Raw genomic sequence first — 576,716 nt, 5'->3', positions numbered from 1 at the left:
TTTCTAGGATGGTAACGACTTAGTGCGACGAGTGCCTCTGTGATTGCAACAACTTCTGCTGTGGTTGAAGAGACCATGCGATGAAATTTGTTATTCCATTCGCACTGCAGTTCAGGGATCATAAAAGCAGCTGTACTGTAATTAGACATGAGGAAGATACATAGAAAAGGGGGACGTTGTCCGTCCCCCTTTTCTATGTATCTTCCTCATGTCTAATTACCGTTACCAACACGCTCGTTTTGTACTTAATTCAGCTGTACTGCTTCGTAATGATGCATTCACCGAGCCATCTGTGTACACTCGAAGAAAGTCTGGATAGGTCACAGAAAAGTGGTCGTCTGTGAGAGCCTTGGCCACAACTTGTGAAGTTTTGCTTTTAGAGTGTAAATTTGGAATGGTCTCTCTGCAGATGGGCCCATTTTCAATCCAAGGGGTGTGGGGACCCTCTCCCTGGCTCCTCCGCTCTCCGTGACCTTGCCGGTCCCCGCCGCCGTATTGTCGGGCGCTCCTTCGTTCCCTGTGACCTTCCCGTTTCCAGTCGCCGTCCTGTCGCGGAACGTCCGAGCTCTCCGGGAGGAACGGGGCAAGCGCCCCCTCACCCAGCGCTGACGTCGGAGGGTCGGCTCGCAGCAGGGTTCCCGATTGGACGGTCGGCGGGACAAGGGCTTGGGAAGGTCTTAAGAAGGGAACGGAGACAAAGGAAGAGGGCTTGGGCTGCTGACTTCACAAGGGACCGGTCATGGAGGCGAGCTCGGACGGCGCTGGACGCTGGCGCAGGGAGTGCGGGCACTACGTCGAGTAGCGGACTCGACAAGCGGACCGGACAGCGACCCTGGACGACGACGTCCCCATGACGCGGTGTGGACGACCACCGCTGGGACTCGGAGAAGCTGCTGTGGCAGCGGACTCTCCCCCGGCCTCGCTGTTGACCGTCCCCCGATCCCGAAACCCCCCCAGGCAATGCGTGAGTGAATAAACCCTTTTGCCGAGAGCGAAGTATTGAAGTGTCATATTCATCCGGAGACAGGGTCTGAGGGAATCGGAGCTAGAAGATGCCCGCAGGGGCCAGCCGCAACGCTGTCGGAACAACAGAAACTGATGGGCGCCAACCTAGTGATTGTAGCGTGTGTGAGCATGATTTGAAGTGTGAGTAGCTCCTGTTGTGCAGCCTCTGAAAGAGTCTCCGTCCCGCAGGCGTTTCGAGAAGACGAAGGAGCTGAATGAGAAGTTTCTCAGTAGCCTTCAGACGTAGAGGTGGAGCTTGACTTTCTCTGTATATAAGCTCGTTTCTAGAGGCTTGAGGTACACCAAGACCAGAGCGGATGCCTTTCCTGTGGAGCCTCTCGAGCCTCTCATATTGTGTTGATGAGGGAGATGCGAAGGGTAGCATATACAGGATGCGACTCAGGACAAGTGAGGAATGAAGTCCAAGCATTGATCGTGGGGCATTACCCCATGATGCACCAGCCACTCGGCGTACGGCATTAGCTGCGATAGAGGCTGAATGGAATGAAGCATCAACAGCATCTTTCCAAGTCAATCGAGTATCGAGTGTAACGCCCAGAAACTTGTACTTTCGCACTTGACGAAGTTGTTTTGTTCCAAGATACAGCTTCAAATTAGCTCCGCGGCGATGGCGACCCGGAAATAGGATGTACGCGGTCTTTTCAGCTGCCAGTTGTAGTCCTACGCTTTGAACGTATTGTTGGACGCAGTGAATGGCTGTTTGGGCAATGTCACGAAGGTTTTTATGGCTGTGACCCGAGACCCATATGCAAATGTCATCTGCGTATAGCGAAATTTCGAATGGAACAAAGAGCTTAGGCAGTACATCCGGAAGGCCATGGCCATGATGACATTGAAGAGTAGTGGTGATAGCACGCTTCCTTGTGGTAAACCGCGAGCGCACGAACGAGAAGTGCTGAGGGTCTACCCGAGCTTTATCTTCAGACTTCGGTGGCTCGACAGGTTGCTGAGGAAGCCTTGGACGCGACCAGTAATTCCCATGGCTGTGGGGGATCGAAGAACTGCTGAGGGATCAACATTATCAAAAGCCTGTGTGACGTCAAAAAACACTGCCAGTGTTGACCTTCCTTGATTGGTATTGTGCTCGATGTCACTTACAATATCAAGAATGCTGTCTCTTGAGCAGAGTCGTGGCCGAAAGCCAGTCATGCAATGTGGGAATAACTTCTTTGTGTCGATCCACCACATAAGCTTGGCATGCACCATCCTCTCCATAAGTTTACACAGGCACGATGTCAAAGATACTGGACGATACGAGGACAGGAGAGCTGGATGTTTGGAAGGTTTCTTGATTGGTATTATCCATACCGTGAGCCAGATGTCTGGTATTTTGCTAGTGATCCATATTTCAATGAAAAAATTCAAAATATATTCTATGTAGGTGCTTGGAAGGCTTTGTAGCATCTGATTGCTGATTTCATCAGGGCCAGGGGAACTTTTCCGCCTACATGCTCGCAGAGCCGCCTCAAGTTCTTTCGCAGTGAATGCCGTATCCAGAGCCGATGTTGAAGTGTCTGGCTGAACGTTGCTTGGTGGCTTGCTTTGAACTGCTGCGTACCTGTCAGTGAACTCTTCAGCAATATTGGCAATGTTGGTGCCACGCGAAAGGGCCAAGGAGGCGTACGGTGCACGCGGTTTTCTTCTACCGGAAAGGCTGTCGATGATGCGGTATACCTTGGAAATGGGAGTGTGCATATCGGAGCTGGACCACAGCTTTTCCCACTGCGCTCGGCTCAGCTTCTTTGCGTAACGGCGAATAAAAGCATTGATGCGATTAAATTCGGTTTTATATATGCCAGCTCCCGTGCGCATAAGAGATAGCTGCGATCGCCGCGTGCAGCGCAGATATTTTAACGTGAGATCGGGTGCTGGGAAATGCTCTGGTAGCCGAATTGTTTTTGTTGCTGCCTTCTTGCTTTGAATTATTGTGTCCACGATACTTAGATTTGAGTCACCAAGGCCAGAGCGAAAAGTGTCCCAATTTGTGACATGAAATGTTCGTTGTCGGAAGGTCTGGTAACCTTTCATAGAAACAAAAATTGGGAAATGGTCGCTGCCCATCGTGTCAGGAGCTATTTGCCACGTTACTTGAAGTTCCGACGAATGTGCGGTCACATCTATGGCACTAAAAGAGGCAGAATATCTGAAAAAGGTAGGTGATCCGTCATTGGCAATTGCGAGCTCTTCAACCTCAAAGATTTCGGCCAGTAGTCGTCCTCGTTCATCAATTCTTGCGTCTCCCCACAATTCATGATGAGCGTTCCAATCGCCACATATAATAACTGGCGTTGGACAGCGTTTACAGAGTTCTTTTGCTATAGCGTCTACCGCTACCTTTACACGAGGCCGTACATAAACCGATACGACGCTAAGATATTTTTCTCTAAGTTGCACTCTGGCCGCCGCTAGGTCTATCAACTCTGTGCACAAATCATCAACTGGTATCTCTATGTGAGGCACTCCGTTACGCACATAGAGTGCTGCGCTACCATTGGGAAACGATGAGATCGATGGGTTTTTGTACACATCGTACCCGGAAATCGTTCGCTGCAGCGGTAAGCCCGCTTCACATAGTGCAAGAATTGGGATAGGCATTGTCTGTAGCAGTAACTTTAACTCGGAAAGACGGGGTTGGATTCCAGCGCAGTTCCATTGAAGCAGCAGTGGTCCTTTTCTTGGCGGCTTTAGATTTCCTCCACTGCTCATGGCCTCAAATAAGGCTTAGGTGGTGAAGAGAGTGAGGAGCGTTGTCAGTATTGAGTGAGAGGTTCGAACCCAGGGTGCAGCGATTGAGGCAAGTACATTGCAAGATAAATTGAGTATGAGCTTCATAATCGAGGTCCAGGTTGTCTCGACAGTCTCTGTTTCCATCTCTGAAGTGTTTTTCTTTGCATGTCTTGGTTCCTGCTTTCGTTCAGTCACCGTACGTGAAGGTTCTGGATTTGGTCTCGTTTTGGCAAAGATGACTGGAGGGTGATTTCAGATAAGATCGACCAAAGGGTGGCTGGTCGACATTTTTAAATCAACTGATGTTTTTATATGACATTGTCTAGTGTCTGGTATAAACGAATCCACACTTAGTTTTGACCAGAAAAAAAATTTGGAGAAAAGAAAAATTGTAAGGCAGGGAGAGGTGGACAGTTGCAATAACGCGCACTGATGGAGGGGGCAAGTTTGAAAGTGAATAATTAAAACAATAAATTAGGAGAATTTTAAAACTTTTTACAAACAAACTATGGGTACAACTTGCTTGTAATATAAAGTAATATTATTTATTAAAAATTTATTTAGTTTTCTAAAAATTGCCAAACATGCCTGCTCGAACGACAAATGGCAAACTTTGGAAATCTGTATCTCATGAAATAATTTAATCGTTATTACATAACTTGCAGACATTATTTTACTAATATATGGCTATTATTGAAAAAATAAATAAGGTATCTGAGTGACACAATAGTTACAATATATTTAGGCAAACATGGGAAAAAAATCAAACAAAGAAAAATTCCAATGCGAATAAAAAAAAAACACCACCTTCGATTTTTTTTTTAAATTTGGGTACCCTGTTATACTCTATTTCGGCATTCATTTCTATTAAAAACATGTTGCATCATTGCACTGTGAAAGAAGAAACAACTCCCAAAAGTAGGGTCCTTTTTCAAAGCCTACACTTAGCAGTGTCCTATACACGTTTGCAAGAAAGGCTCCTGTGCGCTGCCATTTTGAGCGATGCTGGCGCCCCGTACCGTTTCCGCCATGCTGGGGTGCGCCAGGGGCACGTCACTGGGGTGCGCGATGACAAGATGGTGCCGTTTGCTGCATCGCCGATGGCTTACGTTAGTGGCACACTGACTGTCTCGAAACGCAGGAGGAGATATCCACACAGAATCGTAGCGTCAAATATTGTAGGACGGGGCATCTGTCAGGGTTGGAGCTGACTTTATAACGATCGCAGCCTCTGTTCCTGCATGTTGTGGAAGCCAGAGCTGCCGCGAGCGCAGCCATCGTTGATGCAAAGGCCATGCGACTTTTGGGGCATTCTGAAGAGAGCGCCTTGAGACTTTAGATCTTTCTGAAAATTTTCGATTTGTTACCGCTTTAGGCATTTTATTTAATTGTCTTTGCTATTTCGCTGTCGAAGACGACACGTGTACGTTTTATAATTATTTTTTTTAAATTTCTGCGCTCAGTGGTGTACGCTTCGGCGAGAGACGCTTGGCAACATTGTACGACAACCAGCGAACGTCCTGGCTGGAGAGTAGGTCCGCCTCACCTTGGCGCGCGGTTCGAGGTTAAGCCGGGATCCCACTTGCAAAGGTGTATACAAGAAGTGACTCTGAGTTCCAGTTTCATGAAACTTGCACAAATCTTTTATATACATTTATTCAGATGAGGTCATTGATAAAAAGAGCGATCGGTCACACAGTAAAAGGGAGGAGAAACTATATACAGCATTTTACATAAGCGTACAAAGTGGTATCATATTAGAGACTAATGATTTGAGAAAAGATGATGCAGTGTGAAGTTGTACCTTCCGGTATATTTTACATCTAGAGTAAAATAAATAACTTTACTTCCACACACAAAAACAAAGATATAATAGTAAGATATTTAGGTTGGCTGTGTATTTACGATTACAAACAATTTCAGGTGACGGATGCCATAGTGCCTAACTGGAGCAGCTTCGATGCTCTCGGTGTATGAATGAATCGTGGCAAGCCGATATATTTTATCCTGCTCGAGGATAACATTTTGGGATTTTTTTTATAGTGATCAGATAAAAATTATTAGTAACCACCAACAAAAACAGTAGGTTAAATACCCCGTGAAGAAAAATGTGATAAATAAGATGTCCCTGCATTCAAAATGAGCAGTCCTTGGGAAATCAAATTCGGCACTTTACGCTAAGGTTTTCCTCGCTGTACCCATTTAATAAAGTTGCTTCCAAGCAGATCCGACTGTCCGTGCTACATATACGTCACAGGTCCCTTCTGTTGATGACTTGCTGAGCCGCCACGCGTGCCAAGACTGAATGCCAGGGAAGGCGCGCACCGTCAGCCACTCTTCTTTTTTTTGTTCACGATACCGAACAACCTCATTTTCGTCCAGATATACAAGATGCACGCCTTTCAGTTTCTTTGATAGAACGCTCACCATTGTCCTGGCCGTCTGAATTGCGCTTACTGAACGTTCTCTCAGGTTGTTCAGCGTGGCCTGGTGCTTCACGAGTCCACCAACTCCGTCACATGCATTTTTCCCATGTCCAGATGCAGAAAATAACCACTGGACTTGTGGGCAATCGTCCTTTGCAAATTGGTGAAGCTGGTAGCGATTCTTGAAATGACTGGCGGCGCCGTCACTTACGTACGTCACGTACGAGTATACCGCAACGTTGTCTTCAACCCACTCCTTCACTTTTTCTAGAGCCAAGCAAGCGTGAGCAGCGTCGTGACACAGGTTCTCACTGATGATGGCAAAGCTGTTTGTAGATTTTCTTGTCGTCACTATACACACGTAAATATCGAAACTTGTTTTTTTTTCCAGTGATATGCTTGCACTTCGTCAGGAAGCACGATGGTCCAGTTTTTAGCAAAGTCAAAATGAAAGACAATGCTCCCGCGTTGCATGCACTGTTTTTCATCGTAGATCGCTTTACCTTGCGTTTGCCGGATATGGTTGTGAAGTACCCAACTTTCAACCGTCACTTGGATGACTTTTAGGAAAGTCTCAGGTTCCAAAGTTTTTTTCACAAGGTCGCCGGACTCCCATGTTGCAAGCACAATCTCTTCATCCTCCGGGATATCAAGTTCCTGGAGTGTAAGAAACTGGCCTTTTGGGCAGTGATCACAGTCTCCTTGAAGGCACAGTTCTGTTGCTGGGTCGCACAGAAATGCCGAGTTCATTTCACCAGTGTTGAATGTTGAGCCTGTAACGTTCTCTAGAGCGGCAATACAAAGATAATAATTGGCGCAGCGCACACAAACGCACACTTCCTGGTGTGGAATACATTGGACCCATCTAGGGCGCAACGAATAAAATTTCGTTAGCCCAACGCCGGAATCGGGATGCTTGTCTTTGTATATACGGAAGGCCTCTCGTATTGAGCGTGTCATGAAGCGCTTTGGCACGAACGTTTTCTCTCCGTTGAGCATGACAGAGATGACGTCCTTCTGGTTGGGACTTTGGCGCGAACATTGTAGCTCGTCTTTCGTGAAGTACTCTAGGGCAGCAGACAGGTTCTCAGGGCTCACCTTGCACCTCGTGTAAGGATCCGGCTCATACCACACGCCATGCTTTTCCTTGAGTTTTCGGGATTTACTGATGAGGTACATTGAGGCCTGTGGAATCATCTTTTGAACCTCATTCTTCGTCAGTGTTGACGGCAGGAGTGTAAGCAGTTGACAACGTTCCCGGAGAGAGGTGGCGGTTTCAAAGGCCTGCCGAAAGTTGTCCACCCACTCAGTGCATGTGGAGCATGTTGGTTCGGACGACCCCGATGGTGCGTCCCTGTCGTACGCAATACGTAGCCTTGAGCGTATATTCTTGACAGCAACCTGCTCCAGTTCTGTCTGCTTTCTCTTGACATAGGCAGGCCTGTCCCGACTTCTTACGACGCTTGGTTGTCTCAGCGGCGACACATCTGTAGGTAGTATGCTGCGATTTAGATCTTCAATTGCTTCTTCAGCTGGCACAAATATGTCAGGGCACTGCTCTGAGCTTCGCATCGAGATCTCCTTAGTGCTGTGCATGAAGCAATGGTAGCACAGGTAGTCCGTCGCACTCACTTTGGTGGAACAGTCAGGCGGAAGAATTTTCTTCAACGAGTTTAGGTCCAACTCGCCAACACTTCGAAAATTCCGCTGCTTTGGTATAGTCTTTTTGTGTTTGCAAAAGTAATCTGCACAAAACACTCGTTCGGAGCTCCAGGACGTCTTCATAATGTATACATAAATAATAGAAATTAAACCCCAACTGATGGCATATAATTGCCAAGTGAAAGAACTACTGGGTGCACAAGTGACAACTCCGAGGCTGAGGAGCTCACTCACTGCAAACGTACATTTGAAAAGAGAGGTCACAACTGAGGCTGTCGGCAAAGCTTGATCCACGTCAAAGGAAGAAAGAGGGAAAGTCTCCAGACAAAAAATTGTGGTCAGCGGCCTTCGAAAAAGACTTTCCGGAATCGCACTGTCGTCCCTCCACGCGCTGATATGAAAGCACCCGAGCTTCTACCACGTGGTTCATGACACAGCCTGAGCCATGTCGGCGACCGGTTCGCGAGGGGTTGGCGGTGGGGTTACGTTGATGGTCACTCGGATTAGCCCTTGCTGTACTGAGCTACCGCCTGCAGTGCCTTATCGCCGCCTGGTGTCAACAACGAGAACACACACACCCTGTCTACACCAAAACTACAAGCGTTCACCGCACACGCGTCGCCGCCGCTTTTAAGCTTTTGTGAAACTGCTTTCTTTTGCCGCGGAGAACCGCCTTATCTTAACTACGCGCCTGAAATCCTTCCAGGCGGGCGTACACAATATCAAGCGTTTCGAGAAATGCCCGTGGAGGAGAACTATGGGAAAATTCGGAGCCCGCGATGTCGATATCGTCGCCGTTGTGTTAGTACGCCGTCGCGTACTGCAGTCCCCCGTTGGGGGAGGGGGGGGGGGGCGGTCTTAATACGATAACATGGCGACAGCGTTTACACTCTATGTATTTACGCGAGGCTCGAGTATTTGGGGATAATGCTGCCGGTTGGTGTGCCCCTTTGTGCCTGATATTATCGCCCGTGACGCCAGCGAGTGAGATGGCGACAGGCATGACTGCTCAGTAAACAGGCGTCGGCGGCCATGTTTTGCTGGTTGAAGCGAACCCCCTTGTCCTTGACAGCGAGCGGGGAAATGCGAAAAAAAGATTGTATCGGCCGTTTTGCCAGAACTAGCGACGAGTGTCGTCTGCGGTTTCCCGCAACTATTTTGCCATAATCGTGAGCTTAGCGAGGAAATGATTTTTGCTAGCCACAGAACACTACCACGCAGAAAGGGAATGCTTGAACATGTTTTTGTTCTGGATATATATCAGGGATATATATGAGAGAGAGAGATGAAGGTAGAGCGGAAGAGGGAATAGCATATAGTGTCGCAGGAGAATAAAGTAAACAAAGTTCCTAGTGGCCGATGGCTGCATGATCTTTTCTCGGATCACTAGTCCGTAATATGATACCTCTTTGTACACAGTAGTTTCTCCTTAATTTAAGTGTGTGAACGATTTCTTTAGTTATCATTGGCCTCATCTGAATAAAAATATATAAAAGATGTGTGTTGGTTTCATGAAACTGGAACTCAGAGTCAGTTCTTGTATAAAACACTGCTAAGTGAAGGCTTTGAAAAAGGACCCTACTTTGGGGAGTTGTATCTTCTTTCTCAATAAAATGATGCAACATGTTTTTAATGGAAATGAATGCCGAAATAGAGTATAACAGGTTACCTAAATTTTAAAAAAATCGAGGGTGGTGTTTTTTTTTTTATTCGCATCGGAATTTTTCTTTGTTTGATTTTTTTTCCATATTTGACTAAATATATCCTAGCTATTGTATCACACAGATACCTTAGTTATTTTTTTAAATATTAGCTATATATTAGTAGAATAATATCTGCAAATTATATCATAATGATTAAATTATTTCATGAGATACAGACCTCCAAAGTTTGCCATTTGTCGTTCGAGCAGGCATGTTTGTCAATTTTTAGAAAAATAAATAAATTTTAAATAAATATGATTACTTTATATTACAAGCAAGCTATACCCATAGTTTGCGCCTAAAACGTATTAGAGTTCTCCTAATGTTATCGCTTTAGTTATTCACTCTCAAACGGGCCCCCTCCATCAGTGCGCGTTAATGCAACTGTCCACCACCTCATGCCTTACGATTTTTCCTGTCCCCAAGTATTTTTTCTAGTCAAAACTAAGTTTGGATTCGTTCATACCAGACACTAGACAATAACATATAAAAACATCAGTTGATTTGAAAATGTCGACTAGCCATCCTTTGGTCGATCTTATCTGAAATCACCCTGGAATGTTTGGTTCTTGGTCTGCCAGCGCAGCGGCGTACGTTATTCCTGGACGTGGAGGTGGAGGTGTCTTTTGCACTTCCATCTCCTTGCTTGGCTCTACAATCAGTGGTGGGTCAGTTGGTTTTATGTTGGGTTGTGAATTCTTCTCTGCCAAGTTGCTCTGCTTCAGCTGCTGGAGTGCAGATTTCGCCGAAGGAAAGCTCAGATCGTGGTTTTTGGCATAGGTTAGAATGTCTCGTTCATGTTTCCACCTAGGGCATAATGGTGACGTTGCCTCATGCGAACCGTTGCAGTTCAAGCACTTGGCGGGGCGATTCGAGCAATCGACCTTTTCTGTGCCTGTTATTACGTGACACTCACCGCATCTACTACATCCAGGAGGTATCTTGCAGGCAATGGCGCGATGTCTGAAGCCACTGCAATTTTTGCACTGGATCGGCCGCTCCTTGAAAACGTCCCCTGAGTGTCGGACGTGGCCAAGGAAAACATGGGATGGCAATTCGGTACCAGCGAAGTTCATCTTGACAGACTCGGAGGCGCCCAGTCTACGCAGTCTTGTTATGCGAACTGTGGATCTGATGTTCTCAGTGATCTCGGCGTCCGATAGGTTGGTTTCGACATCTCGAATCACACCTACTGCCGCAGAGCGCGAGGAAGGTTCGTAGGCGGTTACTTGTAGGCCGCAGATGGACGTGCAGTTGAGAAGCGTTCGCGTTGTCTGGCCGTTTCGTGTGTCTACGGCGATTAAATTGAGTCTGTCATTGACGCGTACTTCGATGATGCACTCAGGACAAAGCTTTTCTAGAGCTTTAGAGATCTTGAGGCTCCCGAGCGTAGTGATAATCTGATCAGGCTTGTTTGATGTAAAGATTACCGTCAGCGACTCAGTGCTTCTTGAGGTTGTGCAATTTCCTGAGAGATGCACTGTAGATGAGGAGGCAGAGCTCCCCTGTTTCTGCCTTTTTCGAGTTGATTTAACAAGGTGCCACTTGCCGGACGCATTATCCTCGGCGTCCATGTCGGCGATGTCACTAACAAATAACCGTGGGAAGAGCTCGTAACGATTGCCTTCAGGAAGGGACGAAGGACCAGCATCGGTTGGGCAAGTTTGCTGACCAAACGTGATGGTAGAGAGGGCTGTTGAGCTGTCACTTGAAGGAATCATGCCCTCTCCGGCTTGCTGGGACATCATTGGGGCTGGAACGAGGGCCCTGAAAGGGCGCCCTCCCCGACTTCAAAGGGATGTGATCCAAAAGTAGGGTTTCAAAAAGCCGCGAAGGAACAGAGCGTCCGCTTACGACCACTTCTTTGTCTTTTTTCCTTGAGCAACCATAAGCTCTTTCATGTTTCAAAAGTAGCGCAAGGTTCGTCGTTGCACGAGGCACGTGCGACGTGCAGCCTTTGGGAAGATCATGGCGGCACAGTGCAGCACTGCTGGAGTGTACTAGAAGGGACGAGTGGGGCGGCCGGAGTGCTATTTAGGTACTTCCGCATGTGAAAAAAAACCGGCTAATCCAAGCCAATTCGCTCGTAGCGCCTTCTCCGGCACTACGAGCGAAGCGGTTTGGATTAGCGGGTTTTTATGAAAATCGCGTTGCGTTCCAACGCCAAGATCGTTCCACAAGCGGCGGCGCCAAAAAAACGCTTTGGTCGTCTCACTCAGTCCTTTCTAGTATACTCTACAAAGGTGGCGCTGCGATCAAAGTAGCTTTAGAGTGCCTTCATACACACGCGACAGACATGTAGGCACCCTAAGTAGCTTGGTTCCACCTGGGCCCGTTTGCTCGAAGCCGGTTAACTTTAACCGCGGTTAAAAGTTAACCGCCCTTCCCTACTAGGTACCTACAAGTACCTAGCCAAGTTTGACGAGGGCTGGATGAGCGATAGCTCCGTGTTTTATTATGGGGTGGTAGCTGGTGTCACCTACTGGCTGTAGCGAATATAAGTGGCTTCGTGGAAACGTTCCCGAAATGGGGGGACCCAAGAAATGCGCGCTACCTGGTTTTCGCGACGCAGCGCGGCATACATTTGAGCTTAAGGCCACGGTCCCACTGAATGTCGCAGTTTAGGTACTTTTTGGCAGGTCATTACTCATCTCCTTTTAAATACTGTTTTGTGGGATTGATGTCATTCGAAAGGCAAGGCAATCCTCTTTCTTTTGATATTATGTATGTGTTGGTTTTTACTGTTCATGCGCATTTCTATCCTCGCGAATATGATGCCGCGGACCCTCACTTGCTCCACTAGTTCATGTTTTATGAACGATACATTAAAGATAACACGGTTCCAATATAGCAGTTTTGTTAAGATGATGTCAGAGCAGGATGTAACGATACACTTTTTTTGGTATTTGCACTACTTTGTTTTTTTCATCCCTCCAAATATTGCCCTAAAAGCGACATTTTCCAGCACAAATATGTTTTTAATGACAAGCGCTAGGGCAATGAAATTAGCTACAGATGTAGTGCTTATAATTGGTAATATGCAAAAAAAAATTTAATGTGGTGTAAAATTTTTTATTTAGACATTTTATATGAAACGCAGCACTTTTTTGTGCTTTGAGTTATGGTACTTCAAATGCCGCTGAGGAAATAATTAAACTATGATAAAATCTTTTATAACATTTAGAGCTACAATGGTTGCCCAAGAGGTGGACGATGGCTTTTTTTCATTTTCAAAGTCATAACGCTCCAGGAGCCCTTCAAACTTACCTGTCTTTGACGCATATCTTTTTTGGACATCAAACAGATTTATTGGCATCTAATAACATTTATTTTTTGGAATAGATATAAGTTGCAATGTATTAAATTTTCACAATGATGTTGCTTTGGTTTTTTTTAATATGTGTAGAGCTTAGGTAATTTTAAAAACAATTAAAAACTGTTTGGGTGTTTTGTCGCGCTACCTGGCGGATGGCAGACAAACTGCTGATTTCTAATGTTCAAAAAATTTCCGAGGGCGGCGTTGGCGTCTGTATCATCATCAATTTTCGTGTATTTTTACCTTCACATTTAAAAAATATATTGTAAGATTTACTATCGGTAAATGAATGGTTTAAGTACTGGGTAAGGTTAATAAATCTAAGACAAATAATTACACAAGCGTATCGTGATATAACGTGTTCATTATTCGATGTGATTGAAATCAATAAACAATAAAGACGAAGAGGAAAAGAATACACTCGAGTTCACTTCATGCCTAGAGTCACTAAATGAGCTTTAATGTATCGGCACTCCGTTGCCCAAAATTGTTTTGGGTGTCGCCATTTTGGGTCTTGTTCAGAGCAAACGCAACTGCCGATCGTCATGATTTAAAAGTACGACTTCCTCAGCATTAGATGCGGTGCTAGGAAGCTGATGCAATATTGCTATGCTCTGTCGCGGGTTGTTTAAACATTTGTGGGGGATGGAAAAGCGTTTTCTGTGAATTTAGGTAAAGCTTCAGATAACTGGCAACCATGATTTTAAGCCACAATATGGCCAAGTGTCGTTACTCTGAACCGTAGCTAATTTACTGGCACAAGCGAGAACAATGAGGAAGGGGCAGGTGTCAGAAGGTAGTGGCTTGTGGAATCCACGGGGCTTACGTCATGGCCCCTCCAGGTATTAGAAGCCTGTTGAACAAAAGCATGAATAATGTCATTAAATAAGCTACGCTTCAGAGTAGCGACACTTGGCCATATTGTGGCTTAAAATCATGGTTGCCAGTTATTTGAAGCTTTATCTGAAATCACAAGAAACGCTTTTCCGTCCTCCACTTTAAACAGTTTGCGACAATGCAAAGCAACATTACATGAGCTTCCTAACACCAAATCTAATGCTGAGGATGTCGCACTTTTGAATCATGACGATCGGCAGTTGCGCCTGCTCTGCACAAGCACCAAAATGGCGGCGTTCACAACATTGTCGGGGAAGAGAGTGCCGATACTCTAAGCGCAGCTCATTTATTGGCTCTAGTTCCCGCGAAACTCCTTCTCCCTGACTGAAACTGAAAGTAAATATGAATAATACACCATTATTATAGCTTATTTAGTTATAACCAACTACACATAATGAGAGGAGGAAGCGGCCGGGTAGGAGAAACGCGGGTTTTATGTGCGACCGTTCTAACCGTCTCAAAAGAGAGAACGCGCGAGCTTTCGCTGGTTTAAAAAACGCATCCAAAGAAAAGATGCGGCACGCTGTGGTTCTTTGTTATTATGTGTCTAGATGCAAATTGTTGTATGTATGTCTATACAGCCGGAAGTTAGTCTGCCTTAGTGGGCGTCTGGTGTCTCAGCTGTAGATGAGCAATTTAGCCAGTGCGGTACAACCGCAAACCTGGGGTCTTTAACGTTCACCACGCAGTAGGGATACACGACCGCACGCCGGTACGATGCTCTTCCAGATCAAAACGGGCAGGGGCGTGGTCGGTTCTGCAGCACGAGCTTTCGCTCCAAGTGCTCCGAGCTGGTGTGCGCTAGACCATGCAGTCGGCCACCAACCCCCCCCCCCCTCCCCCCTTGTGCGTCTAATTTATATACAGGTATAAGTATTTGAAGATCGACTATGGACGTCCATCGTCTCGAGGTACTGTAACGTAATAACATTATATAAATCATAAATTTGTTGAAGGACTGAACGACTCAATTTTTCAATTCTTGGATTGTAATATGGCGGTAGCCTATTGTACTTACTGTTGATGAAGAGCAATATGAGGTGACGAGGTAATGATTAAATGATGAGGCTCTATAAGGACGAAGACATTAGTTGGTGTCGAACCACAACGTACAGTGCCAGACTTGTTTCAAGTATCGTGTACCCAAAGACTTTCTTCACCCGCAACCGAATATGGCAGAATCAATGAGGATGCTGCTTTACAACTGTACGTGGAACAGGAAAACTGCACTGTGCAGAAGTGCGGCTTATTCGTTAATATGACGGACGGATTTCTAGCAGCATTCTCTGATTGACTACTTGGAACAAATGGCCTCGTTGACGTAAAGTGTCCCCGTTCCAAAAGATTCTTGAAGCATACTTAAACCGCAAAGCAGTATGAGGCGGAAAATAAGAAAAAGGAGCCTGGTGTGAACGGTCCAAACCACCACCATAGCTTCTACTATCAAATACAAGGGCAGTTACACAATACATAAAGATAGTTTTGTGATTTAGTAATATTTACACTCAAGGGCATTGATATCCAACGTATTCAGAGGGATGACACCTTCTGGTCAACCAACATAGAGCCTTTTCTACTCAAGTTTTACATGGAAGGCCCGACTTCCGCTGAAATTCCTCACGTAGACGAGTTGTCCGACCGAATAAACTGCCATTACTCCCGATCTGGGAATCTCTCGATCTTCGTTCGTAGGCCATAGTATCATCAGATCAAGGGGTGTGGCTCTTCGTTCGCCCAATATTGCTTCGGCGGGTGTTTTTACCGTGTAATATGAGACCGTCACGTGCTGCTGGAGCAAGAACCTGGCGATTCTTCACTGAACTGCTTCTTCCGTAAGCTCCAAAAGGGTTTTTTTTTTTCGTTTTGCACACCATCTGTTCTGCTTGCCCGTTAGTTGCAGGATGGTATGGTGCACTAATGTGATGCCTGATGCCGTTTTTTTTTTCTTCAAAAACTTGTTTATTTTATTTGAAGCAAGATTTGGCGCGTTATAAAAGAAAAGTATTTTGGGTAGGGCAAAAGTAGATGAAAGAGACCGTAGAACGTCAATGACGTGTTTGGACGTCGTGGCAGGCATCGTGTAAACTTCCAGCCACTTAGAGTACGCATTAACCATGGCTCCGCAGATGCGATTACGTTTCGCCACCCACCGATTGAATAGTGAATCGTTTTCAGTTACTGTTCATGATGGCGTTGGACTCAAGGAAGACTTCGAGTCTTTCCAGGAAGTTTCTGAGAACCTATAATGTAACAACCTTTACAACATCTTCCAGACCCCGTGAAACACAATATTTTGTGACGTTATTTTAGTCGTCATTAAAATGATGAGGTAAGTACCGTAAATCGCGAAGCAGTTTACTTGACGTCCGCTCCCACTGGTGTCTTGGAAGATTGAGTCTACTGAGCGTGCATTCCTGCAGAAGAAATTTTCATTGATAGGATATGGACACGTCAATAAACTTTTGATTCCTTCTTGGTAATATTTATTGCGAAAGCCCTTTACAACCGCCGAACCGCATGTCCCTATATCAGACAGCAATTTATACCCATCCTGACATTCTCGCATACATCCGTTTGCTGGGCAACGCTACTTGAGCTAGCTGAGCACAGCTGGCAGCGGCGCGAGCAAGGCCACGAGGGGAACGTGATGGTGCTCGAGCCATCCCACTCTGAACCAATGTTTCGGCCACCCCACGGGTGCGTGTCGCCATCTATTGGTTGAACTAACGCCTTGTTCAAGATGGCTGCCGCGGGTCCGCAACCTTAGAAACAACTTTTATTGCTCGTGGTACAAATAATCGGTAAAGTAAAACTAAATTAACCCTTGTTTGAAAATTTTCTAAATATTTGGCTGTATGAAGTGAAGGAAAGCCTCGTTGAAATTTCCTTCCGAGTTCGAAAGAGGACGAAGAAGTTGAGTCCTAGAAACGTTTGAGAAAGAAGTGAGCATTGAAAGGCGGGCGGTACACCGGCAGCATGGTTGGCCAGCATGCAAGAACTGTACAGTGCCCCTCAAACTTAACGCCGCCACTAGATCGTCCGCTTTATTCATTTGTTGAGCTATTCCTGAACCTAGTGGTCGAACTACTTGGTGAGCATTTGCGTCCCCGATAAGAACCCAACCAGGGGAAGGTATTCGAGCAGCTGCAGCGACCAATTTATCTTTGGGTAGCATGCAATAGATCAATATTTGTGTAACCGAGTGTAACCGAGTGGCGGCGTTAAGTTTGAGGGGCACTGTACATAACCCCGTCATAAATTAAAAAACCTGTAGCTCGGCTCCACTGAAAATTGACCTATTAGTAAATTACCCGAACATCGACAAGAACGCTGGAAGTGTAATTCTACTATCTGCGCGCGCTGGCCTTCCACTTATAAAAGATTTGAAGTAAATAATCATAATAAATCTTTGACGAACGCGCGTGCACGGCCAAATTTGTTTTAGGCTTTTTGCTTCAGAACCGTTATTACTGTAGACGCCAGCAGGTGCAGCGCGTGTAACCATAGAGTTATTATAATGTACGCTAGAGGTTCAAGTGGCGCTAGTGTGCTGACGCAAATTGAAGCAGACAGCAACCAGTCCAAAATTGACTTCCGGTAATGCATTTCTATGGGAAAAAGTCATAGAGTTATTATAATAAACGCTAGAGGCTCAGCTGGCGCTAGTGTCTATGGGACTTCCGGTTGCAAATTGAAGCAGACAGCATGCAGTCTACTTTTCCAGTCTTCCTGTGCATTCCTATGGGAAAACGCGCGTGAATTTTGTCTCGTCGCCGAAAAATAACATGAATAACGCTTGTTTTTTCGGTTGTAACGGATAGTATGCACCTTTATTACTATTGTGAAAGTGTAATCGCTTTAGTTACAGCATTTTTCTTTTACCACTGAACGATGTCATACTTCGCTATAGTTCAGGCCCAAACCTCTGTTCCATGGCATGTGTGTAGAAACGACCGTCGATTCTAAGCAAAATAACGATCGAAAGGAATGTAGAGTGTGTTAAAAGTCCGCCAGCATTCCGTTGGTGCTTATATATTGCTAATATGCCTTTCCTCTCACTACAAGAAAATGACCTCGTCGTGCATCTTTACGAGTGGCTAAAAAAACGTTCGAAACGTAAAGAATAAAGTACGTGGGCTACGAAAGGTGTGTTATCTTATTATTTCCTATGTCGGGCAGTTTATATCGCGCACCTGTTCTTCGGCTTCCCCCTATTTGCGAAGATATGGAGCGTGCGGGTGATGATTTGAGCACAGAACAAGCATCTTCGCACATATTCATGAGCAGAAAAAATAAAGCAGTACTTATTTATTGCAAATCGGACTATATTACGTGACTTTTCATTTATTTTGATCGTCTGCAAGCGCAAAGAGTTACTTATCCAGTGTTACTGCGTAGTTATTGCCGTCTCTCTTGGTTTTCCACGTTTTCTACATGTCCTTCGTTTGTTTGGCGCGTATATCACCCATGCTGGAAAGCGCCGACACCGTGTTCGCGCTAACAGTGTCCGACAGTGCACATAAATACATGTACCAAACAGTTTTAGCACCGTTTTTCATGACACGATTTTAAAATAAAAACGGCGTAACTGACCAATTATTTCATCTGCGTGACTGGGAAACGTTCTAATGTGTCTAGTAGGTACGAATTGTTCGTGATATTTGCTCTTATAATCGAGCGCAGAGAGAAAATGCACTCGCTTTTTTCCATAGAAATACATTACCGGAAGTCATTTTCGGACTGCTTGCTGTCTGCTTCAATTTGCAACAGCACACTAGCGCTAGTTTAACCTCTAGCGTACATTATAATAACTCTATGGAAAAAGTGAGTGCATTTTCTCCCTGCGCTCGATCATAAGAGCAAATAACCCAAATAATTTGTACGTACTAGGTAGCTTGGAACATTTCTCAGTCAGGCTGACGAAAGAATTGGTCAGTTACGGCGTTTTTCTTTTGAAATCATCGCATTAAAAACGGTGCTAAAACGGCCTCGTACGTGTATTTATGTGCACTGTCGGACACTGTTAGCGCGAACGCGGCGTCGGCGATTTCCAGCATGGGGGATATAGATGCCAAACGAACGAAAGACATCTGGAAAATCAAGAGCGGCGGCAAGAACTACGCAGCAACACCGGATCAGTAACTAGCAGTGCATGTACGATCAAAATAAATTGAAGCTAATCTATTCCGATTTTAAATAAGTGAGTACCGCTTTATTCTTTCTGTCCTGAGCGAAGCTGCGTGTTCTACGTTCAAAATATCACCCGCGCGCTAGATATCTTTGAAAACAAGTGCGCGCGATAAAAGCTGCCCGGCAGAGAAAACAATACGAAGAGACACCTTTCATATCCCACGAACTTTATTCTCTACGTTGAAGGTTTTTATCCGCTCATGCACGACGGGATCATTTTCATATGTTGACAGGACTGGCATATTATCAATATACAAGCGTCACCAGAATGCTGGCGAGCCTTGAACACACTCTATATTCGTTTCGATCGTAATTTTGCTTTGAATCGTCGCTTGTTTTTACACACCTGCTGCGGAACACACGTTTGGGACTGAAATGCAGCGAAGTTAAACATCGCTCACTGATGATAAAAAATGCGCTAACTAAAGCAATTAGACTTTTACAATGTTAATTAAGACACATACTATTCGGTACGACCGAAATAACCAAAGTGTTCCATGTTATTTTCCGGCGAAGAGACAAAATGCAGGCGCGTTTTCCCATAGGAATGCACAGGAGCACCGCAAAAGTAGACTGGTTGCTGTCTGCTTCAATTTGCGTCACGGAAGTCGCATAGACACTAGCGCCAGTTGAACCTCTAGCGTACATTATAATAACTCTATGCGTGTAACTACACTCGTAGCATGCACCTCGGTGCTTTCGAAATGTAGCAGAACGCTTTCTGCTTTTGTGTGCCATCAATGCCCGGCCGATTGAGTCAAGGCAATCCACTTTCCAAGGACATTGCCATGCCGACAACTATTGCGTTCATTCAGGCTTAGGAATGGTCAGAGTCGAAAGTCTATCCGAAAAATGCGGCGAGGTCATTGCTCATGTTTTTCGTTTTAAGTGAGGTAAGGCAACGCGAAAACCTCCTGCACCATTGATCGCTGACTAACGCGCCCGCTACTGCAGCTACTACGACGTATTAGTTCCGAAGCGAGCGGCGCTCACTCACCGGGACACCGCCATGTTTCCCCGCCGTCCTTACTCTGCCGGTCACGTGACCCGAAATTCCCCCTCGTAGGGGAACCCGGCTAACCGCGGTTAGTTAACCAGCTTCGAGCAAACGGGCCTTGATCGCTTTCCACATCTTGAGGTGCAACTGAAAGCATGAACGGAGCCTGTAGCTCGTCCCACTCGTTCCTTCTAGTACACTCTAGCACTGCGCTAGATATCAGATGCTATGTTCTTCCAAGAACTGGTGCGCGGCACGTGCCTCGAGCATTTCTACAACAATGAATGGCGCCACTTTTCCCAGGAGAGGGGCTTTAGAGCAACCTTGGCAGATTTTCACCCATTATGTGTCACACAATGTTTCTCAAAATCTCCATGCCAACACCCATTTTGTGCGGTTATCGCCCACGAGACCAAAAATGCGGCCGTAACTTAATTCTTCAGTAAACTAATTGCTTGAGTGGTGACATCTCAGCCCCTTTTTCCGCCCAGTCGTTTTTTATGCATTTTGAAACGCGCGCAATCTGGTATCACTCAGCTCGGGTAGAGCTCGGGCGCGTATCTTTGGCTAATGCATAGACGCCATTTTACCGCCCAAGTCACGCACCGAGTGCGCGAGAGCGTCACGCGCTGGCACATTCAGGACAACGATGGATGTCTTCACCCTCAAACAGACAGACATTTAGGCACCCTAGAGCAAAATAAACGGAGAATTCGAAGCGCGCGACCGCTATCTGAACCTCCTCTCCTGTGCATCTCTCCGGCCTCCCATCCTTTTCACCGTTTGCGTCTGGCGAAATACTTTACTAGGGGGAATACATTCCACTCCGCTCATTTCCATTAGACAGAACGCCTACAGCGCCGAATCCAGCCCTGACGGAGTTGAGGTCAGCGCCGAGTCTTCTTTTTTGTTTTGGCAAATAAGCTATCATAATCGTCAGTCGCAGGCATTTCACTACTACGCGCTATGCTACGCCGGCGGTCGGTGCGCCAGTGCAAGCCAGTGTCTCGAGGTGTGAAACAACGTCAAATGTGTGGCGTGTGTTTTCGTTTGATACTTTTTCGAAACGATGCACAGGATATACACCGATTTTAAGCAAAAGATTAGTTTAATTTAAGTTTCTGAATTTGGCCTTTAGAAACAAAAAATCTTCCCAATTATGTGTATTTTTGCCGTTTTGCGTTCAAGAGACAATCTGTTATTTTCTGTATTGCGTATGTTATTTCAGTGATGTGCGCAACGAGGTAGAGGGGCTTCCGAAGTGGCACCCCCCGGGTTGCCGCCATGTTTTACGCAAATGTGACCACTCGTCACGTGACCTCACAAGAGCCGTGACGTCGCAGGTAAGATGACAGCGCCCAGAGCTGGCGGATGCGAGTTTGTTTGGTGCGCGGCAGCCGCGGCAGCCGTGATGTGCAGCGGCTTTCCGACGATTTCGGGCTTTTTCGTGCTTGCTGACGCAGGTATGATGTGAAAATATGAAGGAATGAGACCTTATACCCTCTTTGCGCAAGATCGCTCTGGATCATCTGGATATTAACACCTGTGAGACAGCATCAGCCGTATCGCCGTACCGATGCTCGGATTCCGAGATGTGTTCGAGGATCGATAGAACTTTGAGTGCTTTTAGCATGAAATTTTCGCGTTCTCTTAGGTTTGTTTGAACGTTGAAACGTCTATGAATCGACGCGAAAGGTATACGTCGCGTTAGGGCCTAGGAGAAGTTGTTTCAGGCCTGCGTCACCGAATAACCATAGCAACTTCTAGCGAGGAGGCTCCTGCGATCTTTAACTTTTTGTGCTAATCGACGATTCTACATTCGATCGCTTTTCTTCCTTTTTTGGCGAGTGCGAAGTGCACACTTATTTTCAGCTACGAGGAGGACGTTTTATTGAGTGTGGGGATGAATCAATCGTTGCAGGCACCTGCTTCAAAGCTATTCGACTTGAAATAAGAACAACTGTTTTGGTGCATGCATAGATTAACTGCACCTTTTTTTCTTTCGTAGGATTTATTGCAGCAATACTTTTTTTCATCAAGAGTGCATTGTATTAGTCAATTATTTACTTGTTCTAATTACCTGGATAAGATGACTCATATGTGTGTTCATCCCTTGCCTGTAGAGCAGTCTTGTTGAAAAATGTTGACCATTCCTTTCGGTCTCTTCAATAGCCTTTTTTGAAAAGTGTGGGTTGCCTATACTTCGTATCATTGTAACCTGGAAAAGGACAACCGCCACAGTGCCCTCGAGCCAATCAGAGAGACAGAGCGAAGGTGTGTGACAAATCTGTGCAGACGAGCACTCTGAATGACATGTTGTCATGTGCCTCTCTCCAACGTGCATACTGGCTCACCGAGACTGTAGCCTTTGCTGTTTGCCAAATTGTGATGAAACAAATTACAGTAGCTACTACTCTAATTACCCCAGGCTTTCATACTTTGGTCATTTGTTCGACAAGAATGTTACGTCCGGCGTCACTGTGAACTCGGCTCAGCGCCTATTGGACTCGAATGCTGCATTAGCATTTGACGTGAACTGGGGGCCATTTGTGTGCTTTACGCCGAAAAAAAATGGTAACAGTTGTGTTGCTTGATGGGGTTCTGCAAAGGGTCTACGTATAGGAAGTCTCCTGCTATATAACAATGCATCAACAGATACGATTAAAGTATATGCTCAGAGGTGTGTTCAGGAAAAGTGGAATGAGTGCAGCCCAATGCAACAAGTCTGGTATATCCCATTAATTAATATTGAAGGGTCAGAGATGCGAGTGTCCTCAAAAGGACCTGCACGTGTGGTGAACACAAGTCTTGGTGTATAAACTCTCAAGGCGTAAACGCAGCGGAAATAGGTTTATCTGGTTAGTGTATCAAATATGTTTATTTCCACTGGATTACATAATTATTTATTCTTAATTAATGGTTCGAGAACGAGTTCCTCCTGCGACAGTCTCCTGCCAGGCGTTCAGTCGTAATACCTGTGGACCTTGTTGTCGGATGACGCTCCTGGCACGTCGGTGTTCAGTTTGGTCTAGTAGCAACTTTAGCCGACTGATGCCGTCTTGTAAATATACGTCATGTGCGCCCCCTGACATTTGATGCACTGAAGCTGCAGGGCTGGCTTCTAATCCGCAAAATTTTCCTGGTATTTTTCTGCATCAATGCAGCAAGCTCGGGCATGTATTGGTTATGTGGCTGTGCCTTTTGCTGTACCGTTGACTTGATAGCTGGCAACAATGTATGTTTGCTATCCAAGCCATTTCACTTCCATTTCGTAATGGAGATTTATTGTGCATCCCACGACCACTGCAACTTGTGCAAGTCTTGTGTGGCAAAGTGAAGTCTCATGATGCTTGCAGTCCACTTTCGAGAGCAACCAACCATTCTATTTCTTAAGGTCACTGAGCGGCACTCTCCCTCAAAGTTGGAAATTGTGTGCTTCGTGGCGTGGACACAGATAATTAGTGTCAGCAAATTATTAGGTATTGTCCTTGGACGACAACCGACACCAGATCAACTCTCCTTCATTGCCGCTCACCTGCTTTGTCGTGCTTACCTCCCGTCCAGATGAAGTAGATCACCAGATTCGGGGTAATGTCGGCACCAGGGACAAAAACCGCCGAAGATAATCCTCAATCTTCCCCGGACGCTCGTCGAGACGTGGTCAAGGGTCGTTCGGCACGAACCCTTGCAGGCCAATTCATTGGTACGGGCACCTCCAGTAGACATGGTCGGCCTCATGCAGTGGTAGCAGAGTGGTTTTCGGTCGGCCATTCGCAGTATCACCGTTTTCCTCGGTGTACTTTGTTCAACGCGGACCTACACTGGTTCTTCTCAATGTCAGGAATGCTTCACGTTGGGGTGTTTCGTTGAATTGACATTGAATAGTAACAGGTAGCCGGTGGTGGTCGTTGTGACTCTGTGGCATAAGTCGCCCTCGTTTCGTCAGATGCCGCTTCGCTCGAAGAAATCTCCAGTTGAAATGCCTGTCGAACTTCTAAAAAAATCTCGGCGATCAAAATTAAAGCCGGGCAAGTGATGGCGGGAACTAGCTTCCTTATCTCCTCCCGGACACCGTTGTGAATGATGTCACGGATGCCTGGGGGCTGGCATCGAAGTTGCAGCTGGACGACTCGAGTGTCGCGACGCTGGGGAGTTTTTAATAGTGACATGCTTGGGCCTGCAGTGTACATTCAATGTTGGAAGCTTCATTGATATAAACCCTTCGGCTGTTGTCGTGGGGTTGCGGACAAGGCTGCTGAAGGTGTTGTCCCTCACATGAGGAACATGGGATTCTTAGCTTGTCTTCTGTAGCATCAGGGTTGGCGTGGGTGCTCGATCAGAAGCAAAACATCCTCCACGAAGATGGTGATGCTCTCGTTGGGGCCGTGTCCTGGACAGAATCAGGAATTTGGCTCTCTCTTGTCAATGTTGGCTGATGAACATGCACTTCAGCTTGATCTTGAAAACTTCCCACGACGTTAAGGAGGATTCGTGGTTATCAAACCAGTGCCTCGCAGTTTCTTCCACGAGAAGTATAGGTTCTGCAGGAGCTGGTTGTCCATCTACCCACTGTGGCGGGCGACACGGTCATATTGTTCAATCCAGCCCTCTACGTCTTGTGCACCCTGCGTGAAAGGGCATCGGAGTGCGAGGTGCGACGGGCATGCAAACGATGGTGGGAGCGGACGTGGCTTGCTGCTACAGGGTTGTCATTGTTGGCTTATTCAGCGTCGGTTTTTCTGGCAAAAGACCTAATTCCGGTGGTTCTTGCTGGTAGCAGCGACTGGCTTGGATTTCAAGTTCTTCGTGGTGTATTTCCGAGTTTCGCCCTTGTGGTACTCGCTCGTCTTACAATTTTGCTGCCGGCCTCGGGATAGGACTTGGTTCACGGCTCACCGGGGGTTTAAGACTCGGGATAGTGTGCCACCCGTGCATTGTTATCGGGCAACTCGGCTGAGCCGCCAGGGTAGACACAGAGGGAAGGGCTATGGGTAAAGTGCGCAGCACCTCCACCAGAACATACAATGACAGCTGAGCATGGCCCTGGAACTTTCCAGAATAGTAAATATTGATAGAAAATAGGACTGGAGCAAGCATCCGAGACAATATAACAAAACAGACAGAAAAGAGTCTATCCTGACCACTAAAGAAGCTGCACTGCTTTAGTGGCATTCTGTCCGAATAAATCTCCTTCGGGGTCTGGCGACTGCCGTAGACGAGCTGAACTGAAATCGATGTGAGACCACTTTTCTGGTAATGAGCCGCTACAGACTGCCGTCGCAAAACGGCGTGAATGGGTGGACTGGGTAGGTAACGCGCGATGAAATGTCCATACAGCTAGCAATTCGCGTAACGAGTGTTGAAACTTTGGTGTCGACGAAAGGTGCAACAGACCAGCGGAATCAATACCAACTGCAACACCTGTGCTCCGTGAAGGTGCACGTCTACGCCAGATCAATCTAGTAGGCAGCACAGCATCACCTAAAGCAAGACACAGGAAGTACCAGCTTGGAGGCAGCTCTTCGGCGCGCCGCACACCTGTGCTCCATGAAAGTGCACGTCTACGCCGGAACAATTTGGGAAGCAGCACAGTATCATTTAGCACGGCACGGGAACTACAACCGGCAAGGCAGCTCTCCGCTGCACCGCACAACCGAAGGGAGCCTTCGGGCATTTGAACGAAGCGACACCACGATTGCACACTGCCAAGCACGACTCACGCAATTTCCGTCGCTAAATTGTGTATTCAAATATATTGCACACGCTTCACTGCAGATCTCGAAGGTTCCGACGGTCAACGAGAGCACAGAAACGTCGCCTTAAATTTTATCCTAGCGGTATCCGAATCAATCCGAGGTGCGAGCAACGTAGGGCAGATTGTCTCTTCCGTGGCAATATCGCCGTCGGTCACCAGCGAAATGCACACCGTTCCTCCGTATTTTCACCTTGTACCTACGTCAGACACCACGCTGAACTCTGAAGTCGCTGTCGACCGGCCTCATATGACGGCTTCTGCGTCTGAAATCAACTCGCCGAGACGAACAACAACCAACAAAGCAACCGACAAGCTCCGGCCCAGCTGGGGCCAGCCGCTGCATGGGCGCTGCCATCTTTCCTGTGACGTCACGCAATTGGTTCGGTCATGTGACGAGTGGTCAAATTTGCGTACAATGGCAGCCGCCTTATGGGGGTCACTTTCGAGTGCAGACCGGAACCCCGGTTTATCGCTCTAAGCCCCTCTACCTCGTTGGATGTGCGTCACTATAGACCTTTTCCGCTAACTCTCGTTCCCGACCGCCAATAGGCACATCCGGTATGGGCGACGAAAAAATATCATAACGTTTCAACCTGCAAATACTAAAAAAATAGAGGGGAGGCAAAACGAGAATCTGTAACGGTTACGTTCATGTCCTAAATGACTTCTATTGACGTGGCGACGGCAAAACAATGTTTTCGCTCATACTGGAAGTGACGACAATTCAAGATGGCGGCGCCCTTGCGAAAAAGGTCTATAGTATGGTGTAGTTTTGAAATTTCTATCCTCTAGACAAAGAAACACTATTGTTCTTTCTTTTAAGGCTGTACCGGCTGTCGGTCAGCAAACCATTTTGTCTTCAGTCCTTAGTTTTTAGTCTTTATTTATTTGACTCTGGAGAGCCGCGGCACCGCGGATAGGCAGCAGCCCGCCACATGGAGGCCCACGGTGTTGTGTCTAGTGAACGTGCTAATCTGATGAGTATATACATGCATGATGACGACGACATGGATTGTTGGTATTGGAGAGGATGGCAGTCCAATCCGCAGAAGTCCTGGTTTCGTGGAGGTGGGTTGGGCGGGTCAGCAGCGAGTCATGGAGATCTGGCACGCCGTTCGATCGGTGCATGAAGGAGCCCCAGGAACATGATGGCGCTGTTGCTCACTGGGGTTCACTGGGGTCGAAGCATCAGGCTCCCAGGAGGTAGCCCAGTCAAAGTAGAAGCGGCCTCCTTCGAGGAACTGAGGCCCAGGGCTCAGATTGAGGCACCGCCGTCTCCCGGTGTGTTATCCTCTCAACGTCGTCGTCGTTGTGTTCTTTATTTATATACGTATATATGTATAAATAAAATAAGATAGATAAAAAGACACACAATCGAACGGCCAGCGGCGCGCCGTTCTAGTTATATTTCTAGTTATATACGCCTGAAAGAATTTTGTTCAGTTTGTGTCTTTAAAGGTGTATCCACACGACGGACCGGGCCGCGGACCGATTGATCACGTGATGCACGGCCCGCGGGCCGCCCGGCTGCAATGAGCATCCACACGGCGGACAAAAAGAGCAGACAACAGGATCGCTAAACTCGTCAACAAAAATATTCTTTGTGTTATGACATAGTGGGGCGAGGAGCCGAAAGATTGCTGCGAAGTTTTCTTTTCTCACAAACCCACAGATCCGTCTGTCTTCGTGACGTTTCTCGTTGAGGGGACGAAAAATCCCTACGCCTCCCTAGGCACCGAACAAAAGCAGCACTAGAGAGCGCGTGGAGACGACCGTACGGCTCATACGTGTGACGTCACAACAAAGATTATCAGCTGCGACCGTCATGTTTGATGGTCTCTAAAAAGCACGATGGATGCTTAGGAACTGCATTTTAAAATCAACACCGTCGAAGTTGATAGTCTGGTATCGTTCTTATTTCCGCCGATAAAGCAGAATTTACTAAAAGCGTCCCTGCCGTTTCTTTGATTTATCTCGGCGAATCTGGCCAAAGTGTAGCCCGACGTGGCTAGGTCACAACCAGCCGACTACCGTTGTCCACTTTCGGGCGAATTTTGCCTCCGGGCAGTTGTCCCTTCATCGGCGGGATAAAATCATTTTATGGTAGACATTCGAAGATCAGTTAGTTTGGGATTAAGTATGTTTATCAACGGAAATAAGGAAATAAAAGTAATGTCAGGTTGTCAATATTGGCGGTGATGCTTCAAGAACGCGAGGACACTAAACTTGACATCGTCGATTTGAACACGCACCATCAAATTTGTCGTTCACAACTGATAATCCTGACTCCATTGTCAAAGGTATCAACTATAAAATGACGTCACTGAACGCGCCCGCACACTATATACATGCCCTGGCACGAGTCTTTCGCTTCAAATTCTCTCATGGCCACTCTTGAGTTCATGGAACGCGAGCCGTTTTAATTCCAGGATCTCTTGAACCGTTATTTCGAAAATTGCAGGCTGTGCTGTTCCTCGTCATTGCTCATTGGAACACCTCTAAGCAGGGTCGTCGAAACAGGAGGATAGGAAGGGGGGGATTTAGCCCCCCCCCTCTTCCAGTTGCGTCGAAAGAGGGGGCAAGGGGCATAAGGTGGAAGGGGGGGGGGGGGGGGGGGGTTCGCCCCAGCCCCGAACCACCATAGCATTTCATAGGTTATAACAAAATATTAGGGGTAAAAAATATCCCCCTTCTTCACCACCCCATCACCTCCTCTCTCTCTCTCTCTCCCTCCAGAACAATTTCTACGGCCCTTCTTGAGACTCCTATTTGTTTGTGCGTGTGTGTGAGTGTGTGTGTGTGTGTTGGTCGTACCTTAATTCTTTCTTTAGAGCGCAGCTCTTCGGCGCCCGTTTCCAGGTTCCGCTGCGTGGGCGTCGCCGTCGGCGTAACCGGCCCGCTAAATTTAGCGCGAAATTGACGTCACATCACATCAACACCAATTCAATTCCCAGCTACGTGACTTCAACGCCAATTCACTTCTCTGATAGATTGTCATGTGATGTTATTTTCCCTGCTAAATTTAGCGGAGAAACTGAATGGGAGGAGGAGGGGAGGAGAGTAAGAGGGGAGGAGGAGGGGCATACCCTCTTCTCCGTACCCTACCTTATTCCTCCTCTAGAGTTGAGCTCTAATTTCGCATTACAAAGATTTGTAAACGTCTTTAATTTTTTTTTATTTCCCTTTCTTCGGCTTTTTTCTTTTTTGTTATCCCCCGTTTCCCCTCATCTCTCAGACATTACCAACGTCTCTTCACAAACCGCCTGTAGGTGACCCCGATGGCGTTGTTGACAGTGGCGGAAGATGAGCTCCATAAAGCCGCCCGCGCACACCGCGCACGGCTCCACAGCATCACAAAGTTCAATCTTCGCCTCGATTCCGAAGCGAAGATTTTGGCCTCAAATAACTCCTTCCCAAAGTTGTGAAACGTCACTTTGTCGTCGCCAATAACTTTCACAAACGACGATCTTGCGACGAGAAAGTTCAGAGTATTAACCGGCCACCTAGGTACAATCTACGCATCATTGACTCTAACGCGGCGTAGGGATGTAGGGACACTCGGGCGAGACGTCATCAGTGCAGCCGTTCAATCTGCTGGCACCACGGTGTTGCTCGCACGCGCTTCGATGGAGCTCGCTATGACTTTGTGTTTTACATTCTCGCTGGAACTTGAGCACCGAGAGAGCTTTAATGATTGACACCTCGCTCGGCTTGACGTCAGCGTCGCGAGAGTCCAATTAGCGCGTTCCGCAACTTTCGGACACAAAGTTGTGCTCGACGAGTTTAGCTACCCAGGGCGAATGGGCCGGTCTAACCCTCGACCTCACAGCTCCGCCAAACGCATGCAGCGAGCTGCTTTGAGGCTATTTGTAAGGAGCCAAGATGGAGGTTGAACGAAAGAGACGTTTGGCCGCGGTGGCTCTGGCGTTGAATATTGAGGACGAGGACGACTTAAGTGAACCGAAAAAGGCATGGGGACATCTTTAGATGATTATTTGGGTAGTCGTCGCGACTATTGTCCCGCGGAGCGGGGAATTTCTCTATGAGCGCGATGAAGTAAAAGGTTGCATCGTCGCACAACGAAAGGTTCGTCTTCTTCGTCTTCCACAGTTGGCGCCAAAAGAAAACGACTTTGGATTTGGATTCCGATCCAAACAACAAAAGTCAGCTTGTTGCCAGACATGGCGCTTCAATTATACTAAAAACGCCGCGGTCCGCCGCCAAGGTCCGGGCGAGAAAAGTCGCTTGGCATTTCTCACAAGCGCGGGCCGCGGACCGCCGGCGGACCTAAAAAACCGGTGACGTAAGATCACATGATGCGCGGCCCGCGGACCAAAAGAGCAATTTGGTCCGTCGTGTGGATACACCTTAACCGCGCTAAAACCTTACGTACACAGACAAATTAAAAAAAAAATTGGGTTGTGTGTATGTTTATACAGCCTAGAACTTGGTCTGCCTCACAGGGACGACGAGTCTCCCAGCTGTAGATGAGCAATATAGCTAGTGCAGTGCAGTACAACCGCTAGCCTGGGGTCTTTAACGTGCACCACGCAGTAGTGGTACACGACCGCACGCCGGTACGATGCTCATCCAGATCGAAACAGGCAGGGGTGGGGCTCGAACCCAGGATCCCCATGGGTTCTGCAGCGCGAGCTTTCGCTCCACGCGCGTCGAGCTGGGTGTGCGCTTCAGCCCACTCGGCCACCGATCCCCCAGACAAATTCAAAGCAAAATATATACAGTGCAAGTGTTTCGGACCCTACATAACAATTGCTTATATTTGAAATCCAGGGCACAAATTTTATTGTAAACATCTAAATATTATATAGTCATATTATACTCGCCACATTCTTGAAAGACTCGAGGAATGAAAAGTAGTATTTAAAATATCGAAATTTTAACTGCGGTGTGTGCTGTGAGTCGGCAGCTATTATATTCCTCGGGCACTTTACAATTCTTTATTTCAGTGAGGAGAAATTTATAATTTTGTCAAAGTAGCCCATAGGACCCAATGCAGTAATATTATATCGGGCCCAGGAATAAAAAGTATACACTCCTGAGGTTCAGGTAGGTATTAATAAGAGTGTATAAGTGCCCTCTATAGATATCCCGGGGACCTTAAGGATTTCTGCTGTTGTTTGGCTGAAATTATTATTTTATTGCGTTTTGCTGAGAATAGCCAAGAGAGGGCGCAAAGAGACCGTGTCCAGCAATGCTGGAGATGCGGCAACCTTTCCAGCCTTTCCACTCTGGCTTGCCGACTTGCTGCTGGCCATTACTTCATTTCCACCATAGTGCAGCTTCGCTGGTCTTCCTTCTTCACCAAAGTGGGAAAGATGAAAGTTTTTCTGGATATTGGGACACAGGGCAGCGTCGGTTGCGGTTTTGCTAAAGTGGAACTTTTTCCGTGGGGAAAAGACAGCAACATTTGAATAAATGTGGAATGAGTGCAATAACTAATGACTTGGTGCGTGTACTTCGTTTCAGCGTAAGTCCAGACGCAGCCGACGCTACGAGCTAAGGGGAGCAATCAAGCAGCCTCAAAAGCGCAACTCACTGGCCACTTTTTTGTTTATGATCGGTTTAGCGATGATAGAACACGTACAGAAACATGATGAACACTGGATGGTGACCTTTTGACGGTGTCCGATTGGTCCCAGCAGCTTGTAGCGTCGGCCGCGTCTGGACGTAAGGTAAAACGAAGCATAGAAAGACGAAACAAAGACTTAAGTGTACTTTTTTAGGTCTTGCGAAGAATATGTAACGAATAACGTAACTACGTTACCGGTTACTCAAAAGATTTAACGTAAGTAGGTTACCCGTTACTGTTTTGAAAAAGTAACGAGTATACGTTTCTAGTTAGCGCCATCAGTGCACACACGCACACTGCGAAATGGAACAGCACTAACCACGCATACGCAGTTTAGAGAACATAAACATATGAAGTGAATATAAGGGCGCAAACGAGCTGGTTTAAATTGAACACGACCTAAACCCTGAGACTGCAGGTAAAAACGACAAAACCCTATTGAAAATTCCATCAAGATACGTAATTTGGGACACTGACTGCCAGTCAGCAGCCTTGGTGGAACGTGATGGACCGTCAGACGTCATCTGATGGTCCATCAGATGACGTTTGACTGCCACTGCCAAGGGAATTTCTTCAAGGGCAGCATTTATATAAGAGTAAAGCTATACGCACTCATTAATATCGCCAAATGCCTCGATAAAACAAAATGTTCGAGAAAAAAAAAGAAAAAAAAAGCAGGACCACCGCGGATCGAACCCGCGACTACTTGCGTACAAATCGGACACCTCAACCCCTATGCTATGCCATCGCTTTGGAAACTCGATTTGGCCATTCGTTTTATACAAGATGCTTCGGCTGCAAATGCAGTTAAGTCTTCAGCATGTTATGCAAAGCACTCGTACATCACTCGCCGTACTTCAGTTCTACTCACCTGCCATGTAGAGTGCTTTCGCGTCGTAGAACGATTCTTTTGTTCGCGCGTCTCCGGCCCAGTAGACCTGGTACACCTTGACGTCTTCAACTACACCGCTAAAGTCCCTTACATCGTCGGAACTCACAACAGGCTGTGTCTTGCCGAGTAGAAATTCTACTAAAACATAAGACATTGTAGAGCCCGGGCAGAATCGACAGGTTGGAGCAAGCGGGCAAACAAAACGAGTCGAGAGCGATCGTTCATGAAAGCTCGGCGAAGCCTCTATGGGCGAAGCGAAGTGGCGTGTTCGGCGTTTCGGCGGGCTTCTGGTCAAGGTTTTCGGTCGGTTGCGTATCATATCTCTAACATTAGCGGTTTTATGGGCTCACGTCCCGAAATCGTTTTCTTGTGCATAGATTATTTTTTCTATTCATAGATTTGACGAAATAGTTGTATCCGAACGAACTTTACGTCCTTTGACCGTACGTCTGTCTGCACGTCAAAGCTTTTTGACGTACAGTCAGAGACAATCGATGTACAACCAGAATCGCCACCAAGACATCTTGATGGCATTTCGCGGCGGCCGACTGCCACCAGGAAACCATCAGAAAGCCGACAAGTGGAGTCTGACTGGAGTTTCACTGTCGGTCAGAGTAACTTGTTGGCCAATCAGACATGCTTGACGTACAGTCAGGCACAGTCAGCGGTCCACTAGAAAACACTGACTGCCAAACAGGGTTACATTGATGAATTTTTCTTTCGGGAAGCACTATAAGGTATAAAAAAAATCACATTTTAATGTGTGGGTTGTCTTTACCTGCAGTCTCGGGGTTTAATAATATTCAATTAACGTGCGGAAGAAAAATAAAGCTGCGCGCGTAAAACAATTTTCGCACAGCATCGATACTATATATGACCGAAGTACGTAAATAAAATAAACCTGGATTTCTTTTTCTTTTTAGGAGGGGGGTGTAAATAAAGGTAGAACAGTCGCACTTTCAGCGTTATAAATGTAGATTGGATTAGCGTGAACAAGCAATCCTTGCAGACAGCCCATAGCTGTACGCGAGCAGCGAACACTCCCCCCCCCCCCCCTCCCTCCAACTCTCTGCTTATCTGTCTGTGACAGATGATGCAGCATTTTCTCGCAAGCGGCGGCAGCCGGACTGAAACAGTAAAAGAATGGGAGGTCGGATGCATAGGAGAGGAAGTTAAGATAGCAAACATTCACAGGGTCTCTTATGTCATCCCTAAGACGACTTGAAGGGAGGCGAAAGCCCAAGCGCCGAACCCGGTGATGGTGAACTTCCGAAGACAGCGCGCTCTCTGACGACGCACGCCTGCTCTTCACCGCTGCCCGAGCGAGAAGGTCCTCCTCTCCCGCTGGGTTTGCGTTGCGCGCGCGCGTCCGCCGATTCTGGTACAAGTAACGCCATCTCGTGGTCCAGTGGCGAACCGTGGGTTTTGGTACCTGTCGTGTCGCCGGCGTGTTTTCGTACCTTTCGTGTCGCCGACGTGGTTTCGTACTTTTTGTGTCGTCAACGTGTTTTCGCTCAAGGACTTTGGAGGTCGACTGAACGATGAGACACATAAGGCTTTCGCCCTAATAAGCCCGTTGCCCGCGCTACCATGCATGCCTCGAGGTTGATACACCACGTGGTGTCAAAAGTTGGAACTAGGCCACTTCGTCCCGGAATCCTGGCCATGGAAACGGCCAGATTGAGAGCCAGAAAAAGCAATGTGGGCAACGGCGCCCGGAACTTTCGAAATAACCGAAAGATTAATAAACCTCAACTGTCTAACATATGAAGAAGATAGAAAAGTACGTTTTGTTGTTGCTGCTGAGAATGTTTTTTTTTTTTAAGATGAGCTTTTTTAGTTTTTTTTTTCAGGCTATGATTGATAATGCCACTAAATGCAAAGGTGCAAGCGAGCTGGACAATAATTACGAAAATAATCCCTGGAGAAGGGGAACAAAGGGGACAAAGGACAAACACAAATCTTGCAACACGGCTATGTGACTGGTGCGCGACCGAAAGAATACGCCTGGTTCTGGTATCGAACCGGGGACCTCTCCATTTCGAGTGGAGTGCTCTTCCAGCTGAGCGAACCAGCAGTTAGCTCAGGAGAATGCCGGCGTGCGCCCGCTTTGTAGGCGACGCCCGCTTTGTAGGCGACGCACGCCGGCGTTCGCCGGCGAGTCGTCAATGTTGTGAGACGCCGCCGCAAGGTCTTGAACTCTCTCCTGAAAACACGCCTTATTCAGTTGAAGGGGATGCTGTCCTGACGTCCATGCATCCGTATCGTTTTTACGTTACCAATGATATTTGCATCTTAATTTTACTCTCCTTCTGCCCATTTAACTGCCGGCGAACGCAGGCATGCATCGCCTGCTTTCCGAGCTTGGAAATGCGTACTGCGCGTCGGCATCGTCTGTCGTATGTCTAGATATAAAAGCAATTCAGAACGGATAGCTCTTCACCGATGCACAATGATAACGGTGATTTCACTTCTCTATTGAACTTAAATGTATTTTGATAGCATATGTAGTGTTCCGAAATGCAGTGTAGTGATAGAAAAGCATATCAATCTTTGCGGTGGACGCTCCACACCCTTGCGGTTCCGTTCATGTACGGTATTTTCGACTTCGGAATACACTGGAGGCCAGCAGAACATGTCTTGAATGCTGAATTCACTGGTATTTTTAAAGGAATTGTGTTTGATAAGAGGTGGGAGTGACACGGGTGCCGTTTTCGCCATCTGAGTTTCAGGCTCGGCGGACATTAGATGAGGTAATAACCGTCATGGTAAGTGGGTTGTTGAAATAAATTGTCTATGAATTTTTTCATTATTGGTTTCATGGCTCGTGTTGCAATGCAGTATTGATGCTAACTAGTATTAGGGGCTTGACCAATTAACATAATTTGTGAAAGTGTAATAGTTTCTTAGATTTCATTTATCGGCAGGTTTTCGCGTTTTTACTCTATATTTTAATATTGCACGAAAAAAAGATTTTTACAGACCCTGCCCCCAATGACGCTTAGAAGATTTACATGGTCTTTTTTATGACATCATATCCCCCACGAGGTCACGTGACCCCAGTGACGTTACGTGACCCCCTGAGGTCACGTCACTCCTATGAGGTCACGAGGGTCACGTGACCTCATGGTTACGCCGACGGCGACGGCGACGCCGACGCCGCTCGGAGGGAGGAGTTGCAGGCAGGATGAGGAGGGGAGGAGGAGGGAGGAGGGGTATACGCTCCCCTCAGTACACTTCCCTCCTTCTCCTCCAGAGCTGCGCTCTGATTCGGTGTTCAGGGGTTGTAAGCGACTTTCATTTTTTTTACAATATTTTCTTCACTACATAGGTGTTGTGCAAATTCCAGAAGTTTAAAACATGATATCTACAAACAAAAAACAAAAAATCACATTTTTTTATTTTTGGGGGTTCAGAGATTTCTTTATCCAAATTAACTTTGTTTTGTATATATCCCAGATATAAAACAATTGCCGCGTCTTATTTGGCATGGAATGACCCCACAAGCAGACTCCCCTCTTCCCAGACAGCCCACGAAGTAATCGCCTCTCCCTGGTTCAAGCTGTTCTGAATTTCTTGGAGGAGGTGGGAATCTTAGCTACTGCAGACAGGCCGCACTCAAGGCTCTGCGTCAGATGGGTTCTTCGGCACCTGCATGCAACTGGAACTTTCTCTCCAAAAGTCAGTATATGTGAGCTTTATGCGCAGGGAAAGGTCGCGGGTGCTCGGACTGTTTAAACCGTACTTTGCTACATGTCTACCAGTTAATTCCCATCATAGCCTTTTCCTTCATTTCCATTTCCTCCTTGGTAACTCTTTGTTTTCTGCCCCACTTTCGTCCTCTTTTACAGTGAAGCTGTATATAATTCGTTGGCTTGGTTTTCTCATGTCCTTGGAGAGCACAATAGTCGACAAAAAAAGCATCGCGCGCGCCTTATCATCGTTTGGGCGTGCCTTATCACAGTGCCAGGTCGTGGTGTCACGTGATCTGACATCACATGGCGTAAGGTAACGTGATATCAATCCTCCCTCTAAATTTAGCGCGGAAATGCGTGGACCAACGGACGGACGGACGGACAAATGTCTGTGATTGGGGGTCAAAAAGTACTTCATGGTTTGAAAACCTCTATACTTCGTTTCACCTTATGTTGTACCGCAGCAAAGGCTAGAAGCGCAAGGTTATAGTATTGGCAGCTGCCTTTAATGCATGAGAGCTTGTGCCGCCGAGATGTGCCCTAGAGTAAGGAGCTCGCGCCAGGAGCCTTTCCTGCGGTACATCATGAGGTGAAATGCTGAGAGACGGAAGCTTCCGGATTGATGGGCTGATCAGTTCGAATTATCCCAATCGTAGCGATTACGGAGCCACATATACAAGGACTGCGTAAATGAATACCATGAAACGTACGCGTCCTCTCCGAGCCCCTCGTTCAGATCGCCCCATGCCCCCCTTCCCTCGCTCTGAGAATCTAGGAATCCGACGCGTGGTGCTTTCCGCGTCTATATGCAAAGAGCCAAGGAAACGAAACAAGTCCAATCCCTGCGTGAACGCATGGAGTGCGGGCAGCGAAGGCAGGGGGAAACCATCCATAGGAGTACGCCGGGTAACCCCCCGACGCGTGCGCGTCCCCGGAGAACTATTAATTACTCGGATACGCCGTTTTAATCTGGTAATAGTTGTAGGCCGCTTCACCGTTCCCCCCGGTCGCTTGCTTGTCCGCTGAACTACGACATCGGAGGGTCCTTTTTTTTACCTTGTTCGTGTGTTGTTCTTCGTTTTTTTTCTTCTCTTTTTTATCTTTCTCTTTTCGCCTTATTTGCGTGTTGGGGTTCGTATTAATCTAGGAAAGGTCGATTACAACCAGCTCTGTTTGCTTGATTTCACACACTCTGCACTGTTGTTATTTTTCTTGTTGTTTTTTTTTCTTCCTTTTTACAATTCTTGCTTTCTTTTCGTTCGACTAAGGCTCTTTCGGGTCCATCGAGCGCTTGGCGTAGATGTAGCCGTAGCTTTTAATTTCCTTTAATCGTCCTGATTGATTCGGGGAGCATCGCCCAGGTTGTTCCGAGTAGAAAACGTTTACATTTATTTTTTATGGCGATTGCTTTCGCATACTTCTGCGCTGCTTTGTGTTAATGGTTTCTGCTCCAAGGCGGCGTGCACGGGCGTCATCCGTCCTTGTCAGGGCAGCGAGGCGCAATCTCGTTTTGACACACATTAGGATAAACAAGGAAAAACGGTTCGTCATGAGGGCCAAACAAAAAGAAATAATACCTAACTCGGGGCGTTCTTTTAATAACCGAGCAAAATATAAAAGGAGACGCTGTTTTCTGCTTTAGCGATACCGGCAAGTCCTAGATCTGCGGAGTTTCTGAAGAAACGCTCTACATATCTAACGTCATTTGTGTGACTGATATTGATATGTTGGCATCCATTGTGGCTGTGCAGAACTCTGCCAACGAGCAAAAAAACAAGAAAAATGCATTGAGAAGATTGCACGGGAGGCAGGAGCAGCTTCGGCGGTAATGCGTTACAGATAGTGGCCTCACATGTATCGCGTTACTTTGTCCGATAACGTACTTGTTATATTTTCAAAATGGTAACGCATATCCAAGTTACGTTACATTTTCGAATAACATGTGACGTAGTCACGTTCGTTTATTCTTCTTCCAAAGGTTTCAAAAAAATTACACCAATTTCTTTTTTTTTTGCGTTTTTAGGTGTCGGGTTATAAATTATCACGCCTCTCGCGTTTTTTGTTTTCTTTTTTTAGCGTTTTTTGTGAGAATTTAAAAAAAGATAAGGTTATCGTGTTAAGTTCGTGCAGGGATATAATGTTCCTTGAAATAGGGTGTTCATGCATACCTCTAACGTGAAACCAGTAAAACATTTTAATTCCTAAATAAAAAGTAACGCAAAAGTAGCATGCGTTATCTGTGTTATTAACGGCCACGCGTTTTTTTTATTGTGAGGTTACGTAGGTGTGTTGGAGACCCTTCCTAATACGTTCCCCAACGCTCATTGCTTACGAGGCCCTTACCCCGGCCCTGTACGAACCATTGAAATTTTAAATAAAAAAAAACAGCATGAAAAAAACTGTCCATACAAAATACGACTGCCTCCTTTTTTATTTTTTTGTCGGGAAAGGTTTAGCACTCCGTATGTCCAGACGCAAGGCGGAGTAACATCCGGGGGTCATACGCTCTGGAGTGGAAAATCTTTCCCAGAAAAAGCTGGCAAAAAGCAAGTTTTTTTTTTTTTTTTTTTTTTGTGGTGACTTTTAAAATGGGCAGCTCATCAAGGGCGATTTGTTACAAAAGCTACTCGTCAAAGCAACAGCGAGGACCGAAATATTTTTTGGAGGCGGGCGCGTTGCTATCACCCTTAAAAGAAGGGTCTATACACTATAAATTTTTCCCATAAAAGAAGGCAGGACCTTGTCCCCTATATTCCTTTAAAAACGCAGCAACGTTCGACCCTGCAAACGGGGAGCAAAGTTCCTCCCTCTTCTGCGTAGCGATAAAGGAGGCTCCGAATCGAGCGAATTCAGCTCAGAAGGCCTAACGAGGACGCCAAAATGCTACGCAAAAGCTACCAGATCCGCGCATAAGAAAACTTCGGACGAGTGTTCATCAACATGGCGTCCGGCGAGCTTTGGAACCTCAAGTGCGCCACGTTGAACCGCCCTTTTGGCGGCGTGCGCGAACTATAGTCGGTTACAAGTCAAGAAGGTAGGACAAGCTCCTCCCACAAGCGTGATGCGCCCGTTTAAAATTTCTCCGGAGTCGAATGAAGAGTTCACTGGAAACGGTCCTTGTTCCGCTTCAACGGATTCCAACTTGTCTCCGATTCCGCTTTTTAAGAAAGCGACCTTTGCATTCATCGGAGGGGGAACCGAGCCGCTGAAAGCAGCCTTTGTATCCATACGAGGGGGAAGCTAATCCGCAAAAGTCGTATTTGTTTCCATCGGAGGGGGAGAACTCTAATCTCCCTCTCGTGGCTTCCACAATGCTAAGTCAAAGTCGAAAGATAAAGCAAATATGTACAGAAAGGCAAGACCCTCCTCGCGCGTTGGCCGCGACGTCACGGAAACGATGGGACGCTATTGGATGCGGAGGTGGTGGAGGGATATGTGAAAACCTTTGAGGGGCATTTGCCGCTACCTTCTTAACCTGTAACCGATTATAGATGGTGCGCTTGTCTCGCTGTCATCATCGTCTGACGTAGCGGGTAGGAGGGACCGTACAGCCGGGGAGATTCCTCAACTCGTCCACTTGCTTCGAGCGTTGTTTCGGTATAACGCTGCAAAACTTAGTGATATATGTGGTGTGACATTTTAACATATATTGAAGACGCCAGTCGTGCTAACAACCACTTATGACGTTGAAGTGTCAAAGTGGTTAACTATCTGCTATCCCAGTGATAAAGTGCTGAATATTGAAAATATAATATCCAGCGCCTTGCCCTCGACACAACACCCACCACGGTGAATAGGGCGTAAACTTTATTATTATCCGAAAGAGAAAACAAATTCTGATGAAGGAATGGATCGTCAAGTTGAAAGTGGGCAATCCAAACTTGAGAACCTCTCGCGTGGGTACTAATCACCTGAATGAAAGCCATTTCGTGTACCTTGTTGGCACAGACTGCAGTGGAAGTGTCATAGCTACGTGCTTGTAATAAAAATAAATTATTACCGCCATGCCCTTGTGCAGCTGTGCTCGATAAAAATCAGTCTCCCTCCTCTTCACTAATATTCTCAGCTTCATGCCAAAAGTCACCAGTTTTATAGCATATTAGAACAGCTCATCCGACATAGTCATTCTAACAGAAACTTTTTCCGAGTAGGTCATATTATAACGTTTTTTCGGAACGGCCGACAAAGCCAATGAAAGCGGTGGTGGGTTCATCGTACCATATCCTTTGATATCTGTTTCGCGAATCATGACTCGGAATTTACTTGAATTTGTGTTTGTATGCCATCGAATAAGTTTATCATAAGTGTGTTCGATAGGGCAGCAAACTGTAGTTCATAATTTTATACTGGTCTGTCATATGTTCTAGCTAGTATAAACGGTCGTTTTCTTAGAGCGGATATGTCATTGTTTGTCGATTGCAATTTGCCGCTAATCGACTGTCAGAATTTATCAACTGAAGGTTCAACCACATCTGCACAGTTTCTAGACATGTGTCGTAGATTTAATTTGACGCGATTGGTTATTCAGCCAAATTGTTCGAGTTGCGCACCCTGGACCTAACACTAACTACGTCACCGGACTTTGTCAAGTCCATTTAATATTATGACGGGTTCAGTGATCATAGGCTAGTAGATGTTGACTTTTCACCCCCCGTTCTCCTCAAAAATTCCATTTCCGAGATCATTCATGATTATAATTAGGCGGATTATATAGGTCAATAGATCAGGAGTTGACAATCGTTTTTGAGCCTTACGTGGTAAATTTTCATCTTATATCAGTAGAGGGAGACGGGTATTATTTAAAACTAAAATGAACGATATTGTAAATATGTCTGTTCCGAAAGCCTGTGTATACGCACCGATTCAAGTAATCCATGGTTCACCAAAACGCAGCTTTCTTTCCGTAACAAGAAAAATACTTTTTGCAAAGGCTAAACGCGTCAACACCTCTCAAGCTTGTGACGCTTATAACTTTGCCCTTAAAAACTACATCAGGAACCTAAAATTGACTAAAAATAAATTATTCATTCGTGACTTACCGTCTCTCCTAAAAAGTTGCTTTAAGTTGCTTTCAGGCCTACCCAGAATCCTTCAATAAGAGTCAATCTGAGCACGGCGTCATACTGCCGTCACCGCAACTCCTGCAAGAAGCAGACAACTTGCTCTCCCCATAACTCTTCCACCCCCCTAGGCCGCGATAATGCTGACCTCATAGCAAAAAGCGACTGCTCTGCAGTTTTGAACCATTATTTTTCTTATTTTTTTTTTTCTAACGAGTGCTTGGACACTGTTTCCACTCTTACCGAGCAGCCTTACGAACCCATGCCTTCTATCAGTGTAAACGAACGCGGTACTCAAAATCTCGTTTGCAAACGTAAACTCTCGTCGTCCGTTGGCCCCGACAATGTCAATTCATTAATTGTGAAAAAAATACCATCAGTATTTCTAGTAAGTTCTTGAAGTCAAACTTTAGCCAGTCACTCTCTGAGCGCTGCCTCTTCTGACTGGGAGGTTGGCAGGGTTATCCCAGTCTTCAAACAAGGAAGTCGATTATCTGTCTCCAACTATCGCCCGATATTCATCTCGTCTAAACTTTTTGAGCCTATACTCTACTCTCACAAAAACATTTTTGTTTTAAAACAGCCGCATGAATTTAGAAAGGGACTGTCCTGTGATATGCAGCTCTGTGACTTCATTCACAAGTGACTCACTAACTTTGTTTGTCACGCTCAGGCGGACGCCGCTTTCCTGGATTTTTCTAAAGCTTTCGATCACTTTCCTCGTCATCTGGACGACCTAGAATTTAAAAAAAAAAAAACAAGGACGAGGAAGAGACACATACAACACGAACTGGCGCTAACTTTAAACTAATTTATTCGAGACACTCAAACTAGCCCACACGCATAAAAACTCTTGCCTAACGTGCCAGCCCCTTGTGATAACAGCTATAGTCGAATCAGCACAAACAGCACGTGTCAGGCTTTAAACATTCACGTTAGTTCAACAACGTGTCCACACAAAACCATCTAGAAAAGAAACTTCCTTCTCACTTAGTAAAATCGAAGGCGTGCTGACGCAGTTGTTATCTGAGGGTTTTATAAAATACGCTTCAACCACTTCCGTTTCAGTCTTGCTATTTGCTCTTTCAGTATATTTTGTTGATTCTAGAGGATCACACCCGCACCGCATGCAGTGTATTACAAGATGTCTGCTCGATTTGCTACGTACCGCTAAACCAGGGGTCTCCAAACTTCTTGGCTACGGGGCTGGAGAAGGGATCTGTCGCAGACTCGAGGGCCGGGGAAAAAAGAGTAATTAAAAACGAAAAAAAAACTAAAAAAATAAATATAGATAAGCATTCAAAACAACAAAATTAATGTCCGAGTAAGTATTAAAAAAACCTAAGGTGGATAATACATACACTTCACTTTGAGCTCTATAACCCGAGATAATTCTGACATTATGCAACAAATGTGAGCAAGAAAGCTCACCAGGTTTCAATCAAAGCGCATGTAAACTTTGGCACATCCGCGCAGTCAAACTGACCAATGAAAATGATAAAAAATAATGCTGGCAATATGCAATAGTTGTGACAGACGGCACTAAGCAGAATGTACATGAGAATGCAGAGGAATTTTGAGGAACATTACCGTGGGGACGGGCGGGGTCGCCCCTGGCGGCGACCCCGCCCGTCCCCACGGTAATAGTGCGGTGGAGTCGGGAGGGGCCGTCGGCAGGGTTGTCGTGAGTGGGAATCCATCCGACCCAACCCCCTTTATTCGTGAGTAACACAGTGGCGGCCAAATCCTCGGGTACAGTAAAAGTGTGGCCACGTCCTCTGCTGAGTGCGTGGTAGACGGCCTTGTTGTCTGTGAGGACACGGGTCTGGGGAGGTGCCAGTAGTAGTGCGAGGAGGACGGCCCAGAGTTCTCATCGATAGATGGTGGCGAGGGTGTCCGTCAAAATGGCCACGTTGCCTTGGGGGAAGCAGATGCCAAGTTCCGAAGAGCTAGCATCGGCGTACACGTCACGGAGCACTGGCACAAAGTCAAAAGGTACCGCGAGGGGAAGGTAGGTCACCACACGCTCGAAACGTTCAAGCCAAAGGGGGAAGGGGGGACTCCAGAAAAGGCGGCGACATGTAAGGGCTGTATGGCATGATAATGCGTGGAATGCAAAGAAAAATAAAACGACCAAAGGCCAGCAGCTCACTGGTACACTCTTTTTGTCTGGGGTGTGCGTAGGGCCTGAAGCATAAGCAGAAGGTCGCGACGGCGAGTCGGGGTATGGCCAATTGTTCCGTTGGAACCGTCTAAAAAAAATCCAAGGAACTTGACTGTCGGGGATGCGCGAAACTGAGAATCCGTAGGATTCAGACGAATGCCGCAAGCGACAAGTTGGCCCCAAGAAAAATCAAGCTGTTGCTCCAAACAATTGGGGTCGGGATGAGCAAAAAGGAAATTGTCGAGGTGGGACCAGGCCCAAAGTCCACGTGAGCGGGCCTCCCGGACCAGGGCCGTTGCAAGCGACTGCATAAAAAAGGGGCAAGTCGAATGCCAAAAGGCAAAACTTTGTAGCGGTAGTACTTCACGTCCAAGCGGAAGGTAGTAAGGGCCCTGGCCGGGGGGGGGGAGGGGGGGGGGGGGGGGGGGGGGGCCGAGCCCAAAGTGGTAGAACGCGTCACGTAAGTCGAACTTAACAAAAAAAGAACGAGACGGTAAAGGGCAAGCCTTAAGAGCTGCCGGCAAAGGGGGAAGTCGAAACTTCCGGCTCGGAAGCGTCGGAGTCAGGTGAGAGCAATCGAGGACAAAGCGAGAAGAGGACCGGGTCTTCGGGACAATCTGAATAGGAGACAGGTAAGGTCCCCTTGTCGCTTCATTCACGATTACCGCGGCAAGCATGGATGCAACGGCGTCCCGCAAAACAGGCAACTGGGAAGAGTAGGGGGGCCGCGTACTAACAACCGAAGGTTTTCTATAGAAAACATTTCAAAGCCGCGGGTTCGAAGGGTGGGTTGTAGCCAGGACTCTGAGAATCGTAGATGATGATGACAATGTTAAATGGAACATATGGCGAGAGGACCCGCGTTACAATGCAGTTTCTATCGTTCTTTCTGGTATTTTCCTTTGCGCATTTGGAGCTCGTCGCGGCGCACAATTTTTGTAGCGTGAGCTACACTGGCCGAGGTTGAGCAGTTTCGTGTGGCTCGCATAATGAGCCGTGCTCCGTGCTGCGCATGCGCGAGGAGCAGTGACGTCACACAGCGCACAGCTGGCGCAACGGAGCCGCCGCCGCCGCGCCCGCCTCGCCGGTTTGCGCATTCCAGAGGAGTGACGTCATAGCCGCGGCAGACGCACTGGCGCCGCCGCGTGCCCAGCTGTGCACCTCCGTTGCGCGGTAGCCAAGCCTGACGCTGCACCGGAGCCCCTTGATAGCGCCCCTCATTTTGTGCGCATAAGCTCACGCTACGTATATCCTGGCATAGCCAAGCTATAAGCCACCGCAATTTTTTTTTCGCAGACTTTTTTTATTGCGCTTGTAGCAGCGTGTATGCTGGATGCGGGCCGCGGCCCGGGCTTCATTGGAAGGACCGCGGCCAGCCGCGGGCCATTCAGAAAACTTCCGGGGGCCGGATCTGGCCTGCGGGCGGGGTTTGGAGACCCCTGCGCTAGACGATGTTCCTGCGTCCTTTTAATTTAAACACCGCCCAGTCTGTCCAATGCACAAGCGCCCGTACGTTAGCGGAATTTCGTAAACCACATTAGAAGCACACACTGTGTCCTGAGTCACGCGCTTCTTCGAGGATTGAGCTCGCTTCTGTCAAGTAATCATAGGACAAGCGTTTGCCAGCTTGCACGGAGCGGAGAAAACAACATTGAAATCGTACTTAATTACTATTTTCTCAAGGTAGTGCGACACCGTGTATAAATAAAGTATCACTTGAACTTCTGATTGCTTAACTTTTTCTCGATGAGCGTACTTTGTGTTGCCTTTACTTTTTATCCTTTGAAGAAGGCTTCACACACGCTTGAAATATCAAACAGGCGGGGTAGCGCGCCCTGTCTAAGTGTTCTGCCTGAAGTTCAAAGCTAGTCGTCAAGGCGTGATGGCAGTTTTTTGTCAGAGCAGCCTAAAGACAAGTGAGAGATATCCCTCGCTTCCTAAGCCTAAGGCGCACAGTGGGTCAAGAAAAAAACCTCCCTTCGAGAATGTGGTTAGTGCTTTAAAAGAAAGCGGACTGATCGTGGTAGAGGCGGAAAAAAAGGGTGGTTTTGTCGTGCTGCCAGAGGGCCTTTTCCAATACAAGACTGTCACTATTGAAAAGAGTTTAGAGCCGGTGAAGAATTTTCTTCCTAAACAACAGAAAACGACAGCACTGAGGCTGCTCAAGGTATTGCAACTAAATAGCGTTACAAGAGCTGCGACAGGGCGGAGAAACGATTCCTGGAGTTGTATCTCACAGGAAAGACGCATAAGCCTGAATGCACTTTACTAGCCATTGTTCCTTATGATGGCATGCGGCAAGTCCAGGCTAGCCAATTTTTACAGTTTCATCTAAGTGCAATGGCGAGCGATGATTCTTTTTTTAGTTCGGAGCTCAAATGAAATAGCGTAAGTACGACAGATGGGATCGCCAAACGCGCCTTCAGACTTCTCGATTGATGTACATTGTAGAAGATCTGTTTTATTCGGTTTCACAAGGAGGACACTTTAATGCTGTCCGGGACAAGATCAATCGATCAGTAGAATTTTGGGTTTCAAAATTCTGCAAATGTCAACAGTGACCACCTTTTAGCGTTGTTGGAACTTTATCTGCTGTCGACGGTTGTCAACTTTAACATGTAGTTTTATGTGCAAAAAGCAGGTATTTTTATTGGTTCCTCGGTAGTCCCAGTTCTGTGCGATATTTTTTAGCATCCACTGACAAGCGCATATTGGAAGGCCTTAGTGAGATGCATATACTTAGGATTTTTATATGTGTAGACGATTTCCTGGTTATTATGAATGATCACTCGGGAATACATTTTAATTATATTGTTACAAGGTTGCCAAATTATTTGATGTCATGTCGGACGGATTTAAGTTTAGCTGAGAACTTCCCAGGGATGAGTGCATTGAGTTTTTAGACTTGCAGCTTACTTTTACTGATGATCATGATTGCTGATTGTACAAACCGCGTTCAAAAGCGAGCCTCTTGTCTTTCCATAGCGCTCATTTTAAGCTGATAAAGCGAGGGACAACTCTCATTTGTTTTGATGCTGCTCTGACAAAAAGCAGCCATCACGCCTCGACGACTAGCTTTGAACTCTATAGCTAGAACGCTTAAACAAGGCAGGCTACCCCGCCTGCTTGATATCCAGCGTGAGTGAAAACCACCTTCAAAAGATAAAAAGCAAAGGCAACGCAGGAGATGGTAAGCGAGAAAAAGTAAAAAGAAAATAAAAAGTTTATGTAATCCCTTATTTAGACAAAGTGTCGGACAATTTTCTGAAAATAGCAATCAAGTTCGATGTCAATGTTTTCTCTGTTCATGCGAGCTACCAAAGTTTGTCATATAACGACGAGATATAAGCATCTTCAAGGCTCGAAGAAGCACGTCACTCTGTAGACAACTTGTGCCTCAAATGTTGCTTACAGGATACCGCTAACATGCAGGCACATGCACATTGGACAGACTGGGCGGTGTTTTAATGAAAGGGCGAGTGAGCCTCGTCTAGCGGTTCGTAACAAATCGAGGCGACATCTAGCAGTACACTGCATGCAGTGTGGGTGTGATCTTCGTTCAGAATTAACCAAATTTATTAGAACAAATAACAGGAGTGAAAATGAAATAGTTGAAGCGTATTTAATAAAATTCTCGGGTGATAACTGCATCAGCACGCCTTGGATTTTACTAAATGATAAGGAAGATATCGTTTTTTCAAGATGGTTTTGTGTAAACGCGTTGTTTAAGTGATACGAATGTTTAAAACATTGTCACTCGTGGTTTGTGTTTATATGATAGCTGTTACCGCAAGTAAAGTTGCTAGATCAGAGGTTTCTACCGCTAGTGACATTCTTTGAAGCGCCGACTGCGTGGCGCCGTAGATTTTAGGGAGCGAATGCCGACGCAAAGCAGAACAGTGAGCTGAATGATGCCATTTTGTTCCTGCGGTTTGTGCTCCGTCATTCGTCTTAGTTGACGTTGTCGCTTGTTTCCTTTCCCCTTATTTGTGCACGTCTTACCTCTCGTGTTTTTAGTTTTGTGTTCGTCTATGGGCACCCTTGGGCCGCTAGGAACCGCTACCGACCGCCCAGCAAACAGCGCTGCGCGCGGCCACTTTTGAATCAGCGTAAGAAGAGCGGTAGTAGAGCTCCTGTGCCGCTCCCGCTGCTCCCGCGCTGCCGCCAAGTTGGTAGCCCAAGCAGGCATGTTGGCCTTGCAACACCCACCGGTGTACCACTGCAGTTGAGCTGCGACTGCCGATGTCGCTTCCCGATGAGTACGCGGGACGCCGTCGCGAGAGGCGCGCGTATCGGCACGTAGTTAGATCTGCAGGGTGCCCATAGATACAACAGACTTGTGCTTGTTATTTGAAAAAATGTAATGGATTGCAATTACAAATTACGGAGCCTCAGATGTATTGGATTACCGTTACATATTACATTCGCTGAAAGTAACGGATTACTTTACTAGTTACGTTTCAAATTACTTTCACGTTACTTTTTGTCCAGAAAACAGTTCAAACAATTTTGATATTTTTCCGAAATGTTCTGCAACACTACTTTTAATTTCTCATACGCACTTATTATGGTGGTCCGTGTAAAAATAAAATATTGTATTTAAGAAAAAGAGTGTAGCTGCCCTCCGTTCATCTGCAAGCTGACAAAGCACCGAGAGCTGCAACCACACCCGCCATCCCGCTAGCTTACGGCCTCCGGAAATGATCCCTGCCATTGTGCAGACAAAGCCAGCGGTGCGCATGATCAGTAGCAGCGTCTACCTCCGCTACGAGATTTCTAGCTTAAGACGCGATCTACGAAAGCTCCCTTTTGACTCTGGTGTCTCGCCTGTTATTCACAAGAAAAGAAAAACTTGGTTCTAACGTTACAATGTCCAGCCAATGCAGAATGCACGGGTCTCAGCTAGCCTTGTTGTGTTCAGGGAAAGTCAGGGGAGGGGAGGGCATAGAGAGCGAGAGAAGCGGTGACCATCGGTCTCAGAAAACTTTCAAGAAAAAAGGGTGTCAAAAGGTGTATTCTTACACCCTTTGCCCCATATACTACAACCCAAAATTTCAATTCGACGTACAGAGCCCTATAGTCGAACAGACGGCCCGAAAGTTTACGAGGGGCTTGATAGCCGCGTGGTACAACATTTTAAATAGCTAAAGTACGTATCAAAGACCACATTAAGAAGACACCGAGTTTTTACAGTAGGGGCAAGAAAACCCCGATTATTTTTCTTGTTGACAGTAAAACGTACATTAGCTATTTTAATAAGTTGTACCACGCGGCTATCAAGCCCCTCGTAAAATTTGGGGCCGTCTGTTTGACTGTAGGGCGCTGTACGTCAAATTGAAGTTTGGGGGTGTATTATATAGGACAAAGGGTGTAACGATACACCTTTTTACACCCTTTTTTCTTGAGAGTGAAGATCACACCACTTTTTACGCGTTCTCTGTCTCTCTCTCTCTCTGTCAGCACTCCTTGGACGGCCGAACCCCCCCCCCCCCCCCCCTTTATGTTGACAGTTGACTGTAAAGCTAGGAGTGGACTCGACCACCATTCCCAGACAGGTGAACCAAAAGTAGTATCGTCCGTACCAGGGTGCAAGATAGACAGGTGGGGAAACGGCCCATAGAAGCCTTAGGAGCATACCGCAGCGCCGTGAACGGATTGTGTACTCGTCTGCTTGCGGGTACCCCCGACTTGCGACAGATAACGCTGCGGCGAGAGGAAAAAAATCGGAATCTGATTTGCGTGGAACTCTATGGGAGAGTGCGCAACATAAACCGAGAGCACGACAGTCTTTCATTAAAAATCCACGAGAAACCATCTCCGTCAGTTTAGCCGGTCGCCATCGGTCCCCCACCCGGAGTGAGAGTTCGCGGTGCTCCACATAGATGGCGCCACAGAACAAAAAAAAAAAACCGGGAGGACACAATGCGGTCACTCATTTGGCTCTCGTTTCCCCACCTGTTTATCTTACACCCTGGTCCGTACCCTCGAAGACGATGCTCTAAGCCTCGCGCCGGGCGCTTTGCAGCCGTGCCTCAAGAGCGTGCTAGAATGCAGTAACCCACATAAAAGACAAAGAGAATTCGACCCTTTCGCACGAGGCTACATCGTCTGTTACGCGGGTTGTGAACCCGAGAATCGAGGGGGTACGGACTGCGTTTGATGTCCGTGCAGATGGCAGGAGACGTCGAAGAAGTTGGAGAGGGTGTAAACGACAAAAACAAATAAACACAAAGAGCTTTCTCCTGCCCGGGAGAAGAAGAAAAACACGATGGAAGGCAACGAAGAGACTGCTCGGCGTTTTCATACCTGATCTTTGTTTTTCGTATATTTGTACATGCCTTGCCCGTTTTCTTGTGGTTCACACAAGAAGTCGTGTTTTCTTTTCGGCTATTCTCCCCTTCCTGATGTTTTCTATTTTGTCGAACTTGCACTCCTTACGATGCTGAATGTTCTGCTCGTATTGCTTCAGTTACTGTATTATGCTCATTATTTTTAAGAAGTAACGAGTAATTAAAGTAATCCGTTACCAATATTTTGTAATGAAATTACATTACAAATTACTTTGGAAAAAAGTAACGCGACAATTACAAAATTACTTTAAAAAGTAACAGATTACTTCTCAATTCTGCATAGATACGCCTCTTCAGCGCTCATCACCTGGGCGAAAAATACTGAGTCATTCAGCTGAGGACGCATCCGCAACGTCTGATATTGTCACGAATGAAGGCGACGAAAAGGTGAACAATGAACTGAAAATAAAGGTTTAATGGCCGAACTTGTGCCAACCAAAATAAATAACGAAAGAGCGTCGAGGCAGCAGAAAAGCGGGCGGCGGTTCGGCGGCACTACAGAGCGCTAGCGAGACTGAGACTGACTCGACAAGGTCGCGGGCGGCCTCTTACCTAGAGTGAGTCACTATCTCGAAGATTCGGCGGAGAAGGTTCGAGCGTAGCGCGCTCGGGGCCAGAATGAACAAGCACTTTCTAGAACAACAAAAACAGGGATGAACGATAGTTCGATCTCGTTCGTCGACCTCTATTTGCCAGTACCCGCTCTTCAAGTCCATCAACGAAAAGTAACGGGCATGGCGCAGCCGATCCAGGGTGTCGTCAATACGGGGCAGCGGATAGACGTCCTTTTTTGTTAATGCATTCAGCCGGCGATAGTCCACACAGAACCGAAGGGTCCCGTCTTTCTTTTTCACCAGGACTACTGGGGAAGCCCACGGACTGTTTGAGGGCTGGACGATGTCGTCATCAAGTATTTCCTGAACTTGCTGCTGGATGATTTCCCTTTCTTTCACGAAAACTCGATACGGTTGTTATATTCCTGGCTAGCATGTAGCGCCACAAGGTCCCCTGGCGGCCTGATGTCTGGAAGTGCGGCTCTATATTAAACAGGGGGCCACACGGCTCCCTCAGTTAGTGTTGTGTTGGAACCGAACTGCGTCTGTCATGCTTCCGCTTCTTGCCGCCGACGAACGTTGGCCGGTTGGAAGCGAGTTCGGTGTACACTTGTAACAGTGGCGACGAGGGAAAAGTTTTGTTCTTCGTACAAAGTTCGTCACGGTTCCTTGCGAATGATAAGTTCGCGAATCATTCTGCTCGGGCTAGTTCTGCTCGTCATGCCAACCTTCGGCAGAATTGAACCTTTTGAAGGGGGAGGAGAGGACTGGCCGTCCTACGTCGAGCGTCTAGAAGCTTTCTTTTCGGCGAACGATGTCGTCGCGGCCAAGAGGCAAGCCATCTTCTTCAGTTGCTGCGGTGCGAAGACGTACGCTCTTCTTCGGGACCTAGTCAAGCCTGCCAAGCCTCAAGATAAGTCTCTGAATGAGGTTCTTTCCGTCCTCGGCAACCATTACTGCCCGAAGCCTTCCGCCGTCGTCCAGCGCTTCCGTTTCAACTCGCGTGCTCGCGCTGACGGGGAGTCTGTGAGCAACTACGTCGCAGCGTTGAAAAACTTGTCCGAGCACTGCAGCTTCGGAGCTGAGCTTGAAAACATGCTGAGGGACCGTGTCGTCTGCGGGATTAACAGCACTGCAATCCAGACCAGACTTTTGGAACGGCCAGACTTGACGTTCGAGGACGCTGTGCAGACCGCTGTGGCCATGGAAGCGGCGAAGAGGGACGCCGGGGAGATTTGCCAGACCAGCTCCGGCAGCGCCGCGTTCGAAACTCATCGAGTCACGACACCTACGGGGGGCGTCACCTGCTACCGCTGCGGAGACGGACACCTCGCGTCTGGCTGCAAGCACGTCAAGACTACGTGCAACTACTGCCGAAAGCGAGGACATCTATCGAAAGTGTGCAATTCGAAGCAGAGGGACGCCCAGTCACTCAAGAAAAGTTCTACCAGGCACCGCTTTCTGGCGCAAGCGTGCCCGGCCCCAGCAAACGGAGACTCATCCAGTGAATGTCGTCCATGACAACGGTGAGGACGACGGCACATCTTCCGAGGTTTTCGACATGTGGCAAGTTGACAGCGTCGCGCCGTCACCGCCGTTCACAGTCACCGTCTACGTGTGTGGCAAGCCACTCTGCATGGAGGTGGACACGGGAGCAAGTGTCTCTGTCATCGCCAAGAAACGTCTGCAGGCGTTAGTGCCTGCGATACGAGTCATGCCATCCGGCGTGTTGCTGCGAAGCTATTCCGGTGAACTGACCCAAGTTCAAGGCAGGGCGGACGTCAGCGTGCAGTTCCATGACAAGAAGGCCGTGCTGCCATTGTTCGTCACCGGAGATGGGTCGCCTACACTACTTGGACGCAACTGGATTCGGGAGCTGGGCCTCAACTTCTCTGATGTGGAGGTAACTGTTCATTCTCTTTCTGACGTCAGAAGTCTTGTTCAAGAGTTTTCTGCTGTGTTCGAGGAACGGCTGGGTGCGTTCAAGGGGCTCAAAGCCAGTATTCATGTTCCGGAAAACGCTCCACCGAAGTTTTTTAAGCCGCGTCCACTACCTTTCGCACTCAAAGATGGAGTTGCACAGGAGCTTCAACGTCTAGAAAGGGAGGGCATTATTGTACCAGTCAAGACGTCCGCCTGGGCTGCACCCATTGTTCCTGTTGCGAAGAAGGATGGACGTGTGAGGATTTGTGGCGATTTCAAGGTAACCGTGAATCCGGTGGCCACCCTGGAAAAGTACCCGATTCCCAGAATCGAAGATCTGTGGGCCACGCTGTCTGGGGGTAAGAAGTTCACCAAGTTGGATCTGAGGGATGCTTACCAGCAAGTGATTCTTGAGCAGGACTCTAGAAAGTATGTCACCATTTCCACACATATGGGGTTGTTCCAGTACACCCGCCTTCCTTTCGGAGTGTCGTCCGCTCCGGCTATCTTCCAACGGGAGATGGAAAACTTGTTCCGAGGGCTGCCACACGTCGCTGTGTATTTTGATGACATCCTGGTCACCGGCGCGACTGACTCGGATCATCTGCACAACCTTCGTTCCGTTCTCAAGCGCCTTTTTGATGTCGGACTGAAGTTGAAGTTCGACAAGTGTCATTTTTTTGTGCCGCAGGTTGAATACCTTGGGCACATTATCAACCAGGAAGGGTTGTCTCCAGGCCTGGGCAAAGTCACGGCCATACTTCATGCTCCTGCTCCTCGCGACGTCAAGCAGCTTCAGAGCTTCCTAGGATTGATTAATTTCTACAGACGTTTCCTTCCTAACCTGTCTGAACGCCTGCGGCCACTGCACTTGCTTCTTACTGACGGGAAGAAGTGGGAGTGGGGAAAAGACAAAGAAGAGGCTTTTACCACAAGCAAGCACTTGATGACGTCCGCTCCGGTTCTAGCTCATTTCAATCCAGAGAAGCCGGTGTGTCTAACTTGTGATGCATCACCATACGGGATCGGTGCAGTTCTGGCGCACCGTGAAGCCGATGGCCAAGAGCGACCCATTGCTTTTGCATCAAGGAGTTTGTCCCGAGCAGAACAAAACTACAGTCAACTTGACAAAGAGGCATTAGGCTTGGTCTACGGGGTGGAACGGTTCCACCAGTACTTGTGGGGGACCCCTTTTCAAGCTTTCACAGACCACAAGCCGCTGCTGGGATTGCTGAGTGCTGACAAGCCAGTTCCTGTCCACGCGTCACCTCGGCTTGTCAGGTGCGCTCTCAAGCTTTCAGCGTACAAGTACCAGCTGACCTACAAACCAGGTAGGAATTTAGGTCATGCTGACGCACTCAGTAGACTTCCATTACCTGGGAGCAACGTTGAAGAGAACGTGCCGGCCGACGTCTTCATGCTACAGCACGCATATCCGAATCTTCTTTCACCCTCCGTTGTGGCTCAAGCCACAAAGAATGACCCTGTTCTGGGACATGTCGTTCTCGCTGTTCTCAGAGGAGAGAACCTTGCACTAACATCAGAAACGAGCCCTTTTTGTGCAAGGAGTTCAGAGCTTAGCCTGCATGAGGGTTGTTTGCTCTGGGGAGCACGCGTGGTGATCCCAAAAGTGCTGCAGGCTCGAGTCCTGGGTCTGCTTCATTCCAGCCACCCAGGCATCGAGAAGAGCAAAATCATCGCCAGAAGTCACGTCTGGTGGCCGGGTATCGATAACGACATAACCCACCATGTGAAGAGCTGCTCGATTTGCCAAGCTTATCAGCGGGCTCCACAACCAGTTCAACAGACGCCCTGGCCGTTCCCCCGGAAGCCTTGGTCCAGGCTTCACATTGATTTTGGAGGGCCATTTATGGGGCATACTTTTTTGGTCATTGTGGATGCTTTTTCAAAATGGGTCGAAGTGTTTCCTGTCTCGTCAACTTCTGCAGAGGCTACCATAACAGCCCTGCGAATGGCCTTCGCTCAGCACGGTCTACCAGATCTGATTGTGTCAGACAATGGGCCTGCATTTGCAAGTGAGCAGTACTTGGACTTTCTAACATGCAACGGGATACGCCGCATGCTCGTGCCGCCATATCATCCAGCGTCAAACGGGGCAGCGGAGCGTGTTGTACAAACCGTGAAGAACAAACTCAAGAAAAGTGGCTCTGGGGATTTTCAGACTCGGATTTCCAGATTCCTGTTTCATTACAGGACTACTCCGCACGAGGTCACGGGCAGAGCACCATGCGAGTTGTTGACGGGAAGGATGTTCAAGACGCCGTTGGATGTCCTGCGTCCCAGCCTCCAATCATCAGTGCTGCTCAAGCAACTAAAACAGAAACTGTATACTGATAAAGGCTGCCGACAGGGACCGCCGCTCAACCCTGAGGAGAACGTGTTCGCCAGGAACTTCCGCCAGGGTATGCCCTGGGTGCCTGCTCGAGTCGTCGGCGCCACAAGTCAATCTTCAGCGCAAGTCTGCCTTGAAGATGGCACACTGTGGCATCGGCACGGTGATCACCTGCGTTCCAGACCGACCGACGCCCCTACAGCAGCTACGACCGAGGCAGAGACGTGTCAACCTGTTGGTGCTGCAGTGCAGTTGGAACCGCAAGGATTAAATACGAGTGAATCTGCTGGTGCTCCCGGCACTCTGTTCGAGCCAGGCGAAACAAGCGTGGGTGCAAGCGACAGTGTTGCAAGCACTGGGGTAACTCCTCATCCTACAAGCATCGGTCCACCCCAGCTGCGCCGTAGCACAAGGACTAGGAGGGCCGTGCAGCGGTACTCCCCTTAGCTGTTGCTTGTCTTTGTACCTTAGAGGGGAGGACTGTTATATTCCTGGCTAGCATGTAGCGCCACAAGGTCCCCTGGTGGCCTGATGTCTGGAAGTGCGGCTCTATATTCAACAGGGGGCCACACGGCTCCCTCAGTTAGTGTTGTGTTGGAACCGAACTGCGTCTGTCATGCTTCCGCTTCTTGCCGCCGACGAACGTTGGCCGGTTGGAAGCGAGTTCGGTGTACACTTGTAACAGGTGGTCGATGCACAGGAAGTGCGTTGTCATCAGTAACAATTCGATGTTTCGCAACCGTCGTTTGGCGCACCTTTAACGACGTGGAGAAGCACTCACTGAACTCGGCGAGAAGGTCACTGAGTTGTCGTCGTTGTGGGGCTGGGAGGGACGGGTCGATGTCGAGCTCTGATGGCGTTATTCTTTTGGGCTGCGTCGGAGAGGCGTCTTCTGATATCACGGAGATCGCGGTTGAGTCCTGAATTTCCTCGACGTAGCCCACAGCTGTACCCTTGGTAAGGTGCTGTGACTCTTGCCGGAAGTTGGTGACAAGGGCTACGGTACGCCCGTCCTGGAGCTCGGTTACGCCTCTCGCAATGCCGATCCCTCGTCCAACGAGAAGTTGGACGCTTCCTTCCAACAGTGCTACACCGCAGGTGGCTTCTTCTGTCCCGACGGGCACAAAGACACTCGACAGCGGGGGCAGGTTTAAGTGGCTGGCGAGGACTAGGGCCGCAGATGACGTCGCTGTGGGTCCCTCCGGGGTTGGAACAGGTTTTCGTAGCGTCAACCGGTTTGCTTCGAGGTCGATGACGGCGCCATACTCGCAGAGGAAGTCCATTCCGAGGATAACGTCCCTCGAACAGGTCTTGCAGAACGACGAACTTCACAGGGCACGTCTCACCGTGGATCTCGACTCGCGCAGTGCATCTCCCGACCGGTGTGATGAGATGCCCTCCGGCGGTTTGTATTTGATGTCCATCCCACGGCGTCGTGACTTTCCGAAGGCGGCGTGAGAGCCTCCCACTCAAGACTGAGTAGTCCGCTCCGGAGTCCACAAGTGCTGATGCGTCGTGGCCGTCGATGACGACGTCTAGGTTATTGGACACCGTTGCAGGAGCGTCGTTTCGATCTCTGGTAGCGTTCGAGTGGGGGCCCTCAGATGTTCGTGGGTTCGTGAAGACTGAGAGTATCGTGCCAGCCGCCGTCTTCAAGGGCAAGCTCCTGAACTCGGACCCCTGCCGCGGAAATCAAAGAAGACCGTGACGATGACCGCTCCGCCCGCCGTTGTCCTGCCCGTCGCCCCCCGATCGCCGACAACTTTCCATGGCGAAATCTATGAAGACGTCGAGGACTGGATCCTTCACTATGAGCGCGTCGCCCGCCACAACGGATGGAACGCCGAGCAACGCCTCCAGAACCTCTACTTCTCGCTAGAAAGCACCGCGAGGCACTGGTTCGAAAACCACGAGGCTTCGCTTACATCGTGGGATATTTGCGCCGCGGAGTTGAGGCGAACATTCTCGAACCAACACCGGCGACAGAATGCGGAGGACCTGCTCCAGACGCGGACACAAGCCCCCGACGAAAGCGTGACAAGCTACGTTGAAGACGTGCTACGACTCTGTACACGCGCCGACCCTCAAGCCACCGAGGAGAAGAAGTTGCGCTTCCTCATGAGGGGCGTCGAGAGTGAAATCTTCGGTGGCCTTGTCCGCAGTCCCCCGACGACGGTAGATGGCTTCGTGGCCGAGGCAACCAACATCCAGCGAGCGCTGTTGGCCAGAGCTGTGCACTATCAACGACTCACCGGTGTGTCAACGGTTCCGGCTGTCTCGCCACCTCGCTCCGATGTCAATGGTGTCGGCATCGAACACCTGCGGCAGATCATCCGCGACGTCGTCCGGGATGAGCTCAGGAAGCTACTGCCGGCTCACAACCGCCCCGCTTCGCTCTCGATTGCCGAGGTGGTTCGAGAGGAAGCTTGCCAGCCGGACACTCCCATCATCGTTCCAGCCCCCGAAGAACCGGCGCTGAGCTACGCCACAATGGCCCGACTACCGCCACCTGCTGCCCGTCAACCACCTGCGCCGCAACAACGAGACGCACCAGCACCACCGTACCCCGCACCTCCACCAGAAATGTCACGAATGAAGGCGACGAAAAGGCGAACAATGAACTGAAAATAAAGGTTTAATGGGCGAACTTGTGCCAACCAAAATAAATAACAAAAGAGCGTCGAGCCAGCAGAAAAGCGGGCGGCGGTTCGGCGGCACTACAGAGCGCTAGCGAGACTGAGACTGACTCGACAAGGTCGCGGGCGGCCTCTTATCTAGAGTAAGTCACTATCTCGAAGATTCGGCGGAGAAGGTTCGAGCGTAGCGCGCTCGGGGCGAGAATGAACAAGCACTTTCTAGAACAACAAAAACAGGGATGAACGATAGTTATGTCCGTAGCAAGAATGAACGAGAACTTTCTACAAGTCCGTGACCCTGCGCGCGGCAATATACCGCACAACAGATCAAAAGCGCAGGCTCGGACGGCGTTCCACAGTCCAGCACACAAAGATGGCAGCGCGCAGAAGGCGACTTTTGGAAAGGTATTTACAAGGTAACACGTGTGTATGATAACACTCAACTTCAGGAAGACTTAAAAACAAAAATAACAAATGCTGAAAAAAGTGACTGATGCCGTTAAATAAATCTAAATGTAACCTTATATAGTTCACTCTAAAAAATCTATCCTATCTTACCAGTACTACCTAGATTCTGAATTCATTGATACCGGACCTTCGTATAAATATCTGGGTGTCAGACTAACATCAAACCTTTCCTGGAATAACCACATCGAAGCCATCTCTACTGATAGTTCCAGAACCCTAGGACTTCCACGATACGTTAGATCTGCACCATCACCTGTCCGGAAGCTGGCATACGACACATTCATTTTAGACCAACATTTGAATATGCCGCCATCATCTAGAACCCACATGAAGTCTACCTCATATATCATCTGGAAGCGAATCAATACAGCGCTACACGGTTCATCCTATCTACATAAGATATTTCCGTCAGTGTTTCCGCCTTAAAAGGTCAACTAACACTTTAACCCCTACTGCTTCGTTGAAAAGTCTCGCAGCGCCTTCATAAAATCTATCACCCTTGTCTCCAGCTTAACAGCCTTATTATCACCTGCCGACCGAACATCGTCTCGCTTCAAAGGCGCCCTGAGGAGGTTTCTGAGATTGCCTAAATATTGCCACGAATGATAAACAACGAGGTGGCTAATAACTAGAGAAACTAAAGGTTTAATGGGGCGAACTTGTGCCCAAAAATAAACAGGAGGTTAGCGTCGTAGGGTCGATGTCGGCGAAACAGCAGGATCGAGCACTGGGGCGAAAGTGGCCTGGGACCGCCAGGCGAAGAACCTTTTGTACCCTCGTGGGTTTCTGGAACAGTCGGCGTAGATCGTTCTGCGCGTAGAACATCCGTACCTCGATCAGACGACAAGGTTCTCGAACTTACGAGAACGCTATATTAAATGAATAAATAAAAGAATTGCTCACTCCCAGGAATTGAACCTGGGGCCACCGCGCGAAACCCACGCACGGTAACCATTCGGACACGCACGCGCTCGCTCGGCGACGCGTTTGGTATTACTCCCCCCTTTAAAAGGCGCGTCGCCCAGATGGAACACGAAACAAAACAAGACGAATAAAGAAAACCTGTAAACTAAAGGTCATCTGGAACACAAAAAGTCTGCAGTCCTATCGAATGTAGAATGGCTCGAGTCTAACGACGTGAACCACCTCGAGTCGCGGTCGGCGTCCTGATGATGCTTGCGTTCCGTCGGCACCACTTCGTAGTGTAGCTCCCCGGTGCGACGAAGTACCTTGTATGGTCCATAGTACCGTTTCAACAGTTTCTCGCTGAGGCCGCGGCGACGAATTGGAGTCCACACCCACAGCCTCTCTCCGGTCTGGAAGTGGACATCCCGGTGACGATGGTTGTAGCGGCCAGCGTCAACGCGTTGCTGGTCTTGAATACCAAGTAGGGCGAGCTGGTGGACTTCTTCGGCCCGTTAGGCAACCACCTGGGCGTCGTCGCTCCAGACGTCAGCCGGATTGTGGGCAGCATCTAGTCGAGCATGGTCGTTACCTTCCGACCATGTACCAGCTGGAAAGATGTAACTCCAGTGGCCTCTTGAACTGCCGTGTTGTAGGCGGTTCTTGTGCTCGTCGTAGAAGTACATGGAGGTCGTGTCTGCGATTGTCTTGTTGAGTAAGCCTGTGAACCCGTTGGGTCTTCGGGTGGCACGCAGGGGTCCTGACGGTGGCTGTGGCCGAACCGAAGGATTATTTGTGCCAGCTGTGCCTTGAACGATGATTCCCGGTCAGTGATCAGGACCACGGGGGCACCGTACCGAAGGACGATGTACTCGACGAAAAACTGGGCGACTTCCAGAGTAGTTCCCGCCGGAAGGGCTTTCGTCTCGGCGTATCGTGTGAGGTAATCGGTTGCCACGATTATCCACCGGTTGCCTTACGCCGACGGAGGAAATGGTCCGAGCAAATCCCTTCCGATCTGCTGGAACAGTGTGGTCGGAGGCGCAATTGGCTGCAGAAGTCCCGCCGGCTTGGTCGCCAGTTTCTTGACACTCATGGCACAATCGGACGTAGAAATGGACAGCATCCAGAGCTTGGGCCAATAGAACTTCTCGCAAATTCTGGCGAGTGTACTGCTGTATCTAAGCTGTCCAGCTGTAGGATTGTCATTGCAGGCAAGGAAAACATCTTCACGAAGGCCACTAGGAATCACCAATAGCCGCGCTGAGTTGCTAGTGCCGGCGTTTTCTTTGCAGAGTACAACTTTTACCAGCACAAATGTTGGCAGGATCCCAGAGAAGATACTGAAGACTGCTCCTCCTCGGCCCTTTAAGTGCTCTGTCAGCCCGCGGAGTTGAGGGCTGCCCCGCTGGAGTGCTGCCATGTCACTCATGTCTACGAGACCGACAAAAACCTCGTCGTCGTTGTCGGCAGATGCTAGCGGGAGTGGACTGGACAGTCCACTCCCGCTAGCATTTGTGGTTCTCGAGAAACAGTCAGCGTCACTGTGCGTTTAGATATTAAAAAGAACCTTATGGGACACATGGTCAAATGCCTTCTCAAGGTCGAGTTGAAACATTGCCACTCGGCCTTCAAAAGTGTCCCAACGTTCAAGAAAGGTTCTGACAACGTGTATATTAGTGGAGATAGTGCGGTCTTTTATCCCGCATGTTTGGTAAGGCCCTACAACGGACATGATCAGATTTTTCAGACGTCGAGCAAGAACTTTCATGTATATTTTATAGTCGACGTTTGTTAAGCTTATCGGCCTGTTCGAGGAAACGGAAAGAAGCTTTACCCAATCATCATATTTCGGGGCGAGCACTGCATGCGTTCTCGAGAAAGATGGCGGCAACCTTTGGTTCTGATAAGCCTCAGTCAGGACTTGATAAAGCACACGTGCTGACTGACCTTTAAATAATTTGTAAAAGTCGGCACCCAGGCCGTCTGGCCCCAGCGTCTTGCCGCTACTTAGTACTTACTCGTCAATGGCCTTTTCCAATGCCCAAACGCTGATTGGCTCTTCCAATCGGCTACAGACGTTCTTCTCCAGATAAGGCATCAGCGACAAAAATTCAAAGTCGAAACCTTCGTCTATCGGTGCTAATCGCTCAAGAAGATCCCGACAGTCTTTGACAAAAGCCTGCTCGACTGTTTTCTTATCCCGCGGGACCTTGTTCTTATAGCAGATCCCCCTAATCTCGTTTGCGTTGTGCGAACATTTTTTCTTCACTTGGCTCGCGTTTTGTCGGTTGTTCGCCCAGCCAGAGCTTTTCGCTTCGCGCGCGCACTATTGCACCCCGGTATCTTTTATAGTCTATAACTTCAAGCTTGTTTTTAATGTCGCTTATTTCCTGAGTAAACTCGCCAGGTTTCGAACTTTCTTCGGTCAAAAATGTGCTTAACTGGCACGGCAATACTTTCTCTTTTTTTCTGTTTCTGATGCTTGAGGATGCTGCTCCTTTTTACCGCGACCATCTTTACGTCCTCTTTGAAAGCTTCCCACCATAACTTCTCCTCGGTTTCTTGCAATTTGCAAAACAATTCACTGAGCTTCGAACAAAACAACTCGTCTTTATTGAAACTACTGTTCATCTTCCACAGCACTTAATTCCAACTTGGTTTCTTAACATTGCTGCCAAGGTTAAACATAACCAATGCGTGGTCGCTGAATGACACTGGTTAAACTGTATAATCGTGGCAGGAAGGAATAAGCTCGAGCGACTTGTAGGCTCGCTCCAGGCGAGCGTGACTACGGCCCTGAAAATGCCTGAACCTGACGCTGCCTGCGGACGCACAGATTGCCACATCCTCTTAAGGCTATTTCTGCACCATCTCGTTTAAATAAAAAGCGCTTTGGTCACGAAGATGAACCCGATTTACTCGATCCTCAGATGCACAAACACAGTTAAAATCACCCAGGAGAATAATAACCCTTTCACAGTAAAAAAAAAAACAAAAAAACACTCAATTCTTAATCTTAAAAAAAGAAAACAAAAAACTACGTTCGCTTTATCCGCTTGGGGCATAAACACATACTACAACCTGCCCCTCTATGTTTGAAAAAAAAACATCACACAAAACAAACCGACCGGAAGCACACGTAGAGTCGCTGGCCATATGAGCTCCCCCGGCCGAACGCCGACCGGAGCAGCGAAAATCCCGCACGCGGCGCGTCGAGCGTTGCCGCGTTCTGGGAGCCGGGCTATTGGGACCGAAGCATTCCGGTATCAAAGGGATGGACGCATAGCTTTTATCGAAACTCCAGTCTCTACAAGTGTGAATCACAAAAGCATGGCCGATTAGAATTGCGCCTTCGGGTGTTGGCCGCAAGTGTTCGGAGATGATGTTATAACTGCTGATAAAGTGGAGTTTGCTAGGCGTAGATAACGCAGCAGTTTTCGATCGATGCTTACAAATGTAAAAGCCCTGTGTTTGATATGATATTAGGCGTGAGACAACAATGATCCCTCGGCAAGCGAGAACTGGCCGAACAGGAAGCCATCTGCAAAGTCATCGTGTAGAGAATGTCTCGCGACAGCAGCACGTGACGGTCATGATCGGATTAATACGGAAGAGGGGGAAGCGGTAATAATTGGGCTTGATATGAAACAATTTGGTAACCGCGATGAGAATCAAAATATTATCATGCCTACCGCATCAAATGTTTTCATATAATGTTCTTGGAGCATGCAACTTGTTTCCTCAAGGAACAAAAATTTGGTTTCTTGGTTGTTGTTTTTTTGTTATAAACACAAAAGACCATGTCACTTCGGCCGGACTTTACACACCTCTGTGCATCTGATTGTCGTCATGATTTTTTGGTGTCATTGTCACAGATAAGGACGGATGGCTCTTATCATCAAGATGGTTCACAATTAACTTAAATAAAAGGTGCAACTCTAGTGGTCGCTCATGATTCACGTTCCCTGTGAAGAGCCTATTTTAGACGTGTGTTGGGGTATAAAAGGCGAAAGCATTATTCCGATTGTCACAGAGTTGCAGTGTTATATGTCACGTGTTCCGCAGGAAACAAGACATAAAATAATCGCGCTTGCTGAAAAAGGACAAAGCAGGCAAGACATTGCTTCGAGAGTTGGTCCTCAGACTCTCCGTGCTTTCCGTGACGAAGGCCGCATTCACGTTGCACCACACGCGCGTCGGCCATTACCTACAACTCCGGATGAGGATCACTAGATAATTGCAGCGGTGGTTGACAAACCCACTATAGACGCTTTACACACGCGCCAGATTACAGACGCCATGGCCGACCTTCTATTGTCTTACCGAGATATCAAACCACTGAAGCGGGCTTTGGCGATCCTCCACAAAGGCAAATGCTGGGGAAAAAGACACCGTCGTATCTAAAATGCCAGTAACCAGTCCTCCTGTGGTAATGATGGAGCGAAGTGAAAAATATAAGAGGAAACAAAAACTGAAGGGCGGTTATGGCGGCGCCCACGCACAGCTGCTGTAAAGCGTCTATACAATTAAGAAGATACAGCAGGAGCTCGGGCTTCGGGTGAGCGAAAAGACCATAAGAAGAAGACTTCGTTTGCGCGTAGCACGCCAGAAAACCATTTTGACATTTAGGCACAACCAACGGCGTCTTGAGTTTGCTCGGGAGCATTCCACATGGACACTGGATCATTGGAAGACGGTCGTGTTCACCGACGAGTGCACCTTTTGCACTGTATCAGCAACGACGTGTTTGGCGGCCGGACTTCAGGCGGTGAGATCTCGTTAGCATAATATCTTCAGAATATACACGGTAATATAAGAGACTGAACAAAACAGAAACCATAAAATGTTTGTTATTACTGTGAGCCGCTGAAAGTGAACAAAAATTATTGCGACATTGTCCTTATCAGTTCTTAGGTGGATTTAAATAATGTCGAAATCCGTGAAATCATTGTTTCACGTGCCTTAGATTATATTAGAGATTGTGTCCTTAACCGATGAGTCCGCAACGTAGAAGCAAAGCATGAAAGACGATAACAACGCAACGATTAAACATGTTTGATCAAACGTGTTTTTTCACTGTTTTTTTTATAACTATGGGACAATTATATTGCTGCTAATTGCTATGTCTTTTACTTCACAGCCCCGACGCCGAATACATGCTGCCGGTCGAACGGAGCGGGCGCTCCTCTGACAATGTTTGGGGCGCCGTCACTTGCCAGGGACTTGGCCCCCTGGTTAAAATTGACGGAAGGTTGACTGCAGAGAAATACGGCGAAATCATAGGTGACGACATGCTGCCATTTCTTTTGAATGGGCAATTTCCCGACGGACTCTTCATTTTGTAGAAGACAACTGCCCAGTGCACACGTCGAGACTTGTCAAGGAGACGCTTGAGGACCTGTGTATTTCCCAGCTTCCCTGGCCCGCCAAGTCCCCGGATTTAAACGTAATTAAAAAACCTCTGGGGTATTATAAAGAGGAATCTCTCGAAGCGTCAGTTGGACTATACTCTTCTCAAGAGGAACTTTGGGAGCTCCGTCTGCGAAGAATGAGACAAGCTCAGAGAGAGCCCAGAGCTGTGCCCAACATTATTTGACTCTCTTCCCAAACGCTTGCGAGACGTTCTCAGAACCCTTGGCGAAGCAACACGCTACTGAGCGCAGAACAGTAATGTCTACTCGATAAAACGGGTTCATGAAAAGTGCCTGAATCTTTATTCTGCTTTGACACAAATCTCTCTTTTTTCTTTTGTTATCTATAGCATAAATGTATAGATTAAATAAATTATTTCAAAATCGCTTGTCACTGTCTAGTCTAGGTTTAAAAAAAGATTGTAACAAAGCTTGTGCGTAGGATTACTCTCCGGGCACGAAATATTTCAAGTGACTAACCGGTTTTGCAAATAAAAAAAAAAGTAGCATATAACACGCCAGAGATATTATGCAGTGAAGAATTTCGATAAGCCGTCTGCGTTTACCTACAACCACAAGCGGGATAGTAATCGACCGGGACTCAGATTCACGTTCCAAAACGCGGAATGCTATCGAACTTCCTGCGTCTACCCCTTTGATAACAGAATGGTTTGGTCCCAATAGCCTGGCTCCCAGAACGCGGCAACGCTCGACGCGCCGCATGCGGGATTTTTGCTGCTACGGTCGGCGTTCGGCCGGGGGAGCTTATATGGCCGGCGACTGTATATACCGCCGTCTCCACGACACTGGTTGACCGATGGCTAAATAAACGACAACCACCGGACGTTCCCACCGCGTGTGACAGGCGAACATTAAACAAAGACCTAAAGGGTAGTACCATACGGTCCGTCGCTACCTGGCTCTTGACTTTGGTTTCTTGGACGGCTATAATGTCCAACTCGTTTTCAGCAAAAAGTCTGCTCAACTGATACTGTCGCCGTTTCGCAGCCAAGGCACACACGTTTATCCTGGCTACACGTAAAGTCCTTTCTAGCGTTACTGCCATCCAAGCACCGTATTTAGCTTACCTCGATCAGTCCGGGCCTGACTGCCCGTCACTCGGCGGTTGCCTGCCCACCCTTACTTCATCCTATGGAATTTTCTGTTTGGAGGCTATCTTGTTCCGCCTGACGGGTGCTACCTTCAAAGGCGGCTCCTCCCGCCTTGCTGCCACGGTGTCCTCGCAGGCGTCACGCATTCGTTTCATGGCAGGGCCGCTGGCCGGGACTTCATCGGCGTCCATGGTAGCTTCGGCACCCTCCTTGGCAACGACGTTGGAAGCGACGGCTTCCACGATGTACAGGCTGAAGTGTGGCAGCAGCGGTTTTCTTAGCCTCGAACACTCCGGCGGCTTCTACGGTGTCCGCCTCGTCCAGGAGAAATTCCGCTCTCTCGTCGCCCCTCACAGGTGCTGCGGCCACCGCGTACGTCCTGAGACAGTCGTCGCTGACGTAACCAAACCACCGGCAGACACCACACTTTGGAACGCGTATGTAGCCGGTCTGCTGACATCGTAGGCACTGGTGATTGCAGATGATTGTTTGCAGATGATTGCGTCATCTACCCTGTTATAAAAAACGCTTCCTCTCAGAGATTATTGAATGACAATCTTTGTAAACTTGGGGACTGGTGCGTTCTTCAGAGGATGAAAATTAATTTCACTAAAACAGCCTTAATGACTTCGAAAACAAAAAGAAACCCCTTGCCTTACAGTTACCAAATTGGCAATCAATGCACCCAGAAAGTTCCTTCCGTTAAATACTTAAGGTTACAATAAAAAATAACCCTTAAGTGGGACGAACATGTCAGTAATATATGTACTAAAGCATTTCGAAAGCTATGCTTCCTACGCAGAAAATTGAAGTGATGCACCTTAAATGTAAACTCGAAGCATATCGTTATCTAGTCCGGTCAGTCCTTGAGTACCCCTCTATCGTGTGGGATCCATATTTAATCAACGCATAATGGAGGTGGATTTGGATCCAGCGTCTTGCTGCTAGGTTTATCTCATCAGACTATCGGTCATCATCATCCGTAACTAATATGCTCAAGTAGCTGGACCTGAGCCCGCTCCATCTGCGCCGTGAAGTCGCCAGGTTAAAGTTTCTCGATTTACTATCACATAACAGTTATGGCCTGCGAAGTGAACATTATTCATTTCCAGCATATATGGACAAGAAATAACCACTCTAATGTAATACGCCCATTATTTGCCAGAACTAAACTTTTTCAAAAATATTTTTTTCCAAACAATTGAACAGTGGAACTGCTTGCCGTCATTGCTTATTACAACCACAGATGTTGAATCATTTGAGCGTTTGCAAGTGCCAAAATTGCTGTAACCCTCTCGTGCTTCAATTCAAGTCATCTCTTCGATCACTATTTTCATGTATTAATATATATTACTCTTGACTAGTAACTGATTTATTCTGATTGTGTTTTATTGTATGATATGAATAGTTCCCCCCCCCCCCCCTCCCAATTACGTAATGCCCTAAACAGGCACTTTAGGTGTAAAATGAAATAAAATAAAATATTGTGTTCTGTGACTGCTGGTCACTTATTACTTTCAACTTCATTCCTTTTTACGTTTTCCAAACTAGTAAGGAAATTATTTCCCGAAATCATTCATGAAAGACGCGGTGACAGGCTCCCGAAGTCATTTCGACTAATGAGTGTTGTTCGCCAGGTCGACGCGAAACGTACGAAAATACAACACACCCTCGGCGATAGGGGCCCATAAGATTTAAAAAGTTGGTTGCACTTAAGCGCTTCAAAGCTAAGGCATTACCCAACTATAAATTACAACTTTCTTTTCTTTGTTTTTGCGGACTCTAAGAATTGTGCAAGGTCCGTGGTGCACTTTTCAACTAGAACTTTTAAATCTATTTTCACTCCTTAGTGAAAAAAGGAGAAAATGAATTAACCAGTTCGCCCTCATTTGTCGGAACAAGCCTGACAATTTATGAAGTTACCGGAGTCTCGGTCTCCTGCGGACACGCCCGCCGTTGTGCCTGGGAAGCTTGTTGGTCTATTGTATATTGTTGTTATTGTATTGTAAACTACGGGAAAAGGGAAAATGCCTCTGCGGAAATATTATTCTCCCATGACGGGGAAAAGACTTGCACGGGCGGGGAAGAAAGGAGTTAAAGAGATGTGGGTGAGAAGATTTTGGCGATGCGTGTAAGGGGCTTCTAATAGTTAACTGAAATGGTTTGAGGAAATGTATGTTTTGTAGGGGTACGTTCGATGCCACCTGCCGGGTCTGTTTCCCTTTATGTCGATGTAGATACAAACAAAAAAAAAGAAGAAATCGAAAAAAAAGGAAAAACCTCGTTTTCGTCAGCAAAAAGTTTGTCGAAGTACTGTTTCACATAGTAGCTATCGCTTGGCACGTTTAGTTTAATCGAATTTGTCTCTCGTGGAGATGGCCGGGCTACATCAAAAGCCACGACGTGAGAGGTGCCAATATCAGAGCCAAGTTACGAGGTCACTCTCTTGAAGGAACTCTAGCACGGCTTTGTAAGTTCGACGCATCGCTTTCCTCCAGTCGGGAAGATTAGCTGGTGGTACGTCGTAACCGCTGCCTTAGCAGTCTGTAGAGTGTTGTAAAATATGTCTCTGGTGCTATCATATTTTGGACATTCCCAGAGTTCGTGTTCCGTGTCCTCTGGATTCTTGCAAATGTCGCACTTGGGATCTATTGTTAGTGGAATCTTGTGTAAAGAATATTTCTTGAGAAGGGACATCTATACTTCGTCTCACCCTACGATGGACTAAAGGGAAAAGCTATTGACCGCCAGATCCAATCACGGGCCACTTAGAAATTGTGCGGTATTTCGCTCCCACGCACGTATCGGTGCTCGCGTCTCACATCACTGATAAGGGGACGGGTGGCCAGTGGTTCGAATCGAGGAGCACTGAGTGACTCAACAATTTTACATCGCAAAGAAAGCCACGACATATAGGCTTTCTGCAGCGTCGAAGCGGTAGAAATGATGCGGCGCTTTTGGATTCGAGCATTATTCGTCCACCGGGTCCACCCCTAACCAATTTTAAGCGCGTCATAGTATAGCGTGGAACGTGATTGGACCTGGCGGTCCGTGGCTTTGGCCTTTAGTCCATCGTAGGATGAGACAAAGTATAGCTCGCAAACGGTGAAGAGCGAGAAAAGATTGTAGATAAGATAACCTTTTCTTCTTATTATATAACAAGCACGCGCTTGCGAACTGTTTGGGGGTGGGGCTTTGTAGTGGTTGGATGAAGTCAGTCAACACCGCCTAGATGACAAGGCTGACATTTTGGCGTCATCGGAGGCCAAAACTAGCCTCCAATGACTCGGAGGCCAGCGCTCGGCTTCGAGCCAAGTTTGAGACGAATGTTGATGCAATCGTCGTTTCCAATCTGTGCCCAGCGTCAACCTTTGCTGATGATGCCATCTCATTCAGCACTACAGCTTTGTTGTCTAGAAGGTGTTGTATCAGTGCAGAACACAGTCGTCTATGCCGCGGCCAACCACGATCGTAATAACCCGTACGCAGGAAACGAAACACTCTCGACAGCTCGATAGTCAAAACGTTGCTGAACACATTGATATTCTAATCCCTCAGGTATCTCTGTATCATTTTGTAGTTGTCTAGGGGTAAAAGAAAAAGTGTCCGACGTTGGTGCAGCATACTCGAGTGATGCACGGGCAGGCGGATCAATTTTTAAGTAAAAAAACTCAACTCAGTAATTTTAGCTATTTCGGAAACATATAATTGATTACTTGTAATTGGTTAAAGAAAATTGTAATTGAATTACAGCGAACGTTACCGTGGGAAAAAAGTTATTGGAGCGTTCAAAAGTTCCAATAAAATGTTTTCAACTAATCAGTTACCTGTAACTCTTTACGTACATGTCTTCCTGTAATCCGGCACCGACCCTCGAGCCGAGAGCGGCCAGTGCATGTGCAGATGCACATGCACTGGCCGCTCGCGTGCACTGGCCTTCGAGCGCGGCGACGCACGCCTCCCTCGATATACGCGCGTACCCTCGAGTCCCCCGAGAAGTGGCGAAACACCGTCTTCTCCGACTCGCCACAGGTCCATTACTTTTTTTTTTCAAGTAATCAATTAATCTAATTTGCTATTTTTTTTATCTTGGGGTGGCCGGGACAAAAGGTGCATTCAGACACCTGACCCGGGTCCCGTACCCCCTACAGGTTTCAGAGCGGCGCAGCTCGTACAAGGAATACACAGTATATATTCAAATGAAACGTAAGAACAAAACAAAAATAGCAAAAAAGTGTTACATTTCTAAAACAATAAAATGACTTTCAGCGTTTCTACACAATATTTCATATGTGCTCTTTAATACTTCATTAGATTATTTTAGGTATTTTTATTTTATTTTTATTTTTAATTTATTATTTAATTAAAATAACAACTTTTAATTAAATTTAATTTAGTACATTTCAACCGAGAGTAGAACTAATTGTAATCGATTACTTTTTTTGAGTAATGTGTGCAAGTGTGGTCTCTGAGTGCTCACGTCAGGTGGCGCCGGATGAGTGCCCGACTAGCTCCCGATTCAGTATTAACTTTTGTTTTAATTTTCAACTGAAATAAATAGTATAGTTTTTCTATAACATGTGTGAAAAAGAAATTTAATTGACTTCTCACGCAGTTTTTTTTTTTTTTTTTTTTCATTTTTCTGCCCAAAATCAAACAAAACGTTAGCGGGGTAACCCTATGTACCGTATTTATATTGCAGTAGCGCATTTATATTATACTGCATCGCAGGTAGCGAAATCAGGTCCTTAGTATTATTTTTTTACTCGCGTAAGTTCATTTTTTGGAAGCTTTAAGGGCAGAATGGGGAAGGAACCGGCTCATAGGGTCCCTTCAAAGGGTCAACGATCCATTTCAGTCACACATTATTGTAAAGGCGTTCCAACCATGCCACTGTTCTACCCACTGTCAAAGAGTCTACGCCGATCTGCCTTGAGGCAGATGGCCAACGACCAGTGTGCCATCACGGGATGGCCCGTGACGGATGTGTCCCTTGAGTCAGGGGCATTTGTTTGCGCAGCGGGGTGGCTGCCTGACGCTTGACTTGCGCCCAAATTGATTTTCGTAACGCGACACCCTCGGGGGCGAAATCAGGATGGCGCTTCGCCGCTCCACTTGATTCCGGAAAAGGTTCAGTGGGCCGCGTGTCCAAGATCATCATCACGTTTGCCGAAGCCGAAGGGAATGAAGTTTCGTACAGGAAGGAAATCGTTATGCAGAGAAGTGGATGAATGGGCTTTGGAACTGCAAAGCCCAGTCACTCTAGCTGTCACTCGGGCGTGCAGAACGGGGAGCAGGAGTGACATGTGAGAAAGAAAGCATCTTATTGAGCGGCTTACAACGCAGGTGTCATATGGCGATTAGCGAACCACTCTTCCACTATTTATGCAATTGGGGAAAAAATAAAATAAAAAACTCGACTGTTTACTTTTTATTTTGCTACTGACCATCAATAGACTACCAGACAAAAACAACTCTTTGTATTACAATACAAAATTAGTAGAAAAAAAATATTTTGAAATATTCTTGCTGGGTATAATAATTATTCGATTATAACGGTAATTTTTATAGTAAGAAAGGGGAGCACGGCGGTGAATAAATGATTTATGCGCTGAATGCCTAGGCACGTACTAAATGTTTACATTAAATTAATTATTCCAATCACCCGGCACGCAAACAACAACAAAAAGAAAAGCGGAAAAAGAGCGCATTGAAGCTTTCGCTTTGGTATCACTTTCTTCAAAGAGGGCTGAAGCCCAAGACTCTAAAATAGCACCGGCTTGTAATCGGTGGCCTTAAAGTTTGTATTTCTTCACCAGTTAGAATTCAGTCGACCTCAAAATGCTCCTGGATGAGGCGCGGGTGTCCGATTTCCAAACAAATAACGAATGCGTAAAAACATCTGCACCATCCCCGATTTGAGAGCAGTTTTCTCAAAAAGGATTCATTTTCGAGTTTTTGCCATAGTACCAGGATGGGCTCAAGGGCTTTGCATTTCATGTTCCGCCTTTATTTCGGAACTGGCTTGTCGTCAAAAAGTTCACTGGCGAGGCGCGGGTACCCTAATTTCACATGGTGACCGAATGCCTAAAAACAGTCAAACCATCCCCACTTTGGTAATGGTTTTCTCAAAAAGGATTAATTTTTATCTATTTCCAATAGTACCAGGATGGACTAAAGGGCTCTAAATTTTATATACTATCTTTAGATGGAAAGTTGGTTGTCCTGAAAAAGTTCCCTGGCGAGTCGCGGGTGCACAAATTTCGAAATATGAACGAATGCGTAAAAGCATCCGAACCAACTCCACTTTGAGGCCGGTATTCTCAAAAAGGATTCATTTTGGAGTATTTGCCATAATACCAGAATGGGGTCGAGCAATCAGTATTTTATATTCCGCCTTTAATTGGGAACTGGGTTGTCCTCAAAAAGTTCCTTGGTGAGGCGTGAGTGCCCCCATTTTGAAAGCTGAACGAATGCGTAAAAGCAGCCGAACCATCCCAATTTCGAGCCCAGTTTTCTCAAGAAGGATTCATTTCGTAGCATTTGACATAGTACCAGGATGAGCTATGGGGCTTTAGATTTCGTGTTTCGCCTTTATTGGGACCTGGGTTGTCCTGAAACAGTTCCCTGGCGAAAGGCGGGTGCCCATATTTTGGAAGAAAAAAAAAAAAATAAATAAACGAATGCGTAAAAGAAGCCGAACCATCCCCACTTTGAGATCGGTTTTCTCACAAAGGATTCATTTTTGAGTATTTCCGTAGTTTTAGAATAGACTCGAAGGATCTGTATTTTATATTCCGCCTTTAGGTGGGAACTGGGTTGCTCTTAGAGAGTTCCCTGTCGAGGCGCGGGTACCCCGATTTTAAAAAGATGATCGAATGCGTAAAAAAGGCCGAACAACACCACATTTTGAGACTATGCTACTCGGTATGCATTTATTTATGATGATTTGGCATGATGGACGCGGTTGAGGGAATTATCATCCACGTTTTCGCACCAACAGCCTTGTTTCTTTTCACGAGTTGTAACTCTAGCGCACCACCACGTTTCCCATGTCCTGCGTTTCTTTCTCAAATTTACTGAGTTAATGGTTTTTGATGACGCTCAGAAAGTTTCTAATTTGGACAATGTGTTTATTTTTACTAAAATTATTCTAAAACTTTTAGTTAATTATTCAACATAGCCCTATATATATTACATGCCTGGTGGTTTAACTTACGTGATTATACTGCGTAGTGTAGCCTTAATAGATTTTTTTAGAAATGACGTGAAGAGCCTGAACTAAGCACTCTGTGTACTTAATATAAATGTAATAATATTTTTGTTTTATTACATTCGGACGTGATGTAAATGCCGCATAAGCGATTGTTTCTATACTTCGTTTCAGCTTCAGTACCGACGCAGCCGACGCTACGAGCTGAAGGGGCAATCATACAGCGTCAAAAGCGCATGTCACAAGACTTTTTTTTTTTGTTTATGATTGGTTTAGCCATAAGAAAGCACGTACAGAAAGATTATGAACATCATGATGGTGCGCTGTGACCTTGTCTGATTGGTCCCATCAGCGCGTGGCGTCGGCTGCACCTGGACTTGAAAGTAAAATGAAGGATAGGCGATATTGCCGCGTTCGTAGCGGGGGGCTGTGTACATACATACACCCCAGCTAAATCGAAGGAACGTTTAATAAACTGATTGAATTCATATTTTGGAGCGTTTTTAACTGTGCGTGTACAGTGAATGAAAGGAAATTGGGATGTGTGTATGTTTATACAGCCTAAAACTTGGTCTGCCTCAACGGGCGACTAGTCTCTCAGCTGTAGATGTGAAATTTAGACAGTGCAGTGCAACCACTAGCCTGGGATCTTTAATGTACATCACGCAATAGTGACATATAACCGCAGGCCGGTACGATGCTCATCCAGATCGAAAGGGGCAGGGGTGGGGATTGAACCCAATGGGGCTATGTTGCACGTTTTGGACTCCCAGGAGACTAGGCAGAAGAAAGTGACGTCAACAACGCTCTTTGGATGTTGATTGGTGGAATCGCTGATGACGCGTTGCGTGGTGCTTCTAAGATACGTTCATTCACACCTACGTCACTTCCTTCTCCCTAGTCGCCTGGGAGTCCAAAACGTGCAACATAGCCCCTCAGGATTCGTAGGTTCTGCAGCGCGAGCTTCCGCTCCACGTTCTCCAAGCTGGTATGCGCTAGCCCACTCGGCCACCGATCCCCCTACAGTGCCTGACAGAGCGAATGGGGTGCGAAATAAAGACGCTAGCAGCGAGCTGTTTAATAATATGGTCATACAGAGTGAGTTAAAAGATGGTGGTGCACTTTGCGCGTCAAGCGGACGAGGTGTAGAGTGCACGCCCTTTCAAGGTGCAAGCCGCGCGCTTTGGATAGAGCGTACGTTTCTCTCGACCTTGTCAGAGGGCTCAAGCAGTATGAGGTTGAACACGTGTCCTTTACTGATTGTGCTGTTGGATCCTTTACGCTTCGCTTCTTTAAAAAAACGTCGAAGAAGTTTTATTGGGGTTCATGAAAGTTATATTGGAAAGCTCCTAAATGATTAATGTTCTTTAAAAACGGTTCGCAGACATAGTGAAATTTTGGGAAGAGCTAATGGGGAAGAATTCGACATTTAATGGGAATTGTTTACACAGTTAACAAAGTCGACTAACGTTGACGTTTTGGGCTAGTTGGTATGATATGGTTAAAATTAAAAACAGCCCGAATACACGGAAAAGAAAGAAAAATAAACACGGCGCTGTTTTTCGTCTACCTTTAATTTTGATCGCGCTTTTGAGCAGCTTTTAATTTTTAACCAGAAAACGGAGATGATAGCTCTTCAACGCTCCAGCTTTTTAAAGCACGAAAAAACGAAAGAAGCGAGCTTTCCAAATGCACTACTTCAGTAGCTGATGAGCGAAGAATGCACTTCTCCCGGTTTCTTTTCTGACAAAATAACCAGTATAAAAAAACGCCTCGAGATTCTTGATACCGAGCAGTACAGGAGGGTTATGGTGTGAGCCCGGTGGAAGCTGTTATCGCTTGGAGAGATACACAGGAAAAGCGCGATAGGGGCAGAAAACCACAAGTGAGTAAAAATGAAGTCAGTGAGATTTGTATGAGGGGTGCTGTCTCACGATAAAGGAACCATCAAACGCGCTTTCTTAGAATATTATTAAAAGATTTTCAGTTACCGTGCACCCAAAAAAGATGGTTGCTGCAAGTTTTATTTGCATTTATTGCAGAGATTGGCAGCCGATTTAATAGAAGAATTAGAACAACCGATCACGTTATCGGAAGACGATTGACAATTTAAATCCGGGCAAAGCTCCAGAACAAGACGGTCTGGCGCTCAGTTTCACGAAGTGTTTAAGGAGCAACTTGCTCCTTTTTTATACTGCCGATTTTGTGAAGCATGCGGACTTGAAGTTTTATCCCCGTCATATTTGTGTACTCACGATTTTATACCCAAAAGTGAGAACCTCTCAAAACTTCATTTTGTTGGATCGTACCGTCGGATCGCACTAACCAACGTAGACCATATTACGCTAATGACGGTTTTAGCGGGGCGTTTTGCAGAGTTATAAACATTATCGGCCACTCACACCAGACGTGTAGAATCTATGAGAGGAGCATTGTAACAAAAGTGCATGTCGCCCGGAGCATTCTGGAGTGTTGTGACTCTTTTGTGCGAAGTGTTGCCACGTTACAGGCCGACCTAGGAAAAACGTTCGACAGTGTGTCACGCGAAATTCTTTTTCTATAATAGAACATGCTAACCTAAGGTTTGTCTTGTGGAACGGTGTACGCATGGTGTACCAAAACTATGCCACTAGTCTTGAGGCCCTAAACCCGTCAAACACAAATTGTGAGCCTAAAGTTCATGGAACGCGCCGATTGGACGCCGGCGAAAAAAGTGCGAAGTCATCGTCGGGATAGTCCAATCGGTGCGCTCAGTGAACTTCGGCCCTAACTTTGCGTTTTACGAGTTTAGAGCCCTTGTTGTAAACAAGTGTGTAAGCGAACATTTTCGGCTTTTCTCTTCGGTGCGACAAGGCTGTCAACTTTCACCTTTGCTTTCATGGTATTTTTCGTGAACCATTTTGTTTAAGTATTTTTTCAGAGTAGTTTTATTCGTGGGTTGAAGTTGGAAGCTACTGAGGTACGTATTTTAACTAACCCAAATAACGTGGTGATTTTTTATTTTTATTTTTTTGCTTAGACTTAGAGGGTGTTGAAAGAGCAAAGCTTAAAGAGATGTTTTGCGAAAATACGAGTAGCTCTGTCAACTAAGTAAGATACGTGTTTGGGTCTTTGGCACGGCGATCGGCCTTCAACGCTGGTTGTGTTTAAGCGTGTTTTATGGACTGAATCGCCGCCCCGTTATCTTGAAGTTCCCCTGGAACACTATACTGCAACAACACCGACGTTGGCCCGATCAGGTTGAAGCTTTACGCGCAAAAGCAACCAGGTTGGGAGGTAATGGAACGTCTATTTTTGCACTTGCATTGGCTTGCAATGAGTTTCTTCCAGCAAATGTGTGGTACGTTTTGGCGGTGTTTCATTGCTCCCGAATAATAACATACAACGTACACACCGTGTTTTTGCTGTTTTTATTTGCTGACCAGTCCTCCCTCACCCCTCCCCCCCCCCCCTTCCCCCTTAGGGCAAGGGGGCAGTTCCCTTGGTTTCTATGAAGTCAAGACAAACTTTTACCCTGTACACAAATGATGTAAAGTTAGTGCGGATCCCCGTTTCGCCGGTATTATTTCTCTTTTTTCATTTTTTTTTTCTCGAAGCAGCAATCAGGATTTTTGGCGCTTATTAGACAACTTGATGTTACTGATAATCAGATTAACACTTGCCCCCGGCTTAGGTTGCTTTATTGCTCTTTTTTAGCCGATTTCGAGCGCGAGCGGAACGTTTCCATTTCTCCGCCGGCTACGCATCAAGTCAGCGGCTTTCACACTTCAAATTCTACAACAGGAAAACATACGCTCAGTTTTTTTTTTTGTTTTGTTTTTTTTTCTTTGGGGTCTAGGGGTCTAGTGCACTGATATCTATTGTAGTAGGCTGGATCGCGGACAGCGGCCTTGGCAGCTGGGGCCTAGTGTCGCCACCGGCGGCCATTGATTGACACCAGCCAATGCATGGCACTCTATGGGAAGAACGAGAAAAAGAAACGTTTTTCCCTGTTTCTAAGCTGTTGTCGGTACTGAAACTTTTTGAAGGCTTTTCGATAAGCCCGTCAAATAGCTTGCGCACAACCATTAGAGCTAACAGTCCTCGCAGTTCTTATAAATAAATATTTTGTGGCCGATAGTGACTCCGCTGTAGTGCAGCTCAATGAGGCGAGAGCTACCTAGAGTTACCGCGGAGTCGGTGGCGGTTTCGTTGAGTTGGGTTTAGCAGGCGACAAGCTCAAAGGCTTTGCTACCAGCGGAATTCGCTCACTTTCGGAAGGCCGCTGTCGAGATGGAAGTTCTTAGTCATTCATCAACTTCTCGGCTTCCCTAAGGACGGTCTTATTGACGGCAAGTTCCTTTGTTTACTCCACTATGAGAGCAAGCTTGCCAGCTGAGCCGTAGGTGCTCCGGTACCTTTGATGCTTTTATTCGGCGACCGGACGTTTGACAAATACCGATTCGAACTCCAAACACCCGACATAAGGATCGCAGCGCGCCATAAAATAGTCGCCTCCGAGCACAGCGTACATTCTTCAATACGCTTACTTTTGTGCGTTTCTCCCATAGACTTGCGTGTATTGCCTGGTGTCAAGCAATGGCCGCCGGTGGCGACACCGACGGGCTCCCGATCCGCGATCCAGCCTACTAAAATAGAGATCAGTGGTTTAGTGATTAAAGACGACAAGACGACAAGAGACAATTCCAAAGGCGTAAAAAGCACACCAACAAATTTATTGCTCATATAAATTTACCGCGCATGCAAAAATCCGAAAGATAAACTAAAACATCGCACAAAAACAAATCGAAATAGTAGACATAGTATTTGCATTGCTTGAGATCCCTGGATGTTATACGCTTCCAAACGTGACTTTTCTTTCTGTGGTTCTGGAGACGAACTCCTTCATGACTTGGACTAGATCGAGTGCGGCAGTTCTCTCTTGGTATAACATAAAGGAGCATGAAATGAGTAAGTCTGGACTGGGGCATCGTCGACCGGAGGTATGTCTTCAACCGCTGGAGGCCGCTGAATGATCTCTCTGAAGTCGCTGTAGGCGTTGGGGCTGTCAGTACTAGGATCACTAGCCGAACAACCTGATTCATGAGGTCCCGTACAGCTGAGGATTCGCCTCCAAGTTTTTCACCAATTGACGCCGCGTTGCACGGTTCTAGTCCTGATGTTATTGTTGGCAGTATCAGAAGCTGCGCACGCAGCTGGTCCAGGCAAAAGTCTGAAGCGTGAATCCCCAGGCGCTCTTTCAATCTTTCTGAAGACGGTGCTTTCCCTTTCGCTGTAACGAGGAGGATTTGTTCTCCTCAGGAGCATGTCGAAACCATCCTGTGTGAACCGTCGTTGCACTTCATTGATGAGCCGGTCAACAACTGCATAAAAAACCTTGGCGAAGCTTCTGGTCGAGGGGAAGCTGTACCGGAGGCGTTGGGTTGTCCGTTGCCTCTAGTCTGCGAAGAGGTTTCCTCAAGGGGTGTCCAAACAGGACACTACAAAACGCACGCCTCCGACAAATCGTGGAAATTGAAGCGGACGCGCCCGCTTCAATTTTCACGATTTGTCGGAGTCGTGCATTTTGTAATGTCCTGTTTGGACACCCCTTCACTCTCTCGAGTGGGACAGTTCAATGTCCATCTCTTCGTGATAGCGTGCCTCACGCGGAAGTTGATCAAAAGACTCCTGTGTGCGGAGATCAGAGAGGGTTATCATCAACATCTCCGCCGCCTTTTTGACACCCGCCGCACTGTACTGCGGGCTTTGCAGTGTCCATGCCAGCTGCTGACAAGGCCCGAATATCTTGATTGCAGCAGTCAGGAAGAACATTGTCTCAAACTTCTTGATTCGCTTGGAAAAACCCATCAGAGCGGTCTTTCTGCCGTCAACCAGAGCGCCTGGTGTATTCAGGATTTCTTCAAGAGTTTTGAGCACTCGCTCTTAGTTTTCTCGGAAGCGCGACATAGACGTGACTCTGACAGCCCAACGTGTTGGACAGAGGGGTATTAGTCGCTGAGAATAACAAAGGAATAATAAAGGAAAAGAAAGAAAAGAAAACTCTCGGGTTCGGCCCGCCATCGCAGGGCTCAACCACGATGGTCCATGTACATGTTCTTTCGCTTAACGGAGTCCAGGATCACGTTTGACATATCTTTCACAATTGTCATGGCCTCACACATTGCGTCACTTTTCCGATATATCTCTTGCAACACCAGATCCAAGGAATGATTGCTGCAGTGAATGTGTGGGCTCTTTTGGCTGTTCAGTTGACATAATTTTTCGCACGCCATGCGGACGGCCGGACATGTTGGCAGCGCCATCGATGCAGTGTCCGCGAAGACCCTGCATGATCAGCGTTAGTCTGAGTAAAATGGCCATGATAGAAGCAGCAAGCGTTGCTGCTGGGGAGTCTGGCGGGTTGTACAAGCCTGTGAACAACTCCTTGATAACAAGCGAACTAGGATCAACGTATCGCACACAGTGTGAGCTCTTCAAGGCCTGACATATCAGTAGTGGAATCGGCCATGATCGCATAAAAAGGAGACCTTTTTATTTCATCTACGATGTCTCGTTGCACAATATGACTCAGTATTTCCAAAATCTCATTTTGGATGGTTGGCGCCAGTCAGTTGTCGCGACGTTTCAGCCCGGCCTTCAGCTCTGAAACGTCGCTTTCCCTCTCTTCAAGCAGTGACATAAGGTTCCCGTCATCTACTTCATGGCCTCGCACGCCATTTCCGGTACGTCCTAAGTACCTTAAGGAGCTTCGATCACCAAAAGAGCAGCTCGAGCTTTTTTTCTGTTTGGACAGGCTGCGCTGAACCACTTGGGAGATCACTGGAGTGCCCTGCTGCCGCTGAATAACCATTTCGATGGACTTCTTGTGAAAGGTACTGTTTTCATGAGCTCGGAATTTTTCCGATTCCTTTTTTCCAGTTCCTAAACCCTGCACTCAAGAAAGACGTTTCTTGACTCTCGAGGGAAGTATTCTTTCCCATTTGAAATTCCCTGACGCACTCAAAGCAGAGTACGCGGAGCAGCTAGGATAATTCATAACTTGTTGCGAATTCCCTCCTCCGATGGAAACTCAAGCCGCCTCCTTCCGGATTCTTTGCTTAGGCGGCACGAGGTGACAGAGCGTATTCCGAATGCTTCTCGGCCAAATCCCTTGGGCGCCGCCGGCCAGTGTTTGCCCTGCCCAGTGGCGGCTGTTTCAGGGGGGAAAGGGGGGCAAACACATGCCTTGCCCCCCCCCCCCCCCCCCCCCCACAGTTGGTACGCCCATGGCCTACACCGATGGTGCAAGTGCATTCGGCTATAGGGGGAATATATTGCGATGTGGACATATCGACCCACTACTAAACTGTTGGTATCGGCAGCGAAAAAACAAGGTAGTTATAAAACACCCCCCGTGACAATCTAATAATGCGCTTTCAATTATGTATACAATGAATATTACTTACATTAGGTTGCATTAAATTCACAGAGACAAGCGGAAAAGAAGGGTCAAACTAAAGGTCATGTTGTTTGCACCCTTTTTGTTCACTCGCATCTGCTTTTATTCTTGCGTGTGAACGTTACTCTAGTTGAACGATAAAATAAACAAACACTTCACACTACAGTAAGACACACGACAGGATTTCTTCCACCTCTGTGTTATCAACAGAGTGACATAAATCAGAATAGCTATTTTACAGTAGTCGTATTTTTTTAAGTCTACTCTGAGGCGGATGATGTCCTGACCTCGCGCAAACTGACGGACGCTGAAAAAGAGAACTACGATGCAGTGACGCCAGCGTTCACGAAAACTTTATGCTGCGTACGAAGGGTATACGAACGGGCCTAGTTCTACAGCCGTAAACAAGAGGCAAACAAAACTGCCGACGACTCTGTCGATGACCTGTACAAAATGGCAGAAAAGCGCGACTGCAGGAGCTTGAAAGAACGGTTAATTGGAGATCAACTCGTTGTGGGACTCAACAATGTCGTGTTGAGTGAACAACTCCAACTCAACGCAGAACTGACATTAGAAACCGCCATCTCCAAGGTGCGCAGTTCAGAGACAGTAGAGCAGCAGCTAAAGGAACTGCGACCACAAGCGCAGTCAAACACGACCGTCCGAGAGGTCCACACTTCCGCGCGGCGAGTAAAAAGCAACAAAAGCAACCGTTTCCCAGCAGTCAACTGTACCAAGGAGTTCTCTGTCCATGCAAGTGGCGCGGCTCTACTACTCGTCCACACTCGCGCGCCAAAGTGCCCAGCAGCTGACAAGAAGGGCAACGGGTATGGTAAGAAAGGACACTTTACGTTAGTCTGCCTGGCAGTGAAGAAGAACCCCTCAGGTACTCAAAGCTATTTTGCACTGGATGAGGTCTACTTGAAAGAAGTAACGGACAAGCCTCGAGCTAAATCAAGGAGATACCGACCACGAGCATCTTATACCACGTTTGTCGTCAAAGTGTCACAATGATATGAGTCTCCGTTTACAATGCCTGCACATGAGGCTGCTTAAGTTTGAAAACACAGCGGATGTACATTCAGGGAAGCAGGAAGCAGAAAGTGAGAGCAGCTGCCCAAGGATCCTCGTCGCGGCAATAAAAGAGCACGGAACTCTCATCTGCCTCAGCCAACATGCTGGAATAGATCAAAGGCGCAACAAGAATATTAAAATATTGAAAGAGTCGAGGACTACTTTACGACATATTGGCCCTCAGATTTATAATGCCTCTGGCAGTACAGCAACATGCCGAGGTTTTCATGACTTCTCCCCAAGAAAAATCGAAAAGTAGTCTTACTAAGTATGCAGAGCGAGGTGCTGGAAAGCCTGCACAGAGGTCACCAGGGCATTGGCAGATGCAAAACGTAAGCCCGCCAGCTCGTTTGGTGGCCAGGCATCGGCCAATACATTCAAGACCATGCATCAAGATGCCCAGCGTGAAAAAAAAACATAAAAAACCAGGCACAGAGCCCCCGCTACACACGTCCCTTCCGAACCATTCATGGGAAGCGGTTGCGATGGACCTCTTATACAAAAACGGAGAGAACTATACCTCGTAGTAGTGGACTATTTTTTAAAGTTGTTCTAACTTCTGAAACCCAGGGGGACAACTCAAGACAAGGCGCAAACACCCAGATTAATATTTCCTCGCTTCGGAGCACATGCTCCCATCCGGTCGGACAATGTGCCTCGATTCGCTTCTGCACAATTTTGGTCGTTTGAGAGGGAGCGAGGATCGCACCATGTAACAAGTATCAAATACTACCCACAGATTAATGGTGTTGTGGAGACGACCGCACATACTGCGAAGAGGGCAAGAGGTCGCCCAACATTCACAAAGCACTGCTAGCTTACCGCGATACCCGTGCTACTGTAGGGTACTTACCATACATGGGTAAATTGCTTCCAAAATGTAATTTAATTACATTTGCAATTACTTTGATTCAAGAGTACTTTAACTACAATTGCAGTTACTACTACATGAAAAGTAATTAATTAGAATTACAAATTGTTTTTCAAAAGTAATGCAATTACTTTACAATTACTTATTTCTGAGAGCGACCCGGCTTGCGTCATATAGTTTTAAACGAGTTATATAGAATGCAACGTATTTGCTCATTCCTTGCCGCAATGTTTGAGGAGGCTTACGTGGCGGCGCAACGATTTCCGAATTTCGGCCAAAAATTTGTGGAAGTTGCTCTCTGACACTTCTAAAGTAAAGAACAGAAAACCGACTTCACCTGCGTGTCTTAGCTGTTGTGTAAAAAAAGAATAAATATTGGCATTTCTGGCACCCCTCATCTCACTCCCAGTCTCCAGGGTTCCGCTCCTAGTGATGTAATTCGGGGTGCCGTGTACGTTCTCGTGTGCTCTCTCGGAGGACGCTTCCTCTCTCTCTCTCTGCTGATTAGGGAGCGTTAAGGCCCGTTCACACTCTTGCGACCTTTTAGAACTGGGTGCCTTGAAACCTCTTGCATCGAGAGGACACACTGGCGCCATCTATTGGGCAGCAGTGTAAACTTGGCGGTCCGGCATATTTTCTATTTCTCTTGCGCATTATCCTTTTTTGCTTGGCTTGAAAAACTTTTGGCAACGTTATAAACGAGCCTTTCTTATAGGTATTACGCACATTTGACTTCGGAAATCCCGCCAAACATTTGCTCTTGTGAAATGCAGCTCCAGGGTTCCCTTCTCCTAATTCCTTTTAGCTGAAAATAAGTATTACTATTACGAATTACCAAGAAAGATAATTAAATTATAGTAATTCAATTAGTGTAGTTGAATTACTACCTAAGTGTGGTACTTACTCCCTAGCAGAACTCTTTAAAGGACAAAGAATACGAACCGAGGCACCAGTTGTTTCCAGTGAGTTTCAATCAAAGTAGAACAGTCGGATTTTCAGGAAAAGGAACCTGGTATACAAGAGCAAGCAGTCCTCACACGGTGACACTCGCCACAAGGTCAACGATCGTGACCCCATAGCTCCACAAACAGCAGTGCGAATTTTCTCCGGTGCCTCCAGAAGTGGAATACAAGTGGGATACAAGTGGGACACAAGTGAGACAACGTTATGTGCATTAACTTGATCCTAACCCCACAAGAAACGTATGTGCCCTCTACAGCATGCGATAACCGATACACTATAGAAGAAAGTACAACACATACACCTATTGTTATACACCATACACGCTGCAACTGAGGTACAACAATATGGACAGTATCGGTAAAATTGAAGCTGAGATAATATTTCAGTCAACATATTACCCAGGCCGTTTTTTCTTTAGCAGCACGCGACTTCGTACGCAGAAGACTCATGCGTGAAAGGAGTAATGGTGTTGCAGCGTCCACAAGCAATGAACGCCCCTCACTTTGGATTTCATGGATTTTTATGTCGATGGTTTTCCGATTCTGAGTAGCAGAAAGCTGTCTTCAACCAAGCGCTATCCTGTCCTTAGACCACGGGGTCTTGTCTTAGGAAAAGACAAGCGCCGAAAGACTAGGACAAGGTAAGAAGATGACGACACAAGGCGTCGTCGTCTTAGCTTCATACTTCTGGTTTGTCGAGGGTCGATGAGCTCAGGGACAAGGTAGTGAAAAAAACAACTGATTTAGCTGGGGGCAAAGCAACCTTCCAGAAATGTGCGTCGCTTGCAATCTGCAAAACAATAAAATCTGTTGTAACGCTTGTAATGCACAAAACTAAGCATTCGTGTATAGGTAGGTATGAATTTATTTGTGCTCGTAAGCGAAGGCGCAACAGAGAGGCATGCAGCCCGTACGATGGATGCCTGTGAGGCCCGTCTAGAGGATGATAATATTAATACAGTGCGATCTAATGTGAGGCAGTGGTGTTGTACAGTGAGGCGCCACGAAGGCGGGGTCTAAGTTGATCGCAGGTGTGTGGTAGCTTCGCGACAACGATGCAGAAGCTTGGGTCGGTCGCTAATGGGCACATTAGTTATTCTTTTTTGCAACGTTCAAAAAGTGCCGAACAACGGAGCCATCAATTCTAATTCTGTTGTGTGTATGTTTCGACAGACGGAAGTCAGCCCGGAGGGCGTCTGGTGTCTTCGTTGGAAATGAAGGCCAGTGCAGTATACCGCTGCTTGTCTGTCGTCTTTAACGTGCATCACGCAATAGTGATACGCGACCGCACATCGGCACGATGCTTCTCCCGATTTTTTTCAAAGCTTTTGCTGTTTGTGTTTAGGGCGATTAAGGTAATTACTTTAATGTTAACATCTAGTAAGTAATTAATCATTACTTTCGATATGTGAATGTAAAGTTCACGAGAGAAATCATCTTCTCGTAAGTTGGGTACTCACCGCAGTGGTGAGTGCCCAACTAAGGAGAGGTAAGGAGAGGGAGCACCGCACTGCTCCCACTCCTACTCCTTACCGCCGTGCTCCGGCCCACTCCTTACAATAGAAATCATTTTGTTATAATAACATAACATTAATAATTAGCGAGAATATTTTGAGAACTTCTTTATAATTTTAGATTATCGTAAAATAAAAGAGCTGTTTTTGTTTGCTAGTTGATTGATGCCGTTGGCAGAATTCTCAATGATCCTAAACGTCAAAACGAAAACGAATCCTTCTTATTTAGCAAATTGGTCTCGGGAACCCGAGAAAAAAAAATGAGAACAAACAAATTATGCCCGGCACATTAGCGATTCTTTTGGTTTACTACAGTGGTATGACAAATCTTGTACTTCGTCATATTTTTAAATTGTGCTAGACGGCACGACGACGACGACCACCAGATCATTGCGCACCTTGACGGAAAGGCTGGAAAAGGTTGCCGCCGTCTATGAGCAACGGCGGCAACCAGATTGGTTGTCTGGTTGCCGCCGTCGCTCATAGATGCGGTAGCTGTCCAGAGTTTTGTATAGTTTTGTGTCGACATTTGTTTGGAACCGGACACGAAACTGGGGAAACTAACCCTAACAGCTCCGCTGTAAAAAATCTATAGTTAGTGGCATGTTTCTTCAGGGAATTCGAATGTGTGGGGCACCCATAGGCGTAGACTACGGTGGGGCATCGGGGCTCGTGCCCCCCCTGGTGAGATCCAGGGGGGGGCATGATCCTTACCGAGACGGTCTACGTGACAAGTAACGAGCTTGCTCTGGCGAACGACTTTATCAAACAAACACCTGTCAGAGAAAGCACATTTCATGCTGCAGGATAACCTGTGTAGTTGCCGCATTTGTAAAACTCCCTGACTGTACATATCTGCTTGACTAAAGTGTTTGCTTGCTTGAGCCTCTGTTCGTTTGAACACTGCTTTGTGCGTAGTCTTGTTAATGAGCGTTCGACCTGATCATCTGCAGCCGCAGGCTTTATTTCCATGTAATAAAGAGAAAAGACTCGCGGCCAAGTGAATTACTGCTTCAGAAGCACAGGGTAGTGTGGGTTTTTCCCCCATAACTTCGCAGCTGGCACAAGCATTTTGTTTGCCAGATTTGTGCTCGCCGACGCATGCGCCGTGGTACCGGCGATGAACACACGGCTACGCTTGCACGGTGATTGACATTAAAGACCGACCAACGAAACCATATTCCGCAAGGTAGGCAAATGCCCCTCGCGCCCTCCTCTTTTCACCCTCCCCCAAAAATCACGTGACGGCAGGGGCTTCTTTTGTGTCGGCTTTTTCTGTAAAGCTAATCCTCAAAAAGCGCGAAATGAGCGGCTAGCTGCGAGCGCCACAACCACCTTGAGACATCCAGGTGTCTTCCCTCGTTGACGCGGGCACGCTCAATCCGCGGGATTGAGGAAGCCAGCCCAACCGAACGCTTTTTCCCATGAGCTGCAGGTCCGCTCTCTGCCATCGCGCGGTTGCTGGAACCATTCCCGTGTCTGCACAAGGATTGGCTTGCGCAATAAAGGGTTCAGCTAATAAAGAAACAGTTAGGGCGCAGGCGAGCTGGTGCAAGTTTACCATTTTTTAGACCACCTGAGACTGGGTGGAAGAAACACGACGACGTCTCAAACACAGCTAACCACTTTATTCAGTTCTCCCTCCTTTTATACATCCTGAACCCAAAATCGTCACCATAAAAAACACTCCAAACAAAGGCACCAAGGGGACACGTCTTGACTTCGCAGCCACAATGATGTTTAAAAAAAAAGAATCACTTTGAACTAACAAAAGCTACACACACATCAAAACGTCGGCCGAAGGGAACATTCTTTGACCTCGCAGCCACTCTTATCATTTTCTGTAAAGAACGGTCGTTCCTTCCTGCTCGGACCAAGAAGCCAGACAAGCTGCTTCTGGTTTTACCCCTTCCTATATGTGCCCTTCGCCGCGCTAGAGAGCACCTGCGAGAAGGGCGCGGGGTAATCGGCGGCGGCGGGGGGGGCAGGACCCTCGACACGGCGAGGGAGGGCGGCAGCTACCCGAGAGCGTCAAGCTGGCACCAGGAAGACAAGGGCGTCTAGGGGCGTCCTTGGAACAGCTGATCTTCCCGGAATGGCCGTGTGTGTCTGGGGGCTGGGTTTGTGCCTGGGTTGGAGGAGCCTACGAAGCCGACTTGGGGAAGGTGCGTGTCCTTAACGGAAGCTACAACAACGACGACAACAACAACAACAACAGCAACATAACAGCAACAACAATCTAGCCGCCACGCATACTGCGGTTAAAAGCGGAACCGTTCAGCGACTTAAGAATTTGCCGATTTAAACACAAACGAGTCGTGAGCTTCCAACGGCGCGCATTCGTTAACACCACATCGCCTCGTCGTTTGAGAATGCCCGTTCACGGGGCTTTTGTGTTGCTGTTTAAATAGTGTCTTGGCGTTGAAAATAGAGAGTGATTGCGATGTGTACGTAAGAAACAGCAAGCTTACCGGTGGATGCTCTCACTTGGCAGCGCTAAGCATCTGCTGATATCAAGACAGTGGAAGACCACAGGAGGACACTGCCGCGCAAAACAGTCGAAATAGGAAAGTCTATAAAGCAACAAGAGTGGAAAAAAGCTTCTTCCCACCAAGATGTACCCGACAACACGAAATCCTGCTGTCTACCTGCGTGCGCAAACCGTGACACCGTCGCACGCTTTGCCAGGCTCGACGGTGGCGTGCTGTGCAGTGAAGAGGCGCAACGAACGACCCCAGTTTGCGGCGCAAGAGCTCAACTTCAAAATGTTTTTTTTTTTCCTCTTTAGTACAAAATTATTTTATTTAAACTTTCAAGTACACAAGGCAATAAACTCTTCTGAAAAAGTAACCATGTTTTTTTAGTTTTCTTTGGGTGTTGAAACGGCAAAACGCAATTTTGCACAAATTTAGTTCTTTTTCTTCGTGATACTTAGCTGTACGGCCTAAAACGTTTTTTTTTTTTTGTGCAGTATATTTACAGGGTTGTCAATAAGAATTTTTACAGTCACCTCCAGCAACGAGATAGTTTGTAACAAAACCATCAAAAATGCTAAAATTATCATATATTCCTTATTTATTTATTTAATTGCTTCAAGCCAATAATCATGAGGCTTATTACATAGCAATCCAAATACCGTATGGTGTTTAGGCAAAAATATTCCACTGTTCCATAACTTATTTCTCATGGAGAAGTAAGATATATTTATGGAGAAATCCACGTCGCCTGACGCTTAAAAAAGTCCGCGACGCCTGACGTTTTTTTTTTTTTTTTTTTTTTTTTTTTTTTTTAATATTTAAATTAAACAAAACTGCACAAGCCCAACCACATTGCAAGTCGAAAACCGTGCAGGTTTTTTTTTTGTTGGGCGTTTCATAAAAAAAACAGGTTTTTCATGAATTATTGAGTGATGCCTAATTTCACGCTATTTTCAAAAGTTAAGACCGCGCTCAAGCCATCAAAAAAATGTGTTTCGTCAAAAAATATTTTAGGGCATGACTACGGACATTGCGGCAAAAAGCCATGTAATTTTTTTTTTTTTTTTTTTTTTGAATTCGAAGGTGGTCGAGCGCAACATCTGGGACGTTTGACATGGAATGACCCCTAGGTGACGCGGGCGACACGGGGAAAGGAATTCGGGCGCGGAGGAAAATAAAAGGCGGATTATCGAACTATCGCTGGCGCTGAGTCCCTCCAGCGGAATACGTGCGGAGGACACTCGAGGATAAAATCAAAACATAATACAAAATACACCATTCGTCGTGAAAGCGCCTGATAGTGGTTCGGGCCTACCATCGCGCTCGCACCTTTTTCTCTTGGATATGGATGGAAACTTACACCTTTTTTGGTCGCGTGTGTGGCGAGATGGTCCCACTTCTCCAGTTATTATTATCAAATATTAACCATGCATGTCGAGTTTACCTGAGATGGGGATAGAAAAGAAACATGTCCCTTCTACGTTTTAATGTTTCTCTTCTATGATCCCCGTGCTTTGAGATGAACCCCCTATGTAAGCAGACGACAACGGTTGTAGCGCCATCTCGTTAGTAAAAAAGGAAACTACTTACGGCTAAAGAAAGTAAGTAAAATAACTAAAGCTGTAAAAATTAAGCATGATGAAATAACTTGAACTTTAATCATATAATTGTAAAAATTGTAAATTTATGGCTGTTTGGAAAATAATAATTGAAATATTGTCTTCTTAGTTTGACAAGCAGCGCAAAATGATTTCTGCGGCCTGTCAACCCTGAAAAATAATTCTGACGCGCGACATCTATGGAGTGTGCTCGAAACTTCGGGCTGTGTCTATCGGAAAGGAAGCAAACGAGTGAAGCAATCTTTGGCAAATTTACATATCTGGAACTGAAGCGTCAACAGAGTGAAGAAGCCATGCTTTCGTTCCAAAGAACTCGCACATGAATTACTCGCGTACGTGACTCTTCAGACCCGTCGGTAAGTGCCGGTTACAACGGAGTAAGCCTAATGAGTTTGGTGGTCGTCGCGAGTCGCGATCAAGAGCCCTCGCGTCTGCTGCTCGCTAACCACCCTGGCATTTTTCTTCGTTTTGTTATGCTCCTGCCGAGTAATTTTCAGCTCGCTGCGACGTGCTCACTAAAAAAATTAGAAATCCACTCGCGGCGAAGACCGAAGGGAAATCGGGAATCTTACAGGTTCGCGATCAAACTCCATGCTATCTCCGATGGAATCAGCTAGCAGGTTGTGCATTTTTTGGTTTGTTAGTTCCTTCTTTGACTTGGTTAACGACCGATTCTCCTTTCGCCCTAAGCGACGGTTCGATGTCTCGCGCTCTCTATGTCCCTGACACAAATAGTAAACTTTCGGGCTCAGTTAGTTTTTTTTTTTTTTTTTTACTTGGGCGGAAAAAGGACTTGTCTATCTCATGCCACCGCCTCTGCTCGAGTGGAGGTCGCACCTCATTTCGTTGGATTGTGTCGCGTGGATATCGCAGTGTGACATATCTCTTCGACAAGACTCGCCCAAACACCTCCCAGACCCAAACCGACGGGAAGAAACCGAGGTGGCAGCAGAAGTGACGAGTTGTGTTTCGTTACGTGAAGGGACGCTCATAAATATGCAGCGTTAACGCCGTGCACGCCCGAAGTTCAGGGACGAGCGGTAAGGACGCGTCGCGTTTCTGAAGTTTCGAGTTACACCGGGAATTCTGCCTACGCTAGAGGCCTCGCGAAAGTTCCATAGATGCGCTGTGTGCTGTTAAGAACGCAGTTCGTTTCCTGCGGTTGCTTTTGAGATAAACTCGCATCGTTATTTTTTTTTTTTTTTTTTTGTAGGACTGCAGCGGTGACATGCCCGTCGGGACAGACTGACCGCTGTAAGTTTGCCGTTTGCCCTCGTCCTTTGAGTGATCTTTCGTCCGTTTCTGGACAAGCCTAACGATGTGGATGGTAGCTCAGCTCAGTAGCTAGTTTGTGCCAATTCACCGTGTGTGTGCTTGTCTAATTGACACTTGTTTGATTCTTTAACCTCTTCCGTCTTGGTCAAGTTTACTTAATTCCGACTAGATATGTTTCCTTTAGTCTAAAGTTACAGGTTAAGTCTGCATCAGTTTCAAACATAATACATTTGAAGTTGGTATCCTTATATTCATTTACAGCTAAATCGCAACTGATATCTGGTACCATGGATATAGCTTTACAATAGACCCTTTTCGGAATTCAGTCTGGCCACTTTGATCACTATCATCATCATCTTAGGAATGGCTTGTGTGTCATACTAATAGCAGCCTTGTGCTTACTGATGACAAAAGCAGCTGTAGATGCTCCGAAGCGGACGATGCGAGGCCTATACATTCGAGACGTTAGTACGATGCGACGCAGGAATTAAATACAAGAGCTGCGTAAGCGTTGATTTCTAACTCGGGTCCGGCCAATCTGTTGGTGGCACATATTCGACTCTAAAGCACCTTGATGTGTAAAAGTTTATCACACCTTTAATGTGGGTCTGTGCTTCGTCCTTACCGGTTGTATATTTGTTATCATTGAAACCGAGAGATCCAGAAAGAATGGTAAAGTAAAAACACATTCTCGACTGCTCTTGGCTAGCGAAAGTGATGGTGCCCGGAAAACAATACTTCAGACTGAGGGCCGATTACCGCCATTTGTACGGTAAAAGGTAAATTTTTATTTGAGCCACCACATGACACCAAATTTCGAAAAGGGTCTAATATATGAGCGCTTGCGGCATTTTTGGTCCTTGTATGAACTATTCATTCTCTGTGATATGTATTCTCAGGCATTGCATCTCTGCGTGTTAGAATGTTGTGCTTGCAGAAATATGCCAGGAGGCATCGAGGTTGAGTTGCTTTTTCGACCCCTATAGATGTTGCCGTCAGGGACGGAAGTTGTGGCTCGCTACAACTTCAATGCCAAGTCGCGAGAGGACCTGTCGTTTATGAAGGGAGACCTCATGACGATAGTGTCGGACACTCCCGTAAGTGACGGATCCTCATCTTTGATTCCTCTCGAGTGAATCTATGTGTGTCGTCGTGTAGCACACTTCTAACTGTTCCATTTCTGTCCTTTGTCTCTCCTTTCCTAACAGGACCCGAACTGGTTTCGGGCTAAACACAGCGATGGACGAGAGGGACTGATCCCGTTAAATTATATTCTCCGAAGAGCCGAAGTCAAGCTGAACTCAATGCCGTAAGTTTGGCCTTCTCCCCCGTTTGCACATTTGCCTTTCTGAAGCCCAAACCCAAATTATGGTATTCTAGCTTTGGGAAAAAGAAAGTAGCGACTTCACGATGTAGCTTTTTGCAGTGATTCGACAAGGTCAAGAGTTGAGCCAGGTAATATATTTTAAAAAGATGCTTCGTCAATTTCTTGAGCTGCCCAAAAAGACTTTTCTGAAATCCCGGCTTTGCTTTATCCAGTATACTATTTAGTATCTAGTAACTCAAAAATTGTTATTGAGAGTGTGGCTAATGAAGGCGAAGCCAAAAACCAACATTCGAATTTTCGATCTTTCCAATAGCGCAGTATCACTAGCAGGCACGAGGTAGCAATCTAGAAAGCAGTCTATCTCTCACCTTTTTTTTTTCTTTCTGCTGAGCGAGTACTGAAGTGAGCTTCGACGGCATTTATTTTACGCCATCAAACTTCCTGTAATCACTTTGGAGCAATTGCTACTGCCCAAACAACGAACCGGTGCCTGCCACAGGCATTACTTTTTCAGTGTTGCCAGTAGGGACGCAATTAAAAAACAACTGTGAGGACCAAAATTGAACATTGTATAACTGAGCGAAAACACATTTGAGTTACTAGAACAGCCACATCTACTGGTGTGTTGGGCCAATTTTGAGGCACAAAAAAAAAAAAAGGGATAAAGCACTTAAAAAGAAGAAAAAAAAGAAAACTGAGTTAGGGGTGACTTACTATATAACTTTTAATCTCCCAGTGATGTGATTGCTGCGCCAATTGCGCCAAACTGCGCCAAGGGGCTAACCCTGCTACATCTTGCTACATTTTGCCAATATATGGCTAATCTGCGCCAAGCCTGCGCCAAAGGTCCAATTTCGGTCGCCTTTCAAAACCGAAACTAAACTGAGAACCGTAATTGAGCATGCGTGAGCTATAGGTGGCGCAAGCGGCCGCCCGACACAAAGTACCCGGCATCAATCCTCCATCCGGTCTTGCATGGTTTTTGCCGCCGTCTCGCGTTTCACGCCCTCGCCGCCCTCGCCGTCACGGGAATCTCATCTCGCGTCTTCTTTTTACATTTTTTTTCCGCGGGAATGTGCGGACGCTCCGTCGCTAGTGTGCCGGGTGCCAGCTATGCCATCATGCTGTGAAACAAAACCACGTTTTTGCGCGGCGAGAGTTACTTTGTGAGCTGAAACGCTCGCGCGACCACTGGGTCACCGTGGTCGTGCGACGTCGGGTGTTGCCGTCCCCACGTCGCTACAGATATGGCGCTTTCTAAACTTGTTCATCGACATTCCTCTTCTTCTAAAAAATCCATCTTTAACTCAAAGACTGCTCGTCAAAATATTTATTACCTAGATTTCTCTCGGCGGGCTATCTTTCGAGAGGGACCCCGCTACGTGAAAAATCTGCCGCCAAAAAAACGTTGAGGAGAAGTGAGCTGAAGCAAAGAAGGCAATGTCTGCACGCTGAACCCACGCAGCGCGCTTGTTTGTCTCGAGTTCAGTCCTTGCCCAGAGCGCTCCAAAAGCTTTTGGCCCTGGCTCACGATGTCATGCCTCGATGCGCTTAGGTTCTGTTTTTCTTTCTATTTAGCTTGCACCTCGTTTGCCGGCCTGGCAAGCACGCGCCGCTGGACTGTTTTATTTTTTATTTTTTTTGTTGTTGAGTGCTGGACAGTTGTATTTTGCACACTATTTTGGGATTCAGTTGGCGACGGAGCGGAGTGGCATTGTTTCGGTTTCGAATGAACAGCCGTTGTCTCTGCTCGCGCGACAAAGCACGTGCCACTGCAAGCTTGCTGAAGTTGCCCTCAAGTGCATGTGAACATGACGGCACGACAGAGCACCAGCCGGGGCGCTTGCGATCCATTGTTTTGTGTTCGCTTACTTTTAACGAAAATCTGGCACGTCAGGAACCAGGAACCAGTAAAACGGTGGCGAGCGTTCTTTTCTAAATTTCTCGGCAACGCCTACAACACTGTACACTTGTGGGATGTCTCTGCAGTAAAAACAGAAACAGCGAGTTCCGTCATAACACAGCACGAAGTGTCCTTCGTTTGTCCAGCACTTAAAACAAATATTTTTATTTTTGTAAGAATATTTCCTCCAAAAGCCACTTTTTCTGCTCCGAAACACTGTTTTGGCTGCTCCAAAAGCCACTTTTGCTGCTCCAAAACACTATTCTGGCTGCTCCAAAGGCTTTTTTGCTGCTCCAAAACATTGTTTTGGCTGCTCCAAAAGGTGCTCCAAAATGGCCCAGGCCAATCACATCACTGATCTCCTGAATTCGGTTACCACAATGTAATTGGCCTGTATTTAAAGTAAACCACTTTTATTTCGGAAAGACTGACAACAGTTGGCACGTGGCAAACCCCTGTTATTTGTGAAAGGCATTGTGACCTCATAATCTGGCATTTGGGAGTCATCTGAAATGTGAGCAAGGGTCACCTGCCACCGTTGATGGTATGGACTTACTACTTTTGCTAGTTTTCCTTTTTCCCTTCCTCTTCTGCTACTCTTCTGCTTTCCACGGGCAACAGAAGGTGGAACTTTGGCAAAATTTTAATTTGCAATGGCCGATTATGTTGGTCGTACTAATAACACGGATAAAAAACAACCTTTACACATTACCGTAAAATACCGAGGAAGCGCCCATACCCGTACAAGCGCCCACTTTTAACATTTTTGAAATTCGAAAATTTGGGCAAGTACACATCAAGTGTACTAATAAGCGCCCACAGTTGGCTTTACGCGTATTTCGATAAAATGGGGGTAGGCGTTTCTTCGGTATTTTACGGTATATTTTCTGTAGCTACATCCAGACTTCCACAGCTTTTATGGCGACAGCTGTTATTGGCGAGCTTTTGGAGCAGGTTCTGGTATATGTATGGTGTGCGTTATTTGCACAGATTCACTGCAAAACCTCGCCAACAGACTCGCAGAAAAGTTCCTTTATTTTATTTTTTACACCTCGTCAAAATCAGGTGTGTATCTGGGTCCCCTTGCTTTTCAAGTAGAGAAGTCTGGAGGATGCATGCTCCTATGCATGGAAATGCTTCCTCCACTCGCAACAAAAATGGCTCCGGCTCTCAGTTGTCAGACACTTATATTTTTTGTTTGATTTGATTTTTGCATTTCCCAGGCTCAAAAATATTTCTGCAGATTCTAGAGCAGGGGTCTCAAACAAGTGGCCTAATGGCATACTCCATAATAATCTTGTCGCCGCCATGTTTCCGGTTGAAACATAGCTTTGCTTTTATAACGCATTCACATAGTTTGTACTATTGTTTTTATCGGCCTTAGGCTACGTTTTAATTTTTACTTTGCAGCTTTTTGTCACATTAATCACCTGTACAGCAATTCTGCCACCAGGCTGCAAGCGCGATCTCTTCACCCGATAAAGAGCGCACCTCGGCTGCACAAACTCTCGCCACTCAAGAGCAACTTTGAAAAATAAAGCTATGAGCTCGGGATACTCGCCTTCAGAAAATGTCACCATTAAGATTCAAATATTTTCTTGGACTGTTGTAAAAATCGTCAGGAGAGTGAAAACTGGCATGTGAAGAGATTTTATTTTTGAAAACATGTTGAGCTCGATTAATTATTGAGTGAATTGAGCAACGAGAATGGCTGTGTGCTTGCTCTCTTGTTCTATTAAAAATGTGTGCATGTTGATGGGGTGGTGCCATTTTATTATTTTTATCACGTTAGTGCCTAAAAAACCACAGCTAAGATTTGACTGGCAGAACTGCAAATTTACAAAAGGCGGAGAGCATGAAGTCCCTTCTTTATAAAATCTCTTGACCCGGCCCTCTCTGCCTTACGTTCGCCCTCGACTTTTTGGGTGTGTGCTATCTGGCCTCCACACTAAAGTCAGTTTGAGACCCCCGCACTACTCAAATGCATATCAAGGCATTGATTGTCATAAGCTAAAATTAAATGCTCACACAGCGCTCGAGCATCATTTAAATAACGTCACCGCAGGGACCACGAAGCTTGACAAAATCCCGGGGATCTTGTCACCAAGTTTTGCGAAAGGGAGACTGAAAGAAAATGTTGCATGATGACAAAGAAGCTCCTTGGCCAGCGGTATTGTGCGCAAGTATGCTTGGGCCTCACTGGTGCCCGTAAACTTGCGTAAAGTGAGGAACATTCCTATCCAACGTAGTTGCATGACCCTTTTAAACGGTGGGTTCTATGAATCCCCTTCGAGAGTCTGGCGCTGTATCTTAGAAGCTCGGAACTACTCCATAATGGCGGAATAACACACCGCAGAACGTGCAAGTCATTATGTGAGATGGTGAACGTCGGAACGTAGCCAATGCTAGGAGATGGCGAGCCGATCAAATAACGCTGAAAGCATAATGGCGCCGCATTCCTCACTTTTTTCTGCGGGGTGTGTTACTGCCTACCGATACATAAATGCAGAAAGTGTGTCGTGACTTTGTGGATTTAGTCTGCCGTTGCGCGGGAATTCCACAGGTTCTAACGGGGCAGTCTTTCGAAAGGGTGTGGGTGGGGTAGGGATCTTGTTGGGTGACATGGCCTTCCTCCGACCTTCTCTGCAGATGGTTCCACGGAAAGATAACGCGCGAGCAGGCCGAGTCGCTGCTGAGCCCCCGAGAGGACGGCCTCTTCCTTGTGCGCGAGAGTACCAACTACCCGGGCGACTACACCCTGTGCGTCTGCTTCCGTGGCAAGGTGGAGCACTACCGGGTCATCTACCGCGAAAACAAGCTCACCATCGACGAAGAGGAGTACTTCGAGGGGCTGCCCCAGCTCATTGAGGTAAGCTGCTACACCGCTCGTCTGTAAGACCGTCTGGCGCCGATGAATGCGGGTGTCTCGTAGTATTCATGCTGGGTGTCTCGCAATGCGGGTGTCCTGTAGTATCCATGGTGGCTTCTCTGTCTCCAGAATAACATTCTTCAATTCGTCATATGTAGGTCTATACTTCATTTGCTCATAGGCCAACAGTGCGGTGAGGGCTAACTGTTCATTGGACAAGTCATACATCTTTCTTTCGCCGCATGATGTCGATCTCGTCCATACCCATGTGCAGAAAGCGGGGTCGGGTGATGAAAGAAAGGCGGCTGATTAGCCAGCGAGTGCATAGCTTCCATCACTCTGTCAGCTTAGGGTTGAACATGGTACGATCGGGTGTTTATTGTTGGGTATCTGTATAGTTTTTCTTCTAAAGTTGTTCTGCCTTATTGCACTGTAAGTAGAGGGCTTGTGAGCTGTTTATTTTTCTAAGGTTAATACCCTCAAAGCTTTTTCTGCCACGTGAAAGGACTGGCTAGCAAAAAAGTGGTAGAAAACAGACAAGCTAAATTCGTGAGAGGTTTAGCTCCTCGTGTTCAAGTCTGAGTCTTTGCGATTACTGTTTGAGTACAAAGCCTGTGATGAAGGATGGAGTACTGTAGGACATGCAGTGTGTTCCCAAGCTCCTGCCTGCGCAGGAACGAGTGATCACACTGACATGGCTTGTGTTATACATATACAACTTATACTATAAATCTAACAATGAATTCAATCTGAGTTCGACTGTATCTTCTGTATCAGCTGTTAATCCCGTAGCTTGCTCTAGAATCGGCCGGAAAAATCGCCGCCCAGAGGTATCTATCTCAACTTTTCCTCATGGGTGGATTTTAGTGGTGGATTTTAGCTCTTGAGATTTAGACCGTATAGAAGCGCCGAAGGACAGGGACAAAGTAAAGGGTGTAACAACAACACTGAGCTCTCTGTGTTGTTGTTACGTCCTTCACTTTGTCCCTGTCCTTCGGCACCTCTATCCGGTCATGAACCAACTAGCCCAACTAAGCATTTTGAAATTTCGAGGCACAACTTTTTTTATGTGAGAAATGAGTACAACACCCTTGACATTGCCAATGGCAGACACTGACATAGATGAATGAGTTACCCGAGGGTTATGCCCCCATTAGATGCAGGAAGCATATGATGGCGACGCCTGGTTTCGACCGAATGTGGTCGTCCACTGGCTGCATCTACCGGGAAATGGCGGTACAAGCACGACCCTCGGTTAGCTAGGTTTTCCTCTTCAGCCATCCCTGTCGGGGGTGTTGTTCTCTTTTAACGAAGAATGTGTTTTATGCGTCGTTTTCTATGAGGAAATTGTCATGACCAAGTTTCATAACTAGCGTCATGAATGAGTGACACACTGGGAGGGTTGCAGACGTTAACATTCAGTATAATCTTTATAAAGTTTGAGCCCCCGGTAGGGTTCGAACTTGGTTCGGTGCAATGGCAGTCGGATGCCATAGTCACTGAGCCACTAGCGCAGCTGGCCTGGATAGTTTAGTGTTTTTATTTGAATGCAAAAGTTTGCCAACAGTGGCGAGTTGAAATAAATAATAATACAAAAAGATAAATAAATAATTAAGTTATATTAAAACAATAAAAATAAGATAATGAAGTGAAAATAAATGAATAAAAACGAAAGAAAAATAGATTAAAAAAAGAATGAATAATCTAGCACAAACAACACACGGAGTGTGGTTTGTGTGGGACACATTCTGTGCTTCCTTTTGTCGGCATGATCCCTTTGTTAGCATGCATGGTTTTTTTCAATGAACGAAGCTACGTCGGGAGTACGCAGCCATAGCCTTGGCTGTTGAAACGCGCTTTTCACATCTGAGTGAGCGAAGAGTCAAAAGATAAATGAAAAAGAATGAACGAGAGGAAGAGAAACCAGAAGAGGGAGAGGGTGGTAAGGGATGCTGCACGCTATGTTCCGCTGAGTTGCGTGCCAACAGACGGTGCTAATAGTCTCGCTGGCCAACTAGCTGCCTGGGTTGCCGCCTACATGGCCTGCTTCATCGCCGTTTGCATTGCCTGCTTCGCCATTGCTTCACCCTCCCCTCCCGCTCCTCACCCTGCTTGTTCTGCAGTGGGCGAGAAAAAAGGATTAACGCATGTTCTTTTTATTCATGGTATATTACCGACACAAATGCCAGGAGAAATAAGGAAGACTATGTACACAACAGTCTGGAAAATACAGGAAACAATCAAATACCATATTTTCCGGGCTATAGTCCGCACCCGGTGCACAGTCCACACGCCGTGCAGTCCACACGTGGTGCTTAGTTGACATGAAAATCTTCTCATACATGGCACATCTAGACAAATGTCTGCTTTTTTAGCTCATAAAGAAGCTTGTAGTATACATAAATAATCATTAACATACTCTTTCATTCACAAAATTTGTCACGTCTCTTCATAATGAACAATCTTGAAAAACAATATTACTGTATAGGCTGCATGCATAAATTGTCCACACAGCCTAAAATTTTAACTTTTAAACATGTGTAGTCTGTGGACTATAACTTGAAAAATATGGTAGATAACTTAAAAAAAATAAAAAGAGAGGACATAGTACAACATGGGACAGATCAACAAAGAAAGGCACAACACCGGGTATATGACATAATCCCTCATTATAATGAAGTCAACGGGACGGCACAAAAATTCAATATAAGCGGTAATTCTATAAAAGAGAGAGAGTAAAAAAAAAATAGTGTTAGTATCCTTGAAGGCAACCCGAAACAGTGCGGAGCACTCGGACCATATATTTAATCAAACAAATTTTGGTTATGAAGATCTCGCAACAGCTTTACTGAGTAAAACAATAATTTAGTGGAGTTTGCCGATAATTTCATCCGGGCATCAATTCTCCTCGAACTGCTCCAGGCATTGCAAGAACAGTGTCATCGCCCCTGCATTCCACTTTGTTTCGGAGCAGCCGTAGGATGTTTCACGTCTGTGTGGTCGTCGGCGTTTCCCGAGGTACCCTTCTGACGTCGCTTCGTGTTTTCCCTGGCTGCACGCAAGGACTTACGATCACAGCACCCGTGTGGGAACGTCCGCATCGACAAGCACAAACGAATCAGTTATTCTCGGTGGCTTTGCCAACATGTTTTCACACACTCCCGTGGAGATCGTTGCAGCTATCGAAATCTTGCGTCGGCTTGACAAGCATGCTCGCGAGAAAAAGTTTGACGTGTGCAAAGCAATTAGCGACCTTTCATCTTTGGGTCGTGGGTGCGTTTCTCCTGCATGAAAATCTTCTCGGACCCGTCCAATACGCCTTGTTTGTTCTGTAAAATGGTGGACAGTGTCGAACAGCCGATGCCAAAATGTAGAATTCTTTGGCGGTTTCGAACTTGGGCCGGCACTTTTCTCAATCTTGCAGATCTAAGTGACTTTCGGTGACCACTCCTAATCTCCTATACGATGCACACGTGCATGTAATACGCCGGAGGCGTGCCCGTGCAGGCGCGCACGTCGGGGGGATCCTGAAGGAATGACCTTCTCCGGGTTCCATCACTCCCTTGACCCGATTCCGACAGGAGCTGGGCAGCGTCGGCCGTGGGTGCCGTGAGTAGCGTCAGAACATTGATACGGCTGCCGCTGCTCCCTGCCCATGTCCCCTTGTCGGCACATCGACATCGGAAGCGGCGCTCTGCCAGCTCTGTGCGCTCTGCCATCCATCACTTGTTTACTTCGTTTTTCCAGTCCGCTGTTTGCCTCGGTAGAGAAGGGGGAGGGATTGCAAAGGTCTCCGTGCGCCTCCGTGCAGGCTTGCATGCTTTTGGCACCGCGGCCTTCGTAATAAGCGTGGTTGGCCACTGGTACACTTAGAATAATCCAGATAAAAATGCGTGCATTTCGGTCAGGACCACGTTAACTTCGATAAAAGGGATAATTCGAAAGCAATTTCGTTATAACAAGGGATCACTGTATGTAAGAAAGATATTCATGTAAATACGTTTCAGTAGTTATGTATGTCATCCTCTGAATGCTCTGCCTTGAAAGCATAAGATATATGTACAAACTTCACGTTTTCTGCGCCTTTCACACTGCAGCAGATTTTTCGAGGTTAGGTTATTTTTTGGAGATCCCCGTTCACTAGGCACAGATGCCAAAGGAGATGTTCATTTCAGAACATTTGGAGTGTGTCTTCCGAATGCTCTGCCGTGAAAGCAGAGATTCTGCAGCATGTTTTCTCTGAAGATGAGGCTCTCAGTACACATCTTGAAGTTCTCAAGTTTTTCCACCAGTTCAAAGTAGCTGACTGTAGGCACAGACAATATAACATTCGAAGAGTTTCACTTTCGGATATGCATTAAACGAATGCAACCGAAACGAAACTGCCTACCTCTCGCTCTGAAAATATCTTGGGAAATGGAAGAACGAAACCTCCTTTGACTGGCCAGAGCTCTTGCTTTTATGAGAATATCCGAGCGCACAATGTCAAATCTCTGCTTGCCGATGAAACACTAAGATCAAGACCGATCCGAGCAAATGAATGCGCACAATGATGACTGTTGAACCGTTGCAGCCAGCGCCGCTGTGCGATACCAGTTCATTATACTACCAGCCTCTGCGCGGAAGCAGAACCATGCGAATTTGGTGGTGGAAGCACGAACAATTCTCCTGGGGTTTCTCTAACATAAATTACGTCACGATGGCCATGAATGGATACATGAACACAGCTCAATGGCTATGAATGAATAGATGGATATAGGAGCACTTTTATGAATTGGGTGGTATCTCTAGGCATGCCGTCACCGAGCTTTCAGTGAACGCCACTAGCTTCGCCTTGTAACTTCGGAAGGTAATGTTCTCTACTAAAATTCACCTTTGGGGAAAATTTGAGAAAGCAACGTGCAGGTTCCAAGTTTTCTGGTCGACCCTGGGATTCGTAATGCACAATATGTCGTTGCTCCTTATAGAATCCTAGTGAGTCGGTCTGCGTTCACTTGATGGGACTATGAAACAATTTTCTAGCTTTCTTCGATTTCCAGTTGGACTTTATCCTCAAAATTAGTAATACTGTAAACTACTTTTTTTATGTTCTCGTAATCTCATGGTTTAGCTAACGTCAATCTCTACGCTCTGCCAGCTTGACGACATCCCTGCCCTGTGTGCCGGTTGTCGTTTCAGCACTACGAGCAGGATGCGGACGGCTTGTGCACACGTCTGTCCCAGTCGGTGCCCAAGCAGGACGGAGAGATGGCCATCGACCACCGGGCCTTTGAGATGGCTGGCTGGGCCATCAAGAAGCAGGACCTGCAAGTCATCGAGAACATTGGCAAGGGGGAATTTGGAGGTGCGTTTCTTTCTACGCATCGCCGTTTTCCACTTGCTGTCATACCTCGGCCAACCTCACTCATGAAGGGCCCTCACTCACCCTCTTCTTCTTAGGTGAGGTATGGGTGAGTGAGTTTCTGAACCAGGAAAATTCTTGAGTGTGAGGGTTAGTGAGGGCTGTGAGGCTGGGACGACTGAGTGTGTGACGGGTATGAGTGCATGAGGCCATGAGTGCATGAGGACGGGGAGTGCGTGAGGACCTCGAGGGCGGTGAGTGTGTGAGGGGTGTGAGTGCGTGAGGGGCGTGAGGGCGGTGATCGGCGTTAGAGACGTGAGGGCGCTGAGTTGCGTGAGGCGTATGAGTTTGTGAGGGCTGTGAGGTTCAGTGAAGGTGAGTGAAGGGTTGAAGGTGAGTGTGACTGAGAAGGTGAGGGTGAGTGAGGGGCTGAAGGTGAGTGTAGCCAACACCTCCTAGAAGAGAAGGCCGTAGCGCTCCGAGTGGGCACGTCACAATGGTGGAGGAAGGAAGGCCATGGCGCAACTATGTGAGAAAATGCCGCTGCCGACGTGTATCGGCGTATTAATGTTCATGCGCATTTATCCGACATTAATACACGTTTTAAAGCGCAGTCTTGTACAATTTATTATATATATATATATATATATATATATATATATATATATATATATATATATATATAATATAAACGTAATATACAACGCGTTACCAAAGTTGAAAGTACCAAATTTATATTTTTGATTATCCCCGTAACCACGGGACTAAGCGCAGTCCCGCAGCTCCCCACACTTTTCGAATGAACCGGCTCCGAATTTCCAATGCAACATCTTCCCCCGAACGGGCTTTGATTCTGGTAAATTTACGTTGCGTGTGAGCTGCTGACTGCATGCTAAGGTATGCTGCGACATTTCAGTAGGAAAAGGAACCGAAAAAAAATCCATTCATCGCCGCTGGGAGGCAGCGCACACGAGGAAGAGATGGGTCGACAATGTTAAGCCTCTCGTCCCACACTGCTGGTGCTGCTCGCGTGCGTGTGCGTGTGTGTGTGTGGTTTTGTCCTACCCATCGTTTTTTTTTTTGTGTCATCACCGCAGTCTCGGGTAGATTTTTTTTATGTGTGTGTTCTCTTGATACTACGGCATTTACGTGGATTTGCGAAACAAGTCCTGGCTACGGTTTGACTGACGTGTGTGGCAACTAGTCAACGATGACACTGGCCTATGACCTCTCTAGACAGAGAAAGACTTCTTGAAGTTTGTGTTAAAATTTTTTCGTGATGGATCGTGTGGGACGTATGGATACGATCGACAGGTGAGGATCAACTTATTTACGGGCTTTCTTGGTCATGTAAGACGCAAGTAAAGTGCTGCAATCGATTCTTTTTTTTTTTAATATCGTGATAATGGAGTTTTGTTCTTCGTCATTATCCATTTGCTATTGCGTCGACATTTATAATTATGCTTGGTAATATTCTAGTTTTTACTGGAAGGTAAATAACAAGTTCGTGTGATTATTGAAAGTGCGTTGTTTGTGCTTATGTGTTTATTTATACTAATGTTATTTTATTGCCTTTACCACGTTTATACTAGAATCTTAACTGTATTAGGGTAATTGTATTATTGTATACAGAATAGGTTATATTTTGTTCTTAGGCACCTCGAGCCCATAGGTAGAATTAAATTAGTTGACTGTAAATAGTAAGTTTAGTACCCCTGCCACACGGAAAAGTTAATATATATTGATTAAATAATACGGGATTTAATCAGCTCGCTGTTTTGAGTGATTATATGAGCATCGCAAGCTGATTTGTCGGCCCCACATTTTCATTCGATCGAAATTACGTTACTTTTGCCATGTGGCTGGGGTATGATGCAAGAATTCAGTGACTGCACGCGATAACATCGCTTACATGATCGTAAGTGACATTCCTCTAGCCGTGTCCGCTTTGACTACGTCTACCTGATTTTTCAATGTGACCTGTTTTGCTGTGTTTAATCACTGCGTGTCTTGCCATTTTGTCGAAGTATTTCTGTGTAAAATATGCATTCCTGCAGCAATAATTGCGTGAATCAATGTTTTCTCTTATACGCCTTCCTCGTACCGCTTCATACCGATCACTTAGCGGTGTAATATTTTGCCCGTTTAATGAAATGTCTTCGAGACCCATTGCTATGTGCAGCTTTCAATTTAGCTAATAAGACACGCTTATGTGACTAAAAGCACGTTACGACGATCGATCCACGCGCGTTGGCTTCACTTCGCTGTGCGCCCCTGATGGCCTTCTCTTCTAGGAGGGGTTGGTGTATCTTTGAGGGTGAAGTTGAGTGAGGGGCTTAGGTAAGTGTGGCTGTGAGGGTGAGGGAGAGCGACCTAAAATGCCGACCTCTGCTTGCCGTACCGTGCGCTCACGATGCATAGTAACTTGCATATGTGACATGGCAAACAGCAGCTTAGAAAAGTATCAAATTTTTCTTTGGAATTCAGATGTCCTGCTTGCCAACTACAAAGGACTAAAAGTGGCCGTGAAGAAGATCAAGGAATCCGGGAAGAACATGCTCATTGCAGAAGCTTCACTCATGACGTGAGTGTCTTAACTTCTGTACCTGCTTATTTTTTTGCTGCTTTGTTACCACGTCATACCATTCTCTCTGCTTTGGTTCCTACATCATGCTGTTGTGGAGGGATCAGTGGCCATGTGTCTGTGAGCGCTCCACAGCGAGGAGTGTGTCGAGCGAGAGCTTGTGCTGCAGAGCAAAGGGATGATAGGTTCAATCCCTAGCCCTGCGTCTTTTGTTGTGTAATCACGACTCTGTGATATGATGCCAAGCTAGCAATGGCACTGCACTGACTAAATTTCCCACATACATAACTGCAGAGACACCAGATGCCAACTGGGGCCGACTTATTTTCTGCTGTCTAAACAAATGCACGACACAATTACTCTATGCTTTTCCCACAACACGATGTGAGATGGCAGAAAATAATGTTGAGAAATCACCGTCCAAGTTTTGAGTTGAAGAGCCCGCACAAATAGGCAACAACTTGCTTCCGGCGGTTTAGGTTCTTGACGAGGCAGTTAGGCCTACATGGTTCCTCTCCTCGCACTTGCAGTTCCCTGAGGCACCCGAACCTGGTCCAGCTGTTGGGCCTGGTAATAGAGGAGTCCTCCCTGCAGATAGTGACGGAGTACATGGCCAAGGGATCGCTCGTCGACTACTTGCGCTCCCGGGGACGACTCCACGTGACCCGGCTTGACCAGATCAACTTCGCTACGTGAGTGTGGCACCGCCTCCCTCTTTCCCAGCCCAGGCTATCTTCTTTCATGCAACTAGTGCATTTTGCAAGTCTTGTGCATTCTATTAACCTCCTGTCACTGTCTGCTGTAAAAAAGCTCTCTGTGTGAGTTCTGAAGCTGGCATGGGATATGTCCCTCTATGCTGGGGCAAAACTGCTACCCGAGTTTTTCTGTATAGACATTTGCAAGCAGCCACGCTTCGAGATCGTCTGGCCACTGTAAATGGAAAAACACTTTGTTTTTGCACCATTCTGGAAACTGAGGGTACGCCTCAGCAATGCTTCACTATCGGACGATCTACCCACAGCAGCAGGTATGCTTTGTCTCATCCTACGATGGACTAAAGGCCAAAGCCACGGGCCCCCAGGTCCAATCCCGTTCCACGCTATACTACTATGACACGCTTAACCTTGATTAGGGGTGGACGAATAATGCTCTAAATCCAAAAGCGCCGCATCATTTTTATAGCTTTGGCGCTGCAAAGAGCCTACCTATATGTCGTGGCTTTCTTTGCAATGTAAAATTGTTGTCACTCGGTGCTCTTCGATTCGAGCCACTGTTCGATTCGAGCCACTCAGTGATTTGAGACGCGGGATCCGAGACGTGCATCAAAGCGAAATACTGCACGAATTTTTAACGGGCTTGTGATTGGATCTGGCGGTTCGTAGCTTTTGCCTTTAGTCCATCGTAGGGTGAGACGAAGTATAGATAGCGGCGCTTAGAGTCTGTACTTGCAAATATTTGTAGAATGGTGACAGTAGTCCTCACAGAGCTCCCAAACTCGTTTTTGTCAAAAGGATCTCCCTGCAGTGGGCACATGTTTTAGTAGGTGTTTGGTGAGTGGTGTCACCACGGATGCCGAGCCATGCGAGCTCTTCTGCCCACACCAGGCTGTGCGTGGCTTTCCTGTGTCTGGGGAAAAGGGCATCTGGTGGTTGATACCAGCCTGGAGTAGGTTTGGACCCTTTGGGGGCCCCCCGGTGAGGCAATACACCACTTCGGCCCCTGCTTCTCGTAGACGGGTGTCCTGGCTTGGCCCGACCAAGATGATTCAGTCAGTCGCCTTTCTTTTCCTATCCTACCTTTGCCTTTTCTCTCTTTTTGCCCTTCTTTTCTATTTCTCCTTCTTTGGCGGGAAGGGCTAACCTTGGGTTGCGAGAGCTCTCTTAATCCACACTAAGTTATAGCATTGCTGGAGTAGCATACTGGAACAAGCCAAACCTGTTATGAGATGCTACCTACCGTAAAATACCGGGCAAGCGCCCACTCAAAATTTTGAGATAATCATGAAAAAATGGGGGATGGGCGCTTTTCCAGTCATCAGTTCTACATATAAATGCACTGTGCATATTTTCTCAGATCTTACAAATTTGGGTATGGGCACTTAATGTGGTATGGGCGGATGCACGGTATTCTACGGCAGGGATTCTCAAACTTTGTGGTCTAGCGAAACCCCAGGAAGCCTCAGAAACGGTCGCGGAACCCTCCCCCCTCCCCCCCTCTATGTTTGCCCACCGAAAAGCAACAGAGGCACAATTGTAGACAATTTTGGTTGTGTTGCTTCCCCAATATCCCCGCCATATCAATCGCGATGTAGTACAAAGTGAGATGAAGGCGCTTTGCATGGTCCTGCCGCGCACCCTGTGGCGTGGGGGGGGGAGGAGAGGGGGTTGCAATATGGGTGTTCGCGGAACCCATGAGACTAGCTCGTGGAACCCCTGTGTTCCCTGGAACCCAGTTTGAGAACCCCTGTTCTACGGTATCGCCCTTCCCCGCAGGGGGCACCTGTGAAAGCAGGTGTTTGGAGAGTGGCGCCTCCACGGACCCCGAGCCATGCGGGTTCGCCCGCCCACGTCTGACTGTGCGTGGCTTACCCGTGTCTGGGGAAAAGGGCATCCTGGTGGTTGAGCCGAGCCCGGGGTAGGTTTGGACCCTTCGGGGCTCCCCGGGCAAGGCAATACACCACTTCGGCCCCCGCTTCTCATAGACGGGAGTCCTGGTAAGGCCCGGCCAGGATGATTCAGTCTAGTCGCCACTCCTTCTACTATCCCCTCCCTTCTTTCACCCTTGTCTCCTCCTTCTTTTCACTCTTCTCATTTCTCTTCTTTCCTTTTCAACTTCTTTGGCGGCAAGGGCTAACCTTGGGTGGTGACAGATACTCTCGTCCAGATCCACACTTGGTTATAGTTTCTGGGTAGCGCTAATAGAGTAATGCTTCCAGCAAAGCCATATTTGTTATGGGGTATTACCTATTCCCTCGTTGGGCTCCGTGGTGGGCGGCGCGCCACAGATTCCGAAAACCCTTTGCCTTTTTATGGCGCCCCTCTCTTCTCAACCCCGAGCAGAGCGACCCCCGAAAAGGGTTCGCCCCGCTCCCCTTACTTTTGAAAAAGCTAATGAACCTGAAAAATATCCTCGATTTCTTGTAGTACACTCCGCAAGTGACACTGTGCATTTGTCAAAAGTTTCTCCCTTTGTGATTGCAAAGCATCTAGAACAAGTGGTTGGAAAATCTTATAAGGCAAAGAAGCTTGCTGGAGACCTCCTTGTTGAGGTAGAAAACAAGCCACAGAGCACAGCACTCTTGAAGATGACAAGCCTGGGAGACTACCCGGTTACTGTCACCCCCCACCGTACCCTGAATACTGTTCACGGTGTCATCTCAGAAGATGACCTTCTCGAATGCAGTGAAGACGAGATCCTCGAAGGTCTTCGCAAGAGTGCTGTCGTTGCTGTTCGACGAATCACCTTAAAACGTGATGGACAAGAAAAACCAACCCGCCATCTGATACTCACATTTGAGCTCCATGCCCTTCCATCCACCGTGAAGGCAGGATATTTGAGCTGCAGAGTCCGCCCTTTCATTCCAAATCCTCAGCGGTGTTTCCGTTGCCAAAGTTTTGGGCATGGTTCCCGAAACTGTCGCGGCCGAGAAACGTGTGGAAAGTGCGGTGGTACTGACCATGTAGCGGACATCTGTGAAAATTAACCGAAATGTGTAAAATGTAGCGGAGCTCACCCTGCTTTCTTTCGCTCTTGCCCAAAATGGAAAGAGGAAAAAGACGTCTTGACTTTCAAAGTGAAACATAACCTGAGCTACCAAGCAGCCAAAGAACAGCTTGCCTTTCAGGCAAGGGGTTCTTATGCCCAGGCAGTGTTGAGGGGACCTCCACTGTCTACGGCATCTGTGGAGACACAGACTTCCCTGGAAGACCTGTCCTCTCCACAGGGGTCCCCTTTTGAACTTTTGAAGGTGACGCACACTCAGTCACCTTCATGTTCTAAGGTTGCTGTACCCTCCAAGGAGGGTACCACCCCGTCCCAGCTATCAGGGGCGCCATCAGCGGCCCTAGCTGGTCCTTCTGGCAGGGGTCGAGGGCTCCCTCCTCGTGCTTCCTGCAGCAACCAAAAGCCCAGGCGGACAGAACAACCTCCATCGCCCAAGGGCCCAACGCTCTCGCCGGAAGAAAAAATGGACGAGAGCCTACCGCTCTCTGAAGACGACCAGTCTCTTCCCGAAACAGAGTCTCTTCCTCTGGTCTCCTCTGAGGTTGTAGGACGACCGAAGGACACTGCCAAGAAAAAAACAATCCGCCGTGTTGAGGCACCAAAAGCCCCATAAATTTGTGTCTTAGTCTTCTCTGGTATGTATATATATATATACATATATATATATATATATATATATATATATATATATATATATCGATCTGACTTCCTTTTAGAATGCCAATGTCTCTTTTTCTTCAATGGAACTGTAGAGGCCTCCTTCCGAATTATGACGATGTGAGCCAGCTGCTAGACGATCATGCCCCCATTGCATTTTGCTTGCAGGAAACACATCTAAAAGCCAGCCACACTAATATATTAAAGTACTTTCAGGTATTTCGCAAGGACCGGATACAAGCACTTCATTCATCTGGAGGTGTTGCAGTTGTAGTGCAACGCTCAACTCCATGTAGCGAAGTGACTCTGCAGACTCCGCTGGAGGCTGTGGCAGCCCGCATTTTGTTAGATCGTATAATTACAGTTTGTTCTTTATATATACTTCCCAGTTATCAGCTAAAGATTGAAGAGCTTGAAGACCTTATTAGTCAGCTTCCACCACCTTTTTTACTTTTAGGAGACTTCAATGCACACAATCCTCTGTGGGGGAGTGGCAGACGAGATCCTAGAGGGGCTCTTATTGAACGCTTCCTTCTTTCCTCGGGATTGTGCCTACTTAACACGAATGAAGCTACCTATTTTAGTTCTACCACTCATACTTTTACTTCTATAGACTTATCCATTTGTCACCCTTTAATATTACCATTGCTTTCATGGAAGGTCATCCAAAATCCATATGGAAGTGACCACTTCCCACTAATTTTAGAATTTAACCGTTCTCACGTCACTCTTTCATCGCGTTCACCTCGGTGGAAGTTTGAAAAAGCTGACTGGGCACGTTTTAAGCAATCATCTCTTTTAGCTGTTACATCTCTACATCAACTCTCTATCGACGAAGCGACAGACCATCTCACAAAGCACATCCTGGAAGCTGCAATGATTGCCATACCGATGACGTCCACCCATCTTCCTAAAAGGCCAAAGCCGTGGTGGAATGAAGACTGCCGAGAGGCTAAAAAGAAACAAAACAAAGCGTGGGGAATTTTTAGGCGATATCCTACACCGAACAACCTTATTAATTTCAAAAGAATGAGGGCACAGGCAAGGTACATCCGAAGGCACGCTAAGCGGCGAAGCTTTAGAGGATATGCTTCCTCTATTAATAGCAGTGCATCCCTGAAAGAAATTTGGGACCGAGTGCATAAAATCGACGGTTCTTACCGTGCATTTTCTGTCCCACTTTTAAGTTGAAATGGAATATGCCCTGCGAGTCTGAAAGAGCAGGCAGACATCCTAGGGGAACACTTCGAATTTGTATAGAGTTCCGAGCATTATACTCAAAATTTTCAGCGACACAAGTTGCATGCTGAAAAAAAGACCGTGACCACCTTTGGTGCTATGAGAGAACCATATAATGCTCCATTCACACTACACGAACTTCAGTCGGCTCTTTCATCCAAGCAGTCTGCACCTGGACCCGATGGGATTCATTATAAAATGCTCGAACATCTCCACCCGTCCACCCTGCAACTTATTTTGTGCCTTTTTAATAGAGTTTGGCTCGAGAGTCACTTTCCATCCTCTTGGAAGGTTGCTATCATCGTACCAGTGCTAAAGCCAGGCAAGGATCCCTCATGTTCATCTAGCTTTAGGCCCATAGCTTTAACTAGCTGTATTTCAAAGACTATGGAGCGAATGATTAATAAGAGACTTATATTTTACTTGGAGAGAAACAACCTACTTGATAAGTACCAGTGTGGTTTCCGTTCAGCCCGGTCCACAATTGATCATCTAATTCGTTTTGAGACCGCTGTGCGGGAGGCATTTGTGAACAGGCAACAATGCCTTTCTGTTTTCTTTGATTTAGAGAAGGCTTATGACACGGTTTGGCGTTTTGGCATACTGCAAGACTTGTTCAGTTTCGGTGTTCGGGGTCGCATGTTAGCTGCCATCCAAAGTTACTTGGAGCACCGTACTTTTCGTGTGAAGCTGGGCACAACACTTTCAAGAGAGTTCATACAGGAAAATGGAGTCCCCCAGGGAGGCGTGCTCAGCGTCACTCTTTTTATAGTTAAGTTAAATTCAATTACCCGTGTAATACCACCTTCAGTACAATATTCTATGTATGTCGATGACCTGCAGATCTCCGTCTCGTCCTGTAACTTGTCGATTTGTGAACGTCGGGTACAACTTACGGTTAATAACTTGATCAAATGGGCTGATACAAATGGTTTTAGATTTTCGCCCGAAAAAACAGCCTGTGTTTGTTTTTCTCGTCGGCGTGGAATTTGCCATGATCCATCTTTAAGTATGTATGGTACTCCAATTTCCGTAAAAAGTGAACACAAGTTTCTGGGTCTCATGTTTGATTCAAAACTCACGTTTATTCCACATATTAAGAGTGTTAAACTGAAATGTCTGAAATCTCTTAACGTTCTTAAGGTTTTATCGCATGTGGCATGGGGCTCAGACCGACTATGTCTATTACGCATCTATCGCTCTGTCGTTCGTTCCCGGCTTGACTATGGTTGCATAGTGTATGGTTCAGCCCGGGCATCGGCTTTGAAGATGTTGGACCCCATTCACCATCAGGGGTTGCGTTTAGCTACTGGTGCGTTCCGCACCTCCCCAGTACCTAGTCTGTATGTAGAAGCTAATGAACCATCCTTGGAGTATAGAAGGTTCACACTAGGTTTCATGTACTCCATTAGGGTCCGCTCGGTCCCTGAGCATCCTGCCCGAGATAACATAGAAAACATTCGGTTCCAGAGAACATTTCAAAACAAGCACTCCATAGTTCCTCCTTTTTCAATTAGGAACTGTAGTTCAGCAGAGTCTATTGGAATGGATGCAAAGGCCCCAGTAGTCCAATACCCTCCCCATATTGCCCCATGGGACTATAGCAACATTCCCTGCGACTTCACACTAACGAAACATAGTAAAAAAGATGTTCCAAAGGAAGTCATGAAGCAGGATTTTTTGGAACTTCAATGTAAATATCAAGAGTATACAAGTTTCTATACGGATGGGACAAAAGACGACTCCACTGTGGGATGCGCTATGATTGGACCATCCGTTAAGCGAGTAAGGAGAATAAACTCAAACACCACCATATTCACGGCAGAGCTCTTTGGTCTGCTATTGGCGGTCGACTACATAACCAAGAAAAGGTTTCCTCGCTCAGTAGTATTCCCTGACTCTTTGAGTTCTTTAAAAGCAATTTTATCGCTGGAACGGGTCACAAACCCACTTTTTTCTGAATTGCAGAGTAAGATTATTCTAGCCGCAAACAGCAACATTCGCATAACTTTATGCTGGGTGCCTAGCCATGTTGGCATCCCGGGAAATGAAGCGGCTGATTCTGCAGCCCGTTCTGCTAGCAAGAAACAAATAGACTTGCGTGAAATACCTTATAAAGACTATCACACGTCTCTAAAACGGTGCATTCGGTTAAAGTGGCAACTTCAGTGGAATACTGAAATGTACAACAAATTACATGCAATAAAACCTTACATAAGTGAATGGGAGAGTGCCCGGCATCGGGAGCGCTTTTACGAAGTAATCCTGTGTCGGTTACGAATTGGTCATACACGTCTCACACATGGGCACCTTTTGAGTGGGGAGGATGCTCCAGTATGTGAATACTGTAACATAACCTTAAGCGTTTTACACATTTTAATTGAATGTCGCACTTATGATCAATACCGTCAGAAACACTTCTCACAACTATATAGAGAACATGTCCCACTACACCTAGCCCTGCTGCTAGGTGATGAACCACTTATTTCTCATGTTTGCTTATTTAAGTTTCTTACTGATATCGGCCTTATACACCGACTGTGATTTTATTTTCCACCCCTAACTCATGACCATACCTTTTACACTTATACAAATGCATGTCCATATTTTTATCACATCACCTGCTACTATAGCTCTTTCCTCTCTCTAACCCTCTACTGCAATAGTTCAGACTCTTGGCGCATTATGGCCTTAGATGCTGATGTGCCAAAAAACCCCAATCAATCAATCTACGGTATCACCCTTGTTGGTGGGTGGTACGCTACAGATGCCAAAGTTTCTGCCCTTCATATGGGCTGTAAACAAAAAACCTTCCCCGATCGGGCCGGATAGACTGCACTATGCTATGCTTCAAAAGTTGTCCCAAGACTCGCTCAGAACCCTCCTCCTTTTTTTCAACTCTCTCTGGGAGAAGGCATGCTTCCCCCAGGCATGGAAGCGGGCTCACATTATACCGCTTCTGAAGCGTGGCAAAGACGCTACACTCCCTTCCAACTACCGACTGTTGCACTCGCATGCTGCCTGGGGAAAACAGACGAGAGACTGATAAACAAGCGGTTAATGTGCCTTTTAGAAACAGAGAAGCTCTGTGCAAATAACCAGTGTGTCTATCGTCGCATACTATCTGCAGTGGATCACTTTGTCCGCCTGGAAACAATAATCTGCGAAGCATTCATGCATAAACAACACAGCATCTCTGTTAACTTTGACTTAGAAAAATGTAAAAATTAAATAGCGCAAAGGTTAGACAAAGGACAAAGGACAAAACATGTTGACAGGACAAGCATAGCGCTTGTCCTGTCTACATGTTCTGTCCTTTGACCTTTGTATAACCTTTGCGCTATTTAATTTTTACATCATGCATATCCAACTAGCCCACCTCAATATCTTTGACTTAGAAAAAGCCCACAATACCATATGGAGATTTGGAATACTCGTAAGACTTTTACAGCTATGATATTCGGTATTCGGAGCCGAATACTGAAGTGTATAGGAGACTTTCAGGGGGCGAAACTCCTTAGGGTCTACCCTTGTCTGTCCGTCTGGCGTCCGTGCTCACATTGATTGCACTGCCTCTGGGATCGACCCACTTCTTAAAAAAAAAAAATAAAAAAAACGTACGCCCGCATGGGGGTTTAAACTCAGGACCGCTTGCTTACGAGGCAGACGTCTTAACCACTACGCTACACTCCAACGTTGCATGTAGCCGCTCAACGTCTATACAGGAGAGGGTGCTGCGGTCAAAAGCGTATATAATTGCGTTAAACTTAGCATGCATTGGCTCAACGTTTATAGACGAGAGGGCGCTGTGTTCAAATGCTCAACTGCGTATATAACCACGGTCCATACCACACATTCTCTTTCCGACATGAACCGTTGACTTAAGCGGTAGAGATGCGTTCTCATGACTTCTAGCGGATCCAAGCTGATCTGCTAGAAGAACCACTGGCTCTGCATTTCACCGACCATAAAGCAGTAACAATGAAGTCGAAACGCAACCCGGAACTCAGCACTACCTATGAGCAATAAAAAAAAATCAGCACCATCAGCACTACCTATGAACAATAAAATCAGTGTCACCAGCACCACCAGAGCTTCACCCCAATCAACATCATTCACCACATGGAGATGCGGCCTCTTTTTTGATGGACAGGACATTCCAGGTTCGACTGGGCTATACTTTGTCAGATCCATTTGTTCAAGAAAATAGAGTTCCTCAGGGGGCCATCCTAAGTTTCACCTTGTTTGCGGTCAAGATAAATTTCGTTGCGCGAATCTCCCATCTTCCATCACATACATGCTTTACGTAGACAACCTTCAGATCTTGTGTTCCTCTTGTGAACCTGTGAAGACCAGCTTCAGTTAGCTCTAAACCAACTTGGTAGTTGGGCAGATGAAAATGGTTTTAGCTTTTCTACAGAGAAAATGGTTTGTGTGCCGTTTCCCTTGCGCCGTGGGCTGCCTTCGAGTCCAGACCTCGACCTGAAAGCCATGCAATTGCCTGTTAAAAATTAGCACAGATACCTGGCTGCTATCTTTGACAGGAAGCTTACCGTGTTTATTCGAATATAAGTCGGCCTTTTTTTTTTTTTTTTCGAAAATCGTGATCAAAGAATTTCGACCTACATTCGCAACCAAATTTTGCGACCCTACCGGAGGCATGAAGCTATCGAGTCACCGAGCCGGCGTTGCCGTAGAGCCGCGCTGCTTCTTGTTTCAAAAGGCTTTTGGTGCACGAAGACAACCGAAATGTCCCGCCCGCGGTGGCCGGTGCCGCTATCGCGCCCATCTCTCGGGCGTCTGGTTTCGCCATCGCGCCTCTAGCCACTACCGTTCCCCTTGCTGGGCAACGGGGAAGAAGAGGAACGCGATGCGCCATGCACTTTGCCCTCCATCCTCGCAAACGCGCACAAAAAAAAAAAAAAAAAAACAAAAAAAAAACAGGTTACTTTTGTTTGTTGCTTGAGGCGGCTCGGCCAACGCTCGGCTCGCGTGTTGCTCATGGCGACACGGCGGCTTTGCATGCGTCTTTGTAGTTTGTCTTTCGTCGCTTCGCACCTTCTTTCGTTTCTTCTTGTCGTCATTTTACAACGGTGTCAGTGAAGCATTGTTGCGAATTTGCGAGGATGTCTACCAAGCTGACGAAGCTTCGGACGACGATGACATGTCCAGAAGTTCTGACGGTGATTAAGTTTTTGGCATCGCCCCGTGATTTAGCTGAGAGTGGTGTAGATAAAGGTTTGTTGTTTTTTTTTGCCCGAAATTTCCCCTGTTCTTAAAAATAAAGAAAAAAAGTCTACCTATTTTTGAATTATTTTTTTTTTATTCTCGGTGGGTCAAACAAATAGGGTTTGACCTATTTTCAAGTAAATACGGTACTTTTATTTCCCACTTGAAGTGTCTCAAGGAAAAATGCCTTAAAAGTATGAACCTCTTAAAAGTCCTGGCACACAAGACTTGGAGACGAGATAGAAAATGTCTGATGTGCCTATACAATTGCCTTGTGCTATTCCGTCTTGACTATGGTGCTATAGTGTATGGATCAGCACGACTATCGGCTCTGAAAATGTCAGATCCAGTGCACCATCTTGGGTTACGACTCTCCACGGGTGCTTTCTATACATCCCCCGTTCTGAGTTTATACGGCGAGTCCAACGAGTTGTCGTTAAATAAAAGACGGCAACATCTATGTATGACATATGCCTACAGAATTTTAGCTAACCCTCACGATCCAACACATGATTCCATAAAACGTTCAAGGTTCCCTCTGGAGTTTTCGAAAACAAGCCCAGCATCATGCGGGCATCAAGCCTCTGCCTCGCAGTCTGTTGTACGTCTCTTCAGATTTCTGCTGATAGAATGTCCCTACTTTCGCCAGTTGACTGTATTACTCCCTGGGAGGGACTGCCAGTTTGTTGCGACTGTTTGCTTACAAAATATAAGCACTGTGTTACTTCGGTGGTTATCCTGCGAGATTTTTAAGAGTTGCAGACAAAATGTGCTGATTATTGTTTAGACAAGGTATGCTGATTATTGTCAGTTTTATACTGATGGTGCTAAGGCTCAATTCTTAACTGGATGTGTCGTGCATTCTGAGAACTTTTCTAGAACTAAGAGTCTTAATTCGACCGCCAGTATCTTGACAGCAGAACTGTATGCAGTGTTGTTAGCAGTTGACCATATTAGACTGTAGAGAACAGTAAGGTTGTTATAAATGTGTACTCGCAAAGTGCAATCACTAGAGCTGGGCGTCGATTAAAAATTTTAACCCGATTAATCGCCTGCCTTTAATCGATTAATCGGTCTCGTTCATTTCCATGCATAATGATATTGTTCAAAAGTAAAAATTGCATCTATTTTCTTTTTTTTTTTTTGCTGAATATTTGTTAAACGATGCAATAATTTCAATTATGAATCAGCTTCGATATACAATTGAGAGCAGTTAAAAAACACTCACACTCAAATAATATTACTTCAGCTCCATGAGGCAAAAATGTTCGTTGACATTCTCAGAAAACGGCGACCTCCTTTGATTGCTCCCAGTAGTCTCTGCTGCGCTAAATGGACTCTCGCACGGCGTTGAAGTCGCTGGGACATCTGTAACCTTCTGCACTTGTCTGAAGTTACAAATTTTTTCCTTACAGTTTACCTTAAGTCAATATTTCACCTAAATTTTTCACTTCATATTGGTGTGCTCGTCCATGTCTGCATAGTGAAAGCATTTCATTTTTATTTAATTTTGGTTCGTCAAAACTTTTCCCGATTAACCGGTTAAACAAATTAATCGTGATTAAAGCATTAATCGATTAATCGGTAGGTTAATCGATCAATCGCCCAGCCCTAGTGATCGCTGCAATTAGTTTTCTCAAAGACACCAAAAATATGCTTATACAGCTTGTGCATGCCAAGATTAATCGTGCATGTCAGAACAGTCATCATATGATATACTTTTCTGGGTTTCAAATCATGCGGGTAATGAGAAAGCTGATAGGCTCGCTTCCTCCAGGAACCTTTGGCAAGCAGCAGCCTCTTTACCTTACCAGGATATCAAACCAGTCATGAGGGCATCAATTTTCCAGAGTTTGCAGACAGAATGGAATAAAGAATCTGACAATAAGCTTCACTACACCAAGCCCATTCTCGGATTGTGGGAGAGTGCCTCTATACTCCGCAACAACTTTTCTTGGCAATGCAGTGGAAGGTACAGGCCCGCGTCCCCTCTCCCATTTTGAGTGTAAGCAGGCTCTCCTCCTCCCCCATTTCTGGGGAGAGGAGGAGAGCCCGCGCACACTCAAAATGTGTGAAGGGACGTGGGCCGTGCCTTCCACTGCATTGCCAAGAAAAGTTGCCGCGGATTATAGAACCGATTCCATGAGGTCTTATTAGTAGTTCTTGCACAGGCCATTCCTATATAACTCACAAATATCTCGTCTGTGGAGAAGACCTACCATGCTGTTTACACTGCGGGAATGTTGTTTCCATTCTACATATTTTAAGGATTTGTTCCGGTCTTGATGAAAAACGGCGGCATCATTTTCCGGAATTGTTTATATATCATATAGCTTTTCACCCTGTTGTTTTACTAGGAGACCACCCTCTTATCCCATTTGAACATGCGCTCAGTTTTATTTCTAGCACTGGCTTTTTACACCAGCTTTAATACCCACAATAATGACAATTGGAACATCCCATTTTAACCAGAATGTGAATCAACAACACACTTTGGCCTAAGTAGCATTTTGTGCCATAAAGCCTCCAGTCATCATCATCAAAAATGTCTTTTCTCTCCCAGCTCTTAGGTGCATGTTAGGATTTGGTTGTTGGTTTTGCATAATTATTAATTTTTTTCTGGTATTTTCATTACCCGTAATCATTGTTCTCAACTCGCTAGCTTTGTCTGGGCCTAGTTGGAGCCGTGCATATTGCAGTTTGTACCGCTAAGGAAGGCGTCGTGACATGCCAAGGGTCGTCGCTTTCGGGCCGGAAGAAGTTGAATGTTTTTGTAAAGGCAGGCTGCCAGTATTCCGAGCTTGTGTTGTATTCTGCCGGCAATGGTCTGGCGTTGCAAGTAGTACTGGGCCTCTTTTCTATACTTCGCTACGCACGCTAGACCTGCAAGAAATGACGCTGTGAGGTGTGCCATATAACATAGACGTTGCTTTCTTGTTGTCCAGCGACACCTGTGCTGGGATGGCCTACCTGGAGTCCAAGCACGTGGTTCATCGAGATCTTGCCGCCAGGAACGTCCTCATCTCGGACGATGGAGTGGCCAAAGTGTCGGACTTTGGGCTGGCACGGGACGAGAGTGACAACCTCGAAGGAGGCAAGTTCCCCATCAAGTGGACTGCTCCTGAGGCCCTAAAGTTCAACGTGAGTCCACCTGCCACATTTTAGTCTGATGCGCCACTCTGCCTGTTTGTAGCAAGGTCGCCCGGTGCATACCACGGTGGACGAAAAAAGAGCTGTCGGACCAAGGCCGGAATGGGGGCTGAAATTCCACTCGGGCTTCTTGTCTTTCGGAGGGGGCACTGTCGAGCTGGGGCGATCCGCACGCAGTCTCAAAAACGTGTGCACGAATAGGGATGGTTCTTCGAGCTTCTGTCATGCTGCGCCAGCTTGAGGCGTCCGTTAGAATTGAGAGCGAACCTTCGGCACACTTGCTCCGCGGCTAAGCGGAGCCGTTCGGACACCTCTTTCTTCTTCCACCATGTCTGATGCTCTGGAAGTGGAGATCTGGAATGAAAACTTGGCCTTGGTTGGTGTTAGCTGAACACTAATAAATGCAGAAAATTTACAACTGCTCGATGGCGATTCCTGTGTTTACAACAACCAGAAAGCAGACAAGCGGTTTGCGTGGCAGCGTGATATCGTCACTCTAGCAAGCAGAAATGTGCACCAGTCAAATGCACCGTCATAGAAAGGCGACCTCCAAGGCGTTCGCTCTGCGTGGCATATAAGCAACATGACAGCATACCTAACCAATCTGCTGACTTGTATTTAGGTACGCACCAACGAAAAATAAAGGAACAAAAACATAAACTTTTCTTGAAGTGGCAACTACAAATGCGGGAGCGACTTGTATTTACACACCAATAAAAAATAAAAAAAATGAAAACATGAACCTGAAGTGGCATTTGCGAACGCGGGTGTGCTTTGAAGGCTGCCTTTAGGAGCCGTCCGCATTGTTTTGCCGGATCGCCCGGATCCACAGCTACCACTTCTTTGAGTGCAGGCTAGTATGAGAAAACCTGAAGAAATATCAACCCCGACAACGCTTGCTGGCGTTGCTGCAGTTGACGACAGAACATAGTTGGGGCATGTCGGAGAACTTCGAAACGCATGGCCACCGCTGCTTCCCGCAGTCGCGAGCCGGACGCACCATGCCATCAAAAATGGCAAACTCCTGTTTGATGCTGCGGCACATGCGCCGTGGAAACCCCGGAAAAGGCCCAGTGTGGTTGCGTTGCTGCTGCTTACGCTGAGTCGGCTTCTTGTTTTTTTGCAGAAATTCTCCAACAAGTCGGACATGTGGAGCTTTGGGATCCTGCTGTGGGAGATATATTCCTTCGGGCGGGTGCCTTACCCAAGAATTGTGAGTAGCATCATTCAGCTTTCTACTATTTTCATGAAAGATGTATAAGGTGGCACAAGCGGATCTTCCACTGCAAAACGAGCAAGAGAAATCGGTGCCTGCATATGCAAATTATGCACGCAGTGACGCCTCGAAATTTCACACAATAAAACTGACCTGCTCATTGCACATTCGGTGAAAGTATGAAAATTTTATGTGCAAGTGCCGATTCTTTCGGCTCGTTTTAGAGTGGAAGATTCTTTTGTGTCACCCTATATGTTAGTTTCTGCTTGGATCTGATCCCAAGTTGTGAAAAAGGTATCCCTGCTCTAAAAAGTATGGATGGGAAAATTAAAAAATTTTGATTGCATTTGTTGCATATATCAGAAGTAATTTATGTAATTTTAGATAATAATTATCCATTCTGTCTTCTCATTGGGAGTGGGACTGCAGATATGTACAATAGATTATCAATGATATAATAAAGTTGACCCGGGACGATTCAAATCTTTTAGAAATTTTGACTAAAAAACCTTATTTGTAATGTGATACATTTCAAGATACAGTAAAACCTCGTTATAACAAAGTTAAAGGAGCGGTCGTAATTATTTCGTTATAACCATTAGTTTGTTATAGCCAATGTCCATTTCTTCCCACTACTAGCAAGCAAGGGGAATTATGATTGCTTTGTTATATCCATTAGTTTGTTATATCCCGTTTTGTTATAACGAGGTTTTAATGTAGTGTGAATACTCTCTCCGGCTGCAGTTGTTGGTACGAAAAAAAGCACTGCCCCCAAGGAGGTAAAACCCTTCAATTTTTAAAATGTTGAGGGACTTTGAGGGAAACAATAATGTGCTACCGCCAGGTCTTCTGCGCACTGCGGCGCTCCCAGTCACTCGGGCGGCTGTAAAGGTATTTCAAGAAAGGACACCCTAGCCGAGGCTCTTCAGTCACATCTAAGGTCAGGGAAGGAAAAACCTCAAGCCGATATTCAAACAAATAAAAAAGCGGGCTGATCCCACATGCAGTGCAGTACCGGTGATATTGCATTGCCTCCGGGATCGAATCAAATTTCTCACCCAGAGTCATTTGTTCTTGCAGCAAAATGGTGAGTTGTGCTAGTTGGTTCATTATGTACTAAAAGCGTCAAAAGACTGACAGAGTGAGGATGACGACAACACAAGGTGCACCTGCAACTGGAATTTTGTTAGATTTTATTAGCTGTCCAGTGTAACCTATGTGTGAGCACTACACTTTTTCTAGACACTGCAATTCTGGAACAACACAGCCAAAAAAAAAAAAATCCGGGGGAATTCAATAAGCATACATGATAAAAACTAGGGGCGCTGTTAAGTGTGTCATAAGCTTTCCTTGGCCTTGATTGAAGGAATCTTTATTTTTAGCACAAGAGTGGGCGTGCTGGAAATTATGTGTTTGCTTCATAGTGCGCTTTGTATTGCCGCCGTCTTCACTCTGTCCAAGTCTTTTGGTACCTTTAGTGCTCATTTGTTCTCACCAAGTATGTATGCATATTTTATTGCCTTTATGGAGCTTGTTTCAGATAATACAATTTTCGGATGATACAAATCTTTTCTGCAATCCCGAGAGATTCATATCATTGAGATTCTACTGTAGTTAGACAATTGATACAACGAAGTGATTCTAACTTTTCGTTTTCATTCGGCCTTTCTATGGTACTTGAGCTTTCATTCGGCAAATAAATTAAGAGCTCCGTCGTATAACCCTGTATAGCCTTTGGATCCACCCTATGAGCGTGAGATTGCAATGACCTGCTGCCATTCATTCAGCATGCTTATGCTTTACTATGCCTTACACAGTTTCCTTGGCCAATTTTCAAACATGTGCCCAGGGGCTTGACCACAGGCTTTAAAGGGCTCGGTATCATGACAGCTGCATTTTCCTAACAGTGGGACATAATTGCACGGGGTCATTCTTCACTCTCGAAATAACTAGTCTCGACATTCATGCCAACATTGTTTCTGACCCGTTGACTGAGCCAGTTTTGACCCGGTCAAGTGACAGGGATGATGATCACTCAACATTGGTCCAGTCTTGCCAGTTGTGCCATTCTCCCTACTTGAATCAAGTTGTCTGTTTTCAAATTTTTAAGTTGTCCCTTTCAACCTCACAAGAGGCCTCACATGTATAGTGGCTTTCCATTGTTCCCAAAAATAATGGTTTCAGAACCTTATCTTCTTTATGGTTAGCCGGTGAGCAGAGGTAAATTATTTAGTAAAGACCCGGAGAAGTAAAAAATGTAGGAACCGAATTATGCTATTACAAAAGGCAGAGCATGCATCCACATACAGTAAGCCTCCACCTACTGCTTTTGAAACGTTTGTAAACTGATGCAAGGTACACATGTATGACGCGCCCACCACAGACTTCCGAGGCCACCTAGCCACCCGAGACGGCCCTTCGTCAGTTGCTTCTCCGAACACCCCGGTGCAAGGCGGTGAAGTCCACCCTATTATTGTATTATCCCAAAGATGCCCCCCCCCCCCCCCCCAAAGCATAACCCACCTCTATTTTTTGCACAATTTGCTATTTCTTTGAAATTACCAAAAGAGTAAGTTGCTCTAGTGATTGCAGAGCCCTGCCAGTGGTGACCTCGGCAGAAATGGTGTTACCTTGCCAATTACGGGAGATAAGCAAAGATTGCCGACTGGGAAGGACAGTCGTCTTTGGTTCGTCGCCCCTCCCTGCAGTCGCAAGTTTCGCAGGTCCCAGAATCTAAAACTAGCATTTTTTTAAATTCTTTTTGATCGCACACCGAAAGTTAGCTCACTCCTTATTTTCGCCCGATTTGCTTTCGATTTAGGTGGTCTGTGTCTTGAGATGCAGTATAGACCACTTACAACGTAACCGCTTATAGTGTAGGACCGGGTATAATGCGGCTTTTTTAAACCACCGGTTCGCCTCCCATTGAACTCCATGTAATTACATACCGCTTGAAATGCAGGCGCACGAAGGGAAATACCAGATATAGTGCGGTTTTCTAACAGCCCGGCGACCGCGCCGACTGACCGACGCAGAGAGCACGCTTCCCTGTGCGACATAGATAACGGCGCGATCCGCAAGCGGCACTCGCGGGCAAGGAGGTTGCTCGAAGAAGCGGGGAGAAGCGAAGAGAGAGGCTTCAGTTGCCATAGCGACGGAGGGACGCACACACGTGTCGTTCACATGCGTGCGTCCCTCCGCTCTGTGCGTTGGAAACGACCGCAACGACAGACCAATCGCAGGTCGAGGAGAAGTGTTCGCGCGGGTTGCATGCCGGTCGCGGGCCGGCCGGCCGGCTGCTTCTATCTGCAAACATGGCGTCGGTTTTGATCGTCGACGTAGGCGGCGTGGTGGAAGTTCATCGTTCCGCGTGAAAGCGCTATCCTTGACTGCGAATTTTCATTGTGTGTCGCTATGATAACCCAGCACGTACTATAGTCGGTTACAGGTTAAGAAGGTAGCGGCAAATGCCCCTCAAAGGAAATGCCATATCCCTCCGCCACCTCCGCATCCAATAGCGTCCCACCGTTTCCGTGACGTCGCGGCCAACGCGCGAGGAGGGTCTTGGCCTTTCTGTACATATTTGCTTTATCTTTCGACTTCGACTTAGCATTGCGGAAGCCACGAGAGGGAGATTAGAGTTTCCCCCCACCGACGGAAACAAATACGACTTTCGGGGATTAGCTTCCCCCATGATGGATACAAAGGCTGCTTTCAGGGGCTCGGTTCCCCCTCCGATGTATGCAAAGGTCGCTTTCTTAAAAAGTGGGATTGGAGACAAGTTGGAATCCATTGAAGCGGAACAAGGAGCGTTTCCAGCGAACTCTTCTTTCGACTGCGGAGAAATTTGAAACGGGCGCATCACGCTTGTGGGAGGAGCTTCTCCTGCCTTCTTGACTTGTAACCGACTATAGAAGGGAAGATCCACCTACTCGTGCCGCGGTGTTGTGGCGGCACTCTCAAGACAACAGAAACGCCCGTGTCGTCGTGTTTGTTTACTTCGACTACAGTGGTGCTTTCTAAGCATTTGTGTTTTCGAACATCACCCGGATTTCTTATTTGTAGCATTTCATGCCTGTGCTCAAGTTGAAGGTATTACTGGTGCGTACCGTATAAAGGATGCGAATTTTCACGCGTTTTCATCGCCGGAGAAAAGTGATTAGGGTTAGCAATCCTGAACGCTCGCGACGTCCGTCTGCAACCCGCGACGCCGTTAAAAGGCTGCGCCAGGCAAAAGTCGCTCATTTCTTTAAAAATGTGTGACACACTTGAGAGAGAAGTGTACTAGTCTGGTGAAATAAAGACTTTTCTCAAACTAAGCTTTATTTTTCATCTATACTCGTTTTCACCTCAAGAACCGTAGTAAAAATGTATGGTTTCTTGCGGAGCATTACTAATTTCCCTCTTTGGGCTGAGAATTGAGATATATGTAGGAGCATTTTCGATTAGATAAATGTTATTTTATCAAGACATACAGGTTTCAGACGCCAAAAGCATTGCTTCTGCTTCCGACAAACAAATATTGTAAGAACTACTTCGCGCGGTGTAGGAACATGGAGCAAAACTTCCTTTTTTCTTGAGGTGAAAACGGGTATAACATAAAATAAATTCTTTATACAAAGGTAAGTTGTCTGATGGCATGCATTTTGGCCTGAAAAATTGATGTTTCGGTTATAGTGCGGTACCGCTTATAGTGCGGATTTTCGCGACTCCCCCGACATACGTTATATGCGGTCTACACTGTATTATGGTATGTGTCTCTCGTGCATTTTTGCTCATGGACCTAACGGATACCCGTGCCCCAGTTCTTCAAGATTATCTCCAAGTTTTGGGTGGGCACTTGTTTGGCATTTTGGGGTGGACACCTTGCCAGGATGTCTGTGTGGCCAGGGTCAAGAAAGAGGAAAGATCTGGAAGCTTCCGGTTAATCTGCACGGCCGTGAGCCATTCATTTGCCTAGAGTTGCCGACATGGTAAGAACGACAGGGTGATTTTTTACAGCAGAGCTGTCAAGGGCTAGTTTCCCCGGGGTCGTGTGCGGTACCAAACAAATGTCGACACCCGTGGTCAACACAACACTCTGGTTGCTGCCTTCGCTCATAGATGGCGGTAGCTGTCCAGAGTGTTGTGTTTGCCGGTTGTCTGCTTGCCGCCATCGCTCACAGATTGCGGCAACCTTTCTAGCCTCAGCAACCAGACAGCTGGTTGCTGCTGTTGCTCATAGATGGTGGCAACATTTCTTCGGAGAAAGAAGAGCAGGAACGGAACGAGCGGCGATGTGCACCGCAGCGCAAATGGTTCCGCAATTGCCGCGAGGCCGCTATCGCCTAAAGTCCCACTGCATTGAGCGCTTCAGATTCCCTTGCGAAAGAAGAGCAGATCGCTCGCCTGGAAAGCCACCGCCTAGAACAGAAGCTATGGCTCCGCTGCTCCTCCTTCTTCACCAAAGTGGAAAGGCTGAAAGTTTTTTTTTTTGTGTGTTGAAGCATTATTGAAGGCTCTGCACTTCGGCCGCATACACACGCACAGGGCTCTCAAGATGCCGGAGCGTTATCGAAGGACGGAAGCTGGTGCTGGATCCAGGACAACTGAAAAGCCTCCCTGCCGTTTTTATTCTGCCAGTGGCTCTATATACATGCGGATAGACCATTCCTATAATTGCTTTTGGGAGTACTGCCATCTATGTCCACTGGTCCATGTAACGCATTCTGAGTATGCGCAGTTATATCAGATGCGCAGTTATATCAGATGCATGTGCACACAGCCCAATGATTCGGCAACTTTTGCCCAAGTAATGAGTGCCGTAAAAGTGTATACTTATTGGACGCCGGATGTCCCTTGTGACCATGGAGGTAGGAAGCTTCTGGAGACGACGTGAGGCCAACAGAGGTGAAGCCAGAAGTGTGGACGGGCACGCCCGCAACGATGACCAAAACCAAGCGGCGCCATTGGACGAAAAGGAGAGATGACTTGACAGTTGTTTTGGTCACCCTGGCACGTCCGAGGGTAACCAAAGGTTCATTGTTGGGGGCGTGTCCCTCCACACTTCTGGATTCACCTCTGTTGGCGTCATGTTGCCTCCAGAAGCTTGCTACCTCCATGGATGCCATGTACACCTCCACAGCCCAGTGATTCATCAATTTTCGCCCGAGGAATAAGCGCCGTAAAAGTGTGTATACTTAGCGTAAGTCCTTTACTACTGGGTTGCAGCCACTGGCAGACGTTGTGCGCCATGTGAGCAAGGGCTACCGCATGGAGTGCCCCGAGGGCTGCCCCAGCGAGGTCTACGAGCTCATGCGGGCGGCCTGGCAGGACGAACCCCAGGCCAGGCCCCCCTTCGGGCAGGTGCTGCGCAAGCTGCAGGGCCTGCGCCTGGAGGCCGAGGCCGCGGCAGGCACCTGACAGGGCCCCCCCCTCCTCCCCTCCCCCTCCCCTCTCTCATCCTCTCCTTCAACCTCTTGCGTCTCCACTCTCGACTTCGGTAAGTTGCGCTTCTTTCCTTTCCGGGGACGCTCAATGTTCGGGGCGCTGCGGCTTGCTCGTTTTCTTGCACAAACAATGGATGGAGACACTTTCTTGCCGCGAGGGTGTGGCTAGTAGTACTGTATTGGCAGACGTATTTCTGTGGCATCTCAGAACAAGCAAAGAGTGTGCTTGTGCAGCTTTGGTTGGGTGCTCGAGATGCGCAGGCGCTCTTGCGCCAGTAGCTTTGTCTGCTTAGCTGCAGAAAGGTATTTGCGAGTATAATCTTCTCACCCCCGCCTCTTTCGGTCTGGATGAGCATTGTACTGGCTCACGGGTGTGTGTCTCTGCTGCATCGTGCATGTTGAAGGCCCAGGCTAGCAGTCATACTGTACTGGCTAAATTTCTCATTTACAGAGTAAACCAGTGTCACTATACCGAAAAGCCGGACTGACCGTACAGAGCCCTATGGTTGGAGGTTCTTCATTATACTTGGCATCAACAATATTGTGCAACATTGTCAAGGCTAGCTTAGTTTCCACAATGCTGGAGCCTCACAATGTTGCGCAAGCACGTGGCTTTCTCTTGCATCTCATTTGCATGCACCCTTGCAAGTAGCTTTGACATTGCCATAAAAGCTATGCTAACCTTGACAATGTAGCGCAAAAATGTTGGCGTTGGCAAGTATAGGCATCCTATGTTTAGTTGCTTACATCAGCCTGTGCAACTATAAAATATATAGTCTCACTGATTGCTGCTACGGGTGCAATTGCACTTGCACGAGTCCATGGCAGCATAGGCAAATCAAAGGGCCCTTCCCTGTTCAAATGTTCTCAACCGTGTCAACCAAAGTCGCACAGCCAGTTGAGGGATCTGTCTTCATTTGCCAACGAGGAATATCGAATGCAGCACTTCATAAACATCCGGTGGCTCATGTTTTCTTACTTGTACAATAGAATTTCCTCCTTTAACTAAGCTTAATTTGGTCATACGAGACTTTTTGCTTGATCAATATTGTTAGTAAATTGGTACCCCATGTACTAGCTCCAATATAGGATAATAAACTGTGACTTGTTTTTAGAAGGCGGAGGACTGCTGAATGCATGCCTTGCATGTGACGTCGTATGGCACCGTACCATCCGTCGATGCTCCGTACCATGCTCCTGTGCCCGTACCTTCTGCAGCATACGTTTCGTAAAATTGAATTTGTTCTTCTCGGCAAGCCTTGTGGAGAAGAACTGGTTCAATGGTGGCAAATGTATGCCACAGAAGGTATGGGCACTGGAACATGGTACAGAGCAATGGCGGATCACGTGACGTCATTGCAATCCATGTATAGTAATACTAGTGTACTTTGGGCCTGTGGCTGGGGTGATATGATACAGAATTTGCATGGCACTAAAAATTTGGCTCGTATGACTAGTATGTTATTCTAATCTATGATTATGTGCAGTCGGTGCCTAGCATCTTTATATCTGGGCTAGCCCAATGGTTCCAATCTGATGTATGTGCCATCTTGCTTCTTAGGGTGATACTTTATTGGTGCATGAAAGGAAAGATATTAGTGTAAGGACAATACATAAAATGGAGGCTAGTCAAATAAAGTTGCGATTTGTCTATAAAATATTTATTGGAATTATCCACTAGCATTAGACACTAAGATTGTACATTTTGACTTGAGAGTTTTCAAACGGCAGAATATGAAGCACAATCTTGTTTGTGATGATGGTGTTAAAGGGGCCCTGTAAGGACTTTTTTTACTGGTTTTTAATTTGCACTGAATCTGAGTGCGCTGAACGTAGTAGCTTAATGAAACTTTCCTTTTCTCGAATTTCGCTTTTTTAAAATTACAGAAACAAGCAAAAAATAACCTTCTTCATGACTTCCTTGGTTGCTTGAGTGGCCGTGAACTAGAGGAGGGATAGTGAGCTCAGCGAGTGCTCATGGCTGCCACACTCCATGTCGACTGCTCGAGAGGGCGCCACTAAAGCATGTTCTGGATGGGCTGTATGAAGCGGGCAGCCAGGGTGGCTCACATTGCATTTGCTGCGCGACTAAACACTAATTCGGCATGACATTTCATTGGCCACAAACAACAGCAAGCACAGGGTAAAGATTAGTTCAGAACAGGAGCCACTTCGCGCTGCCATACCGCCAAATGGCCAAACCGCAAGCCAAATTTACTCGCCAGAGGCCCCCGAAACCGGTCGGATCCTCGAGCTTGTATACGACCGCAGCGCCGCCGCGTACATCCGGGACTTTTCTACGCTCACCGCTCGTCGGTGCCTGATCCCACTGTACCTTTCTAGTATGCGCCACCTTTTTCACCGCTTGGTGGCTGGTATGTCGATGGGTCATTTCTTGTTTCCACACTTTATGAACTGCGTTTGTTTCTTTTCGGATCTAAAAAACTGAACAAAAACTACTTAAAAATAATTTAAACGGTTTGTGCCACTTATATTTTGTATTTCGACTAAAAACAAGCTTTTAGCGGCTCTGACCGGTGGTAAGCCCAGGACCAAAGACTTCACATATCGTGCGCTTTTGGCACCGTGGGTTGCCCCCGTAGGTGGAGGAGGTTTCTGTGTCGTCCGGTTAAAATATGACGCACTGATATTTAGTTACTCTCTCCGTGCCCGCTGGCTAGCCCAAACCCCGAGACACGTGGAAACCACAAAAAAGGGAGGCGCTTAAATATGATTGCATTTCCCCTTTAAGGTGCTTCTTCTTAATGTCTTAGAGTAAAATGGTAACGACGAAAGATTTATATTTGACCGCATCGAAAATTGGCAGCGCCCTCATCGTCTTTTCAACACATTACAGAAACACGACCTAAGGTGGGTGAAAGAATACCCACGAATATAAAAAAAAGGAAGGTCATGGTGGTTTAACGTTTTGTGATTTTAGACAGCAAAGCGGGCAGGACGATAACAGAACAGGGTGTGTATACCGACTCTGTTATGTGTTCGTTCTGCATTCACAATGGTAAGAGAGAAGGAATCTCTGCGCTTCCAGGATGTACTGAGCGTACGAGTTTACAATAGCGTTTCGTACGGTGGACCAATTCTGCAATTCCCTGCGCGGCATACATTTTGAATGAAATATAGTTTGGACATGTTTCGTTGAGCAGTGTCGAATTGGCTTTGGAAAACTTTGATTATTTTTCTTGAGTCAGTAATCTGGGCACCTGTTGGCAACTCAATTTAGACATTTTTTTTTGGGAACTATGTTGGAAGTGGTGTTCAGTTTTATTTCCAATTAATCAGCTAAATGATGCATCCTCAAGTGACAGTCCTCCAATATTTCTTTCTCGGCTCCACATAGCGGATTTTCTAGTCACAGTTTTTAACAGGGTGTGGTCATCTTTAGTCCTCCTAATGAGTACCTTGCCTCAGTTTTACCTTCAATATTTTACCTGAACGTAGGCGGGAAAAATGCTCGTATAATCAACAGCAATGCATTCAGAAATATTAAGCGGTCTGTCGTGACCAAGCGGTTACTACAGCTCTTTGTGCCGTGATCGACTTACTGCGTTTACCAATCGTTTGGCGAAGGACCCGAAAATAATGAAATGCGAGATATTTTAACACGGAATTTGTTCGAGGGCTGGGATTTCTGTGAAAAGTGTGATGAAACACCACGGAAACCGTTACAAAACTTATTTCAGCGTAAAATCTATACAAAAGAGTGGTAAATTTAGAAGCCAGAAGGAAATTCTACCAGCGCCACAAAGGAAACTGAATCCGCTACGCCATGATTGTGAGCTCGACATTCTTCCACTGCGCGAAGAAGAAATTTTGGTTGTTTTATTTATTGACAGTGCTAAGGGGACTGGCGAAGCGATTACAGTGATCTACCCAAAAGGGCAGGAAGCGTGTACGTCGTCGTAACTTGTGTAACCTACCTTAGCCATCACGAGGGAGGATTTCGTAATGAATACGGAAAGCAACTGAGGGAAAGGCAGAGATGACAGCGCGCGGGGGCGTCGGGGCATCGAGCCAATCGAGTTCTGGTTGAAATTATTAGTTGGGTCTCGACCCACTGTTCGAACGCAAACACCGGCGTCCGCATGTTCGTCATAACGTAACTATCCTCAGCAAAGTACTGCTCTCCAGCACAAATACCTTACTTGCTATGCACAGCAGGACAAAAAGAACATGCCCTACAAGTTCAGTCGTTTAGGGCCACACGCCATCTATAACGGGAGTAGCATGTTTCTAAAGTCCCTGGAGACGCTGGAGGTGCTCGCGGAGACGCAAGAGGTGCTCTACCGCTGTCTCTGTCCTCGGAAGCCTGCTGCTGAGCTGCCGAACTGTTAGTTTGAGAAGTCGCAGATGGTGACGGAGAGCTGCTGCAGGGGACGAGGTGCCTGCGGTTTCGCACGAGGACATTGCTGGGCATCTGGACAACATACGACTTTGGCCTCTGAGCAGGGCTCAGAACCGTTGCTGTTCTACCCACACTTCCTCTCCGTCTTGGAGAGGGCGAAGATCCCGCGTAGCGTGGCGAGAATTGAAGTCTCTCTGCTGTCTACGACGCTGGGCAACGTCGCGCTCGTTAAAGTCCTTGACTTCAGGCCAATCCGGAACCAGGCTTGCGGTGGTGACGGGTAGGCGTGCTCGTAGAGAATGTCCCATAAGGAGCTAGCAGTGCCAGGAAGGGGTCCTCCGCTTTCCGAAACAGTTCTTTGATTGTGTGGACCGTCCTCTCAGCTTCACCATCCGATTGAGGGTAGCGAGGGCTACTCGTGAGGTGTGTGAATTCGTAGCATTTCGCAAAGTTCCAAAACGCTTTGCATGCAAACTGCGGCCCATTGTCACTGAAGAACGTTAGTGGAATGCCGTGCTGGGCAAAAATGCTCTTGACAGCACAGATGACTGCATCCGTGGACATCGACCGGAGCGTTATGACCTCAAGGTACCTCGAACGGTAGTCAACAACGAGAAGGAGGTCCTGGCCATCTAAGTAGAACAAGTCAGCAGCAACCCGTTCTCATGGCGCTGAAGGGGTTTCGGTGGCAAGCACGGGTTCACAACGCTGAACTCGGGTGCTTGCACACGCAGTACAGTTCTTAACGGCAGTCTTGACCTGGTTTTTGACACAGACTCCTTGGCCAGGGCTAGACACCGGTTCACACCTTGGTGCCCATCGTGGAGCAGGCCCACGATGTCCTTGCACAGCAGCAAAGGCATGACGAGACGTCCACCTATGAGCAGCAGGTCTTCGCAATTAGAAAAGTCGCCCTGGTGCTCCCAGTAGCGGGTCATACTCAAGGGGAGTCTATCTCGTCTTGGCCAACCTCTCGTGCAGTAGACTCTCAGAGCAGAGCAATCAGCATCTGAAGCTTGATGCCTTCTGAAGTCGTCGACGTGCACCGCCAGAGTCTAAGGAAGGGCTGTCACGATTTGTAACACAAAGAGCTCGACACTGTCGGGGGAACAGGCAGCTATAGAGGGGCCGTCGGAATCCTGTGACAGCATGTGGGCAGTGGCCAGGTACTTCCCCGGAACGTACCATACTGAAAACTGGTACCGCAGAAGTTCGATGCGGAAACGCTCGTTGCGGGCAGGCATAAGGTCGAGGTCGGCCGTGCCTAGTAACCTGACCAGCGGCTGGTGATCAATCTCCACAATGAAGCTGAGGCCACGTAAAAACTCTTCAAAGCGCTGAACTGCCCATGAGACTCCGAGCACTTCTTTTTTGATCTGACTGTACCGTTCTTCAGCGGCTGTCAAGGCACGTGACGCAAAAGCGACCGCTCGGCGTTTTCCTGACACTTGCTCCTGTAGGAGTATGGCGCCGAAGCCGTACGAGCTGGCATCAGCAGATACAGTCGTGGGGTATTTGGGGTTGTAGCGGGTGACGCAAGAGCTGGAGGCCACCATCCTCTTCAGCGACTCGAAGGCTGTAGCTTAAGTGGATACCCAGGTCCATACTGTATCCTTGTTGAGAAGGAGTCTGATCGGAGCAGTCGTGGCCGACACGTTCGGCAAGGATCGTCCAACATGGTTCAGGAGGCGTCGCACCCCGTGCACATCCATCGGAGGTCGCATACTAGTGATAAGAGAAACCTTGTCCGAGTCTGGTCGTGTCGTCTGGGCGTGTCGTCTGGTCGGAGTCTGGGCGTGATCGTCAGTGCCTTTGGCACTGACGATAACGCCCAGGAACCTGACGGACGACACACCAAACTGACACTTGGAGGCAATAAGGGTGAAGCCAGCCTACTGCAGTCTCTTGAGGACGGCGTCGAGTCTAGCGTCAGGCTCCGGTCTGTCCCTGCTGAAAACGAGGATATCGTCCACCATGTTGACGCACCCGTCGAGGCCCTCGAGACTATGCGACATCTGGCGTTGGAACCCCTCCGGGCCTGAGGTGATGCCGAAGGGAAGGCGTCTGTAGCAATAACGCCCAAAGGGCGTGATAAACGTTGTGTATTCCTGGCTGCTTTCGGAGAGACGCACTTGATGAAACCCTGACGACACATCAAGTTTCGAGAAGACGACAATGCTTCCCAATACTCCAGGAACTGGTCGATGGTCGGCATCAGGTCTCTCCCGTAGAACAACCTGATTAAGCTTGGTTAGGTCGACTCAGAGGCGATAGCCACCAGCAGCCTTGGGTACCACGACAAGGCCTGCGCACCACGTCATAGGTGTCTCAACATGTCAGATGACGCCTTCTCTCTCCATTCTGTCGAGTTCATCTTTCACCACCCCTCGGAGAGGAATGGGAATCTTTCTGGGTACGCTTAGCGAGAAGGGCACAGCTCCGGGCTTGGTGTGAATGTGGTACACGTCAGGCATTGTACCAAGTCCCTTGAAGAGCGGAGCAGCAGCTGCAGGCGGCGTCGGGGTGGGCGGCGACAAGTCGTCTTCGGCGGGTCGGCGTCGGTTATCGAATCGACAAAGTGGACGACCCCTAGAGCAACGATTGCAGCTTAGCTTAGCAGAGGTGTGTCCATGCCGCCGACGACGTACAGCTTCTGGTGTACTGTCCGACCTCGCCATGCCAGGGTAGCCGGGAACGTACCGAGAAGGTTCAGACGGCGGCGTCCCGGACCGATGAGTTGCTCGCCCATGGGTTGGTCCAACGAGGCAGGACATCCCGGAAAAGGGCAGGGGACGAGAGAAACGTCTGCGCCTGAATCCACCTTGAACTGTAGGGGTAGCTGTTGACGCGTACAACGACGTACCGGCCGGACGCTTGCGACGATTCCACGGAGTGCAGCTGGATATGGCTGAGGCGCTTCATTCTGGAGCGGCATACTGATGCGAATTGTCCCTTCTTTTGGCAATGGTTTTATGTAGCCCTCCTGGCTCGACACTCGGAACGCGAGTGCGGTGCGTTGCCGCAGTAGTCGCACAACGCTTTTGACCCATGATGATGGCTGTCCCGCCCCTGGTCCCGGCTTCAAGAAGGTTCTCGAACTTTGGAGGCGGGCGCCATCTTGGTTGACTTTCTCAATGCAGCATCAGCGTTGAGGGGACTCAGCTGCGAAGTCGTTGCTTGACGTTTCTTCTTGTTTTCAGCGTCCTCGTGTTGTCGAGCCAGCAGGAGTTTTCTTGGAGACTCCATTTCGGATTCTGGCAAAGTTGGTCAGACAGGCGCGAGTTTTGCAGCCTGTCGACAAACCGGTTTCATACGATACGGTCGTCCACCTCCGGTGCCGGGTAGTTGCACTTTTTGACGAGGCTACCCAACGCCGTGAAGAACGCGTCAATGGTCTCGCCCACCAACTGCGTGCACTTGTGGAGGCGACACGACTCATAGACCTCGTTGACGGGGTGCACGAAGTAGCCCGTGAGCTTGGCTGCGACGTCGGCATTTGAGCGGAAGACCTCGTAGTCCAGCATGATGGACGAGAGGACCACGCAAGCTTGGGGACCCATGCAGTATAGGATGGTGCGCACTTTGGTTTCTTCAGACACAGCAGACAGGTCTGATGCAAAGGAGTAATCTTCAACTTGCTGGAGCCAGGCAGGCCACAGGCTGGCTTCGGCAAACGTGAACTGCGGCGGGGCCTGTAGAGAGAAGGCAGCGGCTGATGGCGGGAGCGGCGAAACAGCATGAGTTTCCAGGGTGTCCGGCATCTTGGAGGCGCTTCTGACACCATTAAGAAGGCTCGAGAGCGCAAGGCACAGGCGCGAGCGACAAGGTGGAGAAACAAAAATTAATTTTTGTTTCTTTGCCTTCCTTGCAAAGAGAAGAAACAAAATTTTTTTTTTTTTTTTAGAGTGAGCGGATTTGTTAGCCACGTGTGTCGGTTGAGAAAAAGCCCCAGGTTTATTCCGCAGATTGTTTAAGTACACAAGAGCGAAACCCGAAGGTGGCGCCATATTTATTCGGTCGCTACACTAGCATTCTCTACAGTTTCATTTGCAGATGCCATCTCTTCGGAGGTTTCAGTTAGTTCAGGTGGGCCGCAAGGATCGGTGTTAGGTCCTCTTTTATTTATTTTAAATATCAATGATGTTGTAGAAAACATAGCGGTTAAACTTCGTCTTTATACAAATGACTGCGTTCTGTACATTGACATCATGTCAATTAATGATCAGCTGTTACTTAAAGGAGCTGTGCAACGATTTTAACATTGAAAGAATTTGCATATTCTATGTTTGACATTGTTTATCTTGTCACAAAGGACAGAAAACACATATCTCCTTTCTCCGAAATGTTGCAATTCCGCTGCGTAATTGCTAGGCAAAAGTTAGAATATTTCCCGACCTGCAGCCGCAAGCGGCGGCCATGAGAACCACGCAACATGACGTCAGTGGGGGGCTTGTAAAAAAATAGGAAGTTGTGCAAATACCTGCTTGATAGAAGATAATTTTTCTATAAATCTTGTCGTTCCAGCATAAATATGAATGCGTCAAAAACTTGGTATCATCGACAAAACTTTTAATGTACGGAAATATAGTGGTGCCATCTATCCGAGGTCAACGAAACTGCTACTGGGAACAGCCGCCAGAAGCCAGAGGGTGATAGGGGCAGAGGGGCAGAGCCGAATGTAGATGGCTGGACCCAGACGAGACTGTGGTGAAGGAGTTGAGAGGTGCCGAAAACCTGAATCTTTGTTAATTTTTAAGATAAAAACTAAGACATGCAGACAAAAGCGGTTTTTTCTTCTTTACTTCAGAAAGGTCAAGACACCAACTCCCAGATTATTTAAGCAAAGCACTAAAATTGTTGCACAGCTCCTTTAACGAATCTTTCGTGCGCTCTCTCAATTGGAGTAGGGATTAGCAAATGGTCTTAAACTTGATAAGACTGTATTTTTGAGATTTACAAATAAAAATCTCCCTTTGTTTTTAGTTACAGTATTGATAATGGACTTTTGAACAAAGTTATTGAGTTTAAGTACTTAAGGTGTTTTCTTTACGCCCAATCTTAGATGGGATAGACATGTCAAGTGGACTCTCAAATGCTCCACCAGGGAAGTCAAACTAACTGCCTACTGAACCCTCTTTAGGCCCATTCTATGGTATGAATCTGTTGTATGGGATCCCTATGTAAAAAAAAAAAAAAGAAAAGATGTTCATCGACTTGAATCTATCCAAGCTAACACTCTACGCTTTATTTTTAATAGTTATGACCACAATTTTTTTTCTTCGTCAGCTTTGTCATCTCTTGGGCTCGAGCCACTGTGTTGGAGGCAAAAGTTAGATTGACTCAAAATATACCACAGAATCGTCAATGAAGACGGCGGCATCGAGCGAAATAAATACATTTCAGTTTTTACTACTATGTGCACCAGACGATCTCATCCATTAAATTTTGTTACTCTTCAATATAATAAATTGTTTTAAACATCCGTTTTTCCCGAAAACCATCGATGACTGGAATGAAACTGACGGACAGATACATATTCTTTCTAGTGTTGATTTTATTAGCGCAATTAACAATCTTTCTTTCCCCTAATGCATGTCGTTTTCAGTGAACATCTTCAAGGGCATCTTGTTTTTTTGTATTGTTTTGTTCATCTATCTGTATTTTCCACTCCTGCAATGACCCTATATGAGGTTGCAGTATGTATAAATAAACAAAGAAATAAACGTAAAGAACAAGAACTTGCATAACAAGCGCGGGTTCAAGGACCGTCGGTTTCGATACGATTAGGTTGTGCCCCATCGTCGTAGTGAGCCGGGAGGGTTTGTCTTTCCTGCAGACACCACGGCGGAGGTCGTGCCGGAACGAGAAGAGCTCAGCGCCGTCACAGCAAAGGAGGGGTCTCCAACCGAAAGCGAAGCTGCGACCGCGGGTGCGAGCCCCGACGCTTCCCTCGTCGTGGCCAGGGTCCGGCCCCGGTTTCCGCTCCCGGCCGCAGGTGCCCTGGTGCTGCTCTTCTCGGCCTACCTGCAGACCCTGGGGCCCCTGTCGCAGTAGTGAAGTGCCACGCCCTCCGCCCGAACTCTGGAGGGCCTTCTTGTGTCCGAGGTGCTGCAGCGTCTTCCATCGTTGGTGCCCGTGTGTGTGTATGTGTGTGTGTCTGCATTCATGGACCTTGGATGTGCGAACGATGGACCTTCCGGGAGGCGGTCCCCACAAGCGCTACTCGGACGGGTTTGGGGAGGGAGGGTGTGTGGTACCCGTGTCGGCAGGCTTTGTTCGGTGCGTCCCGCTTTTGGGAGCGTTTTTCGTTGCATGTTTCGGTGCAGTGGTTTGCTTGCCTTTGTGTGGTTGTGCCAGATAAAGGACTAATCCAGAAACATTCTGCATTAATGCCAGAAACAAACCACAGACAATGTTTTCCAACCATATATATATATATATATGCTGTAAATGACTTATTTTCCGCGGGCTCAATATTTTATGATTTAAGTCAAAGCTTAAGTTTTGGAATAATTTGCGGGTTCTAATTTTCGCGGCGTCGTGGCATCTCAAAATAGATTCCAGTGCGTTTACATTTTGCCGTAATTGTTTGCAGGACTCATTTTTCGCAACTTGTAGGCGATTCGCGAAATTTGCGAAAATTAGGTCCTCGCAAAGATTAAGTCGTTTACAGTATATCCTTTTTTTTTTTTTTTTTTCAGTCTGTTATATATTGGATAAAGGATTATTTGCTTGAAATTTGAGGGTGCAGCTCTTCTTACATGGGCATGGCGACCCTCGCACAAACAATATAGAGTAATTTCTGAAACTTTTGGCTGGTGCCTGGACTTTCATTTAATTTTAATCTATAAAAATTTTGATTTTAGTTGATTTTTTAAGAAGTTGCGTCATGCCATTCTCCTTACTGGGTGACATGTTGGTGTCTTTGTGGTTGGTGGCTGGTAGAGAAAAGGACTGTTCTGATGGGTCGCTAGTGCAGTCTGGCTTTGTTTACGCTAGAAGCAACGGTAAGGCATGTGCTGTACAAAGGACGGAGGGACAAATCATTTCTAAACAGCGACCTCTCCATGTACCAGACCGCTGTGTGACTCAACCGAAACGTCGTTATATTGTCTTTTCGTGGGACCTGTAGCACCGTAATTCCTATGTTTCTTCGAACGGGTTGTTTGTCCGGTTTGTTTCGAAACAGTTCACTCAATATTCAGGGCCATGGATGTTGGTGTTTTGTGCAGGGAAGTGAATTCCAGACCCTAGATGTACTTTCTGGAATACTTGTACATGTTGTCAATGACTACCAAGTAGGAACTATATACTTTGGGATGCCTTTCAAAGTGGCCAACTGTAAAGCCTTCTTCCCAATGCTAAATCATGCTCAAGGTATATAGTGGCCTTGTAGTTTTGCTGCATCATATGCCCCCGGAAAAAAAAGGCTTTTTTTTTTTTGGATAGAAGGAAAGAATTTTGGGGTCTCTGCTTTTAACTGTGGTCTGCACTGCAAAATGGTTTCTAAGTTTTAGCTTTTTAGTATATATTTGGTTGTGCATTTGTTAGGGGAAAGTTAAGTCAGATTTGGATGCTTTGACCTCACTCTTGCTAACCCTGTTGCCAATGTAAACTGAACTCTTTTTCTTGAAACTTTGTTACACCTACCATCCTATGGAAAGGACGCAACCAAAGGCACTTTTCTTTTTATCGTTGTTTGTCTTAATACAGGGAGCATGGGGAGAACCAAGCCTACCAAAAACTCTTCTCTCATACTTTTGTGTGTTTTGAGGTTCTTTAGATTTTGAGCATCAATTTTAGCCTCGAGCTGTGTGCAGCTCTCAGTCATATTTACGGTTGACAGCCAGGTTTTAGAACTGTCTTCTACTGGCACGCCATTCCTCGAGCAGGCTATGACAATCAGATGTGCTACTTCCGGGCATGTTTGCAACCGTGACCCACTTGGTCTTATGCCTTCTAAGCTTGCTCTGTATCCCAGAGAGAGTTCTTGCTTAAAACGGCTTTCATGTTTGTATCTCAACTTTGGAGTGCCTTCCACACCACACATAGTTTCTATTTGGCAGTTGTCTTTTTAAAATCTGTTGCGGTGTGTTATTTTTTTATTGACGGTTAAGTATATATCCTGAGGCATGCTTTTAGTGTCTTGTGGTCCAATAATCAATATCATTACCGTTAATACTCCCATTTATAGCAGCTTTGCTGGTGGGTTAGTAATGGTTCTGTTTCTTTTTTTGTTTTTTTTTGTTGCTGTTGTGTTTTTTTATTAAGTCGCAGTGTTGTCTGGGTTCTAGTAGACATGTGCAAATATTCAGACTTTCAAATATTGGTGTATTTGATTTGAACTTTGAATCAAATTGTAGCATTCTATTTTCTGGTGTTTATTGCCTACCTTCAGAATTAATTTAAAGGACTGCTTTTAGTTTAGTGTGCTTCCCCCGCGCTGTGGGTGCACTTCAACTAAGCGAAGCTAGAGCTCCTGTATATGGGAGAGCAATGCAAATCGTTGTTAAATATTGTGGGGGCGAGAGGCTGGGCAGATGTAGAGATACTAGCATGAAGAGGGGGATTGGCATTACTTTTTCATATACATGATTTCTAAGCGAAACCAAGGGCGACAATGTCGCGAGTGCTGCTTTTCCGCGGTGTGACCGTGTGCAAGTGGAAGGATACTTCTTTCAGGCAGATTGGTGTAGATTTATTTGAAAATAAGATGCTTGTGCTTCTGCACATGTTATAAAATTGTTTTCCTGAACCTTTGTTTTTATGGGTGTGTAGTAGTAGCACACTTAAGGATCACTTGTTTCCAAACCTGATTAAAATCATAATTTTCTACTACAGCTCTCGTATTTCTAATTCAATGTGGTGGGGAATTCTACGACAATTAAGGCAATTCAGATTGATTCCAAAATTTACTATTTGCACATGTCTAGATTCTAATGTTCTAATAGACCTTTGGATTGCAAAATGTGAGAGCACAAATAAGCTGGTGTAGTCTCAACATCATAGACAACACCCGGCGACAGTGAGCATACAGAGGCGTGTGTTGTCTTTAGTATGTCCACACTCTGAGTTTTATTCATCACCTTTCACTTATTCTTTACTGAAAATCCCAAAGATGCAAGTCTAGATGTGCATTTGAACAAGTTCTGCATTCGGTTCCAGATGTACGCTCTGATGCTGCATATTTCTTTCGCTGACTTCGTGTCTAGTTGGTTTATGGAAGTGGATATTAAGGAATTGTTTCAGTGTAGGCTTGGACTTTTCTTGCACCTTTCTTTTGTGTGCAGTTCAGTGGAATAGGTACACAGTGAGTGTGTGAATCAGTCTTGCCAAGGGTTGTGCCCAAAACACGACATTCTAGGACGTGTCTTAGTGAGATTCCTGTGGAGAGACACTGCCAGCCAAGGCTAATATGAAGCAGCACCGATGGCCTTCTTGTAACCCATTTTCATTTCATACACAGATTTTGGATGTCCCCCGTGAGCTGTTTGCCAGTTTGTACCAGTTGTGCAAGGTTTTGTAAAGTTTGTATTAAAGTGTGATTGGATAACTTTCATTTTTCGGCTGGATTGTGTCATTTTTGTGATCACTGCACCGAATTGTATGCAAGTTGTGCAGACTCTGCGTGCAAAGCTCTAATAAGTTCCCAAGGGGAATGAGCACCTATGGCATTGTCTTCAAGTATAGCTCTTTCCAAGGAAGCCTCGAACCGAGAGAAAATCGCAGTACACATTGCAATTCAGCAAGTGCACGTTGCAACTGTAGCAAGCCGAGAAATGCTTATGTGAAATGCCCAAGGAATGCTCCCGCAGGTGCTTTTATGTAAAGGGATATCTGCCTCATAGATATGGGCACCATATTTCAGAAATGTTTTACAGGAAATGAGTCGTACATTCTAATACATTGTCGGCGCATCTGTGTCACTATAACATCATTTTGCACGGCTATTCATTGCACCACTTCTTGCTTGCTTTTTGCACAAATCTTGCCCCTTTCCTTTTTTAAATTTGAATTGAGCTGTTCTGTTTAAGAAGTACCAGTGACTGACTGGTTGTTGTGTGCTGCACCATTGTTCTCAGTGAACTTCAGGGCTTGCTGCATAAGCAGACCAAGGTGGGCAACTGTCTAGATATTTGCACCCTCTGCCACATAAAATATAGTATCACACACTAGGTTTCTGAAATCTGCCTTTTCACTCGTAAAATGCACATTCATTGATGTCGGACAGCCCAAGGCAGGTTAGCCACATGGTAAATTGTATTTGGGTTATGTCTCATTCAGTCTGAGTGAACTAGGTGCTCGGTATAGTTCACGGTTGGATGGTGACAGGGTGATTGCAGTATTTTGGCAATATTCTGATGTACAGTAGGAGGTAATATCAACAACTTTAACATGATAGACAGTTAAATGGTTTGAGCAATCTTTGAAGGACCAGCCCTGCAGCAAGAGCTAGGCAACTGGTTGAAATGCTAATTTGTGCAAATGATAGGGGCAACAGAGAGTTGTCATAATCTGAACCCTGAGGCTAGGAGAAATAAAGTAATGGACAAGACAACAAAATCTTTTGTGTTGTCCGTTATTTTTATTTCTCCTTGTCTTGGGGTTTAGATTGTTTCCTAATCAGCTTGCCTGCATACCCCTTTTATGTTGCCTCTTATTGCAATACGACGGGTGTGCTGCTGAGGAATGGCCTTAATGGACCAATAGACGCCGCATTATTATTGACAAAAGTTCTAGTGGATAAAACTGGGAAAACTTGTGTCCTGTCTCTGGCAGTGGTCCACTTCTCCTCAAAAGAGGTGTATAATGTTAAGAAAAACCTAAGCTCGAGCATAGGCTTTTTCAAAATTTTATGAACATGATATATAGTATTGCACACTATTACGAGTTGGCTCGCTTGCATCTAGGCACTTTTCATTGGTCAGCACCTTTAAAAATTGGTACTTAACTTGCTAGATGCAATTGAAACAGTGCCTCTCTAGCCCAAAATGTAAATGGAGCTTCTAATTGTCAAGCCTATAGCAAGCACTGCGCTTCATACAAGTGGAGTGTTCATGCAGTGTGAATACCTGTAAGGGTAGGGACACCAAGAAGACAATGACCTTCGAAGAAAGTGTTAGGCAAGGTGTTTGGAAGTCACCTGCAGACCCAGAAAAGCCGGGTCTGCAGGTGTGTTGAGTATCCTGAAATGCAAATGACTTCATGCAAAGTGACCTACTCATATTTGGAACACATTTGACAGTCACATTTTTATTTCAAATGCTGCATTGTATAAACGTCCAAATGACTAGATTAACTCAATCCAACTTTGTCTGTGATTTAAAAAAAGAAGCATTGACATGCAGGTTTGTTACCATAAACAAGTGCACATTTCTCTGCACCTGGAAAAATTCCATTATAGATTTAAAAAAGAGGCATGAATACTGCTGATATTGGATGGGAAGAAGTCATCAAAGCCGAGAAGCTCCCCATCATTGCCATGTTTCCGAGTGGTGAAGAGAGAACTAGCATCATCAGCTGTGGTACCAAGATCCAACTCTGCAGCAGCATCTTCAAGCTCTCGCACCTCAATGTCTTCATCCCCTGCTTCAAAGGAATGTGCTTGAGGAGACTGGTGCCTTGCCAACGCTCGCCGATATCGTTCCTCCATCCTTATGCTGAACTCCTTGTCCAAGACAGATTCCATTGAATCTGGGCTGTGACCTGGGGCTTGCCTTTTGATGACCTCCTCATACAAAGCCTGCATCCTTGCACTGAAGTTGCTGCTGGATGAGAAGTCAATCGAGTCCTCCTCACATACAGTGCTGAAAGCAGACCGTTCAGTTTTTTCATCCACAGCAGACACATGTCCCACAACAGGGCTGCCATTCAGTTTTCCAGAATTGACAGGGGCGGTATGGGCAGAATTAAGGCTGTCCTCAAATTCCTCGGAGTCTGTGGAACCAGTGGGGCCTTCAACTGCAGCCGCGTTAGAGATGAATGTCTCACGACGGATCTGGGTGCCAGTGATGTCTGCAACCTCAACTTTGTTACAGATAAGTATTTCTTGGCAGCTCTGGGTTCCAGCTGCATTAACGAAAAAGGGCTCTTGGTGGATCTGCTGGGAAGATGGATCCGCAAATGTAGACGTTTCTTGGACTTGTGCTGCTGGGCAAGGAATGGTGGGCTTGACTCTACTCTTCTGCCGCATTTCAGTTCTCGAATTGAATTCTATAGGTATGGTGATGTTTCGTCTTGTCATTATCGAAGCTTGTGCAGTTTTCTTGCTGTCTGGAGCAGGAACCTTTGCTTGCCGTCGGTTGGCAGGAGTTGAGGCACAGGGCTTCTGTGGCTTTCTGAGAACCTGGGAGCATGAAAGAACAAATAAATTTGCTGAGAAACTAAAAGATGGTCTTGAACAGGAATTGTTATGATAGAGGTTGCAATGGCTGCTTCTATTTATTTATTTGTTCACTTAGAATGTTGAGCCTTTTAGTCACCAGAGGAGAAAAATAAATTCATACAAACAAAATGCATTCACACGCTTAAACAAATCATCCAGTATATGAAGATAGAGAGGTCCCCTCCCCCTCCACACCAGCAAAACATGATCTGGGGGGCTATGTTCGACAAATGTTTCGTTTCTCTTAAAAAAGAAATGTAAGTAACGGAACTGACTATATCGCGTCTCACTGGCTAGAGGCTCAAATGACGATAGACGGAATTTTCGTCATTTGAGCCTCTAACCAATCGGAGCCGATATCGTCGCTTTAGTCACTTCCGTTCCTTTTTAGGAGAAACGAAATATTTGTCGAACATAGCCCACCAGGTCAGCGCTAAGTCCTAACTCAGAACGGTGATCACTAGCATCATAGCGACAAGAGTCGCCACACCGCTTGCTTGTTTAGCTTTCTGGACTGAGCGAACTTGTCAATGACGTTATATTTTCTACCAGCTTTCTCAGAGCGTCAATGAAGTATATTACAAATATTTTACGTTTCAAATCTTGTCTGAGCAATCCTGCGACTTGGCGACAGGACAAGGAGCACGAAAACCGAAGGTAGATATTTTATTCGAGTTGTTACCCTTTCCGTCGACTTCTTTACAGTCGCAAGCAGAACCAGCATTCCCTTGTAGCCTTGGCTAGAGCGGACGCTGACCGTGGACCTGCAGCTTGCACCGTCGTCCGCCGGTTTCCATAGGAAGTTCACTAATTGCTCCGTGCCCGGAGTCAGTCTGAAGACTTCGGGATCGACGGCGAACCCTTTGTCTCGAGGAACCCGTTCGATGAACACCGTGGAGGCAGTGTCCAAAACGTTGCGCACTTTGACGAACCTGCTAGCCTCGGCTCCCACGGGTACGTCCTCGAAGCACAGTTGGGGAGTCCGCGCAAAAGGTTGCAGCAACAGCACCTCTACATTGGAGGTGCTGGCTTTGGCAACGTTAGGCTGCTTCGAGGGGGGTGAGAAGACCATGGCGCACATCCCGCGTTTATCGTCGGCCATCGCGTACAAAACGCAGCGCGGGGGTGCCTGCTCGATGCGCTTTGGAACACGCCCACAGGCCTGACCGGCTGGGCACACAGGACTTGACGAAAACAAAGCGCCTGGTTATCTGGGTTTGCCCTACGTTCGATAGTGCAAGATCCCTTTTAAACTACGCCGCGTCAAACGTTCAATCAAACCGGATGCTATGTCATCTGTTTTTAACAACGTTTTAACAAATAAATGTTTTTAAGATTTTCTTACAAATAAAAACGTGTCTTCAATTTGGTTTAATAGATGTTTTGAAAAAAAGAACCTACTTTCAGACAAAGAGGAAGATAAAGAGTTTGACCCTGTAAGTGTGACGTCACCGCTCCAATCAAACCGTTGCTAGGGGCGTTGTTACGGGCGGATACAAGGGACTGGAAGTATGTATGATCTCTATGGGCTGGATTCCGCTCCGAAAGGACGATCGGTCAAAAGTCGGACGTGGAATTTAAGCGTATAAAAATAATAGAAAAAGGAAGCCTAGATTGCACAATTACCACGACAGAAGTTTGCCGACAATCGGCTGTTTCTGAAATATTTGACGTCTCGAGATGCCTGTTGCAGACGACGAACGCATGACGAACGCACACGGGATTACTGAAGTATGCCATCAACAACAGTCCGTTTTAATCGTTTGCACAATTATGCTATTTTGATTTTGTATTTGTTTCGAACCCATGGCATGCCTTAAAAAACTAATCAAGTTTATAAAAACGAATAATATTTGCGTGCGATACGGGATACCTGTACTGACGTAAATCATCACACGCATGAAGATATAAAAATACAGCGAGAAAAGCATATGTTTAGATTATGATATCAAAGCAGCGCCGGGCCCTCTTTCTGATTTTGCAGTTGACGTGCATTGTAATGAAAGAGCAATTATTTTGACTAAAACGTGTGCGCTTCGAGAACACCTGCCTTGTAATCATCAAACGAGTGGCGCACTAGGGTCAGCGGCACCCGGGGCGGTAGCCCGTCGCGACCTCCCCCCCCCCCTACGCTCTGGCGTGGCCCGCCGCCGACACGACCACGACCCCCCCCCCCCCCCCCCCCCCCCCCCCCCCCCTTTCTCTTGGGCCGCCGCGGCACGCCACTGAGCGCTGCACCAAGCTCAAAATATAAACGTGCGATTGTCGTTTACGGATATTGTGGATCATACTCAACCTATTTTTGAACACGACAAGTAAACTGTATTTCAAATTTCGTTGAAGTATCCCTTTGAGGGCTATTTACACGAAGGAGAATTCCGCGGACGGATATCGTGACGTCAACAGCCAGCGAAACTAAGTCACACAGATGGCGGGGAGTGGGCGGGGAGCCCGTGAGGGATATCAGTGTTACGAGACGAATTTAGCGGTCGCTTTCTCGACGACGTGATACGCCGTTATGGCAGATACGCCGTTATGGCAGCAGCGCTGCTAGAAACGGACGGCGACGACATTCTACCTGCTAAAAGAAGGCGCTGGGTGAAAGGTTGGATGCAGAACAAGAACTTGGGATACAGAACCATGCAGCTGTACGAAGAGCTTCTTGAAAGCGACGCCGCCGAGTATCGAAGACTCCTTCGGGTGCCCCATGACGTCTTCGTCAAACTACACACTAAAAAAAAGGAGTAGTACTTCCTTCCTTAGAGGAGGAACACCCGTGTCACCTATGTTCCTTTAGAAAGGGAGGAACGTTGCTCCCCCAAAAGGGGAGGAAAAGTTCCTCCCCTAAGAAGGGAGGAAGGTTGCCATTTATTTTTGCCCAAGGAGGAAAAGTTGCAACCTTTTTTCGCCCAAAGGAGGAAACTTTCTCCCCTCGTGTAATTCATATGGCTTATGTAAATGCCGGGAGCGATGAGGACCCACAAACCATGACTTTGGTATCGCAGCAGACAACTAAAATGAAACTGTCTTTGGTGATATAATGCAACCGCTTGAAAACATCACATTGCCCAAGTCAGAAAGTTAAAAAGTTCGTGTTGAGAGTTTTAGTAGATCGTTCAGTCACTTCCGCAACTCTATAAGCAATCCGTTTTGGGTATGGCCTCCGCTTTATATACCGTAGCGGAGCCGCGTTTTCATGTTTTAGAGAACGTTTGCAACCTGGTGCAGAATATAGCGTTACCAGAGCTAATGCAATGCAACTATTTCGGACACTAAAGCTAAAATAAAAGTTTGTACAGCAATTGTTAGTAATCTTCTCTTCATGTCGCCAAGTCGCTATCTAAATAAAACGTCAATTTATTATCGAATAAGTTTATGTTCATCCTTGCGTCTTTTGAAAGTACGTCCCGTACGTTTGCGACGAGCAGACTTGAGATCCACGTTGTCGACGCCGGGTTGGCTTGGTCGTGTACTACAGCCGCGCTCGTTTCGCGGCACGAGAGGAACCGCGCGATAAGGGACTCAGTCGGCCGCAAAAAAGAAAAGAATAGTGCGACAGCTTTTTCTTTTTTTTTTTAACTTTTTTTGTGAGTGCGCTATTTGATACGTAGCACACAGTATCAGAAGATGCCGCACAAACTAAAAAAGCGGCGGTGAACCGTCCGCTGGGTGAATCATCCGTTCCTTCAAAGCCGAGGATCCGGCCTCCCTCCCCCACTTCGCCCCGCAACCAGAATGTAATGTCTGTACTACCCTTTCTTCCAAGTGGACTCTCCCCGAATGAATGGCTGACCTTGTTTCCCGGATCCGTTGCTTCGTTCCTTCGCCGAGCCGTCATTTCAGTGTCATTTCTTGTGCGCGCTATAAATTATTAAAAAAAACAAAAAAAAAACACGTGTGTTCCCACAAGCCGGTCGTGGTCCCGATGTTGACGGACTACGACGTGTGTTGGACGCAGTCGCTCGCCGAAACGCAGTGCTCGTTCCTACCGACTGGATACGCTGTTCTGTATTACACAGAACTGAAATAAACGCTACACGGATTACCTTTCGCTGTATGGTATGTACGATTTATTTGAAGAGTGTATGTTTCTCGCGGAGGTGTCGGGGTTAGGAACGTAGAAACGGGTCGACTCAAGTAGAGCAGCGATCTTAACAGCTACGTGATCACGCAAAAAAAAAAAAAAAAAAAAAAGAGACCAAGTGGAGCCTAGGACAAGCAAGGCGCCTGGAAAGAGGCCAACTTTCTTCAGCCTGCGGCCGTCGAAAGCTCGCCCCGGAGGCTCTAAAACCATTTCAGTGGAGAAGGTGCCGTGCCTTGGCAGAACAAAGAAGCTGGCGTTGACATGGGCGTACCAACCAGAAGAGCAACGCTCGCCCCCCCCCCCCCCCAGCTCTCAGAGTGGGGGGGCAAAGCATGTGTTCCCCCCCCCCCCCCCCCCCGAAACAGCCGCCACTGGGCAGGGCAAACACCGGCCGGCAGCGCCCAAGGGATACCAAGGGCACCGCCCCCCGGCCCTGGGGGGGGGGGGGGGGCGAAGGGGGGGGTCTCGCTTGCCCCCCCCTCCCCCCCCCACACTGAAAAACCTGGGCGTTGACATCAGTCACCTTAGGAAGGAGAAGACAGTGTCGGTGCCTCCAGGCATTTAACACCCTGTGCAACGTTGCCTTGCGCAGCTCCACGAGGGACTGCAGTTCAACATCATTCCTCCCTTTTTGTTGTACCATCGGGGGAAAATGAAATACGAACAGAGGAGCGCGTGGCTCGGTACACGCTGCGCCACCTGGAAGTGAGCCTAGGGACAAGGGCGTGTGGCCTACTCCGATGTGTATACGCACTTCGCTCGGCGATTCCCAAGCTTCGGCATGGCACCTCTTGGTGCGCTGAAAGCTGTCACGCTATCGTTGCTCGCTCGACGCGTGCGGCGCGAGGAAGCTCGCCGCTACTAGCATGCCAGCGCGCGCTGGCTGAGCGCGCGCGCAAGCTGCTACTAGCGGCAAGCTTCCTCGCGCCGCACGTGTCGAGTGAGCAACACTAGCGGTGATAGATTTCAGCGCACTAGAGGTGCAATCCCTCAATGCCCAAACTTGGGAAGCGCCGAGCGAAGGGCGTATACACACCTGTGTAGGACACACACCCTCGCCCCTAGGCTCACTTCCAGGCGGCGCAGCCTGTACCGCGAGCCACGCGTTTCTCTGTTCGTATTTTATTTTAAAACACGGAAGCACTTTTCGGACTGAAGTTTTTATCTGTGCTACAATGGAGCAGAATGATAAGCTGAAGCGATTTGTTTGTCGTAGTTTGTTTACGTACCAAACTTGTGTGTGTTCGAGGGGAATATATCAAAGCGAAAGCGAAAGCAATATATCAAAGCGAAAGCAATACTTAAAATCGAACCCAGGCAGAGGGGGTCAGCAGCTTGCAATTTGCTGCAAGCTCTCTGGTAATATCTGCAGTAATAACTTACATTTAAACATAAGGATCTAAGAACTGCAAGGTTATGTCATGCAATGGGCATTACTCCAAAACAATTGCTTGCAATGTGATAGGAAAATGCAGACGGGTACTGTGGGACATGTTCAATCCAAGTGTGCAGCGATTGCTGACAAAACCGATATCTGGCATCTAGCCCTCACTGCCAGAGACATCGACTGTAAATATTCGGCCACCACCATGCTGTTATCTGGTGCTGGTGGTGGTGCTTCCACGCACTCTGTTAGCCTTGTAAGTGCTGCCGTCCTCTGTTCCATGCGGGACATTTCTGCCCCGTCCACCCTCCTCCTTTTCTTGAGGGGTGCAGACACCGATTCTTTTTCTGCCAGGGAGGGGCCTTCCCCAGAGGCGGCTCCAGGGCTCGGTTTAGGGCTCTGTGCTGGGCTGAGCACTTCTTCCGGGCTCCTCTTGTCCGAATCCTGCAGCCGCATGCCAACCCAGTCGCTAGAGACCCGCACATTATTGTGTCATAAATACAGCCGTGTCTTTAACAATGGCCGCGGGGGGCCTGTGAAGCCTGTCATATAAAATATATTTCGATAAAGGTGCAAATTTTTAGTATCTTTTAATATGTGAAAGGTTCCTTGCTTTTATTTACGTGCTACCGAAGTCACGCATGATTGGAAAATTTCGGATGCACTTACCCTGGCCAGAGGTACTCCTGCAAAGTCGAAGCTGCAGCATCCCCATCCCTGCTCAAGTTGTCGCTCCATACCAGGAAGCGATAAGGATAGATAACTGGGCGAGTTGGTGAGAGTTCATGTTGAAAAAACAGCGCGACTAAGACGAGGTGTGCAAGGCAAGGACGGCCTCCTGGTATGCAAGATCTTCCTCCTGCCCACCGGACCTACAAATCCTCTGCGGATGGTTGGTACCATCTCCGGGTCACTCGAGAAGACTGTGTCGAGTTTTGTGCTCTGAGTGGTGGCAACAAGTCCGCCATTTCAAGGAATGCCTTCGGATCGCCTGCTCTAGAGGAAGGAATCAACACCAAGCCTCTCGTCTTTTAGCAGGATGGTCAAGGACCACAGCACAGGCCACTGAGTTCCTTTGGAACCAGGTTCGTCTTACATTACCACCCAAGAAGAAATCTCATCCAAGGGAAGGTAACGTTGTCGTCTTGGGCGATATACCTGTCCCAGAACCACACCAGAACATCCTGAAAAAAGGACCGAAGTTTTGCTTCGAGCCCACCCTTAAACGCGTAGACAAACTGGTTTTGCCCAGGTTCCTTTCACGGAATGTACCAGAGGAGGACAAACCTAGGTGCATCACCGAATGTGTAGACGTCTTACTGAAAAGTGAAGGCAGCCCCAAAAGATCCCGCAGTTTAGATCCTACGATTAACTTTCTCTCATCCAACAACTTGAATGTTATGCTATCCGACAAAGAAGGCTGTTTTGTAGTCATACCTAATGGTTCATTCTCCGAGAAAGCTCATTTAGCTATCCAAAAGAATTTTAGAGAGGTATCGGAACGTCCAGCTGAGATAAAAAGAAGAACCATTAAGTTTCTCACTCAACTCAACTTAGAGAAAGTCGCGTCAGCAGCCAAGAAAGGAGAAAACCTAACGTTAATGGTGTTTTTCTCCGCTAAAACTCATAAACCGGGAATCCCTTTCCGCACCATAGTATCGGAACGCAACACTTGGCAACACTCCATCTCGGGATATTTACAAAAACAACTAAATTCCCTTTCAATCGTTGACCCTTTACGCATCCCCAACTCCAAGGTTGTTATCGAATTTCTAAGAGACAGCAATCTAGAGGGGTGCACAGCATTCAGCATTGATGTAGAGGACTTATACTACTCTTTGCCTCATGATGACCTCATGGTAAGCGTTCAAGAGTGCATTTTGGAGTATAACAACGAAACTAAGTTTCGAACGCAATGCGGAATAACAGTTGAACATTTCCTTGAACTATTATCCATGTATTTAAAATCTACTTTTATAGGGTGGGAGGAGAAAGTGTTCATTCAAAAGTCAGGTGTTTGTATAGGGTCGAGAGTAGCGCCTGTACTGAGCGATATTTTCCTCGGGAAGATAGGCAGAGCTCTAGTTCAAAAATTGAAAAATCACACTATTAAGATCTTTAGGTATGTCGATGATTTTTTGGTATTTGTTGAAGACTCCAATTGTGAAAAAACACTAGAATACGTCCTTAAAGTATTCCACGAGCTTGGCCAAGGCCTTAGGTTCACTTATGAGACCCCAAAAGAGAGTCGAATTCAATTTTTAGATCTCCTCGTTGAATTTAAAATAGAACACATTTGTTGGTTGTATCATCCTAGAACATCAAAGAGTTTGCTAAACTACCAGTCAGCACATTCGAAACTCGTCAAAAGAGGGATAGTGTATTCCTGTTTGAAATCCGCCTTAACAAAATCATGTGTTCACACAATGGGCGTTAGCTTCACTTCCCAAATTCAAAGGATTAGGGATTCAGGATACCCAGACTCGATTATTTCATCAGCATGCGACAGTTTAATAAAAATCGTAAAGAATAGTTCCAATTCCATGCTAGAAGAACCAGTTAAAAAAGAAAAAAAGAAAGTTTCATTCATTCCTTATCTTCACCGCATTTCACACGGACTTAAAAAGTCGCGTCCAGATACGAAGTGAACGTTGTTTTTTCAGCTCAAAACAAACTAAGTAGATTATGTTCTGCTGTACGTGCACGCAAGGAGGGTAAAGCAAGATCAGAATATAACACATGTAAGGTAAAGCATGGGATGCAGTTCGTGTCGTGTGTAAAAGGCGTGGTTTACCGCATTCCCTTCTCTTGTGGGCACTGGTATATCGGGCAGACTGGCCGGTGCTTAAACATCAGACTAAGAGAGCACCATAGCTCCTTGAAGGGCACCGCTAATTCGCATCTAGCGATACATTCCAGAGATTGCGGTTGCGAACCACGCTTCGAAAACACCAGTATATTGTTTCAACACCGCGACCAAACATGTCGAGAGATGATAGAAGCCTTCAACATCACGAAGAACAACATTTCGTGTGTGAGCCAACCATCGGTGACTCTGACTCCCAGCGAGATTAAGTTTTTGGGTGACAAAAGCTCCCGAGGAAAGAAAGAAGAAAACCAATCTACGATCGGGGAAAAAAGAAGAAAGGGACACATTTCACGAGGCGCCAAGCAAGCGCGCGAACATTTGACTCCATGTTTTTCATTCCATTGTCATTCTTCCTTAGTGTGTAATACAAACCAGTTGATAGTCAGCGCTTTGTCTTGTGTTCTCTTCGTCTCTGTGTCCTCGTCTTAGTCGCGCTGTTTTTTCAACATGACCAGGAAGCGCAAGGCCGAAAAGCAACTTCCGCTGTAGGCTTCTTCAGCTGCCTGGCCACCTTTTTTTTCAAAATCTTCTTTCTTTCGTCCCGGTACGCTCTTTTATTTTGAAGTATCCTTTAAAAAAATCTGTTCACAATAAAAAAAAAAATAAATAAAAAACCGTCAGAGCTGGGAGAGCACAAGCCACACTATTTCTGTGAAAGCTGTGACACTTACAATTTGATTAAGTGTATACCCTTATAGTTAATACGTAACTTTAGCGAAATATGCCTGCTCGGGCTCGTTCGCTACCGGTGAGAGCACCTGGATTGAAAACTCGCGCTGCAGAACCGCAGGCATACCTAAAGTCCCCTGCGCACAGTTGCGTTTGAGAGCGTTTGAGTGCTGCGTTTCGAGAAACCAGGACATCAGCTGCTTCTTATGTTATATGCCAAGCTATTCCTTGAATAGGCCCGTAGCTCTCAAGTAGAGTGCCTTCATACACACGCGCGCTTTTGCTTGAGTGGTGACATCTCAGCCATTTTTCCACCCAATCGTTTTTTTTATGCATTTCGAAGTGCGCGCAATCCGGTGTCACTCAGCTCGAGCGCGTAGCTGTGGCTAATGCATAGACGCCATTTTACCGCCCAAGTCACGCACCGAGTGCGCGAGAGCGTCACGCGCTGACACATTCAGGGCAACAATGGATGTCTTCACCCTGAGACAGACAGACATGTAGGCACCCTACTCTCAAGTTTTGAGCAGCGCTCCAGGCGAGCAAAATAGAATATTTGGCTCGCGCTTCGAACGTGCGTCAATACGCTTCCCCACTACAGTTTTTTATACTCCATTCCATTATAAGTGCCAGCGTAGCAGAGGCTACAAGAGCGAGCTCCGAGCTCTTAGTGCCCCTGCCAAGCACGCGCGCTCGTGCAGTGCGAGCATCGTTCAGGGGAACATGCTTTAGCAAGTTAGCTTCGGCTTCGCTATCAAGTAAAGTGAAAATTACGGGCTCATGGAAGCTATGAAAAAGAGCAATAAGCTTCAAGGAATATTTAATGGGACGCTGAGGCCGCGAGCGGCATAATTCTTTTTTTTTTATTTTCTTTTTTAGACGTTTTGTTATCGCGCGTCTGCAGATGCTGACAGATGCTTGCATTCGAACGTGGCACGTGCAAAATCGACTGTTACAGCGCCGCTTAAATGGTGCTGCCAGCATAACATGGTCGCGCTTTGCGGACGCGCTCGCGCCCCCTGCCCGAGAGCAGCGGGTCTATAGAACGATCTCACCAGCCAGTGTGACTACGCCTTCACTGTCGCAATGCATCGAGGGAACTTTAGTCTTTCTGTATGTGCGACAAGCTCACTGGTGCTCTGCGCGTGTATAGAGCACGAGACGGCACGAGCCGCCTCGTGCACTGTAGCCTGCCTCCTATGAACAAAAGTTATGGCGGCGTCACGCACGCGCTGACCGCTTGGTGAGATCGGTATTCCACGCCTCATAAGCAGCACAGATGTGCCGGTTACTTGCTTTCGTGTCTGGACACAACGCAGTCAAACGCAAATGTGCGTAGGGGCCTTTAGCCACAGCCAATAGATATGTGCGCATGTGATGTGATTTTACTACATTCAAGCGTCCTCTGAGGTTGTGATAGGGTTTTAATCGTCAGCAGCCGCAGAGCGCATTTATGCACTGAACAAAGACGTCACTCACGCGCTGTGTATGGTGCAAATTGCGGGAACCGTGCGAACATCTCTTCGGAAATTTTCTTCCATATTGACGCCTTGAGGTTGGTTTTTGAATACAATTCGCTGCTCATGTCCCACAGTGCAGGGAACTCCTCAACGAGAGAAATTAAAAAAAACGAGGCGTCGTCATTAAACTTTGCCATTCTACCACAGCACTGCAACAACAATAATGGAGGAGGCGATTTCGAAAAGCGCGTGAAGAACACTGTGGCCCTCGTGGCCAGACGAAGCAAAAGATTATGGCTAAAAGCATCTAAATGCAAACTACTCCGCGGCCGACCTGCGGAGCTCTCGTGCTGACAGAACAAACTCTCCGTGCCTCCGCCACGGAGGAGGACGGCGCCGCGAGGCGTCAAAAAAAGATGAGGTGTATCTCACGTGATGCGCGATCCGCGGATGAAAGTGGCGGATTTCTCCTTCGTGTGGATACCCCACCGCCGCTGTGGAGAAGGACGGCGCCGCGAGGAGTCAAAAAGGAATGACGTATATGTCACGTGATGCGCGATCCGCGGAGGAAAGTGGCGGATTTCTCCTTCGTGTGGATACCCCTTAAGGGGTATCCACACGAAGGAGAACTCCGCGGACGAATGTCGTGACGTCAACATCCCGGGAAACCCCGTCCCCGGCTCCGCCGCGTGCACTTACGGAGCTTTCGTGCTGTCAGCACAAAGCCTCCGCGCCTCCGCCACGGAGGAGAACGCGCCGCGAGGCGTCAAAAAGGGATGACGTATGTCTCACGTGATGCACGCTCCGCGGAGGAAAGGAGCGGATTTCTCCTTCGTGTGGATCCCCCTTTAACCACACGAAGGAGAAATCCGCCACTTTCCTCCGCGGAGCGCGCATCACGTGAGACATACGTCATCCCTTTTCGACGCCTCGTGGCGCCGTTCTCCGTGGCGGAGGCGCGGAGGCTTCGTGCTGTCAGCACGAAAGCTCCGCAGGTGCACGTGGCGGAGCCGGGGACGGAGTTTCCCGGGTTGTTGACGTCACGACATCCGTCCGCGGAGTTCTCCTTCGTGTGGATTAAAGGGGTATCCACACGAAGGAGAACTCCGCGGACGGATGTCGTGACGTCAACATCCCGGGAAACTCCGTCCCCGGCTCCGCCGCGTGCACTTGCGGAGCTTTCGTGCTGTCGGCACAAAGCCTCCGCGCCTCCGCCACGGAGGAGAACGCGCCGCGAGGCGTCAAAAAGGGATGACGTATGTCTCACGTGATGCGCTATCCGCGGAAGAACGTGGCGGATTTCTCCTTCGTGTGGATCCCGCTTTAATGGTCTATTCGCACGAGAGAGCTTTATCTCCGGAGTAAACCGAGTACGCCGTAGAGCTGCGCGAAGGAAACGACATGAGAAGGAGGAGGCAGTGTATAAAATCCAAACTAGCATTCGCACGACGGAGTTGCATGTAGTTGAGTCGCCAGAGTCTTTCTTTTCGCAAACCTGCTGGCGACTTTCGAAACCTTATCGTACAAAAGGCAAGGAAAAAATAATAAAGAAAAGTCGCCCCCCACTTCAAAGCTGTTCATCATTATGCTCCCCCAAAAGCAGGGGGACAAAGGATGGGCCCGGCCGCTCCGACGGAACGGCGGATATTCTCTAAGCCGGTCACAGAATCTCCTCGGCACCCCGCGAACTTGGAGGATTAGCGAATATCCGCAACGCGTAGCACGTGACCTCAAAACTCGATGACGTTTAATCCTCTCCTCGGGGAGAAACCAACACCTCCTAGAAATAAGGCCGTAGTGTTCCGAGTGGTTACGTCACAATGTCGGAGAAAGGAAGGCCATGGCGTAACTACGTGAGAAAATTTCTGCTATCAACGCATATCGACTTGAAAAAAATGTTGCTTCTCAAGCGGCGCGGTGGTGTTCGTGCGCGTTTTCCGACATTAATATACGTTTCAAAAGCGCAGTCTTGTACAATTTAATATATATATACAATATAAACGTAATATACAACACGTTACCATGGCTGAAAGTACCAAATTTATATTTATGGTTATCCCCGTAACCGCGGGACTACGCGCAGTCCCGCAGCTCCCCACACTTTTCGAATGAACCGGCTCCGAATTTCCGATTCCACATCTTCCCTCGTACGGGCTCCGATTCTGGTAAATTTACGTTGTGTGTGAGCTGCTGACTGCCTAAAAAGGAACGCTGAGACACTTCAAAAGAGAAAGGAACCAAAAAAAAAAAAAAAATCCAGTCATCGCCGCGGAAAGCGCACACGAGCAAGAGATGGGCCGACAATGTTAAGCCTCTCGTCCCACACCGCTGCTGCTGCTCTCTTGTGTGGTTCTTTTGATCCTCCTACCCGTCGTTTTTTTGTCGTCACCGCAATCTCGGGTAGTTTTTTTTTTTGTGTGTGTGTGTTCGCTTGATACTACGGCAGTTACGTAGATTTGCGAGACAAGTCCGGCTACGGTTTGAGTGACGTGTGTGGCAACTAGTCAACGATGACACCGATCGATGACCTCTCTCTCCACAGAGAGAGACTTCTTGAAGTTCGTGTTCAAATGTTCTCGTGATGGATCTTGTGGGACGTATGGATACGATCGACAGGTGAAGAACAACTTATTTACGGGCTTTCTTGGTCATGTAAGACGCAAGTAAATTGCTGCAGTCGATTTTTTTTAAAAATCTCGTGATAGAATGGAGATTTGTTCTTCGTCGTTATCCGTTTGCTATTGCGTCGACATTTGTAAATATGCGTGCCAATATTCTAGCTTTTACTTGAACGTAAATAACAAGTTCGTGCGATTATTGAAAGTGCGTTGTTTGTGCTTACGTGTTTATTTATACTGATGTTATTTCGTTGCCTTTATCGCGTTTATACTAGAATCTTAACTGTATTAAGGTAATAGTATTATTGTGTACAAAATAGGTTATGATTTGTTCTTAGGCAGCTCGAGCCCATAGGGAGAAGTAAATTAGTTGACTGTAAATAGTAAGTTCAGTACCCCTGATACACGAAAAAGTTAATATATTTGATTAAATAATATGGGATTTAATCAGCTCGCTGTTTTGAGTGATTATACGAGCGTCGCAAGCTGGTTTGTCGACCCATATTGTCATTCGATCGAAATTAGATCAATTTTAATTCAGCGACTGCACGCGATAACATCGCTTACATTATCGTAAGTGACACTTGTCGAGCCGCGTCCGCGTTGGCTACGTCTACCTGATTTTTAACTGATCTGTATTGCTGTGTCCAATCACTGCGTGTCTCGCCATTTTGTCGAAATATTTCTGTATAAAATATGCATTCCTACAGCAATAATTGCGTGACTCAATGTTTTCGACTTAAAACAATCACATTCTTCTATAGACGTCTTCTACGCATACCTCGTGCCATTTCGTATCGATTATTTAGCGGCGTATTGTTTTGCCCGTGTAATAAAGTGTTTCTTATACCCGTTGCAATGTTCAGCTTTCATTTTAGTTAATAAGACACGCGTATGTGACTAAAAGCGCGTTACGACGGTCGATCCACGCGCGTTTCCTTCGCTTCGACGCGCGCCCTCGATGGCCTTCCTTTGCGACGTCACGAGAAGAGCGCTACGGCCTTATTTCTAGAAGGTGTTGGAGAAACTCGTTCCTTCCTCTTTCCCTCTTCGTGTCGGCCGAGCGCAGCGGGAAGGCGGCTCTCTTGCATATTTTCGTGGTGAGAGATTATGTCCAGTGGTAATGACAGCGATTTTGGGGAGCTTATGATAGACTAACAAACGGTTGTAAAAATTAAATTTTTTTCCCCACATTTTTTTTTTATGTATCTCGCGCTCCAGCAGATACTTTTCCGCGTAATCGTCGCCATCTTGCGCGTTGCAGCGACAGCCGCGCCGTCTGGCGTATGGTTGTTGTGCGCCCATTTTGGTATGCGCAGAGCAGCGTTGTTCCTAGCTCCCGCGTTGTCCCCATTGACCCCGTGCATCGTATCTTCATTGTTTTCCCTTTAGTGAGTTCTTAATTTGTTTGTTATTGAAAGTGTGAATTATTCTTGTGTTCTGGCGTGTTCATTCGCCTTCATGGCGCCCGTTGTTGCGCCAACAGCGCCGAGAGGTTCGTCGCCAGCGTCGCCGGTAAACGAAATCGGAGGTATACGTTCACTTTTCCTGAGCACATTTACCAGTGTTTACTCTTCGCGTGTTGTTGTTTGTGAAGAATGACAGCCTTCTGCGAATGACTAACGGAGGGTTTCTATGCGCGAGCGAGGGCGACCCTGGGCATAGAAGTATCATCGTTTAATCGTAGAAATACTCACAATGGGAGTTGGCGACGCGGGCCGAACGGTTTTTGTTATGATGCACCGTCGAGGTACGATCGCTAGTTACCGGGACATCTCTCCTTCGTATGACGCCCAGATGCGTCGGAACTATTCAGGAGATGGGGGTGAAAGGGGGGGGGGGGGGAGGGCGACGACGATTTTGCGCCCTCTTTTCGTATTGTTTCCATTAACGTATTTTAACCGGCGTCGCTACTGAGCAACACACAGAATTATAGTGCACATCCTCGTAGGAATGAACGGAATGAAAAACAAAACTTGAGTAGCCAATAACAATCATTGCACCCAGGGTCTTACATTTGCACCACAAGCTGCAAAATTCGTTCTACATTTGACTTGTCCAGGCCTATTACTGCACTTGTAGATGTCCGCTTCTATTCTGCCTATTTGCTTTTTTTATGTGCTGATATTGCGTCGCTTCTCCGCTGATATCAGCGGGGAAGCGATGCAAAGTGTATACGTTACAGCCGCATTCGCTTTTCGACTTCTTGTGTTCGGTGCACAATTTGTCGCGCGCTATCTTCCGTTTTCGGAAATTGCTGCTGCAGCCAACGACTGCGCAGTGGTAGCCCGATGACCAAATATGCGCGGACATGATACATCGACATATTAACCCAGCTTGTTACAACTCACTTCGCTGTCAAAGGCTTCAAAACCCATTTAACGCGCACCACTTCAGCACGTTGACAGCCGGCAAGGCCTGCTCCCGCATACCGGAAGTGTTAGAACCGGAAGAACTATTCCCGCTGTGCGCCGAGCATAGAGTTATTATAATGTACGCTAGAGGTTCAAGTGGCGCTAGTGTGCTGACGCAAATTGAAGCAGACAGCAACCAATCGAAAATTGACTTCCGGTAATGCGTTTCTATGGGGAAAAGTGAGTGCATTTTCTTTCTGCACTCGATCATAAGAGCATATATTCCAAATAATTCGTACGTACTAGGTAGTTTGGAACATTTCTCAGTCAGGCCGACGAAAGAATTGGTCAGTTACGGCGTTTTTCTCTCGAATTCATCGCACTAAAAACGGTGCTAAAACGGTTCCGTACGTGTATTTATGTGCACTGTCGGACACTGTTAGCGCGAACGCGGCGTCGGCGATTTCCAGCATGGCGGATATACAGGGTGTCACAAAAGAAAATTTACACGGTCTTTTTTACCGCAAAAATAAACTAGGCATCGCCGAACGCTCATTCTCCGCCCAAAGGTAGAGCTAGAGGTCACAACCAGATGCCAAAGTTTCAGCCCGATCCGATAACTTAATCAAAAGTTATAAGTGATTTTGTGAAAATTTCAATGGGAAAATGGCGGCCGACGGAGTTTTCAAACACATGGGGCTCTATGGCACCAGAAACCGAAAACGGGCGAAAATGGGCTCCATTTTCCCATTGAGATTTTCAGAGAATCACTAATAACTTTTGATTAACTTATCGGATGGGGCTGAAACTTCGGCATCTGGTTGTGACCTCTAGCTCTACCTTTGGGCGCAGAATGAGCGTTCGGCGATGCCTAGTTTATGTTTGCGGTAAAAAAGACCGTGTAAATTTTCTTTTGTGACACCCTGTACATGCCAAACGAACGAAGGACATCTGGAAAATCAAGAGCGGCGGAAAGAACTACGCAGCAACACCGGACCAGTAACTCGCAGTGCATGTACGATCAAAATAAATTGAAGGTCACGTAATCTATTCTGATTTTAAATAAGTGAGTACCGCTTTATTTTTTCTGTCCTGAGCGAAGCTGCGTGTTCTACGTTCAAAATATCACCCGCGCGCTAGACATCTTTGAGAACAAGTGCGCGATAAAAGCTGCCCGGAAGAGAAAACAATACGAATAAGAGACACCTTTCATATCCCACGGACTTCATTCTCTACGTTGAAGGTTTTTATCCGCTCATGCACGACGGGATCATTTTCATATGGTGACAGGACTGGCATATTATCAATATACAAGCGTCACCGGAATGCTGGCGAGCCTTGAACACAATCTATATTCGTTTCGATCGTAATTTTGCTTTGAATCGTCGCTTGTTTTTACACACCTGCTGCGGAACGCACGTTTGGGACTGAAATGCAGCGAAGTTAAACATCGCTCACTGATAAAGAAAAATGCGCTAACTAAAGCAATTACACTTTTGCAATGTTAATTAAGACACATACTATTCGGTACGACCGAAATAACCAAAGTGTTCCATGTTATTTTCCGGCGAAGAGACAAAATGCACGCGCGTTTTCCCATAGGAATGCACAAGAGCACCGCAAAAGTAGACTGGTTGCTGTCTGCTTCAATTTGCGTCACGGAAGTCGCATAGACACTAGCGCCAGTTGAACCTCTAGCGTACATTATAATAACTCTATGGCGCCGAGTCGCCGAGTCGAGGCTACGCACGTTACGCGCTGGGTCGAGGTTAGACGGAAAAAAAGTTACACTCACCTCCGAGCACTGGCAAGCGGAAGGGAGAGGGCAAATAGTGCGTGTGGTTGCCGTGCGGTGGAGCCACCTAGGCGTATAAACCTGCCGTGTAGTGAAGCCAACCATCTCTTCCGTAGGAGGTTCAATGATGTCGCCCCAGCAGCACCGACAGCAAGAAATCTAAATGTTTTTGACTGACAACGGAATATTACGTCTTATTTTCCTACCTTTTCACCCGCACACGACCCGGCGCCAACTATTTCTATGCGCGCGATTCAAGGTGACCGCCAAAGCCCCAAACTGCCGCCAAAGCAGACGGTCAAGCGGCCAAGCGTTCTCCGCGTTCGAGCTGCAAGAGCGAAGCCTGGCCGTGCTTGTTTCGTAGTTTCGTATTTTGTCTCAGCGAAACTCGTTTGAATCAGGGCGGTCACATCCAGAACAGTGTTCCACATGTTGTTAAAAAAAACATGTATATGATATATCTTCAATAATAATGTAAATACAACATGCTAGAAAAATAGACAAAAACGAACGTCCGCCAGGCGGCGCTACCTAGCCGTACGTGCGTGTTGTGAGGTGAAGCATCGGGCCTGGACACCTTTTAGAGAGAAGCTGACAGGCATAGTGTAACTTATATAAGAGGCACGACTCCGGCAGATGACAGATTCGACGAAACGACCGTGCCATCGCACTGCTTTGACCCACTCGGAGTCTCGATCTCCTAAATACTACCGATCGACTATTCACACTTGACGTCACTTCCCACGTCACCTCCGTTTTCGGAGGCCCAGAAATGAGAATGGAGACAGTTCAGTTTTGGTTTCTTCAGTTTTTTTCGTAGGCACAGAAATACGCGTCACAAATGACTACAAAAAATTAGGCAGCGTGCTAGGTTCCCAAGAAGCCTAAAAACACCATTCAAAATAATTAAATAAAGTCGTCTTCGTTGACCCTTTAAAAGCTCACCAAGTTTCAAGTTTTTATGGCCCGGTTTAATTACGTAAAAAGGTTTAACCTTCAAATGTCCACTCAACTTCAGGAATCTATTGTTAAGGGGGCCCTACAAGGAATTTTTTACTGGTTTTTAATTTGCACGGAACCTGAGCGCACTGAACGTAGTAACTTGATGAAACTTTTCTTTTCTCGAATTTTACTTTATTTTAAAAGTTATAGGCAAATTAAAATTACAAAAACAAGCAAAAAATATCCTCCTTCATGACGTCCTTGGTCGCTTGAGTGGCCGTGGACTAGAGGAGGGGTAGTGAGCTCAGCGAGCGCCACTGATCTCTATTGCAGTAGGCTGGATCGCGGAGCGCGGCCTCTGCAGCTGGGGCCGAGGGTCGCCACCGGCGGCCCTTGATTGACACCAGGCAATGCATGGGAGTCTATGGGAAAACAAGAAAAAGTGCCGTCTCCCCCGTTTCTAAGCTGTTGTCGGCACTGAAACTCTTTGGATGCTTTTCGAGAAGCCCGTCAAATTGCTTGCGTACAAAGATTAAAACTGACAGACCTCGCAGTTCTTATAAATAAATATTTTGTGGTCGAGAGGGACTCTGTTGGGCGAAATATGTAGGCGGTAGTTGCCTAGAGTTACCGTGGAGTCGGTGGCGGTTTCGTTGAGTTCGGTTTAGCAGGCGACAAGCTCGAAGGCTTTGCTACGCGGAATTCGCTCACTCCCGGAAAGCCGCTGTCGAGATGGAACTTCTTTGTCATTCATCAACTTCTGGGCTTCCCTAAGGACGGTCTTATTGACGGCAAGTTCATTTGTTTACTCCACTACGAGAGCAAGCTTGCCAGCTCAGCCGTAGGTGCTCCGGTACGTTTGATTGTTTTAATCAGCGTTCGAACGTTTAACAAATACCGATTCGATCTCTAAACACCCGACATAAGGATTGCAGCACACCATAAAATACTCGCCTCCGAGCATAGCGTACATGCTTCAATATTCCTACTTTTGTGCGTTTCTCCCATAGACTTGCGTGTATTGCCTGGTGTCAAGCAATGGCCGCCGGTGGCGACACCGATGGGCTCCCGATCCGCGATCCAGCCTACTACAATAGAGATCAGTCAAGATCAATGGATCAGTGGCGAGCGCTCACGGCTGCCGCACTCCGTGTCGACGGCTCGAGAGTGCGCCACTAAATCATGTTCTGGATGTGCTGCATAAAGCGGGCAGCCAGGGCGGCTCGCATTGCATTTGCTGCGCGATTAAACACTAATTCGGCATGACACGCTATTGGCCACGAACGACAGCAAACACGGGGTAAAGATCAGTTTAGAGCGGGAGCCACTTCGCGCTGCCATACCACCAAACGACCAAACCGCAAACCAAACCTGCTCGCCGAAGGCCTTCGGAACGCTCGGAGCCGGTTGGATCCTCAAGCCCGTGTACGACCGCAGCGCCGCCGCGTACATCCGGGACCTTTCTACGCTCGCCGCTCGCCGGTGCCTGATCCCAGTACCCCTCTCTAGTATGCGCCGCCTTTTCCACCTCTTGGGGCATGTCGACGGGTCATTTTTTGTTTCCGTACTTTATAAACTGCATTTGTTTCTTTTCTGATATAAAATACTGAACAAAAACTACTTTCATAAACTATTGAAACGGTTCGCGCCACTTATATATTGTATTTCGACTAAAAAGAAGCTTTTAGCGGCTCTGACCAGTAGTAAGCCCAGGACCAAAGACTTCACATATCGCGCGCTTTCGGCACCGCGGGTCACCCGCGTCGGTGGAGGAGGTTTCCGCGTCGTCAGGTTAAAATATGACGCACTGATATTTAGTTGCTCTCTCCATGCCCGCTGGCTTGCCCGAACCCCAAGAGACGTGGAAACCGCAAAAAAGGTAGACGTTTAAATATGATTGCAGGGCCCCCCTTTAAAGGGGCCCTCCGGAGCTTTCTGCGATCATCTGTTTATGTTGTTATATTGCGTAGTAAGTGCAAGTCAATATGTATACAAAGTTTTAGATTACAAAACCGTTTATTAAGCAGATGGCAGTATAAATATATCGGGACTATTTTCTCTTGGAAGACAATCTCCCATTCCCTGCCCATCGCTAAAACCAATGGAAATGCTGCATCTCGCGGTGAATGCGTACGTTATTATTGTAACACTTTTTAAGCCTGTGGTAAATTAGAGTTTGAGAAAAACGTAAACCTATTGTGGTGCGGGAAACATAGTCCGCAATTATCGCCCCAAAACCAGCGAACTATGTTTTCTCCCCGCAAGCTTGTTGCTAGGGGGTGATGCGTCGGCGCGTCGGCTCGTCTGCTTCCCGGGGCGTCTGCAGGCGTGCGTTTGCGGGACACGTGTCCCTTCTTCCCGTGGATCCCGACTCCGAAGCCAGCTTTGCGATCCTTCCATGTCAACAAGTCAAACTTTTCCTTGTCATCTGTGGAATGCGACTGCGTATTGCAGTAGCAGCGCGACGGTGCGGTGCGACGAACGACGACTGCCGAGCACAAAGTCCGGGCCCCTTGACGACGGTCCGCGCTTGTTCGAGAGATTCCTCCGCGGGTCGGCGGTCGGCCGCGTTGGTGGCGCGCAGTGACGCCGGAATCCTTCGCTTGCTATTGGCTGACGCGTAAAGAGATGCCCCTCCCGTTTTCCGGGGTCATCTCTGAAAGGGGGGCGTGCCGGAAACTTTGATAGCAATTTTAATAGGGAAATCCGCCGCGCATGACCGTAATTTTATGATTTTTAGGATCCTTAGGGCCTGTAGATTGAGTTACCGCCATAAATAGACCATCGCAGAATGCTCCGGAGGGCCCCTTTAAGCTACTCTATAACGATAATCTCAATATTGACGCATATAAATATATTTTCTGAAAACCTAGGGAAAGTTAGGGAATGTTTCGGATAAAATTCGGGGAAGAAACGACCGCGAAGGTTGGCAGTACTGAAGCACCGCCTAGCTCTGCTGGGGCGAATAGGGTTCGGGGAGCCCGCTTCGACGGAAAAAAAATAAAAGGAAGGTCTATTGGTGGGACCTTTTGGGAATGCGTCAGCATGACCCTTGGGAAACGCCACACACGTCCTCCTTTTGGAAAGGCTAACACTGACCCCGTAACGAAACCAAAAAGAGGCACAAATAAATAGAGGAAGCAAAAGAGAAAGCCAAAAGGGGAAGCCAAAGGAGAAAAGTGAAGGGGTCAGCGTTAGCGTTTCCCAAAGGGGGACGTGTGTGGCGTTTTACAAGGGTCGTGCTCACGCATTCCCTAAGGATCCCCCATAGTATCTTCCTTTTATTAGATAAAATGCCAGCTACAAACAACTATTTAATCTGAAAATATGTTTAAAGGGATGCTGAACCGGTAATTTTGATTTCAGAAAACAACTCAAAAGCGTTAGGTGGGACGCTACAAACCCGAAAGCATCAGTCGTAAAGCGATATCTTCAACGGATGGTAGTATTTTTGCGAAAGAACAGCGCTCTTCAACAAGGCCAAAAAGGACCGTGACGTCGCGATTTTCGTTTCCTCCTCTTCTCGCTTCGACTCCGCGAGGACGCGAAGAGGGAAGAAAGCAAGGCAGTTTCCCTTTCTCCTCAACTATTCTGCAGGAAACGCGACGTCGCAATTCTCGCTCAGTCGCATCCTTATTTATTTTACAAAAACACGGCCATCCGTTCAAGATATCGCTTTATGAGTGGTGTGTTAGGGTTTGTGGCGCCCCGTTGAACGCTCCTGCTACCTTATTTTGCGAAATTCATCTTTAAGTTCAGCATCTCTTTAACGACACGCAGTAATATCACTTTGCTAGATTATTTTTATCGTTCACATTGAAAATTAATGCAAAACGAAAATGCGGACTTCATGACTTCTCGAGACAGAAATGGTGAACTTAATTTATTAGGACATTAAAGTGGCTATGAAACGATGTTTCCACTTTCGCTGAAGACAAGTTAAAATGACTCCCTAACGTTAATAACTGAGTAAACTTGCCTTAGTTTTTCTTTCGTGCCGGTTTTTCCGAAATCGCTGGACGGGGTTTCGTTGGGGTCCGCGAGCGACGTCGTGACTGGTATATCTCGAGCCGCGCGGAGCGGCACCTGCCGGGTTGAGGACCGCAGTCACACTTGTTCATGCAGCGTACAAAAGACACGGCGTTCGCTGCAGATACGATGAAGAAGTATCTTCGAGCACGCCCGCAGACAGTTTTTGTATGGCCATCTCATCGGGCAGGATCGTCATACAAGAAAGAAATACGCATGAGACAGTGTCTGCCAAAGTTACTGAAACCCTCAGTTGGGAAACTCACCCTGGAAACCTGGGCCGCTGGCGTCCACCGAGACCGAGCTAAATACGATAACAGTGGCACCCTTTAGCGACGAGTTGAAACATCAAAGCTGCTTTACATAGCTACTGCGAGATGGCCCTGCGAGATTGGGCCACCTAGAGTTCCTGTATAGGCTCCCTACGGGAGCCAGAGTTGCGCATTTGTTTTCCCCGCGCCGCCACGCCGCTATTCGCCGAGATCCATCACGTGAGGAGCAAAGCATCCGTTGGCGTGCAAGAAAGCCACCTTTACGGTCGCTCCGTTGACGTTTCTCTTGCCCCGGCGTATGTTTCCCTGCTTTCCGCCTCCTTTTCCTCCTCTCCTGTTTTCCATGCGCGGCGGCGCGCGCGGCGCCGCTATTCGCCAAATTTAGTCACGTGAGGAGCAAAGCATCCAGCTCGTGCGGGAAAGCCGGCGCTACGGCCACGCGCCGAGGCTGAATGCGCAACTCTGCTACCGTTGGTAGCTATACAGGAACTGTAGGGCCACCGGCCCTTGAACGACTCGACGTGCAGCCGTGCAGTTCCCAGTGTGGACGCTGCGGGAGAAATGGCGGCGTTGCGATCGCCGTTAGCTCGGTTCTCGGGTACGAATCGGAGCCACTTTTTTAAAGCAGGCTCTGTGGCAGTTTCCCAACTGAGTGGCTCTAGTAACGTTGGTGTCTGCAGACTGCTTTTGTTGTTGATGCATTAGCAGCCTGCCCGCGGCTTAAGACCTCTGGATCACTTAACACGCTTCGCACAATCACATCAAGGTACTTCAAGAGTGCTCGCTGTGCGACACCACCAGGCTGAATACTATTCACTGCCTTGAGCTACTTTTTCTCGGAGAGTCACTCGGCAGGCCGTTCACAGCGGAACGAGAACCAGAATCGATCGGTCGTGCCTGCATGAAGAAAGAAACGTGAATAGACGACGTACATTCTAGAAAAAAAAAATGTGGTCGTAAAATAACTCTTTGGGGTTCTTCGGCTTGTCCATATTCTGCACCTTAAAAAGTTTTAAGCACCTCCTAATAGGGTACTTTGTGAAATATCTGTAATGGGTTCTTTTAAGCTCCCTTTTTGATGCGAAAGAGTTCTTCATCGCACAGTTGCCTTTCTAGTGCACCAGGTGGTGATAGTGATTGAGGCGAAACCGTTCATCACGAACTGAAAGAGTTCTTGGGACGTCTAAGAACCTCTTAAAGACCGACGACCAGTTCGCGCTTTCCACTTTTCTCCCGCTTCCTCCTTTCCCCCCTTCTACCCTGTCGACCATTGCCTGTTTCCTCCTCCCCCAAGGTAAGGAGGATCTTCTGCCTTGCAGAATCTCGAGTCTGGTCGTCGTTTTTAAGAACTACTTTTGTTAGAGCGTACAATGATGAATAAAAATTTTTTGTGGGGCAAATAGACTACAGTTCTCAAACTTATTCAAGGCTCAAAACGAACGGCTGGTCAACAGCCCAACGTTTATTTTATGATATACACGGAGAACAATAATCCGTCTGTTTATGTCATGGCTCGTGTTTGTTCCACTGCCGTCTATGGTACTCTTCAAAATTCAAAATACCAGGACGTCGGGGCCGGCTTGCTAGAAACAATCTTAGCCAAGACTTTGCGAAAAAAAAAAAAAAAAACGCTTCCGAAGCTAAAGCACGAGCGCAGTGGCACTTGAAGTCGAGTCCCAAGTCGCGCTGTCCCAAGTGCTCGCGCGTCCCGGGCTTGGCAGGCTTTCTTTCGCAAAGTCTCAACTAAGACGTTCATCCTAGCAAGCCGGCCCAGATGTCTTAACATGGCGTAGCCGCGTGTAGAAAAGCACTTTCTTGTTGTTTGTAGGGACTGTTTTCTTTTTAAGACGTCCGGAAAGGAAGGCTACGAGCTTCAAATAATTCTGAGATTAGATGTAAGTGTGCAGTATGGGCGTTCGATATAAGAATGGAAACAATAACGTGGAACTGCTCCCAAGATTACCGAGTTCCAGGGTGCGGAAGTAAAACCGGCGTTGCCATCGTCCCCCAGAGAAGGACATTTTTCTATCGCAGAAGGTCGCTGGTGAATTTTTTCTTGGCCTCAATTCCTGGCTGGGCGGCTGGGGGACACACTAATGTCGCTTCCAGCGTGCAGTCAAACTCAGTTTTTAAGGGTCTGCGAGAAACAAAAAGAGGCAAGTGCATGGTAGATGTCATGGAAACAAGAACTACACTGCACTGTCCGTACAGCGTGGACAATTAGTATTACGTCACTGCAGCAGTGTAAAAATGAAAGACCCCTTTGAATCATGGAACCAGCGTTCTGTCCTTCGTTTTTTTTTAGGTATACAAAGTGAAAGAGTGAAACATATTGATATTCGTCGTCGAATGAAGCTGCGATATGATGAATCTTATCTGTCACGTCAGCAACTGTACTAGGAAGTTCACAACTGCGTGAGTTCCGCGAGTCTCTCGTGGACTGTTCAGGCACATTGAGAGGTGAAAACAGAGTTCATTTTAACGTAGATAGTCATCGTAGTGTAAACAAAAAAACAAAGAAAAACACGTCGTGTTACTGCTAATTAAATAGCTATCAGTCATCGTTCTCGCTCCTAGTGATTACCATATTTTTGTACTTCTCAAGAACAAATGGGAGGAATGCATTTTTGCTTCAATGAAGAAGTGCAACACGCGGTGTATGAATAACTTCGCCAGCGACAAAAATATATTTTTTATAGGAACGTTGGGGAAGGATTCAGCACTAAAGTCCGATATTGTACGAAATCAAAACTATTTTAAAACACAATGTGGATGTGTCCCACTTTTGTGTCAAAAATTTGTACCAAAAATAATTTAAGCTTCTTAACAATGTGACGTGATGGGCTGATTGGTTTGAAGTGAACATATTGGGAAGGAACAGCGGCAAAAAAACTTGAACATTCGTGTCTCGAATGTCAACTTCGACATTCGAGACACGAAGGAGTAAGGTGAGAGCTTGCATGTTAATACTGTTCCAACAATGTCACAACCAAAACGATAGTAGGGTGTGTTCAGATAAGGACGGTCATGGTGGTGCCATGCCTATTTTTTTTTGTTTTCAATAAAATTTTTATATAAATTAGCGAAACCTGTCCACACAACGGGACATACCTTAGTTTTGCAAGATATTTCATAGTATTCCTGAGAAAAATCGCATTCGAGAGGAGGTTGAAAAAACGATTTTCCCAACTGCGCGATGATGCAACTTTGAAGCACGGAGGAATAAAGAATACAGCTTTCTACACCGTCAAAATTTTTACGTTTAATTCAAGCATGCTTTTCTGCCAGAATATTGAAGTTAACTTATTTGAGCATATATTTCAAGCAAAATAAAATGTCAAACTTGGCTTCTTAAACAAATCTTACATAATGAGGCATTTTTTTCGGCGAATTTTTAAGTCGCTTTAAATTTACGTTCTAAAGCTGAAACTTTTTGTGTCGAGTGTTTTATGCTTTGTGAACTTTTAACAAATTAATTAGCGTTATACTGTTGAAAGTGTTTTCTGCATTGCGCTCGAAAATTTCGTCAAAACCGAAAAAGTCAAAATTTTGCGATTTTTGTGCGGCAATTAAAAAAAATAATCATTCTCGATTTTCTTTAAATTTTACCCGATGGGCCCTTGATGACCGGTAATGACAAATCCGCAAAGACATGTTGCATTATTTTGTTTTAAAAGAAAAATAATGTGTGACTAGGTCGTGGTCGCTTTAGTTACCGCAGGGGCGTTTCTGTCTTAACGACTAGTGGTACAGGAGCGACGCATGCCACAGTATCTGTACTTGGTCATAATAATGCCCAGGTGCCATGAAGCACTCTAAAAATAACACGTGAACTTGTTTTCATCGCTGATGTGGCTCGTATTGCCAATGAATACTGAGCTTTACGGCGAATTCGATCCTTATTAGTGTGTTCTACTTGGCTGGTTAGATGCTCATAGTGCTACCTTTTCAAGTTAGTCATTTAATATCAGTACTTGGCTGACAAAATAATTTGAATCGTCGTTCTAGGCACCGCTAGGACTGAGATATGTTACAGGAGCTTTTGGCCCGACCAATGGAGGGTGTGGCGTGAACGGAAGGTTAAGCCGTTGGTATATTATGGCATTGTTACGTATGGCGTAACTGGACTTCAAGTCGGAGCATTATTGAAAACGCCGCCGGAGGAAAACAAGTGTTTCTTGAGGCAGACTTGCCAAAAAATAAGTAATAGCCCGCCCCCCCCCCCCCCCCCCCCCCCTGGCAGAAAAGGAGGCCGAAGGTTACACCCGTACGCGACGCGCAAAGGCGACTGCATCTCACCGACTCGTGGCGGCGATACGTGACACCGGCGGCGTCCCTGCGCGGTGTAACATAACCGGCCGGGCTTGTGGCGATGGTAAAAAAAAACACCGAAGTCATTCCTCGTGCGGTGGCACAACAGCCCCTCCCCACGGAAGAACAAACAAAGAGAATGGAAGTGTGTGTGTGTGTGGGGGGGGGGGGGGGTGCAAGGACTTCTGGAGAGTTTTGCCGGTGCTAGCAGACTGTACGAATGCACGAAACATGTTTGATGCATGGGTCCGCTCCAGAGCACATTGAGGATTTTCCGCCTATGGACCAAAATAGCATTTTTACGCGCGGAGCTATGCCGCTATTTGCGACAATCCAACTCATGACAAGGCGCATGCATGCTTAGTCTTGTCAAAAATTAAGGCACACCTCGAGGACCAACGCATCAATCTACTCTCGCCTCACTTACGTTAGCGGTGGAGCGGCCGCTCATTTTAAGAGCCGGTACCAATTTCACGAGTTGCAGTACAGTGAGCTCCAGACGACGAAGTGGATCTTTTCGGCGGCTGGGCAAGGCAAGAATGCATGTGACGGTGAAAGGGGACTTGTAAAACACCAAGCCACCCGGCAAAATTTGCAGGCGCCTGCCACTGAAGCCATACAAGGTGCAAGTGGGTTTGTAGGGGCACTGGAATGAAATTGAAAAAGTCTTTTTGCTCTACGTGGATGGCCAGCTTGAGACATTTTGAGAGCGAAAAGAACTGGCGTAGAAGGACGCCAAGAGGGTAAAGAGAATCTAGTCGCTTCACATGTAGAAATATGAAAGATCAGATTAGGAGAATTTCTTGTACGTGGCACGCAGCGCGGACTCTTATAGTGGAAGAAGCCCTGAGTCCCCTGAACACGTTCTAGTAGGTTACTTATTTCACCAAATCTGGCTGCGCCCGGATATATTAGAGACTCCTCTCGTCAAATTTCCCGGAGACCGACCCAGGCGTACACCATAGTTTATCAAATTCTTATGCCCTTCGATATAAACAAGACCCCGCGGGACAAACGGTTCGAAGGCCTCCCTGCAGCTGGTTTGACACATCGCGCTTCCAACCACGCTCTTTTTGTCTCGCACGAAATGCGACCTGTGTGAACACGAAGTCTGCTCTAGACTTGGAGCCGTGAGATTCGATCTTCGAAAAAGCGGATCGAGCCCGGGAAAAGCAACGGTGGATGGCCAGGTCTGTGCTGGGGAAGCCTTCGCAAGAAGTGTGTGTGTGTGTGTGTGAGTGTTTGGTTGGGTTCATCGAGCTGCCCACTAGCCCACCGTGGAATCCACCGGCACCATCCCTTTCGGAAAATGCAAGGGAAGAGGCCGACGCTGCCGGACAATGACAGATTAGACACTCCCTCCACCCGCTAGCTCCTCAGTATCGCAGTCTGGTTGGTAGTAATTCAGGATATTAGGAGTTCAGCTTTCAATTGTTTAGTTATTGTTTTCCTTCTGTGTATTTGCTAGGTAAATTTGTATTTTTCCGCCCGCGCACCGGCTGGGTAAAGTGCTAATACTATTTATTGCCACGTTGCGATACTTCTGAACCCCATTATATTATTTATCTTTCTAATTAAATGATCGCTTTAATTAAACTCCCGTTTTTTTTAAAGCAACTTGTGTTACGTCTTCTTTATTGGAAAGGCCTCACCGCGGTGTAGTCCGGCCGTCTGGTCAGCAGATCTTTCTTCCGTTTTTGCTTATAGTGAACCAGGAACCTGTACGCGTGTGACGGCTTACGGCACTTGGTGGCGGCGCTGGCTGATTCTCACAAAGAGCGTTTTGATTGCAAATAAACACCTGCAGGTTTTGGCACTCCATGACTCTTTCGGAATTTTATAAAAATATTTCCCCAGGTCGAACACCCTCTTGCCCCCCTCAACCCAGTCACAGATCATGACTTTTCTGATCGCGGATGAGACGTCGCAGGAGATCCTGTTGGGGAGACTTGAGTAGCGCCCGAGCGCACACTTGGCTGTTGCCTCCGACATTGAGCCGCTTACGCTACCTAAATCTCCCCTAACTCAACCTTGATTTCCACTTATTCGCCATAGCTTCTCGAGACCTACACTGTTTTCGTTCCGCCCTAGCCTTGTGCGCAATCGGTCGGGGCAGAAGTTTCCGCAATGTCGCTCATTTAAGTGATGCCTCGAGAAATGAATTAAACTATTTTGTCAGCAAGCTTTCGAGCGGTGCCTATAAATATGAATCAAATTATTTTGTCAGTCAGGTACTAATATTACCTTAAAAGGTAGCACAATGAACATCTAACCAGCCAAGTATAACACCCTAATTAGGATCGTATACGCGCCGCAACGTTCAGTTTTCATTGGCAATAGCCATATAAGCCATGAAACCAAGTTCACGTGCTATTTTTATGGTGCTTCGTGACGCCTGGGCATTAATATGACCAAGTACGGATACTGTGGCATGCGTCGCTTGTGTACCACTAGTCGTTAAGACAGAAACGCCCCAGCTGTAATTGATGCGACCACGACCTGGTTACACGTTTATTTTATTGTATTAAAACAAAATAATGCAACATGTTTTGGCAGATTTTTAATTACCGGTCATCAAGGGCCCATCGCGTAAAATTAAAAAAAAATCGAGAATTAATATATTTTTTTTAATTGGCGCTCAAAAATTGCAAAATTTTGACTTTTTCGGTTTTAACAAAATTTTCGGGCGCAATGCAGAAAACACTTTCAACAGTATAACGCTAATGAATTTGTTAAAAGTTCACAAAGCATGAAACAATCGACACAAAAAGTTTCAGCTTTAGAACATAAATTAAAAGCGACTTAAAAATTCGCCGAAAAATGCCTCATTATGTAAGGTTTGTTCCAGAAGCCAAGTTTGGCATTTCGTTTCGCTTGACATATATGCTCATATAAGTTAAATTGAACTAATTCTGGCAGAAGAGTATGCTTGAATTAAACGTAAAAATATTGACGGTGTAGAAAGCTGTATTCTTTATTCCTCTGGCCTTCAAAGTTGCGTCATCGCGCAGTCGGAAAAATCGTTTTTTCAACCTTCACTAGAATGCGATTTTTCTCACGAATATAAGGAAGTATCTAGCAAAAGTAAGGTTTGTACCGTTGTGTGGACAGGTTTCGCTACCTCATATAAAAATTTAATTGAAAAGGAAAAATAGGCATGACACCACCGTGACCGTCCTTATCTGAACACACCCAGTAATTGCTACTTTTGTAATAGGACGGAGATATATGCATAGAATAATGTTTGCAATCAAAACTACCAAGTCGACAAAGCTAAATTAAGCATACTCGTATATTTAATCGACTGCTCCTGTATCTAGCGCACGATTCTCATTACCATGTTGCACTGCAAAATGACTTATTTCGAAAAATCATTTGTTAGACGATATCGCATTTGTAACTTGGTAAAGCGTCTTCTCAGGAAAAGGGGGAGGGGGGGGGCTATCCGTTCCCCCCCCCCCCTCTTTCTCTTTTCAGGAAATTGGAAACTTTCTGCCTATCATGAATGAAGAAAGAATAAAACAATTAAAACAAGGACAACACAACCACATCTTTTATAAAAACCATATAAAAGATGTGGTTGTGTTGTCCCTGTTTTAATTGTTTTATTCTTTCTTCATCCATGACTTAAACCAACACGCTCTTCTCCCAAGCAAGCTTTCTGCCTATGCTTCCTCCTTAGGATATCCCGGCAGTACATGATTTGGAATGTGCTGACCGGGACGACCTAGGAACATACTGACTGTCAGTTTGTCAAGAGGTGCATTAGGAGGTTTTGGGGTGGGGATACTGTGTGTTATCTGGGGAGGCGTTCTTCGAAGGCAACGTGGTGACGAACGTGAAGAAGAAACGTGCCTTGCTCGTCGCGGCGCTAAGCACGAACACCGTGGACGTCATCAGCGGATGCTATGCTCCAGCACAGGTGAATGAACTTCCGTACAGCGAACTGGTCGACCTTCTGCAGCACCATTTTCCGCCATAACTAAACGAAACGACCCAGTCGTACAAGTTCTTCTCGCTCAACCAGCTGCCGAGTGAACCGGTCAGAGACTTCGTTGTGACCATCCGAGAAATAGAAGACACGTGCAATTTTGGGGACGCACTTTACCGGATGCTGAGAGAACGGATAGTCTGCGGCATCTAATATTGAACTGTGCGCCGACAACTTCTGGCTGTTGCGATACAGTTTCCACTCATGTAGCAGATGGAAGGCTGGCGATGCAAAAACGCGGAACATAAAGCCTGATTCATAAGGTGCGATTTTACTTGCGATTTCGCAACTGCAACGTCGCTCGTGCGGCAAAAAAAAAAAAAATTGGGGGTTGCTGCGGTGTTTGACGTCGCAGCTGCGAATTCGCAAGCAAAATCGCACCATGTGAATCTGGCATGAGAAAACCATCCGCATTTTCACGTCGTGAGCCTTCCTTCTGCTGCACGAGTGGATACTTCAGCGCAGTCCCAAGCTTCACGCGTGCTTTAAGCCTCCCTGAAATAGACTGATATAGGGATTTCTGATGACGCTCACCATGTTCATAATTGAAACAGTTTTAACTGATTAAAACTTTAATTAGTAGATTATGGGTATTGTTTTTGCTAATTAGTGTTCTTTTTTTTGGCAATCTCTGACGTTTGCCGTGGCTGTCAGTTTGCTCCCGGAGAGTTTCTCTTTGTCCCAATGATACTCTTTTCGTACGAGTTCTTGAAAGTATTCGCAGAAACACCCTGTATACACCAACACGCGGCCCCGACGTCAGGCCGCTGCTATGGACAGGGCGCATGAACAGGCGCTTCTCTTCACGAGCATCTGGTAACTGCGCGTTTGCCCACACCTCGTGGGGACTTGTTTGTAAGCAGTGCATTGGCTTATCGAAAACGACCAGCAGCAACGCGGCGCATTATGCCTCCATGATGTGTAGACTCGGCAACTTACGTATGGCACTCATAAGTCTCGCGTTTGTGTTGTGCGGAAACTTCCCCGGGCTCTGAAAACATTGGTGAATATATGGACTTTGCAGCAAACTTTATTAGTGGACATATACGCCCGTGACGCATGTGTGTGTGATATGGGACGTTGTGGAGAACCTTCAAAGACCGTTCAAACGTGATGTAAGAGTACTTTGTTTTTCCAACTCAGTGGTAAGAGTCGTCCATGCACAGTGCGAATGTATGATGCGTCGCAAAACACCGTGGCAGCCGACGCCACTTCATTTTGCAGAGCACGGTGATAGGCCCGTGAATTTTATTTTATCCCTAGAATTTACGCCCGAGATGCTCGCACTGACGCAGCCATCAGAGCAGTACGCTTACGGTATATCCAGCAGACACTTTATGATAATAGGGAGTTTTAGTAGACCGTGTTTCCCCTCCGCTAACCCTCCGCTACTAAGAAACCTCCACTGCGCCTGGGCGCCGATGGCCTTGGCCGTAGAGTTCCGGGGAGCGGAGGGGCTCACCGGAGGGGGAAACACGGGCTACTAAAACTCGCTAATAGGGAGTTTTAGTAGACCGTGTTTTCCCTCCGCTACGGAGAAACCGCAACTGCGCCTGCGCGCCGATGGCCTTGGCTGCAGAGTTCCGGGGGAGCGGAGGGGCTTAGCGGAGGGGGAAACACGGTCTTCTAAAACTCACTTGTATCTCTGTTTTGTCCATCAGGCATTCGATGATGGTCCGAGCTGGAAACCAAATGACACGCAAAGCACCACAAGGACAAAGTTTGCACGGAGACAAATTCTTTGTTTGGCGTAATAAATATATAGATACAAAAGAGGCGTGACGCTCATGTTAAAACGTTCGTCGTCGTGTTCCCTGTGTAGTCGTAGAAAGCTGCATTCATTTGGCGGCTTGGTTCGTGACTAGTCCCGTACCAACCATCACTACACACAATGATTGAAGCGTAACAACGCCTGCTGAAGGGCTCCTCGTGAGGGTTCATTGCAAAAATATGTCACTTTCCTGTCTTAGTTTGCTGACCTAAAGACCCTGACACGATTTACGTCAGGATGAGCCATTTTATGCTTGTAAATAGGGGGGGGGGGGGCAAATAGCGGATGTTAACGCCTGAGACCGACTTAAAATGTTAAGTGTCTGTTAAAGGTGTTACTTAACTGAGAAGCGCACAACTCTGGACGCATCTCTGGCCACAAAAAATGTTTTACGTTAGAGCTTCAAGCTACGAGTAAACCACCATATTGATCGTATATCTCAGTGCTTGTTTCGTGACTGATATCAGAAGTTGGTGAAGATAATATATGTAATCCCTGACACTTACTGTTTTTTTCTCGCAAATGCTAGATTTCATTGAATCATGTAGCCAAAGATATGACTTTTTTAAAACATTTTTCAGGACGACACTTACAGATCCCTGTAACTACGTAGAACGCACGTTTGGCCACTGACTTAGGCCAGCAAAACACTACCCAGGAAATCTAGAATTTTTCTTTTCATTTTGTATCTGTCTTATGCTAAGCTATATACACGTTTCTAGCTTTATGCTCACGAAAATTTGTACCGGCGAGCAAGTACGTTTTGTGCGCTATTACAAAATATCGCGTACAAAGAAACCCTGAAAAGAGGCACTTTTTATGCGAAAAGAAAGGCCATACCTTTCGAGGCCGCCACGTAGTGTTTCATAATATTCAGGTGGGGAATATTCTGGTCAAGGGGGCGGGTTTTGTACGGATTGAGAGAAAAAAAAAAAAAAAAAAGAGGCATTCACGCTGGCGCGAAATACTTCCCTGGAATTACAAAGTATAATAACCTCAACGACAACGGGTTGTTAGAATTTTTTTCTCAGTTTGGCGTACAATACCACAGAGGGCGTATGCTCTGCGAATGCCATTATTACGATGCTAGGCGCACACCTGTGTTCGTGTGCGCTCGTTAGCGATGTGCGTGCGCTAGAAATTAGTTATGCTCTAGGAATTAGTTATGTAAATAATCTGTTTAAAAATAAGCTCTCTTCTCTCTATCTCACACACTGTATTTACAAAGCTTGGACTAGTATAAGGGTGTGGGTAATTAGACTAGTTAATATCCCGAGATAATGTTTCAATTTGTTTTTTTATGTTTGTGCTGTCGAAGTACACACTGCCTATTATGGTTAGACAATTTAATATAACCTTTTGGCTTGTAGGGGTTGACGGTTGTTCTAAAAATATATATTGTTGCATTTAAGCAATAAAACAAAAACAAGAACGCAGAAATAAAGCTCGACTTTTTAACATACTAACGAAACTTCAGCTTTTTTCTTAATATAGATATAAAAGTTTTGGTAGCAAAATGACTATCTTTTTGGAAAGTTACCTAGACTTAGCCGCATCATGTAGGTAGAACGTTGTCTCAATATACAGGGATATATCAGTTACAGAATCACTGTTATCCATGGACGCCCTGACTTCCTGCAATGAACACGCGAAGTGGGGAATTGGTTGAAAAGCGTGGTTACTCCGCACATCCAAGAAACGCGTTTCTCTTGTGAACAATGTAGATATTTTTGCAGATGTTCCTCAACTTTATACCCATCTAGGCAACTCGCATCGTTAGGGGACCAGCCCTAAATAGTGACTACTTGGAACGCCTAAGAACGTACACGCTTACCGTCGCACACATTGCAGGCATGCTTCTACAATAATCAGTGGCAGTGTCAAACCAACGAGATACGCATTATGGCTACCCATTTCATTCACGAGCCCGTGGTCACGTGTGCTTCACGCGGCGCGTAAACGTAAGATACATGACTGGAGTTTACGCGCACTTTGATGCACAATCGAAGACAGCGCGCGCCCGAGGAAATCGACAACCAGGGAACAGACCTCGTTGATCCAAACCTGTCGACGACTCAAGCCTGTAAGACATGACTGTGTGGGGCTAGCACGTTCAGTTTGTACAGAGGACAGAGAAATAGCCTTAACCAGAGAACTACACTCAGAGACAAAAAAAAAAAAATGCAGCCCCGACACAAATTGGACACAGGTCACGCGCTTCTTTGTCGAATGAAAAAACCCCATGGCGTTCATCGATGATAATGAAAAAAAAAAAAAAAAAGAAAGTACATGACGATGGCGATGCAAGCCGCCTTACGGGCCCAACGTACGCTTTGTGTTTGACTCTTAGCTTACCAGGGTAGCGCTTCACACACGGTCTTTTTGCTCCTACGGGGGAAGCCCCAGCTAGAGTATAACATTTACAATCGTTGGAACGAAAACGAAAGCACCACAAAAGAGGGTACCAAAACTCATTGCAGATCGCACAGTAGACAGCGAATCTGTCCCCACGCACCAGTCGACCTCGTACCGAAGCCGATCAGAGTCTTCAGTATCGTCCAGTTCATAATCACGGAGACACGGCGCTGTCAGCAGTCTGGAAGAGTTGTGCTAGAGGTTTTCATTTGCAGCGCTTGTTGGTTGTTGCTTTCAAGCGAGAGTTTATCACAACAGAGATCACTCGATGATAGGCATGTATTCGGACTCAGCCTTGCAAAAGTGGTCGAGCTGCTCGTGCAAGACCTTGATGGGACTCCTGTCCTGGGGCTGTGCTTTCCAGCAGGACAGCATGATTTGGTAGATCTCTTCGGGGCACTCGTCGGGCTTGCCCAATAGCTTCCCGCTGGTTACTTGCTGGATCACCTGAATGTTAGAAAAAAGGAGCATATGAATTCGTCTACACGTGAGTTACCTGCACCACGACCAGATGTCTTTCTTTTCAACCTTTATCAAAAGCCTGTGAAGTTGCCCGGACTTTCATTCCACCACCAGACGTGCGTGAACAAGGGCAGTAAAAAGAAGACGAACGATACTTTTGAGAAGGAGGCTGGTTTTTGTAGGTGTGAGTCTGCTTGCTGCTGCAGTTCTACGTACATTTTGGTTTGGTTGCAGCACCCCCAGCAGAGGTGCAACCACCAAAACTTTTTTTCTCTATCCAGTTTTTGTCTTGACTCATATACTAGGACAATTCTTTGACACGTCTTTCTTATTTACCGTCCAACCTCATCATTGTAAGGCCCTCAAGAACATTACATTACAATTAAAATTATATGTGTTCTTAATCTTTCTCGCTACAAGTATCAGCCAAAATATGGTGATTCAGTGCATAAAAAAAATGAAACACTTTTACGAATCTCTGTAATGCGAAACTAGACTGCAGCTCTTGAGGAGGAGGAGGGGAGTGTATGCCCCTTTTCCTCCTCCTCCTCCGTACCCTCCGCTCCTCCTTTCCTCCTCCCCTTTTTCTCCTCCTTCTCTCCCCTGCTCCTTCTCCTCCTCATTCCCTCCTCCTCCTCCGTTCCTCGTCACCTCCTGCCGCTGATTGGTTCATGGGTGACGTGCACGAAGTCGTGACGTAATTTTCCCGCTAAATTTAGCGGGGAAACTGAATTGGTGCTGAGGTCACGTGACGTCAATTTCTCCGCTAAATTTAGCGGGGACACTTAACCCGCCAAAGTTAGCGGGCAAATTTTCCCGCTAACTTTAGTGGGAATATTTCCCGCTAAATTTAGCAGAAACATTTCCCCGCTAAATTTAGCGGAAAAATTTTCTCGATAAATTTAGCGGGAAAATTTCCCCACTACCTTCAGCGGGAAAACGTCCCACAATGCAACGCGCGCAGTTACGCCGACGGCGACGCCGCTCAACCCGGAAACGGGCGCCTAAGAGCTGCGCTCCAGAACTAAAAAAATACAGGGAGGCTTATTAAAGGGACAATGAAGGCGATTTTATTAAATTTTTTTAAATAGTGTTTTTAGGCTTTTTGGGAACCTGGCATACTGCCCAATTTTTTATAGACATTTGTGACGCGTATTTCTGTACCTATGAAAGAACTGAAGAAACCGAAACTGAACTATCTGCGTTTCTCGTTTTTGGGCCTCCGAAAACGGAGGTAACGTAGAGAGTGACGTCACATGTGAATTGTGGGTACCGGTAGCATTTAGGGCGTCGAGATTCTGGTTACCGCGGTGGGTTATAGCAGCGCGGTGGCGCGGTCGTTTCGTCGGACCAACATGGACGGCAATGCCGCTCTCGCGAGCGAATTCGGGCTCCTGTTCAGTGACCTGACACCAACAGAACGGGAGATGCTCCTAAGGACACGGAACTCTGGAATTCCTCTTTACGAGGACGCCCCAGAATTGCCGCCGACCCAGACTCCTACTAACCTGAAGGTTCTGTTCAAAGTCTCCTGTCCGAAAATGTAGCGAACAAATTCTGACGCCATCGCCGAGACCTCTGCGCAAGACAAAGCTGTTCAACCAGAGACTTCGCAATGCTTCCTCGCTTGGGAGTAGGTGAAAACTAGCGTCGCCCGAACGATCACGGGTCTTCAGTCGACCGTTTGAACATCCTTCAACAGCGCACAAATTTGGCATGACTACCGCTTTGCAGAATCCCTCGAGTGCCGTGTTCCTAAAGTAAACACGGCACCGACATCTGAAACCAGAACCAAAAAACTCCCGCGTGCTCCACGCCGTGTTCTTTATTTTATATATTTTGTTTGCCCATAGTTTCTCGTTGCCCGTTTCGCGTGCAGTGTAGAAAAGAGAAAAATAAATATGGTGTTTTATTTACGGTTTAGTTATCATTTTCGGTTCGATTTATAGTTTTGATGGTTAATCAAGTGGAATGAGAACAGTGTTCATAAAAACCACGAACCAAAGCGTGACCGAGGGCACGTGTCTCGTTTCGACCAATCGCTGACACGTCTCTTGTGACGTCACGCTTCCAGGCCCCGCAGGGTCACGTGACCTCCGCTTCTGCTGGTTTCTCCCGCAACGCTCGGGGCGTCGCCTCGATCGATCCCGGTACGATTATTACCGTGACTGTTTAATTGATTTTCGCGGCACACAAGCGCCGGTTTTGGCTGAAATTTGTCCAACGTGGCCTGATGCGTGCCGGGAACCCAGTTCAATCGCCAAAAAAATATCCGAAATTGCCTTCATTGTCCCTTTAATGACGTCGAAAGTGAGGGTACAAGGAAGGAAGTCATGTGCCACTTTACCTCATGGTTGGACAGCTCGTACCAGGGCTGTTTCCCAAGGGCGAAGATCTCCCATAAGACGACGCCGAAGCTCCACACGTCTGATTCGACTGTGAACTTGCGGTAGAGGATGCTCTCCGGGGGCATCCACCGGATAGGGAGCATTGTGTGCCGGCCCACCTGAAGAGCGTACGGTTTAAAGTTAGAATAGACAGTTCTACAACTTAGGCCTGTAACACACGCCGAACAATGGCGGGTATACGCTACTATAAATAGAATTAAGCCATCATTCGCCTTGTTTATGTGGCAAATTGTCCGGTTTTATTGATGGCCACTTCTGCGCTCTAAAAGTATGGTAGTGAAGAATGAGAAACACAGCAAAGACTCGTTTATTGGCGCAGAAATTATTATAATTATCTTACTTTCTTGTTGTGGGCGTTTAACCTTTTTTTATTGGCGAAGTTTCATATATAGCAGATTATACGTGGTGGTGACGTGGAACCACCCTCCCCCGCCGAACTGGGGACGAAACGAGCAAAAATGATGGCCACCAATGCTCCGAACCCCTAGTATGGTGCCTGGAGCGCGTCTCCGACTGGTATGTTTAGCGTCCTATCTCGCCCATACATCAAAAGTGGTCCCGAAGTGGACACAAATGACGTCACAGAAGCCGGAATGTCATGCTGTTGCCTGTTCATATCCTGGCGGTTGGTCGTAGAAATGCTGGCGAAAAGCACGAGCGAACGCGAGTGTCGCTGTCGTCATGGCGTCCCAGGCGTCCCAACTTCCTGCTGCTGTAGCTTCCGTGGACTGTCACAATGAAGAGCGACCTGCAGCAGAATAGGCGTCTGCCACATCCACCACAGCTGCTGGGACACCGCCAGGATCGCGACCGGCGACAGCATGACACTGCTATGACGTCATCAGGCGGAAATCGGAGACCGCTTTTTTGGACGTGGTAAACACACCACTCGAAGACAAGTTCCAGGCACGCACCATACCCCTAGTTCCCCCTGAAGAACACCTCACAACTAACCGCACCAAAGACCAAGAAAAAAACAGACTTAAGGGGCGCTGAAGCTTCGCCTTTAAAAGGGTGGGACGGGATAGCGTTATCGGGCCCCATTCGCGAAGCCTTCTCAGACAAATCAGGGCTATACTTCGCGACAACTTTTCTTGGCAATGCAGTGGAAGGTACGTCCTGCGTCCCCTCTCCCATTTTGAGTTTGCGCAGGCTCTTCTCCTCTCCCCGTAAATGGGGGAGGAGGAGAGCCTGCGTACACTCAAAATGGGAGAGGGGACGCGGGCCTGTACCTTCCACTGCATTGCCAAGAAAAGTTGTCGCCGAGTATAGTTCCCAAGCCGTGCAAGCGTGTGTGCGTGGTCTTGTTGATTGCGTCACGTGTCACGTTGCGTCACGTGGCGTCACGTGTGACGTCCTGTCACGTGACGCGTGACATCACACGTGGCTTTGACACAATGATCCTATCGACCCGCCAAATTTAGCGGAAACTTTTCCGCTAAATTTTGGGGGAAAATATTAATCTAAATTTGCTGGGAAAATTTTCTACTAAATTTAACGGAAAGTTTTTCGCCAACTTTAGCGGGTCGATATGGTCATGACGTCACAGCCACGTGTCATGTCACACATGCCTGAGCGCGTTGCATTATGAGATTTTCGGGTGCCACCGACGCCGACATCGGATTAGATGCGAAAGCATTAACTGGTCCCATGGAGCCGAGCCGGCGGCGTCTGTAACCGCGAAAACCGGCACATAATAGGCTGCGACGCGTCATATCAGATGCTTTGTCACGGAAGCCGGCGCGGCCCATCGAGTTCAAAGCGGACGCGCCTCGAAAATAAAGCACACAAAAAAAGCACATGAACGCAGATGCCTCGTCACGGAAGCCGGTGGGTGCGTTCAAGGTCAAAGTGGACGCACTTCAGAAATAAAACACAAAGAGAAGCATAGCAACGCAATGTTTCGTCACAGAAGCCGACAGGAAGCCGGCAAGGTTCGCCGCGCCTGCGCAGTGGGGGAGCTTAATGTCACCGTCGTAGTAGTAGTAAGCGTTTTATTGGAAAGGAAAACCTGAACAGTTGGCCACTCCTAAAAATGGGGGCGAGTCAGTTCAGGGTTGAGGAATGGGTTAGAGGAGAGACAGATTAAAAGAAAAGAGAGAGAGAGATTAAAACAAAGGGAAGGGGTGGATGACTGTCACTTGTTGGCACTCTGCACTTAAGGTCGGATACTTGTGGTTTATAGGCGATCGAATAATTCTGTGTCTTCTAAAAATGTGAGGAGACGTGCGAATGTTTTAGAAGCGGTCCCGGCCGGACCCGGAGGAAAAAGGATTTCCTCTGTAGTGGCATGTGCGACGCCGGCGCACTGCAGGCCGTCGATGAGGGATCTTCTCTCTTTCGTTAACGCCGCGCAGTCCCAGAGGAGGTGGTCGAAGTCCTGAGGAACATTGCAGGTTGGGCAGAGGGGGTCGACGGCAGAGTTTATGCGGTGGAGGGCTTTCGCCGTGAAGGCACATCCGGTGCGTAGCCTATGCAGCAAGGAGGCGCTGGATCGTTGTAGCTTCGGTGGGACACGTACAGGAGGTTTTCCGCAAGAAACCCGTGGGTCCGGGTGATGAACGATTATATCTTGATGTATAAGTAGTTTAGCTTCGTGTATTTTAGGTATTGTTACCACTGGGACATCAAGGTGATGAGCCGCTGCAGCGAGTTGGTCAGCGGCCTCATTGCCCGAGATGCCAGTGTGCGAAGGTAACCACTGAAAGGTTAATTGCCAGCCCTTTGCTTGTAAGCTTCTCGCTGCGTGCGCGACAAATCGAGCGTATTGCGGTGCGTCTTCAAGACGATCTAACTGTTGCAGCGCCATCCTAGAGTCTGTGAGGATTAACGCTTTGCCACATTGAGGGAGGTTGTTAAGTGAGTCAAGGGCAAGCCAAAGTGCCACAAGTTCGGCAGTTGTCGACGTAGTATAAAAACTTAGTTTCCTGGACTCGGTCATGTTGAGCGCTGGGATACACATGGCAGCAGTAGACGACTTACGGCTATGAAGCACAGAGCCATCGGTGTATACCCGCAGCCAACCAGCGAAGGACGTTTCCATGTGGTCTTCAACAAGGCTCCGGACTACAGGTTGGGCTGTGTTCCGTTTACTTTTGAGAGCGGGAACAGAGTCATTGATGTTTAGTGGTGGAGCGTATGGTGGTGGAGTCATGTAGATGATGTCTGGGTCACCAACGAGTGCTCTGAATTGCGCTGCCAGTTGTCCGAGGTGCGAGAGTGGACGCTGATGAAAACGCTTTAGGAGTGGACCTGTTGATTGACAAGATGACTGTCTTGCTATGTGCCGAGGTGTCAGCTCCCTGCCGTGATTTTCAACGAGATTGACCCTGGCTTCCACTAACGTTGGGGTATTTGGGGAGTATCTTGGTAGGCCCAAGCATAAACGAATTGCGACTCGTTGAAGAGTCTCTATAGCCGAGGATTGGGTGCTGCTAGTGCGGACCAGCGGCAAGGCGTATTGTAGACGTGAGAGGATGAGCCCTCTATAGAGCTGCATCATCATGGCCTGGGGTGTTCCCCACCGACTGCCCATGATCATTCTGATGGCGTTGAGATGCCGGCGACACCTTATGATGGTTGTCTCCACCGCGGGGCGCCAGGAGACGCGGTCGTCTAACAGGAACCCCAGATAGGTGTATGTTCGGACTCGTGCCACATCAGACCCGTTGATGGTATAGACCCTGTTGATAGATGATCTGGCCGTCGGATGATATTGAAGGACTGCGGTTTTGGAGGCGGAAAGCGTAAGCCCTAGTCTTGATATTTCGTTTGCTACTGCTGTTAAGCCTTGCTGGAGCGTTCTCTGCATAATGCTGTATGTGTTAGTAGGAGCTGTAGCCCAAAGGGCTACATCGTCAGCGTAAATTGCCATGTTGATAATCTGCGAATGGCTGTTTATGCGTCGTAAGACGTCTGGGAGAGCTGCCATGACTATATTGAACAGAAATGGGCTTATGACGCTGCCCTGGGGAACGCCTTGAGCAACGTTACGTAGAGAACTGAGCGTTCCGTTTAGGCGAACGCGCATTGTGCGCCCACTTAGGAATGCACGTATGAATGCCAGCGCCCGGCCAGATACTCCAAACTTAAGAAGTTGAGCAATGATGGTTGTATGAGGAACAGCGTCAAACGCTTTCTTGATGTCAAGAAAGATGGCCGAGGTGGCTTGGCGCATCGCCTTAGCTTGCTCCATATCTGACACGAGGTCGCCAATCGCATCTGTTGTAGATCGATGTCTTCGGAAACCAGAGAGCTGGTGAGGTAGGGCACCAGAGGTCTCAAGTTGCCAGTCAAGGCGTCTCAGAATCATTCGCTCCAGAATCTTTCCGAGGCAGCAAGTGAGGGAGATTGGTCTGTATGAGCTCGTTTCACATGTGGGTTTTCCTGACTTGTGTATTGGAACGACCACAGATGTCAGCCAGGCGGGAGGGAGTACCGACGTACTCCAGATGTTGTTTAGGTACGCAAGGAGTCCTGGGAGGGCCATAGAGTCAAGGTTCCGCAGTGCTTGAAAAGTAATTCCATCAGGACCTGGTGCGCTTCGTTTGCGAGAGGTGCAGCGAAGAGCATTTTTAAGCTCCCGCAGCGTGAAATCCGAGTCGCTGGAGGACGAAGGTGGTGACCGGAGCTGGGGGGAGGTCGTGCTGCCTGTGAGAAATCCAGGAGGAGTTATAGGAGCAGAAGTGAATTCATCGGCGAGCAGCTCTGCCGCTTGAGCCACGGTGATGTTCTTGGCGATGACAATGCCGAGGGCAGGTGAGCGGGGAATGGCATGCCCAGCTAGGACACGAGCCATGCGCCACGCTCGTCTTCCACTACCAGGAGTATGAAGCGTCTCACACCGCTGTCGCCACTGTCTTCGTTGCAAGCGATTGGTGTGTCTACGGAATGCAGCGTCGACCCGCCGGTAGTGTTGAATGTCCTCCTGTCGCGATGTTTTGAGTGCGCGTCGCTGTAGCTGTCGGCGCAAAGCACGGAGCTTGATGTATGTCAGGTCTGGGTTTGGTCGATATATTGGAATGGTTACAGTTCGGGTTGATTTGGAGAAGGCCTGAGCTATTGCTGTCATGTAATCGGCATTGTCAAGAGACATTAGTTGCTCAAAGTACATCCGGTAGTTGTCCCAATTCGTCACCGTGCAAGCCTTGTGTGTGACGGGTGCGCTCGATAGGGAAGTGATCTTTATAGGAATATGATCACTGCCCCAGCTATCGGGTTCCGCTGACCATATTGCGCGTATCGAGTTGGTAGCAAAACTCAGGTCAAGTACACTACGCTCTACTTCTGGGCGTACAAACGTAGCGGTTCCGTCGTTCAAGCAGCGGAGACCAATGGCTGTGGTATATTCTTCCAGTAATCTGCCGCGTGCTGACGTTTGTTTGTCTCCCCAGGTCTCGTTATGGGCGTTAAAATCCCCCAGCAGCAGCGTGGCAGGTGCACACCTAGAGAGTATTGTACCTAATATCGTAGGGTCCCAGGAAACGTTAGGCCGTACGTAGGCTGTGACGATGGTTAGGTTTGAGTTACCTTTGTTGATTGTCACAGCCACGTATTCAGCTCTGTGGTCGCAGAGATCAGAAAGATCCACTTGTACTTGAGGTAAGTTCCGGTGAATGTACAAGGACGCCTTGGGTGCATCTGCTGATGTTGAAGTTGTTCGGGGCGTGCTGTTGTATATGACGTATGGTGATAGTCGGATCTCTCCCAGCTTAATGTTAGTTTCTTGTAGCGCTAACACTTCGCCCTGGTGTCTTTGTAAGTGCTGCCTTAAGTCGTTTATTCGTCTCCGGAGACCGTTAACATTCCACTGGATAATTGATGGGATGAGGTTCGTTTTGGAGGGGCACGGAAGTCTATTTCTTGTTACATGTATTTTTCCGTTGTTTTGGGCTGATTTCTCACCGATGTAGTCTAATGACACCAGGAGGTGATGAGTGGTACAACGATGTCAATTATTGTGATTAATGATTGTGCAAATTGAGAATGTAGGGAAGCCAGGAAGGTGCGCAGCATTGTGGTAAGTGTGCAAAGCGCATTCCCGAGGCTTTGTGGCTTAGGTGCTGCGTCAGATCTTGAATTCTTGTAGGTAGGTTGTACGCTGGACTTCCTAGTTGGGTTTTGCTTATCTTTCAGAGGACCGGTCATAGTAGCTTCCTCAGCGCTTGAAGATGCTGAAGGCTCTACAGTAGTAACTGGTGTCTTTGGCGTCGTTGTGGCTGGCTGTTTCTTCAAAGATGGGAGGTCATTCTCACTGTTTAATGGAATTGTGATCCCTTTGTCTTCATTTGTGCGTTGAGGACGCCTCCGAGGTGTCCAGTACCTTCCTGCGCCGCGGGTTTCTTGGTTGCTGATGATGGCTGACTTTGCTGAAGTGTAGTCCATATTGTTTGAGCTTTTGTAATTTGCAATTTGTTTTTCCACCTTGTAGATTGGACACCTTGGTGACGTGGCGTCATGGCGCTTGCTGCAGTTCGTGCACTTAGGTTGTTCTGCTCCGCACGTGCTGATGTCGTGTTCGCCTCCGCATCGGCTACAGCGCTGCGCTTTAGAGCAGGTACTTGCAATATGCCCGAAGCGGTTACACTTCGGACATTGTCGTGGCTTTTCCAAGTATGGGAAGACTTCATATCGAGTGTGGCCTATATAGACGTGCTCGCATGTCACTCCCGAGGAGAAGGTGAGCTTTACTGCCTCCGAAGTTCCAAGTCTTCTTACTTGAATTACAGGCGCTTTTTCTCGTAAAGATGCGCAAAGTTCAGCGTCTGTGATTTCAGTGGATACGCCGCGAATGACTCCAACGTAAGCAGATGGTGGAGGCGGTTCATACGTCATAACTTGAACCGCACCTAGGCTCTTGAGTCGGAGTAGGGCTTTTGTGGATTCCACATTACGTGTGTCGAGGGCCAGCAGATTGAGACGATAGTTCGGTCTGATCTGTATGATGCCGTCAGGAGCGACGTCCTCCAGTTTCTTTTTCAGAACCAAGGGGTTGAGGTTGGTTACGAGTTTGTTGGGTCAGTAGGCTTGACAATGACGGTGAGATTTGAAAGTGGTTGACTTATGATGGTTGATTGACTCGAATTAGAGCCATGGCGTCGCTTCTTTGTCATTTGAGTCGTCCATTTGTCTCCATCGTCAGGCTCATCCGTCATAGAAGCATCGTCGTCAGTGATGGCGGGCTCACCAGATTCGACGTCGGCGGATGCTGGCTTCGGTGCTTCATGGATGCTCATATCCGTTGAACCCCGAAGGGTGGAGACGGATCTTTGGAGTACCGAAGGAAGATGCTCCGAGGAGTTCCGGCCGGTACGTTGGCTGTTGATTATCTAAAATACTACGATCTCTCGGGAGCGATGAGAACAATCGTCCTTCCGCAAGCGTCGTCGTCGTCGTTTTTTTCGTCACCGTCGCTACGCCGTGTGTGATGCGAAGACGTGGCGCACTGGTTGTAGGAATGCGCTGCGTGTCGGAATGCTTTCGCATTTCTGCACGTAAACAGTCTTAAGTGTCTCGGCCGAATTTTTCTGCGAAACAAGCTCCTAAACGCTATCGCGCTAAAAAAAAAAAAAAAGAAAAAAAAAGAAAAAAAAAAAAAAACGTAATTATTCTTAGCATCAACGCAAAGCCCTTTACACATCACCAACGGACTTTCACCGTCGTCCAGAAGATTCACTTGTAGAATCATCACCATTTTGAATGCGAAAGCATTCACTGTCCCATAAAGCGAAGCCGGCATTGTCTGTAGCAGCGAAAAACGGCACCTAAATTCCATCTGTAGTAGTGAAAAACGGCACGTACATTCTCATTGACTGAGTGAAACGACACCCCAATTCCCATTGGCTGCGACGCGTCATGTGACTCCATAGTAACGGCGTCATCGTTGCTAAGGAGCCAGCCGAACTGCTGGCGGCGCAGCGGAAGAGGGGGACGCGGATATGCGCCGGCGTGACGTTAGGCCTAACGTTAGGCTTATCGTTACGCTTTGTGGTCTAACGTCGTGAGCCTGTACGCGAAGCTGTTTGACGTGAAGGGGATGCAGGTAAGCGCTGGCCTAACATTACGCTTTGAGGTCTAACGTCGTCAACCAGTACCCACAGTACGAAATTAAAAGTTGCGCTAAAGACGAGGACCAACTAGCCCGTCACATGATCCCAGTACCCACAGCTAGGGCGATGATGATGGTGATGAGAGTATACGTAATTTCAGCACGCGCCGCGCCGGGCTTCGCACTCCCGCCGATGCCTCGCCTAGCGGCGCAGCAGTCACCAGCGAGCCAGTACGGCATCCCTGCCGGCGCTGCGTCCGCTGCTGCTCCTCTCGGCGCCGAGGAACGTGGCGGCGCCAGTAGCATCTATATCATCGGCGGCCGCTACCTCGGCGGCCACTACCCAATCGGTAGCGAAACATGGCCGTCCACGCCAGTACCACCGCAAACGCCGCAAACAAACTAAAGGCCCTGTCACACTGAGGCAACAGTTGGACAACTCTATCCGGCAACACGAGGAAATCGTGTTGCCGGCGACCCTACCACATCGGGGCAAAAACAACAGTCGGGCAACATGTTGCTGCCGCCCGGCCACCGTGTTGTCCGCTTTGTTGTCCAACAACCGTGTCACACCGCGCTGACGGCGGGGACTGTACGGGGAACAGTCCGCCACCTTGATTGTTTACCTTCGTTCGTGTGCGGCGCGGAGTCGCCGGAAATGTGACTCTACAAAGTGTTAGCGCGTTCGAAGAGCCGGAAATTACAACGAGACGACATCAACCAGTGATTGTGATTAGAAAACTTGACGCAGGGAGTATTTTCCACCCTTTATTATATCAAAATGTTCTTCATTTGCTGACCAAGCAGATAGCCCTAACCGAGAAAAACCGTATGAATTGTTTCTGTCCGGTTCTTTCCTTCGTGCAATTCCTAGTTCTACTGTAAAATTGAGTTAGCACCGGCAGTATCCCAAAGAGTCTCTTGTAACGTTGTGTTCAGCTGAACTGACAGTGCCTAAAAACTGCGACACCGACAGGATCGGCCTTCATAACAATAGACGGAATAAATATTTTTCAATAGTGTCTATTTGCCTACCGCCAGCTCTGTGACCGCTTCATTCCCCAAAAAGTCCTGGGTATTTTTTAAACAAATCAGGCATCTGGTAGCGGCTGTTTCCAAGTTCCAAGCATCAACAATCATGATCAAAGTGATCGTTTTAATTTTCCAATTTTTAATGTTTGCTTTCCTGGGTTATTTTTGTTATACTTTATCAGGTGAGTGGGCATGCCATTTTTTTCATTAGCAATAATGTGAGCTGGTCTCCCGGCAGATCTAATTTCAAAACCATTCTCAACGGTCACGACCGTAGCTAGGATCATTTCGACAATCAGTTTCCGTAATTACGCAGTAAAAGCATTCATCAAGTTATTTTAGCTGCCCGCCAGCCTTAATTACTGTTAAATAACGTTTTCGATGCCTTTATTCGAGTAAGACGTTATTGATAGGGACTAGCTCTGCCATCAAAGCTATCTCTGTTGTCGTGTTGCCGGCCCGAAATTCGCTCAGCCAGCGATCAGGGCAACACACGTTGTCCAACAGAAGTTGCTGCTGTTTTTGTTGACGAAAGTTGTCATACCGAGGCAACAATTTAGTTGTCGCCCATGTTGTTTTGCTGTTGCCGCGATGTGACAGGTTTATCGGACAACACGGGGAGCGAGCAAAAAGTTGCCCGACTGTTAGACAACGTGTTGTGTTGCTGTTGCTGTCGTGTTGGCTCAGTACGACAGGGCCTTAAGAGAGTGGAAGAACGCCATTAATGGTCTCGCATTCACAACTCATAAGAAGTGCTTAGGTGTCCTCGAAATGTTTCTTTTGTCCATAAAATATCACTGCATTATCTTTAGATGCAGCGCCAGGGACTTTCATGGTACGACGGCTTGCCTTTCTGTGGCGCCACGGCTCTCCTGAGCTAAGAGAAATATCACTATCATTACTTTTGATTAATTCATGCTACCGCTGCCACTAGCATGACTGAATGTGCCAATGAGCTCACAAAATTTGCTCCAGTCTTACTTCATTGCCCAACTCACCCGGTAGTAGTCCGTGCTGTAGACATCCCTGGACATGCCGAAGTCTCCAATCTTGACGACGAGCATGTCTCCGACGAGACAGTTCCTGGTCGCCAGGTCTCTGTGTACAAAATGCTGCGACGCCAGGTACTCCATGCCACAGGCCACCTGGGTCGATATCTTGAGCAGGTCGGCCCTGCTCAGCGGCGGCACCTGCTTGCTCTTGGGATCGAGCACTGTGCTGTCAGGACCTCGGTCTCTGGTGTTGCGAAAACAGCAAAAGCAAGGGACTATTAGTGGGCCTGGGGACAGTCTGCGACGTGGTCCGACGCCTGTACCACACCGGCGGCGTGGCGGCTTAAGACCAATCGTCGATGGAAGATATATTTGGATGATATCTACGGTATCGCTTGCAGTATGTTTTGTTGTCTGTATTGTTTCATTCGATTTTCAATTGTAGCGCCGGGTACGAAGCAAATGATCATTCTACATTACCCGCATTGAGGTGCAACTCAGCGATTTACCAGTGTACAGAGAGCGACGCTGTTAACGGGGAAAAGGAAATAGAATGTTTTCTTTCCCCTTTTTTTTAAATTTTAAACATCGGAGTGCTCTCCATAGCGCTTGGCGCTGGCGCCAACTAAGGCGCTGCAATTTGGTGTTCATAAATGCCCTCTTTAAACAAAATACAGAAAAGCGCCGATGTTCTCCGTCTTGGCGATGTAACAATTCTACTAAAAGGAACTTGCAAGGTTCTCCGGGCCGCTTGGCTTGATTTTTTTCGTTGCTAATCCGAGTGCCAGCTTTTTTAATCCGAGTGTCCCTGAATGTAATGTAGCTGTAAACCAATTTAATTCAAGTTTCCAACATTTTAATCCCAACGCCTTTCATTTTACGTTAAGAGTCACACAATCTAATTCGTTCATATCTGTGAAATAGCTATGACCACTAACTCATATCCTACGACCGTCTTAGAGGTCTGAGTTGCTCGCAAGTCACGAATTACTTTTCACTGCTTATGCGCGTTGCGTGATTGATTCTCTGGTGAATTTTTAGGGACTTCTTAAACCATAATACGTAAGCTCGAGACTGAATGATGGGATGTTTTGTCGGTTTTTGGTACACTAACGAGAATTTTCAAAAGCCTTGACAGTGAAACCGTGTTTAAAAAAAATGTATTTCAATTAGGTGTAAGCATTCAATGGCATGAACATTTTCATCGCAAATCAAGACACTGATTTTTGACTGCGTGGATTTCACACTTGAAAATGTGAGTTACATGTTCTTGTTTTTAAGGGCCTCCACAATGTACTTGAAATGAGTGTAGTCATAGGCCGCGCAATCCACACTTTGAATTTTCTGAATTGCTTCTTGCGCCGCCGTTTGGAGTATCTTCCATCGGTGTTCCTTTAAGGCTGTAGCTTCGGCCCGCGCAAGTAAGGCTGCGCTATGCTCACTGAGGTAAGCTTTTACGCCCAACTTGAACTTGGGAAAACATCCCTTCAATGCGGAGAGCGAGTCGCCTGCTTCTTGCACAAGAGCTGCGGTGACGTCAGAGCGACGCAGAGCTCTGATAGGCTTTGATCGAAAGATAGTGGGTAGACCTCAATGCTACCTCGAGGTCTACCAACTATTTTTTTCAATCAGCCAATAAGAGCTCGGCGTTCTGACATCATCGCAACCCCTGTGCAAGCAGACGAACTTGCGCTCCCTATTGGGTTGAGGAACGGACTCTATGGCGGTAAATACTTCAGAGTACCCCTGAGGCAAGGCGGCGTCTTCTCCTCGTCGCTGCGCGGGAGCATTATCAAATATATCGACCGCGTCCTGGCTGGGAGCTGTTGCCGTGGTCTCTGTCAAGCCTTCCTTCAGGAATTAATTGAAAGTCAACTAGGACACTTTTTGCACACTTCTCTATAAGACGATACTGTCAGCAGGCTTGCATGCGAGAATGTTGATATTGGGCCCTCTGTTACCTTTAGTTCTCACGACGGCGTCCTTCCCACGTTTTGACCTCCCAATCCTCCGACTACGCCAAATATTGAAGTTTGTCTCGTCAACGCAATATCGATGTTGAAGCGGGCCGTCCCCCTGCAGCCGCGAAGTGTATTCTTTTCTTGCACTTTTTACGTCTTCGCGATTTCGGTCAACAGGTTCAAGAGAATGTTGCTTTGTTGTGTAACCGTGTCCATCCAAAAGTCTCTCAATTGTAGATATATTGATTTGGATACCTGGTCCAGTTGCTTCATGCTCCTGTTTGAGTTTCTTCAGCGTGCAAGTTGGGTGTTCATCCACCATAGCTGCCATATCCTACACAACATCGGAGACGAATGTTTTCTTTGAGCCTCTTCTGGGTTTCGGATCTTCTTGTCAATCTTCGCAATTGACCGAGCAGTTTTGATGTTTCAGCAAGTTGATTGATGCTACCGCCTTGTCGCCAGCAGTCAAACAGCCCCGCCCGTCGGATACCTTTTGGTAGGACTGCTTAGGTAGGTTTGCACCCTTCCGAGGCCGACTCCGACACCTTGCATTAGTTAAACTCATTGCCAAGAGCGTTCAAAATGCGGGTGACTTACGTGCAAATCGTCGAACCGGTCCAATAATTTTTATCAGCCTCGGAGAGTTGAGGATCGGCCGCCGTCCGCGACCAAGCGGGAGATGCCAGGTTATCGTCTGTGACCGCGGCAAATTGGGGTTGCGTGTATGTTTACACAGCCTAGAACTTGGTCTGTCTCAACGGGCGACGAGTCTGCAAGCTATAGATGAGAAATTTAGCCAGCCGCTAGCCTCGGGTGTTTAACGTACATCACACAGTAGTGACACACAACCGCATGCCGGTACGATGCTCAACCAGATCGAAGCGGGCAGGTGTGGGGATTGAGCCAAGGATCCTGGGTTCTGCAGCGCGAGCTTTCACTTAGTGCGCTCCAAGCTGGTGTGCGCTAGCCCACTTGGCCACCGATCCTCCTGCAACCGCGGCACGACGCAAGCATACCGCGAAGTGTTTGCAGACGATCTAAAGTAGCAGACGAAGCCCGTGGATGAAGTCGTCTCATGGCGCATGACCATTTCGAAGTTTTTGCAGGCGATTTGAAACAGCAGAAGAAGCTCTTTGATGAAGCAGCGGCCCGGTTCAAACATACCGCGAAGTTCTCGCAGACGGTTGCCGTGGGATAGCAGACGACGTCCGTTGATGAAACCATCGGGCAGCGCTTCTTGCGTCGTCTGCAAACACTTCGTGGTATGCTTGCGCCGTGCCGCGGTTGCAGACGATAAGCTGGCATCTCCGCCTTGGTAGCAGACGGCGTCCGATTCTGAACTCTCCGAGGCAGATAAGAATTATTAGAGCGGTTTGACCAATTGCACGCAAGTCACCCGCATTTTGAACGCTCTTGGAAATGCGTTTGTCGAATGCAATGTGTCGAGGTTGACTTCGGAAAGATCCAAACCTACCTAAATAATCCTACCAAAAGGCAACCGATCAAGATCGGGCGCAGCTGATTGACTGCTGGAGACGAGGCGGTAACATAAAGCAAATTGCTGAAACACTAGGAATTAACGTTAAAACTGCTCGGTCAATTGCGAAAACTTACAGAGGTGAACCGGAACCCAATGGAGGCTCAAAGAAGACATTTGACTCCGATGTTGAGCAGGATCTGGCAGCTATGGTGGATGAACCGCCAATCTACACGCTGAAGCAACTCAAACAAGAGCTTGAAGCAACGGGGCCAGGTATTAAAATCAGCCTATCTATTTGACTGACAGACTTTTGGATGGACACGGTTACACAACAAAGCAACTTTCTCGGCAGCCCGTTAATCGAAATCGCGATGACGTAAGAAGTGCAAGAAAAGAATATGTTTCGTGGCTGTAGGGGTACGGTCCGCTTCAGCTTGAATATTACGTTGGCGAGAGAAACTTTAATATTTGGTGTAGTCGGAGGCTTGGGAGGTCAAACCCGGGAAAGGACGCCGTCGCGAGAACTAAAGGTAACAGAGGGCCCAATATCAACATTCTCGCATGCATGTCTGCTGACGGGATCCACTTGTGGAGAAGTGTAGAAAAAGTGTCCTGGTCGACTTAAAACGAATTCCTGGAGGAAGTTTCGAGGGAGATCATGGCAACAGCTCCTGGTCAGGATGCGGTCAATATATTTGATAATGCTTTCACTCACCAACGAGCCGCAGACACCGCCTTGTCCCAGAGCCACTCTGAAGAGCTTACAGCCATACAATCCGGTCTTCTACCCAATGGAAGATATGTTTTCCAAGTTCAAATCTGACGTGAAAGATTATTTCAGTGAGCATAGCGCAGCCGGACTTGCGCGGCCTGAAGCTGCCACCTTAAAGGAATACCGATGGCAGATGCTCCAATAGGCAACGCAAGAAGCAATGCCGAGAATTCAACGTGTTGATTGCGCGGTCTATAACCGCAATCATTTCAAGTACATTGTGCCTGCCCTTCAAACCGATGGCATGTAACTCACATATTAAAATATGGAATAGACGCAATCGAAAATCAGCATCTTGACATGCAATGAAAATTTTCATGCCATTAAAAGCTTGCCTTGCACCCAATTGAAAAAAAAAATTCAAACACGTTTTTTTTTATTAAGCCTTTTGAAAATTTTCGTTAGTATTCTAAAACCGACAAAATGTCCCCGTCATTCAGTCTCAAGCTTATGTATTATGATCTAAGGATTCCCTCAAAATTGAGGAAAGAACAAGTGGCCGAACGCGCGCATACAGTGAAAAGTCATTCATGACTTGCGAGTAACTTAGACCTCTAAAACGGTAGTAGGATATGAGTTAGTAGTCTTGCTTAATTGACAGATATAAAGAGATTAAATTGAGTGACTCTCGAATTAAAATTAATGGCGTTGGGATTAAATTGTTGGCAACTTGGATTGAATTTATTGACATTGGATTAAATTGGTGTGCAGCTAGATTAAATTCAGGGGCACTCGGATTAAAAAAAGCTGGCACTTTGATTATTATCAGCGGGAAAAGCTGTAATAGTCAGCTCTCGCTTATGAACTGGTTTGATCGCATACCGAAGTTTTATATATTAAACCGCGGAAATATATAAAAAATCTTTTTTTTCTGTGTGTTTGTAGAAATGCCGGCCAACAGACCTAAGGAAGTTGTTGAGGTCCCCGTACTCCATGTACTCGAACAGGATCATGAGTGGATCGCCGTCGGTGGAGATTCCATAGAAGCGGACGATGTTAGCGTGCTGCAGGTTGGTGAGCAACTCGGCCTCGCGGTCGAAGTCGAGGCGGGCCTCGTCCACGCTCATGTTCTTGAGGGTCTTGACGGCCACCAGCGTCGTAGGCTCGTCCGGCGTGAGGTAGTCCACCGTGCCCAGGAAGACGCGGCCGAAGGCTCCCTCGCCCAGCGACTGGATAAAGCTAATCTTCTCTCGGGCTATGTGGCGAACTACTGCCGGAGTCAGTGCAGAGAGGGAGAAACACAAAGACCAAAAATATAGATATCTATGTAAAACGGCTGTAGTTGGCCCGCCCTACAATTTAAACCCTTACGAAAAAATTTTGAAACAGTTCCTACATCATTGTTTTTAAATTAACGTATTGAGGCTATAGACATTTTAAAGAAAATCTATCCACTTTTTTATCCATTGTCTATAGCTTTATGGCAGACACTTTGTGCTCTCTGTATAAAGACAGTATACGAAATTGGATAGAAATTACATAGAGTACAAATCGAAATTCCAACAACTTTTCTATTTCCTTTTTATAGGCACCTGCCAGTTTTTGACGAAATAAAAAAAAAAAGTAAATAATTTCACAGGATAAGCGAGGTATTTGAGAACACAATTTTAATGTGCAACGTATTCATACTCCCACTAGATCTGTCTAGACGCTTTACTTTGCCTTCAACTGCGTATATCCATCTATCTAGTGCAGGGGTCTCAAATACGCGGCCCGTGACTCGCTGGAATGCGGCCCGCAGGCAACTGGCTGCGAACCTGAATAATGCGACGTGTAGAATGACAGTGCGCGAGTCAAACGTCCCAGCACATATCAGAAGCGCAGGGAGAGTTTGGAGAAACCAATGGTCTAGCTGAAGGTATAGAACATATATAGAAGGACGAACTCGAGCGTTCGTGGGTCTTTAAAGTAGCAGCGGTCTTAACGACGCTTACTACGTGGACATTTCTCGGCCCGATGAAAAAAGAAGAAGGAAAGTAAACTAATAAGAAAGAAATATTTCCGCTGGAATTTACAAAATCAACTATAAACGTGGGTGAACAATATGACCCCCCCCCCCCCCCCCCCCCCCCTTTGCGAGTGCTGCAGCAATCACTCCAACCAGAAAGTTTCCTGTTAAAAATGATTGACGTCCACGTTTCTGTTCCTCGGTCCTGAGTTTCCACGTTGCAAGTTAAGCAACTCGGAGCTATCTTCTTTGCTATTCCGATTAATTTCATTTTTTTTTTAGTTACAGCTGCGAGTAGATGGGTCAGTCAGGAACATGCCTTAGCGCTCTCCTCGGAGAGGACTTTGTTAAAATCTCTTAGACCTCGGAACACGCCCACTCTTTATAAAACTTCTACACCCCCCCCCCCCCCCCCCCCCCCACAGACACACACATACACTTAGCCTCCTCCACTTCAATGAAACCCAAGCTTTTAGAGCACACACGTACATGCGGGCTAGAAATTATTCAATACTTCATCATGAAGTAATCCATAATAACGCAATGGACCTCGGTTTCATTGTCAACTGCCGAAATTGCTTCCCTATACAACCTGAGCTCTCACGATATTCTCTCTTTTATCTTATTACCTTTTTATTTCTCTTTCTGTTTTTGTTTTTATTTTTCCCAAGTTTTTTTTCTATCGTATATTTATTTCTCTCTCCTTCCTTTTCTGTCTTCCCCACCCATCGCCCCTTTTCTTTTTTATCTCAGTTTTCTCTGAGTCTGGGAAGGACAATATACTGTGATGAGTATCTTGGGTTGCGTGTTTTCGGCAAATACCGATAAACTCCGAAAGTTAACTCTCGAGACGGTTTTATGCAAATCAAAGAAAGAAAAAAAAATCAATTTGGAACAGTCCTTGCATACGAAAAGCGGGTAGAATATCTTTATCTAGAGCATTGTCTCGTGTCGATCTAGACTACAGCCTGCAATGAACTGTCTGTGAGGCTACATCTTTCTTCTTAACCCTACACCTTACCTGACTTACTCATTTCATTGGTACGGGGACGTTTTGTAAAAGTCATTCGTATGTTGCTTGGAGGTCGGGAAGTCCGATGCGCATGTCCTAGTTCATTCGAGATAAGTCCCGAATAAAATAGATTGTTTGTTCGACATTAAAAATAAATACTGAGAAACACCGAACTTGCGGGGAAAATAAACCCAGAAAAAACGCCCCCGAATTCTATATATAAAAAAAGATAGACCCCGAAAACACGCATCCCTACTTATAACGTAGGTCCTTTTGCTATCGGTGTATCAGTCCGCGCTCTTGAATCGCGAACACTTGTCACACGCGTGGGATTGCTAACTGATTCGCCGCCTACCATAAAGGTAGCGATTCGGCTAGACAGCTCGTGTGGAGGTGCTAGGTACACGTTGTCTCTAGGCACTTTAATTTTAGAGCGAGAATAGAACGAAGGCTCATTAATTTTCTTTCTGCTTCAAGCGATGTGGGCCAGGCCAAAGCGAATCCTGCACAGCTACCTGAACTATATCGTCGAATGGGCCTTTCGTATTGTTAGAGACTGTACCTATTTTAGAGGCATACAGTGTTCCGCAATATGAAAGACCCATTCGCCGAGGGGGTTTATGCGGCGGCGCTAAACACACATTGGCCAGAGATTCTTTTATTCCCTCGCCCTCAAAATCTAGACCTGTTCGAAGCGACTCCAGCACAGCCGCCGTAAACTGCCTCGTTGAAAGGGCTATCATATTGTCGGAGACTGTATTGCCGGAAACAAATATTTAAGGGAACAGTTAATCTTTCTTCTTTTCAGTTTCACCGCTCCCGCAAACTTTGTTAAACCTCAACATGTCAAACAGTATGTAGTTTGGGATCTAAACTGCCTCGTCAGGATCATACCATGTTCCGAAGTTTGTGGGTACATATAAAAAATCCGCAAAGCCTGTTCCCTTTCATATTGTTGCCTATAGTAGCGTTATTATCGTGTGATGTCCCTTTCTGTCCTTTTCTCTCCCTTCAAATCCTGTTTATTCTTTCATTTTTTTCAGTCCCAGTCCACATTGCAGTATTCGGGTCTAACTGTGCGACACTGTGCTCCGTCATTTGTTGCGATACTTCTGTTATTCGCTGTCATTGCTTACCTGCATGCTCTGCAAAGAAATGAACGCACATGTTTTTTTTTTGTTTTTTGTTTTAAAGTAAATAATTAGACGAAGAGTTGTATATTCACTTCGAATGTAGTGTGTTCTCGTATAATAAGCTTTATATAAATGCCGTAAAAAAAGCTGAGGAAGTTTTACTTATTTCTGTAAAAGGATAATTGAGCACGTATATTGTTACAGGCACAACAACTGCGTCAATATTTCCTAAACGGCCTGAAATGGGACAGGACATTCTGGGTACATATTTTCTGTAGGCTCTCAAGCACAGGACAGCGCGATCTGCCTAGCCTGGAACACATGAGCAACATATTAGCAAAACAAACATACAAACGTTGAAAAAAAAGTTTTAGTAAATTTATGCCAATCTCTCCACAACCATTATTTATTTCTATCTGTCTTTCTCTCCCTCGCTATTTCTCATTTTTCGAAAGAAACAGAACACACAAGAGTATTCGCGGTGCGGAAATGGCCATATGTTTTAAACGAGACGAGTTTTTCTGTTTGCTTGCAATAAATGCGCCCATTGCTCGAAAATAGCGACTCAAACTTTCTCCCACATTCCGATTTTCGTCCGGTTTCGGGATTATTTTTCGCGCCTGATTTCGAGCCAATGAAGGCCTGGGTGAACGAGCCTGCGAACGCACCTGTCTTGCCGTTCTTCATGGTGTCCTGGAAGTAGTTGGGGTAGTTGGGGTTCTCGACCATCCTGGTCATGTTGAGTGGGATGCGCTCCTTGCCCACCACGCGCTTGCGGTCGAAGCAGCGCCGTCCCCCGGGCCGCATGGAGAGCCAGAGCCAGGCGCAGAAGCGGGTGCCGTCGGCCGCGTAGTTCTCCTGGCGGAACTGGCACCAGCGCAGGGCGACCAGCGCACCCACCACGCTCACCAGCACCACGAGCACGCTCAGCGTCACGATGATCGGGATCTGCTGCTGCCCGACAAGGGGCCCAACGAACGTTAATTCCACACTCCCGGTGCGCCCGGTTTTAGTTCTAAAGCGTGTATTGTTTTTTCTTGTAACCGCCACCCCCAAATCACGAAATGTGCGTCCGTCCACGCCGTCCGTGAAATTCCCTCTGGATTAGCGGGGGGAAAGGACGTCATGTGACTTATATACCAATTCAGTTTGCCCGCTAACTTTAGAGGGAAAATCGACATCACGTCAGCAGAGGTCACGTAACCTATGTACCAAAACAATGTTTCCGTTAAATCTGGCGGGAAAAATATTGTCACATGTCCTATGCACGAAGTCTGTTTCCAGTTTAATTTAGTGTGGAAATTGACGTCACGGACATGTACATATTATTATTTCAATTTCCCCGCTAAATTTCGCAGAAAAAGAAATGTCACGCGATGTATACGCACCAAGTCAGTTTTCACGCTAAATTGGTAAAAACTAGGTTCTTAACTCCCTGAATGCATTTCTTGCATTATAATAAGGATTTCATGTTTTCGGAGTTTATTACTCCTGAAATTCGTAGGGCGTTTTTTGGAGTTTATTTTTTGGCCAGATTCGGAGTTTACCGGAGTTTATTCTTAGAAGATTCCCGATTCTTCGAAGTAGGGTGTTTATTTTTGCTATGTTTCCAAATGTTCATGATTGAAAATAAAAGTATACGAGCTGTGATCAAAAAGTTCCGAGACTGATTTTGTAGCATAAACAGAGAGTGCAGCACACTGATGCGCACGCAGCAGTCGAAGACAGGGACCTTCCTGCGTCATTATGCCAAAGGGCGTTGCTCTGTGAACATTTGGAACTGCGCAACACGAGTTTGACCACGTGCACGAGCATAATGACCATCTCTCCATAGACTGCAAACCAAAGCGAGAACGAACATCAATTTTACGTCAAACTCGACAAATCGAAAACATAGACCTCTCAAGTAATTAAGAAGGCTTATGTCAAAAAGCAGTGAGGTGTGCGAGCTGTTTTGAGTGGCACTGGCGCCTCAGGAATAACAGAACATCAGTGAAGTAAAAAAAGAGATCGGGTAAGGTCGCCCTACCACTTGTTGCCTTCCAGCGATGTTCTGCCGTTACCGAGGCGCAAGTGCCGCTTAAAACACTTTGCACAATTCACTGCCTTTTAAGCCTGCGGAATTATTTCAAAGATCTCTGTTTTATGTTTGCCGAGTTCGACGCAGAATTGATGTTCGTTCTTGCTCTGGTTTGTAGTCTATGGTGAAATCGCTACTGTGCGCGTGCATGCGGTCATAAAAGCTTGTGTAGCGCAGCTCCAAATGCGTGACCGCAGCGTGTAGCGCAGCTTTAGAAGCGTTATTTGTAATAAACTGCTTCTTTTTTTTTTATAGACATTTTGACTTAAAGTTCTGAGTTTTACTGATGAGAAGTATTATACTAATGAGAAGAACACGATGGTCTCTAGAGAGCTAATAACCTTTCGTGTGAACTCTTATATAATGAAAGACCCCATTATCTAAAAAGGAAAAGAAAAAAAAAAAAAGATGTGAAGGTGAGTGGTTGTCCTCGTGGCCAAGCAACTTCAAAAAGTCTGTGTCAGCCAATGGGTACACGCCATCGGAAGATTCGGAGCTTTTTAATATACTGTTAACTGGTTTCCACTATTAGTCACTGACATCTGAAAGAAAGCAGGGCGTAACTTCTTATGTTCACGGTCGTCGCATTGTGATTCGTTCTTCGGGATTTTTATTGGCAATGCCACAAGCTCATTGGCTCTGGAGCGATAATGAAGTGCCAAGGACTCACCTCGCCCTGCGCTTTTTTAGGCTATCAGAAACTATGCGGAGCGCAAGTTCGTCTGATACTTTTGCCGGGGTTGTGGTGACGTCAGAACGACGAGCTCTGACTGGTTCTGATAGAAGGATAGTGGGCAGACCTCAAGGCAGCTTGCTTTTATATCTACCCACTATCCTTCAATCAGGGCAAATCAGAGCTCGGTGTTCTGACGTCATCTCAGCCCCTGCAGAAAGAAGCAGACGAACTTGCGCTCCTCATAAAGTATACCATCAGACCTGCAATTGTTGCAGCTCATCTGTTTGTATTTCTCACAGCTTGTGGTGCTGCACCGCTATCTTCATTCAGTACGTTCACATCACCGACCAATGGCACGCGTGCTTTAATGACGCGACACGACGTTGACAATATGAAAAAAGAAATGAAAAACAATTTAAAGTCGATGCACTTACGATGTCGACGTCGACATATGGTTCTCTCTCCTGAATGCGGGGCTTCCCGGACGGCACTGGCGGCCTGTGCCGGGGGTTGTTATTGTTGTTGTGAGGTACTGGAAAAGAAAACACTGGGCTATGGTAATGGCAGACCCTTCGTGGGACCCCGGTCGGCACGTGGCGACTTGGGCTTACTTCCGGGGAACGTGACCTCGAGTGTCTCGTTGGCCGTGCCGAACTCGTTCTCCACCACCAGAGTGTAGAAGCCCGCGACCGAAGAGATGGGACTCAGGAACTCCAAGAAGCCTGATCGTCCATCCGTCCACGAGATCGATGGAGAGTGGGGAATGAAAAATAAATTCACATTAGTGCACGCTTTCAGAGGAGTCGGTGGCACACGCGCGCAAACACGTTTCTTGAGCGGCATGTCAAGCCCACCCAAAGTCACGAATGATAAGTGCAGGAAAGAGTTTCAGTCGTCGTCCTGCCTCCAGCGCTAGCTTCCTAAACCTTCGATGACACTTTGACGTCTCGTGAGCATCGAGCCTGCACGCGCAGCCAGAGCACGGTGGAAGGCAACATACGCGTGCTGGAGGCCCGGGCGTTCGAAAGACACACCCTGCCATTCTTAACATGTCAATAATTCCAAATAGCGGAAATACATACACACACACACAAGAAAAAAAAAAGGCGTGAGAGAGACGAGCGACAAGTGGCACTTCGCACCTCGGTAGGAAGCGGTGTCGGTCTTTTGATGGATGTAATTGTACTTCTCCGGGTCCCGTTCCAGTGGCCGGTCATTGATGAACCAGCTCCAGTTGAACATGGGGTAGGCGACCACGTCGTACTGAATGTGATGATTGAACCGTTTGCCCATCTTCATCGACGTTATCCTGGGAGGTGCTGCAGAGTTCCAAAGATTGCATCCAAATTATACTGGGGTATTCGTAACTATATTTAATGTTGCCTAGTTATATTCACTCGTGGCCTCGGATTCCGCAAGTCATTTGCGCGGGCATGTGTTTTCGTCTAGCGACTGGGTCGTATGACCATTGCAACGATGCTGTCATGAATACAAGATGTGAAACTCAGAAAATTCACAGTATTCAGACCTAGTAGGGCAGTTCACTTGTTAACTAAATTATGCGAGAGGACTAGATCTACCAGAGTTTCTACGTGCGCACAATTCTGGATACGCTCGATTTTGGATGCTTCCACTCTGTACTAGAGCACTGCACGGGCTCGGGCCGGCCCGAAAGCCCGGGCCCGGCCCGGCCCGCGGGCCGGGCTCGGGTCGGGTAGCACGTATTCTTTAGGGCCCGGGCCGGGCTCGGGCTTGGCAAAAAAAGTTTCCGGGCCGCGTTGGCCCGGGCCGGCCCGGGCCGTGCCTGGTCAGCCGTGTGCCGTAAATTTTAGATTGTTAATAACAAAAAGTTTCCACATTAATCATTTAGGTTCATGAAAAAAAAAAAAAAAAAAAACGCGAGGTGCAAGGTCGTGACAGCGCCGTTAAAATATTAACAAAAAGGTGTCTCGCAGTTAGAAAGCCTTCAAGCGGATAAAAGGAAACATGAACTCCACCAGCATACGGGGAGAGTGCGGGCAAGATAACGAGGGCACTCCGGTCGCAGGGTACAACATGATTGTCTTTTTCCTTGGCTTTTCAAATTAAAAAAAGAAAAGCGTTACCCCGACTTTGTACTTTGTACGAATTGGAGGAGTATCTACACGGCAAGAAAGACTACTCGTGCTCAGGAGTGTCTGAGCTTTGTGACTTCAGGAGAGCGCACGAGAAAGAATTCCCGAAACTGTCGATTCTGATTCTATCCAAACGCATCCTGTGCATCACTGCTACAAGTGCTAGCAGCGAACGGAACTTTAGCGCGGCGGGCTACATTATGCAAGCAAGACGGACCTGCCTGAAGAGAGAGTCCATGGACAATTTATTGTTTCTGCACAAAAATATGTAGGAAGAAAATTTCTCTTAAACGAATTGAATAGAACAACGAAAAGTGCAATATCCCTTCAATAAATTCATAAATAAAAAATTCACCACTTTTGTCTCAAGGATTTTCGGTGTGCCATGACTTCAATGACTGTCGCAAATGATGCGCATATTTCACCCATACTCTCGACAATACATATTCTAAGTCGACATATTTATGGTATAAAAAAAACTCGGTCCCAGTTTTCCGGCTCGGGGCGGGCTCGGGCTCATATTTGAAAATGTTATCGGGCTCGGGCCGGACCCGGGCCGTGTCTCTGCCGGGCCGGGTCGGGCCGGGCCTAGAAATAAAATATTCTGTCGGGCTCGGGCCGGGCCCGGGCCGTGTCTCTACCGGGCCGGGTCGGGCCGGGCCTAGAAATTCCGGCCCGTGCAGTGCTCTACTCTGTACACGGTAGGTCGTCATTATTTAGGTATCCAGTGTGCCAATGAGAATATTTGGTGGTTCATAAACTGAATATGCCATGAATGACAATGTTTTACATCTCACCTATAGCGCGGGTGGTTTTAATTCTAAAAAAATAAGACAAAAAAGAGGGCGGGGGGGGGGGGGGGGGGGCAGTTACGTGGGTTCCGCCTTTACCGTGTATTTATTAGGCTTAGCGGACATTACATAAAAGAATAACTGCAACGACAAGCTGACTGATTAACTAAATTTGTTAATTAAATATTGAAATATTGTCACGGGCCATCTCGCACTTGCAGTATCAATGGCAGCCATTATGAGGGGCTAAGTGTTAAAAAAAAGTTGGCGAAATGCCAACGGGATTTTAGATATTAATAAAAAATTCAAACATTTGTCAATTGTAGTTAAATAAAAAAAAAATGTTCTGCTTATGCGAAGGCCGCGAAAGCAGCGAAAGCTCGAACTAAGACTGGCTTCCGGAATTCGTTACTTCCACCTCCTCCACGACTCACTCGTTCTCATTTCGCCTGAAATAAGCACCAGATCGCTTCATTCTAAAACGCCGCTTAACGCAACGCAGTCTTCAAAAAAAAAAAAAAAGTTCAATTCATTTGGCGTTAGGAAGGTTTAGTAAACCGTTTTGCAACTGTGATACAACCGAACCGGGATAGCCGTTCGTGTAAAAGAACGTCCGCTCTCGACTGCGTCTCTTCGATCACAGAATTGCCGTTTTACTCAAAGAGAAAACATGCCAGAGGCTGGAACTCTGAACAGGAGCGGCGCGCAATAGGTACTAGCACTTGTGAAAATCGTACAAAATGAAACTGAAAGAAAAACAATGACAGCTTTGCTACGTCTGCTAAAGAGATTCTAGAGGCCCCTTCAGTGCGGGCATGACCAAGTAATGAATCAAACAGGGCAGTGTCGTCCCTGACTTTTACAGTGTATAGGGTGCCGCTTGTCGCGGCTTTTCCTTGCACACTGTGAATGATGCGGCGCCATTCTATTCGTACCACCGCTCGCACATCCACAGAACGCGTCGACCTTACGTTTCGCCGAAAAGTGCTAGAAGAGTTGCAAATAAAAAAAAAAATATATATAAAAAAAATCATTTCGGAAAGAGTTGTTATACTTTTATTTTCATGACATGCTTAGACCACAATAAGGATTTTTCTAAGCCCATTACGTCTTTAAAGATATCATAGGTTCATCTTTTTGTCCTCTTTTGGTCTGCGATGGCACCTTGATTTTTACACGTTCATGTGTTTATATCGCCGCTGTGTTGCCCCTTCCCAAGGGTAAGCCATTGATGATATAAACAGGAAGTTACTAGAAAAACCTTTATTTACTTTGCTCACGTTCATTTTCCAACTAAAACACTGTTTATTAACAACTGAAAAAACAAAAACAAAAACGGATTGCAGTAATTATTGATTTCTTTCGCCTCAACTGATCGTTTGTGAACAAACGATCGGTCTCAAGAGCTGTTGGACACGCGCACCTATATTACCTGTACTTCTATCCCATGCGTGCAAATTCACTTTTAATGAAAAAAAAAAAAAAAAAAAAAAACGGATTGCAGTAATTATTGATTTCTTTCGCCTCAACTGATCGTTTGTGAACAAACGATCGGTCTTAAGAGCTGTTGCACATGCGCACCTGTACAACCTGTACTTCTATCTCATGCGTGCAAATTCTCTTTTAACGCAAAAAAAAAAGAAAAAAAAGAAAGCTGCCCCGTAACTTGACGAGCCGTCCACGAACTTCAGCAGTTCATTGATTTCGGTAGCTGGTGTCTTTCTATTTTTTTATTAATTCGCGAAACCAGTGATAATTGTAATCCCGGCAAGACATTCGTATTTCATGGGGGAGAAAAAAAGGCAGGAGCGATAATATATATATCGATGTGTTTTATTTTTGGTTTCAAAAGTGCTTATTTGTGTTTTACTTGTTGTTATTTCCACCCCTGCTTGGGCCAGTCTTTAGCCTGCGATATGTTTTAATAGTAATAAAAAAAAATAGCGGCGGTCAATTGATTTGCGAGGCAGGAATGAGGGTGCAATGTATAAACCGGCAAGTTTTTTGAACCAACAGTATTGTTTAAATGACGCTATTGCACTACCGACTTCAAAAGGAAGCTGAGGACCTTTTTAAGAAATCTGAGTTAGAGGCGGACTACTATAGATTTCTATCCCGTGATTTCAGTTATCGCACTTAACTTGGGCTGAAGTACATTTAAAGCGCGTTTACTTTGAAAAATACGTGCAGCGATTGCCGCAGGGCATGCGGCGAGCCTTTCTGCCGCCTGGTATCTGTCGAAAGCGTCGTGACGTCATTTTCGGCCTCTCCGAGTCAGCTAGTTGGCGAGACAGGGGAATCTAAATTCACTTTAGGTTGATTGCCGTTTACTCCACTTTGTCAAGTTTTCTTCCCGGCTTTCGCTCTATCCTGCGCCTCTCTCCTGCACAATGGCGGACTAAAACCTCAAGGTCACGGCAGATTTCGTCCCCTCCTATATTCCTGAGCCTCGAGTTTTCGCTACCATGAATCATCACCAGCTCGATTGTTTTTTTAAAGTATTATTGTGCAGATTTTATGCGTTTGGTTAAATTCGAAGGCAAAAACACACACAGAAAAAGGTGATGAGATCAGTGCCGTGGCCCTTTCGACGCAGTTTGATTGGCTCATCGGGTCCCAGCGTTGCCAGTGCTTCGACGTTCGCTATCTTACTTGCACGTTCCAGGATGTTCGTTGTTTCGACATTGTACAGTAGTTTTAACCTGCTAGTAATGGGCACGTGATTTTTGAAAGGGGTCTTTTGGCGATTACGACGCTCCTACTAATAAGACCGCAAAAAAACGCAAGTCATACAATCTTTAATGTGCCTACATTGAGGCGTTCACAGTTCTCTAGGAATTCAAAGACCCCTTCAACTTCCCATATATAGGGTGGTCCAAGTCACCAGGCTCGATCTAAAATGGACCGTAAAAATCGACACCTGCACGTAGCACAAAACTTTTCGGCAAAGGTATAATTCAAAGATCGTTTTTTTCTTGTGAATTTACGAAGCGTAGCTCTCTTTCTGTAAAAAATAAGGCCAAGAAACTTGCCAGGGTCTACGGCGGGCAGCGACGCAGACGACGGGGGTCTAGTAGCGGGGTGTGTTTGGCATTCGTATTGATAGATGGCGCTATCTCCTTATCGCGACGGCTCGCAACAACCGTGGTTTATTGAAGTGAACATAATCCTTTTGAAATGCACCTTCGGTTAAAAAAAATAAATGCGGACAATAAAAGCAAAACTAGTAAAAAAACGCGTCTGCGTAACGACGGCGCTTTTGCTGCCAACGGATTTCGTGTGCGTGTCGTCTGCTTTCTTTCGCTGGTCGGCTGCACTTTCGGACGCTGCTCCCGACGCCCATCTATCAATATAAACTTCAAACACGCCCCGCTACTGGACTTGGTCGTCTGGGTCGTCGCCCGCTGTAGACCCTGGCAAGTTTCTTGGCCCCATTTTTTACAGAAGAAGAACTACGTTTTGAAATTTTACAAGAAAAAAAAAAACGACCAGTGAAATACACTTTTGACGAAAAGTTTAGATTACTACGTGCAGGCGTCGATTTTTACGGTCCATTTTAGATCGAGCCTGGTGACTTTGATATATATATATCTATATATATCTATCTGTCTATCTATATATATATATAACTGAGAAGAAAAAACCCTTGGTGAAAACAGCAACAACGGAATCAATCGTCCGTTGTTGCTGTTTTCACCAAGGTTTTTTTTCTTCTCAATTATACCCACGCCTTCGGCCTCCCGCCACCATGCCCGTTATATATATATATATATAGTTTAAAGGATTGAAAAAAAGGAAAAAAAAGAAAGGAAGAACGAAAGAAACGGAAGGCGGTCGCGTTCAGAGTCCAGATCCCTCGACCACCTGTGCGCGCTGCCCTGTCGGCCCCAATTGTGACTTTCATCAATTTCTTTAAGAGACGTTTTCTTTAGTTTTTTTTTTCTTTTGCTACAATCTTCCTCGGCACTAATATTGAGCGCCACTTCTACACTACATAGACAGGATTCATTTCACTAAAATTTCCAGCCTCTGGACGCTTCCTCTGCGAGCTGAATGGCAATTTCGTGATCGACGCGGCGCAAATGAGAACGAACCGACAGCAATGATACCGCGTATCTCGTCCAAATATAGTATCGCACCTGCCCCCCCCCCCCCCCCCCCCCCCCGAAACGGTTTCTGAAAACTTCCTAAAGCAATTAAAATGAATTAATTTTTTTTTCGTGGAGAATGCGTTGCGTCATGCGACGTCACAGTGCAGCGATGTGGCGATTATTTCGAGCGAAATGGAAACAGACGAGTGGCGGAAACGGCGAGAGAGGTATTGCAATTTCGGAAGCGTAATCGTCGTTCGAAATTTCGTCTCCTGGTTTCGTCTTCGTGTGAGAAATGCCCATTGGACCGCAGAAAGAGCGCCGGAACTTCGTTCTACAACGATGCAAACACACAAGTGTGACATAGTCGTTTTGCGACCCTCGTCATTATATCGGAAGCGTGTATACTTGGTGGACGCACCGACGTCACGCTGCCGAGATAATAGAGTTTTAATGGATCGTTCCGACGACTCCGATGGGAATACCCGATACTCCGTCGCCGCCTTTGCGCATGAATTGTATCGTTATCGGGGGTATCGGAGCTATCGGGACGATCTAAGGAAACTCTTTCTTAGGAGGGAGTTTTACTAGATTGTTTCGACGCTTCCGTAACGACACTCGACAAGGATACATCGGAGTTGTCGGAACGAACACCTAGAACTCCCTAATGACGAAGCGCCCAAAACGAGAACGTCAGTCATTCATGTCATCATGGACGGGAGTTTCGGCGTTCCTTTCGGAGCCCAGCTATAAAGCTACTTGACAAAAACGCAAACCGCAACAACAACAACAACAACAACAACAACAACAACAAAAAGGTTAATGCTTAACAACAACAAGAACGCTAATTGTTAAAATCGATTTAGCCTCTAGCAAGGACTTCCTATGAATCTGAAGCTGTAAGATGGTTGTTAAGCTATTAATTAGACAAAGAGTAATCAAAACAAGAGTGGTTATTAGCCACCTTATTATGTCGGTTCTTACCGTATCTAATTTCCGCCGACCCCGATAAATACAGAGCGAAGACAGATATCTAGAAACAGTCACCCACTTAATGGCAACAGAAATAATAAAACAAAATTTCTGTTGCCAGTCAATGTTACCAACACGCTCTTCAGTTACTGTGAGTCACACACTTGTTAAAAAAAGTTTCTTCGGATTAAAATTAAACAGCCCAGCATAGCTTTTAGCCTCACCCAACAGAAGAAAATAACTTTAAATTTGTAATTTGTGACGTAGCCACGTCTGCGTTGCAACCATGGCATACACTTTTATAGTTATAAATAAGGCAACTTTAGTTTATAAAAACAAACAACAACACTTAGAATGAAAATTTTTGAACAAGTCGAAACGCGGAAACGATAAATTCGAAGTCAGGGGGAATCGTTTTTTAGTTCAATAATAATAAAAAAAGTACGACTTCCTCCGAGAACGAGCGAATACAAAAAACAAAACAAAAAACGATATACGCAAGAAAGACGGGACACTCGGTTGAAAGGGAGTGAGTGCTTCCTGAAATAACTCACTGAAGATGGTGAGGTTGACGTCCGCCTTGGATCGTCCCACCAGGTTGTCGGCGTAGCAGCGCAGGGGGCCGTTGGCGGTGCCGTCGACGCGGTGCAGCACCAGCTCGGTCGTGGTCACCTGTGCCGGAGCGCCCACTCGTTCGAGCAACTTACAGAATTGATTGATTTTATACCAGGTCACTCGAATTGATCAGTTTCTCTCTCTCTCTCACTCTCACTTCTGTACACCTAATATTCACTTCCCTCACAAAAAAAGTAAAAAGATGCTTATTCTAAGGACCCCTTAAGGCCCTTCGGCCTTAAAGCCTTAGGGACGCAAGGCCCTCACCACGCCTTGCGTCCTTGAAGCTGCGAACACACTGCTAATATATAATACAGAAGACGGTCTATGGTTTGAGGTGCGTTTCTTCCTTGTGTGTGTGGGTGTGCGTCGTGCAAAAAAAAGTCTGCAGGCACGTTGGAAGCATACATGGTATATATGAGGCAACGTACTTGGAAGACGCTTGAGTCGTGTCCGCGGATAAATTCTCTCGTCGTGTCTGCGGAGAACTCTGTGCATTCCGTACGATGTACGAGCAGTACGACTGCGCGGCCTTAAGCTGTCACCGACTCTATGCACCTAATATCTCCCATTCACACGGCCAGCATAAAGGTACCTTTAGCACTGCAATCGGTGAATCAGCCCGCGCTCTTGGGTCGCGAGCACATGCCATGCTTGGAGAATCGCGAAAGGATGCGCTGCCGGTCATAAAAGGTTTCTTAGCCAAAGGGGTGCCAATTCATGATGGCGTGAACGGGGGGAGGGGGGGGGGGTGCTCTACTAACGGAAAATGCCCCCCCCGATAAGATGCCCTTCCATATCGCTTTCCCAAAAGGCAGTTCATGGTTCTCTTTTAGGTTATACTCTTGGACGAGAAAGCTTCCACTACCATAGTTACGGACTTCACCGAAGAAGAATATGCACTACTGAATAGTCACTTCCAGCGTAAAAAGCTCAGGGCGAAAACTTTCTTCCCTACACTTCTTAAGCTGTCAGTGAATATATGGGCGTCGAATGATAATTTTAATCCAATGAATTGACACCCTTTAGTCGATTAATTAATTGACTAGTAGGTTTTGTTTATTCCCACGTATAATTTTTCAAAAAGGCAAAATTAACTTCTGTTTTTTTTTTTTTTTTTTTGCCCTTGCTGACTAGTGATAAACCGCGCAATGTACAATTTTCGATTTTCAATCAAACTTGACGCGTTGTTGAAACAGTCAAGAGACACTCACACTCAAAAGTATTACTTCATCCGCAGAAGCAGAGATTCGTCGATATTTTCCGGCAATATAGCCAACTCCCTCGATGGTTCGCAACAGTCTCTGCTGCGCTGAACGGACACTGGCACGGCGTTCATGTGACCGGGACACTATAAACGTCTCCACCTTGTTTGGGTTTACAAATCTCGCCCCTACAGTTTACTTTAGGTCAAAAGTTCACCCAAAATTTGCCTTCATACAGGTGTATTCGTTCGCGTCTGCGCAGTGCAAACGGTCCATTTTATAAATGTTTTTGTTAGTAAAACTTTAACCGATTCAAAATTAATCACGATTAAAGGATTAATTGATGAACCGGTAGGTTAATAGATTAAGTACCCATTCGTAAATATAATCACCTTATAAATATAATTTTCTTCTTGGAGTACAGTTCCTCCAAAATTGGTACCAAAGAGAAATTCAGGAGTACTACGGGAGTAAGTAAGCTCCTAAAACGATCAATTAAACGTTCATTACATACGGTAATCTAACTACGACTTTTAAATCATGCTAGATTATGGACCTTTTGGAAGGATGTTAAAAAAAAAGTTATATTTTAGGGATTACCAAGGGGGATAATTGAATTTGATGAACTTTCATAACCATCTTCTTACCTTGCCCCTCTATAGTATCATTTTACATATCTAGCGAGCGAAGCGGTTGGAGGCAGTTTAAAGTTTTATTTTACATTGCGTACAACCGAACAGAAGTTGTTTCAGGAACCTGGATGCAAAATGTTCGACACTAGGAGAGGTCAGTGACTAACGGAGGGGAGGAGTCAAGAGCACACGGGGAATTTTTTGGGCACTCGAAAGACTACTGGGCGATGAAGAACACTTTCGCATCAAAAGAGGAGCTTCAAAGAGCCCCTTATAGAATTTTCACGAAGGACCCCCCTAGGGGGTGCTTAAAATAACTTTTTAGCGTGCAAGATATGGACAAGCCGATGAATCCCTAAGAGTTCTTTTACGATCAGATTTTATTAGAGTGTACAGCCTACCCAGTAATCAATCTCTAACTAGCGCTCGGTGTTTTGACGTTACCGCGCGCTCTCATTTCTTCCTCTCCCCCAGTTTCTACCCGTATAGGCGTTCGGGGGGAATGGGGCAGTGTCGATTCACCAGCAGTAAACATAGGCCTGTCGCCCACAACTCAGGAACAAGCCCAGCTATTTGAGCCGACGTAATAGGGCCCCATTTCTCACCTGGATGGTGCCGATGAGCTTTCCCTCCGCGTCGTGCTGTTCTTCGACCGAGGAGGTAGTTTTGAGCTCGTAGGGTGCCGCCTGCACCCGTGCCGTGTCCCAGTGGACGCGAGGGGCAGGCTTCCCGCGGCCCCGGCATGTGAGCGTCACGCGCTCGCGCTCGTACACCCGCGCGCTGACGTTGACCACTTCCACCTCGGGCACATCTGCGAGCAAAAAAAGAAGAGACGCCTGGTTTAAACACGTGTCATAACATTTCGGTGTTCCTAAAGAAAACGCCTTCAGGGTATTAGTCCTATGTTCTTAAAAAAACAAAGAATAACAAAACTATAAAAAACTCAACAATTAAGCGTTACTTCTTTTATTTATTTATTTCAGAAACCCTAAAGGCCCAATGGGTATTACATTGTTAATGGTCCAAGGGACATTACATTGCTGTAAAATGAGTCAAGCAAGAAATCCAACAGAAAAAAACAATACCACACAAATACTGTCAACAACACACTATGAACCATCCTAGAGCATATTCAAAAACAAGAAACGTCGGCTAAAATAAGGATCCTTCTATGCATTCAATGATATAAAAAGCACTCATAAACTGCAAACCACAAAGACAATAAGCTTAAATTAATATACAGATTCAGAAACTAAATGTCAAAACTAAGAAGAAAACAGAAAAAGGGGGGAGGTCTAGATTTCAATTTCAGCTTCGAGGAGCGAAAGGACTGCAGTCTGGAAGGCAGAAGATCCTGTTAAAGTGACTGTGCATGCACGTAGCGAATTCCAATCATTTATTGACAATAATAAGGGGCAGTTGATATCTCGCGGTACGTGCGAATACTGGCGAAACCTTCAGTGCATGTTCGGTAAAGGCAGAAATGCGATGCGCTGGCCGAATATGAGAAAATGCGAATGATGAATCACCGTAGTCAAGAGAGTGAAAGAATGATAAGCGAAACATCTTTCTTCAAATGTATAGATTTAAGAGGTTCAGAGACTGCTTAAGTACAGACTCGCTCTGATGGCGAGAGTAGGACCTCAGGATGAATATTGTTGATATCTCGCGGTACGTGCGAATACTGGCGAAACCTTCAGTGCATGTTCGGTAAAGGCAGAAATGCGATGCGCTGGCCGAATATGAGAAAATGCGAATGATGAATCACCGTAGTCAAGAGAGTGAAAGAATGATAAGCGAAACATCTTTCTTCAAATGTATAGATTTAAGAGGTTCAGAGACTGCTTAAGTACAGACTCGCTCTGATGGCGAGAGTAGGACCTCAGGATGAATATTGTTGTCTTACTCTGTACTAACTCAAGATAATGAGCTAGATTATCTTAATATGGATGTCATATAACCGAAGCATACTCCAACGTTGTCCTGATTAAGGAGGTACGCATGAACTCTCGTTTCTGCATGAGCAAGGTTGAAGGGACGTTTAAGAAAACCTAGTTTTTTTAGTGTCTTTCTTGTTTTTTTTAACCTATATACGTGTTCCAATGTAAATCGGGAGGGGAACTTATTCTTGATGTTACAACGGAAGTGCTAAGAGATTGGCTCCTAGATTCTGTTAACCTATGTAATGTACCGGTCAAATCTCCATATGTTTTTTTTTATTTCTTCGAGACGAAAAACAAGTTTTGTTAAAGGACCGAAGGTACCAGAAGTGAAAGTATGTCGTCTGATAAGGTGCCCATGGCATACCTTGGGGGCGAGGTTCAGTGGCACACAGTAAACACAAAGTAAGAGAAAAAAATCTACGCAATCAAGCGTTTACTGTAACACGAGCCTGGTTAAAAGGGGCGCCGACATTTTATACCGACGCGGAGCTCTGAGACCTCTCCTTTGATAATGGGGTAGCCTAAGTTCCGCGCTTGATTCTGCGTCGAAAGAAACCAAGCCATCTACTTTCAATTTCTCCAAAGTTGGAGAGACACCGGCAACTAAACCTCGGGTTTTTTTGTTTGTTTTTTATCCGCAGTTTCGGGCATCGCAGAGGTACAGTCACGGTGTACCGAATCTCAACATTTTATTTATATTACCAAGCTAATCACAAATGAGATGAGATGCAAACACTACAACGGCCTATATAAATACAAAAGTTGCAACATCAATTCTGGAATTGCGAAAATTTCTTAGAGTCCCTATAGCGCGAGCTTCAGGTGTTGCCAGTTTTAACAACAGTCTTAGCGGCCAAAGTTTATTTGTAGGTTTCTTGATAGCCCCATGTCTGTACGTCCCATTGTAGATTTTGTTGCCACCCCTAATTACTTGAATTCATGCTCCTTTATCGGTAAAGATGTTTACTTTAAATAGTAATTACGCACTTTCGGCGCGTTTTCTAACTGTTTTGTCATGCGAACTCTTTTTTCATTTGCAAGTTCTCGCACCAAATGCTAATTTTCTGTAAGCAGCTCTTCAACTCAGTAGGATGATTATCATCGTTTATGTAAGTGTGCGAAACAGAATTATGAGTTGGTTTTACTGCAGTGTCAAAAAATGTAATTACTAAACAAAAAAGATTCTTGCAAAATATTTTTTATGGTTCCTTTAAGGCTGTTCAATTTTCGTTAGTGTTCTGGGTAATATTTACTTCGTGTAGCTAGAAACAAAAGCATGTCCTATATACGAACGTCAGCGGTTAGATCTAAACCACATTCCACATATTTTGGCAGGAAATTTGTCTGAGCACTGTAGCCCAAGCCGTTGAACGCTCTATTTATTAGCTCGTGCGGTGGGATCGGGTTCTAAAACTGAGAGCACCTAGGCTCGTCTGTGTTAGATACTGTTAATGTGAATGCGTGGAGTTCATCCGCAGTGTGGGCACAACAGAATTACTGCGTGCACGCCCCCATAGGAATCCACAAATAAACAAGAGCGCGCGTTCAGACAATTGTGACTCGATTTGGTCATAAAAGTCCTCATTATTTTACAATATATTGCACGGAGGACGAAAAAAACAAAACGTCTTCAAATAAGCGTTAAAGCAAACGCCTCCTTCAGGCTGATTCCTCCCCCAAACCCACCCACCCCACCCCCGTACATCTTAAGCGCACAATTTTTGCGTTACACTGGTGCTGCGCACACTGCACGATCCTTCCCTGGCAGAAAACAGCATATTAATGCGATGCTAGTTTTGTATATTTGGAGGGTACTGTAATAGACTTTTCGTTTGTAATGGCAATTGATTGTAGTGCAATCTGTTTACTGTAGTACTCTGGCTGCGTGTAGACGAACATGCTCTTTTTAAGCAAGCATTAGTTTGCCCAGATTTGCCCGCACGAAGAGCGGGCACTGCGTGTGCGTAGAAATCGGATTCACGTGAAGTGTATTGCGTGCACGTGCCCTGCACCGGCGGCAGCACCACCGCAGTGGCGTGACGTCAGAGACGCGCGTTGGTGCATATACATTCTGTGGCTGCTGCCGATCTACTCCGGCTGCTGAGCTGTGTACATACTCGAAGTATAAGCATTCTAAATATATACAATATTGGGAAAACTCGAAATATAAATTAAGGATACTTTACAAAACATAATTTTGGCCTCGTAAATGCGCGAAAGAAATTAACTATCAGTGCATCGCCCTTTTCAAAAGAAAGTACGAGCAAGTCTGTCGCTATCTAGAAAAGCAGGCGTTACATGAACTGAACAACTTTCGAATGGCCCACATGCCGCTAATGACAGCGATACGGGGCTTATTTTTTTTTCTCACATTGCAGTAGTTTGGACCGCCTCGGTCGGTAATAAAATGAATAAATAATACTTGGTGAAGTTTTAAATTATTAGTGGCGGTGAGCAGAGGAATTACTTAGTCTTGATTGATTGATGAGTCAAGCAATTGTGAATCAACTCTCGGTTTCGCTTAAAACAAATGTGAGGCGCAAACATAAATAACAAACCCTAAAAAAAAAGAAAAAAAATGTAAGTTCAAGAGTTCAGTCGGTGATTCGTAACTGTCTATTCGCTTCTAATATACGAAAAAAAATGCATGAAGATGTTAATTACTTAAAAATATAGCCGGCTATTCTGTAATAATGTAAAAAGTAAAAAAAAAACAAAAAAAAAACCTCGTGGCTTAGACATTGCGTCAAAAGCGGTGAAGGCGCAATAGCACTTGATTGGGGTTTTAACAAGCAGCACTTTTTATTGGAATGTGTTGGATTTTATCTTCCCCTTAAATTTAGCGAAAAAAAAATTGACGATGTCACGTGCCACCATTACCTCACTTGACATTGTGACATCAGGCAGTCAGACACACACGAGCAAGCAAGGTCCATAGAGGGCTCCCATTTGAAGCTGTCGCTTTAAAGGTAATAACGAGATTGATAGAAAAAGAACTGCGCTCATACAGATACATCCTATATACACTTTAGCATCTCCCTCTAGAACATAAACATTTATCGTAGGCCCTAAGTTTGCACATACAGGTATATAATACCCACTCCAGGGGGCTCGATCAATGCCTTGATAGTTGATACCAAGGTGGGTAATCAGGTAGAACAATGCTTTATGATATCAGTATCGAACAGATGTGTGATATCGTTAACATTACTCCGTAATTAAATGCAGAACTCGCCTACATTATCCCTTCTTAAAAAAAGAAGGAAGCACATAGTTTAACCGTCTAAATGAGAATATATTTGTCACGCTCAGCTCTATTGCACATTTAGCAAGATTTCACCCACCCCGGCTCCCGTGTCTTCTCCAATTTTAGGGCATACAACTGCACCAATTAAGGATATGCATACTTTGACTCGAATTTCATCAGCGTTAAACGAACACCGATTTATTCTTTCGGACGCCGTACAAGATAAACAGAAAGTACTATATATAGGGCTAAACATAACTTTGGCAATGGAACAAGCCGTTCTCAACTACACGGAACGTCAGCCTCCTTCACGCCTCCACGTAGTTGTACCAAGCAACCCGCCAATTGAGATGCACCCTCAGTTTTTGCCGACAACTGAATAACCATAAGGTACTAAATGCACTTTCCCAAGATCGAACGTCTTCAAAATGTTCAGTGTTGCGGATCGACCGCGTATCCCTAATTATTGCCGAAAAAGAAGTTAGCAAGGGCTTCTTTTTGAGGAGCAAAGCTATGCAAGCGAGAAGGTTAGAAAACATATCGTAATATAAACCCCCAGGGTTTAGATTATTAGGCTTCTCTTGACGCGACATTGGGGAAGCAGACCGAACAATGACTTTTCCATGAGATAAAAAGCATGCCCTTTGATTCCGTGCAGGGCGCAGGGGACGCACAGAACGTTTTCCTCGACCACTACCGCAGCCTGCCGTTCAGAATGGACCCGACGGAGGACACGGACAAATGGTCGTGCGCTTGCCTGACGGCACTACTGGGAAACCCTGAGGATGGCGTGACATCCCCTAATCCTTCGTGGGCGGGCCCGCGGACGTTAATTGACTCGCGTAGTCGACCGCGACGTCCGTATAGCTGGTACAGTGCTGCTGTGGCGTTTCAGCCCAACGTCGTAGTCCCGGTGCGGTTCAGACAGGGGTCTTAACGGCTGATTGATTGCCGAAGTAGATTGCCGACGTCCTGGAACTTGGCCCGTGGGCGTGAAAACTGAAAGTAGGCATTTGAGCGCAAACCTGTAGGAGCTTATTTAGCTTCGTGTTTGAGGTCATAGCAGAGTCCAGCATACAAACTGCCTGTTTACACAAGCCCATTAGACTCCATGGAGCGAATATGCGGCGAAAAAAAAAAAAAAAACTTCACCCAGAGGCACGTTCGCTTTAAGACTAGACTGCATGGAGTGAATTTGTAATGAACAACCGAAAAATTTCGCCCGGTGGCACGTGTATTGAGCGAATATGCGGTGACAAACCGAATAACTTCACCTGATGACACGTTCGCTTTTAAGCCTGAACATCATGTGAACATGCGCTGAACTACGGATGGGTTTCGCCAAGTGGCAAGTTCGCTTTAAGCCTGAACACCCTGGAGCGAACAGGCGGCGAAGTATCGATAAACATTGTACGGTGGCACGTTCCCTTTTAAGCCTGGACGCCACGGAGCGATGAATATGCAGCGTACATGAACTTCACCCGGCGGCACGTTGGCTTTTAAGCCTGAACACCTTGCAGCGAGTAGGCGGCGAGCTACACCAAGGTCGGTGTGCTGGGCCCCTCGGTACGGGCCTTTGGCCTTTCCAGAACACCCCAGCTCTCCTGAGTTGAAATAAAGTATTGTTATTGTTGAACATCTCCCGTCGGCATGTTCGCTTTAACCGCTCATTCACAATGGAAGCGGATCCGCGTTCGGAAAGCGGTTGCGAACGCGGTTGTATAAAGATCCAGTACAATTGCACGCGCACTCGATGACATCAAGTGCGCGTGAAATTGTGTATCTTTATACAACCGCGTTCGCAACCGCTTTGCGAACGCGGATCTGTTTGCTCCCAGTGTGATTAAGCGGTAAAACTGTATTTTATGTGAAGCAAATATGCGGCGAGCTGTCGGAGAGCATAGGGAAACGGATCCTCCCGTGTCTTTTACGTCGAATTGAAAGTTTTTAAGTCCCGCTAGAATCCCGCTACAATTACGTGAACGGTAAAATAACGTAAACTTCCGTTCTCGACAGGTTAACGGGCCAAGCGATCCGCGGCACCACGGGCGATGCTTGTCTACTTGGATGCAGTGGGATTATGAATTTGTAATCTCGCTGCGTCTAGTTAGTGAACGTCTTTCATTACTGGGGACCACGCTACAAAAAATAATAAACGAACATGAGCCAATTCTCAGCAATCTGGAACCAAGCAAAGGGACAGAAGAGGCGCTCAGGAACAGACAACGTTTCTAAAACACTCAGTTGGGAAACTCGCCGTCGAAACCTGCGCCGCTGGCATCCACCGAGACCGAGCTAAATACGACAACAGCGCCACGCTTTGTCGTTTGTCTGTACTGTGGTCACCTTGAGCTTTTAGAAAGCATGTTTTTGCGTAAAAACAAACGGAAAAGACTCTTTTTGCATGAAATTGATTGGAGTTTAGTACAAAATGAAGGGCGCGTGATGTTTTTAAAATTTCTAGTTTGCAAGGTTTTGCGGCACAATTAATATTGTTTTTATATAACCATGCCTCACCGGTGCTTTCAGGTAGCGCGACCTAGGTGCATTTTAACATCGGTAGTAAGACGCGGCGCGTCCGCTGGGGAGTGGCACCCCTGTAACCTCTTCCGCTGTATCTGGTTCGGCGCCAAAATGGCCGTTTAAAGCCAAAATAGACGTCACGTGCAGTTCCTCGAGTGGCCGCTGCGGGAGAAATGGCGGCGTTGTGTTCGCCATTAGCTCGGAGCTCGAGGACAGATCGGGGACACTTTTTCAGAGCAGTTTCTATGGCAGTTTCCCAACTGAGTGTCTTAGTAACGTTGGGAACAGAGGAGCGCTCACTTTCAGTGGCGACAGAGATACATCGCCCACACAGCGTGATAAAAGAAGTAAATCACGCTGAAAATACTACACGGAAAGAACGCATCATGACGTTATGCAAAGAAAACCAAGCGGGAGAGAGAAGAAACACGCGAGCTCTGGCTATAGATGTCCGGCGACACTCCACCGGGTATCGATCCAATTTAATTTCTCCTCCAGAAAGAAAATACATATTCGCAGTGACGGGGCAAACACATTGACTGATTCGCCATCGATGTATGTGGGCCTTGTTCCACGACACTTCTGCTTTCACGAGTGAGTGAGTGCCCATCTTGCGGAATGACTTCAGGGACACACTTCCGTGGAAGGAGCGCGCTTGATTTCATCTATAGCGGGTATGTACATTTATACTGTAGCCTTACAAACTGATATCTAGCTCGATGAGCCGAGAGGCATGAAGGCATTCAATCCGGGATTGGTGCTGCCGGTGTCGCCATGTCAGTTAGGATGGATGGTATCCGGTCTTCCATTTCTGCTTGAGTTGATTTAGACGTGTTCACGCGTCCCTTCCCGCCTAAGCTAGCGGCTCAAGTAGACGTCGGCATTTGGAGAGAACTCCGACGCACCAAAAACTCAGAAAATAGCAGTTCAAAAAAAAAAAAAATAAAAAAAAATGAACTGCAAATTTGTGAGGCTATCAGCCGCAGTCTTGTCCTGTATAGCTGAAGTGTTGAACAGTGCCACCAATGGCGAGAAAGGTCGGCTGTTATCGGGGGTCGTTCCACTGTTGTGCTTCATCTCGCTTCTCTGCGTTGTTCTATACTGGCACGAGAACATTGTTTGATATAAATGAATAAAACTAAGTCGCCAAAATATTTCGAACTCCAAATAAAAAGAAAATCTCGTGGCTATAAAATGACGCGTACTCTGCTACGTAGACGAAAAGCAAGGCACTCTGGACGTTCTTTTTTCTAAAATTTGATGGTATCATGATGTAATAAATAATTGTTTCGTTTATTTTACAGAATTTGTTTTGGCTCGTTGGCATCATTTGTCGACGCGCTTTGGCGGACGCAAAAAGGAGCTTGTGACCGACCGTGTCACGTGTATGACCAACAACCAGCAAGAATAACCAAAACACGCACACTAGCATTTTGACGTCATTACTTTGAGATCCAGCGCAGAAACATATTGAACAGGAGTGCTGCGGCAGCATTCGGCTGGGCCCCATGTCCAGTCAATGCGTCGAAAGGTCGTTCGGCGTTTAGTTTTGGGCCTAATTGTAGAGTTGTCGCAACCTGAGCAACGTTGCCAATGCTAGCACTGAACAATGTCAACACAAAAAAAACAAAACAAGAAAACGTTGACATTGTTAAGTATCCTTCCTTTGACGACAAAAGATAGCCATCAGTATTGTGCTGTATTTCAGTTGTCGTTTTTGGCATAAGAAGTATCAAAATAGAGGTGTGCTTGATGGCCATACTGCTGAGGGATTTCGATTCCCGAGGTAATAAGAACGCTTCTTTCTATGCAGACCTTTCTTACGTATCTTTGATTCAGCGCAACGCTGAAACAAATTCAGGTGTTTTTTTTTTTCTTTCCTATCGCCCGTTTACAGAGGGCCGCGCGATCGCGAAGTGTATGGGCCAATAGGTATTGTGTAACGCGTCGCGTTACACCGTGCGTGAGTTCGTTCTGAGCAGTATTTTTATCTCGGGAATAGGCACGAAAACCTAGATGTCCGTAGGGTTATTCCTATCGTTACCTTTTGGGGGTCAAAATAATTTTATCCAGCGAAAATACACACGCGGAAATCGGTGCGACGAACACAAGAGGCTGCGACGCGAGCATGGCTGCAGTATTCTTCTACTCCACACCTTCCCAGCGGGTCCTGATTTACGACGTCAACAAACTGCGAGCTGCCTGACGCGGTTCCCGAAGCAACTTGGAATCTTAAAGTCGCGTTCACGCTGCTAGTGCGAAAGACAGCACACTGAGCAGACACTGTTTGAGACGTGTTTCCCCCCTTGTATGTGATGGTCTCGTCACATATTGGTCACACAAAAATTGTTTGCAGACATGTTCAAAACATGTACGAAGCAAACATGCCTTGGAACGTGCTCGGGGCATGTCCGCAGAGCACCTTTTTGATTGTGTCTGCAGTAAACACTGTCGTGTTTTGTATAAAGCACGATTTTTGAGTCGCTCTAGGCGCAGCAGCCATAACAAACCTTCACGTTTTGTTTCGTTTCAATCAGTTTGCTTCGCCTCATCACTGCCGTCGCGCGACAGGTTATTGACCTCCTAGACACCGCATTGACCTTGGTCTCGGGCGTGGGCTTTGAATGAAATAGTCATTGCCCATATTTCGGTGGCTGTGCACCTTGGGCACTGACCTTGTGGGCTTGGAATGAACTAATCACTTCCCATTTCAGTGGCTGGGCGTCTCAGCGTGTTAACAGGAGGTCAAATATGGCGTCGCGAATCTGGCGCGACCGCTAAAAGCGCCTACAAGCACCTAGAAGGCGAAAACGTCGACCCGTCTTCGTCAGAGTGGCTGTGTGTGCGACCACGCGTGTTTCCCGCTTCAGCGCGTGTCCGCGCTTGCAAGGGGGGGTACTCTTCCGTTCGTCAACGCCGCCAATGTTTGCGGGCATACGACGCGACGTACGTGCTCAAGAATACGAGTGCGTCTCGCGCTCACCTAAAGGTTCCGTCGGAGCGTTGCCGCTGTTCGCTGGGCGATGAACCGCGGCGGGTCGAGCGACCAATCGAGGCCGCATCTGTGATTTTGTTGCCGGAGTTGATCGGACGTCGATGCGACGCTATACTTTGTTCACTCTCAAAGGGGCACTAAGTTACTTTTCGCGATAGTCTACTTATGGTCTTAACTCAATCTATGGTCTCTAAGCATCCTACCCCCCCCCCCCCCCCTAACAAAAAAACATTACATTTATGCGCGGTCCATTTCTCTGTTAAAATAGGTATCAAAATATAAATTACGTCGGAACTATCGTAGATACCAAAGGGCCGCACGAGGAAGGGCACGGCTTTGCCCTTCCTCGTCCGATGGCACCACCTGATGTCGCTCCTTTGACTTTAATAAAGTAATCGGCTACGCAGGAGTGTAATTTGGTTAAAGGCCTAATTTGAGCTAGTTGGTGTACATTGTCACGAATGACAAATGATGAGGCGAAGAATAACTAAAGAAACTAAACGTTTAATGAGGCGAACTTGTGCCCACAACAAAATAAAAGTAAGGTAGCGTCGCAGGCGTCGATGTCGGCGAAACAGCAGGATCGATCGCTGGAGCGAGACTGACTCCGCTCGCCTTGCGCAGACCCTTATGTACTTACCCTCGTGGGTTTCTGGATCATTCGGCGTAGAGCTTTCGGTGCGTAGAATATTCGGAACTCGATCAGACGAGAATGTTCTCGAACTTACGAGACGGCCAATCGAAATAATAAATAAAAGGACAGCCCGCTGCATGACTGGGAATCGAACCTACACCTTCTGCGCGAAAGTCAAGCGCGGTAACCACTCGGCCATGCACGCGCTTGCTCGCCGACGCGCGTGGCAATATTAGTGATGGGTCAGCTTGAACTTGAAGCATGAATGTAAGGCATGAATGTATTGTTTGAATGAATGAATGTAATGAAACAACATGAATGTAATGTTTTTTTTAGGATAATTAGCGCGCATAGATTAAGCCATGACCATAAATAGGCCACCGCAGAAAACGGTTTAGGGCTCCTGTAAGATAACAAACAGTCCGGTGGAAGCTACGAAGCCGTCGGACCAGTCATATGTCCATTTTTGGCCACGTTATCACGCTTTCGCCCATACTTCAGCGCAAAGAGCGGGGTCAGGCAATAAGGGAGGTGGTCGATTAGTTCGGCGACAGCGTCGGGTTAGGGTGAAAGGAATATATAACGGAGATGAAGGAGAGAGGACCCGAAAGCGCGCAAGAAAGAAGCAGCGTTGTGTGTCCGCGAGTGCGAGCTAACTAGTGCGTGTCGCGCACAACAATTGAACTGGTTAGACGAGCATCGCCAGACGGCCGAATCCAAACAACTTGACAAAGACAATGCGACATATCACGCGTCAAACTGCCAGGAGAGCATCGGAATTAAGTGCACTGTAAACGCTACCAAAATCTTCATCGAGGTAACACTTTTTTTTAATAGGACGTAAGTGTTTAGTTTAGATTTATTACCTCAAAGGTGCTCAAGAGAGCAGTCGTGCTAATACTTCACAGCGCACAACAGACAACACACGGTATTGACCAATAGAGCACGTTACATGACAGGGGAGGTGGGGGGGGGGGGGGTAGTATCTACAATAAAATGCACAACAATAAAATCAAACGCAAAAGCCTCAAAAATAAGACTGTACAACTTTACAAAAATAATTCGCAAGTTTCACGGAATTTTTTTTTTTTTTTTTTTCAATTTTGTGGACAATGTGCTTGGGCAATGCGTTCCACTCGGAATGGCAAGAAAAAGTGGAGAGTTTTGAAATTTGCTGGTTTTAGAGAAGGAAGGCTGAATATTAAGGCAATGATCAAGCCTCGTGGAAACGTAATATGGGTTTTGGAAATGGTAGGCTGCGACACTCTGATGATGAATACTAAATGCCATGAAAGAAAACAAGACGAACAATTTTGGTTCTATCGGTTAGTAGTCTTCTGTCTAGTTTTTTTTTTTTTTTTTTAAATAACTGTGACACTTGAGGTATGCGAGTAGTCATGGGTGATATAACGTGACGCTTTATTTGGTACCGATTCGAACTTGTTGATAAGATATGGTTGATTAGGACTCCCAATGATGTTAGTGTACTCTAGTTTTGTCTGACAAATGTTTTATATGCGGTTAGTTTTACAATCTTCGATGAGAGAAAAAAATTGCTTTTAATGTATCCACGTACTCTACACGCACTGGACACGTTGTTATTGATGTGATCATTCCAAGTAAGCTCCTCTGCAAATGTTACTCCTAAATACCTGTAAGGACCAACTTCCTCTATGTCTGCGTGGTTGAGTGAATACTTCCTTAGTGATCGAGAGGGTCGGCTGGCAAATTATAGGTATTTAGTTTCGTTTGCATTTATGTTTATTTGCCACGTGTTGAACCGAAGTGAAATTATATTCAGATCCTGTAGTAATAGTGTTTGATTATTCGAGTTAGTGATGTACGATAAACAACACAGTCATCTGCGAAAAGTCTTACGTGGGATGATAAGTTGAGTCGGAGGTAGTTCATGAATATTAGAAATGAAAGTGGCCCCAGGACGCTGCCCTGTGGAACTCCCGATTTCACTGGTAATTTGGGAGATTTTCACTCTCCAATATACGTAACCTGCTTATGGTTAAAGAGAAAGTTAGCAATCCATAGTATGAGAACGGGATGAATGCTGATTTAGCGTTTAGAGCAAACGTCGGTGGGGTACGGTATCGAAGGCTTTACCGAAATCAATGAAAATGGCAGCTGTAGTTTCATAAGCATGGATATTGTCGTGTAAATTAACAGCAAATTCAACAAGCTGGGTTTCGCACGAAAAACTTTTCGTAAAGCCGTGTTGGCTAGTGCATAGAAGGGGCTGTCACATAAATAGCTAATAACATGGGAATATATATTATACTTCATAATTTTACATGGTATGCCCTTAAACTAACTACGAGTGTGAAATACCTAGGACTATACATTGACGAGCATCTCAAATGGACCCAACATGTGGAACACATCGGTAAACGACTTAGATCAGTAGCAGCCCAATTATACCACCTAAGATCGTGTTTACCTCAACCAATATTAAAGATGATATATCATAGCTTAGGAAAATCAGTCTTAGTATATGGAATTACTATATACGGGCACTGTGCAAAGTATTTACAAGATAAAATAAATTCTATCTTAAATAAAGTAGTAAAAAACTTGTATGTAGATGAAAATAGACCTTTACATTACACGTATCAACATTTGGATATTCAAAAACTTAGTGACTTACTGGAATTAAATATTATAATTCAACATCAGTTCAGCGATAAATATAAAACAAAGTATATCCCGATAAGAAACCTAAGGCCTAAAAATTTATTCCAAGAACCAAAGGTTAAGACGAAATATGGAAAAGCAGTCAGAGCATCATATGTACCTAGAGTGTTCAATAAGCTACCACCAAGAATAATAGAAATTACAAAAATAAGCGAGTTAAAACGTGAGTTAAAACAATGGTTTATTAACAGAAAAGAGCTGCAATGAGCAGAAGAGAAGTCTACCAGGGGTTGGAATCTAAATTGTGTAGTATTGTGTGTGTTATTTTGTAGAGAATTATGGAGTAAAGGTGTATATATGTCTTGTTTTCATTTTTTTTGTTTGTTTGTTTGCAAGGAACTGAACAAGTGTGAAAAAGGGTTTTGTTATAAGTGACTAGAGCTCTGTCGCTGCCCTACGCACAAGCCGCTTAGGCTTATGTGGGGTATGAATCTCTGTAAAATTGTATGTGGAAAAAGATGAAATAAAGATTATTATTATTAAGGACATTTGTCACACGCACAGGAGTAACGCCCTCCATCGCTGATCTACAATTGGAGTCGTCATGAGTGCTGGCAAGGTTATTAAAGACGCCGAATCAAACTAGTAACTATGCCGAGGCACCCACTTTTAATTTTGTTTGTTTGCAAGATTTATCTGCCAGCGAGACTGAGAAATATTGAGAAACTGTTCTAAGGATTACTCCTAAACGGCGCTCATGCAATTCTCCACAACCATAAGTAATGTCCAGGGAGAACACGGTTGTATATTTCACGACTGCAGAATTCTTACCTAAAAAGATCAAATCGACAAAACATTACTCTGCAACTTTATGTATGTAAAACCTTTTTAGTTTTGGATATTTTTGGAATATTTATACATCTTGCCGAAGGCCGACATGCTCCAAACATTCTCTCCTAATTTGTTTTATCGTAGAGACTGGATTGGTTGACCATCTTTCCTTCTTTATGCATCAGTATCTCAACCTTCTACGAAGAAGAAAGGCGTGTATTTATAAGACACCCGAGTCTTCTTTGTTGTGCAATATTAAATCACGATAAACTGCAGTGTGTACATGATGTCCTCGTCTTTTATGCCGAACAATATGCTTAACACTGCGAAAGTGAGTGTGTGCTGAAGCATTTCGGGCTTTTCAGTGCAACATTAGCATTCGTAAACACTAATTATACCCCATGCAAGTGCACTGTATTTGAACTCCAAGCAGATGTCTTACCTACCTTTTAAATTTAAGTATTGTGTTCACACTTGCATAGTGTCACTCCCCGACCACTTTGCTCACCTCTTTTGACTCAATATTGTAAAAAGGGAAGAAAACCACAGAAAACAAGGAAGGCGATAAAGTTTAAGTGAAGGATACTGCAGAGTGACAAGTTAAGCGCAGCTACATATTTACCAGATTTCTTGTGTGTCGCCTTTTGATTCATGGCAATAAAAATCAATAACAACAAAAAATTAAAAGAATAGACTGCATCAATGTTGCTTGGGTGGCCCTCCCAGAATGGGAACAACTCTGTCGTCTCGGAGCTTCCATTTTGACTCCCACTTTTTGCAGTCGTCTATGAGCTTTTTACGCAGTATTTGGCCATCACCACTTGTTAGAATGACGCGGCTTAATTTTAAGAGCACGCAACGTCACGCGTTCCGTCAAGTATGCATTTGATCTCGGCGCCGGTCAGGAGGCAAGTGGCAGAATAGTGGTCGCGGTCAGGAAAAGGCGGCACTTGCCCTCCCAAAGGATGCCACCACTGTGTCAAGGCGCACCAAGTAAGCGAAATTCAGGCACTCGAACCAAAATGTGACTTTCTCTTCTCTTCCTTTTTTTTATTAAACAAGCATTAAATGAGGTGTCCATTATCGCGTTTCCTGATCAGATGGAGGTTCTCCTTCGTGATGCTTAGTTCTGCTCAGAGCTGTCGCATTACCTGAACAGATGCGCGGCTTTAGTTTATTTTGGCCCAATATCTGGAGCAGCAGTCCTAGGTGCTGGGCTTCGGGGCTCCCTCTTTGAACCCGAGCCAAAAGCAATAACAGGTCACTTAGAATTTTTCCAGACGCACAACAGCTGCTTACAAGACATCCAGTGACAGAAGGTGATCCTACGCACACTTTTTCGCAAGTGCATACAAGACTTACAGCGAAAGGAGATGTCCCTACACGTAGTTTTTCGCAGGTGCTCTTTGCACTTACTTACACTGGGGGGTAGAGAGAGCTTGGGATGCCCTTTTTACTGACAATGTTTGGTAGGAGTATTTTAGATACATTTATTTGAAGGACCTGCCCTTGCAGTTAAGGGGGGGGGGGGGGCAGAAATCTCGTAGTTTCTTTAAATGCTCACTGTATTTCTGATCTTTATTTACGTACGAATGTTTTACACACAGTTCTTTGCAAGTGTTCCTTTTGCCGTTCAGCGCATCTCAGACGTTTCGCAGTTTCTTGGGAAGCTCATTTTACTTACTCCGGCTATTTATATAGGAGTATATTACACGTGGACATACTTTACGCGTGAAGCCAGTGAATTGTTAAAGTCAAACAAAGTGTTTTCGCGGAAACGCGCAGGCCATGTCATTGGATTGTCTTAGGGTCTTGAACGTTGACTGGCTCTCTTATCAACGTGTTGAATAATAACAATGCTCAGCACTCAATGTATCGCGTGCTCAATGTATCACTGCGAGAGCCTCGCAAACTAATCATGCACAATAAAAACAATGCGGCATTTGACCTTGATTGTCTTGTCTAGTGGCATACGGGCTCGGCAATGAGTAAGTACATGTCTTTCCCGTGTATCAGGTACTACGCAAAGTTTGTCAGCCGGTTGTAATATCGGCGGAAGACATCAACGACAACCTTATGTGTATGCTGAGCTCTACTTAGTTAGGCTTGAAGTATCAACTAACAGGGTTTCAGACCAACGGGCACGTTTTAGATGTGCACGTTAAAATTCTTTACAGCCTCCGCCGCAGTAGCACGTTTTTTGTGTGAAGGGAAGGCCAGCTGGCCGGGTTGCCATCGTTTCTCGGTGTCTGCAAGATCGTACCTTATGGTTTCGTATCAATTGTCTTTTGGGGACTAAAATATATTAAGCCATTAATGATGGAACAAATTTTAAAAGACTAAAAACATACAACAAAATATATTGGAAAGATGTTTATACCTTGTGCAAATAACTACAGCAGTTTTTACACCCTTAATGTTGTCCCAGGGCTAGCTACCCTTTTAAGCACTAAAATATACCGGCGAACCATGCGGCTCTCTAGATATATTTGCGAATTCCTGGGGCTGCACTTTATAAGGGCATAGATAGCGACAAGAAAATGGAGCAAAATAAACACACACGCATACAGAAACAACAAATACGAATGCCACGAAGCATGGACGATTCGGTATTACCACCTTGTCAGCTCGACCGCCTTATATGCTTGTCATCTTAATGGCAATCTTCGCCGGTGATTGCCTCAGCAAATCATACATGTTAAAACACGCTGTTTTTGTTAATATATCATGATGGGCCCCCTGACTCCCGAAGGTTCTGGAAGGGGCGAGAGTAATAATCCATGCTCCCATATCATTCGGACAAATCCAGCGCGCGGTAAAAGAACTCCAGTCTAACAAGAGCCCGGGTTCTGAAAATATCGGTGCTGATTTTTATAAAAAAATAGCGATGGGTACAAAATGTTTTCAACGATCGTTAATGTCTACAGAAGTGTCAGAACTAAAAGCTGCTCCTGCTGCCAATAACAATAATAAGCATCGCTCGGCTAATACCCAAGAAACGTACTAATGAAAGAGTACCAGAAGGCTGCTATTCTCATTCACACACCTTACTCCGCCAAGCTGTAGAATTCCTACAAGAATACTATGTGTACCCCTGAACATTGGTGTGTGTCACACATTTTGAAATAACCGGAACTATGGCTTCAAGGGCCGCTGCAGCAAGTAGCATCTTCAACGGATGGGCTGGGAAACTATAGACCGTAGACTACAGCATTGTTTTATAAATCAACCTAAATATCTTGTTTTGCAAAAACGAAAGCGCAGGAACAACTGCAAGGACGTACGTGTCTTCTTTTTGTACTTATCGTTGTTTTCTTTTTTAATTTTACTTTTTTAATTTTATGAAGAAGTGTTTTAAAATCTATGCACCAGATAAATAAAGAAAGGATGAGTGAGCCGTAAGAAAGTAGATAGAATCATGGGTTGAACATATTCAAGGCGCCACTTATAATATTGCCGGGTGCATGGCCGAGAAGGAACGCTTTTCCGTACTTCTAGAAGATTCGAGTATAATCTTACCCCGAGCGCTAAAGATAAGAAGGTCAACACGGTTTTGCCGAGTCAGCCTTTGTTCAATCCAAAAACATTCTGGGTCGAATTTTCGAGATACAGCCGAGTGTAATAGATAAGGAGCCGAGCGCGGCCTTGCTAATTCACTCTCCCTCTCGCAGTCTCGCTTCAGCCAGCTGTCACGCCGACGCTGCGACGTTCGCTTCTGCTGTTTTGACGCTCATCCTTTCTTTTGTTTCTGGCCCAAGTTCGCCGATTAAATTTCGATTTTCAGTTTACGTTTGTCGAGCCTTTTTCATCTGCTACAAAATCTTTCATGCAATGTATTTCAGATTAGATATCACGCTGCGCGGATAAGAAATATATACACTGCGCGACATTGCTAGCGCGAACATGAAAGCGGAGTTTTATTTTATTTTGTATTAAATGAGGTACTGGTGGACAAAACGTTTTATTGCCTAGGTTGGTGACTTAAATCCGTATGTCCTACTACACTACTGTATTCGACTGTAAACAAAAAACAAAAAACAAAGTATTTATACTCTACTTGTAGATAACATGAGTACTATCATTTTGTGGACCAGTTATATACCCTGTAATATGTACGAAAGAAAAAACAATCGGCGGTTGTGTTAGCACACCGCAACTCTGGAAGCTACTGCTGGAGAACTCACAGATCCTGGGATCTATGGGTTCTATGGGATCAATTCCAAGTCCTGCTCCTTTCGATCTTATTGATCACCTTACCGATGTGTGGACACTCCGGGTTGCGCGAGGCACGTGAAATACCGCTGCCTAGAAGCCGTAATGCACTCGCTAAATGTTTTATCAGCAGCGTGAACCAGAGTCGCCATAGTACGACATACATACCTCATGATACCATCTAACGTCTAGTTTGCTTGCTTTTTCACTGAATAATTCAGTATACAAAAGCTTGCCTTCTGCCATTTTTTTAGGCCTGCAGCGTTTAATGAGATCGCCGCCGCCCTTCAAACACGCGAATCAAATCACAGGCGAGATCATGGGCTCAGAGTGTATCGAGGGTTCTCACCGGACTGCTTGCTAACCGTCAGTCGAAATTAGAACGGCAAAACTAACCCGCAGCAAGTGTGTGTGTGTGTGTGTGTGTGTGTGTGTGTGTGTGTGTGTGTGTGTGTGTGTTAAGAGAGCACAGCATACACAGCACACGTGCTCTTTCTCAGGGCGCCGATATTTCTCGGGGCCTCAGCGGTCGACTCTGTAAATAAACAGGGTGGCTCAGACAGAAACAGCTCCGCTGGCTCCTTCAGAGAGGGCATGCAAGTTTTTTTCCTGGAGGTCCCATCTTTGCTCGTCGGTGGGCGATCGAAGTTTATCACGACCCTCTCCGTAATAACGTCTCCTTACCCAGTTTCATAGACAACATCAAACACTTTGATAGACAATATTCAGCCTCTTTAATGGGTAATATAAGCTAGAGAATTAGACGGAAAATAAAAAAGAGAGAAAAATGAAAATGAAAAAAAAACAAACAAACAATGAAAACACCTGCTGAGAGAAAGAAAAGGAGCGAAAGAAGAAAGGCACAACAATCAGATTATAGCGCGCATAAAAACCTATATCTATTTATCTATTAAGTAGGCTCAAAGCCGTTCAAAATATTACATACGACTGGATCGCGTCTGAAAACCGGAAAGAAGGCTTTACCTAGTAGAAATATGTTCTCAATACTTTTGATGTGAGGCAATGCGATAGCCTTGTGAACAAATATGGCACTGAAAGTTATTAAAACGATAGCTTTAAGGAGCTCGGGTCGCAGAAAAGCCGGCGTCGGTGTCGGAGACACCGGGAAATCCTGATTGTTCAATAAGTACGTTATTTGCCATAAAGAAAAATATTAAAAAAAAAAAAATGTTAGACGGAGCGCGCTCGATCTCACGACTCTTCGGTTGTGAGCAAGACAAGGTACCCACTACGCCACACAGACACGCTTTTCTTGTTGATTGGATCCGTCGAGCTACTACTACTCTGGTGTGAAACTAGCACGTAAAATTCCTGCATGGCCGCGACTGACGTTACGGGCAAGCTATGCCATAGTGCACACAGTCCTCGGATATTACTACTGGGCGAGATTGTCACGCGTTTACGCCGCCAAGCGACAAGGATCACACCTAGAGTCCCCTTGGCCGCGAATGGACTATTGACGTCACGAGCGCGATACGCATTGCGCTTCTCGATAGCCGACTTTGAAGCGAGCGGTAGAAAGCTTGCGCTCACGTCATTTCGTTTCCGTACCCCTTTAAGGATGAACGAAGTAATAACACAAGGTCCGCGCAAAAGTAGACAAAAAAAAAAGGGACCAACAGATTGGCAGGGTAAAGAATAGACGCCGTGGCCCAGCAACGTATGAACCAAAAAATAAAATAAATAAAAAGGAAGTGATGCAAAATTAGAAAGGTAGGCTCAGCGGCGAGATCGTGCAACGAGTGCTGGCATTTATCGTGCGTATAGGAATCGAAAGCTGGGACACATGATGCGGAAAACGTAGACCGAGAATCGGACGGAAATTGAACTATTCTAAAGCTGTTTTCCGCAATTTTCTGAAGACGAGCCGCATGAGGCATTTTTTTTTCCTGCAAGGAACTCGCAAAGCTTAATGTTTTTTCGCAACGAGTCGCCTGAATATAGAGGCTCTGTCCGAAAAAAATAAAATATCTGGTAGTCCAGGTCTCTCAAATTGTTTCCGATTTTCGCAAAAGGGGAAAAGCCTAGCTGCCATCCGAATTTCCTTTGCGGTTTCCGCAGTATATCAGGTGTTTTTCGCATCATCTGTTTTAGCCTTTAGCCATCGACTGAATCTATGCATTTTATTATCGCGAACGAGTTTACTTTTTATTTACGCTATAACGCTATTTTTTTTCTCGCATGCTTGAGCAGGGGAACATGTTCTTTACAATCCGTTTTTTGTCAATCAAGTGAACGTGCACAAGAAGTTTCCGTAATGACCTCAGATTTTATATGCACAATCGTCTCCACGTAGCGTGTTGACATTGTGGTAGTGAATATATTTTGATAGGTTTTCTGCTGCATTTTATTTTCTTAGTTGTGAATGGTGTCGGCAGGATTAGTCTGAATGTTTTTTTCGACAAGACAGGTATGAGCAAGATATTCATGAAAATGGCAATGTCATCAGCAAAGGTAAGACGTATGGATTAATGGGAACACTATAAGTTGTGCCGTAGCTAAGTTTTGAGAGTTTTAGATGTTTAAGTATGTCAAGAAATGGTGCAAAGATAGATTTTTGTTTCCCATGCCTTACATAAACTGTGACATCCAAATGATTCTTGGCTAAAAAAAGACATAACTGCTTCTTCAAAAAAAAAAAAAAAAAAGAAAGAAAAACTTTTTCACTGAAGGCAACACATCCCTTACTTGTGAAATAGTAAATAGGTCTTAACTATGAAAGCGAAATAAAACCTTCGCGATGCTTTTTCGTTGTTGCCTCGTGCGCAGGTAGGCACAGCCAACGTATTCCGAGGAGTTCGTCTGCTAGCTAAAATTCCAGGCTCGCCAGGGGTGTTGCAGTCAGTTGTCGCAAGCGCACCGCGGGAGCTTCCAGTACGGATCTCCAAACTATTAAGTTTTACTATGATAATTAAAAAAAAAAGGAATACCGGAAGTATTTTGTATTTACCGCTTGTCCATTATTTAATGCTTTCTACGTGCATTTGCTTTTTATTTGTATAAAATATTCATAATACAAGATAGATTATTTACATAAGTCTGAGCACGTGTGAGTGGAAACCTGGTTCCCACATAAGCAAAACAATATATGTATTATAGAGAGTGTCCAGAGAACGGAAGTCAGATTTGTTTACCACAAATACAGTCGTTTCGATTTACCAACAGAATTACTAAAGACCGCTGGTTCATTGACTATCGTTGATCGTGTAAAACTCGGTCGACTGAAATTTATGTTTTTCCTTTCAAACTTTGCATTTAAAATAGATAAAAACGCCAAGCGACTGGAAACGAGATCCGCTAGACATGTAAATAGCGAAACAATCTTTGAGTATTCCTTCGATGACGAGAGTTTTAAATACTCATTTTTTCCTTCGGCCACAAGAGACTGGAACAGTTTAAATAAGCACTTCTTTAGATGTACAACTGTTGAATTGTTTAGTGACGCGGTTGAAAAACAAATACTTTGTGAATTTATGAAGTGATATGTTTTTTTCTGTTACACGAATGACGCGATATTTCTGCTCTTTGTTTTATTGATATTTGCCTCTTGATGTATATTTCTTTTGTCCCAATACCCGCAAAAATCCCATTAGGATTTGCAGTATTTTGAAATAAAGAAATAAAAAAAGATTAAAAAGAAGTGCTCTTCGGAACAAATCGAAGCGTTGAGTTTGATTTCTACCATCCAGTTCTTTCGTCGGCTACGAAACGTCCTACTGCAACAAAATCAGAACGCAAAAGAAGCAAAAACTATGCAAATGGCAAGGATCGTCTGCTTCGTTTGCAGGGGTTGTGGTGACGTCAGAACGCCGAGCTCTGATTGGCTCTGATGGGAGGATAGTGGGTAGACGTCAAGGCAGCTTGCTTTCAGGTCTACCCACTATCCTTCAATCAGAGCCAATCAGAGCTCGCCGTTCTGACGTCACCACAACCCCTGCAGACGAAGCAGACGAATTTGCGCTCCCGATAGACCCTTAAAAAATAGAGCTTGGCGGTTATATTTTTAGTGTTCGTGCATACGGCACGTGATTTGCTCGCTTTTCAAAGTGTCGAACACGCGCGTGCTGGTCTAAGGTGCTGTTCTAAGGACTTGTAAATGTTGAAATGCTGTATACTCCGCGTCACTAGCTGCGTACAGTACGGGCGAAGGCAACGCCAGGGAAAGGGCGAAAGGGCAAGCACGAGGAAGGCTGGGGAGGAAGAGAGAAAGCTGCTCGCCTCTCTAACGTTCCTGGTGCTCTTCCTTTCTCCCCTCGCCCTCCACTGCCCTCCTCTCCCTTATTCCACATTCCTAGTGCTCTCCCTTTCTCTCTTCGCCTGGCGTTGCCTTCGCCTGCACTGCACACAAGTACTGACAGGGGGTATGGAAAACGAATGTCCTATTGCAATGAAATCAGAACGTGAAAGGAAAATCGAACAAAAGCTCTAAAAAAAATAAATAAAGAAAACTGTTTTTTTCCTAGTATTGCAGGAATTACACCAATAAAAGGTTGCTAACTAAACTGTATTTTACATTTACAATAACTCTTTCTTCTGCATTGCTAGCAGTGATTGGACAAATTTATAAATGAATCTGGCACGTTGAGAAACACATTTTGTGGTGAAGAATCGCTATTTCCTAGCTTAAACGATTTAAAAACAAATTAATATTATTTAAATAAAGACTTTGATTTATTTAATCTTTTTTTTTTCATAACAAATCATGATTTGTTTTTTACGCTGTCCGTGAATTATACCCCTATAAAGCTATTGCTTTAAGACACAGTTCATCGCCTCTTCAGCACTAGACGAGACATTTATTCAGTGTCCCTTATGCTGGTACCTGTGTTGCCTAGACAGTGAATGAGACATGACACCAGTAAGCCTCCGATAACGATCGGTGCAACCGGCCCGCTTACCACATCCGTCGATGGTGTAGCTGGACAGAAGAGACGTCTGGCTGCGCTGGTCGGGGTGCTGACACTCGATCTTGTTGCCCAAGGGGCCGAAGATTCGGCTGTTCTGCAAAATTTTCATCTGTATCCATTTGGCGCTGCAGTTGCACACCAGCTCGTTGTCGCTAATCAACCTGCGAACGAAAACCCAAGAACGTATTCTGCAAATTGTTTTTTTTTTTCGTTCTATTTTGTATCTTTCAGACAGCTTCTACTTTAGTACAACTCTTATTTTTCCCCTCTTCACACTATCAAGTTTGTGAGTAGGCTGAGCCATCATGGTCGACAAACTCTTTGACAGATAATTGCGTTTTTCTTATCTGACCGCATCACTCTTCCAAGCAGACACATACTACGAGTGTGCATTCTTTTTGAGGAAGTGCTGTCCCGCACCTCCATGGTGATCTTTCCTGTTTCCAGGGTTCGTTTTATTAAGGCCCATAGTAATTTTTATATTACCAGCAATGGTGCTGTTGCTCCTAATATGAATCACATATTCGCCCAAGCTTCTGTCTTAACACAAGGCCTCAATGAGGAGCTCGCTGTCTTAGACAAAACAACGACAACAACAACAACAACAACAAACAAATTGTATGAAATGAAACGCTGCCCAATAAATGGTCAAAGTAAAGGGAAAACGGAAATGTTAGTATAACATAAATTATTACAGGCGAGAAATAAAAAAAATTGAGGTAAATGCCTCGATGAAGTACTGGTAAAAAAAATAAACAAGAAACGCGGGGAATGAAAAAAGTCAGCATATGATTAAATTCGTCAATGATAACCAAAAATATACCCATTTATAAGTAGACTACCATATGCAGTGAACGAAAGCAAAAAAACCAAGAACCAAAATAAAGAAAGCAAAAACAAAAAAATGCTTAGAACTTGTTTTAATGAAGTATGATTGCGACGCTCTGTTTAAAGCAGAAATCGCATCGAAGGCTCGTAATTCAACCTAAATGAAATTTCTGCCTTTCATGCTCCTCACGGAGCTCTCGATCATGCTTAAGAGGTTCAGTGTTTGCAAGCAGACTTAAATAGACGCAGGGCGCGGCAAATACGTGGCTATTGCGCCGAAGCCAATGAGGTTGACGCATTTGACAATAAGAACGCCGGATAATAAATCACGAGACACGGGACGCTAAGAGAATAAGCCTCGCTCTCAGTTTGTCAAGATCTCGGTGACTGTAGCTCTGGTAAACGACCTCGGTTCCACCACGATAAAGTGAATTCCAATCTTCAATAGGATACTCACAATTCAATAGTGCCTAGTCCTTCAATGGCGGTCCAGGTGATGGCTTCAATCTCGTTGTACCTGAGGTCACTGTAAAATAATAATAATAATAATAATAATAATAATTTTATTGCATCTCTTTTGCATGATCAATACATGTATGCGGGTCCGTCGAAGCCAAAAACGGCTTGTATGACTGGACCCGGCAGTGGCGTAGAAATGTGGTACATAGAAACATTCAAAAAGTTACATGCAGACTACCATACACGGTGTCTTGGAGCTGAAGTGCAGCTCACGAAACAAATGACTAATGACGTAAGAAATAAAAACCCAACAGAGCGCTTCTCATGAACAAAAAAAATGTATAACAGCATAAGAGGAAAAGCAAATGGGCAAACACACATCTCAAACGCAGAACTAAGATTCGAGAGTATAAATTGTTGCGTCGGCATAGATCATATTGACAACAATAAAAGATGAAAAAAGAAACAACAAAAGCATGTTCGAAAGCATGTTGGCAAACTGAATAAATAAATAAATAACCGGAGTAAAAAAGAATCAACCTTCGCTTTCAAAATCCTCAGCCGCACAAAGACAGACAGAGGGAGAGTTAAATTCGCGGAAAACATACCCCGTTTCACCCCAAACTGTACCGGAGGCCGGTGCCACGGGCCGCCAAATCCAACCACAAGCCAGCCCGCAAACACGCCGCAACCGCTCCGCCGATAGTTACATGGCGAAGCAGCCACTACGTGACCCCAGGCCCGCCAGCAGCCGGACCCAGCGGCCCGCAACCCCGGCACCAGCCCAGCCCAGTGCGCGACGAAACACGGCTAAACTCGATCTGAGAGAGCAGAGCATTAACAAACGCTATTTAAAAGCCTTTTCAATTGACGCCTTGAGCTGGCGTGGAAAAACAAGGGAGGCAAACCGTTAAAAAGTTGAGGCCCATAGTAAGAGCGCAGTCGCTCTCCGTACCTCGTGCACACACGTGGCACCGCGAAACGCTCGCCCTCCCTTAGGGTACGTTGGGCGACACGAGGAATCTTGTAAGGACTCTGCCAGTAGTGCTTAGAAATCACACATCTTTTGAAAAGCGCATAGAAACTCGGGAGGCATAGGTATGAAAACAACTGGCCACTTGGCACACCTGTAGGGCTGTACGCGACACTTTTCAAAATTCCTCTTAAAATACTATCAATTTTACTCTGCCAAAATAAGGAACAATTGGCATACAGAGTTATCCCATAACGTAGGAGGCCGTAAGCCAAGGCATTTACGATCATTTTTCTGACTGAAATTGGAAGAAAGGTTTTGGTTGAGTATAACATGCACGATATACTTCGGAGCTTTTTAGCTACATATGTAAGGTGAGAGTTCCAAGATAAATCATTGTCAAAATATATTCCGAGGTACTTGGTTGTATTAACATATTCGATAGGTGAACACCTGCAGTGCTCACAATTTGATGGGTGCAATAAAAAGGGAATATCTAGACATTTGCGCTTTAATGGATTAGCGAAGCAGATAAGTTTTGTCTTATGAACGTTAACATTAATTATATTTGCTTCAAACCAATCCATAGCACGAATTGCATCAGCTTGCAGCAAACTAGTTGCACTGTGAAGGTTTATATGTCGTGACACTAGCAGGGTATCATACGCGTATTGAAACATTTCGCAGCCCGATATAGTTTTAGCGAGCTCATTCACGTAAAGATTAAACAGAAGTGGGGATAACACGGAACCTTGTGGAACACCGGATCTCAAAATCGCCCTTGTGCTCTTTATACCGCAAATCGAAACTTGTTGTGACCTCTGTGTCAAAAAATCCCTGAGAAGGTGAAAAAAAGGCCCTCTGAAACCATAATCGAACACTTTTTTCAAAAGCACCTTGTGACTAATAGAGTCAAATAGAGTCAATAATAATAATAATAATAATAATAATAATATTTAATGCAGGTGCTTCAAATAGAACTATATACACATATCGGAACCGTCAAAGCCCTAAAGGCTTGTAGGACTAGTTCCTTACGAGTTACTTAAGGCACACTCAAAGCAAGTTAGTATAAACACTTCAGAGATCTAGAACGCGTGACAGAGAGAAATATATACAAACAGGGGAGTAGTGCACAGCGCACAGAAATCACATCAAGTAGAAAACAAAATGAAAACAAAAAAAATTAATCGGCACTTTAAAAAATGATGTCTAGGCAAAGAGTCTTCAATCTACGTTTCAAAGCTCCTCGAGAACTTACGTCGAGTAGCACAGAAGGGAGGTTGTTAAAAATATGGGATACATAATAGAGGCGAACGCATTTTCCAAAATGTGTTTTGATGCGTGGCGTTTGATATGGTCTCACGTCTCGAAGGGCACGACAGACAGTGTTGGGGGTCTTAAAAGTGTTATCCCAGTAGTGCCTCAGCACTACTGTTTCCAAAAATAGTGATTTAAAAGTTGGTAGCGAGAGGTCATTAAAGAGGTTATCAGATCTTTGGAAACTAGAACCGTAAGCTACACTACGCAGGATGCCATTTAGTAAGGAGTTCACTTTAGATTCTAATAAGGCTGTACACTGTCCGAATAAAGTTATTCCGTAACGGAGAATACTATAAACAAGGGCGTGCGTCAGAAGTCTTTTTGTTGTGATGGGAAGAAGTATGCGAAGATTATATAAGGTGCACGAAGCGGCTCGTATTTTTTTGAAAATATAGAAGAAGTGAGAGTTCCATGACAGGTCGCAATCAAAATAAAGTCCCAGATATTTCGTACAGTTCACATAAACAATTGGCGCACATTCGCAAGAAACACAGTCTGACGTGTGAAGAAAAATTGGTTTGTCTAAAAGAACTTGTTTTAGTGGACTACGAAAGCACACTAGTTGTGTTTTCTTCGCGTTTACTCTAATTACATTTGCTGAAAACCAGTTCATGAGCCGTAATACATCTGATTGGAGTAGCTCAACAGCCTCATGGTATCGTACATGACTCGACAACAGGACAGTATCGTCTGCGTATTGAAATACTGTGCAGAAGTTGACCGCCTTCGGAAGATCATTGACATAGATGTTAAAAAGAAGAGGCGATAGTATCGAGCCCTGTGGAACACCAGCCTTTAGGGACATTTTCAAACTCCGAGCTCCGCATATTGAAACGAGTTGTGTACGACTTGACAGAAAGTTTTCTAGCAGTCTGTAAAAAGGGCCTCTGAAGCCGAGGCTGAAGAGCTTATTTAAAAGTACCTTATGTGAGACTGAGTCGAAAGCTTTAGAAATATCTAGAAAGAGTGCACACGTGAAAAGATTATGTTCAAATGCATTATGAAGAACATCGGAAAAGTCTTCAAGTAAGGGTTGGGTGCCTTTACCCATAACGAAACCGTACTGTTGGGGAGACATAAGGTTAAATTCTTCTAAGAACGCTGACATTGTTTGGAAAATGTGTTTTTCTAAAAGTTTCGCTAGTGAAGGCAAGATAGATATAGGACGGTAGCTTTCGATGCTACTATGATCCCCATTTTTGTATAAAGGCCTGACAATGGCTGTTTTGAGATCTTCTGGAATATTACCTGACGTTATGAAGCCGTTTAACATATTTAGTATCACATGCCTCAATGGTGCATAATTTCTCCGCAAATCAGCCATCCGGACGTTATCAATTCCAGGAGACAAACCCGGTTTGAAACTAAGCAACATACTATGTAGACCTTGCTCTGTAATTTCAGGAAGGAAGGCAGACGCTACATTCACCGGAGCTGCTTTTGAGAGGCAAACTTCACTATCGCGTGAAACATTTGAAGTTTTCCCAAAATGTACATTAAACGCATTTGCCGTGGACTGTTTGTTACAAGGGAAATATCTGGTGATCGTCTCGTCGACAGAATGTTTCGCGCTGTGGCCTCCTCGTAAATCGTTTACAACAGACCAAGTTACACGGGAATCATAGCGGGAATCTATTAACTTCTGTTTAATATAGTTACGTTTAGCGGAGCGAATTAATGCAGTGACTTTGTTGCGCTCACTTCGGAATTCATTCCGCAGGTCTATGTTATCGGGAGAGCGACGACAACGCGTCCACAATATCTCTTTATACTTAATCGCGGCAATAATGTCATTATTCAACCATATATGTTCCGCACGCCTCTTTCTGATAGTAATTATTTTTTTACTGCATTTTGTAAAAGTCTGCCAAAGATTAATAAACTTCGTGTAGAGTTCTTGATTTGAATATGTTAGTAAACGTCCCCAATCATAAGAAGAAATTAATTTGTCGAATAATTTCCGATTGACAACCTCTATAAGTCTTGTTTCCGGACAGGCGTGTCTTAGAGGCGTATCGGAAACCAGTTGAACTGCGGTAAAGTAGTGATCTGCGAGTTTCTGCGAAATGACAGCAGACTTAACTGAAAGGCCGTGAGTGCGTATATTCATGTGGTCTAGACAAGCAGAAACAAGGTGTTCATTCAAAGTTTCCTCTCTGGTAGGTGCTTGAATTGTACAGTTGAGACCAAATTCTGAGAGCAGATTCAAGTAGTCACATACGGTTGACTTTGTGGGTTTCAAAGTGTCAAGGTTCATGTCGCCGACTACGCAAAGTTGTTCCTCGGCCTGAAGGTCAGTCAAGCAAGCTCTCAATTCAACTAAAAAAGACGAAGCGCTTTCTGATGGAGGGCGATAGCAGGCGACTAATGCAATAGAGTATACTGAGTTGAAAATTTTGAAAGTGACAGACTCTGCATGAACGAAAGTATTTTTTAACTGTTCTGTTCCCCATGTATCTTTGACAAAAATCCCAATACCTCCACCTGTCCTGTCAGAGCGAGTATGGAAGAATTGCTGATAACCAGGTATTGAGAATTGATCAACAGAAGCAGCTGGTACATTTATCTCCGTTAAGACCCACACGTCGACAAGATCGTACAGGGAACTGGCTATAAGACCAAATTGCTCCCAGTACTTCCTAGCACTACGAATATTAGTGTGAAAAATGGTGAACCCGCTAGTTGAGGAGTCAAAATTACACGAGATTGAATTGAAATCATCGCAGTCAAAAAATGTGAAGGTCATGGTTTCTAGGCAATGAGCTCTAAGTCATTGACACAAGTAATGTGAATGAGTGGGGCTCCCTCTGCTTTTTTTGCGTAGATCTTTGCGTTTTTAACCCAGACATATCGATACTGTTTTACTTTGCCTTTCGCCCGGGCTTTCCAAAAGAGCTCCTTGTTCGTCTGTGTCAAGTTCTCGTTAAAAAAGAGTTTCGGGAGTTTTCGTTCACGTGCGAGAGTACCCAGTGAGCTACGCAACCTCAACCAGCGGTCCCTAGCACGCGCAGAGCGAAACCTGACCAACGTAATGGGAATGGTATCACGCGAAGAGGGCAGGCGATGAACGGCCTCAACCTCTGAAGGATGGAAGTCGGAAATGCCGAGTTTTTGTGCTATAGCATCAAGCTCAACCGAAAGATCTTCATTGGGTCTGCAGGGAAGGCCATGGATCTCAAGGTTAGATCGACGACTAAATTGCTCGGAGTTGTTGAGCTCAGACCTGAGTCGTTGGATCTCCTCTGATTGGATTGACATGGAGGACTTTAAAGAATTCACCTCGGTCTGTAACTCCGAAACAGTAGCATCCTGCTCAGCCACTTGTTTGAGCAGAGTGTCATACTGAGCTGAACAGAAGGCTACTGACTTAAGCACCTCATTGACAGATTGTTCCATGGCATCAACCGCAGATTTAACGGTGAGCAGCTCATCGACTTTTGCCGGAAGCTGGGCGAGCGAATCCACGCTACTCTTGAGAGAGAGAAGCAAGTCGATTTTCTTGTTTACTTCGGCTAACTGGGCTGCAAATGACGCGGACTCTTTATGCGAATCCGCTTCCAAGCTTCCTCCTGTCGACTTAGTCACAGAGGTGCGGCACAGATGGCAGAGCCACTGTTCTCGTTTCGCTGAACTCATGGAGTTAAATGTGCTCGCAGCAACACCGGCACATGACTTTCCGAGGTGGTAGCTGTTTTCACAACTCGCGCAAATCAGGTATCTCCCATCAACAGGTAAAGGCTCGTGGCACTTGGAACAGTTAGTGGAGGCCATGGCAAAACGGAAGAGGTGAAAGAAGCTATAAATATAGGAAAATGCAGATCGACGTTTGCGAGTCATACACTAAAAGATTGAACAGTATGCTCACTTGCTAAGTGCGAAACAAAGCTGATATGCGCGTGCATCGTGGAACGCAAGTCGGGCTGTCACACATCTGGTTAGGTCGGTGTTCGAAGCGTTCAAGCGTAATCACTGGTAAAAACCTGGCAGAGGCATACACTTTGCCGGTGCTCGAGCGGTGGTAGATGGGGACGATTTAGCAGAGCAAAAGCAGCCAACACACAGCACACACCAAGGACGGTGCTGATGGTGGCGATTCCGCTGAGCAAGGCCGGAAGACCTTACAGCGGCCAGGGGGTATGCCCGCCGCCAGCTGAAGAGACAAGCTACACCGGCAAAACAGTGATTCGACGACAGCCTTGTACAGTCACCGGGAAAGGCAGGTCTCACAGTGCGTTGATAGTCGGTTTCCGCAACGGACTGGATGGTCGCTGAATCGCCATCAAGTCTCAGACGGTCGCTGGACGTCGATGGTAAGATGAGACGACGACCTCTGGCTTCATGATTGATGGACACCGATGGAGGTGGATGGGGCCGCAGTCGCGATCTTCAAGGCGGCGAACTCGCAGTCAAGACGCCGTCTTAAGCCCGAGGCGACTCCAAGGCCCGACTTGGGCCACGAACAGGCCGCCGGTAGCACATCAGGTTGAAATAATATGAATAATACTGGAAATATGAAGAACGATCAAAAAAGAGCGACTGCCTTCGGACACTTCTTCTTCTTCTATATCTATAATAATAATAATAATAATAATAATAATAATAATAATAATAATTTTATTGCACAAATATAAATACAATATATACAAATGCGGGTCCGTCAAAAGCCAATAGCGGCTTGTGGGACTGGACCCGGCAGCGGCGTAGAAAATACCAAAACTATTCACATGAAAACAAAACAAAAGCCATGAATTATTTGAAATGCAAAAAAGAAAAAAAAATATATTAAAAAATCTGAAAAAAATAAGAATACAAGCGAAGAAAACCGAACACCAAGAAGGATCTCTTAAAAAGAAACAGGGTCACTATAACTCTGAAAGAACAACTATAACACTACAATACTGAATGATACAAATAAAGAAAACCGTACATCATCTAGAATGTCTTAGAGCTACAAAGACAAGGTCAATCAAAAAAGCAAAAACACGACAAAAAGAAAAATAGTACTTAACAATCACTTGAAGGAGCTAATGTAGGAACAAGAATAAGTATTTAAAAGTTTAGCATATTGTTTTTAGCTGTCTCTTTAATTGACGTTTTGAGTTCAACTCTAAAAAGGAATCAGGAAGGGCATTAAAAAGTTCAGGCACATAAAACGAGCGTAATCGTTTTCCGTACTTGGTATAAACACGAGGAATGATAAAGCGTTCACAGTTCCTTAGAATACGCTCGGAAACACGGGGGGTCTTAAAGGTGGTAATCCAATAATGCTTCATAATGACACTTCTTTTAAAAAGAGCTGAAAAACGCGGCAAGCGCAAAGATAAAAACAGTTCGTCACTTGGAGTATCGAGAGGAGCGTAAGCTACGCCCCTCAGAATTCCCCTCAATATGCTATCAATTTTATATTGCCAAATCATCGAACAGTTTGCGTAGACTGTGATACCGTAACGTAAAACACCATAGGCTAAAGAGTTGACCACCATCTTTCGAACAGAAAAAGGAAGAAATGATTTTGTGGAATATAACATGCATGATACACTTCGGAGCCTTTTAGCAACATAGCTAAGATGCGAGTTCCAGGACATGTCACTATCAAAATATAACCCCAAGTATTTCGCTGTGAAAACATATTCAATAGGTGAGCAGCTGCAGCTAGCACACTTTGACGTGTGGAGCACAAATGGAAAATCAAGGCATTTATGTTTCAATGGACTGCAGAAACACATCAGTTTTGTTTTTTGAACGTTAATTTTGATAAGATTCGTTTGAAACCAGTCCATTACCTTTGTAGCATTAACTTGTAACAGGTTAAGTGCACTGCGCAAATTTATATGGCGGGAAAGTAACAAAGTATCATCTGCGTATTGAAAGATGTCACCACCTGACATCGCCTTAGCAAGATCGTTCACATACAGATTAAACAGTAGAGGAGACAACACAGAACCTTGAGGAACTCCGGCTTTAAGAAATACTTTGGCGCTCTGGGTATTGCTAACAGAAACCCGCTGTGTCCGGTTCGTCAGAAAGTCTTCAAGTATATTAAAGAAAGGACCCCTAAACCCGTAGTCAAACAACTTTTTGATTAATATTTTGTGACTAATGGAATCGAACGCCTTAGAAACATCTAAAAAAAGAGCGCAGGCATATTTGTTGTTTTCCAAAGTGTCGTGTAGCTTATCCACAAAATCTTCGAGAAGTGAATCCGTGCCACGTCCCGGGATAAAACCGTGCTGAGACGGCGAAAAAAGATCAAACTTTTCCAGGAACGCTGTCATTGCTTTTAAAAGGTGCTTCTCAAGTATCAAAGATAAACACGAGAGAATAGATATTGGTCTGTAACTTTCTACGCTATCATGCTTTCCTCCTTTGTAAAGCGGTCTGACAATGGCACTTTTTAGCCCAACTGGAATGACCCCTGAGCTGATAGTCCCATTCATTACGTAAAGCAGAATACCAGACAGAACGTCGAAATTTCGCCGTAAGTCGCTGATGCGAATATTATCTGCTCCGGGAGCCTTGCTAGGCTTAAAACTAAATACAAGATTACGCAGGTCCTGTGGTGTCATGCTTGGCAAGAACGCTGAGGCCGAACAAGAGCGGTTCAAGTTAATAGGAATGATATTTTTGTCGTTTGATACACCTGACACGGAAGCAAAGAAGCAATTAAAAGTGTCAGTAACCGATTGTAAGTCGGTTCCGAAATGCTTGGTAATTGCGTCATCTATCGAAGACTTGTTTGAAACTCCTTTAACCTCATTTACCAAGGCCCAGGTTTTATAAATATCAAAACGTGATCTATAAAACTTATTTTGAAAGTGCTGACGTTTTTTGCAGCGAATTATGGCATTTACACGATTTCTACAACTTTGGTATTGCAAACGGAATTCATTTTCATTCGGGAAACGGCGGCATCGTGCCCATAACATATCTTTCTCTTTGATCACAGATAAGACGTCTGTGGTAAGCCAAGGTTGATTCTGCCTGCGCTTTCTTACAGTTATTGTTTTTACGCTCATGGATTTGAAATCTGACAAAATATCAATTAGCTTAAGATACGCATCCTGGTGATTAAAATTTTCAATAAGTATATTCCAATTATAAGAAGAAATTAATCTATCAAACTGACGGGAATCCACGATTGTTGTTTCTTTTTGCTGTTGTATAGGTTTTTCTGAAATACCACAAAAGTTAATGCGACACGCTACGAAGTAATGGTCCGCCAATTTTCGCAAGATTACTGCCGATGTTACAGGTATACCAGAGTTTCTAACGTTTATATGATCAAGGCAAGACGAAACCAATTTATCGGACAGGTGTTCCTCTCGTGTTGGTACATTTATTATGCATTCGATGCCGTAGTTAGCGAGAATATTTAAATAGTCACATACGAATGATCTTGAAGGCTTCATTACGTCAATGTTTAGGTCACCCACGATGCAAAGTTTACTGGTAGACGCTATACTTTCTAAATTAGTATTTAACTCCTCTAGAAATTTGTTCACATTTTCTGAAGGTGGCCTATACACCGAAAATAGAAATATTTCGAAATTATTTTTAGTTAACTTCAGCGAGAGACACTCGGCATGATTAAAGGAGACCGCTAAATCTACTACTGACCATGTTTTGTTTACATACACGGCTATTCCTCCTCCCCTCCCTGCGTCACGCGTCAAAAAGAAGCTGTCAAATCCCGGTAAAGAAAACTGATCCTGTGAAACGAAAACCTCCCGAACATTTATTTCGGTTAAAACGAAAACGTCGACAGAGTTCTCGACTGCTCGAGCAATCAATTGAAATTCATCCCAATATTTTCTAATGCTTCTTAGGTTAACATGCAGTACAGTGAGCGCACTAGCACTAGGCGGGAAAAGGTCAAGGAACGAAGGAAAGCCAGAAAGTACTACTGGGTTTTCCATTATCATACTATTTTTTGTAAATCCCTAGTGCCAGAGATGCGCACTGCCGTCGAGTTTTCGTCCTTTTTTGCAAAGATAGTAGCGTTCTTTACCCAAACAAATTTGTAGGATTTGTCCCTGCCTTTGGTTCTGGCTTGCCAGAACAGGTCCTTGTTTGTTCTTGTCAGGTTGTCGTTGAAATAAATCTTTGAACGGAACTCTGACCGAGGAAGCGTTGCCAACTTCTTACGCGCATTCATCCAGCGGTCCTTCGTTGGAACCGAGGTGAACTGAACCAGTATGGGAGGGGCTCCCTCGCGCCTAGAGCGCAAGCGGTGACAGACTACCACATCGGCGGGGTTAAAATCCGCGATGTTCAGTTTGTGTGCAAGGTCGATGATGGTGGCCCCCAAGTCTTCCTCATTCACGTAAGAAATACCATGTATTTCCATATTGCATCGTCGGCTATACTGTTCCGTCGAGTTTATGTTTGTTTGTAGTTGATCGATCATAACGGTTTGCTCAGACACGGTGGCCTGTAGTGCTCCAACTTCGGTTCTCAGTAGCTTAACTTCTTTATCATTTTCTGTCACAAGTTTCATGGTAGATTCATACTTCTTCACAGATTCTTGGAGGCTCCTGATTGTTTCTTTCATCGCATCTACTGATGGCTTCAGGGCAAGGAGCTCTTCTACTTTGGCAGGAAGATCTGAGAGTCGATCAACGTTTGCCTTTAGTGAATGAAGAATTTCGAGCTTAGCGTTTATTTCGTCTAGCGTCGTAGGGACTATTTCGCTAGCAGCTGGTGTCAAAAGTTCACTGGAACCTCCGGCACTCGTCCTGATTTCACGATTCCTGCACGTACGGCAGTTCCATTTTTCGCGTTTGGCGGTGCCCATTGATTTGAAAGTTCTGTCCGCGATTCCAGAGCACGCGTCAAGATGGTAAACATGACTGCAGGAATAGCATTTCATGAAACTTCCATCACCCGGCACTGATTTAAAGCACACAATACAATCAGTTTCACTTATTATTATTATTATAATATTAATAATAATAATAAAAGGTAAATTTACACTTAAAAATATTAATAGAAAAGACTTACGAACACAAACGTTTTATGCTGCCAAGAGAAACACAGACTATCGCAATATTTGCATTCTGAGCACAGCCATTTTTTTCTACTGGGCTGCACAACGCGCATTTTGCCTAGGTGAGGAGCGCTGGAAGAAGCGTTGGGATGGCGTTGAAGTGAGGACGGCGCCATTCCTTTACTCTACCTCGCTCGAACACTCTCATTTGTCTCGCTGGGGACGTAGGATTTTTGCCGTTTGTCAAGTTACGCTTAAAGAGAGCAGCGGTGGACAGGAGAAAACCCGTCGCAAGATTAGGTACCCCTGACGTCATAAACGTTTGTTGGTGACTGCACAATGCTTCTGCGTGGCGTCATCATATCATGCTGGTGGTCATTCCAACAACGAGAGCGTGATTCCGTGCGTGTCGAAAGAATAAAGAACGGCCGAATTCTAAAGCAAACCCTTTCTTATCTTTTGACTGAAAGAGGAACGAAAAGTGCTGCGCCGCCTTAATTTTCTATTTCTGCGCCGTTATTAAGGACGCACGCGGCATCCGAGCAAGCTCCACCGAGACATATTTTTGATTACAAAATGACTAACTCACTTTTTTTTTGTCTATAGAAACGCCAATGAGTTTACTCTAAATAACAAACTCGCTCCACCGTTCTTTCAGTCGTAAAGAAAACCCTTAAAATTCAGTAATGCCTCGCAGGTGTCACCTTTTTTTAAAACTTTGTTCTTGCATTTTTTTGCGAGGACAGCTGGAATATGATGCATTTCCAGCATTCCAAAGAAACTCAATGAACGCCGTGCGCGCGTCCTTTTTATTTCGGCACACGGGAGCGCACGGAATTTTATTTCTGTAACCAGTGGAAGAAAAAATGCAGGAACGACCAAAATGCAGATTAGTGCCGGGTGTTCGCCGACGTCTTGAAATTCCAGGAGGCAAGGAAACCGACTGCGTCGACATTCTTATGAGACTATTTTCCTAATATATAATAAAAAAATTTGATTGCATTTTTTGCTGTGTCCGCAACTCTTTACTATTTAAGTAAATTTTTATTTTACAATATGAATACCCGGCGAACCCTCCAAGGGTGCAGATAAACCCGGCCGTCTGCTAGCAGAGCCGCCATCTTGCGTCCCACTCTACGCAGCCGTTTATGAGCTGTTAACGCAGCCATTTGACGTTACCACTCGTGAAATTACACGGGGGTAACTTTAAGAACACGCAACAAGACACGTTCCATCGAGTGTGCGATTGTTCTCGGCGTGGGCCAGTATAGGTACAGGAGGCAAAATGGTGGCCGCGGTCAGGAAAAGGTGGCCCTTGCCCTTTCAAAGGACGCCGCCACTGTATCAAGGCGCAACCAACAAACGACATTAAAGCACTCTCTGATGAAAAAAAAAAACAAAACAAAAAAAAAACCGAACATTTGCCCGGCTACTGTGCTGGGAACGCGTCTACGACTGGTCCGTTTACTGCGTCCTGTGAAGTGGTCCCTCGATTTCTGCCTGACGACGTCATACAAGTGTCACTTTGCCGCCGGCCGCAATCCTGGCGGTGTCGTAGCAGCGGTCAACACTCTCAGAAAGAATGGCGTATTCTTACACCTTATGTCCCAAACAATGCACCCCAAAACTTCAGCTCGACGTACAGCGCGCTGACGTCGACCTGACGGTACTAACTTTCACGACAGGCTTCATAGCCGTGTGACACAACTTATTAAAATAGCTAATGTACGTGCTACTAACCAAAAAAAAAAAAAAAAAAAAAATCGGAGTTTTTTTGGGTTTTACTGCAAAACCTCAGTGTTTTCTTTCTGTGGTCTTTGATACGTTCTTTAGCTATTTACTAAGTTATATCGCACCATTATCAAGCCCCCGTAAAATTTGGGGCCGTCTGTTTGACTATAGTGCACTGTACGTCGAACTGAAGTTTTGGGGTGCATTATATGGAACAAGGGGGTGTAAGGTGATACCCTTTTTTGTTAGAGTGTATAGTGGTCGCGGCAGGCGTCTGTTCTGCTGCAGGCTGCTCCCTTTCTTGACAGTGAACGGAAGCTTCGGCGGCCAGGAGTTGGGATTCCACGACGATAGCGTCACTCGCATTTGCTCGTACATTTTTTTATTGTAGGAATTTTTGGCTTTTTAACCGCTGGGATGGCAGGCCGGCTTTTGTGACGTAGTTTGTTGCGCCTTGGGGGACTTTATCGATGCACGGGCTGAATAGGATGGTGAACACAACAGTCCAAGACGCGTTCCTATGGCACCGTAGCCCGACGACACGTTCACTACGCGCCCGGCGCAACTGCCAGAGCTCTGACGCAACGCGCTCAGAAAACGTCGCCGGACGAAATTGCTTTCCCTTTTCGCTACACGGAGTTTGACCTCCGCATTCGTATCATAAATCTTTGTTAAGAAGAATCGCATCTCTCTTTCATTCGGTGCATCTGGAACAAGAGCTATTATAGTATTGTTACGACAGAATTAACTGTCGCAACAATGAACTACGTATTTTGTTTTAATTCGCCAAAATAAACTTCGTTTTGAAAACGAAAATTTATTGTTCATCTCATGACAATGCCTTCACTACATTTGTTTGCATTCAGTGGGGTCACTACTGATGTTAAACTCTGTGCGGAACGGTCACATCGCAATTATGATTTATTTGTCTCGAGGGACGGTACACTCTAAGAAAAGTCTGTGCGTCTACTTTCACGCACAACACTCGGAGAGCCAATCAGCTCAACTTACGGAGGCAGCTCAGCGAATGACGCTGCTGTAACATTTGCTTAGACCAAAAAACGCAGTTTGAGTTGTGACATTAAGCAATGCAAGCGTGACGTTTTGTATTGCTTAATGTCACAACTCATGACTGCTTTTTTTGGTCTGAACAGATGTTTCGGCGTCGTCATTCGCTGAGCTGCCTCCGTAAGTTGAGCTGATTTTCTCTCCGAGTGTTGTGCGTGAAAGTAGACGCACAGACGTTTTTTAGAGTGTACGGGCATTACACGAAGGAGTGACAAACAATTCCAAAAACAAAAGCAGTTCTTATGAGTTGTGAATGCGAAAGCATGACTGTCGTTCTTCCGCTCCCTGACTTCGTCTGCGGTGTACTGGCGTGGACGGCCACGCTTTGCTACTGCCGAGGTTGCGGCCGCCGACGATATAGATGCTTCAGGCGCCGCCATGTTCCACGGAGCCGAGAGGAGCAAAAGCGCCCCAGCCCCCCACCCCCCTCCGGCAACGCCTGACACGAGAGCTGCGAACGAGCGCGCACTCTCGTGAAGCGGCCGCAGCCCCCCACTCCCCCTCGCCCCTCCCCAGCCCTTTCCAGCAACGCCTGCTACGAAAGCGGCGGCCGAGCGCACGCTCTCGTGAAGCGGCCGCCAATGGCCATCTAGGAGCCGTTTTGTTCAGTCAATGGGAGAATGGGCATTTCTTTCGCGTTTTTTTTTTCCCGTTTACAGACGTCGCCGGCTCCGCTCCATGGGATAGCTAATGCTTAATGCTTTCGCATTAATATAATACGCTAGCACTTAAACAATTTTGAACACAAAGTAACCCGTAGTTCGAACGAAAGAGAGAAGTGGCTGCCTCAAATTTATAGAGTTATTAATTTAAAATAAACGTCGGTAGGTAGTGCGTTCCGCTCGTCTATACACTGTAACCGATAGTAATATAAATAAGCGTTTGCAACAAATGAACTGACAATAATATGAAATATATTGAGAGAAAAAAAAGGGGGCAAGGGGAGGGAAGGAATGAAGAACGAGAGGTTAGTTTTCTAATGACGGGGGTTGTAGGTCTTGTTCCGCTGGAAAGGGGGACAAAAAGCGTGAAAGGAAGCGCAACTAATATCTGTTAGGAGTGCGTAGAGACATGACGATGGGCTCGTAGCCTCGAGAAAATTGAAAATGGCCTGAACTTTCGTTACCCTCGCTGCTTGCGGTCCAGTTAATTAAACGAGTCGTTGGACGTTCCCTGCTGACGTTGACGCAGGAAATTGCCTTTTAGGGATCATTTCTTATCGGAATCGGCGTGTTTCGCGCACACGCATAGGTTGTGACAGATATTTCGTTACACAAAGTCGGGGTCCGCATAAAAGAGAGACAAAGAGAGAGAAAGAAAGTGAGAGAGGACATTAAGAAAAGGGAAAAGAAACAAAAACACATTGAGATGAACCTAAGCTTATTGCATGCAGCGATCTGTTCGTTTTATGAACACGCAGAGAATTGAGCATGTTTTTTTGTTTTTGAAAGAATTGACCGGCTGTTGTAATCCACACAAAGTCTGGGTGTCTCTGATTAGTTTGAGCTCAGTTATTATAATTAATGGTCTGTGTAGTGTTACAAGAATGTATCCGTATTGTCTACAATGCATCGTCGTGAATGTTTCTCGTAACGGCATCTTTTTTTTTTTTTTCGTGCTGTGTATCGATAAGTGACATCTATTGAAAATAGGCGCTAGTGCCTTGGTTCGTCACGCTGCGGACGACCTGGGCAACGCTTTTCGCAAGTGGCGCTTCCAAGTTTAGGTTTTTAGGTTTGCTTAAGTCTCTGGCTGTGTCTGCGAAATGGTTAGTTGTTCATTGTTGGAGCATTATAATGACACAGGAACGCAAGCTAAGGGATTGCAAGCTTCGCCATGGTTGTGTTAGGGCAGCAGCTCATTCGACCTTCCAAATATTGGTCATTTTACTTATTTATTTATTTATTTTCTGGCAGGATGTGGGCCGAACACGTTAGGCCCGCGTGGTGAGAAAAGCAGGTTGTGGTATTCAAGACCCGGTGGAATATCGCTTGCACGCGGTTAAGATGTAACTTGGTTCAGTACAGAAGCCGCAGTTGCAGGCATTGTATCTACATGCTTCATGATTAGCAGCTTCAACGGAAGCCGCACCCAGAACCAAGAACAGTTAAAAGGTTTTTTTTTTTTTGTTAACGCAGAACGGAGCATTTGTTTATATTTGACAATAACGGAAAGAACCGGGAACAGTTAACGGGTGCGCGATATTGTAGCGGTTCTTTATAAATAACCAAGCATCGATAAATATTACAAATAATAAAATTTAATGGAATTTTTTTCAAGCGCAAAATTTATCCTACCAAGGTTTATCGTAGGGGCACACCCTTGAGTTTCAGAGCGCACACAATTAACACTAAACGGCGCTTAGTACTAATTGTGTGCGTTCTGAAACTGAGTAGTTTCGGATGATACAGCCAATAACGAAAAGTGTTTCGTAAAACACTTCGCATAACCATAGTACCCGACAAACGAAGTGGTCTAAATATCAAATGAACAAGCACTAAAGTTTCGGTTGGCGAGCAGTCCAGTGAAAAGGCTAGCACTTGTTCCTCAATTCAAATGGACCACCATGTGCGGTGTGCGTTACCGGCATTATTGTTGACATATGGTAATACTCCATTCACTGCCAAGCTAATAGAGCGGCGTAAAAAAAAAAGCTATATGCTTGTTGAAGTTGTCATACGTCTAACTTTCGTTCCGAAAGCCTCACGAGTGTCCGCGAAGCAGGCACTTATTTCGTATTTGACTCACGGACAGCTCAAGAATCGATGGGCGGGGCGAGCACCGGCCATCTTATCACTGCTTCTCACCGAGTTAAATTGCGGCATTGGCCGATATGAAGGCGTACGAACGAATCACGCGAGACAATTTGGACCATAATCTGCCACGCCCCGTGGTTCTTAAAACGCCCGTGGCCTTAGGAGAAGAGGACTGATGGGAAATACGCATTTGAATAAATGGATGAATCAAACTACGCCTGAGATTAAGTTAATACTGGAAATGAATATTCCACAAGGTGGATTTTTTTTTTTTTTGGCACGCTGTAAAATATTGCGTTTTACTGCAAACCAATATGGCATTTTCTTTTTACATTGATTCATTTATGCAAACGCAGTCTAGCGCCATGCGCGCACTATTCTGCTGCCGATTGGGTGGTGAGGAAACTGCGTTCTCTCGTACTGCACAGCTTGGATACGGTCGACAAAAGCAATTTCAGCGCCAATCTTCGACGTTTATTTCCAGATCTCTCCGCGTCGCAGCAGGATTGGGACCGACATTGAACAAAAAGCCCCCCGCCTCGTATCGAAAGTCATGTTTTGTCCAAGATGTGCGCACCAATCCCACAAGTCCAATTTCTTATTCGATGTCTCAGCTTCTCTCACACACCGGTGGGCTTCTTTCTCTCCGACGTGTGTCCCCGAGGAAATAACGGAGACAGACTTCTTTCCTTTTTGTTATTATATTTTTTTTCCTGCTCGTCAACAAGTGCGACCTTCTGGTGACCCCCAAATTTCGCGTGAAATAGATTGCTCTTCTCTGCAGGTCCAATGCCCATTGCTAGCAGGGGAATCTTTTGTTTCACAATTTCAAGGCTGCAAGACATTTTCGGCTTGTCTTTTAACTCTGTCTCCGGATGTCGCGGATTGTGAAGTTAGGCTGAATATATATATATATATATATATATATTTGTATATTTTTTTTGAGCGGCAGAGGGGAAAAGTACTGACAAGGTCTATCTTTTACTATTTTTACTTCGCTCTTTTTGTTTGTCTGATTTTTGTGTTTGTTTCTGCAGTGCTGCAAGGGAAACATTTTTTTTTTATTGCAACAACCTCACGCAGTGCGTCTGGAAACACCTAATTATTAAAAACGATGTATCTTAGAGCTCATTGGTTGCTAGATTCATTTCAAACCGAACACTCCTGTCGGGGTAAGCCCTGAAAATGGCCTGACTGAAATATTTAAGTAAAAAAAATACCTTTATAAAGTAACAAAAGCGTCGCTTCAGGAGGAAGAGAGAGAGAGAGAGAGTAAGAGGATTAATTAAGAGTTAAGTGACTCTCTCGTTAATCTTATATGTTGTTGCGTGACGCTGCAAAATATGTACTTCGTTAACTAAAAAAAAAAACAAATCACGAATGTTGTTTAAATTACACCAAACTAGCAAATCTAACTCCACAAAACAAAATTAAAACGTCTCAAGAGCAAAATAGCTGATGATAAGGTTCATAAGAGATTACCCTGCGCCTTTGACTGAAGTGGTCATTCGGAATATTAGACAATTAAGATTAAAATGAGAAACACAGCAAACAAATAAAAAAAGAGCAAAACTTAAGTTCAGCTGCATTTGGGACCCCGTGTTCGCGGAATTTCAGACTTTTTTAAAATTTAATTCTAACTCTTTTATTATAAAGAACGATTATAAATAACGACCCGTTCGTCTGCAAGCACGCTTACCCTTCTATCATTTTCGAGGAGACATTAATAACTCCTAACAGCATAGGAATTTCAATACCAGGCATCAGTATACCGGGCACACATATTTCTGTTTTGTTTCCCGCGGTAGCTTTTATTCCAGTATAAAACAGACGCAACGTTGGCATGAAATATGAGGAAAGTATGTATTTACATACATGCCTACAGAGATTAAACTAATGTTTCCAAGGGCGTCTCTTTGCTTAAAAGGAAACAAACAACTAGACAGCAATTTCCACTAAATTCGAAACGCTATTACAGCTCTTTTCGGCTGTCTACCTAATTTACAAAAGCAGCAACAACAGCGGCTCCGACAACTGGGAACAATATGGCCCTCATGTAGGAATATTGCTTTATGCGTAACCTGCTTTATTGCACCAAAAAAGGTTATTCCAGCCACCCCAATTAAAATAATTAGTCTCGGGGACGAAACCTCGTCCTAAGTAAGGTTTTGACCCGTATATTTTTAGAACACTCCATTTTATATATTTTGCACATGGTCCTAATCCACAGCAAGAGTTGCAACGTTTCTGGTCTAAGCATATGTTTAGACCAAAAAAAAAAAAACGCAGTCCGAGTTGTGACATTAAGCAATGCAAAACGTGACGCCTTGCATCGCTGAATATCGCAACTCAGACTGCGTTTTTTGGTCTAAACATATGTTTCGGCATCGACATTCGCTGAGCTGCCTCCGTAAGTTGCGGTGATTGGCTCCCCAAATTTTGTGCAGGAAAGTACACGCACGGGCTTTTTTAGAGTGTATATCACGCGAACTGAACTGAAACTTAAAAAAAAAGAAAAAGTAACTGTGTCGCGTGTTTGTTTAGACAAAGAGAATTTAGTCAGTCCTAATGGGCGTTTAATGTCTCCACTGAAGATAGGTAAAACCTTTAGCCCGTGAAGTATTCTGCTAACCTGCGGCTTTAACGAGCATCCGCAGTAGGGATACACGACCGCACGCCGGTACAGCGCTCATTCCGATAGAAAAGAGTCAGGGGTGGGGATTGAGCCCAGGATCTCTGAGTTCTGCAACGCGAGCTTTCGCTTCATGTGCCCCGAACTGCGGCATCCTAACATACTCGGTCACCAATCTCCCCGAAGCTCCCTCAGTAAGTGTTGCACCCATACATAATCCAAAGTAGTTGACCAGCATAAACAATCCGCGGCGACCTCTCTGCTTTTTTTAAATTTTTATAATGAGCCATTTCTATTTCCCTTTCATCTTACGCAGTTCATGATAACACTCCCAACAAGTTATTGCCCCATGGATCTGATGGACGTTCAAGAACCTCACGCCTTTCTTTCCTTTGCTTCTATCCCCTCTTTTCCTTTGTTTTATCTCATTCCCCAAGACCCAGATAGAGACTGGCCGGTAAACGGAGGCCTTGAACTGTCTCTCTCTCTTTCTTTTTTCCTCTCCTTCACCCTTCTTCCCCATCCCATTTCTACAGACTCCGATATGAAGAAAAACGAAAAAAAAAAAAAGGTGCCTGTGCAAGCAAAGCATTTTGCAGAGCTATGTTATGCCTTTGCGTCAGGGCCATTGAGTGCGCAGGAATCGATTCGTGAGAAGAACGGTTGCGCAAATACCTTTCTTCGAGACATTTCTACAGTCCATTTTTGTTTCTCGCGTTTCTATTTTTAGCCCTCAAAGAGGCAAGGATATTTGGAAATGATCCTCGACTTTTTTTTGTGTGTGGGGATAGTCACGACTACAGGGCCACTAAACCCGCCAAACGAAACGTTCGGGCCGAAGTTGACGGAGCGCACACATTGGCCTACCACGACGGTGACTTCGCGCTTTTTTCGCGGACATTCGCTCGGAGCGCTCCGCGAACTTTGTGCTCCAACTTTGCGTTTGACGAGTTTAGGGCCCCAGGCAGCGTAAAAAAAAAAAAAAAAAAAATGTTCTCTCCTCTTGCCTTTCCACCAAACGGGAAAAAACAACAAGAAAAATGAAAAAAAAAAGAGTGAAGGTAGAAAGTGACAAAAAGAACACTCACATTTTTTGAATATCTCGGTTGTGAAAAAACGCCTTGGGAGAGACGTATTTGAGGCCACATCTGTGAATCGTCCTGGAAAAGAAATCAAAAACGAAAATGCAACTCGTGCGTTCTGACAGCGTGCGAAAACATCAACAACGGTGAATGGCCATGCACCCGAGAGAGCTGAAACGCTTAAACCGAGCACTGCAGCTTGGAATGCAAGCAAGCACCTACCGCGATACACCAACAGCTGACGTGTTGCGGCTGGCACCGCGTGTCAGCCTTTACTGGGGCTCGGTGTTTGTGCATATGGGAAATCGGACGAGCAGACATTTATTTCAACCGACTCGACGTGCACCTAGTGTGCGGAAACTCTCTACGTGCCTCCTTTACATTTACCGCGTGCCTGTCAATATAGAAATACCTGGTAATTAGTCCCCAATACCTTAAAAAGTTTTATTTAGCTTAGAGAAAAAAAAAAAAAAGGAAACGCCAAAGGTCATGAGCGTGAATGAAAGCGCCAATATAACAAATTAAGCTAAACCTTACGTACAACAAACAGAAGCCGTGTTCAGCTTGGCAAGATTACTATCAAGTTTGATTACGAAAGCTTGATGGGATTACATTTCGTCGTAGTGTGTCGTCGAAATTTCCAACTCTTGCGCATGCATAACAAAGTGATTGCGAGTGTTTTAGTGTCTGGCTTTGTTTTCAACGCCCTCCAGTGACGAAGCATTATAAATGAGGCTGCTTGATAAACTTCACGCTCAACAGAAAAGTTTCGAGGGGCTTTTAATTAGGGTGATGTACACCATACTATAAGCTTCGATAGCTTTGCTCGATAGCTTCGTGATTGGAGAGAGTGCCCAAGTAATTCCATGCACCGGGTGGAAAATGGTGAGAGGTCCTTACTCGAAGGCTTTGCATTGACTACATTCTGCTGGAATAGATTTCCGTTTACTAATTCTGCAACATAACTGACCGTAAAAAGCAAAATGAACGAAAACACCTTTCTTTTTTTTTCCGCGAAGAAAATTCATTAACATACACGTATTATTCGTGGTAATTTTTTGCAAAGTCAGGACTACATTTCTCGAGGGTGGCCTATTTTCGGAAGGGGTTCCTTAGAGTTCACATACTAGCTTTGACAGGTCTAAAGCACTGCGTTAAACGCGCTAGGTAACTCGTACCGTGCAGTAATAACTACACGAACGCACAGGGGTGCGATTCTCATCCAGATCTACATGGGCTGGGGTGGGGGTTGAACCCAGGACCTCTGGATTCTGCAGCGGGAGCTACGTTTAACGTGCTACGAAGTGCGATGCGCTGACACATCCGATCACCGATTTACCACGCTGGCTATTATCAACTATAGATTTACTTTACTCGAAAAAGAAAAACTTAGGCGCCGAGAAACCAATGGAAAGGAGGAAACGAGAGAGCGCAGGGGGACTTCAGAACGCCGAGCTTTTGTAATGATTAGTGAATAGACCTAAAGCTAACTGCCTTTGTGTTTACTGCACTCTTCCAACGCGTTAGAAGGGGGAATTCCAGCGTGCAGCGTGTGACATTCACATTTATTGATTGATCGATTTATGTAAATACATTGCAGGTCCTTTTGTAAAAGACAACGCGTAAGAGGGGGGGGGGGGACGTGACGGGAGGAGAGATACAACATTTTGTGATGGTACATATAAGAACAACTGGACATAAAGTGCAGCACACACAAAATCCGAACAAATAATCAAGAGAAATACAACATCTCAACATTTTGCAAATAAGAGTAACAATTGCTCAACATAGCATAACACAGAGTTGTGTTTGCAGACAGTTTTCTATGACGAATGTGACAAAACCGTCATACAAGAGGTAAACACGCCTCTGGCAGCAGGCTGTCTTTTTTATATAACGTGTTAGCAGTGTGACCACGATCTAAGGCGTGTATATACCGACAGTTTATTTGAAAAATTCCCAAACAGCTAAGGATCACGTTAGCAGCGTACCGTAAAGTCCCGCGTAGAGAGTAAGAGATTTTTTTTATGTTAGGGAAAACCCGCACGCAAACTTTACCACAAAGCATAACAATATAGCCAATCACTTCCGCTTACGGAAGTGATTGGCTATCGCTTACCCAGCCAATGCTAAGACGCCGATAACAATTAAATGGCAGAGCCAAATCACACTTCCGCGCGGGAACGGTGTCAGCGCCTTGTTCTTCGCTGCTCTCAATCCGTAAAGGGCAACAATATGATTGTACGTTCCCTGTGTGAGAGAAGATGTCCGGAAAATTCTGTTCTTTCGCGTTTTCGCGTGACATGGGATGTGATTGAACCCGGCGTGCGGTAAGAGTGCATGTCTTAACACGCGAGTCAGGTCCTGTTTTGTTGCGGAGTTAAAAGTTGCAAGCCTACACATACCTGCCGCCAGAAGTCGTTTGTAAGGATGGTCGATATTTAAATACCGTATCAACGTCGTTACTGTGCTCATAAATTAATGGGGTGTACGATTGCACCAATTAAAAAGTAACGCACGTCTAGGGAGCCTTTAATAAAAAGGGACAACAAACAAGACGTCTTAAATCGACCGTTATCCTGCTGCGCACAGCCCAGTCAAACAAAAGCATTTCGTTCGGCTGATAAGAGAAATTAGGCAAACAGCACGCACACGCCTTAATTTCTATTCATGTTGTATTTTGCTGCTACGGAATAACAATAATAATAGTGCGCGTTGTAGCGGAACGCGCGCTAGCAGCGAACTATTATTCTGTATCGAGTTTTGGGGATCAAAACGTCATATGAATACATGCGTCAATGACGCTTCCGCTGATGATAAGCAGCTGGGCTATATTGACGTTGCAGTTCGAAGCACTGCAACGTAAACCCGTGACGACTAGATTACGTCATAAGGTTCGTAGTTGTGGCCATTGTTACCGTTGACGTCATGTCGGCTGCACTGATTATTATTTGATGCCCTAGAACGGAAATGTACCTTTCATAACCGACGATAAAAACATTTTGGTTGGTACGAGACAGCGTATGAAGGACGTTTGTCGCAGGGCCCGGCCCATGCTGATTATATTTTGTATTGCGTATTACCTCGTTGTCCTGATCGGAATGAATACGCAAAGGATTCAAACGCACCGTATGGTGTTCCAATGGCGTTTTTATTGTGACCGGATAATAAACAAAAAATAAGGGGCACAGGTTCCGGCGTTACTCAAAAAACTCAACGCCGGGAGTTGCAGTTGTGAGCTCGAATGGGAGAGTAATTGGATTGCCCCACAAATTATCTTTTTTATAAAACAAATACACTTTGCAAGACCTGATGTGATTTGTCGAGGCGGTGCTGGCTTGTCCAAACCCTCCATTTTTGTGAAATATACTTGGACGGAAGAAATTATGCGTACGATGACAACATCTACAATGAGACACATCTGTTCAAGATGCGAAGTGTGATGTACCGACTCAGATAGATTAGATATTGATTTTACGGCTAATTGCTAGTTTAGCCTTATGTTGCAGCACAAAAAACGTCGTCCGAATTGCGAGCTAATAATATGCTTTTTGAGTACGGCTGCACGTCTTCTCAAAATATTAGGCACAGACGAAAATCAGCCACCTGCGTTAAGTCCTTATTTCGAACCCTTTTTGTTCACGTTCCACCCATTGAAAATTACAGCAAAAGGCCTGAATTACGCGCCTAATCTCGCCACCCCGCCGTCTCCTTCCACAGAATAAGGTCCGTCTGCTCTGGTCAGCGTCACCATGGCAACGAAGCATCTTCTTTATGAATGAACGCACGAATGCAGCAGCGTCTGAGGCCAGCAAAACGGCAGACGCCGTCTACGGAATGCCGTCTGCTGAAGTGGACGCGGTAACGCTAGCCAAAGTCGGACGCACTGTTGTGGAAGTCGATGCCGACAAAGGAAAGCGGTCGCCTGGTGACCTCTTGGCGGTCCCGACGAGGTTTGGAGCACGATCGAGCCTCAGAATAGTTTCCCCGAACGAAGCGAGAGGTGATTGCGCGTAGCGCTGTCTGTTTGGAAGCATATAGTTTTGGGCCCGAGTTAGTGTAATAGTGTCGGTTGCAGACGGTCTTTGGAACATGGCGCGGCTGTATACGACGTAAAGGTGCTGCGCTCGCGTGAGCGTCTATTGGCATTCGGTGGCATAGCAGGCCGACTTTATTGTGTGGAAGGAGACGGTGGTGGGCGACACAGGATGCGTACTTTGGGGTCTTTCGCCGCGCGTTTCAATGGGCGGAACGTGAACAAAGAGAGTTCAAGATAAGGATTTACGAAGATGGCTGATTTTCTTTAGCAGCTATAATATTTTGACGAGCCTAACACAAAAAGCATGTTTATTTGGCCATTCAACGAGTGTTTTGTTTTTCTAGAACGCGCCACTAAAGTGCCACACTGCCGATTTTGTTAGTGTATTTTTTTTTATTCGAGTTGTTGACCATAATTTTATGGTTTGTAAAGTCGCCTGAACGTTTTAACACAAAATGCGTTTATTCCATGCGGAAATCATTATGATCTAAGTCAACTTTCCGCAGGGGATGGGGGCGGTCAGGATGGTGACGACCGATGATAGTGTTCGCTCGATAGAAGTCCCCCGGGAAGTCGAATAAGAAAAAAAAACTAAAAGTTGTTCGATCTCGCTGGGCACATTACGACGTTGGTTGGTTTACGATGGCCAGTGTGGCCACGTTGATTTCAAAACAAAACGATAACAAGTCAACAGTAATTTACAATACAAAACTCCCAAAATTAAAACCCATACTTCAGTCCCCCATCTCAAGAGCCGAATCTGCCTGATCTCAAAAGCCGAATCCCCGAGAATCCTCTCGGCAGCCCTTTTCAAGACTGGTAGGGGCCTCCTTTCCCTCCAAAGACGGACCAATCACTTCAAATTTGCCCATTGTCACGTGGTACACTCTTACCCAATGATCAGCGAGCTGTCAACGTGACCCCCCTCCGACACCTCAACGGTCAAACACGAATTCTTTGTAGAGTCACTACATGCTTTCTTCGCCGTCTGGCTGGCGCCACCAAGTTAAGTTATTGCGTAAAGCAAAATTTCTACACTCAGCGGCGAAATACGCCGGACACAAGCACACCCGCTTAAAAGCCACAAGTGCGGACAGAAGCCCAAGACAGGGGTGTTCCGGCGCCCCAAACTGAAACCCAATCTGTTTGTTAACGACCGGGGTCCGACTCTTCTCCACCGAGCCCCGCGGCTGACCGAAACCCCCGAAACCCCCCCCCCCCCCCCCCCCCACGCGTGGGGGCGGAAGACGCCCAAATATACAGACACAAACACAGGCAGATAAAGAAAAAAACAATGCCGACGCAACTGTAGAAGGATAAACTTTTCTAAAACAAATCTTGCTTATTTCTAACAAAATCCTTCGTTACTTAACAATCTATATTAACGAAAAAGCGCAGGTATAAGCAATTAATGTGCCAATAAAGTTGGTCATAGGAGGAGACGAGAGCGCGTGGGGACACCAGAACGCCGAGCTCTAATTAGAATGATTAGTGGATATACATAAATCTAACTGCCCTTGTTTGCACTGCTCTGGTGAAACGCGTTCGAATGCGATAGTGAAATGCCGGACGCCGGCGTTCACGTTCCTACGCATCCGATGAGTGCACTGGAGACAAAGGCTGCCTTCGTCTACTCATCATTTGGCGAACGCTTTTGAACGTGAAAGCCAAACGCAGGACGCGGGCGTTTCGCGTCCTAACGCGTTCGACGAGTGCAGCGTAGACAAAAGCAGCTAGCTCTAGTTGTACCCACTAATCGTTGCAATCAGAGCTCATCCTTCTGACGTCCCAGCGCACTCAGGTATCCTCCTCCTCTTCCTCACTTTCTCGGCGCATATAAAACATACATTGTCCATTAGCATGCCATGCATACACATAAAGTACATAGAAGCAGGCTTAGTAATTAAACCTAATCACTATTATCGAGATTTACTAAGCGCCAATAGCGGGAATCAAACCGCCGCCCATGTAATCGTAAGCCCGCGACGCCTCTGCTCGGCGACACTGGGAAGAGGCTGTCGCCTCCTCCCAGCAGCTGGACTGTGCATAACTGAGGGGAGCCTGTGGTAGTATAGGCGTCTGTCGCCACAGGCAGCTACAGCTCGCGTCCGAATCACAAAGCGTAATTCTCCATGCAATCTCACGACATCGCGGGTCCCCAATAACTTTATACTATATACTCTCGCGCATTTTGATAAAACGGGGGAGGGGGAGGGGACACCCGACTGTGTCGTGCGTGCAACGGATCCGAAATCACCCGAAGCATTTCGCACCCTGTAGTATAACGACTCCTAAAACCCGTAGTCACTCTACTCATATCCATCGTACAAGGGACGAGGTGTTCGCTGCAAACAGTTATCTGCAGACAGGCATGAAGCATCTTCGAAGGACGTTTGCTCTATAGTTCGAACGTGTCTGCAGGCAGGTTTTGTATTACCCATGTTACAGGATTGCCACAAAAGAAAGAAATACGTTCAAGAGACTGTCTGCAGACTGTCTCCTGTACGATGTATTAGCAGCGTGACCGCTGCTAACGCCAGAAGCGAATTTAAGGGGGGGGGGGGGGGGGGCGGCTCTTCTCCACCCCTGCTCTCCTAAGCACACCGAGGTCAACTATATTTAAATAAAAACATTGATATACACCAGCCAAAAAGTTTAGTGCTTTTGGTAACATCACAAATATTAGGTAAAAAACAAAAACAGATCCGGGCGACGTTGTGGAACTCCCTTGACGGGAGTTCCACAACTGAGGTAATCTATTAACGTTGGCCTTGTCTTCTAGGTGGTATTGGACGGATACATACGGATAAACCCTTAACGGCGGGCGGAGGCTTGCGCTACCTAGCCGCAGCTATTACTTTCAACAGTTAACTAACACAAAATTTAAGAATTATTTAGCAATGGCAACGAACTTTCTATCGTGACGTCACAGCTACTATGGTCATCTATAGCGGACACTACACGAGTGTATAGAAAGCATCGCAAACGCGCGCTAATCAAATTCAAGGTGTTTGTCTCTTCTCATATATCATTCCTCAACTGGGAGACATTTGATCTAAGAGTCTGGATTATAAAATCTTAAAAGCAAAAAAAAAAAAAAAAAAAAAAAAAGACGCTGCAAGCTAGGAGTACCCTACTGTCGCCCTTCGAGCTATAAATGTTCAATCGATCGGAACCCGCGCAAGGGCACAACATTGCGTATTGATGCGCAGGACGTCACAGATGCGCCGCAGTAAATTGAAACTTTCCAGGAAGAGAACCGGGACCAGCGAAGTCACTGCTTACCGCCGGATTAGCTCGCTTCCCGTTGTTTCTGGATGAGCGGAGCATGCACGGGCAGTAGGATTAGGCGAAGATTCACTCGCCTCAAACATAGAACCGCCGTGTTGTCCGCCTACGCAGCAGTATATTACGCGGTTTCGCTCGGCCAAATTTTATAAACTACTTCTAAAATTTTATTTTTGAAGAAAAAAAGAAGAAATTAGATAATCAAGTCGGCAGCGGTGCCAGTTTTTCCCATTGCGAATATCCATTTCACTTTGATATCTGTATTTAATTCCAGCGAAAACAGGTTGCAGGGTTGTTTATGCAGCGAGAAGTTAGTGTATCTTTAAAATGTGAGGACTTATGCCTCCGCCGGAGTAGGAAAATATGGCTCCTGTTATAGACTTGTGTCCGTTACTTGAAGAATGTAATGAATTACGGTTACAAATTACCGAGTCTCAAATGTAATGGATTACCGTTAGAAATTACATTCGCCGAAAAGTAACGTATTACTTCACTTGTTAAGTTACAATCTTTTTTTGCATTACTTTTCCCGTTCACTTATCAAAAGAACAATAATTTTTTTTTTATGTTTTCAAAAATTTCTGCAACACTACTTTTCATTTATTATTCGCCCGCATGTGGCTAGTCCTTGTAAAAATAAAATATTGTACTTAAAGGGGCTCTGCAAGGACGTTTTTACTGGTTCTTAATTTTCACAGAACCTGAGCGCACTGAACGTAGTAACTCAATGAAACATTTCTTTTCTCGAATTTCGCTTTATTTTGAAAGTTATAGGCGAATTAAAATTACAAAAACAAGCAAAAAATAACCTCCTTCATGACGTCCCTGGTCGCTTGAGTGGCCGTGAACTAGAGGAGGGGTAGTGAGCTCAGCGAGCGGTCCCGGCTGCCGCACTCTGTGCCGACGGCTCGAGAGGGCGCCACTAAAGAGTGTTCTGGCTAGGCTGTATGAAGCGGGCAGCCAGGGCGGCTCGCATTGCATGTGCTGCGCGATTAAACACTAATTCTGCATGACACTTCATTGGCCAGAAACGATAGCAAACACGGGGTAAAGATCCCTTCAGAACGGGAACCACTTCGCGCTGCCATGCCACCAAAAGGCCAAACCGCAAGCCAAAGCTGCTCGCCGAAGGCCTTCGGAACGCTCGGAACCGGTCGAATCCTCCAGTCCACACAACCGCAGCGCCGCCGCGTACATCCGGGATCTTTCTACGCTCGCCGTTGGTCGGTGCCTGATCCCACTACCCCTTTCTAGTATGCGCCGCCTTTTTCACCGCTTGGTGGCGGGTATGTCGACGGGTCCATTTCTTGTTTTCGTACTTTCTAAACTGCATTTGTTTCTTTTCTTATCTAAAATACTGGACAAAAACTACTTTTATATATAGTTGAAACGGTTCGCGCCACTTATAATTTGTATTTCGACTAAAATAAGCTTTTAGCGGCTCTGACCAGTAGTAAGCCCAGAACCAAAGACGTCACATGTCGCGCGCTTTGGGCACCGCAGGTCGCCCCCGTAGGTGGAGGAGGTTTCAGCGTCGTCCGGTTAAAATATGACGCACTAATATTTAAACTTGAGGAGGAAAACGAGAAGGGACGGACAAACACAAACTTCCAACTGGCAACAACAACAACACTCCCTTCCGTTTCCTGTATATAAGCAAACTCTTGGTGTCAATAAATGTTCTTGCCAGTTGGAAGTTTGTGTTTGTCGGTCCCTCATGGTTTTCTTCCTCAAGTTTAATTATCCCTACCAACCAGCTCGTTCTGTCCTTACTGATATTTTAGTTACTCTCTCCATGCCCGCTGGCTTGCCCGAACCCCAAGAGACGTGGAAACCGCAAAAAAAGGTAGACGCTTAAATATGCTTGCAGGGCCCCTTTAAGAGAAAGAATCTAGGTGCCCCGCGTTCATCTGTAAGTTGGCAAGGCAACGCAAGCTGCAACCACCCGCCATCCCGCTCTTACGGCGACCAGAAATGATGTCTGGAATTCTGCGGAAAACACTAGTGATGCGCATGCTCAGTAGCAGAGTCTGCCGTCACTAGGAGATTCAGAGGTAAGGAACCAATCTACGAAAACCCCTTTTGAAACGGGCTTTTCAAGCGTGAGCGCAACGTCTCAAAGCTGCGGTCTCGTGCCTGTAGCTTCGACGCACTGTCAGCTTATGCATGAACAGAGTATAGTTGCATGCAGTATTGAAAAATGCATGGGCGCGAGTGCTCGTTTTTGAGCTTTGGTCGAGCGGGTGGTCGCACACTCGTTTTGCTCCGGTTTCTGCATTAAGTTCATGTTTTGTAAAAAAAAAGTAGCGAGTAATTAAAATAATCCGTTACTTATCTTGCTAACGAAATTACATTACAAATTACTGCCGAAAAAAAAAAGTAGCCTGGCAATTACAAAATTACCTGAAAAAGTAACGGATCACAAGTAATTCGTTTCTCGTAATGGATTACTTCCCAAGTGTGCTGTTATACTTCTCTTTAACGGGTTGATTAAAGGCCTTGGGAATATGGAACCTTATAGAATCGGCAAACCAGCATATGCCGAGCGGCACGTCCAGACGCGTAGTTCAACGTCCGCGCAAATACCGTGTTTATAAAGGTCCAACAGTTGCACACGTCGCATTACTCTGTATGGTCGGCGCCGCGGATCTGTGCCTCCACGCTCTTCGCACCGCCTTTGGACCGCCGGAAGTGCAGGCCGTCGTCGGGTGCTCTGCGGTTCATTTTTTGCCGTAAATGTCGAAACGTCCTACTCGCTGCACAGCAGACATGTACAAGTTACTCAAGAAAAGAAATTAAGTTAAGTTACTGAGTATTGGCCTCAAAAGTAATTTGAGTAGAGTAGAAATTACTCAAATGGAAAGTAATTTAATAAATTACTAACTACCGTAAAAAGTAGTAAGTTACTTTTGAAGTTACTTTTATATTTTTTATGGTAATAACAAAGTACATAGCTTTTGATCTGTAACATAAATTCTGCTAGCAAAATATAAATTAGCTGGTGTTCTTTTACAGATATGCTTCAATAGCTGGGGCTACTTCTGCCTGCCTAATTGTTTTGCACTTTTTCCTTTTTGGTCAACGATCTGCTGCGGATATATTATTTCTACTTTGAGGATAAGCACTGCCTGAGCTTGATTTTGCAGATAGTGTTTCTTTGTTTACAGGGTTGCGTAAACTACAGCTAAAAGTACTTCAAGTAAAGTGCAAAGTAAATGAGAGGTTCTGTACTTCCAAGTAAAGTAGTAAGTGAACCGGGTGCGATGTACTTGAAGTAACGTACTATAAACATAATATATTTCATGGTAAAGTACAAGTGCTTTTAGCGCAATCTTTCATGATGCCCTTTCATTTTCTATACAGTTTTCTTTTAACCGGTATGCATTCCTACAGGTGTAATCGGAGGTGCTTCAGTGTTTAAACGGAAATGGCAGCAAATATTCTATAAAGTCTTCTCCACAGAGTAGTTGGTTTACTCTCGCTGACCCGCTGTTTGACGCAATCAACTTATAAGGCACTTATTTATGTCTGTCTTATAGCCGCCATTATTTCACTTAGCGAAATGACCAGATGACGTCTCGAAAGAGCGCGTTTTCACGCAACGATACGCCGTTTTTGTTTTCAAATTTGGGGAATGTACGCTGAAGTTGAGAGTTTTACTTTCCTCGAAAGTACCAGAAAAATACTTTAGTAAAGTACTCGTACATGCTCAGATAATGTACTTCAAGTAACGTACAAATTTTTCTTTAAACAGTTGTACGTTAAGTACCATGTACTTAGAGTACTTCCCAACACCTGCTTGTTCATTATTTTTTCTATAAAAACGTTGGTGGAATTACTAAGGTTTCTCAAACAATCTTCGAATCTTTGAATATCTCCATACTTTTAGTTTTAAAAGGAAAGGCAACGCAAAAAGGTCACATTTGCGTTGCCAGTTAGCACGCGATTTTTCGAGTACAGCGCAAACTACGGCAGCACCTGATGAACTTCGAGCGGGTGCTGCACTTTGTGGCCTCCTTTGAGTGAGGATGCAGTGTGTACACCTTCTGTAGTGGGCGAGAGTTCCTATGTTGGGGAGAAGCAGGGACAAAGCATTTCTTTAAATTCGTCAAGTTTCCTTGAGCTTCGGGACACAAAGAAACTCCAGTCTTCGGTGCTAATCCCACGGTTACTCGGCCTTTCTTGCGTCGGGACTATGCGAAGGGCAAGTTCGTCTGCTTCTTGCGCAGGGGGTAGCGGTGACGTCAGAACGCCGAGTCCTGATTGGCTGATTGCGACCCCCCTATCTGAGCGTCGTCTGCTCCTTTGCAACGTCGTCTGCGTCTGTCTTGCCTTTCCTGCGACTTTCGTAAGTGCAGAGGGCAGATTCACGAAACGATCTTACGCCAAAAATGTGCGTAAGCCATAACTTAAGAACAAATTTGTATTCACGAAACGAAATTTTCGTAAGTTTTTCGCAGGTTACGACGAAATCCTACGACAGCTTTGAAGCTGTCTTACAAGGATAACCTCCTTGTGTCTTACGCACTTCATAAGCATGGCCGACAGCGTCGCGGTCGCGACCACCGTTGGTCGCGACGACCCACGGACGTTTATTTTTCTACGTACGCTTCTCACGCGTCCCGACTTCAAGCAGCAAGAAAAAAGTAAAAAGTACTTGAAACAGACGACGACCAACAAGGACGCTGGATCCACAAACACCCGGGAAAAGCACCAACGGCCACGATTCCACCGAACGCGACCAAGCGAGCACGGCAGTTAGGCCTAGCAGGCACTCCGGGACTCGGCGACCGTCTGCCCACGACCAGCTGGTGTGCTGAATGGAATATGCCCGCGCGACCCTTGTGAACCCTTCCCGTATTATACTTTGATCGCTGACCTCAGCTTTGGATTAAGAGGTCAATTTCTTCCTCTTGTTATCTCCTTGTTTCCCGAGGCAACGGTGACTCTCGCTGGTGAAAAAGCGGTGAATCTCCGACAGACGCAGGAAAGGTAAAGCAGCCAACGCTTTGACTAGCAGACGTAAAGCAGACGACGTTAACTGCGCCAACCCGCCGACGCCGTTAAAGAATGAGGGGTCTCGCCGCACAGGGAAGGAGGGAAAAAGTATTTGGGAGGGAACTTGCGGACACTGACACGCTTCACTCTCGGTTCTAAGCAAACAAACCTCGGCGCCTCGGGACACCTCGCCAGTCAGTCCTTTGAATTTCCTCCTTGATGCGCGTCTGCTAGTTGTTAGACAAAAACAACGTACCGCTCGAGTTATTTCGTCTGCCCTCTGTGAAAGGCGAAGTCGAGCTCGCTCGTAAAGACTGCACTTCCGAAAGTTGCAGGAAAGGTAAGACAGACGCAGACGACGTTGCAAAGGAGCAGACGACGCTCAGATAGGGGGTCGCGATCAGCCAATCAGGGCTCGGCGTTCTGACGTCACCGCTACTTCCTTTCTCATGCGCAGAAGACGAAAATGAGCCCACTTGCGAGGCGTATTCGCTCGCCGCGCTTCGTAGCACTGTTGTGGCAGTGGGGGGCTCGTGAAAATTTTGGCAGGTTTCGGACTCTCCAAACCACTTTCTCTCCCCCCCTTTCCTACGCCACATGCTTCCCCCTCCTTGCAAATATCAGCTGATCTTCCAACCTCTTTTCTCTGTTGTGCAGGAAAGTTTGTTGATAGGCAAAACTACCGCTAAAATTTGAAAGTAATTTATAATTGAGTAGAAGTTACTCGGAAAAACTAATTCAAGTAAACTACTAACTACCGAAATAAAAATGTTATTGAAAGTTACTAGACTATTAAGAAAAGTAGTTAAACTACAGTAACTTGAGTAGAGTAGTTGAACTATGTACAAGTCTGCTCCACAGTCAAGGTGCAAGAGTGATGTACACTCATAAAAAAAAAGAACGAAGCACGTAGGTCGCATTTTTGCGTATGAAGCACTGACGAACATTACGTGAAATGAAACGTGACTTATACGCCAGAAAGTACGGTGTAGTAAACAACGACCATTTATATATATATATATATATATATATATATATATATATATATATATATATATATATGTGTGTGTGTGTGTGTCAAGGACGAAGACCTGCCTCAGGTCGAAACGACGAATAATATCCTCCTGGTTTGTTTTCTACCGTCACCTTGCATCTATATATATATATATATATATATATATATATATATATATAACGACTTATTTTTCGCGGGCTCAATATTTGGCGTTTAAGGTCAAAGCTGGAGGTTTGAAATAATTCGCGGGTTCTAAATTTCGTGACGCGGTGGGATCTCATTACTGCTTTGCACAGTCTGATGCCCTCACATGTATGCCATCTCCTGACGAAGCCGAGCCTCTCGGCGAAACTGTCGAAATACATGCAATAAACTCATAGCATAGCAACTCCGCAAGTACGGATCTCTGACTTAATATATATATATATATATATATATATATATATATATATATATATATATATATATATATATATATATATATATATATATCAGCACTGGCAAGAGAGTAATTAATTATCAGTGGGTTTGAAGAACCGGTAGTCACCTGAACACTCGTTCTACCGAGTATGGCGGGGCGTTAGGTAACGGGTCAGTCCCGAAACCCTCGGTGTACTTCAGATGTGTCCGTAAGCTTTATAAAAAGTTCCTTTGCAGCCCATAGAACGAGTTCATTAGCCGCCATAGCTGTGAACGCCGCGGTCTAGCACGTGTTGAGGGATGACTTAAACCGCGTCTCACTTAACAGAATAAAAGTTGCGTAAAATAGATCCAAACTAGAAAACAGCACAGGGTCCATAAATGCTGTAATCAGTAGAGCTAACTTGTTTGAGTGTGTTTGGCTTGAAAATCAGCCGTGGCATTCTAAAATTACGGCAGCAGTGCACTGTTGGTACAATGTGTTTATGCTTCCCTCTCCGCGGAATGTTTTCGTTTGCGCAACTGCCGCTGAAAGTCGTGGACGTCATCTGTTTGAAGTACAAAATAGACTCTCCAGCCCAGAAGGGCGAGCTTGCGAAATCCCGAGTATTTTTTCTTGCATGTTTCGTTCTTGTTTTTACTGAGAGGCAAAAATATGTCGAGACCGAGCTCTACCTAAGATTTTATGTAGAGTATGGGTTATAATTCTTGTTCTTTCCAATACACGTATTTCCACACTGTTCTCTTTAAAAAAATTCCTATTTCCAATCTCCGACCACACGATTACGATAAAAAAAAAAACTGTTTTTTGTATTTGTAATAAGTAACATATAGATAGTTTATTTAGTGCCTGTGAACAGCCGCGAGGCCAACTGGGCAGTACACTTTGTCATCTGCATGATGGCTTGAAAAGGAAGCCATACACAAGATACTAGTTACCAGGGTCGAAATGGAGTCATTATAACATGTAACTTGTGAAAACACTGTCCTTGGCAAGGGCACACAGAGATGAAAAAGTAAATTGAATATGTTAACTTGGAATAACATCAAATTGTATGTGTGTTGTAACCGTGTCATTGGACTTAATAAACAACTCTATAAAACGTGTGAAGACATTTGCTGGTTTTCCCAAGTGGACCACGGCACCACAGCGATTCCAACAGATCATCGCAGTCAAGGGCACCGTGCACAGCTTGGCGTAAAAGCGTCATCTCGCTTGCAAGACTCCTGTAGCGAATTAGCTGAAGGCCTATATCTGCCAAGATAGAACTATAGATATAAAAACCGCGATGATCAATGTGTATATCGTATATGATAAGAATAAACTTTCGCTGTATCTTTTCGATTACATTGCTGTAGGTAAGAGGAACAGACTTCTATATTACATATGCAAACTCTAAACGCTGCCGGAGAAATGAACAATAAAGAGAGCAAGCGCAGTGAGGGCTTCAGAATTTTCTTGTTAGCCGTGATACCGAGCCAAAACATCGCAATACATGATTGGATATGCGTAACCTATGTTGGTGAAAATATAGATTGGAGTTCACTTGAACACCAGGATCCCGTACAAAAGATACGCGCTGTATCTGCTCTTCGGAGAGGTTATCGTAGAACACTATTTCTCTCGTGTTTTCTGGTGATTGACATGATTGCAGTTTTCTTGAGATTAAGTTATAGTCTATTTCTAATGCATCACTGATCAATTGATCCTACCTCCTTTTATAGCAAAAGGCAGTCCTGCACATTATCAACTCTGCTGAAAAATTTCAAGTTATCGGCGTACAATAATGCTTTTGAGTTCTGCACCTGCGACGGCAAATCGTTAATGAACACTAAAAACAAACACGGCTTAAGGTTAGAGCGTTGGGAAACTCCTGATAAGTATACGAAAAGCCCGGACAAACAGTCTAAATAAAAAACTAAGTTGATTCTGGCGGTTTGGCGGTCTTCCAAGCAGCTTGCAATCTATGAACAGTGAGTAGAGCATAGGCCATATTTTTGTTCAATATTGACCAAAGTATGTTGTGTGAAACCCTGTCATAAGCCTGTGACATATCGAAATAAATAGCGTCAATGTGACCACGGTTGGCTACCACAGGGCCGGTATATCCGAGGAAGACACTCGCGTTTGTCTCAACTGATCTACCTTTCAGAAAGCCATGCTGCAATGGTGATATATATTTTTTGTAATAAAAATTCAGACGTCCGTATATTAAAACTTTTAGAACCTTCGAGAAACTGCACAAAAGGGACACTGGTGTAAGTTGGTGACATCACAGGGATCGCCAATTTGAATATTGGGACGACATCAGATCATTTCTACCGAGAGGGAAACACCCCACATTGCAACACCAATTGTACACACGAGGTAATACGGGAACAAGGATTTCAGCGCCTTTCTTGTTTATGAATTTCGGAATACTAGCACAACCTGTGGAAAGCTTGGAATCCAGCCTACGAACAGAAAGAAGTACCTCATTTTCTGTTTTGTGTTCATAAACCCAAACACTCAGAACTATCCTCAAAGCTGAAAACCGAGGTCGTGCTATTCAACTGCAGAAAATTGTAGCTAAAATGCCGAGCGAACATTTCGAATGCATCTTGCGATGTGCAACAAAGTTTTCCGTCCATTTTCAGCAACCTGGCGCCTGCATTTTCTGTACTTGTTCGCACGTGGAGCCAAAAACGTTGCCGTTGGTCTTTAAAGTCTCGTTCAAGACGATCTTGGTAGTCTTACGAGTTACGACACAAGCAAGAAGTTTTTTTCTTAACTATTGTTCTACAGATTGAGAGTCTGTAGTACCCAATACTCGCAGTTTCGTTTCCTATATAAATAGTTTTTTTTATATGGTAGCTTCGCTTCTTGCACATGTAATATTGCAAATCTGCAGAAACCCAACTAGAAAATTTTGACTTCTCTGGACAACATTTGGGTATAAATTTGTTTATAACGTTTTGTGCAATCGTCATCAGCATCTCGACGGAAGCGTCGACGCTCGTAGTATTGACGAAATCAGACCAGTGATGGCTGTACAGACAACCGTGTCTCCCCGCGTTATCACCATAGGCATATCTAAACTTAGCCACTGGCCGCATGTTGTGCACTCGGAATAACAAGAACAAAGATAGGGAAAACGGTGGATGAAACTTGTCGATTGGTACCAGCGTGACGCATGCCTGACCTACATCAAATACAGGAACGCTATAGTTATTACCAAATCTAGAAGGTTTCCAGCGACATTTTTTTTATCGTATTAAGCTGAAAGGATAATTAAAATTGACGAAATCAAATAGGTGCTGTACTTTTTCACGAATGCGAGTACAGTCACTTTAATGTAGGCCAGCTGATCAGTCGACCTAAGCAAGATTGAAGTCACCATAAATATGTACCTTTTTATACAACAAAATCCACCTTGTTGACGAGATCTGTGAAATGCTCCAGAAAAACGCGAGTATCTGAATTGGGTGGAAAGTAGTAGCAACCTATGGGGAGGAAATTCGAGCTCTCAGACGCTGGAACCTCAACCCAGACACATTCTTTGTTCGTCTCGAGGTCTCCCCTTCTGACCACCCGAAATTAAGATTTACTAGCTACGAGGATGACGCCCCCATTTCGAGTCTTCTCTGTGTAATTCCTGTCATTCTTGAAAACGAAAGAATGCTTTGGGATCAATAACTGGTTTGTACAGGATCCATTTGACCATGTTTCTGTGAAGCAAATTACATCATACTCGGAGCCGCAAATATTAGCGAAGAACGCCTCACTTTATTTTTTGAGGACCCTCGAAATGTTTCGTGGTTAAGGGCATTTTGTATAAAATATTAGATTGAACTGTATCACAGTGACAGAGAGATCATGCTTTACATTTAAAGACTAAATACGGCGTTGGGCGAGCTTTTAACACTTTTAAAATGCTGGTTATGATAAGTCTTGTCTTGATACTATCATAATCTTACTTCACCGGAAGGAGGCGCGAATGCCTTATAAGGTTGTAAGGGGCAGGAGGTGGCATCCGTATTCTTCATATATGAAGCGAAGTGTAATGGAAGTAGGCGTGGCCTCAAAGTGTCCCCTCGGTCTTTCGGCGTTCTCCTATTGTTTTCCCTTTTTTTTTACGAGTTGAAAGTTTCCTAATATTTCCGCACCACAGTCTCAGGTGTTAGGCGGGAGACCATAAGCGATGAAAACAGACGCCGCACGGCAGCGAGCGCCAGTAGTACCCAGTACCTATAACGGCCGGTGCTGGCGTCCCTAAGTCACTTCCGTGCGGCGCCGCGTCGATCGGATCTGGTTCATAGAGATTAAGCCGCGCGGTGCACCTGTGGCGCCCCTAGCGGCGAGCAACGACTGCCGCGTGACGCCCACTTTCACCGCTCATGCGTTCCCTGCTTTAAATTAATATAATTTATCGGCAGCTCGCCTGCACACGCAGTGTTGTTTTCAAAACTCAATAAACGCCGCCATGTAAAGATGGGCAAACAACCGCGTTGCCATGGCATTACCTTGGTAACACCGCTGTTTGTCTTATATTTACATGGCGCCACCAATTAGCTAGGCTTCCTAAATAACAGTGAGTGTACAGCCGACCTTCTGATAATTAATTATAACGTAAGTTCTATGAATCTGGTGTCAAGATGTTTTAAATGTCTTCAGTAAAAAAAAAAGACGATCGCGTTGTCATGGCAACGTGGTTGTTTGTCCCGTATTTGCATGGCGGTGTCCACCGAGTTGGTGTCGAACAGGTGAGATTCGGAGACCAATGCTTGCTTGGTCAGTAGGAAGTTGGTGGGTGGCAGACGCTCTATAGACACCGAACCGGGAGCGTCGTCTAAAACGAGTCGTCACAGCTCGGCTTTAGAAAACGAGCAAATACATAAGGGGCCGTAGGCACGAACGCTGAGAATGGCACCGGGTTCAGAAAGCCGTAGAAGCTCTGCCTCCAGCACTCGTTCTTTGCCTTCAGTCGCGAAGAGAATGCGCGTGCGCATCTAGACTTCTTTTGGTGCACCGATCGTATCGAAAGCCAGCCGTGACAGCGGGCAGACGAAGCAGACCGCAGGCACGGAGCAGACTTGGCCTAAGCCTAACGTAACCGACCAAGCGGCGAACTGACGATGAGAGCAGCGTCGGTGCGCAAGGCTGTCTGGGATTGAGTTCTTTTTCCGGCGTCGCCGAGCATGACGTCCATGGGCTATTTCAGCGTCCTCGGTGATGGCACACAGACACACTATGGTGCCATGGAACGTGTCTCCGACGTGTGTGTTTACAGCGTCCAAAAAAGTGGTCCCTCGATTTCCGCCTGATGACGTCATAAAAGTGTCACGTGTTCGCCGGCCGCGACCCTAGAGTGGTGTCACAGCTGCGGGGGTGGACGTGGCGACGCAGGCCGTTCTCCAGCTTCACAGTTCACCGAAGCTTCGGCAGCCAGGATTTGGGACGCCGTAGAGAGACTAATCCCTGACGCTGCATACGCCTCACTAAAGTGTACGAGAGAAGTGCGATGTTCTTTAAGCTTGTGTATTGCATTCTATGTTTAACTCACTCACGGAAAAGAAGCCACCGATTTCTTTTCACGTGGGCGCGTAAAAATCTGCCTTTTCTTTTTTGCCAGGAAAAGAACTAGATATATGCTTCGTTTAACCTTGAGTACAGACGCAACCGACACTACGATTTGATAGGACCAATCATACAGCGTAAAAAAAAAAAAACGTACCATCAAGGTGTTCGTCATGTTTCCGTACGTGTTCTATCATCGCTGAACCAATCATAAACAAAAAGGCCTAGTGACTTGCGCTTTTTACGCTGCTTGATTGGTTCCCTTACCTCGTAGCGTCGGCTGTGTCTGCACTTAAGCTGAAACAAAAGATAGACAGTTCTTTTTTTCATTTATTAGTTTGCTTAATTAAACTGCGTGCAAAAACTTGAAGTAAACAGTTTACATATTTTCATTCTAAAGAAATGTTAGTCTGCGGGTGGTGCACTCTTCATTATCTGTTTTGGTACATCCGTAAGTGTACACTAGCGTACCCCACCTGAGCACGTGGGCGCTCTTGAACCCAAGTTATCGATTCATTTCATCGGCTTCCCACCAGTCTAGCGTTGTGTGTAAAGTCACTCGATAAAATGCACTCTTTTAGTTTCTTACAAGTACCGCTGAGCTCAGGGATCCTAGGTTAGAGCCCCACGCCTGTCCGTCTCGATCTGGATGAGCATCGTACCGGCGTGCGGTCGTGTATCACTACTGCGTGGTGCACGTTAAAGACCCCAGGCTAGCGGTTGTACCGCACTGGCTAAATTTCTCATCTACAGCTGGGAGACTCGTCACCCCTGTGAGGCAGACCAAGTTCTAGGCTGTATAAACATACACACAACCCAATTTTTTTTTTTAAGTACCGCTGCTGTGTGCTGGAATTAGGGAGAAGTGTTGGGACCGGCGCGGCTCCACAATGGGAGCCCGCGAGGCCGCGAATATAGCCAATTTGCAGTGGCGCTGCAGTCCCCTGCACCTAAAAGGCTGTATATGGCAATGCAACAGTCCACCTAGTTTGGCGAAAATTGCTTCGTGTGTTTGAAACACTGTACGTAGTTTGAGCGGTCGGTGGCACGTTGCACTTTTGCGCCGGCATGTTCTTTCCCGGTGAGATTTTTGAGGCGCCTACAATTTCGCGTACACTGCGGACTGTAGACGTTAAAATTTAATATCGAAATGCCGGCGCAACGCCGGCGGAACTACTACTGCGCACACGGCTCCAGAACAGGCTACTCGCACGTGAAAGGTGAGCGGAAAGCGTCAATCTTTATCGCTTCAAAGGACAGAGCCGCACAAAAAGTCTGGGCAACAAATCTGGGTCCGGCGGGCAAGGGCCTTGAAGAAACGAGCGCAGTCGGCGAAATTCATTTTCAGCCCCGCTACATCCTTTAGTCAAGAAATGTTTAACAGCTTTTAGCTGAGTAGCAGAGCGACATGAACATTTCGTATTTTCCGCCTATCGCAGCGCACGGACCCAACGCAAGCCCCTCAGGTGCAGGCGCCGGTGGCGCCATCTGCAAAGATCGATTCGATGCGCCTCACAGGGACCGCTCCAGTCTGAACACTATACCCCCTATTTCTAGCACGCTGTACCGCCAACCATTGTTCTGGGAGCGCGCCAGACACGTGTCACTAGCGAATGCTCCGCCGCCGTTTGCTTCCATTTTTTTTTTTTTCAATTTAAAGCCCCTTCATGTTTTAAAAGTAGCGCAAGGAGCGTTGATGCAAGAGGCACGTGCAACGTTACCCCTTTGGAAAGATCATGACGGCACAGCGCAGCACTGAGCCAGACGCGATGTTCTTTCCAAAAGTGGCGCGCGCCACGTGTCTCAAGCATTTCCACAACAATGAATGGTGCCACTTTTCCCAGAATAAAGGGGCTTTACTTCATTTGGGTGCCTCGCCGCGATTTACTTCCAAGGGTCGTACCAGGCACGGGGACCCCGTGCATTGGCGCATTTGATGGTACTTGTAAAATGAACACAGACACATCAGGGGATCTAGCCCTGTGGTGAAATCGTGCCATCGCGCGCTCCAGTTTAGATTAATTGCAAATACGCATTTAAAAAAAAAAGTGCCAGTGGTTTGTTGTTAACGCGTGCAAACATCTTGCTCAGTCTATGCTTAATAATTGTACAGTTTATTTTGTTCTAAGCGTTACAGATTTGTCTTAAAGGTACCACAAAAGCTTCACTAAGGCGGTCTGTGCAGGTGAGTTATACGGGCAGGGGTACATAATAAAGGTGGCTAATCGTCGCGTTAAGTTGAAGAATTAACTAAAATTTGTTAACCTTTTTTAATTGGTGAAAATAAACATGTAATCTTAACTAGAAACTTCCTGAACGTAATCGAAAAGCTCCAAACAAGCAACTTAAAAAAAAGAAAACCAACAAAAAACATTGGTCGCTGGGAAGCGCGGCAGTGTGCTCAAGCTACCAGTCGTGCTCACTTGCGCAATGCTGGTGGTGCCAAAACGTGGATAATAGGCAGACTTGTACGTAGCTCAACTAGTCTACTCAAGTAACTGTATTTTAACTACTTTTCTTAATAGTTTAGTAACTTTCAATATCATTTTTATTTCGGTAGTTAGTAGTTTACTTTCATTAGTTTTTCCTAGTAACTTCTACTCAAATTACAAATTACTTTCAAATTTTAGTGGTAGTTTTGCCTATCAACAAACATTCCTACAAAAAAGAGATAAGAGGTTCGAAGATCAGCTGATATTTCAAAGAGGAGGAAGCATGTGGCGTAGGAAAGGGGGGGGGGGGTAGAAAGTGGTTTGGAGAGTCCCTCACTGCAACAACACTGCTACGAAGCGCGGGGAGCGAACAGACCCGACGCAAGAAAGGCCGAGTAACTGTGGGATCAGCGCCGAAGGCTGGTGTTTCTTTGTGTCCCGAAGCTCAAGGAAACTTGACGTATTTAAAGAAATGTTTTGTCCCTGCTTTTCCCCAACATAAGAACTCTCGCCCACTACAGAAGGTGTACACACTGCATCCTCACTCAAAGGAGGCCACAAAATCCAGCACCCGCTCTGAAGTTCATCTGGTGCTCCCGTAGTTTGTGCTGTACTCGAAAAATCGCGTGCTAAAGGGCAACGCAAAGGTGACCTTTTTTGCCCGTTGTCTTTCCTTTTAAAACTCAGAATAGGCAGATATTCAAAGATTTGAAGACTGTTTGAGAAACCTTAGTAATTCCACCAACGTTTTTATAGAAAAAATAATAAACAAACAGTGTTGGGAAGTGCTCTAAGTACATGGTACTTAAAGTACAACTGTTTAAAGAAAAAATTGTACTTCACTTTAAGTACATTATCTGAGCATGTACGTGTACTTTACCAAAGTATTTTTCTGGTACTTTCCGAGGAAAGTAAAACTCCCGACTTCAACGTACATTCCCCAAATTTGGAAACAAAAAACGGCGTATCGTTGCTTGAAAACGCGCTTTTTCGAGACGTCATCTGGTCATGTCGTTGAGTGAAATAATGGCGGCTATAAGACAGACAGAAATAAGTGCCTTATAAGTTGATTGCGTCAAACAGCTTGTCAGCGAGAGTAAACCAACTATTTTGTGGAGAAGACTTCATACAATATTTGCTGCCATTTCCGTAAAACAACTGATGCACCTCCGATTACCCCTGGAGAAATGCATACCGGTTAAAAGAAAACTGTATAGGGAACGAAAGGGCATCACGAAAGATTGTGTTAAAAGTGCTTGTACTTTACCATGAAATATATTGTGTTTATAGTACGTTACTTCAAGTACATTGCACCCGGTGTACTTACTACTTTACTTAGAAGTACATAACCTCTCATCTACTTTGACTTTACTTCAAGTACTTTTAATGTGTACTTTACGCAACCCTGTAAACAAAGAAACACTATCTGCAAAATCAAGCTCAGACAGTGCTTATCCTCAAAATAGAAATAATATATCCGCTGCATATCGTTGACCAGAAAAGAAAACGTGCAAAACAATTAGGCAGGCAGAAGTAGAACCAGCTATTGAAGCATATCTGTAAAAAAACACAAGCTACTTTATATTTTGCTAGCAGAATTTCTCTAACAGATCAAGACCTATGTACTTTCTTATTACCATAAAACTTATAAAAGTAACTTCAAAAGTAATTCACAACTTTTTTTACAGTAATTAGTAATTTATTAAATTACTTTTCATTTGAGTAATTTCTACTCTACTCAAATTACTTTTGAGGCCAAAACTCAGTAACTTAACTTAATTTCGTTTTTTTTTAGTAACTTGTACATGTTTGATAACAGGAGACGGAAACAACTAGCCTTGAGCTGTTGCACAAGTGGTAACTTTATCGCACCATCGCGCTCCTCACACGCCCCAAATATTTATACATAACAAAAATACTTCTATATTGGTTTCCGATGACGCCCTGCAAGTTTTAAATTGGAGCTATATTTTTATCTTAAAGATTAAAAAAAAAGTCATTTGAGAAATTTGAGCTAATTAGCCCATTTATTGTGACGATTTTCTCATTTTAGTGTGTCTTCCTGGCCGTATAACTCATCTACGCTGACCGTCTTAGTATAGCTTTCATGAACGTAAAAAATAAAAAAATAAATAAATAAAGAAACACCTTGTATATTTAGTGTTTCTGTATCAGAAGGCAGAACACCTCGTTGGCTTGTTTGTATCTTTGTTTTGTTGTACACAGAATTGTACAGCGATATCCATATCAGTTAGCTAATGGAAAGTTCAATATTATTATTGAAGGGTATTGTATCGTGTTTGCTGTGTCACGAGACAGGCGCCGAACTTGGTATCAGCGCTCACACTCTGTTATCGTGACGCACGCTCTGTAGCAACTTCATCCTTTCCCTCTTCTTTACCTTCTTTCCATAACACCCTACAAATACGATAACTGAATAAAGAAACGTCTTCTTATTCTTTCCGGAACCGGCTCGTTCGTGTCGTCAATCGAAACAGGTATATCGCATTATCATCGAAAGAACCCTCGATAGACCCGGCATCGAACAGTGAAATATTCCCGTTTCGACAATTAATGCATGGTATTATTTTGACAACTATAACGTAACCCTTCAGTTATTTAACGACCTTGCCAATTCTGCGATATATTTATTCGAAACGAATCGTCGTGTAATCACACCTGCAATGGCTTTACTTTGTGAGCTAATTTACTTCTAAACAAACAGTATAAATACTGCCGTCGCAGGCATTGCTTTACGATTTCATATTTGGTCTTTATCTAGAAACTGCATCCGCTTCCCCCCCCCCCCCCCCCATACCATGAATTGACATTCAAATTTTAAGCTGTAATACGACTAGCATTTGCTAGTGTTAATTTTTATGGTACCTTTTACCAATGAATGTGCCGCCGTTTATTTTCCCTTTTTCCTTTGATTTGTTTTGTAGAACTGACGTGTAATATACTACACAATTCTTGTTATTATGTAACTCTCTTGAGATGCAAAGCTTTAGGGTGCCTAGGCTTTGTCAGGTACCCTGCCTCTATCTCTGCACCTGCGCGGTGAACCAGCTAAACAAATACAAATAAATAAAAAATATTCCATTCTTATCCGAACGCAGAGCCGTATATGTAGAAAGTTTGGCCATTCGTTGGGAAGTATAGGAGACAAATGAGGAGGCGCATTGGCCGAAAGCGTGCTGGGCGTGTTCCAGGGCGTCTTCAGAAATTCAAATGTGGCCAACCAGAAGCCGGAAATAATACCCTGGCTGTGGTTGCGAGAAGCAAACTTGATTAGTGCATTGGAGTAACTCTCGGTGACTGAAAATATGGTGCACATGATGTTTCAATCACGGCCATCCAAAATCATGTTGGAAGAGTGCGACTAGCGGAACGATCGACATAATCCGTACGCCAAGCGCCGAGGGCCGGGAATCTGCCGTCCGAGCGGTCAAACTCTGTCCTAGCAAAACAGAGTTGAGCGGCCGCATTAGTTTTTTTTACATGTTTGTGTATAATCATGATCGAAACTTTACGTGCACCCTATTTTCAACCACAAAAGGTTACTACACTTCACACTTGCGCGCTTATTAAAACCATTTACGAACATATACCTTCGATTAAAACAGACTCTCGCTACCACCGCTAGGGGATTCTGTTCGGCTTCTGGTTGGTCGAGAGAGCATGCGAAGCCCACTTTCTGCGTCTAATACACGCCCTGCCTCTACCCGCGCCTTCCACTGACCAAACTTTCTGCATACACGACTCTGTCCGAACGCAGTTAAAAAAATCGGCGAGTCAGCGCCTTTCAAATGCAAAACACAAAGTGGGTATCAGAAGTTGGTTCAGAGCACGCCAAAATAAAATTTGGCTCAATGCCGTATCAAATGCCCCCCCCCCCCCCCCCCCCTTCGGGAATATAGGTACATTAAGAACTCACAGGACATCAAACGCAAGTCTCAATTATCGTGGAAGTACTGGAGTGCGGGTCTCAAAGCCCAGATGCCTGGGTTAGCGCCGTATTTTCTTTATTTTCGTTTTTCGACGCACTTCAAACATTATCTTGTTTCGGGACTTTTTTTTTTTTTTTTCAAGTTCGTACAAACATTTCACTCATGAATGATAAATGAAACGGACAGCGTGTTCTTGACAATTGGGGTTACTTTGAAAATATAAATAAACAGGACTACACGTGTGCCTCTTTCAACTAGCAAGAAACATCTAATATTTTCTAAAAGCGCCTCAACGTAAATCCAACCCGGAATATGAAAGAGCGAAAGAAAAATAGGAGGCGAAGGGAAGCAGAGAGAGTGAAAGACATGGCAGAGGAATAAATGAGCGGTGAATGCGAAGATTCCCAAAAGGAGCAACGAGTTGTGATCAAAGCATTTCCTTAGGTTCTGTCTAAGCGCTTTTAAAAATGCTCAAATGTTGCGTTGCGCGCTTCATCTCTTGTTTGTTTGTGCTTACATTTTCTACTTATTTTAACGCATGATTTCGGTGCTCTTATACTATTCAGCCCATATCTCGTCAAATACTGCGGGGCGTAGCTTTCGTTTCATATCTCGAGTTTTATTCAGGGAATTCCGATTGATCTTGGCGGAAGTAGTTAGTTTTTCATGCGCTTAACATATACGATGTCGGTATTAAGATAAACAGAAACTTTAAAAATAAAAAGGATGTGCGTGCCATCTAAAAAAAAAATCCTACAAATACATTTTATTTTCCCTAGCTTATTTTAATTATTTTTTTCCCCCTAGCTACGTTCTTTATTCCCCCTTTTTTTTTCTCACTCCTAAAGCTTGGCAGATTTCTTTCTGCTTTTCCGAAAATAGAAACATATCTGCTTTCTGCTCCCATGAAAGCCCACGCGTGCCGAGTTCTTTTTGCTTTTCTCAAGTCATTGTTTATGAGCCATATCTACTAAAATATCTCGAGGACATTTTAGCAGATATGGTTTCGCTTGCTATCAGCCGGATCTGCCTGCTTTTTTTAATAGTTAGCTAATAAATGAATACGGCTGGAAGTCTGCCTGGTTAAAAAAAAAAAGATCTAAGGCGGAAATTACGCAGAAACAATTGACAGGGACATTTAGGTGTCTTCGACTGGACTCTCACTGATATCCGAAGGTTGCTCAAAAAGTAATGAGCAACATCTTTTTTCACGTCCAAAATTAAAGGTAATATTATAAAAAAGAAGAAACTGCAACACTGAGGTTTCCTGCATAACGCGTGGAGTTTGACGGTCGTCACACAAAGTACGCTATGGTAATAGTACGTGATAATAATTTCTGTGTCTGAAATGCATCACAAGCAACGAGCTGAGATTTGAGTTACTAGCGGCGGAGAAACGAAACGAGGAAAAAACTCATAACCTTTTGTGTGCTCTGTTGCGGAGTCGACAGGAGCACGTTTCCACAAGCAGTTACAACGAAGGTATGTTATGTTTACACTTAATTCACGCCGGCATAAAACCGTGAAACTATACGGATATTATGTAAATAAAGAAACGTGTATACAGGAAAGGCGCAGTGATATTCGGTTTGATTATCATCTATTTTGAATAAACATTTTCCGAGAAACAAAATGTGTGGCAATACTTTCTATAGCAACCCTCGTGATTAATATACAAGCGTGGGCTTATGTTCAAGGAATGTTATAATGAACCAGAGTGTTACTATCTGGAATGCGGTGGCATTGGTTTAACAGTCGATCGGTTCAAGTTTAAAAAAAAAAATCCGTAATTTTTTTTTTGGTTTATTGAGCACTCACTTTACAGATGCTAGTACGTTTTGCAACCAAAATAGAACTGAGAAACCCATGTAATTAGTGTCTGTACAGCGGCCCCTCTTTCCATTCGAGCGACGCGTACAATTTCTTCCGAAAAATCAAAGACACTGTGGCGCTGGTTGAACGATGCTCGTTAATCTGGGGTCACACTGCTCATACGTCCTACAAAAGACAGTCTGCCAACACGAGTCACCGCAATATCCGTGGTTCGAATGCCGCCGTGCCAAGTTTCCTTCCTGAACTCATTGCCATGCGGCACTCAAAGCACGGATCTCGCGGTGACTCGCTTTCCATTCTGTTTGCAGACTGCCTTTCGTATGATGTATAATCAGTTTGACTCCAGGTTTACCAGACAAGCCAACTTTCTGATAAAAATGCAATTTCCTCCTAAAAAAAAACAAAAAAAAAAACTTACTGTTTTAGGTGGTGAGTTTCGTAAGGTTTCTGCTTTGTATATGAGTACGATAACATTTTGACAAACAACGCGTCAGAAACAGATGCTAAGAAGAAGAAAGTGAAAGCCTCAAAGAGAGAGACGACCGCCTTATTTAGGTTCCGTTGTCTATAAAACCTAACCAGTGCCAAGTACTCATCTTTACTTCCTTACACTCAGCTATCAATTTATGATGCCTAACTTCAAGGACAGGGTGCTCAATACATAATTGACAAAAAAGCGACTTCTGAAGTCCCTCACTGAAATGTTCTTGCGTTCAGCTTACTAGTCCGTGGTTATTTTAAAGGTAACGAAGCCGCCTTTTTAATTGCCAATTACATGACAGGGTTTTAGAGGCGAATAAGTAGGAAATTAAAGTCTTCTGCTCTGACCCATGTCAAACGTCAGAGCTAGCAGCAATACGCTTTGTTTTTGTTTTTTTAATATTAGTGAGGGTTTCAGGAATACTATTATTTGAACATCACGTAGTTTACGTGGTAACGTTCGGGTCGGGGTCGGAGACGTGGGGAGGCATTATCTTTCTGAAATGCTTGAATTTTTTGTGTCTCCATGTACCTCAGGAGAGACCTATTGCTCTCTTAGGCTTATGCGTTTATTAGAATGTCTTAATAACTGCTGTTTAATAGCTACAATTACTAAATATGTAAATACTATGTAGGTGAATCAATCAGTACGTCAATCCGTAAGTTCAGCGCTATAATAAAAGGAAAATACACTCACAAGGTCTTCAACTTCGGGTAAATCTGGAGTTGGGCTTCGTTGAGTTCGACGAAGTTCCTCTGGTTTTCGATGTTTCTGAAAAAAAAGAAACGAAAACGAATCACTTAGTATGTTTTTTTTCAACATAAACAACTGTTGACAGATGCTTAGTTTTGAAACACATCCTTAAGCGAACGGACGTGGTGTATATATTGGAAGCACGTATTTACTATATCTCTTATTATTAACACTTGCCGATTACATACGTAGTGAGCAGAATATCATTGATGTGTTAAGGGGAGATACGCCATTCTGAAGGGCATCTTGTTTCGTACGAGTGAAAAAAAAGAAAAGAAATTCAAACTTACGAGCGTGCTTCTTCGCTCAGGTTTGTGCCACTGAAACGCACTGAATATATGAATACCTATATATACATATCAATAACAATATCTCAATATATCAGTATTGACATTTTTCAATATATCTCCTTATCTCAGTAATACCACCCTCCGATTGAATTTAATTGACGATCTTGTCTGAGGTTCAATATTGGCACGTTTTGCATGCGTTTTTTTTCCTTCTCCTGACTTTATTATGGCCGGTATCACCCAATCACTAAGATCAATTTACTCGATATCTCAGTTCAAGTGGACGCAATAAGATGCGGTAATCTGAGCCTATTCAGTAGCTCCCGCCACCACTTGTTATATAGCTGTAGCCCTTAATAGGATACCAATGGCAAGGAGGTCCTTCTGTCGTCCCATTTCCAGCTCGAGCTTGCTGCCTCGGGTTCAAACCTCACGAGCTGCATCGGCGGCTCGTGAGGTTTGAGCGTGCACGCGCAGCAAGAGCACGACGATAGCCAACGAACGTGTACTGGATGATGGAAGAGACGCCCTGCCGTTTTTGCCCTGTCCGTGACAACAGTTAAAGCACGCAGAGCCGCCCTGCCAACGTCCGTGTCACCTCGAGCGCATCGCTAACACGTTGGCAGCGTCATGTTCTGTCATGTTAGTGGCAGGTCAGCATCTTGAGGCGAATCGGGGGACCCACTGATGGCAACGTAATCTTCAGGCTTTGTGTCGTAGGTGACACACTATGTACCAAAACAAAATGCTCAATCAGTATGTAGCGACTCACTGATATAGAGGAAGCCACCTGCATTTTGTTTTCCCAATTTTCAGGAAGAAGATAGAAAGAACAAATGCACGGAAACAGTTTCTTGATAATCACGGAACTGTATATCCAAGTTCTATCATAATGAAAAGAGAACATTCGTCTGCAGGGATGTCACGCAATGCAGGCAGAGAACGTCTAAAACTCTGTTTATCCACGTGTCTTGGTCCGAGTGTTATAAAAAAAATTGGTCACGTACCACTGGTTAGGCGGTCACCCGTAAGTGCAGCGCTCGCGCTCGGCTCTCGGATTATTTGCAACACCGATTTATATGCGCGGCACACCGTTTACATTACCAACACAAAAAAGCGCAAGGAAAAAAAAAAGTCCTTGGCCTCGGGGGTTTTATAGGTTTCCAAACGAGCTAGGGGTATGGCATTGGTACACTACTTGTTTTGACTAAAACGAGGTCCTCGCGAGCTATTTACTCTTCCGTCGCGCTGCTCGGTCAATTTCGAATTTGTACGTCGTTACTTACTTATCTCCGACGAGGGACCCGACTGACGTCGCCGTGATCGCGGGAAAGCAGGGTGCGGTGGTGAATGGAACACACGTTTTGAGAAGACGTGCGCACAGGCTCGAGCAAACGCAAACATGGAGGCGCGCACAAACTTGGCAGTGATCGAGCGGCTCACGAAAGAGTTGAAGAGAGGAGCACGTCCGAAACCCGGGCGAGCGAGCGTGCGTAATTATTTTGGCGACGGTGATGACCGACGCTTTCAAAGGTTGAAAATAAGTTGTGTTTACTTGTCCAATGACTGACGAGGGCCAGAGTAGGTTGGTTGCTCGGTCGGTTTGCCGTACTTGAATTGCTCTCGTGATTTATACACGTTGGCTGGTGTCTTCGTAGCACCAGGAAATCTTGAAACCAAATGGCGAGGGACGTCTTTCCCGGAGTCGAGTCCGTCTAATAAACTTTATTTGATTGGTGAATGAGCAATGCAATTCGCATAGCGCGTTGGTCAAAAATTGTTTCTACATGCGTGCGTCGTACACAAACAGACACACACACATATACATAAACAAATAAAACAAAAGTTACACACATCTCCAGCTGAAGTGACCCTTAAAGTATGTTTGAGGTGAACCACAGTGTATTTTAGTCTTGTGAATCCAATTTAACATACGTTTACCCTACAAAATTAATGAATGTAAAAAAAAAAAAAAAGTTGGGTTTGAGCGTTTTTTTTAGAAATTTCGGGTACCCAGCGCGTGGGCAAGCCCCTACCATTGCAAGCCTGCTAAATTATAGAGTATTCATACGAGAGCAGATTTCTGTGATATCTTAGAAGACGTCAAGGACCTACGTGCATAGCTCCACTAAGCGCTCCGGATTCGCGAGCATCGATGCATTTGGCCGCAAAGAAGGATGGCACTGTGAAGCAGCCAATATAGAAGTTAGACAAGGCCATATAACCATCGAACATATTTGTACGATAGCGTTTCTTGCACTCTGTAAAAAAAATATATATACAGTATATATGCATATATATATATTAGAAGACGAATTAGCATACTCTATAGTAAACAGACGAGCCAACAATGAGAGCAAAATGTAACAACGTAAAAATGTTGTTTACTGCACGTGGAAGTCCTGCGCAACGTGTGGAGGTGCTGAGATCTTTCGAGAAAAGTGCCTTGTAGTCTCTTACTTTGTCTTTTGATGTTTTCGGCGCTTTGTACTTTTTCATCTCGCGAGACGACGTCACGCTCCCTGTTAGATTTCTTCCCTGCCCTGAACCGGTGTCCAGAACGAGGGGCGTCACCTGCAGACTATGTTGAGGTCATCTTGAGGCAATAACGCCCTATAAATAAATAAATATACAAAAGAAATATGGATATTTGTCATTTTAGAGGTGAAATGAGGATGATCCAAGCGTTTTGTTTTCTTCTATCATATATAGAACCTTTACGATAAGGAAAGAGGGACATTTAAGACAAACAGACAAGACAGGCTTTCGTCGCGCTGGTCGGTCAATTTCGAATTTATAACCAACACGCTCAACCTTCTACACTATATAGAACCTCTTTATTTTTTTTTATGTGTGATGCTGCCCTTGCCTACTCTGTTTGCAAATATTTTAACTCCTCACGTAATACAATCTCATCATATCATCAGTTCAAAAACAAGCGCCAGTTGTTAAGATAAAAAAAGTGAAAGCCGTTTACCACTCCCTGTAACACCGAATTAGAGCGCAGCTCTTGAGGAGGAGGAGGGAAGGGTACTGGGGGGGTGAAGTGACCTGGGGGGGTCACGTGACCTTGGGGTGTCACGTGACGATGCCGATGATGTCATCAGTGACGTCACTGATGACGCCATCAGTGACGATGACGATGCGGACTCTGATGACATCATCAGCGATGATGACGATGACGATGCGGATGTCGGTGACGTCACTTATGACGTCATCCGTGATGATGACGATGACGATGCGGATGCCGGTGACGTCATCAGTGACGTGACTGATGACGTCATCAGTGATGATGACGATGACGATGCGGATGCCGGTGAGGTCATCAGTGACGTCACTGATGACGACATCAGTGATGTTGACGATAACGATGCGGATGCCGGTGACGTCATCAGTGACGATGACGTCATCGGGGAGGTCACGTGACCTCGGCGGGGAGGTCACGTGACCCTGGGGTGGTCACGTAACCTCTGGGGGTCACGTGACCCTGGGGGTGGTCATGTGACCTCGGGGGGGGCGGCCACGTGAACTCGGGGGGGGGGGGTCACGTGACCTCGGGGGAGGTCACGTGACCTCGGCGGGGAGGTCACGTGACCCTGGGGGTGGTCACGTGACCTCGGGGGTCACGTGACCTCTGGGGGTCACGTGACCTTGGGGTGACCTCTGGGGATCACGTGACCTTGGGATGACCTTGGTTACGCCGACGCCGACGCCGACGCCGACGCCGACGCCGCTCAAGCCGGGAACGGGCCCCTAAGAGCTGCGCTCTAAAAAAAGATAACAACAACATGAGATGCAGAGACGCACAAAGCGGGACATATATTAGACTGTAGGAAGAGAGGACATAGATAAGTCCAGTTAGTCAACGGGCCCCAGCAACAAAAACTCTACGCTGTAATGTTCAAATTTCAGCAGTTTGCGTCTTGTGCATGGGTCTTTCATCCTGACCCGCTGACTATCGTCGTAATGAGACGAATATAATTATCCCCTTTACATATTACCGACCCATAACCATTGCTCCCTCCTATACCATAAGTGCTAGATGAGAAAGAAAAGAAAAACAAATTCTAGCGAAGAAGAAATGGCGAATCCACTAAAGAAAACTCTCGGTTAGTTTCCCGAAATGCATCCGCCCACCAAGCCAGGGGCCGTATATGGCTCCTCACAGTTGGCTAGATGCATTAGGAGTCTCAGCAAATTATTTTAGAGTGCGGTCTAAAAAAATGAGGTGAGACTACTTTCCCGCATTGCACTTGGGAAAGCCGGTCGCTTCAGTCTACGGTGGAGCTCGGCGAAAGACGAGGATGGAAGTGCATTTCGACCTTAAAAGACAGACTGCGCCACGGTGGACATATATGTGAACGACAACAGTCTCATTGTATATTAAAAAGAAGTTTCCAAATAAACTACCTTAGGCTCCTAGAACACCGAAAAGAAAATATAGATTCAAACAAAAGTCTACATCTATGGATACGTCGTCTTTTCACATACATGTCGAGGAGACAGGAGAAGGATCCGCGAGGAAATGCGCTTTGTATGCTGTTGTGTAGAGCCAGGCGCCATCTCTGGTAGTCGAAGTAAGATACGGTGAATTGTTTTTTTAGACAGTGATGACGCAGCTTTTATTGAAATGGCAAGCTGAGCTTTGTCTTCGCTGTAAAAGGGGAATTTATTGACCAATGACTGCAAGCGAGGTTTTAAAATGCGTCGGACAGTAGTTTTCGTAAAGAGTAACACCAATTCAGGCCCTGTTTAAATTCAAACTACACTCTTAAAAAAGCCTGTGCTGCTACTTTCCCGCACAGCACTCGGAGAGCGAATTACCGCAACTTACGGAGTCAGCTCAGCGAATGACGATGACGAAACATATGTTTAGACCAAAAAACGTACTCTGAGTTGTGACATTAACCAATGACAGCGTGACGTTTTGCATTGCTTAATGTCACAACTCAGGCTGAGATTTGTTGTCTAAACATGTGTTTCGGCATCGTCATTCGCATAGCTGCCCCCGTAGGTTGCGGTGATTGGCTCTCCTAGTGTTGTGCGGGAAAGTAGCCGCACTGGCTTTTTTTAGAGTGTAGCAAAAGTTAACATTTTGTTGCAGTTTCTTGACCAAGCATGACTAGTTTTGGGTGGGTGCCGATGGATGATGGAGGAATTTTAGTCTTTTTATGTTTTTTTAAAGATTTTATGATGTGTATCTTATTTCTTCCTATCCTTTTTTGTGTTGTTGCCGGTAATATATACCCAGCTGCAGCGGAAATAAAGTGCAGTTGTAAGTGGAGCGGTGTCTGTGTCTCCTTCTTGTTTGTCCGTCGTCATGTCGCGCTTTTAAATCAATAACATTTTGTAGGCGGCGAGTTTGTGGTGGCAGTTACACTATAAAAAAGCCCGTGCGCCTACTTTCCCGCACAACACTTGGAGAGTGTGCGGGAAAGTGCAGCTCAGACTGTGTCTTTTTGGTCTAAACATATGTTTCGTCATTGTCATTCGCTGAGCTGCCACCGTAAGTTGCGGTGATTGGCGCTCCGAGTGGTGTGCGGGAAAGTAGACGCACGGACTTTTTTATTTTAGAGTGATAGCGAACGCTACAGTGAAGCATTTGCTTATGCTGCTCCTCTGTGCCACACGTCAGCAGGTTTTCTTCTTATTTGCTAGATTGACTCCAAACTGCAACCGCTCTGTTTTAGTGGCCAAAACCTTCTCCCTACTGTCTAGTTCTGGCCTGCGCAGTTTAAATAATTTGGAGACTACAGATTACGTGCACAATATTCATATAATTCTTGAGGCGTTGTAAAAATTTATAATTTCTAAAATATTACGCGGAAATGTGCGAAAATTGAGAAAATGTTCGTGAGTATTACATATAATCTTATCTACGCAAGACTCGCATAAACAATGACGAGGGGAATTAAAAAACAAGGGGGAAAGAGAGGGTGTATTAAAATATTTGTGAGCTCAGACGGATTTAGCAGAGGGAGAAGAAGGGGAGGGGGGGAGGGAGGGGGGGAGTTGGAATCAGGATACATTACAATAAAAATGTGTTAAGAAGATTGGCTGAACGGGTGGGACATTCGGCAAGCTCGATCTCATGACGGAAATCCAGGGCCGGCGCGGAATATGACCTATACTTGCCGCCAGTCTCAGATAGGAAATAAAAAACAAGTTGTTGTCGCCATCTATTTTTATGGTAACCGGAACTAGGGTTTTTACTGCGGTGTCGTACTCTCAACATACTGGGAGCATGTGGGCGATGTCTCCTGGTCGTCTCAAGCGGTGCTGCCTGTGCTGTTCACCCAGCTGCTGTTGCCGTGGCGATGCGACGCTATTCTCGTAAAGGCGATACTCGATCAAAGTCGCTGGAGTAGCGTCGCATCAGCTGTGGTCAGCTTTGTAGCAAAAGCTGTAGCTTGAGAACGACCCTGCGCCATAGGCAAGTCTGAATGTTGGCTTATTATACACTCTTAGAGCAAAACGAGTAAAAAGGTAACAAAAAGTTACACTTCCAGGAAAAAAGGTGTATTCTTACACCCTTTGTCCCATATGAGACACCCCGAAACTTCCGTTCTATGTACAGAGCACTGACGTCGATCTGATGGTACTAACTTTTACCAGAGGCTTGATAGCCGTGAGGTAGAATTTATTAAAGTAGCTAATGTACGTTTTACTGACTACAAAAATAATCGGGGTTTTCTTGGCTCTACTGCAATACCTCAGTGTTTTCTTTCTGTGGTCTTTAATGCGTACTTTAGCTATTTATTCAGTTATATCGCACCGTTATCAAGCCCCTCGTAAAATTTAGGGCCGTCAGTTCGACTCTAGTGCGCTGTACGTCTAACTTAAGTTTTGGGGTGCATTATATGGGGCAAAAGGGTGTAAGGTGATACTCTTTTTTAAGTGTAGAGACTGCAGCAGTTACTACCTTTTTCAGACAGTTACTATATTTACCACCTATTTACTATATCAAACGCTCGATAGGTAATAAAAAGTTAGTAAATGTAGCAGTTACTACCCCTTTACTAGCTATTTATTATTTCAAACACGCGACAGGTAGTAACTGCAGTTGCTATGCTGGTAAGCGAGAACATGGCTGCTGGAAGCCCATGGGAACGCTGTTTTATAGACTGTCGCAAATAATTACGGTATATACCGTAGCATCTTAGTAAGAGATACCTTCCTTGGAATGTCTAGTAACAATATTGGAGAATAATATTGGTGCTAAAGCAACGCCATATTTGTAACTGCGTTCACAGACGATGTGGTCACTGACCAGCCGACTTCTTTCAAATGATCAGTATAAAAAACGCATGCGTAGACAGCGGGGGCAGTGTTCGGGTTAGCGTGTCGTCGCGTGTGTGTTGTGAGTGTATGTCATCTGTGTCCTAATTTATTGTATTCGTTAAATGTGTAATACGCGTGAAAATGCGCGTGTAAATATCGTAGAAGAAAAATATATCCCAGCGATAATGTTTTGACAGTTTTGAATTTGACGTCGGCTAACGCCACCTGGGTCTTGTGAGAGTGCCAGTAACAAGCTAAAGGTAGTGAAAGATACTAGGTTGTTTAATAAACGGTAATAGCTTCTGGACATAGTAAAGGTTACTAGGTTAAATGTTACTCCCTACGCTTACTATGTACCTAGTAGCGTATGTGACAAGCAGTTACTAGTTTTTACCTACTAAATACTAGCTGTTTTTTTTTCTTCTTTTCAGAGTGTATTGTGTGCGACCGGAAGTAACTCAAGGAGTGCCCGAGGCTTTGCTTAGGCAATTATGCTAATGCCTGTCATGAGCGTCTTTTACCATAATTCTATAGTGCCTTCATTGTTGAACAGTTCTTAGTTCCCCCACAAAAAGATGCCCACGTTGACCCCTATATATGTCTCAAGAGGGCCAACCAGTTCAGCACCACAAAGTACGAAAACCAGCGGTAACTTACAACGCGACCATGACCACGTTCCAACTCACCCAAAAAACAATGAACGAAATATGAAAGACGTTTACAAATCTCTGTAATGCGAACCTCGAGCGCAGCTCTTGAGGAGGAAGAATGGAGGGTACGGAGGGGAGCGTATGCCCTTCCTCCTTCTTCGCACCCTCCTCTCCCCTCCTCCTCCTCTCCTCCTGCTCCTTTCCTCCTCTTCCTTTTTTCTCTCTCTCCTCCTCCTCTCCTCCTTCTCCGCTGACCAAAGGTTCGCAGATTGCACCTTGGATCAGCGGGGAAATGACATCACGTGACAGGAAGTCATGTTACGTTTATTTTTCCCGCTTAGTGCAGCGGGGAAAATGACGTCGCATGACTTTGTGCCCCGTTACCCATAAACAAATTAAGTTTCTCCGCTAGATTTAGCGAGAAAATTGACGTCACGTGACCTCAACACCAATTCAATTTACCGCTAAATTTAGCGGGGCGTTTAGGCCGACGGCGACGGCGACGCTGTGAAAAGGTGAAACGGGCGCCTAAGAGCTGCGCTCTAAAAAGGTGAAAAAGCGAGAAAGAAGGCAGTGAAAGAAGTAGGTGGGGAGATTTGTTTTCGCTTTTAAGCCTTAAACCATCAGGCAGAATCGCAGCATTTCTGGTAAGAGTGTGCGAATAACGGCTCAAATCACAACACGTTGTATCACTCGTAGCCTGCACAGGGAAACATGTAGTCCACGATACGCTTGCACTCTGCATTGTTGAAGTTAGGGATGACACTGCGCTTTCTTTATTGAAACCACATTCGCGCACCCCAAATTTGTGTCAAATATCCCAATGCGTCGCAATGTGTAGGCCTATTTAATGCGCAATGCCCAGTTTAAATGACGCTTACAACGCAGAAAATGTCCGACGGCAAGTACCAAAGTATCTCCGCTGACAAATTACAAAACAGAGTAGTTTGGTGACCCGTGCTATTTTTTGCAAAAGGATTTCTTCACAAATATATTTCGTTCGCGCGAGCTCGAGGCGCGAAATCGTAAACAAAATTATCAGCTTTGAGTGAGTGCTCATCTGTCGTGCGTGTTTTCTATTGTTCCTTTTGTTTTGCGCGCTCGGTTTTATAATGAATTCGCACAAACTGACTCAGCTTTCAACACCCCTGACGCTAATGAGGTTTTTTTTCTTTTTTTATCCGGGAGCACTGTTAGATGGCAGTCGCTCTAGTTGTTGGAAGTCCTAATAAATTTGTCAAGGACACTGCTCAGACACAAAAAAGAAAGTCCTGCATTCATATACATCCCGTGTCGCATAATTTTGGAAAGCTATTGAAGCGCGTGAAGGATGGTTAACAGATCGGTCTGCTATAGGTAAAACATGAACTGCACTTTGACGCCAATTGAGCACGAGAAGCGTGACCCTCTTAAACTATGACTAAAATAGATGCAGAAAACCGACTCGATTTATTTTGTTATTTGAATCGGAAGGCGCCTGTGAGCTCTATAATAAATTATAATCGCGGTGACTATTCAAGGGTGTTTGCTATTACAGTAAGGCAACTCGACGTGAGTACCAACTGTTCACAAAGAAAAAGGCCGAAGTTGAAACGCGTAGTGCTCTTTCTCTTAACATTGTTTTTTTTCGTTCTCTTTGATGAACACTAAAAATGAACCCTCCACAATTACGAATTACCGCCGAAAGGAACCCAAAATAAACAAAACCTACTATTAAATTTTTCCCTCAAAAGCAGACACGCTAATTCGGGTTGCATGTAGTGTACTAAACTGTCTGATTATTTAATGAGACGTTCACGTTTCGTTGAATAGCGCGGCAGTTTGAACACGCGAAAACATAATCGAAAGTAGACGCACTTTGTCTAAGGGTGGTAAGGACGGAATATTAATAAAATATTAGCGGCAATCGTTCAAAGCCAGTGAGCGAATGCGAACGGCAGCTGTTTCCGAACTACCGCGGTAGTAACTTACCTTAAATGCAGTATATTCATTGTGACCACTCTTATCGGTTGTGTTTTAAAAACCTTTCCCAGCTGGCAATTTAAAAACAAAAAACAGCCGAATTAAGTTTTGAAGCCTCCTTCATTAGGCAACAGAAAACTCTGCACTCTATAAAAAGTCTGTGCGTGTACTTTCACGCACAACACTCGGCGAACCAACCAGCGCAACTTACGGAGGCAGCTCGGCGAATGACGATGCCGAAACATATGTTTAGACCAAAACCACAGACTGAGTTGTGACATTAAACAATGCAAGCATGACGTTTTGCATCGCTTAATGTCACAAGACAGATTGGGTTATTTGGTCTAAACATATGTTTCGGCAACGTCATTTGCTGAGCTGCCTCCGTAAGTTGCGGTGATTGGCTCTCCCAGTGGTGTGCGTGAAAGTAGACGCACAGACTTTTTTTAGAGTGTGGATAGAAGCGCCGAAGGACAAGGACAAAGTGAAGAAGGTAACGACAACACGGAGCACACTCGCAACTGAAAGTTTATTCGAAAACACATCGACTGAAATAACGGAATCAATCAACATGAATTCCAGACGCCCCACTCTCTCTCTCTCTAAAAATAACACTTCCTTGTCTAACAGTGACACAGAATAGTATTTTCTGATCTAACGTTTCATTATCTAAAACTAACATTTCCTTATTTAACAGAGTTATCTAGCCCTGTTAGATAAGGAAATGCTATTTTTAGAGAGACAGAACGTGGGTCGTTTCAAAGTGACGTGGTCTTGTTAAGGCATTTATAGTTAGTGCGTTTTCTGTTGAACTGATTGTGGCGAGTGCGCTCCGTGTTGTCGTTACCTCCTTCACTTTGTCCCTGCCCTTCGGCGCTTCTATTCTGTCATGAACAACCTAGTCCAACTGAAATTTTTGTTGCAGCACAAAACACATTCGCGCCAAGCGCAATTCTTTTCAACTCCCGCTGGAACGACAGTTCCGACAGTGGTGAGATGCGTCTTAACCGAATGTGTTGCGCTCAAATGTGTCTCACTCGCCCTTCACTCGAATCTAGGAATGTTGTTCATGTATGACTAGAGTCACTGACGGTTTCAAGAGCGCAGGGAGTGGCGAGTCCCTAGAATCTTATTATCGCCCCGCGGCCATTGAGACTGCGTCATTAGGCGATAAGATAGCCTTAAAACCAACCAGGAACAGGGTGTAAGCTAGGCAGGCGGGGAAACGAGAGCCGATTGGGCGACCCAATTGTGTCCACCACGCAAAGAAAAAATATATCCTCATTATTTTGTACGCAACACGACCCACTGGCAATTTATTTCGTAAACTGCGCACGAACAACAGAAAATTAAGGGAGCGAACTAATAAAATATATAATATATAATATAAGGTTCTGTTTTCCACGCAGTTTTACGTATAATTACGAGCTAGAATAATCAAGGGCTGCGCGCAACGCGACCAAATAAATGCGTGGAACCGGCATGGGCACTTTAAAAGAAGCCTGTGCGTCTGCTTTCCCGCATAACATTCGGAGAGCCAATCACCGCAACTTATGGAGGCAGCTCAGCGAATGACAATGCCGAAACATATGTTTAGACCAAAAAACGCAGTCTGAGTTGTGACAGTAAGCAATGCAAGCGTGACGTTTTGCATTGCTTAATGTCACAACTCAGACTCCGTTTTTCTGGTCTAAACTTAGAAGCGTCTGAACTATGACTTTCACTTAAAGACAAAATTTGTGAGCTCAGACAGCGTTTCGTTTCATCAAGGATACTATCAACAAGAGAGGGTCGAAGTAAACCGTGGTTTTCAAGATCACTGCTGAGCCTCACACAGGAACGACAAAGATTTAATTGTAATTGCTGCATAACGGCGACACTTGTAAATTGTGAATAATTAAAAAAAAGTTGCATGTCAATTAAAAAAAATCCGTTCGCATAACTGAAGATACGTTTACCGATTCCATTGGGTCGCTACTAAGACAACCCGAAAGAATTTTGGAAACATGTAAGAAGAAATGGAAAAGATGTCATGGCCATTCCGCCGCTCACTTCCAGTGATATTGTCGTCCATAATAACATCGCTAAAGCAGAAACATTTAATCAGTACTTTTAGTTCTCTTTTCACTATCGTAATACCAAGTGACGACGGGTATAGACGGGCGGTCTGAGAAGGGATAGATGATATGGATACTATTGTAATCAGTGAACGTGGAATTGAATCACTATTGCAGTGACTGAATACTTCTAGAACAGGCGGTCCTGACGGTTGACCAAACCACATTTTTTAAACTCTGTGCGCGATCGCTATCACCTTTTCTAAAAATATTTTTAATAAATCACTGAACGAAGCTTGCCTCCCAGACGAGTGGAAAAATGCTACAGTCATTCCAATTCACAAATCTGGTCCGCGTTCCGCGTAGTGACGTCGCAAATTACCGCCCAATATTGCTAACGTGTGTTGCGTGTAAAGTCCTAGAGCACCTTTTGTATACGAGTACCGAGAGCACATGAATAGGCATTGTTTATATAATCCCCGTCAGCATGGTTTCAGGAGAGGACTATCTGGTGTAACACAACTAAGCGAATTTACCCATTACCTGGCCTATGCTTTTTTTTTAGATTTTAGGAAAGCTTTTGATACGGTACCGCACTCCTTACTATTTAGGAAACTGAATAGCTACAAAATTAATCCGCAAGTAGTCTCTTGGATCGCCGAGTATCTGAGGCAACGAAGCCAGTTTGTCGTTGTAAGTGGCTCACAGTCGTCTACCGTGAGAGTCGCATCTGGTGTACGGCAGGGATCAGTCCTGGGGCCACTTCTGTTTTTGTTGTACATTAATGATATCACCGAAGGAGTAGTGCCGCAGATAAGACTGTTCGCAGATGACTGCGTTTTACGTGGGGCCATCGCTTATGTTGAGGATGCTAATATCATACAGCGGGATCTTAACCGCATTAACCAGTGATGCCTCAAATGGCGTATGCAGTTAAATTTAGGGAAAACTGTTTTTATGTCATTCACAAGGAAAAAACAAAACCCGTATTCTGCTTCTTATGTCATGAATAACAATATTTTATCAAGAGTGTTAGACTGTAAATATTTGCAGGTAAATTACACGTCTGACTAAAAATGGCATACCACGTTGATTACGTAGTGGCCAAGGCTGGTAAAACGTTAGGGTTACTCCATCGTAAGGCTAAAAGCTTCGAAGTTATTTGACAATGAACAAAAAGTAGGCCGACACGTAAAACGTTTCTCCAAACTAGATTTTGATGCCGTATATCTAGAGGTTTGAGGAGAGATGTGAAAAGTTTTCCAGACCCAAGCTTGAAAACTTTCCAGGTTTCATCTAAAAGGAAGTCGGTCATATCGAAAACCATAAAAGGAAGCGAACACAATTTTGCAAGTTGGTTCGACTTAGCGGTTATGAAAATCCCCTCGTCGTCTTCTCGACGTCCCGAAGGGTAAATTTAATGTTTCGCAACTAAGCAATCTGCATTTTTGTGTCCTTTCTATGAAGAAACTTTTTCCGACCGAAGCGTCGTTGATTATAGATGGAAATGATAAATTTTCTGATATTCTATCCTCAAAATTCTATATTTCTTAATACACGTAAAGGCATGTTCTAATTTTGTTGTTGTCGTTGTTGTTGCATCCCTTTCAGATTTGGAATACTACGTATCAAAAATTTTGCTTAGGATTATAGAAGATGAACATCTATGTTAGAGATCAATATGTTGTTTAAAACGTTTGCATAATGTAACATCTACGACCTTTTTTTTGCTTTTCTTTTTCTTTTTAAGTCTAACTTTTCGTCTCAAAATCCATTAGCCAAACGGCACAATTATCCCAGGTTAACTTGTTGGTCTACATTATCAGTTTTTAATTTTTTTCTTTGGCGTAGAGGCGTCAAGAGTGACAATATTTTTTTTTAAAAGAAATAAAATGAAATAAAACGAACTTTTTTTCTGAAAAGGTGACCGTGCACGTACTTTTGCGCAGAGCAGACGGCGAGTGGATCAGTGTAGGCAGAGAGCGGTGGGCAAATAACGGGGAAAAACAGAAGTTTAGAAAGGAAAAATAAGCATATTTTCACTTTTACATGCTCTCACAAAATGCGAAAACGGTATTTGCGCATGGCCGTGTGCATGCAAAACGTACTGCTCTGTGAAAATATTTTTTTTTTGTGCAGCAGGCACCTGGCCTGGCAGTGCAGAAACACTAATTATAAGAATATCGTTCGCGTATTTTTTTTTTTTTTTTGCATCGCAAGCCATTTGCCTGCTGTACGAGTGGACACTTCAGCGCACTCCCGCTCTTCACACGTTTTTTTTTAAATATACCTAAAAGTGTATTCTTTACTGGTTTTCGACTACGTTCAGCAAATATGTAATTCGAACAATACGATTTTTTTATTAACAAAGGAGTTCACCAGTGAAGTTTTAAATTAATTATGAGCTAATTAGTAAGTTTCGTACAATGCTTGATATCCGCCATGTTTGTCAGTTTGTCCCCGAAAAGTCTTTTTTTTAATTTTATTCTCAACGACTCTATCATTAAGATTTCTTGAGTCTTTGCTTAAATACCCGGTGCTTTTACAGATGTCTCAAATGTGTCCTTTATGTAGGTTATTATACTTTTTTTTATACTTTATAGTATTGTAGCTACACAACAATCATTTGTCAAATATTTTCAGTGATAGCCTGTCATTTCCTTCCTTTTCTTTTTGCAGAGGAACTCTTTTCCAAAACTGAAACAAGTTTCAGACACTGACAGTCACACAAGTATTACCCATCCGACTTCGTTTCAGTGTGCATTATATATATATTTTTTTTTTGCGTTTGTAATTTTTTTTTCCACGAACAGTTCGCTTTATTCCCGGTATCATTTATATTAAACCAAAGGAAAGTCCGATTATCGCATCGCGCCTGTTAGACAGCGAGAAAAAACAAAACAAAACAAACGAGAGCACAACTAAGCTTTCAGACTAATATTGGGACAACGCCACAATACCGACGACGGCTACTCGGTATTTTATGGTTTCGCCGTCCTTCGTCTCCGGCTCGGAAGCCCGGTCGCTCCGACGGTTGCCGCTTGCGTTGGCGTCCCGTCGGCGCCTGCGCAGGAAACCCGTAAGCCTCCGCCTCCCACAGCCCCCCTGACTGTCCGGTCCGAGATGCCGCCTCCACCTCCGTCGTCGTCGCCGTACGAGTTTTCCAAGACATTAGGCCCCAAAAACGACAGACCGACGGAGCGTCCGGCGATTCGGGTTGCGACGGCATTTGCTTGGGATATACTCGGCTCTGGAACTCTCACTTTGCATTGCTTTTCTTTTTTTTTTTCTTCCCCCGTAGTCCGCTTTATCGGAGCGGTCCGTTCGGTGTGTGCCTACGGATTACGAATATCTTCCGTCGCGTTGCGTTTTCTCGTTATTTATTTGCTCGCTTAGGTCTGATTGTTGCACCTTTTATGGTTTCGCCCCGTCCCGTTTTCTGTCCAAGGCCAGACACGGCTCATAGAAGAGGATGGTAATCTATAGCCTTAGCCTGTTGCACCCAGTTTATCCACGTCTCGCAACCGCAACAGATGAATGCACAGAGCGGCATGACATCTATTATCCTTCTGTGCTTATTTTTTTTTATCGCTGTTGGGCGTTGCATTTTACGTTCAATAGAATTTCACACATGTAATGCAGCCGAACCGTTAAGTGAAAGCAACAGCCAGCAAACGTAAGAGAGATGAATGAGAAAGAGTGAGAGAGAGAGAGAAAGAAAGGGGTTGCAAAATATACCAATTAAAACTTCCACCGCTCGTCTGTCTGTTTATTTATACCATACAAAATAAGATCTCATTCAAGAGACTTCGAAGTGGGCTTTCTTAATATTTGGGGGGTACGTTTGTGGAAAACATAATCAGTGACAAATTGAGACCCGCCTAATTATCTCTTCGCAATCTTCGGTACGTGGCGGATATAGCCCTATCTTAGCTCGTAAGCGTCTATAGTCGATCAACACTAAATACCACTAACCAGTTGTCAATCTCGAAGATACTATAATTCGAAAACCTTCGAAACTGCAGCATAAAAATACCCAGAAACAAATCGCAAAGCGACGAATACCGTCTTTATTTGCCACACATCATTCTTGATATGCCGGTGGGACCATAGACATATGAACTGTTCAACAAAAAAGAAACAAAAAAAGAAAGAAAGAAATTGAGGTAGTTTTATGCAGAAACTTACTTCGGCAAGAACGTAGAGCTATGCAAGGTGTCGCCGAGAAAAGAGAACCATGTTTCTCAGCCCGGGTGAATAAATGATGCATTGCAGACCGCTTAAACTCCGTAAGAATGTGACGCTTGCGCTTGGAATAGAACGCGAAATTTTGAGAACATGATGTTACAGCTGGTTCAAAAAATAACTGAGAAAAACGAAATTTCTCTATGAGTCAACATCCACTTAAGCCTAATATTACGAAAACGATAAATAACATTGTAAACGCCTGTAGCATCTTCTTAAAAAAAAAAAAAAAACTTGTTTTCACGAAATAAAACAATATTTTATTTTTTGCAGAAAACTTTTTTTCACTGACAGAAATCCCACAAGCGCTCTGAACGTCAGTCCCTGTTTTGACAATATTAGGCTTAGGTGGACGTCGGCCCAGAGATAAATTTTGTTTTTCTCAATTATCTTTTGCTCCAGGTAACGTCATGTTTTCAAACTTTCGCTTCTATCTCAACCGTTAGCGTCACATTCCCAAGGAATTCGAGCTTTCTTCGATGCATAGCTTTATTACCCGTGCCGAAAGACACAGTGCTCTTTTCTTGGGAACTCCCTCACTCTCAGAAATAAGGGGTGTAGTAGGTAGTTACACCCCTTGTCCCATATACAACACCTCAAAAACTACACTTCGACGTTCAGGCCACTGACACTACCAAGTTTCACGGGCGGCTTGGTAGCCGACTGATACAACTTATTAAAATAGCTAACGTGGTCATTAAGGTCTACAAGAAAACACTCAAGGTTTCGTTCGCCCTGCTGGAAAACATCAGGGTTTCTTTTTTTCTTCTCTGTGATACGTAAATTAGATTTATTAAGTTACATCACGCAGCTATCAAGGCGCTCGTAAAAGTTGGTATCGTCAATTCGACGTCACTGAACTGAACGTCAAAATGTAGATTTGGGATGTTATATATAGCACACGAGGTGTAAGTAATACGCCCCCTGTTTGTAAAAGTGCTGTATGGACCGGTTCGCGAGCGAATTTGTCACGTATTTTTTGTCACGTCTATAACGAGAAGACCAGGATCACCTAGCCACCTCTACAGTGACCGACATCATGAAAGAAGAAGGGTGGGGTTCATCGCTTTAACTCCCCTGGCTTCGTGATTCGGCCTTTGGCTTTCTTGTCGTCTAATTCTACAACCTCATAGGCTGTGAATCGATAATGAGATGCACGGGAATGGCCAGGCCCTTCGTTTCTTCAGCTATCGGTGCCTAAAGCACTGACTAGAGGAGATCAGTCGCCATCAAACCTCCACTCCCGAGTTTTCTGATCCGTTTATGTCACACCCTATTGGCAACTCGAGCAAAATGGACGGCACCCATCGGCTATAAGAGAAAGCTGTGGCGGCAGCTTAACTCGCCAGCCTTCTCGAGCGAATTAGATTTTCACAGCGCTTGGCGGTCCGAAGACAAAGCCGTGAAAAGTAGGGGAAAAAAACATGCGATGAAAACCGCCAATGTTTAACCGAGGTGAGATAAGCTTTGGTCAACGTAACTAGTTTAGCTCAGTTACGGAACGGCCCATAGACGCTGCTTGCAGGAACAGTACCCCCCGCCTCACCTACCCTATGGCTCGCCTCTCGTCGTTCGACGCGCCACCGGTTGGAGGATGGCTGCTGTGGTAACTGCACCCTTAGCAAAAAGAGGCCGTACTTCAAACGAAGTTGAAATATATTTAGTACGAATATTCATTTTGTATTTATTCTGTAATATTTTGGCCGCATTCGAAATACGCGCGTAATGTATTCAAAATACATTATAAATATGAATAAAAAAATATTTTAGATGTACCAAAAATATTATTCCTTCACACTCAAGATGCCATTTGTGGATTAAAAACCGGTTACACAATTTTTTTTTTATTTTCGATTTTGTCGGCAAATGGTGTCCCTGTGGTATTTGAAGGCACTACTAAATACATCTCACAAAGCCACATTAGAAACGAAGAGAAACACAAACACCATGACGCACTGAAGAATCTCATTCACAGTCCCGTTGACTGCTCTAGAGCCTTATATAGCCTACATATTGAAGGTAATAATTTTTTCGGTGACCACCTCTGCGCTTATTAAGGTTGCAAGTATTCAATCTTCTCCTCGGGAGTCTGTCAAGGGGGAAACAGTGTTTTGAAGTTCGTGGACGATATCTCCTACTAAAAGGCATTGGTACAACTAATAACAATTCGGCACAGTCCCTAAAACAATATCCACACAAAAGGCTCATAAAATACATGTTATTGCTTCTCTGCGTAGGACCACTCAGGGCGAATCGAATCAAGGCAGTTTCTACACTTTAAAATACTGTAAACGACTTTATTTTCGTGAGGACCTAATTCTCGCAAAGTTGGCGAATCGCCTACAATTCCGAAAAATAGGTCCCGTGAACAATTCCGGCAAAATGTAAAAACATTAAAATCTATATTGCGATCCCAGCGCGTCGCGAAAATTAGAATTTGCGAATTATTCCAAAACTCCAACTTTGACCTAAATTGTGAAATATTGAGCGCGCAAAAAATAAATATTTTACAGTAGTTGTTTTGCCTTTTCTTTTTAGTAGTTGACTATTTAATATGGTAGTTAATGCCACTGTATTAAAGTCACTATTCACATCACGTACAATGGTGAGTATACACGTTCAGTGAACTAACATTGTGCTAACAAAACCACGCCAAACGTATCTGTTCACAGCACCTGCTGAAGCTCTCCAGCATCAGCAAATGTTGTGGTTGTAGTTCCCGAACCCCGTTTGTGATTGGTGTGCAAGGAACTGATCAGGTGTGTTCTTGATAGAAAAAAAGAAAACAATAACATAAACTGGGCTGACTGCAGTGCATCGTATGGAATGCATATGTTTTCATGTACAGCGTCTAGGTGGCGTTTCACCGTACTCTAAGGCAGTGTTTCTTAAATGGGGGACCGCGGACCCTTTGGGGTCCGCGAAGGCATTCTGGGGGTCCGCGAAGCTCTGCCTCCTCAGTCAGGACCGGTAAAGAAGTTTTTTTTTTTTTTTTTACATCGAGAAGGAATATTTCTATTTTCGGGCCAGTTTTCTCGTGTGTATTTAAATAAGAGAAGTCTACTTCACACTAGCCCTTAGTTAAATCCATTTATTATATCATTATTATATTTAACTTCTTCCTTCCCCCCCCCCCCCCTCACCACGAACTGGGTTCTCCATCATTTCCGCCGTTCCACAAGGGGTCCGCGAAACATCGATGGTTAAGAACCACTGCTCTATGGAATGCACCATTTTGCAACGACAATCTAAGTGGCGCTTTAAACGACAGGAGGTGGACTAAATTGAGTGAAATGAGGGGGGAGGAAGGGGGTGGTATCCTCCTCCGTAGGAGTTCCTCAACCGGACTAATCTAGTAACGATAGACTTGGTTCACTACCAACAATGATTCATTATCGACTATGGTTTACTGCTCTTGGTGTGGCGCAAAAGCAAACACAAAGTATGAGGCGCCATGCCGCAGAAAAAAGACACTAAAGTCGCTAGATAAGCGACGCGTTGGAGTAACGACATTTCAGCCAAATTGGTTCTTAGAATTATCGTTGCCATCCGTCTAAAGCTATCTGATATCGCGCGAAACGCTCTTCCATACCCCAGAAATGTTAAAACAATCCGCGTGTCAAAGATAATCGATGTCGCACGTGGTTCCCTAAGTTCAGCAAGTCCCACGTCTGAGTCGCAACGATCTCCAGTTGCTCTGCACTAAGCCCTAAAATGGCGACGCCTAGAAGAAAATCGCGATATCCAGCGTCGATGCTCCAACCTCAGCAGATTTAGTATACTCTAAACAAAGCCACTGCGTCTACTTTCCCGCGCAACACTCGGAGAACTAATCACCGCAACTTATGGAGGCAACTCAGCAAATGACGATGCCGAAACATATGTTAGACCAAAAAACGCAGTCTGAGTTGGGACATGAAGCAATGCAAGCGTGACGTTTTGCATTGCCGAATGTCAAAACTCGGACTGCGTTTTTTGGTCTAAACATATGTTTCGGCATCGTCATTCGCTGAGCTGTCTCCGTAAGTTGCAGTGATTAGCTCTCCGAGTGTTGTGCGGGGAAGTCGACGCACGGGCTTTTTTTAGAATGTAGCTTTAGAGGACACAAGTACGGAGATTAATCCCAATCCCTCTATAAGCACTCGACTGTGACGTTTTAGAGCGCGCAATCTGTCCTGGCTGCTTCTCATTGCTTTAGAATTGTGATTAGAGGCGCACGGTATTTCCTCACACTGGTTTGAGCCAGGTTTGGCTCAAACCGGTGTCGGGTTTCGGGCCCGGGCTCGGGCAGAAGTGGTATCAGGAGGTTGGCCTGGTAGGTGTCAGCTGACCTGCCAGTGTCGGGTGATCGATCTCTTTAGGGAAAGGTTTTCTTTTTTTCTCCCTTGAGAACTTTAATATTTATGAAAGCCGTTCGTCTTTCCTGGCGCTCCTGGCGGAGTGGTTTATTAAATTTTTGCAATCGTGACGTGATCCGACGCCGTGACCTCCGAAGACCCCCCAAAAGACTTTCACGAGATCTTTTAGATCTCCGCATGTGCACTGCTATTGACCTGAACTTAGGCTGCACTCGAATCAGTAATGTAAATATGTGGAACAGTGTGGTTTTTTTTTTTTTTTTGCAACAAAGTAGTAAACTGGACCAGTTGGTAATAATTAAACATGGTTGATACAAATCAGATTAACAAAAACAGGAACGAAGGAAGGAAGAAACACGACAGTACGGAGCTAGCTGCGGGATCGTTGGTTTTCCTGTAGAATATGTCGGTTTTCGACATGAACTATTTTCACAGCCAACCCCACCCGGCGCTCCGTGAACTCAACACGAAAGGACATAGCAAGCGTTCTAAATTGCCTTTGGTTTTTTGAGAAAAAAAGACAAGCGAATAAGTTTTTTTTTAACAAGCTCGAGTGATTTTTACATTTTTGTAAATTTTGGCCGAGCCTATTACTAAATTACCTCAGTTTCAAAACTGGGGTAACCTTGCAGCTTTAACTCGCGGTTGGTCGCAGTCAGAACCAGCGACAACCTCATGACACCAACACGCGGCTATGACGTCACGCAGCTGCGGTGGCGCTGCTGTCGACGCGGGCCATTCGCAAAAGTATCACTTGACGCGAACTGCCCGCACGTGGTGTGGGCAAATATTGGCTTGTTCGTAAACAGCGCGTAGCTTATCGTCTGACACGAAAAAATAGCTTTGGCAGTGGAAATGTATCTAAATTACTCGAAGTATATTGTGCTTAAAGTACTTCGGCAGGGAAATCATAGAATCATTCGCGATGACCACAGCAAAAAACAACGTGTCTAACCCTTCCCTCCTGCTGACGAAAACTGAGGTTGAATTTTTAAAATCCGAGATAACCCTTCCACCCTGACTTGCACATTGCGTTTCTTTTCTTTCCTTCTCTCCCCCTTCTCTCCCCTACTCCTACTGGGTATAGTCGGCTGCTCGCTGTTTGAAAGTTTACTCGTCTGTTGCTAGTTGAAAGATGTGGTTGTGTTGTCCCTGTTTTAATTGTTTTATTCTTTCTTCATCCATGACTTAAACCAACACGCTCTTCTCCCAAGCAAGCTTAAAGTACTACTTCACGTATGTTTAGGAAACTTGTACTTTACCTCAAGTACATTCTCTGAGTTTGCAAAGTCCACAGCAATTTAAAAGATTCATTCGCCTATTGAGTTTATGCGTTGGTGTTGAGCTCACACATGCCAGACACTTAATTTTAAGGGAGGGGAAAGAACAAAAATTAACGTTTTTTTTTTTACTAAGAAATGTTGCCCTTGTCAATGCGAATTCGGCAGATCTACCTTAAATTGCATTCTCTAATGGGTCTTTCATATTGTAGGACGGTGTACTTGTACTTTGAGTATTTTGTTTTTGGTATTTTCGGAGGAAAGTACAACTCCCGACTTAAAAGTACATTCCCCAAATTTTGTCTTGTTAAATTTGTATTAAAAAAAATGACAAACGAATTAGAGCCCAGCTCTTGAGGAGGAGGAGGGAAGGGTACTGAGGGTCTCCTGTTCTCGGGGGGGGGGGGGGGGGGGGGGGGTCACGTAACCTCCAGAAAAATTTTTTCGCTAAATTGAGGGGGGAAATTTTTCCGCTAGATTTAGCGGGGAAATATTCCGGCTAGATTTAGCGGGGAATTTCTTCCGCTAGACTTAGCGGGAATTTTTTTCGCTAGACAGCGGGGAATTTTTTCGCTAGATTTAGCGGGGAAATTATTCCGCTAGATTTAGCGGGGAATTCTTTCCGCTAGATTTAGCGGGGAAATTTTTCCGCTCGATTTAGCGGTGAAATTATTCCGCTAGATTTAGCTGGGAATTTTTTCCGCTTGATTGGGGCGAAATTTTTCCGCTAGATTTAGCGAGGAAAGTTTTTCCGCTAGATTTAGCGGGGAATGCTTTACGCTAGATTTAGCGGGGGAAATTTTTCCGCTAGATTTGGCGGGGAAATTTTTCCGCTAGCTGTAGCGGGGAAACATTTTCGCTAGATTTAGCGGGGAAATTTTTCCGCTAGATGTAGCGGGGAAATTTTTCCGCTAGATTTAGTGGGAAAATTTTTCCGCTAGATTTAGCCGGGAAATTTTTCCGCTAGATTTAGCGGGGAATGTTTTCTGCTAGATTTAGCCGGGAAATTATTCCGCTAGATTTGGCGGGGAAATTTTTCCGCTAGCTGTAGCGGGGAATCTTTTTCGCTAGATTTAGCGGGGAAATTTTTCCGCCAGAGTTAGCGGGCAAATTTTTCGCTAGATTTCGTAGGGAATTTTTTTTGCTAGATTTAGCGGGGAATTTTTTTCGCTAGATTTAGCGACGAATTTTTTTCGCTAGATTTAGCGGGGAATTTTTTCCGCTAGATTTAGTGGGGAAATTATCCGGCTAGATTTAACGGGAAATTCTTCCGCTATATTTAGCGGGAAATTTTTTCGCTAGATTTAGCGGGGAATTTTTTTTCTAGATTTTGCGGGGAAATTATTCCGCTAGATTTAGCGGGGAATTCTTTCCGCTAGATTTAGCGGGGAATTTTTTCCCCTAGATTTAGCGGGAAAATTTTTCCGCTAGATTTAGCGGTGAAATTATTCCGCTAGATTTAGCTGGGAATGTTTTCCTCTTGATTGGGGCGAAATTTTTCCGCTAGATTGAGTGAGGAAAGTTTTTCCGCTAGATTTAGCGGGGAATGTTTTACGCTAGATTTAGCGGGGGAAATTTTTCCGCTAGATTTGCCGGGAAATTTTTCCGGTAGCTGTAGCGGGGAAACTTTTTCGCTAGATTTAGCGGGGAAGTTTTTCCGCTAGATATAGCGGGTAAATTATTCCGCTAGATTTAGCGGGGAATTTTTTCCGCTAGATTTAACGGGGCAAATTTTCCCGCTAAATTTAGCGGGGAAATTTTTTTGCTAGATTTAGCGGGGAATTTTTTCCGCTAGAGGTAGCGGGCAAATTTTTCGCTAGATCTCGTGGGGAATTTTTTTCGCTAGATTTAGCGGGGAATTTTTCCCGCTTGATTTAGCGGGGAATTTTTTCCGCTAGATTTAGCGGGGAAATTATTCCGCTAGATTTAGCGGGGAAATTTACTCATAACGCACCGCGCGGTTACGCCGACGGCGACGCCGACCGTGACGGCGACGCCGCTCAAGCCGGAAACGGGCGCCTAAGAGCTGCGCTCTAAAATGATGCTCTGTCAACTCTGAAAAAAATACGTGAGAGGGATGTTCTGCTCTCACCCAAATCGCGAGCAGACGACGCATCGCTCTGTTCGTTCCGGGGGCAGCTTTGCCGTACCTTTTCTAACTCTCGCCACTTCTCGCTCGGTCAGCACAAGCAAGGAGGTTTAAAAATGTTAGGGGAAGACAATTAGTCATAATGTATTACCTGAGGCTGCGCTGCGGAAACATTAAAAAACATTCAAGTCGAAGAACAAGACAGCCGAGGAGAACGTCTCAATGTTTTCCGTTGTCATTTCTTTCGACTTGCAGGTTCCTTAAAGGGAAGCTACAGAGCTTCTTGGAAAAAATGAGTTAGAAGTGAATTCTAGTGTATTTTTACCCCATAAACCCGAATACCCGAACCATTTGCTGCGTAAGTATTGTTAAACGCGAGAAAAACGCGAAAGACAGTTGCTGTCTGTGACGTCATCGACGGCTCTTTTGGCTGCCCAAGGCTAGGGAGGCGGGGCTTCAGTCCTATTTTGAAATTGCTCGTATGGCTCTCCGGCGCGTCGCATTGAAATGCAATCTTGATATCTGTTAATCTAAAGGCCAAATGAACGCAATTCAAGCGTTTTTCTCAAATGTAGAAGTGCCCCATCTTTCCTTTAAGTTTTTCGCACTACAGTCTCAAAAGTCATGTAATGATTAATTAGCACCAGCTCGCCTGCCCACTCACTCTTTCTTCGTTAAGAAGACACTCCTCCACGATAGGATTTCTTGCGGAGGCCACGGGGCTGACTTCATGCTCTCTCTTAGCACGTTTAACCCCCTTGGGTGCAACGAGCCATTGCAAGCGGCCGCAAATTCAGAAATCGGAGACACTTCTGAATTGGGCGCCATTTTCGAAGAAAACTTCTCTTTTACCACTTGACTTCATACAATATTCGCCACCAAATCCGAAAATAAGTGATGCATGCCCGATTTCCTCCTTGGCAATGCATACCAATTAAAAACACTGTATAGGGGAACTCGAAGGGCATCGTGAAAGATTGCGTTAAAAAGTACTTGTACTTTACTTTGAAAGTATATTGTATTTGTTGTACTTTACTTCAAGTAGATTGCGCCCGGTGTACTTACTAATTTACTTAAAGTACATCACCTCTCATTTACTTTATACTTTAACTACTTTTTAGACATACTTTACCCAACACTGGTGCATGGAACCGCTCACGCAACTGACGCCTTGAAATCAAGTACTGACTTCGGAGGTGCTTGTCGCTTCTTCGTCGCATGGAGTTTGGTTTCCAACGAATACGCGGCGCCATGTTGTAATTGATTTTTTTGGGGCGAATTTCGCTGCTAAATTTCGCTCCACTGAGTTTAGCCATTACACCCGAACCTGTAATGAGTAGCGTCAGATTATGCACGAGTCTCGGTTGTAGGTAGAATATGGGGCTTTTGATAGTGGTGCGATCATCAGCATTCGTGCGTATGACGGGTGCTTTGCTCGTTTTTCAAGCGACAAAGAAGCATGGGCTGGCCTCTAGAAATAGCACGCTCGGCTGTGATTTTGTAAACACAGAAACGGTGTACTATAAGCATTTTTCAGCACCTGCTCACTCGCACTAATAAGGTGCAAACAAAAACATAGCATTTAGTGTTCTATAAAGTCGCTAACAATGGTTTTCGTTGTTTTTTGTAATTCATATTTTTATTTTACACATTTATTGTTCGCGCTCAACGTGAGCGAGCGTGCCGAGGCGCAACGATGCTAACGATGCGAAGAGAGCGCGTGTTCAGCTTCGAGCGGCGCTCAAGCTGCGCCACTGCGCGGGCGCCGGTGGCTTTGGCTTCATGGCCACGGATATCTGTGCCAAGCAAATGGCACGCAGCACACGCCGTTTGCTCGACGCAAAGAGAGGCAGAGATTGGCTTTGCCGGAGAACTGCAAGATTTTCTTACCGTCTAGATAATGGGTCCGAATAACTCCCCCTGAAATCATCAAAGCCTGCGCATTATAATTTTGATGTCATTACAATGAGATCGAGCGCAGACACAAATTTTACAGGAGCACCGCGTCCGTGTTCAGCTGGAAGTCGTGCCCAGTCAGCGCGTCGAAAGGCCCTCAGTCGGTGTGGGGTTGTTGACGCCATTCAAGTGTGATGGTGTACCGTTGGTGAAGTCGTTCACATGCTTATTGCCTGAAACGATGGGACAATGCATGTATGCCGTAGGGATGCCGTGACAACGGGCAATGCCTCGGCGCCGCGCGCCTCCGTTTCGCTTTCAGAAATGATCGAGGAAGCAACGGCAGCGAGTAGAGTGACCTTAAAGGGACCATGAAATGATCTTTTTACTTTTGCTACCCAGTCCTACCTACTCGCTACCAAGTGCTTCGACGTGATTCCTCGAGTGGCAAGCGGTGAAACTGCAGCCGTTTCTTTGTAAGCTTCGGACCGCACAAACTGTAATTCGGGCACTTGCAACGAGCGCGTTAGCTACGACTGCGTCCGTTGTGACCGAAGCGACTGGAACAACTGCTCTGCACCGCGCGTACACGCTCCTGCAACCACTGCACCGAGCGCAGCAGGTCGTCAGCACGATGACAATTCTCCTACGCCTCAGCTGTTCCCACGGTGCCTTTTAAAAAAAGGGGACGCGCTGCCATTCACTGGCGTAGCAGAAAATCAACAGAGTTTTCTATGGGCTCAAACTTTATTAATTTTTATTTTGCCAGGATAGGCTCGCAGGGCCGAATGGAAATAAAACAAAAAAAAAAAAAAAATGCAGTACGCCGTGCCGTCTTAGACGATCACGACTCTAACACACGACTTTACCGATCGTAAAAATCTCGCCACACGGCTTGTCTACGATTGCGAAAGTCGATGTAACCTAGGCTGCGATATAGCAACGTAGAAATATAATTTCGAGATCACATAGACGTTACGGGAGTTCAGGAATGCTAATACTAATAAATTATCTCGGGTGATGAAATCACGTCAAAATTCGTATCCTTCTTACAATCCTTTAAATACAGTGCGCACCAGTAATACTTTGAAATTTAGCACACGCATGGACTGCGCAAAATAAGAAATCCGGGCGATGTTCAAGGACACAAATGCTAAGAAATCACCACTGTAGTCGAAGTAAACAAACCGAACGGCACAAGCGCCTCTGCTGTCTTGAGGGTGCCACCACAACATTGCCGCACGAGTGGATGGATTTTCCCCTCTAGGACGTGCTGGGTTATCATCGCGACAGACGACGAGAATTTGGTCAAGGATAGCGCTTTACTCGGAACGATGAGCTTGCACCACGCCGACCAGGTCGACGATTACCATGTTTTTTCAGCAGATAGCAAAAACCGCGACCTCCCCCCCCCCCCCCCCCCCCCCCCCCCCTCTCTTCATTTTTCTCCGTTTACCACACGACAGATGGCGCACTGCTCCGAGCATTAAAAATTCGGCAATTTCCGTCACATCACTAATTATGCTACAAAATGTGGGCTAGAATATTATTTAACAAAACTTCTTAGAAACATTCGCCGCTATTTATCGAATATAATCGCGGTGTTGTTGAGGTAGGCTCTTATCCAATGGGCGATGTGGATTTGGCTGACTTGCTTTGGCACCGAAGATGCATCGCAGTGAAGAGGCAGTGAGCTTTTGAAGGAAAGATGATATAAAAGAGCCCGCTTTTTTATGAAAAGTTCTATGGCGGAAACATTTTTGTGGCTATTTACTTTTGTGTTTTAGTTTTCTTTTACACCTTTTACGACGTGCGGTGAATAAAATTCGATTTCAAAATCATTTCCTGGTTCCTTTAAAGGGAAGATGAGGCACTTCTACATTCGAGAAAAAACGCTTGAATGGCGTTCATTTGACCTTTAAAAAAACAGATATCAAAATTATATTTCAATGCGACGCGCCGGAGAGCCATAAGAGCAATTTGAAAATAGGGCTGAAGCCCCGCCTCCCTAGCCTTGGCAAGCCGAAACATCCGTCGATGACGTCACGGACAGCGACTGTCTTTCGCGTTTTTCTCGCGTTTAACAATACTTGCGCGGAAAATGGTTTTGGTATTCGGGTTCACGAGGTGAAAATACACTAGAATTCACTTCTAACTAATTTTTTTCAAGAAGCTCCGTAGCTTCCCTTTAAGTAACTGGATCCTGGGAAAGTAACACCAGGCTAGCCGTACAGTCGCCAATTTAACTCGACAGCGTTTAGGAGTTGCTGCCCTAAAATATCTGGCGTCGGCGGGGACAAAAAGTTTCATAATGCAACGACTGTGACGTCATGACCCCATCGACCCTATAAGGTTGTCGGGCAAATTTCCCGCTGAATTTAGCGGACTGGTTTCCCGCCAATGTTCTCAGAAAAGTTTTCCGCAAAATATAGCTGGAATTTTTTCCGACAATTTTAGCAAAACATTTTTCCGCCAAATGAAGCGGAAAATTTTCCCGCCAGATTTAGCCGAACATTTTCCTTCCAAATTTAGCGGAATATTTCCCGCCATCTTTGGAGGGAAAATTCCAATGAAAACAAGTGACGTCCTATGATGTTACGGGACACGTGGTGCTATCGACTAGACCACGCACACATGCTTGCACGGTTTGGCAACAAGTGCGAGTTTAGTGAGAAAGCTTTGCGAACGGGGCCCGATAACGCCATCGCCTTCCACTCTTAAAGGCGAAGCTTTAACATCCCCCCCCCCCCCCTTTGTATTTGGTTCATAGAATGAGCAGTTTCTTCCTGACCTCTCCATTCTTGGTTAACCGATCGAAATTCGCTGGTGTCGGGTTGCTCTGTGTAGATGTTTGTTGAATACCAAAATTTTGTCATCTACGCACCCACTAAACAAGCGCACATCTTCACTTCGCCACCACATCTGGCGTCGGTGCTTGGCGGCATTGCAAAGTAATTTATCTGTCTTGGCACACGCGAGAACAACAATACCATTGTCAGAGATCTGTAAAGATAAGCATGATTGATAAGTTGATTGCGTGCACAGTATTAAAGACGGCCATTCGCTCTTTGTCGCTCGAGTTGAAACGTGTTGGAGCCAGTGTGCACATAGCCCCCAACCACTTCTGGTTCTGAACTAGACGGCGGGTTTTGCAGTATTTTTTAAATCAAATATACATGCTATCTTGTGGAAATGGCCACTTCTAGCACTATCATACTTAATTCCCTCTTGTGATAAAAGAATAATGAGTAAGGAATGAGGAAATATACCTGAAAACCGGAAGTGCGCCGGGGCTACCCAATAGATGGCGCCACTGAGTTTGTTGCCAAACAGAAAACGGCGAAAAGGCGAGGAACGCTATCAGTGTGATTATGCTACATGGCAATCTTGATACGACTGGCTTGAAAGATTCAAAGTTCAAACTGTGTAACAGTTTCGCCAGTCCAAGCTTGGAAGATTTGAATGACGAAACTGTTACACGTTAATTAGGATGTCTAAAATGCCGAGGCTCGAACTAAAATGGACCGAAAAAATCGGCGCCTGCGCGTAGAAGTCGAAATATTTCGTCAAAGGTGTATTTCGCAGGTGGATTTTACCTTGTAACATTACAAGGCGTAGCTCTCTTTCTGTAGAAAATGGGCCCAAGCACTCGCCAAAGTCAACGGTGGCTTGTGACGCAGACGACGGATTCGAGTGACGGGGCGCGTTTGGAGCACGTATTGATAGATGGCGCTACTTGTGTAGCCGATCACCAAAAGAAATCAGATTATGTTCATTTTAATAAACTGCAGTTGTCTGGGGGACTCTCAATATTTCCTAAAGCAAGCCGGAACAAGTAGGTAGCACCCTCAATCAACAAATTCGCCAAACCCCCCCCCCCCCCCCTCCCCCCGACTTTGCTCGGTTGCCTGCGTCGCCGTCAACCGTTAACCCTAACAAGTTTTTTGGCCCTCTATACTTTTTTTACAAAAAGGAAGCTGCGTCTTCTTATTTTAGAAAGTGAAGCCCTTCTGTGAAATGCACCTTTTACGAAAAGTTTAGATTGCTACGTGTGGGTGGCAATTTTTACTGCCCCTTTTAGATCCAGCCTCGTCCAGATAGAAATGGGCAGGTGTGGGGGATTGAACCTACAATCACCGGGTTCTGCAGTGCAAGCTTTCGCTGCACGTTTGAATGATAGTCGAACAATCACTCGAGGATCAAACAAAAAGAAAAGGATTTAACATGCTGTTGCTTGAAATGTTCTCCATTTCAAAAGCATCCTTTAAAAAAACAAAAATGTCTAAATATATGTTCTTAAATACCCAGACTATTTTTGAAAGCATCGTATTATAAGAAGTTGTCTTCAGTGTCCCTTTAACTTCCCTTTTTCGTTTTTTCTGTTTAGTCCCTTTGAATGCAACACGCATTCCAAATATTGCGTCTTGCGCAACTCGAAAACGTTTTTCCCTCTTTGCAGATTTGTTACATTACACATAGACGCATACACGACGCGAAATCTAAAGACTGCACAAGGACCTAGGATTTTTAAGGAGAAAGAGATGAAACTCGCTACCACGGTTATATTTCATCTTGATTTGCTCGCTCCCTTGTCAAATGCCATTTGTTTTTGCTTTGTTTAACACGACGAACGATATGCACGCCAACTCTTTCGACTGAATTGCTCAATCGGCGCCCGTTGGACGGCTCGCTTTGCTCATGGTAAGCCGTTATATTTCGTCTATAGATGAATACATGATAAAAATGAAGATGTCACAATAACATTCCTTTCGAGCGATATGAGGAGCAGTTTTTTTATGGGGGAAGACAGTGTAGCTGCTTGAGTGTTGGGACTTAAATTGCCGCCTGCACAATCGTATCTCTCGAGGAAAGGGCGTTCGACTCTGGCCGTTCGGGACAAAAACGCGCTCCTCCGGGCGCCTGTATTATCTCCCAAGGCTGAAACACTCGGCGAAACAAGAGCACGCACTTCGCTCAGAGGCCAGCCGGAACGCAGCAGTTGGGAGAGGACGGATCCCAGGGTTATCGGCCATCATAACAGTGGACGACGTTCGGTGCCGACAACAGGGCATGCTTTAAGCTGCAAAAAAAAAAAAAAAAAAAAAAAAAATTTAGTCTTTTTTTTTTTTCTTTTTTTTTTTTTTGTAGGTTGAGTTTCTGGTGCGGAAGTTTTAGAGTCCTGAAATCAACTTCGGTCTGGAAACTGGGTGCAGGTCGTAAGCTTAAGAGTGTATAAAACAACTGGAGCGTTGAGTGACGGAGAGCCGGTCTTCGGTCATCGAACCCTGTCGCCGTCATTGACGATGCGGATCGTTTAGAGAACGTAAAGCCGCAGAACCCCCCCCCCCCCCCCCCCCCCTTTCACTCGGATCTCATACGAAAGGGACACGGCGACGAAGAAAAATCCCTGGAGCATGGGAACAAGGGGGACAAAGGACAAGCACAAATCTCCAAAGACAGCTAGGTGACTGGTGCACGACCAAAAACATTTGCCTGGTCCTGGTATCAAACCACGGACCTCTCCATTTCCAGTGGAGCGCTCTACTAACTGAGCTCACCAGGAGTTAGACGTCAGCAGAGCAAACGGGTTTTATCAGCTGCCACAAGTCTGACACTAACAAGGGTGAACGTTCCTCTTCTCCAGGGATTATTTTCGTTATTCTTGTCCAGCCCGCTTGCACCTTTGCATTTAATTTCATTATTATCAAAGACACGGTGTTCGCTCCAGATGTTACAGAATTATTATCTGAGCACGTGCTTCGAGATTGCCCAAATCATGTTTGTTTCAAACTCATTTGTGCTTCCAGCTTGTCGAATGGCAGTTTTTTGTATGGACAATGTCAGAACTCTGTTACACAAGGAAGGAACATGCCTCATACAGTAGAGGGTTTTAGGGAACCGTTTATGCACATCCGATACGGTACGATGGGCCCCCCGGTACGCACTGCGCATGCGCGAATCTCCTGTGGTAGCGCATGCACAGTGAGTACCGGAAGGCCCATCGCACCGTATCGGATTTGCAAAACCGGTTCCCTAAAACTCTCTAGTGTCGACAGACTGTCTCTCTGTATGAAGTATTATCATTATGACCGCGGCCTTAAACTGCGAGTGAAATCCGAGTGCTCAAACACGACACGCGATTTACCAGCCGAATTTATTCAGAAAACCGTCACAAAAAACCGTCGCGAAGAACCGCCACGAAAGTAGCGTCATGAAGGACCGTCACGTGTTCGTTCTCTCGATAGCATTGTGCACCGTCTTGTACTGCGTAAGCGATATTTTGTTTTCATTAAAGTGATAAGGAACTGCCGTCAAAACTCTATAGGAATGATATTCGTCGACGTCCACGATGTTTTCAATGACATTTAATACCAATTTTGATATTCTTTTTATCTGTCTACTTCCACGAGCGGGACTTCCGCGACCAACCCACGACTACACTTGTAACAATATTGCAATTCCAATGTTTCGTTTACATGTTACTATAGGTACATAAAATAATATGTATATGAAAACCTAGTAAGGCCAAAGGCCTTACTAGGTTTTATAGGTTGTATTTGTACTAGGTTGTATAGGTTGTACTAGGTTGTATTTGAACACTACCATATAGATTTAGAATATATTTTTTGCTGCAGACACAGGTAACTAAAGCCGGGGCTAGGCTGCTTATAAATCCAAAAGACGCTCTGCAGACATCAGCCACCGCGACATCCGTGGTTCGAATGCCGCGTGCCAGGTTTCTCCTTGAACTCGTTGCCCTGCCGCATTCGAAGCACGGATCGCGTGGTGACTTGGGTTAGAATGTTTCTGCAGACTGTCTTTTGTACGATGTATAAGCGGTGTGACCCCTGCTTTAAAGCTCCGTACATATGGCCAGCTTCTCGATAGGCACCCCGTGGAGTCGAATGCCGTTGCATCACCTATGGGGCAGCACGGCCATGCGCTGCTGGACCCACTTTGTGAGAGTGCTTCACACCTACGCATGTACAGCTGCTTCCAGCATATCAATGAACGCGAATTGGCGTCCTGGTCGGTCTTTTTCCGTGCCGAACAGGCGATGACCACTATAAGCCCGGTCAAGCCAAATACCAATGCAACATCAACTGTCTGACTGGTCATACCATCTGCACCGAAAATATGGCAGACTCCGATCACAGGTCGGCCAGTAACGGCCTCACGTGAATGCAGACGGCACAGTGATTGACCTGCACCGAATCGCTGGCTCGCTGTCTTTTTGGTACACATCGTACGACCGCTCAGGAATTTGGTTATGCATGGGCGTGGACTGACCGGGCCCCAAGTGGTATCACCTGTTGGGTGCAATAAGAAAACTGCAAAGCCGCCGTTTCGCGGCCATTGAAAAGCTGGAAGCAACTGTCCAGACGCCAGTGCGAGGCTTCTAACAAGTAGTTTTATCACGGGAAGGAGAGGCGGCCACACAGGTGGTGCAAGGGCATTAGGCTCCCGAAAGTCTGTTGAGAAGGTGAACCTTTAAGTTACTCGAGTCTCTAGGAACCATTTTTTGTTAAAATCTCTAGCAACCATTTTTTGTTTATCATACCACGTTCGTTGGGTGCATTACAGCATGTAAAGAAGGTTAAGGTAAGTATACTAATAAAATCGTGCCGCCTTCGTTGGTCATGAACGCCTAAGTGCGTAAGTTTCGCTCAACAATGCATATATAAAAAAAGAAATCTCCTTGTACGTTACCCTGCGAGCCCGCTTTCGGAAATGAGCTAGATTTTCTCTATCTGTTGCACTTTCAGAAACGTCTAGGCACCCTAACCTGGATCAAGGTGCCTGGATTATACGACAACCCGCTTCTAACCAACAAGCCCGATTTCGCTCACACAGGGTGAGGAACTGCGCGCGCATAGAAACCGGATTAGCGTGAGGTGACACTTATGTGCATGTGCCCCGTCGACGACATCGCCACCGCAGTAGCCTGATGTAAGAGCCGCGCGCTGGCTCAGCTGGCTCCTATTCGCTATTTTTGTTTGGAAACAAACTCACAGGTGTCACCTACTCGGTAGCACCGGAACACTTCCGGCTCATGCGTTTTTTACTATTTTTTTTTTACTCATCATTCTATTATTCTAAGAGTGAATGACGTCTGAGAGTGCTATAAGTGGCCATTTTCAGAATACAGCGTGTATGTTTGACTTCGCAAATAGTGCGAAACCCGTCGTCTAGTTCAGAGCCGGAAGTCGTTGGGGGCTATTTGCACGCTGGCGTTACCATGTTTCAACTCACTCGAGAAAAAGAGACGGAACTGGGCCCCTCCCTACTTCGAACTCAGCAGAGGACACAGGAGTGAGTGTATAGATCAGAGTATCGCCCACCGGCTGCACGCACGGGGCCAAGCAGCCGGTGATGGCAAGAAGATCGGGTTCGTAGCCTTTGCGCTTCCGGACAGCTGGAAGGGTCGGTGGAGAGAAAGATGGTGCTGATGACACTTGTGCCCGTTACTTGCAGTTACAAATTACCGAGCCTCAAATTAATGGATTATCGTTACAAATTACTTTCACTGAACAGTAACGGATTACTTTACTCGTTACGTTACAAATTTGTTTCACGTTCTTCTTCCCGTACACTTCTCAAGAAAACAATAGGAAACATTTTCCGTTTTCAAAAGTTTTCTGCAATACTACATTTCTCATACGCCCGCATTATGGAAGTCCTTGTACAAATCAAATATGTTCCGGAGAAAGAATGTGGGTGCACTGCGTTCACCTGTAAGCTGACAATGCCGCAAAAGCCGCCTCCACACCCACCATCCCGCTAGCTTACGGCGGTCGTAAATGATCCCTGTAATTAGGGAGTTTTCGTAGAATGCGTTTCTTCCTCCGCTAAGTCCTCCGCAACGACGAAATCGCTACTTCGCCTGCGCGCCGGTGGCCATGGCTGCAGAATTCCGCATATCGTAGCGGGCTGCGGCGAGCGCTGCGGGACGGCCAAAACGATCTACGAGAACGCCCTGTTATGCAGACAAAGTTAGCGGTGGGCATGCTCCGCAGCATCGTCTACCTCCGCTGGTGCATCAAGAAATCAAGAGGCGTTGTCTTCTTGTTTTAGTTTTTCGCATACTCGCACATGCCTTGCACGTTTTTCTGGTGGCTCTATACTGACCGGTCGTACAAAAAATCCCCGTGTTTTCACTTCGAATATTCTCCTCTTCCACGATGTTTTTTTTTTCTTTTTTTTTGTTGAACTTGCTATCTTTTTGCTGCTGAATTCCCTGCTCATATTGCTCCAGTTTCTTTATTATACGGTAATATTTTTTTTTAAGTAACCAGTAATGAAAGTAATCCGTTACCAATATATTTAACGAACATTAATTACAAATTACTGCCGCGAAAAACGAATGAGGCGATTACAAAAGTACTTAAAAAAGTACCGAATTACTTCGCCAATTCTGGTGTTGACATTTGCATCTGTGCGTGACCGAGTGCCTTGTGACCACTTCTGGTCGCTTACAACGAAAAAACAAAACAAAAAACACATTGGCACGCTGGCGCCACCTACCAAGTAGCCCTGAAACTGCTTATAAGTTAGAGCAACATTACTAGAACACTCAGTTGGGAAACTTACCGTTGAAACCGGTGCCGCTGGCTTCCACCGAGATCGAGCTAAATACGATAACAGCGCCACCTTTAACGTTTTTTTTTCTTTACTGCAGTCCCCTCGAGCTATCAGAAAGCATGTTTTTGCGTAAAAACAAACGGAAGCAACTCTTTTTATAGAAACTTTTATTGGAGATTAGTACAAAATAACAGGCGCGTGATGTTTTCTAAAATCTTTAGTTTTCAATGTTTTGCGGCACAATTAATATTGTTTTTATACAATCATGCCTCACCGGTGATTTCAGGTAGCGCGTCCTGACCTGGGTGAGCCCTAATTTCGAAAGTAATAGTCGGATCTCACCAGCTAGTTTGAGTACGCCACCGCTGCCGACATGCATCGTGGGAGCTGTAGTCTTTCTGCACGCGCAAGAACCTTGCTGGAGGTCTGCGCGAGCCGAGCACAAGGAGGCATGAGCTGTCTCGTGAACTGGCGTCTGCCTCCTACGAACTACAGTTATGGCGGCGTCACGCATGCGTGGAACGCTTGGTGAGATCGGTCTATTCGCCGCGCGTCCGTTTTGGAGAGGGGGTTGGCATCCCAGAAACTCCTTAGACCGTAAATGTTTCGGCGCCAAAATGGCCGATCAAAGCAAAAAAAGAAGTCACGGCGGACGCTATCGAATGCGATACTCCCGAACCAATACAAGCAGCCGTGCAGTTCCCCGAGTGGCCGCTCCGGGAAAAATGGCGGCGCTGCGATCGCCATTAGCTCGGTTCTTGAGAACGGATCGGTGCCTCTTTTTCAGAGCAGGCTCTATGGCAGTTTCCGAACTGAGTGGTTCTAGTAACGTTGGATTAGACTGAAGCTTTTACAGTACTTGGCAGGTTAGGGCTATACACTACCCATAGGAAACGGCTCTTAATAACATCGCCAAAATTATTTCAAGGCCACTGCGAAAGAATTATGCGTATATACGCGTAAAAATGTATTAGCAATATTTCCCGGATCGGAAGAGCTCCAGAGCCACCCGACAGATAGATGGTGACAGTGTGATCTCTCGTCGTAAGCACTCTTAGGAGGATGTAGCGCGCTCGATCGCATTCGAAGGCAAATATATGAGCCAGCCTGGAATCTTGGAGGCTCTGTGGTCTGTTCTGTTGTGGTCCCTCTCACGTGGAGGGGTGTCGTGGCGTGGAATCTGAGTGTCGGGCTCTCGACGACGCACGGTCAGGGGGAAAGAGCTAATCGGAAAGTTATCTTTGTAGTCGGAGAGAGCGTGACAAAGCACGAGGCTGACGACGCTTCCCGGCGATAGGGACAGCTGTTTGCCCCTGAGATAAGAAAGAGAAAGCGCTCCCGGGGACGCGCGTCGATCAGGCGGAGGCAGGACTTGGCCTGCCCGGAGTAATGCGGAAACTGGCTGAGATCCGCTCCACCAGCGCCAGCGCAAACCGGTAGCTGCGTCGCTTCAGCTCTCCTCGGCGTACCTATAGGCGCAATGGGAGCCAGGCACCGAGCGGTGGGGGGTCCTTCGTGAAGCCACGGTCCAACTGCTCATACGTCATCTAAAAGCTACGGCGTTCGTCGCAAGACGTGATGATAGAATTACAAGCGGACATGCCTCACGCATGTTCGAAGTATGTTTGATTTGTATATATATGTACGCTCAAAACATGTCTGCGCACAGTGTTTATGACCTATGTGATGGAACCGTCCCACAAGAAAGAAGCACGCTTGAGACAGACAATGCCTGCAGAGTGTCTTTTGCATGACCTATGAATGCGTCTTAAGGAACCTGGATGCATTATATTTTGAATTTTATCAAATGGCATTTAGTGAACCGTACTTCCCCAAAGTGATGCTTTATATTTGTTTTTGTTAGCTTAACTCAGTTTCAGTAAAATGTTTCGAAATGCGGGAGATGGTAGGAATAAAGTCACTGGATCCTGGGAAAGTAGAGCCATTGCCTTCCCTGCCTGCTATCCGGACACAGACCGATACTAACATACAGACGACCAAGCCTCGGAAGGCGATTGGCTGATTGGTCTCAGTTGTCATTACAATCTCCATTTAGGTCCATTCACATCTTCGTATTTTCGAGGGGGTTGTTGTGAACAAGTCGCACCGTGACAGCTCGGGAGCATCATCTCACTGAAAGTTTTTCTCGCCAATATAAGCGTCTATGGAGCTGTGCATAGAATCCACCTATCGATCATGATTATCTACGCAGATCTCTCACGAGGGTATTATTGCTTGCGCGTATTTAAAGGCATAATATTATTTTTCGATGACACCAAGCAATTTCGGCGGATGTGGTAGGAGTGCGAGGATGTGCCATTGTTTCGCTGGTGTGTGGATAACACTCGGTATTTAAGAAATGCCCCTATAATGCTACCCGTCACCAACCAATTTAAATTGGCTCACCGAACATGAAGAGGTCAAAGAGAAACTGGTCGTTTGATGAACCCAAATGACGAGAATACAGTGAGCGTGGCGCTACTTTCGCAGGATCACGTGACGTTAGGTACGAACGCCCAGGGGCTTAGTGTGGACGCGCAATATACTGCGCTGCCTGGAACGCGTCTCCGACTGGTATGTTTACAAAAGCGTCCTAAAATGTGGTCCCTCGATTTCTGCCTAGCGATGTTATAGAAGTGTCATATACTGTCGCCGATCGCGATCCTAGCGGTGTCCCAGCATGCGATGGTGGACGTGGCATAGGCCTGTTCTGCTGCAGGTCGCTCCACCCACAGTGACAGTCGACGGAAGCTTCACCAGCCAGGTGTTGGGACTCCGCGACGACAGCGACACTCCGCGTTCGCTCGTGCTTTTCGCCAGCATTTCCATGACCAAGCGCCATCATCGCCACATCCGACAAGAGGACACACCGTCTTCTTTGAATCAATTTGTTGCCACCTTCGCGTCCACTTTTGATGTATGGGCGAAATAGGACGCTAATCAAGCCATTCGAAGACGCGCTCCAGGCGCCCTAAATATAGTGGAGAAAAAAGATTTGAGAGAGGAAGCAACTCGAGCCATGGGGTGTCTTGGTAAAGTAATGGCGGACGCCTCTTCCGCAGATAAGGGCCATGTGCGCAAGTGAGCGTTAGCTAGTGGTAAAGAGGATTGCGGGCGGTGAGACTGAAGAAAGTTTGGACACACGTGTAGACGATGTACGACTTCCGCTTCTTCCTCGCGCCCCGCATCGTAAACGGGGACAATAAATCACGTGAGGCCGATCGATCATATGGAAGCATGCTCAAATCTAGGCAATCTGCAACTTACAAAATGCAGTGGCGGGATCTTCCGTGTCCAACTTTCAATAGATTTTTTTTTTGCGTGATAACATGGTTTCTAAGATTTCCTACGTGCAAGGCTCTCCGGCCTTTCCGAACGCTGGACAGTCAAGCAGTAGGATAGAGTCTAGCGCTGTCGCTACAGATAAACCCAAGGTGCCGGTGTTTTCAGGACCAGCACCGCTCCAGAGCTCCGGGTCGACTCAGATAATTGTATGTGGCATGGAATGTCGGAACGTGCAATTGCATTTAATACATCGCTACGCAAAAAAAAAAAAAAAAAAAAAAAAAAACAGGACAACACACGTCATTTTGTGATTGTTATCCACAGCATTCATTGAAGTAATAAAGCAATTTACGGGGTTGAAAAGCCGTTCTGACCCAGTATATAGGATCTGCATCGAAACAGCAAATATAACGCACCACACAGCCATTAATGTCTAACTAAGTACATTGAAATGAAAAAGCCTTCGGGAAGTAATGAAGACACGTTAAAATATTTGTACTTTGTTCACACCATTGAAGACTGGGATTCACTACCGGAAGAACTGATCCTAGTTAGGGAAGCACAGTATTTCGCGGACGGGCTGACTGATCACTTTCTTAATGTTATCTAAATGAACATTGTTATTATAACGAGATATTGTAGCGTTCAAAACCTTGACGGTTCACCTTGTTTTTTTGTTGTAAGTTTTGTAACTTACATATGTTGCTTTTGTAAAGCGACCACTGGGGAGGCCTCTACAGCGTTCGCTGGGGTAGCGACTTCCTCTCCAGCGAACGCTGGGTAAGAGGTCAGCTCCTCTCCAGCGTCTAAGGCACGGCATTTTTGTTTCGTTGCGCTCCGAAAAAAGACAAAAACTTCTGCCTTAGGTAACCAATGAGCGCGTCGAAGCGATTACACACGTCACGACGTACCGCGTCGGAGGACACTGTCCTGCGCCGTTGGTGCCTCTAAGCCGCTGCAGTGCACGCTGCTCATATCATACAGCGTACAAAATAGACGCGTCCACTGCAGACATGATGAAAAAAGTATGTGCGGACACGTCCCATGCATGCTCGAACATGTCTAAAGACAGTTATTTTGAATTACTAATGTGACGATACAGTCGTTCCAAGAAGAGACAGGCCGCAGACAGTGACAGCCAACTGTCTTTTGCATGATGCATTAGCTGTGTTACCGCGACTTTAAAAGAGCGCGTCAAAACAAAGCTGCAATCACTTGCCTTTCTACGTCTCGTCGAGATTTATAGTCTTCGGAAGTGGCAATGACGACGTCTGTGGTGGTGATGATAAGAGCGCAGCGCTGTATACTTTGGCAATAACCTCTTGAGTGAAGACCGCGTATGCGAAGCGACCGGAATACACATAACCAGGAAGGGGCGCTTCGGTATGGCTGCTTGCGTGTGCGGCTATCCAAATATAGTCGAGTTGTCCGACGCGCTGTCGAAAGAACAGACACGAGTGCGGAGCTTTTCAATATTTACCAAAATACGTTGCTTGCACAAGCGTGGGTGTGGCACGAAATTGCTTTAAAGTCACGCCTTTTCGCTACCCACGTTCGGCATAGCCGCACACAGAATTCTGGAGGCTTAATGCATGTAAGAGTGTTGTTACTCGTTGCGCTTGCGTTTCTATAGATATATGTTTTTGCTAGTTGGTGTTAAAAATGTTGTATCGGTTGCTTTCTTTTTTTTTTGTCGATGATTTTTTATATTGATACGCATAGCAATAGTATAACGTAAGTAGCGCTAAAGTTTCCCCTTTATTGTAGCGAGTACTCTGTCTACGTTCGTTCTTCCCGAATATAGTATATTCATCGGTGGAATTCGATGGGATGCGCAATATTGATTACATGGTGCGTGTACGCAGTGTGTCGTGATCCCCACTCTCTTTATGTTCGAAAACGTCGGAGATGTGTATGAAAGCTTGGAAAGCGGAAAGTTTATTGGCCGTAAATCGCCCCTGGTACCTCCGCTGTTGATGCAATATTGGGCATGTGCAAAGCGCGACTGCTAACCTTTAGTGGGAACCCCGTAATAGTGATTACAAAAAGACACACCAGAGAAACGCTCACCTTGGTCACAATGGACAGGGAAGGGGATTAAATCCAGGAATCATCTCTGAATAACGCCGCGTGAGCTATCTCTTCACGCGCATTTCTGCAGTCTATTGCGAGTAGCATATTTATCTGCTAAAGCTCGGCACTTTCTTTGCAATCGTTAGCAGCGGAAGATGGATTGAACGACACACGACGCAAAATAATGAAGGGTAGCTAAACAAAAAAAAAACGCAATTCCCTGATGAAACATTTATAATAGAACTCATCATTAGTGCCCCAAGTAAGCAGCATTATGGTTGAACGTTTGCTTTTCGTCATGAAGGAGGCGGATGAGAACGTAGGTGTCGTTAAGGAAATAATGTATTTATCGGGGCAGCCCGCAGTCCGCTGACGTTATTAATTATTAGGACGGCAGAGGCAAACGAAGAAGGGAAAGCGTGGGAATTGCACGGACAAGTATGGGTCATTTGCCGGTTGCAACGAAACACCGACAAAAAGTGCCATGGGCTCGATATGAAATTGTGTTCTGCATTATACATCAACTCAGTCTTTTCGAAGAAGCACGTTTTCCCGCACCAGCTGTGGGTGGTGGCATTTAACCTGTTTTTCGTCCGGCGTCACCACCTCGATATAGCGTCAGAGACATCAGCTGAAGCACGCGTTCTGGGATGCCTCGCCGCATAAACGAGAGTTTATTTTACACGCCCCTGCAATTGCGTTATACGAGGAAGGTTTGAGGGGGACTACTTGGGAGTGGGTGGGCACAATGAAATGAATCTTCGCAAGTTTGCAAAACAACCCTCCCACACACTCTTGCAGAAATTGTGGGTTGCCCTTGCCGAGAAACGTCAGGGAAAACTTGAACCTAGCCTGATTTCTTTTTAAGTAAATAAACTCTGTCACACTACTCGTTCCTTCTCGCTGCAGATCCCTGCATGTGACTTCAAACTAGTGCTCTCAGTGATTGGTACCGTTTCATTTTCATTTATTCCCTGCACATAAACATTATTCCAAAGGACACCACTCCCCCAATGGAGACGCCATCATGAACGCCGCCCGTGAGTGGTGTGATTACCAAGAGAAATCATTTTTGCTCTACTGGTTGGCAGCACTGGATTTCCTCTGGGAGAAATGCATCCTACTCAAATGGAACTACGTAGAAAAGTCCCAAAGTGCCATTCGCTTTTAAAAATCCCTTCACGTGAAAGCTCACTACCTTTCAGACATCCCTCGTATATTACCTATACCGTCTTGCGTTAGTGTTGATCTATCCTTTAGACCACCGATAAACAGTTTTTTTTTTGTTTTTGCTTATATTAGGTCCGAACAAATGAGGTAAGTACATTATGCTCTTTTTTTTGCAATTTGGATTTGTTCGAATATTTTAGATTTAGAAGATTTTGGTTACTATGAGTGAGCTAGTATGTACGTACCCAAAGAGGTCCAGGCCAACTTGTCAAAATAGTTGCATCTGTACAGTGATCCCTGATATAGGACGCACCAGGATATATGTGCTTTTTAGTTAGTTTGTGAGCGCATGCCACAATGAAGTGACCATTTTATCCGCTCTGTCACCTAACATTTAGGCAGTAAGCAGCTGCTCACTGCCTAAATGCGTTAAAACAGCAACATAAATTTGGGTGTGTTTAAATCTACAGACTTATTTGTTATGAAAAGTTCGTCTTTAAATACCAGGAAACAGAATTGTAAACCTGTTCTCGGAAACACCGGCGTTGTAGAAGAGGGCTCAGAATAACAAGGCATATACAGGGCGCTCCGCCAAAGATTGAGATAACTTTTAAAAACAAAGCGCAGAAAAAAAAAAAAAAACAAAAAAAAAACGCGATATTTTTTGGATAACGTCATTGACCGTAGTTGACGTGAGGTAGCAAGTGTAAAGGGATAATTACGAAATTAATTACCTAAAATGTAATAATTACATGTAGCAATGTTGGCCTGAAATGGTACTTTATAATTAAAGATTTTCTGCCCGTCGCCAAAGCATGCTATTTCTGTTATTAAAATTGAGATAATTAATGCTGGCCTCGCGCGGGTATCGAGTCTTGTGAGCCGATGACAGCATTGCTTTGTCAAGGGTAACGTGGTCATGTAAAAGGCGCGCCATACTCTGCTGTCCCCTCGCACTCGAACTTTGCGGTATAGGTTACACTTTAGTTTCGGTACGGCGGAAACTAGACACTTTTCAATTGAAGAGGTCGGATAATTAAGTTTTTCTGATTTCTAAGGACTGCCATGGGGAATTTGGACGACGGTGCACAAATATTTAATTAAAATGTGCTAGATAAGGGGGATATTTAAGAAGTGAATTAGTGGACCGTTTGAGTGTATTGCTAATTATTACCTTTTATTCCAACCCTGATATCTGCCGGCCGCATCACAAAGTTATCCCAAAGTAAATATATATTTATCTACTTTTAATTTCAAATGCCAATTTTTTTCAATTATTTTCAGACACGGGTGAAGTACCCTTCAGCTGTTATGCATATGCAATACGTTTGTTATTTTTAGAGCACAAATCAAGTATTTCCCGTTCATATGACGATATATGCCGATTATATGGCAGTTCGGTATGTCAGTCCGTCCAGACTGTCTAGGACCATCGGAAAACGGTTTCAGAAAGTTTTTGACACCACGACTTCTACTCTAGAAAAACTAGGACTTACTTTATATACTAGCAAAACGGACTTCCTTTGTTATCGGCCTGGTGGACACTCAAACCGCAAACTTGAAAATACGCCAGCCATCAAAGGAATACCGATCCAGCGAGTCTCAACATACTGATACTTGGGAACGGAAATATATGACCAGGTTACCTGGAAGCCTGAGATACAACGATCTATAAAGCAGTGCACAAAACTATTAACTGCGCTTCGTCACTTCTATAGCAAAACTCGTGGACTGCCTCCTCAAGGACTTCTGGTGCTTTATCGTGGCCTTATCCTTTCAAGAATGTTATACAGCCTTCATATAATCGCAATCAGGGCTCATCAAATGACCACACTTGGAAGCTTTCACCGAGGTGCCCTCCGTCAGTGCCTTGGACTACCACGCTTCGCGTGCAATACCGCGACACTTGTGGAGGTCAAGAATCAAACAGTAGCTACGCGCTTAAAGGTAAGAGCAATGAATCATATGACTCGTGTGCATGGAGCATGATCTGTGACGTCACTGCTGTCCGACATTGAAGAACGTTCGGATTCGCAGATAGGTCGATATGTACAGGAATTGAATTTAGATACTGGACCTCCTAACAACCACTACTTTCTTCCGGCACGTTTCATCCACCAACCTCCTTACATTGTAGAAGAAACGCTTCCCGATTCACCAAAAAAGAATTGGGTCTCAGCCACTGTCGGAAGGTCGCTTGAAGCTGACCAACTGACAAGCACGTACAGTGGTTGGCTGCAAGTGTTTACTGCCGGGTCAACAAAGTCCACCAGTGCAAGGATTAAAGCGGCATTTGTAATTCCCGATGCCGCGATCGAGGCATCACACCGCCTCGACTTCGCAACCGCGTCAACGACAGCAGAGCTGGTTCATTCTAAAGTTGAGACTAGAAGCCCTGCCTTCAGCGCGAGCTTTCTACCCTTGCTAACACAAGTGTGAATCCGCAGGCACACGCAACCAAAGCACCGCGGAAGCCAGCGAGCTCGCGCTGAAGCCCAGCTTTTAACCTCAGCTTAAGGGTGAGCACTGTATAGCAGCAACATTAGATGCACTTCACAATCTCACTCCTTGTAAGACAGTTATTCTCTGAGACTCTCGAAATGCGTTGTCCAGTTTGAAAGTTTTAGACCAGGCTCCTTTTCTGGTCCCATGTGCGGCCAACAAAGCCCGGACGATTTGCTTGTGGAGGTGATAGCTGGTTTTTCAATCAATTCCGTAACATATAGATATAACCGGCAACGAGCGCGCCGATGTCCCTGCTCCGAAGGCACACAAGGAGGAAGGACACAGTCTTTTTTATCTCACCTTATTCCAAAACGCGCACACTATGCAGATTAACTACCAGAATGCGCCACGCCCACACAGAAGTTGCAAGCGGAAATCCTCCTCCATCGCTTCCTGAGTCAAAACTAACTAGATCAGATTCTACGCTACTTTATCGCCACTGCGCAAACTGCGCTTACACCTCAACGACACTTTTCAAGATCTTCAGGTCTAGTACACCCAACTGTGCTAGAGATTCTTGACCACGTTTTTCTAGATTGTCCGCACTACGACCAAATTCGCCTGTTTTTTTTAATACCATCTAGCCAGCACAACTGTGACTCAGAAGAACGAGATCCCTTTTCTTGCCGGAGGTCGACGAAGAAGAGAACTTGTTTAGAGATCTCTTCTTGAGTACCTCCAAGCTGCAGGACTCGCAAAACGCCTCTTGCTTTCCGACCCGCCACCTAGACCAGCCACTCCGTCTCGTTTCAACTGCCATCGACTACTTTATGATCTCTATCCAGCAGACAGTTCTGCAGAGTCCCCTTTCCCTGAAGAAAATAACCTCCTGATTCGACCCTACTCATCCAGAGATTGGTGACCAAACCACCCCCAACCCCTCGTCTTCTCTTTTCTTACCCTCTTTCCCCGCCTGTGCGAGCTTGCCCCTGCCCAAGGAGGCCAACATTACGTGCAGTCTCTTCCCCTCTTCCCGTGTATAGCAACACTCAACAACATCAACTATTGCGAAATTGCCAGCTCAATACAACTTTAAATGGACGTGATGCACGTTCTGTGAGTACGGCAAAAATGTACTACATTTTAGTTACTCGAAGTTACTCGATCCTAAGTTGATTTATGTGCACTGTTACCCAACTGTCGAAAGCACAGAAAAAAGGAACGAGGCACAAAATTACGAACAGGAAACAAAATATTCGTGAACCTGGCTCAATAGCACTCTTGAAATATTAAAGGGACACTGACACCCCCCAATAATTTTACCGAAATCGAAATTCCCGCAGCACACGGAGAAGTGGAGAGAACAGAGTGAGCGGCGGAAATCACGTAACTACACCCGACCGTGCGGTTTTTTTTTCTTTTTTCGCACGTAGCAGACGAAATGCGTCGCGGGCTCCGTTCGCCGTGCGATTCCTTTGCAGTTATGTTTGTTCCGTTCGCTGTTCTGTACTTCAAGATGAGTGTTTCAGTACATTTAAGTGTTGGCAATTAGTAATGAGTGCCCTTGGTGAATTCCCGTGATCGGCTCCGAAAAGAATACTCCATAGATGTTGCGTGAAGAGCTGCCTCACATGTCCTGCATCTGAAGGTGGCATTGTGCGGCAAAGTGCACACGTTTCCGACAGATCAACGGGTCGGGATCAAGGCTGGCTGCAATTCCTGTAGAACAATTACGCGAAGCTCAGAAAGCGAACGCCAGCCGATTCATATGCTTCTTGTAGTTTGTGAAAAGTGACTACATTGAGTTCACAGGTGTAAAAAATGGAATCCATGTCATTTAGTTCAGCGACCTATCGTCCACAATGTTGTTTTTTTCAGTGATAATTGTAAAACAAGAAAGTAAATATCGAAAAAATGCGTGACGAAAAAAAAATGATACACCCACAACAAAGACCGAACACTGGTGTCGGTGTATCGTGTGAAGCGGACGTCTTTCCACTGAGCTAAGGAAGGAACTCTAACATGCGTAGTAATGGTCGACTGTATGTCGGAAGTTTGCTGCCGATTTCCCTCCAGTACGTGCACTCCCGGCTTGAAGTCGGGTAGCACCACGCATAGGCCACATTCGCACCTCGTAAAGGAACCGTACGCGTGGGTATTCAACTCGAAGTACACACCTCGTGCTTGACGTTTGAGCGAGCGATGTCTTCAGCCACGAGAAGGGACGACGGCTCGGCGGGCTCGGCGACGTCTTCGTGCCATCGACTTGCTGGTCGGGCATGTCGTACGGGATGAATACCAATTCTTTTGATCGGTCCAAAATTTCTCTTTCGAAGAAAGACAGAATTCGCCCGTACCGTGAACGACAGTTCTGAAGTAGAGGTCTTACGCCCGTCGTCCGCTGCCATCCGTTAGACCCACGATACGCGAAACGACCGCATGTTGAGAATTATGCAGTGAACGCACAGAATGCTTCCGGTTGTCTGCGCTACCTTTTTTTTTTAGTCAACGTATTTGCAGCTTTTTGTAAGCCACAAAAAATGGGTTTCATATTTTTTTTCTATTTTTAATATTGAGTGTGTGCCTTCAATGACCCACGACTTTGATTAAATTTGGTGGTCGTGTCTAAACTTTGGTAAAAGGCCCGTGACCACGGAAAAGACAGTGAGCGCGACTCGGACCGGCCAGTTCTCGATCGGCGGTTTTTGGGCGGTAAGAAACCGAATTTCGAGCCGCAAATTTTGTTCTGAGTTGTTGGGGTCTCATACGTCACGTACAACTAAAAACCTCGGCGAGCATAAATACCCTGTCAGTGTCCCTTTAAGTAGCAACTGGAAGCGGGATGAAAAGAAATAAAACATTTCATCGCGTATATTTAAACATCTACGCTTTAAAGCTATTTATAAAAGGTAAAGAAATGCGTCGTGGAAACTTCGGTAAATTTACCGATCCTTAAATTTAAGAAACAATGAAAGATTACGCCCAGGATTCAAATTTGCACAGGCGGAAAAACAGCTTGTGTTTCAAGTAAACGGGGATGAAGTGAAAACGACGCAGGAAAGGAGAAATAGCAAAATATCTGGGCAAAACGAGCAAGCTCAATTTCGCCAAGTTTCAAGCACACTGTTTTTAAATACCTATTTTATTGTACGCTTACGAAAACTATAAGAATATCTTTCCACAATTATTTTTCTTTCTTTGAATTACTTGCGTCTGACTGTGGCCATCATATCGATGCCGTGAAAGCGACGGGACTGATTACCTAATGCTAGACGCGCTTGAAGTACTACCTTAATTTTATCGTCAGTGCCACTTTTCCCGGATATGCTTTTCAACACTTCAAACTAATCGAAACTTTTGTAAGCGAACTCGTTTTATACGAGTTCCTACGCGCCTTCCGAACTGTTTTTGATGAAACGGTTTATTAATCAACGCCAACGTAACTGTAAATTGTGTGGTACGTTTAGAAAACGGGAAATTAGTGAGCTAGAGTAGGCGTCTTAAATATCCATTGTAGATGAAATATTTAGCCAGTGCTGTACGACTGCTAGCCTCTTTAACGTGCATCACGCAGTAGTGATACACCCCCATACACAGGAACGATGCCCATCCAGATTGAAACAGGCAGGGGTGGGGTTTGAAAGGATTACATAAGACATCTTGACGCAAATCATATTAGGGTAGCTACTGCCATTGTTTATACTGTGATCGGCACACGTTACCACGATAACCGCGTCCAGCCGTCTGCGTCATTGATACCCGACTGAAATGCGCAACCCGTAGGGCATAATAGAGTTCAGTGACAGTGCGTCACTGTTGCCTGGACACGCATGGATACACCCGGGAATGTAATCAGATGCAATGTCTCTAGCCATTCCGTTCGGTTACTGCCAAATATCCTATGCGTGCCCTGAGCGTAACGTTCTCTGAGGGAGAGAAGCCCTCAGCTTCCACTGACGTCCAGCTCCTAGTACTGTTGACGCGGCCAAATGTTTCTCCCGACTCAGACGTCTGACGTGATGGATGAGTTGCGTCAGTGTGGTTCTGATCCCGGAGCCTTATTAGCATCTGTAAACAATTCGGTTGATACGGGCTTGCGAATAACGCGCGCGTGGAAGCCTTCTGTGGTAGAGCATCCATCCGCGTCATACCGTATTTTGCAGTGGGTAAAGGCTGATTCACACATTTGCGACTGACTAAGACCGACTCCGACCGACTCCGACGCAACCGGCTTTTAAGCCAATTGCGACCGCACTCGCTGCTGCTGCGTTGCCGGTTGTAAGCAGACCCAAGAGTCATAAAAGCATGTTGCGCTGTTTATTGTTAATTGTTAATAACCTAATTTCTGTATCTTGTTTCCTCTTTTCTACGATATTCAATAACGCTAGCTACGTTGATTTTCTTTTTATGTGCGCATATTGCAATGAGGCAATTAAATTGTTTCCGTTGAAGAACTTGTTCAGTTCTTCTAGTTGTAGTTTTTCAATCATCGGCTTAAAACAGGAAGCATAGTGATCGGTCGGTAGTTCTCTGGTCGTAACCTGTCCCACCTTTTAAATAGCGGAATCACTCTAGCCATTTTGAGTGAATCAAGGTAAGTGTTAGTAGTGAACATTATGGCTCTAAATTCCAGCAAACACGCGAGTTTGTTTTACCCTGCCTCTCAGGAGAAACATTGTCCGATCTCACGTATTCAACTGTCGTTTAATGCCATATCATCAAATAATTCTTTGGGTGCTTTTACAGACTATGTGTCCTTTAAATGTGAACGGGAAACCTTGCATTTCACCTAATAAACATATTGTTTTCTTATACATCTGTTGTTCACATTGTTCGGACGTATGTGCCCCACATCAAGACTTCGGTCGTCCTGAGGCACGGAACAATAAAGTATGTAGGGTATGTATGTATGACGTCACTGAAAGACTGTGCAATGCCAGACCACGTTCGTTTTAAGTATTGTTATCTGCATTCTGTCGCAATCCGACGCCGAGGAATTTTTAGTGTGTTAATGGTTTTGTAAACTTTGTTTGAACTGAGGGATAAAGAAAGGAATTCTTGCCATTTCAGACAATATTTGGTGCATCAGTGTATACATTTGTGTATGGAAGGTGCTGTATGTTGGTGGCGATAGTTGCAAAGTATATAGTCGTTAAATGGATTAGTTATTTCTTGTTTATCTGTAATTTTGCCTTGATGGATGTTTATGGCTGATAAGACTTGTTAGGCAACCCTCCTATTTAGTGCAGAGTTAATTATTTTCAAGGTTTCTCTGAGTTTTAATAGAGTTGGATAGTTTGATATAGACGTACTGCTGTATAACTGAGGCCATTATATTATTTAAATAAATATTTTATATTATATATTTAGATTAAAGGCTTAGGCAAAAAGAATTGCGTTAGAGTTTCTTAAGCATGTTTTTTTTTGTAATTAATAGAACGTTGTAATCAGCATGTTAACCATGAATTATTCCTTCCTGGTCGACGTGACATTGCTCTTGTTTTAGTACCTTCCTAGATTAAAGTTTTTAATGTTAGTGCAAAGTTTTATAACGTTAGGTCAGCCGTAGAGGCTTGATAAAAATATTTCCCACAATTTCCTCTTTAATTAATTTATTATAAATTGCGATGATAATCGCATATTTGAACAGTCTGTATTAATGAATGTAACGTATAATGTCCGTTAGAATCAGCAAAAAGGGGTGTATGATCGGCTATGTCGCTAGCAATTGTTACAATTCTGAAATCTGGTGCAACACAAATTAAGATTATGCCAGATAAAAAAAAATATCAATCTTTTTTCAAAAAATCAAGTGGATCAGGTATATTTCATTTAAATAAAATTAACTCGATATAAATCACCGTAGCTAAAAGTAGTGATTCTGTACCATTAGATGTATTTTTCAACATGGTAGTTTGATTGATCTCTTCGTCCGATCACTGATAATAATGTGGAAAAACAAAAATACTGTAAATGTAAAGTAGCTTAATTTAACACTTTTTATTGCTGTAATCCCCACCAAAATAAAAAAAAAACTTATTTTTTTAGTTAGTTAACAAACTTCTGTTGAATTTCATTTTGAGTTATGGGTTGATTACAATAGGACATTACTTTTCTAAGGACAGAACAAGCGGGTTGGTAGGGATAATTAAACTTGAGGAAGAAAACGAGAAGGGTCGTCCCTTCTCGTTTTCTCCCCCAAGTTTAATTACTTTTCTAGCTTTCGTTTCTTATTTTTGCGCATTCTGATTTCGTTGTAATAGGAGGTTACGTAGCTCACGAACGAAGTGGAAAGCAGAAATGAAGCGCAATGCTCCGATTTGCTCAGAGGACCTTTCCTTTTTGCTCCTCCTCAGCCTTATATAAATCTTTCTTATTAAGGCGAAAGCCTTATATGTCTTATCGTTCAGTCGACCTTCAAAGTCCTTGAGAGAAAACACGTCGACGACACAAAAAGTACGAAAACGCGTCAGCGACACGAAAGGTACCAAAACGTTTACGTGACCACTCCGTGGATGACTAAGCGATTTAAGATGATGACTCAGCACATTGAGAAGGATGACTCAGCAGATTACGAAGGATGACTCAGCACATTAAGAGGGATGACTCAGCGAGTAAATCATGTTTTTGTCTTTGATGCATCGGCGCTCGGGCTTTCGTCTTCAAGCCGTCTTAGGGGTAACATAAGAGGCCCTATGAATTTTTGATGATTCTTTGATTTAAAACTTAACTACAAAACCGATGCACACGCAAAGCATCGAATTATAAAAAGGGGGAAATAAAAATATATTTTTGAGAATATTTTCACGAGAAAGGTTTGATTTAAATTATCACAGTAAAACTGATCTCATTTGAATCACGATTGAAATCATATTGATTTTTGCTCCTCGCCTTGAAATATGCGATGCAGTGTGCCGTGTTTGGTGTCACTAAAGCGGTTGGTTATTGTTAAGCATTGTTGTATTCCGTGAGTGGAAAGTGAATTTAGGTACAGTATCTGTGAGTGATGAATCAGCAAAATTGTCTATATTTATGTCACCCATAAGGAGTATACACTCTAAAAAAAGCCCATGCGTATACATTCCCGCACAACACTCGGAAAGCCAATCACCGCAACTTACGGAGGCAGCTCAGCGAATGACGATGCCGAAACATATGTAATTTAGACCAAAAAGCGCAGTCTGAGTTGTGACATTAAGCAATGCAAAGCGTGACGTTTTTCATTGCTTAATGTCACAACTCAGACTGCGTTTTTTGGTCTAAACGTATGCTTCGCCATCGTCATTCGCTGAGCTGCCTCTGTAAGTTGCGGTGACTGGCTCTCCCAGGTGTTGCGCGGAAAAGTAGACGCACAGGCTTTTTTTTTTAGAGTGTACATTCGAGTTCATAGTGTAAATTTTTTTTAAGGTTTCGTTCAAGATGATTACAAATTTCTCGACTGCCCCATTTTGTGAACGGTAGATAACTCCAAATAATTGTATGTTTTGCTTTTTCAGGAATTGCATTAGCCGACATAGGATTTGGTGGAACTGCAGCGAATAACAATTCGCATTGTTTAGATTACATATTAATATCATCTCGATATTTGAAAGGAGTGTGTTTTTAGTGTAAAGTGCAGCTGCCCCGTGCGACGCAGACGAGTATTTTCCTTCTCGCGTTTGAGGATGACTAAATAATACGTGCTATCTAGGTACAGTCATGCATATACTAAATAGCTCCACGCGAGCGGCTGTTCTTTTTTGAGGAGTGCTTGACTGGAGGCTTACGTTCGAACTAGCGCTGACGTCAGGACTCGTCCATGTGGAGCAGATAAGGGGGAGCCTACCAACACGAACAGCTGTTATCATTTGCGCCTGTGTGACTGCGGTTTGATTGAAAGGGGGAGAGGATTCACGAAACGGCACATGATAACGGCAGTTCACGGTGAGGGACTCCCCCCATCTGCTCCACTTGGACGAGTCCTGACGTCAGCGCTAGTTCGAACGTAAGCCACGAGTCAAGCGCTTCTAGAAAGAAACAACCGCTCGCGTGGAGCTATTTAGTATCTGCAGGACTGTACATTAAAGTTGTCATCTGTGTTACAGCTAAGCTATGTTTCAGAAAGTGCGATAAAGTGAAAATTATGTTTAAGGTAGACAATTAACAAAGTAGATCATCAAAATGAGTGCGTAAGGTTCTGATGGTTAGATGAAACACCGAAAACTCAGATGACATGGATGTCTGCCTAGAAGATAGGTTTGGTTCATAAAAGATACGTTCATAAAAATAAAGAGATAAAAACGAGTGACAAAGATAGTATTAAGAACTAGACAAAAACGCTCAAGACATAACGAAACATATCTTGTGAGCTATAATCCCGTTGATTTTCCTGTCTGTGATTATAGTTTCATACATTCGTCGGTCTACATGTATATCCACTCCTTTTTCTGTTTCAAGCGTAGTGACTAAAATAACAATTTTTGTTTTGTTTAGGGGAGGGAGGTGGTCTTTAAAAAATATTTGACGGGTTGCTCAGGCAGATTCAAGACCTTAGTTGCTAGGCGAACGGCGTGCCTTTTTTGACCATAGAACCGGTAAGATGCACGAGTTACTCATTAGTACAGTAAACTTTTTCATTGATCGTCACTAACAAAGTCGCTAATTTCTTCTTACCTGCACGCTGTCCACTATCGCACCCACTTTCTCGTACACATACACGTAAACATACACGACGGTAGGTGTGTAAATAAACGTCATAGCGTCTAATAGTTCTACAAAAGTGCACTGTAATTTATAAAGCCACAGATAATGGTAACTGAGCTTCCGAGCGTTCTGTGCTTTGGCAAAAATCCAGGTTTTTTTTTGCTAGAAATTGTGAACATTTGGTCAACACTGTTGCCTTAACGTATTTGACCTTGCGCAAAAATATCAGTGCCAACTGGTCGCCTTCTTACCCTTTCAATTACCCAGGCGCTAATTTTTAAGTGCGTTCCAAACACAACAGGCGTGCACACCTTAAGAAATTTTAATTCGTAAATTTTATACACAATGTTAAACTTACAGTTAATTGTGATCCTGCCACCACACCTTTCCGTGTTAACTACAACAACACTGAATCTACGAAGCTCTGCTCAAATAAGGTCATGCTCGCAAGTTTGAACGCACTTTTTTGTTTTTGCTGATTGTTTTATATATTACTCTTCAACATGTGTAAGGACGGTTACAAACAAAGATTTTTGGAAAAAACATAATATTTAAAGAGAACGAAATATTTCAGCGTTCCCGAACGACATATTCAATTTTGGAAGTTTTCGTTTATGTCATGTTTGGTGACACCTACTACGTAAACTACAAATATCAGAAATCTAAAATATTTTTCCCTTATAATAAATCAGGAAAATTATTTATTTGAGTATGAACAGCGTTATAGAGGTTATATATTTTGCGTCAAAAACGAGCAACCTTGGCTCCTTTGACGTTTTCTCACTAGATTTTTGAGCCGCCATCTGAAAAAGTTAAATAGCTACAACATTTAAACTTATGTCATATATATTTATTAAGACGTTTTTTTCGAATCATATACAAATAATTTTTGTATCTCAAAAATATGAATTTTTATGTCGCTCCAAACTTGTCTTCAAGTACAAAGTTAAGAAATTTCAAGCGGCAATTAAAAAGTTAGATTTTTTCTGAAATTTACAGTTATAGGTCTCCATCATACTATTGTGTTTATTCGTAAAAAAAATGTTCTACAATTTTTTTTTGAAAGTTACAGCGCTGAGAAGTGCACCTTCCACGCCGGCATTTTTGCCAAATGCCACAGACGCGATTATTTTTTGATTACGTGTATTTTATGACTAGATATCTTTTATTGTGTGTCTTGTATTCGGGTACCGGGCTCAAGTTCAAGTATTCTAATAATTAAAACAATACCTGCGTTGGTCTTAGTTTTTAATAATTTAACCAATAAGTCTGTTTTTCCCTTTAAAATTACAAGTCCTAGGAGCTTTAGCTGAACATTTATCACAAAAGCAGGACGAAAACAATTGTGTTTGCTATTACAACGTTGTTTTTTTTACAGAAAGTAGTAGAAAATAAGTATAGCGGTGGGCAAATTATGTATCAATATTTATACCTATATTTGCGATGAAATGGGAATTTTTGAACCCAATGTTTTTACACTGATATTAATGACGTTGTACGTCCGGCAGACCAAGGTAAGCCTTCAAAATCACTGGCCAACTTTCAATAAGACGTGCCTTAAGATAAAAACAAAATTGTAATTGATTTTAATAAAAATAAAACATTACAAAAATAACGAGTCAAGTTATCGAGCGCACTAGTTGCCCGCGTTAACTGAAGGGCGTCTTGAGAAGTTCGTCTTTTGTCCCTCTTCATACCAAACCGACAAAATTCGAGAAACACTCCCCTGTGTTGCAATAATTCTAACGAGTGCTAGAAACTCGGTCAACTCCGGGATGTGGCTACGAATAGGGAACGCACGAACTGGAAGATTTTGCACGATCCTTTTCGGAGAATTGACATCCAAATCTTACACACTGCGGGAATGTATTTGCTTTGCTATCCTCTTTTTGTGCTTACTAATATAGTCCCGGAATACACTACAGATGTTGGCAGTCACTGCCATGGCTGAAGACGTTCTGCAAAGACGTGACTACGCGAGACTGCCAATCTCTACGTTTGTTTAAGACCGGAGCGCGCGTGTTGCCTTGTGTCACGATCGCAAGAATCCGCGACCTCCCAAAAGCGTGACAGGAGAGAGAGAGAAATAAAAAAGGAGAGATGATGCATTTTTAGCCTTTCTATGAAGCAACGTTCAGCGTAAGTCTAAAAATGTAACAATCAGTTCCTCCGAAAAAAAAAAAAAAAGTGCACTAGGAGAAAACAGGCGATAACTGCGTGTGCTCTCCGGTTCACGAAGGGGCCACTGCCGCCTTGTGGGGTTTGCTTTCTGTCTGAGCCGCCGCCTTTCTCATTTAGCGCTGATTAAGTTGGTGCTGCTATAGTATTGCGCGCGTCACTTTTACGACTCGCGGCATTTCGCTTCTTGACTCCGGCGTTGGGGCCTGGGTACGATAGTACATTGGCAAAAGTGTTGCTTCGCACCGGTGCATGCCAACGAGTCAAAGCGATGGCACGTCCCTCTGCATACTGCACGCACGTGGAGGCAGGACTACAACGGATGCCTTTCAAACCTCATGACTCTAAAATTGATTTCATGGGTGGTCGTGTGGGTCTTTAAGCTTAGTGTTTATGCTTTGTTTTCCGCCCTGTCACGTCGAGCGGTGCAAGGCGACAAAACATCTTCCGCATCGGTAGAACGTCATTCTTTAAATGCGCCGACAACGTGATTATCGTTTTTTTTGTTTTTCCCCGGATAAATGCAGGCCTAGTCTTGTCTGCTGTCTCAAGAAAAGCTCGCTGCGACGTACCTAGACTAAGATAATCAGAGAGCCGAAGTGGGACTTACTTCACGAGGCTTTTAAATTCTCCTCAGGAACGCTGCACCTTTGAGACAGCGTCAATCAGTTCGTGCATTTCCTATTTTCCACATTCAGAGTTTACCAATTTTCTCGCACTCGTTGGAAGTATTGCAATACATGTGAGTGCTCAGAGGAATTCGTCAATCTGGTTTAAAGAGGGGCAAAAAACACGCTTCTTACGACATCCTCCTGCCAACGCAGGCAGCTAGTGCGCTCGATGTCTTTACTCATTTTTTTTCTTTTACTTTTTCAATCTAATTTTTTATTTTACTCAAATAAATATTCGCAAATAAATATTTTTTCATCTTGACGGACGTCTTGGTGAAAGTCTGGAAGTGAAGTCACAGGTTTGTCTTGGCCAATGGGATCTACAACCGTGATGAACATCAGTTTAACGAGCTTGGTGGCTGAAACATTACCACTTCATCGCGAATAAAGGTATAAATATTTGGATAAAATTTTCCCCACTGTTCTTACTTTTATATTCCTTTCTGTAAAAAAAAAAGTAGTAGTAAGGATTACAAATGGAAAAAATACGGCTAAAGCTCTAAGAACTTGTAACTTCAAAGGGCAAAATGGGCGTACTGGTTAAATACATTAAAAAGACGGGCAACGCGGGTATCGTCTCAATCAGTAGAATACTTCAACTTCAGCCAAAACCTGAATGCAGCACAAAAATATATCTAGTAATAAAACGCACGGAATCAAAAGATAATCCCGTCTTTGGCATTGGGCAAAAATGCCGGCGTGGAAGGTATAATTCTCAGCGCCGTAACTTCGAAGAAACAAAATTGTGCAACATGACATTCACGGATAAACACAATACTATGGTGGAAAACTATCACTATCAATTTCAGAAAAATCAAATATTTTTTTGTTTTTTATTTTTGAAATTTTTTTAACTCGTTTATATGAGAACACGTTTGGAGCTACATAAAAAAATAGCATTCTTGAGATATAGTACTAATTTATGTATTACTTGAAAGAACGTTTTAATAAGAATAAATGACAAATTTTAATGTAGCTATTCAACGATATTAGACAACGGCTCAGAAATATAGTCACAATCGTCAAAGGAGCCATGTTTTACACAAAATAAATACCCTCCACAGTGCTCTACATTTCTAAGTGAATTGTTATCACAATCTATTATAAGATAGAAATATCGGAGATTTTTGATATTCGTAGTATGCGTATTAGGCATCACCAAACATGACATAAACGAAAACTTCAAAAATTGAATATGCTGCTCTGGGGCACTCAACATTTTTTTCTCGTTAAATATTGTTTTTTTTTTTTTTTTGCAAAATATTTTTCAATTAATCTTCCAGCACATGTTCAGGAGTAATCTAAAAAAAACACACAAAAACAAGAAATACGTCCAAACTCGCTTGCATGGCCTTATCTGAACAGAGGCACGGGCCGAGTATTTCAAACATGCGATCCAGCGCTGTGCTTCTCGAAAAAAACTGCTTCTTTCTATTAAAAAAACAACAAGAAAACAGGAAATTTGTCAGTCTGAGAAGGTGGCTTTGCCTGCGAGAATTTTTGCGTTAGTATGTGTCTTCTTTTCTTTTTTGTCTAGCCATAGAAAGGCAGTACGCGTGGGGGCAAAGGTGAAGCAATAGCTTCGCCCTTTGTTTTGAAACAACCATAAAAGAGGGGCCTCATATTAATAACGAGAGCCTGATGCGGCTCCGCGTTATTACGCACGTGGCGGTCGGAGCCTGCCATGAGCCCTGTCAGTTTTAATGACCAACCCGATACGAGCGGCTCTTTGTTTGCTTGGGAATGTTGCGTACAAGTAGCGTGCTTCTCATCTTATACGATGCCGTTCACACAACGGAGGATCCGGAAAAGCAACAGGAGAATGCTCCCACACCGGCAGACATTCGCAGAAGTACGATATATAATCAGTCGCTTCTCATTCGTCAAGATGCTCGAAAAAGTGCATTTTTTAGAGAGCTCAAAAATTGTGTCCGTTTATTCCGGTACGGGGCTGGAGCAGGTGTCGGGTCTTTCTACCGAGATACATGAGAAAGCTGCTCGAGGAAGTAATCGTACGATTCCTGTACCTGTAAAATAACGGATACTGTGGATGATTTATAATATAATTCACCCGCTGGGGGGTAATTTAATTGACTATAAACGTGTGACTAGGATGGTGAATGATGCGATGCGCTGGAGTCAGTAATTGGCGCCGTCGGCAGTCATTGCAGGCGAATAACTCCCAAACGGCGGTGTGATACCGGCAGCTAAGACAGGCGACCGAGAGCGTGAATGTTTGCTTGGGGGGGGGGGGGGGACGCGCCTTGAGCCAAAATAACGTCGACGCGTTGCCGGCATCTAATAGGAGTGCTGCGGCATAATGAAAATGATCAAATAGGAGTCATAACGTCAAAGGGAAACTGTATTAGCTATCGCCTAGTGTAGCTAATTGATTTTCCCAACATATTAAAACAAAAATGCTCGGGTGTGAAAGGTGTAGCATCTGGACGCCTGGAGAACGTTTCGAAAACGACCGACAAATAGTTTTACGTAAACAAAATATGGACCAGAATGTGACGCCGGGTACATTATCTTCAAAAATAAAATCATATCAAGTCAGTATCAAGTCATAAAACATTGCCTTCAAACAAACTTTTCTTTTTCAAAAACAAACCACGTATGCACATAAAAAAAAAAAGAAGAAAAAAGCACGTGGGTTTACTTTCCTACGGAATACGCAGGAAGTCAGTCGGAGGAAAATAAAGAAGAATTTATTGTACGAAAGAATTGTTTCGCTGATTAAATAAAATGTTCGTTAAATAGCGAACGCCAAAAACATTCCGAAGAAATATGAGGGACAAAGTATTCAGGATTCGGTTTCCACGCAAACACGAATACTGTTCTGTAATTATTCCAATAATGCTCACAACTTCAAAAAATCAGCTCACTTGGAGCCCCTGATGGCCGCGTCCACCTAGAGCGACAAACAGAAAAGAACCGACACTGACAAGCGTCAAAGACGTGCAGCATGCGTGCGATGGTATCTTTGGCAGGTTTGAAATCTCTCGCTGCTCGTAAAGTAAGCACGAGCAATTGAAAACCCGCCAGATACCTTAGCGTGCATGCGGCACCTGTTTGGAGCTTGTCGGTGTTGGTTGTTTCTGTTTGTCGCTTTTGTGGGACTCGGGCGTAAATAGGCTACGCTTCGACCCAACGACATCATGGTGCTTGAAATTAGGTTTGCCAGTAATCCGATACTTTATCTCAAAATCGCAGCAAAAGTTTTTTTGTTTTCGTCCAAAAATATTAAAACAATCTGCGACAGAGATAAAGGAAGAAAAAATCGATATTGCCAAAGCACCTTCACACCGTATCTGAAGCCCAGGAATTCGCATTGTCAGATCGTAACTATCACCAACTGACCCTTTTCAAAAGTGCTCGTAACCTAGTAGCAGCTGCTCCAATTCTCCGAGTTCGCCATTGCTTGGTCATGCACTCTGAGCACGTACTTACACGAGTGCTGACGTATTGGTTAGGCGAGGACTCGGATCCAACCACACGCTTCGTACCGAACAAATGGCGACCAACACTGTTTCTCGACGAACTTTTGAAAAAGGGTCTATTGCGCCCGCTCTGCACGAAGCACCGAAATAGCGGCACCCCCCCCCCCCCCAAACCCCCCTCCCCCCCCCCCCCCCCAAACAAAAAAAAAAGACAATTCAAGAATGAGGTGGTCATACGCAAAATATAGCTTATGTAGTGGTTCCAGCTGAACGAAGTGATTGTTTCACTGCTTTTTTAAAAGCTTCATGAACCTTTGGACGGTGAAAAGTTCCTAAAAGATTGCGGAACGAAGAATTTGGAACTAGGTTCTATGCAAAGCGAAAGCTATTGTTTTATCATCATAACGTTTAATATTTCAGCGAATCGGTCATCCTATCCTATAAGAACTCAATACGGCAAGTTGATAAAAAAAAAAGACTACCTAGGCCGTTTTAGAAAAAGAACCGTTTTCAGCGTTCATGTGTGTGGCGCGTGAATTCAAGATCTCCTATAGATAAGAAAGCCTATGTGCTAAATTTCCCTGCGTCTCTAAAGAAGACCACCGTAGGTCAGGGATTGGACACAACTACGGCGTCAGCGTTTGGATAGGAGTCGTGTTCTCTCTGATTTGACACGAGTTCTAACCGAATGCTTGACGCCGTAGTTCTGTCCAAACTCAAGCTTACGGTGGCCTTCTTTGGTAACGCGGGAAAATGTAGAACTTAGGCTTTCTTCTCTAGGGCTAAGTTTGCATGGATGCGATCGTAGAGCATCGAATCGATTTTGGACCAATCATGCGCATCCTGTCTCTTTACATCTTCCTCTTCTTCCCGTATAATACCAGCAATAAAAATAGTGAAATTTCCATTCGACGCGCTACGGTCGCATCCATATAAATGCAGCCCACGAGGTGTTGGTGCATCGTTCGTTTCCGACGCATATGCGCGCGCTATGGGCTACGTAGATCGCAACCTGGACAGTGTCACTGTAAATATTAGATAGATTTATTAAAGCATGGGGAGGTTAGCTGGGCTATGGTGCTTGGGAACGCGTCTCCAACTGGTGTGTTGACCGCGTCCAAAAAACTGGTCCCTCGATTTCCGGCTGACGACATCATTGAGGTGTCAGGCTGTCGCCGGTCCTGACCCTGGCAGAATCCCAGCAGCGGTGGTGTATCCGGCAGACGCCTGTTCCATTGCCGGTCGCGCTCTTTAGTTTGACAGTTCACGGACGCTTCGACAGCCAGGAGTTGAGGTGCCGAGACGAAAGGCGACACTAACGTCAGCTCGGGCTCTGCCGGAACTTCTACGACCAAACACCAGGATGGAAACACCAGACAGGACGACATTTTGAATTCTGTGACGTCATTTGTTGCCCCTTCGAGACCACTTTAAATGCGCAAGTCGAATAGGACGCTAAACCCACCAGTCGGAGACGCGCTCCAAGCACCATAGCCGGAAGAGGAGGAGAACAACTTTATTAAAAGCCAAAAACTACGGCCTCGTGAAAAGGAGCGCTTGCTCCGTCAGGGCCCATTGGATAGCCGGAGTTTGTTCTCTGACTGGTACTCCCTAGGGAAGAATAGAGGGGAACACGGAGGCATGAAATAAGCGTAAATTTATAAAGCTTAGAAACTACATGTCTTCATTTTTCTTTTTTTCTTTACCTTAAGGGACATCAGTGTCCGGCTCGTTCGGCAAACCGCCGAGCGTTCTGCCCCCGAGCGGCCTGGACTCGCCCACGCGCGACGAGCCCGACGCTGAGGTCGCGCGGAAGCCGGCAAACGTCGAATCTAGAGCACGTGGCAAATGACGCGTGGATCGGCGCGTCCGTCCGGGCTGCTGATTACTGCCAGCTCCCGATTGGCTAATGAAGTTGACGATTGCCGCCGCGTGCCTTGCCGCGACCTCGGCACGCCTTCTTTTTGTCTCTCGCTTTGTTCGCAAACACTGCCGCGGCACCTTCGCGTCCAACGAGGGGGATCGGTGGCCGGGAGTGTTAACTCACCACAGCCGAGAGCACGTGGAGCGAAAGCCCCATACTTGGCGCCAACTATTTTGTGCTACGTTTTCGAGGCTATGATCGGCCTCCGCAGTGCCCCGACGCTGTCGGAGCTACTTGCCCCGGGCACGTGTGAATGATGTGCAAGACGAAGTCACGTGCTGTCGGAGCAGAGCGGGATTGAAGCGCTGTGAAAGGTATAGCCTTGACAACGTAGCGCAAAACAGTTGACGTCGAGTGTAGCTGCATAACCCAGGAATCCTGGGTTCTGCAGCGCATAGTATATATTGAGCAGAGGTTCTGCGCTTGGGCGGTGCGGCGCCCCAAGCTTCTCGGGAGACCACGAGCCTAAGGGCTCCTTTTTCTGGAAGTTTCTATAATAGCTATAGCTGCAGCGAATAATAGCTATTGCTCCAGGAACCCTGCGAGGACGCCATTTCACAGTCATCAAAGAGTTTAAAGCAGTTGTCCAGGCGTGGGTGTGACGCACTACGACGAAACAGTCAATGCATGAGATCGTTGTCGCAGTGGTTACGCGAGTGAATTCGGTTCCAGGGGGAATATATTGAGAAGTTTAACCGATTTATTGACTTCAAAATAACCTAACCCCCGGAAAAAAGAAAAAAAAAGAACATATAAATTAATATAATACGCCCCTCGAAAATATGGTAAAAATAGCCTGACCGCGTTGCCGTCTGGCACTTTTTTTTAATGTTGTTGCTTTCTTGTGTTTACTTTCCGCGAATGGTGGCTAGCGCATCCAAATAATAGAGAGTTTTAGTGGATCGTACGTTGAGGCAAGAGGGCCCAGCGGGTGTGTGCTCAATCCATGTTTCGAAGTGACGTCAGGAGCTTCCGCCAACAAAGCGCAGCTCTAGCATGCGGTCTTTGAAGTATCCCTATAATAGCGGGCCTATATCCTGAAAATATGCAGGTGGAGCCCTTGTCTGCGTTTTTAGGCGGTTTGATGGACTCCTCGTCGCATCAGAAAAGATGCTTGAGCAGCGGGAGCAGACGGTTATTTTGCGTCGTGCCAAAGCGAACCAAACTCGCGGTCGGGTTCGTCGAAGTGGACGAAGAACGATCTTCTTGCTCAATACGAGCAGGGACAAGTTTGTCGCCAAGATAGAACTGTCGTCGACCTTTCATTTGCCGCCACCTATTGGCAGGGTTTGTCTTTACAGTAGGACGGCTGATGAGGCGCGGAACGTTTTTACGTCGCAAATCAAAGAACTCATGTCGGTCGATCTATTGGGACAAACTAAGTGAGATCGTAGCCATAAAATCCGCGAGTAATTCTCAGGCCTGCTCAAAAAGCCCGTGAATTCACGAATACGCACGAAAAGCTGAAACGAAGTCAACGGTATTAGGTTAAAGTTAAGCACATGTGTTATATAGCTGCATCGTGCCGAATGTATGCTGTAATCACGAAAAGTAAGAATGCTCCCGGAGATTGTAAACAAAGCACTTCCACAATAACCGGCGTTTTATTGACTTTAATAAACCAAGCGAATTATTCGCAAAAACTACCCAAAAGTAAGCATGGGCAGAAATATAATCTAATGTTCTCTAAAGACATTTTGAAAGCCGGTGTTAACTGCGCCGTAGTGCCTGACTGCCGATGATCCATATTATACTGTGGCCGGCAAAGCTGCGTAATAAAATACTTTTTTTTTGTATTATCTAAATAGAAGGAAAAAAAATGCGGCATTGCTTTAAACGACAAAATCGGCAGAGGTAAAATAAGAGTTTTGGTCAAATCGTCTCGGTGCAATAATTTCATTATTGAAGCTCATACTGGGACTTCAGGCGATAACGCGATTGATGGCAGCAACGATCACATGTTCGCTTACTCCTGTCAATGGGAGTAAGACGCTACCCGCAAGGGTTCGCTGGTATTGTGGAGATGCGGTTGCAATGACCAACGAAGTTTTGAGATGTATCATATCAACGAAATCCGCTAAATTTGGCGGACGACGTCTCGCCCGCCATATTTAGGGCCTTTAACCAGTCACGTGTGTCGCTTTTCTTTTCTTCAATACTGAATGAGCCGTTCTCCTCTAAAATGTATTCTACGTAAAAGGAAAAAAAATCTTATGCAAAATACACGAACGGTCGCCTTATTACAATATCAAAGCAGATCTTCTATTCATACAATACAAAACGCCCGGTTATTTAAATCGCTAAAACTGACTGAAAAACCAACAAACAACCTTTGACATAATATTTATTTCCGGGGGTTTCTCAGTTGACTCCGGTGTACCGTACAATTCCATCTTGTATTTGATCTAAATTAGCTTTGATGAAATTGTGTGTCATCAACTGTCTTTTAGTTAATTGCCCGTTTCGCGAGCTGCAAATCAGCTCGATGTCTCGACCTTGCGTGTGGCCCCGGGCTTGCACTCGTTGCCAATGCCATGCAGGCCTTCAGCCTGAACTGAAGACCTTTGAGGTTTTAATGAAACAGGAAACACGGGTAGTTCAAGCAAGCGGTCCCAGGAGTCAAATTTAGGGTCCCGATAGCGTGTACCGTCCTGTTAGTTGTTTAAGATTGAAAGGCTTTGTGCAGACTAAATGCCAGAACTGCCGGTTGATACCTAGAAAAAAATTGTGCGTGTCTCTTTTTTTTTCAAATTGTATTCGTGTGATGGACCTTACAAAATTAAAGTTTGTCGGTACGGGAACGCCGCATTCTACTGAACTCTCAATATCGATATTATCAAGACACAGAACACACACAAAGACCCAAACGCTTTCCTACACACACGCGCGTACACGCAAGTACATGCGCACGTACACGCACACGTAAGCACACACGCACAAGCACACACGCACACGTAAATGCGAACACAAACAGGCGCACACACGCACGCACGCACGTACACGCACAAACACACACACACACAAAGTTTACGCGGTCTCGGTCTGAGTGGATCTAGCGGCGATAAACGCGTGTCGCGCTACCCGCAACATGTATTGTCTGAGAGAAAGAATCGAGGTTAATATTATTCGGAGCTCCTCATAGCTCGAGTGCATTGACGCGAACGAAGAGTCGTCCTTCCGTTATAGTGAGTGCGACTACCGTGTGCTTGCGTCTAAAGTCGCTCCACAAATGCCAAAAGTCAAAGAAGCTTTAACATAAATTTTTTTAAAGTAAATATCACCTTGTGATGGTGACATTCCCCCTGCGACTGGAGAGCAAAATGAGCGATACCCCTGCTTCACGAGCACACAAAAGGCTTTCAGTACGGACTCCTTTAAAAAATCGGTGAGTCACCTCGCGACCTCGACTATGCCCGTGACCATCGGTCTACGCTTGTTCCCGATTCTCTAAAGACGACTACCAGAATGTTTTTTTACGCTTATCGGGCAAGCAAATCTGCGAGCCGACCAAAAACTAATACGTGAATCACTAAGGCGTGTTTACCGAAGCCTCGCCCCTGTACCCTACCCTTAAAACAGGAAATGTCACGTATGCATGAAAACGCGCCTGTCCCATGCCGAAATTAGTCTGCTGACTTGCTTCACAAGGCTTTTCGAATACACGTACCGGGCACCATCAGCACCAATATGGCGAACGCCCGCGTCTGCTAGAGCGGCTACAGCTACACATACATTAGGAAACCCCGGAGAAGACCCACGGAAGATGCGGCGTGACCATTCGTTCCAAGTGATGCGAACTGTAGCCTAGAGTACACGTGCTACGGGTTCTGCCAAACCAGGCGCGTCATTGTGATGAACACTGGCAGTACACGCCGGTTTGGGAAAGCTCGACAATCGTTTTGGCCACTAGACAGAAGAGTGGCAAAAGAAGCTCTCCGGTCATTTCGCTGGTGAGTCGAAAAGGAAAGCAGACCGTGCTTATATCATTTCTTTTCCTCACAAGAAAACGCACGCAAAATAAAAATAATCTCTGTTCGTGTACAACGCTAAAGTTATTGGTACCGCCACGTAGCTTCATCTAGCCTAGGGACTTATATATATATAGTAAGCTTCGAATCGAAGATCCTCGGGCACGTTCTCAATTCGTGCTCTACGTGGAGGCACATTCTTCCACTAGCAACGCAAAGCTTCTCCAAACGATCTGCCAAATGCCCCTAACCTCTTTCCCATACATAGTGTAGAACGCTGTAAAAGCTGCTGTCAAGGGCGCATGGCTTCATCCAACGTCTCATTTCCACGAGCGCCCAAGCAAATGAAGTGGCGAATGAAGACATAAGCTCCGGTAGGCAGATTCGCAGCGATGTACACTAAGGCAAAAACGAAATATAATTGCTAAAAATATGCAAAATTTATTTATATCGCTATTTCAATTATTCTGGAAGATACTTTGGTATATTTAATCTCATGACTGAGTGTGAATAATAGACAGTTTTAGTATAGCGTTGCTGCCTCTTGCGTACGCAATACGCGATAGTATAGCGTACGCTAAAAATGACCTGCTCGGACCAAATTTAGTTGTGCGTTACGTTTTCGAGTGAACACCGCGCATGATCTTGGTTAGATTTGCTAGAGCTGCATAATTCCGCGTGCTTATAGCGCAACCATGCTCCTGGAAAGAAATATTGAAAATGAAAACGTGTCCAATCATTTTATTTCAAATTAAACCAAGCCGCGGCTGCCTAGTCAAGCGCGCTTTTCTGAGGGGTACAGAGGCTACGAGTAAAGGCCGGTTCAGACATTTGAGTTTGAGTGCGTTTGACTGCGTTGCGTCGAGAACCGAAAGAGAGTCACCGGCACATCTGTGCTTCGTGTGAAGCGTGCAATCCAATTCAAAGAATCATCTTAGCACGCGATATAAGTAGCAGGGATGTCCTGGTTTCTTGCTGCCGCAACGCAGTCAAACGCAACTTTCTGAACCAGGCTTAAGAGTGCGTAGCCAAATTCGATCACGGAGCCTCTGTCAATCTTCCCTTTGAAACGGCACCTTTTATCAATGCTATCGCGGAATGAAATTCATGACCTACTGATGTCCAGTACATAGCGAGAACTTCGGCGATTTCCTTTAGAGTCGCTCGTCCATCGGCGATGAACTGTGCGAATAGGCTTAGCGTTGAGCAGATCGCAGCGTTGACGCACATTGCAAGCGGCGAACATTTTCACTGTGCACTCCTTCAGCTGCACGGCAATCTGATTCGACCGCCGTAGGTCCCGGAAAGAATTGCCGAGCTGAACACCACGCAATTTCACGTAACACAGAACTTCGAAAACACCACGTCGCCTTTGCTGCGCCAGTCGAGGTAACCGCCATCTTGAAACTGGCGCTCTCGTTGGGTCCGAGATCTCTCGAGAACGTCCCGCAGAGCCCGCTAGCCCGCCACGCAAAATCCCCAGCGTTGCGTGCGTACGCAATACGCTAGCTCTTCTATTGCGTTCTGCGCACGCGCACTCCCGACCCGCAATTTTATTGCGTACGCAAGGCTTTAGCGTACGATCCACTAAAACTGTCTAATGCCACGAATTACAAATGATGAGGCGGCGAAGAACTGGAGAAATAAACACTTAATGTGGCGAATTTGTGCCCAAATCAAAATATAAGAAGCTTAGCGTCGCAGGCGTCGATGTCGGCGAAACAGCAGGATCGAGCGCTGGGGCGATACTGACTCCAGCGCGGCACGCGGAGCCCCTTTTGTACACGAGTGGGCTTCTGGAACAATCGGCGTAGAAGATTCGACGTGTACAACATTCTGGCCTCAAGGAAGGAACAGGTATGCAGAATAGAAAACAAGTGGTTGGTCAGTTTTGCTGGTTGATAACCTAACGTTGGGGTTGATAACCTTAACCTTAGTGATGTTGATTCTTTTTTTTTCTAATATAGATGATGTTTCCACATGGATATGCCTACTGCATTGCTTGCTTGTGAGCTGCTCGTAGCATGCTGGCGGTCATTTTTACCTGTTCATGCAAATGAAGAAACAAATTCAGTTGTACAAATTGTGTGCTGCATGAGGTGCAGCCGAGGATGATATAAATAAGTCCAGGCGAGCGCGTGGCTCTGCAGACCTCCACTGCTATCTATATGGAAGAAGGCTGATTTATCATCGAGGGTATTGCGTGAACAAGCTGCCTTTCAGTGGCTGTTAAATTTTTGTCTTTACTCCCCATTTGGTCGGCAAACGATTCCTGAGTCAACACAGCCAAAAGTAATGCTCACGAAGATGAAACATGTAGAACTTATCACCTTTTATCCCGCCAACTTATTATGAAACGCCCGAAAACTGCTCGCTCAACCTGCTAACCCGGTAGTTTAAGCCACGCATGATTTTGCCTTTCGTCGCGGAACTCCTCAACATTCGGCGATGATATCAGCATGAATTCAGCGACAGCTGAATGTATGCTGATATCAGTGCCAGAAATAGCTGAGCTTTCTTTCGGTAAATAGCGCTGCGGGCTTTCTGAGCGAAGCGCTCGCCTGTGCTTTTCCATACAGTCCGCGACGGTACGTGCTCGGCAAAAAGGCTACCACAAAGACAGTTGCTGTGGCGTCTGTGGAAGCCATGTATAGCATCGTGCATAGTGCTCTTGCAGTAACGGGGCGACAACAATGTAGGTATTCGAGCGTCCGGCCTCGACGAACGAGCGCACAAAAAAAGAAGTGGGTAGCACACGATTACCTGAAGCCAGATGTTCGATAGCCTTGCCGCTCTCGTCGCTACCATTAATGTCGCCCACTGCTCGCGAATAGCGCGGAAAATAGTGCAGAACGTATTTATTACGAAATAAACCAAACAAATGAAAGCGTCATAATTATTCACTCATCCAAGGGTGGTAGTATTCATCGGCTTTCACGGGTTTTGGGAGGCAAAGAACGGTCAGAGCAGTTAGAAGCCGAAGAAGGGAGAGCTGTCCGGGATGTGGACAGCTTCGCTTTTCTGTCTCAGTGTGTTTTCAGATAAGATCGAACAACCATGTCCGGTGACCATTTTTAATTTCGATGAAAAAAATATATTTTGCTGGCTTTACACCCACAAGTAAAAAAAAACAAAAAATACAATCCTTGTTTTCGGAAAAAAAAATTGTCTTTGCTAAAAAAATTGGTAAGCACCCTCTCAGTCTCGTGCGCGTTTTCCGTATCACGCGATGTTGACATTTCGGGCGGCTTCCCCCAAAGAACTGTTCTGGCTACAGATCTTGAAATATTCACTAACAAATTAAGCATGGGAAGGATTGACAAAAAGTATTAATCACCGAGTGTTAGGGTAGTTATTTTGAGAAAAAATCGAAAACACGGCACATTGCGCGATAATGCTCTGGATTAAAGAATATTTTTCTCAGTATCTATAAAAGCAAAGATATTCAAAATTTGCCGGTGTGCCGCCCTGTATATAGTTCATCTTTGCATAAAATATTGTTGTCCTGGCTAGCGGAAGAAATTTACGAGAGTTGCTCACATAGGGTCATTTCACTAAAAATGCATTATTTGAAAATCATTTTTAAAAAAAAGGCCATCTTTAATTTTCTTTAAGCTCTCTGAAATTAACGTTTAAACATGTACTAACATTGTCTGCCAAAACATGATGCAATATTTGTGTGGCTTTTAAGTTATAAAGCGAGAAACATGGCCAAATTGACGCTAACGCGGTTGCCATAAATGGGGCGTGCACATACCCGTTCTTCACAATTTCATGGTAAAAATGCTACAGGATGGTCAGGAAAAGACAAATTGACAGCAAAGAAGTGGACGGTAGTTTTGAAGGGAAAATTCCAAGTACAGTTTTGTACAACCGACCCAAAAATGCCCATGGGCCGGAGCGATCGAGGCGCGCCACCCTGCAACATGCTTCGCGGTGCCTGTTTCAACAGCCGCCGTGTAGCGTCTCCGTCTACGCGACCTAAAGGAAGCAACCGGAACGACTTTGCAAACAGATCAGCCTACAACCTTGGCGGTAACATGATATAGGAAGTAGGGCGCGGTAGAACCTGAACCTGTGCTGCCTGTGAGCGCCAATAGATCCGACGCCGTGGAGGGCCGCACAACGCGTAGAAAATAAGGATACATGAAAAAAGAAAAAAATAATTGCGATTGAATGAGATTGTCTGTAACCTAATTTATAAGACAATGGTTTGGAGAATCGTGAAATCCACTTTAGGTATGCCCATGTGACCTACGTAAGTGATGGTTCAACAAGCCACTTTAAGAACAAGTACCAACTACACGAGCTGCAGAGCCACAAATACAAGACAGCGAGGTGTACTTTTTCCGCAGCTTAACATGGCCAGAGTGCCTGTGATTGAATTGGGGGTCGTGTCAAGCACCAGACAACATTGTACACCCTCCGACGGCCCACCAAGTCGGTGATCAAGTTTGCGTCAGAGATGGTTGCCCCCCTGAGCACTAAACTGCCGAACGTGAAACTAATCCACCTCCCGAAAGCTGACATCAAAGCGTTCAGGGACATGAAAGCAAAGGACTGGGACTCTGTTTGCGTTGTGCGTGGAATTCAGTCCTGTCACTTGTGGTAGTGTACGCGGTCCGACACTTCGCAACCACAGCTGTTTTAGCAAGAACAGTAGCCGCAGAAAAGATATATCTTTAAGAGTAAAGTCTCCTATGGCTGCGAAAACAGAAAATATATATCTTTGAAAGTAAAGTCTCCTATGGCTGCGGAAAGCAGATCGAGGTCGCGAGCTTGCGGTGCCACTGAGAAGAAACGAACAGTGATCGCTACAGGCAAAAGGGGGAAAAAATGTTCCTTTTCGGAGTGCCAGGAGAGCGCCGTGACCGACTCAGGTCAGCGTCCAGCAGAAAGAATTCACGCGATAACGCGATAAGCTCCGAATGTGCGCACAGGGTCTTGATTAATTAAACTAGTTTCAATTGTACGACTTTAAACATGTGTTCTTTTTTATAACTATTTAAACGTCAGCAGCCCAGCCTCCCCACGAATGGTAGGCTCCTGAATTCAGTGATCCGAGAAATCTGTATTTAAATTGTTGACTTGTGCTTCAAACTCACCTGTCATTTTTTGTATGAATTCTATTTTTTCACGAACTCCTGTCACAGTGCTTTCTTTTCACAGATTTCCTACATTGTTCGACCCTTTGCTTTCCCTTTTATGAAATTGGCAACGTCCTATCTTTGTCCACTCCCGTTACGGCAATTATGTATATTTAAAACACTGTGAAATAAAATAATAAATATTGCAAAGCATTTTTGAAGGGCTTGATGGGACAGATTATGAGCCTTAATCTCTGAAAAGCAGAAGGAAAATTGCGATGGCCTTCATTTTAAACTGATTTTCTAATTATTGCAAAATCGGTAAACTGTCTAAATTTCAGTGCATTTATTTTAGAAAGGTTATCGTTTCAATTTCGACGACAATTTATGCAAATGTAGAACAGACGCGTTCAAATCATTTAAAAAAATTGAATTTCCAGTCTTTTAGGATCAGGATCCATAAAGCTCTAAATTGCTTCGTAATCGATTATACATGTCCTTTTATTTTACGTAGAGTCTCTTCACAAAAAATATGAAACCTAAAAAAACAGTTTTTTGTAATAAATATCCAAAAGGACGGTTTCACGAAATTCGCAAAAACGAGAGCGTATACTGATAGCGACTTGGTGATTTTTGTTTGCTCAAGAGAAATTTTATTTTCCGCAAAAAAAGTTTGAATATATTTTTGCGCTTGCACAAGTAAAACATATATCCTTTGCCAAATATAAAAAAAAAGAAAACAAACGTTGATTGGACATGGTTGCTCGATCCTATCTGAAAACGCCCAATACAAACAATCTCAGGCAATTGGAATTTTTTTTTTTTTTGCTTTTAAGTATCATTTATTTTCTGCGCCCTCTATCCTATCCGCCGCCCTCCACGGCGGCATCTATTGGCGTTCACCGGCGGCGCAGGTTCAGGTTCTGCCCCGCCCTACTTCCTATATCATGTTACCGCCAAGGTTTTAGGCTGATCTGTTTGCAAAATCGCTCCGGTTGCTTCCTTTACGTCGCAGGGACGGAGACGCTATACGCCGGCTGTTGAAACAGGTACCGCGAAGCATGTTACAGGGTGTCGCACCTCGATCGCCCCGGCCCATGGGCATTTTTGAGTCCGTTTTACGAAAATGTATTAGGAATTTTCCATTACTACCATCCACCTCTGTGCTGCCAATTTGTCTTTTCCTGACCACCACGTAGCAGTATTACATGTTTTAATAATAATGAAATTGTGAAGAACCGGTATGTGCACGCCCCATTTATGACAACCGCGTTAGTGTCAATTTGACCATGTTTCTCGCTTTATAACTTAAAAGCCACAGAAATATTGCATCACGCTTTTTACAGACTCTGTTAGTACATATTATAAACGTCAATTTCAGAGAGTTTAAGGAAAATTAAAAATGACCTTTTTTAAATGATTTTCAAAAAAATGCATTTTTGGTTAAACGCCCTTGTGTGAGCAATTCTTGTAAATTTTTCCCGCTAACCAGGAGAACAATATTTTACGCAAAGATAAAGTATATACAGGGCAACACACTGGCAAAGTTTGAAGACCTTAGCTTGTATAGATACGGAGAAAAATATGATTTAATCCAGAGCGTTATTGCGCAATGTGCCGTGTTTGCGATTTTTTTTCTCAGACCAACTACCCTAATACTCGGTGATTAATATTTGCTGTCAATCCCTCCTATGCCTAATTTGTCAGTGAATATTTCAAAAGCCGTAGCCAGAATACTTTTTTGGGGGAAGCCACCCGAAATGCCGACATCGCGCGATACGCAAAACGCGCACGTGACTGAGGGAGTGTGAACAAATATTTTTTCGCAAAGACAAAAATTTTTTTTCGAAAACAAGGATTGGGTTTTTACTTCTTGGCATATAGCCAGCAAAATATATTTTTTTTCATCGAAATTAAAATGGTCACCGACATGGTTCGATCTTATCTGAAAACGTCCCTCAGGCCATAAAGATATTAGTTGAGGTAGAGTGTACTAGAAAAGACGAGTGGGGCTACAGGAGTGCTATTTCTTCACCTCCGCATGTGGAAATAAAAACGGCTAATCCAAGCCACTTCATCGTAGCGCCCTTTTGGGCGCTACGAACGATGTGGTTCTGATTAGTCTTTTTAATAAAAAAAAATAAAAAACGCTTAGCTTTCGAACGCCAAGCTCAACCGGCACACTGGTCATGGTCATTAAAACAACAGAGCGCCGGGCTAAATCTTCTATACAACCTAGGCGTCAGGCGTCACGTCAATACTTAAAGAGGCGATGCAACGATTTTTGTATTTTGCGCAAATAGCGCTTAGAACGGATCCCTGATGTTAATGACCTGTGAAATACCCGTTCGTTTTTCAACACACCGAATCGAAGTCGCAGAAAAAAATAAAGAAAAACGAGCAGGGTTCACACCCTCAACTCGCAGCCAGAACAAGCGGCCACGTGATTTGGAGCCTATTATATGCCGCCAATGTTGATGACAGCGATACGCTGGGGTTGGCAAGGCACAGGACACGCGCTGAGTTCCAGACATTGTTATGGTTCGGCTGTTGTCGTCATTGCAGCGATTGGACATAGGACACTACCCAAATTCTTCTCGAGCTTTATAGATTATCACGAGCTCAAATCGAGTGCCCACGCAATGCTCAAGTCCAATCTACGAGCCGCATTCAAACATCGTCACTGGGCGGTACCGCTACCGCCCAGCTACGTCATCAGCTTTCGCGAAGGAGAGATTGATTGAAAACACTCGGTTTTGTCCTCGAAATTACAGCGCAACAAAGGAGCTTCTTCGTCAGTGGCGCTGCGTGCGAGTATCCTTGAGGCCCACTGGTGCCAGTAAGCTCGTGTAAAGTGAAAAACGTTCCAATTGAATATCGTTGCACCGTCCCTTTAAAGGGGCCCTGCACCGACGTTTTGACTGGTTTTTAACTTGCATCGAACCTGAGCGCACTGAACGTAGTACCTTAATGCAACTTTTCCTTCCTCGCATTTCGCTTTATTTTAGAAGTTATAGCACAATTAAAATTTCAAAACGAAGCAAAAAATAACCTTCTTCATGACGTCCTTGGTCGTGGCTGGAGTGGCCGTGAACTAGAGGAGGGGTGGTGAGCTCAGCGAGCGTTCACGGCTGCCGCGCTCCGTCTCGACGTCTGAAGAGAGTGCCATTCAACCATGTTCTGAAAAGGCTGGATGAAGCGGGCGGCCAGGGCGCCTCGCATTGCATTTGCTGCGCGACTAAACACTAATTCGGCGTGACACTTTATTGGCCACAAAGACAGCAAACACGGGGAAATATCAGTTCAGAACGGGAGCCACTTCGCGCTCCCGAACCGCCAAACGGCCAAACCGCAAGCCAAACCTGCTCCTCGATGGCCTTTGGAACGCTCGGAACCGGTCGGATCCTCGAGCCCATACGACCGCAGTGCTGCCGAGTACATCCAGAACCTTCCTACGCTCGCCGCTCGTCGGTGCCTGATCCCACTACCCCCTTCTAGTATGCGCCGCCTTTTCCACCGCTTGGTGGCGGGGATGTCGACGGGTCATTTCTTGTTTTCGTACTTTATAAACTGCATTTGTTTCTTTTCTGATCTAAAATACTGAACAAAAACTACTTTCATAAATAATTGAAACGGTTCGCGCCACTTATATCTTGTATTTCGACCAAAAAGAAGCTTTTAGCGGTTCTGACCAGTTGTAAGGCCAGGACAAAAACAAAGTCACGATGTCGTCACATATCACGCGCTTTCGGCACCGCGGGTCGCCCCCGTAGGTGGAGGAGGTTTCCGCGCCGTCCGGTTAACATATGCCGCTCTGATATTTAGTTACTCTCCCCGTACCCGCTGGCTTGCCCGAACCCCAAGAGACGTGGAAACCGCAAAAAGGGTAGTCGATTAAATATAATGGCAGGGCCCCTTTAAGGTGACGGCGACCTGACTTGTCACAACGCCATGCGACATCACGACGACGCCTTGACGTCAACGTCGTCATCGACGTTGGTAACGCGAGTAACAGGACATCAAGACGTTCTGACGTCATATTGCGTTGACAACGACGTCGATGTTGACATTGAAAACGACGTCACTCGACGTCAGGATGACGTAGTCCTTGCCAATGCTATGTCATAAAGACGCTTGGTGTTAGGTCGTCGACGTCGTTTTCGACATGACGCAACTTGACGTCACGACGACGTCAAGACTTCGACGTGACGGCGCGTCGACGTTGATGTTGGCGGAGACGACGACGTTACACGCCGTCAAGGCTTCGTCGTGACGTCGTTGTGTCGTTGACGTTGGCGACGACATCAGGACGATGTTAACTTGACGTTATAGCGAAGTTTGACGTTGCGTGGGGTGTCGACGTCTATACGTCGTTCTCGACGCGGCGCGACGTCATGACCGCGTTACAACGGCAACTTGATTGCGTAACGGTGTCGTCCTCAACGCTACGTCACGACCGCCTTACAACGGCGACTTGATGTCGCGTAACGGCGCCGTCCTTAAAAAGGGATGCTGAACCAAAGAATTTAGTGCCCGTAATAAGTGGCGCACGTTCTTTCCACCAGCCAGCAGCCGCCGGTGTGCGCGAGCACACGCAACAAAAATGACGTCACAGACCTCCATTCGCGGTTGAGAGGACAATGAAATGTATGGGCTTCGGACTAAAGGAGAATAAAGACAGGCTTTTCATCTCTACAAGTGAAAGCTACGTGCTTGTTAGACCAATTCATCGCTTACTTTTTACACCAGGCACCACTGTGTAGATAAAAAACTTGTCTTTATTCTCCTTTGGTCCGAAGCCCATACATTTCACTGTCATCTCAACCACGAATGGAGGTCTTTGACGTCATTTTTGTTGCCTGTGCTCGCGCACACCGGCGGCTGCTGGCTCGTTGAAAGAACGTGCGCCACTTATTATGGACACCAAATTCCTTGGTTCAGTATCCCTTTAACGCGACGCGATGTCACGACCACGTTACAACGGCCACTTGATCTCGCGAAACGTCGTCGTCCTCGACGCAACGCGATGCAACGACGGCCTCTCGACAGCATCTAGGCGTCCCGTAAGGTCGTAGTCGACGATGACGTCGTGTCGTCGTCGTGACGTGGTGTTTTGACGTTACCTCTGCCGTTAAAATAAAAATAAAAATCATCATGCCCATATAACCTCGACCTGTGTCGTCGCTGGCTTTGATCGCGGCGAAGGTGGAGCTGCGATCAAAGTGGCTAGGTTCCACCGATCGCTTTGCACATTTTGAGGTGCAACTGAAATCATGAGCGGAGCCTGTGGCTCGTCTCACTCAGTCATTTCTAGTTCCCTCAAGTCGAGGTGCGCCTCACCGCAGATTCAAGCTGCCACGTAGATATAAGGAACCATGGAAAGCATTTTGGGCTGGGATAAATAATTTAGGTTGGGATTTTACTGATCACATATAGTGTAGTGTAACGAGTTAAAAGAAAACACGTAAACGAGGGAAGAAAGCGCCAAACCCTGCTTTTTGGTGCGAAAATTTGAAATTATAGCGGACTATTTCTTACCTCTTTCCCTTCGGAACCTCTCCGCCTTTTCACCGTAATGCATCTGCGGCGCCCAACCACGTCAGCCCAAGCGTCAGCCGAATCTAGCTCACGCATTGGACACAGAACTACGTCACTCGGACGTATGCGCCCGTAAAGGTGTATCCACACGACGGACCGGGCCGCGGACCGATTGATCACGTGATGCGAGGCCCGCGGGCCGCCCGGCTGCAATGAGCATCCACACGGCGGACCAAAAGAGCAGACGACAGAGTGAACGGGCCGGTCTAACCCTCGACCTCACAGCTCCGCCAAACGCATGCAGCGAGCTGCTTTGAGGCTATTTGTAAGGAGCCAAGATGGAGGTTGAACGAAAGAGACGTTTGGCCGCGGTGGCCCTGGCGTTGAATATTGAGGACGAGGACGGCTTAAGTGAACCGAAAAAGGCGTGGGGACATCTTTAGATGATTATTTGGGTAGTCGTCGCGACTATTGTCCCACGGAGCGGGGAATTGCTCCATGAGCGCGATGAAGTAAAAAGTTGCATCGTCGCACAACAAAAGGTTCGTCTTCTTCGTCTTCCACAGTTGGCGCCAAAACAAAACGACTTTGGATTTGGATTCCAATCCAAACAACAAAAGTCAGCTTGTTGCCAGACTTAGCGCTTCAATTATACTAAAAATGCTGCGGTCCGCCGCCAAGGTCCGGGCGAGAAAAGTCACTTGGCATTTCTCACAAGCGCGGGCCGCGGACCGCCGGCGGACCTCAAAAACCGGTGACGTAAGATCACAGGATGCGCTGCCCGCGGACCAAAAGAGCAATTTGGTCCGTCGTGTGGATACACCTTTAGCAATATACCCGCCGCAGAATATGTTGGTTCGCGTTCGTGGCCAATGAGCGCCGTGACGGCACTTATCATCACTTACGAATTTCCAGCTCCACGGTGTGCTTAAAACGTGCGCGGGAAGCTCGGAGTCATCGCATTTCAAAGCCAACACCGTCAAAGTTGACAATCTGACTTTATTCTTATTCACGTAGATGAAAGCAAAATTACTCAGATTGGCTAGTTATGGAAGGTCGACCACGTCGGCAAGAAGGATGGAAAGCCTGTCGCTGTAGCTTAACATTTATCGACTATTGCATCAGACGCAAGGAACACGGAAAACTAACTCCACCTACCTTCAGACGACTGGGAGAACTTCCGGTTCCGGTTAAATAGTACGCCACAACCGCGTGATTTAGCATATGTTTTTTGAATTGAGGAGGAAACTAATAAAGAGGAAGAAATTGAAAATTCATTTCATGGTCCTCCTGATTGCAACCCGGACAGTTTGGCTGGAAAGGCGGCTTTATTTTCCGTGCATTCGTTGATGCTTGAGATGCTCGTATCAACCACCAGTTGTTCTCATATTTTCCTACACTTTTTTTATAGTTTTATTATGAAGCTACCTGGGGCCTGGTAGCACGCAGAACGGCACCTCATACCTCTATTTTCTCGTTGGCGCCGTCATTATGGCGTTTAGTGGAGAGCGGACACAATTCTGCGTCGTTCCGATTAAAAAATGCGACTTTCTTTTTTTTCTTAATTTTTTTTTTTTTTTTTGTGGCTATGCAGCCTAAGGCACGGGGTGCGCGCGATTAAACACTGTTTACAGATGCGCATTAGCACTTCTCTTCTCTTCGATATGCCACAGAATGTTGTTCACGAGTATAATCTAATCCAGAGCGAATGACTAACGTTTCCCGACTCACTTCAAGTGCTTACTTGCAGACACGAAGGAGGGAAAGGGTGAGACATATGGAAATCTGGTAACTCAACCACATTCGATAACGGGAGTTCCAGAACAAGATACGCGACATTCCTCAAAGTTTTCATTTGTGTCTTTGTTGTTTGATTCGCGTCGTTGTCGTCTGACAACGTCGTCGTTGTCGCGGACTGCGAGCTAGAATGCCGTTAACGATAAGGTCGGACCGTCGCAGGAATGCGTCCCCGCAGCGTCTCGCGATTACATGAGCGAAGGTTACGAGGGCCGAAGAGTTTGTTCCAGCGTCACACGCACGAACCGCGAGCATCATGCGCGATCTCGTACGAGCCCAAACGCGAAGGCGTTCTTCAATTCACACTTTTCAACCACCACAAGGAGACTAAACGATATTGAAAACAAATAAAATCAATTTTTTTTTTTTGGTTAGTTCCAAGTTGTTTGGAAAGTTTTGTGTATCTCAACGTGCCTACGTCGACTTTCTTAAAGGGGTGCTGCAACAATTTTCGCGCTTTTCCTAAATACCGCAAATAATTATTCCTCGAATTTAATAACTAACAAAACACGTGTTAATTTTTATCTCCAGGCAATCGAAAACTTACAAGAATCCCCTGACGCAACACTCCGCGCGTTGCATTGTGGGTCCTGTTTGGCCATGTAGGGGAGTGGCACGGTTTCGGTTTCGAGTGCTCCGTAGACGAACTGGTGCATCTCAGGATTACATCAAAAATAAAGTCAGCGCTAGTTGGCATTGCACATGTTCATCTTCCTCAGAGCTCCCGTTAAAACACGAACCTCCAGTGGCCGTAAGGGCTTGCCTAAGGACTTGGTGGAGAATAGGAGTACTGCCGGCCGCGTCCCATACCTTTCTGGCGGCCTGGCGACCACACCAGAGTGCAGCATGAGCCTGCCGACTCTCCCGGATCACGGATAACTTAAGAAGCCTAGGAAATCGGGGAGGCGATGGAGCAGGATGATCGGCCCATTGGCCTAGGTCCCTGAATAAAGGCGTTTTTTACTACTACCCTCAACCATGGCTGTGGAAGCGCTCAAGACACGTGCCACAAGCGGGTGATCCGTCGCCATTCGCTTCCAAGGGCCGCTCATTTCAGTGCAGCGCCGCCAACTGCTTCTAAGGGGCGCTCAAGACACGTGCCTCGTGCGCACTAGCGCATTCGGCACTACTTGCAGGACAAACGCAGACACAACGAGGGGATTTACATCGGCCTTAAGTCACTGCATGTTCCCAGAGTATCGAATTCGATTCAGTCCGCTTACCGGAAGTCAATCCAGCAGAATGCAATTCTGATTGGCTGGTTTAGCCAGTGGGTACGGCGGGTACGCATGGGTGGGGGGCTCTGGGTATTAATGAGTTAGGACCGAACATAAAGTGCGTTAATTTCTCTATTTTTTTTTTTAATAAAGTATACGTTAATTTGGTATGCCAAAGAAGATTGCCGGCTCGTTTCGCTCCGGTTATGCTCGTGCTGTGTTTCAAACTCTACACCTCAGACGTTAAGCCTAACACCCGACTTCGATATGTTTCGAGGCCAGAGAGAGACGAGACAGCGAGAAAGCAAATCATGCACCGCCCTAAAAAAAGAAAAAAAAATTAAAAGGAAGAACATTGTTGCCACAGATTGAGAAAATAGATTGAAGAGCTCGCACGAGAACGAACACTACACTTTACGCTTTTCGCGTCGACCGTACAGGACAGCGCCATATTAGGGATGTTGGAGCGCGACTGCTGCACCGCAGCTCGGTTCTGAAACGAAGCCTGGAAGCTTCGGTACTCTGGGAGGAACATTAAGTGACTCTACATCGGCCCAGTATACTTATTTTTCTTCCATGTGTTATCTTAGTCCTGAGTTTACCCGGACACAAACTCTGGCACATAAGAACTCCCCCCCCCCCCCCCCCCCAAAAAAAAGGATTTATTATGTTATTTTGTATTTGTAGGCAAAACATACAGTATCACAAATATAGGGAAAGTCACGTAATCGCAAATACAAGCAGTGTGTTCGGTTGTGATAGCATTTCGTGAAGCGAGGTTGGGAAATCGAAACCGAACCTTCGTGCCAAAGCGTTTCCAAGATGCTTTGCGCGGCACTACGCCACGAAGATTACTTCTATTTTGCAAGAGGAGAATCAGCGGTCGAATGTGTTAGCCCACCGCAGTTCGGAACGCATGGAGCGAAAGCTCGCGTTGCAGTACCTAACAACCTAAGAATCCTGAATTCAATTCCTATGGCCGCCCGTTCTGATCTGGATGAGCGTACGGTCGTGTATCACTACTGCGTTCTGCACGTGAAAGACCCCGTGCTAGTAGTGGAACTGCACTGGCAGAATTTATCAACAACAGCTGAGACACCACTGGGCTGACTAAAGGCACTGAATCCTGAGAAAGTGTCGCCATTGCCTTCCTTGCTCGCAAGCTGGACACAAACAGATGCTATACTTCGTCTCACCCTACGATGGACTAAAGGCGGAAGCTACGAACCGCCAGATCTAATGGCAAGCCACTTAGACATTGTATTTCGCTTCGGTGCACGTATTGGTGCCCGCGTCTCGGACCACTGATGGGAATGGGCGGACAGTGGTTCGGATCGAGCAATGAGTGACTCAATAATTTTACATTACTGGCTCTTTGCAGTGTCGAAGCTATAAAAGTTACGCGGCGTTTTTGGATTCGGAGCATTATTCGTCCAAACCTAATCATTGCTAAGCGTGTCATAGTATAGCGTGGAACGTGATTGAACCTGGAGGCCGGTGGCTTTGGCCTTTAGTTCATCGTAGGATGAGACGAAGTATAGCATGCAGACGATCGAAGCCACTCAAGGCGATTGGCTGATCGGTGTTTGTTGCCAAGTCAAGCGTCATTTCGGTCCTTTTACTTTTTCCAAGCTTCGAATCTTGCTTATCTGCACGTATATTTTACAATTATAATGTGTTTTCTGGGGTGTTTCGAGATAAATAAATTATTTTTCTCCCCGCCAAGCACCGACGTCGCATATGTTGGCGGTACGAAGATGTATGCTTGTTTCGCCAGTGTGTGAATAACAAGATCTCAGTATACAAAACAAAATCTCTTTATAAATCAACCTGCCACCAGGAATTTGGATCGGCTCTCAAGAATAAAGGGGTTGAGGAGAAACTGCTCATTTCATAGACCAAAATGGCGACCACACTTGGAGCTTGAGGCTACTTTTCCAGGATCTAGTGACTAGTGAGGGCTGACTAGAGTCACTAAATAAGCTACGCTTTCAGAGCACCACATTCCTTTTCTTTGGCACTTCGCCGACAATGCAGTCGCTCTATTCAACAGTATTCTGATTGGCTGCGGCATCACTGGACAGCGGCAGTCACGTGAGTCACTATCATGATCATCGCGTTTTTTTAATGCCACCATCTTAGGTCCAGCGATCCGCTGCCTGCTGCTGTTTTAATGTTTACTGCGCGCGCACGCTGAAGTCCGCCGCTCAGCGCGCACTTTTTCCTTGTTATGTCGAGATACGAACAACACGACCTTGATTCGCTGCCACAGCTGCGGCTACGGCTGCTGGCGCAGGCGACGGCTACAGCTCGGCTTGGCTCAGCTACAGGCACTCCTCCATCTGCATGTGGACCCAAGATGGCGGCGCCTGAGGCGCTTCAGACGCGTAGTTTGGGAGTTTCGGTACTCTGAAAACGTAGCTTTATTTAGTGACTCTAGGGCTGACTAACTTCCAGGTGCCGAAACAAACGCACCGCACAAGTATACCTATATATTTAGAAAATTTTTTGAACTTGGATGGGAATCTGCCAAAGATCGACATGTTCCTGAGAATATAGGGAAATCAGCAGAAATGAAGTAAAGATCTCCAAGATAAGGCAATTTAAATTTAATGAAGGTATAGGTATAACACCTTAAATGAAACGAGCAAACTATTTATACCATGCGGCGTGTTCACGGCTTAGTTTTATTTACCTTATTTGTCCCTTTTACTGTTCGTCTCTATGAAGTCAGTTTACCGTGAAAAGGCGACTTATTTCGTCTGGCGGCGTTCTCTTTGCGTGCGTTGTCCGAACAGAGGTTGATGAAGCCGCGCGCAAAATAGACCCGCTGCCGGGCGAGGCTCGTTGATTGCTCGCTGCATTTTCGCTTCGTAAAGTCGAACTTTAGTATGCAGAGATCAAGCGTCCATACTATTCTGGCGGTCGGTTTTCGTCTAATGCGGCGCATAATTGTAACTACGACTGCCGATAGCTCAAAAAACGCAAGACGTGGCTTATTATTGCTCGTGCCTATCGCTTTGTGGTTCGTTATTCGGCAGTCTTGTAGGCTAACGTCGCAATCTAATAGGCTAGGGAGCGATGGCAAAATGCTCAGAATTTGTCTCCCTCCAATCAGGGCGCCGAGAACTCCTCACGCAGGATCTGTCGTTCCGATCGAACGCTATATACCCTGCGCGATCAACGAGCGGACGACGACGAGCGGCGAGAGACAAAGACATCTAGACTTAACCACCATACCCTATTCTATTACCAAAAAAAAAAAAAAGAACTGAGCAGTTTTGTGGGATTAAATTCTTTTTATTTTATTTCTATGGAACCTCGATTTCCGAAAAAAAAGCCATTTTTTTATCTTCCACCACAAAAATAAAATAAAAGATAAATACAAATTGTATTACCACGTTACAGTGTAAAATATCTTTGTGAATCTATATCTGGTAATAGAATTCCTCGGTGCATCGTAGTTGCGAAATGAATTGAAAAAGTTTGCTCTCAGGTGAAATCGAAAATTCGTCTTCTAAGGGAGTAATGACGCGGGGGAGAAATTCATCTTTTTACTCCACGGGATGCGCCTCACGTGGTAACAACGTCGCACTTCTCCGCGTTGCCGCGCTGACGTAGACATCCAAGGGTGATGGGGGAGGTTTTGCTCGTCCCGCACAAACGCTCCGCTCCTTGGTATGGGTGCACTTTGCAATTGGCGGTAGTTTGTTCGCGTGTCTGTCAACTTTACAGATTTTACTCAGCGAGATGCCGGCGGTGGCATCGAGATCGCCTAGCTTGTTGCGGCTTGCGCTGTACTGCGCATGTCGTCCGAGGCACCCGAAGGAGTCTTTGATATTCATCAAAGTGGTTCTCGTATACGAGTGGTTCTTGATTCCACGTCCTTCGTGTTGCACCCATCCATTCAAAAATCATCTTTCTTTTAGAAGGAAGCAGTTTTCGTCTTCTGCTTCTAACAGCGCTACTGCCATAATCGCGTATCGCCGTTTCATGTAGGCCTTCATTTTTCTACTCTCGTCAGCGCGCACCGAAGCCTGTTGTCGAGAGCGCGACTGCTGAATGCGTCTGATAACACTGACATCCCTCTCGGTTCCCCGCCGTTCGTGCGAATGCTCGAGTCGGGGAGGGAGTCCCGCTGGTTCCGCCGATCACTGACGTCTGGCACATTGCCCCACGAAAAGCATCCCTCGCGTGAATACCCCTTTCTGAACGCTGAGGATTAATTATAAGTAGGGTTCCGCGTTTTCTGTTTGTTTTTCCGAAATTCGGCAAAAATTTTTTGGTGTTTATTTTAAAACTCAGTTTTACATTTCTTTTTCGGCGTATATTTATGCCCACAAAAGTTTATCGTCTTTTTTCGGGGAATATAAAACAAACGCCAACGGACACCGGATCAGATGATCCTTATAGCTCTAATATTTGTGGTCACTCGAAGACTAATGGCACAGATACATTGAAAAAGAAATGGACATTTTATTTGGCAAAAGTGTGCAACTGTCAGAGAAAGGAGAAAAAAAAAAAACCCACAGAAGTACAAACAAGTCAGATATAAAGACTATGCTCAAAAAACACGGAACTTTACCTTCTGTACATCAAGATTACGGGATCTTATTATAGTACACAAACATGTACTTTCCCAGGTTCTCCTCGTTGATCCGCACTCTTTCTTTCCTGTTAATATGACCCTGAGGTTCGAGAATGCCCTCTCAACGCTAGCACTAGACACTGGTAGGCTGAGAAGGTGAAACGCTGCCTGAGCCAAAATCGGCCAATACTCCATTTGTGACCGCCAAAAGAGACACGGTGCGACTTTTTGAAGCACAACACAACATGCAGAGCTTGCATCAAGTCAGCCTTCCTTACAACGAGTTTGACAACACGCTCGTACATGGCGAAGTCACGGGGAATTTCGGACTTCGCGTTCCGATCGATGATGCGCACATGAAACCAAAACGCCGTGTATCCCATACACGGCACGTTTCCATAGACACTGTCGTTCCACTTTTTCGCCAAGGCTCTGCGGTACGACTGGAAGGTCAAAGTGACCTTTTCCCGTTAAAACTGAATTTTAGAAAATGGATTTGACGTACTTTTTTCGGTTTTTGTCGGTTTAAATCGAAAATGCCGAGCCTAAAAATTGACCTTTTTGGGTTAAAGCTGAATTTCCGAAAATGGATCGGGCGTACTTTTAGCGGTTTAAACCGAAAACTCGAAACCCTAGTTATAAGCGGTATTAGGTGAAAGTACCGAAAATGTGGCAACGCCTCTTTCATCAGATTCACCGGTTGATGTCCCAGAATGCTGCTGCTTTTGGGTGATATTGAAGAGACCGGATCAATCAAGCGCGAGCAGGGAAACGCACGGCAGTTCACCATTCTAGCGGAAACGGTGCGTTGCTTGACATCGCTTCGGTTCATCTTAAGGCCCGTTCACACTCTTGCGACTGACTTCGACTGAGAGAGACCAGACCGGTTTTTAAGCCTTTTGCGACTTCTTAGGACCGGATGCGATGCTGCGGAGCTGGGGTGCTATGTTGCGCTTTTTGGACTCCCAGGAGACTATAGGGAGAAGGAAGTGACGTCAACGACACAGCAAACGTAGATTGGGTGTTGACAGAAGAAAACGAAATCAACACCCAATCTGCGTTTGCTGTGTCGTTGACGTCATTTCCTTCTCCCTAGTCTCCTGGGAGTCCAAAAAGCGCAACATAGCACCCCTGGTCCTAAGACGTCGAAAGGGGCTTAAAAACCGGTCTTGCCTCTCTCGGTCGTACTCGGTTGCAAGGGTATGAACGAGCCTTTAGCCTGCAGCAGAGTGTGCGCTGACCTAAGAGATAGAGGCGCCCCACAGACCTCGCCCTTGGCTGGATGAGTGCAGGAGCTATAAATAGAGGGTCCAGGCCCGGTAGCGTATACATGCGTCCGAGCTGATTGAGAATAAGCCCGTTTTAACCCTGCCAACCGAACAGCCAGGCTTACGCCCCAGCGGGATTACACCCGTACCCGTTTCCCGTAAAAAGCTTGCAACCCGCACTTTCTTTTTTTGGTGACTTGATCCCCGGCAGTTCAGTTTCAGGGCGATAAAATAAATCCGATGCAGCTCGACGTTTATTTATGTTTGTAAATAATGTAGTGTACTCAATATCTGTTCAAAATCTTTACGGACGTGTTTTGAAGCAATTAATAGTTAATTGCTTCAGTAGGAGAATGTGTGGTTTTCTTCTTTTTCTTTTTTTAAGAAGGCAGATGGGATGGCAACTCAGAACCCCCTACTCTTTTTTTTTTTTCTTCTTTTTCTTGATTCTGATTTTGGTCATAGGTAGTGCTGATGGTGCCGTTTTCATTCATGTCAGTAGAAGAATGTGTGGTTTTCTTCTTTTTCTTTTTTTAAGAAGACAGATGGGATGGCATCTGAGAGCCACCTATTTTCTTTCTCTTCTTTTTCTTTTTTTATTTCATCTTTTTTTTCTTTTTTTTTCTTGCTCTCGCTGCTGAACTCACGAGCAGGAGCTCGTGAGCTCCTGCTCGTGAGCTCACGAGCAGGGGCACGCCGGACGGCGGACGGACATACGGACATGGCTAGCCCCTAAGGAGCTTCGCCCCTAAAAACAAAAATGTACAACCCCGAGCGAGGTATTCGTACGGCGTTCTTTCTTATACATGAATAAGGACTCGCGCTGAAAGCTATAAATGGACCTTAGCATCGCCCTTTGGTTCTTTTTTTCTTTTTTGACGGTTGAGCACTGCATTGTTTTTTCCAAGTTCAGCCCGAAATTCTCAGTGAGATTGTAATTCTGACGGATTGATCCTTTAATATAAGCGCGGTTAGCGAAACACTGTTGTTTACTTTCTTGGTTATTTAAATGCTCACACTTCATGAACAGGCGCAGCAGCGAAGATCACGGAGGCCATGAAGCCGGCAAAGACGTACCAGATGCCATTTGTGCTCTTTTTAAGAAAAACAAATTTTTCAGCTCATTTTGTGAGAAGGAATTTGGTACGACGGAAAAGTGGTGTTTATATGGTTACTGATAGGGTAAAAACAACAGAGTGGTCCTTTACTTGTCCCGACTTTACCCAGAGCTTCCTATTTGCAGACTGCGCAATATAATCCAAGTTAATTATAGAGTTCAACGAACTTCGTAACCGCATTGACTGGGAGCGAGCGCGAACCCGATATATATCCTTTAATTCATTGGTTCTTCACGTGTGGCAGCCAAGCAAGGATGCAGTTCCTATGTCCAGATTATAAAAGAGGAACTTGGTTGAACCTGTTGACGCCATTGAACATGAACTGGCTTAGTAGCATTGATCAATAGCCGAGCGTGGCGCTAAACGCGTCACAGCCGGGCAAGCAAGCTTTCTGTCGGAGAAAAGGCAATATTAGTCTACGTTTTCTAGTGAAAAATCAGAGCGGATGGCGTTATCGGGCTTATCAGAGGTGTGAACAACATGTGCCAAGATTCTTTTTCTCTCTCTCAACACTAATACGGTGTCATTCTTTGTGCCGTCACTATAGCTCTTTCGTGAACCTTCTTCATTCCACATCAAACGTTTCTCTATTGCTTGCCTAATACTTCACTAAATATGAAAATATAATGTTTTCAAAGATTATCGATTGCATCGGAAGAACATAGATTAAAAGAAGGGTTTGAACTTCATATATTTCCACAAAATGGAATGCGCGGATGAAAACAATACGTTTGGTGTTTTGAAACAAACATCAGGCGTTCTTTGTGTTCCTTTGAAAAGCGGCTTTGAAATCGCAGAAAGAAAAAAGAAAGAGGCACAAGGGAAGCATATATTTGCACACAAGGATGCCGCGGCTGTTTCAGACGTCAAATAAAAGGCAAAAGACACGGGAATCAAACAAGGGCTATGGAAACAAAACAACAACAAAAAAAAACGTATTCCGCTTTAAGTTTTTTGGGGGCCACGGTGCTCATTGCTTTTCCTACTTTTACTTTTATTGCTGGACTTCTCTCAATTTTGTTTAGAGGACTTTCAACGCGCACTATTCCCCATTTTAAAATTTCCATGAAAAAAGTTCATAACTTAAGTTCTCACCGCAGTTAACAATAAGACGATTTTAAAAAGCCGGGTGCCATATTTAGCGTTCTGCGTGTGAAGCGTAGTCTGCTTTCTTTCTAAAGTGACAAACATGCGCGTGTTGAGATGTTTAGATCACACGACAGGGTCTGGATTTGTAAACACTGGAACGTTGAATATGCAGCGTTTCAGCGTTTCCAAATCCACAGCCCAGGCTGCCATATCCAGAGCACAGCACGCGCGTGTTATTTTGTGTTGTTTTTTTTTTTGTGGGTAAGAAGCTTGCTAGGGGCGCTTCTCTTCTCCTCACTACCTCACTATAGATAGTGCACGTGCAACCCACGCGGATAAATTTCAATTTTCATAGTGCATAGAAGCTTGGTATCGCACCTGCTTGCAGCACTAGCGAATACGCAAGAATGCTTAAAGGGAAACTGAAGCGGTTCTGCATTTGAAGAAAAACACTTAAATCGTCTTCATTTGGCCTCCACGATCCCGAATATCGAGATTATTTTTGAATGTGGTGCACAGAGGCTGCATAAAATATTTTTTATAAGTACCGTTGAAGCCCTTCCTTCTCGAAGCGTGGCGTCGTGTACAGAGTTTTCGGAATCCCCGCTCTCCCGCATCTTCAGAGCCCATCAAAGCTATGTACGCGCAATCTTGCTATATAAAAAAAAAATAATAAAGACGTTACGACTGCTCTTAGTGTGAGGAAATACACCTGGCACGCTTGCAATTGCACGCGCTGCCCACACGAGCGACACGGGCTTGGCGGCGGAAAGATTTGTGTATGACGTCACGACTGATCGGAGCGTTTTACGGTGTTTCCGTGTTTAGATAAATGTTCGAGAAAAATGAATGTGATATTCAAATTCAAGGGATAAAAATACTCTCATAATTTCCTCTAACTCGTTTTTTTTTTGTTTTTTTTTTTTTCAATACGCTCTTTAGCTTTTCTTTAAAATGGCATCACACAAAAACAAATCCAGTTGCAATGAATTTTTCGGAAGGAACTCGCGCCGACGAGTTCGCTTTGCTCTCATAGCGGCATCTCTTGAGCGCTTCCATGCAACAACAAAATGTTATATTTCACTGAGCTTAATATTTCACAATTTTAGCCTTGTTTAAGGAGGAACCTTAACGACGGCTTCGAGTTTACGTCATTATCGTGCCGTCATATACATTCTCATTTCCTACGTTTCTTTTATGCGGATCTTACTCTTGCCCCTTGACTTCATTCGGGGCACTCAAATGCGTTCGTCGAGCTAACACGGCCGGATAAACTTTTATGAGTCTCTTTTTCCGTTGCCGTGAAGCAACCGCAGTCCAATTTTCAGACGACTAATTTCTCAAAATTTGTCATATATTATGTCACCCCAACGAACTTTGTAGCAACACTCAGAAGCCTGCGGATGTCGCAACTTGTCGAAAAGAGGAGTTGGCAGATAAACGCAACAGCAACGGGCACAGACGAGTTTTCTTTTTAGTCGCTTCTGGCTTTATAGAACGATTGCATGCAACGGGAAATCTATATAAGTGAGTTACATCATTCACAATTTTGTTTCTGGCTTGATAGTATGTGACCCTGCAGTTAGCGGTCTTCTTTGCTGCTGCTGCTCCCTATAGTTTTAGACCTACATCATAAAGAAGATCCCCCCCCCCCCCCCCCCCCTTGCCCAACGGCGGCCGGTGGCCTCGCTAACGCTACTGAGCAACCTTTTAATTTTGAGCCAGAACCCAATCAGGCACCGTGCTCCCCGCCGTTCTGCGACATGTTGTTGTTAGCGATGTAGAGGTAAAAAAGTGGAAGAGAGCCGATCGTGCACTCGCTCGGGGCGAGCATGTCAGCGACAGAATCGAGATGGCGTGTTGCAGCTATCCTTGACCAGAACTGAGAGCCATCGGCAGTAATTTGCTGTGCGGGCTGTTGCGCACTGAAGCTCACTAATTACCTTCACGCAGTGCCCGCCCACAACGCGTGCTGACGGTAAAGGACTTTTGCCATGAAGTGACTCGATATTTTTAGCAACGCGCTGGTGTAAACCTCCATGGCGAGTATACACTCTTAAAAAAAAACAAAAAAAAACGTGGGTCTGCTTTTTCGCACAACACTCAGAGAGCCAATCACTGCAACTTACGGAGGCAGCTCAGCGAATGACGATGCCGAAACATGTTTAGACCAAAAAAAACGCAGCCTAAGTTGTGACATTAAGCAATGCAAGCGTGACGTTTTGCATTGCTTAATGTCACAACTCAGACTGCGTTTTTTGATATAAACATGTTTAGGCATCGTCATTCGCTGAGCTGCGTCCGTAAGCTGCACTGATTGGCTCTCCGACTGTTTTGCGGGAAAGCAGACGCACGGCCATTTTTTAGAGTGTAAGTGATCCCAAATGTGTCTTTTGTGCATTGAAATCCAAGGCATGCCAATCAAAGGGCGACATGGAGAACACACAGAGAACGCACGATGACAAGGCAGCTAAGCGCACGCCGTCATTGGTTGAGGTCGCAAACAACAGCGCGTGGGCGCGTTTGGGGGTAAACAAACGGCTGAGGTGCGCAGAGAGCAGACGAACTTGCAGGTTGTATTCATTACTATCTGGCTGCTAATCTTGTTTTTTTGTTTCTTATTGATAAGGCTTTATGACGTTTGCGAAGAGCGTGTGATAGAAGCCTCCAGCGTTCGATGGCTTCGGCGGCCTTAACTCAGGACACTCCTCGAGCGGGTTGTTTCGTATTCCGTCGCCCGAAGAAGTTTCTTTAACATTTGGTTGTTGAATAAAAAAGCGATGCTTTTGGGTTTTTAAACGTGCACGTCTTGATAAGATCACGTATATCTAATCTAAAACGCATCTACATATATTTTCATTCCATACATAAAGAAGGAAATAAGTAATACTCCACGCGGACCCTCAATTTGTTTTGCCAAGGTTCTTGAGGTGAAAACGAGTATAGATTATAGTTACCGTGAAGTTCACCAGTCGAGCGCTCGCCGGAGAAAACAGTGCGCCCCCGCGTTATGAAAAAGTGTGGTTACGCCTGTACGTCTAAACGTATTTTAATGTAAAACACAAGGCTAGTGTGGGAATAGACAGAACGGAAAGCCCTAATGTATTTTTTATTATCTTCTAACAATGACGTGGCGGCTTGTCATCGATTATCCGTTCAAACGTAATCACAGGTTTCTTATGTCTTTCCAGCGACTCACAGGCGCTTTTAAGCAGCTGTGCTGTGCACAAGCGCCGCCATAAGCGACCGCCAGTTTTTGTTTCTTTTTATTCCGTTTACTTAACTTCATGATTACCCCAACATGACAATTTATCGATATATACTGTGCCCTCTTCCCCAGCAGTGGCCTCTGTGGAAGCTGGTAAACTCCCATTTCAGTGGCTCGGTTTCTCGGGAGGACAAGAGAAGGTCAACAATGGCTGTTGCAATTAGGTGCGTGTTTAAAGATTCTATACGGCTGCTGCCTCTCGAACATTCAGTTGTCCGCCAGACTTCTTTGTCCCACGCAAGACCTCAGGCCGTCTTGCAAAAGCTATTTGTCGACACATTTGACTTTCTTTTTACCCGCTTGCCCTTATTCACTATTTTTTTTATGATCTTTAGTGCTTGAACCTACTTTGTTCATCTCACGCCTGTCTTCTTGCGTCTCCTCCATGCAAACAATGACATTGCGTAGTTTTACGAGCAAATTAGAAGAACGGAATTATTCGCCAATTCAAAAAGTATCCGGCTTGTTTGAGTGTCAAAGATCGAAAGCTCATCTCGTAAAGCGACTCCCGCGGCTTTTATGCAAATATTCTGAGTAAGGCCTATGCGCGACGACGGATTCGGAGAATTAGAAATTATAATGTGGCATAATGCTCCGCGACAAGTAAAGAAAACTAAACATAAGCTTATGAAAACGCGGATTTTCGCTAAAAGCACGTCTTCCCCAGAGGCTCTTTGGCCCAGCAGTTCTAAGAAGCGAGATTCGCTTCCGATTGACCTTCAGTTTATCCTAAAGAATAGGCATTAGAGGGGCACAAAAAACAATCAGATAGTGGTCTTTGGTGAGCACAAATCCTAGATTAAGATGTCTCGTCTAAAGTGGGTGCATTACTTATTGAGCGTATATACAGGGTCTTTTTTTAATGCCTCTACAGAGTTATTTTGTAAATAAACGGAAACTCTACATTAATGCGGTCTGAGCAGGTGAGTTATACGTGACATAATAGAGGAGGATAATCTCTACGGTGAGTCGGGTAATTAAATAGGCTTTGATAAATACCCTTTCTTTAAGTTCATAAAAGGTTCCAATCAGAAACTTGTTGAGCGAAATCGAAAATCAATAGGTAAGTAAACTTTGAAGGCGTGATTGCGCAAGGAGCGAGGCGGTACGCTAAAATGACCACTATGCAATAGGCGCGATGCTCGTAGTGCTAGGACGCGTCCTCGTAGTTTTCCCTTTCTTATCATCCTCGTTTTTGCACCGCTAGCCTTGCGCCCGTTGCAGGAGTGGTGATATGTTTACGTTTGTATTCTTAATGTGTTGACGTTTTATATATGTCTATGTTCACGACATCGCATTACGGAAGAGTAAAATATGTTTACTATTCGGCACGTTCTTTAACGTGCCCCGAAGATTCCTCGCTATGAACCCCGTGAGTGGAACGTGAAGATTCATGAATACGCCACTCTCCGTCTGACACGCCAATCGTTCGCCGCCGAAATTAATCTCGTTCGATCCACGAATGGCTCAGGGAAGACGATGCCCACACACAGGCTGCCGAGATTGGTTTCGCGTTTGTCCACAATGTCTATTAATACCTCAAGATAATTACCCGGCTGCCCATTGGGGTACAATTCTTTCCCTATTATGGTCCAAGCTCACAAATATATTCGATGTATACGAAAAAAAAAGTGCATGATTCAACGAGCAGAGAGCAACAACTACAACGGTTCTAGTTGTGTTGCTGGATGAGATATGGTGGGTTTCCGCGTTTGCGGGGTTCATCACTCAGGCGGGAACTATTTGGTCCGGCAGCATTGGGTCAGCAGTCCTTAGACAGGGTAAGATATAGTGTTGCTTACATGCAGAGGCGGCCTTAGTGAATCAATGACGATGGAGTTTTTATGTGCTAAACAAAAAAACACAATAAAGACACGCTTGTTTTGTCGCGAGCTTCAACTCTGTTTCCAGGGATGTTGTATTCGTTTCTTGTAGCTCTTCCCATTGGGCCCTCTGGAGTATTTCCATTGAGTTTGTGAGTTACGACTGGAGAATCGCTGACATGCCGCACTTTTCCGTAACTTGTGGCAAACAACGAAGCTTGGGATTCCTAAGCATGATCAATGGCAACAGAGTTGAGATTATTTGGTAACCTCAAACGGAAGCTATAACGTTAGCTGTTATGCATTTTTAGAGACTAGGAATACGAGCTGTAATGCTACTTGGAAAAGTAGCAAAATTTTGTTTTCGTCACTCTATTTTTTCTAGCATTCTGAGTGTTTTAGCGAACCAGTAGAGACAGGATCTTTTGTCCATGGTTAGAATACCTTATATTTCTAGAGGCAACCCATGATTTGTATAATTTATCTTTATGCTGTTTATTCTACTCCACACTCTACCAAACAATTTGTTTCAATGTTTTCCTAAGGTGTTTGTGATTCCATAACGTCCTCAGAACGAATAAGAGGATGAAAGTACTCATTGCAGCAAGACACCGACCTTCAACGACATATCATTGGGTCGATGCGCGCTGACAGGTAAGGTAGTATTAGCAACATATAACTGTCATAGGCAACGCACATTTTTTATGCTAATCAAAAACATAAATTCTAAATAAAAAAAATAAATTAATTCTTGAAAATTTTTCGGTGATTGGAATTCAAACAAAATTGACTAGTGTGACCTGATAATTAGCGCAATAGTTAAGTGAAGTTACCAACTTACGCGTATATACTTCCTATATACTAATATTTGTACGCTCGTGCCAACAAGATAAATGTAGTCGTTAGTCAAAATAGGTCATAGCAGTTGGGAGAATTTCGAGAATTAATAAATTTAGCCATCATATTAAAAATAATATTTCAGTATTTTTAGTGCCATGCTTGATGAGACACCACGGGTCACAAAGCTGGTTGAAACAATGGCAAACGTATGCCGTCAAAAAAGCGCACCGTATCTACTGGTCAGAGGTGGTCCCAGACATTGGTATTAGGGGGATGGGGGCGGGGAAGCTAAATATAGATATTTGTTCTGGGGAAGAGGGAGGGCCATAATTTAGGCGGGGGGAGCGACCCTGAAAGTCGCGGCGGACGGCGCCCAGGAGGTTATGTCGCGGCCGTCGCCGCTGTGTCTCATGGTGCCGCTGTGTCAAGTGGTAGCGGGTGTAAATTGTCGAAGTCAGCTGACCACTTACAGTAAAGAAGAGTGCTCCCGCATTCTTCAAGCAAATGTAAAAAAAGATGATGAGCGAAAAGGTTTTGGAAACGGCCACCCCCCCCCCCCCCCCCCCCCCCCCCTTAGGACCGCAATTGCTACTGGTCGTGCGACCCACGTCTTAAAGGGGTCATGAAACTATTTTTCTCCGTTTGCCTGAATACTACTTAGAACCACTCACTAACGTTAATAACTGAATAAACTTGCCTTAGTTTTTTTTTCTTCCTAGGCAATGGCAGTCGCCAAAAAAATCGAGAAACATGAGCATCGTTCATCCCCTCAGGTCGGAGCCAGAACAAGCGGCCACGTGGCCTGCTGCCTGTCCTATGTCGCCAACGTTGGTCAGAGCCACGCGCTGGGGTTTTCAAAGTAGAAAACGCGTGCTGAGCTCCAGGCATTGTTAATGTTCGGCTATTCCCAACACCGCAGTGGTTGGACACGAGCCACCACCCCAGTGTCCGCCGAGGCATTGATTGTGACCTACCGAACTCGAGTGCCCACGCAGTTCTCGTGTAAAATCTGTGAGCCGCGCTCGACTGTCTTCAGGCGGGGGGTTTCGATCCCAGAATTACGTCGTCAAGCTTTGCGAAGGCAAGACTGAAAGAAATAGCCCCCTTTTATCCTCGCAATTTCACTGCGACAAAAAAGCTTCTAAATCAGTGGAGGTCTGTGTGAGTATACTTAGGCCAGAGTAGGACCAGTACGCCTCTGCAAGATCATGAACGTTTCACCCCGGTATTCTTTGAAGAACCCTTTAAGGACTGCATTTTCTGCGGGAAACTTTAAGCTCGAGCGCAACAAAATACAATTACGCGCAGGTCAGGGCAGCGCAAGGCATACACAGCCCATAGCAAGCAATATATACTTACACAAAGCGTTAGAAGGCATACTTGGTCGGAATTAGTCATAGTTAATTATATTTAATACTAAGTAATCAAAATGAGGAAGACTTACAAGACGGTGCAGCGGGAGTGCAAAGCGGCACAGAAAAGCAAACGGTCGGTTTTCTTGCTGAGCGCAAGCCGCCTGATGACGGGGGGCTCGAGTTCATGACATGAACCATGTTTAGCCGTGATGCACTCGGCGCCAGTTTGAGCCAGGAGGATCCCGATTAAATGTAAGAAATGTTTATCAAGAATAAATAGACAAAATAGTCAGTTCACTCATAATTTTGAAGTTTCACACACACAAAGAAAAATCCACGTTTCTGGCTCCCTACGTTCATGTACCAGTTCTGTTTTGTCCCACTAAGTAGTATGTAGATAATCAATTAAAACTCAACATCGTATCATGGTCTCTCTTACATAAAAATATTATAAAAACACTAATCAGGTCTCCCAAGAACTTGAGCTAAAATAACGTCAGTGAGATCACGTTATTTTATGGTGGCGTTGGTAGGGGCAGTCATTTTTTAGAGGAATAGAATTGACATCCTCGACGCACTTTAACTTTAACTTAACTTTAAAACGGATTATTTTAATAACTCTTTTCTTTTTAAGTCCATTGAACACTGGAGCTGCCCATTAACGAACGTTGGAAATAGTGTGAATGTCTCCGATTTTATAGATTCTTTGGTATTGTACGTGTGATGCTATGCCAGTCTGTGTTATTCTAAGTGATTGAGTGTGCTATTATACTCTACGGTTCACTCTACTGCTTTGCCCTCATGGATGGCAGTATTTTTAAATAAATAAATGAATAAGTAACAAAAACATCTTTGTCGGAGTATGATAAGCACAGGTGGTTCTTGACATGGGAAAGTGAATCACGAAACTCACAAAAGGTAAAAGGCACTGCGGAAACACGACACTGGCTCCTTTTCATATCCCACCGCTATACCCTAATGTCTCGCACATCGGTACTAGTATTTAAAATTACATATCCGTCTAGGCATGCAGGAGACATAATAAATACGAACGGGCGATCGCTTGCTCGTGCTGAAACTGGCACGTTTTATACAATATACACATACATAACCTTTCAAATTATCATCCTCATCATCATACTTTATTATCCCTGAAGGCCCTTTCGGGTATTACAGAAGGGAGCGGTACATTTTTTATTTAATTTTTTCAACCGAACGCCTGGGCACGCAATCTTAACACGGTAGAAGGAGGAATGAGTCGAATAAAGCAGAAACGAAAGCGGTTACAGAGGGAGCAAATTTATGTGTGTCAGGTATGGTAATAATGTCGCTTGGTAGTATGTTTCAATCGTTGATGGCCAAGGGTAAAGTTGAATTACTGTATGAATTAGTTGACGAAAAAAGTAGGCCGAAACGTATGGGAGTGGTCCAAGTGGGGGGAAATCTGCCACGGGGCTAAAAGCAGCGATTCACGAAGAGCCATGTTATGGTGAAAGGCACGGTGAAGGAGAGAGTGACAGGACACCCGGCGCCTTAATGAAAGTGTGTGGGAACATGCTACCTGTTCTTAAAAATGAGGAATCGTAGTAGCGTGTCTTTAGTTTATTACCGCATTTTAGGCCATTCGTGCAGAAGATAATGCACGTGGCTTTAATGAACGCGCACAGTGTCACGATGAAAACAATTGTGCTCCTTCAACAATTCTGAATAATTAATTTTCTGCTTGTTTGACTTATGTTTCGTCAAAATTCCTTTTATCAATACTAAATACGGATGGCGTTAGTGCCCCTGACACATCTTTAGACATAATCGCGGTTCAACAACTGCTGAAGCACCATTGAAGGCAAATGCCTAGTAATAATTTCGAGCGTTTTATGGCCATTCGAGACAATTTAGAGACCTCTCTTTTCCGTCATTTGAATTCACAGAGTATAAACAAAAATGAGCTTCCAAGGAGCAGTATCTTATTTTCGAACGTTATAGAAAATAAAGCAAATGTTAACATTTAAGTACTGTCGAAGCATCATGTTTCGTAATCTAAACAACACTCGAATATAATCGGCCTTCGTGCTTGCGAAGATGAAGAACATCGCTACATTCTCACAGTGACCCCTCGGAATTCTTGATACCCGACATGGCACGTTGCTAGGCAATCGACTGCAGTGACGTAATTCCGGCAAACATTGGTTTCTCGATATTAAGCAAGTTTTATGGCAAAATCCGCGTGATCTCGAGTATTTGCAGAACTCGATCGTACGACCGTTACGACAGCACGGCTGCTGGAACGGCTGTAAATGTGTCACTTGATTTATGTGTGCTCTTTGCGTTATTTGTTCGTTTCTTTGTCTGTTTAGGAAGGGAATCTTCGCTTATTCAACGGTCGAAAGTTATCGGAAAATAATGTGGGTGTAGTAATGATCTATGACGCTCACGCAAGATCAGTTCTATTGAAGATAAGAGCTTTATTCTATAAAGAGTATGTGTTCCAAGGACACAACACAATAAGGTTCCAAAAGGAAGCTTGACTGGGCCTGGCTTCCCGCGCGTAAGCACCACATCATGCAATATCATAAATAGAACAACACAAATTACATTCACAAAATAAGCGCCTCTGTCTTATAGTTGAACAATGCATATTAATGCGGTTAAGAATGAAGGCAATAAGCACCCTATGCAGGTCATGAAGTAAAGATAGCTTGAAGTGCATATTTGCTTTAGAAATTAAGAATGATCCAGAATTCCTTGCTTCCGAATCCGATGATAGATTCGCGTTTGGTTAGGTTTGAAAAATTTGTGGAAAATCAGGATACAATAAAGCGGAGCGTTTGTGCTAGATTGCAAAACAAGGGTGGTAAGAAATGCCAATTATTCGCAAGACGTTTGACTGCGTGATGCATTATGGGCCTCATGTACATATTTCGATGGGCGGACGCACCACAGAGTTCATCTGATCCTGTCGGTTGATCAGACAAAACGCCGAAAAAAATACAATATGCAAAATAACTATCGATTATGTATTTTATAGGGCGGGGGACTTTTTGTTTATTCTATCGAATTGTACAAGCCTTATGTCAGTTTCGGGAGAAAACAACGCGTAAACAACGGTTCACTGATGGTTTCACAACTATATCTCAGCTAATAAGCTAGAAAGCAATGAAGAGGTTTTTCAAGTACACACAAATGCAAGTCTGTAATTTTGACCAGCTGATTGGATTAGATGCATGAGTTTATAATTAACTAAGTACATAATTTTGGAAGGTGCGTGTTTCGGACGTTACTCATAACCTAATTGGTCGAAAAATGTACCGGATGATTACAATAGGCTTCGTGCGATGACCTACTGTGAAATTAAGGCAATAACCACCGACGCAAACTAAATGAGCGTATGTTGCTGCTGTTGTCCAATCATACCCTGATAAAAAAAGAGTAATGACCAAAAACATCCACCAAAGACATACCTGGACGTAAAAGACCACTTTAGAAAAGAAACACCCGTTAACTTTTCAATCATGTTCAATATTGAGGTCCACTTGAGCTAAGTAATTTACAAGAAACAAATTTATTTCAAAAGAACCACTCGATGTCTGGTTCGACGAAATCCAAGACAACAGCATATTTTTTATTTCTTCATCACTTCCCCACACTTGCCATCGGAGCAACGTTTAGAGCGCAGCTCTTAGGCGCCCGTTTTCGGCTTGAGCGGCGTCGCCGTCGGCGTAACCGCGCACTGCATTATGGGACGTTTTCCATAATTATGTCACACGTGACGTCACGTGTGACGTCACGGGGATCGCTAGGGTCACGAATGACGTCACTCGTAACCGCGCGTTCATTATAGGACGTTTCCCCAAATGACGTCACACGTGATGCCACGTGTGACGTCACGAGGGTCACTAAGGTCACGAGTGATGTCACGTGTGACGTCACAAAAGTCACTCGTGGAGGTGACGACTTTCACTTGTGACCTTCACGAGTGACGTCACGAGGGTCACTAGGGTCAGGAGTGACGTCACAGGGGTCACGAGAAATGTCACGAGGGAGGAGGGAGCGAGGGGAGGAGGAAGGAAGGATGAGGGGAGGAGAATGAGAGGAGGAGTGTGAAGGAGGGGGAGGAGACGGAAGGGGAGGGGAGGAGAAGGAGAGCATGAGGGGAGGGGGAGGTGGGGGAGGAGCAGAGTAGAAGGAAAGGAAGAGGAGGGGCATACTTTCCTCTGCGTACCCTCCTCTCCTCCTCCTTAAGAGCTGCGCTCTAATTCGGCATTGCAGGAAGTTGTAAACGTGTCATTTCTTTTTCTTCTTTCAACTCTATGAAGAAAGCATAATCTCTGAGGAGCATGTCCCGGCACTGTAGCGAACGATTTAGCTTGTCGAATTCCCCGTCTCACATACCTCTTTTATATAAACAAATTTTTATAAATTCATTGTCATACAGAAGGGCCCTGACTGGAAGTTTTTTAAGGTGCTTCTTAATGTCTTCGAGTAATATGACAACGACGAAAGATTCATATTTGACCGCACTGAAAATTAGCAGCACCCTCATCGCCTTTCCAACACATTACAGAAATACGACCTAAGGTAAATGAATGAATACCCATGAATAATAAAAAGAAAGAAGGTCATGCTGGTTTAACGTTTTGTGATTTCAGACAGCAAAGTGGGCAGGGTGATAACAAAACAGGGTATGTATACCGACGCTGTTATGTGTTCGTTCTGTACTCACAGTGGTAAGAGAGAAGGAATCTCTGCGCTTTCAGGATGTACCGAGCGTACGTTCGACAAGGGCGTATCTTACGGTGGAACAGTCCCTGCGCGGCATAGTTTTTGAATGAAATATAGCTTGGCCATGTCTCGTTGAGAAGTGTCAAATCGGCTTTGGAAGACTTTGATTATTTTTCTCGAGTCAGTATTCTGGGCACCCATTGGAAACTCACTTTAGACCTGTTTTTTTTAGAAACTATCTTGAAAGCGGTGTTTAGTTTTTATTTCCACTTAACCAGCTAAATGACGCACCCTCAAGTGACAGCCATCCAATATATTTATTTCTCGGCTCCATGTAACAGATTTTCACTTCACAGTGTTTAACAAAGAGTAGTCATCTTTAGTCGTCCAAATGACTACCTTGCCTCAGTTTTGACTTCAATATTTTACCTGCACGTAGGCGGGAAAAATGCTCGTATATTCAACAGCAATGCATTCAGAAATAATAAGCGGACTGTCGTGACCGAGTGGTTACTACAGCTCTTAGTGCCCCGGTGACTTAAGTACTGCATGTACCAATCGTTTGGCGAAGGACCCAAAAATAAAGAAATGCGAGATATTTCAACACAGAATTTCTTCGAAGGCTGGGATTTCCGCGGAAAGTGTGACGAAACTCACAGAAATCATTACAAAACTTACTTCAGCGGAAAATCTGTACAGAAGAGTTTTAAATTTAGAAGACACGAGGAAATTCTACCAGCGCCAAGAAGGAAACTGAACCCACGACCCCATGATTGTGAGCTCGACATTCTTCCACTGCGCGAAGGAGAAATTTTGGTTGCTTTATTTATTGACCGCGGTAAGGAGACTGGTGAAGCCATTACAGTGATCTACCCAAAAGGGCGGGAAGCGTGTACGTCGTAACTTGTGTAACCTACCTTAGCCATTAGGACGGAGGGTTACTTAATCAATACGGAAAGCAACTGAGGGAGAGGCGGAGATGGGAGCGCGCGGGGACGTCGGGGCATCGAGCCATTCGAGTTCTGCTTGAAATTATTCGGTGGCGCTCGACCCACTGTTCGAACGCAAGCACCGGCGTCCGGCGTTCGCCTTCGAACAGCGAGTAGAGACAAAGGCAGATAGCTTTGCGTCTACCCGCCATAATAGTTGTCCTCTGAGGTCCCTCCACGCACTCATTGCCCCCCCCCCCCTTCTTTCTCTCTCTCTTTCTTTGTGAGTTTCTAGCCGTATGGTAAGAAACGAGAAATACAGGACGTGACCACCATCGCATAAAGATTGACAGAGTTTAGAATAAAGTAACACGTTTTAACTGAACCAAAAGGAAACTGCAATGTGCACCACAGACTCCAATGAATGCCAGGGAAATACACGCAGTGCATACCGACTACATATCCGCAGGATCAAAATGTTTTTTTCTTGTTGGTATGACCATCTGGTTTTTGGCTGTGGCATGCACGTTAGTATTTCCTCTTTCGTAAGCCTTCTCTCTCTTTCTCTCTCTCTCTCTCTAGCTTTTTTTTATACACGGGGATTAAGTATAGTTTTTTTTTTGAAAAGCTTATTAAGCAACATTGGCAGTCGCCATTTCTTGGACTCGGATTAGATTGGATTGGATCCGACTCCCCGCCGAACGCTTACGCGGCCTTTGTGTGCAATACATGCTCAGAGCAGTGATCAAACAATGGAGGACTCGAATAATTCGCGGAGCAGCTTGTAGATTTGAAAAAAAAGGGTCTATTCTTTGTCAAGCCAAGTGGGTGTCGAGAGCAAGACAATAATTTCAATAAAAAAGAGCAGGAAAATATATGAAAAAGAAACTACCGGACGCCAATCGTCTACCAACGATAGGCGATTGCGCGTTTGCTTACGAGCTAATTATACTTGTCTTCCTCTTTTGTGACATACTTAACAATTAAACGATACCGCAAGTTTCTAATTATAATCTCAGCTTCAGAAAAGCAGTATAAATCAAAATGCACCATTAAAAAAAGCAAGATAAACCGAGGCGTATTTATTTTATGCCAATTAAAGGGGTGATGCAACACCTTCGTGCTCTCAGTACATACCGCTTAGTATCATTACTTTGGCATTCCTAACCTATTAAGTTTGTTTCTCCACGCAATAGAAGTCGCAGCAAAATATCGAGGAAAGCGAGCAGCACTCACCCCTCAACTCGCAGCGAGAACAAGCGGCCATGTGATCAGGAGCCGATCATATGCCGCCGTTGTTTATCGTAGCCAAGTGCCGGGGTTGGCAAAGCGCGGGGCACGCGCTGATCGAGTTTGGCAAAGTCTTAGAATAAGGGACATCTATGGGCGTCCCAAAAGCAGCTTGAAACGTCGCACTGGGCATGCGCTGTGCGACAACGCCCCAAGCTGCTTGGGAGGGTCCCCTTATTCTAAAACTCCCTATTGTTGAGTTTCGGTCATTCCCGTTATCGCAGCGATTGGGTCCGAGCCGCTACCCGAATGCATGTCGAGGCATTGATTGCAGCGAGCCCAAATTGAATGCTTACGCAGTGGTCGTGTCCACAATATAAGCCGTATTAAAACATTGTATCCGCGCGGGTCGCACAATTCGACGACAAAATCCTGGGCATCGCAATGTTGACAACGACGACAATGCGATCCCCACAATGTCGTCAATAAGATTTTGCAAAGGAAAGGTCGAAAGAAAGCGTTCACTTTTGTCCATAAAACAACGCGGTGACAAAACAAACAATTTTTTTCTTTGTTTATTGGCTTTGCGCGAGAGTACACCTGGCTAGCATAGTGCCAGTAAGCTTGTGCAAAGTGAGAAACATTCCTACGCAATATTATTACAAGGCCCCTTTAATAGCACGTACATAAAATTACACCTGCCTCTACAAGTGCGTGAGATTCTGTGTGGGATGGGGTTTTCCTGCTCGTTTCTGGTTTTTGGGTCCTGCTCTCTGCAACCTAACGCCTTCTCACCACGCATTCCATTGATCTTCACCCGACACAGACCCTCTTCCCCTTTGCCACTCTGTCAACGCTTGGGACGATCAGAATATCCAAGCTCCTTGCACTGAGCGGTGTATCCCAAAGCAACGACGTACAAAGTCACGATAAAGATTTCGTAACTCCCTTCATAACAGCCTCCATACTTCTCCCACGACAAGTGCTCCCCATAGGGAAATACAGGCGCACACCCACACACAGGGGAAACGACACCCTCTTCGGCACTTTTTTCCTTTTATGGGCAGCCTCCGCGAGATATATGTGGGATTTTCTCCGGTCCCTTGTCGATCGTTCGGTTGACGTGCTGCAGCAGAAAGAAAAAAACAACAAGGAGCTTATCTGAGATGTCATTCGATTGCTGCTTCCCCACGACGTGACCGAAGCACCCAGAGCGTCCGATTGGGGGACGAGTGGCTGAAGTTGATCGTATACATTTATTTACGCCCGGCCAGGCAGTATCCGCTCTCTCTCTGGAGTGTCTCTCACGTCGCTCTTTTTACGCAGCCTGAACCACTCGAGGCCGTGCCGCGTTATTGGGTTCGTACGGGGTTAACGTCTCCAGTGGAAACGCGCAGCGGGCGATAGGAGCCCATAGACAGGTCATAGAGAAGAGGATTAATTTGGTCGCCTATCTGGGGATTGTCGCGTGCCTTTCGGGGATTATGTGGATCCAGATAACTGTGCACGTGGTAGCCGATGAACTGATCAAAAAGGGAAAAGTTATTTTTGTGCGATGTTTCGTATTGGTGAATTATAGGCGTTTATAGTAGTAGGCAATGAGGGGACATATGTAGTTTTGTGGAATTCACGGCGCATTCTAATGAAAATCTTCAATTCACACTCAAGAAGTGGACGGTGCAATTGGAGTGAGATTAAATGCTTCACGCTTACGACAGAGTTTTAACTTTCAGCAGTTTCTCACCGGACAATACATTGAATCTCAAAAGGAAAAGAATTTGGAAATTGCGACATCTCTTGAAGCTAGATCATGTACTTAGATCATGAAGGAGTTCCGTAGGTCCGCCAAATATTAGTCTAAAATGTGGGGAACGAAAGGGGTGTAGGAGGCCTCCTTCAAGTTCACAAAGGGCATAAACGAATAGTGTTAATCTACTGGGGTTGTTGAATTACCATTCGAATAGGCGTCTCCAAGAGTATTTAATTTTGTTTCTTATATATGTGTTCTTGACTTGCTGCGGTTGTAAACTAAACTTCACTTAGTAAGAAAAGGAAAAGTCTGGAAGCATATGGTGTGCGATTCTATATATCAGAAAGACTACGGTGTGGAAAGCACCCAATTTCCGGCTTGAATATTTCAGTGCTTGATCGTTTTTACAAACACGTTACTTACCTCACCTGACTTTGTAATATTTATTGAAATGAGAACTATTTCTCACTACTGTGAAATCAAAAGTGATGTTTTCTTCTCGTTAAGTTAGTTTTGCACAGAACCAAATAAAGTATTCCACTATCAAATCGGCTCGCGGTTAACTTCGAGTAAAATAGTAGACACCAACCGCTTTTGCAGTATTCGCGCACTTGAAACAAGGGAAGATTATATTGCCAACTTTAAGGCTTATAAATATAAAGTAAAAAAAAAAATCTATAGTGAGTATTAACGAGGTACGGAAACGAAACATTAGCTCCTATATCTTCATTTAGCCAGAGACTACGTTGCGTCACTACCTCAGAGACAGCAGTATTCCGCTCGTAAACTGACAAAAACTAACTTTAAAACGAATAAAACGATCTCTCAATACCAGTTGGTAGTTGGGAGGCCGATGTAGTTATGACGCTGAATACCTCCCGTCCCAGCTTCACTCACAGAAGTACAGCGCAGATGTATAGACAACTCGGGAATGAACAGAATCGCGAAGCTTCCACAATGCTTGAGCAACGTGCATTCCCCGCCATCAGGATCGCCGTTCTTAGCAGACGATAGGTAGAAGCTCGAACTGAGGATGCGGGGACCTCTGCCATGCCAACACTACCCCCGCCCCCCCCCCCCCCCCTTTTTTTTTTCTCGGGATACGCTGTGAATAACGCGCTCAAATACGGTGCACAAAGAATACCTTACATGCATAGCTTGCTGTGTCGCCATTGCTGGATACTGACAATTATTTCTACTTACTCGTTCCCTCGAGCTACTACTTCTGCGGTTGAAACTAAGACGGTGAACCGAACGATAGCGGCACATAAAATACCGGCATGGACGCGAATGATGTAACGGCAAGCTATAGACAATTCAAGCAGGTAACCTTGCGAGCGGGGCACCTGGCTGCCGCCATGTCTATGCTCGTGCTGGCAAGTACATACATTTACAAGCTTGTCAATGCTACGTTCACGCGCACGCTGCACATGCTTGCACGCATGAGGCACCAGTGAGGCGCCACGCGTGCAATTGTTTATGTGTATACACCTTTTCCGCAAGGCCGCAGCTATCTCGAATGTCGTCACTTTTCGCATCCGGTAAAACATCGTTTTCATCTCTCCACGCCGCCGGAAGATGTTCGCGAAAAATGCGTGATTGTTACACATACTAGTTTTGCCTCACCTATATTTTCTCGCATATTCCAGGTTGAAATACTTTATTATTTTTTCTCACCGCATACCAGGTACGGAGCCCACGTGACTGAGAACGAAAGGAAACAGAAAACGTCTGTGCGGAGAGCAAGTCGTCTGCTACTTGCGCAGGAGTTGCTGTGACGTCAGAACGACGCCGAACTCCGATTGGCTCAGATTGAAAGGATAGCGGGTAGACCTCGATGCTAGATGCATTGAGGCCTACCCACTATTTGTTTCCAATCAGCCAATAAGAGCTCGGCGTTCTGACAACATCGCAACCCCTGTGCAAGAAGCAGACGAACTTGCGCTCCGCATAGGCCATAGGGCGTACAGTCCTCGGATATTACTATACTCCGTTTCACCGTAAGCTCAGACGCAGCGGATGCTACGAGCGCGAACATGTGGCCCTGAACAGTGCTTGCGCTGCACGAGCGCGCGTGCTTAGCAGGGACGCTGAAAGCACGAAGCTCGCCCTTGTAGTCTCTACTACGCTCACACCAGAAATGGCAGCAATGACATTACTGTAATGAAATTACAGTAATTAAATTACTTTTGGGTGTAATGAGTAATGTAATGAATTACTTCTCTAGGCTAGTAATTTAGTAACTTAATTAACTACTTTCAGGTAGCGATTTCGAGAAAATTACTCGTTACTTTTGAAATTACTTTTGTCCTAAATTAGAAAATTTGTTTGCAAGCTATAAAAAGAGAAAAATTAAGGGTGGCGATGTGGGTTAGTTGGTTCATACTGACGAAAAGGCGAACAGCGCGCAGAAAACGGGGACTAGAGGAAGTGCAAACAGGACAAGCGCTGTTTGCACGGTGAAATGTGAAGGAGCATCAGAGGAAATAATCGACAGCCACTTGAGCGCAAAGCCTCGTACGAAGAGCTAAACAGGCGCACAAAGGAGGGCTGAAATGGCGAATCACGACAATACTATACTCCGTTCATCCCTAAGCTGACAGTGCGTTGGAGCTGCAAGCTAACCACAACCAACCAAACACCTCCCTTTAATCACCTGACCCGTCCTTTTTTTCTGCGCGTGGGCATGAACGAGAGCGGGGTTACGTGGCGAAAGATAGACGTGAGACTGTTCCAACGAGCACGTAGCTTCCACCGCACTGTCAGCTTAAGGGTGAACGGCTTATAGGCTACAAGGCGAAGGAAACGTCACCATTGAGGTCAGCACATTTTAAAACCTAAGAGAATAGAACAAACAGATCTCCAGCCTTCTTGTTCTTTCGTCATGCAAGGTCAAACGTTAAGCATTGAAAATTGTGAGCAACCAAAGACCGGAATAAATATTTAATTCCAAATGGCTCGTCAAAGCCCCAGCACGTTTCGTGCGTCCTCGAGCAAAGCAGGTGCAGCTCGCGCTATGCCTCGCTGCCCTCCCTTGGGAAGCTCATTCGGGAATAAGCCTACAAGGAGATACCGCCCCCCGTCTGTTGGGAAAGTACACAGTTTAGGGAAGCTCGCGCCATTCCTCAACTGGTGACGCTTCAGCTGAGCAATTATCCAGGCACTTTGTGGGACAATGCGCAAAAACTTGGGCTCTTCGAGTGTCTGGGAAAAAATGCCCCTTGAAAGAAATGACCGAGAATAGGCCAATTATACTCGGCGACAACTCTTCTTGGCAATGCAGTGGAGGGTACGGGCACGCGTTCTTTCTCCCATTGTGAACGCTGAATAAAGCTTTGCGCGGGCTCTCCTCCTCTCCCCGGTAATGCCAAGAAAAGTTGTTGCCGAACATAGTAAGTGCTTTTGGGAGAATAGACTTAGATTGCATCGGGGGGGCAGAAGGAAAACGTTTCACGTGACGACTCCTTGTAAGAACGAGCTGCCTTGTCCTACTTAACAAACTAAAACGGACTACAACTTCAAAATCAGGCAGACAGAAACATACCACCCTTTTTGTAAGAACCTTCTCTGTTGAATGAACAGCGAAACCGGTGAGTCGACTGTCTTTTTAAGTAACATCTAGGGAAGCTATTCACGACAGATTCACGGCGTCGCGTCATCACGACAGTGCGGTAATGAATGACGCATGATGAATAGCTAAGAAGCTATTCATCATGTTTAACACTTATGTCGTGTGCTCCAGCAAAACCACTGTTCAGTATGGTTCACTTTTAGGCGCATAAGATTGTTGCGGTGTAAACAGGAAGATCTGAGTGGTGGTACATATGGACCAACTCAGCTCTTTGACGTCACGTCACTACGTTGGTGCTGCTGTCGGCCCTGCACACGCGCAGCGCATCGCTTCTCCCGGATCTGGTTCCTGCACACGCGCTGTTTGGGCAAACGAGGGCTTGTTCTGTAAACACCGTGTTTTTGTATACTGTAAATAAAATGAGCATGAATTACTGCCTCAAGGTATTCAAAAGTAATGTCAAAGTAATTTCATTACTTTTTGAAAGTAATTGTAATGTAATGTCATTCACTATAGTCTGCGGCAATTTTTAATGTAATTTAATTACATTTTTGCAGTTTTCAGGAAAGTAATTAGTATGTAATTTAATTACTTTTTAAACGTAATTTTGCCATCTCTGGCTCACACTTAAAGTGAAACGGAGGATGCTAGGTGAGATTTTTACGCGTCGACGCCACCAAGCGTCAATGCTTGCCACTGCAGTACCCTTGGCCATGCAGAGGCCCTTGACGTCACAAGCGCGATACGCGTTGCGCTTCTCGCTGGCCGATTTTGAAGCGAGAGGCAAAGGTTTCGCGGTCCCGTCATTTCGTTACCGTACCCCTTCAAGTCACCAGCTCCAAGTCCTTAATATGTCGTGACAGTAACGTACGATTCTTTTGCTTTACTCTTTTAGTAAACAGCATGGTAAAAATATATATCCATACATAAAAGCAGACTTGGGAAGTAATCCCTACGTGCAACGGATTACTTGTAATCTGTTACTTTTTGAAGTAATTTTGTAATTGCCACGTTACTTTTTTTTGGAAATATTTTGTAATTTAATTTTGTTACAAAGTATGGGTAACAGATTACTTTAATTAACTTTTTTTTAATAATGAAGATAAAAATGAAACTGGAGCAATAGGAGCAGGCAATTCAGAGACATAGAGATAGCAAATTCAACACATTTATATAAAAACCATCGTGAAGAAAAGTATAACCGAAAATAAAATAAAAAAACGATTGGTCGTCTGAGCGGTTACTAGAACCACTTGAAAGACGTGAAAATACTATGTGAAAAACAAAGATCAAGAAGACAATGCCAAGTAGACTTTGCTTCTTTCCATCGTCTTCGATCGTATTTTTCTTCTGAGAAACATCTTCGTGTTTAATTGTTTTTGACTTTCACACCGCTTGAAGGCCCGATTCAAAAGGGAGCTTTCGTAGATCGCTTCTTTAGCTCCGAATCTCGTAGCGGAGGTAGACGCTGCTACTGAGCATGCGCACCGCTTGCTTTGTTTGCAGAATTTAAGGGAACATTTCGGGTCGCTGTAAGCCAAGCAGGATGGCGGGTGTGATTGCAGCTTTCGCTGCCTTCTCAGCTTACAGGTGAACGGAGTGCACCTGCACTCTGCCTCTTAAATACAATATTTTATTGTTACAATGACTACCATAATGCGGGTTGATGAGAATGAAAAGTAGTTTTGCAGAACATCTTTGAAAACATTTATAATGTTTCTATAGTCTTCTTGATAAGTGTACGTAAGAAGTAACATGGAAGTAATTTGTAACGTAACGAGTAAAGTAATCCGTTACTTTTCAACGGAAGTAATTTGTAATGGTAATCCATTCTATTTGGGGCTCGGTAATTTGTAATTGTAATCCATTGCATATTTCAAGTAACGGGCACAAATCTGTATAAAAGTTACATATATTTTTCCAACACGATTCAAACTGCAGTTTAAAAAGTTATACATTTTTTTCCTGAAAGAGTACAAACTCCAGAGCGTATTTCTGTTGTCGGCTGGTATTTTTTTTTCTTCTCACTTTCTTTATGGCGTATTTTGGCAATTAAAGTGATTTTCTGATATAATTTTTACCATGTGATCGTCCTGCTTGTTCGCAAGTTAATTTAGGCTGGCTCATACACTTGCGGTCGACTGCGGTCAACTGCGACCAATGGCTGCTCCGACTAGTCATTCCTATTCTATTCAGTGAGTCTAGCTCCAACGTAGAAGCCCACAGTGAAATAGAAGAAGAGACAGAAGAGGGCCACCAGTGCATGACGCACATGCCACGTGCAGTCCTTGGCAAGAAATGGCGGCGATGCACTACACTGAAATAAGCGGCCCTTGGAAGCGGATGGCAGTGAAGCACTCCTTGTGACACGTGTCTTGCTCGTTCCCACAGCAATGGGTGGCGGTAAGAAAAGCCAAAAGTGCATTCTATTAAGGGCATATAGTGAAATAGAAGCAGAGGTAGAAGAGGCCGACGTTCGCGAATGGCGAACAACGCGGAGATGAAACGAAGGTGAGCAGACCTCTGACGAAGAAACTCTCCATGATGATATAAATGGGGAAGGAGAGCTGACATAACCGTAAGAAGCGGATATGTGGGCCCCCTGATTCGGGCGCCATCTATCCGCCTTCAAGAAAGCATAATCTGAACCCTCCGTTGGATCGAGTGGTATAACCTACGTGTGCTTTTTGCAACGTTCTGTGAGACCTGGGCAACACGCTGATACGACAGCAACAAGAAAATCACCGGGACAACTGTTCAATCGCGTCAACTGCCGACAATGTGTAATTCCGGAAGCTGCAGGGAACGAGAAGAAACAGCGAAAGTACCCGTTCCGTTTAGTTTAGTGTTTTTCCGCTAGAGGCTGTCTGTTTTGGTAACTGTGTATTAGCGTAACTGCAGCTAAGTGTGCCCCTGTAACTAGGCTATAAGAGAAAGAGGCGCGGCTAAAACAACAATTATAAGCAAACACAAATGCCCCCCCCCCCTTTTTTTTTTTTAGCGCGAAACGTTCTTTGGTTAGTTGTTCCGTATTTTGTGCAGCCACATTTTTTGATGGCGCATTTCGCGAAGCTGTGGCCTGCGACATCACATAATGCAACGCGCGCAGTTTTGCATTATGGCACGTCACAGACCTGCACAACAATTCAGTTTACCGCTAAACGTAGCGGAGAAATTGACGTCTCGTTACCTATACGGCAATTTAGTTTCTCCTCTAAATTTAGCGGAAATATTAACGTCACGTGACCTACACTCCCATTCAGTTTCCCCGCTAAATCTAGCGGGGAAATTGACATCAGGTGATTTGATGTCTCGTGATGCTAGAACGTTTCATGTACGCAAAACAATTGTTCCGCAATTCGCAACAGAAATTTTGTGCTCGGGACCTATAGACATCGTTTCGATGTTCGTGTTTTTATTATTAATGGCACCCCCCACCCCTCCCCCTTCTTTTTTTCTCTCGGTTTCTTTGCCTTTCTTTGTAAAAAAATTGGGTTGTGTGTATGTTTACACAGCTAGAACTTGGTCTGCCTCAACGGGCGGCGAGTCTCCCAGCTGTACATGAGAAATTTAACCAGTGCAATACAACCGCTAGCCTGGGGTCTTTAACGTGCGTCACGCAGTAGTGATCCACGACCGCACGCCAGTACGACGGTCAACCAGATCGAAACGTCTTCTTTGTACTTTTTATTTCGCCTGTACTTTTAGAATTTCTTCTGAACTCCTCAGACAAAGCAAAAAGTAAATAAACAAAAAAAAAAAAAAATAACACGAATGAACTTAATGCGGACAGGCACTTAAATTTCGGTGCAACGTGGAGCAGGAGTGGAGTGCTAGATCAAATTCGCTTCTTAATACTGTTGGGGAAAAAATATATATATATATTATAAAACCGGTAACGATACTCTAGATTGTGCCTGTCATCTTGCGTTTTTTTTTTTAGATTGTGTTTACTTTACTGACAGCTTGACACAGGAAATAGAACATAAAAAGACAATGAGCAAGCACTTTGCTGTCAGGATCCAACACATGTTCAACAAAGCGAATCCGTAAATCAAAAGAAGATCGCAACATGCAATTACAAATCTTTAATATTTTCGAAAGACGAGAACATTTATTGTAATCTAAACCCCAAGACAAGTAGGAATCAAATAACGGCCAAGACGGCACGAAATCTCAAACGCAGCTCAGTTTATTCGCAAGAAGCGATACAATATCTTAAACAGAAGCATGTTTTTCGTTACTGTCCATTAGATGTCTTCTTCTTGCGAAACTAGGGCAAAATGGTTTTGCATGTTTAGATATTTGTTTTCTTCGGTTTTTCCGTGAGAGACTTTCCGCTCTGAACTTGATACATGGGGGTAGGAAGACAAAATCGCAATTTCCGCTTCAAAATTAAAAACAAGAAAAAAATAGAAAAAAATAAAAAAGAGAAGCCGTGGTTTGCTTTATTATCTTTTTTCTTCCGTCGGAAGAAAACCTTGCTTATTTCAATGTAACCAGATAGGTTTGAACCAATGCCTGGGGCGTCGTGACCGAATGTGGTGGCTTGGACCAACACAATATTAAACAGTCAAGGCCTGTGTGTGACCAGCCTCTGCTACCAAAGGTCGGCATTTTTGGTTGAACTCTCTCACAACCAGTTAGAAATTAAAAAAAAAAGTTAAAACTCACTCACCCTCACCCTCTCGGGCGCACTCACCTTGAAGCCGTTACTCGCGAACTCAGGAAGCTCAGGAACTCACCGAACTCACGCCCCTCATCGAACTCATGAACTCACGAATCACGCCCCTCACGGAACTCACCGAACTCACGGCCTTCACTCAACGTCAAACTGATGAGTTTTCGAGGCTTACAAACTCACTCACCATCCCCTCACGCCTGATCGGTGAGGGTGAGTGAGGTGAGTACCGGAAAGGAGTGAGTTTTCCCGAGGTATGTCTACTACCACAACGGAACGTCAACACACAGTAGTGGCGCCAACTCGGTGATTGGGCGCGGTTCCAACACCGAGCCCAACACCGGGTGCACTTCGGCGCATCGACTGTACGCTAGGTCCAGCCGAACACTGGCGCAGTCCGAGTGATCCGATCTGTGTCTGTGGCCGATCTCGTTCTGATGACCTTAACTTTCTAGTGTAGGGGCTTTGAATCAACTAGTGGTGTCGCGTGGACACGATCACGCGTTTTCAAGTTAACCGAGTTCGCGTTCGTGCACAAATAAAGCAATGACAAAAACCACCAAATTGTAAAAAAAAAAAAAGTTCCGGGAACAGTCAAGCGCAAATTAAGGGCCAACTTTGGCGGTATGAGCCAATGTAATTGGTTCGTACTTCTGATACAATTACTTCCTTTCAAAATGTGTTTAATTATATTACCCGAATATTTCATACCAGAAATAATTGGTTGTTACTTCAAAAAGCAACCATTCCCTTTACATTAATTTTCGCACCCGCGTGATTATTACGAATCACTCTCTTATTTTGAAAGCATAATCTATTAAAGGCAACACGCCATGGCTATAGCTAGCTTTGTTTGGTAAGGACGTTGACAAAAATTACTTCTATAAAAAGTTAACAATTTTTTATTTAGAATCGTGCGGAACAAGAGCTATCCTAACATCAATTAAGGTTCCCGTCCCAAGGTGGCCATCTTTAAAGGGGCGATGCAACGATTTTTGTATTTTGCGCAAATACTGCTTAGAACGAATCCCTGACGTTAATGACCTGTGAAATACCCGTTCGTTTTTCACCACACGCAATCGAAGTCAAAGAAATAATAAACAAAAACGAGCAGAGTTCATCGGTTCAACTCGCAGCCAGAACAAGCGGCCACGTGATCTGGAGCCGATTATATGCCGCCAATGTTGATCATAGCCATGCGCTGGGGTTGACAAGGCACAAGGCACGCGCTGCGTTCCAGACATTGTTATGATGCGGCTGTTGTCGTCATTGCAGCGATTGGACACAGGACACCACCCGAATGCTTCTCGAGCTGTCGATTATCACGAGCCCTAATCGAGTGCCCACGCAATGCTCGGGTCCAATCTATAAGCCGCATTCAAATATCGTCACTGGGCGGTACTGCTACCGCCCAGCTACGTCATCATGTTTTGCGAAGGAGCGATGGAATGAAAACGCTCGGTTTTGTCCTCAAAATTACAGCGCAACAAAGGAGTTTCTTGGTCAGTGGCGTTGCGTGCGAGTATCCTTGAGTCCCATTAGTGCCAGTAAGTTCGTGCGAAGTGAAAAACATTCCAATTGAACATCGTTGCACCTCCCCTTTAAATGACAGCAATACCATTATTAAAATGTAAATATATACTAATGTGATGCTTTCAACAAACTTTTCAAATAATTTATCGTAAGAAAAATAGCAAAAAAAAAATGCTTTATGGTTCCTCCGGGACTAGGTCTAAATCCTGCATTTATAAAATATGTAATTAAATAAACCGTCTTATTTCAATGGATTTCCTCATGCTCATTCGATATAACTGGCACTGGTGATTCCAACAGACTAGACAACTTTGTACAAAATTCGTCTCGAAAGCTCACAGGCCGGTCCGATTTTTGGTGAATAGCTCTGGATAGTAACGCAGTACTATGAAGGCAGGGCGGATCCAGAATTCCTCTTTTTTTCATGGTGTAATACGCCAAAACAACAGGGACAAAAAACGAAGGGAGAACTAGACAGGACGCGGCGTAAGTTTCAACTGAACTGTTTATTTAGATGACAAAATTAAAAAAAAATCAAATATAAAAGTAGGCACACTTGGCAGAACACCAAAGATATGGTCTAAAAATACCCCCCCCCCCCCCTCAAATGCCAACGTCATTGGTTCTTCAAATAGTAGAATTCTTTATCAGTCAAGAACAAAGAGGGAGCTCTTATACAAGTATTATCGTGGCGGGACCTAATCAGGAAGGCTTCGTGAATTTCTCTCTCCGTTTTTGTTTTGTAATGGCCCATGACACAGGTGTCACAAAAGATGGGGCTGCACTTTTCAGAGTTGGGCCCGCAATCGCAACGGTCACAGTGGACCGCTAAGTGGCCAGACGGGGACTGCCTGATCGCTAACGCATGCTCTCTGACCCTATCATTAATGCACCTCCCCGTCTGGCCAACGTACACCTTACCATATGACAAGGAGATTTTGTACGTGACACTAGTGGCGCACTCGCGGAACTTAGTGACATGTCGTTTTTTGCACGACTCTTGTGGCACATCCGATTCCTCTCCTAATCTGCTTTTCCTTTTACACAGAGAAGATGGTTTATTCGGTGCTGAAAAAACGACTGGTATGTCGATGTGTGTAATGATAGGGTCAGAGAACATGCGTTGGCGATCAGGCAGTGACCGTCTGGCCACTTAGCGGTCCACTGTGACCGTTGCGATTGCGGGCCCAACTCTGAAAAGTGCAGCCCCATCTTTGGTGACACCTGTGTCATGGGCCATTACAAAACAAAAACGGCAAGAGAAATTCATGAAGCCTTCCTGATTAGGTCCTACCAGGACAATACTTGTATAAGCGCTCCCTCTTTGTCCGATAAAGACTACTACTACTTGAAGAACCAATGACGCTGGCATTTCAGGGAGGAGGGGGGGGGGGGTGTTTTTAGACCATATCTTTGGTGTTCTGCCAAGTGTGCCTACTTTTATATTGTATATATATATTTTTTTTAATTCTGTCATTCAAATAAACAATTCAGTTGAAAGTTACGCCGCGTCCTGTCTAGTTCTCCCTTCGTTTTTTGTCCCTGTTGTTCTGGCGTATTACACCATGATGCAAAACTAACTAGCCCAACTAGCCATCCTTATCCTTTTTTTGGGGGGAGGGGGGCGGGAAAGTATGTAAGGATTCTATGCTCTCATTCTTTCTTGTGCACCGTGGGGTCCACCCATGTCAAATTGCCCCCCGAGAAGGGGGGACGGGGGGGGGGGGGGGGCGGCCGCCCCCGTCGCCCTTCCCCCTCCCCCTTGGATCCGCCCCTGTATATGAAGGCATCAGTCCACTTATATAAGAGGCGCTTAAGCCGCGCTTACGTCAAATTACAAAAATGCACTCTTCCAAGGGGACTACGCCGGCGTAGTGTCTCCACTCACGCATTTCAGACAAAGCTTTGCATCACTGAGAATCCAATTTGTCCCCGTTGTGGGGACGACGGAACCGTCTCTCATATTCTTTTCAACTTCCAAGAAAACGAGGACAAAAGTTAGCAGTAGGTTTTTAAAGCAATAGCTTTATATGGAAGCCTTCGACGGGTCTTGCTTGCTCCTGGATGTTTCTAACTGAATGTAGAGGGTAAAATGAAGGAGGGGAGAAAAAGAGAAACACACTGCTGCTTTTTCTCCCCTCCTTCGTCTTCCCCTGTACGTACAGCTGGAAATCTTCAGGAGCATGTCAAACTAACCGGCTCTGTTCCAGTCATTCACAACTTCCTTACTCGTGTTGGTGTTGGTCTCACCGTAGAAAGGCCGTGGGAAGAGTGCCAGGAACGGAACGCAACCGTTGATTCTTCGACGTCATAGCGCTCGCGACCAATGGCGTTGCACCACGCAATGTGGGGGAGGGGGTACGCGGTGCGCCAACCTTTCTCCCCCTTCGAGTGCGTAAGAACGAGGGCTGCGTAGTGGGGTAGAAACAGCGTATTATTAAAATAATCTAGCGAACGCAGAGGCGTTTGAGAGTGCTGCTGGTTCAAGACAACAAATTGTGCTATCACACCGTTATTGCATTTGAGGGAAGGCCTAAAACAGACGATTTTTTTATGAACCTTGTAAAAATAAGATTAAGACGGCGACTAGTCTTTTCCTCATACAGTTAACTTTCGAGAAGACGACGGCCACCGTGATTTTTCTAAACCTGCTCAGAGTTGGATGTTAATAATGACAAGGAAAGCCACTTTTCTCGAGTGAATCTGTTCATTGACTCACAAGTAACTACTTTTCCGAGGGGTACTGTTGCGATTAGCAGTCAACCCGTAACGTGTGGGCTGTGCTGGGAAGTGCTTTAAATACATTGTACTTAAACTATCTTGACGTAGGCTTAAAATTTGTACTTTACTTGAAGTATACTGTCTGGCTATCCAGCACTTGCACTTTACTTTAAGCATTCTTTGCTGGTGCTTTCCGAGGAAAGCACGACACTCGACTTCAAAGTAAATTTCTCAAGTTTGGTCTTGTGAAACTTGCATAGCAAAATTATGCTTTGTACCCTCTGAAGGAATACTGGAAGGGATATTCTGCTCTCAACAAAACGCAAGCAGACAATGCATTGCCCCGTTTGTCCTGGGGGGCGGGTCTTCCGCAGCATTTGGAACTCTTGCTACTTCTCGCTGGGTTAGAGCAAGCGAAGAGGTTCAAAATATTAGGAGAGGACACTCCTCCACGAAAGGATTGCTCGCGAAAGCTACGGGGCTGAGGTCATACTCGCTCCTAGTACGTTTAATACCCTTGGCTGCAACAGGCCGGTGCGAGCGGCGCCAAATTCAGAAATCAAAGGGACCTCTGAATCTGGCGCCATTCCCGAAAATAATTACTCTGCGGCCACTAGACTTCATGTAATTTTCACCGTGATTTCCGAAAATAACTGGTGCAATCCCGATTGCCCCTGGTTCAATGCATACCATTAGAAAACATGAACTGTGTAGCGGAATGAAAGTGCATTATAAAAGATTGTGTTAAAAAGTACTTAAATTATACTTTGACAGTACATTGTATTTATAGGACTTCACTTTAAGTACATTGCGGCAGGCGTACTTAGTACTTTACTTTAAATACATAACCTCCACTTTACTAAGTACTTTACTTCAAGCACTTTTTAGATGAACCTTACCCAACACAGCGTCTCGGACCAGCCAGATGGCAGCCGTCTCTTCCCTAAGCGATAGCGGCCAGCGGACCGAACCCCAAAGCTTTTTGTTCTAGTTTGAGTGGAGGCTTTCGACGATGGATAGAGACGTAAGCCCTCAAGTCGTGCATTTGCGAGCCCCAGCTGGAACCGAAACTTCGAAAAATGGGGACGTCGAGGAGTTCCAGCGATGCAGCAGCCTCCCGAGTCTTGGCAAACTAATTAGCAGCGAGAGCTCGAGAAATTTTACAAGAAAAGGCGTCCTTTTTCTTGGGAAATTTTTGAAACAAGCTACTATTGGTTAATGGGCGTGAGTTTGGAAATGCCTATCCTGGGGACCTGCGGAATAAGCAGTGTAGAGAGACCGCTCTTGTGGAGAGCTGAAAAGTAATGCACACGTCCGTAACTACCTAAATTAGTCGTTTTTGCGCTTACGTTGTTTTGCTTGCATCTACCTCCGTATGTCCTCGTCTCGTATTGATCTATCATGGAGTTCCGACTGCCACGAAGCTGGTCTGCGACAGTATGCTTCTCGCGGTTCTATCATCGTGCTTTACCGTCTCTCTGTCTCTGCTGTTCGTTTCCTCCATTCTTTTATTTTACCTTCCCTCGTTGTAGTTTGGTCTGTTGGTCTTGATTATTTTTGTTTGTTGTTATCTTGCGCAAAGCCCGTCAAACACATTAAGCCATAACAACCCTTCTGTTTTTCTGTGAGAAGCTCTGAGTGCATTAAGAGTTTTCATTCCTGATCCCTGTGGATTTCACGAAGGATGCGACTGAGTTTAGTGAATTAGTCATATTCATTTTGATCCGCAAACTACTAGTTAAAGCAAAAAATTAAATAAAGAAAAAACGTAATACATTTTTCTTACGCGTTTTGCTTTTTGTGTTTGAAGTTTAACAAGGTTTATTAGGAACCTTGTTAAGCTTGAAAGCCACTCCAAAAGCAAGCTCGTGCTGTATTTTGAGCTTCCTAAACCCCGCCCAGACCGTTCCCGGGCTGTCTCTTTTGCTGATGTCTTTATATTTTTTTTTTTGGTTTAAAAACAAATAGGAATAGTTTTGCGATGTCCGTCTGTGATTTTACTTGTTTCTGCTTTTACACCTGCGTTGAGAAAGCTAGGTCAATCCGTTTCTTTTCGTTTAAGTAGAAGAACTAAAAACGTTAATTGCAAGCTACTTTCGTACAATGAAACAGACATAAAAGAGGGCGGGTTCGATCCCTACCCCTGCACATTCTGGTGTGGATCAGCATCGTACCGACGTGTAGTGGAGCATCATTACTGCGTGATGCAAGCTATAGATCCCAGAGTAGCAGCGGTGCTGCAATGGAAAAATGCATTATATCTACATCGGTATCACCAGACGCCCATTGAGGCTGACTAACCTCCCGCCGTCTAAACATACACAACACAGAATTGTTAAAAGAGACGCGCTATATGTACAAGATATTATTAATTTACGAGAATTTATATTTGAAACATTGATTCTGTGGCAAGATTATCGTTATGAATGAATCATCTTTACTTATAAACGTTTTGTATGTAGCCTTAAATGATCATGTGCATAAATAAATAATAAAAAAGTAAAAGCCGTTTACAACTCCCTGTAACGCCGAATTGGAGCGCAGCTCTTGAGGAGGAGGAGGGAAGGGTACTGAGGGGAGGTTAGACCCCTCCTTCTCCTCCTCCTCTCATTCTTTAATATGCTCCGGGGGGTCACCTGACCTCGGGGGGAGGGGGTCTGTTATATTCATCACGTTCTTTATTGCTACGGAACGGGCAGGACCGGTATGGCGCCCAGATCAGTTCCTAGTGCTCGCTGCCTCGCGCTTGCCCTTGCTCGAGAGCATGGCTCGCGCTGCCCGGTTTGTGTGGGCGACAGCTTGGTTGCTAGGTACGCAACACATCTTCCCCCTTAGATGGAGTGTCCATATCTTGAAGGTGGGCGCCTAGCCCGAGAGCTGGTGCGCCGATCAACTTGGACGGGAACATCCGGTGCAGCTCCTTCTGGAGACTGTACTGGTAGAAGCGGAGGCAGCTCTTCAGCAGCAACGGTTGGATGCTGTGCCGGTAGTCTTGCAGGCGGCTCCTCAGCAGCAACAGTCGGAGTGGCAGGACTGGCCTCAGCTGCTGCTGCTGTGAACCACGGTGCTGGCGGCATCGTTTCGCATAAGCCTCTTGCCAAGAGACTATGGGGCCCAGATGTTGGAGGCGTAACTCCAGATAGTCGTCTTCGAATGTGGTCGACGTGTCTGCGGATTTCTCCAAACGGCGTTTGGAGAAGCCAAGATCGAAGACCGAGCTGCTTGAGTAGTGTTCCTTCTAGCCACCTCGGTTTTCCGCGAAAATTGATAGCAAACACAGGTTGCCCTTCAACAAAGCGGCGTGAAGGGGTCGTCACCTCTCTTCCTTCCTCGCTTTCTCCTTTGTTGCATGTTTCTGGTTCTGGTGTAACTCGGCTTATGTTTGATGCCAGTTCCCGGCCGAACATTAGCAACGCGGGTGTTTTCCCGGTGGAGGATGTGACAGTGGTGTGCTGCTTGTAGAGGAATCTTGCCAGTCTCACTAACAAGCTGCCGACTTTGTCTTTTTGAAGTGCTTGCTTCAATTCAAAGACCATCCGCTCCGCCTGGCCGTTGGTAGCCGGATGATATGGTGCGCTTGTCACAGGCTCCACACTGTTTCGTTGGTAGAAATCGAGTACCTCCCTTGACACAAACACGCTCCCATTGTCCGACACCACCTTCCGTGGCAATCCGAATGTCGCGAAGATAGCACGCAGTTCTCTAATAACAGCTGTGGACGTGGCTGAGGTCATCGCTCTCACCTCCAGCCATTTTGTGTATGAGTCCACAACTACGAGGAACATGTGTCCTTCCATCGGGCCGGCAAAATCAAGGTGTATGGTGTGCCATGGTTGAGATGCATGTTCCCAGTTTGGCAGAGCGGCTCTCATCGGAATACGCCTGGATTCCTGGCAGATTCGGCATGCTTCGACTGCATGTTCAATGTCCTTATCGATAGCTGGCCACCATAAGTAGCTCCTGGCTGACGTCTTCATCGAAACGATGCCCTTGTGTCCAGCATGGAGCAAATCCATTGCTTCGGTACGTGCCTGTGTGGGAATGACCACCCTCGAGCCCCAAATAACGCATCCTCGTTGAGTGGACAGCTCTGTCACTTTCTTCTTGTAGGGAGCAAACTCTTCACCCCTGAGGCGGTCAAGCGTTCCTTGTTGCAACGCCTTGAAGATATGAGACAAGGTGGGGTCTTGAAGTGTCATTTTTGCGATTCTTTTCGCCGTGAGCGGCGAAACCGGCAGCGCCTCGATCATCAGCACGTCTCCGGGCGGGCAGGGTTCGTCCTCCCTATCATGTAAGGGAAGGCGACTTAACGCGTCGGCGTTCTGGTGTCTCCTTCCCGGCCGATACACTAGCTCATAGTCGTAGGCAGCCAGCTTGACACACCATCGCATCATGCGTGGAGACAGCACTTGAGGTACTGGCTTCTGTGGTCCCAGGATGCCGAGGAGTGGTTGATGATCCGTGGCGATGATTGTGTGTCGTCCGGCAATGTACTGATGAAAATGGATTGCCCCGTATATAATGGCGAGGCCCTCCTTATCCAGCTGCGAGTAGTTCCTCTCAGCGTCTCCCAAAGTCCTTGAAGCAAACGCTATTGGAGCTTCTCGCCCTGCGCTGTCAAGCTGTGCCAAAACGGCACCAACACCGTACGGTGAGGCATCACAGGAGAGTAGAAGAGGTCTAGACTCATCATAATGGACCAAGGTGGTCCGCTGCAAGATGAGTTCCTTGAGCTTTCTGAATGCTCTCTTGTGAGGAGCCTCCCAGCTCCACGGCCTGTTCTTCTCTAGAAGGGTATACAGGTCTTTCGCTACTGTTGCTCGGTTTTCCAGAAACCTGTCATAGAAGGCGAGCATCCCGAGAAAAGACTGTAGCGTCGTCTTTGAAGTCGGTTCTGGCAGATCACGAATCGCCTTCAACTTGTCATCCGTTGGATGGATGCCTGCTGAGTTGATCTTGAAACCGAGGAAAGTTACTTCCGGGACTCCAAAGAAACATTTTTTTCTGTTGGCACGAAGACCAATATTTTCAAGTCTTGAGAGAACGATGCCTAGTCGATGATTGTGCTCCTCCTGTGTGGACCCAGCGACGATGATATCATCCAGGTATGCACTGATACCTGATATCCCCGCAAGGGTCGTGTCCATGCACCTTTGGAATATTGCTGGAGCGGCGGAAACACCGAAAGGCAGTCGGTTGACACGATAAAGCCCCTTGACTGTGTTAATAGTCAGAGTCTTGGCTGTATCGTCAGTGACCTTGAGCTGTTGATATGCTTGTGTCAGGTCTATTGTTGAAAAAATTCTTCCGCCGCGTAGTTTCGCCAAGACCTCTGTGACAGTCGGCAACGGGTAAGATGCTGCTTGGGCTACAGCGTTCACAGTGCTGCGGTAATCGCCACAGAGTCGAATACTACCGTCTTTTTTGCGCACGACGACGACGGGAGTGGCCCATTCCGAATGTTGAGCGGGCTCAATCACCTCCTGGTCCGTTAGACGTTGTAGTTCAGCTTCAACGGCTGGTCGGAGTGCGAATGGCACCGTTCGTGATTTTAGGAACTTAGGTTGTGCTCCTTCGTGCAACTCTAGTGTAACCGCTGGTCCCTTGAAGCCATTTAGGTTGCCATCAAACACTGCTGAGTGACGTTCAAGTATGACTACCAGGCTCTGTTCGTGAAGTACTTGGTGAATGCCGCTGAGGCTAATGCCTAGCGGGGCGAACCAATTACGACCAAGGAGGTTGCATCCTGGGCCGCTCATTATCAATAGAGGAAGTTTTTCACTGCGCTGCTTGAAGCGCACGCTGACATTAATTGTCCCCAGCGGCTGCAACCCTTCTCCTGACCATGTTCGCAGCGCGATGCTGGCGGGGTGAAGCGGTGGCAGATCACGGGGCCATGATTCCCGATACGTGTCTTCATTGATGATAGAATAGGCTGCCCCTGAATCCACCTCGAATAGCAGTGGCACGCCTTGTACGTCCAACAATACCATATGTTTCTGGGGTGCTCTCCTCACCCCTGTCATTGCATTTAGGTCATGCAAAATGCTGTCTTCCGTAATCGCGACATCGCGTGGCTCTTCTGAGGAGTCAAAAACGTGCAATCGTCTAGTTGCCTTTGATAAGCTGTTGCTGTTTTTCTTCTTGAAGCAGGCTTTTTCAACGTGACCGACTTTCTTGCAAAACCTGCACCTCGAGGTGCCTGACTCGCACGTTTCGGGATTGTGGAGTTCTTCGCAGCGGTAACAGGGTGTGCGCTGCCCTGGTGGAGCTGTTTGTGCGCGCGCGGTCTTGTTGACTTCGCTGAAGTCAGCTTTGATTTTCTTTTGCAACAGGGTCACGTGACCTCAGGGGGGGGGGGGGGGGGGTGTCGCGTGACCTCGGGGGTAACGTGACCTTAGGAGGGGTCACGTGACCTTGGGGTGACCTTGGGAGGGGTCACGTGACCCCCTCAGGTCACGTGACTTCCCGGGTCACGTGACCCCCAGGTTGCATGCTCTCAGGTTGCAACTCAGGTTGTATGCAACTCATGTAGCATGCAACCTGAGTTGCATGCAACGCACGGTTACGCCGACGCCGACGCCGACGGCGACGGCGACGCCGGTCAAGCTGGAAACGGGCGCCTAAGAGCTGCGCTCTAAAAAGAATCCTCTCGTATCGGAGCATTTTGGAAACATGTCGATCACAAGAACCAAAAGATTTGCCATCCAAATACGAGGTGGAACATTGAAGCCAGGTACAGTGCTAATCACACTTGTCTATAACGCGCAAGTGTGCGGCTTTCTCCGGGGAGTGCTAGACTGGTGGCATTCGCGGAAACTAAGCTAGTCACGTGGCGCAACATGGAACGGCCCGCTCGAGGGCTGTCCTGCCCACTCTATCAGCTGGCGGCGAACGTGGAAGGCTGCTCACACGCTTTTTACAAACATCATTGATCGAACAATAAACAAACTAAAGTATGAAGGCTTATCAACCATGTCGTCATCAAGAAACAAAAATATATCATAAAACACTTTCCTTTTATCGCTTATCAAACTGATAGAGTGGGCAGGACACCCCTCGAGCGGGTCTTTCCATGTCGTGCCACGTGACTAGCTTGGTTTCCGCGAATGCCACCAGTCTAGCGCTCCCCGGAGAAAGCCGCGGGCTCGCGCGTTATAGACAAGTGTGATTAACACTGTACATACATGGGACCGAACCCATCACTTCAGTCCAATGGCATGACGCCTTTGAAGCCGGCTTTTCTTTTGCGGACGAAGAGTTCGATGCCTTGAACCCTTGCTGCGGCTCACCGTTTTCTCTTATCAGCGCACGTCATGCTCTGCACAAGAAAAGAAAGATACGGCGCTCGGAACCGTTGTTTTTAGGAGAGGAAACTTTATCGCTTGGAGCTAGAAGAGACAACATTGGATCTTTTGTAGCTTTGAACTTGCGAGTTCACGCATCTTTTGAGCATTCGTGGCTGTGGTCATCACTTCGAGCGACAAGAAAATACAATAAATCACTAGTATTTAAAGTCATCAAAGCGACACTGTTTTGCTTCTCGGGGTATATCAAAGCCACGGCGGGTCTTTTGGCGCTTGTTCTTGTACCAGACTGTTCAAGAAAGTCATCAAGGTCGCTCGCAGCGTTAGCAAGACGCGCGCGCCTTGTGCTTTAGTTTCTAGCCCCGCGTAACCCGGGCCAGAATTTTATCTTTACGACAACGGCGTCGTCAGTCGCCTACTTTCGAAGGGTCGTTGTTTTTATCTGCCGTCTCCAGGCGACGACGGAGATGACAGAACCTCTAGCTGGGTTCCCGGGACCAAAAAGCAATTGTTTGCCGTGTTCTTTTTTTTTTCTTTTTTTTTTACGATCTTTAATATTGTTTTTTCCTTCCTCCGCGTCTTAGCAAGACGCACGGAATAATTGCAGCAAATATTTTTTTTAAGGAGAATACATTCCACTCTGCCCATCTAGGCCAAATAGCGCCCTTACAGCGGAAAATATTCCCTTCCCTATTAATGTTGCATGCTCCCGTACGAGGGAGAGAACGAAAACAAATGCGCAGCGCGCTCTTCAAGATATCGCGCAGTCGCGTGGCGTGGAGTGAGAGGGTTCTCGCCGGCGCGCCGAGACACCGGGTTCGCCAAAACAGCAAAGCCAAGGCAAAGTCAAATGTAAGGGTTTTACGCGCCCAACGAACAAAGGGCATCTGGCACTATTAGGGGAAGAACTGAGGATTCCTTTTGATCTCCAGGAAATCTATTGACGTGCAACCAAATCTCTATTACATGGCGTCTGCACCGCAGGAAGGCTCCGTCAGGCTGGGAGCCTCGTCCGGGACTCGAAACTGCCGTCGGGGAATCCGTAGGTCGGCGCTTTGCCCCGGAGCCACCGAGGCGGCTATCGCCATGACAGCGCACATGTCTCAACTAGCGATTATGAGTTCCTGACGACATATGGTGGCAACCGCTTCTAGCTCAAAAGGGGAAATCGTTAAGGATGCGACGCGGCCAGCCGCTCCAACTGCACAATTCCCAACTTTCTTTGACATAAACGCCCCGGCGCACGCACCAAATTGAGAATTTCAACTGAACGACAACAAGCATCGCAATGTTCCTCGGATGGCGGCAGTCATCAAATATAGATAAGTAGTAATTAAAACCTTGGACGCATATAGTTTTTATTTTAATTTCACGAATCTACAATGCTTTTTTTTTATTTTTTGCACTGCATTTTATGGATGCAGTGCAATGGAAAATCCTGAATTTCGTTACATAAAATATTGTGATGTCACTGAAGAGTGTAACTGTCTGGGTGTCATATAACATCAGAATGGTGCATACACGGAGTCACCTTTCTTGTTCTACGCTGTCAAGATGGGACTTTAATCAAGACTATAACTCCGGTCACCCCTCAGCTGGGACTGCAGTGGTGCAGTGGGAGCTACGTGCCCGCCGGACCAATCAGTCGTCTCCTTATCACCTGACCCGACTCTCTGCGCGTCGGTATGGGCGGGAGCGTGATGACGTGGCGAGGGAGAGACGTATGGTCGGTCTAGCGAGAACGTAGCTTCCACCGCTGTCTCAGCGTAGGGGTGAATGGAGTATACGCTCCGTGCAGGAACTATAGGGGGCGCTTTGAAAAACGCGCGTAGCGCCGCTAGCGGAGGAGCTGGCGTTCGACAGTGAGGTGCGCGCAGCAGCCTGCGGCGCCTTTTCGCGTGCGAAGCTGTGGCGGCGGAAGCGCGCACGGATGGAACTTTTGCTTTTTGAGCCGGTAAGTTGAGGGTGACGTTACATGAGGGCTGGGGCAGATTTAAGAAGGGCATTTAGCTGTTCTCCGCTTCTTATATACAGAGTTTGAGCCGTTATTAGGGGTAATTTCTTTTGTTGCGGTCGAGAAAGGGGTTTGAGCGATTTTCCGAAAAGCAAGACGGCCGCCACCACAATTGCTCTCAGTGGGAAATTAGTCGCCCGTCGCTGTAAACGTAGGACTGCTGGGACGATGGTATTTGGAGGCGAGTGAGATGTTTACTAAGTTTGTGCACTAAGTGGGCCAAGTTTTATTAAGACAGCAGGTGTGAAAGTTATGGTTCGAACGAATAAAGGAATAAAGCTGTCAGGAATATCCAATATTGGACCCAAAATGTTGTGTTATAACCGGGCTGTGCGAAGTGCAGACTTGGGCACACAGGTTCTTGGACATGACCGTAACTTGACACAACAGTTATAATACTAAAAGCAGGTGGGATGGGGAAACCAGGTGGAAATTTGGTTTGGGCGGCGTAACTGAATGAGAAACGGTTTTGACCGTAAAAGGGCTGCCAAGAGAATACCACTCGTGGTAGGAGATCGAGACTTTACAGGTAGGAAGGGACTAGTGCACTGTACTTCCAATTGAAACAACGTTATGAAAGGTGGTTTTAAAGCCGAGAAAATCAAGTTGCCGGCCAACACACGGTTTGGCCGTCAAAAGCTTTTGCGGTCAGCTGTTGTGTAGTAATCTGGTTGTGCGAGGTGCTGATTTTTGGCACACAGGTACTCTGACAACCGTAACTTGAGAAAACACTTATTATACCTAAAAGGGGTGGCATAGTTTAACCAGGTGGAAATATTTTTGGGCGGCGTAACTAAATGGGAACCGGTTTTGACCGTCAAAGGCTGTCAAGAGTATACCACTCATCATGGCAGGGAGGTGCACACTTTACAGGTAGGAAGGGACCAGTGGACGGTACTTCCAGTTCGAACAACTTTGCGATAGGTGGCTCTAAAGCCGAGAAAAAAAAACTGTTGTTTACAAGACTCGGTGTGTCAGCGTTTCCACATCCAAAAGGAGGCTGATAAAAAAATAAAGCACACCACTTAAACTTCCGTACTCAAACATTGATTGTCCAGTGTTTCCAAGTTTCATCGTAGTTTTCCTTAGATCCATATTTGTCGCTTTTTGTACCGAATGGATCTTTCTTCATGAAGTACAGACTGCGTGCCATAATGGTCCCGAAATATCATCGACACGTACGATGGGGACGAAACTTCTTTGGAGGGCATTCCTTCAATGAAATTCGCACTGCATACCCGCGAGTGTGGGATGGCATTTCAGTTCGAGCTGAGATATGTAGGAGTTACTGGTACGAAAGCAAACGCAGAGCGCAAAGCGGCAGTGTAGAAAATGTCAGCCGTGCCTACACAGTGGCAGACATGATCGGGAGACCAAATTTCTCGCGTCGTACGGTACGGGTCCATCGTTGTCGCTTTCCCACAAAACATCGGCGAGGTGAAAAACTGTGAAACTTCGTCCCCACGAGATACCACGCATAACTATTGGAGCACTTAACGACGCAGCAGTTCATGCTGTCAACCCAGCGCAACCACACCGCTCCGACTTCAATGCGTACCAATGTACGCGGCGTCATTTCGTTTCGCTGGGGCTCTCACTGCCTACCTTCGGTAACGGCCGCGCGGCGGCGCGCCGGTCGCGTCGCACGGAGTGTATAGCCTATTTCTGATAATTCAGTATCCCTGCACAGCGTGCTGAACGATCCAATGGTTCCTTCACGTGCGCTCCAGCATGTGGCGCTTCCAGCGTTGTGGGAACTATGCTAGGCTGTAGAACGTACCGCAAAAAGTTCAAGCCAATTATGGAGTTGGTGGGCCAGGTTGCATTTGAATTGAAAAATATAATTATATTGGTCATAAACATCAACTAAATATTTAGGCACAAAAAAACGCGTTTTATAACAATAACAAATTTATATCCCAGTGAGACGCTATTTTCACTATTAAGCTTTTTCTATGCAGAGATCTCCAAAGGTCATGTTTTGAAAGGAAACATTCTAGAACCTGCTGTTTGGTGATATGTTGTTTTTAAATATATATTTATGTAACAAAAAATGAACTTATGAGAGAATGTCATCACTCTGGGGTATACTTTTTTCACAAAAACGCTGCGTTCAAATATGAGACACAGTTGTTTCTAGGCCATATTTAGTTTCCTGTCCTTAATTGACCGGAGCACCTCCACGTAGTTCGAAATTGATAAGTGTTACAGTTATGCAGTTCTAACTTGCGAGCAATACTTTCCAAGGCTGAAGTCGCCTTTGGGCGCCGTGCTCTCGCGCAACTTCAGCGTCGATCAAAAGAATGGACGGGCACTATTAAGTTTTTCGTAAATGTGATGGCATTCCAATGCTCCAAGCAACAACGGAATTCAAAACGCACACATTTGCTCGCTATCTTTTTTTTTTTTTTTGGTACCTCGTGTAGCGAATGACTCCTATCGCATTCGGTGAATCTACAAATAGATTGCCTAATTGCGATCATTACTTTCGTATTTATTTTGCCGGTGATGATATTTTACAGCGATAGCTGTTACGGGCTCTTCCCAGCACTGGAAATGACGTCCGTGGCTGCAGTTGGCTATGCAGGGCGTCCGTCACCGATATTGCAAATAAATATTAAGAACGATCGCCCTCCACCGGCAGGAATGAAGCCTGGGTCGGCTGAGTGCGAAGCGGAGACGTTACCACTAAGCTATACCCACAGCCTTTTTTTATATTACATTTTGAGCTAAGCTACCGCGTTATTAAACTGCTCTATAATTTTGATTTTTGTGGCACCCGATGCACACTGTCCTACAGGAGGCTACGACACTGCACACGCTTTCCGAAAGGAAAAAAGTATTCAATAAAATGTAATTGCAGCACTTTCCATAGGCTCCTCTATACTCACGAAGCCTGGCAATTCGACGACGGAGCCATATAGACCATTCCATTCAGCGTTCTTTGGGCGGCACCATTTTGTTCGACAGCAGCGCCCTCTCCATACATCCGGGAAGCTCAGCAGGTTTGGCGGGGTAAAACGAGAGAGAGGGCACGCGCCCGACTCCGCTAGCAGACGACAAACTGGGAGGTTGCCGTTCTCCATCTTTGGGCTGTACCGGCGGGCTGTACGGAACATCGAACTCTCGCTCGTGGCTGCCGTTGTGAAGTGGTTGCGTTCTTAGAATAGTTATGGGTACTCCGAAATCAGCCTAGAGCTCTCTGTTGTTCTATTTCGGTAAATGATCAACTAGCATATCTTTTTTCCGTTACTTAAATGGCAGTTGAGTCAGCCGGCAACCCTCAACTACTGCATGTATTGCGGCAGGAGAGCACGTTTCTATTTATTATTTCAGACATCCGCTCATGGTCGCAAAAGGCCTACACCAGTACAAACTTTGTATAGTAAAAAAGGTACAGTAACCGGTTTTACTTTTCGCCGGAGACACCGGCCAATCTGACACAGTTTTCCCTATTTTTTTTTTATTTGCACGCAGGTAACAGCGCAATTGGACCCTGTTAGTCTTTTTATCTAGCGTAGTATTACACGATAACTGGCATACCAAAATCTGCGCATCTGCGCTTGAAAGTTCCAAAATGACGCGATTTTAAACATAGTACGCCAGCCGGATGCTAGGTACAGCCCACTCGGCGGAGCAGAAGATATGCGGGTGAGGGGGGGAGGGCATTTTTAGAGCGCAGCTCTTAGGGGCCCGTTTCCGGCTTGAGCGGCGTCGGCGTCGCCGTCGGCGTAACCGCGAGGTCACGTGACCCCCCCGAGGTTACGTGACCCCCCCCCCCCCCCCCCCCCCCGAGGTCGGGGGGGGGGGGGTCCGTTGACCCACCCGGGTCAACGGACACCTCTAGGTCACGTGACCCCCCGAGGTAACGTGACCCCCTTAGGTCACGTGACTTCAAGGAGTCACCTATCCCTCAGTACGCTTCCATCTTCCTCCTCAAGAGCTGCGCTCTAACCGGCGTTACAGGGAATTGTAAACGGCTTTCATTTTTTTGCTATTTTACCCTCCCTGCCATGACCATAATGGAACGGTCTATAGTGCCCGGTCGCATACTTGGAGCGCGAGGATCTGGTAGCACAGAGCATTTCTCGGGGAACCTGGTCATCAGGGCACAGCTTTTGCAGCGGCGAGGACCCGAAACATGGTTTTCAAACCCGACGAGAAAAGAAGCGGTAGCACGAGCAACGCGAGGAGCACGAGCGGACATTATATTTCTCGGGAGAAGTGTGTTTCGGCGTCTCGCGGCAGCGGGGCGGCGGTCACATGGCTCTCCCAACACCACCTAGACAGAAGGCCTCCGCATGGTTTCCTCTTCTTCTATGAAACGTCATCACAGTCGGATCGCGCTCGGTCGGCTATTGGACCCGAGCCCGACCTTTGACGCGCTGATTGGCCACGAGCCGCAGCCGAACACTGACGCAGCACTCGTGCCCAATCTCTCGCCTCGATCGATCTGACTATGATGACGCGTGTTGAGGCCTTCTGTCTAGATGGTGTTGGCTCTCCTCTCATCCGTTTTCTGCCGCTCTACCTTTTCACTTTCGGCGGCCGTGTCTCGTCGTGATCTGCCAGGATTTGTCAGTATAGAGGAGGCCATGCACTCTCAATGCCATGAGCTCTTGCCAGGAGGCCGGAACAAACAAAGAAATGAAAGCGGTCGGAACAAAAAAGTTTGATACCTATTTGGTTCCAAGCTGCTTTTTTTTTGTTCACGCACCCCACGGTGAGTGAGCGCAAAGCGGATGCCCAATGACTTCGTCGAGACCTGTCGCAGCTATCGCTCTGACTGTCCTTTGATTAACGCATGACTGCTCAATTTTTATTATTGAAATCAAAACGGCTCCACAGTGAAAATATTACGTCATCACTTAGTGTATATGCCCTTTCAGCGTGCACGCTGATATTCCAAGCAGGATGCAGAAAAGCCTTTTGCTGCGTGTATATAATCGGCAAACTACGACAAGGTGCATGAAATCACAAAGTGTAGGTCGACCGCCCGCAAGCTCGGTGATTTAAAAACCGAGTCAAACACGCGCTCGCATAGAGAGTTTGTGAACGCAGTTGACCACACGAGCTGCAAGCACGAGAAACTTTAACCCAGAAATATATAAGAGAACGCAACACAGGAATGGCTCGTGGTGTGGGATGTCCATAACACGATAAAATAGCACGAGAAAACGATCGCCGGTTCTTCCTATTGCTCTTTCGCAACTGAAAGGCTCTCGTCAAATCAATCACTCTGGTGGGATATCCTTATCTGAGACTTTATCGAACGTGATAAACTTGGCGTTTGTTATACCTTAAAAAATGCGATTCTTATAACTAATCACGACAATTCGTGAGTTAAAAAAAAGCGAAAAAGTGCTGATACGGTTATCGCTCTATCCGTTCACGCACTGAACAGTAGTGGAAAGAAAGACGGCAGCTGAAGATCTCAAGACAATTGACCGATCTTATGCAGAGCGCAAGTTCGTCCGCCCCTTTTGCAGTTGTGGTGACTTTCCGAACGCGGAGCTCTGATTGAAGGATAGAGGGTAGACATCAAAGCAAGTTGCCTTGAAGTCTAACCCCTATCCCTCAATCACAGCCAATGAGAGCTTGGCGTTTTGACGTCATCACAACCCCTGCAAAAGAAGCGCACGAATTTGCGTTCCGCATTCGCCCTTTTTTGTTTGGCAACACACTCGGTGGCGCCATCTATTCGGTAGCCGTGGCACGCTTCCGGTCCAGGTGTATTTTCTAAATTTTTACGCGTCATTCTTTTACCACAAGAGTGAATTATGTGTAAGAGTGGCATAAGCCACCATTTTTCGCAAATAACGCTTAGATTTAATCTCGAAAATACTGCGAAACTCGTCGTTAGTTGGAAGCCGGAACTGTTTGAAAGCTATTTGCACACTGGCGCCCCCCCCGCTTCAACTCACGCGAGAAAAGCGTATAAAGAAAAAAAAAAAAAAAAAAAAACAATTGCCATAGACTCTCGCTTTGTACAAAGTTGGGCTATTTTGTTTTTCATGACTGCATCGGTGAAAAATCGTTGTCACTTTACGTTATATATTCAGAGCGGTACCCCATGTTTCTTTTCGTACTCTATTTTTTCTATATAAATTAGTGTGAATGTGCGAAACGTCAAAAACTGCACACAGAGTAGGGGCAACATTAAAAAAAAAACACACACACACACACACTCTCAAGCTACGCATTAGCCGACATTGTATTGCCAAGCCGTGGCTTTGCTTTACGGCCGACACAAGAGAAAATTCCGGTTTCCTTGCAGCGGGATTTTAATTAACTGCGGTAACAGGCGAGACACTGCACACTGCTACACACTGTATACACTGCCGTACGTTTAGGTTTAGCGGACTTACACCCGCTAAGCATATCAGATGCTGTTCATGTGACACCATGACATCATCTGATGCACTTACATCACATAGCACCTTGAAGTCATGTGACACTATCTTCCCGCTAAATTTAGCACAGAGATTTTCCCGCTAAATTTAGGGAAAAGATTTATCCGCTAAATTTAGCTAAAAATTGTGACGTTATGTGACGTGACGTGACGCTGTGATGTCACGTCAGAACACTGTGATTCCCCTTCATATTTAGCGTTGAAACTTTTCTACTAAACTTCGCAGGTCACAATGTAAGTACGTACTCAAAATACACACGGGATTCGCTGCGAAACTCTCCCTATAACGGCTATCGCCGTAAAAAAAAAAAAAAAAAAGTTTTCCATTGGTCTCTGGGGAGCGTCCAGCGTGCACTTGCCCCCCTGGTCGATAGAGGCGAACGGTCGCAGTGTCTGTTTGAGCCGTCGTCGCAGCAGTGCGCTCCTTGGCCGACCCGGAGGCAGCGCGGGGAGAGGCAAGGTCGGCGTGCCGTTGCCGTGCCCGCTCTGTTGTCAGGCCTGCCAGCTGCGCGGTGTGTGCCTTTTGTTCTCCCGAGAAGGGCCGATAAAGGCATATCAGCCGGTGCCCAGCCACAGGAGCCGGAACAACCCGGGCGTGTTTGGCCCTGGTGGATACTCGCACAGAGAACAGCGCGCGGTAGTCTCGCAGCGACAGCGACGTACAAACGTTTTGTAAGACGTCGATGCTCTTGAGTCAGGTTCTCATTTTACACCATTATACCCGTTTAGATAGTAACTCGCAGTGTACATATATTGTTTTGGGGCTGGCGGCAGAAAAGTCAAGAAAAGTAATTTTAAAACGAATGAACAGATTTTAAGATTGCGCCTGGTGGCGGTCTGTGAAGCTTCGTTGGAATGCCGCCACGTCATCGGCCTCTTAGAAGCATCGCCAGTAATGGCAGTATAGCTCTCTTGTGGAGTTACTTAGTCCTGAATGTACGTGACTTGGCAGAGACGTCTACCGAGACTACTACGTTGTATAGGTTAAGTTCCACAGTGCTTTCACAACGTTCATTCCAAACCATCGAGATCGGCTTTTTCGCAGACGTTAAGTGGGAGCTTGATTGGACGATACGAGGACCTCTGCGAAACTAACCGTACCCTCCCCCCCCCCCCCCAACTCAATAAGGGGATCCACTAAGAACAACGCGTTCAAATATGGCACACGGTGAATATCTTATATACATAGCTTGCAGGTGTCGCCATTGCTGGGTGCTGGCGGTTCTTTCTATTTAGTGGTTCCCTCGAGCTGCGGTGTGAAAATATCACGTTGAACCGAACGCTCGTGGCACAAAAAATGCCGGAATTGCCGTGAATGGCGTTACGAGGAAGCTATTACAGTCCTCAGATATTACTACTTGGCGAGATTGTCACGCGTTTATGCCACCAAGCGGCAACGCTCACAACTACAGTACCCTTAGCCATAGCCTCCTCTATACTAACAAAGCCTGGCAGATCACCACTAGACGTGGCCACCGGAAGTGTAAAGGTAGAGCGGCAGGCAAGAGTCATGTAACGGGCGCCCAGCTGCGGCGAGACGCCGAAACACACTTGTCCCCAGCGATGGAATACCCGCTCGTGCTCCTCGCGTTGCTCGCGCTACCGCTTCTTTTCTCGTCAGGTTTGAAAACCATGTTTCGGGCCCTCGCCGCTGCAAAAGCTATGCGCTGAATACCAGACTCCCCGAGAAATGCTCTGTGCTACCAGATCGTCACGCTCCAAATCTGCGACCGGGCACTTTATGGCTCCGTCATCGAACTGCCAGGTTTTGTGCGTATAAAGGAGGCTATGCCTTGGCCGCGCAGGAGCCATTGACGTCACGAGAGCGATACGTATTGCACTTTTCGTTAGCAGATTTTGAAGTGAGAGGCACAAAGCTCGTGGCCACGTCATTTCGTTTCCGTATACCTTTTTATGCGGTATTCACGCGGGGGAGAAATTCACTGAGGGATGTGCGGGACGTCGACAGCGGCTGCAATCATCCCGCTCAGATTCGTCACTCTCACCGACGAGGTGCCGGGGGGAGAGATGCCAGCGCTTCGGTTCAATTTAGCGGTATTCACCCACGACACCACAGCAGACAAAATGAGGGGTGTCTACGTCTAAAAAAGGAAATATAATAAAAAAGAAACTGATCTGCGTTTATTTAGGATTGGTTGTATCATCCGATCATTCTTCCGTTGCCCCCTCCCCCTCCCCCTCCCCTTCCCCCGCCGTGGAGAAAACGTCACATCTCCGCATCTCAAAGGCCTGAAGTTCTCTTCGAGTGATGCCTGCTGGGGAGAAATTTATTTATTTATTGTATTTTTCCGGTGCCCCTAAACAGCCCATAGGCCTACATAAGGGTGCACCGTTGACACCTACATGCAGTTTTGCATAAAAAAGATGCACGCAAACGCATACATAATTTGAACAAACAAAAACGCGAAATATAAATGTAAATGAGAAAAGTGCATAAAGTTGAAAACAACACTGTTTGCCGAAAAGACTGATACAAGTGGGCGTCACATTATAAAAGCACTAGCAGAGACCGCAAACTAAAACTTAAAAAAAATGCCAGGGATTTCTCCCGCGCCTAAAGTCCGTTTTATGTGCCAGCTATACGCGACCGTTCCAATATTTACAAGTCCTTAGCCCAACACGCGCATGTTCGTCGCGTCAGAAAGCGAGCAAATAACGCGCCATACGCACGAACACTGAAAATGGAACTGACCAGGAGCCATTTTCATTAAAGGTATATAGTCTACGTTAGTACCACTGAATAACCTACACTCCAGAGTAGCGACACTTACCCATCTTGTGGCTTAAAATCATGGTTGCCAGTCATCTGAAGCTTTATCTGAAATCACAGGAAACGCTTTTCCGTCCTCCACAAACGTGTAAGCAGTTCGCAAAAGAGCGGAGCAATAATACATAAGCTTCCTAACATCGAATCTAATGCTGAGAAAGTCGCACATTTGAATCATGACGACCGGCAGTTGCGTGTGCTCTGCACAAGCACCAAAACGGCGGCGCCCACAACAATATCGGGGAACAGAGTGCCGATTATCTAAGCGTAGCTTATTTAGTGACTAGTCATAGCCTCCTCTATAGTCACAAAGCCTGGCAGTTCGATGACGGAGCCATAGAGTGCCCGATCGCAGATTTGGACAGCGAGGATCTGGTAGCACAGAGCATTTCTCGGGCAGCGTGTAGTCAGCGCACAGCTTTTGAAGCGGCGAGGACCCGAAGCATGGTTTTCAAACCCGACAATAAAAAAAGCGGTAGGCCTAGGAACGCGAGAAGCACGAGCGGACATTCCATCCCTCGGGACAAGTGTGTTTCGGCGTCTCGCCGCAGCGGGGCGCCCGTCACGTGGCTCTTGTCTGCCGCTCTACCTTTTCTCTTTCGGCGGCCGAATCTCGTGCCACGCCTTCTCAGTACAGAGGAGGCTATGCTCTAGTCTACGCCGCTTCTACCCTGAAGCTATTTAAGGAAGTGCAAATAAAAAGCATATTCCTATGCGAGGTGTGGCTATTAAATCAAGAAAGTGAAAAAGGTGAATGACCTTGAAGCTTCCTTAAGGAGACGAGAGAAGCCAGGACGAGACAAGACGATACACATGACCTATGATAAGAACGAGTAGTGAAAGCTTTCAAGTTAAGTTGTAGAAGTCGCCGAGTGAGTGTTTGAAGTTGCAGAAGGTGAGCAGTAATACTGCGGTGTCAAGTGCGGGTGTGTTTTAGCGGCACAAACAATTTTCCGAGAGACCAAAGAACATTAAATTTAAAAAAAAAACGACCGGGTCGTCTTGTCACTTCAAGAACCAAACGAAACGTTCCAAAAATGAGATAAATTTTAGGTATGATGGCAGACGCGGCGCACATTGATAACCATATTGTATAACACATTTTAGTCAACATATCGAACATGCGCAAAGTATCTGCAAAAGTGGTTGCTAAAACCTTTTTCTGGAAATAAATGGGACAGGAAAAAGATTTGCCCTGGCTACATGAAATGAGTCGCAGCGGAACCTCAGTTTACTCCCTCAACGAGCAGCCAGAACAGGAAACCAAATGTGCTGGTGTCTATCATGTGCCGTCAAAGTTTATGACAGCTACGCGCTGAAGCTGGCAATGCACAGGACAGGTTATTAATTGCAGACATTGCTTGTGGCTCGCTTGAAATGGTCATCACACGTGACGCTGCGTAGATTTCTTTAGTACGATCTAGAAACAGACAATCAATGCACTGTAAGGATACCATGTCTCTCAGAATTAAAAAAAAAAAGCAAGGCAAGAACTGCGCACGAGGTAAAGAAGAAAACGGCGGGGCTGCTGAAAAGGTGAATTCATTATGCCTAGCAGCACAGTTTCCAACAATTAGAAATGAGTACGCAACAGGGTATAAACTGAATGGAGAGAAGAGCATGTTAAAAGGGTAACAGTAAAGCGGTTCTTACACGGGGGAGAAATCCGTTCTTTTGCTCCCAGGGATGCGCATCACGTGGTAACAACGTCACGCGTTTGCGCGGAACCGCGCTGACATAGACATCCCAGGGGGATGGGGGAGGTATAAGGTTTAAAAGTGCCTGCCCTATCGTTTTGGTATTTCCTTTCGCCCCTGTTTGTTTGCGCATTTAAGCTTTATACCTACCATGGACCAACTAGTTCAAAGCAAAGTTTTAATGGGAAGGGGGAGCTTTTGCTCGGGAAGCACAATTCCGCCTTGGCGTGGAGTGCGATTGGCGGTAGTTTGTTCGCATAGCTTGGAACTTTAGAGATTTTTGCTCAGCGAGATACCGGCGGTGGCATCGGAGCACCTTACTTGTTGTGGCTTGCTCTGTTGCGCATGTCGTCCGAAGCACCGAAGGAGTCTTCCAAATTCATCAATGCCGTCTTCAAGCCGCTCCTCATGCAACCGTTTTTCGATAGCACGTCCTTTGTGTTGAATCAAACCATTCAAGGGCATCCTTCTTTTAGCAGGAAGCAGTTCACCGTCTCCTGCATCTAACAGCGCGCACAAAGCCCTGTTCTCGAGAATGCGACCGCTAAATGCGTTTGATAACGCGGACCTCCCTCTCGGCTCCCCGCCGTTCGTGTAAATGCTTCAGTCGGGGAGTAGACCCGCTGGTTCCGCCGATCACTGATGTCACGCCCATCCCTCTTCGAAAAGCATTTCTCGTGTGAGTACCCCTTTTGAGTTCTAAGATTTTGATGATATACTGAACGTTTGCGTTTGCCACCGGTTTCGTTATTTAATAGCCGCACCTTGCGGACGGGCGAGAAATGTCGAGCAGATTCTGAATGCCATCATACCAAAATCTATGGAGCAGTGCTTTGCAATACCCCCGGAGCCGTCAGAACACAATTGAGAGAGAGAGAGAGAGAAAAAGAGATAACTTTTAATTAACAATTAGAATTTTTTCGGTGGAGGAGCGTCACAATGAGAGCCCGTAAATACTGTTTCATACACGGGATTGACACAAACTTCAAGACGAAAATTCGGGAAAGAGAGACGGCACGGAACATTTCGAAAGTGCTGAGAGAATCAATAAAACTTTGTTACAGACCGGTGGAAACCTTGTGAACGATAAAGGAGAAAAATCGGGTGTTTTTCTCATCACACGTGGACACAAACGCTACCGAGCCTCGACTGCGTCGTCGGTGACCTGAGTCTAGAGTCCGTTCGATTGCCGGATGATTTTATAACCTTGACTCTCCGATTGCCGGATCAATGAGATTGAGACTCTTGATCCGCTTCCTAACGACGAAGTTTTCGACTTCGTCTTAGCGTGCATGATGATTAAGGAGAGACTGAACTGATCCGCGACTGACGAGTGCCCTTCGATCGAGCGAGGTTCAGACGGCAGGCGGCAACAAGAGTTACTGCGCACTGCAAAAGAAGCTCATGTCAAGGGATTTCGTAGACTAGGGAGTCTTAAAATAGTGGCCCCAATGCTTGGGGGGCCCCCAAGGAGCTTACAGATCACGTCGGTTAAGCATGCAATTTTTTTATTATTTCTTCTGCTTAATGCACATCTCTCTATGCTTGCTAGCCGGAACATTTCCCAGTGGGCTGTAACGAGCTAAAGTAACAGTAATATATATAAAAAGGGTACTAAATGACCTAGGTAATTACTGATTCATTTCAATACTATCGGTATTTTCTAAGGGTCTAGAAAAAGTGTACTCCTGAGAACGACAACATTTGTGGATTATTCCGTAAAAATCCCTCTACCGAACTCGCTCTTTTAGTCCAGAAAGAACATATATTTAAAAATTTTGTGGATAAAAAATTACTCTCGGTTTATAGGTACGACCTTACTAAAGCATTTCACTATCGGGATCAGAATTTGCTAACTAGGAAATTAAATGAGCACGGATTTCGTGGCCAAGTGTCAGTTGTTTTAAATTTCTCTTCCAGCAGACAATATGTAGATATAAATGGTCAGTCATCCGAAATAAAACCGATTCAATCCGGCGTTCGCCAAGGGAGTATTTTGGGGCCCTAATTATTCTCTCTCTCTCTCTCTCTCTCTCTCTATATATATATATATATATAAATGACATAGTAAAAGTAAATTCAACAACTATTTTTTTTTATCTACGCTGGCGATGCTACTTTATTTTTTACTGGAGAGGATGCCAAAGAGCTTATATGTGACGCCAATTAAATATTACGAAATAACTTGATAGTTGGAGCAAATGTAATGCTTTAAAAATAAATGCCAATAAAACAAAAGCAGTCTTATGTCGACCAGGAAATAAACGTGTCAACACTACCGAAGATATTTTTTTTTAATTCTTCGAAAATTAAAATTGCCCCACGTTTAAAATTTTAGTTTTTTTTTTCTTAAGAAAAACATGTCATGGGACGATAATATTATTTCATCGTATCTATATTATTAAGCATCATTGGTAATTTATATCGTCATAAACAAATCTTGCCTCTTAAAACAACGTTATTATTATATGATTCATTTTTTTACTCGCATATAAATTATGGATATCTTATATGTACCAATCTTCAAAAGATATTTCCATTAAAATAAGAATTCAAGACGCATTTCTCATGTAACACTCGATCATCCAATGTACATTGTATTGAATCAACTTAAAGTAATCAAATATTTTTATACTAATATCGTTTATGTTCTAAATATACGGAGAAAAAAATCTATCGCGACATTATCTGGAAGACTTAGCAAACCTAACAAGAAGGGTATATACATATCCAACGCGAACTGTATAACCATTGAAAGTACCATTTTGTAGAAGTAACTACGGACAATACACTACATCATACACCTTTCCGACTACACTGAATCAGTTCAGTAGGGCAAATATAGAACCTAACAATGTATCGGTAGGCAGCTTACGGGAATTAATCGCACTCATCTCAAACCAAGCCTAATCGAAGGCAAGTGTTAATTATACTCTTCTTAAACCAAAACTAATACAAGAGAAACATTAATTTGGGGGGGGGGGGGGGGGGGGTTAAGTTGTTTTTTAGCCACGTTTTGTCTGCTAACGCTCTAGTCTGTTCAAACTGACTTTGCAATATATAATGATACTAATGATTGTTCTCTCGTCTAAGGGATCTCTTCGTGTTTTCCTTTATTTCCTAATAAGCTGTAAATAGTTTTGGTGTCCGCGTCTGAACTGCTATTTAGGTGTCTCGGGACTAGTCAAGCTGCGTTACAGCTTTCTTCCCTTTCAACATCCAATTATATACTGTTGTCAAATTAAAGACATCTATTATTATTATTATTATTATTATTATTATTATTATTATTATTATTATTATTATTATCCAAGGCATACATTCAATATTAAAAAAATAATTTGAACCTCATTTGTGTGGTCTTTAGAAAGCTGCATATACGCTGATCGAAAAACAAATATTGTACAGGTCACAAGAAATACATGTGCTAGGTCATTTTCAATATGGCGAAGCACTGCAGCCTGGACGACGTGATGGCGGCCCACGACGGAACAACGTTGAGACGGACGGGGGGGCAGCTATTTCGGAACTGTCGTTCGTGGTACCGGCCGATCGATCTTCAAGCGCAGAACATCGAGCGGAAGGGATGTTAGTGCGAAAGAACCGCACGACAAATGGTGCAGGCAACTTCGACGTCGTCGTCGTCGTCTGCGTCACACATTGTAGAAGCGGAGAAAAAAGAAAACGCGGTCGGGTGTAGTCAGGTGACTTCCGGCAACTCTGTCCTCCTCTACATATCGCCCTCTTCCTCGATACACATCGTCCACATGTCGCGGCCATGAGCTTTCGTGCTTCTGTTCCGGTTTCGGTTTCGAGCAGCTGAGCTTTTTGGCTTTATTAAAAATATACGTGACTTTGTAGCGAAGCACTGACTGGGTAATCTCCTGACACCATAATAAACAGCCTGGCAAAACATCCTAAGTTCTTTGGTGGAAGGGGTGTGTGCGTGTGTGTGTGTGTGTGTGTGTGGGGGGGGGGGGGAGGGGGGAGGGTTGTGCCCATTTAAGACGTGCATCATGTGCGCTCTGTGTTTAGGTCGTTTTGAAAGCTCATATATTATTTTGTTCTTTCAACAATTATACATACATGCCTAAACTGTGCTACCTTTAATTTAAACAAGCGATCGAACCAATATTTTATATTACGTTTTGTCTCATTTCCATTCGGACAGGGTTCGAAAGAGGTTTCAGTACAAAAGACTAAGAAGCCTGACGAGGCACTGGTTCCCTACAGTTGAAACAAGTACCAACGTAAATTAAAAAAATAAGATGCATTCGGTTAAATATTACTAACTTAAACTAAGTGACCAGCATCTTCCCGGTAACATAAAAATATACAAATAGGGAAGAAATGCAAAACACACAAGACAAAGAAATTATTTAATATAGGAACATAAAGACATAACGCAAAACCTATAACAGCATGAAAAACAAAAAAAACTTCACGCGTCATTTCTTGTTTGTTTACGATACAATGTAGCTCACATTTGATTGAAATTTGAAATCTTCCACTCGCGTAATTACTACATCATGCCATGCAATGGAGACTCCAAATGAGCAGTCTATCTTACATGGCCATATTAAAGCTCAACAGTGGTTTCTCATACCGACGCCACACAGTGAAGTTATGTCAGTTCCATCGAATCACATTTGAGCTATCGGACAACCCGCGCGCTTCACACCTGACTCAACTCTTTACGCGCTATTCTCATAGTCACGAAGATAGGATCTCGAGTTAATTTGACGATCACAGAAATATCCTTCAATTAAGATGACATTAGCTCGTTTGTTTGACGGAGTCTAATAAAGGGCGCCCCGCTTTAGCCCTAATACACCAGGCCGTAACACGGTTGCAAGCGTTCCGTTAAATTTGACGTTCCCTTGTGACCACTGACTGGTGAGGAGTCCGACGTCCTTATTTATACTGTTTTTCTTCACTCCGAGACTCTTTGGTTCCATGGTCATGTGGACCATAATACCCGTGCCACACGGGCAACCCGAATCTCATTTACAACGAATGACATTTGAGCGGACGGCCAATCAGCGCGCGACATTCCGGGCGTAGCGCATTCTACGCGCGACAGATTGCGAGCTGATTCGCCGATCACACAAATGTCATTCGCTGTAAATAGCATTCGAGTTGCCCGTGTGGCACGGGTATAAGTTTCGTTACACGAGCATATATGTGCTACTCGCGAAGACTCACACTTTTGAAACATCGCGTTCGAAGGCAAGATACCTCTATACGCCTCTCGGAGACACGGGGACTTTCGTAAACAAGCCGAACCGTTCGTTCTTTTTAAGGCTGCCCAGTTTTACGTATGCATCTATTGTCACTACCGATAACTCGAAGCCTCGTTCGGGCACTTTATCTCGAGGTCGTGCATTATATTGGGGCACTCAGATCGTGCTATAAACTGCACGTTCTCCGCAAAGGACTGCTCGCAACCACGCTGCGGACTCTATCACTCTCCTTGGACGTTGCAAACACGCAGGTGAAATCGAGCAAGCAACAAGGTTTACCAGTCGCCATCTGGGAACCTCACTCGTTATTCGCTTGGTGTTTCTCGCCTTTTTTTGTTCTTGTTTTTAATAAACTGTTTTAGAAGAGGAGGCCGGGTCATTTTCACCATTCGTGCAAATGGCGCTTGTTTTGCTTGCTTTCCGAAGCGACAAACATGCACGTACTGGGCTGTGATCTAGCAGGTGTGGGATTTGTTTTTTTTTTGTACAAATTGAAAGGGGATTTAAGTGTTTTTTTTCACGCCGAGCTAGAAGAATAGAGGATGACAACGGTTCCCAGTTTTAAGGACATCGATTGTAGACTCATCACGTGCTGCAGAAGCACAATTTGACCTCTCGCAGTTTAGTACTACTAGGTTAGTACTAAAGTTCAGTATGCGAGAAGATATATATATCTGAGAACTTCCGCCTTACTTTTGAAAATCTTCATATATAGACTACGTTTTTGGATGAATATATCTGGGTAATATTATTTATATGCCGAGATGTATACATCACTCAGGAGACAGCTCTTCTGCGACGGTCACACTACCGCGATGACCACCGAAATTCAAAATGTAGAAAGTAAAAATAACTGTAATTTAAAGGACGATGTCTCGATTGTCGTATTTAGCGGATTGTTTGTGTGAAGTTTCTGAATAGGCTGTAAAGTGCCAAGTCTTTCCCTACAATGTGTCCTATGTTTAAACGTAGTAATAAACAGCACAAAACAAAAGCAGACAACTCTATCATATCGCGGGGGACACACGAGCGATGAAAACGGGCGTTGCGTGGCAGATAGCAACCGGTGCAGGCGTGCCTACGTCATACTGACCTACGCGCCTCGCGGCGGGACCCCGCTCCGATCTGGTTGGTCAGATTGCGCGCGGTGCGTTTCGCGGCGAGCAGCGGAGAAGCAAATATGGCGACCGTTTGCTTGATCGGTTCGGTTTGGGTTAGGTGCTGTGTGCGTCTCAAACGTTCTCGTAAGAACGTTCTAACCGTCTGCGAAGTTATCCGAGCTCCCAGGGGTGACACGGAAGGTGCGAAATCACCATCTCAACTGGCAAATAGCAACGTTCCAGGGTTCGAACACTTCTTTCTGATTAGCCCTACTGCTGCATTTTAGTTTTATTAACCCAGTAATTTCTTGAGCCATCAGATCAGGAAAAACAGCGACCCAGTCATCCCCAAAAAAGTTATCTTCAGTTAAAAAAAAAAAAAATAAGCAAGACGATTACTTCAGTAGGGCCGTGTCCGGACTCACCTGCCTGTTTTCACTGGTCAATATATCAAGCTTGGCCCTTATGGAGAGGCCAAAATGTCATGTCTGCTTCTGACAGAGGACGTCCCCAAGACGCGTAGTCTGGAGAGCGTTTATGCTCTAGACTAGAAAACCTAGATTTAAAAAATGGGCGATTTAAAGCTTGGATAGCATTTGCAATGTGATGGCGAACAGCATCTGCGCAAATTGGTTCCTCGTGCTCATGCGTGAGCTGCAGCGTGGAGAGGAAAGGTGCGGGTGAAGCCGCCTGCAGACTATCGAAGATTTCGGCTCTTCCTCCAATCTTGTATTGCAAACGCGCCCATAAACCACGTGACCGCGATCACGCAGTTAGAAACACTCTCAAATCTAGGCACACTACGCTCCTTTGTACAACCCCGCGGCCAGAAGTATTGTCTCCAAGACATCTCCACAGTCTGACTAGCGATGTCGAAATTCCAAAAATTTTGAACGGCCTAAAATAATGAATTTTTTTAACGTTATTTTTAACTTAGCTTTTATGAAAATTAAGCAGTCCACACGGGAAATAAAAATCTTGTTTATTCAACATTTACTTTTTATTTGTAAAATAGGGCAACTAATTAATGATTATAGTTACTGAATAGACAAACAACATCCTGTGCAAATTATTGTTCATGAAGTGAATCGGTATCTCTTAGTACGAGGCAAACTTCGGCCTCTAACAAAAAGAAAAAAGAAAGTACCCTACATCCTGCCACGGAAGGGTGGCTGTCATGAAGTAGCGCGTTACCACCACCTTTATTCAGGCAGTGCGTTCAGGAATGCTCTGAACCAGAAGACACGATGGCATCAGAGAATGGGCTGGAAGTTTCCAGAACAACGAAAGTCGATACAAAAAATTAAAAAAAAAATACCGGGCCGAGCGGCATTCGAACCCCACTTCTCCGCGTGGTAGCAGATGAGGTTGTAATCTCCGCCATTCAGTTTGAATCTCATCTTTTATTGCTGCCTTTTGTTACTGACTCCGCCATGCACGCGGCAATAAGCGAGGGAACATGCCTTTCTTATTAAGGGCTTTTGTAGATAATATATGTAGTAGTACACATCCTACACTCATCAAAATTTTACACTGTTTAAGTCCCCAAATGTAAGATAACGGCTCTGATAAGTGTCTCATACATTTTACTTATTATTCAGCTTTAGCCATCCTTGCCTTAGTATGATCATAGATATAAGTCGTTGCACGTTTAAACATATTTCCTTTAAACTTTGCCTGGCATTTTTTTTTAATTGTATACTTTTATACTACATTTCAATAATGCAAAACCCTTTATTTTCTCGGCCCCTATTTTTCGAGAATCTGTCACAGAGGACACAATAGCGGCCACTAACTTTCGCGAATTCCAGACGCCTGCACTGAGACTCTTAATGACCAAAATTTTCGCGTGCCCTCGAATTTCGCGAATTTTACAAATCGCAAAATTCGCTAAAATTAAGGGCTCGCGAACATTGTGGGTTTTACAGTATACATCTGCTCATATTAAGTTACTGATTATTTTCATTTTAGTTATATACCCTTGTATAAAGAAGATGACGTAACGACTTCTCTAAATAAACATGATGTTGGGACAAGCATTCCTGCTTGATTATATTTGTAAACAACATGCCAGTTTAAAACTGCCAGTGTGCATGAACTTTTTGTAAAAATGAAAGTTACTATTTGATTAATTTGTTTAAAAGCACTTCTTAGTTAATTAAGTTGTCCACCGTCGCTACCAGTCTAAATACTCGAATGGTTCCAATGTATCATTAGCTACAATCTACGAAAAGCCTAAGACAAGAAGAAAAAGAAAAACTTAGTTTGCAACGAAAAGCCGAGAAAAGTAAGCCAACACGACATAAAACTGATATTTTGCTGGTTACTGAAGCAGTTTTTACATAATCATGCTAATATATTCATATCAGCATGAACATAAGAAGTCGCAAAACGGTTAGATAGAACCCGTAATGCCGTTTAGAAAATTTTCACCCCTAAGGGTTATGCCTCCGGGTAATACAGACCTGAATACTACCTTGGAAAGCGTTAGCATGCAGGATGTACTGCAAGATGTTAAAATAACATCCAGGGCGTAAGAAGTTTGACTTTGCTTTTCATGAAATTATACCACCATTTTGACGTACAAAGTGCCATGACCATCAGGCAAACTAGAAACGTGGTACTGGCGACTTTCATTTTCATTTGCAGACAAAGTATCGGGCGTCCGCGAGAAGACCGAGCCCTATTATTCGCGCCGTAAAAATAAACTACCCATGGCCGAGAGCTCAAACTCGGTCAGAACGTAGCCCCAACCGTTCGAGCAAGATGCCAAAGTTTCAGCACCAACCGTTATTTTATTCAAAGTTATGAGTGATTTTCTGAGAGTTTCAATGGAAAAACAGGGCCTATTTTTGCCCGTTTTCGGTTTCTGGCGCCAAAGAGCTCCATGCATTCGAGAGCTCCGTCGTTCGCCATCTTTTCATTGAAATTTTCAGAAAATCGCTTATAAGTTTTGAATAAGATAACGGTTGGTGCTGAAAGTTTGGGTACTTGCTCGAACGGCTGGGACTACGTTCGAACAGAATCTGAGCTCTTCGCAATGTCTAGTTAATTTTTTTTTTTTTTTTTTTTTTTTTTTTTGCGGTGCGAAAAACAGGGTTTGGTTTTCTCGCGGACATCCTGCATATTGAAAATTCGCGCGAACACTGCATGTAGAGTCGATGAATCTAAAAACACTCAAAATGAAGAGAAAATAATAAACTGAGAAGAGGTTATTCTTTTCTTAAACCCACGTCTTGAGCGCTTTATTTTGTAACGTAGCCTTATATTCTTGGACACTTTGCACATATACAGATAAGGTAAAATGTCCAGGAAATGTGTTTGTGCAAGATTTATTTAGGGTCGGATTTCGTTTAAAAATAGCAAAGTGCAGATTTTTTTAATGTTTTTATTTCAATTTTTTTAAGGGTTTTCCTTAGGCGTTTACATCTTTAAGTTGGACTTTTTGGACATGGCAGCCTTTCCTGGCAGACGATAGCCTGAGCCAGAATAGAGTGTCATTTTTAACATATTTTTAAGGCGAATGCATTAACTGTCTTATGCAGCGAACCGACGTTATCTGGGTGTGGCCGGTGTTATCCTTCTCTATAGCAGCGATAGCGGCACCTAAATTCCCATTGGCTGAGCGAGACGGCACCTAAATTCTGTCTGTAACAGTAAACAATGGCACCCCAATTCTCCTGAGCGAAACGGTACTTATATTCCCATTGGCTGCGACGCGTCATGTGGTTCCATAGAAACGCCGTCGTCGTTGCTAAGGAGCCAGCCGACCTGCTGGCGGCGCAGCGGGAAAAGGGGGAGGGGGGGGGGGACACGAGTATGCTCTGGCCTGACGTTAGGTCTATTGTTACGCTTTGAGGTCTAACGTCGTCAACCGGTACCCGCAGCTAGGGCGATGATAATGATGAAAGGAACACGTGATTTCAGCACGCGCCGCGCCGAGCTTCGCACTCCCGCCGCTGCCTCACCCAGTGGCGCAGCAGTCACCAGTGAGCCAGGGACGCTTTCGCATTCGCAACTCATTAGAAGTGCTTAGACGTCCTCGAAATTTTTTTTCAAAATATGTACCTGAGGCATTCTGCATTCTAAAAAAAAAAAGGCCCGTGCGTTCACTTTCCCGCACAACACTCAACGCAGTCTGAGTTGTGGCATTAAGCAATGCAAAACGTCACGCTTGCATTGCTTAATGCCACAACTCAGACTGCGTTTTTTGGTTTAAACGTATGTTTCGGCATCGTCATTCACTGAGCTGCCTCCGTAAGTTGCGGTGACTGGCTCTCCGAGTGTTGTGCGGGAAAGTAGACGCAAGTCCTTTTTTTTTTTGAGTGTGGCATGGTTACAACAATTAAATACGCCTTGATATCCTCCTCCTCGTACTCTGCACAAATGGCGCTCCATCCCAGTTAAAAGGACGGCACAAAGTATGTGCTCTGGTAGTATACTCGGTACGCGGGACACAACGATCAGTATTGACGTACAATTAATAGGGAATTGTAGTAGACCGTTTTTCTCCTCCGCTATGGTATCCCTGAAGAAAACCCCGCAGCTGCACATGCGCGCCGCCAGCCTTTTCTTCATAGTTCAAGGCCTTGTGGCGGATTACGGAGCGCTATCCCGGTGCTTAGCGGACTGCGGGAACGGTCTACTACAATTCCCTATTGACTAGCCATTCACACTAGGCCGATAGAAGCGAAAAGAGAAGTCCAACCATCGTGCATTTGAATTAAAACGCAATGAGCTCTCACAAAGGAACGATATATATTCAGTAGGATTGTTATGAAAGAAACTGCGCGTATTTCTCGTAGGCCACGGAAATTGTATGAGCCAGACATTCGTTCTACTAGACAAGAAAAAGAAACGGTTTCTCAGCTTACGGAAGCATTGACTGCAGATCCAGAGGTCAGCAGAAAGAAAGAGAGGGGTCTCTAGGAATAAGTGTAAGCTTGTGGTTCCGAGTTTTGGGAAACTTAGATTGACAAATATAAGAGTTCGGAGGAAAACAGGGAAGGCAGAAAAGGTGGTTTGACCGGGTCCTATTTCCCGGTTATCTTCGTTTAGTCAGCTTAGCGTGGCACTTAGAGAATTCCGGAGATTCTTCGTTTGGCAGACCTACCTTAGCCGATGAGTTTATATGAGGGATGTGTGAGAATGATAATAAACGGAGTAAAAAAAAATCGACTGTTTTTTTTTTTTTTTTAGCTGGGCTTTGTAGCACATATATATCCCTTTCCTAGCGCAATTTTTGTGGGTGAAACAAAAGTAATATCCGAGTTTCAGAATTCGTTTGTGGTTATCCCTTTTATTTTAACCGTCTTAGTCTCGCATGATAGCGAGAGGCGCGCACTATCCTGATTGCGTTGCTAATTCCGTTCCACCTTACAGACACGGGCTTCAACTTAAACTTGTTTAATGATGGTACGCTAAAATTCAATAAAAATAGGAAGTTAAGCGGCGTAGTGAGGAAGGCGCCCTGTTGGTTCAAATGGGAGACAGGTGACTCGCGACGCGTTGCGAAAAACATTATGAAAAAAAAATCAATACTTATTTAATGATAAATGTCGTTTTGATATTTTTGTCTGTTTAATGACGGAGGGCCGGTGGTATTCAGTTTGAATCGTTGATGATGTTGACTCCTGTCAGATGATCAGCCACATCTGAGTTGGCCAATTTCACACCTACTACAAACCACTAACACGAACGCCGTGCATCCGTTATGTTTCTTTAAGTATCTTCTCTCCCCGTCATTTTACATCTTATTCGATTACAGGTCACTGACGATGATTGGATGCTCGTTGTAGGCATTCCCTGACACCTCCCTGTAACACTGAGCATTTAATTAAAAATGTAAACGCAGAAAAGAAAAACACGATATCGCTTTTTTCCAAAATCTCGCGGAAATAACATTGACATGGCAATAAAATAAAATAAAAATACGCCCGAGCGCCTTATACTATGCATTACCTGAGAAATAAAAATTACGATCTTTACTGAGAGGGGTCGCTTAAGATCTTAGCGTACGCCACGAATACATCAACGCCTGCACAACATCATGAGCGGATTAAAAGGGCATAAGAACTCGTTAAGGAAGTAGACGATTTCTTCCACGAGAATATTGCGAGAAAAAACAACAACCAAAAATTACCTCTCATTGTACTGTCGCGAAAAAATCCCGCACGGAAAAATATTAAGAACTCCGGTAAGATTGCCATCAATCATCTGATTCGATGCAAGCAGAAGCCCCGATCATTTCTGTAACTCCAAATAAAAAACACAACGCAAAAAAAAAAAAAAAAACTTTTATCGCATCACACGATACAGCTTAAACGGCACGACGTGTTAGCGCGCTATACTCCTGCCCCAACAATGGAGATCAATTTCAACATCTCTCAGCGCAACACGTGATTGCAGTAGGACCCTTCAACGGAATCGGGGCTTTTTATTCGGCGGGTATACGGTCGTTGCAAATCGTAACGACTATACTGGAGAGAATCTAACTTCCGCCGCGCCGGAGATACGAACACGTCCTAATGATAATCGATCTGTATGGGATGCGCGCCGTCGCGTGGCCGTGTTTATTGCCGGGGTAGCGGCGGCATTGATTGGCGAACGAGCGCGACGCTGGGAGCGATGCTGGCAGCCTCAGCTAGTGCGCTCCCTTGTGCCGTTCCCAGATCCAGGGCACCGCGTCGGTAAAGTGTGCCGTTTCGTTACACAACTTTTGTACGAATAGGGACTGTACTTCCAGGAAGGGGTACACATGTCCTATTCTGGTCGATAGCATGGAGGTTACGATTGAATGAGGCCTACGATTATGAAACATTCTGTATCTTTAGCGGTCCCTCTGACCGGCGTAGGGCTTACTGTATTGACACCGCAGTTCATTTGGGACCATTGCCAACCACTTTGTTATTACGTAATTCTTGCACAAAAAAAAAAAAATTAAAACACCCAGGGATCGTCGAGAGGGCGACTGGGAGTGGACTTGAAATAAAACGGCTGAAAACGTTTTATTTGAGGACTCCGAGGCTACATTTTTGCTAAGGGAATCACGGAGAAAATGTTGAATCGAAGCAAAGATGCTACGCTGACTTTACCCAGCGTTGCACTCGTCGTTCGCTGACGCACCCCTTTCTTCAAGGCGCTCCACATACAACACACGTTTTTTCAAAAATCCATGTTGATCTGTTGTCTTAGCTCGAAGTCTCACTATTGCCATAATAATGTCGTATCATTTTTATAGGACACTTTCGGCTTTGCACATATAGTGGAGATGGATGTTATATTTTTGCCGTTTTCTTGGTGAATTATTTGCTTCAATTTCAGGGGCGACAAAAATATTCAGTGATTTTTTCAAGGACCCTTGTCCCGGGTATGCGCTGGCAGATTTATTTTACCGAAGAGAAACACTAACACAGCATTTGTATCAACTTTTGTGTCGTATTGTGTTGACGTCTCGAATGCACGGGCTTGCTCTCATCCAACTGAGAATAAGCATGCTCTCATATTTTTCCTTTATCAGTTACGACGAGGTTACCGATAGAATGGCAGAAAACGTATAATCATCGTGCCCACCAAGTACTTATCCTTACTCACAACTCAGTTGTTTGCTCACTTCAAAAACTGGAAGAAAGGATGCAATCTCATGTTCAAATGTCCAAATATCTGCGTAGCACGCACTTGCCAAGGAAATTGGGCGCACATTAGAAAAATGGCAAAAAAACTTTTTAAAATCTGACATTTTTCTGACTTCACCTGACCCTCCCGTTGCCAACTGTAGTTCACTACTAAGGAATAAACTTAGAACGCATGGCGCAAATGAGCTACACCAAAGCCATGCTTTTTTTTCGCTATAATATTTCGCGCCTTTGATGAGAATATCCTCATTTGATCCAGATTTGTTTTGATGATTGAATAGAATAAACATCTCTTCCATTTTCTATTTCTAACTTTTAGGTTTGCACGATTGTTTTTCTGCCGGTCACACCGATCTATGCTATTTCCTCTAAGGTTATGTTGCCTAATCTGTGCCATTCGTATGCAAGGGTGATAGGTAATATTGACTGACACTGACAAAACAAAAAAAACTTCAATAAACCTTGTGAACTAGAAAATATACCGCAAAGAAAGAAATACCAGATGACGACGTAGTTGGCATGGTAATACCAGAGTTAAAGAAAATAGTGCATTAGTATGGGCCACTAGTCTGTCTGGGGAAAAACCTCAAATCATTTTGTGGTACAATGTTTTCGGGTTCTTTTTTATTTTATTTATTTTTTTTTGGGGGGGGGGGGGGAGGGGTGGGGGGGGGGGGGGGTACGGTGCATCTGAAGGAGTGTTTTTCAACTCGAGTTCTTACTTTTAAACAATGCTAGAGCGTCCGCGTCGAGCACTTCAGAGCGGAATTGTTATAAAAACATAGACATAAAATCGCCGTAGATATAGAGTTATGGCGAATCTGCGAGACATGTTGTAATAATAAAGTCTCACCGCTAAATTAAACCGTACAATTTACTTGTTTTGTGTCCCTTCTACCAGCGGGGGAAGCACTTCGTTCAAGTATTTAGAGGAGCAAAAAGATACAGATATGACAATACAAACACGACTTTATGAATTCGTGCATAAATCTTTCTGGACATGCCAGGTACCATTCTTTGCCACAAGGTTTCAAGGGCTCTACAAAAACAGACGTCCATTTATTCCTGCGTTTTATTATCGCTGGGACGTTAAAAAAAAAAGGAAAATCTAAAACTACTCCCATTGTTTTGCATTTATATACAAAGGAAGCTGCGGGGCTCTTTCCTTAGCTCCACAGCCTCTCCAGAGAAGCGAGCACTCGATCGACATCATAAGCTGCCGTACGTGCTGCACACCATGGGACTTTTTTTTTTTGTTTCTTCTTTTTGTCCCGCGAGTTTTGGTTCTTCAAATAGATGTATTTTTTTCTTGCTTCGAAGATGGTGATTTTTTTAGTTGTCCTGAAATTTTTGGGTTTAATCACCACCATCTAGAACGAAGCGGATAAAGAGTGTATCCCAATTAGGAGGTATTCATCGGGGACCCTGTCGGTAATATAAAAGTACCCACCTGCTTTCAAAATGCACACCACGCAGAACAATGGGCGGATGCCCACCGAACTGCATTAATCGCGCGGGTGATGTATCCAGCCCCTAACGCTCAGACATTTGAATACACGCGTGCCGCCAAGTACGTACATGATTGTCTGTATATCTCAGGAATATAAAACACGAAATCTTTGAACAGCAAAGCGCATAGCGAGCTTCCTAACGGACGATGACACTTTGGCGTTTCGTGAGCTTCAAGCCTGCACCCGCAGCCCCAAAGCACGGCGGAAAGCAACTAGAGCGTGCTGGAGATAAGGCACCGGAAAGAGACGCCTTGCCGCTCTTATCCTGTTAAAGGCGAAATGTATACACGTCGGAGCAAAATGCAACGTGTGTCGTGACTCGAAATTGTACTCGGCGGCCGCTAGCTTTGGGTCTAGTTCATCGTAGGGCAACCCTGTTGGGAATTGATAGTGTCTACAAACACTTCCCAGAAAAAAATGCTGGGGCGTTCGGATGAATAACGGAAATGCAACACAGTTCTGCGAAAGTCCCTTGACTATTTTTTTTTATGGTGATTGATTGCAATGATTGCCGGCGAACGAAGAGCGGAAAGAATACCGATTGCTCGCCCGTGCTCGCCGTGTACCATTTTATATATCCTTTTTTTGGGGATATTTTTTTTTTATTAGAAAGATGGTATTCCAAAGCGAAAACAATGAACGTCAATTGTCGTAGACAACTCAATACGTACGTCGAAGTATATACCTATAGTGTTTTTTTTTTAAGTAAGGAAAGTAAGGATTATGAATAGGTTGAACGAAAAAGCTGGGTTGCTCTAATGTGTAAAGTATTTGACATACAAAAGAGCGCTTAATGCTCCTCGTAGTTAATATTTCATCTATAGCAGCGAAAAGGGTCACACCAAAAAAAAAAAAACTCTGGTCGTAAAGGACTTTTTGAGGTATATTTCTTCTTGTACATATTTTGTACCCTAAAAGGTTAATTTAAGGCTGCGGTCCCACGGCAGCCATCTTGAACAAGGCGTTAGTTCAACCAATAGATGGCGACACGCGCCCGTGGGGTGGCTAAAATATTGGTTCATGGTGGGATGGCTCGAGCACCATCACGTTCCCATCGCGACCCTGCTCGCACCGCTGCCAACTGTGCTCAGCTGGCTCAGTAGCGTGGCCCAGCAAACGCATCTATGCGAGAAAGTCAGGCTGGGTAATAATTGCTCTCTGGTAAAGTTACATGCGGATCGGCGGTTGCCATGCGCTTTCGCAATAAATCGTACCAAGAAGGAATCAATTGTTGATTGAGGTGTCAATATTCTGTCAATGAACAATTCTTCTGCAGGAATGCACGCCCAGTAGACTCAATCTTCCAAAACACCAATGGAAGCGGACATCTCGTAAACTGCTTCGCGATTGACGGTATACTTACCTCACCATTACAATGGCGACAGAAAAATAAAGTTATGAAATATTGTGTTTCACGGGATCCGGAAGATGTTGTAAACGTTGTTACATTATAGTTCCCAAAAAACAAACGGCCGCTGCAATATTTTCGGAAGTACCGACAGACATAATGTTGTAGCTATGGCTTAGGGGGAATACGATGAAAAGCATCCGAATAAATAGGAAGACGCTTATTTGCAATGAAGAGGCTACGAATGAGCGGCGTATAGCGACGGCAAGCGATGAGCGTTCGGGAATTTATAAGTTCACATGATTGCTAACTATGGAAATGCAGACAATGAAGACCTTATGTCAGTGACTACCACAAACACACACACACACACACACACACACACACACACACATACATACATATATATGTGCATACATACACACATTCATATATACATATATATATATATATATATATATATGGCAGAAGAACGCACTTGAGATGGTTGTTGGAGTTTTTAAAACATATTATTGGTAAAGTTCGGCGACGTTTCGGTCTGAGACAGACCTTTTTCAGTCTCGAAAATTGGTATCTCAGGCCGAAACGTCGTCGAACTTTACGAATAATATGTTTTAAAAACTCCAACAACCATCTCAAGTGCGTTTTTCTGCCATATATACTTTTCGTCATCCCGGGCTACGTTTTTTTTTCTCTCTCTCTCTCTCTATTTATATAGGCTTTTTGTTTTTTTTACAGATTTGTTTAAAAAAGCCATGAAAGTCGCACTTAAGCGGTTTGTGCTGGTGAGGTATACGGCCAGGAGGACATATACGGGTGGCTAATCTTTGCGATAAGTCAGCTAATTATCTCAAATTCGTTATTTAACTTCTAATTAGTTAAAATAGACATGTGGTTCCAATTACAAACTTACTGAGCGTGATTAAAAACCAATAAATCAACTCTTTTTAGAACGACTTGAAGCTCGTGAGAAGCTCGGGGGCGCGCCAATGTTACCCCTCGTGAAGCAGGCGCAAAGCTAGCAGTGGCGGAACGCGTATGATAATCTTATCGTCCTCATTCCGCCAGATGACTGTGGTGCCATATATAAATATATATATATATATATATATATATATATATATATACACCCGACCGGACATTGGGAGGCCCAGAGTTCATATCCAGGCTCCGCCGTTATTTTGGCTGTCGGCGGGTTCGTGAAAACTTTGATCCTTTGATTCATAGGATTAAGTACGGTTCATTCATCTGCCTATGTTCGGTTACATATATATATATATATATATGTATTTATATTAGAGAAGTTTTTCTTGCAGCACAGATTTAATAAAGGTTGAAAGTTCATTCCCGTTTCCTGGAAGAAGTCCAGAAGAGAACGGTGGTTTGAGCCATGTGTTCAACTTTGAAAGTCTGACGGCCTGTAAGGATGGATGCCCACCCGACTAAGATTGCGCCGACGGGTCACTTGAAGGCCCGGGCACGTCAAAGCGAGGTGCTCGAGATCCGCCTACCAGACTGGGGCGGGACGAAAGGGACAGCAGGTGGATATCACGGTAAGACCCCATCTGGCACGCGAACAGCCGGTGTGATCGCTGGATTCACACGAACTCTTGGAAGCGAAACTTCGTCTTGGCTGGTGAGACCTCCAGGGAGGTTGGAATCACACGGAGGAATAAGAACTCGTGTGGTGCGCCGCAGAGTCTCCTTGTGAATGACCAGACTATCAATGACCGTGAACTTAAGAAGAGGAAGCGGGTAGACTACTGTTTGAAGACGACAGGCTGCGTCTGCCGAAGCATGACCGGGAACGCTAGAATGGCGAATTCAGCAGACTCGGACCGGGCAGGGGCACTCGGCCACAAACCAATGAAAGTCCGTTGCCACACTGAATGAGCGATAAAAACGACGTAGGGCATGGACAGCCTGCATTGAGCCAGTGTAAACAAGGATACGATGAGGACGAAGAGTAGCAATAAGAGACAAAAGAGGAGACAGACCGTCCCGGAGAGCCACCAACTCTGTCAGCACTGAGGGTAGAGGTGTGTCCAAGACTCACGAACACGTTTGATTCACAGTCATGATGGACGGGCAAACGAAGCTTGTATGGAGCCTTCATTCATTCAGTCCAGCGTCCACATTGGCTACCAGGTCGTCGTCCTCGGACACCGATGAGGAAAGACTAAACATAGTGAATCCCGTAGAAAGAGAACTAACTCGATGACCTCGTCTGAGGTTTGTTGTAGTTCACTTGACTCACGTGGCGCCAAGGGGGTAATGGTCTTCCCGGCGGTCCATTTATGCCACAGGCGGATTCCTGTAATGCGCCAAGGCAGTCGTCACTGAAATAGCCTCAATCTTTAAGGCCCAGGCTTGACGTCGTCGATGAATTAATTCGTCTAATGTGGTCAACCGTGCCTCAGCCTGGAGTGTAGGGATCGGTGTTGCACGGGGAGGCCCGTAATGACCCGCATAGCTTCCCGATTATATATTTCCAGTCGAGCCCATTTGGCCTGGGTAATGTGCTGAAACTGGGCCTGGTAAATGAGGCAAGGCTGGAACATAATGCCAATTAACACGCGGGCCAGCTTTATTTATTTCTAATTAGTAAAATTAATAATATGGTTTTCAATTAGAAACATGGTGAGCATAATCGAAAACCACTATCTCAGTCAATTTTAGAACGACTTGAAGCTCATGGGAAACTCGGGGGCGCACCAAAGGTTACCACACATGCAGCAGGCTTAATTGTAGCAGTGGCAGAACACGATGAATAATCTAATCATCCACGTTCTGCCACTGCTAGCTTTGTGCCTGCTGCACGAGTGGTCATTTTGGTGTGCCCCCGAGTTGCCCACAGCTTCGACTCGCTCTAATATTGACTGAGATAGTGGTCTTCGAGTATGCTCAGCATGTTTCGTATTGAAACCATATAATTTTTTTTACTAATTAAAAAGTTAATTAAAGACATTCAGTGAATCGTTCTACTTATTGCAATGATTAGCCAGCTATATGATGTACCACTGGCCATATAACTCACCTGACCAAACTGTAGTAAGGAATCTTTTACGGACTTTTTCTAATAAATCATATTGAATGAAAATGGAACACCCGATATATATATATATATATATATATATTCATAATGTGACGTAAAACATGACGAAGCTGGGGCAGTGGCGTGCCTTTCCATCACGCGCCCAAGGTTCCGCCCGCACGGCCAGGCTTCCATAAAATATTTCTATCTCATTGAGTGGACGCGCCACTTTTATATATATATATATATATATATACATATATATATCAATATATATATATATATATATATATATATATATATATATATATATATATATATATATATATAGTAGAGCCGAGAATATCTGGGCAGTGGGAGCAGTAACTCTTTTCAATGTCCCTAACCTACGCCGATGATTGAGCGGAATCAAGCCGCAAGGCATCAATCAAACCTCGGCAGAGTTCAACGGGTTCACAAGGAGTTCAAAAAACAAACTGACATGAGAACCGTTCACCGCACCTCTGGTTGAGGCAATATCCGAGGTAAGCGAGGAGAGCAGAATTTACACATTCGCCGCCGCAGCCGCTGGGGGCATGTTGGCGCGTTACACTGTTGCGCTGCTGTTCTCCGTTGGGACCATCGGAAACTTCTATAATTACCGATGGCACCAACGCTGGTATCCCTGTAGTGAAAACAAAAATTAAAACCGAAAGGAGGGCGGCATCGTGAGTCCCGACATTCCGGGCCCGATAATACGTTGTAATGTATTTTCTGCATTTGTTTAAGTTTTTTTTTTTTTCTTTTTGGTTACAACACCGCAGATAAACGCCCGATGACAGTCACCCCTGTTACGGCGTTCAAGCCTTTGTGAGCGACGTGACATGAAAAAAAATGGGAGAGTTTTTCTCCTCCCCGCCCCATAAACTTTTCGCGGAGTCAGTAACCCGTACTCAGCGTAATTAATGTTTTGCAGCCAGCCTTTCAGTCTTACCATAGTTCCCGTAGCTGAACGAGATTTGAATAAATTTAATTTTTTTAATGCTTAGTTGATTCCCTAGTGCTTTCAGCGAAGTTATTGTTTGTAGTGCATGCATGTATTACCAACAATTTTTGCATAATATATTTGGTCTATTTCGCTATTGCATCTACAGCTTAGATTCTCCAACAAGGCGTACATTTTCAGATACTTTCAACATTAGGTTGTAGAAAAGAATACAGCCATTACCCTCTTACTATTAATTTATATTTTGCGGTTACAGCAGAGCTGGCACTGTAACCTGAGCCTTAAATAAATTATTGTTTATCTTTAGAAACACCAGCGAAAAAGTGCAGCGAAGAACCATGTCATTGCTTATGATTTGCTAATCATCAGTTGTTTTCAAACAATTGATTTACCTTATTCGGATACAGATGTTAAAACAATATACATTCACCTTCTGCGTGATTGAATGTCGACTGATATGGCTCGACCGTATCTCCAAAGACAGCATTCATTACTTGGTTGATCAAAATCTTTGCTGTCTAGTAACACTTACTTGGAGACCGTTCCAATGTTCAAAAATTAACACTCCAGCGTGCGATATTCACAGCAGAGCCCGTGCGTGTTCGTCGTTTTAGAAAACGAGCAAAGCACGCGTCATACGCACGAACACTTAAAATGGCACTGGCCACACGCTCTATTTTGGAAAGGTTTATAGGCGTTAATTCATCGCCCCCGGCTTAGAGTTGCGTACACAGACAGCTTTCACTACCGGATTCGACGGGAGGAGGGACCGAGTTGCACGTGCGTCCATTCCATGGAGGACGTTGAAAACATAATCATGGACTGCCCCTGATACGATCAGTGTTGAACACGATTATGGGTTGATCTAAGCATGCTCGAGCATGGCTTATATTTCTGGCCAAAGTTTCAGGTTCATTCGACCTGAATTAAAGAAGCAGAAGCGTGCATCTACCTTACTAAATGGTTTTTTTAATGACATCGGTCAACTATGAGTACAGAAAAACTATAAGTGTGCTTTATTCTTATATGTTTAGTAGGGTGTTTATTTTATCTCGATTTCATAATTTATACTATTGCACTTCATTGTACAAATGCCCTTATCGCGTGATCTCTAATATTCTAAGTTATTTTGATTTTTAGGTGTATGCGTGTAAGTGTACGCATTATAATCATCGTGCACACAGTTTATAATTGTAGTTAATATATAATACACCCTATTCATTTCATAAGTTTGGAGTAGTAGGACCCAGAATAGGAGAACTCAATGTTCACTTCGTAATATTAACTTTGAATTGAACCCATGGGGGTAATCGAGTCAACGGCAATTAATTCTCCGCACTCGGCTTCGGTCCGTTTGACACATCAGCCCTCGAGACTTCCCGAACCCTGCTTTGGAGTACCTCTGACAAACGAAGGCAGTCTGGGAAGCTTGAGATTGCCATTGTGCTGAAAGTGCGGTCGGCGCAGATACGAGCCGTCGGCCGATAAGTTGTTTGAACTGCGGAGCCGCGCGGTTTCCAGGGTGGGTTGTCACGCGTGAAACAATAGCGCGGAGAAATGTACGCAGAGCGGGCACGAGACCTCGGGAGACCGCTTGATGAACTTGCAGTTCTGCTAGAGTCGCTGACAGTCAAAGAATCGCGGTGCTTGACGAGCATTGAGCGTCTTATGTACGCTCTGCAGCCAGTGATATTGTGGCATCACTTCATCAAAAAGGCCACAGAACCAACCTCGAAGCGAGAAGCGCGATCATGAGAAGCCCCGCCCCACGTTGTTTCAGTTGGCATTTATAGACGTATATTCGGATGTGTGGTGAATGATCGAGACAAAATGAAAGAGGGCGTTAATCCCATGAAATCCAAGAGAAGGGCCCAGAGACTCCTAAGTTCGGTTTACTATAAGCTATTTGGATGCGACAAATGACAAACAACCGCAAACCATAAAGTAGTTATAAATACATTCGTGAAACATACTTAGACACGACGAAATCAGCGAAGGAAAGGTATGGAAATGGGTTGGAATATTTTCGTGAAGGGCAACATAGAGTCTATGATACACTGCGAGCAATAGGCCGTCTCTGGTAAGGGCAATTTGGTGAAGGAAGGGCATGAAAAAAAGTATTTTTGGAGAACCGTCGCTTTACATTTTTCGAGCTAGCAGTGCATGTTTCTGAAATTTCGAAATCATTACCTCCAGGAAATCGCCGCTAGTGAGTTGAGAGAAGCACGAATTGTTACCAAAACGAATGCCATAGTTGACTCGAGACAAATATGGGATAATTCTAGGAGGCGGATATCCACAAACTTGCGCCACGATATGACAGACGCCTTCACATCAAGTGATTACGCCGAGAGTTAGATGGAGGCACGCAGAATTTATTTAAAATAAAGAATTTCATAAACAATGTTGCCTATTTTTTTTTCGTTCAAAATTATATTTACTTTAAGAACACGTCTCGCATTAATATAGAAAAAAATTGGTCGTATTGACGCTGTCAGGGTCGGTCTCTGAAGGCTGAAGAAAAATAATAATGAAAAAGAGCCACGTGAGAAGTGCGCGTGAAAGGAGGCGGCGCACCCAAGGATTCGGGACAGGCAGCCACGAAGCCCTGAGCCGGAGCTGTGACTTCCGTCGGGGTGCCCAGACCCCGAGAGGCTCAGCATTTCGCATTTCATTGCTTCCCAAGCGGTGAAAGCACCGACTTGTCCAAGGCCGACTTGGTTCCAAGGGAGGCGATCAGCAACAATTATCGTCGCAGCTGCGGTCCAGACGCCTCAACATCGACCAGTTCCCCAACTGACCAATCCTGCTCAATTTAAAACATTTCTACGGCACTACACCGTCATCTGCTCCATGTGCCGCCATGTTTCGAAAGCCAAATATACGCACGACCACCAAAGAAAACCAGAAGTCGCCCCAACGTGTCAGCTTGATTAACGAAAAAGAAACACGATCACTGTAGTAAAAAAAAGCGCCTATTTTTTAAGCGATAAATGTATATAGCGTTCAAGTGTATATTTTGTGGGTTTCCTTGGTCCCTCTTCATTGTACTGTAAATATTTCCCTTAGGCATCCAGGTGTCTTGCATGATTCATACCATTAATAATCACCAACCACATCATAACGCATTTAATAAGATTGTTTGGATTTTCGAGATACCAAATAACAAAAAAATTAAAAAAAAAACAGTTAAGGCGCAGGCGAGCTGTTGTAAGTTTACCATTTTTTAGACCACCTGAGACTGGGTGGAAGAAACACGACGACGTCTCAAAAGAGACGTCGTCGTGTTCCTTCCACCCAGTCTCAGGTGGTCTAAGAAATGGTAAACCAAATAACAGTTTAGTATGTGTTGGTATCAGCTCTACGTAGGAATGTTTAGATTCTTGGTTCCACTCTGCTACTTAACTACATGAGAAATGTGGCGTAGGCCGGTAAATCTGTAGTGTCTGAAAGCTTAAGAACCAAAGGGCGTGGCTTAATGTGTTAAGGATTTTTTTCTTTTGACGCGTTTTTCAGCGTTATTACAGGGTAATGACGCATTCTAAATCGTGATTACTGGGTGATAATATGACTTAACAGACCACGAGTTTCTTAAGCCGTCAGTAACTGAACATTATTGATAGAGAAACATCATCGTTCATGTTTGTTTAAATAGACATTTTGCCATCGTCAAATCTAGTACTTCAACCGAGGAAAGGCATGAAAAGGTCGTTTTAAATCCCAAGCCTAGGCTCATAATAACAAAGAAATAAAAAAGCTGGGATTATGGCACAATAACAGGGGGGAGGGGGGGGGGGGGGCTTCTAAGCTGACGTATTAAGATGGCGTAAAAAGGCGTCATCTTCTAAATGACAGGACCAGACGCTTTCCACGCCTCTCCTGCAGGGTCAGGTTCAAATTGATTACAAATACGAAAGTTCAAAAAGTCACCCGCTTGGGATATGTGGTCCAATATTTTTTTCTTTTTCTTCTTTTGAGTCGAGTCGGTGGTCACTTCATCTTGGAAACATCCAATAGCCGTTGCGCGATTGATGTCAATATCGTAGAGTTTGTGCTCTGTCTGTGTCTTCCTTCGTCCAGTCCTTTGTGTTTAAAATGCAGATTTCTTTTTAATTGTCGCGGCTTGTTCATGTCTGTCACTGCGGTACGCCGACACCACCTAAGATCACAAAACCCGGCATTAAATCAAATGCCCACAAGCTAAACAAACGTAACAGAACTACGCACTGTACCGAGTGCTCTACATGATAATTTACCGAAGTACCAATGCAGAGAATCTGACCGGTATAAGTTATCTGCGCAACTACCTGATTTGCAACTACAAGTCGCAGTTTTTTATGTTTTCCCCCCAATTGTGCGATTTAATTGTGCAATCCGCTTTAATTGTGCGAAATGTTGGCCGTACGAACTTTAACGTCATAGGAAAAACGAGAGAGCGCCCGCCGATGGCCTGCTGTTTAGACGGTCCGAAGCGTACTGGCATAGCCGCGCGACTTTAGTGGCTCCGCGTGCCATCCTTCGCAGCGTCCTGTAATTCCGTGCAACTTATATACCAACTTTTTCGTGACATTGGCCGTCTATTGGGATGCGACTTATACAACGTGTCCTGACCTGTGAAGTTTGTACAAACCGCTGAAGATTAGCATGCATTCGAGTTTTCCATAAGCAGTTTCAACTCAGCAGGCGGCATCGAGCGTATACACAATGTAAAACGGTCTACTGAGAAAGTCACGTTCCTCGCAGCGGTGGACGACTTGTCCTTGGCGCTTCGGGGACAGACGACGACTGTCCAGTTAGTGCTTGGAAAGGTTTTCTTTATAGAGGCGATAAAAGCAGTTTCTTTTAATAGAGATATGTTCATGGACTGCGTTTCGTTCGAAAAAGTATCTCTCGATTGTGACAAACATGCGTTACACGCAGGCCAGGATATCATAATGCGCATAACCCATAGCAGTCGATCCAAAATCAACTAAAGCATATATACAAGCCATACTTAGGGATTTTATTTCATACGTAATCATAACTTAGCAAAATATTCGCAACCAGCGGAATTCACCAAGGTGTTCAACGGGAATCGAACCCCGGACCATGTCATGTGATCCGCAGTCCGACATATTTGCTCAGCGTCACAAGAAGGAGGTTAAAGAGAGCGCAAGCAGCTGGATTAAGTATGGGTTGTCACTGAGGTGTCCCTCGCAGTGGACACTTCCGTGCTACGGCACGTGTTTAAAACGCACAGTACAGCATGCATCTTAATACGTAGGTGACCATCTTGGAAGTTCATACTTAATCCAGCATACTTTGTCCGCAGGCGGCCGTCGGCGGCGCGTCATACTTAGCCCAGCATACCTAATCCACAGACGACCGTTGGCAACGAGTCGTACTTAGTCCAGCATACTTATTCTACACGCAACCGTTGGCAGCGAGTCATACCTAATCCAGCGTACTTAGATCCTAGGCGTCCATTGGCAGCGAGTATATTTAGTCCAGCAAGCTTAGTCCGCACGAGACAGTTGAAGGCGAGTCTTACTTAGTCCAGCACACTTGTACACAAGCAGCCTTTGACGGCAAGCCATAATTAGTCCAGGATACTTAGTTCACAGAATACTGTTGGCGCCAAGTTATACTTAGCCCGCAGACGACCGTTGGTGGTGAATCATACTTAGTGCAGCATACTTAGTCCGCATGCGACCGTCGCCGAGCCCCTGGCTTATGAATGACAAGGCGTCGCTGCACACGTGAGCTCGCGACATCATGGGTGGATCATAACGTTGCGGTGAGCGTATGGCGTCACAACTTGAGATAGCAGTCAATAGATAGCGTAAAGGGCGCAATAAACCTCCTCTCTTTGCGATTACTTCAGTTACCAAAAGGGGTTCCTCGCAATCTAAGAACACTAAGAACTCAAGACCCACACCCACCCCCGAAAAAAAAAAAAAAAAGAAAAAAAAAAAAAAGATTTCCCAGAAAACTTTTTGTTGAAATAAGCTCGTGACACACCCACTCCTGAATACGTTTAAACATGTCTTGATCGTTCTGATAAACCGGGAGAACACAAGAGTGCGTCCTGTGTGCAGTGCATCGGAAACCAGCCAGATCTCCCAGTAACCAAGCATAGCAGATCATAACGCACGCAAAATGCGCGAACGACACATTTTGTGCTCCCTACGCTTATCAAGATGATCAAGGCAAGTATTTTTTTTTTCAATTATCCGGCACACATTACACGTTTCCTAGCTTCATTTATGACCTGCATACGCGTCAACGTCGAGCATTCACGATAATGCGAGCACAGTGCTTGCGTTCGCTCGCGTACGCAACACTAAAGCCCACTATTAACTCAGCGACAGCCGTTCAAGCGGGTAATGACGACACAAAATAAACAGCCGCTGAAGCCTCGTTAATGGTTGAGCTTTCTTCTGCTAGACAGCGCGGCACGTCTTGTAAGCCACACGCTCGCCTGGGCATTTTTCATATCGTCCGCAACTGTACATTCCTTGCCACTTTTGAAAGTGTTCAATGTGTTTCTAATGAAATAGACTAGTCTTTAGTCGTTTTAAACAGGAAGCGAATATTTTTCATTTTACTTCTTTATTACAGTCACTTAATTTTGATCTTATATTTATTTTACTTCTTTTCTGGCTTACTGAAGTTCTCATGGAGCAGTGCATATGTCCAAGTGACATTTCCGAAACATGCCAACCGCCCTTCCTACTACACAACATATTGTTTCATTCGATGCTATCAAAATAATCGTGAAATATTTTTTTTTCTGAGTGAGAATAAAATCGACTGGCAATAAAAAGAGTAAAGCAAACTAGGGACATGGGATAATTCGAGCTACGTGTTGTAAGTGTCCGTGAAGTAAACCAAAACCCACAATTCTGTGCGATTACTGCCTTGTCAAAAAGCGATTTCACGCATCTCGATATGCTTCTATTTCTAAGACTTCAGAGAAAAAAAGGGCGTTGTTGCGACGTTTGCAATACTCCGTTTGTGAGGTTTAGATTCGCTGATTGTATCGTTTTGATCTAATCAGTTTATAAAAACGAGCGAAGGACGCAGCGTCACGTGGCGCGTACTGCGCATGATTTGACAAATTGGCTTATCGTCGGAGCTGTCGTTCGGTCCCAACGTATGTGAAGCGAAACCTCTACCTGGGCCCGTTTGCTCGAAGCACTAACCGCGGCTAAAGTTAGCCGCGGTACCTAGGAGAGGGATTTTGAGATCACGTGACTGGCTCGGTAGGGATGCGGGGAAACATGGCGGTGCCCCATTGAGTGAGCGCCGCTCGCTTTGGAACTAATATGTCGTTGTGGTTGCAATATCCGGCGCGTTAGTCAGCAACGAATGGTGTAGGAGGCTTTCGCTTTGCCTTACCTCACTTAAACCGCAAAGCATGGGCAATGACATCGCCGCATGTTTTAGATAGTGTTTCGATTCTGGGTACTCCTAAGCCTAAATGAACGCGATAATTGTCGGCATAGCAACGTCTTTGGAAAGCGGATTGTTGATAGCACACAAAAGCAGACGGCGTCCCAACAGACCTTTTTTCTAAATTATCCAAGCACCGAGGTGCATGCTACGACTGTAGTTGCACGCGTCGCACGTGCTGGCGTCTGCAGTAGTGACCGTTCTAAAGCAAAAAGTATAAAACAAATTTTGCCTTGTACGCGCGTTCGTTAAAGCCTTATTATGATTTTTTTACTTCAAATCTTTTATAAGAGGAAGGCCAGCGCGCGTGAACCATAGAATTACACTTCCAGAGTTCTCGTCGCGATGCTTGGAGAATGTAGAAAAACGTCTGTCGGGACGCTGTCTGCCTTTGTGTGCTATCAACAATGCGCTTTCCAAAGACGTTGCCATGCCGACAATTATCGCGCTCATTTAGGCTTAGGAATGCCCAGAATCGAAATACTATCTAAAAAATGCGGTGATGTCATTGCCCATCCTTTGCGGTTTAAGTGAGGTAAGGCAAAGCGAAAGCCTCCTACACCATTCGTTGCTGACTAACGCGCCGGATATTGCAACCACAACGACATATTAGTTCCAAAGCGAGCGGCGCTCACTCACTGGGGCACCGCCATGTTTCCCCGCATCCCTACCGAGCCAGTCACGTGATCTCAAAATCCCTCTCCTAGGTACTGCGGCTAACTTTAGCCGCGGTTAGCGCTTCGAGCAAACGGGCCCTGATGCGTAGCCGCTGCGATAGTTCTCCATATAAATACTCGTGAGTTGGTAAAGAAAGAAATCCAGAAACATACATGACTTTGTTCAGTTTCAGTCTGCTTAGGTGTTTCAGATGCACAAAACAAAATAACGAGAAGAAAAAATGCGAGCAACGGAATGAGAGAGAAGATGAGAGACAAACTGCGTCTGCAGGAGTATATTAAACCCAATTGTATTGCACACGTTTCAGCTAACCTCTAAGCATGCATGAGCTTGTCCGAACGCGGAACGTGCATCCGCTTAAAGAAGCGCTGAAGTGCCTCTTGTAGAAGCTTGTTTTTGATGTCACATTGTTTGTTGGGGTTTAGTTAATAAAAATGTCCAGTTCTGGATGGCAAAATGTCCTACTGAACTCACAGCAATGAAACTACACGGTAACTATTTTCTATTGCATCTCCATCAAATATTATCGACAAAGAAGTGTAATTGCCTGGATATTCCGAACGTTACTAAATAGCTCTTTTCAGGTGCGTTATGTATTATACGTTGACAAAAACGTCAAATCTTGGGAAGTAAAAGGCGTAATTCAGCAATCTATTTTTTTTTTTTTGAAAACGCCGTCTGACGTCGCTCTTGTGTGCTCCATTTCTGCTCCAAGAGGCAGAAAGAGGGGAGTGTCACAATATTTCATTAAATTTTTAGTACAGAAATCGGGCGCCATGGGCGTAGTGTCGGGATTGTTAGGATGCCTAGAGCCCGCAGATTGCGTTATTGCCATAAATGAACGATTTTAGATTCCACTGGAGTTCCCCTTTAAGCGCGTTCGACCAACACCACTTAGAATAATCAAAGCCCGCGTGCACGAGCATTTCAGCGTCATCAAGGTGTGATCTATAGCGAAGACACAAATCGGACACGAGTGCTGTGTCAGCGCTGGCCTCGTGTCTATCGTCAATAATGAGTTTCAGCATAGCGTACACGAGCAAAACGCAAGCGCTGCGTGTTTGCGTTAGCGTTACGCGTTGCCCACTGCACGTGTGCCCAAACTGCGTCTTGAATTGGCTCATGGCGACGACGGGCATGAGCAGTGTGAAGCAGGCCACGCTAATACAAACGCCCAATGCTTGCGTTTGCTACTACTATAAGCAAATACTCAGACGCTATAATGCGTCGAAAGACGCTCCGTATCGAGTTCGAGTCCAGTTTCCTAGTCGGCGCCACCTGGGTGTGATGACGTGGAGGTAGAGAAAGCTGTTAACATGTGCTTTGATTATTCTGGGTGCTGTTGGTGCTACCCGCCCCGCCGCATAGAAAACTTGTTCTATAACCGTTCCTGGTCAACATCAGTTAATAATAATAAAGAAATCCTCAAGATAAAAGGCGACGTCATCAGCGGTGAGAAAACAGCCAGAATTATTAAGTTTAAAAAAAAAGAACTAACGTGTAGAAGAAAACTAAGCAGCTGAAATCCGTACACTAAGTATGCGCAAAGTAGGATTGCAAGATATACTTCACAGAGCAGAAAATGTTGTCGAAACGCGGTACAGCCAATGCTGTACCTTGGAGTACACGTGCACAAGCAAGAAGAGCAAACATTTCGCGAACCAACGATGCAGGTATGTTGAAACTAATTTTTCTTTTTTTTAAATTTTTTATCTGAATCTAAAAACGAGATCTCCACGTTTATGCAAATTGTATAAGCACCATTGGATTAAAGCCAGTGTACAACTCGCCTAAATTTATCTGTTTACGCAAGTTTGTTATTGGTGAAAAAAAAATGGAGCGATGAAGTGAAAATAATTTTTCTTTCCATCAAGAACGGGCAAACGAATGCGGGATTATACCGTGAAGACTAATATTCCGATCAGCCAGGCGAGCACAAAACGGAAAATAAGAGCCAAAAGAAATTGTTAAAAATATTTATTGGAGCAATTAACCTCTCTCTGACTCACTGCGAAACATTCGGTTTGTGAAAGAATAATCTAGTAAAAAGCCGGAAAAGCGAACTTCCATACGAAAAAACAAAGTTAGACGGAGATTTAAAGGAATAAACAGACATGAAATGTTAAATAATCTGAACAATTGTAATAATTATCTGTCTTGAGCTTCGTGTACGCGGAAAAAGACGAAGGGCCGACAAAATGCCAACTGCGTTGGGTGGGGTTCCATGAGGTTTTTCCTCTCACGCACTATGCACTCTAAGAAATGTCTACGCGTCTACTCACCCTCAAAACACTCAAACAGACAACCTCTGCTATATACAAAATCAGCTCAGCCAATGATGAGGCGGAACATCCGTTTAGACCTAAAAGTAAAGTCTGCGCTGTGGCATTACGCAATGCAAAGCGTCAAACGAGATGCGCACAACGATCTTCTTTGGGATTAAACTTTCCGCAGTAAAACTTTACGACACTCTACCGAAACTAGACGACTGCATTAGTAAGGAGCATTCATCAAACCCAATAAGAGGAGCAACTTCAACCTCATTAGAAACACGCGATACTTTTAGTTGAAATACCGACGGTTTGCAAATATTTTGGTAAATGTACTCTACGCGATCACACACACACACAGAAAAAGATTAAGTCTAAAAGTATTGAAAATGTTTTCTAGAATTAACAATCTACAAAGTGGACGCGACAAAACAAGTTCGAGGGAAACAAAATTGGATAATCTCGTGGAGGCACATGGTACGATTCAAGATTGCAACCAGGTATGTTTATCTTAGCGAATGACGTGTCGTTAAATGGAAGTCAGTAATTTAATGAACGGAATTTTTATGCACGTTAACCGAGATGGTATGAAAAAATAATTACGTCGTGACATAGTATTTCGTACAAAAGCAGCGAGAAACGTTGTGCCTCATATTTGTTCGTGATAATTTGCCAGCCTTACGAATGTGTTTGAGCGAAATACTGGGAACGGATATTAGCCTATTACCTGCCAGCACGCCAATATCCCTTTTGTCTATGCGTGATACTCGAAGAAGTAGTTTTCGCCTGTTCAAGACCCCTGTCATTGTAGTACAGACAAAAAAAAAAGGGCCATTCGTCCAAATGCCGTCTAACAAAACGGCCGTTTCTAAAATGTTATAGTTTTATTGCAAGATATGTAGGTCATTTACTTTTGAGAATAAAACCAAAATCAAAATCGGCAAAAAACAACAAAAAAAAATGTTCGCGGGGTTTCAGATGGCTTATTGTGGAAGAGAAGCAGGATGCAAAACAGCTTGGGATTCCGCCGTCTTGAATAACTGCGCCGATGTTGGCTACTATCTGCCAACAGGCAGACAGATTATCACGAAGACAATACAAATGAGGTCACTTCTGTGTCGAGTCTCCTTTGAGCTCGTTACAGTTAAAAAACAACAACAAAAAAAAATTCAAATAACTATAAAATTTGGCTCCCGAAGAGCCAGCACGGCCTTCCCACATTAGATTATTCTTTAAAATCTGTAAACATCAATCATTTTACAAAGGCTGACGGAGCAGAATACTAATGCATTCTAAGCTGGAGATTATGCAGCTTTTTTCTCGGTCTTCGTTTATCACGTGTATCATGTAACATAAATAGCAGCATGCTCGACTCTTATATGCAGGCATTGGGCGGTATCATTTTTATTTATATTTTTTCTCAGCATACATGTGTATGGCTCTGTTGGAAGTATTCTCTAGAAACGCGATAGACAATTGCCATGTAAATTATAATCCTTGAAATGCAAAAAAAGGACATTCGTGGAAGATAAGCAGGACAGAGGTTAATTTGATTTCAGACAGTTTGAAGTCCCACTAGGAATTATCTGGGAGGGAGCGAGCGGTGAGCAAGTCTTCTGCATGTTTATCTAGATTCCGGGTTGGCTCCTCTGGCACAACCAGTGCGCGGATATACGAAGCCGCTCATCAGAGTACTTGCACGCATGTTACTCTTATTTGTCAGCATTATGTATGTATTACGGTGATCATTTCTGTTTGTATCATGTGTCATGTTCTTTTTTTATGTGTGCGAAGCACTCTTGTTACTACTCCTAATATCATTATTATATATTATTAATTTTATGGTTGCGTATGTGAGCGTGTGTTTTTTGTTGAAGCATGCCAGCACAATGGCCGATAGGTTGTTTCTGGACACTGTAAGAAACACTGATTTATTGATTAATATTATTGTTAAACTCTTTTTTTCAATTTATGGCTTTCTATCTATGGTTATGGTTGAGCTCTTGGTCTGCTTATCTAATCACGTTTGTTTTTACTTTTTCAGCGGGTCCTATAGAAAGAAAAGAATTAGATTGAAAACCACGGGAGTCCTGTCGTAGCCCTCTAAAAAGGGTCTATAGAAAGACGCCGGCAGTTCAAAGCAACAATGCACCAAAACTGAAGCGTGACAACAGAAAAAAAAAAAAAAAGCGCTTGGCTGTCAGTGTGAAAATAAAATGAGCCTGCTCACATGTCGGTGATCTTGTTGGCTCTGTCTTGGTCGAGTAGCTGCGGGATGGCGGCGATGCGATCACTCTCTAGCTGGCACGACAGACTTTGGTCTAGGTGGCAAGAGCAGCCCAGACTCTGGCAAAACTGCTCCGGCGGTAGCAACTTCCGCGTCGCGTTGGGCTCACCCACGATGGACACGTGAGTAGCGTTGTACATGGACACCCCCTGGAAACGCGGCACTGAAGTCGCCCAACACCACGACATTCCGAAGCACAAGAGGATCGCCTGGGCGAGCACCAGGCGCCACGATGAACTCCCACCAAGCACCATGGTTCCGGAAGGACGGGCAGCGCACTGCGAAGTTGCCGGACACTCGGCCGCAATAACTACGGGCTACTTCTCAAGCAGCGCTAACCGTCGGGAGAATCCCTGGTGCCGGTCATCCTCCGAGTCGAAGACTGCTTTGAAGAGGAAAGATTCCAAGCCGGTGGGTAGGTTCAGGTAGAGCTTGAGGACGACCCGGTGCAGACTAAGCAACCGTTCGAGAGCTAGTGTCAGGAGGAACGCGAGGAGCGACAAGCTGGAAAGAACACATAATCCCACGAGGTACGCGCGGTGCCACCGGTTTTCACATTGGGAGAGGGCCACGAGAGCCAGGACAGAGTGCACGTTCCAGCAGCTCTATTCTCCTCCTCACATGCTGACTTGTGGATGGTGACGCATCGTTGCCACGAAGAAATGAAGAGCAGGGGGAGCTTTGTCTTTTTACTTTTTTTGTTTTACTTCATCACAGCGGAACGAGCTCTTCGACGCCGAAGCGCGTCTCGCAGCTGAGCGCGTCGGCAACTGGTCGTTCGACTCGCAGCGCTGCCAACTTTTCCAGAGCCAACGGAAGAGGGAAAGGGAGACGGATGGGCGTAGAGAGAACGGAGCGCGGCGGCTAATACGCGGGTGCTCCGAAGAAACAAGCAGTAGGCAGCGCCTCTAGCGGGTGTTCGCGGAAAGCGGGCCGCGCCGTGCCAGGCAATATCTCGTATTACGGACGTCCCGCGACAGAGCGGTTTCTGTGGCAACGGCTCCTCTTGTGGCTGGGAGTCAGGTGGCGATGGCCTGGAGAAGCAGCGGACGGCTCGCAGGATTCTTTCTTTTTTGCCCCAGAGTGGCCTCCTTCTTCCCATACCTCTTCGTGCACCGTTGTAACAATGAGCGAAGTGTCTGCGCAGTGGCTGCAATCTCTGAAAGCAATACAAAAGAAAAAGTAAAAAAAGGAGCAGATTTTGAAGACTTTAGTTTTCTGGAAAGAGGGAGGCTGGTAATTAACGCTTGGGTAGTCTCTTGTTGCCCTGGAGATATCTTTTTTCATTTATGATTGGCATAACGAGGTGTGTTAACTCGGCGCCGCCGAGTTCCAACTACATCGCAAGGAGAAATATAACCTGAATAAAAATTAAAGTGGAAAGCTGAAGCGTCCTGCAACTAATTTTTCTACTGATCTCTCTGCCGCTCTGCGTTTAAACCTTCGCAATCCTGGGAAAAGCACGCGTAAGATTTTTTTTTTCGTCATTATTACTGATTAAAAAAGAAAAGTTGAGAGTTTTCAACATTTTGAACACCCATGACTTAACAGACTTAGGAGACTTGGGAGCTATGTTTCAACAATCCGACCTGCATGCATTAAAGAGCTAAATTTTTATTTTTATTTAATTAACAAAAAAATAAACCAAAAGTTATAAAACAATTTCAAACGAAAATTACCTTTTTTAATTTTATCCGAAGCAGGGGTGTGTGCAGTAAAAATAGTGTAGGAAACCAATCTCAAAAGGTGAAGTGGGGTTTCCACATCTAAACAAATAAATAAATCACGTGGCCTTCATACAGTTCACAGCCTCCTCAAATGAAACCCTTCAGGGTCACATAAAATGTGAAGGTTTCATAACTTAAAACATAACTTTATTTAATAGACCGATCTCAATAAGCGTTCGGCACATGCGTTACAACGCCATAACTTTAGTTCATAGGAGGCAGACGGGCATTGCACGAGAGAGGGCCCGTTCTGTCTCGTTCTCTCCGCGTGCAGAGCTCCAGCGGGGTTGTCGCGGCTGCAAAAATACTAAAGTTCCCTCGATTCACTGCGGCTGCGGTGGCAGTACTCAAACTGGCTGGAGAGATTCGTCCATTACAAGATAAAATCGTGTTCTGGACCTAGCTCGGGTAAAACAATGCGGTCAGCAGCACCCAAAAATACTTATTAGCGCCGGCTACTACAAATGAAAATTTTTAGAGCGCAGTTCTTAGGCTCCCATTTCCGGGTTGAGCGGCGTCTGTGTCGGCGGAACCGCGCGTCTTGCATAATGGGACGTTTCCTCGCTAAAGCTGGCGGGCAAATGTTTCTGCTAAATTTAGCGGGGAACTTTTCCCACTAAATTTAGCGGTTTAAGTTTATCCGCTAAATTTAGCGGGGAAATTAACGTCACGTGACCTCAACAGCAATCCAGTTTCTCCCCTAAATTTAGCGGGCAAAAATGACGTCACGATTTTGTGTCATGTCACCCATGGACAAATTCAGCGGCAGGAGGAGAGGAGGAGGAGGGGCATACCCTCCCCTCCTCCTCCTCAAGAGCTGCGCTCTAGTTTCGCATTACAGAGATACTTTTTTTTATTTTCCATAAAATGTTTCAGAATATGATAACTCGCAGATCTTTGACATATCCTATCCCTCAGCGAAAACTAAGACTTTTGAAATACTATACCACATTCTAATTTGAGTGTATTTCAAGTACAGTTCATAATTGTAAGTACACAAGAAATATACCGAAAATATGCACTTCTTTTTTTTACTTAGTACTAAAATATATTTCGGGAAATAATTTGAACATACCTTTATTTAAACTACATTTGGTACACTGCATGCGTTCTGAAATATGTAAGTACTAAATTAGTAGGCACAAAATACCCTTCACATAGATTTCTTAAAATATTAATTTATTTCATGCAAAATACACTCCAACCCTAATGAAAATGCAGCGATAAAAAAAATGGGCTGAATACTCTTAAAATACATGGAAATCGTATATACTGATGTGTTATACTTGAAGTATCTTTTGACTGCAATACTTCGGTAGTTTGACTTAAACTTCCACAGTATTAAAAAGCTCGCCTATCAGAATTTCACTTCAAGCAGTTGTGGTCTACACTGAAGTGCCTAAATACAACATTTGATTAGTTTGTCAATTGAGTTGTGCAGCATCGTACTGATAAATAAGCCCAGTTTACGTTGTTGTTTTCTTTTTTTTTTTATCAAGAACACACCTGATGAGTTTCTTGCACGCCAATCACAAACGCAGTTCGGGAACTACAACCACAACACTTGCTGATGCTGCAAAGCTTTATCAAGGGCTGTGAGCAGATATGTTTGGCGTGGATAAATTAGCACAATGTTAGTTCACTGATTCTGTATACTGACCATTGTACGTGATGTGAGTAGTGTCTTTAATACAGTGACGTTGATGACCATAATAAATAGTCATCTAATAAAAGAAAGCAAAATAACTATCTTAAAGTCAAGAAATTGCCTTGACTCGCTTTGTTCTGAGTAGTGCGATGCAGAGAAGCAATCACATTTTTTCTAGGAGCCGTTTTTGTGGATAGTGTTTTAGCGACTCAATGCTGTTTAGTAAGAGATGTCGTCCACGAACTTCAAAACACTGTTTTCCCTTTGACAGACTCTCGAGGAGGAGATCGAATACTTGGAGCCTTATAACGTGCAGAGGTGGTCACCGGCCAAACGATTACCTTCACTATGTAGGCTATATAAGGCTCTGGAGCAGTTAACGGGAATGTGATTCAGGTGTTCAGTGCGTCATGGTGTTCGTGTTTGTGCTCGTTTCTAATGTGTAGTTGTGGATGGTATGTACCTTCAAATACCACAGAAATACCATTTACTAACAAAATCCAAGATAAAAAACAAATAAAATAAATTTGTGTAGGCGTTTTAATACACAAATGGCATCTTGAGGGGAAGGAATTATATTGTTCGTATATCTCAAATCTTTTCTGATTAATATTTGATATATTTTGAATACCTTACGCGCGAATTTCAAGATTAATATGCATATACAACATATTTCGACTATGTTTCAAGTACAGCCTCTTCTTGCTAAGGTTCCCGAAAGCGCTACTTTGATATAATTTCGACTTTTCGGCGTCGCTTAGTTTATTTTTGCGGTGGAAACAACGTGGTGGGTGTTTCTTCAGGTACGACCCATGCATTTTGTTCGAAATACTATTTTAGTATTACTTTCGGTATATATCGTCGCATTGGAATAAATTTCCCCAGCTTAGAAGAGAAGCCCGTAATCTTCGCACTGCTTTTGAAATTCCAAAGGAGGTGGCACATCTCTCCCATACCAATCCTGTCTAGTAGATAACATCGAAAGCATGTAGAAGCACAGATTGAGGTTTAATCTTACTAAAAATCCTGGGGATGTCGTACAAATAAAGAGTGGCATGGAAATGGATTATTGCTAAATAACCGAGAAAGATAGTATTAACGTGTAACAAATCAACCGCTATTACACATTTCGTTATCCCGAAATTTTCCAGTACGCTGGAAATCAAAGGTAACATATATGTAAACTGAAATGTGAAATAGTTATCGGAAAGAATATCATTTTTCACAAGTCCTTTCGAGATGAAATTAACCACACGATCAATTGAGATAGTGTATTTTTGACTACATTAAAAAGGTATACACGAAGTTCTTTCACAATTGTTGCAGTGTCTTAATCTTGTGAATCGTCCTCTTTGTTGTCGTTGTGTTAATTTTGTTGCATTTATTATACATTTGTAGATTAGTATTCATGAGTAGTGTGTGATGTGAGCTTTCTTTTTTTTGCCATCGAGGACTGTATTTGTAAAAAGCAACTTAGGGAAATAACCAACCTTCCACTTCGTGAACGAATAATCGCAATATTAATAATAACAATCGTGTTTATTATAAACATAGGCCTCTATTTCCAGGTAGGCCCCCTCAACGAGACGCTTTTAGGCAACAAGGCTTAATCGGTAGTGCGTGTCATGCAAGTAGCCAGACAAGACCTCCCCCTCCCCCATCTTTTTATGGGAGCTTGGGCGTCTATCGTTTCCAGGCCAATCCCAAGGGCTTCCCGACTACGGAGCGAGTTGCCCGTCGAAACCCGACAATATCCCAGACTCGCCGGACACTTGAACTGGCAGCACAGTTTCCTCGCCTAGTTCTTCTCCTCGACAATGAGGCCACTACGGCACGTGGACCTGGCGGCCTCGGGCCGTGTGCTCCACCACGTACGCTTCCCGAACAGCCTATTATCTTTGTATGTTCGAGTAGCCCCTCCTCTTCCCCCTCCCCCCCCTCCCCCCCCCCCGGCAGTACATCATTCAGAGCTTCGTTCACACCCTAAGTTGAGAGTGCGGTGGAAGGTACATGTTTGTCGGACTAGGCGTTTGCCCATCTTTCGCCCTTTTGATCATGCTCCCCGCCCATGCCCGCGTGCAGAGAGCGACAAGGTGATAAGAGGCGGGGAGTTGATTGGCCCAGCGAGAGCGTGGCTTCCACCCAACTACCAGCTTACGGGTGAATGGAGTATACCTGGATGGTCTCGCCCAAGTTTGTTATGAGAAAAATGATTCCTTCCTCGATGATGTGTATGCACGCGCGCGTGTGATTCTGTTTTGTAGGAGCATTGTTTACTTGAATGTCCTTGCTTTATGTGACACAACGTTTGCGGTCGACGCCGCTTACTATACACATGAAAGATGAGGATAGAAATTGCCCCGCAACTCGAATCCGACTAACAATAGTAATTCAATATTTAGGGGGGAAGTCATAATTTCAAATTATTTGAATCATATCATTATATATATCATTTCAAGATATAATTTCAAGATTATTTGAAAACCCCTTTAAAACTTAACGAATTTAACATGGAGTCCCGAAGCCGCTATTATTATTTCCTGGGATATTTGAAATTTAAAATGATATAGATTTCTGCCCTCAACCAATAAGGATATTTTGAATACATTTGTTGAACTGAAAGAACGTGACAATAATTACAAAGCGTCCGGACGTGAAAATTGGTTTAAATTGAAAAAAATAAAAACGCGGAACGGCTACGAGATTTGCAATGTAGATTTCCCAGGAACTACAGGGGCGGAGGTTTGCTCAACAATTTAGTTTATTACAGAAACTTTTTTATGTGTAAGAGTCGTTTTGCCGTCTAGTTTGTTACTCGATCAATACTAAAAGTACGAAAAAATATCGGAAAGTTTCTCCTGACTGGTTCATTTTGGATCGTTTTCTAGACTTCATCAATAATAAAAGGAGGACTGCTTTATTATTAAAAACAAGAAAATAAGAATGCGAACATATACACCGAGCCTAGCACAAAAAAAAAAAAAAAAATAAAGACTGCATTACTCAAACATATACGTCATTAATTTTTTTATTTTTTATTTTTTTTGCATCGCACAGGCTGGGGACACTGCATATGATTTCGTTTCCTTAATTCCAATAACAAAAAAAAGAAAAAGGAGGAAAGAAATGTACGCATGATTTTTGTGGGAGCTTTTGCCGCAATTCACCTTAGCCAGTGGAGAAGCCCACACCACAAGCTAGTGTCGGATCAGAGCTCAACGTCACGCTTAATCCTATTGTTGTCGCTTTTACCAAAGATTGTGCTTTTAAAGGCTAGGACCCTCACGTGTGGAACGTGCGGCGGAACGCGGCCACCGTTACAAAACCTACTTCTTCAGAGGAACATCTGTACGAAAGAATGGTAGATTTAGGCGAAAGGAAGAAATCCTAAGCGCACCCCAACGCAAAGCGAACCACGACCCCATGATCGTGATGCTCGACATTCTACCACTGCGCCAATGCCGAGGGTACTAAATTGTATCTACGCCAAGTGTGCGAAGCATCTACGCGTAACTTACGTAGCCTCGTTTTGTAAAAACTATAGGGAAGTTGCAATCCATGCGGATAGACAGTAAGGGGAATGAGGAGACGAGAGCGCGAAGGGGAAGGCGGGGGGGGGGGGGGGGGGGGGGAGGGGGGGTTGGAATGATTAATGGGGAGACACAAAGGTAGCGCCTTGGTCTATATGTTTGATCGCGAACGCTAACCATCCGGACGCTGGCAATCGGCGTTAGGGAGCATCCCCACTGGCGGTTCAGCTGCGTTTGCGAAGCGGTTTCGGATGCAGTTCGCGGGCAAGCGTCCCCGTTCAGATACTCAGTGGCGCGGTTGGAGGTTTCTCGAGAATCCCGCGTGATCCTTCGGGATTTACTGCGTTTGCCAACCTTATGTACAATACAAATTCCTGTATAGTCTTCGATCCAAAGTCAAAATTCGGCTCTTTTGGCCAGAATGTTTTTCTTCGTGCTGTTTGAACGAATATCGAGATAAGGCAGCAGAATCGACATGGTTTTGTGAAATCGCGCCAGCGATTCCCACGAGCTGGCACACAAGCAAGGCATAGCTAGGCTCGGCCCAGAGCCTTTTATACTGGGAGAGTTCGGCGGATGGGAGGGGCTTACGGCCCGCTAGGTTTAGCGGATTCAGCGGGTTCCGCTCCCGCCATGATGTGCCTCCCGGCAAGTGGGTCCCCATTGACGTGCGATGTATACGCGTGTAGGTTTTGCCGTTCGCGCTTTTGTTGCCGCGAGGAGAAAGTCATAAAACAACCATTTTGTGATTCGGTGCTTTATTCATGTAAAAAGTAGCAAACAAACCGCCCATTTACGAACGGCACTCATTTATAAACGGGGAATCGCTAAAAAACGCCCGACGTCCGATACAGCTCAGCGGCCTTGTGCGCATTTTTTAGTGGGTAACTTCGATTGTCTAGATCGCTCCCGACTGTTTACCACATCACAAGGTTTGTGCACCATTGTGCGGAATACGGCGGACCGATCGTGATTTTCCGTCATGCTTCCTCACCTGCCGGTATTTTGGGTTCTTTTTTCTGACATTGTTTGGTTTGCTGTGAAGAAGCAGCGTCGGCATCGCGTTCTGCCTGAGCTTTTCGGGATCGACAACCGCTTTCGAATTCCCTGTCTGCGAAGTGCACCTAAAGAAAAAGGCAGAACAAGTAAATATTTACTACGCGTATTAAAAAAAAAAAAATAATAAAGGTATCGCTAGCGAAACAAAAGCACTAGCGAGACGGCGAAGCGGAGCTACGAGGCCGCTTCTAAAAACTTGAGCGTAGAGAAAGCTACGAGAGCGAGATGAATGCTTTGAACGTGCCGACGGAGCGCATGCGCTCGTACAGTGCACGCGTCATTCAGCGCGACGTGCACGCACTTGCAGCGATCGGCTCCGCACATTATACACAGTTCAAATTTGGCAAGCTAGGCCGCTCGCAAGTATCAGGTCTTGAGCGGCAGGAAACGGCTTCGTGATCAACGGACACTGTCACCTGACGCTGCCGCGTCAAGTCGCTGCTCAGTATCAGTAAAACTAAAACGCGTTCAACTCACAAAATAAGTTAGTTATAATATTACCTCGCACCATCGAGAACTCGAAGTCGGCTTCCACTTAGCCCTCCTTGTTTTGGCCTCCCGGAGCTTGTGCCTTGCACGGTTTCTTTTCCTTGCGAGAAGCGGTACATTCTGAACCCTTTTTCGCGCTGTTCGAGCACTCAACGGTACTACAGCACCCCATTACGTTTTCTTCTAACGTCTCGCGGAGCGCAGAACGATCATTTTCACCGTGGTCTCTCGCTCCACCCTATAGTCTGACGGCTGCCGGCTCGAGACGACAAGGCACATCATGGCGGACGACGAGATTCGGAATGCGATGCGCACAGTTGCCAGACTGTTCGATCAGTGCTGCCAGACTGGCGGCTGGATCAATAGACCGCCGAACTCTCCCAGTATAAAAGGCTCTGGCTCAGCCTACTGCGCTATATACTCCTTATTGAATTTAAAAAGAAATGCTCACGATTTTTTTACAGCGGAGCTGTTAAAGGCTAACTTCCCCAGGATCGTGTCCGGTACCAAAGCAATGTCGACACAAATCTACATGAACCTCTGGGCAGCTATTGCCATCTATAAGCGACGGCGGCAACCAGGCAACCAGTTTGGTTACCGCCATCGCTCATAGGTGGAGGCAACCTTCCCAACTATCATAGAAGAATGGATAGTTTAGCGAATTGGTGTTGATTTGTCTTAGGACACAGCGCACAAAACTGACGAGGACGAAGAAGGAACACACATGACGACAAGGAGGTTAGAAGTACTAGGAGGGGGCACGTTGCAATATTGGTGAAGCCTAGTCATAAAAAGTTTAAACGATTTTGTGCCCAGCGTGACCACAGATCTGTCTGGCGATTGGTGCGCGTGACATGTCACGTGCGAGATGGATGGTTGATTGTAGGAGGATTGTTGCAGGCTTGCGCGCGCTCCGTCCGGTAGGTTTTATCAGATCGAAGGCTAGGTTGTGGTGTATTCTAGTACACCATAGCTAGACGAAGGCTAGCTACGGTCACGTGGTGTGGGGAGAGTGAGGAGAAAAATGCGAAAGAGGCGAGGTGTCAAGGGAGCATGGCTTGCGGAGGCTACGCGGCTGACGTCATGCCCTCTCCTACCCTTCTATTCTCCATGCATGACGAGCGCAGCGCACGTCACGTGTGTTTCTTCTTCGTCCTCGTCTGTTTTTCGCGCTGTTTCCTACGCTCTTATCAGTTTCGGTTTGGACTCACAATGCGTCGGCCGCGTGCCCTTTCTTCGGGAAAAAAAGACCGGGTGCGGAAGGAGCGGCGACGTACGCAGCAGCGCGAATAGGTCCGCAACCGCCGCGTGCGTCGAGCGCTTCAGATTCCCCTGCGAGGGAAGTGCAGATCGCTCGCCTGAAAAGCCACCGCCGAGAACAGAAGCTTCAGCTCCGCTACTCTTCCTTCTTCACCAGACTGGAAAGGCTGAAAGTTTTTTTTTTTTTTTTCTTTTTTGGGTAAGTTGATATTTTGCGTACGAATAGCCGATTTTGTTTCTTGGGATAAGAGGGTCAGTTGTCCAATTTCTGGGTAGTGAGCGGCATTGGTGATGGTGCGGGGAATATGTTCGCTGCTATCCGACCGGGATTTGGCTGGTGGCGGACTGGCCTCGCGTCACGCGTTGGTTGAATGTGCTGTTCCTTTGACATCAAGCTCAAATAAAGGCCGTATAAAATACCTATGCGTCATGTGGTACGTACGCCTTATTTCTTGAGTAATTGTCGTTTGTTCCTTTTGGGTAGAAATATCACGGTCCGAGCTTGAGTGGCTATCCTGGGTGCCACGCCAGCACCGCGGAAGTGTGTTGGTTTCGCAATTAAGCTCACGACGTCTACATCAGCCTTCGTGTTAGTACGTGGTCGATAGCTTTCAGCAGTAGGGTACCCACGCGACTGCCCAAGAGGGTACAAAAGCTGTAACTTTGGGCGATCCGAGGCGTGTTTCGATGTTCTGCGGGCAAAGACGAACAAGGCAGCTCAGCGGGGGGCTTTGTTTGGCACCTCGAATAACAAACAAGCGAGCTTAACCGAACCAAACGACCTGAGCGGACCCAGGATTACAAGTCAATCATTTTCTCAGTTGATTCAAGTGAAGTACGTGAACACCACGTTCCTCCGCTGATTTGTTTACTGCAACGCTGGAACTATACAGCGCCTCGGATTCTTTACTAGCAATAAGTTTAGCTTTCACTGATGCCTTAAGGCAAGAGTGAGACTCAAAGCCAGAATAAGGACGTTCTATCAATCAACCTTACTAGCGGTGAGTACCATCTTGCCTTGAAAGTCACCGACGTGACGTCAGCGTCGCGTTGCGATTGGTTGCAGCTTCGCGGTGTGCGAAAGCGGTTGGGAGATATCCGTTCCGAGGCGGTCTGCAAAACCGCGCCCCAAACGCGCAATCCCAGTCACCTTACGTTTGAAAACGCGAGGATCCGCTTGTCGGTTGCGGATCCGCTTTCAGTGTGAACGGGCCATTACGGCGTTCGGCGCTCGTGTTCGAACAGGTAGTCGAGACGGATGTAGCTTTTCTTCTTTGACTCGACTTTTCTTTTTCGTCTCGACTGCGTGACTTTCAACGTACCTGAGTAACTACTAGAGCTGGGATTTCCGGAACATGTCCCGATCTTCAAAAGTGTCCCGATGACAGTGTCAGCTACCAGTACACTGCAATTAAACAATTTTCATTTGGTTTTCATCAACTATATTGTCCCGAATTATCCCGATTTTACGTTGAGTGTCCCGAACTATTCCATAATGTCCCGATTTTTCATTAACTCGGCAAATATTGAACTGAAACGCCTGTATACAACGTGCCTTTCACCACTGACAATATTTTTTTGTATCGGCAAGGAGCCAGCGTGGCATTATTTCGCCATCGGCTCCAAAGGCGTTCAAGCCGTATGCGCCGCCTTACATGAGCCGGCTGCCTTCCCTGCCTTCTAAAGCGCTGTATATACTACGCCACCGACCGATAGTGCCTTGCACGCTCCTGATGGTTGCTGCCGACGAGTCGCCTTAAATCAACATCTGCACCATAAGAAAGAGCCGCGCGTGCTGCAATAGGTCTGCGATGGCTTCCGGCAACGGGCCGCCGTTTCCGCGTGTGCTCATGTTGACTCACCGTTGTTGGACTGCTCTGCAAAACATAAACTTCCTAAGTCGCATAAGAAAAACCCCGACATAAAGCGGGTACGTTCACCCTCAGGTTTTTGCCGCTTGTCTCTTTGGAACTGGAGAGGTCGTTCTCCGACTTTAAGAATCTTTTTGGCCGAAAAAAGGCAAAGCCTAGGTAAACAAACACTTGAAATGTTTCTGACCGTTTCCTTCAACGCACGAGACTAGAACGCGTGTTTCGGAATAATAAAGAAATAATTGAGATTTTCACGCTAGTTTCTACTCTGAGCATACTCACAGAAGTGTACATTGTCCCGAAAAGTGCCCTGGTGTATTGACATTTTCTGTTCCGATTTTGACCCGATTTCATCACTAATTGTGTACACGAAATCCCAACTCTACCAATTATAACAAGTACAGCAGATCCGTCGTGTTTACTTCAAGTGTTCACATTTTCAGTAAGGCGCAAAGGATATATGTATGCATATTTAATAAAGCACGCAAACATTCAGAATGGCTGAAAATGTTCTCTTGCCCATTGCTGCACCCCCCCAAAAAATAAGAACAACAACAACAACCTTTTATCAATAATTAATGCGTCATTTATCAAGAGAATAACGTGATTACAAAACAGCGAACATGGCAATTAAAAGTGCAAATCCGCTAAAGTTTGTTCGCGGTTTCTCAGCGTAACGGTTGGAAACACAAAATACTAATTAGTTCTTCTTTTGGATAACGCCAGGGATCTCAAGCAGGCGACTCTAATTTGAATACATCGTCAAAAACCCGGGAAAATTGATTTAAGGCGGCACCAAACTAAACAAAAATAAAGGTTTGAAAGCCGTCAGGGCTGCCTTCAAGATTCAAGTGAACATCTAAATATTGTAAATGTAAGCCTCTTTGTTTGCTGTCTTTATTGTATTTTTGTGCACAACATGGAAATCAACGATCAATTCTGCGAGGTGGGGCGCTGGATGCAAATTGTGCGGAGCAAGATGTTAAAGGGGCAATGCAACAAATTTAACTTGGAAAGAATTTCCAGCCTTAAATTTTTGCATTGTTTATCTTTTTAAAATAAGCGGAGAAACCGCCTCATTCTTCAGATATATCGCGATTCCGTTACGTAATTGCAAAGAAACTAACGCGAATATTTCGGGGTTTGCAGCCACGTGGCGCGGCCATTGGAACTAAGGCGTGACGCGCAATGGGTATAATATAATAAGTTTGCAAGATGTGCCAGTATGTGCTCAATCTAATGCTATATTTAATACATATTGTTTAAACATGAGTAAATGCGTCCAAAACCCCATATCATCGACAAAATTGTACTATATATTTAGTATTAGTGGCGCCATCTGCACGAGGTGAAAAAACAACTATTCCTCCCTTGAGCCTTACCTCGTTGTGCTTCTACATCAGTAGAACTTCCTTGTGGAAATCAAGTTCTTTGCTCTCCTCGCCCCCTCTCCCCCTCTCCACATCGCTCAGACCAACCTTCGAGGTCGCCATGAAAGAGAAAAGAGAACCCGACCGGACTTTCCCTAACCCCATTGCGCGTCACTGCGCACGTGACCCGGAATACGGTGTACGAGTTGATGGTGGCTTTGAGGCGCCGGAAACGTCAACTGTTTGACTTTTTTTCCCCCTAAAGAACTAACGCGCGTAGGTAAAATTTGTTTTTAGTTCGCTAATCCAAACGCGATGTATGTATAAAATCGGATGCATGTATAAAATAGAAAACTTAATACCCAATTGGCTTACCAAAAACTTATATTACTTCCTGTTTTACTCGAAGCTCTGTTATGGAATTATGGTGTGGGGAACAACCACGTCTACACACTATGGTAAACTAATCACACATAAAAAAAGTTCTGCGAATTTTGGAGTACTATGGCTATGTTCGCGAATTTCATAGCAGTCTTTATTTTACTAAGAATAACATGATCAAAGCAAATGAAATCTACATTTTGAAACTTATGCAGACAATACAAAAAAAAAAAAAAAGCTTTACCGAGTGGATGAATCTGCTTTACAACTTTATCAATTGAGAAATAGTAAATGTAGAATACCTAAGGTTCGTACAAACTATGGAAAACAGAAAATTGATTATCAGATTCCTTCATTACTAAACACTATAGAAGATTACACTGATTTTGCAGTCATTTTATAAATAAGAGAAAGAGATTAAACCAATACTTATAGACAAAGACATCAGTTACACGTTACAGAAACGTGTTATGGTTACGGTTTTTATGGTTATGCTGAGTCCTTCGCAGGACGTGTGAATACCAAAATTGCTGAGTACTTTTTGTTTATTGTTCTGTATAAAATGTAATTTTCGGTTAGTGTGTTGCATGAAAAGCATTTTGCTTACACAGGCATGCATATTGAAGCAGAATTTAATGCTACAAAGTTGTATACCGTGCCACCTTTCGCACTTCTGTAAACTGCGGGGGGGGGGGGGGGGAGGTAGAGGCCCAAGTCAGGCACAAATGCCTTATGCAACTAGCTCCCTACCGGGCTTGGCCCGTGAAAATCGCAATAAACTTCAAGCTCCAGAGAGGGAACAGCTACCACTATTGTTTGACCGATGTCCAAGCATTGTTGCACGGCCCCTTTAATAAATATAAAATAAAAATCAAGCTAATTTATTTTAACGAGTGTTTGTTACCGTCAAAGAAAACCAATCACTGGAACCGCGCCGGCATAGTATATTTTCTGCTCAAGTACCTCACAAGCGGCGGAACTTATTTCGACTGTTTATACCGTCTCCCCGTGGTTGCTTTATCAAGTGTTTCTCGGTGACAGTGCACAATGTTTTGTTTCAAAATTTATATCCTCTAATAATCACCCCAAGAAAATAATTAACGAAAAAAGAAATTAGACAAATTACAAGGAAAATGTAATAAGGCATTCAGTTATGTTAATAGCGCCAGTGGCGTACACAGGGGGGGGGGGGGGGGCGAAGGGGCCGCGCCCCCCCCCCTCCCCGAAATTTCCGAGGGGGGGGGGGGAGTCGGCGAGGTTACTGACTCTCGGGTTTATCAATATCAAACTAAGTTGTAAAAAAAAGGAAATAAAAAAGGAAGGAAATGCAGTTTGCCATTTATGACATAGTAAAAATAATAAAAAATCTGTAGTTTTAACGTCTTTTATCTAATATGACTGGAAAATAATCAATTAACGAATATCTTTATTTACTTCTACTTTTATTGCTTCGCGAGTGCCCCATGTCCCTCTCGCGGAGCTGCCAGGGCTGGTTTGTCGTCGCCACGGAGCGGCCCCCGTGTCCCCTGTCTTAATTGTTCCTCGAGGACCCCGCTCTGGGTGCGTACCATGGGCTGTGCCTTGCTCGAGCGCAGCGGGGCCCCTCGATGTTTTGTAGACTTTTTTTTTTATTTTGAGAAGAAGCGTCGGTACTGCTCTTGCACCCCGACGAGGGGGTTTTCCTTGAAGCGGTGTCCACCTGACGGTCGACAGTTAGGGCGAAGGTTTTTAGGAGTTTTGGGGGGTCTATGCATGTGTCCTTTCTTAAATGGATTTTGTATTGCATGTGTTTGTTTTTTACCGCGTGGCTCCCATTGGGGGTCTAAAAAGAGCGATATCTGATTGGCTCCTCGGATGGCGGGAAAAGTCTTAGAAAAGTGAATATAGGCGCCTAAAGGAGTGGGATTTGCAATTCAAGGTTCGAGTACGAAAGTTGTCATCGGCAGTTAGAGAACTGCGCGTGATAGGGGCGCGAGTGTGCGACCTGCTGCCGCAGGAAGAGAGCCACGTGCAATATGTGAGTGTGCAAACCATTTTACATTGTCCCTTTGTTGCGTTGTGTGTCTTCCTTGACTTTCCTTTTTGAGTGGACTTCGGAAACTTTAGAAATCGACACCAACGAACAAATCACGTGATTATAATGCAATTAAATGCAAAGGTGCAGGCGAGCTGGACAAGAATGACAAAAATAATCCCTGGAGAAAGGGAACTCTTGTTCCCCTTCTCCAGGGATTATTTTCGTCAAATCACGTGAGATTTTTGTTTGTTAGATTGATAGAAAGACGATAAGCAGCTTTCCAGTGCTAACCGTCTATCCATCAAGATGTTACACGTTTCTACTTATGCATCATTGTTTTATCAGCCCCGATGACTGGAGGCTTTGTGCATTGGAGTCGTGCTTTATAAAATTTTTGTTTTTATGATTCTTGTTTTCTGCTTACTCTGGTGCCTTCTTTTGACGTGACTTGTAAATAAAAAAAGTAAAATGCAAATGCCTTCCTGGTGGGGAATTTCCGGGGCATCATTTTTATGTATCATAATCATCAAAAACCAATATGACAACTTTATTTTAATTGCTTAATAGAAGAATGCATAGTTATTAGAAAAAAACAAACATGCTTTCATTTTCTCTTGGACTGTCTTTTGTTTTTAGGTTGTCCCCCTTAACTATCGTTGGTCCGGACCCCACGAAATGAAATCCTGCGTACGCCACTGAATAGCGCCATCTATCAGAACTAGCTATATTGTTGTGAACTAAAGAAGCAGGCCTATTTGCACCTTCCAGTTTATATGCTTTGTTCGAACGAAGGTCGCACACCATGGCGGAAACCATTTGTCTTTTAAGACTGCAGTTCATAAAATAATCAGGCCTTGGAATTTAAGTGGCACAAGGACTTGTTCATTTACGCAAACCGGATATTCACCGCAGAAACTTTGGAAATTCCGCCTGTCAAGTTATTTTGGGTTAGCCGTAAACTGCTCTCAGAAGAACCGAACGTTGGCATTCGAATGGCGCACAGGATTGTTTATTGACGCAAGCTGTATATTCAGCGCGAAACTTTCGGAATTTCGCATGTAAAGTCCGTCCGGATTAACCGTAAACCACGTAGCTAATGGCTGACTCGCAATCACACTCTAGTGAATCGCCCGTATTCCGACACCGACGTCGTATTCCAGAATCGCACTACAAAAACATTCCGAGACTAACGATAGGGAATGATTGGAAGTTTACGACTGCTTTTGTGCTTTGTTTTGATTTTTGTTTTTGTTTCCTCCCCAAATCAAAAGATAACTAAATAAAGAAATGATAAATAAAGAGAAGGCATGAACTGAAAGATAAAATACAGAAGCACTATGGTAGGTGACTTTAGCAGAGCGAACGCTGGAGATGTGGTCGCCTCCTCTCCAGCGTAGGATCTGCTAAAGTAGAAAGAGATGGAAGGAGCTTCCAATTTACTTTTAACCTGCCACTGACTATAGTTTTGTTAAAATATCAAAGAAGCAGCGTACCATTGTTTTTTTTATTTTGAATTTATTTTATGTGTAGACCAGCTTTTACGGATTTATTTAGATTGTATTGCCTCATGCTGTCAGTTGTGGCGTATAACTTTAAACTAAAACAACATCATAGACCGATTCTTTGTAATAAATGTATACGCGCAGGAATTTTTAAACAGGAAAAATATTCGACATATTCAGGGAATTCATATATCCGGGTGCATACCTTATTTCCAATATGTGGTGGAACAACAAAGATGACAACGTTTGTCTGAAGGCTCCGCGAATTTCAGGGAATGTATATATCCGGGTGCATACCTTAGTTCCAATCTGTGGTGGAACAACAATGACGACAACGTTTGTCTGAAGGCCCCGCGAATTTCAGGGAATTTATATATCCGGGTGCATACCTTAGTTCCAATCTGTGGTGGAACAACAATCATGACAACATTTGTCTGAAGGCCCCGCGAATTTCAGGGAATTTCTATATCCGGGTGCATACCTTAGCTCGAATCTGTGGTGGAACAACAACGATGCCAACATTTGTCTGAAGACCCCGTGAATTTCAGGGAATTTATATATCCGGGTGCATACCTTAGTTCCAATCTGTGGTGGAACAACAATGATGACAACGTTTGTCTGAAGGCCCCGGGAATTTCAGGGAGTTTATATAACCGGTTGCATACCTTAGTTCCAATCTGTGGTGGAACAACAATGCTGAAAACATTTGTCTGAATTCCCCGCGAATTTCAGGGAATTTGTATATCCGGGTGCATACCTTAGTTCCAATCTGTGGTGGAACAACAATCATGACAACGTTTGTCTGAAAGCCCCACGAATTTCACGGTGTTTATACATCCGGGTGCATACCTTAGTTCCAATCTGTGGTGGAACAATAATAATGACGACATTTGTCTGAAGGCCCCGCGAATTTCAGGGAATTTATATATCCGGGTGCACACCTTAGTTTCAATCTGTAGTGAAAAACAATAATGACAACGTTTTTCTGAAGGCCCCGCGAATTTCAGGGAATTTATATATATGGGTGCATACCTTAGTTCCAACCTGTGGTGGAACAACTATGATAACAACATTTGTCTGAAGGCCCCGTGAATTACAGGGAATTTATATATACGGGTGCATACCTTAGTTCCATTCTGTGGTGGAACAACAATGATGACAACGTTTGTCTGAAGGCCCCATGAATTTCAGGGAGTTTATATATCCGGGTGCATACCTTAGTTCCAATCTGTGGTGGAACAACAATGATGGCAGCATTTGTCTGAAGGCCCGGCGAATTTCAGGGAATTTATATATCCGGGTGCATACCTTAGTTCCAATCTGTGGTGGAACAACAATGATGACAACTTTTGTCTGAAGGCCACGCGAATTTCAGGGAATTTATATATCCGGGTGCATACCTTAGTTCCAACCTGTGGTGGAACAACAATGATGACAACGATTGTCTGAAGGCCCCGCGAATTTCACGGAATTTATATATCCGGGTGCATACCTTAGTTCCAATCTGTGGTGGAACAATAATGATGACAACATTTGTCTGAAGGCCCCGCGAATTTCAGGGAATTTAAATATCCGGTTGCATACCTTAGTTCCAATCTGTGGTGGAAAAAGAATGATGACAACGTTTTTCTGAACGCCCCGCGAATTTCAGGGAATTTATATATCCGGGTGCATACCTTAGTTCCAATCTGTGGTGGAACAACTATGATAACAACATCTGTCTGAAGGCCCGCGAATTTCAGGGAATTTATATATCCGGGTGCATACCTTAGTTCCAATCTGTGGTGGAACAACAATGCTGACAACATTTGTCTGAAGGCCCCGTGAATTACAGGGAATTTATATATACGGTGCATACCTTAGTTCCAATCTGTGGTGGAACAACAATGATGACAACGTTTGTCTGAAGGCCCCATGAATTTCAGGGAGTTTATATATCCGGGTGCATACCTTAGTTCCAATCTGTGGTGGAACAACGATGATGACAGCATTTGTCTGAAGGCCCGGCGAATTTCAGGGAATTTATATATCCGGGTGCATACCTTAGTTCCAATCTGTGGTGGAACAACAATGATGACAACTGATGACAACCAATCTGTGGTGGAACAACAATGAAACAAAAAAAAACGTCTTTTTAAATCAGCCAAGCGATCTTCAAATGATGACCGCTGGATACCTTACAAACAGGCTGCCGACGAATATGTCTCAGCAGTAAAAAAAGCCAAGGAAGAATTTCAACAGCAAACGTTACCTTTAATGCTAACAACCGACACTAAAAAGTTCTGGCGCGTTATAAATCCGAAAGATGATAATAAAATAATCCTCATCGACGATACTGATAATGTAATCCCAAATAAGCTGTGCGCGTCCATTCTTAATGAATGTTTTATACGCAACTTTTCAGAATCTGCGGATCCCTCTCTACCCTTCGTTCATTCGTACGATTACGCAGTAATGTTTCCCATATTGATTGAGCCAGCTGGGGTAGAACACCTATTTAGATCATTAAAGCCTTCTTCTGCCCCTGGTTGCGATCTAGTTAATCCAAAATTCTTAAAAAGCACAAGTGTTTATTCCTCTATCATACTAACAAAGATCTTTCAGCAGTCACTCGACAATGGTTTTCTACCCGCGGAATGGAAAGTCGGGAAGGTGATTCCACTCCACAAATCAGGTAACAAGACCTCTGCACTCAACTACCGACCCATATCACTCACCAGTATCCCCTGTAAAATTCTTGAACATATTCTGTTTTCCAATCTTGCTAACTTTCTCGAATCGAATTCATTTTTTACATTCGCGCAACATGGTTTTCGAAAAACTTACTCCTGTGAAACACAACTGGTGTCCTTCATGCATAAAATGAATATCATCCTCGACCACTCATCATCAGCAGATTGCATATTTTTAGATTTTTCCAAAGCATTCGATAAGGTCTGTCATAAGCTGCTGCTCTATAAACTGCGTCAACTAAACCTTGATCACAAACTTCTCACGTGGCTTGAATTCTTTCTTATTAACCGTTCACAATTTGTTTCAGCTAACGATCTAACATCCGAGCCGCGCAGTGTCCACTCTGGTGTACCGCAAGGCTCGGTGCTTGGTCCTCTTCTTTTTCTTATTTACATTAATGATCTCGCGTCAACTGTTTCCTCCCACATTCACTTGTTTGCTGATGACTGTGTACTTTTTCGTGAAATAACTTGCGATAATGACATAATCTGCCTTCAATCTGACCTTAACGCTATCTCTGTCTGGTGCGAAGCATGGCGCATGGAATTAAATATTAACAAGTGTAAACTAATGCATGTGTCCAGAAAACCTTGCCAATTGCCAAAATACTGCCTTAATAACATACCCCTTGACCCTGTATCCTCATACAAGTATCTTGGCATTCATATTTCACATGATCTGACTTGGACCGCCCATACCACATACGTGATTAATAATGCTAACCGGATGTTGGGATACCTTCGACGTAACTTTGCCCGAGCATCTTCGTCATTAAAACTACTGCTTTACACTACACTAATTCGCTCTAAATTGGAATACGCCGCGTCAGTTTGGGATCCCAGCCAAGAAAACCTAATAAACTCACTCGAAATGGTCCAAAATAATTCTGTTCGTTTTATACTTTCTAACTATAACCGAACCGCGAGCATAAGTTCAATGAAGTCTAGCCTCAGCCTGCCATCTCTCGCATCTCGCCGTAAAGCTTTTCGTCTCAGTCTCTTTCATAAATTGTTTTACCATTCACATCTGCACGACGAACTTATTTTACCTCCTCAGTACATCTCATCTCGGTTTGATCATGCTAATAAGGTTGGAATTCCATCAGCCAGAACTAACGCTTTCTTTCAGTCATTTCTGCCACGCACATCTGACGAGTGGAATCGCCTTCCTGCTTCAATAGCCACTATCGAAGACTTCCATCACTTCAAGAACGCCTTAGCTAACATTGTATGATTATATGCCATTTTTTGTTTATTTGTATTACCATTTTTGCTGTACTCTGTTTGTTTAATTTCTTCTTGATTGTAACGACTCCCCTCTCTAATGCCTTTGGCACTGAGGGTATACTAAATAAATAAATAAATAAATAAACTTTTGTCTGAAGCCACGCGAATTTCAGGGAATTTATATATCCGGGTGCATACCTTAGTTCCATCCTGTGGTGGAACAACAATGATGACAACGATTGTCTGAAGGCCCCGCGAATTTCAGGGAATTTATATATCCGGGTGCATACCTTAGTTCCAATCTGTGGTGGAACAATAATGATGACGACATTTGTCTGAATGCCCCGCGAATTTCAGGGAATTCATATATCCGGGTGCATACCTTAGTTCCAATCTGTGGTGGAACAACTATGATAACAACATCTCTCTGAAGGCCCGCGAATTTCAGGGAATTTATATATCCGGGTGCATACCTTAGTTCCAGTCTGTGGTGGAACAACAATGTTGACAACACTTGTCTGAAGGCCCCGCGAATTTCAGGGAATTTAAATATCCGGTTGCATACCTTAGTTCTAATCTGTGGTGGAAAAAGAATGATGACAACGTTTTTCTGAAGGCCCCGCGAATTTCAGGGAATTTAAATATCCGGTTGCATACCTTAGTTCCAATCTGTGGTGGAACAACAATGATGACAACGTTGGTCTGAAGGCCCAACCAATTTCAGGGAGTTTATATATCCGGGTGCATACCTTAGTTCCAATCTGTGGTGGAACAACTATGATAACAATATCTCTCTGAAGGCCCCGCGAATTTCAGGGAATTTAAATGTCCGGGTGCATACCTTAGTTCCAATTTGTAGTGGAACAATAATGATGACAACATTTGTCTGAAGGCCCCGCGAATTTCAGGGAATTTAAATATCCGGTTGCATACCTTAGTTCCAATCTGTGGTGGAACAACAATGATGACAACGTTGGTCTGAAGGCCCAACCAATTTCAGGGAGTTTATATATCCGGGTGCATACCTTAGTTCCAATCTGTGGTGGAACAACTATGATAACAATATCTCTCTGAAGGCCCCGCGAATTTCAGGGAATTTAAATGTCCGGGTGCATACCTTAGTTCCAATTTGTAGTGGAACAATAATGATGACAACATTTGTCTGAAGGCCCCGCGAATTTCAGGGAATTTAAATATCCGGTTGCATACCTTAGTTCCAATCTGTGGTGGAAAAAGAATGATGACAACGTTTTTCTGAAGGCCCCGCGAATTTCAGGGAATTTAAATATCCGGTTGCATACCTTAGTTCCAATCTGTGGTGGAACAACAATGATGACAACGTTGGTCTGAAGGCCCAACCAATTTCAGGGAGTTTATATATCCGGGTGCATACCTTAGTTCCAGTCTGTGGTGGAACAACAATGATGACAACATTTGTCTGAAGGCCCGGCGAATTTCAGGGAATTTATATATCCGGGTGCATACCTTAGTTCGCATCTGTGGTGGAACAACAACGATGACAACATTTGTCTGAAGGCCCCGCGAATTTCAGGGAATTTATATATCCGGGTGTATACCTTAGTTCCAATCTGTGGTGGAACAACAATTATGACAACGATTGTCTGAAGGCCACGCGAATTTCAGGGAATTTAAATGTCCGGGTGCATACCTTAGTTCCAATCTGTGGTGGAACAATAATGATGACAACATTTGTCTGAAGGCCCCGTGAATTTCAGGGAATTTGTATATCCGGGTGCATACCTTAGCTCCAATCTGTGGTGGAACAAAAATTATGACAACATTTGTCTGAAGGCCTCGCGAATTTCAGGGAATTTAAATATCCGGTTGCATACCTTAGTTCCAATCTGTGGTGGAAAAAGAATGATGACAACGTTTTTCTAAAGGCCCCGCGAATTTCAGGGAATTTATATATCCGGGTGCATACCTTAGTCCCAATCTGTGGTGGAACAACTATGATAACAACATCTGTCTGAAGGCCCGCGAATTTCAGGGAATTTATATATCCGGGTGCATACCTTAGTTCCAATCTGTGGTGGAACAACAATGCTGACAACATTTGTCTGAAATCCCCGCGAATTACAGGGAATTTACATATACAGGTGCATATCTTAGTTCCAATCTGTGGTGGAACAACAATATTGACAACGTTTGTCTGAGGGCCCCGCAAATTTCAGGGAATTTATATATCCGGGTGCATACCTTAGTTCCAATCTGTGGTGGAACAACAATGATGACAACATTTGTCTGAAGGCCCCGCAAATTTCAGGGAATTTATATATCCGGGTGCATGCCTTAGTTTGAATCTGTGGTGGAACAACAATGATGACAACATTTGTCTGAAGGCCCCGCGAATTTCAGGGAATTTATATATCCGGGTGCATACCTTAGTTCCAATATGTGGTGGAACAACAATGGTGACAACGTTTGTCTGAAGGCCCCGCGAATTTCAGAGAATTTATATATCAGGGTGAATACCTTAGTTCCAATCTGCGGTGGAACAAAAATGATATCAACATTTGTCTGAAGGCCCTGCGAATTTCAGGAAATTTATATATCAGGGTGCATACCTTAGTTCCAATCTGTGGTGGATCAACAATGATGACAACATTTGTCTGAAGGCCCCGCAAATTTCAGGGAATTTATATATCCGGGTGCATACCTTAGTTTCAATCTGTGGTGGAACAACAATGATGACAACATTTGTCTGAAGGCCCCGCGAATTTCAGGGAATTTATATATCCGGGTGCATACCTTAGTTCCAATATGTGGTGGAACAACAATGGTGACAACGTTTGTCTGAAGGCCCCGCAAATTTCAGGGAATTTATATATCCGGGTGCATGCCTTAGTTTGAATCTGTGGTGGAACAACAATGATGACAACATTTGTCTGAAGGCCCCGCGAATTTCAGGGAATTTATATATCCGGGTGCATACCTTAGTTCCAATTTGTGGTGGATCAACAATGATGACATTAGTCTGACGTAGAGATGTAAAATTTCGTGAAATATTGGATGGCCCGAAAAAAAAAACGGTTTCTTTCAGGTTTTTTTTAAGAAAAATTGCAAATTTTTTGGAAAATTGAGATTGCTGCGTGGACGCATTTATTACATCAACTCTATATAATAAGGCAAAACAATTTGGGAAGTTTCAATGTCTGAAATACTTCAAATTAAGGTGTATGTAATATCAACAGCTTACCAAGCAGAAATACCATCATTTGGTAAGGCTAAACAGTGTTGCATATGTCCCCGAGCACTTCTTATTCCGTGTGGAAATCGCTAGGTAGGGGAACACTCGCGTTCACGTCGGTGGAAGATTTTGTCAGGTTCAGATTCGAGTGCACATACACAGGTTTTTTTTCACAGGTTCACCTGCAAGCCGGTTGCGCAGTTTTGTGTGTACATTCCCAAACTGAGACCAGTTTCGTTCACACGTTGCAGATTATGGCGGAATCAGCAAAAGCCCACATGCCAGGGGTGTCAACGGCTAGTTAGTGCAGAGTCCTTGCCACCAGGTGGATGGTTCCACGTGCTTCGCACACTCCCAAAGTGCTGCCCTGGGCCAAATTCCCGTAGACGCCATATATTCTGCGAGATTAGAAAGCAGCCTCCCGATGTCAAGGGAAGGGTGCTCAGCCTGCTTGGAGATCCAGTCAAGTGTGTCTGCAATCTGTGCGTCATCAAGGTTCCTCCCCCTATATCTTGCATCCAGCAAGTTAGCAGCGACACGAATGGGTCGCAAGCAAAGCTCTCCGCGCCTGCTCATTATCTCTTTTGCGCGAGCCTTCTCCTGGTCTGTTAAAGTGCTGGTTGCCAGCTTCGTGATTACTTCGGTTTTCTTGGAATGGAGAATTTCCGGAACGTCCGACAGCAAAGCCTTGTCCGACTCCAATTCTCTAATGGCGGAGGAAATGAGTGTCACCAGTTCCAAACAACTGTGCAAGGGTTTTTGGAATCCATCGTCGTCCAAGACGGCTTGCCGCACTGATTTGTTTACTTTCAGATCTTCCAAGATGACGGTCTCTTGCAGAGCTTTTTTGTACCTGAGCAAACTTTGAAGTAAGAGTGTAACGCCGCCCCATCTTGTCTTGCTGGGCAGCTTGAGGGTCGTGGAACTACATCTGCCATCTCTGGACTCTTGCTTTTGTTGGAACGTGGCAGCAACTACGTGAGTCTGCTTCACATACTTGATCACTTCTCTGGATGTCTGATGGATCTTCTCCAAGGTTTTTAGCCTCATGAGATCATTCAGGAGCAGATTCAACCCGTGAGCAGCACATTCCATCGTTGCGATGTGCGGAAATTTGCATGTAACCATTTGACATGCCGCTTGCGCGTTTCTAGCGTTGTCCGTGACTAGTGCCGTTACCTTTTCACTTTCGAGGGAATCAATGACATCACATATTTCGCCGCTGATATAAGATGCAGTGTGCTGGTTTGTGCCTGTTTTAATTGACGTGTAGAACACTGGCTGCGGCGTAGCTACGACAAAGTTTATTACCGATTCCCCTCGAATGTTGGTCCACTCATCAGTCAGCATTGTGAGGCGCATAGCGTCTTTCAATATCTCCTCCACATGAATTTTCACACGCTCATACTCTGCGTCAAGTAGAGGCCCGCTCAGTAGGTATCGGCTAGGCGGTGTGTACGATGGTCAAAGCATCTTGAAGGCCGCTTGCCAATGCTCGTTTTCGGCTAAGGAGAATGGCGTGTTGGCTGAGTCCATCGCCCTAACCAAAGCTGCGTCAATTTCGTTTTGAAGCGCAGAGGTTATTTTGTCAACGAACGATGAAATACTCGCGCATTTGTTTGACGACGTAGATTTCGCTGCGCGTCGGCGAGCCTCTGACTTACTTGATGTGGGCACTGATGAGCTCCCAGAGGAATTTGTTTTTCATGATCTTTTGCACGCGCCTGCTTGATTTCTTAAGGACACTTCTTGCACGACAGCAGATGCCTTGTAAGGCGTGTGGCATTCGGAAATCCGTGCGACACTTGGCAGTACTTACATACTTCTTGTTTTTTTCCCGCGGTCGACGTTTGTAAGACTTTAATATGCTCCCAAACGCTAGAATGTAGATAAACCATGTTGTGAAATTCTTCACGTTACGCCTTCTAATGAGATGCACGTTGGTTGCGATAGTTTAGATTAACGCCATATGACAATGGCGATGGAAATTGCTGGCCGCGATTTAATTGAAATACTTATTGTATTCGCAAAACAAAATCGAAACCCGAAATGCACGAATTGTGATATTGTGAAAACATAATTGTGAATGGAAATTTGATATTTTTTTTATGTTCTCATCTTTCTGATGTACCAAAAGAAAACATTTTTTCCCCCATTTTTTTACGGTTTCGTGTGATGGTTTATAGTAATAAAAAGAGCTCATAATTGGTTGCAGTAGACAATTTCCACGACGTAAGATGTTTGAAAATGTTAAAGTGCGCGTGAAGCACATCGTCAAAATCGCCGAAAATTTATCACTTTGACGAAACGAAATATATAAATGCCATTTCAAAGAATTACAGAGCTTGCACATTTGAAAATGACAACTTCAATTATTGTCTGCTATTTATTTGAGTCACATTATTGTTTCCTAAATAAAATCAAAAGTAGGACTGCTAAAATTAGTGTTACTGTGAAGCAAAAATGTGACTGGAAATTTTGAAGTTTTTTTTTTCGACTTTTGGTTCCTGGAAAAAAACACAAAAAACCGGTTTAGTTCCAAATTTTTCCGTTTTTTTTCAACACCTATACATCTCTAACCTGAAGGCTTCGCGAATTTCAGGGAATTTATATATGGGGGTGCATACCTTAGTTCCAATTTGTGGTGGAACAACAATGATAACAACGTTCGTCTGAAGGCCCGGCAAATTTCAGGGAATTTATATATCCGGGTGCATACCTTAGTTCCAATCTGTGGTGGAACAACAATGACGACAACATTTGTCTGAAGGCCCCGCGAAGTTTAGGGAAGTTATATATCCGGGTGCATACCTCAGTTTCAATCTGTGGTGGAACAACAATAATGACAACATTTGTCTGAAGGCACGGCGAATTTCAGGGAATTTATATATCCGGGTGCATACCTTACTTCCAATCTGTGATGGAACAACAATGATGACAACATTTGTCTGAAGGTCCCGCGAATTTCAGGGAATTTATATATCCGGCTGCATACCAGGGCTGGGCGGTACCGCGATACAATCTCAGAGATACTTTTGAGTATCTGTATGTTTGTATCGAAATAAATTTCAAAAATGTATTTGTATCTCAGTAGTGGAATACACTTGCTATGTATCGGTTGTAACGCGATATTCGGCCAGGCAAAGGTGTCTTTTTGCATTCGGGGGGGGGGGGGGGGGGCGTTTTGAAGACGTCACCAAAAGATTGATGAGATGAAAAGGGCCCAAACAAAAAACCCTATTTTTCGGAGAATGTCAATTTCGCCTTTGCTGTCCGCTTTATTTTACAGCAGACAGCGGCTTAAGGTCCTGACGGCAATCGACAGATTTCTTTTATAGAGAGGATGCTGTGAGACGTCTAGGGTTCACTCCTTTTATGAAACGATCGTCCTTCTTTGTTCTTTATGTGGTTCACTGCGGAACATAATGGTTTCTTATACGTATCAGGGAAAGCAACTATGGAGGAAGAGGAGTTCGAGACGAAGAGAAAGAGGAGATATTACCTCATCATTTTCAAAATGGAAAATGATGAGGCGATACTCGCCAGCTGTTCGCACCCCTTTTTCAAACTGCGATGGACATCCGGCGAAGTGGCAAACACTTTCGACTTCGAAAACTTGCTCGTACGCGCCGCCAAGACTCACGGACCAGACCCAAAAGGACCCAAGTGATGAGGCGTCTTCATAAAAGTTTAATCACAGGTTCTACCCTATTGAAAATAACCCATCAGCCTTGATATGTTAGGGGACCCTCTTAGCTCTTCAAACCCTTTAGACCCGTCAACCCTTTAGACCTGTCAACCCTTTGGACCCGTCAACCCGTTAGACCCATAAACCCTTTAGACCCACAAACCCTTTAGACTAAACCCTTTAGATCCATCAACCCTTTAGACCTATCAACCCTTTAGACCCTTCAACCCCTAAGAAATTGAATTCTCTATACTCCGTTTCATAATTAGTGTAAAACACTGTCAAGGCTACTAACACGCGCATGTGACTTCATCAAGTGCAAAGGCGTGCACAAAGCTCATCATATAGTGACATGCTCGTGCCAGTAGCCTTGACAGCAATGCGTACCAAGTATGAAATGGAGTATATATGTGTTCACAAACCTCTCGAGCCAGGATTACAGCTTTAAAAAAGCTGCATGGCAGGCCCAGATGAATTCAAACAATTGACCAAGAGAGGATTTTAACGTTGGATGAAAGCAAAATTTTATTTGAGTGTCATACACAGAACAAACATTTGTACTTAAATTGTAGGTCACACAACCTAAAACAACATATTCTAACGAATTGTTACAGCAAGTCAAGATAAACACAGAGATTTAGTGGCAGATGGTGCACGACGATGACCTAGCTAATTATAGTGTAGGTAAGAACTCGGAATTGCTACACTTTAAATGTCTGTTTGGGTTCAGTGCTACATGTTCAGAAACACTATTTTCAGCATGTTCACTGCTATGCTGCAATGAAAAGGCATCATTCAGCACTGTCTTACTAAAATAATGAATATCACACTTTACGATGGCACCATCTCTTTAAAAACCATAAAAGCCTAGTTTCTTGTTCTGAAATCTCACTAAAAACAAGTTAACATGCAAAGTACTAAACACTAAACTATCTTCAATCAATATTCACGACCTGCACATTGGTTACCAAGCTCTATTAAAATATTCATGACTGCTGTATCACATAAATTAATTACCATTAAAGTGACATTGAAGTGATTATCACAGAAGTTTGGGCTATTTGGTATACAGACATAATTAAAAACAAAACAGTGCAAAGACAAGGGCAAAGTGAAAAGTCACCGACAGGACACAACACTGACTCTCATCTAAAGATTTATGTTATCATTCAATATAAATAGCACACATGCCATACCAAATAAATGAAGGAAAAAAATAAATACATATCACGTGTTCAATGCAAGATTGTCACTGATTTGCCCTCCTCGCTTTAAGTATTGCCGCTCTTTATCAGAGAGCACGACTAATTACAAACGTACAGTTGCAATAAAGAGGTTGATCTCACAATCAGTCCCGTTGACGGTAGGTTTGAAGTTGACCTCAGCCTTCAGGTTCTTGGTCGATATTCGAAGGTCGTCACTTCCGCACCTGGTCAGTTCACTGTCGAAGTCCGTCACTTCGGGAATCGGTCAGCTCACCGTCAAAGTTCGTCGCCTCGGGAATTGGTTAGCTCACCGTCGAAGTCCGTCGCTTCGGGAATTGGTCAGCTCACCGTCGAAGTTCGTCGCCTCGGGAATTGGTCAGCTCACCGCCGAAGTTCGTCGCTTCGGGAATTGGTCAGCTCACCGTCGAAGTCCGTCGCCTCGGGATTTGGTCAGCTCACCCTCGATGTCAGTGGCTTCGGGAATTGGTCAGCTCACCGTCGAAGTCCGTCGCTACGGGAATTGGTCAGCTCAACGTCGAAACTGTGGTTCAGCCCGCCGGTTCCTGCTCGGAGCGTCGCCAAGCACAGCCGGTCGCTTGTTCGGATCGCAGCCAAATAGTCCTTGCCGCGAGCTCTTCCAGCCCAAGCCTCTCCGCTCTTCTTCCACCTCCACTTCTTCAACAGCTTACAGCATGACAACCAGCGTGCGCTTATATTGCTACGGTTATTGAGTTTCCTTGAAGATTTTCAGTGAATGTATCGGTGCATTTTATGTACCTTGATTTTGTTAAACTCGTTAAATACAACTGACTGACTGAAATACACACACATTGAATCAGACTTGTGCCTATTACTTCAACTATGTAGTGAATCACAAATTTACATTAAAAGTAAATTGTTACAATTCCTGGTTGTTAACGATATTCGATTACTTACATTGTTACTTGACTGGATTAGTTTTTGTTACTTTAAGATAGGCACGCAAAGTCATAATTTTTTCTTAGTATTTTAGGCACTAAAGATGTTGAATTAGAAATTGCATACAGATACAACTGGCAGGCTACAGTTTGTCTTACTTTAACAAACTTCTGTGAGTTGCTTGTAATTGTTTGACGGGTGTGTTTGAAGGCCCCACAGGCATTTAAAGAAACTTCTTAGAACTTTCTAAAGCGCATTTCAAACCCTTTAGGAAAGATTCTGTCGTGGACCAGAACGCATCAAGGAATCTTAAAGGGTCCTGTAAACATTTTTAGAAATCTTTGTAGTCCCCCTTAGACCTTTCAAAAGGTTTTGACGGGCCCTTTGGAGTTTCTTAAAGGAACCGTCAAACCCATCAAAACGTTTTGATGGGTCCTTCAGACTCCCTTAAGGGGTACGTCAAACCTGTTAAAGATTCCTGAAGGCCCCCTCAAACCCTTTAAAAAGTTTTGAAGGGCCCTTTAGACTTATTTTCAGTAGGGTACGACTTTGAAGATGGCCACTCATCGGTTTCGGTATGGTCTCCACAGGCTCACGTGAGAGGCGAGGTCTTCCGCTATCTTAATGATCCGAGAAAAGATCTATCCGTGCTCCAGGAATTCCCAGCCATGAAGGCGGTATTTATTCGTTTTAATACGAACTTATGCTCCTCTGCAGCGGGGGAAAAACGTTTCTTGTTCGCGAGTCTTGCAATAAAACCGAACCGTCGCTGTCTTGATGACGAACTGTTTAAGAAGCTTCTCCTACTCAAGTGCAATTAATTTAATTTTTCCCTGTTTGCGAGAACCTTTCATGAATAAACAGAGATGTTTTTTTTCGCTTGAAAATTTAGGTTTGTTCGTTCCTTGCGCCACATTTCGGACTTGCGTTATATAGGTCATTGCGTAGCTTATAGTGTATTCTTAAATATTTTTATGGAACATGACGTCATTCGAGGAATAAAAGTATTTCAATATCTGTATTTCAGTATCTGTATTTTATTATCTGTATTCTCGGATACATTTTTTTTTGTTTTTGCAGAGTATCTCCGAAATATCCCCGTACAGCACAAAGAAATGTATCTCTGTATTTCTATTCCAGAATACTTTTTAATATATCTCACTATTTCTATCTCGGAATACTTTACTGAGTATCTCTTCCCAGGTCTGTTGCATACCTTAGTTCCAATCTGTGGTGAAACAACAATGATGACAATATTTGTCTGAAGGCCCTGCGAATGTTTGGCTTTGTACGTTGTACATTTACATTTTTATTTCAGTAGCTAATGGCAACTGATTTCTGTCATGCTCTTCTTTCCTTGAGCAGGCTTCTGTTTTCTGGAACTCCATTCGGCGTTTTTTTTTCTCTTTTGGAACTTGAAATAATTAAAACGAACTGAGATTTAAATTTGCCTCGTTCAAATCACTTTTTTTTTCTTTTAATGCTGAAAATTGAAATAGTTTAGGGGTGACAAACTTGCGGCCAGCGAGCCGCATGCGGTTCTTCGTGGGTAAAAGTGGGGCTCTCGAGATTTGGGAAGAACTTTAAATACTACTTCACGAAAGAAGTCAAGCTTATCAATTATTATATAAGCTATGAGCAACTGGCGGATGGACAAATGAACACAGTATACAATTAATGACCAAATATGTGCCCACCTTTTAGCCAACGAGCGTGTAAACATAAAAACCAAAATCCCACTGTAATTATGATATATCGCGTGTTGCGTATCACAGCGGCAGCAGCTCGGAGCTTCCTTAATTCGCGTAATACGCTATCATTGTGACTCTCTTGTCGTATCTGCCTCCCGAGTGCGATTCGGAGGAGTTTCGCGCTATTTTCGCTTCCGCTCTCAATTTCGCTCCCATGCCCCATCCGTACCCGGTCCACGACGCGCCCCCTCGGAGCGCCATAACTGAATTTCGCACCCGAATTTCGAACCCGAATATATATATATATATATATATATACTGGGTGTTCATTTTTAATTCGAACAGATTTACTTAAAAAAAGCCGTGAAAGTTACACTTATACTGCTTGTGGAGGTGAGTTATACGGCCATGGGGCCACATTATAGGGGGCTAATCGTAACGATCAGTTGGCTACTTAACTAAAATTCGATAATTAACTTTTTAATTAATGAAAATAGACATATGGTTCCAATTAGAAACTTGCTCAGCGTCATCGAAAAGCACTAAATCCGTCATTTTCAGAAAGACTTTGAGCGCGTGAGAAGCGTAGTAGTGCACTAAAATTACCACTCGTGGAGCAGGTACAAAGCTAGCGGTTGCGGTAAGGCGCCCCTCGCGATGTTTTCGTCTCTCATCTAGCCCCAGCCTTGTACCTGCTCCACGAGTCGTAACTTTAGTGCACTACTACGCTTCTAATGCGTTCAAAGTCTTTCTGAAAATGACTGATTTAGTGCTTTTCGATGACGCTGTGCAAGTTTCTAATTGGAACAACATGTCTATTTTATTAATTAAAAAGTTAATTAACGAAGTTTATTTACTTAGCCAACTGATCGTTACGGGTAGCCCCCTATAATATGACACCCTGGCCGTATAACTCACCTGCACAAACCGTATCAGTGCATATTTTACGGATTTTTTAAAAATCAATCTGTTCGAATTAAAAATGAACACCCGGTATATATATATATAACTGAGAAGAAAAAAAACCTTGGTGAAAACAGTAACAAAGTACGATTTATTCTTCGACGTTTCGGCCGGAGTCCGGCCTTCGTCAGGAGGTCGGACTCCGGCCGAAACAAAATATATATATATATATATTTTTTTTTTTGTGTTGCGGTTTGACGAATGATCAAAATCATCTTTGGAGAGCCCTATCACGAGCGGGGAAGTTGAGGGTGCGATTGAAGCCTTAAACCCTGGGGAGTCCCCTGGTCCTGACGGTTTGACAGCAGCGTTTTATAAGGCGCTGAAACTACACTTTAGTATGCTTTAGCTATCTTTTTTAATAAGTCACTGAACCTCAAAATTGCCCCCCCCCCCCCCCCCCCCCATTTTCATCGCCTCTTATTGTCGTAATACCTAAAACGGAAAATAGCGCCAAACTTCGGCTGATCACGTCGTGTCGACCTATTAGTCTCAATAATGTTGATTACAATATTCTGATAAACAAATTGTCCAGAAGAATGTAGTGCGTTATAATTTGTATAGTTGGACCTCACCAAACATGAGGAATTTGATGTAGAACGATCTCGACGAATGTTAACACAGCCCGCAGCGTCTTGGTGTGTTGCGTTGCCATGCGTAGTTGTGTAGAACTGCTACAAGTAGATCTCGAGAAAGTTTTTTGGCAGGGTACCGAATGACGTAGTTATATCCGTATTGGATCATGTGAACGTAGGATCAGTTATGCCCGAAGGTGTACGCATGGCGTGCGGCGGCTGTACGACTATGCCTAATAGTAAATAAGTCTGCAAAAAAAAAAGCAAAGTTTTGTTCCTGCAGTATGCCCATTATCACCCCTAGTTTTTGCGTCTACATAGACTATTTTTGCTTAAGCGTTATCAAGATTAGTGCGATAAGCATGCTTAAACTGCATTTGTTCGAAGTGAGGGTCTTGGCTTATGCGGATGATATCGCTGTGTTTTGTTCAAGTATGGAAACATCGTTCAGGTTATCAATGAAGTGAAAGTTTTCGTGATATAAGTGGGACCGCAGTAAACTTGGACAAATGTCTCCGCTTTTGGCACGGAGTGTGATGCTCGACTCCAAGCGTGTTTGCGAATATAAAATGGGTAACCACGACAGTGAAGTATTTATGTGTTCCGCTCGTGTGCCACCTTGACTTTAGTTAGACTGAGGAAGTTAAAATAATGAAAAATGTAGGATCCTCAATTGGCCCCGCCTCGGTAGGAGCAGCCGATATTAGCACCAAGTGAGATGCACATGGAATTTGTTCTTAGCACCAAGTGACGTTCGATTGTTAGCTTATAAATCTTTTATTATTTCAAAACTAGAATATGCGAGCATTATTCGAAACCCATGGCGAGATTATTTAATTAAAAAAAATAGAGTCTGTTCAGAATAGAGCCGTACGTTTTATTTTTAGAAATTATTCCTTTACGTCGAGTGTGACAGCACTAAAACAAGAGCCGACCTTGTTCCTTCATGTAATAGACGCAAAGTATCACGACTGACTTTTCTTCATCGCGTGTATTATAACAACGCTGACCTTGAAAGTCAACTTTTACTTCCGCCCTATAGCATTTTTCCTCGGCATGATCACCGTCATAAAATTAGGCTACACTTATGTCGCACTACGCATTTTTTCAGAATCACCCTTGATCTTGTCTATTCAGGAATGGCATGACCTCCTTGAAAGTGTGGTTGATGTCTCAGACTGTGCACTGTTTAGGAGTGTATGTGAAGAATTATTTTAGTAGTTTAATTTTAAACGCTCTCTGGTGTGTAGCTGTTGTGTATATAGTATAAAGTGTATGTGTGCGCGATCTGTCGCGTGCTGTTTTCAATGTTAGTGTTTTCCTGTTTTTGCAGCGAACTTTTTCTTTTCTCTCTCCCCTTCTCATTTAATGCCTCCGGGCGCTTTGAGTGACAAAATAAATGGAATGAAATGAAATGAAATGAAGTAGATCTTTGGATCAAATGGTAATTTATAGTGCACTGCACGGGCCGGAATTTCTAGGCCCGGCCCGACCCGGTTCAGTAGAAGCACGGCCCGGACCCGGCCCGAGCCCGACAGAATATTTAATTTCTAGGACCGGCCCGACCCGGCCCGGAAGAGACACAGCCCGGGCAAAGCCCGGGTCCGGCAGAATTTTTAGACAGGAGCTTGAGCCCGGCCTAAGCCCGACAAAACTTTTTCTAAATATTAAGCCCGAGCCCCGCCCGAGCCCGACAGATTATATACATCAGCTCGAAAAAGTTTGCAGGCTTTAACCTAAAAACTGTCAAAGCATTAAGCGAGCATATCTGATTTAAACTTCTTTTAGAATTGGACCGAGATTTTTCGACACGATAAATATCCCGACTTGGAGTATTTTCGAGAATATGGGGGAAATATGCAGTCCATAAGCGATTTAGAGCAAAAAAAAGTGTCAAATATTTTATTTATGCATTTCTTGAAGAGATATGAGACTTTTCGTTGTTCAATTCGTTTCACAGAGAACTTTCCTCTCTATATATTTCTTGAAGAAACAATCACAATCACGCTAGTGCATCTTCAAAAAGCTGTATAAGCATAAATATATCTATTAGCCCCGAGAAGTTCGCGTGGCGCCCCCTTACGGCGAACCGGGGTGACGTCACGGCGAGGAGAGAATTTTTCCCTGACTCGCCCCGCTCGCCTGGTGGAGGCTGTGGCGACGCTAGCTGTCGGCGCGCTCGTTTCTATCGAATTTTTTTTCGGCGTGTTTTTCGTAGGAGGTGTAAATTTTTACATTTGCCTTTATTTAGGTATGGCTTGTAGCTACAGGCGAAACTTCAACCAACATTTTAAGCATGGTTGACAGGGCAGGCAACGCATAAATCACAGCTGGTATATGAAAAAAAAAAAGAAATATGGCCACAATTGCAGGAGCATCACTATAGATTTACATCTCGCATAATAAATGCTGCTGATGGTCTGAATGAATTGGCAGCTTATGTGTACTACTTTTTTTGTATCTCTGTTTTTAAACAAGATTCCCGAAGCAGAAAAGCTGCATGCTGCTCGAGCAACACGTTAAATACAGTCTGGGCCATGGGGAGAGAATCACAAGTAAAACAGCCCAAGTGCAGGGGCAAAGTAAAAAAACAACAAGAAACATTTACTATATACATGTCTCGCATTTGACCTTTGCTGGATTCGGATAGTATTTCAATGGACTACACGGGTGATATCTATGGACTTGTATATGTCAACCCTCAAGTAATGTATAACAAACGTAAGCGAAGGTATCTAGCTCGTTATTAGTCCCTTAAGCCCTAAAATTGAGATTTTACTTAAATCGAATTGTCCTGAAGCTAAAATACCAAAAGATTTTCTCACGCAGACTGTCGCCCTTCACAGGTTCTACATTTTCTGCTACTATACCCGTTTTCACCTCAAGAAAAAAGCAATTTTTGCGCATTGTTCATACGCGCCGCGAAGTATTTTTTACGATTTTTGGTCATTGTAGAAAAAAGTGTTGCTTTTGGCGTTTGAAATGTTTACGCCTTGATAAGATAACACTCTGATGTTATCTTATCACCCGTATCTATTTGAATTATCCACATGAAGTGGGAACTTAGTAATGCTCCGCGAGGAGCCGGACTTGTTTTACTGCTGTTCTTGAGGTGAAAACGGGTCTAGTGCAGCATCTACCACTGGACAGACGTTCGAACGCTTGCTTTTACTCCTCTTTTCCTTTGTTGTCAGAGAGTTCAGCTGTAGGGAGTTTGGAGGCTGAGGAAGCGTTTGGGGACCTGCAGCAGTGTCTCTTTAAATTGGAAATGACAATTCTGACTAAATGGTGTATTTTCCGAATACCCAAAGCTGGATAAAAGAATTTCAGGAAAAAGTATAAACATTCCAAATTACGGCACTATTGCTGTGCATATTTTGGGCTGTTCAATACATCTCATACAGGCAACTGGGGGCAATTCGCCCGATTTTGCTGCTACCATAGAAACTAATTTCCAATAATTGGGCATCTTCTAATACATATGCCTGCATGCGTGTATAAACTATATAATTATTTCACGAAGAAGCTACATTTATGTAAAACAACCCTGTTCCACGAGTACTTCAAAGATCATCAGACGCAGGGCCTTTAAAAAGTCTGCGAACCAGCGCATGCAGAGTGGCAGCGCAGAGTCGGAGTCGCGAGCTAATTTGCCGACCACCCAAAGGCCCATGATATAAATACCACTTCAAATGCCTTGAAAGCGGGATATAATATCGTCCTAAATCATGAACATGCAAGGAACAGAATTTCAACGTCTGAAACACTTGCGCCACCGCTTCACCGACCCCTCGCAAGATTGCCTTGTGTCGTGTGGACGGACGGGAGGTTCATCGGCGGAATTGTCTCCACCGATAGCTTTCGGGATTTGTAACCTAATCTTAAAGGTAAAAGGGACAAGCAGGCTTATAATATGTACGGATGCACGTCAATATCGGCATAACTCAGCGTCTTGTACACCGGGTAAACGAAGTGCAGCTCTTCGAAGAGCTTGCGGAACACAACGCCAAACCAGGAAACCGGTGCTGGGAAGCGAGCCTATGCGCGATCGCGGAGCGGAGTCCTCTCCCTGACGTCACGGTACACCTCACCCAATCAGGGCGCGGCGACCGCAGCGACGCTTGTGTTCGCTCTCGGGGCTAATAGCTAGCTGATCTTTGGTGTCATAGTAAGGCTCCCTGCGTTAAATGCAAAATCAAGCTCGCGATTTTTTTTTTTTTTTTGTGAGAAATGCAGAGGGAAAAGACACTTATGTTATACCTTGCGACTGGAGTGCCCTTGGTTCCTTGACCGCACTTTCCCACTGTGCTAGTGGAATCCATACGTTTCTTTTTATCCACGTAAAAACCTTCCAAAAGCAAAACGTCTTTTTTTTTTTTTTTTTTTTTTTTAGCGGCGCCTTAGTGATTTTGCATTTTGCTTATTTGTTTTCATTCAACCTAGAAGATCAATGAGCACAATTTTTGTTATCAACAATTTAGAATTTGCGGCACACGACTGCCCAGCCACGGCCCGGGGCGGCTCGGGCCGGCGATGCCCGAAAAAAGTTCTGTTGAAGCCCGAGCCCGACCCGGGCCCGAGAGAATGCGTACTACCGGGCCCGAGCCCGGCCCGCGGGCCGGGCCAAGCTCGGGTTGGCCCGGGCCCGTGCAGTGCTCTAGAAATTTCACCAAAAAGTCAACTGGGAACTGAACTAAGAAAAAACTGGGCCTCACCAACAAACTGGCCCAGGAGGAACCGACAGGGAGAAAGGACACCGCAGAGCCTGACACCAGCCCAACCCCGTGAAGGGACACAAAATAGAGACACCACGTGGGTCGATGATGGGCGAAGGGCAATAGGTTAGCCCAACAACCACCGCCAAAGTGATATTTGCTTTTCCCCTCCTCCCAAGGGGGAACTCCAACGAAGGGGTTCCTCCTTAATAGAGGGAGAGTACAACATTGACAGCGAGCCGTACGGGCAAAGTCATTCGCTAAAGCTACGTGACAAAACAGAAAATAGAGGTGTAGTGGTTTGGTTATTTTCGCGGATGCTACGGTTTCTTTTTTGCATCTTGTAAGCTGCAAACGTACTACAAATGTTGCATTGCTAACGATTGAATGGTCAGAAATTGCACTGTGTTTTTGAAGTTTTTATTTTGAGATTATATTGGGAGAGAATGACCAGAATGAGCCTTTTGCGGCGCGCCCGCCATGGGAAACTAGTCCGGTCACTTGTTCCTGCGTCAAGTTAAAAATCGTTTCATTCATATTCTGGATGTTGTGGATCCTTTTCTGCGTACTGCTTGCCAAGCATGATTGGGCTGTTTTTTTTTTCCTGAGTCTGTGGTTTCTACATTTTGTGTGCCAGGTGTTCTTCATGGTTATCAGTTTCATCGTGCCGATTTTCGGTAAACCGTATTTCTTTTGGCTAGTTGAGCGAAGCGATACGTAAAAAGAAAAAAATGAAATACGTTTACAATCCCTGGTAATGCCAAATTGGGGGGCAGCTCTTGAGAAGAAGGAGGGGAGGATACCGAGGAGAGGACATGCCCCTCCTCACCCTCCCCTCCTCCTCTCTGCTGACCTCCCATTTAGCGGAAAATTTTCGCTAAATATATCGCTGAATTTAGCGGGGAAATGTTTCCGCTAAATTTAGCAGGCAATGTTTTCAAGAAAAATTTGTTTTCGCTAGTGTTTGAGGGTAATTTGGCGGAAAAAACTTCCCCGCTATATCTAGCGGCGAAATGTTTCCGCTATACAGCGGGGAATTTTTTTCGCTAGATTTAGCGGTGAAAGGTTTCCGCTAAATTTAGCGGGAAAATGTTTGCGCTCGATTAAGCGGGAAAATTTTCCCGCTTATATTTGTAGGGTATTTTACCGCTAAATTTAGCGTGGAAAGTTATTCGTTAGATTTAACGTGGAAATTTTTCCGCTAAATTTAGCGGGGACATATTTCCGCTAAATTTAGGCGCCGTGTGTCGTCACGAGGGTGACAACACACATCACGTCACACATGAACCTCATGACGTCACACGGGACGTCACGTGTGACGTCATACGGGAACAACCCATAATGCAACGCGCTGTTACGCCGACGGCGACGGCGGCGGCGACGCCGCTCAATCCGGAAACGGTCGCCTAAAAGCTGCGCTCTAAAATGTATAAATATGTTTGCGACGTTTTATTTTTTCTATTCCTTTGTACAGAGCTCTGTATTTTTAAGGCCCAGGACAGAACGTCTTGAAACGGGTTTAAAAATCGCTAGTGCCGTCCGGGGTCAATACTTTCCTTAAATTACACGTTGGAACTTTACCAGCTAATATATAGATGGAGGAGAGGGGCCTGTTCGTCCCATGGTGTATTTCTTGTTTACTCTGTCAAAAACGGGAGACGATTGAGCATGTCATTATCGAATGTTGGGACGAAATCTTTCTATTGGACGTCTTACAACGTACTTCGAAGAAAGGGCTGCCGCTAGACGCCCATGGGATTCGGTATTTGTCTGTAGAAAATAAGAGCGGGGTTCAATTCGTTGCTGGGTCTGCACAGTATGTGGAGGACACAGATGGTTGTGTGCCGTACCAACAGCGATCCATGGGAGGTTCGAAGTATATTTAGGAGAGGGAAGTTCACGAGGCCAAGCCAGCAGTGCGTGCCTTAGTGTCTTCCGCCTGCCGAAGGGCTCTTGACAAAGGGCAGATTTTAAAGCCGCGATGCTATCCAAAATGCTGGAGGCAATTCTGTAGGTGTCTTTTGTTTTAGGATAAATAGGTTTTTTTTTTGTATTTATAACTTGTGAAAGACCGACAAAGAATAAAAACAAGTAGATAGCGTAATTGGCAGTGGGTTTGACTCTTGAAGAAGCGATTGCGGTCATCAAAAAGTTGTTAATTTGAATCTGACTTCACGAAGAGAAACTTTTTTGTTTCTTATAAAGTCAGCGGCGGCGACTGGGAGCGATGATGTGATTGATGACGTCACTGGAGGTTTTCGCAAACGACGATCATGCGATTTCCTGAAGAGGTTCCTACTATACTCTGTTCGACCCTTACCTGAAAGCGCAATGAAAGCAATGCGCTCTCAGGACCATTGAATCACTGCCCTTTCATCACCTGACTCGCTCACTAGTTGTGGGTAGCATAGAATTATTATAATGCTCGCTAGGGGTTCAAGTGGCGCTGGTGTGCTGCTGCAAATGGAAGCAGACAGCAACCAGTCGGAAATTGACTTCCGGTAATGCTTTTCTATGGGAAAAAGCGAGTACATTTTCTCGCTGCGCTCGATTATAAGAGCACATATCACAAATATTTCGTACGTACTGGCACATTGGAACATTTCTCAGTCAAGCAGACGAAATAATCGGTCAGTTACGGCGTTTTTATTTGAACTTCATGTCATTAAAAACGGTGCTAGAACCGTTTCGTGCGTGTATTTATGTGCACCGTCGGACACTGTTTGCGCGAACACGGCATCGGCGCTTTCCACCATGTGGGATATACGTGTCAAACGAACGAAGGACATGTGGAAAACCAAGAGACACGGCAAGAACTACGCAGTAACACTGGATAAGTAACTCCTTGTGCACACAGGCGATCAAAATAAATTGAAAACCACGTAATATAGTCCGATTTGCAATAAATGAGTACTTCATTCTTTCTGCTCATGAATATGTGCAAAGATGAATGTTCTGGGGTCAAATCATCAACCGCACGATCCAAATCTTTGCAAATAGGGGGAAGGCAGAGTACAGGTGCCCGATAAAAACTGCCCGACATAGGAAACAATAAAAAGGTACACCTTTCGTACTCCACGTACTTTATTCCTTACATTCGAATGTTTTTTACCGATGGTAAAGATGCACGAGGGAGTCATTTTCATAGAGTGACAGGACGCGCATATTATCAATATATAAGCGCCACCACAATACTAGCGAACTTTGAACACACTCCACATTCTTTTCGATCGTTAGTTTACTTAGAATCGTCGCTAGTTTTTACCTACCTGCCATGGTTTGGGCCTGAAATATAGCGAAGCTCAATATCGTTGAGTGGTGAAGAAAAATGATGTAAGTAAAGCAATTTTACTTTTACAATATTAATAAAGGTACATCCTATACGGTACAACCGAAATAATAGGGGTTATTCATGTTATTTTCCGGCGAAGAGACAAATTTCACGCGCGTTTTCCCGTAGGAATGCACAGAAGCACCACAACAGTAGACTGGTCTTCTTCAATTTCCCTCCCGGAAGTCGCATAGACACTAGTGCCAGTTGAACCTCTAGCGTACATTATAATAACTCTATGGCGGGTAGAGGTGGGAGCGTAATTAAGTGGCGGGAGGTATAGGTACGATTGACCTAACAAACACGTAGCTTCCACTGCTTTGTCAGCTTATGGGTGAACGAAAGCTGTCGCTGTAAATGCACTCATCACAAAGAAAACGCAAATGTTATACCCTGTCTCATCCTACGATGGACTAAAGGCCAAAGCCATGGGCCTCCAGGTCCAATCACGTTCCAGATTATACTATGACACGCTTAACATTTATTAGGGGTGTTCGAATAATGCTCGAATCCAAAAGCGCCGCATCATTTCTACTGCTTCGACGCTGCAAAGAGCCTATATGTCGTGGCTTTCTTTTCGATGTAAAATGGTTGAGTCACTCAGTGCTCTTCGATTCAAACCACTGTCCACCCGTCCCCTCATCAGTGATCCGAGACGCGGGCACCGATACGTGCATCGAAGCGAAATACCGCACAACTCCTACGTGGCTCGTGATTGGATCTGGCGGTCCGTAGCTTTTGCCTTTAGTCCATCGTAGGGTGAGACGAAGTATAATGGTGTATTAATCTGGTTTCATACCTATCAGGTACTTTGCACTGAGGGATGTCGCTTGACTGCTGCAGGCAATATTTCCTATTGCCGTCAATTTGGCGGGTAATAGTCAACCAAAGGTATTTCACTCATCATACTTTGCTACTGAGTGCGTCCTTGTACGTTTCGACGTTAAAACGGCTAATTTTAATATATGTAATTAAGCATTTTTGTTTTGTCAAAGTTCAAGAAGCTTTTGATAACCGCGATGACTCAATGAAATCAGTGTATGACTGTGAAACCGTATTGATTAAAGTCGTCTGGCCGAAGACGCCGCCGGGGTTCAAGAGATCCTGGCCGTCGTCTGAGGGGGAATTTGAAGGGAGCTCCTTAGCGGGTTCCTGACCGGCTCCTACTCCATTTTTGGGCGCAAATAAAGTTGATCTGATTGACTCAGTAAAACTTGAACCAATGGTTGGGTCTACAGCACAAAAATGAATAAAAAATCCGAGCAGATCAACGACAGAAAACACACGTGTGTTTGCGCGTGAGTGTATGTAAGGGGCGACAAACTTGCCCCCTCTCCTCAAGAAACACACGCACAATCAGGGTTGCGGAACAAAAACGATTTATTTGTATGCGCTCTTAGCCCCACGGTAGTTCTTTCTCCAATAAACTAGTTGGTGGAAGATGCATTCAAATGGCGAGAAGAACGCATACAAAAGGCGAGCCCAAAAAAGAAGGGCATGCAAAGCGCTGTATGTGTGTTTTTTCTTTTTTTGGTGTGGGAGTCTTTTTTGCCTGCTGTCAATAAACGAACAAACAAAACAAACATACAGTACTGTTTTTTTTTCAAATGGTGAGAACAGCATACATGAAAGACAATCGTGAAAGAAAGGAGCACGCAAACAGTGCGGCAGCGCTTTCTTTCGCGGTGTTCCTTTGTAAAAAAATGCTCTCACCATAAAAAAAAAAAAAAAAAATACTGTGTGTTTGTTTATTTCTGATGCCCACCAACAGCTATGTGACCTTCCGGCGTAACACCATAACACATACAAAAAGTTCACATCACGAGTTCTAAGACTCTTTCTCTCTCTCTCTATATATATCTATCTATCTATATATATATATATATATATATATATATATATATATATATATATATATATATATATATATATATATATATATATATATATATATATACATATATACACATATATATATATATATATATATATATATATAAATATATATATATATATATATATATATACATATATATATATATATATATAAAGTGTGAGAGAGAGAGGTTGACGGAAATAAATTCCCAAATAAGCTAAAATTCCAGGATTTAAGTCATCGTATAAGACGACTTCCTACATTCCAACCTATTCATAACCGTAACACTGGTATACCAAAAATACTTCTGAAAGCCCTTTTGAATTTTCTGGAAGGAATGACGATCCTTTCTAGATTTGGGAGAATGTGACGTAATACGAGACTCTCTCTGTCTCTCTCTCTCTCTCTCTCTCTCTCTATATATATATATATATATATATATATTAGAGCTAGATCGAGTGTCGAACAATAAGAGCACAATAATTTGTTTTCTCTCATAAAATACCGTGCATTTTTCTGGGTGATCTCCCACTTCCGAAAAAAGTTATGAAGGTTGCGTCTGACTTCTAAATAAATTGATCCTCATCTAGACCTAGAACTGGCGTTCATACGAAAAGTTTTTTTTTATCCGTAAACTTTAACGCGAGAGGAATCACTCCCCTCAAATATGAACGTCGGAGTACGTGATAATTCCCTACGGGAACAAAAGCGACCATCAGGCTATCCACTTATATCATTATTTGATTTGATACCCTCGCAGACACTAATCGGAAGTCTCGAAACTTTCTTCGCTGATTTTTAACTGCAGACTGGCCTATACGCTGCCTTTTATTTAAACATTTGTTCAGAAAAAAAAATATTTGCTGTTTGCAACAGTTTGTGTTTGAAAGCGTCGTGACACAGCCTCTGACCGCGCGCAAGGGTGTCAGAGACACGTGAAGAGAAATATTACGCACTAAAAAAAAGTGGCATGGCAGGGAATTGTTTCTGCGGGACGATCCGGAAATTGGGAATTATTTTGGGAATGACCCACTTTGGCCTTCTTGGTGGTTTCGAGAGGAGGATGCGTGATCGTTGTGTGGTTGCGTGCAATATTGCCAGGGGGAAGAAAAGCTTCACTCTGGAGAGGGGGAAGGGGGAGGGGAGGGTAGAGAGGTATTTTTTCGAATACACTTCTGACCGCTGCGTCTTGCAGGTTTCTTTCAATTTGCGGGCGATATTTCTACCGTGATAAGTGTGGGGATCCGTGGAATAACATATATGTCCGGTGGCCTAGGTGGAGACGTAAAAAGCCGGTTCATCGGTAGCTTGCTATGCAGCCGCAAGGTAGGACTTTGCGACGAGGGCTACGGCTGCGACGTGCTGCATCGACGCGGCTAGAGCCGACCCTTTAAAAGGCTCTGCTCTGAGTCACTTTCTCGCGACTTAAAGGGGTACTGAACCAAGGAATTTAATGTCCATAATAAGTGGCGCACGTTCTTTCCACGAGCCAGCAGCCGCCTGTGTGCCCGAGCACACGCAACAAAAATGACGTCAAAGACCTCCATTCGCGGTTAAGATGACAGTGAAATGAATGGGCTTCGGGCCAAAGGAGAATAAAGACAAGTTTTTCATCTACACAGTAGTGTCTGGTGTAAAAGGTAAGCGATTAATTGGTCTAACAAGCACGTAGCTTTCACTTGTAGAGATGAAAAGCCTGTCTTTATTCTCCTTTGGCCCGAAGCCCATGCATTTCACTGCCCTCTTAAGCGCGAATGAAGGTCTTTGACGTCATTTTCGTTGCGTGTGCTCGCACACACTGGCGGCTGCTGGCTCGTGGAAAGAACGTGCGCCACTTATTAAGGGCACTAAAGTATTTGGTTCAGAATCCCTTTAATATGTCGCGTTACCTCCAACACCTCAAGACAATTATCAAGCTAGGCGTCCTCAATACTCTCAAATATTTGAACCTCCTTCGCGGCAGCTACGGCTTCTTTGAGTACGCATCACCTAATATCACCCAACAAGGCGCGCACCCTAAATACGGGCCACTTGTAATAAATATTGTGAAGAAAGAAGACGAGGTTTGGCCCTCGGACTCTCGTGCAAAGTGCCGGCCCGTGCTCGTCGAACCGTTCTTGCTTTGTCTTGCCTGCCTAGCAGCTGTCTGATCATCATCTCTCCTGCCTCCTGATCAGCTCACTAAGCTGCACATCATCATCTCATAGGTTGGTGCAGGGGCAACCGTTTGCCTGCCTTTGGACGCCTATTGTACCAATGACTGCAACTAGCGGTCGCATAGCGCACGCCTTTATGCCGGACGAAACAGGCAACACCGCCCGACCCCCTAACACCCCTGCGCCGTGGTTAAATATTGCCAACGGGTCCCACAGGTATTCAACGGATCTCCCGAGGCTGACGTTGACGACTCCTTAAATAACTATGACCGTGTCAGCCACTACAACCGCTGGGATGTAGAGCTTGAAACTAGCCAACGATGTCTTTTTCTTCAAGGATACTGCACTCTGGAGGTTTGATAATCACAAAGAAACAATCAATTCGTGGGACTCTTTCAATCTACATACGTGGCTTTATATTGGAGTACAATAATTAATGTTAGTCTGGTTCAAAGGAAGACTTTTTTTTTGTATATCTCCGGACGCTAGATGTCAATGGCCTTCAAGTTTCCACCAGCTTTCAATACTGAAGGCCGGTAAATAGAGAAACGTTAAAAATTTCTGTATTTCGCTAGTATTTGCCCTTACACGACCTTTCGTTCGTACATATTTACCGGTTGCCAACGCCAGTTCTTTTAACCAGCCCTGTGACCACGCCACACACGCTTAAATTTAAATTTCATTTTTGTTTGGGAAAGTAGCGTAAGGTGTACTTACCATCTATTTTGTGTTCTACTGGGGAGGTTCTCCGTTACAGTGTCCGAATTAGTTGCTACTTCACTCGGCGGTAATATGAGCTGGCTCGACAGAGCGTTGTCCCAAGCAGTGCAATTAATGTCTGGTGTTCGATTTTGGTCAAGGTGCGAGAGAGGGCGTTCTCGGCTGCTGATTGGACGTGGCACCACAGCTTGCTCGTATTAGACCAATGAGACATTTCTGACGCGTTCGCTACATCACAATTGGGAAATATTTTGATGAGGGAGTCTCACCAACATTCTAATGGCTGGAGATGCCCCGCGGCCTCTGATGTGTTTGTCTTCAGTTCTCCTTCATACATAAATGGAACTTGTGTACGGTAGCAGTACAAATTGAGATTTTACCAAACGAGGCGCGGGTCGTCAATGGCTTCCAGTGTGAAATACAGACGACCATAGATTTAACCTGCAGACGATCTTACTTAGCCGCGGCGCCCGGTTCGTAGTAGACGACCAACTCTTCTTCCGGCCTGTTAGCAGACGACGTACTGTGTTCTCTAGTTTTATATACGCCGGCGAACAGCGCTTTGCAAACGAAGAGCTTTCTTTCCTCGAGTTAGCAGACGAAGAGTCTACGAAAGCTAACCTTTGGCTCCCTTTCCATCTCACGGTGACCGAAATCGGACCCCCGGGGACTCCTCCCGTGCGCACTCGGATGCGAGGTTGAACGAAACCGCATCGATTTCATGCACGGCGGCCTTGGTTAGGTTACGCATCGACGAATCAGTGAAAACGCAGACTCGCGCGAAAGCATGCAACCATTTGTGTTGTTCGTGTTCATTTCACAAACATTTTATTTTTCGTCAGTCATTTTTATGTTGATTGATTGTTGATAGATTTCATGGATGAACTGTTTCCTTTATATTATGCTATCTATTTTCAGATAAAGGTCATATCTACAAACCCTGCGCCCCAATCGATCCTAAATCGCCACGTGAATCGCTTCACGTGAACACAGGCTGTCGCCATGGAAGCTGCAAAAAAAGTTATGGACGCAAAGTGGGTACGGACAGTTAATAGCTTCCTCAAGTCAAAGAGAAACGCTAACAAAGTTCACAATGTGTTTAGCTAGTAAAAATTACGCTCCAATTTTCTTTATAAACTTTAGTTACTTTATAAACTTTAGTTAGTAAACTCGTTATGGGCTGTCGATAAAAGGTCATCAAGCAAGCTCGCGGCTTCTATCTAAAATTTGAACGCAGTTTACATCTAGCGTATAAGCGAAATAATATTAGCTAACGCCTCGCCGTCCTGGGTGTCATTGTCAAGAATTATTAACACAGGAATAGCGCCGCCTTGAGGGCAGTTGTTTTACGACATCGTCAAGCCACTTCGTTGTAAGCGAACATGTAGTGCCCTGGTTGTGTGACAAGGTAAATGGCTAAAACATTACATAAAACATATTTATAATCACTTAAGATACGTGAGCAAATATCGAAAAAAGACTAAGCGAAGATTTCAAAAATAATTATTAATAAAACGCCCTATAATATTTCAAGAGCAAATCTAATTTTCGAGGGTCCGTCGGTCCTAATGTGCAACCACATCCGGACTCTCTATTATTGAAAATGTAATGACAAAGATTACGGTGTTCAACATCACTTTTGGCGTAAAGCACGTAAACTCATTCGACTGGTTATGCAATTGAGTATGTTACAGCTGTGGTTTTACTTTTTAGATAAAAGAGAAAAAAATTGTCTTTACAGCAAAAGTTTTCCGAAAACTTGTGTCTAGATGTTTCCACGACGAACTAAATTATAAAACCTTCCGAACAGATACCGGGTCCGCGGTCTTCGGGGAAGATGCCGCTCGGCCTCTACACTCTAAACAAAAAAAGCCGTGCGCCTACTTTTCCAAAAAACAACAAGTTAGTCTGCGTTTTGTTGTCTAAACATCGGTTTCGGCATCGTCATTCGCTGAGCTGCCTCCGTAAGCCGCGGTAATTCGCTCTCCAACTGTTGTTCAGGAAAGTAGACGCACCGGCCTTTTTTTAGAGTATATTTTAACCTCGGGAGATTAACAAAGAGGGGCTTATCTTTTATGTACATACGTATATAAAAAAAGCCAACGTTGTTGTATGCTTTGCCACGAAAGAAGCCAAACTGAGCAGGTAATTTTGCTAGCCACATTTCGGGTTTATACAATAGACTATTCCATTTGGATTTTTGCAAATGGAGAAGGAAGGCAGTTCTTTATTTTATTAATGCGGAAGTCATAACCGACATATTTTATGTAAACAATTGGTTACAATTATATCAGTTTGCTGCGTATTTTGATGCATATCTGTGGATTTTTTAGTTCGAATCTTCTGAAACATTACGAATACTGAAAATATTAGACTGTTTTAAATTCCGAAATTTAGCGAATCAGAAATGAACGAACGAGACGAACACCGAAACTGCGGTAAACAAAAGCTATGAGACACTTCGTGAATTTCACAAAAAAATATGCTCCCAAAATGTATATTCCTAGCATAGCCAATTATATATTGGCCAATGAACCGTCCATATCATTTTCGCAATAAAAGGAAACGCCAAATGCCTACTTCCTTTGTTGCAGACCTTACATATAAAGGTCACGCCGGGTCTTAATTGTTATACACTCTAAAAAAATCCCATGAGTCTACATTCCCGCACTATACTCGGAAAGCCAATCACCGCAACTTACGGAGGCAGCTCAGCGAATGACGATGCCGAGACGTATGTTTAGCCTAAAAAACGCAGTCTGAGTTGTGCCGCTAAGCAATGTAAGCATGATGTTTTGTATAGGTGAATGTCAAAACTCAGACTGCGTTTTTTGGTCTAAACATATGTTTCGGCATCGTCGTTCGCTTCGTTGCCTCCGTAAGTTGCGCTGATTGGCTCTTGAGTATTGTGCGGGAAAGTAGACACACGGGAATTTTTTAGAGTGTACTTAGGTAGTCACTAAAAGTTCCTGAATAATAAGATGTAAAGCCATTCATTCACTGAACCTGAAATAGCATTAAGGGCGTTACATACAGGAGATAATGAAGTTAGTGAAGTTAGAACGCACAAAAACACAGAGAAAGTAAATTTATACAGTTCAGATCAGCAAACTACAAGAGTGGAAACAAATATTGATTACAATGAAAATGATTATGTAAATTCTAATTAAAAACACCCGGATCTAAGCTGGTGCAGCTGGAGGACGGCAGAATGTTTCAGTCACGGATGACATGAGAAAGGAAGGCTTAATTAAAACGTACCGGAACTATCAAGGCGAGTACATGTTTTACCAGTACATAATAAAGAGGAGTTATTGTGGCCGGTATTATAATAGTGGATGTTATAAAGTCAGAGTCGAGAAAGTTTGCTGCTACGAGGCTGCAATCAAAAAAGAGTTAATGGACTTTTTACAAATAAAAGTCGTCGGGGAGTTGATGCGTCGAGCGGCCCGGTTTCTATCGGGTGCACTGTGATTGATGAGGATTCTAGATGGAAGCGACAACTTTAAACTAATGAAAGTTTGTTTTTTAACGTTTGGAGGTGTAGTGTTTATGTTATGTCAGTTAAGGCCTAGGTTTCTCGGCGAGTATAGAATGGGTGGCTTTGATCTTTTACTGGAAGGAAGTGTATTTTTAGCTTTATAACAAATATTGGTTTCTAAAACATTGTGTGGTAAATCTGAGTTAAGAGAACATTGGTAATAAGGGCGATAGTTTTCTTTACTAAACCTAATTATTTTATACTAAGAAATGTTTAACCTCATTAATCACTGTCTGCATTTTAGTTATCTTTAGTAGCTCATCTTGAAATTAGGTTTCCGCAAGCGCACATGTTCCTTTCATATAGGCAACGCAGTCGTTGGTGAAAAGGCACATTTAAAAATATATAGCGTTATTATATTATTTTACTATTAAAAAAAAAAGAAAAGACGGGCCTGAGAATGAACCTTCGAGAAACATCTGAGCAGACAGCCGTTAAGGCATGTAGGTTTGCGAGCACTAATTCCCATACACTATATGCGGAAGTAAGGAAGGTAACAGTTTTATACAAGTACTAGATGCTTATGGCAAAGAAGTGATATATTTAAGAGAAGGGTTTTATTAGGACCCAGGTAGGGCACGCCAGCGAAACGCCTAATTTATTTCTCACAAGCTTGGCAATCCTGTTCCTAACTTGGGCCTAATACGGTTTTGCTCCATTCCGTTAGTTAGTTTTTGTCTCTTTGTTTATTTTATTTCTACACAACTTTCAAGGGGGTTGGAAGAAAAGGCGAATAAAATCTTCTGACTAGGTCCCAAGCCCCGTTACAATACTCAACAGCAGAGCACATTATAAAAAAAAAGTCGCGCACAACAAAACAAGAATTAATTTTTTTTTTTCACAAAAGGAAAACATTTTACAACTCAACTTACTAGGTATACACTTCGTGCGGGAACTATAGGGGGCGCTTTGAAAAACGCGCGCAGCGCCGCTAGCGGAGGAGCTGGCGTTCGACTGTGAGGCGCGTTCAGCAGCCTGCGGCGCCTTTTCGCATGCCAAGCTGTGGCGGCGGAAGCGCGCACGGACGAATCTTTTGCTTTTTGAGCCGATAAGTTGAGGGTGACGTTGCATGAGTACTGGGGTAGACCTAAAAAGGGCTTCTAGCTGTTCTCCACTTCTTATCAATTGAGTTTGAGTCGTTATTAGGGGTAATTTCTCTAGTTGCGGCCGAAAAAAGGAGTTGGAGCATTTTTCCGAAAAACAAGACGGCCGCCACCTCGATTGCTCTGGGTGGGAAATTTGTTTCGCTCGTCGCTGTAAACCTAGGAATGCTGGAACGATGATATTTGGAGGCGAGTGAGATGTTCACTAAGTTTGTGCACGAAGAGTGCCAAGTTTCTTTAAGACAACAGGTGTGAAAGTTAGGTTTCTAATGAATAAAGAAATAAAGCTGTACGGGATATCCAATATTCGACCCAAAATGTTGTGTTATAGCGGGCTGTGTAAAGCGCAGATTTGGGCACACAGCTGCTTGGTCTTGAAAGTAACATGACGCAGCACTTATTATAAAAAAAATAAAAAAGGTGGCATAGGGAAACCAGGTGAAAATTTGGTTTGGGCGGCGTAACTCAATGGGAACCGGTTTTGACCATGAAAAGGCTGTCAAGAGAATATCACTGGTCGGGGGAGGTGGAGACTTTAGAGGTAGAAAGGGACTAGGGTGGACTGTACTTCCAATTGAAACAACTTTACGAAAGGTGGTTCCAAAGCCGAGAAAACAAAGTTGTCGGCCAAAACACGGTTTGCCCGCCAAGGGCTTTTGCGGTCTGCTGTTGTGTAATAACCTGTTGTGCGAGGTGCTGATTTTCGGCGGACAGGTACTTCGACATGACCGTCACTTGGCACAACACTTATTATAACAAAAAGAGTTGGCATAGCGAAACCAGGTGGAAATTTAGTTTGGGTGGCGTAACTAAATGGGAACTGGCTTTGACCGTCAAAGGCTGTCAGATAATACCACTCATCGTGGGAGGTGTACACTTTACAGGTAGGAAGGGACCAGTGGACGGTAATTCCAGTTTGAACCACTTTGCAATAGGTGGCTCTAAAGCCGAGAAAAGAAATTGTTGTCTACAGAACTCGGGGTGTCAGCGTTTCCACATCCAAAAGGAGGCTGATCAAGAAAGAAAGCACACCACATAAGCTTCCATACTCTAACGTCGATTCTCCAGTGGTTCCGAGTTTCATTGTTGTTTTCTTTAGATTTATATTTGTCACTTTTTTTACCGTTCGAATCTTTCTTCATGAAGTACAGATTGCGTGCCATGCTTGTTCGGAAATATCATCGACACGGACGATGGGGACGAAACTTCTTTGGAGGGCATTCCTCCAACGAAATTGGCACTGCATACCCGCGAGTGTGGGATGGCGTTTCAGTTCGTCCCATCGGCGTTAACAGATGTAGACGTTACTGGTACGAAAACAAACGCAGAGCGCAAAGCGGCAGTGTAGCTAGAATATGTCAGACGTGCCGACACAGTGGCAGACATGATCGGGAGACCAAATTTCTAGCGTCGTACGGCACGGCTCCATCGTTGTCCATTTTCCACAAAACATCGGCGAGGTGAAAAACTGTGAAACTTTGTCTCCACGAGATGCGACGCATAACTATTGAAGCACTTAATGACGCAGTACAGGCAGCAAGCACTTCATGCTGCTGCACCCAGCGCAACTGCACCACTCTGACTTCAATGCGTACCAACGTACGCGGCTTGGTTTCGGTTTCGTTTTCTCTGGGGTTCTCACTGCCTACCTTCGGTACCGGCCGCGCGGCGGCGCGCCAGTCGCGTCGCACGGAGTGTATATGCACTGAAAAAATTAAAGGAATCCCTATGATATTTTTTGAAAAAAACAAACAAACATGGAAGGGATTTCTTGGGCCAACTCATATACTCGATGGTGTTCGTTTAAAATGTATGTTATTTGATAGGATAATTTTCAATACCGTAATTAGTTATAATATTAGACTTTGGAAGCTGCTGACGTCTTAAACTGTAATTTGTTCGCTTAGGTAAATATGTCCCGTTAGAGATGACATGTTTAGTGTTAATTTGAGTGTGAATTAAAATAGCTACATTTACGCGGAAAAGGCTATCTATTGTTAGTATGTTCTGTTTAATAAAACTAGGAGAGGTCGAATGGAACCGAGGTAGATTGTCAATTAGCGTTTTTGCAATGTAAATAAACGTTTAACATTATTTGCTGTGGTCGTTCCCCAGATCAATAGACAATAATGCAGCCTCGAGTGTATCAGAGATGTATATAGTTGTTGTTTTAACCAATTTGGGTGAAAACATACTAATTTAAAAATTAAACAAGTTCATCTAGTAATTTCTCTTCGGAGATCATTTTCTTGAGCAGTCTAATACACATATTTATAAAAGCTAACACCAATAAATTAAAAATATTACACGCGTTCAATACTGAAGTTTTAAAAGGATATATAAATTGTGCTAGTACTGGGTTTTCGTTTTTGCTTGAAAATTATATACTATGTCTTGGACGTATTTAGTTCTAACTGAATAGCACCTAACCATAAGTGAAGTTGGTCCAGCCAAGTATTTGTCTCTCTCTCTAGGGTATCCCAGAAATTTCCGGTGAAAAAAACATTCGCGTCTTCTGCATAAAACTTTATATCAGCCGTTTGCGGGATACTTATTAAATCGCTAATGTAGAGCAGGAAGAATTCATCCCTGCGGCACAGCATCCCGGATTTTTGCTAGGGAGGAGCGCGCATCATTATGGACAGTATGTAGAAAGCAAGATGTTAAGTAGCTGCGGACCAAACTTAAGGCAGTGACTCTTATTCTATAAAGTGGTAATTTTCGAACTGGGATGTCGTGTTCTATGGAGACGAAGGCTTTTCTAAAGTCTAGAAAAAACACAAACACATGGCGAATAAGGTTGGTTTTTGATGTCGCCTCAGATCTTGTTTTTTTATATTTAGCAATATCATTTTGGTTGATTTAGTTTTTTAGAATCAATATTGGCTGCCTGTAACAATGTCATGTTTATCACATTTGTAAATTATGCGTTCAAATTTTGAGAAAACGAGAAATATTGTTATTGGTCGATAATTTTTCATATTATTCTTGGGACCGCCTTTATGAACTACACAGACTTTCGCTGTTTTATTTTTTTCTGGAAAGTAACTACTGCCTAAAATAATGTTGAAAATGTGTGCAAGGGGAGTACATACTAAAGAGGAACACTCTCTAATTGGCTTAGAACATATCCCGTCTTGACCACAAGCAGCACTGGTCCCTAGGCATTTAATGATCGTATTTACTCTTTTTACTAGGGGGCAAAAAGAAGTGCTATATTTAGGTCTTTTAACATAAGACTCACACATAGGCGTACTCGGGGAGTATAGAGTTGAGGACCCCGAGAGTAAGAAATTCAAGGTTTATGCAAGAGGTTGACCGGAGTATATATATATATATATATATATATATATATATATATATATATATATATATGTTGTCCCTTCCCCTCCCCCTCTTTTTTTTTAAAGATTTGGATAAAACGCGTCACACATGAACTGTGTTGCCATTCCTGACGAAGGCAAGACTCTTGCCGAAACGTTGAAATAAACCTTCCGTGTTTTTGTTTCTTTGACTTGGGATTTTGAACTTCATATATATATATATATATATATATATATATATATATATATATATATATATATATATATATATATATATATATATATATATATATATATATATATATATATATATATATATATATATATATATATATATATATATATATATATATAGGGTGTTTCAGAGAACTCAGGCCAAATCGCTTCTGCGAAAACTACTCATCGCAACAAAAAAAGGCTTGTGTCGTTTTGGTCCCGGGCCAGGGGCCCATTTAGAAAAATTATTAAGTCCGGGATAATTATGTTGTAAATATTTTTGCGTAATTAATTTTTTAATATTGTGTTTAAGGGCATGGTTTCAAATAGAAAATTGCTCAGCATCGTCGAAAAACATTAAATCAACAAATTGCACAACGATAGAAGGCACGCGCATCATTTTACAGCATTCTGAAAAACCGCACGAAGTCGCCGGGTTTTTAAGTTTCGGTTTACTATCGGAGCGCATCTCGTCCCGGGCGGCACCGCGCCCCGTGGAGAAGTAGTGCAACCAGCCTCTGCTGCGTCGCGGGATGACAGCGCAGCCCGAGGATGTATATACATATATATATACCGGGTGTTCATTTTTAATTCGAACAGATTTATTTAAAAAAAAGATCCGTAAAAGATGCACTCATACGGTTTGTGCAGGTGAGTTATACGGCCAGGGGGACATATTATAGGGGGCTACTCGTAACAATCAGTTAGCTAATTAATTAAAATTCGTTATTCAACTTTTTAAATAATGAAAATAGACATATGTTTCAATTAGAAACTTCCACAGCGTCCCCGAAAACCACGAAATGGGTCATTTGTAGAAAGACTTTGAGCGCGTGAGAAGCGTAGTAGTGCACTAAAGTTACGACTCGTGGAGCAGGTACAAGGCCGGGGCAAAATAAGAGACGGAAAAATCGCGCGGGCGCCTTACCGCAACCGCTAGTTTTGTACCTGCTCCACGAGTGGTAACTTTAGTGCACTACTACGCTTCTCACGCGCTCAAAGTCTTTTTGAAAATGACTGATTTAGTGCTTTTCGATGACGCTAAGCAAGTTTCTAATTGGAACCATATGTCTATTTTCATTATTTCAAAGTTAATTATCGAACTATAGTTAATTAGCCAACTGATCGTTACGATTATCCCCCTATAATGTTTCCCCCTGGCCGTATAACTCACCTCCACAGGCAGCATAAGTGTAACTTTCACGGCTTTTTTAAAATAAATCTGTTCGAATTAGAAATGAACACATAAGTAACCTGCTCAATTGTAAGTTCTTCTGGACTAACAGCACGCGGTTTAGAAGTAAGTTCACTTAGAGCTTGCCAGACTTTCTTTGGATTATTATATATCGTACTAAACTTGCTTTTGTAGTAGAGGGCTTTTTTACACCCGTATTAAGTTTATTCCTTACTTTGCTAAATTCTTGTAAAATATCAATATCTCTTGTTTTGATGAAGTTATCATATATCTTATTACGTTCCATTTTGTGCTTATATAACGTACATAAGATCCACGTTTTTTTTTTGTACTCTTGCCAAGGAAATGACTGCTCATAACACTTTTGTCAAATATTTATAAATATACCGTAGGATCTATTTGGTTCATTTTTCTAAATATCTTGACTGTTTTATTAGGATTTTCAATTTTACTACATGGACAATAAAATTTAATATTGGTAAGTGGTCGCTTAAATGACAAGATAAGACACCAGCGGCCTCCTTAAGACAATTCGTAATACATAGATCAATTAGTGTTTCTGTTTGTGATGTTCTTAGTTGGTAGGCAGATCACATTATGACATCCGTATGACTCTATAATATAGAGTAATTAAAAAGATCCACTCACAGGCGAGGTTAGGTCTATATTAAGGTCACCTATTAAGACTGAAGAAACTTTAAATTAGGTAAAATATCCCATAATATTCTAAGAATAAATAGTGAATGGTTTGGCGGGGGGTCTGTAAACCGCCACTATTAGCAGAGAACGACATTTAGCATCACGTGCTTCGTAGTCAAAACTGACTTTAGATAACTCAGACAATGCTTGGTATTCCAGGTTATCAGGGCCATAAACGGCGGCCCCCCTTCCCTCCTATTCTTTCGGTATACTTAGGGTTCCGCCGTTTTCGGTTTCTATTTTTTCAAAATTAGGCGTACTTTTTTCGGTGTTTATATTAAAATTCAGTTTTCATTTTTTTTTCGGCGCATATTTATGCCCACAAAACTTTATCGTCTTTTTCAGTGAATATAAAATAAACACCAACGAACACCAGATCCGATAATCCTTGTAGCTCTGATATTTGTGGTCACTCAAAGAATAACGGCACAGAGACATTGAAAAAGAAATGGATACTTTATTTGGCAAATGTGTGCAACTGTAAAAGAAACAAAAAAAAGAAAACAGTACAAACAAGTCAGGTTTGAAGCCTATGCCCAAAAAACATGGAACTTCACCTTCTGTACATCAGAATTACGTGATCTTATTATAGTGCACACACATATATTTTTTTAGGTTCTCCTCGTTGATCCGCACTCTTGCTTTCCTACCGGACTCGATGTGTCCCTCCGCAGGCACAGATTACTTGTCAACTTCACATATGCTCAAGTACGCCAATATCCTGAAAACGGCAACCACAGTGAGCGATTTCAGCAGCCTTGGGATCCCCAAACCAATAACTCAAACCCGAGTCGTTTGGTTGGCGTATAATCGAAAGAATACACAAAATATTACAACAGACTTTTCCCTGTGACCTCTTTATAACCTTGACTGCATTTATTGCGAATTGCAAAAGGGTGAGAGGTGGAAGCTATGCTGTTGGCGTACAGGAAACAAGCTAAAACATTCACAATCGGGAAAATTTTGAGCTTTCTCGGTCACTGAAGCTCTTGGATTATGAACTTGAAGATCTCAACAATGTGACATGTCAAAAGATGGCATGAACTAGTCAGAATAAAGTTCTTGTGTTTGCTCATTCTTATGCCTTTATACATAAATGATCGCCCTTTATTCGAAGCATCGTGTTGTGTTTTTTTTTTCATAGTTGTCTTTCTTACTGTTCGTCTTTATATGTGAATTATCAACTCACTCAAGTTACCATTTCATAAAAATAATTTGTTGAACTATGGAAATATGTACCTGTCTAGTGTATATTTATATGACTAAAAAAATTGATTGTTCACAAAAGTTGCAGACACTTATATAAACAATTATGACTGTAAGATTCCTGTGATGGTTTGTCCTATTGCACACTTTTGAAGTGAGTTATATGAACTACACAATTGAAATCCTACTTATCAGGCTATTTTCTTGATAACACTGAAAGTCTCGCTTACAACATATTGCTTAGTCAGTCGTAGTCACCCAATGCATTAAAGTATAAGCTAGCAACCCCACAACACTTTCTTCAACGCAGTTTTTCGTTTAACAGCTACCGTTGAATTGCTTCATGAATATATTATTCCACGGCCCTGGTTAGCTGTCTCTATGCACTGTTCACTTGATTTTTACCGTGAGTAGTAACTCTAGCGCAAAATGCAGCTCATAAAAATTCAGTATATGGAGTCCCATTATGAGAAAAAGCAATTCAGGCTAAGCCATCAAATATTCGAAACGCCTAAGCACACTGAGATATCACCTAGTGAAACTTCAATGTGCTTAATGTCAGTGTTGCATCTGTAATAAGAATTGAACTACCCTTGTTTCTGTCTTTTCAGTAAATTTTACCTGATCTATGTCCTTAAGCATCTGTATGTTTGCACCATGTTACGATTACAATGTCAAGTGTAAATAATTTTGAATAATTTTAAGTGATCACACTTTTTATTTCAAAAATCAATCTACAATCTGCGGACAATGACCATACCGTGGTAGTTCTCAGCACTTTAGTGCATTCTGGAGGCAAATTGGGTCACCAGATAGAAAACTTTGTTCTAAAAGTACCGTCTGAGACCAGTGCCTGACTACAATCTGAGGACGAAAACCATCCCTAGATAATTCTCAGCGCTTCAGTGCCGTCTGGAGGCAAGTTGGGTCACGAAATATAAAACTTTGTCGTGATAGCACCGTCTAAGACCAATGATTGACAACAACCTGAGGACAACGACCATCCCGTGGTAGTTTTTAGCACTCAGTGCTGTCCGAAGGCACGCTGGGTCACCAGATAGAAATCTTTGTCGCAACAGCATTGCCTACACAAATGATTCACTATGATTTGGGGACGATGACGATCACTTGAGTCCTCAGCATTTCAGTGCCCTCTGGAGGCCCCCCAATGCCCTGCGGATGTGTCTCAGCACCTTCCAAACGAAACTATAAGAATGGTTCAAGCATGTCCAGCCTCTACAGGCACTTAACAGGACTATACTTATCTTTCCTCTCACTGTGGCAGTTGCAACTATCTATAGGGAGGAGGTTACAGGTTCCGAAAATCATTGGCCTAAAACAAAAACCTGGCTCACTAAAAGAGAACACACTTCATAAATGGCAAAGCACAATCTAGCATTCATGCTCTCTGGTAGGAGGAGTAAATCTGTCGATTATATACTAAAGAAAAAAAGAACAAAAATCTTAAATACAAGGGTGATTAAGAATTATTCATGCCTGTAGATTTTATTTAGATCTTAAATAAGAAAACAAAAACAAAAACAAGCACCAATGGACGATCGGAACCTTCAAAAGCTACTCGAGGAGTTCTCGGATCTGTTTGAGCCTGGACTTGGAACCGTGGAAGGCCCGCCGGTGAGTCTGCTCGTACGCCCAGACGCGCAACCCAGGTTCGCGAGAGCAAGGCCTGTACCTTACGCGCTACGCGATAAGGTATCCAATGAGTTGGATCGCTTAGTGGCCGAGGGCGTGTTATCTGCCGTGCCCTATTCTGCTTGGGCTGCCCCGATAGTGCCGGTCGTTAAAAAGGGTGGTGACATCAGAATCTGTGGGGATTTCAAGCTCAAGGTAAATGCGGCATGCCATACCGAACAGTACCCATTGCCTGTTATCGAAGACATATTTGCATCTCTTTGTGGTGGTGAGGTCTTCAGCACGTTGGATTTGAAAAACGCGTATCACCAGCTTTGCCTTGACGAAGACGCGAGACAGTTGGCCGTGATCAACACGCACAAGGGGTTGTTTTGCTACAATAGATTGCCATTCGGCATCGCATCCGCACCGGCCTTCTTCCAGCGCAGAATCGAGTCCATTTTGAAAGATCTCTATGGAGTACAAGTTTACCTGGACGACGTTCTGGTAGCCGAGAAACATGGCGAATTAACGCTGCGGCAAGTGCTACAAAGGCTGCGGGAGTACGGGGTCAGGTTGAACAGGGACAAATGTAAGTTCCGTCAGAAAGAGGTCAATTACCTGGGTCACAAAATAGATGCCGCAGGTCTTCATCCCAAGGAAGAGAACATGGAAGCAATCATGCAAGCCCCTAGACCGCAGAACGGTTCGGGACTGAGGTCATACCTCGGTCTCATAACGTATTACAGCAAGTTCCTGCCGAACATGTCGACCCTGTTAGCTCCGCTTTATGCACTGCTAGTGAAAGGCCAAAAGTGGCAGTGGTCTAGCGCCGCCGACAAGGCTTTCGAAGGTAGCAAAGCAGCTTTGAAAAACGCAAATTTTCTTGCTCACTTTGACCCCAGCAAGCCCCTAAGAGTGGAGTGTGACGCCTCGCCTTATGGCATTGGGGCGGTATTGTCCATTAAGGTTGGAAGCGAGTATCGACCGATCGGGTTTCGTTCACGTACGCTATCCGTAGCCGAGCGTAATTACGCTCATCTCGAAAGGGAGGCTTTAGCTCTGGTTTTTGGAGTAACGAAGTTCCGGCAGTACTTGCTGGGCCGCCATTTCACGTTGGTCACCGATCACAAGCCGTTGATTGGCCTTTTTCGTCCGGATCGGCCAATCCCACCGATGGCCGCCGCTCGCATACAGCGTTGGTCGTTGTAACTGCGGGCTTATTCATTCGATCTGGTGTACCGAAAAGGAACTGAGAACCTGAATGCAGATGCTCTCAGCCGGCTGCCGTGCTCAAGGGAAGGTGAATCATCAACCGAGGAGCTGGCGGAGTATGTTCTTCTGATGGAGCAGCTCGATGAAAACTTCGTTTCAACGGCAGACCTGCAGCGGCTGACGGCTGAAGACAATGACTTAAGGCAGGTCCAAAAGTGGGTTCAAAGTGGGTCCTGGCCTCAGAAGAGTCATAACGGGAAAATGACCCTAAAGCCATTCCTGGAAAGGCGGAGCGAACTAACCACCTCGCACGGCTTGGTATATTGGGGATCTCGAGTCGTAATACCGCAAAGGGCTCGGAAGACTGTACTTGCTCTCTTGCATGAAAGCCACCGCGCCGCATCGGCCATGAAGGCGTTAGCTCGGTCCATTATATGGTACCCCGGAATTGACCAAGATCTGGAGCGTATGGTCAGTCAGTGCACGAAATGTGCCCAAGTTTCTCCAGCCCCACCGGCCAGAGATCCTGTGCCATGGCCGGAGACGAACGAGAAATGGTCGAGAGTGCACGTGGACTTCGCCGGCCCAATAGATGGGTTCATGTTGTTAGTTCTCGTTGACTCTCATAGCAAGTGGATTGAAGCAGTTCCACTCAAGTGCACGTCAGGGGAAGCAACCACGTCCGCGTTACGCTCTATCTTCAGCCGATTCGGAATACCACGGACTGTGGTTTCCGATAATGGGCCCCAGTTCGTAAGCGCCGAGTTCCAACGATTTTGCGAGCGGAACAATATCCGGCACATTTTCTCGCCTCCCTATTTCCCCCAATCAAACGGACTCGCGGAGCGAGCCGTCCGCACTGTAAAAGAAGGGCTCCAACGGCTGAGCAGGGGCAGTATGGTGACACGACTAGCGCGATTTCTGCATGAGTATCGTTGTACACCCGGCAAAGACGGTTGTTCCCCATCTCAGCGTTCACTCGGCTACGATATACGTTCACGTCTGGACGCCGCCTTGCCTCCATTACCCACTCCTTGCAGTCAATCGGAAGCTAGTCCCTTTCGCCCAGGTCAGCCAGTGTGGTTCCGAAACTACGGTCCTGGCGACAAGTGGAGCCCCGGAATCGTAAAGGCAACAACTGGTTCCCGCCTGGTACAAGTTCAGTCCCCAGGCGATGGCAAGGACCACCGGCGCCACGCCGACCAGCTTCGCCGTCGTGATCCCGGTGACGCAGCTACTGAGCCTCCCGCGACAGCACCCGCTTCCGAGACTGTCCCACCTGAGGCGGCTTCCGCGCCAGACCCCGCTCTCGAGACCGTCCTACCTGAGGCGGTACCAACATCCGTGTCTCCAACTCCGCGACGATCAACGCGAAGTCGTCGCTCGCCATCGCGTCTCTTCTACAAGGGGAAAGGAGTGTTGGGGAGCGAATGACGCTGCACGCGCTGCGGTTCACGCGGCTGCCCGAAGTTGTTTTTGTTTTCTTCTTTTACTCTAAACCGCCGATCTATCAAGATCGGCCGCGCCGGAAAAATAAGACAAAACGACGACGACGACGAATAAACGCTGAGTCTTGTGACAACCAGCTAGGCGGACATGGCTCCTTCATTTTGTCTTCCGAATTTACTTCAAACAGGACTATACTTATCTTTCCTCTCACTGTGGCAGTTGCAACTATCTATAGGGAGGAGGTTACAGGTTCCGAAAATCATTGGCCTAAAACAAAAACCTGGCTCACTAAAAGAGAACACACTTCATAAATGGCAAAACACAATCTAGCATTCATGCTCTCTGGTAGGAGGAGTAAATCTGTCGATTATATACTGAAGAAAAAAAGAACAAAAATCTTAAATACAAGGGTGATTAAGAATTATTCATGCCTGTAGATTTTATTTAGATCAAAACGTTTCAACACCCAAACCTGTCATGAATTATTGTAGAGGAAACGCCTTTGCTGATTTGCAAACTATTTATCATATCATCCACTGCCACTCGTTTATCCGGCGGAATGAGTTCAGAAGCACGCTCAATCTCGTCATCGGTCGTCAAGACGCACGGGGTTCGGCTCCTTTATGGCTTACACTTGTGGATCCTTCATATAATTTCTGTAACCATCCAAACACATTTCTTTGCAACAAAACATTTTCATCATATATTGTGCAAAAGTTTTTGATAGATATTGGCACCAGATGACCCGTCAAACCACAAAAACAATAACCCCTCTACCTGTAGAGCGATAGATAGATATTTATTTTGGCTCCGGAGACAGGGCAGCCATTCTTTCGTGCACCACTGCCACAACAGGCACACAGTCACAACTGCCTGCACAGCAGTGACTGTAGAGACAGCAACCTTGTACGAAAAGGGCTGACAAGACAGTGTGGCAAACTTTACGTGCAAAATAACAGAAGTGTTAATAATTTTCTAATCACTGTCGTATAACATGAATCCTTTTTAGCGCTAATATTCCAGCTTCGACCTTACGTTTTTCGCGATTTCTTAACTTCATGAGCCAATATTGTTATCTGAATACATTTAACATTTACACCCAAGGCATTCTTGTATCATTATATACACTACATATGTGATTTATATATTTATATAGATTCAAACGTTTCTACTTTGACTTTATTATGATCATAAACGTCAAAATCAAATGGGTAGTTTAATCTTCAGAGAGTGTTGAGTCAAGCAGCAATGAAATTAGATGGTTTGTGTCGCCGCTGTAGACGGCAAACTTTCCAAATGCAGCACGACTGCCAATTTGGGGCTTTTACATGCAAATTTCAAACCTGACCTTACGATCTTTTGTGTACTAGATGAATGATTATGGTTCTGCTAGCCCGTGGGCCGCAGGTTGCCGACCCCTGACCTAGTGCATTATTTTTCAAAATAAATATTTCAGATGCCCAAATCAGCCTTCATTGACATTTTGTGTTTTTTTTTTTTGTTATGGAAATCACTTCCGTAAGCAATTTATGATCAAACGCTCGAATAAGCAAGGTATGACTCTAGTGCTAATGCCGAGTTGTTAGCCAAGAATAATTTAAGCACACATACCTATTGTAATGCGAACTGCTGCCAAGATACTAAAATAACTATACTCTGTCTGTCTGTCTGAAAAAAAACTTTATTACAGCTATATCAGGGAGGTAGTTTGAGAAGGCCCGGAGGGGGCCACCTCTCACAAACTCTAGGTCGGCTCCTTAACTTATGTAATCATGTACTTCAATATATTTCATTTCATTATAAAAAATAAATTGAATTTTTATCTCTGGGGTGTGCTTTGTTGCAATGCACAAGTGTCGTGTGGCAAAGTAGGCATCATAAAACACCTTTTATTTGGCGACTTTTCTTGGCAATGGAGTGGAGAGGAAGAGAGCCCGCGCACAGCTTTATTCAGCGCTCAAAATGGGAGAAAGAACGCGTGCCTGTACTCTACACTGCATTGCCAAGAAAAGTTGTCGGCCAGTAGAGGGTGTTTTCATAATGCCTGCTTCACTACACAACACTTGTGCATTGCGACAAAGCACACCCCAGAGGCAAAACTTCTATTTAAATTTAATAATGAAATGGAATATATTGAAGGACATGATCACCTAACGATTGTTAGCTTCTGCGATACTGCACAACATATGGTAACATGTGTACCGAGAGGGCCATAGCATATATGCTGTGGCACTGTACACTGCACCACAAGGCGAAAATGATTTTGGTACGGTGTGGTTCTAGGGACACAGGTGAATACTGAATTCATTATTGTACCATTCCAAGATGGTATTCTACATAGGCACATTCACCACACTCGTCACTTTGACTAGAGGCTTGTAGGTATGAGTACAATACTGCCACTATAGGTTTGACTTGTTCAACATTGAACTTTGTATGCGCAGTTTGACACTCAAGCCATTTCCTATTTGATAACAATTAGTGTCATGTGCTTCTAAGCTCAGTGTGAACCTAATTTTTCTTTTCATACCTTTCTCATATTTCCGAGTTTTAATAAACTAATGAATTATCCTGACAGTTGCTGACTACTTTGTTGAAAATTCAAAGAAAACACCTATGGTATTCCTAACATTATTTTTGCTAATTTGTCAGGGAATGACTATCAGCTACAGGAAGAAACTGAGACAACAAACATCTAATAACCTAGAGACAACCAAAACACCAGCAATATGTGAAAAACAAAGAAAAAGCGAAGTAAGCACTTACAATCTTGACAATCTAGTGCTCCATCCCAGTTGCTTCCTGCTTTTCCTTAAAGTTCCTATCTCCAGTGGCACTTATCAATATGCAGAGTAGGCAGTTGTGTATGGCAGCAGTTTAGGAAGAAGCGGGTGGGTGCCAAATTTTGAAAAGTGGCTTTAGGCAAGTATGAGATTGAGATGTACGAAACTCCAAGTAATCAAAGGAACAAGGATCCTGAAGAAAACCCCAGATATTGGAGGAGATTATTAATGGGGGGATTACTAGAAGATATTGATAGGAGTAGACGGTAGACGCCTTCATAAAGAGAACTGTCGACTTCATCCAGACTGATATGTTTTGTGTTCCTCTGCTTGTCTGTACGATACTGCACCAACAAACAATTTTCATCGTACTTGAAATTCGTCGGAAATTATTTTCCTACAATCAAGTCCAAACTTCTGCACTTCTCATCGTTAGACGGCATTGTAGACCGTTGTAACTTCTACCTAATGCCAGTTGTTACAAAAGGGGCTATTGCTAATCGCCATCAAGAATACCCTAGAACTGGGGTGAAACAATCCGTGCGCATGTATGTTTATGTGAACGTAGGGGGAGGCGGCACTTTTACCGCTCATTCACACTGGAAGCGGATCCGCGTTCGCAAAGCGGTTGCGAACGCTGTTGTATAAAGATCCAGTAGAATTGCACGCGCACGTGATGTCATCCAGTGTGCGTGCAATTGCACTGGATTTTTATACAACCGCGTTCGCAACCACTTTGCGAACGCGGATCCGCTTCCAGTGTGAATGAGCGGTCCGACTGCCTAGAGTGGCAAAGCGTTAAGTCCACCTTTTTCTCTTTCCAAATATGAGGCTAGCCCGACTTGAACTTCTGGACTTGTAATTACAAAATGAGGTTAGGGACAGTGACACCAGTGCAAATGATGTACCACACCACTTGCACAAATGAATAGCAGGAGAATATAACTGTAAAAGCTGCCCCATTATAATGAGTACAGTAAGATGTATTACTTATAAATGTAGCTGTGAAAGTAATAAAAGAACTTAAGGTAGATATGAGTCTACAATACAGAGCATCCACTTGTTGACCAGGGAACTTGTCCAAGGATGGTGTCGCTTATGATGCCCATTCAGCATTTTGAAGCAATGCTTAGGAGCACTTAAGCTCGTCGCAAACACACAGTTGATGAGAATGGTCTTAGTGCTGCTCTTATCATAGCCTGCAAGGCGACCGTTCGGTTGACACAACTAGGAAAACACACCAATGCCTTACAGCTTCAGGTCCACAGGGAGTATTACTTCGATCAGTTCAAGCACCAAGTTATGAAGAACTGCTGCTGCCACAATGCCGGAAAGTGCAGTGTCCAGTCGTCAGGCTGAACTTGATATCAGGAAAACAGCATTTTTGTACATCCTACTGCCCTTCCATGGTGTGGATATGTCCATGTATGTCTATGTCATACACAGAGCCACTGGTGTAGCAGTAGCTATCTTCTTTTTTTTTTTGGGGGGGGGGGGGGGGAGGGGGATGGCTTTTTCATTTTTCCGTATAGGAGTCAATGTACTGTGTACAATTCACGGGTAAAAGCACGGCCGTCCTCGACCTTCGGGCGGTAGTCCTTCAATATTTGTCTTGCCTTACTAACAAAAAAAGTGATGATTTCAAGGAGGGGGAGAGGGGGGGGTTGACCTTTCAAACCACCCCCCTTGCCTGCGCCACTGCACACAGCATTTTAAGCACACAAAATGGGAGCGCATAGTTGTAGGGATGTTGAACAAAACTTTAATGCATATGATAGTCACAGCATGCAGCTGTTCAAGGGGGTTCTTAACCACCAACATGAAGATGCAAACATGAGCCCCGTCTTTCCTCCCTTTGGCAATCGTCTCTGCTGCCGCAATTAGTGCCATGATGTCATGTAAGCAAGCGAAGCCTTCATGTCACAGGAAAAGCCTAAACCTCATCTCTTTCAACATCTGCCTTAAAAGCCCATTTGTTAAAAACAATGCTCCTATTCAGTGATCTGGACACCGTACCAAAATGCTTTTGATGGACAGCTGGTGAACCAACTTTTTCTGTACACTACACTGCACCTACCGCAATTGAGATCGACATGTTTACCGTTGGTGACTGCATAGAAAGGAGTGTGCAGTCAACCACAGAAATGACACCTTAAAATGGCTTGATTGTGTCAAACCCTTTGGTAATGGAACTACGTATATTTTGTTTTAGTGACGGGGAAAGAAAGAATAACTAGGAATACATCGAAGCCATACTACTGGTGGATCACTTAATGATCATACAAACTGTCAATTTTCGAACACGCAAAGGTCGCCCAGAACCGTTTTTTTTTTTATTACTGCTGATAGAGAACCAGAAGCTCGCTCGCGAGTGATAATAGGCAGATCTGGAGTTCATACAAATAGACGGCGGCAGTCTTCGAAGTACGAAAACTCCCACTAGTGCATCAGATCATGCCGATGAGAACGGTCGTCTCTTCGCATCACCGACCCCAGCCTGCCCCAATACAGCGCTGAACGAATCTCGCATTGTAGTCGTTACAATTTGTCGTCGCCACGAATGAAATATATAAAGAAAAACATTCCTAAAAAGCGCGATCACCAGAAAAGTTACGGTTAATGAACGATACAGTTTTCTGAAGCCAAGATTCGACTCGCGAGACAAGGAAAATTCACTGAAGATTGTCTCGAAACTAAAAAAACAAAAGAAATTGAATTTTCGCTGTTTTATTATTTAAAAGCGCCGCAATGTGATGCAAACGGCAGGAGTGTCGACAATCAGCTGATCGCCGGGATCATGTACTGCAACTATTCAACGCGCTGATCGGATTGAAGGATATACGTTGCAAGTAGAAATAAACAAGGTGGTAAATAACAATACGTCACAGTTATGCGAAAACCAGTAAGTACATACAAATAAGCTCGTTGACAGAATAACCAACGGGAAGACAGATGTGAGCCCCACAGCTCCGTAGTACGTATCTCGGTTAGGGCTAACACGCACTGAGAGTGGAGAGCCAACTTGAAACGAGGGGTCGATAAACACTTCACGCGACAATATTTTGCATCCTTGTCACAATCGAAGGTCATTTTGTCTAGACTCTCACGCTGTTGTAGCCTAAACACTTTGCACAACCAATTTCGTCCACCGCGTCGACTGCCACGAACCAGCCGCCATGTTTTATATCCAGGATTAAGAAACAGCCAAAAGCAAAGCGCCCAATGTTGAGCGCTTACGATAAGCGTAGCTTAGTGCTACGTTTAGCGATAAGCGATTTTGGTGCGACCGAACGAAACCGAAACTTAGCTTAAGTTCCTGGCTAAGCTCCGCTTTGCGCTAAGCGGCGTTGGAGCAACTGGCCCTAAGACTCCCAGGAACCACCCGTATTCGAACAACAGCATATCACCTTATGAAAAACAGTCTCGTCGAACGCTTTCACCGTCCACTTAAAGCGGCCTTTATGGCTCAATCCGAGCCAAACAACACTTGCCCATTTCCCAACTTGAACTTTGAGCAGCGTTGAAAAAAAATACTCCTGTACAGCCCGACCGAGCTTGTATATGGTTCAATTCTTCGCCTACCCGGATAATGGTTTGCATCTGGACCCGAGTGCCCATCTCCTGATCCCATGACCTACACACACCAGCTGCGAGCGACGATGAGAAGCCTCCGGACCATGCCACCGCCCACTCAAAATCGTACTATAGTATACGCGTCAAACGACATCGAAAACTGCAGCCACATCTTTTAACGAAAAGACGGTGTCAAGAGATATTTACGACAACCAGGCTCTGGGCCTCACAAGATTGTTTTAAGGGGAGCGAAAACCTTAACCATTGATTTCATATGGCGTCAAGAAACCGTTTCTGTCGATCGCCTGAAGCCGGTTCACTAGGAATATCTCCCTAACACAAATGATAGTGCTGATACTAATACAGTTAACGCTCGACCCAATACTGACTCATGCGGTTTCCCGGAAAATTGAATTCCTGGAACAAATACAATTCAAACTAATGCTTTGCCATGCATCCTGAACAGACATGAACTCTCCAGACCCGCACAAACCGAATTCAACTGATGTGACCCTAGACATTTAAGACCGAAACCGTGTACTCCTTGCCCTACCTATTGCCCCGACCACAACCCACCGCAAACAAGCGCCTCAAAATGTATCATTGTATCTAATACCCACATACTTATGACTCAAACAAAAATAAGATTATTTTCTGCTTAGGCGCAACATAGAAAACAGACGGGAGGGTGAGTAAAAAACAAACAAATCAGTCGTTAGTAGTTTATACAGCAGGAGTTTAGTCTGCCAGAACATGCGACATTGTTACCCACCGTAGATGAGAAATTTAGCCAGTGCAGTACGACTGCTAGCCTGGGGTCTTTAACTTGCACCAATCAGTAGTGACACACGACCGCACGCCGGTACGATGCTCATCCAGTTTGAAACGGGCAGGAATGGGGTTTGAACCCAAGTTTGCTGGGTTCTGTAGCGCGAACTTTCGCTCGCTCCACATGCTCCGAGCTGGTGTGCGCCAGCCCACTCGGCCACTGATTCCCTCGAGGAGGGTGAGTACTTGTGGGCATGGACGGATTGCTCGCACACTTGAGTGAAATTTAAGACGACAAAAAGGACCGTGATTCACTTCCGACAATTCCGACAATCAATCTCATTGGGGATCCTTTTGAACTCTTTAAATTACGCACATACATATAGTATAGTGCCACGTCTTTGGTTCCGACAGGACCGAGATACCTATAGACTCGGGCCAAAGAAGGTAAAGTTTGGCTCTACCTTGACTTCCTCGGGCTTTTTAATGGCCTAACTTTTCAGTCCAGAACTAAACTTTTACCCCCCTCAGAAAAAAAAATAGAACCGTGGTTTTTGGGGACACGGTCGATTATATTAGAGAAATAAAAAGGTGTTCGCCTGAGCATGACACTGTGAAGGCCATTTATAAATTTCAGTTGCATCTTACAAGAAATATTGCTTTAAAATCAGTGCTGATTCCAAAGAAAGCTATTTCTTGCTAGCAGGGTTATAACTAAGGATTCGTGCTTCCGGGAAAATACGATAAACTCCCATAAACACTCGCCGATAACATTTTCGGCAACTCGGATTCATCTGAAACACCTGTAATTTCAAAGTTACGATAGTAAAATAAATAGCCAAAGAATACGATATTTTACGAACAAGGTTTGTCAGAGTACAGGGATAGCAATTCTGGAAAAAGGCAAATTCATTTTATTTTAACTTGAAATATTGACAAAGGGGAGTTTCCGTTTATATCGTCAACGTTAGGGCAATGTACTTCTGGTCAACGACAAAAATCTTCCAGTTTCGTCCATAATATTTGCGCTTCTTAGAGGGGAGATGGGTTGTGTTTTTATAATAGTGGACATATGAGAACCTGTAGATTTCATAGGATGCAAAGGGCACCTGAAGGCTTTATGGGTCCAGGAGTTTGGAAATATTAAGGTAACGACTTTTATTAAGGATCAACTTGTTTTCAAGATTTGTCGTGGGGCAGTTAGTATACTGCCGATCGCAAGGGCGCCAATGTCAAATAAAGCTGCAGAAATATATTTCGATACGGAGGACTTTTATAAATTTAATGTGCCTTTTTGTCCGGATATTTTTTTATTTTAGTTTCGAGAAACAAAAGAACAGTGAAAATAAAACTGAATTTTGGTAAATTAGGAATTCAATATAAAGAAACTGCGATAAACCCCGAATATCCAGCGAAAAATAAACTCCGAAAAACGCCCTCCGAATTTCACAAAATATTAGCTCCTACAGCACGAAATCCTAGTTATAATGCGAGAACAAAGTACATGTTTAAGGAGTTTATAAAATCTAGGGAAGGAAAAAATAAAATATATTGTTGTATTTTGTAGTCACTCGTTACCCGTCACCCACATTAGTAACAAATCGCAGGTTTTGATCAAATACCACACCAAGTCTCTTATATGTGTCACACTGGAGAATATGTTTTCCTAAATGCGATATGGGAAATACACAACGCATATCGCAGGAAAATGTCATTGCTTTAGTTTTTTCACGAATTTAACATAGCCTGTTTTCTTTCCACCAATTTTGAATGCATTGACGTTGGTATGTCGACTTACGCAGTCGTTTTTATTGTACAAAACACCTATAGAACTGTTTTGTGGTACGTGTATATGCACTGAGATCAAACACACACAATAAAAAAGAAAGTAAAACTAAACAACAAATACAAAATCAATAGAACTAATACTAACATAGGGCATGCTTTCACATGCTTAGATAATATTTGCACTTATAAAAACTAAAGTTCTGAGATAAAAAGAAAATGTGGTTATCTTCATGTGCATAATTATAAGTTCTTCTAATTCGCGATAAATGGACAACAAGGACATTCATCACTGATAAAAGGTTGAGAGGTTTCATCCGAGTGTCGACGGAACATGAAAATCGATCGACATTAATAGGTCATTCCAGCTTGCCATTAACAACCGTGAGAAATATATCTGAAACCTTCGAACAGCTGGTTTCACCAACAAAAATCGGTTTGGTAAGGTTTTATACTGGTTAAAACAAAGCCCTCTACTGTAACTGTCGTATACTATTATCTTCATTCATTCAGTGATGTGGTTAATGCCAAGTTCAGTATATTATCTGCACGTGTAAGTTGATCAACAAATGCCGTGTGGAATAAAGTTGAACATAGATATAGGAATAGTTTCGACACAATTGACCCTCCAGATAAAAAAAATGGCTAGTCAATAAGAAGCACTATTGATTTCTGACAATACCCATACCTATGTCAGATTTCCAAAGACGACCCTTTATTTGAACCAGGAGGGATCATAGTTCAATAATAAAAAAAAACTAAACCCGATCGTGTGGCCTACAACATATGGCTCATTCTACTTAGCTGCCTACAAAATCAGCTGCGTGTGAATTTCAAGTTAGGATTCATTAACGAGACGCCACGACAAAATTCGACCTTTTCCAGCAATGAGCGCAGCACTAATTCTCTGATTCTGCCAAATATACAAAAGTATTACAAAAGCTGGGACCATTAATGATCAAAAGCGTTCACTCCCCTTTTAAAAAATACTGACACCAATCCAAGTACAGATGTTTCATCAACTATAATGGTAATATCTTCAGTGTACGCTGACACTAATGCGGGAGAGTTCAGCCAGTCACTATTCATCGCGTATACCCTGTAAACAACCGGTAGGCGGAAGTCTTTGTATCACAGATCGATTAATTATGACAAATAAACCGTGGCTTTACATCAATGTACCCGTAATAATTAATTAAAATATTAGGGTAGTCCACAACGCTTTAAAGAGTTCCATCTGGTAAGTAATAAAGAGGGCGGGCACAGTCTCATGCCGTCGAGCACATAACGCGCAGAAGGTCATGCTGCTTTCACTCTGAGTGTTCATTTCGGTTTTATGGGCCACCTCGCATCACTCTTGACAGGACGCATATTGCCAAGGACTGCGAGGGACAAGCCGGCAGGCCTTGGCAACCTCCCAATGAGAGAGAAAGCAAGAGCTCTCGAGCCGAGTGGGCCGGCCATTATGGAGGTGGCTTCGTCATCGTTCTTCCTGCGAAACGGGTCAATGAAAAAGCCGGATTAAGCCGGACCCGGTGCGGCAAGTACTGGGTAGGTTAATGAAATATTAATGGTCTTCGAATGCCGCAATAGATTGTGTGAATGCTACTGATCTTTGCTACAATATACGCCCACACTCTTAAAAAAATGCTAGTAGTATTTACTAGGTAAAATCTAGTAACCGCTTGCCACATATTTGTTTGTTTATTGTTTGTTTTGTTTGTTTATTTTATTTTTGACACAACTGTCAGGGAGGTTGGGACAAAAGGCGAAAACGAATCACCTGACTAGGTCCCCAACCCCCGTTACAGCACTCAGCAGCAGGGCACAGGAAATGAATCAAAAACAGCATAAATAAAATATAAAACAATATCTGAGAAGATAAAAATATGACACTCAAAAAATGTACAATCTATTTTGATGTGAACTATACTAGGAATACACACTAGGCACATTGAAGTATACCGTAAGGTATTTTTTGAAAAGAAACACGGACGCTATTGTCTGGGCTAATTCGAATACACAATAATTTCTGTGAAGAAGATCGGGTATCTGGTAGGATATTTTTTGTGTACCGTAATTAGTTCTTATTTTAGGTTTTGAAAACTGCTGGCGTCTCAAATTGTAATTTGTTTGCTTAAATAAATATGTTTCGTAAAATATTGCGGGATTCGTGTTTATTTGAGTATGAACTGAAATTGCGACCTTTAGGCAAAAAAAATTGTCTAACGTTAATATTCCATGTTTAATAAAGCTAGGGGAAGTCGATTCAGTCCAAGGTAAATTATCGATTGACCTAACTGCGCGTTTTTGCAATGTAAGTAATTGCTTAATATTACTTGCTGTAGTCGTCCCCCAGACCAATAAACAGTAATGCAGCCTCGAGTGAATCAGAGATATATGCAGTTGTTTTTTTAACCAGGCTGGAAGAAGGTATTTTAGCTTACAAATTAAACCAATTGATCTAGAAATATCCCTTCGGAGTTCGTTCACTTGACAAGTCCAGTATAAATTTTCGTGAAAACGAACACCAAGAAACTTAAAGGATTCCACGCGTTCAATATTCGAGTTTTGAAAAGATATACTAATTTCGCTAGTTATGGGCTTATTTTTTGCTCTAAAAATAATGTACTTAGTCTTTGCCGTATTCAGCTCTAACTGGTTTGAGCCTAACCATAAATGAAGTTGCTCCAGCCAATTATTTGTTTCTCTTTCTATGCTATCCAAACAGCTACCAGTAAAGAATAGATTCGTATCATCTGCATATAAAATTATGTTAGGTGTTTGTGGGATGTTTACTATATCATTGATGTAAAGAAGGAAAAGTAATGGCCCGAGAATTGACCCCTGCGGCACACCGTATCGAATTTTTGCTAAAGGAGAGCGCATATCATTGAGGACGGTATATTGAAAACGTGAGGTCATGTAACTGCTTATCAAGTTTAGCGCACTGCCTCTTATTCCATACAGCGGTAACTTTCGGAGTAGGATGTCGTGTTTTATAGAATCGAAGGCCTTCCTGAAATCTAAAAAAACACCCAGAGTATAGCACTGATTTTCAATATTGTCTATGATTTTGTTTTTGATATTTAGGAGTGCCATTTCCTTCATTGTCCTTGTTGTGTTGCGCTTTTTAACCTTTTAAATCATTTCAGTTGATTTACCTTTTTGGAAACCATACTGGTTGTTTGTAATAATATTATGTTTATTACAGAAATCACTTAAACGTTTGTAAATAACGCGTTCCACTACTTTAGAAAAGACTGGAAGTACTGATATTGGTCTATAGTTATTCATATTATTCTTGGGACCACCTTTATGGATCACACAGACTTTCGCTATTTTCATTTTTTCTGGAAAGATACCGGTACTTAAAATAAGGTTGCAGATATGCGAAAGCGGAGTAGATATGAAAGAGGAAACTGCTTTGATTGGCTTAGAACATAGCCCATCTTCTCCACAGGCACCGCTATTCCCTAAGGATTTAATGATAGTAGTTATTTCTAGGTCAGTGGTAGGTGCCAGAAATACTGAGTTATGTAAAGGGAATACAACATAAGACTCACATGTAGGCGTTCTCGCTGAGGGCATAGTAGAAGAACTGGATTCTAGAAAGTGGGAATTAAATTTATCTACAAGAGACTGACCCGAGTAAGTAACCCGCTCGATTCTAAGTTCTTTTGGAGCATGTGCACGAGGCCTAGAAGAAAGTTCATTTACGGCTTGCCAGACTTTCCGCGGATTGTTATATATTGCATTAAACTCATTTTTGTAGTATTGAGCTTTAGCTTTCTTGATATCAGCATTGAGTTTGTTCCTCACTTTCCTAAATTCCTGTAATATTGAGATATCTCTTGTCTTGACGAACTTATCATATAATTTACTGCGCTCTTTTATACGCTTATATAACTGACTTGAGATCCAAGGTTTTTTGGACTTTTTATATTTTTTAAACTCTTGCCATGGAAATGACTCCTCATAACACTTTTGTAGGGGGTCCAAAAATATACGATATGATTTATTTGGTTCCCTTTCAGCTACTACCGACTCCCAGTTTATATTCGATACCTTAGAATGAAACAGCTCAATTGAACTATTATCAATTCTTCTAAATTTCTCAGCCGCATTATTAGAGCTCAATTTTAAATTTACTGGACCGACAATAAAACTAAATATCGGAAAATGGTCACTTAAATCACAAGAAAAGACACCAGCAGCCACGGTATGACAATTTGTAATACAGAGATCAATTAGCGTTTCTGTTTCCACCGTGATTCTAGTCGGCAAGTTTTTTACATTATCAGATCCGTAGGACTGAACAATATCAAGTAGTTCATGTTACTAGGTACCTAGTAACCTTAGGTAGTAACGGTCAAGCTAGTAACGGTTACTAGTAGTTCAAGAAGCTAGTAACTGTCACTAGCCTCTAAGTAGAATCCATGCATTTTACTACCTCAAGCTAGTAACTAGCGGTACCTCCCGACGGAAGAGCGGAAACGCAACTAGTCAAGTGATTTCCGGTGAAAAAAAAAAGGTGTGGGGGTATGCCACTTACCACCAGGTGGCAGGCGCAACAAAATTTGAAACTGGAGATGAGTAATCCAGGTGGCGCAAGACACCGTCCAACTATACGTACACAAAAAAAGGAAGCCGATTATTTATAGTTTATTTCAATGCTTTCAGATTTGCAAGTAGATACATATTCACATGCACACTCACATTTTTAGCACATAATCGACACAATGCATTCAACACAAACACACGCTGACTTAATCACTCTAATCGCTAAATTAAGGACGGGGTGCAGTGGGGATTGAGCACAAGCTTTAGAGCTGAGACGCGTTAGCCCACTCGGCCACTTCCTCCCCGCTAACTTCCTTGGCTGCCCTGAAGTCTTTTATACTGACCATTTGAGTGCGCAAACTTGTCGTGTATCAGCACGTCAGTTCTTCGCAGTCGCTAGGTCAGTTGCGCGACGAGGCAAACCGCATGGAAGTGACGGGAACAAGCGGCAAAGGCGATGAGCGATGTTTCCTAGAAATTAAAAAAACCGAGCGACGCGACGGGTGACCGTGAGAAATCGCCGTCGCTCGTCGCTGTCTCCGTCGCTCGCTATATCGATTATACGCGGTTCAGCCTTTAAAACGAATGCGGTCGCCGTCGGTGAGAAAGTGCTTTTTTGCCGTCTCCCGCGGCGAACGAAGGCTGTAATTGACGGGGAGTACAACGGCAGCTGCACTCCTTTCGCGTGCTGCGCTACAAAGATGCATGCAAAATTAATAGCGCGTGCAGATTGCATCTTAATTTTTGTAGTACACTGGCGAATGCTCGCGTTTCTGGGGAAGATATAAGCAAATTCAAAAAGACTCGTAGAATGCCAAAACATTTTTTTTTTCATTAGTCCCAAAGCTACATACACTATTTACGACGCGCATCAATGGTTGTGACAGTGCACTGTCACGACCGAAGACAATCAGAATCATTCAACCACCGAGCACACACAAACCGTGAAGAAGTTCTCAGTGCCAAGTAGGAGGAGGCGGAGAAAAGCTTCTTGGACGACGAAACCCAATCTAGTGACAGCGGCCCCGGTTCGTTAGAACTATCCTCGGAGCAGTCCAGGTTCACGCACGCACACACTCGTCCCGTCGAGCGCACGAGCGTTAACTATGCACTCCAACACGGGAACACGAGAAATGCAGATGACACAAGGCAAAAACGGCAGGTTCACATTGGAGAAATTAGCATCTTGCGACCTCCTACTGGTCCCAACAGTGTTGCCAGATGGCCCAACAAAAAACCGCCAAACGGCTGGGAAGTATAGCCGTAAAAAAATCATATATATACATATATATATATATATATATATATATATATATATATATATATATATATATATATATATATGATTTTATATGATTTCGGAAGGATGAAAATCCGTGCAGCAATGACCCTTTTTTCGTAGCCTTCAGAAATACAAAACACTCAAAGACACCTTTATTGTGAAGCCCGAGAGATATGACCATACAACGAAAGAACAAAATATAGAAGCAGAACAGTAAGAACGCTGGGAGTTTCAAACCAGAACCCCAATATCTAAGGTTCTTGCCAATATCCCACCCGTCTCTCTTTCTTTGTGTAGAATATCAGTGTCCCCCATTCTGGTTCATATTTTCTTGGGGTGGGCGACAACTGGAAGGTAGTAAATAGACCATTTGCTGTATTACCCAAGCATCAAGGAGAATGCATGGATTGGGGCTCCACGCGCCACAGGCGCACGCCTTCCCCGTATAAAAGATTCCAAGTAAATAACGAATATAGAGCGTTGACGAACGCGCGTGCAAGATACAATTTGTTTCAGGTTTTTGCTTTGGAAAATTTACTACTGCTGAGGCCAGCACGTGCGGCGCGTGGAACACCAATCCCTGCATTCTCCTTGATGCTTGGGTAATACAGCAATAGGCCTATAGTTTAGCGGTGAAGCTGCGGACTTCTCATTCTTAGGAACTTTGGTGCCTAAGGATCGTCACAATGGGCACCAAAGTAGCGATTGGAGAGTTCATTCTAGATTCGTGTAAAAGACCTGCTACCGGGTCTGTAGTAATAGCGCAATCTGTTTGGGTTGCCCCACTGCGTTGTGGGGAGACCGCTTGAACTCTGCAAGTATTGCTTCTCTGCGCACTGTGAAAACCCCGAAGTTTGTTGAAGTTTGAAACCTTTCTCCTTCCTCTCTCTTCTCTCGACTGAACAAAAGCGAAACAATTTTTTTTGAAGCCGATAAGAAGTTCGAAAATTAACTAGTCGAACCTCAAAGTTCGACATCGAAACTGAGGTTTCGACAAAAGTTCGCAGAATCTTTAGAAATAGCCCAAAATAGCCACATAGCCCACAACGAAAGTTTGACGCCCACTAGAAAAAAATGTAGCCCCATTTGGCTATATATAGCCCAATCTGGCAACATTGGGCCCCAACCTGCTTGTCGTACAATGTTGCCAAGCGTGTCTTGTGAAAGGAAAAACATATGCTTAAAAAGAAAAGAATTAAAGATTAAAAAAACAAACAGAGTGAACTTCTTTTGTTTTCGGAAAAGTTTTTAGTATGTCCTATGTGGCTATTTTCATCCCAGTTGAAACCAAAATGAAAAATAAACGATCACAAACGAATGTAACTAGAAGGAAAGTATGTGAGCCGCATGGCCATGGCATCAACAATGGCTGCGCGCTCGCTGCAGCGCTGGCTTCCACGTCGTGCTGGTACGGAGGCTGCGATCGCTATAAAGTCAGCCCCAACGCCCCCTCATACAATATTTGACGCTACGATTGCGTGTGGATACCTCCCCCTGCGATCCGAAACAGCAAGTACGTCGCTAACGCTGGCAATCGGGTATGAAGCAAGCGCCGCCATCTTCTTAGCTCCTTTGCGGTAGTAAATGGCTATACTTTGTTTCAGCTTAGATCCGAGCGCGGCCGATGTTATGAGCCAAGGGGCCAATCAAACAGCGCAAAAGCGCAGCGTCATGGCGTGCTCTCAGCGCTTGATAGGACTAGCCGGCGGAGGAGCCCGCACAGAGAGACGGCGAATACCGGCTGGTCCTATCAACTGCAGAGAGCACGCCGTGACGTTGTGCCTCTTTCGCTGTTTCATTGGCCCTTCGGCTCATAACATCGGCCGCGCTCGGGCCGAAGTTGAAACGAGGTATAGTAAAAAGGTAGTAGCGGTTAGAAAAAGGTAGTAATGGCTGCATTTGCTAACTTTTTACTACCTATCGCGCGTTTCAGGTAGTAAATGGTTAGTGAAAGGTAGTAACGGTCAAAAACCGGTAGTAACTGCTACAGTTACTAGCTTTTTACTAGCTTTTTTTTTTTTTTTAAGAGTGCGGAGCTCCGTATGGGATCAGCGCCTAGAGCTGCCCGGATCCACTCAGCGGCAAGACATCGGAAGTTCAACAATTTCGACATACATGTTTTGATTTAGTAAACCGTGAGCTAGTTAGACCTGTATGTAGAAAATGCACATAGCTTTGCATTTCGCAGGTTGCCGTAGTTTCAAAAGCTGCTAAAGTATTGCAAATATACCTTTACGCCCTACATGAGTGTTATATTTAGCAAAAACCACGTGTGTGATGCTCGTCCAAAGGAATCACTTTATACGCAACACTATATAGTTAAATATTCATTCATTATAAATAATCGACTGCCACTGGCGTTTTTGATATTAACAATTGACTTTCACCAGCGAATACCACCTTCTTCGCTCCAATGAAGTAATGTGAGGCAAAAATATAAAATAAAACGTTTTAAGATGTGACTGAAGAACGGTTCTCGCAGATTGCTTATGATGTCATTATCTTGGAAAGTTTGCAATAGCATTTTATTCTAACGCAGCTAAGAAAAGCGCGTTTTAAATAAACACGTACACGCAACTGGAATTGCATTTATTCCCCGAATTTACGGTTCAAGGAAACAGCTCACGACATCAAACCCTAACCATATGTCCATAAAAGAATACTGAACCGAAATTTAGATTTCGCCAAATAAGGCCGCAGAGACGTTGGAAGGGACGCGACGAACTCCAAAACATCACTCATACATCTATATCTCGAACGGATGGCCGTACTTTTGGAAAAGGAGGGCGCGATCAGGCAACACCATTTAAAATAATGGAGGCCTCCGAACGCCCCACTCTTCCTCCATGGAACGTCATCAATGTCGGATGGTGCCAACTCAGCCATTGGACCCGAGTCCGTTGCCGAGCGTCCTTCAACGCTTTGATTTGACACGAGGCCCAGCCGAGCACTGACGCAGCACTCGTATCCAATCCGGGTCTTCGCTCGATCTCACTGTGATTACGTTGAAATTCCAGTGGACGGGCTTCGATTATCCTAGAATGTGTTGGATCAAGCGACGGCCATGACGTCATGGTCCTCCTGGAACATTTGAGACTAAGGGGAAGCGACCTCGCCTCGGTTCACCAGCTCGCCTAGACGTAGCGAGGAGGAGAGGGAGCGAGAATCGTGACGTGACTTGGCTCGTCGGCCTCGTCGGCCGTGTTCAATCGGGCACTTATTTTCCAAAAATACAGCGACCCGTTAGAGATACCGCAGTTTGAGTGATGTTTTGGGGGTTTTGCAGCGTTCTGCCTACCCGTCCAGCCTTGTTTCGTGAGCTCCAAATTTCGGTTCGGTACGCCTTTAAGAACGGTTCAGGCCTTACAGTTGCAATTTAATTGAAGCCCAGATGTCGTTCGCATGATTTTGAACCACAACTACACATATGCACCTTCAGTAGTTATTCAAGGTAGCTCACTTTGGTTCCCCTTGATCCAACACTAAAGCCACTTACAGCTGAAAAAACAACAACAACAACACAGCGTGTGGCTTCTGATGTTTCATAATAAATGACAAAAAGAAAAAGATCGAGTGTGTAAGAGTAGGTTAGTGTAATAAAATGGGGATACCCGTAACATACGCCGGGGTAGCAGAGTGAAAGATTTGGTTCATCCGGCAATGGCCCAGCAACTCTTGACTTGCCTATCGGACTAGAAAGGATTGGCTGAGAAGTGAATCCATTCTTTGTGTGCGAAGCCGGCATACTTTGTACACGCAGTCAGGAGGTGTGAGCAGTATTCCTTCCAACCGGAAGCAATAAACGTTCCACCACGGGACATACCCAAAATAGGTTGACGTAAGAATGGGCGCGTGCCCAAAATCTCTGGAACCTTCTCCTTTTTCTCCTATAGGCGATGAAGAAAGGCGATGCGCGCAACGCCTCCATTATTCTTATAAACGACCGCAGCGCGTCCTTTCATCTCCGATAGCACGAGCACACACTAAGGGCCGAGTATGTGAGAACCATGATTCGCAAACAAGAGAAGAAGAAGAGGAACTTGCGGAAAATTATATTTTTTTTACCTTTTATTTGAATAATGACCGAGTAAAGGCACGCGATAACTATTGCAAAAAATCATATACAACACCTCACCCACTTTGTTTCTTCGCCAATTTTTTTTTTGTGGTTTTGAATCACAAAAGAGGCCGTTGAGAGGAATTAACAAACAGTCACCTACGCCTTTCGCAGGAGACGTCGACCTACTTCATTCCCTTTTCATCTTTTTTTTTCTTTTAAAAGGGGAAAAGGGGGGGGGGGGGGGGGTGCAGTTCGTACTTTTGTCTTGTTCACTTCATATAGAAATAACTTTTTTTTTCATTTGAGTACGAAGGTTGTTTGCCTCATATTCACCCACCATTTCACAAAACTTACAATGGCGACCCATATTGATCATGCTTGCTCTTCGGTATATCGGAGTCTATGTTTCATACGACGGAAGCTAAATAGTGCTACTAGAGGCGCAAAGTTAACTGCTTACAAAATAATGATACGTCCTATTTTGAAATATGCGAATGTGGTATGGAACGCTAATAAGAATATAGACATAAATAAATTAGAAAAGATTCAAAGATTGGCTGTGCGTTTTATTCTTTTTAAGTATAGGCAAACAGACTCTCTGAGTAGAATGCTGAATCAGTGTCGTCTTCGGCTAACAGAAACTAGACGAAGGATTGAGGGGCTAAAGCTGGTTTTTTCCTCTATAATTGGCAATTTAAAAATGACCCGGAGTTGTATGTGCCTTGTCAAGGTTCAAATTTTGTTATCGTTTATGCCCTATAAACGATAACGAAATTTAAATCATGACAACGGGGTTCAACCATACTACGGCAGAATAGATGTTTTTAAGTATTCATTTTCACAGAAACCAATAAAGAATGAAAAGGTGTTCCATAATGTGTTGTAAACTCATAAGACATGTCTACTTTTAAGTCGTCTTAAAAAGCGTTGTTTTTCCCATAAGAAAGACCCTATAGGGTCTTTCTTATGGGAAAAACAACGGTTCTGGATGTATATACATCCAGAACCGTTATAGATGGATGTATATACTAATATTATTGAAAATGTTACATTCGTGTGTGTCGTGTGTTTAAACTGTTTTTATGACTCTCTATGTTTTTGTATGAGCTGTTCACCTCTCTTGTAATGGCCTTCAAATAAAGGCTGACGGTACTGTTAAATAAAAAAATAAATAAAAGTTTCTTTCTTATACCCTTCACTATTAGGAGCTTAAGGTAGCCATTTCTTCAAGTGACTCGCACTTCTCGTTCTTCGCTACTATAATTTTCCCCCGCCCTGAACTTTTATTATTAATTAAGACTTTTATTCTAAAAAGGGCTAACTCGAATTTTATGTACGTCCATGACATGCTTGGCATATGACATGGCCTGACATCACAAAGTCAGCAATGCTGCTGGATCTGTTTCATACTTAGTATAAAACGCAGTGAAAGCTGCTGGCGTGAGTATGGGGCTTGATCTTGTTGACCATTTGCACGCGTTTTAGTGCAAACAGAACCATAAATTAAGCCGCGCACTCGCGCCAACAGCTCTGTCTGTATACCAAGTATGAAACAGAGTATAGTAATGTAAATTGTCAAGTCATAGTGTAACGTGACACCACTTCGCATGATGTCACGCGTATTTACATCAGGTCACACGCCGGCTTATTTCAATTATGACACGATGTCTCGTAACGCAGTATCACATGACGTGACGGCACTTAACGTCACGTAGCTAAGTCGTGCGACGTCCCGTTAGGCATAGCATCACGCACTTAGACAAAGTGTGCCATTAACAAAAAAGCCCTACAACTCGCTGCCAATTTCTACAAAACACTTCTCTCTCCCTCTCTCCACTATTTACTGTACATTGCAATTCTGCATAGGACGGTTTGATCGATAAATCAAAATACAGCTGCCAGATTCTTATTTCATAATTCCCGTCCTTGCTGAAGTTTCTTGTTCGAACGGTTAGAAAAAATGTCGCAACACTAGACGAGCAGCAATGTTATTAATAGTAGTACTTCATCTTGTTACTGGCCCTGGATCATAACCGGTTAGCACTATCTCCTTCATTTCCTTGTAGTTCAACTTATATTAGTCGACGGCAAACAAGGCTTTTTAGCGTCTGGTGAAAGCCGTTCAATATGCAGCACGTCTTTGGACGCTGTCGCTCGACCTCAAAAACTCCTATTAAACCATAACAACGCGACAACTTAACTGGAGGAAATTTCGCGCGTGGAGAAAGCAATAAACCGTAAGCCTGATCCATAACTTTCCCCTGGCATCAGCGGCAGCTCGGGTAACTTAAATGCATCGGTCATGAAGTTTGTTGTATTACTTTTAATTGCGCTATGCGCGGCGTAATTTTATTTCTCATGTATTTTTTTTTTAGCAAAGTAACGCGTTTGTTAACAAACTTTTCTTCACCTGCCTAAAAACAAAGGGGGGGGGGGGGGGACTTTTGCTTTCTGAGTTAATTTCCGGGGAGTGTTTCTCACATATATTTTACTTCTTTTAAGATAAGTTTGCTTTTCCTTCTTAATATAAATACGCTTTATTTCATCACTAGAAACCGTGTCTGAATTATGACTCAAGTTAATTCTTTCAAATTAGGTTTTCTCTCCAATTTCTCTTTGACTACATTTCCCAATCAACACTCTAAAAAAAGCCCGTGCGTGTAATTTCCCGCACAACACTCGGGGAGCCAATAACCGCAACTTGTGGAGGCAGCTCAGTGAATGACGATGCTGAAACATAAGTTTAGACCAAAAAAGGCAGTCTGAGTTGTGACATTAAGCAATGAAAAACGTCACGCTTGCATCGCTTAATGTCACATCTCAGACTGCGTTTTTTGGTCTAAACATATGTTCCGGCATCGTCATTCGCTGAGCTGCCCCTGTAAGTTGCGGTGATTGGCTCTCCGACTGTTGTGCGGGAAAGTAGACGCACGAGCTTTTTTAGAGTGAAGTTGCTCAATGAAATCATTGTGTCCCAAAAGGTGGCTGCTCCTTAGAGACACATCTATTAAGGGAAAGCCGACTTTACATTTATGTTGCGACAATCGAGGTTAGCAGTGCATCAGCTATTCAATTAGGCTGCCTCCAACACGCGTACTTTTGTTAATTAGCTTCGTTTTGCGTTGCACGAAAAGTAAAAAAAAAAAAAATGCCAGATTAAATTTTAGCACGACTTTATACTCCAGGATTCCCCAAATCAAGGCCATTTAAGGTTCACATTTCAAAATTGCTCTTCTACATCGCAAACCACATGCTCGCGGTAGAGATCATTTGCTTAAAACTATATTTGTTTCAAATGAACTCACTTCTAGATATTTATAAATAAACGAAGCAAGTTTGTCAAAATGCCTCGGTATGCAAAGCAAGCGTAGGCGCAATTGGCGAGCATACTGCAGATCTTCCAATTTTTTGACAATAATTATAGAGAAGTGAATAATCCAATTTGCGGCCAATATCTCTCGAGTTTATGCGCCTTCTTGCTAGGGATACAGCTACAAAAATATAATCTGCAAGTTCTAACACACCAAAATTCACAATTATCGTGGTCAATGGGGGTTTAGAGCGTACTGTGTTTAGGCTGGACATTGTTAGGTTAGTTGGACGGTTTTGCGTCTCGGGACTGATTGCTGAGCCCAAACTCTATTATTCGCGGACACATTGATTATAGCCGAGCGTCTGCCGAGCGACAAAGACATGTTCTTGCCCAAATCGCTAAGCCTCATTTGGAATGTGTGTTTTGACGTCATGGTCAAATTCAATAGCGTATGGAGAGTACGGCAATAGCTACCTGAAGGAATAAACAGATCAGCGTTTGATACTGAACGCGTGACGACAAACTGAGTAGGGTTTTTTGAGTTCAAAAAAAAGAGAATCCAATCATAGTTCCCAAATTGCGAGATACAATTTAATAATTGGACTGATTGTCACTGTGTATTTTGGTAGCTTGCGCCCCGCTGCACATTATAATACGAGTCATAATTTAAACACAAAATAATTCTCCGGTTTCTTTGAGGAGTTTTTATAGAGACGAAGAAAGCAAGCCGTGTATTACTTGGCCTATCAAAAAAACCCTAATGAAGTCCTGTCAAATAAACGGACGAATTGTAGAAGTGCAACCTAAATGTAACGTAAAAATGAAGATTTAATTCAATTAAATTGCTTATCAAGAGCCCGATGGCTTTAGTGGTAAAATTCAAAACACGAGGTAAATATATGTCACAAATATAGATGCCTAAACATCATACACAAGCTTCAAACAATGCATACGCCTACCTAAACCAATAGACATGCCTAAATGTATTAAAATGTGTAGACTAATGTTCTTTCGCCACTCACATATTATATTCTTGTGGTTGCAGCAATTGAAAGAAGTACATAAGGCAGGTTTTTGACGTTTAATATTTACAGCTTGCCTGTCGGTAAATTAATACAGTACGTCGATCGGCACAAAAATATACTAAGATAATTATATTAATATAATATTAAGTATTTATGTATTACTTCTATGCTGTATATACCTGATTACAGACTACCTGATGTTAATTTATAGGCGTTTCGACGTGAATTGTTTTTCCGAGCGAATGTTGACACAAGTTCTCTAGCAACGAAGAAAAGATATGTGTGATGTGCTTTTTCGAACACTCTAAACAACTGTGAGCACCGTGAGGTGAGTTCGCAGGTATTGAAAACCGAAAAAAAACGTATGAATTTCTGTAGCCTGGAAAAAAGCATAATTTGACGAACTTATTGTGCACGACTGTGGTCGCTTCAGCATGCCCCAACTATAAGCTTTATTACTGTATTGTGAATGAACGTCACAAATTCCCATTACCAAATATATTTACACAGTATATTGTATTACTCAACATTACAAATTTTGCGATGGAATGAAGGAGCATTGTAGCAACTGACAATTGCATAGCAATATTTGTTTTAGCTGACATGGTGAGTGGGGTACACCGGCGATCTTTCGAACTTTCCCAAGTAACTATATTTTCGGGATCACTAGCCTTTACCCTTTCGGGTACGCTATTTATAATCACAAAGTACAAAATAGTTATTCCGAAATCGGCAAGGAAAGAGTATGCCAAAATCCATCATTCAAATGTACCTGCCTCGTTCAGTGCCGTGAAATCAGTGGTAGGCAGGCTTGAAGGTCAAGAGGACAGCTTAAATATGCACTATGACGAGCATTGGTTTCGTGCTGCTGCACGGGTGCTTCAGTGAGCTTCCAAAGCATTCATTTGACGCAATGGAACTGCTTGTAATCAGTTGGGAACGAAGTCTACAGTCCAGAGAGTGAACTTTTGCCTTCCGCTGACGACACTTTCTTGTTGTTACCAGGAGAGGCGTTCATTTTCAAATACACGGTGAGGACGAGAACTGTATATTCAATAACTTCGCAAAAACAATTTGGTTTACACTACTATTTTGATTACTATTTCAGCAATGTATGCTGGTGTCTTTAGCGAATTTCGAGGCAAATCTGGGATTATAAAGAAAACGCCGGAGTACCCTTAACAAGCTCTTTCAGAAAGCATAAGGATAAGCTCTCAATTTCTATAGCCTTCCTTTCAATTGGGAATTAGAAAACAGAACAGTCAGTCTACATATTGTCACGTAGGCGAAGGAGACGTTGTGGGTGATAGAACCCAAGAAGGTTTTAATGAGCAATATGCTATAAGCTCTCAGTCAAAATATTTGGAATATTTAGATTACGCCATTCGCATGCATTCAGCAGGTAACCAACGTACGTTACGGGCGGGAGAGCCAATGGGCAATACGGGAAGCCGGGCAGCGTTGAGGTTTAAAGATACTTTTCTCTCGGTGTCAACGTTTGTTACGCGGTTGAGTGCGTATACACTGCCTCAAAGTGATCCAGCATTGTTTTACCCTCGTTTTCGGAGGGGAAAAAAGTGTTCTGCGACAGCAGTGGGCGGGAGCCAATCGGAAAGGCTTTAGCGCGAGCCGTGCGTAAGCACAGCTGTGTAACACGAAATAACCTTGCCTGCGCTTGGAATATTTAATGATCTACAGCTGGAGACAAGTACACATATGCCGTCAAGAGGGGCAATCGCAGACTCAAGCCTGACGCTGTACCCCGACGAGCCCTAATCAAATCAGGGAAGCGGCCCACAACCGAGCACTCGTCAAACTTCGTACCAGTTAAATTTGTTGCAGTCTCATCAGTGAAAGCGAATGATACAATTTCAATTAGCACGTAAGTAGGGAAGTCTCACCAATCAGCTTGAGGCAGTAGGAGCCGCTGTAGCAGCTTGATACTCGCCGCGGAGTTTAAGGGAGTTTGGTGGACGAGTGTGTTAATAAACCGCGCGGATCGAAGCACGTCGGGCGAAGGCTTGCACTGCAGAACTTAGGAATCCTCCGTTCAATCCCCACCTTTGCCAGTTTCGATCTAGATGAGTCTCGTACCGGCGTATGCTCTTCTAATCACTAATACGTCATTCGCGTTAAAGACTGCAGTTTAGCAGCTGCACTGCACTGGCCCAATAGTTTATCAACAACGGAGACACGAAAGCATTACTTGAGGCAGACTAGCATCCCGCAATTGAAATATACTTACAAATCATTGACTCATTCGGCGTTTCAATCACGCGACAACGCAGGTGAGAAAAAGGCAAAAAGTGAACCGCCTAAACCAAATTCTATACTTCGTTCCAGCTTAAGTCGAGACGCAGCTGACTTCGGAAATTAAAAACAGCGCGGAAAGACGAGGACCAGACAAAGAAGTGACACGGACGTAGCGCTGACGCTGCGAGTTAATGGGACCAACCTAGCAGTGCCAAAAGCGCATGTCACTTGGCCTTTCCTGTTTATGGTTGGAACCGCGATGAGAGAAACATTTCAGAAACATGACGAACCCCACGATGGTGAGGCTTTCACGCCGTCTGATGGGTGCCATTAGCTCGTGGCATCGGCTGCGACTGGACATGAGGGGAAGCGTAGTATAGTTTGATTTTACACATGCTTTCGTGAACACTACTGTTCGTGTCTGACATTACAGACATTTAGGAAACGGGTGATGAACACCGATAAACGATAGAGCCGTAGCATGATATGCATTTGTTCAATCGTTTGCGAGCGATTTCCCTAAACAAATTTTAGAGACTCACAGAAATATTGCGAGTCATTGGCTTCGTTTACACGGATGCGACAATAGCTCATCGAATTCAAAAATAACCAATCGCAAGCTGCTAGTCTCTGTGTTGCTTCCTCTACTGCCCAGTCAGAATCGTCATGACTCGGTTCAACGCGCGACGGTCGCATTCGTGTATTCGCGGCTACTAAAAATTTAAGAAACGTAGGGCGTGGTGAACCGCGAACATCTCATCATCGCTGCGCAGCCAACGAGGTCGTGGCCACAGCGGATAAGGAGGCCGAAGTGCAAATTATGAAGCAAAACGCGCGAACATACACACTAAAAAAACAAAAATAAAGTGCGTTTACTTTCCCGCACAACACTCGGAGAGCCAATCACCTCAACTTACGAAGAAAGCTCAGCGAATGACAATGCCGAAGCATATGTTTAGACCAAAAAAGTCAGTCTGAGTTGTGACAATATGCAATGCAAAACGTCACGCTTGCATTGCTTAATGTTACAACTCAGACTGCGTTTTTTGGTCTAAGCATATGTTTCGGCAACGTCATTCGCTGAGCTGCCTCCGTAAGTTGCGGTGTTTCACTCTGCGAGTGTTGTGCGGGAAAGTGAACACACGGGAGTTTTTTAGAGCGTGTGCTTCTTAATTAAGCTCCCGAGGCCCATTCACACACTTGCGACTTCTTAGGACCGTAGATTCTAAAAAACGGTCTTCGAGCTTTTCGCGACGGCCTACGACCGACCCTGAAGGAGCGCATCCGGTCGGACTTCGTCATAAGAGGCTTAAAAACCGATCGTGTCGAAGTCGGTCGGAGTCAAGCGCAAGTGTATAAATTGGTCTTCCTTCAGTGACTGTAACTACATCTCTGTTTCAGAGGAGCGACATGTGAGTTTATCGCGCATGGAGGAGGTGCAAAACCATACATTTATATTAGAACTGTGCCATAACCAGGGGATGCTCATCACAAGCTGATATGACATCAAAATTATCCCTGTGTCTTAATTTTGTTTCCAAACAAATATATACCCCCCCCCCCCAAAAAAAAAAAAAAAAAAAAAGAAAACATTCTTTGACGAGTTACTATCCGCGGAACATTTTGCACCCGCTGATAAAAACATAGGTTTGACTCCTGCTTCACGTTAAGTTTTCGTTGATTACAGTTGAAGTTTCGATGGTTTTAAGGTTCATTATTGTACTTTATACAACATTGCATCTTTAAGTAATTTACTGATTTCTTGACGATTACCTACTCCTGTCATTACAGCTCGATATTGTATCGCTTCGCTGTTGCGTCGATTTGTTTTATTTTACTTTAGCACAATCTTCCTCCCCACAGCCTTTGCCCTCCGCTTTTGGCGTGTACGAATGAGGTTAATTTAATTATTTAGAAGTTTTGCTAAACTACTCAAGCATTGAGAATAACGCAGAAGATGTAATCACGCAGTGCGCTGCTTGCAGCAGGAACCTTTCTTAAAACAAATATACAAACAGATGGCGCATTGCATGGGCATCCATCCCCGTCTAATTTAAGTGGAAGAGGAAATTAACGAACAGTCGTGCTGGTTAACATTACACATGAGTCTAACTGAAGACGGCCATTGGCTGTTCTGTGGAGGCGTGGCGTTGGCTGTGTGCACGTGTGCAAATTCGGTGGAGGTCATGTGAGGGGTGGCATACAAAGCACGATGTGTGAATAGAATCGATTCAGCTGCGTTTGAGACATGTGTGTTTATCGCTTGCCTCCTTTGTCGTCCATCGTCCCCGGTTAGAATCATGGATACTTTTAGAATTTTATTTTTACTTTGTTCAGGCTGTATACAGACTTAATTGAATCCAGATTGAAGTCCATTCTAAAGCGCATCTTGCGTAACGTGGTTTTACTACCCAATTCTCCAATATCCTGTTTGAGGGTCGTTACCGACTTTTTGAGCTTTGTTTTGTATCTAACGAAACTTATACTTTTCTGAGAAAACGCCTTCGAAATTGCAAAATTGTTCCAGGTCCAAGTGTTCTACGTGTAAAACCTTCTACGCCGATTATTCCAGAAGCCGACCCGTGTACATAAAAGGCTTCGCATGGCGAGCCAGTTTCAGTCTCGCCCCAGCGATTGATTCCGCTCTTACGCCGACTTCGACGCCCGCGACGCTCTGCAGTTATCTTCTGTTTCCTTTTATTTTATTTTTTTTGGGGGGTGGGGGGGGGGGGGGGGGGGGGGTGGGAGGGGGCACAAGGTCGGCTCAATTAACGTTTAGTTTCTTCAGTTATCATTGACCTCATCAATTGTCATTCGTGACAATATCATCAATAGTAGACTTCTTTAGAGACTTAAGAGACAAATAAATAAAACGTCGTATTCAATCTAAACGTTTAGTCATCTTCTACTTCATATAACTGCTTCTAAATTAATTCGTGAAGTCAAACTGAATAGTGTGAATTTTGTTGTAGTTGCCTTAGTATGCACCAAAAGATTACTATCGTCGTTAATTTAATAGCATTTCTCAATTTGTTACTTTCTAGGACTCATTTCTCTTAGTTTAGTGGTAATTAAAATATCGTAAAGAAGAGAAACTTATGTTAAGTGTCAGACGTAAAAAAAAAGGAAAGGAAAAGGCACTGTGCCAGAGTTCGCCAGACGACAAAGCTGTTATCGAATTACCCCTTTATAGTCACTGCTTGTAGAGGTGAGGAAACTTTTGCTTCCTTGACTACGCGTATTCCTGTGGTAGGAGACAAAAGCGAAATCGAACGAAAAGACAGCCACCTGAGCAATATCTTTCTTCTTAAAAAAAAAAAAAAAAAATGCTGTCGCCCCGCGTGCATTTTTTTTATTTTTTTTGCAGTTTATATTTTTTTTACGTGTCTCGTTCATAATAATGTAGAACCTACCACTCATAGCGTAATGAGAGGGCAACTTACCCCAACATGGCAAGGCTCGACGCCTCGACCCCTTCGTCTATCATAAGCCACTTCCGGAGTTTTCCGTGAGAGACATATACAGGGTGTTTGTGAGAAATCGGAACCCGGCTTTTCGCCCTGCAAAAATAAACTAGACATCGCGCAGAGCTCAATTTCCGACAGAACGTAGCCCCAGCCGTCCAAGCAAGACGTCAAAGTTTCAGCTCCATCCGTTATCTTATTCAAAAGTTATAAGTGATTTTTTGAAATTTTTAATGGCATAATGGGGCCCATTTTTGCCTGTTTTAGGTGTCTGGCGCCATAGAGCTCCGAGTATTCGAGAGCTTCGTGTGCCGCCATATCCTATTTACATTTTCAGAAAATCGCTTATAACTTTTGAATAAGATAACGGTTGGTGCTGAAACTTTGGCACCTTGCACGAACGGCTCGGGCTACGTTTTGACGGAGTTGGAGCTCCCCGCTACGTCTAGCTTATTTTTGCGGTGCGAAACGCCGGGTACGGATTTCTCAGAAACACCCTATATATGATACTTGCATCTTTTCAAGTGTTACTCGAGCATCATATAGTCTGCAATCAGTGCAAGCCGGACGTGTTCAAGGTACGCAACAATGGTCAGCGGAACCAAAACCACCTAGAATGGTCAAAGCCTATTGTGAACAGCCTCCGCTACATCCACGTGACGTCATCACATTCGAATGACGCCAACTCGGCAATTGGGCCCGAACCCGACGCAGAGCGTCCTTCGACACATTGATTGGAATCGATGCCCATCCGAACGCTGACGAACTGCTCCTTTCCAATCTACATTCGATTTAACAGTGATGATGTCAAAATGAAGGTGCATGGGTTTTGATTAATCTAAATGGTGTTGGCTAACTCCACTCTAAGAACTGTAATGAAGACGTTTTGAATACTTTACATTTCCTCCCGGGAATGTGAAAAATCAACGTAAGCTGATATTTTAAGGGTTTTTTGTATACTAATTTTTAAACGTTGTTTCAAAACACCCTTCAAACCGTCTCATTTTCTGCATCGCCCACTCATCAGCTGATTAAATTCTTAATCGATAACTTTTTTTTTTTTAGAGTGCTAAGGTTTAGCTGAAGTTAACGTCGCATAAGAGCGATAAGTTTAGCAGTATTAGTATTGATCTAACTGATTCTAAAGTAATTCAATTTCAAATCGAAGGATGGAGATTTTCGTGTAGTCGCATAATTATGCGCCAAGGGGGAAGCCATAATTTGATATCATTGCACTGTACAGTCGCGGACAATATAAAAAATAATAACCGCCCAGGTGATGCGTGGCTTACAAGGCCTCCAGGTGCTATGCGTCAGGAGAAAGCTCAATCATTAACGGGACCTCAGCGGCTGTTGAAACTGCTGCTGAGTTAATGATGGCTTCGTCGGATATAAAAACGTCCCGCGACAAAAGAAAAAATCAACCGTGGTTGAATCAACCCGATCGCCAGGTAGAGCTATCATTTTTCGCGCGTGTTATAATAGACAGTTTTATAGGACCGTCTTGCATCTCCGATCGATGCGGTTACAGCCGGTGGTACGATTGCCAAACGACGTGGGAAAAAACGCGTCTTCACCTCGATCACAAAAATACAATTTCGCTCGCCGAAACAGGACAAAGAGGTTGGAAATATGACCAATACAAATCGACGTTGCGTACTTGAGAAGCGACGCGTAAGTATTTAACCGAAAAAGAGTAACAAGCGAAGATAATCGAAAAACAAAAAGACGAGTTTTTTTTTTCAAAATAAGCCAAATCCAGGAACCAAGAATTAGCCAAATTCGGCTGAAATTTGTGGTATATTGCCACGTGAGTCGACGAGCGACTGCGTGCGTGGCCCAATGGTTACCGCGCTTGACTGTCGCGCGGAAATTCTAGGATCGATTCCAGTCAGTGAAATGATCTTATATTTGTTCTTTCAACATTACGTTCTCGTGAGTTAGAGAACATTCTCGGCTAATTGAGTTCCGAATGTTTTAGTCGCCGAACGTTCTAGGCCGATTTTCCAGAAGCCAACGCGCGTACAGTGCTAATCACAGTTGTCTATAAAGCGCGAGCCTGCGGCTTTCTCCGGGGAGTGCTAAACTGGTGGCATTCACGGAAACTAAGCCAGTCACGTGGCGCAACATGGAACGGCCCGCTCGAGGGGTGTCCTGCCCACTCTATCAGCTTGATAAGCGATAAAAGTAAAGTGCTTTTAGATATATTTTTGTTTTTTGATGACGACATGGTTGATACGTCTTCATGCTTTAGTCTGTTTATTGTTCGAGCAATGATGTTTGTAAAAAGCGTGCGAGCAGCCTTCCACGTTCGCCGCCAGCTGATAGAGTGGGCAGGATACCCCTCGAGCGGGCCGTTCCATGTTGCGCCACGTGACTAGCTTAGTTTCCGCGAATGCCACCAGTCTAGCGCTCCCCGGAAAAAGCCGCACGCTCGCGCGTTATAGACAAGCGTGATTAGCACTGTACATAAGGAGCTCCCCGAGGCGATCTGCAATCAGTCTCGCCCCAGCGTTCGACTCTGCTCTTTCGCCGACTTCGACGCCCGCGACGCTCTGCTGTTATCTTGTTTCCTCTTTCATTTCTTGGGCACAAGTTCGCCCCATTAAACGTTTCAGTTTCCTCAGTTATTCTTTGTTTCCTCTTTTGCTCCTTCGTGACAATATCTGGGGGTTCATCATTTCTAAAAGGTATTAATTTGAAGTCGGTCATATTATGCGATAAAAAAACAATGTAAAGGTGGCCGCGATGCAGGGTCAGAGTTAGTCCGCAAAAGAGATATTCCTGTTTATCTCGGTGTCACTTCACATAAATTACACTCATCTAAAAAAATAGGATCTATGGATGGATCCTTAGGGAATGCGTGAGCATGACCCTTGTAAAACGCCACACACGTCCCCCTTTGGGAAACGCTAACGCTGACCCCTCCACTCTTCTGTTTTGGCTCTCTCGTATGGCTTTCTATTTTGCTTCCTCCATTTTTCGCCATCTCTTTTTAGCTTCTTTACAGGGTCAGTTTTAGCGCTTCCCAAAGGCGGACATGTGTTGCGTTTCCCAAGGGTCATGCTAACGTATTCCCTAAAGATCCACCAATGAATCTTCCGTTAATTATTTTGCCGCCTACTTGTACCAACGCTAGTACATGGTTAACACTCCATTTTGTAGCACAAAACAAGGCATGCGCACTCCGCACACCAGCAAGTTCAAACTCGCCCCAGCATCCGCGCGCGCATTGGCTTCCGCCTTGTGACGTCACCTCCCTCTCGCCTTCGTCCTCCGCTATTCTCCTTCTCTCTAGGCGGCGTGCTTCCCTTTCCACTGATTTGTCCATAGACGGATGCCTTCAGCTTTTCGTTGTAATCTGGTTACTTATGCTAACGCATTAAAAAAAAATATATTTTCAAAAGGTTCTAGGCGTACAGTGAAGGAAGATGGTTATATATATATATATATTGTGAACGAAGAGGGGAGAAGGTGATTATTGAATTTATTGCATTAAAGTTAGGGAAAGGGAAAGAGAGCTGGCGAAAAATCGGGCCAGGAGCGGGGATTGAACCCGCAACCTTCGCCGCGAAGATTGCGGCGAAGGTTGCGGGTTCAATCCCCGCTCCTGGCCCAATTTTTCGCCAGCTCTCTTTCCCTTTCCCTAACTTTAATGCAATAAATTCAATAATCACCTTCTCCCCTCTTCGTTCACAATATTAATACGGTTGCACTTGTCAGTCTTCACTCATTCCCATTACATACATATATATATATATATATATATATATATATATATATATATATATATATATATATATATATATATATATATATATATATATATATCTCCTAGACAACAGCAAATAACGTCAGTATACTTACCGAATGCTGTGGGACTTCGTCTTCGTACGTGGTGACCTACATGTTGTTTTAGGTAGAAATGTTTCAAGCAGAATGTCATTTTTATTGTTTTTTTATTGTTTTTCTTTTTTTAACGCGATTAGTTTAACACTAATTTAATTTCGGAAGATTTTATATGTATTACTTTGTATCCTTTGTGCTTGCAGTTGCGCCTCGGTGAGACATACCAGTTTTGATCTACCGTATGGCCTTGTGTACCACATTAGTTTTTGACCCACTTTGTATTTTCTATTCAAGGTTAAAGCAATTCATAGCTGAAAATAATATCGGTGCATTGGAGACAGCAAACACAAGGCAACGTCAGCAGTAAACTTAGGAAGTGAATACTTGTTCATTAATAAATTAATTGAAGAATGTGTTTGCTGTTGGTCAGGACACGAAGAAAGAAAAAACAAAAAGATTCCTGTTTTTTTTACATGTCCTGGAAATAAACTACGAAGGCCACCGATCCGCTGCGCACTGTGCTGCATACGGCCGCCACACAACCTACACACAATCACACTCCGCACAAATTTTCTCCGCAACTGTTCAAAAGCTACGCGGACAGTGTACGCTTGTAGGTTGCCGACATTGCCTTCCTTCTCATTTCGATTTGTTAGCGTCATCGCTGTTTAAAAACAAAAAGCACGTGTTCATCTTACGAGTTCTGCTCAACAGGGCATGTCACAAGTTTTGCAGGATCTTCATGAGAAAACGCGCCAAACGACTCGCGTTCTTTGTAGTTAAACGTCAGGAAGGCATTGATACGGATGTAATATTGAGGGCTTTCGTTAAATGAATTCCCGGATAAATATTAAAGTTGTTTTTTACAAAACATTTTTTTTAAAACTTAGAATACATATTTTGTTCTGCTTTTTGAGTCGCCACACATGTCTTGGCTTCACCGCATCAACCCGCTGGGGATTCAGTCGCCATCTGTGGAATGTTGAGAGAAGTATGTATTGGGTCGAAAAATGCCGTGACTTCAAAATCACAGCATCACAGTTCACTATTAAAAGTGTACTAGTATGCATGCGTTTGTGTTCACACGAATAATTGTTCATAGTTGGTAGCAACATGCTGTCTCCTTCACCGCAAAACAACAACAAAAACAACAAAATTTCTGTTCATAATTCTTTCATCGTTTGAGTGTGACGGCGGGGCAATAGATGTCGCTATGTGCCCGGTAGCAAAAGTGCGCGAAATATTTGAATACTTCCACTAATTGCTAAGTTCTTGGTGAATAAAAGTTGTTAAGTCCGCTTTTTCTAACCTTATTCTAGTGTGCGGTGGTGGACATTCGTGGAAAATGGTTTATTAATTTAAATTACTTCGTGCCCGAAAGGCAAAAGCATGCTATAATAAAATGATTCCAGTTCTCCGAAGACAAAGATTTTCAAGAAGACTGAAAAGATCTCAAGTGGTAAAACGAAAACCCCCCATTTGAATTAAATTTGCGCTTTTACTGACATTTATAGGGCAGGCAAGCAGGAAAAAAGACTACGCGTGAAATTTCGACAATATCTCTGCCCTTCAACGTGAATTGATACACCTTGTGTGCACGTTCGCGCGTTCAGTTATCACTTCATGTCACTTGTTTTGCCCGGGAACAATAAATTTGATTGTGAAAATTGTGTGCTGGCTGCTGTACAAGGTTCGCGCTCAGCAGCGAGGGCACAGCTGAAATGATGTCAGTGCAGGCGATCTAAAGAAATACGAAACAAAACCAAATGCTGCACATTTGTGAGGACCAAGAGTAATATATATCGTAGTACACATAGTGTTTACTTCGAACACCAAGTAATATTTGAAAACAGAACGGTTATCATTACATGGGCACCACTCCTCACTGTCTATTTATCGGGTTGAGTGGACTTTAGGTGGCAGAATATTAGAACTGTTACGACGAGTAGGCCGGAACCGGATAGCATTGCTTGCATGTGAGATGAAGTGGTCAACGCGTTTTTCTCCTTTTGTCCTCTTTTTCCAATGAGGGCGAACCTAAAGGCAAAATATATACCCGAGTTGTACTTCAAAAAATTCAGAAATAATTACGATCGGTGTTTAGCAAGAGTAATAAAACTATTCAATGGCCTATTCCTTTGTTCCTTTGTGGGAATCCGCACATTTTCATTTTTTCCCAGGAAGAGACCTGAGTGGGCTGCTTACTTTGGTGTGTCATTTTTAAATGGGTGACCCTATAAAACAGCTCTAAGATTAAAACACTTTTTCCTATCGCACTTTAGGCGCGAGCCTCAGTGAGTTTTTGGAACAAAGGAAAACTCGTACAGAGATTCAATCAAAGATGATCTGATGAAAAATGTGGAGATGGGAATTCTACCCTCCACTTCCTTTGTTTTGAGGCCACTGGATCTGACTCCTAGATTGAGACCGCGGCGGGAGCTACGCGCCTACCGGACCAATCAGCCGCCTCCCTCTCGCCACCTGACCCGGCTCTTTGCGCATGGGCGCATGGGCGCGAGTATGATCAGGTGGCGAAAGTGACACATTTCGGCGGGTGCATCGCCGAAATGTGCAAAGGTCAACGGCGGGTGCGTCGCCACTCGCCGTTGACCTTGGCATGTTTCTTTGTTCAATTGTTTACAGAAAGGGAGCTACCCGTTCTAATGTTACAAGAAAAAACCGACCTGTGAAATACATCTTTAACGAAAAGTTTATTTTGCTACGTGCAGGCGTTGATTTTTACGGTCCATTTTAGATCGAGCCTGGTGACTTGGGGCGCCCTGTATACGACGTCCAGTCTTCCCCAATGTGAAGGACCCATTTGACGAGCTTTTTGTAAGAGGCAGCTTTGTATTTACTTTGGCCTGGCCCAAATTGCTCGATGTGAAAAAATCAGTGAAGTCTTCTAGTATCGCTCTTAAAAAAAAAAGTACCTCTGTCCAAAGCATGCTTAGCACCGCTGCACGAGTTGCATAAATTTTATATTGTTGGAGCCTGCACAGGATTTGTATAGGTTCTGCCATGTTTATTCGAAAGATCATAGCATGACTGTTTTTCTTTTCAATACGCAAGATACACGGTCTCACAACATGACACTGGCCCTCCGCAGACGACAAAATCGCCTTCTAAATGGCACGCAATCAGTATTTTGCAAGACTACGTGCCTGAGATTTTTCTGTGTGCATTTACGGAAAGACCTTTTCGAAAGCGTTTTAAGGATACGTACTGTGGCTTGGTGTTCTGGATTTATTTCTTCGAAGGCATTTTATTCGTACATTAAGTTTAAACACAGTATGCTGCGATATGCGTTATTGGTGCACTTCATCTTCTGAGGCTAACCTTTTTCTCTGGCGCTTATGTGTCTTGAAATGGAACGAGAAACGTTTCAACGGTTAGTGTGATTGTTGAAGCAGCTTGCGGTCAGCGTTGGTTAGCAAACAACTATTTTGATTACCATCTGCCTTAGACAAGTGTGCTGACGTTTTATGTCTGGTCGTTTCATAAAGATCAGTACTCTTCTTCTTGACAAATACATTCGTATAATTATTACTTTCAGGGAAGAAATCTTTCTTCCGTCTAGAAGACTTTACAGGTATTTCTTTTTTATCAGCTTTGTGATAAGACAAAATTTATCCCTGGAAATATCGAAGGTATAGTATATTTCAACATAAAAAGAAAAGACTCGAGTAGTAAGGCCGCCCGTGAATATGGGGCCTGCCTGTGCCATGTAGTGGGTATTGAATAAGCAATGTTTAGTGGAGGTGTGTGTGAGGATAACAAATAAAGCTGTGTTCTATCAGTCGGTTTGATTTTAATTCCGAATATACAATTTTCTATTTAATTTTCGTTTTTTTTTCTTTTAAAAATTGAGCCAATACTATTGTTTTGTACTTTCTCCAATACATTTCCTAAGAAGACCTTAAAAGATGAATAAAAATAAAAATAAAATAAAAAAACTCAATTTTTGCAGCGCAGAACTTGTTTCCTTGTTTTGGCCCAAAATGTTTACCTGCGGTAGAACACTGAATGTGTGCCGTAAAAATGTCTATTCTCCTACCTTTCCGGGAAGGGGGGTGGGGGGCACACTTAGAGCGAATGCGTGATCTCTGTGAAGGAATCTCAGCCACTGGTGAAGCCGACCAAACGTTTCAACGTAAGGATTAGGTCTGCGCCGTTCCACTGAGCTTGCGTTGGGCGTGTGAAACAGCCCTCTCAGTGTCACACCACAAGAACACTTTGGAAAGGACTTGATGAATCTGCACGAAACTTCCGTGTTCGTGTTGGTTGCACAAACTAGGTCACCGGAGAGACTGTCAGCAATGGAGTGCAGAGCCGGGTTTGAGACGTCGTCCTGTCTATATTTGTTGCTTATTATACGTTTCGGCGTTTCTCTTCTTGCCCGGTTGCAGGTCAATTTATCATGAAGCACAGTTGTTGGTTTGACGTCTTAGTGCGCGTGACCAACATTGTTTCGCCAGGCGGAGTCGGTGTTGGAGGGGAACGGTGCTCTAACGATCCCCTCACTCTACCCCGCCCGCTGCGTACGAATGGGGTTGCGTAAATGGATGGGGGAGCTGAGTATCAGTCCTGTCACACCTTTATTGAAATTGAGGGAAGGAATATTTAGCCAGGCGATATTTTTCTCCCCATAATACACCGTTCGCTTTATTTATCTCATTAATCAACTAGCTCCGATTCCCACAATGAATAAGTAGAAGCACAGACTTAATTGAGAGTTGAATGCTTCAACTCAGATGTGACATAACTCGAGATATGTGTTGTTAAAGCGAAGCCATTATTTTTTTCTTCGGGGGGGTATATGTCTCCTAATTAGCTTGTATACGTGCGTATACGTGTATACGTCTTCTGATTAGCTGACTCCGCTTAGGTTTCATTCGTTGCTAATCGTGTGCTCAGTAATGAGTTAAAGGCCCTGAATATTTTGGGTGAGTGTCTTCTACTGCACCTCTTTGCTGGATACCGTTATAATTAGGGTTCCGCGTTTTCGGTTTTCATTTTTTCGAAATTCGGCGTACTTTTTTCGGTGTATATTTATTCCCAAAACATTTTACCGTTTTTTTTCGGTGAATATAACAGAAACACCATCGGACACCGAATCAGATGATCCTTGTAGCTGTGATATTTGCGATCACTCAAGTAATGATGACACATATATATACATACGTGGTCTTCGCTACGACTTCCGTCAGGACACACCACAAAATCGCGGAATTCACGGGCATAATTTTCAGTGCGCTTATTTTTCCTTCCCATTCTGACGACGTGACCGTCTGAGGTGGTGACCATACAAAAACCAGCGGAATGGAAAAAAAAAATCCATCGTATTTCTGTTTTTAACCACAGGGAAGTTTGAGAGAGCGTGTAAGAAATGTATTGACGGATTTCCTCGATGTCCTCTGAAGTGTATGAAGCGAGAAACGTTATACTAGCCCACATCCAAACTTTTTGGGGGGGACCGGGAGCTTGACACACTAAGCCCGATCACTGAAAGGACACAGATGTCCCGCGAAGGCCAATCCACGACCTCTTTTTTTGCATGTTGAACCTTGGAAGAGGGCAATAACGAAGATGTCACACAATGTCGAACCTCGCAAAGCCCTCTCTCTCTCCCTCCCCCACCCACCTCGACGCGGCCCTAAAAAACGGACCTTTTTCGGTTAAAACCGAATTATAGAAAACAAATTAGGGTTACTTTTATCGGTTTTTATCGGTTTAAACCGATAACGCCGAACCTACGAAACTGACATTTTTCGGTTAAACCTGAATTTCGGAAAATGAATTCCGCGTACTTTTATCGGTGTTTATCGGTTTAAACCGAAAACTCCGAACCCTAATTATAATTCGGGTTCCGCGTTTTCGGTTTTTATTTTTTTTGAATTTCGGCGTACTTTTTTTTGGTGTTTATTTTAAAAATCAAGTTTCGGTTTTCTTCGGTGTAAATTTATTCCCCAAAAAAGTTTACCGTGTTTTTCGGTGACAGTGAAAGAAACACCAACGGACACCGGAACAGATGATCCTTGTAGCTGTGATATTTGTCATCACTTAAAGAATAACGACATATAAAGATGTGGTCTTCGCTTTAACTTCCGTCAGGACACACCTTAAAATTGAGGAATTCGTGGGCATGATCTTCAGCGCGCTTCTTTTTCCTTCCCATTCTGACGACGTCACCATCTTAGGTGATGACCGTACAAAAATCAGCGAAATTACAAAAAAAGAACCCAAACACCATTGTATTTACGTTTAACCACAGGGAAGTTTGAGACAGGGTGTTAAGAAAGGTATTAGCGGCTTTCCTCGATGTCCTCTGAAATGCATGAAGTGAAAAAACTTATGACTAACCAACATTTGAACGTTTTTTTTTTGTTTTTTTTTAGGACCGGGAACTTGAACACATTAAGCCCGTTCACAGAAAGGACACAAATGCCCCATGAAGGCCAATACAAGACCTCTTTTGTTGTATGTTGAACCTCGGAAGGGGGAAATCGCGAAGACGATACACAATGTCGAACCTCGCAAAGCCCCCTCTCTCTCCCTTCCCCTCCCCCACCCACCTCAACGAGGCCCTAAAAACGGGTGGTTATCATTTGAGACCGTTCTCGTTTCGCCCTTCTCACTTGGCCCTTCTCGAAACAACCATTCTCAAAAAGGACTTCTCTCTTGGACCTGTCGTATTTGGTCCTTTCCCGCTTCGTCTTTCGCATTCCAACCCTCCTCATTTGGGCTTGTTCTCGTTTCGCCCTTTTCACCTGGCCCTTTTCCAAACAGCCATTCTAAAAAATATCTCGCCTTGACCCGTCGCACTTGACTCTTTCTATACCAAAATCGTTTTTTTAATGATAATATTAATAAATACATTGATATAATTTGTGTGTGTGTGTGTTTGTGTGCCACGCTACAGGCATACTCTCTTTACTAAGGATTTTAGCAGTGCGTCGAGGTCGTCAGGAAAAGCTACTAGCTGACAGTAAAACAGAGGAACTACTTATCGCAGCCAAATCATATTCCGAAATGTCACGTTGTTTGAGGTCTCTCGACATGGGACGATGCCACCACTTCTATAATGCAGTGGTTCTCAAAACGGGGTCTGCAAAGGCATCCTAGGAGTCCGCGAAGCCCTGTCTCATCAGTCAGGCACGGCAATATTAATTGTCTTTCTTTACGTTGAGAAGAAACGTTCCAATTTTCGGGAGAGTACTCTCGTGTGTATGTCAATGAGATAAGTCTACTTCACAATAGCAATTAGTTATATCCATTTATTAAATCATTATCATGATAACCTATACCTTTCTATTCCCCTCACCCCGAACGGGGTCCTCCATCATCTCCGCCTTTCTACAAGGGGTCCGTGAAACATCAATGGTTGAGAACCACTGCTCTTATGTATACTATTTTTGTTCAAACAAAGCTTCCAAATTAAATGTTCATCGCTTTTTTTCTCTCGTTTGCTTAGACTAGGAAGAAAAGCAGGCGTGAATGTACGATTTTCAGTGCGTACCTTTACACATAACATATATCTGATTGTATGTTGGGGGCCCAAGCAAGGTAAGGCTTATCAACAAAGCCGCGAAGGCATAACGACGTTAGAAGCATGCCGAACTAGTGCCATTCGGTCGTAGCGCGAACGGCCGAAATGAGAATGGGTCCAGTTGCGAAAAACACGATTCGGATCTTATGAGAAGGTTCAAACGAGAAGGACCAAATGAGAATTGGTCGAAATGTGCAAGGTTCAAATGCGAATGGGACGTTTTGATATACACCCCTAAAAACCTGACCTTTTTCGGTTAAAACCAAATTTTAGAAAACGGATTAGACACACTTTTATTGGTTTTTACCGGTTTAAACCGAAAACGCCGAACCTACGAACCGACCTTTTTCGGTTAAAACCAAATTTTCGAAAATAGATTCGGCGTACTTTTAACAGTTTTTATCGGTTTAAACCGAAAACTCCAAACCCTAGTTATAATGCATAGGTTACATTTTAAGAAAACGCCTTACTCTCAAAAATGCAGTCGTCCCATCTGTCCCTCCGTTCATTCATCAGTGAATGCCCACCGCGACGGGTAGGTCGGAGGACACATCAGCACAACCGGTGTGGTTGTCACGGCAACATAAGCAAAGCAATGTACATAAGCATTTGCTTGAAATGAAACCAATATTTCATCACAGTTTCATGAGAAATCGAAACCACAACCTCGGTTCGAAGCTGGGCTCTCTACGTCTGCGCCAGTTCGACGACTCCCTACGTGCACAGGTTGAGGTGCCTGTAGAGAGTCGATGACCCTTCCGGCATTTACCAGGTACCGCTACCCGCCATTGTGCATGGTGATGTGGTAGGGGACGCTTATGGGAATTAATAAGCACCGGAATTGAAATTCACCTCCGAGTCATTGAAAGACGGGAAGTTACAGTTTATGGACTTGCAACTATTTAATGGAAAGGGGCTTTGCTGGTTTTATGGGAGGGAAACCGTGAGGAGGGTTCTGTCTAGATGAAGTGCTCATTCTAAACTTGTTAAAGCGGGGGGGGGGGGGGGGGGGTGAGATCTTTAATTCGCAGTGCACTGAAGAAATCTTGTTTTCATTGTGTTGGTAACGCTTTGGCGTTCAAATCACACGTTTACTGTCGGCGGAGTATAGTTTAGATTTTATCGTTTCTAGTGCACGTAGACTGCTTGCACGCGCATCGGTGACCGCTGAGAGGGTTCAAGGTGGATCCTTTGCTGTGATTCCTTATTTTCATGGTTTTTCTCATAGCCTAAAAGCCTTGGGTGCAAAATTTAACGTTAATGTGGTTTTTAAGACGGACTTTCGTTTAGACAAAACGTTGTTCTTTACCTCTTGAAACGACCCTTGACCATCTGCTAAAAACATTTAGACCATCGCTCCTTCAATAGTTTACTCCATGTGTTATTGCACTTCGAAAACAAAAATCACGGTACACATTTTATTAATTTTGCTTGCAACGAGATTAAATTTTTATGTTTGCGCATATTTACGGTGCCTGTATCTCTTAGTCCACTTATCACAATAAAAAATGAAAGCCGTTTACAATTCCCTGTAACGCCGGATTAGAGCGCAGCTATTGAAGAGGAGGATGGAAGGGTACTGAGGGATAGGCGACTCCTTGAGGTCACGTGACCTCAGGGGGGTCGTCTGACGTCAGGGGGGTCACGTCACCTGAGGGGGGTCATGTGACCTCAGCGTGTCACGTGACCTCAGGGGGTCACGTGACTTCAGGGGGGTCGTGTGACGTCAGGGGGTTCACGTGACCTGAGGAAGGGACACTTGACCTCAGGGGGCACGTGACCTCGGAGTGGAGTCACGTGAACTCAGGGGGGTCACGTGACCTCAGGGGTTCACGTGACCTCAGGGGGTCACGTGACTTCAGGGGGGTCGTGTGACGTCAGGGGGTTCACGTGACCTGAGGAAGGGTCACATGACCTCAGGGGGCACGTGACCTCGGAGTGGAGTCACGTGAACTCAGGGGGTCACGTGACCTTAGGGTGGGGTAACGTGACCTCGGGGGGTCGTGTGACGTCCGGGGGGGGTCACGTGACGGGGGACACGTGACCTCGGGTGGGGGTCACGTGACCTCAGGGGCGGGGTCACGTGACCTCGCGGTCATGCCGACGGCGACGCCGCTCAGTCCGGAAACGGGCCCCTAAGATCTGCGCTCTAAAAGCAACCCAGACGGACCCTTGCCCAAAGTGCCCTCGAAGGTTTACTGGCTTTATTGGTATATAATGATGAAGATAATCAAGGGTTTATTGACGCAATGACAACGAAGGCCATGTTGCGCAAGTTCAAGCCTGACCACTATTAACAAAATACATGAACACTTCGTCATTGCTTCAAAACAAAGTTTCATCATTTCACCGGACGTGGAGGCCCGGCTATGTTCCGGAGAACGTCTTTAGACACGTTGTTATACCTGCAGTTCATATACAAATTAAGATAAATATGCCCCTTGGTTTCGGCAATCAGCGCCAAGATATTGAAGCGGGTTCCGCTTGCCAGCTGTTTATTAGCCGGACAAGACGTCCGGTTTCTTTGCTGGCTTGCTTCGAACTGCTTGCCCGAGCGCTCGCATCGCGCGACCTCCGGCCTCGTTCTTCTTTTCATCGCTACATTATCCCCCCTCCCATTTTTTTTTTCCTCTCCTTGTAGTGGGAATTAACGAAGTCCTTCGTACGGTGATAGCCGGTCGCGGTGAACCACGAGCAGACGTGATCGATCATTGCGACGTATGCGATACACCACGTCGTTGAGCCGTTCAACGATCGTAAAGGGTCCTTGCCAATGGCGCTGAAGCTTCGGAGACAGTCCTCTTTTACGGATGGGGTTGTACAGCCATACCTTATCACCTGCTGAGAACGGGCGTGTTGCGACATGTGCGTCGTACTGAGTTTTCATACGAGCGAGCCCACTTGCCAAACGTTGTCGGGCGAATGCATGCATCCGTTCTAGGTTCGCTCTCAGGTCGCTTACGTGAGACACATGGTCTTTGGCCGGTTCTGATGCTCGTGGGATGGCAATTTCACAGGGCATACGAAGATCACGGCCAAATAGCATCGTGGCGGGCGTGTAGCTGGTGACCTCATGAGCAGCTGTGCGGTATGCGTACAGAAACAGAGGCACGATGTTATCCCAGTCGTCTTGGCGGTCATCTACAAACATCGATAGGTGTTGTAAAATGGTGCGGTTCATCCTCTCCACCAGGCCGTTTGACTGCGGGTGAAGGGGCGTCGTTCTCGTCTTTGTGATATTGAAGATCTCGCAAACCTCTTGGAAGATTCGCGATTCAAAGCTCCTTCCTTGGTCTGAGTGGATGCTCAGTGGGGCTCCGTACCTGGTAATCCAATTCTTTACGAGAGCGTCGGCGATCTCGGAGGAGGTCTGACTTTGAATGGGAATAACTTCGGGCCACTTGGTGAAATAGTCTACAATTACGAGCAGGAACCTGTTTCCAGACTTAGAACGAGGAAACGGCCCCAGTACGTCGATGCCGATACGCTCAAAGGGTGCCCCCGTCACATTTTCTTGTAGTGGTGACCGTTGTTTTATGTGGGGTCCTTTACGCGATGCACACATGTCGCACTGACGGCGCCACTGCTTTATGTCATTGTGGCATTGCAGCCAGTAGAACCGTTGACGAATCTTTTTGATCGTGCGGTTCACACCAAAGTGTCCTCCTTCTGGGCTACTGTGCAGTTGTTGAAATACCTGGGAGCAGAGCTTGCGTGGCAACAGCAGCTGCCAGACCACAGAACCGCCAGCAGCTGACTCCCAGCGTCGGTAAAGAAGGTTGTCGTGCAGAAACAGAGAGTCCCATTGATCCAAGTAACTCTTGATGGCAGGAGACAAACCGGGCACTTCTTTAGATCGAGGTCTGTAGTTCTTCTTCTTCCATTGGACCAGGGGTCCGATATCTGGATCGTCAAGCTGAGCGACACGAAGGTTTTCCAATGTCCACGCTTCGTTAGTGCAAGGCAGGTTCTGCAGTGAGTTGATTGACATGAAGCTGCGTTTTGCAATGCTTAAACACTGTTTGCACTTGTCATTGCACGGTCACCGTGAAAGACTGTCGGCATTTGTGTGAAGCGCGCCAGCACGATGTTGAATCTCGAAATCGTATTGGTGAAGACGCTCCAGCCATCGGGCGACCTGTCCGTCAGGGGTCTTGAAGCTTAGCATCCAGGTTAAGGATGCGTGGTCGGTACGAATAATGAATTTCCGGCCCAATAAATAATGATGAAAATGAGTTACGGCCTTGATGATAGCCAACAGTTCGCGTCGGGTGGTACAGTAATTTCTCTCAGGCTTGGTGAACACTTTGCTATAATAAGCGATGACTCGTTCATGCCCATCCTGTTCTTGCGATAAGACTGCGCCAACTGCCAAAGCACTAGCATCGGTGTCGAGTATAAACGCTGTGGTGTCTTTTGGGTAGGCAAGCGTAGGTGGAGACATGAGTGCTGTTTTTAATGTCTCAAATGCGTGCTGACATTCTGGAGACCAGAGAAAGTTTGCTTTTTTTTTCTGTCAATGCATACAACGGTTTGGCAAGGTGAGCGAAATTCGGGACGAATCTTTGGTAGTAAGATGCCAGCCCGATAAAGCTCTGCACGTCAGTGGTGGATGTCGGTGTCGGCCACTCAGCAAGAGCAGATAATTTTTGAGGGTCCGTGGAAACCCCATCCGCTGAAATGATGTGGCCGAGGTATTCGACTTGTCCGGTAAACAACGAACATTTCTTCGGTGTCAGCTTCAGATTCGCATGTTGTAGCCGTGCAAACACTCTCTCGAGGTTCGCCAGATGGTCAGAGAATGTTTTGCCAAAGACAACAATGTCATAAAGGTATACGAGACAGATTGTGCCTATGAGACCGTTCAAAACAGATTCCATTAGTCTCTGGAATGTAGCCGGAGCATTGCAGAGTCCAAATGGCATAACTCTGAATTGGTATGAGCCACTGCCTGTGGTAAATGCAGTCTTCTCGCGATCGCCCGGATGTACTGGGACCTGTCAATATCCACTCTTGAGGTCAAGCGTAGAAAACCACGTGCATCCTGCAAGAGCGTCCAAGATGTCATCGGTTCGAGGCAAAGGGAAAGAGTCCTTCTTAGTGACTCCATTAAGTCGTCTGTAGTCTACGCAGAATCGTGTTAACCCGTCCTTTTTTTTCACTAGTGTAACTGGTGAAGACCAAGGGGAACATGCCGGCTCAATCACGCCCTGCTGTAGCATCGTCTTCACCATGTCGTTGATGCATGACCTCTGAGCGAGAGGAACGCGCCGAGGAGGCTGCCGTACAGGAGCAGCATGTCCTGTCACGATTTGGTGTGTTGCTGCTGACGTCAGCCCCAAATCTGTATTGCCTGTGCTGAAAAGGTTTGGAAATCGTTCAAGTAGCTGCCGAAGCTGATCAGCGTCTGTCTTGTCCAGCCCAAAAGTTGCCCTCTCGTAGAGTGGCAACAAGTGTGCAGCTAAGTTGGTAGACAATACTTGGAAACAGAGACACGGGGACGTGGGATTTATTGGCATCCCGCTGTCACAGAGCACCGTTACCGTGGCAGCACCCAAGGGAAAGGAATCAGTTCCCAAATGCAGTAGCCCAGCGTTGAAGTCGAGTACACACTTGTGTGCCTTAAGAAAATCGACGCCGAGGATGCATTGCTCATCGACAGCCGCGACGACAACAGGCAGCGTAACTTGAAGGCTTCCCACGCTAAAAGGCACGGTTGTGCAGCCCAGTACAGTTACCATCTGCCCTGTGGCGGTTTGTAGAGCGTATTTTTCGGGGTTTGGTGGGACGAGTCGGTTCGCCTTCAGGAGAACTTCAGGGCGGATGACAGATGTTGTTGCCCCCGTATCGACAAGTGCGCGCACGGGCACACCGTCGACGATGCCTTGCAGGTAGATAGACGCCATGGATGAGGCCAAGGCACGAGTTTATGTTATTCGCCTTTGCGTTGGCATTGTTGGGGTCCGGCTAGCAATACGAGGGTCGTTCTTAGGACATTGTGCCCCCGTGTGACCTGGCTCGTAGCAGTTCCAGCACACGAGAGCTGGAGTCGCCTGCATTTTCATAGCTGGTGTCTGCGGTTGCATAAAGGGTCGCAGTGACGTGGATCGAGAGGCCTGTCGAGCAGCTTCTACCTCCAGGGCGCAAGTGTGTGCGGCCTGTAGAGTCTGGGGGCGTGCTAAGCGGACGGCGTCTTGCACGTCGACAGACGAGATAGCATCGATGAATGACATGGTGGCGACTGCTTGAATTGTCTCCTCTGGGCAGCCGGGGAAGGCAAGACGCGCTAGACGTTCGATGTCATCGGCGAGTTGAGATATCGTTTCAACCGTTGACTGCCGGCGGTTGCGGAGCTGCGCGTGGTGGAGATAGCGGAGGGGCCCGTCCCCGATACGTTCGTCCAATGCTGCGACCAAGGCCTGGTAGGATTGGCGAGCTTCAGATGGCAGGTGATGCAGTATACTCAACGCTGGTCCGGCAAGATGAGCGGCCAAGGCTTGAGCCTTTTGAGCCTCAGCCCAATTGTTCGCATCAGCGATGAGGATGAATTGTGTTTTGTAAGGTCCCCAAGGAGTGGTACCGTCGTACGTTGACGGTTTTAGCCTCATGCTTGGGAGTCCGACAAGGGCGTGGACTGGAACGATACCGGTATGAGGTTCCTCGAGTGCGGGGAGCCGAGCTTCTAAGCGCTCCAGACGGTCGGTGAGGGAGGCGGTCATTTCCTGAAGCACTGACGTTGAGCTCTGCAGAAAGTTGCTCTCCCGCGCGGCGTAGACGGCCTCGAGTCGCTCCAAGTGGTTCGTGATTAAACCCGTGAGTTGAGAAGCTTGCGGGACCGACAGGGCCGTATTTTCGGCGGTAGTATTGGTGGTGTGGTCCCGCTGAAGGTCGGAAGCAGGTTCCATGATCCGGGGAAGGCGTTGACCAGAGCGGAGCTCCACTTCTGACACCAGATGAAGCGGGTTCCGCTTGCCAGCTGTTTATTAGCCGGACAAGACGTCCGGTTTCTTTGCTGGCTTGCTTCGAACTGCTTGCCCGAGCGCTCGCATCGCGCGACCTCCGGCCTCGTTCTTCTTTTCATCGCTACAATATTTTGACACCGTCTCGTAAAGTCTGCCCTTTCTTAGCTCGAGAAGCGCGGAACACAGCAGCAATAATATATTTTCCTTCCAAGGTAGGTCTAGATATTAAGGAGACATTTTAAATGTACACTATTACAAAAATTCGCCTTCAGAAAGAGAGAAAAGTTCGTCCCTGAAAGCAGGGGGCAAAGTTCCTCCTTGTCTGCATCTCATTATGGCGGCCGCGAATCGAGCCAATCCAGCTCAATAAGGCTTAACGAGGAAACAACATCTATTGTCGCTGTTTACACGGAACGCTGCCGTGATTCAGCCGAACATAGTTTGCATAGTTTTTGAACAAGGAAAAGCCTGAGGCTACTGGCGGTCCGCGCCAGTGCCTGCAAGCAGCTATCGCAAGAAAATCAGTCAGCTGCTTCGCACCCATCTAAACACGACACTGCTTTCGGGGCGAGAGTAGCAGAAAATAAAAGGATAACACGAGTTTCTCACGAACTTTTTTTATTGCCGAAGCCAGCTTCCCGCGCAAGTAAGAAAACTTGTCGTTGTGAACACGGCGATGTTAAACGGAGACAACCGAAACCCGGCAACTTCGCGCACTGGCACGTCTTACCTTTGCTGTTTCTCGAGCCACAAACCCTTCATCACTACCGTGCGTCACGGAGGAGTGGAACCATTCGCGAAACCTGAAGACGCTTTCCAAAGAGCTAACAGACCGATCTCACTAAGCGTTCAGCGCATGCGTGACGCCACGATAACTTTAGTTCACAGGATGCAGGTGGACGTGCATGCAAGGGCTCGTGCCGTCTCGTGCTCCACTCGCCCGGAGCTCCATTGGGGTTGTCGCACGTGCAGAATAACTAAAATTCCCTTGATGCATTGCAGCAGTGGTGGCGTAATCAAACTGGTTGGTGAGATCGGTCTATTCGAAGCAGCTCGTCACACAGTAACGCAGAAAATACGTACCGCGAAGCGAGAAATAATGTAAAATTGCAAATAATGGCATAGAAATGGCATGGTCACGCAAAGAAAATTGGAGATGTCTTGGCGAGGTGGAGCTACGTACCACCCAATTTATAGGCCACAAAACAAAATTGCTTTCTCGCGCCACCCTTGCGCATGAGGAATCGTTATCATACACACAAGCACATAAATTACGCCTACCACCAGCATCAGCTGAATCCTGAACATCTACAACGACCGCGTACACATACACATCACATATAAACTAGTGGTGGGCCGAACTTCTGCCGAATGGTGAATTTGACGCCGAATCAATGAATTCGGCACAGCCATATATTTGCCGAACGTTTACAGAAATTCAGCGAGGATTATTCGGCAAAAATGCGAGGTTGTCAGACTGACTGACTTTTTTTTTTATATTAGCGCAAAACATTTTTCAGTGGCTAGTAGAACGAATTAAATGAACATCGAAATATCGATCACGTGATATTTTAAAGTAAAAGTTTATTAGTGTAATTTTCGTGTTTAATTACAATATTACAGTGACTTCAGTGATGGTGCGCGCAGGTACGCGGTGATCTCTAGTATGCGTATAGCTGGTTCATTTCATGTTTCATCACCTTATAAATGCACGTATGCAAGTGCGAACATTTGTGTGCGGTGGTCCTGGCGGGTACCATGGCTACTTTCGTTTTCTGCGTGTCGCAATGAATCCTCCGGCTGAGCATCCACCAGAAGTGTGCAAGCTTTTGAATGTTTCGCCAGCTTTGCCTGCGTAAATAGCTTGTAAATTGTTCAGGAACGTCGAACTAAGAAGTATTCGATGTGAAAGAACGAGTGCCTTTGTTTGTGTTTAGTTTTGTATGAAGGTGCTAAGATTGTGATAAAAAACAAAAACTCAGAGTGCACGCTAATCAAACAAAAAAAAAAAAAAACTATTCTTTTCGTGAGCTCCTATTTGGGTCAAACTGCATATCGCTAACATTGCGACGGCTTTTGAAACATATTTTTTACTCAACGTTGCATCTTTCTCCGAGGGCCACAGCAAAGTCCGTCATTCTTAGGAACATGAACAGCTTATGTGGCAATTAAAACGTAAATATTTGTGTTTAGTAAACTGCACCAGTTCCACATGTGTGGATCACGTTTTCAACAGTGTTGTTTAACACAGTATAGTAATATTTCAGTGAAAAGCCCCACCTGCTTGTCCCTTGCACAGTACACAGCATGCTTAATCTTCAGCTCTTGACCAAAAAAAAAAAACGATGACCCCATCAGCGTACTTTGGTGTAAAATTGCGTTTTGGCGCTACTTTGGGCTGCGTAATACCATGCTAAAACAGCATTGTTAGCCGACGTTGCCGTCGTCTCGGGTTACCTTCCGTCAAGTTCGTGCAGTAACCGCCGCCAGTCGATGTCACCGGCATAGCTTTGCCTGATTTTCATCCGAATTTTTCCGAATCCGAACTTTGACTGATTAGGCCCATCACTGGTATAAACATCAATACGACCGCACACTACCTCTATTACTAACTCCGAAGACTGCGCTTTCGCCTTTAATACTCGTCGTTCGGAAGGTACAGATTTTCTCGATGATCACCTAAGCAATTTATAATGTTCCCGTTATGTTGCTTTGTTCTCAGTAATGCCGTTCTTCAGAAGGTACTTGCAAGGACCCGCGGGATGAATCTCTTAGACAAAATCGCGGTGGCTTAGCTCGGCTATGCCAGGATATACGTAGCGAGAGCTTATGCGTACAAAATGAGAGGCGCTATCTAGCGGCTCCGGTGCAGCGTCAGACTTGGCTACTGCGCAACGGAGGCTCCCAGCTGGGTACGCGACGGCGCCAGTGCGTCTGCCGCGGCTATGACGTCACTCCTCTGGAATGCGCAGACCGGCGAGGCGGGCGCGCCGGCGGCGGCTCCAGCGCGCCAGCTGTGCGCCGTGTGACGTCACTGCTCCTCGTGTTTGCGCAGCACGGCTCTTTGACAGCCACGCGAAACTGCTCAACCTTGGCCAGTGTAGTTCACGCTACAAAAAGTAAACGTTTATGCCGTAATGATTTGCGACAGCCGATAAAACAACCAGCTCAGCTGCGGTTTCCAGCAGCCATGTGTTCGCTTTCCCGCCAAGCACGTTGTAGATTGGCGCGATGGATGCCCGTTTTTCTATCGTAGTATAGACCGTTCCACTAGGAAGAGCGAAGGAAGAAAAAATGCCCTCCCTTTCTCACACCACGCGTGTTCTGCTCCGCAGAGTGGGCTGTACCTAACGTCCGGCTGGCGTTCAAACTCGGTTTAAAATCGCGTTATTTTGGAATTTCAAGCACATATGCGCGGATTTTGACATGCAAGTTACCGTGTTATGCTATACTCGATAAAACAGACTAACCAAGTCTAAATGCAATGTTACTTGTGTGCGAATAAAAAAAAAACGGAAAAACTGTGCCAGATTGGCCAGTCGCTCAGGCGAAAAGTAAATCCGGTTGCTGTAGCTATTTTACGTTACGAAACTCGTACAGGGACACTATACTCGTCGAGCACAACTTTGTCCCCGGCGCCGAGCGAGGTGTCAATCATTGGAACGCTCATTTCTTTGAGAGCGGCAGAATGTAGAAAAGTTCATCGGGGCGCGCGCGAAGCGCGTGAGGGGCGCGAGGAGCCCGCTGATTGAAAGGCTTCGCTGATGACGTAGCGCCCGCTTCACCCTACATCCCTACCAACGTTATTAGATTAGCTCAGTTACGGAACTCCTCATAGACGCTGCATGCACGAACAGTACCCCCCCTCACTCACCACGACTCGCCAAGCCTCGCTCGACGCGCCGCCGGACGGCTGATTTGGTAACTGCAGCGAATTCTATGGGAATTGGGCACGGTGAGATCGGGTCGGGATTCCTACGTACGTTTCGAAGCACGGCATCTAGATGGCGCCTCATCTCTGCTCTTTGGAACGCACAGTTATGAAACGAAAATCTAGATGGCTCTTCGAACGACACTTGGCGGATTGAAGTGAGTGAGGCAATCTAGTAACGTTGATCCCTACGCCAAGCTAAAATTAATGCAAAGTTTGTGTAAAAAAAAAAGTGATTAGAAACCTCGTTTGTCGAAGTTGTCGCTGACGTCAATGTGACATTTCACAACTTTGCGAGAGCCGTGGTTTCAGTCCGGAATCTTCGCTTGGAATCGAGGCAAGTGAAACTTTGTCAACATGGCGGTGCCGCACGCTGCGGCCGAGCATATCTTCCGCCACCGTCGGCGTCGCTACCGAGACCACCGGGACGCCTTTCAACTCCCCGACGACGACTTTCGGCTATGGAAAGCCGTTGTGCGTTGACTCTGCGACGAGCTTCGTTCGGCGCCCGGACTTTGAGGCGGCGGACAATCGCGTTACCATGACCGTGGAACAACAAGCTCTCTGCGCGCTCCGGTTCTTCGGAACCGGTAACTTTCAAGGCATGGTGGCGACTGACGAGAACCTGTCAGTCTGCCACACGACTGTGAGCCGGGCTGTCAGAGTTTTTGCGGCTGCCATCGTTTTTTTCTGTAATATCCGAAGAGGTACTACTAAGCTGGTATACAATTCAGAATGTTTGAAAACAAACAAGAACCGGGGTAATTCTTGGGTAGAGTCTAGTCTCCCAGCAGTTGGCCGAATTATGTACCCGAAATTCTACTGGTAGTCGCCGCACACTAGCGCTCAAATCAGTTCACTGAACGACGTGTCATCGTCAGATCGTTTCATCGGCACGCTATGAATCACATGAAGGAGATTTTCTTCAGTTACAGGTATATACACATTAAACATTTTCACACCTTTATACATGTAAGTGAGGTGTCCCATAACTAACACCCTAATAAGTGTAGCAATACACTTTATAAATAAATGGAAACCTCACACCCTTAAAAATGTGTGATTTTTTAAACACGTTTCTTAAAACGTGTTAATGCACAATACCCTTTTATGAAGATGTAAAACTACAATACTCCCTCTCGTAAAGGTGTAATTACCACAGTAAACTTCTTTTTTGGGATGTACACAGTGGCCCGGGAACAAATAGATTGACTGAGAAAATAAATTACACAAACGAATCGCCGAAACAGCACGTCGCTACTTGGCCAGTATCGAGGCAATTTCGGCCGAAAACCGGCTCCAATATTGGCCGGATGTACGGATTTGCGCCTGGTCCCGACATCCGGCAGGTATGAGCGTACCGATGCAACTAGACGATTTATGTCTAATACCACTGGCACCACTGATCTCTCAGTAGGCTGGATCGCGGATAGAGGCCTATATTGCTGGGGTCGAGCGGCACCACCGACAGTCATCGCTTGACACGAGCTTATGCATGCTATAAGAGAAACGGGAAAACTCAATTTTATTGCGTTAGTAGTTTGTTCTCGACCACGAAACGTCTCTCGTGTTTTCCGCAAATAACAGTTAATATTGTGGGCAAGAATATTAAACGCGTTCGAATACCAATTTTTTAAAAATAAATGTTGTGTGGTTGAAGGTCGAGCGCGACTTTGTTGGGCGTTAAGTGCGATGTGTTTAATGAGACAAGGGTTACCGAAAGTTATTGTGGAGTTAAGCCGGGAACACATTTGCGAAAAAAAGCCGAATTCTGTGCGAAAACCGCACACGAAAATCGCACGGCAGCTAGGCTCCTCCCCTTTTCCGAAAATCGGGAGCGGTTCGAAAGATCTGCAGCGCCAGATATTTTCGCACGGCGCCTCCGAATTCGGGGGGAGGAGCTCGGTGAGCGAAAGCCCGGAACAGGACGGAACGAAAAGATACGATCGGCTCGCAACATGGCGGCTCACGCAGCTTCGGAAGCAGCGCAGGCAACATCGTATGCCATCCCTGCGTTCTTGTCTAAACCTTCGTAGAAAACCCTTCTGTCTTTATCAAAAGGTGGTGGTACAAAGGCTCGCGTGGCATTCAACGATGCTTTAATAGCTGGAGGCGCGAAATATGGGACGCCAGTTCGCCAGACTACCGCACAGCCTCCTAAAGTCGGAGCACGAAAACCGCAGCGCGCTGCGATTTCCGCACCGCGCATTCCACCTCATGTAGCTCGTCTTCCGAAAATCGCAAGCTACGATTTTCGCAGCCTCCGATTTCTCTCCGATTTTCGGTTCGTTTTTTCGCAAATGTGTTCCCGCCTTCATACGTGATCTCGGACTCATCAGAGCTCAGCAAACGATAAATTAAAAGGCCTTTACTGGGGACATTCCCATCCTTTTAACCGCTTGTATATAGTCCTTCTCGAGAAAGCTTTTTCTTTGGACTGCTGTGGGGGCTTCCGTGACAAGCTGAAACTCGGAGCGTGCCGTTCAGTCGCTGAACGTGTAATTTATTTAGCAACCGAAGCAAGCGATGTCGGCAAAATCGGTAGTGCTCCGGCCGATTTCTTTTTTTAATCGATGTTTGAACGTTTGACGAATGTCTATTTGATATCCAAGCATCCGAAATAATGATCGCAGCACGTCATAAAATACCCTCCCTCGAGCTCCGCGTACAAGCAAAAGTAGGAATACTTTTGCGTGTTTCTCCCTTAGACTTGCGTGAATGGACCTTTTCCGAGAAGCGTTCTGCGCACGCGCGAGCGCCCGATGCCAAGCGGCGGAAGTCGGAACGAAAAATCGAGGAAATTCGGAAGGAGGCTGTATATCAGCGAGTAGAACACGAAACTGCAGCATATATATATTTGTGTTATACAAAAAAAGAACGTCGACGGAAAGGAAAACACGACGTTTGGGTGGACGCCACAGATGCCCCTTTTTCAAGTCGCGTTGTGCAGGCGCCGCTGCTCAGAGAGCGAAGAAACTGGTAGCGTAGCACCCATTATCGATTGGTAGCGCAGGTAGGTCACTTCCTCGATTTTTAGTTCGTGCAGCCACTGCCTGGTGCCGTCGGTATGTGGAAAAGGTCCATTACCTGTTGTCAAGCAATGGCCGCCGGTGATGCCAGTGACGGGCTCCCGATCTGCGATCCAGACTTGCACTGTGAGAGTTCTAATTAATTGCACCCGCGGAGTGCTGCACGGAGAACCGGCCCCGAAAGAACTTGCCGAATGCACCGAGTGCAGACTGATGCTGTCGCCATAGACGTAGAAAAGTACCGAGCTCAAGCCGGAACAAAGCGCCCGTTTGTTCGACGAGATGGGTGGGAATGCAAGGGTGCAGTCGCTGCCATTGTTTACCTATAAACGTTGGTTGCTGCAACATGTAAGTTATATTTGCGATGGCTTCCAATTAAGCAGCTCGGCTGTCAGAGATATCTACAGACGGCGTAAGTTTCCGAAACCAGCTGACTATAAAACAACATACACTTGAGACAATCGATGGTACTGTACGCGCAAGAGCTTGCTTTGTTTTAAGCATGGTATTATGAGTGAACCACTGAAAGGATACGGCTTAAATTTAATTCGTTGGAATATCTAGCAATGCGTTTCGTAAGACTTTTTATTTCCCCGGTGAGGGTGTTGAGAACGAGAGCTTTCTCAAACAATATATGAGGGAGCAAGATAGCTGCCGTTAAAACATTGCCTTGCTCAAGCCTCGGGCAACATCTCCATGTTTAGCTTTCCCGGACGCTGAGTTAATGCGTCACAGGTTTCTGCTGTGGGATTTTTGTCGACAAATGAAATGTTCCACTTTTCACCCGCACACGGATGATGTGAGATCTCGCGGCTTCTGTGTTTGTCGTGAGCCTTTCATTACATACTGCTAGGTTTCAACGTGTGTACGGCACTATAGCGACTCAAATTTTGCAAATAAAGCACGGGTCGCCGATTTCTTCCTTCGTGAAATATCAGACGCTTACAATTCAAGCTCGCGTTTGAGCTTGTGGCCCGCGGGACGCGATTTCGAGCAGATAATCTACTTTTTCTTTCGGTTCCGCTGTGCGAATACCTCATCGTAGCAGACGAACTCCCATCGTCTGCTCTCGCTCCTCGTCTGAGCGAGACATGACGGGATCGAATTTCGACCCAACGGCGCTACAAAGCCCAAAGACAACGCACAGCAAGCGGCGGGAACGCTCGCCTCTCCGCGCTGTCTCGTGCTCTCGTGCACCGCCTAGGGATCGCGCGGGATTTTTCGGTAAACGTTGCGAAGTTGAGCGCGCGCAGGGAAGAGGAAACTTTGTGGCGTTCTTTTGGTCACTCCCCCCGCTACGTCAGAAAGCAAAGAATGTTTTGTTCCACGAGTTTAGCGACCCTGGTGTAGGCCACGGTGTAAGATACACTCTTTAGGTGAGGACACGGCGGGGCTGAACGCGTTGCGCGATGAATTAGATAGTGTTCGTTCGACGGGCATCCGAAAGGCTGCATCATTCCGCAGCGACCATGCCCGCGGCTGACAGTGTCGCCGGCGGCCAAACGACGAAACTATGTGAGAGCGAAAAAAATGATCTCGTTGCCATGACACCCCGGTTCACCGTGGTCTTTCTGCACGTGCGACTGCCTCGCTGGAGCTCTGCGCGTGTGGAGCATGAGGCGGCACGAGCCGCCTTTGCCGTGCCCACGGGTCGACGAGTCATCTGCCGGCGCCGCTTGAAACTACAATGAGAGAGAGAAAGAGAGGGAGTGAAAAGCGAACTTTATCTGCACTGCGTAAGGAGCGCGCTGTCCTCACCTGAAGAGTGTTATCTTACACCGTGGTGTAGGCTTCTAGCGACAATGAGTGGAAGTCTGGAATGATAAATAAAAACGCGCTCTCCTGGCGCAATATATGCAGTGGTTGAGTTGCCGGCTGACTCCACTGCTATTGAAGTAACGGAACAAAGATACGCTAATTGATCATTTACTGAAATAAAACAATAGAGCGCTAAAGGTTTGATTTTAGAGTAGACATAAATGCTCTAAGAACGCGAACCACTTCGCAACGACAGCCACGAGCGAGAGTTCGATGTTCGTTACAGCCCGCCGGTACAGCCCAAAGATGGAGAAGGGCAACCACCCGGTTTGTCGTCTGCTAGCAGAATCGGGTGCGTGCCTTTTGTCTCATTCTATCCCGCCGAACCTGCTGAAGTTCCCAGATGTGTGGAGAGGGCGCTGCGGTCTAACAAAACGACGCCGCCCTGAGAGCGCTAAATGAAATGGTCTATAGGTTTTTTTTTTTTCTGTTTTTGCGTTCTTTGTGTGCGGCACCAATGGTCGTCTTGAATAAATATTTGTAAAGGAGGTTCTGACTGAGCAGGAAGTGGTGCTTCACGGGCAGAGCAATCGGAATTTGGCCCATATGAATGTGCTTAAATCCGCCATTTGCGGAAGGTGTATACCTCTAGCTACGCCGCGGCAAGTTTGAAAGCGAGCTTCTGGGCCACAAGCCGGCTGTCGACTAAACACAATCCGGCCATAACAGAAATGAAATTATCCTACACCACTTCGGTCTTTCTGTCTGATTTCGTTTAATGATAATATACCAATCTGTAAATATACCTATTTTCAGTCGTATTTCAAGAATCTTCAGCTTTTCCTTGGGAGCACAATTTCTCTCGAAAAGGGAACATGACATTGCAGGCGACAGTTACATCGGCCCGTAAGATTGGAGCTCAGGTTCAGGCAGCGTTGCAACGTGACCTGCACGTCGATCGATTGCATGCAATCACTCAACCAGTCTTCTTAAACTCTTTAGTGTAAAACAGAATGTCAACATGCGACGGTATATGTGATCTGATCTTGCACTTACACCAGTGGCAAGCGCAACGCGTGGTAGCATGTACGAGTCGACGATTCCTGTGTTTGTTTATAACACTTCCATAGCGATGTTGGTGACACGCGGAGATAAAAAAAACCACGGCGATCGTCGCTGGCACCGTTGGCCGCTTTGGCGCTGAGCTTGCTGAGTTGCGGAGACGGCCATCTTATCCCAGTTGACGTAGCACTGCTCCAGAACGTCGCTGTTTCTAACGTCTTCGTTTGCTCATTTGACGAACTTAGTGGTAAAACTGTCACTGAAAACAAGGCGCTCTGCGTGTTTGAACGGGAGATTGAATTGCACACGGCCTTCGCTGCCGCTGACGCTGACTCAGCTCAAAAGCGTTTATTAGAGAACGCGCGCGACGTGCCTCAAAAACGAAACCAAAAATTAGATGAGGCGGGAGAGCGCAACCTTCTTCCCGTCTGCCTGGAGAAAGAGAAAACACTTCTCCCTACCCTTATGTTCTCGTGCCCGCTGGGGGGCGCGCCAGTAGAAGGGAGGAAAACCCGCCGTTGCCACCTTCTCTCTCCTTTTCTTTTTTAGAGTGTATTCTGTATACTTCCCACGGGACAAGGTGATGCCGCTTGAATGTACACTCGCCAGCAGTACGAAAGACCCATTCGGGGCGCGTGGCTGACACGGTGGTTGGGGTTGGAGGGAAGAAGGCGATTTGATAACGCAGCCAAACTGAATTAACAAATACTGATAAAGATTCTTCCCTTCCCTCTGAGCAATGTGGAATCGCCCAAAGTGCGAACAGAGCCCTCTGAATCAAAAGCCGTGTCCGCAACGCGCTCCGAATCGGTTTTTCATCCTGATGGACTCTGTACGACCCTCTTAAGTCGGGGTCATACTGCTTATACATCATAGAAAAAGACCGTCTGCAAACAGATTCGAACGCGAGTCACCACGAGATCCGTGCTTCGAATGCCGCATGGCAATGAGTTCAAGGAGAAATTTGGGCACGCGGCATTCGAACCACGGATATTGTGGTGAGTTACGTTTGCAGACAGTTTTTGGTACAATATAATAGCAGTGAGACCCCGGCTTTACTTGACGATTTTAGGTCTTTTCGTGTATTGCAAATTCAAACGAGACTGCTCTTTTTTTCTGCCGAAACAATGCGAACATCTAGTCCTCTTTCAGGGCCGTTTAATTTTCACTCTCAAATTGACTTGTACTGCCAGACGATGAAACATGTATTCACTAATAGCTCGTTACCGCTTTCCAAAAAAAGAATATTTCAAGAAAAAGTTTTAGCAGAAGCACAATTAAGGATACGATTTCTTCGGTTTAATTCGCCATCTGACTTTTAAGTCTTTAATTAGAATATTTTTGTCGCATGCATATAAAAATAAAAACACCATACACCTTAACTTCGTTCCACTCCGTAATCCCTGGTGCCCATATGCCGTTGTAATGTTTAGGCATGACTCTAATACACACCCAAACCTAAGGCATGTCAGGAATACCTGCCTTTTACACTTGGTAGGATCTCTATAATATTGGTTTTTAGTTCAATACGACATCTGGGAACTGTGTTTATGACGCCCTAACAACTTGAAGGCATGCCGATCAATGGCTAGAGATGAACCAACACCTCCATGAGCCCACGCATCTACTTTGCGGTGTAGCACACGCGTACGCCCATCATTTTTATTAACTAAAAAAAAATAAAGCGAATAACACGGCACCGATTGTTTACTTTTTTCTATCCCAAGATAAGAACATTTACTGGAGCATTAAGAGTGACGCTAGCGCTCTTGGATTGTCAGCGGAGATCCAACTTCTTAGGATTACTGATATTGCTGCTTCGTCGTACACTATGCTCCGTCTGTAAATTGCGGTCATTGGCTCCTCATGAGCCAATGACCGCAAGGATAGGCAATAGGCTCAGTTATAAAAACCTTTGTTATAGGTCTGACCTTAATCCCGGCGGGGAAACAGTACTCCGTCTCTTAGTTTTCATTTCTGGGTCATCATTGTTCTTACGGATCATGCAGGTTGAGAAGTTAACATTGAAAAGTGATCAGTGGCCGTTTACACGACCGTGTTCGACCGGATAATAGTAGAGATAACGAAACAACACACGAACATTATTACAAAAAAAAAAATATATATATATATCGATTCATCGTAAGAAAGAGACATATTGCAAGTTTAATGAGGCTTATTCTAAGGAAAGCGTTATGCAAATTTGGACCATCACGCTCATCTGTTCTTCCGGATGTTCGGGCCATGGATTCAATTTGACCACATTTTTGTGCATCCGCAATACTGCTTGAAACTGAAAGATGTATTTAAATTCCTAAACTTGCTCGATATTGAATCCAAAGTTTCGCTTGAATGCAGCAATCGATCCCCCTTCACTTATTTTGTAGAGAAAAGAATTTACGCAAAAAAAATTACCTGTCATCGGAGAGTCTTCCACCATCAGCTGTTTTTAAAATGCACATTTTAACCCAATTTATTAATAAGTACAATAAGAGTTGTATCGCAATAGCTGCAGTCTTCTTGATCAATTGAAGACTAGTTTTTTTTTACTTCCGCTTAAGAAATTTGCCAGAAGGGGGAGATCCTTACCAATTTATTTTTACTAGACTAACAGCACAAAAAACGCGTGCAGTGGGAACGAGGAGCAATATAGTTGCCCATTTAGAATGCGTTTTTTCTTTAAATGCTGACAAAACGGTTATGCTAAGTGAAAAACGGAAGGACGTGTTCCCATAAGTGCACGTCGCCCGTCGTCATCGTTCGATCTTTTTATGGCAGTCGATTCACTAATAACAATACACGAACAACTCGCTAAATGCTCAAATTATTTGACAAATGCGCTATTTTAATTCGTACTTACCCCTTTTTGCCAGCTCATAATATGGCGAGATTTTGCAAATTAATGCGTTAGAAGAAAACATATTAAGCAGACCACAGAAGCAAAATTCTTAAATTGAGTCAATACGTACTGTATGATTTGTCTGGTATTCATAACCCGAAGTCAACATGTCCGCAAAGTTCGAGAAAAAAGGCGTGGTTGTCTCGATTGATTCGTTAATTAAAGTTTGGGTCTTTAGTTTCTTTTAGAATCGTCGTATGATTCCATACAGCCAATGCAACTTAGGAGGAAAATATGTGTTTTGGTTTCGGAAAACGTTTGACCCCAGAACACTCTCATATCAACTTCAGTTTTGTCCAGCGGTCTTGCCACTAACCTTATGAAACAAATATGTGAATGCTGGAGAGTGTT

The 576,716-nt window shown here is 45.1% G+C and overlaps 3 protein-coding genes across 9 annotated transcripts; 1 reads left to right on the top strand and 2 right to left on the bottom strand.

The window, feature by feature from the left end:
• The first annotated feature begins 88,143 nt into the window (after positions 1 to 88,143).
• Positions 88,144 to 138,847, top strand: LOC8027631 (tyrosine-protein kinase CSK). 2 transcript variants are annotated; one of them, XM_029992175.3, is made up of 12 exons: positions 88,144 to 88,340; positions 89,198 to 89,238; positions 90,246 to 90,356; positions 90,468 to 90,568; positions 95,139 to 95,358; positions 100,537 to 100,702; positions 103,187 to 103,283; positions 103,814 to 103,975; positions 117,077 to 117,272; positions 118,408 to 118,494; positions 124,708 to 124,978; positions 135,125 to 138,847. In XM_029992175.3, exons 3-11 carry the CDS (start codon positions 90,246 to 90,248, stop codon positions 124,897 to 124,899), a joined length of 1,332 nt encoding a protein of 443 aa, XP_029848035.1. In that variant the 5' UTR covers positions 88,144 to 88,340; positions 89,198 to 89,238; the 3' UTR covers positions 124,900 to 124,978; positions 135,125 to 138,847. The 2 variants fall into 2 exon arrangements, with proteins under 2 accessions (XP_029848035.1, XP_040360383.1); XM_040504449.2 differs by lacking the exon at positions 88,144 to 88,340 and adding an exon at positions 88,370 to 88,604.
• A 1,667-nt stretch (positions 138,848 to 140,514) lies between these two features.
• LOC8027632 lies at positions 140,515 to 142,942 on the bottom strand. Its single transcript, XM_029992174.3, has 2 exons — positions 142,356 to 142,942; positions 140,515 to 141,634 (listed from the first exon to the last, which is right to left on the bottom strand). The coding sequence occupies exons 1-2, from the start codon at positions 142,773 to 142,775 to the stop codon at positions 140,687 to 140,689; spliced, it is 1,368 nt and encodes a 455-aa protein (XP_029848034.2). The 5' UTR covers positions 142,776 to 142,942; the 3' UTR covers positions 140,515 to 140,686.
• A 33,544-nt stretch (positions 142,943 to 176,486) lies between these two features.
• Positions 176,487 to 455,792, bottom strand: LOC8038489 (NT-3 growth factor receptor). Of its 6 annotated transcripts, none has more exons than XM_029992180.3 (15): positions 454,960 to 455,792; positions 285,567 to 285,641; positions 256,864 to 256,935; positions 236,305 to 236,373; positions 235,011 to 235,180; positions 211,669 to 211,874; positions 209,166 to 209,283; positions 201,786 to 201,962; positions 201,255 to 201,365; positions 201,078 to 201,175; positions 198,556 to 198,841; positions 194,698 to 195,004; positions 189,585 to 189,822; positions 179,447 to 179,605; positions 176,487 to 177,084 (listed from the first exon to the last, which is right to left on the bottom strand). In XM_029992180.3, exons 1-15 carry the CDS (start codon positions 455,268 to 455,270, stop codon positions 176,899 to 176,901), a joined length of 2,583 nt encoding a protein of 860 aa, XP_029848040.1. In that variant the 5' UTR covers positions 455,271 to 455,792; the 3' UTR covers positions 176,487 to 176,898. The 6 variants fall into 6 exon arrangements, with proteins under 6 accessions (XP_029848040.1, XP_040076047.1, XP_040360434.1 ...); XM_040220113.2 differs by having other exon boundaries at positions 198,556 to 198,838; XM_040504500.1 differs by having other exon boundaries at positions 194,698 to 195,001; positions 198,556 to 198,838.
• Between the last annotated feature and the right edge of the window lie 120,924 nt (positions 455,793 to 576,716).

The sequence above is a fragment of the Ixodes scapularis genome, unplaced genomic scaffold (assembly GCF_016920785.2).
Source record: "Ixodes scapularis isolate PalLabHiFi unplaced genomic scaffold, ASM1692078v2 PGA_scaffold1__304_contigs__length_218370807, whole genome shotgun sequence".
Classification (NCBI taxonomy): Eukaryota; Metazoa; Arthropoda; class Arachnida; order Ixodida; family Ixodidae; genus Ixodes; species Ixodes scapularis.
Note: the sequence above shows the minus strand (reverse complement) of the source record. Positions and strands in the feature narration are given on the sequence as shown.

Coding starts and splice junctions, on each gene's coding strand:
- LOC8027631 (XM_029992175.3), top strand. CDS start 90,246: ATGTTGCCGTCAGGGACGGAAGTTGTGGCTCGCTACAACTTCAATGCC. Junction 90,357..90,467: donor CGATAGTGTCGGACACTCCC/GTAAGTGACGGA, acceptor CTTTCCTAACAG/GACCCGAACTGGTTTCGGGC. Junction 100,703..103,186: donor TGGCAAGGGGGAATTTGGAG/GTGCGTTTCTTT, acceptor TTTGGAATTCAG/ATGTCCTGCTTGCCAACTAC.
- LOC8027632 (XM_029992174.3), bottom strand. CDS start 142,775: ATGGCCGACGATAAACGCGGGATGTGCGCCATGGTCTTCTCACCCCCC. Junction 141,635..142,355: donor TAAAGAAGTCGACGGAAAGG/GTAACAACTCGA, acceptor TCATGCTCCCAG/GTTCTCAGAAAGCCACAGAA.
- LOC8038489 (XM_029992180.3), bottom strand. CDS start 455,270: ATGGTGCTTGGTGGGAGTTCATCGTGGCGCCTGGTGCTCGCCCAGGCG. Junction 201,366..201,785: donor CGACACCGCTTCCTACCGAG/GTGCGAAGTGCC, acceptor ATGGACGATCAG/GCTTCTTGGAGTTCCTGAGT. Junction 195,005..198,555: donor CATGAAGAACGGCAAGACAG/GTGCGTTCGCAG, acceptor TGACTCCGGCAG/TAGTTCGCCACATAGCCCGA.